This window comes from Hirundo rustica, chromosome 9 (genome assembly GCF_015227805.2).
Source record: "Hirundo rustica isolate bHirRus1 chromosome 9, bHirRus1.pri.v3, whole genome shotgun sequence".
NCBI lineage: Eukaryota > Metazoa > Chordata > Aves > Passeriformes > Hirundinidae > Hirundo > Hirundo rustica.
The window spans coordinates 11,151,067-11,648,823 of NC_053458.1; the positions used below are offsets into that span (position 1 = coordinate 11,151,067).

The 497,757-nt window shown below is 40.9% G+C and overlaps 10 protein-coding genes across 16 annotated transcripts in view; 5 read left to right on the forward strand and 5 right to left on the reverse strand.

Annotated features, from left to right (window-relative positions):
- Nucleotides 1–317: 317 nt before the first annotated feature.
- On the reverse strand, nucleotides 318–30,168 carry TIE1 (tyrosine kinase with immunoglobulin like and EGF like domains 1). Of its 3 annotated transcripts, XM_040072425.2 has the most exons (25): nucleotides 17,454–18,025; nucleotides 16,701–16,988; nucleotides 13,201–13,311; nucleotides 12,938–13,093; nucleotides 12,715–12,846; nucleotides 12,286–12,426; nucleotides 11,959–12,087; nucleotides 11,431–11,576; nucleotides 11,142–11,286; nucleotides 10,730–10,888; nucleotides 10,424–10,561; nucleotides 10,034–10,324; nucleotides 8,716–9,006; nucleotides 8,005–8,198; nucleotides 7,573–7,783; nucleotides 7,263–7,373; nucleotides 6,968–7,158; nucleotides 6,728–6,841; nucleotides 6,524–6,594; nucleotides 6,232–6,272; nucleotides 6,013–6,109; nucleotides 5,668–5,767; nucleotides 2,877–5,429; nucleotides 620–749; nucleotides 318–335 (listed from the first exon to the last, which is right to left on the reverse strand). In XM_040072425.2, the coding sequence occupies exons 1-23, from the start codon at nucleotides 17,497–17,499 to the stop codon at nucleotides 5,358–5,360; spliced, it is 3,375 nt and encodes a 1,124-aa protein (XP_039928359.1). In that variant the 5' UTR covers nucleotides 17,500–18,025; the 3' UTR covers nucleotides 318–335; nucleotides 620–749; nucleotides 2,877–5,357. The 3 variants fall into 3 exon arrangements, with proteins under 3 accessions (XP_039928359.1, XP_039928357.1, XP_039928356.1); XM_040072423.2 differs by lacking the exons at nucleotides 318–335; nucleotides 620–749 and adding an exon at nucleotides 30,031–30,168 and having other exon boundaries at nucleotides 3,789–5,429; nucleotides 7,885–8,198; nucleotides 17,454–17,708; XM_040072422.2 differs by lacking the exons at nucleotides 318–335; nucleotides 620–749 and having other exon boundaries at nucleotides 3,789–5,429; nucleotides 7,885–8,198; nucleotides 17,454–18,027.
- C9H1orf210 (chromosome 9 C1orf210 homolog) lies at nucleotides 20,997–25,601 on the forward strand. Its single transcript, XM_040072428.2, has 4 exons — nucleotides 20,997–21,180; nucleotides 23,086–23,593; nucleotides 24,220–24,366; nucleotides 24,814–25,601. The coding sequence occupies exons 1-4, from the start codon at nucleotides 21,091–21,093 to the stop codon at nucleotides 25,158–25,160; spliced, it is 1,092 nt and encodes a 363-aa protein (XP_039928362.1). The 5' UTR covers nucleotides 20,997–21,090; the 3' UTR covers nucleotides 25,161–25,601.
- On the reverse strand, nucleotides 27,723–31,122 carry TMEM125 (transmembrane protein 125). Its single transcript, XM_040072429.2, has one exon. The coding sequence runs from the start codon at nucleotides 30,943–30,945 to the stop codon at nucleotides 30,283–30,285; it is 663 nt and encodes a 220-aa protein (XP_039928363.1). The 5' UTR covers nucleotides 30,946–31,122; the 3' UTR covers nucleotides 27,723–30,282.
- Nucleotides 31,123–39,493: 8,371 nt separating this feature from the next.
- On the reverse strand, nucleotides 39,494–62,597 carry CFAP57 (cilia and flagella associated protein 57). The gene is given in 23 exon segments (XM_040073061.2): nucleotides 39,494–40,172; nucleotides 40,174–40,316; nucleotides 40,601–40,727; nucleotides 44,534–44,677; nucleotides 44,761–44,895; nucleotides 45,923–46,039; nucleotides 47,117–47,260; nucleotides 47,657–47,815; nucleotides 48,931–49,104; nucleotides 50,094–50,284; nucleotides 50,953–51,046; nucleotides 53,086–53,241; nucleotides 53,683–53,841; nucleotides 55,040–55,213; nucleotides 55,826–56,038; nucleotides 56,517–56,630; nucleotides 57,026–57,191; nucleotides 57,872–58,011; nucleotides 59,031–59,183; nucleotides 60,133–60,337; nucleotides 60,467–60,750; nucleotides 62,044–62,360; nucleotides 62,441–62,597. Coding segments are annotated over 23 exon segments (3,735 nt in total). The 3' UTR covers nucleotides 39,494–40,103.
- A 71-nt stretch (nucleotides 62,598–62,668) lies between these two features.
- Nucleotides 62,669–67,929, forward strand: EBNA1BP2 (EBNA1 binding protein 2). Its single transcript, XM_040073522.2, has 9 exons — nucleotides 62,669–62,775; nucleotides 62,859–62,942; nucleotides 63,189–63,346; nucleotides 64,295–64,418; nucleotides 65,726–65,815; nucleotides 66,049–66,124; nucleotides 66,387–66,477; nucleotides 66,791–66,971; nucleotides 67,331–67,929. Exons 1-9 carry the CDS (start codon nucleotides 62,695–62,697, stop codon nucleotides 67,379–67,381), a joined length of 936 nt encoding a protein of 311 aa, XP_039929456.1. The 5' UTR covers nucleotides 62,669–62,694; the 3' UTR covers nucleotides 67,382–67,929.
- CFAP144 (cilia and flagella associated protein 144) lies at nucleotides 67,838–71,046 on the reverse strand. The gene is made up of 4 exons (XM_040073523.1): nucleotides 70,917–71,046; nucleotides 70,169–70,228; nucleotides 69,133–69,236; nucleotides 67,838–68,118 (listed from the first exon to the last, which is right to left on the reverse strand). Exons 1-4 carry the CDS (start codon nucleotides 71,044–71,046, stop codon nucleotides 68,014–68,016), a joined length of 399 nt encoding a protein of 132 aa, XP_039929457.1. The 3' UTR covers nucleotides 67,838–68,013.
- A 179-nt stretch (nucleotides 71,047–71,225) lies between these two features.
- Nucleotides 71,226–79,260, forward strand: PIF1 (PIF1 5'-to-3' DNA helicase). Its single transcript, XM_040072945.1, has 11 exons — nucleotides 71,226–71,708; nucleotides 71,781–72,087; nucleotides 72,185–72,338; nucleotides 72,838–72,952; nucleotides 73,029–73,135; nucleotides 73,549–73,688; nucleotides 74,365–74,471; nucleotides 75,263–75,350; nucleotides 75,887–76,032; nucleotides 76,859–77,050; nucleotides 77,373–79,260. The coding sequence occupies exons 1-11, from the start codon at nucleotides 71,226–71,228 to the stop codon at nucleotides 77,427–77,429; spliced, it is 1,896 nt and encodes a 631-aa protein (XP_039928879.1). The 3' UTR covers nucleotides 77,430–79,260.
- Nucleotides 79,261–89,765: 10,505 nt separating this feature from the next.
- Nucleotides 89,766–323,659, forward strand: ST6GALNAC3 (ST6 N-acetylgalactosaminide alpha-2,6-sialyltransferase 3). Of its 5 annotated transcripts, XM_058421827.1 has the most exons (6): nucleotides 89,864–89,969; nucleotides 107,956–108,535; nucleotides 209,522–209,716; nucleotides 250,401–250,810; nucleotides 317,827–317,934; nucleotides 320,059–323,659. In XM_058421827.1, the coding sequence occupies exons 2-6, from the start codon at nucleotides 108,518–108,520 to the stop codon at nucleotides 320,243–320,245; spliced, it is 918 nt and encodes a 305-aa protein (XP_058277810.1). In that variant the 5' UTR covers nucleotides 89,864–89,969; nucleotides 107,956–108,517; the 3' UTR covers nucleotides 320,246–323,659. The 5 variants fall into 5 exon arrangements, with proteins under 5 accessions (XP_039929434.1, XP_039929438.1, XP_058277810.1 ...); XM_040073500.2 differs by lacking the exons at nucleotides 89,864–89,969; nucleotides 107,956–108,535 and adding an exon at nucleotides 89,766–89,836 and having other exon boundaries at nucleotides 320,059–323,653; XM_040073504.2 differs by lacking the exon at nucleotides 107,956–108,535 and having other exon boundaries at nucleotides 89,849–89,969; nucleotides 320,059–323,653.
- Nucleotides 323,660–385,413: 61,754 nt separating this feature from the next.
- ST6GALNAC5 (ST6 N-acetylgalactosaminide alpha-2,6-sialyltransferase 5) lies at nucleotides 385,414–454,871 on the forward strand. Its single transcript, XM_040073584.1, has 5 exons — nucleotides 385,414–385,567; nucleotides 386,193–386,414; nucleotides 442,370–442,779; nucleotides 447,833–447,940; nucleotides 454,497–454,871. Exons 1-5 carry the CDS (start codon nucleotides 385,502–385,504, stop codon nucleotides 454,726–454,728), a joined length of 1,038 nt encoding a protein of 345 aa, XP_039929518.1. The 5' UTR covers nucleotides 385,414–385,501; the 3' UTR covers nucleotides 454,729–454,871.
- A 10,630-nt stretch (nucleotides 454,872–465,501) lies between these two features.
- Nucleotides 465,502–497,757, reverse strand: part of PIGK (phosphatidylinositol glycan anchor biosynthesis class K) — a 66,743-nt gene continuing 34,487 nt past the window's right edge. The window contains exons 10-11 of the mRNA XM_040073181.1: nucleotides 489,068–489,143; nucleotides 465,502–466,696 (exon numbers count right to left, since the gene is read on the reverse strand). Coding sequence (XP_039929115.1) covers nucleotides 466,580–466,696; nucleotides 489,068–489,143 — 193 coding nt within the window. The 3' untranslated portion in view covers nucleotides 465,502–466,579. The remainder of the gene's footprint in view (nucleotides 466,697–489,067; nucleotides 489,144–497,757) is intronic.

A 497,757-nucleotide genomic window follows, 5' to 3' on the forward strand; every position in this document is an offset into this window, starting at 1 on the left:
GGGCTCAGCATGTTGCCAGCCCCCGTGGCGGGCAGAAGGTCAGGGGACCCAGATCTGGGGACTGTCCAGTTGTCACAGGGTATTGCCCAGTCAGAGGGACTCACCCACTGCATCCACGCTGAGCTCCCGCCCGTACTTCGTGTGGTTTGTGGTGGCATTCAGGACACGGAGGTGGAGCTCGGTGAAGAGCCGCACGTCCTGGCTGGGGAAGACGCAGACGTGTCGCCTTCTGCCAGCCCCACAGTGCCACGTGGAGACCGTGCACATTCTGGGCACATCCCTGAGGAATGGAGAGCGGGGTCTTGCAGCACCTCACGTCTCCTGCGTGGGCCAAGCTTGAGGAGAGGGAACATGGGGCACAGCACTGAGACCTCGGTGTCACCAGCCCCTTTCCTGTGTCACCATCTGCTGCAGGGCACCATCCCCGTGGGACTGAGGGACAGCCAAGGCCTTAGCCCTGCTGCAGGGTGTGCAGTGGCCGCTGTGTATCTTCTGTGGGTTCTCCATCTCTCCTTGCAGCTTGGAGCCACTGGGATGGCCTAGATTGCTGTTACATCCCGACCCTGCTGCTCTCTGTGCAGCAAGGAGGAGGCTGGGCTGTGTCCCCATCATCTCCTACCTGCTGTACCAGTAGTAGAAGTGGCACATCCCAGTTGTCGTCTCCTCCTCGTCCCAGAAGCAGGTAAGGTCCTCGAAGGAGCGGGAGAAGCAGAGGATGTCCTCGGACACGCCTGCTAGCAGTGCAGCATCTGGGAGGAGTGTGGGCATGAAAGAGCCCCTGGGCACAAGCCCATCCCCATCTCACCTGCTTCCACCTGCCCCATGCCCGCTGGCACTGGGGGGTGGCCTGAGCATAGCCGTGGCACAGGTGCTCTCCACCAGCTTGGCACACTGGGGAGGGACACAGCACCCGTGCTGGCTGCTGGCTTGCACTGGGGTCCTGGCTGGTGCGGGGCTCTCCCCGGCCCCACCACGCCCCTCTCCTGAGTATGCGAGGTCCTTGAGGACAAACAAACATCCCGAAATAGCCCTGCGGTCAGAGGGGAGCTCAGGGCCCAGCGATCAGGGGGAAGCACCCCTGCCCTGCTCGTGCCGGAAGGTGTGCGGAAGTGAGATAAGGAGGAGCAGCACCCCAGAGAAAGGGAAAGGGCCTGGGGGCTGGTGTGGGGGCATGTGGTCCTGGGCAGGGAGAGATCCCCAAACCCCTGCCCAGGAACTGCCCTGGGGGCACGTGGGTTTCCCTGTCCCCCTCAGTAAGCCGTGCTCCCTGTTGTTATGTGGACAAACTGGAGCATCACACCCTGCAGGATCTCCATCTGAGGCACTGGTAGCTCTGCTGACACACGGGTGCCTGCCCCTGTTGTCGTGGAAGAGGGGACAGCCCCCAGATGCAGATGTGTTATCCACAGGGGTAGTCTTGCTGCCCCCAGCATTGCTTCAGCAGTCCCTTCTCCCCCATTCCCGCTGCCCGGGGACCTGCTCCGGCCCTCTTCCTCCTCCCCTTCCTATTGGCATTTGCTGCCTTCCCCAGGGGTTGCCCCTAGCTTTGGGACGAGCCCGCTGCCAACATCTGCTGCATTTGCTGAGTGTATCCATTCTCTGCCACACCCCCACTGCACTGGCAACTGAGCCCACCCTGGGCAGAGAATACATCACAGTTCCCGAATGTTCTTGCCACCTTCTTGGTGTCCTACTGCTTGCCCTGTTCTTCTCTTGCCCTGATCCCCCCAGCCCTGTTCCTCATTTCCCAGCCCTGTGTTGCCTTCTTCCCCAGGCCCATTGTCCCATCTTCACCACAGCCCCCCCACCCGCTCTTCTCTTTTTGCCCCGCTTGCCCCACCCCAGGCCTGGTGCTGGCTCCATGGCCTCACCCAGCTCTGAGCACCAGGAGATGAAGTGGCCAGGCCCCAGCAGCTCGGTGGCACAGGGACCCATGGCATCAGTGAGAGGCCACCCTGGTCCTGTGGGCTATCAGAGCATCTTTGCCGAGCACAGCCCATTTCTTAGGACAGGCAGCTGCCCAGCTCTGCAGCCCGCACCAGCCATGCTCGGGCAATGCTGCCAAGCCAGCGGAGGGCTCAAGGCACAACGATTTTGCACAGGCTGTGGGCAGAGAGAGGATGAGTCCAACCCTGACCCTCGTCCCACTGCCCCTATGGGGATGACCCAAAATGTGCTCCCAAGTTTGTTCTGGCCAGAGACCTGGGGTGGGGCTGGAGAGACAAGCAGGAGATCAACAGGGTTTTATTCAGTTAATACTTTTTATGGTGTTACAGAAAGTTCTGACGGGGCTAAAGAAGCACTCAAAGAATGCACGGAGAAGCTTGAAATGAGACAAAGTTGGGGAGTAGCTCTGGCAGGTGCAGTGAGCCAGAATGGGGCCAACTATCAGCCAAGACAAGGGTGTCCAGAGGAACAGTGAGATCATGGCAAGGCTGGTGCAGGAGCACCGGGGTTAGCCTGGAAGTGCCACTGCATTGCCCATGGTGCAGAGCTGTGCCATCAGATGTTGACTTGAGTCTTGCTCAAACCCTCATCATGTCATAACTCTGAGAACTTCTGATGAGTGAGGAGCCCCTCTGCTACCTGAGCAGGACTGGGAGCACCAAACTGCCATATCCAGGGGCAACCCATGGGCAGCCAAGCTCAGCTTGCAGAGAGCATGGATGTTTCTTTACTCCAAGCATCTCAGGGTGTCCCACAGGTGAGAAGGGCACTCCATTGCTCACCCTGCACACCCCCTGCACACACTCCTGGAATGCCCCCTTCCCAATCCTATAAATTTTGGCTGCTGTGAAGTGCTTGCTGCCCACACCTGGCATTCTAGTTCCTCTCCAGCCCATCCTTTGGGGGAGAAAATAGCCCCAAGGACCTACCTTGGGATGTCACTGGCTCAGGTGCTGACGGTGGGTTGCAGAGGCTGAGCAGGATGGCAGGGAGCAGTGAAAGCTGCCAGCCCTGGCACAGGCAGGCTGCCATCCTGCAACCTGTGTGCCGGAGCCACGCGTGCCGCACTGGGCCCTTCCCAGTGTCCTGGGAGCTGCTGCGGCTCCTCTGGGCGATACCTTTATCTGGGAAGTGGTGGCTGTGCTGCTCAGGAAGCCTGGCTGGGGGCTCCCCCCGCCCCATCACCAGCACTTCCCTGTGCCTGAAACCACAATGCCACAGTCCCTCTGCCGCCGGCCGCAGTGCCAAGAGAGACTGCTCCTATCAGATAGGCGGCATGTCCTGCCCTTGTGGCTACTGGCATGCTGGGAGGATGGGGTAGGAAGAAAAACAACCCCCGAGAAAGGAGGCCCCTGTGTGGGGCAGGGCAGGCTGTTGGGGCTGCTGCCACGTGGGAGCATGGGATATGGCACAGCTGATCTGCCTCCCTTGTGTCCCGTGCCGGCCGGCACTGGTGCGCTCCAGGTCTGCTCTGCCATCTCCCTGGCTGTGCTGGGAGCAGAGCTGCAGGCACAGGAGGCAGAGCCCACAGAGGTGCCAGTGTTGCAGGAGCAGGGCCACCACGGTGAAGTCCCACAGTCATGCCCAACCTCATGCCAGTCCGCTAATTCCGGTGGCTGGAGGGTCTCCCGTCCTGCCAGGGCACAGCACGGCTGCATAGCCGGGGGGCACCAGCCAGGGCACAAGGAGCCACTTGCACATGTGCTCCCTGTGCACCAAGGCCAGGTTTGCTTCTTCAAGCCCAGCAGCTGAGGACAGCACCAGAGGCATGAGGGGAGACAAGAGCAGCCAGCTCCAACTACCGCAGACAAATTTTGTCAAAAAAAGCAGAAAGACCTAGGTACGAGCAGGACTGGTGACACTGCCCCAGCCACTGTTCCCAGCTGGGAGCAGAGGGGGACGGAGGCAGTGGCACATGTCAGGCTGTTTGTGAGGGCCAGTCCCCATCACTGATTCACTGGGGACCTCAGGGATGGGGCTCACTAACGGCTGCAGTTGACACCAAAGAGCACTGGGGGCTGGAATGGAAAATCAGAATGGTACTGACAGGGTTCAGAGACCTTCTGGGGATAAAAGACTCTTGCCCAAGAGGACAGTGCAAATGCACCTGTCTCCAGCAGGGATACCAGGTTCTGCAGGAGCCAGTTTTGCTTCTCGTGGGACTGCAGAAGATGGATAGACAGACAGTTGGATGGCATGTTCAGGGCTGACAAGCTGAAGCCAGCAGAGGTGAAGCCCAACCACTCTTGGGGTAACAAACAGAGCAGTGCAGGTGAGGGACCAAAGCCTGGGACAGGAGCTCCTCGAGGGATGGACACGTGAGGATCACCCTGGCAGCACAGGTTCAAGCAGGCTGGTCGAACAGCCGTCACTTTGCCAGATGTGGGAAGTTACCTGATGGCTTGGCACAGTGCTGGGAGGTGCCAGCTGGCCAGGATGGGAAGAGTGTGGAGTTGCACAGCTCCACAGGACCCAGCTGGAGGAGCAGGGCCATCCCTTTAAAGAGCAGCCAGCTGAGGGGAAGCTGCAGGAACGATTTTCAAGCATGCAAGAGGCAGCTGTGCAAAGGAAGGACATAGTCTGTTCTCCATATCCCTTTGGGGACAAGACCAAGTCTTAAACTGTGTGTGTGGGGAAAGATCCCAGTTGGATCCTAAGGAAATCCATCTCCCTGGCATGATGAGACCTGGGGCTAGTCTGGAAATGCTAGGACATTCCTGGGGATTATCAGAGGACCCCAGTGGGAACAGGAGCCTGAGGAGTGCCCAGCACAGCAGCAGATCACTGAGCCCCCACATCCTGTTCCCCAGTGCTGTCAGCTGGGCAGAGCTGGGTCCCCAGCAACACTCCTCTGGACCTGGCTGTTGCATGATCTTTATTGTCCATAAGGCAGAGCTGACATCTCTGAAGGGTCACTGCAGAGCTGGAGGCTGTGCACAGCCAACACTGTCCCTTTGCACCTGCTGGGGTGGCCCCATCCCATGCCAGCAGTGCTGCTCACAACCCCTGGCACCACTTGAGGCCCAGGGCATGCTGAGAGCTGCAGGGCAGGCAGCTGCTGTGCTGCTGCTTCCTCCTCTCGCCCCAAAGCTTGAGCATTTGTGTCCATGGGCTTAGGCAGTACCCCGGCTTCTGAGGAAGGCCTTCTCCTGCCTGCTCTGCTGCCAGCGCCCTGCTGCTGCTGCTGCTTGTCCTTGGGGCCATCACAGCGTGTCCCCAGCAGTGTAGGGCTGTTAGTGGCTGGCACCATGCCAGGGAGGGGATGGCACGGTCCTGCTGCAGGGAAGGCTCTTGGGAAGGGGCACTGCCATTTGGCTGCTTGGCCCTGGAGCGGGACAGGCAGCCCACTGTCCCCACAGCACCGTTCCAGCAGGTTGGGGCCAGTGTTGTCCCTCAGAGCGGTGCCAGGTTCATGCCTCCTCGGCGGTGGCATCAATCCCCGCGTAGGTGAAGTTCTCGAACAGAGCCATGTTCACGTAGGCCTGTGAGGGAAGCCCAGTTAGGAGCCGGTTGTGAGCATGTCCACATCTACCTCCCGTCCCCGCTAGCATGCTCGGGCACTCAGTATTCTCTCCCCGCACCCAAAAAGCGATAGTGGGGTTAACCCCCACACGTGGTTCTGCTGCTAGCTATCCGGTCCTCGAGCCCAAGGGATGCTCCAGCATGTGGAAAAGCCCCGTGCCCCGTAGGCATCCCTCCCACTGAGCCGCTACCGCTCACCTTCCTGGCCTCCAGCATGCGGATGAGCTGCATGGAGATCTGGGCGAAGGGAGGGCGCTCGTAGGGGCGGTCGCGCCAGCACTGCCGCATCAGCTCGTACCTGCGGGCGGAGAGTCGCGGGCGGCTCAGCGCGCACAGGAGGAGAGGGGACGGAAAAGTTGTGGGAGTTGAGGGAAGCAGGCAGGAAACTAAAGCCCAGGAAAGGTGTTCGGGCATGGAACCCCAGCCCATCGCTCAGCCACAATGCAGAGACAACCAGGCAGAAGCTAGTGAAAGCTGGTGTGAGCCCGGCGGGGCACTGGGGATACGTGGGTGCCACCATCAGCCGAGGCTCTGTCCACTTACACCTCGTCATCACAGTTGCGTGGCTTCTCCATGCGGTATCCCTGGGGCAGCTTCTCGTAGAGCTCGGCGCACGTCATCCCGCAGTACGGTGTCCCCCCTACAGCCAGAGACACACAGGGGCTGAGGAGGTGACAGTCCCTGGGGTGTTCCCCCCAGAGCTCCAGGATAACCAGACCTACAGGGACCTGAGTGAAGGCAGGGGACAGAGAAGAGCCTTACCCAAGCTGACAATCTCCCAGAGCAGGACACCGAATGACCACCTGAAAGGGGAGGAGCCGAGGCTGTGGCAGAGCGCCCGGCTGTGCCCTGCTGATGGGCACAGGGCAAAGCCCAGGGTGGAACAGGCAGCCAGGGCTTGGGCTGAGCCAGCAGCTCCTCAGGGAGATGCACCAGCATCACCTACTGTCCTTGCAGCACCCAGAGCAATAGCATTGCCTCTCTGACTGCTCCAGAGAGGGGCAGCCACACCACAGCCATGCCCCAGCCCAGTGCCCCTGCCTGCAGCACTTACACATCGCTCTTGGTGGTGTACACGCTGTAGTTGAGGGACTCGATGGCCATCCAGCGAACTGGCAAACGGCCCTGGGAAAAGAGAGCCACCATCAGGGCTGGGAGGTGCTCCCTGGGTGGAAGATAGCTGTGATCCAGCCAGTGGTGGGTATCCTGCCCACCACATTGGTGCAGGCCCCATGGAGATGTTTCACTTCTGGCTCACCATTGTCTTCTTCACATAGACCTCCTCCCCTCTGGACAGGCCAAAGTCAGCAATTTTGGAGGCCAGGTTTTCTCCCACCAAAATGTTTCTTGCTGCCAGGTCCCTGTGAATGAACTGAAAAGCACGAGCAATTAGCAGGAGCTACACGCTCCCCCCTGCTGGCCCCAGGGACTTCATGCCTCGATGGGGAACCCTCAGGCCTCAGGGAAAGGGTGATCTGAGGGGCTCACTGAAACGTACCTGCTTCTCACTCAGGTACTGCATCCCCTTGGCCACATCTGAAGCAAACTGGAGGAGCTGCTGGGATGTGAGGGTGGAGGCAGTGCCATGCTCCTTGGCAAAGGCTGGGTCTGTCTCCAAGACTCGGCTTTTGCGGAGGAAGTCAAGGAGGTTTCCATATGGAGCATACTCAATGGCGATGTACAGGTAGCCTGGGGGGCAGGAGGAGGTTGGGCTACTGGGGGTCTTCCCAGCAAAAAGGAGTAGACAGCTGGGCAGAGGGTGTGGGGCTGGGGTAGAATGGGACAGCCCTCACCCTTGTTCTCACAGGCACCCAGCAAGTTGATGATGTTGGGGTGATGGCCCAATTTGCACAGCACCTCCAGCTCCCCGGCAAAGTCCCGATGGTCATTCTCTGAAGCAAACTCTGGAAGCAAAAAGGGGATGAACACCTCAGGCCTACAACAGTGGCCTTTCCTCTGCTTCTCTGCAAAGGACTCCTGATGCTCCCCAGCACATGGCCAGGACGCATGCCCAGGACGCATGCTCCCCAGCACATGCCCAAGCATGGCCCAGGACGCAGCTGCAGCACTCAGCCCACCCTGCCTGCCTCCCCCAACACTCACCTTTCAGCATCTTGATGGCTGCATTCATTTTCAGGCCGTCCTTTTTGATCATGGCCCTGATTACCTGCCCGAAGTTGCCCTCCCCGATCATGTCCTCAAACTTGATGTCTTCCCACTCCAGGATGGGGTAGCTGAGGGGCTCAGGCTGCGGCTTGGGCCGGCGTGTCAGGGTCAGGGTCCCTGAGTTGAACTGTAGGATGGTCTCTTCCCCCTGGCACATGGAAGCGGGTGAGGTTAGGGGCACCAGGCACCTCTCTGCCCACGCGGCAGTCCCAGCAGGACAGGAGTCATGGGCAAGGGTGGGCTCCGCACCCTCTCCGCGTGGAAGTGAGGTCTGGCTGCATCCGGACTGGAGGCTATGGAACGTGACCTGGATCGGGCTGGGACGTGGGGAGCAGGGGACACGGTCCTGGCGGGGCAGGCGGCACTCACCGAGCCAGACTGGTACGTAAAGGTGCGGCGCCGGTGGAAAAAATTCTTCTTGATGAGGAAAAGTGCCAGGAGAGCAAAGAGGATGGTGAAGCAAGTGACGGACACAGAGCCAACAATGGCCAAGAGCAGCTGCTGGTCTGTTCCCGCCTGCTCAGTGCTCTGGCTGCCCAGGCTGGGCGGCACGCTCAGCGCTCCTGCCAAAAGGAGGGACGGAGGGTTGCGGTCCGTGGTCGAACCCTGCCTGGCCTGCAGAGGTGGCCAACCCCCATGACAGCAGCCCTCTCACAGCACCCAGGCCCCCAGTGAAGATACCATAACCCCATCCTGAGCTCACACAGAGGGGAAAGTGTCCCAGCCCAGCTCCTGACCCTGAACCACTGTTTTCTGGACCTCCAATCAGCTTTGGGCCAAGCCATGATCTCCTCCCATGGTGGCTCTGCTCTGCTCCCCTAGCTCCTTCATTCCCATCTCCCTCTGTTCTAGGCAGAGCCAGTCTATAGGCGCCATGCTGTCATCATGTCACCCCTGCCCCTGTAGGACTAGGAGGAACAGGTTTTCTTAAGACACCAAAAGTTTTGGGTTTGGGCTGCTGCTTCAGAGCAACATTCAGAGGTTACCGCAAGCACCCCAATCATTTTTTGCTGACCCAGAATCTGAGCCCAAGCTGCAGCAGAGCTGTGAGCCCCCTGCCTGCTGGGACACCCCTCTCACCATCCCCAAGGGTCTTGGCTTTCACGGGCTGGCTCCATTCCCCTGGAACATGGGAGTTGGCACGGACACGAAACTGGTAGCTGGTGCTGGCATTGAGGCCCCCCACAATCTTGGTGGTCTCGGCGCCGCTGTCGGTGTCAATCCACTGGGGTTCACTGGTGCCCCCCACCTGCTGCAGCTCCACAATGTACTTGGTGATGCCCCCGTTGGGGTACTCGGGCACCTGCCAGGAGAGCCTGACGGCGGTGTCAGACACGGGCTCTGCCAAGAGCAACTGTGGGGAGGAGGGCCCTGGAACCAAGAGAGGAGAGTGTCAGTCCCAGAATGGGGCTCCTCGTGCTACAGGGGCTCAATTTTGCTGTTAGGATTGGACCCTGTGGTTGGCAATGGCAACCAGAGCCAGGTCAGCTTTGAGGGACCTTCAGGGACCCCTGGCCTCTGCTTGGAGGAGGTGGAGGTGCTCTCCATGTACTGCAGTGAAGCAGGGCTGTACCCCCAAATGTTCCAGCCATACAGACCATCTGAGGTCTGGATGCCTGTGTATTGACTAGCTCTTGTCACATTTTATTTCTTCAGGCCTCTCTCACATGCTGTGCTCCCACCACCTCCTCTGAGCCCTCTCCTGCCTGCCCACATCCCTAACCCCAAATCCCCAAGTCATACAAAGCTCTTACAAGCAGAGCAGAGGAAACCTTTCATCCCGCAAGCCTGATGCCTGCCAGTCCTCTCAATGTGCACCATACAGTGCCAAGCCTCCCCAAAGGCCTCATGGCATGTCTTTCCCCTTGGCTGCCAGAAAGCTTGGTCAGCCTGGTGCACCGCCTCTCCATGGTCTTCCACCTGCTGCAGGGGCTGTGTGTGTGTGCGCCCACAGATAGGACTGCAGGGCTCCCCAGGCCCTAGTGACCACCCAGCAAAATTACCTGGCAGCAGGGTCAAAGCAAACCAAAGGGAAATATTTTTTTCACGCAGAGTATAATTATATTGAAGAACTTGTTGCTACAGGGTATTGTAAAGGCTGCAGGAATAGACAGGTCCATCAGGGTTTGGGCAAGGGTGCAGATAATAGATCTGTTTGTGAGCATCACTCATGATGGCCCAAATGTCACATTCAGCTTAGGATGTTTCTCAGCTCCTTAGTGCTGGAGGCTGCAGGGTCTAGTGAGGAAAGGAGGGCCCATTTTCCCCAAACATCTGTTTATATTCTAGCAGAGATAGGATAAGGAACAGCCAGACCTGGGGATAGTTGCTGTTACAATTATAACTGATTTATCATTGCAATTCCCTGTTATATTTCCCTGCATCCCGCTGGACCCACCTTTGCTGTTGATCATGACCTTATAGGGGTCAGAGGGCGGCCCCAGGCTGGTGCAGTGGTACACCAGCACCTCCAGCCTGTACTCCTTGTTAAACTCCAAGTCCCCGATGCGGGCAGAGAGCACAGAGATGGACGTGATGTTTCTCTCAGACACCAAGCGCCTTGCAGAGTCGAAGAGGTGGACAATGAACCCGTGTGCTGGCTCATGGTTGCTTGGCAACTTCCAGTTGACATGAAGCATGTTTTTTTCTTCTATGGACCAGCCTTCAATCACAGGCTTGACTGTGGGCTCTGCAAACAAAAAGGAAGCAAAACCTCACAGCACATCAGCTGTGAGACTTTGCAGGCTCTGTGCTGTGCAGGGTCAGGGTCAGGAAGACTGAAGCTCACCAAGGCAGTCAGTTACCATGATGGCTTCGGGACCCTTGCTGCCCTCCCCACCAGCCCCTGGCCGGCTCAGCTGCACCTTGACGATGTAGGCGGTCACTGGCCGGAGGTTCATGAGGGTGATGTTCTCGCTGTTGTCCACTGTTGGCCAAGAGGACATGTCAAAACCATGCCCAACATCCACAGTCTGCCCGGCCACCAGCATCCTCCTCAGCATCGCCATGGGGGGGCTGGTATGGAGACATCTGCCCACCCCAGACCTCACCCTCCCACGCAGCTTCTGTGTCCCCCAGCCCTGCAGATACATACCCACAATGGATGACCATGCTGAATTGTCATCCTTGGGCTTGTAGAAGAGCTTGATGGAGGTGATGGGTCCGTCACCAGAGAAGCTGTCCACAGGTGACACCACGAGCTGGCGACTCTGCTTGGCCAACAGCCGGGGGGCGCTCAAGGGCACCGGTGGCACTTGGGAAGAAGGGGATGACACTGGTGGGACTGGGAGCAACACGGAGGAGAGCAGGTGGATACATCTGCCACCTCTTGGCTCCTTCCAGCTTTGTCAGGAAAGTCTTTTATAATCACCCAAACTCCTCTGCTGGCACTGCAGCCCATTATGGGAGGCACCCAGTCCAGTGCAGGGATAGTATTGCCACACCATGCTGGCAGCCTCCCCCAGCAGCCCTGGCTTGTCCTGCTCATGCCACCACACTTTCCTCACCTCGGATATTGACCTTGACTTTCCGGCTGTCCTGGCCCCCGGTCGTGGAGACCCGGCACTCCCAGAGCCCCGTGTCCGCCTTCGAAAGGTGCCGCACCTCAAACTCACAGGTGATCTGCTTCGGCTCGATGATGGTTTTGATGACCTGTGGCACAGAGGGTGCTGTCAGCCCCTCCACTCAGCCCCTGGCTCAGCCCCCCATCAGTCTGAAGCTGACCAGCAGCCCCAGGTACTCTTGAGGGAGCTGTCAACATGGAGATGGTGGTGGGTCCAGGGCACGGGGCAGTACCTTGAGCACCGTGCCGTCAGCCTTGCGCAGCTCCACGCTGTCCCTGGTGGGCAGTGGGTTGCCAATGGCCACGCAGCTGATGATGGGCTCCGAGCCCAGGTTGAACTCCAGCTCCGAGGCCAGTTGGATGATCTGGGGGAACCGGTCTGGTATGCAGAAATCAACATTAGGGCTGGCCCTGCTCCTCCCCAGGCGCAAGCCTGGCACACTTTCTTGGACCCAGATGCAGCCAGACTGTGGCGCCAAGGGAAAGGTGATGGATGCTGTGGTCCAGCCCTGATCCCCACCCCACATGCTGAGCTCAGCAACACTCTCAGCACAGATAATGCTGGGCTGGCAGACCAGATGTTGCCTTTGCAGTGTCGTGGTTTCCACAGACCTGGAGGCTATTTCTACAGGCAAGGGGTCCTGCTGAACCAGCTGGCAAGACCAATAGCCAATGGTCCTCCCGGTCACTGGTGAGGAAGGAGCTGGTGCCCGCTTGAGGGTGGGGGATGGAAACCCACCACTGCCCTGTGCCAGTCTCACCTGACTTCTCACAGTGCTGCCCATGCCAGCCTGCAGGGCAGACACAGCCACTGAAGCGGTTACAGCTGCCTCCGTTCTGGCAGGTGCACTCCAGGGCACAGTCAGGGCCGTAGAATCCTGAGGGACAGGCTGTGGGAAGAGGAGAGCTCACTGCTACCCCTGGCCATGTGACAGGACTGCAGAGACAGCAAGCACCTGATGCAGGCAGCAGCCTGTGCTGACCCTCAGATGTGGAGAGGTTTGCAGAGGTGCTGCTGGAGAGCAGCCAGGCCCTGGAGGAAGCCCAGGCTGGGTAGGAGACCTGATGGGACACCCACGTTGCTGTACCTTGGTCGCAGCGGGAGCCACTCCAGCCCGAGGCGCAGGAGCAGCCATAGGGGTCGAGCAGGCAGAAGCTCAGCCCCCGGCAGCCCTGGGCTCTCTGGCACGTCTCCTGGCAGTTGCGGCCAAACTGGCCTTCCCGGCAGGCTGGAAAGAGAAGCATGGTCTGCCCTCACCCACCATTCATCCATGCAGTTACTGCTTGTGCATGGCACAGAGCTGTCTCGGGTGCCCAAGCCCTGTATCACCACCTCGAGGAGACACGGGACCCACATGGGTGGTCCAGCCCTGGCCCAGAAACAGAGGGCACTGAGGGTGGGGAGGCACCGGGGAGGAACACGGCATTTCTAGACACAGTGCTCAGGTCTAGGGGTGCAGAGGAGCCCCCACGTATGTCCTGGGCACAGCACCCAGTGCTGGGTGGGTGGAACTCACCTCTCTCACAGCGGGTGCCCATGAACCCTGGAGGGCAGATGCATTCGCCAACGTGGTCGTGGCAGATGCCGCCGTTCAGACAGTCGGGACAGTCCTTCTCACAGGATGGTCCCCATTTCTTAGCAGGGCAGGCTGCAGAGAGAGCGCAGGGGACCAGAGTGTCACCCGCCGCAGGGCGGGGTACGGCTGTCCCCAGTCCCCAGGCAACCAGGGCCCTGCTCACCTCTCACAATGAGGCGGTAGAAGGCGCTCCACAGAGGGCTGTCCCCCATGAACGTGGCACTGTAGACGCCGTTTTCGCTGACACTGACATTGGGGAGTGTCAGGACAACGTGGTCATCCTGCACCTCACCCCGATCTGTGGTCTGGTAGTAGGTGCCTGCAAGGGGACAAAGGATTATCTGCGACCTCCTGTGCTCCCAGGGCCAGCGCCAGGCACCAGCTGGGAGCAGCTCCAGCCCTGTGTCTGCTCTTGGAACCACTTGCCATTTCTTTTCCACATAACATCTGTCTCCTTCCTCTTGAGGATCCTGGCAGAGAAGGTGGCCGCTTCAGCAACATTCACAGACTGTGTGGCCTTCACCGGGAAGAGGTGGGCTGCAGAGCAGGAGGAAGCACAGGTTGCACAGCAGTCACCCCCGAGGGCACTCACACCTGAGGGCAGTGCTGATGCCCTCAGCCCAGTCACACCAGGACACACCCTGGCACAGCCCAGCACCCACCACGTGTTTCTGCTGGAATGTCATGACACATCTCCCTGTTCGCTCCCTGTTGGACCCAGGACCCCCCAAGCCTCTGCAGGGACAGGTCTCCCTTCCTGGCCCCTTCACCCCCTTCAGGCAGACACCAAGGAACGGGATTTTGTCATCCTGCCTTATGACCAGCCCACCATCTGCATAGAATGCTGGTGGCAACAGTCTGGGGAGGTGACATCTGGAACAAGAGTGCAGGGTGCACCCTCCCTGCTGGTGAGGTGTGGAGTGCTGCAGGCAGGGAAAGCAGGGCAGGTGAGAGGAATTAAGTGTGCAGGAGGCTGCCCTCCAGCTCCCAGGACTGGCAGCCCCGTCACAACTCTTTTCCTGATTCCCCAGGTGCTGGGGTGTGCAGCAGCAATGAACTCCCAGAGTATTAACATGAGTCAGCCAGACCCCAGCCTGAGCACAAACAGGGCTATAAATACCTTAAGGCCTGGGAAACCAAGCCCTGGGCGTGCCAGGACAGACACAAAGGAGGACACAGGCGGCTGCTGGCTTTTGGAGCCTGGCAGTACTCCAGCTTGCACACACTAAAGGGAGTCATGCCAGGTTGGAGCTAAAACACATCCAGCCCTGTGTCCTGCGCCTCTGAGGCCAAGGACCAGGAGGAAGCAGCACACGCCGCAGACGCCCAGGGAAGGGCACCGCAGGTCACACTTCACAGTAATTTCCCAGAACCGCCTCTCCACCCTCTAGCTGGGATCTTTCTTCCATGGACTTTGAAGCCCCCAGTGGTGGGCTCACAGGTATGGCCCTCACTCTGTTTCACTCCACCTCACTCCCTGGAATGAAAGGCGACCATCTCCTGGGGACCCCCAAACACAAGGCTTTGCATTTGCGCACACCGGTTTACCTGTCACTCCATCACTGCAGCCCTCCCAGACTGCATCTCTCCCGTCCCTCTGTCACCCCACAGTGCATTCATCATCTCCCCAGGCAGCTCGGGGACAGCAGCCAGCACGGTTGCTTGTTCAGCTCTTTGCGCTCACAGTTGGTGACACAGGTCCATGCAAAGACCTCAGTGCCACGCCAGTGGGAACTCCCTCGTGTGACAAGGACCGCTCCTATTCCTACTCTCCCTTCTTTTAGTCAGTTATTTACCCATGCAAACATCTCTCCTGCTACCCCTGGTGCAAAGTTTCTCTCAAAGAACCTTTAAAAGAGAGTTTTCCCAGTTTTCTCCAGGAATCTGAGCAGGCAGTATCAATTTGGTCTTCCTCAGCATCCTCACTGCTGCTGCCCCAGAGACCCTACCACTGCAAACTCAAGCTGCCTCTTCTTCAGGGACCACAAAAACACATATTCTGATCTTTTTTATAGTTTCTGCTATTTTGCCAGGTTCTGACTTGAGTTTTCAGGCCTGTAACTCCCTACCCAGAAGTTTTAGGAAAGTCTGGTTTCCCAGGGGCAGCAACACAGCCTTGCTCACTGCACGCCCAGCCAGGCGATGTTGTACTGCTCTGTTCTGCTATTTATCGCCTGTCTCCTGCTATCAACAGTGGCACTTTAGACAGATGCCCCAGCAAATTTTCCCAACTTTTCTGTTGTGCACACAGATAAAAAAAATAATTAAAAGTTGGTTTTCTGTGGTTGTCTTTCTGCTCTGGAAAGTGTAAAAGATAGTTTATTGACAGATGTAAACACTTCTGAAATTGCTTCTCAGGATCTCTTTGATTTCCTTTACTTTGTTTTTTTAGCAATGCTTCCAAAATTTATCAGACTTCCTAAGTTCTTCTCCATGCATGACCTTTTGGGAGCTGCCAGCTTTCCTCTAAAAGCATTCCCCACCCACTGCTTCATTGCCCTGGCCTGCTTTGGTGTGCTCTCAGGCTAAACAGGAGAGATGACACACACCAAGCCCCTTCAGTGGGTTCTATATCCAGCCCTCCTGCAAACATGTACATTTTTTGCTTACTAATTCCTTTATTTTTAAAATTTCTCCTCTAAAGAGAGCAACAGCAGCTTCTTTGAAACTTGTGAAAGAGACACCTTTTTGTAACTCCCACAGGGGCTTGAACCCAGGCACTGACCAGCTCCTCCAAAGCACTATTTTGGCCTGGCCAACTGGACCCAGGAGTGGGGGCTGACTGAGAACACCCCACCATGGGAAACACTGTGCCAGGGATGGAGCCCCAGAGCCATCACCTCCATCCATGATCTAAACAAGGACATCTGGGGGTGCAGAAATCCCTTTGTGCTCCTCACCCCACGCTGCTGGTCATGTCTCCCACACTGTCTCTACTTGCCTCTGCACCATTCCTCAGTGCCACCCTGCTTGCTCAGACCATCCAGCTCCATCCCCAATAGGACCACTACCATTTTTCAACTTGAGCCTCTTTACAAGGACAAAAGCTGAGCTCTGCTCCCTGGTGGATGCTTGGGCCCCACCAGCAGCCTCTGTGCCCCAGCTTGGAGACACTTCTGAAATTGCTTCTCAAAATCTCCTTGCTGAAGCTGTGTCTTAACAGAGGCAGGGAAACTTGTATCCCCTCTTCTCAGCAAAAGGTCAACTGCTTTAGCTAGAATTTCTAAAAAAGAGCGAGAAAGCATCCTGAGGCAAACATCACATAAAATTTCAGTCCTAATACAAGCACAGAGAGGTTGGAGAGGCAGTGTGGGAGAATGCTGCCCCAGGTGGTATTCCTGCTGCTGTCAGCCCAGGGAGGCCCTTTCAATTCTCATGGCCCAAAATAGGAGTGGGAGACAAGCCCAGCACTGCTCTTGGCTACAGTGCAGTCTGGCAGTGCCTCTCAGCACGCCCCACTGCTGGAGCGGCGACGTGCTGCCCTGGGAAGGTGTTTGTCCAGCACCTGGGGAGGTTGCCAAAGATCTGCCCCAGCACTACCAGCTCCCCCTGAGCCTGTGGTGGGGGCACTGGCTGGCACAACTCTGAAGGGCTGCCCCTTGCTCTGGTTAATGATTTCCAGACCCCACAACCTCCTCCAAGGACACTCAACTTCCTCTTGGACCTTGCCCTTCTCCCAGACACTATTACAAACCCAGACAGCTCCTCCATGGGGCTCATCCATGCTCCTCCAGCTGAACACTCCCTCCCATCTCCCTTCCATCTCCACCTCACCAGTGCTAGTGGACCCCAAACCTAGCTTATGGGTGACCACTGTCCCCCCACCACCCTGGCTGGTGCCGGGATTATGAAGCACAGGGTGGGCAGGTCCCCTGTGCACCTGACTGGCAGGCAGGGGCCTCCTGCTGTCCCCAGAAGCCACTCACCATTGTGGCTGTTGTGCACATAGACCACCTGGGCCTGCTCGCTCGGGGTGCGCCCCAGGCAGTAGAGGATCCCCACCAGGTCAGCCTTGGAGAAGCCCCTGGCCTGGACTTGGTTGCTGCGGTTGCGGTAGTTTTGGAAGCCCATTCTGGGATGTGTCATCACGATCTTGTTCTCCCGCTCGATCTGCAGGTATCTCACGTCGTGATCCCCCACGACACAGGAGAGGAAGAAGTCGGAGTGGGACAGGCTCTGCACGTTGGCGATCAGGGTGATGTCCAGGATGGCCCCTGGGGTGAGGGAGCACAAGGGTGCGTCACAGCTGGGCAAGAGCGTGGCCACACCAGCCCAGCCGCAGGGCCAGATCCTGTTACCCAGATGTCTCCCCCTTTCCAGGATATTTTTGCCACCCCCAGCCCAGGAGGCACAGCTAGGGCAAAGCAAGGTGCGTTGCAGACGCATCGGGATGACAGAGTGCGGATTTCTGCTCTCCTTTTGGAGCCCCCAGCTGGATCAACTCCCCAGCACGAGCCAAGCACACATCAGAACGGGGGTCTTGTGGTGCCTTTCCTCCCACTTCAGAGAGAGGCAGCCAGGGGCCTCTGAAAGCTCCAAATGGCTGAACACAAAGGGATATTTCCTCCCTCCCAACCCTGCTCCGATGGCGCCACTGAGCTTCCATAGCTGCTTCTTCCCACCAAGCCACCCTGAGGCAGGGGCTGCTCATTTGGGGCAGATGAAAAGGGGTAATTTACCTGCCAGATGTGGGAAGAGAAGCAGAAGATAAACCTGGAATCCCATGTCCTTGGAGCTTGTTCCAAATCTGGCAGAGGTCAGAAAATCCCCAGCATTTCCTGGCTACGGGGGTCAGAGCCGGAGGCTGTGGCTGCCTAGGAGCTCCACGTGAGCGGCAGCTCAGGACCGCTGCTCCCTGCCCGTGCCCCCGATCTCTTCTCCATGCTGTTGCTTGACTTCCAGGGCAGCTGGGACCACCTCCTGTGGTGCATAGCCTGGGCACGGACAGAGAGATGCCCCCGTTTCTGCTGGCTCCGTGGCCAGCCCGCTGCTCAGGAGCAGGGCTTGCTGGCCAAGGGGCCACTGGGGACCCCTGCCTGGTGGCAGCTCTTCCAGGAAAAGGCACCCGCCCACCCCTCCAGGGCTAGAGCTGCATGCTCAGGGTTCCCTGAGCCATGCTGAGCCCCTAGCCCAGGCAGGTGTGCCAACCCTGCTTTTTGCCCGATGTTCAGGGCGCCTCAAGCCCCAGCCCGCCCGGGCGGCGGCATCCCCATCCCCTCGGCGCAGCCCCGTGGCTAACGGCAGTGGGAAGGGCTCTCTGGAGCAGGGAAAGGAAAGGGGCCGAGGGGCCGTGGCTGGCGGCGGCGGCGGAGCCAAATCCTGTTTCCCATGCAGCGTTTCCTGCTCTCCACCCATTGTTTGGAGACGGCCCTGACTCCAGGAGCCGTCGGGAGCAGCCCAGCACAGGCTGTCCCCCGGGGAGCGGCGTGCGGCGAGGCTGAGGCCGCGCACACCTCGTCACGCCTCAGCCTCCCGCCGCCACGAGCCGCGGTGCGAGGCAAGGCCCACCTGAGCTCCGCGCTGCGCCACGGCCTCGCTCACCCTGCTCTGGCCCGCATCGTGCGGACGCTGGCCAGGTTGAAAGGGGCTGAGCGGGAGCACAGGGCTGGGCGCCAACAAGCTGCCCGGCTCACGTGGGAGGGTGGGCACTGCCCGAGGAGAAAACCCTCTGTGTCGTGGTAAACATGTCTGGGGGGAAGGGGAAGCAGGAGAAAGCCTGGCTTTCCCTGAGCACTTTCCCATGCGCAGTGCTGGCACGGGCACAAGCATGGCATGGCCTCGCTACGACCCAGCTCCAGAGGGTCTCAGACACAGCATCTCAGGGAGGCTGTGCCGGCCACCAGCAGGCTCCAGGCTCTTTGCCTGGCAAACAAAAAGAGTTTCCCAGGAAATCACCGTAAGGTTCCCACACCAAACCTCACACTGCTTCACAAATCAAACTGTTCCCATGTGAAAGCCAGGGCTGCCAGGGAATGAGTCTCATGTTTTGATGTGTCCTGAGCCCATGCTGTATCCGGCCAAAAATCTAAAGCACACATGGAGAGGAAAGGGAAATCCATTCATCGCTTCCGACTATTTACAGAGTGCTCTGGGGCCGCGCGGTGCCCATGGCATGCTGAGGGAGGGATGGCAGGGAGCAAGGGCTCCCACACTGCAGCTGCCTGGCAGGAGGGGTGGAGAGGATCTGAAAAAGGTGGACACCAGGTGCAGCTGCCCTCATTTGCCTGGAAAATGAAGCTGGCTGTAGAGGCCAGTCAGGCTCAGAAGTGTGTGCTGACACGTGCAACTCATTCTGTGCTTCCCTGGCAGCTGTGGGGGACTGCATCACACAGAGCGCTCTGTTACAGTGCACTCTGTGAAATGTCCTCTTTCAGGAGGATCTGTTTGAAGATGGGGTTATTTACAATGAATTTTGGTGGAATGGGAGCCATATGGGGTCATTCTCTGCACCAGGCCATACTCAGGAGATCTCAGGAATCCATTGAGGAATCTGACCCAATGTGATTTGTTCACCTGTGTTTTTTCTAGGAGCACCTGGATAAGAGCTATGCTGTCTATCGGTGCAGATTCCTTCAGCTGGAGGTAGAGTAGGAAACCTTTCTGGGGAATTTTGTGGGGATGCCCAGCCAGGAACTTAGAGCTCCAGTTTAAGTTTATCTGTCTCCAGGGGAGGCACCAGAGAGACAGGCACAGCTGAGCACAGCCGAAGCAGCTGTCCACACTTGCTCTCCTGCAACACGGAAAGCTCCAGCTGCCCAATCCACAGGACACTCCAAGTACCTGAATATCTGTTGATTTCATGGATCTCATTTTTTTGCTAAATCACAACACACTAAAAAAAAAAAAAAAAAAAGACTGACAAAAATAACACTTTTTGTTATCATTTGCACATTCTAATGCACGGCACCACATGCCAGAAACCATAATGCACAGAGACATTTCCTGATAGGAAATGCAACCGCCCTACAGATCTACCAATGGATGGGGCTGGCTCAGCAACACTTTCTAGCCCTGCTTCTCTGGATGCTTGTTTTGCTTTATGTGCTCAGCGTGCCCTGGGGAGACCCCCCCAAGGCTGGGCTAAGGACTGCTTCCACCAGGCATAGAACATCCTGGAAGCAGGGTAGCTGAGCATCCCCAGCCTGCCTGGGCAGCCGGGAAGCAGGAGCTGCCTGCTGCGCTGGCATCCAGCACATGCCCACAGGTTGAAGGACAGGCTGCTGGGAAGCCCTTTCCCTGAGGAAAGGGTGGGACGTGCAGCTGTGGAGGAGCCCTTTGGCAGCTGGGGGAAGAGGGGCCGTGCCTGTCCCAGTTGCCGACAGCTTAAAGCACTCTTGCTGGCAATCGGCTGCCTGATGTTTGAGCAGGCATGGGACCAGGGAATGGGGAGCAGGGAAAAGAGCTTGGGGCTCCTTCTTGCTGCAGAGGCCAAGCCAGGAGCAGGTGCCGCCAGCATTTTCTCTGCCTGGCCCGTGGCTCTGTCATCCTTGCCCACTTCATCCGCCCCATCACCCCTGGGCACAGGAGCGGGTCTGGTGTGCCAGCAAACACCCACAGATGGTGCTTTGACATGATTTCTCAGACTCTCACTGACCCCACAGCAGGACTGGCAGGGAAAACTGCTGATGGCAGGTCTGCATGGGGGGTGCTGAAGATGGTGGGGCACTCCCATCCTCTGGGACCCTAAAGGACAGGTGCTGCTCCCTGAGCTGCTGCTGCTGGGCCAAGAGACCTGCCAGTTTTACTGCATGCTTTAAACACCTTTCTGCTGAAATCCCAGCAAGACTTTTTTTTTCCTGTAGGACACTTTCCTGCTTCCTCAGCCCCAGCTCCCCCGGCTGGGGCTGGCTGCACACCCCTGTCCCCGGTGCGTGGACCAACACCCGGACCAGGCTCAGGCCGCTCTCCTCCAGCGCGGCGTCTCAGGGCAGACGCCACAGAGGTGCCCCTTCCTCCCTCTGCAGCCCCCAGCACCTCCCAGTGTCGTGCTGCCACTCCGGCAGGCCCGCGGCACCCACGGTGCAGCAGGCAGTCCTGGTCACCGATCACGGGCGGCCACACGGGTGGGAGGTGATGGGGCGCGGCTGTTAATGTGTAACTGGCACCGCCACCTTTCACCAGCTCGGGAGGAGCGGGGCCGGGGCGGCAGCCAGGCTGGGTCCCGGGCGCTGCTGTCTGAGGGGCCGGCGTGAGGGGACTCGGTGGCGGCCCTGAGCCGTGCGGCCGCGGCCACACCTCGCCCGGCGCGGCCGGCTCTGCCGGCTTCCCAGCTTTCCCCGAGACTCGTTTTTCGGGACGGAAGTTTCCTGGAGCCAAATGGCTCCTGTGTGCCTGCTCTGCTGTGTCTGTAGCCTCCTGTGCGTCTGGTCAGTGGCGACGGGACACCCCTGCAGCCTCGACCACCAGGTAGGGGGGCCGTGGGGGCTGCGGCGCGGGCGGCAGCTGGGGCTGGGCAGGGCCCCCCGCTCCTGGTCCTGCCACTACAGCGGGGCTGCCCACGGGGCCTGGCAAGCAGCTCCTGCTCTGCGCAGCTCAAGAAAAGAGGAGCGACGAAAACCCATGGGAGTCCGCGGAGTTAACTGGGAGGTGTGCTGTGCCTGTGGCCACCAGCCACAGGGGTGGTTTGCCCATGCCCAAAGCCTGGCTGTCCTGCTCCCAGGCTTGGGCTGAACATGTCCTGTTGTCTAACCTGTTCAGCAGAGCATGGCCTGGCAAAGCACTGTCGGATCCATGGCATTTCTGACTGTGGAGGTCTCTTGGCTGCAGGTGTAACACAGCTGACTGTGAGGGGTGGATGGCAAGCAGCCATGAGACACATCCCTGAGGAGGTCCCAACCACTCACTCCCTTTCCCAGTGCATGGTGATGCAGTGACTGGAGCCAGGGTGATGGCAAGTATGGGGCCAAGATCCCTGAGCACCCGGCAAGAAGCAGGAAACACGGCTAACCCACTGAGACAAGCACTGCAGCCAGCAGCTTGGCTGCATCAGGCAGGAGCTGAGAGAATGAAGGAAAGTGGCTGTCATGGGCCACTGACCTTTCCACTGAGCCCTCACTTATTCCACCCAAAGGTTTTCACTGTTTTCCAATGCCTCCCTGAACCCAGCTGTGTTTGAACTGGAAACAGGACCCATGTGGTGCCCCTGTGGCTTGGATCAATTATAACCCATTCCTCAGAACCCTGGTGTAAGAGCTGATCTGTTTCTCTACCAAGCAGGAATACCAGGGTCTGATAGGAGGTTTAGGTAGACAGGAGGATGAAAGGAGAGGTGAAAGAAATGGAAAGCATTCCATATCTGGCTACATTCCAGCTAGCTGGAATGTAGCCAGACACAGAAACCCAGGACTATGGACCACAGAAAACTTTAAGCACAGCACCTCTGCTTGCAAGGTCCAAACACAGCACTCAGCAGGAGCTTGTGCCTGCCCAACCAAACTTAAATTGCTGACCTGCCCTCTGCCAGCTTCAGTTTGGACATTTGACCCCCTCCCATTAAAAGTCCAGGTGAGAGTAACCCATGCTGGGGACTGCTTCCCAAAATGATCTGAGCTGGGGCATCCGGTTTTACCGGTAAAAAAAAAAAAAAAAATCCATCCATGCGGGTTGACTAATCCTTCCATCCTGCTCTTCTGGTCTTTTGGGGACAGTGAGTGGTCCTTGGTCTGTTTTGTTTCCTAATACTGACACAGCCAGCCAGCAGTAAACCACAGCTACTCACTATGTATCCTCAGGAATGTGGGATAGATGCAAGTGTTGGGGCACTGTCCTGCACATGCCCCAAGGAGCTGCTCCTGGTGTGGGTGACTGGTACAGGTGCCTATAGCTCTGCAGCCTGGTCAGCTTCCTGCCTGCCCTTGCAACAGGCAAGGCCTGCCTGCTTCCCTCTCCAGCTGGGAGGATGCCCCTGTGTCACACAAGAGCTCCCAGGGGGCTGGAGGTGGGGATCCAGGAGAGGAAAAGGAAGACCCTCTGCAAACTGACCCTGTATGACAACTACACTGTATGGAAGGACAGGGGAGTGACAACCTGCTTCCTTTGCATTCATCTGTTTGGGTTTTTCCCCCAGCCCTGCATGCTCCTCCTTTACTGTTTTGGTCAGCTGCTCTCAGTCGTGGGCTGTCCTGCTCATCTTTCTCCATTTATCCAGGCCCACTCCAATCAGGCAGCTCATGTATTTTTTAAATGTGTGTGTGTGTTTGCTTTTTTTAAACTCTGCAAGGGTAAATAAGACATTTGAATCCTTGGGGAGTCTCTCTGTAGAGACACTCCCCATCATGGATAGTCCATCTCAGACAGTAGCTCTTTTCCCAGGGACGGGCTGACTGCAGTGGGAAGAGCCTTCAGCATGCTCCAAGTTCCCTTCCAAGAAACATCACCAGTTTGGACCTCTCCTTCAACTCCTTGGTCATGCCCCATCACAGGACTCTCTTGAAGCATTTCCCTTCCCTGCATTCTCTCAACCTCTCCAGCAATGCCAAGCTCACGCTGAGCCCAGCAGTCTTCTCCAACCTCGGGGCGCTGCGTCTGCTGGACCTGAGCAGCTGCGGAATTGCCTACATCCACATGGACACTTTCAAGGGCCTGGAAAACTTGCACACACTGCTTCTAAGAAACAACAGCTTGCAAAAGCTTGATGTCCCTTTCCTTTTGCCACTGAAGGCTCTTTTCCACCTGGACCTGCAGCACAACGCGCTGGTCTCTGTGGACACTTGGAGCCTGCAGCTGATGGAGACAGTCCCGCGGGTCCATTTGGAAGGGAACCCCTGGGTCTGCGACTGCAGCGCGCACCCTCTGCAGCAGTGGCTTCAGCACAAGCGAGGTGAGTGGAGGGGATGTGTCGGGCAGGTGGAACCCCGAGTGTAGGAATCTTGCTTGATCCATTTTCTCTGACCCCTGGGCAAGGTGTGAGATGGCTCTCTGTCCTACCCTGTTGAGGGACAGCAAACCAAAAAGTCATGTGTCTGTTCCTTGCTTGCAGTTACGCAGGATACCAAGGATTTCTAAGAATGTCAGCAGGATGATTTGGCCGCTTTTCTGGGAAGTGGGTTGCGCATACACTTTGGCCTCTAAATCCATCTTTATGTGTCTTTGTGGAGTGACCACATTTTCGTTGTTGAGGGCTTGGCAGCTCCCTCTCTGGAGCCAGGTCAGGCTTCAACCATCTGAGCCAGGTCTGAATAAGAACAGTGGGTTTCTGTGGATATCCATGAATTTGTCTGTATCCAGTTTAAAGGAGCTGCTAATCAGAGTCACACAGCTCCTTTGTCAGGGGATTTTCCCTTTAGTTGTTCCCTACAAAATGCTGAGGGTCAGCGAGTCTGTAAGGCAGAGCCAGGAGCACTTTGCAACACATCTCGTCAACCCAGGAGCAAGCGGGGATCGTCTTTAAACAGGAGAGGGGATGGGTGCAGACCCCCGTCCCACCTTAGCCCATTTGTCTCCCAGCTGTGCAGGTGACCTGTGTGTCGCCCCCGGCGCTGAGGGGCCAGGAGATCGCAGCTCTGGATTCTCAGGACCTGGGCTGCCACATTAACCAGCGGTTTGCTCGTGAGCTCAACGCAACACAGCAGATCACAGCGACTGAGAACAACAGTAAGTTGTGCAGATCCAAAGGTGTCCATAAGGTCTAGCACCTTCCTGTCCTCTGTCATACTGGAGGAACTGCAGGTGGAGACGCCCTGCTCTGCCCCACAGTCCCAGAGGCTCAGGCTGCTAGGCCTCGCTGGTGCAGTGGCTCGGTGGGAGGATGGCCAGCACCTGGAGGTGTTTGCTGGCTTTGTGACAGGAAAGTTAACAGGTGCCAGGAAGCCACATGGAGCACAGACTCCACAGTGATGGGCAGCAGTACCAGCCAGTGTCAGGCAGTTCTGCCCCCAGTGTTCACAGTCCATTGGTACCTGGGTCTTGGTGAAGAGCATCTGTATTGCTCCTAATGAAAGTGATCTAGTGCTGACTGCACACTGCAGGCAGGCACAGGGCTGGAGAATGGGGAGCACTGGGTGTGCCACAGGCTGACCATATGCCTTTCCTGTGTCACAGCCACTGCACTGCCTGCCGGGAAGGGGGGAAGGAGCTGGCCATACCTGGTGGGATTCCTAGTGACAGCGATTGGCATCTCCATCGTGATTGCACTGGTTGCCAAGTGCAAGCTTGTCCACAAGAACTTTGCCAGCTACCACCACCGGCCGCTGCCTGAAATCAGTTCCATCGGAGGCAGTCCCATGGAGGATAGCAGCAGCTGGGACAGGGGCTCCTGTGGGAGCCATTCCATAACTGATGCTGCTGACCTGCAAGCTGAGGATGATGATGGCTTCATCGAGGATAACTACATCCAGCCCAGTGAGCAGCTGCCAACAAAGGAGCGGGAGTTGCATCGCTCCATCTGAGCTTATCGCTTACAACTCAGCCACCACTGCTGTGGCCTCTTAGCTGTCTCCCTAGCTCCACCCTTTTCCTACCTGTCCTTGGCTTTGGCCCCACATTTCAGGGGCAGGAGGAAAGGAGCAGAGAGGAGGGGAGAGAAGAATGGGCTAGGAATGGTGATGGAGGTGAAGGCAGCTGGTCCCAGAGTGTCCCAGCATGACGCCAGTAGGCCTCACTGTCACAGGGACATCAAAACAGCTGCTGCTTTCCCAGCCTTGCTCAGATGCTGAGGCTGAAGGAGGTGGTGTCCATCATGCCCAGGAAGCTGGGTGCAGTGGGAAGAGAAGCCTGCCCCGGTGCTGCCACAGGGTCTTGGGCGCTGGCCCCACTGTCCCATGGTGCCAGACCCAGCCCTGCTCTGGCCCTCAATGCATTGTCACTCTGAGGTGTGATTAAAGCATGATTTAGCCCTGCTTCTGCCTGCACTGGTTTGTTGGGATTCTCCCAGTGGCAGTGCCAGGAGGAGACTCCCCAGCCCCACAGCTGGGGTGCAGCTTTTTTTGCATGTGCTTTCAAGGACCATAAAAACATTCCTCGTGTGTGTGGCAATGAGAGACCACATCTGTGGCACTATGAGTGCTCTTGTCCAAACAAATATTTCACCTGCTGTGCTGCAGACAGCCTTAGTGCATCATCACAGGGTTTCTGTGCATGTCTCTCCAGCCATGGCCCTTCTTTCTTTTCTCTCTTTCCTCTCCAGGAAGACAAGCTAAAAGACACCCTTTTCCCATCAGCTCTCCAGGGCTGAGCAAATTCATCAGTGCTGCCAGTTGCAGTGCCAGGCACATGCACTGGGATGAGATGACCCTCTCCTCCAGCACCCATTATAGAGTTCCACGTGTCTCTTTAACTGTGGACTTGTACGAATGAGATAATTTTTACATTCCTGTCATCTTTGTGGTACAATGAACAGCACATGAGACACAGGTAACTGCAAGTTATTTCTGCTGGAGTCGGTCATGCCTTCATGGGTTAGGCTGGAGTTAAAAGCAGGGAGCAGCAGTAGCATTCATCTTTAGTAAGTGATTCATAGGGCTGGTATCAACCGGTTAGGAAGATTTCCCAGGGTACAGCCCAGTCATTACCATCCCTGATAGCTCAGGAGTCTCTTCGTCATGCTTCGGAGCATGAGCTATCAACACAGGACAGCATTTCTCAAAGCTCTGCCATGCAGCTAATTACCCCACCTTCTTCAAATCTCTGTTTCACTGCTAACTGCCTTTCTATTTCTCCACTCATTAAAACATTTACAGTGTATAAAAGAAATACACCTCAGAGAATGTAAAGGGGAAAAATGGGTCAGGCATTGGATGGATGATACAGGCTAGAGAGTAAATGTGCCACGTGAAGCCATGAGCAGGAGGAAAACCTGCTGGCTTTCAATGTTCAGCCATCTTTTGCTCTTAAATGCCATATTTCTGAAGTGAGCTTTACTTTTTCAGTTTCTGTCTCATCATTTGCCTTCTGGGCTCATCAGCTACCCATGAAAATACACTATATATTTTTGGAAATTTTGTAAATTTCTAATACCTTTTGGGTAAGAGATATAAGTCTGAGGGCTGGGAAAAGGCATTTCAATTGTCTTTTGAAGGGTATTTTCTGGACTTTTCAATGTGCTTTTCAATCACATGAATTCATGCTAGATGCAATCTTTTCTTTTTAGTCTCGGTGAGAGTCTCTTAAAAGAAGTTAAAAATACAAGCACCCAGGCTTATTTGTTCAGGATCTTACTCACCAGTCCCTCAGCACTTAGTGGTTGGATGACTTGTCTGCTTTGACCCTGCTGATAGGCCCACCCATTTATTTTTTAGCCAAGCAGACATGGCAGGTTTTTTTGTATGCATGTGTGTGTGTGTGTGTGTGTGTGTGTGTGTGTGTGTGTGTGTATGCATTTTCTGCCCCCTCTCACACATCTGCAGTGTGGGCAGGAACCTGACAGCTTATGTTTGGGGGGAAATACATCTGGCATGCAGAGCTGGGAGTGCAAGGGGTCAGAGCAAGAAAAGGAGGATCCTTCTCCAGGGGTCCACCCAGGAAGCTGCAGTGAGGGCCTGGCTGAGGCTGTCCTGGAGCAGGAGCAGGTATGCAGGCAGACTGGTTCCAGGCTCGTGTCAGGCAGCAGCTGCTGCCGTGAGGCTCAGCCCTGCCACAGGGTGAAACAGCTTTTCTGTAAACAAACTAGCCAGCACTGGCATATTCAGGAGGTTTCGTGTGCTCCATGTGAGCATCTTTCAGGGGCATGGTCAGGTCTCAGGTTCACAGAGCAGTGGTAAGGGGTTCTGGATACGTCTGGGTTGTAAAACAGAGAGAGATTAACACGCATCTGGAGGCAGGAATTGTATTTCAAGAAAGAAGTACATGCATTTTGGGGGTTGTGGTGGCATTGCCACACTAGCCGGTGATCCAAAACCACAGCCGCACAAGGGACTGTTGTGATTACTGCCCTGGGCTGAGGCCAGCTGTGAAAAGCCCTGACACCTCCCGCTCTGCAGAGGCCTGCACTTAAGTATCAGCCTTCAACACAATCGACTTCTCTAACACTTTATTATGTATGCCCACACACAACACAGGAACCAAGAAACAAACCAGCACCTGTGCTGCAGAGGGGAGTCAGTGATTGGGCAGCACAGGCTGTCCCTCTGGGCAGCTGGACACCCAACCACCATCTTCAGGTCTGTTCTCAGCCATTATCTCCTTGGGCTGCTGTCTGGTCCGGTCAATCACCCTTTTCTGGCACAATTCATAGGCACTTGGGGCACATTTTGAAGGGGCTGTGGAGGGGACAGGATTCACATTGACATGCAGGGAGCACAGAGCTGTGAGCTGGGCACAGTCACGCCTCTTCACAGAAATGCCCAGATGTGCAAAACAGCTGGTGTGCAGGCAGCTGTGGCCTGTCAGCATGTGTGGGCTGGTGCAGCTGGCAGTCACTGCTGGACCACTGGTGCTGGCAGATGGGGTGCAGCCTGGCATAACTGCACATGCACTGACACAGACGTGCAGAGCAGCAGCAATGGTGATAGTGCAAAACCATTCAGCTCTGTCCTGTCCTGTCCCCTCCTGTGTAGACACAGGGGTCTGTGGTGGACCTGGGGCCAAACAGCTCAGAGGGGAAGAACAGCTCTGCATTGAAGAGATTTAGCACAGGAGGTTCTGAGCTCACCACCACCTTCTGAGCTCTTGGGCAGATTAAGGGAGGAGATGCAAAGAGAAGAGGAAACAGCAGTTTAATCTATAGATAATGTGAAAGTGGCAAAGGAAAATGTAGAAATAACAGAGATAGAGAGAGAAAAGCCCAAATTATGTACCTGTACATTGGAGAAAACAATCCAAGGCTTCAGGCAAAGGAAAGTCAGCAGGAGCAGAGCAAGAGCACATGAATACAGATGTGGTCTCATGAGACCTCACTGCATTGGGGATGGTTGGTCTGGAGCTGTGAAGGGGTAAAGCCCTCACTGACCAGCTCATGGTGGACTCTGACACTGCCTCCAGGTGTAACACAGACAGTGATTTGTGCTGTTAGCAAGGGAATCAGTTACCATCCTATTCCAAATGAATTTGCTACCAGACATCAAGAAACAATATCTCAGTCTTGTTCCATTGCAGAGGAAACTTGGCAAATAATGAGCAAAATCAACATCTGGGGCAGAGCAACTCAGGTGAAGGAAAGGTGGGAGCAGGCAAGAGGATGAAGAATCACAGAACAGCCTGAGATGGAAGGGGCCCAGAAGGATCATAGAGTCCAACTCTTAAGGCAATGGCCCAGATGGGGTTCAAACCCGTGACCTTGGTGTTATTAACACCATGCTCTGACCAACTGACTAGGAGGAAGAGAAGGTCATGCAGAAGCATCTTCAGTAGGAGGATGGGATCTATATCTATAGAAACAGCAGTGAAAGGGTTAGTAGGTCTATGAGGGAAATGAGAATTTTGACAGGTAAATTAGAGTTAGGTCATAGGAAAAGTTCCTGGGGTGAACTGTTAGTCTGCCTCTGGGAGAGACACCTTGGTGATAAAACAAGGCACCTTGTAGAGATAAAACACCAAAAAAGCTCCGGCTGAGGCCCAAATGACAGTAGAGGAACTTTTCTGCCCTGCAGCAGCTGCAGCACTTGGGAGACAGAAGCAGCATGGAAACAAGCAGGGACTGGGATGAGCTGCAGGGCTCCTGGCAGCAGAGGTGCCTCTGCCTAGGAAACTCCTGTGGGAGGGCACAGCACTCTCCCCTCGCACAGCTTTTGCAAAGGGCAACCCCAGCCCCAGGATTCGGGCATCCCATCACCATCCCCCAGCAACTGCACCTTGCTGTTTGTGGCTCATGGAACTGGAGGACCCTGGCATGATAACAGAGCCCCAACACAGTCCAGCACAGATAATCCATCAGGGCTTGACACTGACACGCCTTGATCACCCCTTTGATAAACCACAGGTGATGGTGGGCTGCAGAAATGTAACACTGGAACAGATCTTGGCATTGCAAACACAAACAGCATTTCATGTGAGGTCCAGCCATGCTGTGGCTCTGGCACACACAATCCTATGCAAATCCAACCCTCACTCCCACAGACACCGATGATTTCTTGGGAGCAGCCCCTGCAGCCATACCTCCCACCAGGCTCCCTTGTGCCTGCTGACATGCAAAATATCTCCTGCCATTCACCAGCTGCTAGAGGCTCTACTTCACTCAGGAGCTGGGGGCTCTGCACAGAGCACAGGTTGGTTTTACACCACCTGCAATTACAGCCTCTCCTGCCAGGAGAGCGTTGATACAGTTCCAGGAACTGCAGGAACCAAGCAAGTACTGGGGTCCCCAGGGGTACAGGACAGGCTCACCTTCACTCTGTAACATGGGCCACAGCCAGGCAGGCAGCAGCTGCCACAGGAAGCTTTGTGGAGATAAAATGCCAGCCAGGTCAGAGCCCGTCCAGGCACCCAGAGTCTTTGCTGCGCCACCAGCCTGGGGCAAAGCAAATGCCAGTCATCTCCAACAGAAACACAAAGCACACTGCAGCTCTCGCCCTTCCTTGGGGAAAGGCCATCACTGATAGGCTGTATCCGCTAAAGCTCACGCAGAAGTGCCCTGGGTCAGATCAGGTTGGCCATGCTGGAGGTGGGAGGAAGCCGCCTGTTTCCAGCGAAGCGGCCAGAGATGGTGAAGACGCGGATCTCACCAGTCTCCAGGCTCCGAGGAGCCGCCCGGCGGCAGGAGGTGCACAGCAGGTATAGCAGCAGGCAGAGGAGGATGGCACTGCCAGCAGTCAGGAGGATGACCCCGCTGGTGAACATGCTGGCCAGCGGCCGTGCTGGGCTGAGCTGCATGGTGGTGGTGGAGAGGATGGTGAGCACCATCCCGCAGACCAGCAGCACCAGGGCGCTCAGCAGCAGCACCAGGCAGTCCGAGAAGCCCCCGCTCTTCAGGAGCTCGATCTGATCCCGGCTGCGGATGCAATTCATGTCCTGGATTGCAGAGCTCAGCAGCTGCTTCAGCAGCACGAGCAGGGCCAGGAGGCAGAGCGTGGTGCCCACAGCGAGCCGCCACTCTCCAGACCGGCTGCTAGTGCTGTACAGCAGGATTATGCCCCCAATCCCGCAGGCCAGGATCAGCACCACGGCCATCCCATAGCACAGGATGGCCTTTTTGGGGTCCTGGAACCACCAGAGCTCCACATGCTCTTCCAAGATATTCCTCTGGATGTGGTCCGCATCCGCAGGAGTGCGGGGGCTGCTCAGCTCTGCCAGCTCTGGCATGGTGAGCAGCTGGGTGAAGAGGGCACAGAGGTGGCACAGATGAATTTGCACCCTAACAGCAATTGGAGGGTCAATGCAGCAGCGGTGAAGGCGGCAGCATTTCCCCAGCAGTGATGTCTTGGTCTCATTCCTTGGATCCTGATGGAATTTCCTTTTGCAGTGGTCCCACCTGGAGAGCTATGGTCCATGTACTGGGGTTGAGCCCACCGCCGAGGCAGGGCTGTGAAACATGACAGAGCGTTCCCAGAGCAGCACCCTAGGGGAACAGCCAGGGCTGTCTCCTTCCTTTCCTTTGTCTTTCATCTGAAAAAGTCAAGAAGAGAAGATATCATTACACAGAGACCCCGCTCCCCTGTACCAAATAATCCTGTGCCAAACCCTGGGCCTTGGTGGCTCCAGGCTGGCCTGCAGACCTTACTGTGCTTCCCTCACAGAAGCCCCGTGTGCTGGAGAACAGATCAGCTGCATGTGTTCCTGAGAGACCTCCATGTGCTGTGGGGGAGCCCCAGCTTGCCCCAAGGGTGAATCTCCTGCCTCCCCAATGCCGTGTTCCCTGCTCAGAGGCTGCTGGCACATTGCTGCCCGAAGGACTCTGCCTGCAGCTGGTGCTGGCAGCAGGGCAGGGATGGAGCAGAGGCAGGTCCCTCCTGGGATAAAGCCCCATTCACAGCTCTGGCTTCACATGCTCCCTCATCAGCATCAGCCTCTTGTCACCAACTGGCTCTGCTGCCCAGAACGGGAGGTGGGGGACAGGGCCAGGGTTTAACCCTTCCACTCCAGTGGCTGCTAGAGTGAGAGCTGCCATAGTTGCATGTTCTCAGCCCTGTCCCGATCCCTGCACTGCCAGTGGTTTCCCCTCAGAAATTCCCTACAGAAATATGGTAGCTACACCTCCAGTGATCTTAGCACTTCCCTGGAAAGAGCCCTTAGCTGTGCCCTGGCACCCTGACATTTTGCTCTCCTTGCTGCTGGTCTGTGAAGCACTTTGCACTGGAGGGGAGCAGAGGAAGGGCAGTATTGGCTCTGAGGTGCTGTGCTTAGCTGGGCTCCCCTGGGCACAGCACCTTGTCTCAGCCCACCACTTGTGGTTCTCAGGCTTGTGTCCCTGCTCTCCTGGTCTCTGTCAATACTTCTTTGGGTACAGTTTTAGAACTAAGAGTGGAAACCACTTGCATTTCTCTCACATAATGTTCCTCCCTGGCATGTGAGTGCTCCAGCTGGTCCCACAGCACCACAGGGACTATCTAGAACAGCCAGTACCCAAACCATGGAGAGGTGCTGGAGAGGACAGCACGGGAGCTTGTCAGGAATGACTGAGCCTGAGAGACATGGGACAGACCCTGGAGACCCAAGAACAGCCTATCTGGTCACCTCCAAGACAGGACAACGCCCCCTTGACCACCACAGGTGCTCTGAGTCCTGCAGGAGCCCATGGCAGGGACAGGAACTGACTCAGGTCCCCTGTACCACAGCTGTGTCACTTCTCCTGGGCGCGGGGACAGCCACCCTGCCTGCTAGAAATGGCTCTCAGGAGCCCATCAGCCCATGTCAAACACACTCTGTACCCTGCTCGGCACTGGGGCTCAGGGCTCATTACACACAGGCAGGGACAATTTATGACCTCCACACACGGCAGCTCCGCACACACCAGGGATCTTTCCTCCCGTCGCTCTCCCTGTCTCTGTTCTCCACAGACTGCATCCCCTTAGAGCAATGCCCTTGCTGCCAGCAAACACCTCAACACCCGCTCCATCGGGGCCCGGCCAACACGGGGCGGGGGGAGAGGGAGGACAATTGCGTGGGGAGTGCCCGAACCAGACACCGCCTGACAGTGTCAGGCCAAGCTCCTCCTGAGTCACTCCCCGGCTGTGATGGAGCATGAGGTCACTTTGGACGTGGCCCGGGGCCCGCTGCCAGCGGCACACGTGTCCAGGAAGTCTGTGAGCACGGCTGTCCGCGGGCCGGGAGCCGCCCGCGCCGGGAGCCGCCCGGGGCCGTTCCTGCACGGCAGGGCGCGGGCAGCCATGGCCGCGGCACGGAGACCCGCGCTACAGAGCGGGCGGCCGTGCTGGGAGGCCCGTGGGGGACCTACAGCTCCTGGCTGGGGCCAGAGCAATCAGAGAGCATCGGTTACAGAGAGAAAAGAGCTGTGGTTGAGCCATGTTGGTTTGTGCCTACTGGGATGCACTTTGATTTTGCAGGAGACAGCAGATACCTTGTGCTGTCGGCGTGTGCCCAGGACACGAGTGCCCAGGAGGGAGAATGTCATGGGGCACTATTAGAGTACTGAGAGGCAAGGGGACATTGAGTCTGGAGTTGTTTCCTCAGCCTGTGCAAAGCATCTTGGTGATAAACATTGCTCCCTCCTGCCTTTTCTTCTCCAAGCACAGAGGTGCCTTATCTCCTCTTTACCGGTGAATGGGTGAGGCCAGTAGATAGCAAATTGGTAGATTAGATTGAGATTTCGGACTAAGGGAACATAAAGCTTGGAGAAGTGCAAAGTCTGTGTCCGTTTGACCCAAGGTACGTGAGTTAAACAGTAAACAAAAAACCCACAATATCGTAAACCACAAGAGAGAAAATGTGATCAAAAATCAAGCTACAGCACTGCATTATTATTTTACTTTAAAAAATGTAACCATTTTAGTTTTTTATTTGCTCAGAAGGACAAGGGAGCAAAATAAAACCTATATGAGCGTCTGGATGAGGGACAAAATGAGGCATCACCTCTACAAGCATGTATTTCCCAGTGTTATATTAACCTCTATTAAACAAATTATTTGGAGAGTTTCCCAGTGTTACATTAACCTCTTTTAAACAAATGATTTGGAGAGGCAAAGGCTTCCACTGAAGTGTGCTTTCCTGTTTCCTTATGTCTGTTTGAAAATGTTCTGGGAACATAATCTTTTGCTCTAAAATCATCCACACTCGCTTCTCTAGACCATGAGGGTTTGCGCTGCTAGTAACAGTATTTTTACTCCTAGAATCACAGAATAATTAAGGTGGGATGAGATCTTGTGAAGTCATCTGTTTAAAGCAGAGTTCACCTAAAAGTCTGACTGAGCAGGTCAAGGCCCCATTCATTTCGGTGCCAAGGGTGGAGGATCTATAGCCCCTCAGGGATCATTCCAGAGTTAAATCACCCTCACCATGAAAACATTCCGCCTTAAATCTAGCTACAATTTCTCATTCCTCAGGCTGGGTGCGTTGCCTCCCACCCTCTTCAGAAAACAATTTTTATATGTTACACGAAAGCAGCCCTATCCTGGGCTGTCACCCACCACTCCTTGAAGAAGGGATGAACTTAGATCTCACAGCCTCTTTGCTGATCTGCTTTCTTGGCACTCTGCAGTACATCACTTTCCCCAGATCAGACCGAGAGAAAGGAAGGAATATAGATGCCTGCTCTGCCATGAGGGAGGACAGCCATCCAAAACTGCTGGCCCTTCTTTTGGTGATCTTTGGGCTACCTGGTCTCTCTGGTCTGGGACAGATCATAACAAGCTAGTTGGCCCATCAGATTGGTGTATTTGATAGTGTGGATCACAGGTCATTAATCTCTACATTTACTCTCTACCAAAGCCAGCGCCTTCTGTGCTCCCATCTCTGTATGCAAGAGAAAAAGGAGGAGAGGACAAGCCACACGATGCTTTAAGTCCAAAGAGCACATTTCAGGAAAAAAGTGACATGCTGTCCTTCCCCACTGCTGGCTGGCAGCTGTGGAGGAAGAACAGGAAAGCACTGGGAATGCAGGAAAACAAAGATATTCATGTTTTTCCTTTTTCATTGTGTTGGTTGTTTTTTTCTTTCCCTCCTCTGACAACATTTAACTGGAAATTGAGGGTCATCATCAATGTGCTCCTGGCTGCAGGTGTGGGAGATATACACAGGCTGAATGCCTCAGAATGATACATGCATATATTTATTTACTTACAAATTTTTGTGCCTGACAGACTGATATCTGACAGATAGGCCACAGACTGTATATTAATTAACACTTCAATTTCAGAGCCACGTACAATTTGGCTCTTGAAATATTCCTAACTTCCCTCCTCTCCTTGAACCCAGGGTATCCCTTAAAACAATGCTTACCCACAGGGGTCAGGAGGGGAAGTCTGGGGATGGGACAGGCTCCTGCAGTACTTCCTTGTACTTCCAGCCTTGGAAGGGTTTTATGCAGCTTTTATGTGGACTTTGTGAGCATCATGGAGACTGGGAGAGTCCAACGGGATTTGCTATAAAATAACAATACATAAAATGATTTACATGAGCAGTGTGGATGAGAGCCAACAGAGCTTCACAATCTCAAACAAATCCAAGCCATCTCAGTCCTCTGCTTTCCCAGTCCATCGCAGCTTATTTGCTTCTTCGCCTGGTCTGTGCATAGCCTGTTTAGGATGGACTTGCCACCACTCTGTGCCTCACAAAAATCTTTAGTCCAGAATAGGCATGAACATTTTCCCATAATTTCATGTAACTTTTTCAATTTCCAATGCTTTAGGAAGCATTTCTTTACCAAGAGAGTCAGGCCTGAATTGTTGTATGTCCCTTCCAACTGAAACAGTACATTCTATTCTGTCGATTGTATTCTAGTTTGTCTATTCTAGCCTATTGTATTGTCTACTCTAGCCTATTGTATTGCCTATTCTATTGTATTTCAATGGAAAAGGACCTTAAATGATCATGTAGCCCAACTGCCTGACCAATTCAGTGCTGACCAAATTCAAGAATGTTTTTTAGGGCATTGCCCAGAAGCCTCTTCAATACTGACAGGCTTGGGGTATCAACCAATTCTCTAGGAAGGGTGTTCCAGTGTTTGACCATCTTTTCAGTAAAGAAATGCTTCCTAAGCATATTTGATTCTGTTGTAACTCCCTATAGACTCAAAGAGAATAAAGCTCATGTATCTTGTTTTATAACTGAATTACTGCCAATGCACAAAGCAGAAGCTCTGAGTGTCAAGGTGCTCAAGGCCTGTCTGTGCACTTGTGACTGTGTGGGAAGGTTCCCTCTCTGAGGACTCAGGACTGGGGATAGAAGAACCTGCAAGGAATGGGAGTAATGGGGCTTTTATGTGGCATCCATCTGTCTCGCCCAAAATCCTAGCAAGAGATCCACACTCCATTGCCTGCCACACCAACCACCAATTCCCAATGCTCCTCCTTTCCTGGGCTGCTAAAAATCCGTGCAAACCTGTACAGTCTGATCTGCACCTCTGGGGAGAGGCCACCCTCTCTCCCCTGACAGATGGATAATGCTTTCCCAGAAGTGAGCATCTGTCCCACCAGTGCTCCTGCCATGGGACTCCATTTGGGAAGCCCCAGGGAAGCCCTGGGAGATGGTGGACTGTCCTTTCCTTTCCCCAAGGCCAGGGGCTCTGGACTTAAGGATGGTGGAGGGCTTGTTGTAACAGCGTCAGTGCACAGCTGCCTTGTACACCGATCTAGACAGTTTTGTCACGCTCCATTGTGAAATATCATGTTCCCTTTCCTCTCTGCATGCTCAACAGGCATCCATTATCCTGGCCCCGCAGAGCCTCTCCTGATGCACCTCTGCCAAGCGTGGCCTGGGATTTCCAAGGGAACAAGAAACTCACAAGCATTATGTGCTGAGAGCAATGGCAAAGGGAAGAAATGAATTGGAGACAAGAAGTAGGGTCCCTTAAGAAGGAAGTCTGAAGCAGCCTCAAACCTGACAGCAGATACTGCTGAAGTTCCTTCCCGTACAGCTCCCAGGGAGGAAGGGATCACGCACCTGCGGCAGACGCTGCCCACATGCGACAACCCAGCACTCTTCCCTGCTCCAGCTGGCAGCGATGGTTTTTCCTGGTTTTCCTTCCACTGGATCCAGCTAGCGAGGGAGCCCACGGGGAAAATCTCTTCCTTTCCTCTTGCAAGTGCCTGCCAAGACCCAGGTGAGGCTCCCCTTCCTGGTGCTGCGGCAGCACCGAGGTCCGGCTGCAGCCCTCACCTCCTGCCCGGGCAGGTGCATTCCCCAGCTGGGTGGCGTCTCAGCAAACCTGCTGCTGCTCTTGGAGACGCTCCAGAGCTGTGCTGGTGTGCAGGTGCTACCCCTCCCTCCCTGCTCGGGCAGGATCTGGCCTCTGGCCACACACCGATCCTGGAAGGTGGCTCATTTCCTCCCAGCTGGAGGTGAAGGGGTGCCAGAGCCAGGGAGCAGCTCCCAGGCAGCAAGGTGAGAAGAAGTCTGCAGCCAGGCTGGCAGTGCTAGGAGACGTTTGACACATTCAGCAAGTATTTGGTATTAAATAAAGTAGCTCCTGCTCTAGTGTATAGGTTAGGGCCATCCAGTCATAACAGGGCTGTCTCTTTCTGTGGCAGAAGTTCGGGCAGGCACTCAAGTAAGATGCCACTGTCACATCTTACCGCCAAAAGGCAGCTGCAGAACCCCCTCCCTCAGAGAGAGCAGCACCAGCAGAGTTTACCATGCTGCAGAAGAGCTGATTTACTGGTAATCCAGTGGGAAAAAAAGGGGTAACCATTTTGAAAAGAATCAAGGAAACAGAAAAGGATTAATTTAAGAGTTGAAAAATAAAAAAAAAGGAGTAGCAGGAATGTTGAAGTCAGTAGGGGAATGGGATTCCCAGACTGATCAATGTCCCCTCCTTCCTGGCTAGGTTTCATGACAGCAGAAGGGATCATTACCGTTAGTCTGAGCAGCTGGAAAATCTCCAGGAAAATGCAGGAAGAAAATGGGACTGAACAACAGCTCTTGCTTTGCTAATGGAAAGGGAGGCACAGTTGTTAAGTCACATGCTACTTTTTTTATCAAGCTGTGAGAAGGGAAGCTTAGGATATGCTAATCAAATAGAAACCAAGTAGTGTGACAGGTTCAGGAATTTGTCTGAGAAAAATCCGATAGGTCTTTCAAGACTTGTGAAATATCATCAGTCCAGAGGATATTGTACTACACGTAAAAAAAAAAAAAAGTATGTGATAGGTTTTCCTATACAAACACCTTTAAACAATGAGCTTGACCCTGTCCAGAAGAACCTGTTTTTTCAGTTTGCCCAGTTAGCAAAGAAGTCTTCTAAGGGGAAACCTTATTCAGATAGCCATATAGCAATTTTAAAAAGTGGGCTGCAGCTTTATAACAGCATGAAATTCTTACCAGCTCCTTTAGGGAGGTACCAAAAGGAGAAACAGAACAATGCAGGTCAAGAGAGGATGAAAGCAGAAAATGTTTTTGCACCCTGAGAGAATTCAGAAGACCATTAACACAAAAAACCATAATCCAGTTACAACTTAATTCTAAAACATTTGTAGAGTGCATGTGTGGGAGTTTGACCTTGGTCTGCTTTTCCCAGTATAGAAGGGGGTTGGATATCTATTTTCCTTCCAGCAGGTCTGCTGAAGTCTAGTTATCACATTCTGCTGATGTTTAATGCTCCCCTATGCAAGCAATGTTTTAGCTGCCCCTTAGCCACTAAGATCAAGTTCAAAATCCTCTTCAGCCCAGTCTGGCAGCTGAAGCTTCCTAGGCTTCATCTGACAGGCTGTGTATTGCCTTTAAAATTTGCTAATGAAGGTGACAGAGGGGCATATTTTTGAGGATATCAGTCACCATTTAGAAATAATTTGCTATCTGTATAGGCATGTTAGGAAAAGATTTTTATTTTTCAGAAAAGTTGATTGCATTTCTCTAAACCACAACTATTAAAGCAGTGTGTTGCATGATTCTAGCACTCAATTTGTCGTGACAGAGGGAGGGGAAAATTATACCACATGAGAACCTAGCAAATTAAAATGGGTGTGTCCTGAAAATTTTAGAGGGAACTAGTTTCTAAAATATTTACTAATTACGTTAATTACATCCTCTTTCTGTACAGGAAGCATCAAGATGATTATATGGAGAGGGGAGGAGGAAGAAAGGGTGTTAAGCTAGCCCACAAACAGACCATTAACTTCTTCCTTTTGCTCCTGTGAAATCTATGCTCTATACAGATTAAAGATGCAAAATGGAAAAAAAAAAGACTAAAGAAATTGAATTCCACATTCATGGACAGAGCACTCAGCTGAAGTCTCCAAAATCAGTGGAGCTCGTGGAATCATCTATTTTGCCATGGTGTTGCCCTGGAAATGAATCTAGTATTCTTGATGATAATGCAGCTTATATGTTACCCAGCCCTGGCACCAACTTCTTCTGTATAATATTATTAGGGGTATATAAAAGCACTCGTCATTTTTCCACAACTCAGGACAGGAAATGAAACAGTAACAAACTGGCTGTTTTAATACCATATAGTTCCATGCTCAACCAGTAGCTTAATCTTCTGATAGATGTGAAATACTCCTCAGTGAGACAGCGTGTCATGCACTGACAATGAAAGTTAAAAAATTTAGGGTTTTTTCCCCCTCATTCTTAAAGAAATTACTCCCTGCCTTTTTCTGTATATGAGTGCTTTGCAGAGTGACTTATTAAGAGAATTTCACTGAAAAACTGAACTAAAGGGATTGTGGATGTTGAAAAAAAGACAAACAAAAATCAATTTATTGAAGTTACAGACGTTATTACATAAGGTTTGGACTTTATTCCAGATTTTGGGAGTTTGAAACTGGGCTGCCTTTTTTTGTACTGCTGAAATTATTGTAGGAGATGAAGCAACGCATCTCTAGACAGGAGGCAGAGGCTTTACCAAGGGCTGAGTCAAAGGTTGCCCTCACAAGGTAATTGATTGTTAATCTGTGACTGGATACCTACTTGGAATAACAATAACATTGGTCTAAAGAGCAGCAGTCCTTTGTATGGACATAGGCAATTTAATACTGGAAAATAAAAGGGTGATGTTGCTTTTGCAGCACAATGACACCAAATTAGAATTTTAGCAGAAAAGGCTTACAGTTTGACCAGCTCTTCTAAATTAGGACACATTAGTTTTCAAGAGAAAGATGAGTACCTAGTATGAAGGCACAAAGATTAGTCTTAAATTTTTTATTTTTTTTTCTTTTGGCTCATAAGTCTCATGAAAAGGGCAGATTTCAGGAAAGTAGAAGTGTTCAGAGCACTGATTATTTCATAAATGCTTCTAGTGGAAGAATAAGTCTACTCTATGCCATGTAAGTCTACTGTATGCCATTGCATTTCTGATCTTGCCAAGAGGATATAATAACGTAAGGCATCCTTGAACCACGTCAGTGTCACTGTGTCTTGTGGCTTCTTTCCAGATTCAGTTCAGGAAGATTTCGGACTGAAAGAGATTGAACCTGGATAGTTCAGGGCTTGCCCCATCTCCTGGATTTGATCTCGCAGAGACTGAATTTCTAGCTGCTGCATTTCTATAATGTTTTCACCTTCCATCTCTGGATTCAACCTCAGGACAGCTGGGCTGGACAGAGGTTCACTGGAGGGAGCTAGAAGATAAAATAGAGAGGGCATAGTACAGAAACAAATGTCCAGCTCATACAGTTCTTTGACATGAATGAGGGAAAGTATCTTTCAGGGCTAAAGGAGTAGATCTAAATAGTAAGAATCTGTAGGATTTAGCAGCTTCTACAAGTAACGTTAAAATAAAAGAGGTACCACCAGGTAGGCAAGCTAGAATGAAACACAGACAGTAACAAAACTGTTCACCATGGGCAAAAAGGGCTTCTGCCACAAATACTAATAATATGGAAAATATACAGGAACTATTCACCTGTGTCTTGAACTGCCTTTTTGTTCTTGTATAATTTCAGTGCTGACTGGAGATCGTGCACATGCGCGTTGGCCACGCTCAGCTCTTGCCGCAAGTCATTAATTTCCTTAATCAGACTCACATTTTCCTGCCAAGACAACATGCTGTCTAAGGAAAAGCACAGGTACTATCTGGCTGAGCAATATGTATCTTCAAATCTTTGAGAAAGACACTGGACAGTATAGAATCAGTATCACAAGCAGAAGCGATCAGGAGAGTACACAACATTTCAGGTAAGACCATAGTAGATGTGGAACAGAACATGACAGTATTCAAACCACATTAGCTCAAAAAACTAATATTTGTTTTGCTTTTCTGACTGCAGCTGCACTCCAAGGTATCATCTTCCTTGCCAATTCCAAAGGGAAGCTCAGGGGCTTCCTAAATTGATCAAATTAATTCAGAATTAATGCGAAGAATTCCCATCTCTCCCTCCAGCGTGTATTATTTTGCTTTTCATTTGTCACTATGTATTTGTTCACTTAAATTATCTTTATCTCCTTGAAATTATTCAAAGCCCTCTTCATTAGTTCTGAGACACATCACTTTTCCAAATTCCTTCCAAATTATTAGGAAATATATAAAATATGTGGAGACTTGAGATACCTACTGGTAATATGCTGTTATAAGGAAAAGTTAGCAATGTATTCATCTTTCATTTTTTTAGTCATTTTTCAGCTCATAAAAGTTGAATCCTGTAATTTTTTAGTAGCCTACAGTGAAGTGTCTTGCTGAAGGAGCTGTGAAAGTGCCAGTAAATGTAATTTACCCATTGTTGCAACAGGTTCAAAAACTTCAGCAAAACCAGTATGGGTTAATACTGGTGAAGGATGATAACACTGCTGCTCATGATTTAGAAACAGAAGCACCATTAACTAAACATTTCTTTTTTGTATTCAAGAGAGTGAAGTGCAATTGTTTATTTACCTCTCACAAGGACAGTGGAATACATTTATACATCAATAACTAGGCCAAATGTTAAACAGCTGCCATCATACTTGAACCAAAAATAGCAATTATTTCAGCTACCGGTGGTGGTTTTTTTAGAACTTTAAGAACACAGTGGCAATATTTAAAAAGATAGATGGCAAAGAGTCATGTTTAGAGTACCTCACAATACCAGTCTCAAGCAGTAGGGAACCCAGTAAAGCAACAGGAGGTAAGAACAAGGATGAATGAAATATTTCCATGAAACAAATGTCTTCAAATCTTTATTTTATTTTTGTTTTAATAATAACTTTCGTTGATAGAAATAATTATGTTGCCACAAAAGATTGTGCAAAGCATATGACTCAGTTCCTTCGAGTATATTTATAAAAGTGTTGGCACCACACCGCTGCAGGCTGGTCAGTAGCGAAGCAAAAAGCTCACTGCACCTCTCAGTATGTGACTGCACTCAAGGAGTTCGAGTTGGCAACAACAGCTCGGGGCACGTGTGTGGCAAGATTATCAAGACTTCACACTGAGGCAAGTACAGCAGCTGTGTTTTAGTTTCTCCTCAGCTGAAAATCACTGACTGGAGGAAGAGTGGGGGATTCATTAAGATCTGAACTTGTTGGGCAAGAAGAGTTGCTCTTGCAGTGGTTATGTTGGACTATAAATGAAGCAGGAGTTGGTGTGGTCAGGCAGCTCTGGAACTGTAATATTTTGTTGAGTCTGACTTGTCTAATTCAAGCCTTTAAATAAAGATGAAATTTTACTCTATGCATTTATTCCAGAGCTTGATCCTGAACGAACACATGAAGAGGGTAACTTCCAATAATCAGTCAAGGTAATTTTCTTTTGACCAGCTTCCAGGATTGGGTCATAGCATTTCCCTCTAGGTGTACTTTAGTCACGAGCACCTTCGTATGTTCAGTCCAAGTGATTACCTGCTGCTGGCAAATGAAGACCTTGCTTTTGGTCTATCAGAAAATATAATACAAAGTATCTTGTATGAAGCAATCTAGGCTATGTAGAAATGTCTTGTTTGGTTTGCTTGGTGCTAAAAGGCTGTTGGTTGACACTGATAATATTTTCCTGAGGAAAATATTCTCCAGAGAGATTAGCCTTTAATTCAATATTTGCATTCTGACAGAAAGCTTGAACTGCAATGTAACATCAAGAATGGATTAAAATAAATGTTCATGGGAAAATTCACTGTCATGGAATAGTGTGGCAAAGAACCAATTGTTTCAGAAAAGGGACTGATCCAGTGCGTGGATGGTGAGGCCGTCAGGTACAATGACATGTCATATGGATGCAAGCTACAGTCTAGGAAGTTCCTACAGTGCTGACTGTCAGAAACAGGTAGGACATATAGAAAATTTCATCCTATATGGGCTTCAGTTTAAGCAGCACTATTTCAAGGTTATTCAGTGTCTCTGTTTTTACGTATCCAAAGAAGCCATTACAAAGACAGAAGGCTGGAGGAAAAACTAATAGTTCAATAACAGGCAACTTGTCAACTGGTAAGAATAATTAAAATTATCTTGACAGTTCTAATCATCTGTTGCAGCAGTCACTAGTGGAGTGTACCTATGAATAATCTCTCAAAGAGGAGGGCATAGCTCTGAAAATGTAAGCGCAACTGAGGAATAATAGACATACAGAGCTAGAAGGCTGTCAAGATGTCATTTGCTTTTTCAAAGCAAATCCTCACAGGAGTTTGTCTAAACTAGTCTTAAAAGCCCCTGTGAAAGACTGGAAGGCCATGATAATTCCTGCTGGCTGTAAAATCTCATTAATCTACTGGACTTCAGAGAACTACTTTTTCTTTGAAGAAACCAGGCTGGTTAGAATCTTTGATATCTTCATCTTCCAGATGTTTTATTAATTTGGTTTTAATCGTCATTTCATGTTAGGCTTACTGATCCAAGACATCAAGTATTATCATTATGAACACCATCTGTCACCCTATTCCAGTAAGGAAATTCTTCTGGTTATTTTCTGAACCCATCTCCTTTTGTGCCAAAGGAAACATCTAACTCACAGAAAGAGTAAAAAAAAAAAAATTAAAATAGTGTCAGGAAAGAAGATTGCTGCTGCCTAACCCTGAAGAAGCAAATTATGAATAAATAGCAAACAACAGATGACTTAGGAGGGGACTGAGATTTAATGATCCTGAGGAAGCATAATAAAGGAACAATGCAGAAAGGGCTACTGAGGGGAAAAGGAAATGCTGACTGAGCAGAAGGAGATCATGTTAAGAGGAGACTAGAAAAGCTGTCCTCCTAGGATGTCTGGTGTGGGGCTCTAGGTCCTCCCACTCCAGATGAAAACAAATTGGATCTTTGACCCCAGCAGTCACGAGTTTACTTTGCTCTGTAAGAAACAAGTGCTCTGAGCAAGAGATCTTAGTACAAATAGACATATTCCCCACGTATTTCTGAACTTCCTTGAAAATTTCGGATGTGTAAAGCAGAAAGTTCTTCTGAATTCACATCAGTATGCATCGGACTATGTGGGCAAAGAAGGATTTTTTCCTTTTCTTCCTCCAAAATTACTTCCTAAACATTACTACATAGCAGATACAGCTTGACACCCAAACAAAGGCAAATTGACTATGATGGCAATTAAAAATACTGTTTGAAATAAAAAAAAGAGCGCATTATTTCCTTTAAAACATCCATGCAACAGAAATTCCCTATCTCCTTTTAGGGAGTGGGAGATAAACAAAAGTATCCACAAAACAGCAGCCATTTCTGACTTCAGAGATCTTGCTCTTTTTGTTCACAAAAGTTATTGGAAGCACATGGAAAATATAGTAATTTCTGGCAAGAAAGCCAACCAAAAGGACTATTCTTAGGACTATTTCAAAGTCCTAAGAAACCACAACAGTAAGGTTACTAAAGACTCACTTGTGCAACCACTTCCTTTGCTCCCCCTCCATACCACAAGGAAAAGGCTTATTACCTGGATGACACGCATGTAAGCAGTGTCGTGCATTTCCTTATCCTTCACCACCTTCTTCCTTAAAACTGCCAAATTCCTCTCGTTAGTCTCTTGCTGTTTCTTGTACTGCTGCTGCAAATCTGCATCTTCTGCTTGAGCCCCCACCTGAGAGGGCACAGCATGTTGCCTCAGTAATTACATTACCAGACAAAGTCATGGGCAAGGAGAAGGCAAAGGTCCTGACTCACCATGTCTGATTGATGCACATACTTGGTGTAGAGTTCACGGATACTATCTTTCAGTTTTCTAGAATCGTTAATGAAGCTCACACAATTATGAAGATCTGACTTAAATCGTTTGATGAGGGTTTCCATATCTTGCTTCTGCAAGAATGATGTAGTCACATTCTTATTTGGTTCATCAGAACACTCCATCGTGCAATTTTCTAGAAAGTCTAGTGGAACTGGTGAAAACTCTAATACACTTTCTTCCACTTTATTTAAAAAAATTAATTAAAATCACTGGGAATGTCGAACAGCAGTAATAGATTTTAGAAGTAATAATAAGCCAAGATACTTCCATTAGGTAATATCAGTGCCAGCCTCCAAAGATGACATCTGAAAAACAGTGGCTCATTGTGCTATTGCCCACTGTCCTTTCCCAAACACAGAATCACAGAATACACTGAGTTGGAAGAGACCCACCAGGATCATTGAGTCCAACTCAGCACTGCAGAGGACATCTCCAGAAGCTACATGATGTGCCTGAGAGCATTGTCCAAATGCTGTCCTACCTTCTTATTTAGAAACAACACAACAACAGTTAAGAAGAAAAGGCAAGGGACAAAACACATCAGACACATGCACAGCTTGCTGATTTCACATCAAGATTGCCTTCTTATTCTCTCTTGGTTTCTGCTAGGCCTCTCTACCTGCTTCCTCACTCATGCACTGCCTGCTAAGCTCCTCCACCTTCACCTGCAGTCCCTTTTCCTCCCTCATGTCTGATACGTTGTCAAACAAGGGGTCCTTGACTCCTCCATTAATGAGGTCTTCTTTCACGTCATCCTACTAAAGCCTAGGTGGTAGCCTACATGCTGCTCCTGTTTAGGCCAAGTGTTCCAGATTTCAGGCTTGGGCAGGACATGCAGTTCAGCATTTGCCTCACTATCCTGTTAAACTCAGGACAATATGTGTTGACACATAAATAACTGGATTTTTAAAAAATACGAACGCTCTAAGCTGGCTGCAGGCTTGGAAGTTTTGTGTCTTTGTCCCCACTGACCAGAGAGTCTCTTGATCCTTGGACACAGGACCCTTGAAGTAACTGTTTGCTCAGATTAATGCTTCACCAGTGTTCTGTCCCCACAATGCCATTCTGTGGGACCTGCATGGTGGGGGTACCCCATACCTTTTCCATCTCCCTGTGCACCTCGCGAGCAGTTGCCTTCTGTTTCTGTTGCAGTTGTGTGATGTTCAGCTTCAGCTCTATGCTCTCCTTGCGGAATTGTTCCAGCTCCTCCTCCATCTGAAAGAAAGCAGGAGGAGGAAATCAGGGTTAAAGGGAGACGTGAAAAAACAACACATAACAGGAAAACCACAGACTGGAAATACAGATTTGAGGGAATAGGTCCCCCTTCAGGTTGAATGACAACACGAGAAACGTCAATTTTTTTAACAACACTGCCCTCTGTCAGAATATACAGAAACGACACCAATGAATGTGCAACTCCCTGGTGAATCACATTAATTTAAATTATGTGATACCCCTTAAACTCCTCGAGCTGAACGGGAGATCTACCATTCCATTTGAATAAAAATGGATGAGGTGGAAATAGACAGTTAATACTGGAAAGTGTAAGAGCAACAATAACTAGAACTTGATACTGAAAAGAAACAAATGGATTGAAAACTGATTGAAAACATGCAGTACACACAGGAAAAAAACAATTATGGCACAAGATGATGACCTGAAAAGACAACAGGGATTTCATATTTATAGTCTGAAGTACATACAAATTGTTCATTAGTCTGCATTTTATTTAAATGTCTATGTCACCATAGTGCTAGTTTGGCTTAGCTAAGGATACATCTATGCAGAGATCACAGTAAGTTTCTATCATAAATACGTTCCCTCAATGAATTTGCTGCATACTAAGTATGACTACGTTCAAATTTCCCATATATCAACTGATGAATATAATTTGTCCATGTACCTAACCTCTAGCAGAGTTATGTTTGCATAAATCTGAAACATTTCTGAGAGAAGACATTTACTCTCTTCTACCAGCTGAATAAAAGCAGTGTTTTGCAAATGCTATAGGGCACATGGAGGGCAACCGCATAAGGATAAGATCTATTTTTAAGAAAAACCTAGAATTACATGCAGGAACTTCAATGTTGATCACTGGTAGCATGTGATAGAAAGTTAAATAGCTATTGTGTACAGATATTTTTATTAACTGGATGGATATTGAATCAATGCTGTATATCCTTGAAAGAAGTCAAGGAACAGCCAGGGTGGAATCTTTCACGGACTTGTTGGGTCTTCTTTGTATTTAGACAACAGTCTTAGTAACAGAGGCCAAGTGAGAGTGTTACTCACCTCACTGATCTGTTTCTTCATTGTCTCAATATCATTTTCACGTGACTCTATTTGCGACTTAAACTCCTCTATTCCGTAATTCAGTACAAACTTGAAATTTTGCAGTTCCTGATTTTTCATTTTTAGATCATATATATGCTTCTCCTGGAAGAAATGGGTATAGAGATCTGAATCAGACCCAGCACTCTCTAGATCCCTAGGACAAGGCACAAATATGGAAGAGGCAAAATCAACAGTCACAGATCTTGTGGAAGATTGAACTCCAGCTGCAAATCTACAGGTTAGGTGGAAGGGGGCAAATAATGCTGAGCCATCTGGAGATCCCAGGACAGGGCATGAGAAAGTCAACATCCTGAACTTGAGCTCCCCAAGAAAAGCTTAGAATACCAACTAAAAACCAAAATACCAAACTGGAGATCACAAATTCCTTAAGTTGAAACCGAGTTTCCAGTTATGTGATATTATCAAAACAAATACTATTAAAATAAATATCTAATTAAGGGAGGTGATTTTGACTCATCCAATTGTCCACTTCCTCACCTTCTCTAGGATAGTTTCAGTTCTCTCTTTAATATCTGTCTTTAGTGCCACGATGTCCTTTTCCAGTGATGTAATGACGTCTTGCAGTTTCTGCTGTTCCAGTCTCATTTCCTCAATATCCCTGTTTCGGTCCTTGAGCTCTTTCTGTAGGCTGTCCAACTAGAGAGACAAACTAGTAAGAACTTAACAGTCTCCAAAAGCTGTGCACAACTTGGCCATCCTATTCTGCAGGATACCTTACAGACAGTGTGGGATAAAGGATATCAAAGTAAGATATGATGAAGGAGCAGTGCATCACTTAAGTGCCTCCAACTCAAAAGAAGGTTGAGTATCCATTTTTCCTTTTTCTGTATATTCTGACAAGGATACCTACTGCACCAGAAGGAACAAAGGAAATTGCATCCAGCAGCAAGAAGGGTATGGATTTATGGATACCATAATATCCATACAAGCATCAGCTGCAGATAACACTCAATCCACAGATTATCCTTATAAGGTGAATGCAATACATCTCTAAAGATGGAGGACTGGAAGGGTGTCCAGTTCATAGCTCTTGGGCGCCCTCAAAATCCCTGCCTCAGTACTAAGATCTGCAAAGCCAAGAAAGTTGGAACCAGTGAATGGTGCTGGACAAACTATAAGGACACATGAAGAAATCCCTGAGGCCTAAAAGACAAAGAAACTAAAGACAGTACCATGATAGGAGAGGGTATGAGAAGAACCTCTCTGTCTCTGGAGAAAATGAAAAAGAAAAAATGTCCCTCTAACATCCTTAGGCAAATGTAATACCCAGACAATAAAAGAGGTAAAACATTTTATGCCTCCTCAAAAATCCCAGTAAAACCAAAAAAAAAAGATGATACAAACAAACCACAGGGATTATTGCATTGAATGAAGCAGTATAAGTATTTTACTAATAAAGCAAAGTATTCAATGTTAGAAAAATTAAAAGTTCATTTCTTCCCTGTCATAGGATGAACAATATTATTTATAGTTTAAAACTATGTAGATCAGAGAAAGTGTACTAATAAAAACATATCTCCTTTATCATCTATTTCTAATCATATCAGCAATACAATCAGCAGAGAGCTTCTTCTTTTGCCCAAATACTCTAAACATTCAAACTAACCTAAGAATGGGCTACCGTTCTCATATGAAATGCCACATATTTACAGACTAGATTAATGGACTAAATTGACATGCCATTAATCATATTCAGTCCTCAGTTATAGGTCTTCTTGTGCAGGTCTGATATAGCACAGAATAAAAGATACCCTTTTATTCATGACTCCTATTTCTCCTTTCAGTTGTATGTTGGACTCCTTTTCTTCCAAGAGCTCTCTCTCATACTTGTCTTTGAGTTCCAAGATTTCTTTGTCTCCCTCTTCATAAATTTGTATCTCCATTTCTTCATGTGCTTCAATCTGCTTCCTCATATTCTTCTTTGCCTGCAGTTAAGGAAAACAAACATCAGAGAAGGCAAGAGTAAGAGACCAGTAGAGAAGAGAAGTAAAAGGTTATTTGTAATTGTGTTTCTCCTAGGAGAATTTCTATTCAGTGGAATATTCAATAACAGCAATATCATCTAAGATAACTTTTCAGTGGATTAAAGTAATTTTAGAAACTGATTACATACACATTGAGGTTTGTTTTTACTTATTTTTAAAAATAATTCTTAAGACTTGAAAGCTTCAAGTTAGGAACCTGGCCCAAATACTAACATAAGCAAACTTGTTCTGGCTCCAGAAATCACAAACCAGTGTTACTTAGGATCTTTTAAAATTGCTGTTTCTGATGCATCATGACCAATAAGCACTCAAGTTTGCTTCAGTCTCTGTATGCCTCTCTTCCTACATGCTTTTCAAATTGGTACTGCAACACATGGCTGCAAACCATAACGGTGATTGGATTTTCTGACTCTAAATATTTAAGTATCAGTTATCTGCCTGCTTTTTGTCAAGCCAAGTCTTTGACCTCAGTGTGCAGGAGTTTTTTAAGTACTCAGGATATTTATCTTTGTTCCCCAAAGTATGCAGATAAGAACCTCAAGGACTCAGGAATGTAATTCACCATTTTCAAAATGTTATTTTTTCACTAGAACAACATGATTGAATCTTTCTCTCTTCAATTACTGTAAATGTATCATCTAAGTCACATTAATAAACAGGAATTCTAGGATGTAGGAGAAATGGAGATGAAGCTGAGAAAGCCCAAGGATATTAATCCTAGCAAGTTACTCATGGTATGAAACCCTGAAAAGTTGGTAACTCACCTGTGTCTTCCTTATTACTATTCCACCTGTCAAAATATTTTCCCATGGTTACAGGCAGATTAGGATTTGCAAGGAAGATGCCAACCTCTCCTGTCCTAGGGAACATTTTATCACAGTTGAAGATAAACTTGTTCAACAAATCAAACTGCAAATCAAGCTTCCTACCTCTTCCAGCAGAACAGATTTATGTTTAAGTTTTTTCTCATAATATTCTTTGAGCTCCGCCACAGCCCTGGTTTTGCTTTCCTCCAAACTGTGCAATTGTTTCTCGTATTCCTCCTCCATCTTCTGGGATTTCACCTGAAGCTCCTGGTATTTCTCATTTTCTACTGAGATTTTCTGATGACTGTCAGATTCTGTTAACAGGAAATATATGGATTGGATAAAACTAATAGAAAATAGGAGTGGATCCTACCCTTCTGCAGCTATCTGCCTTATTATTTACTGCCTTTTTGGCAGCTGGTTGCAATAAATTACAGGTAGAAGTATTTCATCACTTTCTTCTTCAGATGTATAGGGGCTTTAGCCTCTGTAGCCATGCAAAACTGACAACTAATCTAGGCATTTCCTTGGGATGACAACCATGGCAGAGCTGTATAAGCTCAACTGCTAAAGAGTGTGAGTAGGCAATGGACTCATTTATGGGGGGACTCCTTGGTACTAATTTGCAGTATTTTTATCTTGATTACAAATCTGGAGTCCAGGTATTTCCAGGTTGTGTGCAACTCCTTGCTGAATTGAATGACTGCACTGTTCTTGCACAGTAAACGGCGCATAAAATAAATGAAGAAATTACTAATCTCAAGAACCAAACCTCTAAGATACAGGGCCCATGTGCATGTTCTCACCATGGGCACGTCTATGGTGCAGTTTAGACAACCATTTGGTCTGCACCAAATACCTACATGACATACATCCATTTTTCTTTATACCTCTACTCTAGTAATCCCTCCCTGTCACATCATTTGCTATCAATAAAGCATTTCCCCCAGTTTCTAGTTACAAACAGTTGTTATAGTCTAACCTAGCCGTTGCACCTCCCTGGCCTGTTTATCCATCAGCTCAGACAGTTTAACCTGGTGTTGTAGCTCCTGTTTTTCTTTCTCTTCCTCTAAAATCTGGGATAAATTAAAAAAAAAAAAAAGAAAATACATTTTAACTTGAAATTAGACAAAGCAATGTCCAAATCGTTTCTGCTCTTGTGAGGAATACATACGCAACAGAAATGTGTTTGAAACCTCTCACCAAAATTAAGGTGCCATGTGTCACTAAAACAAGTTTTCCCACATATTAGTTTGTTTTGACAAGGAAAGCTAAGGAAAGCTAAGGAAAAGCAGCGAACAGGGTTCATATAATACAAGGTACTGATCCTAATCTAAAAATAAAAGTTTGTAAGCTGCCAAAGCCTCCCCTCCATGTATCTCCGCTTGAGGAGAATTTGCAGTTCCATAAATCATTGTCCAGATATTAAAGTTCAAGCTGCTTCCTGTCTCACTTGAAGCAACTTGGAGGTCCTAAAATGCTGGCATTTGCATAGTATGACATAAACCTAAGCAAGAGTGAATTTTAAATGTCATTTGCTTGGAATGTCAGCCTGCCACTACCAATTACCTAATCTTCTAAAAAAGCACAAAGAACTGGAGCAAAAAAACCAGCAGAGAAATTTCCCAGAGATGCTAGGAGTTGTACCATAGTTACAATATTTTCACTTTCTTCTTGTGACAACTGCATGGGTCCTGCATAAGCAGAAATATTCCATTTGCCTGATGGATACAACCAAAGTTGTAAAGTCTAAAGCTGCCATTCAGTTTAATCTTAACATGTACTGATACTTGGACAGGAAGTACAACTTGCCTGCCTACAGAACTTTTAGTCACCTTCAAAGGCATTTGTTTGCAAGCCTATAATCAAGAAGTCAAAAGAATTTTCAGTGTAGCTGAGATTATTATAACTTTATAGCCAAGCACTACTTATCAAAAGACCTGAAGAACCGCAGAAAAAAACCCAGCAGAGATTAAACAGAGGTAGAAGAATCCACAAGAATTTAAATGGCTTTCTTGTACAAGGTTAGGCTCTACAAAAGAGAGGAAAAATAGAAAGGTTAAAAAAAAATCACAATGAGACAAGCCAAAGAGTCTGAAAAAATACTTGAAGAAAACATTAAAATGAATAATTAAACCTCCTAAATATATATATATATCAAGAGCCTACTAGAACAATTGTAGGGCCAAAAGACAAGAGGGGTATAAAAAGAGCACTTGATAATTACAAACCTGTAAAATACAACTAAGAAGTAACTTGGCAAGTTTTCATACTGAACTTCTGTATGTGGAGTCAAACACAAATATTGCTTGAAGGGACAATGCACAACTCGACAAAATAAGTGGTAAAAAATCACCAGAACAGGACAATATTCACCCAAAAGCTCAAAAAGAACATGAGTTTAGCAGGATTGAATCATGTGATATATAATCCCTTACTTCAGGTTGTTTTACTGCTAGAGAAATTACTACTGGATCCTTGCCTTCTACATCTAAGAGAAGTCCAGAAGTATAACAAATTACAGGTCAGAAATCCAATGTGTGCACCAGACAGATGGACAGAATAGCATTATCAGAGACAGATAAATAAGACACTGGGAAGAATTATCATAGCCTTTGCTTTTCAGGGGTGTCCTGCTTCATGACCACAAAGAAATCAATAAGCACATGAGCAGAAGACATCTGGGAATATATTTTACTTTTATTTTCAAAAAACATACAAGAAACCTCAGCAGATGTTCTTAAAAATCTCAGCAGACAGGACATAAAGAAGGCAGCATTAATAAGAATAATTGTTATATCCTGCAGCAGCTGCAACCTTATATGGAAAGCAGCTTTTAAGGCACAGTGCCATTTCTACTACTGATCCTCCATCTCAGGCAGTATTTATTGTGTTGGTTTTATGTGAAGATACTTACAAGCTACCTAGGAGAACTCTTGCATCCCCTATAAGATACTTGACTCAAAGGTAGTTTCATGCTTTATAAATATCAAGAACATCTTAAACTGGAATGATTTCAGATGCTGTATGGCATTTCTACATATGTTATGCAAGCTTGAATTCAACTCTTCAGTGAAAGATTTCTTAGTATTTGGTTCTGCAATATGAATCATACCTGGTATTTAGTTTTAAGGGAGTCTATTTCCTGAGTGAATTTCTCTTCCAATACTTTTATTTTTCCTTCACAGTACATGTCCTTGAGACGTAGCTCATAATCACTTTCTGTCTGCAGATCTCTCACACAAATCTGCAGGTCTTGTATAGCTTGACTCTGTTAGGACATGGATGAGAAAACAGTTTTAAGAGAGAGAATATTTGCCATTAGCAACAGCTTGTTAAGGATGTTTTATTTACATGCATATATTTATGAACAGTCTTCACAGAGAATCTTCAGAGAGATGACCAAGAAGTTCTAGAAGTAAAGTTCCCTGCTGTCTTACAAGATGGTTTATAGAAATGCATCTTCTGACTTCTCCACTCCATTAAAAGAGTTTTCAAGAAATTGGGGAAACTACTAGAGAAAAATCTAAAACTTTCTCCATACTTTCTGCTTGTACAATGCTGTTTGCAGATTGACAAGCCAGTGCAGCAACTTGCTGTAACCTCTTTGACCAAAGCCATGCAAGCCATATAGGACTGGCAGGTAACAAGCATCATGCAAATGCAATTCACAGAAATCCTATGGTTTATGTTCACAAGTTGCTTCTCCTACCTTCTCGTCTATATCTGATCTCATGATCAACACTTCCTCAGCATACTCAAGCTCCGTTTCTTTCACTCTCCCACCTTCCTTATCATGCACTTTCCAGATAAATATACAGCCATCCTCTGAGGCAGTCAGTAGAAACTGGTCATCACTTGTTACTGTCATCTTACAAGGAAGAGACAACAAATAATAGATGAGACATGGAAGAATGGAGACACGGTTTTATTTTATCCCGCATTTTTCTCTCCTCCACATATTCTCTTCATTTCTACCCCAGAAAGTCAACAGTGGAAATAATAACACAGTCCCACTACCAACATTTTGATTATGTCTCTTGCTCCTGTTCGACCCCGGTTGAAGCAACAAAGGGAAGGGAAAGAATATGTGTAGACACTGGATCTGCTTCTGGTCTCAAAGCCATAGGAAGATTTTTAAAAACCTGAAACAGAGAAAACCTTCTAGACAATTATAGCACAGGGAGACAATTTATATGACAATTTTTATGACAATTTCAAAGGTCCCTAGTGTTTTTCTTTGAAAAGTTGTGTGAACAACAGATGGCTAAATGTCTTCTTTTGAATCTACAACTAAGCTCACCAAGAACTATGTAGTAGTAACTGCTGTCACCCCCTCCAGACCTCCTGTGGCTGCCTGATCCAGCACAGAGTACCCGGGAGCTAATAAGCTTGCAACTGAGGCAAAAGTAGAGTTACAGTAACTGAAATTCCTATTCTAATGTTGGACTGTGCAAGGATAAGTCAAGGTGCTGTAGTTGACAGTGATACTTAAGATACCAAAATTATGATCAGTTTTAACAACACAGAACATGTGGCTTCCTGGAGAATGGGGACCTACCTTTCAGTCATTTGGCAGCAGTACTGGCTCACTAGAGAAGTCTCAGCTGTCTGGAAATGGGCAAATGTGATGCCCCTCTACAAGCAAAAGTGGTGCAGTCACCATCCCTGGAGATATTTAAGAGATGTGTAGATGCGGTGCTTGAGGACATGGTTTACTGTGGACCTGGCAGTGCTGGGATAACAGTCCCACTTCATGACCTAAAAGCTCTTTTCCAACCTAAACAATTCTTTCACAAAATTACCTTCCTCTTTTCGGAAGGAGCTGTATCAAAGTTCTCCATCCAATATGCCATGTTTTGTAATCTGGTGCAAGCCACGTTTTAGCCAACAGCTTATTCTCTGACATATCTAGACACAGAACTCCTATGAAAGCTGCAATATTCATTCTCGGTGTGCAGACCCAGCCTTAATTTTAACATATTATGCTATGAATTGAGAAGGAGAATCATCCCTAAAGGAGCTGTGTGCAGCTAGGACCACAGGGAAAAGAAAGAACTCTGTGCTACCTTTGTAACAGCACCTGCATGGGCCTGGTACTCTTTGAAATCCTTCTTCAGAGTTAAGGGGTACTTCATAGCTCGAATTGTCCCCAGGGATGTACCAACAAATATCAGGCGCCCAGAACGAGAGACAGCGACAGTCGTATAAACAACGTCGTCAGCAGGCACTTCGTGCTGGATCTGAAACATAAACCAGCAGCACAAACCACCACACAAAACCCTCTTGTTACAGGAAGTGTTTGATTATGTATTGTTATACCTCTGCCTGCAGCACATAATGCAGTTAAAAGAATCTATATGCCTATAGAAGTATAGCCTGAACAGTAATTAGTATTAAGTTTTATACATTTAAAAAAATTATTTTAGATTTTAAAAGAAATTTAGATATAAAATCTCTATATTTGTTATAGTTACCAGTATTAAAATTTCAAGGCAAGCTGATGTGTGATCTAAAAGATATAATGGATATCACAAGCAATTTACTACTTTTCTGGAAAAAAATGCATGTAGATACAGTGGTCAATGTGATACACTTATATTTCAGCAGGATAGTTAGTTTGTAAGGTGGATTAGAAGATTTCCAGGTAAATCCAAATAAAATTACAAAAATATATAACTACAACAAAATCTCAGGTTTCGTTGTAAAGGACATAAGAACACAAAAGTGTCAGTAAATATCACAGCTTACAAAACCAGACCAATTCCTATTTACCAAATGGATGCTAAGGAAAACAAAGTACCAGTACCCTCCCCAGAGAATGTAGCAAAATCCTAGAGTGTTTGTTAGCTCACCGAAGACTCTGAAATTTCTTTGAGAGTTTGATCAGATCCAACAGCAAAGATAATTTTGGCATCATAAGTCAGGGAAATACTGCTGTAGATGCAGGTCTTGAGCACACACTCGGACTCCTTTTTACCTGTCAACAAATTCCACCCATATACAGCACCATGTGAATCACAGGAGACTAATTTAGTGTCATCTGCACTCCATTTAATTGCGTGTACCTGTTAAAAGCAAAACACACCAAGGAGCTTGATGTGTATATTACAGACATACAGCATGGAGTCATTGTGCTGGTAAAGCCACAACAACTTCAAAGTCTTACGGAAAAACCTCTAGATGTTTCTCGACCAATTCTATTTTAGCACTAGGAAAAAACCAAACCCAGTAAGAACTACCTTATGAACACACTATCAGGAAAAAGTTAATTTCAATACGGAGTAGTAGTTTTTTTTTTACTGGGATATTTTATTTTGTTCAGTCAGCTGCCAATCGTTCACCTCCAATCTAAGGACAGACTTTTCAGATGTATCTAGTGCATGAACATTTTGCCTTCTGACCAATGAAAACTGAGTTTTCTATTTTTGCTTTTACTTTTTGGGGCCATCCCAAGATCCAAAATTGTACTTTACCTCTTCAAAATGCATCTTATCAACAGTTAATACATTAATAAGTTGTACTGTATAAGATTTGTTTACTGACCTTCCCAGTATGTCCTTTCAGATTAGTAACGTTCTCAAAGGTGATGCTGGAATAAATTTGAATCACATTTCCATTAACTGCAGCAAAAAGATGGCCTCCGTTACTGAAGGAGCACTGCAAATAGAACATAACCACCCATTACTGTAGATGGAATGGATAAAAACATTCATGCATTGAATTTCAATTACATCTTTTAATATCAGATTGTTGCAGGAAAAGAAAACTCCATGACATAATTAGCCACTTACAGTTTTCTTAATCAATGCTTTCCCCTGTAAAATCCGCTTCTTGAGTATTTCTGAGCAAATTATCCCTTCTGCTGCTTCCCAAGTCCACACTTACACATCAGCCTCTGGGTCTGTTCTCCAACAGTCAGAATCAATTTCTCTAAGCTTTGATATAGGACATCATATATCCTACTAGGGTGTTTGGAGAAGTTTTTATTTTCTGTCATGTTCTTCACCACTCTGCTACCCACAACTCCCCAATTTCATTTTTGCACTTCTTACCTCTCTACACTTTTTCACAGGAAACTCCTTGAAAACATGCATGTCCTCATACAGCACACTTATAAATCGCAGTTTGTCAGAAAACCCAACCAAACAGAAAAGGCCAGTGGGATGAAGTGATACTGTGTATGCTTCCTCCTGATATTCCTTACACAGCTCCAAAGTGCTGAAAGATAAAACCATTGAGCAGTATGGAATAGGACAAACTCCCCACTGCACACTTGACAGGATATTATCTGGCCTAGCAAGGACACCTGGAGCTAAAATCTAACTCTGCCTTGTTCTTGAGGAAGTTTGTTGTTATTCAGATAAGTAATGATCGCAGAAATGTTACAGGAAACAAAAGCAAATTTGACTTTTTGGTTCACAGAGAAGGTGTAGAAGGTGCAAGAGCAAATCCTTGCGTACTGTAATATAATGAAGAAGGTAAATGAATTGCTGATTGCAATACTACACAAGCATCTCTTGAGATTTGTTCTTCACTCCAAGGAACCTCAAGAGCTGGGGTAATTTTGCTTAAGAACTATGCCTAAGAAGCAGGATATGGGACAACAGTATCTTAAGACAAAGCTGAATGAAACTTTCCTGAAAAGTATTTTTCAAAACCACAAGAAGTCTGACACAAAAACAGCTTAATAGAAAAGGCTTTGTGTTCTTTTGGCGCCAGTTTTAAAGGCACTGCATATTCACGCCCCTCAAATCATGTCAGTAATACCATTTACATCCCACATCACACAAGAATTTTACCAGGACAACACTCTCATTCATATGAGATTGCTGTTGCTGCCTCCTAAATACAATATACAAAAAAGCAAGAGGTAATAACAAATACAAACAACTCTTTACTTCCTCTTGTAATTCCAGATGCGGACAGATCTATCCAGGGAACACGTAGCAAGAATGGGCTTCCAAATACACATGTCCAGACCAGTGATTGAATTAGAATGCAATGGGAAATTCATATATGCAAAATAAGATGTCTTCTCCTGAGAAGGAATGAGAGCATTAAGAAATCACAAATATTTCATTGCAAGCAGTAAGTCAGATTAAAAAAAAAATCTAACATGGTTTTTGCATGCATTGTAGAATTCATGTGAGGGAACCACTTAATCTTTTCACTGCACTGGTCTGAACATAACAATGCTAAAAACCTAACAATGTTAGTTTTAAGTTTGTAATTAATAATCAACAAAAGTGATGCAGGGCAGAGTAGTGAGAGCAGGACACAACTGTAGGTATATTTTAAAAGGCAAGTTAGATAAATAAATAAAACTGGACCTGCAAGAATTCAGTTAATACCTTCTGGTCATGCAGGTATTTTTAAAAAAGTCAGGTGCTGAGTGATAGAAAACTTCACAATGAACTTTACCTACCACACGCTGGAAGTGAAGCACCAATAAAATTTTAGGCTGCATATAGAAATAGGATCCCTAACTACAACCCCTCTTTCTGTAAAAGTCTTTCTTTATGCCTGTACACAGGTTAGGTACTCAATTCTGTATATTTCATGATAATTCATTTTTCACTTGTCTTTGTATTATTTAATTCCTTCAGAGTAGGGAAGGTTTTTCATTATGTTTGTATTTCACAGAGAGTTTTCAATTCTAGCTAGGACTTCAATGGCTACCATTTTAGAATCAAATGAGATTCCTTCCCATGGCTGTTCCAGCTTTATCACTGCAATCAAGTTTCTGCGTATTACAGTGGAGCACAGACCACAAGTTACATTGAGGATATCTCAGTTAAAGCCTTAGTGAAGTGGTTCAGCAGTACCATAAATGATCTAAAGTGTCCTGTATCATTCTTCTGAATGGCATCAGGTACTCACAGGGAGGGCTACAGGAATACTGCCCTCAGGGAAGATCACTGAGAACTTCATATCTTGAGCTTTAAGGGTCCATTTGAAGGATTTAATGAGAATGCATCACAGAAAAAAACACTGACTAGCCTGTATCATTACAATACTGGACATGAAAGCTGTGGAATGTGACTGAACTGCACTTACCCTTGTAAGTTTGGTGGAGAACATAGCAAACATGTAGAGCTGATTTTTATTTGTGCTAACGACCATCGTTTCTTCAGAGGGGCTGAAGCATATACATGTAATATCCTGTCTGCCTGACTTCTTTGGCTCGGTGCTGAACCGGTCCTGAGGAAGCTGCACAAGAAAGGCATCCTATGGGCTGTGCCAAGTTTCTGTGTTTTGGTAGCAGGCATGCACACACACGAACTTTTGTTGTAATGCTCCTCTAATAAGCACATACATAATATCAGCAAGACAACTTGGATATTTAATAGCATATAACTACTGCAAGGCAGGGGAATAGAGGACAAGAGGACAAGCTAACAGTACCTATAACATTACAGCTGAAATAACGTATCAGGAGACATTTCAGCAGTAATCTGAAACACTGCACTAAGCAAGAATTAAAATGGTAGAAAAACATCAAGAAAAAACTAGCAAATGCCAGAATGAGATCTGCATAAAAATTATGATTTCAGAAAAACAGTTCTTTGTAGTGTATCATTAAGGTAGATAAGGCTTATTACAGGGTCTCATGTGTAGGGAAGATGTGACCTTTTAGAATGAGAGTATGAAGTCTTGACCAGCTCATTGGAATGAAATGTTTTTATCCAGAGATTTCAGTAGGTCAATGCATAGAGTTTGCTACAGAACAGTTAGAAGGATTATTTAAGAGTGCATGGGTCTCATTACAGCTCTAATAAATACCTGAGGGGAGAAAAGCTTCTTCTTGGAAAAAAACAAGCAGCCAAGTTCTTCAAAACTCACGTAAACTACCTCTTAGTCCCAAAAGTCTCCACAAATAAAAGTTTCTTAGTTTTTCCTGAAGTTTAGCAGCCTCAAAGCACATTTTATACGTGGGAAGGGAACATATAGAGCTACCTTGCAAAAGGTCATCCGGCACTGACTTTCAGTGTGACCTTGGACAACTCTTTTTGACATCTCCAGCACAGTTAGCTAATCCTTACAATGCAATTTAGCAGAGTGCTAAAAATTATTATTAATAACTGAATCAGAAACACTCACAGTTCTCTGAACAGGGCTCTGCTGCATAATTGCTTATAAAAGCTTTTTTCCTCCTTACCCAGACTTCTTGACTCTCCATGTAGACCTCCTTTTCCTCGGTCTTCTCAAACAGAAGAACAACTCCTGGGCTAGGTGAACATGCAAAGCCTTTGGAATATGCTGCAACTGCCAATATTTGAGGCAAAGAATGCTGTTGTAAACCATTATCTTCAAAGGCCAGTCCACTAGAAACACCAGAAATGCAATTAGGAAAGGCATAAAGACTTAAAAATAAAGAAGCACAAATCAAAAAATGCTAAGCATCAATTGACTTCACAAGCTGGACAAGAAGGAGGTAACTAATCTGCAGGCAAAAGCATAGAACTATTACTAATAATATTTAACAGATTTACCTCTCATATTCTTTTGTTGTTGTATCTTCTAGTTCCCTGGGTGGTTTTCTGTACTCCAAACTCGTCTTCCAGTGCAGCTCTCCAGTTTCAAACAAGCTAAGTTTGCCTGTGTCAGTGCCACATATAACTTCCTCCTCAGACAGCCAGGCATGGCACAAGTAGTTTTCTGGCTCTCCCCTTTGTAAATTCATCTGCTTTAAAAGTCCTTCACTGTACTTGAAAAGTTTAAAAAAGCCATTTCCAGTGATACAAACCTGGGTATTGTCTTGAGGATTAAAGCTCACCTATGGAACAAAAGAGAGAGGAAGTGTTTTTTCCAACTATGTTCACAAATAAAAAAATATTATACCTGTTCTGAAGACTTTCTATACCAGATACAGGAAAACTAGCAAGGGAGGATGGTTCATACAAACATACAAGAACACCAAGGACAGTAAGAATTAGCCACCATAACTACATACTGCAGTTCTCCCCCTTTCAAAAGTTTGTCTAGCCAAATTACAAAAGTAAGGCCAAAATACCTCTTTACTACTGATTAGCATTTTTTTTTTTTTCCAGTAGCAAGCTTCCTGAAAACTGGGACCATTTGTTTTCAGAAGACCAGGAATAAGTTCTGTATTCCTGTATTTCAGGCTAACAGTATGCACATGAATTCATGTAATTAGGTGTTTATTTGTGAAAATGATGGAACAGCCATCACAATACTCAACACGAAGGATAGGAGAGGTGGTTGAAGTAATTTTTTATGTTTAATGGGACTTTAGATAGCCAGAGTCTTGACACTCCCTTCACTTTAGGAACTGAGCTCATGAATTCAGTAGTTCAGCCAACCTCTGCTTGTACCTGTACCCCAGAAAAAATGGCAGCTGGAGTTCAACCAACACACGTACTGAAAGCATCCAACCTCCCTACATGAAGGAATCTAAAAAGGGGCACTCAAAGCTGGATGCAGAAATCATTTGTGTGCCATCAGCCTGCTCCTAGCCACTCCTGTCCTCCGATCTGAATACAGAAGACTGCAGGAGGGAGAAGGCGCACTGAGAGCTTTCAAGAAGTGTGTTACAACAACTGAGCACAGCCCATACATTTAGTGTGTGCTTTTGCAGGGACACGAGGGACACATTGCACGCTCACTGGCCTGTTGTACTGGCCCTGTAACATAGATCTCACATGATATAAGAGGATCTCATGTGATAAACAGATACAGACATGAGAATGTCCATTATGGGTCAATGCAAAACTTTAGCCTAGTGTCCCACTGCTGAGGGAGGCCAACAGCAGATGTCAGGAAGGGTCAGAGAAACTGTACGAAATCTAGTGTGGAGCCCTCTCTTCCTCTTGCCGTGGATAGAAGCCATGTGGCCACGGGAAAATGCACTGTGCACATGTCCTGAAGGATGAACGGGTGTCCAGCCTCACACCCGCTACTTGTTGAACTAAAGTTTGATCGTTTTATCCATCTTTTCGAAAAGTGAAGTATACTCCCGAAGAACGGGAGCGTTAATAAGGAGCCGCAGAGACGCTGGCACAGCTCGGGTTTGGAGGTTTTGGAAGCAGGCGGAGCCGGAGCCGTTTACCTGGCAGGGGCCGGAGCCCGCGGCCTGGACGCGGACGGCCGCCGCCAGCTGCTGCTTCTCCCAGAGCCAGCAGGCGAGGTGCCCCTCGGGGGGAGCCGTGGCGGCCGCCAGGAGCCGGCTGTCGGGGGAGAAGGCGAGGGACACGGTCTGCCGCTCCGGCAGCTCGTCGGCGGCCAGCACCTTCCGCCGCCGCGCCCGCTCCGCCGTCAGCTCATAGACCGCCAGCACCGGCTGCGCCCCCGCCGCCTCCGACACCGCCAGGAACCGCCGGTTGGGGCTGACGGCCAGCGCCTGCACGCCCCGGCTCCTCTCCGTGCCTGCGGGGAGCAGAGCGGTCAGGGCGGGCCGGAGTCGGGACCGGGACGGGGGTTAGGGTCGGGACCGGGGTCGGTGCCACCTGGGATGAAGTTGTGCCACTTGTGTTCGAGGTGAAGCCGCAGGCAGCCCGCCCCCGCGGCGTGCAGCACCACCTGCTCCTCCAGGAAGCACACACCGCCGGCCACCCGCGGCCGGCAGCCGAACACGGCCACGGGCAGCACGGCCGCCCCCGCCATGCTCTCGCTGCCGCCGCCGCTGTCGCCGTGGTGACCGCGGCCCCGGCGGCCCCGGAAGCGGCGGCGCACGCGGCCGGAAGCGGTGGTGGCGGCAGCGATGGCGGCAGCGGTGGCGCGGCGCGGATCCTTCTCGGACTCCGGCTCGGACTCGGAGGATTCCTCGCTCTCGGACTCCGAGGTGAGCCCGTGGCCGCGGTGGCGAGGCCGGTGGGGAAGGGACGCCCGGTGCCGGCGGCGCAGACTGACCGAACTCTCCCACAGCTCCAGGAGGCCTTCGCGAGGGGCGCGCTGAAGCCGGGGCTCAACGTGGTGCTGGAGGAGCGGCCGAAGCGGCGCAATGACACGGTGAGCGGGGAATGCGGGTGCCAGGAAAACTCCGGCCAGGCCCGGGCCCCCACAGCCGGGTGCGGGGCGCAGGAGGCGCGGCGGGACCGCGGGGTCGGGGCCGGGCGGGCTCCGGTGCTCTGCACTGCGGGGTGGTTTCGGGTGTGTCCCCGCGGGCCCGAGGAGCGGTGTGACTCGGACACTGAGCCGGGCCAGCCGTGCGGATCGGTCCGTGCTGAGCTGTGCTGAGCTGTGCTCCTTTCACAGGACGGCCTGAAGCAGTGCCTGGCCGAATTCAAGCAGCAGCTCACATGGGTGGAAAGGCTGGACGTGACTCTGGGCCCGGTCACGGACCCCGTTTCTCAGAGTGCTTCTACGTCTGATGCCATTGACCCTGAGAATGATTTCCAGAGAGAGATGAGTTTGTAAGTGTCCAAAAGAGATTTCAGGTAGTGTCCCAGTGTGTTGCTGCGTTTTTGGAGTTGTGTTTCACCAGTGTGCTACAGACTGCTACACTGGCTGTCGCTGTGGTACTCATTCGACGGCTCTGAATATTTTCTGAAATATCTACAAATTAGTGCTAGTATATTTAACTGCTGTGTGACTGAAAATAATTAATTTCCCTCTTCATAGCAGACTTCATTCTTTGCTGAAAAGTTTATTTTAAAAGCTCCTTGATAGCAGGACTAACGCTTTAACACAAGATACGGATTTTTCTTTGTGGGTTTATTTTGGTGCTCTTCCAGTTCTCTTGTTTTGCTTTGCCTTTTATATTCCAGCATAAAAAAACCTGGTACCTAAGCTGCTTTCTGTGCACTGGATGTGCACAGAATGTTGATATAATTCCAGACCAATGCTTGCTAGATCCCAATATCAGCCTGCTTGTGTGAGCAGTTTGTGTCAGCACTGTGAGCTGCCCAATATGCAGTGACAACTGGTGCAGTGACAGAACTGGTGCAGTGACAGAGCGGGTGCAGTGACAGAGCCGGTGCAGTGACAGAACTGGTGCAGTGACAGCTGGTGCTGTGACAGAGCCGGTGCAGTGACAGAGCCGGTGCAGTGACAGAGCCGGTGCAGTGACAGAGCGGGTGCAGTGACAGAGCGGGTGCAGTGACAGAACTGGTGCAGTGACAGCTGGTGCAGTGACAGAGCGGGTGCAGTGACAGAGCCGGTGCAGTGACAGAACTGGTGCAGTGACAGAGTGGGTGCAGTGACAGAACTGGTGCAGTGACAGAGTGGGTGCAGTGACAGAGTGGGTGCAGTGACAGAGTGGGTGCAGTGACAGAACTGGTGCAGTGACAGAGCCGGTGCAGTGACAGAGCGGGTGCAGTGACAGCTGGTGCAGTGACAGCTGGTGCTGTGCTCTCTCCCAGCTATCGGCAGGCGCAGGCAGCTGTCCTGGAGGCCCTCCCTAGGCTGCATAAGCTCCAAGTTCCTACAAGGAGGCCGGATGATTACTTTGCAGAGATGGCCAAATCAGACCAACAGATGCAGAAGGTATGTGCAATGAATGCCTTTCTTTCCTGTGTAAAAATGTCTTACTTTGTTGTGTAATGTGTGCGTTTTAGTCTGTGGTAGGGTTTAAATTTAAGGTGTGATGTGTGAGTACTGACCTTCATCTCTTTTCTGATTCCTGTGACAACAATTGGGTTTGAAACTTTGTGACAGGAGATTTCTTTTTGTTTAGGTATTTCAGTACAATGTGGGGAGTTTTTATAACAGGTTGGGTGATAAAGTAGAAAAACATGATTTATACTTCATCCTGAAAATGTTTAATAATAAAAAGGGAGAAATTTTCTTAGTATGTGTAACAGTGGATGTAAAGTTGCCTGTGTTTTTGCTCTTTGTCATAAAACTTGCAGATGACTGTGGCTTTAATGCAATCCTTTTTTTCCTGTTAAAGTATCACCTTTTGTTTATTGTCAGTGTGTTCTGGTTTTCTGTGATTTTAAACTGTATGCTGTTGAATGAATCTGTTTTGGATAGAAAATTAGATTGGTGTAGGAAATAAGACTTTCACGCATTTCCTTCTTGACCGTAGTCTTTGTTCAAAATGGAACTCTATTTTTTGTTCTAGATTTGGAAAAAAGACTAAATTGTATATATGAAACAAAAATGAGCTGGATTGTAGTTTGAAGGTTCATGTATCATTGGGTCACTGTTTTGCTTTCTGATGGAACCTTTCTAGATAAGATGAAGAATGATCATTAGCTTGTACTAAGGCTTAAGTCAATCCTGCACATTACTGTACTCTTCTTCTGCTGACTTCCATTTGAAGAACAGTTTTTATCTCCTACTGGAGTCACTAGACTGCATCATGAAGATCTGTGTTGAAATCTTTGTAATTCTTCGTAAGGCAGCGTCCTTATAAAATGTTTGTGAATAAGGACAGAACAGAAAAGATGTTTTCTACAGTATTGTTGACTTTTCTTCAGTGCTATACTTTTAAAAATGACAAGAGAGAAACTGTTAAGTCTTCTTTATACACCCAAATAGACTCAGTCTGACAAGATACTCTCAGTTCCATTAGAGCCCATTGTAAGGCTTTGTCTTCTCTCTTGTGCGAGTTTTGTCTTTTTAGCCAGATTTTCACTATAGATCGGTTCAGGAATTTTTCTAATGACTGTTCCTTGAGCTGAAAGGATGGTATGTCTTATAGGCATTATCTGATTGAGAGGTGTTTTCTTTTTTATACTCATAGATAGTTCACAAATACTGACTTCAGGACTGTGCAGAAAATATAAAATTCTCTTTTTTCTTTTGTGTTACTGATAAATTTTGGGGTTTTTTTGTTCCCTAATTAGATTCGACAAAAACTTAAGAGTAAACAGGAAGCAATGGAAAGGTCTGAAAAAGCAAAACAACTCCGTGCAATGAGAAAATATGGCAAGAAGGTGAGGAGCTACCAAAGGGACGTGTGCAAAAGGATCTGTGACAAGAATTTAGAGCCTGAGTGAGGAGCTGGAAAAGTGAGACCACAGGAGTGTGGCTAAAACACCCAGAATCTGTCTAGTCTTCTGTCTAGCTGCTCTGAAGGAAAACAGAAAAAAAGATAGGTTTCCTTAAAAAAAAAAAAAAGTATGGGACATTGCAAGGAGCAGCACTAACATTCTGCTTATAATCTCAGGTGCAAGTTGAGATTCTGCAGAAGAGACAAAAGGAGAAGAAAAATATGTTGAATGCAGTCAAGAAATACCAGAAAGGTAAAGTCAACTTGTCCAAGAGAGCAAATGTGTGAGGGCAGTAGTGGTGTGTGAGCAGCCTAGGGCAGTGTGATGCGGTCACTGTGTCTGTAGTTCTGGGCCTTGAGGTTGGAAAGCTGCTGCTGTGCAGAACTGTGTGCCGGTGGCAGTGAAAAGCTTTCCAAGCAGCTGTTCTTCAGTGAGGGTGACCTGTTGCTATTAATTGCTTAGACTGAAAATTTGTATTTTCTGAGGTGTAGCTGTGATGTCTTCACTCTTGCAGGTCTCTCTGACAAGCTGGACTTTCTAGATGAAGAGCAGACGTCATCTCAGGGGAATAAAAAAGGCAATGCAAATCAACGGACAAAGAAGGGGTGAGACCAGAAACGGAAGACAGTTAAACACAGAATGTTGTGATTTTTTCAGTCTTTTTAGGGGATAATTTTGTGGAACAAGATAACTGTTCTGTTTAGTGTTAAAAGATGTCCAAGGTGGCTTTCTGTCCCTAAAGGGAAGAAAACTATGGCCAAAATGGAACAGAGACTGAAATGTGCTAATTTCTGCATCTTTCTTAAGAGGGGGAAGGTTTATGATGGTTGATGGGAGACCATGAGTGTATACATGTGTGTCTTGAGAGCTCTCTGAAACAAGGAATGTAGGCAGTGATGCTGGTCGGTTGTTTTTCAGACCAAATGCCAAAAGACGATACAAAAATCAGAAGTTCGGTTTTGGTGGGAAGAAGAAGGGCTCAAAGTGGAACACAAAGGAGAGTTTTAATGACATATCCAGCTTCCAGTCAAAAGTGGCTCACAACAAAGGCCCAGGAAAAGGAGGAAGAGGAGGAAAAGGAGGGAAGAAAGCCCTTAATGTAAGTAAAATGTTGCATGAAAATGATCCTGGTTGGCTAGGAAGCCAGGCCTTGTCTGGTAGAGAGAGACCAAGTGCATGATGGGTGCCTCTAGCATCTGTAAGTGATGCCTGTCTTTGGGAGCTAAGCATAATTCAGTTACTAACAGAGGTGGGGACAGTGGTTTGATATCAGCAGGAAACTAAGAAGTGGAGTTAAAAAGTGCTGTTTGCCACCTGTGTGCCAAAACCTCCGTCTCCAGACGTTCTGACAAATAGCCTCTCTGTGGTATCCTTCCTGAGCTATAGAGTTAGAAGAAAGGAGGAGAACATGAAAATAAAGTTCTGAATCTGTCTTTTTTTTTTTTTTTTTTTTTTTAGAAGAGACCTGGAAAGAGAGCAAGACAGAAAATGAAGAACCGAGCCCGCTAAGAGAACTGTGCTCTCCAGTGGGGTTCCTGTGGTTTTTTGTGTTCAAGGGTGTGTTTCTGCTGTCATCAAGGAGCTAACTGTGGAGCAAGCTGGATGCTTTGCAGTGGCAAGGAAAAAAAGTCAGTGGAAACCAGTGCCTTATCACTAATTTCCTCTTACTGGCTGTTTTGTTGAAGGATTGTTTTCTACTTAAACCTTTGGGGTGTGAACGCATTAAATGGTTTGCACAGAACTACGTGTAATTCATGTTTAGCTGTTCAGTGAATGGTGGCTGAAGCTTGCCCTTTGTTCCCTTCATTCTGACAGCTTTTTCCACCACTGCTGTTAAGATGAAGTTGGTGAGTTCTGGGTCATGTTGCCAATATCAAAATAAGAAGTCTGAAGCTTTTTGAGATGTTACAATGTTTTTTTTAGACTATTTGTGTGGATGGGTATAGAAACAGCAGTGAGACAATACAGAGCCTTACAGATAGGTTTATTTGTGTCACCGTTGTCAGGTTGCAAGTCTGCACAGATTAAAGTTTTCTCTTTTCTATTGTCTCTCACTAGAAATCTGCCAGACTTGCTAGATAACGAGCAGAGCCTAACACATTCCATGTCATTAAGATTCTATCTGTGGCTTTCCCCCTGTCCTAGTCCTTAGACTTGTCTCCCCGTGGTGCAGGGTAGCCATGGATGGTAATCTCAGTTTTCTGGCGTGGGAAGTAGAATCTGATATCAGTGCGGTCAAAAGGAACCTAGGGAAAAAAAATGACAGTCATGTGCTTTTACTAAAATTAGTAGTAGTAGTTCCTCCTGGGGAGAGTGATGCATGGTGTTCCACTGCTGAGAAATGTCCAAATGACAGAAGAGCGGGGTACCACTGTACTGTTCACTGCTTTGTCATGGTCAAACCTGCTGAAAAAGGAAAACTTAACAAATTAAACAGCATCATGAGTTCTGACTCTAAAAATTGAACTTGCTCCCCTGCACACAAGTTTAGTTGCCTCTGCCCTGTCAGACTAATCCCAGCAGTTCCTTAATACCACAGAGCCCATCTGGGATGTCTGTCTCTACCCTTGTCATGAGTAACTACTTTACTTGATGTATAATATGAAAAGTCAATGAAGACTGTTTTATTTTCTTATTTATCTTAGTTTTCTTTATAACAGGCCAAAATTTGCCTTTCCCAAGACACTAATCCACAAAGTCAATCATCACAGCTGTTGGTCAGACCTGACTGATGTCTCAGCTTGTTAATCATATTTCTTTTCCTCCTTATTCACACTTCCCCAAATGAATCCTCACTGGTGTATTTGCTTTGGGTATACTTATATGATTATTAATTTTATGGTTCTGCTTGCAATTTGTTTGAAAGATGCTGTGCAGCAGCATGTTTCTTTTCACAGTACTTCTGTATGTCACTTCACATTGCTCACTACACCATTTCTCATGGCTGAATGCTTTAATAAACAGCCCTGAGTACACCTGTGGCATTTGGCAGTGTGCTGTCACTGTCACTAGATGCTTTGCAGTCAGGTTTCTCAGGGGATGTGTACTGCTCCTCTGTTCACAAGTCTGTGCCAGCATGAAGAGTTCTCTTAGGTGCAAATTTTAAAAATTTGTTTTCTCTGAACAGTTCTGCTTGTTCCCTGTAATTCTTGTTTTCCTTGTTTGCCACAAATTGTTTTCCTGCATGAATATTTTCCAGTGTGGCAGGGTTAATGTCTCTGAATCCTGTAAAGAGCTGAGTCTTTAAGCATCCTACTCACCAAAGGTGTTGTATGCCAGCCAATTTCTTGGCTTTCAGTTTGTGGCTCTGAGTATTTCTCTCTTGGCACCTCTGCTGCACGGTGAAGAAGATTCAGGAATTCATCTGTGTTTTAAGAGATACAAACACAAATGAAAGTGTGTTTAAAAATCAGTCACCTGTGGACATGTGTTAGAATGGGACATCTTAACACTGTCCAAGCAACAACTAGAACAGCAAGGGTAGAGGCAGCCTCTGTGCTTCTGTGAATGATATTGTCAGAATATGCACGGTGATGTTTCTACTGGAATATTTCCTGAGGAAGTTTCAAGATTTTCCTGACAATACTGTCCTGTTAATTCTGGTATCCCTGTCTACTGTACTGCAGCATTTTACTTTCCCTACACCACATCTAGTACAAACCAGTGCTCCATGAGAGCTCTCGACTTTCTCAGTTGCCTGAGACCTGCAGCCTTTCACTGGTTTGGTTTTCTACCCTCCCCAGACCTTGAATAGAGCAGGACAACTTTACCTGACCCATGAAGGTTTTTAGACAAAATTAGCATGTTAGAAATAAGGGAGCAGCTGCTATAAGGGCTCTTAAAACTGGTAACCAGTGCTCTAAAGTAAGACTTGGCAGTCATTTCAGCAGTTTGTGTGGTGGTTAGGTAGAATCTGCAATGGCAGGCAACATGTACATATAGAACATGCTTCTAGGTATTTTTGTTTTCCCCTGAGAGCTTTAGATTCTCAACCAAAAAGTTATAGTATGAATATAAGGAATTTGATATCTTTTAGAGTTTATATATATATTAATTAAAAACAAAAATAAGAGTGTAATTGTATGGATGCAAACTTGTGCTGAAAATGGAAAGTAATGGGAAAGGCCCTTAAAGTGGAAAAAAACCCTGCTTTACAAAAAAAAATCATAAATGAGTTTAACTTACTCACAGAGGTGTTTCCACATACGTGATATTTTAGACTGATTACAGTTATTAAATGTTATGTATTAATAATTTTCTTATGTAGTTATCACAAGCTTTTCAGGGATTTCTTACCATTTATCGGCTCTTGTATGTTCTCATGCCAAGACATTGGCTTCCTAGCGACCATGTGAACTGGAAAGAAACGAGACAGGTGCATGACTTTAATGTGAATTTGGAATCACAGCCAGGTACAGAATACGTGTTATTGAACTGCATGTGCATAGAAGAAAATGAGTTAGAAATACTGATTAATGGCAAATTCTAGGGAGGGAAGGGCATTAAGTGTACTAAAGGCCTTTCAACAGGATGCTGCCTGTGCTTACCATATCAGAGTCCCACCCCACTCAAGGGGTGCCCTGCAGAGTGCCAAGTCTTAGGAAATTCTTTTCCTTTGTTATTTTATTGCAAAACCTGGACTCGAAAGAATCTACTCACGTCACCTGTGCTAGCACTGACTGAATTGGTAGGTAGAAAGCAGATCAGGGTCTGAAGGAACATGGTATAGTGTTGGGGTCCTCTACCCCATCTTGGCTCTGTATTTACAGAATTTCTAAGTACCACGTCCCGAATAGTTGCCTCACTTCTGCGTGATTACTAAAGGCACCATCTGGGCAAGCGAGTGTGCAGACCGGTTCCTCAGGCAAAAGGGAAGCCCACCAGTCGCCCTTTCTAGTGACCACTGCTGCCAGCTTGTGTGCAGCTGCTCGTCCCAGACGTGCAGCTGAGCGCTGCGGGCCTCCTTCCGGCACCCCCCACTCCCCTCACGGCTTGTCTCGCCCCCGGGGCTTTACGCCAGTTCCCTGTGGCCGCGAGGCCTCACTGGGACGGACGGGGTTCACGGTGTACTGCGTGAAGAGCAGCTGCCAGCGGCGCTCCTTCTTGGCCCGCTCGGCGTGGAAGCGGTTCTGCAGCGCGTCCGGCGGCTCCCTCCCGCTGCGGCCGGCGGCCATGGCCCCGCGCGTCCCGCGGCCTTGGCGACGCCCGCCTACTGCCGGCGAGGCCGCTGATTGGCCAGCTCGGCGCTCCGCCTCGCGCCCCGCCCTTCCCGCCTCCTATTGGCCGTCGGGTTAAAGCTCCCGGCGCTGATTGGCGGCGGCGCACGCGGCGCGTTTGAACGGCCGGCGGGGCGATGGAGGCGGCGGAGCTGCGCTGCACGGCGGCCGTGGAGCAGCCGCTGCCGGGGGGGCTCGCCCCGCGCCGCCGCGTGATGCGGGACGCGACCGTGCTGCTGGGCCGCAACGAGCTGCGGCAGCCCGTGCTGCGGCTGGCCGGCGGCAGCGGCGCGGCGGCGGCCGTGCTGAGCTTCGTGCTGGCCGGCGACGCCGTGAGGCTCTTCACGCGGTTCGCGAAAGAAGGGCGGGCGGCGGTGCGGGTGGCGCCGGACGGCGCCCAGGTGCTGCTGTCCGACTGCCCCCCGGACGCGCTGCTCCGCTTCCTCCGCCTCCTGCGGCTCAAGGTGGCCGCCGGGTCGCGGGACGCACCGCGCCGCCCCCGCCTGCTGGACCGGCCGCCGCCGTCCTTCTCCGTCATCAGCCCGGTGCAGGAGCGGGACCTGCCGGGCGGCCCCGGCCGCCCCCGCGCCGGCCAAGAGCGGGGGGAGCGCCCCGCGGAGGTGAGTCCCGGGCCAGGGGACGGCCCCGGGTAGCGGCCCTGCCCTCACAGCGCGGCCCCGCCCGTCCCGCAGGTGACCCGCGCGGAGAGGCGCCCCCCGGCGAGGCTCTCGGCGGAGCAGGAGGCGGTGCTGGGCGCCGTGCGCAGCGGGAAGAGCATCTTCTTCACCGGCTCGGCAGGTGAGGGGCCCCGGCCACTCTCGTCGACTCCCCGGGGAGAGTCCTGGCCATTGACTCCTTGCTTCTCCCTCGAAGGGACGGGGAAGTCGTTCCTGCTGAAGAGGATCGTGGGCTCCCTCCCTCCGAACATCACCTACGCCACAGCCAGCACGGGAGTGGCGGCTTGTCACATCGGCGGCACTACCCTCCACGCCTTTGCAGGTGATGGCCCGCCCGACGGCGAGGGGCTGGGAGCTCCTACTCCCTTCCCAAAGAATCAGGAGCACACGAAAGCATTGCTTTTTTTGTCCTGTGACAGGGATCGGCTCTGGGAAGGCACCCCTGGAACAGTGCATTCAGCTGGCAGAGAGGCCAGGGGTGCGCCAGCATTGGCTGGCCTGCCAGCACTTAATTATCGATGAGATCTCAATGGTGGATGGCAAGTTCTTTGACAAGCTGGAGGCAGTGGCAAGGTGAGCTATTGTCAGGTCAAACTAGCAGAAATTAATGTCCCTAAACTTCCTTTCTCTAGTTTTGTGAATGGATACAAGGCAGCTGCTGGTACAGGACTGTAAGGAAACATGAAATCATAGCATCTGGGTCGATCCTTACCATGAGATAGGTTTTGGTCATGTCCACTCCTCACTCACAGCTATGGCTGTTTGGGTTATTCTCTCCATCTTCTGAGCTAAGTGCTGTCTATAGAACTGAGTCCAGAATGTAGCTGTAGTGTAACAGTCACTAAAGAACTGAGACTAACAATGACCTCAGGGGTAGGTAAGCAAATCAAATTTAATGTCTCGTACTAGCATTGCTTAATTATTCAAGCTCTTCTGAGGCAGCTGGGGATAAGCATCTTTCCCTGCAGGTTGTCTTGGTTTGAATATACTGACAGAGTAAGAAGTAACTTCTGGGACCTGACTGCATCCAGATTCCGGAGGACATTGAAAACTTCTCTTCCATCCCTTTCAGGGCAGTCAGAAAACGGGATGAGCCTTTTGGAGGAATTCAGCTTATTATCTGTGGGGATTTCTTACAGCTACCCCCAGTCTGCAAGGCTAATGAAGAAACCAAGTTCTGCTTCCAGGTACAAAACTGTTCCTAAACTCATTCTCATACTTTGAGTCTGACTCTTTCTTAACAAGAGAATGATTTTTTTCCAGGCAAAAAGCTGGAGGAAATGCATCCACATAAACATGGAGCTGACTGAAGTGCGGAGACAGACTGACAAGACCTTTGTCTCACTCCTCAGTGCGATTCGTGTAGGCAGGTGAGAAGAAACTCCTCTTTCTTTGTAATCCCTGCTCCCCACTGATGGAGCAGAGGAAAGAGCAGTTTGTCACTTTTCTGTGCTCTGTCAGGAATGTGTAGCTGTGGGCAAAAGCTATAAATGCCTTAGTTAACATAGACAGGTTTCATATATGCTGCTCTGGTAAGGAAGGACAATTCCTAGGGTCCCTCTGCAATTTCTGTGAATTAATTCAAAGGATCCCTAGCTGGCAGTGGCTAGGGCAGGGCTGGGGCACACACACTGGCTCTGCTCTCTGACTTTATGCAGGTATCTTTCTCTGTCCTCTCTGGAGGCTGGTAGCTTGCAAAGGCTGATCTAGCTGTGTGGAGCTTATTGCTGCTCAGCCTGTTCCTGGTCACTTTAAAGAAGAATCCCCTTTTCCTGGCTACCAGGTGCACAGAAGAGGTTACCAGGCAGCTGATGCAGACGGCTGCTCACAGGTCTGAGCGTGATGGGATCCTGGCTACGAGGCTCTGCACCCATAAAGATGATGTAGAAACAACCAATGAGAGACGCTTGCAACAGCTACCAGGTGAACTTGGTGGAGGAAACTGCTGGCTTTGGGCTGAGCTCTGCATGGATGCAATGGGGGTACGGGGGTGTCAGGTGGAGCTAGTGTTCTGCCATGCACAGCAGCGCCAGTCCAAGCTCTGTGTGTTGGAGTTGAGGTGTCTGGGGGAAAACCTCTCAATTTTTTTTAAAAAATCCGAGATGTCACTATCTGGTTTGTAAGAGACAGCAAGTTCATTGCTTGCTGTGAGGTAGGGTGGGTAAATTGTTGCCTCCACACCCTTGCTTTTTCTTTCTATAGCATCATAGAAAGGCCATGCTCTATCCAGCCATGACTTGAATTAAAGGCTATTTAATTTTTTGCATCCCTTGCTGGCACTTGGATTCTTCCTTAGTCTGCTTTGGAGATCTGGTGTTGGTAGTGAGTGAAACTGCTCAAAATGCTGTCTGCCCAGTTCTTATTTACTGCTGACTTTTCATTCCTGTGCTTTTCCATGCTCTGGAAGTTACTTAGGGAAGGAAGGCAATAGTGGGCTCTCTGCTGTTAGATGTGACAAGGTTTGTGTGAGGATGTCCTAGCAGCAGAGCAGAATGAATATTAAAAGAGGAATTGCTGTTAGAAATATATGCCGAACGTCTTGAAATGCTATGTAGAATATGTTCAACAGTTGTAAGTTCTGTCTTTCTTTCCTTAACAGGAGAAGTGCACATGTTTGAGGCTTTGGACAGTGACCCAATGCTAGTGAAATTAATTGATGCTCAGTGTCCTGTGGGGGGTAGAGTTGAGCTAAAGCTTGGAGCTCAGGTACGTGTGTGTACATACATGTGTGACAGACCATATCAAATGGTCTGGTTATGATCTTTTCATAAGAAAAATGGAGGAATATCAGAGAAATGTATAGAGTAGATTAACATATAGAACACAATTCAGTCTACAACGGCTATGCCAGGCGAAGAGAAGACTCTATCCTAATGTTTGTATCCTTTCTGGTTAGAATCTTATCCAGACAGAGGACGAGTTCAAGTCCATGTCTTGGGGACAGTGGTGATTGCTGTGACTTTGACAGACATGTCCAATCAAATTTAGAAGCTTTCCAGTAGCAGAGAGCACAAGCAGCCCTTGCCTGCAGTCTCAGCTCCAGGCACAGCAGCCCTCCCCACCTGTAAATGGCACTGCTTGCCATATTTGCTGGACTGGGCACAGGCTGTCAGAGTGGAAAGGATGTAGGATTGTACTTAGCAGTAGCACTGTTTGCTTTGGAAAATTGTCCCTTAGTTGTTCCCAAAATCTGGATATGCATAGGCTGGTGATGCCTGTCGAAGGGAAAACTGCTCCCTGGATCTGAGCTCACACCTGTGGACAGAAATAGCTCAAGTAAAGTGTTCAGTGCTGTAAAATGATGTAGTTAGGAATCTGAGGAAGGAAAAGCTGTGAAATAATTCCAATCAAATTGGAAATGGTGCTGCAATAGGCAGGTTAGGATGATTTGGCCATATCAGCCTGATGTGCTTATGCTTCCCAGCAGGAAGCTGAGCTGCAAGTAGCTGAATAGGCTGTAGAAGTAGTGCATTAAAGATTTTTCTTTTCCTCTGTAGGTGATGTTAGCAAAGAATCTGGATGTGTCTCAAGGGCTGGTGAATGGGGCACGAGGTGTTGTTGTGGGGTTTGAAAGTGAACAGAAGGGTAAGTAAGCCTTTCGATCTTTTGGTGCAAAAAGTGAAAAAATAACAAAACAGTTTGTCATTGGTGGCTGATGACTTCTTAATTTTGTTTACAGCTTAGTAACAATTTGAGGGAAAGCAGAGAGATCTCTGCAAGCTTGGGGCTCTCACGAGCTGTGATGTCATGTACTGCACCAGCTACAGCTATCTGTAGGCCTCTTGTGTTCTGTATTCTGTGTGTAAATGTTTATGCTCATTTGAATTTCCTGTTTGTTCTGCTGAAGCAAGTTTTGATGGATTTTTGTTTGTTTGTTTTTCCTAAAGAATAATGTTCTGCTACCTGCAAAATGTATTTTTCTCCACCTCTCAACTGGTAAAATACCTGCTTTTAATTCTTCTGCTTAAGTAGGTGTCAAATATCATTTCAGGACATGCTATTAACTGTCTGTGGATTTAGGTTTGGTTTAGCCAGAAAAAAGGTGTTCTTAAGCTGCTGACATCCTGGCTGCTGAGTGTCAGGAATAAATCCCTGTTTCTTTCCTGTTCCCATTCCTACAGGGCTGCCTAAGGTCAGGTTTCTCTGTGGGGTCACACAGATCATAAAAATGGAGAAATGGGTCATCAAAGGACCATCAGGAGTTCATCTGAGTCGTCAGCAATTACCTTTAAAATTGGCATGGGCCATTTCCATCCACAAGAGTCAGGTGGGTGTTCTCGTACAGCTGTCTATAGACTTTCACGCCATTACAAACCCTAAATCCTGGGTGAGCTTGCATTGCTGGTGAAACAGGAGGGAAAGCTGAAAGGCCCTTGTTGGGGGGGAACTCCAGAATATGTTCTAGCTGAGAGAGGACAGCATCTCTTTTGTTTGTGGGGCTGTCACTACTACTGGGGTTTCCTTAGGGGCACTGCCATCTGCAGAGTTGGTGTTGGACTATAAAGCAGCATTATTTACCACTGTGTGCTGATTAGTGTTCCCTGAGAGCATCAGGGACCCTGAGCTCTGCAGTGTAACTGAGGAAGCTGCTGGAGCCACAGCTGTGCTCTTTGGGCTGGACTTGCCCTTTGGCGATGTGCAGTAGGGATTTTTTGGAGCTCTGTGACCTGTGGGTTTGTTCCCATGCCACAGTTTAAACAAGGCCATGCTGTAAAGTCTGCTGCACCTGGGACAGCCCACGAGACAGGGTTGGCCAGGCCTTACCTAAACTCTCTCTGAGGACTGCTTGAGAACAGTGCCTGCTCCACTTAACTACTAAGAGTGAAACCAGCAGGATTTCTTTCCCTGCTCTGTTGATTAGATAAGATTTATGGAGTTTCATGCATCAAGAGCCTCACTGGAGTTAGTTAGTGGATCCTACTATCTACTAGAAATTTCCTGACAGTAGAAAAATGCCTTTGCTTTCTACTGATTCCCTTTTTTTTTAAATCAAAACCTTTTACCAAAGATGGTACCTCGGACAGGCTAGTGCTGATACATCACAGTGTTCTGGTTTGTTTGCTCTGTAACAAAGCTCTCTGTGCCGTTGATAGGGCATGTCTTTAGACTGTGTGGAAATCTCCCTGTCCCGTGTCTTTGAAAGTGGGCAGGCTTACGTAGCCCTCTCCCGAGCCCGAAGCCTTGCAGGTCTCCGTGTTCTGGATTTTGACCCCAAAGTAGTGAGAGCTGATCCTGCTGTGCTGCAGTTCTACAGACAGCTGAGGCGACACCAGCTTCGAACGCAGGTAAAGAAAGATCTCGTGCTAGCAAAGCCCGCTTTGTGCAACCAGCATCAGAGATGTGGGCACCAAGATGTTTCTTTTTCTTCCTAAGCAAAATCAACACTTGTAGTGGCAGGAGAGATGAAACTGCAGAGAGGGCAGGTAGCAGGGCAGCTCTTGGTGACAAAATATCCACTGCAGCGTTGGGGTTGTGTAACACTACTCGGTCCTCTGGGTGAAAGGGTGGGTCGGGATTCTTTGATCCTCCTCTCGCAGTAAGGAATGAAGGAGAAGTGGGCGCAAAAGAAATATCTGCTATTTTTTTCCTTTTTCTTTCTCCTCAAAGGATTCACCACACACCCATTCAGATGCTGATGAGAAGGAGAACTGGAAATGCAACTGAGAATGCTCTTCTGCTTTCTGTGAGGTGTCAGCACAGACTGCTGAGATGCAGTGATTTTGCTGTGCATATTTGATAACACAGACAAAGTCAAAGGAGGTTTTTTTATTTGCTTCGTTCAGCTGACTCTGGATATGTAGAACTACCCCCATCTCACATCTCTGGAATTGGGAAGGCTTCTGCAGGCCCCTCCTGAGCCCCCATCCTTGAGTAGTCCTGTGTCATAAACACAACTCTAGCAAACAAAATGACTGAACAAGGACCCCTGAGGGATGTTTGCACAGTTTTACCCTGTCTGAGGGACCTTCCTACCATTCTCTCCTGCCTGCTATCTGTATTTTATTCTCTGCACATACAGACTGAAACCTGTGTGCCTTTCTTCAAGTACACTACTGTTGAGAGATGGAAAGTGTGCGTCCTCTTTGCTTGGATGGATTGTTCACAGGAGCTGCTGACACAAGGGAAAGCAGTGCTAAATATCTGGAATACTTGATTTGCCTGCAAGAGAAGAGCTGTTCTTGCTGCTTGACACCAGGAGGCTTTGCATAACTTCTTCCACAAGCAGAACTGTCAGAACTGCACATTGCCTCTTATGCTGATACAGAGCATTTTTATTAGTCTGTTGTATACAATGTGGGTTTTTGTTTGTTTGTTTTTTAACCTTTTGAGATGAGCTGGCACTATTTAAATATAGGAAGAAATCCTGCATCTTACACCCATAATAATGGAACTATAAGAACTGTGAAAATTTATTACCCCATGAGCCAGAAGGGGGTGAGAGGAGATGGGTGCTGGAGGGAACCCTCTTGTTTAAGGCTCCCATTCAGATGGGAGTTTCTCCTGGAAAAAATATGTTTGACTAATAAGGTGGAACTTGAATGTTCAATAGAGTAGTGGCTAAGGACATGTGAAGTGAGCTGTAACTTCACTTGTTCCAGCAAAAGCAGAGAGGAGCAGAACTTATGTACTGTCTTCTTAATAAAGGAGAAGTTTGGTCTTTGTATTTTAGCACTTTGCTCAAAGCTAAAGTAACTTGTATATTTTAAAATGAATAACATGAAATAACATCCATCTGGAACTTGCTTCTTGCAGAGGAATTATCTAAAAAAACCTTTGCAGTGTAAGCAAGTTGAAGGCCATTTCTTGGCAGCTGCTCTCCTTAAAGCCGGGAAATGATGTTGACTAGCCAGTGGTTAACATAACAGAAAACAGACTGGGATAGGATTTCAAAATTTTTGAGTGTATTTCAGTGTTTTTGTTTCATTTTGGGCTTCTTTGTTTGTTTGTTTTTTTCTGGCCTTGAGAAGGTAGAGTCTTGGAGGAAGCAATAGTAAAAGACAGAAGTGTGACTATTATTCAGAGAGGTTCTTAATGTATCAGCACATTGTTTCTTCAAAGAAGTTTTGTGGGGAGTGGATGGAAGTACCTGGAGGTGGAGCTGGAGCCTATGAAAGGCAAGACCCAAACCCTGTTCTTGGCCAGGAGGCTGGTATCAGTTAACACCCTTGTGGGTTTTAAAGATGGGATGCTACAGTATGATGAGGGCATTGTGTTGCATTGGAATTTAAAGTGTGAGATCTGAAATGCTCAGAGTGTTCAGGTGAGTTTTACTGTTGGGGTAGAAAGCTACGAAGAATACGCCAGGCAAGTCCAGTCATTGACAATAAATTGATTTATTGACTGATTATGTAAGAGTGATGAGATAATGCATGTTCAAATCTCTTAATACCTCTTAAAAGTTCCTGTTCCTCTGTAATTGCGAGATAATTTAGAGTGTAAGAGTGCTGATTATGCACAATGCAAATAAACTTTTAATTGTCATCTTGTGGAGTAACTCAGCTGCAGCTTTCATGGACTTAGGGACTGAAATATTTCCAGTTGTATTGGGGGGGTGGGTTGGTGGCAGTTTGAGATAAAATGCTAAACAGAACTTTAAAATGAAAAGGTTAATCAATATTTCATTTAGTATTTAATCTACGTGAAATATTGTGGATGTGTTCTCAGTGATGGAACTGTGGAATCAGAATCACAGCAGAATTGCTGTGGCTTTTGAAGGGCTGGCAGCTGTTCTGAGGCCAAAAGGTGCCCGTCTGTGTAAATTTTGGATGTTCTTACTTCCAGCTGAAGCAGTCAGGACAAATCTGAGCAATCAGGCCCTGTCATGATGCCCTTTCAGTCAGGATTACGATGAGGCCTTTTTAAAATGGAATAAATGCTTCCCTATATGTGGGCTAAGAAATCTTGTAATACAATAAATATCCCTTCTTCCACATTCTCCATAACATGTTAATTTTTCTTACAGAGATACTAGCTAGAGCTAGAACTCAGTACATCACCATGGGATTAAAAAAAAAACCCACAACTTTTTATTGTGGTGATTGTACTGGAAGAACAGAGATACCCCTGCTCCTCTCTTCATTAGTCAGTCAAATGAAGAGGAATCTGAAGACTGAGCAGCTTTTTGCAGGAGGCTGCCCTGGGCCAGCCTCAGCACGTCTGGTGCTGCTGCTGCTTTCGAGGTGGCTCAGCAGGCTGGGTTTCTGCAGGGACAATTCACGTGGCTCGGGACAGAGCAAGCACTGGTGCCATCCTCAGCTTGCACAGCCCAGAGCTTGTGCTTCTGCCCTGTCCTGGGTGGGTCTTCTCCATGGGCTCTGCTCCTTCAGGGAAGAGTCTGCTCGGCCATGTTCTCTCCAGGGGCTGCAGAGGGACCTGGAGCATCTCCTCCCCCTGCCCCTGTGACCTGGGAGCTCCTGGGGCTCCTTTCTCCCACCTTTTCCTCCCACCCTGCCATTTCCCCCTCTGTCTGGAATTGGCCAGGTTGGGCAGGGGGCAGCCACGACCCCTCCTCACAGAGGTTCCCACCAGCACTGTGTCGCTAGAGGACACGAAAAGAATGATACTTACACAGTTAAATCCAGAGCAAAAAGAAGGGAAGTTTCTTTACTTGACCTCGCTTATATAGATTCTGGACAATGACTAGGGATTGGAGAATAAGGCTACCACCTCTCCACTCCACTGGGATTAGAAGTCCATCAATTGTCCCTCCACCGAGAGGAATGTGAAAACAATCACTTTGTCTATGTTACATGCATGAGAAACTCCACTACAAAAATGCAAACAAAGCAGAAGGCTGAAACAATATGGCACCAGCAGCGGGCTCGGACAGCCAAAACCCCGAGAAGCGGGGGAGCGCCGCGCTGCCCTGCCCGCAGCAGCGCCGGGCTCGTGTCCTGCGATGGGAGCAAAGGCTGGAGGCACTCAGCTATGGGTACAGGGGACAGGACAGGCTCCACCAGGGCATTCGGCCGTGCTGGGTCCTATCCCCGTGGAGAAAGAGACTCCCATGACTGTACTCCCATAAATATGGGGAATGGATATTGTCTCTCTCCACAAACTGAGGAGAAAGCATTTAAACATCTGCCTTAACTGCAGCTATCATTAGGTGAATTAAACTAAGAGTTTGATTCATAACTGGTATTTCTGTTACCACAAAGTACAGCCGTTCTCATTTCAAATACATTAAACCGTAAGAAACTGCCTTATACCAGCTAAAGCTCCATAATACATTTATGTGTTATTGGAAGCATAATTCACAAACAGAGCGTTATTAAAACCTTACCAGCTTCCAGTTTAAATCTTTGTATGGTGATTTAACACCCTTCCTGTTCTTTATGGGACATATTCATTATAATTAAACGTGAATGTGTCCTCACAGCCTGTGCCCACAAGTCCCGTGAGCACAGGAAAGGCAGCAATAGTCCTGCTGATCTCGCATGCTGTAATAAGATTGTGACCAGGAATTAGACCTTCATATCCAGAATTGCTCTGAATAGATAAAAAAATGCTGCTCTTAAGTAATGGAAATACAGTACATTATTGGTTGTGCTATGAATACTAACAATGTAATTTTTCTTGTAGATATTACAAGTTTCTCATTTTATATTAAGCCACTCCGTGACATGTAATTGTCTTCTGCTGTTAAATCTAAGCAGTTCTATTATTAGCATGAGAAAAGTCCTGAATTTCTCGAGATTGTATTTAGATGTGTAAAATTTCTGTTTTGCTGTTTCCTATGTGACTATTCTATGCTTGTTTCTATTACAAATCATAAGATGTTGTATGGAATATTTTAGCTAAGCTACTGACAAGTATATAATTTATGAAATCCGGTTATAGAGGCAAAATAAGTTGATAATAAGTCTAAGAGTAGTTTTTCATTTATAAGCATTGAATACTGCACTATTTGATTTTTTTTTTTTCCTTTTAAATTTGTTATGGTGCTGATACAGGGGGCTGTCAGATGTGACAAAGAATGTATGAGAGCCTTCCTGGGGGGGCAGCTGCCACGCAAGCTGGTACCAAACTGACACCACATGCAGGCAACTGGGTTCCAAGGAAACACGTTTTTACTAAATTGTTTATGACAACATTTCTGCAATGAGTGCTATGATAAAGACACCTCTGACAGAAATTTAAGATTTTTAATTAAGGGGTTTTTTTTAATTATATGGACTTCGTAGGGTTTTTTTCCCCCCTTATTTCTCAAAATGTATGGTTTTTCTCAACAGGTAGGTGAATGTGTACAGGAAGCACACCTTCCATCTACTGCTTCTTAAGCCACTGGGCTATATTTCAGCTTTCTGTAGCACACATAATTTTTTTTTTTAATTATTTTTTTCAAATTACTACAAACACCTTGAGAATTACAGGGGGATTTGCACAGACTTTCAGTTGGAGGATAGGAGTTGGTCCAGGTCTTTGGATTTCGGACTGTTTTGTTTTTTGAAAGATTCGCTCTAAAAAAAAATCAGGTTAGAGAGGGTATGACATATTTGAAGACAATGCTAGATATTAAATTAAAAACATAAGTAAAACTTCTTAAGATTATTCTAGTAGCTATTAATTCACAAAAACAAGTCATCACATATCTTTTAGTATTTTCAAGTGAAGGCTGGATGAACTCACTGAATGTAACAAATCAAATATGAAAAAACATTGATGTGAATTAATGAGAATAACTTGGATTAAAAAACAACTTTTAAAGGTTGTTATTTATCTGGGAAGCCTGTTTTTAAGTTGTTCCATAAAAAAATTCCAGAAAAGTTACCTTCATGTTTGTGTTGGATTAATAGGACATCTTGTAATAAAATATTTGACCATAATAACACCAGGTACTTTCAACTGACACTTGGAAATACAAAGTAAATTTTAAAACAGATCTTGGCTCTTGAGCTATAAGCTAGAAATTAATTGCCAGAATGTCAGTTCATAATACAAAGGGATGTTATCCAATCTAATTTATTAATAAAGAAGGAACCTTTGAAATTGTTTGGGTTTTACCTGCTTCTTCTCCAGATGAGAGAGGACTTGCAATAGCCTTATCCCTTTTACTTGTGATGGTAGCAAGCTGTGGCTATTTTAATATAAAATCTCCACTGAAAATAGAACACATCAGGTGATTCAGTCAGGTCAAAGTGACAAACTTTCATAAAATGTTGTCTCTTTGTCTTCATTAGCCATAATTATTGCTGTCAGTAAAACTTTGGAAATGTCTTCCTTTTGTTTTAAAAATAAAGGATAAAAAATGACTCTACAGAAACAATTTTAAGTTCATGTTCAAGATACAGTAATATTTTTGACAGATTGCTGTGAAATCTTGTGTGCTCTCGGATCTCAAAAAGTGCAAGGTCAAAAATATTGTTTGTGATGCCCTATATATTTTAACAGAAATATTGTCAAAAGAAATTAGTATCAGGCTTTGACACTTGTCCTGAAAGTGTCAAGGCCTCCATAAAATACAATACCTCAGAAACTTCAAGCAGAAAGTCCTAAGTGTAATATTAATTCAATAACTGCAAGGTATAGATCATCTTGCAGTGCTCAGCTTTGGGATCAGGACACTAATATGAGAAAGAGGTATCAACCCCTTGACAGCCTTTGCTGTGGATTTCATAAGATGTTCTTAGGAGAAGAAAAAAAAAAGAAAAAAAAGGGGAAACCCCCCCAACCAAACAGAAAAAGCCCAATCCCCCCACCCCCCAAAAAACATATTCAGCACTATACCCAGCTCTAGCAGCTCCAAGCAGGGCGCTGGGAGTGGGGCATCAAGCTGAGGTGAAAGCTATGTCAAAAACTGAAGAGGAAGAGGGCACATAGCATCTGAACAATTCTGTTTAGAGCCAGAGAAGTGGAATCATTAGGAATATGTCCAGTTCAAGGTGTGCAGGTGAAGTGAATTTAGAACAGTTGCCAAGTATTTTTCCAGATTCAATAATGCCTGTGGGTCTTTGGGATAGTTGAGGGATCCAATACAGACTGAAAATGTCTGAAAGAGCAGGGGAGGCACAAGATCAGCACCTTTGTACCTTAGTACCTCTGATGTCACTGTGGGATGGCCAGAAGTATAAAAATAGAGGTGCTGATGGCGAGGAAGGAGGGATAGGAGCAGCACGAGGCAAAGGCTGTTCAGTAGCGCTTGCAGTGCTGTGCACAGGAGGGACATCAGCTCAGGTTCAAAAGGAGCTGCTGCCTGCCTTCCCTGCTGCTGGAGGGTTTGTCAGTTCACCTTGGGCCACCAGATGGACAGTCTGCTCAGAAGCCTTTAGGAAGCATCATGGTGAAGTTGGTGCTGGGGGCACACAAACGTGACAGCCCTTGTGAGCTGCATCCCAGCCCCATGGGGCTCTGAGGAGCTGTGGCTAGGGGCAGAGGCACTGCACATGCAGACAAGTTTTGGGAACAGAAGAAACTTAGCAGCAAATGACTCACATGAAGGACATTTTGCTATGATGGACTCCTTGAAGAGGGGGAGGTGGGTGAAGGAGACATTTCTAGGACATTTTAGAGATGACAATATACATGTAAGTATATAAAACACATGATATGATGAAATGTCCACTGGCTGGTTATATACAAATAGATGTCATCCCAAACAAGTGGAAAAAGGTACAACCCTCCCTGTAAACTTACCAAAGGGAAGATACTTTATTTCAGAGCTCAGTTAGTGAAGCACATTTTGTCTTTACCTCTCAGTTCATAAAGACCTCATCTTGCTCTCACTGAAAATATTTGCTAGAAGTCACAGGTGAATTCTCTGCTTAGCATGCTGACAGGGGAGAAAACTGCTTTGTATCTCCTTTTATTTCCCTTCATCTAGAGTTTGGCTGGGGGTCCCTTATTTCAAAGGGAATTTATTTATGCTAAACCCCTAAATGTGCATGCTTTCTATAGTGAAATGAAAACCACAGTTTTTCTGGTATTTGTTTTGCATGCTTTCCAGTAACTGAGGGGAAAAGTGCTACCTGACACATATTTGAATAGGAAATGCTGCTCAGGAAATAGACTAAAACCCAGCTCTTTGTTTGAAGGGAAGTCGGTCTAATGTTACTAAACACTCCAAAGTAAACAGCTCCTGTTCAGCTCACATTTTTAGAAGCGTGAGATTGTTTTCTCCCTCTAAAACACGCAGTTTCATTAAAGAGAAGATAACTGACAATAAAAGCAGGGCAAAAGTCTGCATTCTGATCTTAAATGCTACGTAAATGATGTAACAGAAGAAAAAACCTGCATTGCCTACTTAGCAGGTTGGAAACTGCTCTTATTTTCTATCAAACAAGATTTTGAAAAATCACTTTACAGCTTATAAATGGTACGCAGGCTTAATTGTTTCTTTATGCTCCATTCTGCAAATATACTAAACAACAACAATCAATTAGCTATAGGTGTGCCAGACTGTTTCTTAATGTGGAATGCCTGCTGTGTCTTAATTTTTGCCTTGAACAGCTATTTTCACAGAGCTAATTCATTATATCTTATGGTCTCAGTATAATCCCAGCTAAATATTTTGATATTTAGTACCATGACTGCCCCTGGAGCTCTTGTGCCAAGGAGTTCCTCATAACCCATCAGGGGTCATGCACCTGGACATGTGGAGATGCCAGTGTGAGAGAAGTCATGTGGAATCCCTGAAGGATGGAATAATTATTGCATGCAATGCAAATTCTGTTGACAGAGATATCTCAGGGAGGGTGAAATTCTTATCTGGCTGTTTGGAAGACTTTGTATGGAAATGAACCACCGGTAGTGCTCTAGGAATTGCCATATTCCATCAGAACATGGAGTTTGATTTCTTGCCCTCAGCAATGCCTACTGTCTTATAATCTGGTTGTTCAGAGAATGAAGGACTACCCTTCACCAAATATGCCAATCTAAGTCACTCAGAAAGCAGATATATTTGTTCAGGGATGAAGGGTAGACTCCTTGTTGTTTTTTTTTTCCTTTTCAAGCCCTGACCTTCTTCCCTGTAAGATGAGAGTACAGTGTCCTCAAAACACGTACACATCGACATGGCTACAACAGGTCTGATTACTGCACTTAAAAATAAACAAAAAAAAAAAATCTGCAAATACTTTGTGTCCAGTTTCTTTCAACTGCAATTGGTTGAAATTTTTACCCGATCCATCTTACCTAGTATTTTCCCTGTATGCCAGCTGAGGAAAAGCACAAATTTCTCACATTTGTTTTTCAAGTGCATCAGTCAAAACCCTTTCCTTAAGTTGCTTGATGTGCCTGGTGTTTCCAGAGACACACATTTTCTTGGGTTTGGCTGGCCTTCAGTTTCAGCTGCAGTCGGAGCTCCTGGGCAAGGTGGGTCAGGCTCATAGGGACTGCAGCTGGGAGCCTGGATGCACAGAGTAAACTGTGTTATCTTCATTCTGGTCAGACATAACCAGTATTTAGACATTGACTTCAGCTATTTCAAGCTAAGCAAGGGTAGTCTCAGTGTACTTTATCAATTTGCTGATTAGGTCCTCTGCAAAGCGTGACTGTTATGACTAAATGACATTAACCATCCCCTGCAGGGCTCAGTGGGAGCTTTGCACAAGGGTTTGCACGCAGCTTTATGATCCACCGTAAACATGAACCACGTGCAAACTTCAATGGCACCATTATGTTCTCCTTTATCCTACAGGAACCTGTTAATTCTAAGCCTCTTATGTTTATTTTCTAATTATTCCTCTTCTTTCAATTTCTTACAAGAACATTGAGAACATGTAGGACCTATAGTCCATTTTATCCAAATTTGTGTCAAGGCATATGAGAAGCTATATACAGATTTGTGTATATATATTTAGGAGACTATCAGAATATAGGTTTTTTCTTGCAGTTTTCACTAACAGCTGCTGGAAAACAGTCATAGCCAGAGAAAATATGGAAAGATGTGAAACTTAGGGCACACTAAATGCAACGCTGATTAAATTCATAGCAAGATCATTTCCTGTTCAGCAAAGCTTGCTCAGCCAGCCAAGAAAAAGCAAGAAGACAGATACCCAACCTGCCTTTATTTTCAGTGCTCAAATCCTGTGCATTTCATCCTCAAGGTTCAACAGTGTGTTTACACTAAAGCCTTAGTTGGATCTGTATTATTGAAAGCCTGTGCTGGAGAGAGGCTCACAACACATTACCACAGAAATCACCCCTGGCAGTGGAAACCTAAATGCTGCTTAATTGCAAAAATATGGTTAAAACTCAAGGCATCTACAGGCTGCAGCAGTGGTGGCTTAAAATAGCATTCACAAATTGCTCAGCTCTGGTAACAACAGATAACAAGCATTAATGCACAACACAGCAAAGAAATTATAGACATTTATACCCATCTCCTCTCTACAAAGAGCCATAAATGTTCTTTCAAAGTGTGCTACTGCAATGTCTGAGACTTGACTTGGCATTGGTGTGACGAGATAAACTATTTAATTGGGGTTTTACTATACTAGCAATGTACTTATCGCAGCATTTGGCATTCAGTTACTAGGGAAAGATTATCTTTCCTGGAGAACTAGAAAGTGGCACCTCCTTTCCACTTGCTGTCCTCTAAGCCTCTTCTGAAAATCCTGTTTGCCTTTTGGAATCACCTTGTTTGTCTCTGTGTCCAGATTCCAAGGGGAAGCTTATCTTGGAGCTGTTCTCCCAGGTTGAATACATTGCCTCCATCTACTTCTCCAGCCAAGTGAAAGCCTCTACTTATCTCCAGGCATTTGAGGCTCTGTTAACTTGTGCTTTTTCTCCCTCTGCAGTACATTGCAGTTGCCTTCTGAATGCAGGCAATCAGGGTGGCTTTGGGAGTTTGCTGCTTGAAAGATTGATGGTGTGGATCACACTGAAAGGGAAGGGAAGGGAAGGGAAGGGAAGGGAAGGGAAGGGAAGGGAAGGGAAGGGAAGGGAAGGGAAGGGAAGGGAAGGGAAGGGAAGGGAAGGGAAGGGAAGGGAAGGGAAGGGAAGGGAAGGGAAGGGAAGGGAAGGGAAGGGAAGGGAAGAGAAGAGAAGAGAAGAGAAGAGAAGAGAAGAGAAGAGAAGAGAAGAGAAGAGAAGAGAAGAGAAGAGAAGAGAAGAGAAGAGAAGAGAAGAGAAGAGAAGAGAAGAGAAGAGAAGAGAAGAGAAGAGAAGAGAAGAGAAGAGAGCTTCATTTGGATGTCCAGGGATCCGCACAGGTTCTGGGAGCATCCTGCTTTCCACATGTGTACATTTCAACTTTTGTTATTAAGTGATAGGATAGGTGGAGACACTTTTATATTAAAAATATTGGATGAGATACAAAGTAGTTTTCTCTCACAGTTTTATGTTTTACATCCAACAGAATGAGAGGGCTTCTTTGTTTGTTTGTTGAGGTTTTGTTTTGTTTTTTACTGCTACTGACAACAACTTTGTCCCATGGCCAAGGCAGGTTAAATGAAGTTGCAAACACTGCTCAGGGAGAGAGATGGCACTGTAGTCCTCTCGCTGGGACTGCTAGTAAGGACAAACCCTGTGGAGAAGCTGGAGGAAGAAATATTTAATTGTCAACTCATCCTTTGTATTTAGCTATTTCACCTGGGAGCAGTGCCTTCTAATGGAACAAAGATATTGTCAGAGGAGAATAAAACCAGCATGGACATGAATAGGTAGAAGGTGGGTTGAGGTTCCAATACCATAGAAACACATGAGAGGGGGCAGAAACTGAGCATTTTTTTCTTAGTCCCCCCACACATCCTTTATTTGCACTAGAAGAGCTTTCCACTATAGTATTATGTGGTCTGTGATTATCTGTTGAAAGAAAAAGCTACAGAACACTAAAGTCACAACCTAAAATCAATCACCAAGTACAGTGGTCATGCTATTTCTTGTTCTCCATGACTGTTAGTGGTAGTAAATGAGAAAAAAAAAAACCCAACTTGATACTTCCAAAGAATTTTAGCATCATTAATGTGTTATAAAAACAATTAATTAAGCTTCCTCAGGAAAAACACCTGTGCCTTTTGCCTCCCACATCCTTCCCTTTTGCAGCCAAGTTTCCAACTCTGCAGATCTCAGAAACTGTATGAAAGAATTTGGGAGAGACTCTCTGACATGGCAGGTACAACTGGCAGGAAGGGCGAAAAAAGATATTGTTGATTTTTCCATTTACATTTTGGCTATTCAAATGATCAAGATTGAAGGGAAGTTAGGGATTACCTGGTTGTATGACTGACTACAGTGATTTACCATGGGTGGCTTTGTGGTCAAGGACAGCATCCATCGCTGCAAGTGCAGCTCCAGTCATGCCAGTCCTGGGCGGTACCTGACCCTTCCTCTCTGCAGGAGGAACTCAGGAGCCCTGCACAATCAGTCCTAAACAACTTCACAGAGGGCATCTTCCTCCTGTGTGGTTGAAGTATTTTTCCAGAGAAACATATGAGGGAGGGAGGTGGTGGCCTTGCCAGGCGCAGCAGAATCGTTTTTAACCAAACTTGGACAGTTTATGAACTGGAGGAGTTTCTCATGGTCCCTGTAAGTGGTCAGCTGATGGCAATACCAGCATAGTTTGATGACCGAAATTAGATCCCAATTGTCCACCTTGGTTTATAGCGTCTATTCTAAAAATAAATTAAATGTGAAATGAGACACCAAGCGGAGTTCCAGCAGCAAGCTACAAGTGGGGATCAATTTGAACTGTGTAATCTAACATGAAGGAAAGAAGAAGCCAATACATACTGAGAGGGCCAGGGAAAGGAAGCAAAAAGAACCTGACTGCAGAAAGTGACACAAATGGGTTGTTTGTGCCAAGTAATCAGATTAACTAGAGCTGGGAGATGATCGTTTGCACAGAATTAAGGCTTGGAGCTGCAGAGAGTTAGTTGTCTGAATTTGGCTGTAGTAAACCAGTTATATGCCTAAAAACCTTTGAAAACGTGGTCCTTAAAATGCTTAAACGTATACAGCTGTTAGAGTTTGTAAGCAGTTACTAAAGAAGTGAGCAGGTAGCACAAGACAAACACATTGGCTTTGCAAAACAGCTGCAGAGCAGAAGCTCTGATGGTGGCAGTCACAGCTGCCTGGAGATTACCCAGGAAAGGCTGCGGTGGTTTATTTGCTGCCAAATGCTTCCTGAGCAGGTCAAGCTCCATGGCTGATGTAGCAATATATATAATAAATATATAATATATAATAATATATAATCCAGGGGAGGGAGCTGCTTCCTATTCTGACAGCTTTTCACTCAGGAGACCACGTTGAGCATTATGCTGGGTAAGTGTGGAAGGAGTAGGATGTGCTGATAAAAGTTGGTTTGCAAATGAAGCTGGGTTGGTGAGGTGTTATTAGGCGTGTGTTTTTTCTTGAGACATCATGTATGCAGTGCTGGCTTTCTACTACTAACACATTTCAGAATATCTTCACTTGTGTGGGCTATGCTGTCCCTGTAGCAGGCCTGGAGTTTCATGTGCATGTTCAGGATAATGAATGTATGTCGTATTTATTTCCCTTTTTTGGAATTATTTTTTTCTTTGTATTAGAAATCCTTTTACATTGTTTTAAATCATTTAACTAATGTAGATATTGAAGTGTCACGAGGATTAGCTTAAATATTTTTACTGTGCTCGCTTTGGAGTTGTAGAACACTATTCAAACGCTAAGATTTAAATGTGGGCTGTGAAGAAAGTGCTGCTGATCGAATTTTTAGAGGCAGCATGTTAGATAATCTGGAGTTTGTTATTTAAAGGTAAAATGAAAGCCATGGAGAACTGCAAAGTAGGAACAGTAGAGAAAACTGCTTAATGACTTTGTAGGAAACAATATGTCTCTCTTTTATGGATGCTTAAAAGCTTTCAGGGTTTGATGTGGATTAGACTGCTTCAGGGATTTTGATGGGAATGGCAGTCAAAGCTCATCTTTTGGCCTGAGACTATCTTGTCATTATGGATGACAGATATAATTGATGCTTTATAGTTTTTTGTTGTTTAAAATTTTGATCCATATATGCAAAACCGATAGAATAAAGACAAAAGAGCTTTACTACGTGCACTACACTTCCAGAGGACAAGGAAATACAGATGAACAGGCCTTAGATGGAAGGGTTATGATTTTTCCTCTAAATCCAACACCATTCTGTAGAACAATATGGCACAGATATTAATGGGTTAAAGTATTCTGCTAAATATGTTGTAAAGGCTCCAGGAGGAAAAAAAAAAATAAAATCACAGTTTAATTCCAGTTTTCTTCAGGGGGTACAAGTATATGGATTGTATTCTATGCAGATATAAAACCATGTGGAAAATTTTCTTTCATTCATAAAAAAATTTGAATGGCAACTTAATAATATTTGTGTATGAGGATTGATGTGTTTGTCGTTTTTTCCTTTAAACAGAGAACAGTTAAAAGTCTGCCTGAAAAACAGTATCAATGACTCCTTTACAGAGTATGCAATAAACATTTAAAGTGTTTTCTCTGTTGGCATCTTCTGCAGCCACATTTCAGAAGGTTAAAAACTTCAAGTCTGAAATGCTGCCTTCTGTTTTGAGCAGGGTTTTTTTTGTTTGTTTTCCCTTTCAAGAACCAAGATTATTTTTGGCTAACTGGAAATGAGTTTTTGTGTTCCCCAAGCAACCTGCTATATCAATTATTTGCATAGCCTTAGTCTTACTGTGTATCATCTGCTATTGTGTGCTCTCAGGAAGACAGTACTTCTTGGATGTGCTGGAACATTTCCAAACAGCCTAAGTGGTAGCTTAGATCAGTTTGATTCTGTGATTCACAAAATCAGCATAAAGATGGAAGCAAATCTATTTTCTATTTGTTTCAGCAAGCAGCTTTGATTCACATAACAGTATTTTACCACACTTTGTCTGACATAGAATAATCGTTGTAACACATTCTGAGTAGGATGCTGGAAGGATGTTCTAAAATAAGGGGAAAAATATGTTCTCAAAGGGACCAGCACTTCTGAGGAGAATGAAAGGCCAATGAATAGTTGTTTAGTATTTCTGCTGCCTTTCCCTTCACCTTCCTCCAGAGATTTTGCAAATATATTTTGACAGAATACAGCTGTCAGCACTGTAAAACATAGAATGCTTATACCTTGCCAAAAATGCAATGTCATAGTGCAGACACTATCAATAATAAGATGGATTTTCTATTTTAGAGGGCTCCCTAAATCATGAAATGGAGTGAAAATCTAAATTCTTGATTCCCTGCAGGCCTAAGCAGAATTTAAGCACTATTTTTGCTGATTAGCTAAAGAAGCTGATGCACTATGTGGGAGTGCTGGATTTGGAGAATTGTAACTGAGTTAAGAGGGTTGCAGCATGTAAACATCCAGGGATGGCAGCAGTGGGTAGAGACCTTGTACTGGCCAGGAAAGCCAGGTGACAAAACCAGAACTACATCCAGCATGTGTTTATTGTGTACTTGGTAAGCTAGCCTTGGATCTTTATGCTGTGTTGGATGGTTTTCCTTCAGACAGACGGCTCAGACTCCCCTTTGGTTCACTGCAAGGTTTCAGTTTGAAGCTAGGAGTCAATACTGATGATCTGACTCGATGTGCTTGGCATCTGGCGGGTAGGTGCACCCTTTGTGAGACTTTGGCAAAGGAAGACTTCAGGAAGAGGTGGTCAGTGTCGGCAGTCCCTTTTGTGTACTGCCAAAAAGCTTGTTCAGATGCTGCAGCAGTGACAAGAGCGTGCCATCACGGCAGATGGGCAGCAGTGAAACCCTGTTGAGGTTTTTTTCCCCCCAGGGTCTTGCCTGGCATCAATTACCTGAGTATTTGGGTGTTTCCCAGTAATTAGGTGACTTGTATACAGCATCCAGGGCTTTGCCAACAATTAAAGCTCCTATTGGAAGCAGCTGGAGGAGGAGGTGCACACTGCTCAAGCTTCACTGGCGCATGTGGGTGACTGCTACACCCATCCTCGTTTAGCTTTCCAGGGTAAAGCAGGTAAGCTTCAAACTTGCCTGATGATTCCAAACCCTCAGCTGCAGATGGACACCTTCACTGGTGTCCACTGGTAACCCTGCCATGGCCAAGCTGAGCGTGTGAGGTGGAGATGCCCCCGCAGAAGAACACTCTAGGCTTGTTGTTATGCTCTCTTTGAAGGTTTGCAGAGGTCTCTTTTTCCCTAGCAGATGTTCTGCAGCTGGCTATTACACAGGAAGGAGGCAGCAATAACCCTTTCCCTTGTTTTTAATGAAACAGATTTTTACCGAAAGAGTTATCAATATCTACCCTTGGCAGAAAGTGCTTGTATGAGATCTTCAAAGGCATGGCTTATGAAGTTCTGTAGCAAGCTAAGGGTATCATTTTAGCTAAGGGTGGGGGGATTCTTTGAGTAAATACACTGGAAGGACATTAATTTGTGCAATAATCACTGTCCCCATGCACCTTCATTCTGGAGACTAATATCAGTCAATTCAAGGTAACAGTCACTGGATTACTGAGAAGAATAAGAGTTATAATAGGTGAAGGCTGTAATCTTTCTAAAGAAATAGATTCTGTCAAAAGCTTCCCTATGATATTCTGAGTGTTAAGCTTGGGGAAAGAAAATCTGGAATTAACTCAATTAGTTATATAAGCATATGTGTCTATTCTTTTCCTGCAGGGAGTATGCTATAAATGGAGTCACTCCAGAATGGCTCAAGGGCTTTTTGGCTTGTTTTGCATTTATCAGCTTGTAAGGGTCACTTGTGAACTCACAGCTTCAGAGAACAATCACATGCAGGGTCTCTGGTAAACATTGGGAAGACAAATCACAAATCTGAAAATGCTCATCAATGACAGCCTATTTCTGTTCTTTAGAAGAGGACAGGAATTTTTGACCAATTTGAAATTTCACTCATCAGGGTGTGTGAGGATCAGCTGTGGTGTGAACAAAGAGACAGTATTTATCTCAAAAAACCTTCCCGGGGAGGATCAGAAAAAGATAATTAATTCCAAAGGACAATAATTCCAGTGAGATAATTCACTTTTCTCATATGTATGTTATGAACTGCTGCCACAGCAGGACTGAGTGGTATAAAGTCCAAATGACACAATAGATTAACTTAGGGGAGTTTTGAAAGAAACATTTGAAAATTTAAAAAATTTGAAAAATTAAATGGAAAACATATGGAGGCAATATGAATGTCTCCTTAGTGAGAGGATCCAGACTAGATCATTACAAAGCTGTGCTACCTCCTTCCTGTGACCTTGCATCATGTTTGGCTCGTCACACACAGGAGTATTGCCATGATTTGTATCCTCCAGCTCTGCAGAAAAGGCAGTCACTCCTCAGAAACTGCAGGAACCGATTGGAACCACGACTCTGACTATTGAAAGCTTATTTATTTTAACCACATGCATTTTTCTGTGGTTTATCTCCTAATAACTGTGAATACTTTAGTGGAAAACATCAGTTGCTTCCAACAGTTAATTGAAGTGGGAAAATCAGATAGACAAGCCCATTCTATTATTTAATTCCAACAAGATATGGTAGATTGACTCTTGGTCCATATTCAGCTACTGGTATTTGCTCCAGGATGCCCAATGTCTATTATTCCTTTATTACTCTTCCTCTTACTGATTTCAAAGTAAGACAAGACAGGCCCAGGTGATCTTGGTCACCTCAGTGTGTCCCTGGCAGTTTTTGCTTTAAATATAACTGATGATGTGGTCCATACCATTGAATGCCAATATTTTTAAAAAATATTTTTATGTTTGGGGATTTTTTTTTTTAATAAAAATAATTTGGTTGGGCCACAAGTAACGTAGGAATACGAATACGATATCTGATTCCATTTGTTATCTAGACTTGTGGAGCTATTTGAAAATGTAAAAATACATAATGTCTGGCTAAACCAATAGCTGAGTTCAGCTATTGCATGCTATCAGAATGCTGCACTTGAGACTGCTGAAAAGGAGAGGAGAGCAGCAAGGTTAGAGAGGGCAAGTTAGAAAGCTCTGACTCAGAAAAAGAATTCAATCTTCTCACCTGCAGATTCACTGTTAAGTACCAGCCATGAATTGCACTGTTGTAGGTCTGAATGGCATTTAAGAACTGCGGTGAGCTGTTGTGCCCAACCAAACACCATGAAGGGGAATGGAGGTCAGTGTATGTGCTTGGGTGCCTTTTGAATTTGTCACTTTAAAGTGTACATTCTCTGAATGCTGCTGCATGCATGCTCCCAAGCAGAAGCATTCAGTGAGAATTGGAGGCCTCAATGTTAACACATTTATTCTCCTATGTTATTTTATGTTTCATTGCCCTCCGCTGAAATCTTGACCAAAATGTACTAACTTCTCTCCCATGGCTGTGGTTTGCCTTTGAACTCTCAGGAGGAAGGCCATGGCTATAGAAATTTGAGCACTCTGTCTGATAGCACAGCATAACCCCATCACAAATAATCTGTCTTGGAGGTTGCTAGTGCCAGGCTCTACCATTGTTCTTGTGTTCTATTATTGCCAGAGTGCTGTTTGACTACAAATGCTGTTTATTATCCTTTTGGGAAGGTTTCTTCTCTCCTATTTTCCAAAACAAACTGAAGCGTTCACTATTTAAATTCTTACTTCATTAGGTAACTAAGCCATTAAAGTCTGTGAGACAAATACAGTGAGACAATGTTGAGAGCTAGTGTGAAGAAACTAAAATGTGTTCACAGCCACAGAACAGAAGCAAATTATATGAGGACTTTATATACATACACCCACAGACATAGAGGTGTGCACAAAACCAGACATATGTATGTACCCACACTGGTGGTTAATTATGTTGTAGATCATTTAATAAACTCAATTCTTTTGGATCCTTCTCTTCTTCTGGCTTGCAGTGTCCATAGAGGAATATCTGATGTGAGACTTGCTAATCCAAGGCGAAGACAGAAACCCTTCTAGTTTGTCATGGCACGTACCTAGGAATATTTCTGTTATATGGCTCTTATCAGTGTTTCAAATACCAAGGTATTTTTAATGAAAAAGGAAAAAAAAAGGTTTATAGCATATTTTCTCCCATAGTTCTCTTACTGCCTGCAGAACAACACTGGTTGCAGTGGAAAATACCCTTGTTTGTCTTTAAAATTAACACTTCTATTTATATTTGATTATTGATAGTACTATGTGCAAGAAAAAGAAAGCAAGGATCCTGTTACATGTGGGTATCATAGATAATCCCAAAGAATAATACTGCACAAAAACTAGAGTACACTTGAGGCTAAAGCAGAATAATCTCTTAAACGGGTATTTGCTGCTCAAGACAAGTGGCTCTCCTGATGATACTGTAATTAAGAGCTTTTTTTAATAACAAACCCTGCCAACTATACACTTAGTGAAATTATTGGCCCTTACACAAAAGGTACTTTGATGTCTGTGCAAGCAGTTGCCACCATTCCTTGAGCTGCTTTATGGTGCTGTGCAGGTTTTGTAGCTCAGTCAGCGCTGCTTTTCAGCCATGTCTTGAACACTCAGCCACAAGTAACAGGCAACAGCACAGATTTGGCATAGAAGATGTTTAAATAACTTTTTCTTAGGAAAGACTTCTTTTCCAGCAGAGCAAGCTGTTAGATTTATTTGCATTTACCTCACTAAAAATACATGTACTTGCTGTGAAAGGGGTGGGTGATTACATGACCACCTAGGGGGGCTTGGTTTTTCAACGTGTAAATAATTTGCTTTTGGAAGGAGATGTTCCAGTACTGACACTGTGGCCTGAAGTGAGAACTGAAAGAGCAAATACAAACCCGGGCTCAAAGAGATGTGGGTTGTTTTGGGGTTTTTTTGTGACTTCATCATGTGCAGTATAATCAGCCACTCTAGTCAGTGTCCTAAGTGGTTTAGGAGCAGATCCTGACTTCTGTGAATTATGTTATAGCACATTTAGGAACTTCCTGAGCTGTTCTTGGAGTTTTCTTTCTCAGTGGGCTAAATCATAACACTATTTACTTGCATTTCAGCCTCAATACAGAAACTTTCTGACTAATCTTGGAATAGGTGAATTTAGACAGTTCCTGTAAATAGATCCATGTTTTGTTTGAGACTGTTTTCCACTGATTTTCACACGTCATCAAAAATTCTTGTGTAGTTTTAGAAAGAAACTGCAAATGAGTGCAAAACACATGAGCAAATGCCTCCTTTAAATAGTAAGTAAATTAATACAGGAAATAAATTTAAATTTCCATCTGTCTCACGGTGAGATCTGTGTGTTAACAGCTTTGTCTCGTGGCCTTCTCTCTCCCAGGTTCTTCCATGCAGACTTGCAGAGTCCTGACCTAGTTTCATTTTGCCTCATGGAAGTTTAGTCATTATTTTTGTCCACAGCAGCAAGCAGAGAGTTAAACAGAAATGCTGGCTTTCTGCAGGTAGTTGCTCGCTCCCCAGCTGATATTATTTCCTCTAACAACCCATCTCCCCTTGCTGTATCAAATAATTTTTTCCCCAGCATTTACCTGGGTGTGTGAATGTAGGGCTGTGTGGGTGATCTCCTTTGGCTGCGGTCAGCATCCTTGCTACTGCTTTGAGCTGGCTTGGGGACAGGGAGGGAAGGATGAAGGAGAGCAGGAGGGGGCAGGTGGAATGCTGGGGAGAATCCCACATATTTCTGCAGCTATTCTCAAGGAGAGACAGGATGCCATGATAAGACTCTGAAAGTGTTTAAAGGACAGCGGAGTTCCTGTTTGAAATATATTCGAAGCCGAATTCTTCTGCCCCTCCAGCGAACTCTGTGTAGCAGTGTGTGTTTTGACAGCGCAAAAGAAAAGCTTCCAGTGATGCAAATAATGGCCTTCTGAAACCTGGATAGAAATAAACTGGGCACGCTCTAGAAATGTAAATGTCAGTAAATTCTCAAGTGGGTTTAAGAAACTGCTTTGAAAATTCACATAGTTGCTCTCACTTAGCCAGGCCTTCTGTTGGGGAAGCTACGTTAAAGGAAGAGATTTAGCAAAAGTCTCCATTTCTGTTTGGGAAACCAGAATTAAACACAAATCTGTCAGCTCTTTACCCAGCCCTGATGCTGGTGAACTATGCCAGGCAGTGGCCTGGTGCCTTTACCCTTCTAGTACAGAGCTGCTGTCATCTTGGGGGAATTCCTGATGCTTCACTTTGTGGGAGTTAAAAATAGTAACCAGGGGAAGGAAGGAAACGCTCTTGAAGATGCAATAGGGTAATTTTCTGATTGTCATTTTTCTTTATCATCCCACCATCTGTTAATTATTCTGAGACCTTTAGTCCCAACTGAAGTCTTGCCAGTGTTACAGCCCTTAGCACATTATAGCAACAGCAGCAAACTTTGTGGCTCACAGAAGGAGAGTGTGAGAGCAAAGCCTGATTTCCTGGATGTTTCCAAAAGGGAAACTCTTTACTGGTCGTTATTGTATTAAACTAAGATTTTTACAGGACCACAGCAATGTGCAGTTCTCTTTATTCTTATCAGGAAAAGGTACAGAAATATTAAATTGCAAAGCAAATTGTCCAAGAATACTTAAAGCTGTGTCTGAGCTATGAGCTGAAAAAGCTGTCCCTCCTTCCTCCCACTTAGCTTCTGACCCAGTTGTCTCTCAGTTGTTCATGATTTCACTGAACTGTCAGTTCAAAACTAAGTCAGGTTTATTTCTTCCTCCTAATGAACACTCTCAAAAGATTTTGATTTATACCTGGAAAGATGTAAATATCATCCTGGCCAAAGTTCAGTGGATCTGGCCATTTCTCCCCTGTCACTTGCTTCTGGAATGATAGTCCATCAAGGGGATGAAAGGAGAGGATTAGTTCAATATAATAAAATCTCCCTCTATCCGAACTCCAAAGCTATGTAAATCTACCCCAGGGGCCTTTAACTGTGAAAGGTATCTTAATTTCAGATTAATAAAATGGAGGAATTTTGTGTCTGTAGATAAGTGCTGTATTTAGTGTCACACACACACAAAGATCTAGGCAGTCCCTATACTCTGACACTTTCTAGTGCTAGCAGCCATCCTGTTTACATTCGAACCCCTGAATTTAAATTAAACCAGTCCTTAAAATCCTTCATGGACCTTGTCCTGCCAGCTTCCACGACTGTTATACAAAATGCCAAAACTGGTGTCAAGTAAATCTTAGCTACTAATAATGTGTGGGTTTTTTCAGTCAATGAAATCTGGTACTGCAGTTTCTCCAAAAGCTGTTGTAAATTTTATTAAGATGAAAAGCCAGACACAGTAAGTTTATCTCCACCTATAAAGTATTTTCTTTATCATGTACTACAGCATTATAAAGAGACAACTGAGCCAAGGGAAGAATTATGCCACATTTTGGTAAGGAAAATCCTAGAAGGTCTTGAAAATGATAAAAAATGTTATCAAACTGTATTATGCTGTGCATAATACATTACAAGCTATTTTTAAATTTGATGGATTAACAGAAATACCACAGTTTTCTTGAGATTAACACTAATTCTAGTAATATGTCTCTGGGGGAAAATGAAATGAGGAGTGTTACCCACCTGAGGATGACCAAAATGATTTTCTTTCCAAAATGTTTTCTATTTAAAATACGTCTCGCTACGCTTATTTTCTCCTGTCTTGGATGTTGACATGCAACATTACTTGTACTTTTGGTGCAAAAGGAATAGGTCATGTGACCTGCTAATACTGATGGTGTGCTCTTAATAGTAAGAACAGACATAGAAAAATGAGAATCATCTTGAAAATATAGGGGCAGGAAAGGTCTTTGCTTGTCATGCACATAAGTTTTTAAAATCTGCATTATGAACACATTTCACTTAGATGTTCTCAATTTGGTTGGATCCAAGTTCTGATTCCCCTGCTCCTGAGATGTGGGGTGTAATTATAGAGCAATATTAATAAACTTCTCCTGGAGATATGGATATTGCTTCCAGTGAAAACTTTGCAAAACCTGGTATTTTACACCAAAGGCCACAGTGTCCATAAAGTCTCTTACTTGGTTTAGAGTGATATATGGCAGGATTGCACTGCTCATAAAAAGGATTTTTTAAAAACAGTCAGACAACCAAATCTTACTGTTTTGCCACTGTATTGGATGTGTGAATCTTCAACTTTCCCTTTGGGGAAGCTGTTGACAGAGGGCTTAAAGCCTTTTTGAAAATTCAAAAACAACTTTGAGCAAAAAATCAGGGTCACCAGAAGTCATAAGATACCAAAATTAACAAACATCACTTTGATAATTTCCCAAGGGCCACTGTATAGACTTTATTTGGACTGTTAACTTCCTCTTTCTGTTTCTTATGTTATTGGGACTCTTAACATAAAGTGGAGGCTTTAGGTTTGGGTTTTTCTCTTCTCAAAGGCAGCACAGCAATGGCATACATTCTTTCTCGAGTTTCTAACTGAGAATACAGCGATAGGGACGACTTGAGTGGTCTCCTGTTCAGCGGCTGGATTCAGCACTCAGTGTAAACCAGACTGGGGTGAGCCACAGGACAGCATCTTCCTTTCTTTGCTGCTACCACCTGGCAGGGAGAGGATGTGCCTTCTATTGTAGCTCTAGAAGTGGCTGCTTTTGTGTGAGTTGGTTTCTCAGGAGTGAGAGTCCTGGATGGTTCTGGAAGTTAGAAAATTTTACAGTGGTACGTGACAGGGTTACCAGTAATGGCAGGAGATGGAATTTGTGCCTCTGGCTCCTGGGATACAAAAATGGTACTAAATAAGAAACCTAAGCGTTCAAAATTTCAAATGCCAATGGGATTACCTCTGCAGTCCTAATTATTTAAAATTATTTATTATTTAATGTTATAAATAGGCAGGAGTCGATGTTATCTCCTTTTTAATGCCTTTATTAGTGATTTCAGCAGAGGGACGGCTCGGGGTAGGGATGCCCTTGCCCACGCTGCATCAGCCGGACACCGCCGAGGAGGAGGTCTCGTCGGATCTGCGTCGCTGTCGTCGCAGAGCCGGCAGCCACGCCTCACGGGAGTCCCTAGGCTCGCTGATGGCTCGAATGTCTAGGGGGGTGACTCTTAGCAGGGACTTCAGAGGTTATGGCGACCCCTCTTCAGTGTTTATAGATGATACTGGCAGCTACCTTGGCTCTTTCCCCACTCAGCGCTGCATTCCGTCTCTCCGGGTCTTGATCAGGCTCGCTGTTCTGAGCGGTTCTTGGTTCTGGACTCACTTCCGGCTATACTCGATTTGCATAGAGGCGGTGACAGGCCCAGAGCAGGCGAGGAGTGGGCGAGGCCCCCAAGTTGATGGGCAGGCTGGTATGTGGGCGGTGTCTCGGAGAGCAGCAGGGCTTACAGACTAAGGTAGGGGTGCAGGGAAAGTACGGGACGGGATGAATGTAACATTCGAACCACAGAATCAGTGCATTTACGATTGGGTTTTAGGGTACAACAGTACATTAAACAGATAACTAACAGATAACATTGATACATAGAACAGAGGATACCCACAACTAACTACTAACTGCTAATAACTAATGGCCTGGACCCTTTGTTAAAATCTTTATCTTTCTCATTTAATATCTTAATTATTGGTCTAATTATCTTCTAAACATAGTTTTAATTTATATGATTAATAACATGCTTTTGTTCTAGTGGTTCTGACTTGTTTATGTTCATAGGCTGGCCAGATGCAGGTGGAGAGCAGCTATTTAATATTCTGTTTGTTCCACCGTGCCCCAGTGTGGCTCTGTGCCACGTGTTACTTCATGAAAAGTATCTTCAGAAAGCAATTCCTGAAGATAGGTTGCCTAATTTCCTAATGGACACTCTTATGCCATTCACTGCAATATGACACCTTGACATTTAAAATTGTGACTGTTTTATAGGAAAGAAAGTGAGTCACAGGGAAAAGAATTAATGTCTTTTTATGCTGCTGTCCAATATCGGGTCCCTAAGATTTTTTTGTTTGCTGTTCATAGCACTCAGCATTATGTATCAATTAATATGATCAAAATTTAAGTCCTATTATCTTCAATTGCAGCTGCAAGTACCCAGTGCATTGGTAAATAAGGCCTTATGGTTCCAAATTCTGAGTCCAGAGGATGAGGGAAAATAATACCGGTGCCTAGCTATTAAATCAGAGACCACTGCAGGTTTCTGTTAAGAGACAAGTTCAAAATCCACCTCTTTACAGCTGCTTTCAATGATTTAAATCATCAGACTTCTGCAGCTTTTCTTTAAAACCATTTCTCATGCACTGTATCATTTTTTCCAGTAAATGAAGCAATGATTCTGTAGGAAACAGCATATTTGTGTCATGCTGATTCAAACCTTTCCTTTGCAAGTTTCTTCTTTTGAAACAGAAAAGCGTGGAAAAATGGATAAAACCCCCCAAATCTCACTCCAACTGAAAAAAACCCTTAACAAACCTAAAACCAACCCACAACCTCAAAACTTCCTTTGGGGAAAGACTGGTGTGATCTTGTAATTAAACAATTCTGCAATCTGTATACTCAGGCTGAATTCCTGTATTTCTTTAGTCTTGTGTTCAGTGCTGCAACTTTGATTTCAAGGCTGCTGCGTGGTCCAACAAGGCAACATTCACAGTTCTTTAATTTATTAAACACCTTAAGATCCCCTTATAAATGCATCTTTTTATCTTCTAGGTCACTATTACACAGCAGTGTAGACAACGGTTGAAGGCAAGACTGTTGTCAGCTGCAGACTTGTAAAAATGTTAATTAAAACAATTGCATGGGATAGATTTTGTTAAAAGATTGTATGAGAGCTGTCAGATGTTTCAAAAGATATAAAGGTATTTTCCTTGACTATATGTGTTAATAGTTGGAGATGGACTCTTCAAAGTATGGCAACGCTTTGCTACTGGCAACTTTTATGGGTGAAAATAACTTCAGTAAGAGGATATTTTTTTCACTTTATATGCAGTGGAGCAAAGTCTGTTGGCATTAGGGCACAGCATGATGGCTGGTTAGAGCCTCTGAAGGCTCCAAGGAGAGTGGGGATTTAACAGGGCAGTAGGGGAACAGTTTATTTGGATTCAGAGGAGTAAAGCTCATGATTCCAGATCTATAAATAGCTTTTGTTGTTGCTCATGCTGTGGCTAGGTAAGACATGAAATTTGTCAAGGACAGAATTTCATGGAGAGAATCTTAATGGAGGGAGTAGAGTTGGATTTCAGTATAGTTCAATTGGTTTCATAACTCAGGAATCAAGTACAGAATGAGGTTTAAAAACAGGAATATGTTTTTTTTTGTGACTTTCTGACCATCTTCTGTATAACTCCTCTTATGACACCTCTGCTACCAAGAAAATGTTGTTTACTTTTGTGGTTGCACAAATCAAATTCTTTTCTGCATGTCTAAACAATGTGGACATAACTGAACAAAATATATCCTAGAATGAAAAAAACCCACCAAACTCTGTGAAAACCTTTTTTTTTTTTTATTCCTAAAATGATGGTAATCATGTTAAAGATCATTTTATACTGTGCTAAAGTAATGCTAATTCATATAAATTCCTGAAACAAGACCACCAGTTACACTTGGGGCTAGTTTATAGCCTGTTTTGTGATGGTGTGAGCAGGATCTTGCTGAACAAGGTGGCTCAGATCTGACACTGCTGGGGTTGAGATCCTTTAGATGTTACTTGAGAGTGGTGTAAAAATCCACCCTCCCCTGCCCTGCCCCAAAACTAATTCACTCCTGAATTAAATATATTTGTCTTTTCTGCTGCACTTCTAAGATTTTCCTTTCAAGTGCATAGAATCATTAGATAAAGCCTCGGGAAGGGAGAGGTTGAGGTTTGGTTGTTGTTTTTGTTCTTTTTTTAAAAGACAAACTCTTTGGATTATGACAGCGCTTAGCCCACAAAAACAAGCTGGATCTTTGGATGAAGGAGGCAGGGTATGTTTCCGTTTTGTTTAGTTCAGGAGAAGGCATTTCCCTAAGCTGAAATAGTGCTTTTAAGTTTAGTTCCAATTTAAGGCCTTCCATGCCATGATTGAAGTTGTCTCTGGCTCCTTTTCCTGAGCTCCTTTTATATGCACCGCTGTATCCTCCAGGAGAAAATCTCATTAGAGGATAAACTGACATTGCCATATCTCAGTGTGAAACAGTATCAGTATTTTTGTGATGTTAGTTATATCTCATAAAAATAGTGGGAGTGTAAAACATTGATAATAGAGCAAAGAACGTAAAAACTTTATAGTGGAGAAACCAAACACATCCTTTACTGAAGAACGTCCAAGAAATGCCATCCATATTCTCTATTCAGCAGTTACCTACAAATGACAGCGTTTTCAAACGCATCGTTTAGCTTTTGAATGACCTTCAGAATATTACTGGTGGGTTTTCTTCTCCTGGACACTGCAGCAAGTTATACATTTGTTTATAGTACTATTTTCATACAGGCAGAACAGCTGGTGGCATGAGCAGTTCTCTTCCAAGTTGCTTAGTCTGGTTTAATTAGAGAAAAGTAGTCTGGGACAGACACTGTTCTTCTCTAAGCACATGGGGGTTTTGGGTTTTCTTTTTTTTTTCCCCCTGAATTTAAAAAAATCCATTGTTTCTGTAAAAGACATTTAATTAAGAAAATAAATTACAAATGACAGATGACAGAGACTTTTTCATTTATATAAAGAAAGCCCAACAATCTGTAGTTGAGTGTAAAACGATCACTGGTTAACAGCTGTCTTTGAAAACAGAAACCTCAAGCTCTCAGATGAGCATGAATTAAAAATAAAATGCCAACAGTCTGAAAAGATCACTGATTTGTAGGGTTTGCTTTTTTCTTAGTTCTGGAACTTCTACAGCCCTTTGTGTTTTAATCTCTGAATTAAATTCGTGCACTTTTAGGTGTGGCCCACACTTGATTTATTTTTTTTGTTTTTCTAAAGAATGTTTAGTTGAAAGAAAGTTGGGAGGCCTTGATTTCAGTGTTTGTGGGTGTGCATTAGAATGGGGCTGGGGGAACACCAGAACATTCAAGGGCTGTAAGTGCTGTGTGGCTGTGCTAAATTGTTACCATGACACTGAATAATGGTGAGGTGATGAGCTGAATTTCGAATAGCAGGAACAGTGCCGAGCAATCCTTGTCTCCTGCCAGTGAGACATGCAGAAGTATTCCATGACTAAACATTTATTTTTTTTTTTTCTTCTTTTTTAATGGATCTGGGTTGTCCTGCAGCTGAATAAGGTTCAGATGAATTATGCTGAGAAGGAAGCTGGGCAGGGCAATATATACTGGCTCTTTCAATAATGTGCACAAGGCAAGCTTGCTTGAAGATGAGAGGATATTCTGAAAACAGCAGAATTTAGGCTATAACAAGCCCCGCCCCATTCTCCTCAGCTTCTGCAATCCAGAATGTAGAATCCAGAAGGCTCACCTCTAAAGTGAAGTACTCACGCTTGATTAAGCCTCTTTTCCTGCCTGGAAAATCAGAACCATTAAGAGTTTTAAATTAAAATTCCAGGCAGCATTTGGATAACCTGGTAAGATTTCCTGTTCAAATCATAACCTGCTGGTTTTTAATCATGTCATCCTCTACCTCTGCCATGGCATTGGGCTGCTGGGTACCTTAAATTTCTTACTTAGTTACATGAGGTAAGGAGAACTTAATACAGAAGGTTGGGAAGATGAGATCTCTGGATAACAGCAGAGCAGATCTCTTACTCTGCCACTGACTCAGGTTGCACCTGAAGGGTGAAAAATGCCACCTTGAGTCATCCTTGCCCGATAAAACTTTGTAGCAGCAGCAAGTGTAAGAACAGGTTCTTTTTGGCACATTTTCACTACATGAACCAGTGTCTGATTTCAGTGACAGGTTTCAGAGTTTCTCTAAGCCTGCACTTTTAAAATACAGATGTGGGACTAAAAAATTAACTTATTGTTTAAATCTGTGAGGCTTTGGCTTTGAAGTTCTTACCATAGGTGAAGTTCAGCTTCATCAGTGCCACAGTGTCCAGCCACCAAACGAACCAACTGTTCTGCCCAGCAGAACTACCCACACCAGCACCACAAACTCCTGCTTGGATGCTGGGATTGCATAGCTGTATTAATCTCTGAAAGTTAAGGTTTAATCAGCCTTCTCCACAAAGGATTGAATTCTTTTGACAGAATTAGTTTTTAAGAATTAGAATTGAAAAGGGCTGCTGCCCACACAAGCGTATTTTCCCCAAGGTTACCTCGCCACAGGAATATATGGGAAGGGTTTGTACTGGATGGAAAACAGGCAAGGTCTTTGTCCTCAGAACTAAAGGTCTTTGTCCTCACAACAGAAGTAGTGACTTTGTCACAATGACTCACTCCTGAAAGGCAGATTCACACTGCCTTTGACAACCCTACCAGGCAACAACAACCGTGTTCATTTTGGATGGAAAGTTGCGAGCACGACTGAAATTTATGTGAGCTATGCTTGGCCTAAAGCTGATTTCAACAGTATCATAAATTCAGGTAAAACACTTTATGAGACTCATGGAATGCTGTTCTTACAATGGCTCTTTGCTTTCATAATTTGGTGGATGCCTTTCCTCGTGTAGTTTCTCTGAGGTGAAAAGCTCAGCCTAAAGCTGGACTTTCTGTTGCTCTTTGTGGTGATCTCAGCTCAAGTCACACCTTCAGTTTTATCCCAAGGAGAAAATAAAGTGAAATCTCGTATCTCTCCTGAAAGAAAGAGGGAAGGATAGCTGTTGCTGATATCTAGTAATGAAGTATTTTTAAGAAAAATATCCATTTACAAAAAGTCTAAAAGTTAAAGTTCATCACATGATGTGGGGTTTAGAATCAAAGCACGTCAGAGATGCTTAAAACAAGACAACTAGCCATGCCTCTGCCTTTCCTTAATGAATGTAATTCACTGGAAATCCCTCAATACTTTGGACATGTTGAAATGGTTGACCTTTCCAGTCACATTCCTTTTATTCTTTATAGAGCTGGTACAGTGGAGGGTGGGAAGGGAGTGGAATATTTTTCATTTGCCTCAGATGACAACTTCTTTCGTGCCCATCACACAGGTGAAAGGAATCTTCTCACTCCAAGGAAAACTAGATTCTTGACTGCTGGAGAGAAAAACAGACAATTATTTTTTGTAAAAGAAAGAATTAATTATTTGTTTATCTTATTTACTAAGAAACAGAGCTTTGTTACAGAACTCCTTATGAATAACTAGTACTTAAAGACACATAAATGGCTATCCAGAATGATCTAACACTGGTTGGTGGTAGACACTGATAAGAAAAAGTTTTAAGCCCCTCCTTTACCACCTTGTTCCACTGACTTGTCATTTGGATATTTCCTTATGTTGGTGAACACAGTTAGAAACTTCACTAAGTTCTTTTTCATTAGTCTTCCCGGCAATACTACAATTTTCAGCTCAAGAGCTTTGGCTTGTGGCTGTAATTGAAGAAGGAAGTGGATTTCCAGCGGTGAGAGAGGCTGAGGAGTTTGCAGGACCTGTGTAAGAGTACAGCACTTTGCACGCTGATGCAAAGGCCAAACACACATTGGCATCTTCTCTGGAAATGCACAGGAAGGCAGCCAAGGAGTGTGAGCAGGAGAAATCCCCCCAGGCCCTTTCTGTTCTGCTCTTGGGGAGGATTTGCCCCTGCATACAATGAGGACATCTAGTTCCTTAAGTTTCAACCTACATATGATCTCTAGTGATTGCACCTGGATAGGAGAGGCTTGCCAGGCAGGAACAGTATTGGTTGTTAAATGCACAGCATTAACTAACCCCTTCTGGCTCCCCCACGCTGAGGGGCTCCGTGGTAAATGGTTCCATAACATCAACTGGAGGGTATTGCCTGCATGTAAACAGGTACCCTGAGTTGCTGCAGAGAGGATGAAGACACCTACTACAAGGAATTTATTAAGGGAGATGGAGAGCTTTTGGTACTAAAGCAGCAGGAGTGAAGCAATGTGGCACAAAAGGAATACAGGGAAGGTGCCAAGTACAGAAAATGCAAAGGGTTCCAAGATGAAGTAATGAGAAGTACTGACAAAGTGTAAAAAGGGAAGAAAGAGACTGCAGAAATGACAAATATGAAGCAAAACCTTTAGGATATATAGAGTATGTTATGTAAGGGAAGAATTTGAATTTGATGACATTATGTAAAATGAAAGATTTCTTCAACAGCTGAATTTATTCATCTGCACTTCACCCCACTTCCTTATCTTAAGAAAGTCCAAAGAAAGCTGCACAAGCGAAAAAAAACCCACCAAACTTCACAAACCAACCCTAGCTTTCTGTTCCCTGTGATGGATGCCAGCTCTCTACTCAAAAAGGCACACACAGCACAACGCAAACACCTCTGCTGGGGTATTTGGGCTGGTCGCTGATAAGATTTTTTTTCTCATAGGGCAGCAATTTAGACAAAGGGAAGCCTGCTGTACAGCGAAAAGGGCTAAACATAAACCAATACTGCACTCTAACAAGCAGCGTAAGGATTTTTACAGCCCCAATAATAGAGAGACTTTTGGACTTTTCCGCCCCAGCGTCAGCAGCCGTCTCCCGAGAACAGCGAGGGCTGCCCGGGGATAATGCCGAAGGCGCAGCTCGGTGCGCAGGCATCGCCCAGCCGCTGCCAGGGCCGGACCGCCGAGGGCACGCACGGCACTGCCCGACAGCGTGCGGGAGCTCGGGAAACGCTCGCTGGAGCCATGAATCAAACTCCGTCATGTGACGGAGGGGAGGTGCTGGGCTGGATCCCAGCCAGTGGCAGGAGCCGATGGGTGGAACGAACGGGGCAGAAAAAGACTAATATGACTAACGGATCCTGGATGCGTGGTACCTTCATTTGGATCTACAGGAATGTAGGCTCTGGCAGTTCTGCGGCTCTGCCAGCCTCTTGCCTGACACTGGAACTGCTGCTCACAAAGTAGAATCCTGCTGCTCTTTGGTAGGAAGGATAGAGAAAGAACATGGCCTGCATTTTGAAGGTAAATCTCTATCTGTTGCTTGAATGCATTGTTAGAGAGCCCCTCGCTGCTCAGAGGCATGGATTTGGTATAGTCCTATTGCATCTTCGTTGTCTTTTTGAGTACTGGCTTTGTTTGGCAAATGAATACGGAGAGATTCTGCAACGCACGGCTGTGCTCTGCTTCCCTCTGCCATTCTTTCTCTTTTCCCTGCATTGTCAGAACTGTGAGCTAGCGGGAAGAGAAGTGTGTACCGAATAATGGGAGGAGGGGAGAGGGGCTCTGGTTTTTTTCAGCTGACTTTGTCGACGCTGAATTCCTTCAGGAGCATTAGCGTTTGGGCAGCAGACTTCCAGTACAAAGGACAAAACGGGCAACTTATTTTCTTTTTCTAAACCATGCGGCGTTTACTGCTCTTAAGGCAACGGCTGCAGATGTCCACAGCTGTCCCAGTTGCTCCTTAAGCACACACCCCCCTGCTGAATCCGCTCCACACGATTGTACTTAGCACTTAACCGCATTTTCTAATGAAGCAGCCTATTTGATAGCGGGCTTTCCCCCTTCACGCCAGCAAACCCACAAGCATAAACTTACCGCGTGATCACATGCTGTCTCCAGGCTGCTTCCCCCTGCGAGGTGAGAGTGTTTGGAAGCCGCATGCCGTGTGGCCGGGGGAGCATCGGCCGCGCCGGGATGAATGGGAGGGAGGGGAGGAGGCGGAAGTGCGGTCAGCCGAGAACAAGCCGCGTTTGTTCTTGCGGCGCTGTCACTTGCAGGGAGTCGCTCTGCTGTGCCTGGAGTGCTCACGTTCGCATCCCTGTGTTGTCTCCTCTGTTTCAGACCCGTTTCTTGTCTGCCTTGCTGCTTTCTCTGCGTACTTTGAGCGTACTCGCGCTTTGTTCCTTTTAGCAAGTAAAACTGATCTGTGAGTTCTTTGTTATTTGCAATGTGATCCTCTGGCGTGGAGTTGATTGTCTCGAATTTTGGGATGGCCTGTCATTGCAGTTGCTTTCGGCGTATTTACGAAGTGGGTAAATTGCAAAACTTTAAAACAGCTTCTGGATAAAGAACATTTAGGTGTCTCCATGAATCCAATCCTTAGCACTACTTTTGGCCGTCCAGCTTTGAAAAAAAACTTGTTATTTTGCTGCACTCTTCCTCATTCATTCATTCTCAACTAGTGGGTCTGTGCGGTACACGGATGTTTTTTGAGTTGTCTGTCTTGTAGATTGCGGTACTTCATGTTAATAAATAGGGCAAAGTCTGCTGCGAGTGCAGAAACTTGCCTGAAGTAGCTGGCTCTGCTTGGAGCTAGATGGTAACAAACTCCTTCAGTCAGACAGCAGTAACGCAACTAGAGTTGTGATTTGAAAAGATATGAGCTCTGCGAATGGAGCTTGGTTTCACAAAGATTAGCGTGTGTGCCTCTGTTTAAACACTCCCTCAGTGACTTATGTTGGATCTGCCAGATACCCAGATAACAGAATTTCTTTTTTTTTTTTAATTTTGTGGCAAGATCACATGCAAACCCTTCCTTTTGGCCATAAGAGTTAAGTAAGAGTCCTTTTACAAGAAAACTCCAGTGTCTCTTTCATCCTCCTGATTGTTTCCTATGCAGTCTGGTGACATAGCCTGCCACAAGCATGACTTAGAGTTTGAATTATAATGCAATAAAAACCTTCTGTTTGCCTGGGCCAGGAACTCCATTTGGTTGTTATTCTGATGGTTAAGTCAATAGATTAATTGCTATTCCTTGACAGACAGCCCTCTTCCAGCTTAATTCTTAATCTTGTTAATACAGGCAGGTGCAAGGATAAAAAGTGAAACAGATACGAGAAGATTAGCATTGCCATAAGGCAAGCTGGATTTTCTCAGAAAAAAAAAAAAAATCCCACAGGAGTAATTTAAATGTCTAGCTCAAGATACTTACTTGTGGATGTTTTTAATGTAATGTCTGCAGCTTTTTCTCTACCAAGGAATTTCAAAATAATTTGTGTACTTTGACATGACACTAAGCTCATTCCTTCCTGAAAACATAAACCTGTTAGTTACACCCTTCTCCTTTCCCTAGGGTTTGCCCTGAGCTTGTGTGGAAACAGGAAAAAAACCCCAGAAATCTGTAGGTATAGATTTGAAGTAAGTGGCAGCACAGTGGATAGGAATCCAGAACGACTGTGCATCCTTTCCATGTCAGCTCTGAGTGTCTCTCTGACTCTGCCTTGTGGCTTGCCCTCCTCTCTTCCTAGATTTTTAATTCCCTGACAAAGATGTTGTGAGACTTGTTGCATGTTGGAGTTCCATATAAGTGAGAGTTTAAGATAAATGTGATTGGATAGAGGTGTCTGTAAAGTGCAAAGATCGGGGTGGTGGTTAATAATTAACTGGAGTTACTTAGGGTGGTGAAGAGTGTGTTAGAAGGGGTGTATGACCTTTAGATGTGAACATCTCCTTTTACTAAAAGTACTGCATGAAATAATCTGTGTCTTGCCTGAGCTTTGGAAGGGGATTCTCCCTAAGGGTGCCTACTGTCTCTCTGGTGTTTGTTGTGCACTCTTCCTAGGTAAGATTGATGGGGCTGTTACTGATTGTGGCTCCAGAAACTTCGTCTTCTAGTCACTAGTGGGGCATTGTCTGTAAAACCAGCAAAATTATTGTTGTGAGGCATTGTCTTCTTTGTTAAAGAAAAGCGGGGAAAGATGTAAGTTCTAAAGTGCATGATGTGTCTTTATTTTCTCTGTCATGACTTTAAAAATCATGGCAAATAGCTGAGTGAAGTGTAAGCATTTTTTTGGAAGCAAGCAGTTGGTCTTATACTTGTTACTATGGTAGCTGCATGTAACCTTGCCAGCTACTGGATTAGCAGTGATTACTAGTTATGTAGTCACTCTTGTCCCTAATGATACTGAAGTCCCTAAGTTCCCCTGTATCAGCCACTGACTCTTGAAAATGAGGACAGAGTTCACTCAATAAATTACTTCCTATTCTACCTCCTGCATAATTGAAAAATAATACTTCAGAGTATGTGACTTCCCCCAGTGAAGACCGGCCATGATATTTTAAAGCAAATAGGACAGGTTGACTTAGTTAGCGCACATTGCAGTTTGCAGGAGGTTGTTGGTCCCAAGCTCTTCTTTTTGAATGGAAGTTTTGAAGAAGATGGTGGAGATGGGTTGTAATCCCAGTACGATTTTAACTGTGTAGGCTTAACGTGGTAGAACTGAATAAATAAAATCCATGTGTGATGGGCCTGTACAGTGAGGAGTAAGCATGAAATCTAGGAAGACACTTCCTTCTGGTTTGTGTGCTATGTATTTACTGTGCAGAGAACAGCAGAGGTTTCACGTGCCTCGGGGCTGGATGTGACCTTCTATCAACAGGGTTTACAAACCTTCAGTGAAACTCTATGGTCTAAGTATTATTTGCATAATGTGAGGCAACGTTCTTATATTACCACAGCTGATTGAGGGTACTCTCAAAGTAAGCAGGTGGCCAACCAAAATTCATAGCCTCTTTAATATTTTTTAAATCTATTTTAAGGATTGAAAGAACTGTTTTGCAAAGCATAACTTAGAGGTTTCAAACAAACAACACCCTTCAGCACAGGCTTGTAACTCTTCTGCAAGATGCTGTCAAAGTTGACAGTACTTGTATGTTCATCTACAATTCTTTTGCATGCTTCCTCTCCATGGTTATCTCCACTGGTTTAATTAAATTCACAGGTTGCATTTCTCCCTTAGTGCACATGGTGGACTGGTTTTGGTAGGAATTTTCTTTGAGAGTTTTTTCTGAGTGTTTAATGGCCTATGTCTGATTGGGGTCTTCAGACACTGCAGTAATACAGATAACATTACTACCTACAGGCCTATGCTCCATCTGCACTTTTGAGACTAAAATAGCAAAGCTGATCTCATTACATTGATATTTTCACCCTGGCAAGTAGCTGTTCATAGGGGAGAGGCAGAAGGTCTGAAAGGATCTGATCCCAGTATTTGGATGCTTGTAATCTTGGATATTTAGTTAGTAATTTGATTTTTTTTTTTTAACCTCTGTGTACATGACAATGAGTGTAGATGTTGCCTCCCAAGTTTCTATATCATCAAAAGCATCTTCTGTGTTTCAGTCTGCTCTGTTGTGCAGGGTAGGCTATGAGTCTCACCATACATTCTCTGCTAGAGATTTGCAGGATGCAAGCATTTCCATAGAGTTGACCTCTATATCTTGCTTGAATCAGGTCCAAGATAATTCACATTCTGCCTTGACTGTTAAATTGACTGCAGCAATGTTTATGCATGGCATCCATCCGTTTCCCTGTGCTGAGAGTTGTGCTTGGATCCCCTTTGATTTTCATGCTGTGCTCTTCTTCTGACCTGACAAGAGATGGAGAGATCCTTGGAAAAGGAACAAGGGCAACCTCCCCTCCATATGGGGGGGGTGCTGTGCTGATGGGTCATTTCCCAGCATTTGCTATAATGTGAGCTCTCTCCTCAGCCTCTCTTAACCTGATCTGCAGTTCTGTGGGCTGCAGCATTTCTCTTGTAACTGGAATAATTCCTAGGATTATATGGTTGTATCTCTAGGAAGGGAAGGTGTAAATATGCAAAGGTGCTCCTTATGGGGTGTGCATAAATGAACTGGAAAGTAGTAGGTGGATGCAACAGGGAGTTCAGAGAAGATCGGGATTTCTGAGGTAATAACCAGTTTATTTGTGGATCGCTCCCTCTTTATTTGTTATGGGTTGATGTTCCCATCCTTTTTCACCCTACCCAACAAAGCAGGTAAAACTTCATTTTTAATTCTTTCTAATACTCCTTCTTCATTGGATATTTCTATTTTAAATACATTCCTTACAATTACTTGGAAGTAAATGAAGCTGCATTAATGAACCTGCCCATGTGCAGGGCTAGGATTTGCCATATTGTGGTCCTGTGGTGTTTAATTACCATGTAAGATTTTATGGAGTGCAGTACGTGGAATTTCATAATGTGCTTTTTGTTATATTCACTTCTTGGAAATTTAGGGAAAATTAAATTCTGAGAAGTATAAAACCACTTTTCACTCTCGCTTTCAATGACCTTAAACTAACCATACCTTAAGGATAATGTATTAGCTCCTTCCCAGAAAGAGACAGCATCTAGTCAGTCTAGTTGTACAAGAGGACTTGCTTTGGTTGAATGAATTTGATTTTGATGCCCATGTAGCTAAACCAAGAAAACCTCCAGTTTTCAGCACGCTTCAGTTGGTTTAAACTGGAGGTTTGTATCTGACTTGGAGGTGTGAAAACTAAAACCACAAAACCAGCATTGAATTATGATGTGTCTGATACATTTAAGTAGTTATTTGATAAAGCATTAATGAGGAAAGGTTTTTGTCTTGCAGTTCATCTTTAAACAATGAAGCATGTGTCACCCAGATGGTTTAGGCTTCCCCCCTACCAGGGGCACGCTGTTTGAGCAGCCTGGTTTAAGGAACGGTGTCCCTGCCCAAATTGATTTGGCCAAATTGCCCAGTTGATTCGGTGATTCTATGATTATCATGGGTATGGAATCACATATTAAAGGGAATTGTCTCAAAATTCAGCCGTTTGTAGACTTGTGCATGAGCTTTGGTGATTTATATCCTGTTCATTTTTTCAATTTCCGTTTTGAAGTCCTGAATGCCAGATAACTTTGCATGTCAGAGTATGACATAAACCTTCATAGAAAGCAGAAAACTGCTATACTTTGACATAACATATTGAAATTCCTTGAGATGCAGGACAGATGTGCTGTTACCTATTTCTAGTGACATGGCAGCAAAAAAAAAAAAAAAAAGCAGGCCTTGTTTTCTTGCCAAACATTCATGATTATTTTAAGGGAGTGCTAAATGCAGCTCAAAGACCCCACATTTTAGGTTTTAATCACAACTATTACAACATCTGTGTGCTTAATTTAAAAAGGCAGAGCTGTTAGCGTTTTGTCTGTTCCTTTGCCATGTTTCATTCCAGCAGTATCTTATGTGCCTTCTAGAAGTCTAATACTGGACATGGTGATCTTTCCAGGATGTTCTCTCATCTTTTCCCAGGAAAGCAGTATCTGTGCAGCAGATTGACTTTTTTTTAAGAGGATTTTTTTTTCTGTGGCTTAAAGAGGAAAAAAAGTTTTATCTGTGTTTTCTAGGAAAGGAAAGGTCAAATGCTTACACATTAAATGGAAAATTAATTTCTTTATCTTCCTGGTGGCTAATGGATAAATACAATTTTTGGACTAATCTATTCCCCAGAGCAGCTTCTACCATAATATAAAGAGCTATCTTGTACAAGAAAAATTATGGATTCTAAAATTATTTGGGATTTTTATTTTTACTTTCAGATATTAAAAAGATAATTTGTTTTGTGGTTGTTATACATGACACTTTCCCAATACTTTCTTCTGCCTATCAGCTGCACTCCGTCCATATTCGGAGTCATAGCACAGAGGGTTGGAAGTGTGCACATAAGTAACAACGAGAGGTGGAGGTGTGTTTTATCTTACTAGTGATTGAGATTTCTCTGAGACCTCTGACCAGGAGCTAGGAGAAATTGATCTTTGTGGAGATCTGTAAACAAGGTGGGTAAAGGCAGCTCCATTTTCTGGATATATTCTCAATAAATAAGGCAACATTCTGCCTTGGGCATGTCATCTCTTAAAGCTGAGGGAGCAGTTGCCTCAAATACTCACGTGGCATGAACTTGCTGTGCTTTGGAGGAAAAGCTGCATCTGCTGCATTTCTTGTGGTGGCTCCTGTAAATAACCTGTGCACTGCTGAGAGAAGAACGGCCACTGCTCTTCCAGTAGCGTCTTTGGTTTCTGTGACTGGGAAGTATAAAAGCACAATGTGTGACTGTAACGTGTGTTGTGTTCCTGAATCTGTGGACAGGATAAATTATGGCTGGATGAGGTGAGAATTACTTGGTGTGATCTCAGAAAATGTTAAATATGGAGCTGACTGTTCTCTGTACTCCCCCCTGCCCCTTCAGGAGCATCCTGTGTTTATGCAAATATTGCCTTTACACGGTTAAATACCTGCTTTTGATAGCAGTGTCCCAAGTTATATCGAATAAGATACCCTTATGCTGGTGCATTCATATGCTTTCTGGGAGCTGTACAGGTGTACTAATTTTTTTTTAAATCAGTCAACTAGCTAAAATTATATTATGAATACAAAATTCATACAAATGGGATTTGTATTTAAAATAATGACAATTATTTTGGTTCTGTTTATTTTAACAAAAGCACCTGAAAAACATGACAGTTTTTGGTTTATGTGATTGAAAGGGGATAAAATACCATGCTGGATACTCTTTTTCATATTTCCTATTGAGAAGAACAAAGGTGAGGCAGGAGCTGAACTGGAAGGGTTTAGGAGATGCCGTCTTGTAAGTGATGCTGTTTAGGAGCCATGGGTGATGTGATGTAAAGGCAGTCCTGTTAAGCAGCTCTAGTTTACCTGCGTAGCATGTGTGACATTTAAAATTAACATGCAAGCAGTGCCCTTGCTAGTAATTAAGTGAAGCGGTATCTTCTTATGAGAGAGACGTTTTCAGAATTTGCATTAACAATAGGCAGAGGAATGCTGGCCTAGGCAGGTAGGATGGCAGGTGTGGAGTGGTTGGAAATAATCAGAAAAAGCATGTTTATTTCATGGGAACAGCAATTTGTGCAGAAGATATGTGAATAAATTATTTATAGTTCCTGTCTCTTCTAGCGATGTGTTCCTTGCAGTGCTAGTTTGGTGTAGGATTGGGTATCTTATGTCTCTTTCTTAAGTTCTTTACCTTAAAATTATATATAATCTTCATACTAGGAAAAGTTTGCCAGGGCTTTGGCAAAGAGAATGTCCCCAAGCATGTAGCAACATGTGACTTTGTTCCAGGAGGTTTGGTGATTTAATTCTAAGTAGGAAAAGCCAGAAACCAAATACCAGTTATTTATTTTTCTTCTAAGTTTCACACCCTTTTGTTAGCCATCGGCTTTTAGTTTCCTCCAAATCTATTGTTTAGCCAGATTTGAACATAATTATTTTCTTGAAATGAGGGGCTGCCATTACATATAAGAAATAAAAATGAGTATCTATTAACCCTTTAATAACCACAGTGGTATTATTACTAACTATTATTAATATTAACTGTTGAGGCCTGTAGAGTGCTTCTTGGTGTACTTTCAATAATTATTATTACTTTATTTTACATTAGATTATAAAATTATGTGCTTGTGGTTTGTGTTGTCCTCAAAATTACGATGATCTGGCCCTTCTCCATAAATGGAAATCACTATCTTTTAGATTAATTCAAAAAGACTAGAAGGCTTTTGTGTTTTGATGTGTTGTGTTCTGCTATGGGATGCAGTTACACCAGAATAAAGTTCCTATAACTTTTTTTTATGTTTGATTTGTCTGGGGACTAAATGTTTTAATTCCAGGTTATATGTGTCCACAGTGTAGCTTATGTGATTATTGAAATTCCTTACAGTTTTACAAGTTACTTATGTCAGCTGATCTTTATAGTTTTCCTGTGTTTATGTTCAACTCTGACAAGCTAGTCAGGTTAAAATCAGCTATTAACAGAAGAGAGCTTTCTATTATGTGGAAAAATAACCCCAACATTTTAAAAAATAGAATGGAGAATGAGACTGACTCATTCTGTGGGATCCTTGGGAGCTGTGGAATGTGTAATGTGGGGAAAAAACTAGTGGAAGACACATCTTTAGTAACTGGCGAACGGAAATATTGTCAAAAGAAAAGCTTTTGTAACTTTTTTCCATATGATTACAGAGAGAATTCCAGACAGCTGTCTCTGTGTGTGTCTCTATTCCTTTTCTGCCTTTTTAAAATTTTCTTCCATGGGGAATAAAAATATTTTTACGGAATAATCAGCTTTACTCTACGAAACGTTTTTCTTGAGAATGGCAGGGGGAAGAGAAAAGAATGCTCCAAACCAGAGAGGAGAAATGGCACCTTTTGGGGACACTTGTTGAACAGCATCCTTGCTTTGGTTGTGCATGTTCTCTCAGCCAGCGTTGAGTTCTCTGTACCTGTTACAGATCTGGAAGTCTGTCTCTGCAGTTCACAGCTCTTACTATGAAATGAAGTTTATACTGTGTTTTCACTTTGTGTTCGCTGCCACTTTCCCATTTATATTTCATTAAACCAATTAAGGTATCTTAGTGGTTTTACCAGGTCACTTAAGGTGAAAACAGAGAACTGAGGACCTGGAAATGCCATCAAAGCTTCCCCCATTCTAACCACGCTTCCTCTTGGGAATCCTGAACATGGAGGCTCAGTTGTCTTGTCTGTAGCTGCTGCCTTAACCGCCAGAGCAGCTGGGATCGCAGAGCCGAGTGTGTAATCCGGTCAGGGAGTCAGCACTGGGCTGTGCCCAGGGAGCAGCGCATCTCCCCCTCTCCTCAGCGTCGCTCCGGACCGCGACGGGCCCCTCCGCAAGCCGCCCCAGCCGCTCGCCTCCCCCTCTGCGGTGCAGCATAGCTGTTACAGAAACCGAAAATGCAGCTGGATCACAAGAACTCCTTTTGCTTTCTTGAGTGTGATTTTTAAGATGGATTAGTTTCCCGAGTATCGCAGGGTTGTGTTTGTCCCAGCTGAGAAGGTGGTGCAAGTTTGAGAGAGTAGCCTAGAAGGGGTCAGGAAATCTTTATGAGGTTCCTGCTGTCAAAATACTCCTTCAAGAGTAGGAGCTCATACTGTTAGTGGAGATTGCTTGCCAGTGTATTGGCAATAAACCCAGACTGGATCTAGCCACTGTTTAAATGGGAAATTCTGTAGCAGAAATTCAGCTTTATTCGGTGTAGGCCCTGCTGCCCTGAGTTACACAGGAGGCAAGGCCCCTTGCACAGTTTGATAAATTGGTGCCTGCTGAGTGCTGGAATATGGTTTTAGTGTGCCTAGAATGGAAAAAAGGGAGTATTCCCTGTTCCATGTGATCTTGATGGAGGTCACTGCTTGTCCCAGGCTTTTAGTACCTGTATAACCTTGCCCAGGTGAGCTGCTTCCACCCTGTCCAGCTTTGCTGTCTTTGGACAATGCCCCTGGGTCATCTCCCACGTCCGTAGGTGCCACCACTTCCTCACATGCAGCCCTGCGCTAACTCCAGGTACCACAAAGTATTTGCATTCTTAACTTCCACGCTTGACTGAATGTAAGCTGAATTTATTTAGGAAGCAGTACTATGTTCTAATAGCACTAATGCTGTAGTTTTAGAAAGTAATTGTAATCAAGCACCCTTATATACAGTTAGTTAGACTACGTCTGTTGAATCTCTGCTTTTAAGCCCTTTATTTCTTCATATACAGTCTCCTAGTCAGCAAATGAGTGTATATATATGTATCTATATCCTTAAAATGTTTGTTGTTCTTTTATGCTTCCTATTTCTGCAGATCATAGATTTAATTTCTATCACTGTGTCCCCTAGCCAAATTTTTTTAATTAAGAGAATGATCACCTATTATTGTGTCAGTTAGAAAGCTTGGAGAAGCTATTCAAAGTCCACTCTGCTTTACTTACATTTCATGATGTGGCCAAACAAGACTAGACAAAATTTTTCTTTGTTGGATCCTACAAGAACAAGTGACAACAGTGACTGTGCTGTAGGTGGTCTTTATTGAAAGAATGATGCTTGTCTGATAAATAAAAAATAGTAAAATTGCTTGTGATCCTGTATTGTGCTGGATTCTGAAGACATTTTGTTTCCCTTGTTGTTTTACTAAATGCCATCGGTATTCCAAGTTTGACCACTCTTCTAAGAGGTCATGTGTTAGAGCCTCTATTTCCCTTGGGTGCTTGTGCTATTGAGACACCTGAGATGAAACTCAGCTGGCATTTTGTTAAAGCTTTACTTGCATAGTATTCTTTGCCTCTTGGTGAGACTTGTACAATGAGTGTTACTGAAGACTGAGCTTTCGCTATTTTCTAAAATTAATGTTACACTTGGCGGCATTTACGAATTAACAAGAAGGTTGACTGTGCTTTTTTCCCCACTGAAATCTTGCATTAGACCTTGTTACCACTCCCCCTTCATTGATTCTAGGGGGAAAAGCTGACTTTGGTGTAGTTGTTCTGAATGCAAACTGTGAGAACTGTTAGATCTCCTCTATTTTGCCTTTTACTTCAGATCCTGTTTCAAATCTGCCTGAGGCCATTGCAATGAGGAACAATTGTACAGTGAAAAGCACATCCCCCAAATGGCAGATATCATGCAGTTTGCAGATACTGTGGAAATGGATTATAACTTGTTTCTACCTTTAAAATCTGCAGGAAAACATTCAGTGACACTGAAAAAAAAAAAAAGGGATTTGACAGTGTTGCTCCTTTTTAGTTTTTTTTCTTTCTGCCACATCTTTTTCTCAACGGGAAGCCCTAAGCCCCCCATGAGTAGGGTCAGAGAGTTGAATTTCCTTCTGGGTCTGAAGGCAAGGTACCGTGTCTTGTCAGGATTTTGTTAATGGCACCATGAAGCAACCCTTGTGCTTGCAAAGTGTCTTGTGAAGCATTGCATGAAAGTGCTCTAACGCAAGCTATGGAAAAATATCATCCATTTATGGAAATAAATATTCTTGAAAGAAGGAAAATGGAAAGCTGATCAGTATGTTAAATAAAACTGTGGGAAGTCTACTTGGGGGGGTGTCTGTGTGGACCTAAAATAAAGCAAAAACCTGAATATTCAATTGATTTAAAAATTATTTACTGGTAGGAAACATTCAGTTCCTCGTGCTAAATGAAAATGAGTTTTGAAATTGTTTGGTCTCAAAGGTGTATGACTCTAGCAGCCTGAGATGTGTGATTACTAGTCATATATTTCTTTTATCAGTGAAGTGTTCTGTACACAGCTGTGCTGTTTCTTAATTGTTAGTTTTATTGTTTATCAGTATTTTATTACTAACTACAAACAACATTGCTGTTTTCATAGGATCATAGAACAGTTTGGGTTGGAAGGGACCTTTAAAGGTTATCTCATTGCTTGGACCAGAAATATTATGCTAACGTTGATCCAGTGTTTCCCTTAAGTGGACATAGGATTGTTTTGGTTCAAAATAGTGATTAATCATTTTATGTAAAGGAGTTATGTTTTGTTTTTCAAGTCAACACTTTTGACCTTTCATCCAAACAAAATGGGAAAAACTGTTTTACTTACGTAGCACTAACGCTGCTTTAGTTCATCTTTCCTACCATCTGCAGTTGGGAAAAAAGTGAGATTATGGGATCCATATTGAATCATGGGTATGGTGTTCCAGGTGACTGGAAAGACTAAAGCTATTTTGCATACTTCTGTAACTACTAGAAAGGCAGAGTACAGAGGAATGTAATTGGTAACCAATTCACTGTCTAGATGATGTTCCTTAAAATGCCCTGGAGTAAACAGCATAAATTACTTTTGTGCTTTAATATGCATGTTTCCTTTCAGGAATTTAAAAGTACTTATAAATTCAGTAAGAAAGGTATTGAAAACTTTAGAGAATGAATCAGGTTTTGCTGATCTTCTGTGAAAAGTTTTTTCCTAATATTCTATTTATATGATTGCAGACTATGATAATAAGATAATTAGTGTGATACATGTACAGTATTGTTATATATTTGTAATATACTTGGTTAATATTTTTGTTGGTTTTGTACTTCTATTAGGCATCTATTTTCCATGCAGTCCATGAGGAGAGGTAATGAAATATAATAAGGGCTGTATCCAAAGCAGTAGAAGGAAGTAATTAAACCTAATTGAAGTAATTTCTTTGAACTATAATAGCAGATGCAAAGGATTAATTCAAAGCAGATTAAGGCCAATGCATGCTTTGAATTGCCAGCCTGCAAATAGATAAGTATTACTGTTATTTAAATGAAGTTAAATGAAAGTATCTTCTGAAACCTGAGTCTGGGAAACAGGTCTAAAAATAGATAGTCAGGTTAAGTTTTGATAAGGAATGTCACTTCTGTTTCCTAATTTATTGCACTCTGGCAGTCAGAAATGAAATCTTAGAAATGCTGTGTGCATGTTATCAAACAACTGCAATAGGACTGGGAATTAGCCTAGGCTATCCCTGAAGGTATTCTCTGAATGGCAGCTTAATCATCAGCTGTGACAAGCCCTTGGTTGGAAATTACAGGAAAAACTACTTTAATGATTTGGAAGTAAAATTACATTGTATTTAGAAATGTTACCTGAGAAGTTATAAATTTTCTTCTGTCTTTGTACTGTAATATTCTAATGGATTTCACAGTCAATTTTACATTAGAAGCTTAAATTAGGCTTATTTGCATGATAAACAGGAAAACATTGGCTAATATTGCATAGGGGACTGAATATGAAAATTTATATGAAAAATAAGTAAGATAAAGTTAGTTTTTACAGCACGTTTTATTTCTTTGCAGACCTGATGCAAACAAGAGAACCTTAAACATAAATATGAAGTTTTGCTTTCTTACTCTTTAAAGCTTTAGAATTGGTAATTTCTTTCCACCTGCACAATGATTCTAAGTAAAATAGGATATCAGATATCTTGGCGGACTAACTGATCTGTCAAACTCCTAAGTAGCTAGGTGTGAGTACATCCTTTTCTCCCCAGACTCACAATGTGGCAAAAATAGAGGAGTGAGAGCTGTGAAAGACAATCATCCTCCTCTGAATTTGGCTGATGGGCTGAGTGTGGTGGTAGAACTGAGGCAAAAGCAGGGGCAGTCCCTGGCTACATATGGATGGGGAGATAGGTTTTTCCAGCACTGAAGTGGGGAAATGAGATAAACCATACACAGGCTGGAAGATGGTAATCACTAGGAAGAAATAACAGAATTGTAGTCTGGGCTTTTTTTTTTCCTGTTTTAATCTTATTGCTATTGAAGCACTAAACAAGTGTGGGCAACTACAGTAAGATTTATTGCAGAACTGTGAGAGGGACTGCACTTTAAATGTTTTTTGGTGTTAATTTGTGGCTTAGACTGTTGGTAATTCATGGCACAGGTGGGATGACATGACACTGTATGCATAATGTCATAGACAGCATCACCAGGCTTCCAGACCTCTTATTGTTGTGAGAGGAAAGAAAAGCTGGCTTCTCCATTCTGTGTTACAACGCTGTTTGTTTTATGTGTGTTGGTTGACAGGGATCCAAATGTTTTGTTTTGCCTCTTGTTCTGCAGAGACAAACCGTGTTCCACGGACGCCAGGCGCGTGGTGTGCAGGGAGTGCCCCCCAGGCTGTGCTGTGCTGCGGGAGCGCCCCTGTGCCAGGGCTGTGCTGGGGTTGCTGCCTCTCTGAAAGCCAACAGTGGGTGGCACCTGGGAAGGCTCAATAAATGAGGTTGCCCAAAGGCATTTCTTGTAATGACAGCCTGTCATCTGGCTTAATTAAGGCCTCTCTTCAAAGAGATTGGATTTTTTTGAGCTTTCCTCTTCCCTGGTAAATGTAGACACCCAGTGGAGATCAGGGCTTGCCTCTGTTCCTTTCCTGCCGCTGGCCAAGAGTAATTCTGAAGTGTGGCAAAACAAATGGAACAGACTTGATGGATCCAGTTTGTGTCCAGTTCTGGGCCCTCAGTTTAGGAAGGACATTGAGATGCTTGAGTGCGTCCAGAGGAGGGCAGTGAGGCTGGTGAGGGTCTTGGAGCACAAGCCCTTTGAGGAACGGTGAGGGAGCTGGGGTTGTTTAGCCTGGAGAAGAGGAGACTCAGAGGTGACCTTATCACTCTCTACAGGTGCCTGAAAAGAGCTTGTCACCAGGTGGGGGTTGGTCTCTTTCTCCAGACAACAACTGACAGGATGAGAGGACACAGCCTTAAGATGCACGGGGGAAGTTTAGGTTAGATATCAGGAAAAAATTCTTCACTTGAAAGAGTGATTGAGCACTGGAATTGTCTGCACAGGGGTGTGGTGGAGTTACTGTTGCTGGATGTGTTTAAAAAAAGACTGGATGTTGCACTCGGTGCCATGGTTTAGTTGATGAGGAGGTGTTAGGTCATAGGTTGGACTTGATGATCTCAAAGGTCTTCTGCAGCCTAGTTCATTCTGTGATTCTGTGATCAGCTGCTGTGGAAGTCTGTCCGCTGCCCCCATTGCCTAGAACAAATAGCAGGGATGACTCTGTGTATGGGAAGCTGGGATGTATGTGCCTTCTTTTAATAGGAACTAAAATTAAAAGTGAAAAATCCCCGAGGTCTGAGGTTTCTCCTTTGCAAAGGATAGTGGGAGGCCGATAACCACCCACTGATATCCTAGTTGTTAGCAAAGAGAAATCTTGTGAGTCTGAGGCAGCTGGGTTTGCCTAGCCTGGAAAAGCGAAGACCTGGGGCGAAGACTCTGCTTTTGGCAGAGTGCTACCTCTGGAAGTTAGAGGAGATGGAAGCAGATTTTTCTCATAGAAGCATAGCAGGAAGTGTCACAAGCTGCAACAAGGAAAATTTCAACTGACTATAAGAAGAAATACACATAGCAAGACTGGAATATTACTGGCACAGGGGGCTGGCAAATACAGCCTTAGAAATACTCTAAACTCAACATGACAAGGTCCTGAGCAATCTGATGTGATGTTGAAACTAAGCTTGCTTTAGGCAGGAGGTTTGGCAAGATGATCTCCAGAGGTCTCCCGGTCTTAATTATTCCTCAATTTTATGATTTCTTCAATGCTGCTGCTGCCATTCATAATGTTAATTGTAGTAACCCACCATATGTAGTGGGTTTATTGAAACATGTCTAATAGCTGTGTTAACAGAATCACCCTCACCTGTGAGCAGGCCAAGAATTTTTGGTTCTTTCATTAATCTTGCTGAGGTATAGTGTTACCTCTAGAAAGTAAAAACACTGGAAGTTTAATGACATGTAGAAAGGTAGATTGAAGAAATGGAAGCAGTGACCCCTCAGTCATTAGTAGAGAAACCATTTACCAATTGGCTTAGGACATGAATAAATGCTGTCTGGCTATCATGAGTGTGGCATCCTTGATATTTTTTAAGTGTGGGTTTGTTGTGGGGTTGTTTGTTTGTTTGGGTTTTTTTTGTTTGTTTGTTTTGTTTTTTGTTTTTTTTTTTTTTTTAGGTCTCTACAATTAAGTGCAAGCTTCTCCTGAAAGGATTACAATTTGCATTACTCTTGAGAATGCTTCAAGGGTTGTATTTGGCGGAAAATTTTAATGTGCAGGCTTTCTTGTCCTAGAGCCTAAATTTAATTTGTTCATGCATAATGCACTCAGTTGAGAATTTTCTGAAGTGGTGAAGTGTAACTCTTCTTTTTCTGCTTAATGTTCAACGAGACAGGAAAATCTAGCTAAACTGATGAGCCTCTAGTATTTTGATGATTTGTGAAAGAGTGAGTGCAAACTCAGTCCTTTTCAGCTTTTCTTTCTGTAGTACACTGTCTCATCCTGCCCTGTTTTTCCCAAAGGATCCTATTTAAAACCTATATTCAGGGTTATTAACTTTTTTACTAAGAAGGTTAAGCTTGATGTAATGATACAAGAGAGGATACCTGCAGTGAGGTTTATAACTTATTACTGGTATGAAAATTCTGTAGAGATTTTTTTTAATTTTAGAGATAAGTAAGGGAGTGCTTGATATATGTATGCCTTTAATAGATGCAGTATGATAAACAGGAGGGATTTATTCCAGCTGCCTGTTTCTGCTGAAATCCACACCTTTCCTTGTTTCTCGAGAGTTGTAGTGCAGGAAACTGAGTTCCGCTTAAGCCAAGCTGTGCATGACAAGACTGTCATTTGAATTTCATAACAACATATTTACTGGAGTGATAGCACGTATGATGTTCATGGATTATGACTGCTAGATGTCCCAAACAAAGTCTTGCAGGTTTTAGAGGAGTTAGAGAAATGCTTTGCTTTGTTCTTATCTTATGTTTTCTTGAGGATTATAATGTAAATAGTGTCAACTTCTCTTCCCCCCCCCCCATTTGCAATTTGTTCACCATAGCTTAAAATCAACTGCCTGCTGAAGTACTACTGGTAAAGTTGTAGAATGTTTGTTGGAATGAAAGGTCAATTGCCTCGTGTCTGAAAAATGAATTCCTTCTAATGTGATGGTCACGATTCTTTGCTTCAGTGCGGTTTTGGCGCTTCTGTAAGCAGCTCTCATTTGTCATCTGGAAGGGTTCAAATGACCATCCTCTGGCTAATATGCTGCTATTTTTTGTCTTTTTGGATTGAAAACTAAACTTAGTCCAGGTTCTTAGACCAACTGTGGGAATGGTGGGAGTTGTATGCTTTGTATCCTCTGATTCTGGAAGTAAACAATTCCTTTTTGCTTTGGCACAAAGACAGAAATCAAACACACAACTTCTAGAATTTATTACGAGCATCCCACACCCACAGAATCAGTTTTATTACAATATTTTTGCAGACTCCCTATCAGTGGCAGATATGCACAATTTAAAGTAGATTTGTTTGTAAGACTGGCCTATAATGTGTGTTTGCATGCATGTCCACGTTCCGGTGCACGGATAAGAAGGGCCAATGTCATGACAGACTGTCTCTCACATATCCCCTGTTTTTCTGGATGTAGTTTCTGGCTTCTCAATGCTTTTTTTCAGTTCCTCAGCTTTTTTTTCTCAGTGATTCTCTAATACAGATACACCGTCCTTAATATTTTCTGAATTAGATGGGAGGCCATAAATGGATTACTACACTTCACCAGAATAAGACTTCATTTTTAGCAGTTCAGGCCTTCGTATTCAAGAGCAACAAAACACTCCAGATTTTTCAACTGAAAGGTTAGCATTGCACCTTAGAGGAACTGTAAATAAACACTACTTTCTCTCAGTTTGTTGGTTTAGTTGCTGTTCTGTGCTTAATGGATCAGAATTTTTTCATCTGTGGTTTAAGGCAAAGCTCCTTGTTAGGTTTGCTCCTCTGGAGCAATAGTTAGATTTTTCTAGTCTTTTTCCTCACTTCAAAACCTTTCAAAGTCTTCTTTTAGTAAAGGATGCAAACTAAAGGACAAGCGAAACTGTTGCATTTACTGACACCTAGATTGAACAATACTGTTGTCTCCTGCAGCTCTCTCTGGTATTTTACAGAATAATTACTAAAAAAAAAATCTGACACAATAATAAGCAGGGACTGGACATAAGTCAGAATAATGTTCTGTTTTAAATCCAGTTTATTGTGTCTCGTTTGGCTTTCATCTAAGCAAACAAGGGTTTGATTCAATTTGCCAAGTGGCTGTGTTATGTGCAAGTCTAACTTGGCTGTCAAGGACAGTATCTCAAAATGGTCTTTTTGAGAAATCTGCTGTTTTCTGAGCCATTTACTTAAAGTTAGAATCAAGGAAAATAGGGGACTGCAGATAGTTTATTGACGTTTTTATTTTCTAACGGGACAAGGATATTTTTTTCACTGCAAATGGTTTAACAAGAACAGAAATTTCTGATCAGCTACAAGAATTTTAAAGTTTTAGTCTCTTAGTTTGAATTCTTCTTGTCTAGGCTTTTGCATATTTCTAGGAAACTTGGGTAAGGTCAGCTCTGACTGTACTCAAATGGGATTAATTAGCCTGCTTTCTGGGAGGCTTGACCTATACTGCCCAGAAGAAAGGATCTCACTTCTTTCTTAAGCTCTGCTTTTTAAAGGAGCATCATAACAGAGCAGTATAGTAAGTTTAAAAAAAAAAAAAAAGATTAAAAATGTGTGCTCTGATGATTTATTCACAGTTCTTGCTTTATCAGGATTGCCTTGCCAGGGCAGATAAATGCAGGATTCTTCAGTTTCAGTTATGAGACTACTGGTTGTCCTAACATAGAGAATTTGGTTTGCCTTCAGTGTTTTAAGCATTTTTTTAGCCATTCAGGAATCTGAAGGAATTTTGTTATATTTTGTTGCTTTTGAAGCAAACTGTGCTCCAGAGTTTAGGATGGAAAAAAATTTGGAATAGGAAAAGAATAGGGAGGCAATAGTGCTGGGACAGAGAAATAAATACAGCAAGTCTTTTGAGCAGTACTGAGTCACCCTACAGCGGTGTTGACAACACGCTTGCATGCTTTTATAAATCAGAACACAGTTCCGTGATATAGAAGATGCAGCACAGAGCTCCTTAAAAATGAGTATTATGGCTTTGCATATTTTATTTGCTAACCAGATTTCTGGGTAAATAGGCACAGCTTCATTAACAACAGCAAGGGTTCACTGGAGTAAGAATGTACAGAACTGAATTCTGCAGAGCTTCTGCTATTACTGAAGCTTCAAGGTAACAGCCAATAGTTTGCACAGCATTTCCAAGAAAAAAAGCACAGCTTAATTGAAACCAGGTTCAGTGACAAAGCTGTGTCCCAAAGTCAAATTGGTGGTGGTCATTTTCCAGTAAATGTAGCAGTGGTTGCATCTGCATATTTTATTTGGGGACATGACTGATGTTTGAATAATGAAGAATTGAATTATTACATGCAAATCATAATTTAACAAAACACACAGAGGGAGGTTTTTAATACCACCTTACTTGATGGAATTTTGTTTTCTGATGAACTTTTTAAGCTGCTTGAGAGTGCTGGGATCTTGACAGTTTAACTGTGTCATGTCAAAGGTGCTGCACCAGCTGGCTTTCTCAAACTGAGTCCAAAGCACTGCTCACTTCTAAGGCGTAAATACACTGTAGAAACAGAAGGTAAGCTTTGAAAATCTGCAAGTGAAACTAGCAAGTCTTAAGGTAGTTACAAGAATTCAAAGACAAATAAGAACCACGCCCCTGTTTTAGAGGATGTTTCCAGAACCAGAGAAGTCAGGGATTTCCTCTGGAAGTCTCCCAGGGCTCATGTGGTGTTTCTTCACCCTGCCGTTCAGTTCTGCTGGGTATCCAAAGGAATGTCTTCTCTGCTATCATCTGTCTGAAGCCAGGATAGCCTATAAATTGTTAATACATTCATCATAAGCTATGAAGTAGTTAGTGCGGAGAAGACTGGTGCTATTTCAACTGCTGTGAAAATATGTTTGTTTTGAGGGCTACGTAACTTGGAATAAATGTTTCATTAAATGTGTTGTGAATGATGTATTTAACAACTAGAGCAGGTCAATAATATTCAGAATTAAATTTTGTGGGTTTTTATTAAAGGTTGCTTGTTTCAGTGGTGAATAGTTTGTAAGCACGTGGTGCTATAAACAAATGCTTCATATGGTCTGTTATGAGTGCTTTATTAAATAGTTAGTCAATAGCTGCATTTACCAAATGAACTTAATTTATTGTATTTATTTTTTCCTAAGGGTTTCACAGTTCATTATAAATCATTTATTGAACATATGTAAAGCAGTTTAGTAAGCTATGTTCTGCCTCTTAAAATGAGTGCATTGCTAGTAGGGTTTGGTATTGCTAACACTTTGTAATTGTTTGAACAGTGTTTAAAATGTACTAAAACATCTTCAGAAAATGCAGGTTCGTTTGTGTTGGGTTTTTTGTTTGGTTGTTGTTGTTGTTGTTTTTTTTTTCCCCAGTTCCTTCAAAGTCACTGTACATGATGTTTAAAACATTTAGTCAGTCTAATGTGGTGCTTTCTGTAGTTCACACTTACTGGTAAGAGCATTTGTGGGGACTCATCCATATACATTAGTATTGTTTTCTTAGCAACAATGAATTCAACATTGCATGTGGAAAAGATGACACTAAAACCTGCTTCATAGGAACCATCATCTAGGAAAACAATGCATATGGCACTCTGACATTTTGAAAGCTATCCTGCCTCATATTCCAGCCAAAGATTGATCTATTTGAAGACTGATATTTGGAGATGGATTGTTATCTTTTCTCCAAGAATTATTTCTTTTTTTTTTTTTTTTTTTTTTTGCATAGCATACTTGTCAGCAAAGAAAAGAGTTCTTCTGCTTTAGAGGCCAGAGCATTCTTCAGTTAGGGAAAGAATAAATAGGACATATTCTCATATTCAAGCTGATCTTCATGGTTGGGGCTAATATTACTCCTGGCTGGTCTGTGAATATCCAAAAGAGCTAGTTTGTCTGACAGAGTAAGGTTGGTGAAGGGAACAAGAACCTGGAGCAGAAACCCAAGGAGAAGGTGGGGCTGGGAGCTCCATGGTCTCTGCTTTGGGGCAAGGTCCTCATCCCATTCTAGCAGTTGTGTCTTTTTGTTTCCTTTTCCAGCAGTGCCATGAATTAATAGGGTTAATTATTGCATTTCTTGACTGACCCTCGAACTGTTCTGAGCCTCAGTCATTTGGTCTTGTCACCCTGCCAGTGTGCCCTTATCTCGTGGAAGCTAAAGGAGTCTGATGAGAGCTCCATGAATGGGATTTGTATGTGGGGGAGGCATCTGAGACAGCTTTTAAGCATACTGTGGATGCAAAGAATTTTTTTTGTTGATGTCATAAAACTCACTAAAGGCCTTGTCTGAGGCAAGGATATGGGACTACAGAGCTGAGTCTGGATATTTATAAGCAGCCTACAAAGTAGAAAAAAACCCACACTTCATTTTGATTGCTGTTCTGTGAAATGGTGTATATCACACATGAATAATTCATAATTTAAAAGCTTAGCTGAAAATACCTTCAGAATGTGCAGCTGTGTGTGGATTATGCCCCTGGTTGTTTAGTTGTTGGTTTGTTGGTTTTTTTTTCTCTTTTTTTTTTTTTTTTTACAATATATGATGAAAATTAATTAGGAGTTGTAGTGTGGAAGCAGAAATAAATGTCAAAATATTTTTTCAAGGACTGTATCTGGAGAGAGCATACAAAATTGTAAATGTAATGCCGCATGCGTGACAGAAGAAATAATAGCAACATGAAAAATGCTTTTCCTATAACTATGCCCTGGAAGCAGAAGCAGCAAATAGTGAGTGTGTTGGAAGCATCACTGTTACCATTACTGAGAAGTGCATGGAAACGCAGGAGGTTGTTCACTCCTTCAGAAAAAATTGCAGATGCTTGTACTGGCAGGAGATGTTCAAATGTAAAGCATAGGTGAGCAGGATTAATCCATTGCTGCACACCAGTCCATGTTCTAAAAGTGGCCTACAGCCATAAATTTAAGCTGCTTGATGAGGTATTAGGGATTTTTGCCTCTGTCTTGTGGTTTCTTGAAAAGCTCCAAAACCAAATTAACTGTGTTCTGTAACTTTTGCTCTCCTTTCAGTTTTCCTCCATTTTTGCATTTCCCACGAGTAGCTGCTGTACAGTGTTGCTAGTACAAATTTTCTGCACCCTTCTTTAAACTAATGACTCAAGTGTGTTGTGCTGAAATCTACATATAGAAAAGTGCTTTAAGTAAAGGAACATTGTAAAAGACTGGATTCCTTTCAGTTAATGAGTTCACAGAATAAACTGAGTTGAAGGGGCCCACAAGGATCATCAACTTCTGGCCCTGCACAGGACCATCCCCCAAATTCACACCATGTGCCTGAGAACATTGTCCAAACACTTTTTGAGCTCTGTCAGGTTGCTGCTGTGACCACTGCCCTGTTCCAGCGTCCAGCCACCCTTCGGGTGAGGAGCCTTTTTCCAATATCTGACCTAAACCTCCTCTGACAGGACTCAGGCCATTCCCTTGGGTCATATCACTGACCACCACAGAGAAAAATCAGGTAGCTCAAGCATGGAGGAGAAATATTCTCTCCTATTCAGACCTTTGAATTCTCATTTGACTGTACTGTGATGTTATCTTATGGGCACAGGAAATTATTAGACCTCTTGTTGTTTGTATTGGTCATAACTTGAATTCATCCAGGACATCCTGTTCAGTTCTTTGTACATTAAAACAAAATGTCCAGCCTGACACAGTTTGATACTGGGTCTGGTTGTACATGTGCAAGTTTGGCTTGTTCTGTCCTGACTCCCTTCCCCCTTCCCCTCCTCCTGCTGGAATGTAAAGACTTCTGGGTGATTTTGGTGAATTAAGTCTTTAGGATTCCTTATTGTATTTTAGTGTGTCAGTTAATGACTGAATAGCTCAGTAATTTGGCTTTTAAAGGTCCAGAATTAATTTTGTCTCCTCTCCTCCCAGCTATTTTCTGCTGCTGCTAGCAAAATCCGCGTTCTTTCTGATTCAGCTAACGGATATGCAAAACCCTGAAATAATTTTCTCTTTGAATGGTGACAAGACAAATGCTGCACAACATGTGTTGGCCATGACACATAAGGTCTTGAGCCCAGAGCTCATAAAAGTCAATGGGAAGAAGCTCATTGACTAAATTGGATCTTAACTCAATCCTCTTGCTAGCGGAAAAGGAAGCTTGATGGGATAAGAAGTCTTGCATGTCTGATACTGCATGAGAAAATATTTGTGCCTGATACGTTAGGAGATTTTCCATCTTCCCATCAGTGTCAACACAACCGTGTGTGCAATCTTCTCAAGGCACTGACATTATTTGGGTTAGATTTCACCTTGCACCTTTTATTCATTTCCTCTATGAATATTCTATTAACCCATCTCAGAAGCCTTGGATCCTTGTTTTATGCTCCTGCCGTGCTTTCTCCCCTTTTTAAGAAGGTGTGGTATAGACAAATGAGACTCCTGTTTGCTACAGGATTTATCTGTCCTGCAGATGTTCTCACTGTCTGTTTGATTTTTCAGCCACCCTGCTCTTTTCTGCTTGGATCTGGTTTGTCTATTGCTCTCCATGTTTCTACCACAAACAGAATCCTGCTTTATTACAATATGGGAGTTGATGTTGATGGTGAGCTGGAGAAAAGGTTCTTTGATTCCTGATGGCAGAGACCACGCAGAAGCATGGTGATATGTGGGAAAGATTCACACAGCACAGTGGTAAAACCTGCATTGTCTCAGTCTCTCCAGTCTCTGGTAGATGTGTGTCTGTGCCACAGGAGCTTCCCGTCTGCCACAGAATGTCCCAGAAGATGTCTGGGAGTGGTGTCAATCTTTTTGGATTGTGCAGAGGACATTTCATAGCAACTGCAGTCTCTGGGTTTTGTTGTTTGCCTGTTTTTTTTTTTCGTCCAGTTATCTGTTGGGCATTTTTGTCAGACAGTCTTGATACAAGAGCATGGGTGGAAGGAGTTGTGGGGAGAGTGGGGGGAACAGGTTTCATGTGTTTTTTTGTTTTTTTTGTTTTTTTCCTTCTTTGTGAACCTGCTTCTGCCAGTCATACATCTACTGTTGTTAGAAGAACTGAAATCCAGGCCCTGAATCTTAGAAATTAGGAATATTAACTAAAAATACTAATCAGTTGCAGACACTGATCTGTGAATATGAGGGGTTTTTGTGTGGTTTGTTAGTGTCCTTCCCCAGGGAGCCTGGTGAGAGGTGTCAGAGATAGTGGGTATCCAAGCCCAGTGTGTGCTGTTAATCAGGCAGCTGAAGAGGAGGCACATTCAGATTGCTGCCAGATGTTTTTCTCTGCCCAGATTTTCAAGCTGTGAAGCCAGGGCCTTGCCAGGACTGATAAGGCTAGGCATAAAGTACTGGAGATGGCATCATGTTGGCCCAAAGGGTAACGATACAAAAGCCTGTCACGCTTGGGGTTTAAAAAAAATTCGCAGGATTGCTGGGACTCAGTCTCATTTTTGAAAAGCAGTTTAAGCATTTAGGCAGACAATAAGAAATATTCTTGGTGCCTGATTTCTGTTTCTCTGCTATCAGTGAGAATTTAGGTCATAGGAGCCTGTGTGTTATTTGTAGGGCTCCCAAGGCCTCTGAGTTGCTTTTCAAGTATCTTACCTGAAGTGGTGTTTATTTTTGAAGGAGATAGTTTAAACAACTACTTGTAGATATGACTGAGCATTTTACAGCTGCTGTGTGGGGTGCTCTGAGCAGTGAGATGTGGAGATCTGAGCCCTCCTTTCCCATTTCGGTGTAGGTGGTTTAGGGCTACCAGCAAGGCATCGATGCCTTTCATGTCATAAGCAGCTCTAGCCCTGTGCTTATGGAGTTTGTTGCTCCAATAATCATGAAGACTTTAAAATATCATTGTAATAATAAGGAGGGAAATGACACTAATTCATATATAAGCCTGGCTTTGAAAGGTGAGACCAAAGACCAGCTTGGCAGAAATACAAGACCAAAGCAAGCATCAGACAGTTTTTCCCCGCTCTCTTCCAGCTCTCAACAATCTCAGGGCAGACCTCCTGAGTCAGCAGAGGTTTCTGTTTATTCTGTAACCCTTAATGAACTTTGTGAGCTTGCACAGTCTGCTCATAAGCCCACAAGAGTTTTATTATGTCCTGTGTCAAGGACTGCCACATGCACAGGAAACACCTCTAAATTCACTTGGTGCACCCTACTTCTGTTCTTGAAATGGGCACTGAAAAACTATCCCTTCTTAGCCTCTTCAGACCACTCCAAATACTTTTTCCCCAGCTTCTTGGGGAAGGAAGATACTTAGCAGAATTTCTCTGTGCGGTCTAGAGGAGTCTATCATTACATGAAGAGAAGCTTCTCTTTCAGTAAAAGACAGTAGTTTGCAAGCATTGAGTGTGGAAAATACTACTGTAGCATTCTATCTGATTAAATACGACACTCACCTGGATAACATCTCTAGATACTAGAGCTCCTGTTCTATTTAAAGGGGTTGATGTACTTAAAAGCCCCAATTATGGCCCTTGGAGACAGGAATTTTGTTGCTATGTAAGTTACCCATGTTCTCGTTGCCTGACCATTAAGCTGGGAGATGGGATGTCCTGCACTTTGATCCTTATTCAGGTTGCTTTCTTAAATGTAAGACAATCTGCTTGTATTCACTTTTCTCAATTAACACCCCCCTCCACCAAATTGTTTAGAGAATAGTATGTTCTTTCATCATGAGAATCAACCAGCCAGCATTTTGTAAACACAGAAGAGAATTCTTTAAGTAATTTTGATATTGCTGATTATTTTATTTTTAAATGTTAATATTTTTGATAAGACTGATGTTAAACTATCTTCATGTGTCTCTGCATTAAGAAAACCTTGTAGTAAACAGTAGAGCACTGCAAAGGCAGTACATTACATTTAAATGTTAGAGAATTTTTTAACAGTTATTATTCTGTTGAAAACTTGCAAATAGTGTCTGTAACCTTCAAGCTGTCTTTTCAAGTCACATTTTGGCTAGGAAGATGAAATTGTGGCATCTAATGGATACAAATGCTTCAATGCTGGGCATATTAAATAAAGAAATGAACATCAATATCTGTTGCTTGTGAGCCGTGGTTTATAGCCTCCCACTGTCTAGAAAATATATTTTCTTAACCCTTAAAATCTGACTTTCTGATCTTTTTCTAGGTATTCCAAAAGCTTAAACTTTCCAGGCAGCAACTTAGACATTATTTGGCTGTAAGGAAAATTATACTCTAATGTGAAACCACTTTTCATTACTATACTCACTGGTACTAGATCACGTCCCTGGTAGAAGAGTTTTGTTGATGAAAAATACAGTCCAGAAACAAGAATGCTAGGAGTGTCTTTGAGATAATGAAGGGTTGTAGTTAACAGATCCATCTATATATATTTTGAAGCTCCCTTGTCCACAAAAAATATTCTCCATTCCAGTTCAATAATGCTATATAGCTGTGCACTTATTTTAATGCCATGGCAAATCTAGATTTATTAAAATAAAACTCTGGGCCAAGGAGAGGCATCATCCATTCCAATCTCTGTGGATGAGGTCAAATGATTTGACCTTTCTTGTTCTTAAAATTTTATTTTCTGTCCTTGCTCAAGGACAATGCTGAGCTAAAAAAAAACTGCACAAAACCCAAAAAAACCCCTCTCCCAAGATACTAACCACCAACAAAAAACCCCTCATAACCCAACTGCCAAACAAGTGTCTGAGAAGTTTTGAGAGAATACTGCAAGATCCGTGTAAAATAATTGCTTGTTTTCATCCTGCTTGTGAGCAAGTCGAAGATCTTTTTCACAGGATTCCATACAGAATGGCATGGTTTAAAATAATATGGAACACATCAAAGTCTTTCTGTCCCTTAAATGTCTACGTTTTTCATTGCAAGGTATGACCTAGATTCCTCACTTCTTGCCTACAGCAAAGCTTTTCTCTGTGCCACATAAAATGAGGGTTTAAGAAAAGCTGCCCTGTACCCTGTCCTTGCAACGCAGATCCCTTTTGGAGGAATTCTGGAAGTGTCACAGGCTTTCTAATGAGGAATGGCCAAGAGAACTCTGGTTTGTGCTTTAAGGAGACACAGCAGCACCACAGGCTCTGCTGTTTTGCTTTCACAGTGGTAAGCAGAAGAAGGTCCATGCTGATGAGAGGAAAGCTAATGTCTTTACCAACGATTCCGTGGGTGAAGGTATGGTAAGGGTGTTAGTGTCTCTGAAATGGGTGCCAGTGTCCCTGCCGGCTGTGGGCAGCAGGTTTGCTGCAGGGCCCGGGCTGGCTGGCTCCTGAAACAGACACCTGGGTCCGCACAAGCCTGAACTTCTGACCTCTGGGGTAAGTGCCAGGTTCGGGGGGTGTGGTAGCGGTTGGGGACGGGGCTGGTCCCTTCCCAGCCCCTCAGCAGTGGGGAAAGGAGGAGAGCAGCATGCGGGCGGCAGCGCGGGGTGAAGGAGGCCGCGCTCTCCCGCACCTGCGGAGAGCAAACCCCGCGGGCGCCCCGCTGGGCTCTCTCCCTTTACTCGGACAGAATCGCAGGGCTCCCGTCTCCTTTTCGGACATGAACCTCTGGTGTTTGTGGATTTTCATAACACTGACAGCTCAGGAGCCTTTGTGCGTGTTGTTCTTGGAGCTCTCAGCTTTTCTTTGTCCCTTTTGCAGGGAGTGGGTTTCCAGGTATTGTTTTTCTATCAGAAAAACTTAGATAGCTGTAGGTGGATGTCCTCCGCCCACCCCCAGGCACACGTGAGTAATTGACTGTAACTTGTAGGTTTAATTGGGGCTTGAGGACATGGCATTGTTTCCATATTGTGCTTAAGAATTGTTAAAGGGCTGTAGGGACCAGTTAGGACGCTTCTCAATAATTGGGATTTTCAATTACCTGGTCCCGTTTGCCTTCCAAGACAGGTGCTCAGAGCACTAGCAAAATTCTAGCTGGTGTTCTGTCACCAGTCCTACACAGCAGCTCTGATTTCTGAAGGTGTGATCGGTGTGAGATATGCAATATCCATATGGATTTCTAGGTCAGCTGGAGCTTTGAGTTCAGAGAAATTGAACAGAGCCTGCTCAGGGCACTTTCGCAGAGTAGTCTTGATGTGGAACAGAATTAGGAGGTTTTACATTCCTGCTGCAGCAGGAAGGAAAATGAAATAATGCATATTACACTTATTTACTGTGTTATGTCTTCACTTCTAAGTCTCACATTGCTTTCAGCCATTTGTAAGGCCAAGGGAGACCTGTCTGTAACAGCAGCTATTTTCTGTCCTAGTAGAAAATTCCCAACTAAATAAAATACTGGATCTAATTCTATTAATCTTGAAATAATGTCAGAGATTGGAGAAGCCTGTGATCACTACAATAAATATTTGCTCACTGCCAAGATGGCAGTTCATATTTATTTATTTACCCTGCAAAGTCTCCTTTTCGTTGTTTCTTGACAAATTCTCAAAGGCGTTTGTTGTATGCAGGATTTGGAAGGAGGTTATTTTCCAGATAACTCTTGTATTTCCACTTGGCAGCTTTAATATGACCTTTGTCCTAACCAGGTCTTAAGCTTTTTCCATAAATCTTAACAACTGAATGTTTCATTCTTTGTAGCTCTCTGACTTCCATTCCATTTCACTGACCTATATTTTGGTGGTTGGGATTGATTGCTGGGATGATCTAAGCTGCTGTCTGCTAAAGCCTTAAATACTCTCCTTTGTACAAAGAGAAAATTATTTCTTAGCTTCTTGTCTAGAGTGTAGTCAGGAGAAAGAAATTCAGATGCTTTTTTACCTTTGGTTTTCATTTCTGGGGAAGTGATCCAGCTTGGATTTTGCTTAGAAAAGAAACAAATAAAAGTGTAAACTGGATTTGCCAAGGCAGCAGATCTATGAGAGATGTGACAGCTCCATGCCTTGCGCTGTGGGACACCCAAGGCCAGAGGAATTGTTGTTCAGGCAGCTGGTGACAGTGACACTGCTGATTTAAAAACCTTTGAGCAAAAAGTGGTGGGTGCTGCTCATAATGTGCTGTCTGTCAGTCTCTGAAGTCCTGGAGGAATGTTACTGTGGGTTTGGAGACAATCCAGGAGTGCTGTGTGTTGACATTTGTTTTGCCTTTTTCACTTATTTTCTTTACTTTTTTTATCCCACCTTGATTTTTTTTTTTCCTTCTTCTTGGTTTGTGGTGTGTTTTGGTTTGGTTTGGGTGTTTGGGTGTTGTGTTGTTGTTGTTGTGTGTTTTTTTTTTTTTTTTAAATTATTATTATTATTTTATTTTCTTTGTCTTTTCTCCCAAGCTGTAAGCAAAACCAGGAAGGCGTTATAGAGGTATATTAAAATATTGCTGTGGCCCTCAGGTGACTAAATAGTTCTGCAAATAAAATCTGAAAGTTCGGAGGACAGAATTTACAGTTTGGTAAACGGATTGGAAAAAAGCAAGATGATAAACTTGCTAATAAAAAATACAGCTTCACTGTTCTTGACAGAAATAATTTACATGTGCTATTATCTGCCTCTCAGTGTTCATGCAGGGAGCACTAATTGTAAATTTTACTGAGGTCTGGAAGAGAACATGTAATAATGAAGGATGGATGTGTGTATGAGAGAAAGGGAGGTAAATAGGTGGACTGATGCCAGCCCACTTCTACCTTTCTTACAACACCGAGGATATGGGCAGAGAGGAAAGGCCATTGATGGGTTAAGAGCTGTACACGTGTTCCATTAGGATTTCCTTTGTGGGATGAGAGGAGTGTCTTAGTGTCTTGGCTTATGGCCAGCAGTTATCTGAAGATTTAATGAAATTTCATGTTATTAAAGTAGGAATCTGGAAAGGCAGTGAATGGGTCTGACGTATGGAGGCATTAGTAAAATAGATAACACTTTTTCTTTTAAATAGCTCTTAACACACCTTGGTGTTTATGTGTAGTATTTTCTCTCTGGGAATCCTTCTGGTGACAGACACACCCATATCACACCATATTGTGGGGAAGTTGTGCATATTTCTCATTAGATCCAGCCTGTGTGCACTGGTGGCTGTAGCCCATCATTATTCCCCATATTCATTGTGATGTAGAAGAGCCCATATTGAGTTGCAGTTGTTTTCCTTCTAATTTTCATGGTTAGCCTCTTGCATCAAAGGGTGTCTGCAGTAATTTTGTTTCGAGGTCTGGTTTCATTGCCTTTTTACAAAAGTGAATGTCAAGGACGACAGAGCTTGTGTTTCTGTTAGCCTTTCTTAACTCTTTGCCAGTGCTCTGCAGCATGACATCCCATTTAATTCTGTTGAGAATAATTGATGCAGAGGTAGAAATAATGCTTCATATTTGTTTTTGTGAACAGTTTTGCCTTTTTAAAAGCTTTGTCCTGTAGAAGCCTTGAAATATAAGGCAAAAATAAATGTGGTTGTCTTTCAATAGGGCAGAGTAGCATTCTAGTTTGTGTGTCTTAAGATTTTTCTTTAAGATATGAAGAATGACTGTCACTTCACTTGTAATTGATGGTAAAATTTCTAATAACTGTAGATTCTCAGCCACATCAAGGGCTTTTTTAGTAGTTTTGTCAACATAAATGCAGATCTAATTACAGGAAGATTGACTTTTTGATACCTGTGAAGACCCAAACATGAGACAAAAAGTATTTTTTTTAAATGAATAATAATTTAATAAGGGTGCTGGAAGCAGACTAACTAGACTAAAGGTTATTAAGTGTCCGCAAAGGAAAAGAGGTTGTCAGCACTGTGGAGTCTCCTTAGATCAAACCTGAAATATTGTGGTGCAATTTAGAGCCTGCTGTTAGCGGTATTTAATGTAATGGTGTGGCGGTAAGTATACTTTTGTGTTACATCTGTTGCTGAAGATTCTGTAATTTTAGACTTAAATGTTTGCTGGGTCCTAATTCAGCTGCATTTTCATTTGCTTCTCCATTCATATGATAATCAGGCTGCTCAAGAGTTGCTAATTATTACCACTGTTGTTTAAAGAATACAGTGAGCAAAAGCATGTCTGTGACCAGATGCTTTTAGAGATGTAAGCATTAAGATGATAAAGCTCACGTAATTCACAGCCCATCATGTGCAGGGAAATGATTAGAAAGCAGCTAAGCCTGTCTTGTCAACCTTCTAGCGAAAAGGAGAAAAAGCCTGTATTTGTAAGCAACATGATAACATTTTAACTGAGAGATGAATGTCAGCATTTCCATAAATCTCCAATTTAGAAAATTAAAATACTTTGGGTGACCATAAAGGGCTGAAGCTGACGTCTAGTTTCAGTTCTGTGCTGCTACAGAAGACAGGCTGTCAAGGATGTTCAGTTTAATTGCTAGGAGAAGGCAAGCGCGGAATGAAAAGAATGAGTAACTCTAGTGATGAGGATTTCATGTTCTATATGGATTCAACTTGTAAACTCCTTTCCTTTCCCTGGCTTATTTATCTTTCTACCTTTTACTTCAGGTCCTTCCATCTGCCTCCTTCCCTATTTATTTTTACCACTCTTCCTCAGTAGCTCTGAGTCTGCTCTACTTTTGGTGCTGATAGCAGCTCTAGCAGGCAACATGTGCATTTTTGCTAGTAAATTTGGCTTTGCTCTGGCTGCTCACATTTGGGGCTTTTAATGAGCACCTGCCAGTTTGCAGTCTGTGGCATTGAGTCAGTACCTTACCTTCGGGCAAGTGTCCGAGATGCCCTTCAGTCTCCATCTTCCTCTGTCACAAAAGGTGCTTTGCTACCAGCATGCCAGTGTAAATAGACCATTACTTTCTGGAAATTTCCAGTTGCTGACTATCTGATTTGAAGATGGACAATGAAAAGCAAGCTGAATCCCCTGCTCGCTCACCTCTCGATTCAAATTCCCTTTTTTCAGTTTTCTCCTATCAGCTTCAAAGTGTTGGCTGATATTTTCTTATTATTTTTATTAGGGTCTGGTATGTGCCAATGCTGCAGCCTGGAGGAAGTATCACTCCTGCTGAGCTGAGTAGGGAAACACTGGAGGAAACTATTTAGGAGACAAGATAAGGAATAAATTATTTTGCACTGATTTGGCTTTGACTTTGCCTGCTCATGTGTCCGTGAGAATAGAAATCCAGTGAAACAGGTTGGGGGAAAAAAATTGCCTGTCAGAACCAGGCAAAGTTAGAGGGTGATAAGAGGGAATGTAATTACGTTGTTGCACTTTCGGAGCTCTGTCATGTTTCAGCATTGCGCGCAGTGTCTGACAGCTCTCACACAAGAGGGCGCTCCGGGAATTTTAAAAGAATTATTAGGCTCTGTTAGGACTCTTCTTACACGCGTGTGTGTTTTAATGTGGTGTTTTCGTAGCTCTCGAGCTTTAACTAAGGTTCAGTCTCTGAGCCTTGGAAAGCAGTGTCTCCCTTCTAGATTTACCCGCACACTAATTAATAGAAATAAGTGTTCTAATTATGACTTTTAACTAGATGCACTCGGTGAGAAGAAATGATTGGCAGTGATTCTGAACAGCATAACCATGCAGATTTTATTAACAGCTATGTAAATAGTGGGTGTTTACTCTTGTGTAAGATGTAGAGTCAGAAACACGACCTAGTTTTCATTTTCTGACAAAGCAAACCCTTGTATTGAGAAAGCACTGTTACATTTCTGGTACCTGGAGAAAACCACCTGCTTTTAGGCTAATGTAGAAAAAAACCATTGAGACACCAAAATCTCCACAGAAAATCCCAGCGGGAAGATGGTGCTGTAAGGATTTTTTTTTGTTATTGTGGGGGGTGGGTTTGTTGAATTTTTTGTTGTTATTTTTTGGTTGGCACATTAAAGAAGTGTGTTCAGCCAAGACCACTGTCTTGGGTACAGTCAGAACTGGGCAGGACATCTGGCCTGTAGCTGAACTTGGAAGGCAATAATAAAGTGTGGTGATACACTTGTGAAAGGTGGAAATTCCATTTCTTACTGAGCTTCTTTCATCTGCTGTCACTTAGGTCTGATGCCATTTGAATGCTCACTAGCCCGGTAAGAACAAGAACTTGAACTTGATGTGGTGCTGAAACAGTGTGGGTCAATTAGCATCATCCATTTCTTGCCAGTTTCCATCCTAAAAATGTTAAGGGTTGATGAGAGAACACTGACTTTCTGGGAAGACAAATGTGTTAAATCTGGTTCTGATTTTTTTGGAGCTCATGGGAGCGAGACTGTTCCACTTCTCCAGAAATGCACACCCTTTCCCATGAACTTGTTACCTCCTACCTACACTGTTTTTAAGGGGAGAACACTTGCTTAGCTAAGCACAGGTGTTAATGCATTTGTTTTGCAATGCAGTGTTATTCCAGGTCTTTTGTGAGTATCGAGACAGGCGATATTTTCTCCTTATGTCTGGGCATGCAGATTAGTGCTCTGTCTTTCAGGACAGGAAACTGTGGAGGAAATTGGTCTCACCCTCACCTTCCCAGTGAACTATTCTTTGTTTTGCAAAATTAACATGTAAATCACCATAAATAATCCCACTACTGGTGCTACAGCTGTACAGTCCTGGTAAGTTTGAGGATATTTTTCAGTATCAATGTGGGTGATTGCTTTTAGGAAGGTATTTAACATTCAGCCTCTATTTATCCCTGGTAATGAGTTCCGTGGCCTAGTAAGCTAATGTCTTAAAGGGTGTTTGCTGTTAATTCACTTGTTTTGCTTCTTATCTTCTGTCTTTCAGATTCAGTGACTGGCCCTGTTCTTCACCTGTTGATAGGTTTGCAGGCCTGGACAGGACCTTTGTCATCACCCCTGTGATCTTGCCCGAGGGCAGGATCAGCTGGTTTTGGTCCTTTGGGCTGGTGATTGTCTAACTAGTTCCTAACCCCTTCAATAAGCCAGACCTTGCAGGCTAAACTGCTGTATTTCATTACAGTCTGGAAATGTTGTCCTTATCAGTCTTGCTGAAACTTAATCCCTTTACTACTTGTACTTTTATGTATTTGAAGCATATCGCATTGTCATCTCTCCTTTGAATTAATGCAAGCATTTACCCTAGCTTTTCCCAATTTTTTTTTAGAATCTCTGGTCTGATCTTCTTCATTGCTTATCATTCTCTGGATTCCCCATTTCATTTCCCTTTTTTTGATGTGTCATGCTCAGAAGTGAGAATGATATTTTAACTGATATTTTGCAGTCTTGCAGTAGAACAAAAGTATTTGCAGATGCTTCTGTATAGAGATCCTATGTGACACTTACTCAGGTTTTTTTTCAAGGCAGGCAGAAGCATTTTAAGTTGTAAATTGCTCGTTGGGTCTTAAATAGAAGTATATTTCAGTTTTGTGATTTTCATGCTCTTAATCAAACTTCCAGTCTGAGTCCAGTTTTATGTTTCCTTTATAAAGCAGGCTAATTCCAGATTTTTCAATTGGTTACATGTGCTACTGTCTTAGAAATCCAATTCTTCTGTTTCCTCTAAAACGAGGATATCAGAACTGACTTTGTATCATTTGCTGTCAGTTTAATAATATCTTAATACTTTCAGTAGTTGCCTCTCCTTCACAATGTAAATCAATCACTTTATTTATCTTCAGTCTTTAAGCCACCATGAGCAGGAACTGTAAAATCCAGGATTTTGTTTTGTTTTTTCTCTCAGCCTGGAAACTAGCACTCCTAGTTTAAATTACTCTCTTCTACATATATTATATTCCTCAAAGTTTCCCCTTATCTTGATTGGGAAGAATTGAGTTAATGATTGAAATTTCTCTAGTACCTAGCCATCTTCTTCCCTTAACCAAAGTAATTAGATGTTGTGTTCATGTGTTGCTGTTCTACTCTTAGACTAGTATTTTTCCCTTTTCAATAGAGTTTTCAGCATAGCAGTAAGCACAAAGCATAGGTTTTTTTTTTTTTTCTTTTGAGGAGGAGGAATAGATTGAAGGTTTTCCAGCTTCTTGATCTGTCAGATCGAAGTGAGTCCTTTTAAAAAACAGTTTGCCTTTTCCTATTTGTTTTACATTATGTGCTTTTCACCATGAATTGTACCAGTTCTTTTTTGATTCGCATTTCTTAAATCTCTATATTATATTTTCTGATCTGAGGCCCAGGCAAGCACAACACATGAGAAACAATCAAAATGTTAATGTAATTTTCAATTACTTTAAGCCTAGCCCTAGTGCTCTCTTCCTAGAGAATGACCTTCATTTTTGTCCCTGCAGGGAAGAAATCTTCCTTAGGCAACTATAGGCCATAATATGCTACTGTTTTTTAAGCAGAATTCCCCATTGATTTCTTCAGGGAGTTCCACTTAAAATGCAACATCACGGCAGAGCTCAGTCTAGTTACATATATCAAATGGAAGGATGCAGTTCACATACATTTTTGAATCCTGTGTCTAAGCTGCTGTGGCCACTAGAGGGAATGAGAGATCTCAGACCTTTACATTTCAAAAGAATTTTTTTTCTCTGGTTGGTTTTAGATTAATCTCTAAGAAATAACTGCTAATCTATAGTAGCTCATTTTTTTTTAATTATAAGAAAATTAATCATGTGCATAAATGTTTTTTGATTCCTATCTCCACTGTGTTTTTTCTAGCTCTTCAACAAAAATCAGGCTGGTCCCAGAAAGAGACTTGCAAATCATCAGTACAGAAATTGAAATAATAGAGATTGTGGTTAAAAGAGATGTGTTTCTTTTGCCCCTCTCAGAGAGCTCTGAAGCTACTGGCAAAATACTGAATTAGTGTTGCAAACTGTTGGGGCCTTCACTTTCAATACTGTCAGACTGTTTATGCCAGCTACTAATGACCACAGAAGAGCAGGCATTTTATGTTACTGAAAAATCTAAATTGCATTCCAGATAAGTTGACACTGATGCTTCCAATTGTGGGTTTGCAAGATGATAATTCCTAATCTCAATAGAAAAGAGGTGTCAGATTCCGTTTTACTAAGGGACTGATTGTGCTTTGCATTTTAACTCTAGAATGCTAGAGAAACAATCCACGCTTTTTGGCTCTAAAAGTATTTTCCCTTCACTTTTATTTCTGTCTGTAAGTAAACACAGTGTACATAAGCAAACGTATTTCTTTAAGTTTCTTGTTACCCATTCTCTGTAAGCATGACATAATCTTACACAACATCAATGTTTTCTCTGTCTTAGCTGTCATTAATCCTGAATATGCATCAGGAATTGAGTATGAGGATGTTTGAAAGAGATTGGTGCTCCAAGAAATGGGGACTTCCTTTGTGGGGATAAAAAAGGCACTTTCTGGATTGCCATAAGATTCAAGTCTCTGTGGTTCTTTCTTTGAAGAAGCTGGGGGAAAAGGTAGGAGGGGTAGTTTCGTGTTTTCCATGTATTTCCACATAAGGTAACAGAAGCACATGTGTGAGTAAAAATGGGAAGATAGTGTGGTTTGTCCTTCACATATCCCGAATGCTATTAAGTGGTTTCGGATCATTAAAAAAAAAAAAAAAATCTGATGTTATATTCTACAACATTTGGTGAGGTTCATACAAATTCTAGTCCCATGTACTTCAAAGGATGGACATCCTGAGTGTGTAATGCAGCTAACACAACAAGCCAAATTGTTTAAATACCCCTTTTGACAGGGGAGGAGGAGTGCTATTGGTGAGAAAATCCTAATAATGAAAACTTTTGGGTGTTTTGATAGCAGCTAATGTAATCATGAAAAGTGGTGAGCATGCTGTTATAGCCTTTTCAAGATGAATAATGTTACACTTAAAAAGAGGCTTAGGATGAATTTACTGATAAAGCAAGCTTTTATAAGGTCTTCCATATATACAATGCTTACTGGCATTCTGCCAAATTATCAAAAAGAAATATGTGCATGACCTAAAATAAATAACTTTAGGCTGTCGTATGACTTTCAAAATACATACTAATTTAAGAAGAATAGATCTTGGTATCTTTTGTCCTGAAATAACTTGCCTAACCTCAGTATTTGTACAGTGTATATTTGGATCACTTGTGAATATTAACACGATCCAAATTGTTATCCTGTGCAAACATTTACTAAGGCAGTGTGAGGTATAGTCTGTAGTCTGATGGAACTTAAAATGCCAATTAAAAATGATGACTTATTTAATGCCAGCAGGCCATACCCTGCAGTGCTTACTCAAGTAAAATTCTAATTGACTCCAGTGGGAGGTTTGCTGAAGTGAGAATGGTGGAGAGAAGAAGAGGCATAAGCAAAGGCACGACCTCAAATATTACTCCAGGCATCACAAGGGGCAGCATTTTGTATTCCCTGGCACCAGCGAGGGGCCTGTCTTGCTTACAGGCAAAGGTTGAAAGAACAGGGATTTCTCTGCCTATCTGGAGCTCCCTGCATTTTTAGCTCCCTTCAGGGAATGTTTTTGGTGAAACCTGGCTGTTCATTGAAAATTGCAGTTTTAATGACAAGGAAATAACTCATGAGCTTGTTTGTGTTTTCACAGGTGGACATGGGATGATAAAATGGGGGGTAAAAGGGGAGATGACATTAAAAAGTACCCACAAAAGTAAAACTTTACGAGAATCTATTTTTTAAAATTATCTAGAAGCAAGATACCTCAAGAAAACAAAGTAACAAACAAACAGTGTGATTTACATCTCTCTTGGGCTTTATTTATGCTCTTCTGATTCTCCATGCCCTGCCCCCAGCAGCCAGAAAAGCATCTGCATTTCATTGTGAGTTAGTAAGGTATATGGAATGTCATCCAAGTGATGTTGTGTTTGCTGTCCTCTGTCCATTGTTTGACAAGTACTTCGGTGTGCTTTTTGAACTGCAGATAAACTATCTGTTGAAGATTTTGGTTGCTACTGCTTGAGATGTGTTCACTAGACAGACAAGTTGGAAGGTTTTTCTCTGGCTTTGTCATTGGAATTATTCCTAAATGCTTTTGACAGTACCAAAAACCCTAGAGAGCAGACCTGATTGATTACTATTGACTGACAGATTAGTTGGTTTGTTTGGGTTTTTGCAGGTAGAAGTTACTCTCTATTCAGTGCGCACCTGTAATTTACAGTGGTTTAGTTACCTTTATTTTTAATAATGTTTTAATTTAGTATGCTTCTTGCACAACTTTACTACTGCTGCATTTAAGTCAGCAGAACAACTTTATTGCAGACTGGTACACATTAAGAGGTGTGTGGTATGATGTTAAGAATAGTAAGACATACTTCTAGAAGTTCTGAAACCAAAGACAGGACAATTTAATAGACTTGACTTTCTGTATCTATGTACTTTTAAATGATAAAAGCTTAAATGTGGGCATTTGTAATGGATTATATACCTCTCTAGTAGTCTTTGTTTTACCTTTCTCTGCTTAGTTCTCAGAAAACAGAAATGGCTTAAGTATAAGGCAGGAATGAAATTTGAGTTTATATGGTCCTCCTGAAGACCTTTGCCATTTATTGCCTGAAATACTGGGGTTTTCTACTAGTTTACTATATCCTTATGAGCAAATGATGTCTTGCTCAGATTTACCATCTTTGTGACTTTATTTTAAAGTATGTTAAATTCTTGAATTTTGCTAGCTATCCTGTGAGATAAGCAGATGATCTATTTAGGGAATAAAATCCTGCTATTTAAGTGTTGTTCCAGCAGTGGAGGTATCAGCTGTTGCCTTGGTGGTAGAGGATTTACCCAGTGGGCATGGGCATGTCAAAGGGACAGGAAAGGCCCTTGTTCAGTGCTGATTTGTGGTTTTTTTTTTCTCCTTTTCTGATCTCCATACAAGAGGAAAAAATGGCAACTCTGCATTGGAATGCTGAGCATTACATTTAGAGAAGGAGCAAATGCAAATAACATCTCTGTTTTTATAGACGACATCTCCACCTCTGTGGTGTCTTTCCAGCACAGAGTATTGAAGCTATCTGAAACTCATTTACTTTTGATAAATCTTGGGGGTTTTCCTCCTCTTTGTGATCTTGTTTCTTAAATGACAGGTATTTAAGAGGAGTGTTCAGTTGATTTAAAGCTCTTTACTCAATGCCTTCTAAAACTATGCTTAAGTCAATGGGAACTTTTGTAATAGATTTTGACATAAGCAGTACTGTATTTTGCAAGAATTATACTCTAGCAAGACTTTGTGCCAGATCACTGCTAAAAATGAGAAATGTGCAGTTACTGTAAATTATTTTTTTGGTGGTAGTGTGACACTCCATTGTCATACTCCATTGTGACCACGACAGTCGTCACACTGCCATAGATCACGGTAACAGTAGTAAATAAACTGGACAATAACCCTGTACAGATTGTGCTTAAAATAGTTCTCATAGTGATGTACCCCTGCTCCCAGACAGCTGCTTTAAATGGTGTATTATTGCATGTATTATGCAAGTCTGTGACATTTACCTGGCTGCATTTAGATTTTAGTATTTAATGTGCTTAAAAGCTAGTAATTTTTACAAGTATGTCTAATCCTGTGATTATAGTTAGCTAATTGTTAATTAGTAATTTATTTTTTGGTCGAGAGGCTTTTTTAATACAGGTAGTAGTTTGGTCTTGTTTTTGTTTTTTACTTCTGATAGGGAATTTTTGTGGACTGTTGAGAATATTTTCCAAGTCATGAGATATACTTATGCTTATGTTCTTTCATAAGAGGAGGTTGGTTTCGAATTTCCCAGTGAAATGAAATTTGGCACCACCAATATAGTACTCAAGAATACAGTGCCTTACTGGTCACTGAAAACAAAAAAATCCCACCCCACATGGAAATTTAAGTTCACTTCGCCATGTGAACAGACTCCCACCCTCCCACCAACAGTTAGTAGCACTTATTCAGTGTTTCCTTATCAAATGCCTTCTACTAAATAACTGCATGTCTTCTGATAAAAAAGGTAATGGCAAGGCAGTAATTGCATATAGGCCTTGGATTTAATGTGATGGTGGTGCTTTTGTTCTGTCATAAGTGTGTGTCTTTTAGCATGAAGTTGTTAGGAGACCTGACAGCTCTTTAGGTGGCTCATAATAAGGGAATATTTCATGTAACAACTCTGGTTTTGTAGATCAATTTTTCTATTGAATTTTTGCATTCTGTATCTGAAAATATAATTTATTGTATCAAAAACTGATTTAAATAGACTTGCAATTTAGGGCTGACTTTGATCTGTCTCTGACTAAAAAACTGAACAGCTTTATCTTTCTATCATTTTATTTTGCAGAAGTGTAATAGCTTCAAGTGCTTAAAAACCACAGCGACTTAAATATTCTCTTTCTGCTTATCTTTTTTTTGTTGGTTCTTCTAATTTAACAGTGCAGGTGAAATGATGAAAACTGTGCAGACTTTTAAAAAATTTTAATGGTTGTAAACCATTGTAAAACTGTATGAGATTTTTTTTGCCGTTGGCTATAGCCTTTAGTTTCAGCTGATGTCCACTTGTGTTTTTTGTGGAGGTTGTGTTTTGAATGCATATTTAAATACATGACCATGTGCAAGGTGTCTGCAGGGCAGGTGACTGCTGCAGTCCTGCTGACATTAGAGGCCTCTGGTGATCCTAAAACCAAGGCCATTCAGAACTGTGTTCCAGCTCAGGAGCAGATGTTTCTGGGGGCTAAAATGTACCTGCTTAAAGTGTGATGACTTTAGAGCCAATATTTTATAATCTTTTTCTTTCCCCTCCCCTTAATGTTTGCTTGTTGGTAAATATCTTGTGTGTGACCCTTATAAAAGATGTACTTGTTAACAAATATTGCTTTAAATGAGTTTGTTCTCTTGAAAGGCAGTCGGTTTCCAAGACCTATGCCAACTGAAACGTGTCCTGCTAATTATGACTGTAGGGAGACCAAGCAAATAAAAGATTGAACTGTGCTTGTGGTAGTCATTCATCGCACAAGAGGACACACATGGAATTTATTCTCATTATTACTTTCACAGCCTGGATGCTGGAGACTGTTCTCTCTTGCTCTGGTTGTGCTGTCTTGCTGTTTGAGCTGTCCTATTGAGCATCTTTTATGTTTCTTAGAGATTGTAAATGTTTGTTTCCTAGATTTGTTCGGTTTAAAGAATAATAATTATATTTGCTTTGTAGTAACTGTGCCATCTAATCCATATTAAACAGTGCAGCTATACATGTAGACTAGTTTCCAAGGAAACATCATCCCCTCTGCTGAACCCCTGAACCCCTTCTGGAACTTCAGAAAGTGAAGTGTCTTACTTTCATCACACCCTGTTTTTGCCATCCTAATTGTGAACTCATATTTCCAAGAAAATTACAGCTTTTTAAATGTTTACAGTGCTATTGTGAAGTTTATAGTGCACCAAATGATTTAAGATACTTAAATGGTATTGGAACAAATTACTGCCTTCATTATGACAGACAACAGATGAGTACATTACACTACTTAGTCTCAGCTTCTTTAACTAAAATACTGCAATTGTTTTCCATCCAGTAGTTCTGTAATTACTCTTTATTTATGTTCACTCTGAGAAGTAAGACAGCATTTCTTAGTCTTTTTAAATGTCACAATCAATATAAATCTTGTGCATTTTTGGGAAGATGATCAATTATTTCATCTATGTACCCATCTGAGTAGAATGGTAGTTTAGTTGGGTAAAATTTGGCAAAGATACTTCCTTAATGTCTTGGTTCTATTGCAAGATTTCATGAGATGAGTTTCAAGTTGAGCGTATTTACTGGAGTGCTGATAGGATCTAAGCTTGTAATTTGAGGTGTGTCAAATTACATCCATACTTTGATCACTAGATCAATTGGCTTCCAGGTTAAGGAAAAGAAAAACTGATGACTCAGTTAAAGATAGGATTGACCAAGGTTTGTATTTCTTGGTGTGGAATTCTCCCTTCAAGGTTTACAAAGACCAGAACCTCGTGCTGCAGTTTCACACCTTCCAGCAGGGTGTCTGTCCATTGTTGTTCATCTTGCTTCCTGTTTTTCCAGGCTTTCCAGCTGTGTTGTTTTGCTGCATGTGGTGGGTGGATTTTCTGGTGATCAGATGAAGTGAGGAAGGTGGTCTGCTCTGTGTTCATTGCTATGTTGACAAAATTCAGATTAATTTCACATCACCTGCAAATTATCAGAAAATTTTGTCTACGGTACTGGCATCTGAGAGAGCCAGTAAAGACATGATGTCTAGACAGCTTCTATATTTAATTTTCTTTAAAAAGGCATAAGGTTAGTCTACTGGTAGAAGGTGATGCTTAAGAGAACTGTGTCCTGAATTGCAAACTGTGTAATAAAGAATTAGGAAAAGAAGGTTTTTTTCAGATCTTTTCATGTTTCTAGCAAGGTGTTTGGAGTTACCAGCATGTGCAGTGGCAAAATGTCAGAATTTTGTATATAAAGGATCAGAGACTTTGTGCAGACAAGTATTTAATGACATACTGCTGGTATTTTTTTATTTTATCAGTGCTTTGCTTTTGAAGGAGCCCTCAGTGAAGTTACACATCTTCACAGAGATGGAGGCACAGAGGCTGCTTGAAGCAGCTGAATCTGTGACCGACTGCTTGTGCTCCTTGGTGCATGGGCTGTGCTGGGCTGTGTTCCTGCTGGAGCCAGCTTCTGGGGATGTAAGTGTGGGAGGATCTGGGGAGGAAGGGGATGCTGCTCTCCTGGGATGCTGAAATGATCCCATGCCATCAAAAGAAAAGTGTTTTCATAGAAGTATTGCTGAGGAGTGAAACTGGTACTTAATGGAAGCATGGCCTTTACAGACCACAGAATATGTCTGAGAAATGCCGCATCTTTGCTCACAGAAGTTTTCAGAAGTCTAGTAAAGTCAAACACAGTTCTCCAAGGATTCTTTGCCATTGCTTTGAATTACTCCTAAGGAAATTACTTAAAGGGCTTGGAGAACTGAGATGGTAAGGAATGTAGTGCAGAAATAATTGATCCTTTTGGTTTATTAGGTTGTGTCCCTGTTGTGGAAGTTTTGTCAATAACAATAACACTGTAGAGATGTCTGTCTGCAGTTAGTCTCTCGCTAGATCAAACATTTCATGGGGTTCTAGCTACCTGATTTCTCCTTGAAGAAGGTGATGTATTATTTAATTTGTAACTATGTCCCGGGACATCTTGAAGAACAGCATTGTTATTTATCTTTGCTGTTCCAGGCAAAAGTGCACTGGTTATGGAGAGCACTAGCTTGAGTTTGTGAAAGTCTGGCTTGCATACATTTGATAATGATTTTGGAATATTTTCAGAGCAGAGTTAGACAATTAACTTTGACATTTGATTTGAAAGTGTAGTGTGTTTGAAGGAAACCTTGGAGGACGGTGTTTGCTGAGTTTGTGCTTGTAGTTCTAACAGAGTGATTTGATTTGTATTTTACATTTTTTTAAAAACGCGTTTGCTTTTACATACCGGCCTAGCATAGGAAAAATACTTCCTCAGTCAGTACCAACACTCCCACGTTTTTTCATCGGTTTGCCTAGTGCTGAGGTGAGTTACCTCACAATTAGCAAGCAGACTTACTCAGGGTTGCTCTTTGCAACTGTTTGGATGCTGAAGAATTAAACTGATTCTGTGTTGACATTTTAGATGTCAGCCCCCCTATGCAAAAATCTGTTGCTGCAATTGTTATGGTGGCTTTTCTGCGTTAGTCACGTTGTGCAAAGTAGTTTCTGATGGTTTCCTTTAGTAACCTTCATATGGTAAATGAAACCTTGAGTTCTAAGTACCTGATTGTACTGACCTTCACTTCAAGGAGGTTTTTTATTGAAACTTCCAGCCCTCCGTCAGACAGAAACACGATCACCAATAAAAATAAAATAAACACCTAGTCTTGCACCTTCAGCTTACTTGAACAGAAGTGTTCATAAACATATAGCTTTTAGTTGGGCAAATACAGGCAGCCTGCTGACTACATTTGCATTTTAAAATTTACTGCAGTGAGGGTCATTCCAATTCAAAAGAGAGTATTTGGTAAATGAGTTGGCAAGCATAATGACTTTGTAGTGTTTAAAGGAGCCCTGCCAAGAATTGGCTGAAAAATGCTTGTTGTCTGGTCACACCTATTGAAATGAGATGGGAGAGAAGACATTTGGATTTAGTAGAATAAAATATGAGACTCCCTTAGTCAGTGAAGGAACTGCCATATTCTAGCGTGTAATTCCTTGTGCTCTCTGCCTTGAAAATGCTAATGAAGGGAGAAAAAATTTGATGACCAACAGCAATCAATGAGAAAGTGTCTAATGAGTGATGTAGCCATAAATGACAGTTACTTTTATAATGACTCTATGGAAGTTCCAAACCCCTTGTTCTGAAATGCTAGTTTAGTGTAGGCCATATAGCATATTCAAAATATGCTGTGAATAGGTCAGGACAATATGAAAGAAAATCACCCTGGAAATCAGGAGATCCAAATCTAGTGAGAGGGCTGGGAGTTTATTTCTCTCGCTGTCAATCACAGGATGCCGGTATTTGTACCAAAGTGTTTGTCTCTTCATCTTGTCTTCTGGCAAGGGGGCTCCAGTGAGCAACATATTCTCAGTACAGCTGGTTCTTCATTAGAGCAGTTGAGGAATGGAGCCTCTGGCCCAATATTTGTATCACACTGGTAACAGTAGCACAAAGAAACCTTTTGAGCTGTGTGCAGTTCTGATCTTACAAGTAAGAAGTAGAGACTGGAGGTAATTATTTACATTAGTTTCAGATTAGCTGTTTTCTGCCCTTCCTAAAAGAGGTAATCTTTCCCTGTTTTTTCTTTTGTACAGCCATCTATTTTACTTATTCTTCTGCTTTCTAAAAGGAAAATAACAATAGGAAGGGAAGAAAAAGATTTGCTTTTTGAATGGAAACCTGCATAACACGGCAAAGGATTGCGCTCTCTTCTTTTAACTCATGGTCTACATCCAGATTAATCAAAGGGACCCTGGGGGTAAAAATTCAAGGCTCTTCCGGACTACAGAAGATGATGTGGTCCACAGGTGAAAAACCTCCCCAGCAATTTCCCTGCTACAGTCCTCTGCCACTTACAGTAAGGGAGATTTAGTTCTAATCTGGCACTGTGTGATTTGTTTCGTTTTTAATGAGAATTTAGCCTCACATTTTGCTCTAGTTCAGAGATATTTCTGTGGTCATACTGGCAAAATATGTAGCACAGTATTAAATTTTAAGTCAGGAGGATTGGTTTTTTTTATTTATCAAAACAAAGTAGGACATCTTTGTGAAAAGAGTTGATAAAAAACGTTTGCTTAGCTGTATTGTCCAATCATCAGGATTTTTATGCTTGGAACAGTTGCCAGTTAATACCTGGCAGTAAATACTAAATCTGTGTGTGGTGACTGGCAGATTAAATACTAGGGATTCCAGTGGAGATTAGACCACACGTTTTGAAAGTGCAGATGTCAGTACTATTTTACGTCAGAGTACTGAGTTTAGCTGCCTTATGTTTTGCATACAAACAGGGGCTATTATAGCATCCTTTTTAATATATTTTTTTATTATATTTTTTTCTGGTGTCCCATTTTCTCATTTTAGTTGCTTCACAGGGGTGCTTTTGGCACTGTTCATCCTCACAGAGATCAAGTGATAACTGGTGCAGCACAAACATGAAAGGCAGTATAAGGCTGTGAGCTCACTACATGAGTTAGACAGGTGGCCTTTGGGTTGAATCTGAGAGAGAAGGAGAAAGAGCCAGAGGATTTGAGAGGGACTTGCAGTCAGGCAGTTTAGTGGCAAAATAAAAGTAGGGAAGCAGAGATGGAAAAAGTAAATGAGATATGGCTTTGGGAAAGTTGTGTCATATGGATGTGATACTTTTCAGAGCTGCCACTTTTCACCTCGGTTGCTCACAGTTTTCTAGATAATATATTTATGTATTAATATCAGATGCACTTTATGAGTATGCTTATGAATCCATGTAAAGTAAATAAAAGAAGTATTTCTGGCCTTGAAGCCTTAAAATTAATGTGGAGAGAAGAGAGTTGTGTGCATAAACCCAGCAAAGTGAGAGAATGGATTCACTTTCACCAACTAAGTGTGCAGCCAACTCTGAGCAGAACTATCCACATGTAACTGATCACCACCACTCACTGGTGTTGCAGGATCTGCTGAAGAGGAACAAATGGTGCTAACAAGTCCAGTAATATTACCAACAGACCTACTGTGTCGCATACATGTCATTAGTGACTCTCGTTAGCTTTCACTGCGCTCAAGGCATGGAACAGTGCCCTAGGGAGACAGTGGCCTTGCATCGCTGTGTTTAAGGAGAAATTGTCTCCTCTCAAAATAACTATTTTACTCCATTTTTGTCAGATGTTCCTTAACCTATATGTACTGGAGGTGTGCAATTAAAGGTTCCTTGGCCTGTTTCTTTCCTCCAGTGAACCCTGAAAGAAATTAGCTTTTATTATGTAGCACTCTGCATTAATATGATGATTGTTATATTTCATACATCAGGGTTTCTGCTAATTGCCTGCCAGGAATGAATTCCTCTTCTGCACTCTGCCTGTTCTTCATATGTATTTTGACTTAGGTGAAATCAGGGTTCCCTTGGGAGCATCAAAACCAGGTCATAGCTGACATTTGGATATGAAGTAGGTCAGGTCAGTGAAATCTCCAGGAAGCTGATGCAGAGAATCCCCTTGTCTCTCTCGGCAGTGATTTGCTTTCAGACCTGTGATCATTCAGGTTTTTCTTCTGGCTTAGCTTGGCTGGAGCTCTGGGAGTGTTTTATCTTTGTGCTGCAGAGGTGCGGTTTGACTTTGGAACTGTTTGGACTTCCTTCTGCTCATTATCTCCTGGCCATTGCAAAGGCTTTTTGTAACACTGCTGCTTTGGCTTTTTCTGTTCTATAGTTACAGTAGGCTAAGTATTTCACTCCTAAACTGAAGTACCTAACTTTCCAGCTTAATGGAAGTTATTTGGGTGACACACAGTTGTGTATGATATAGAGGTCAGACTGGATCAGAAGTCAGAAAGAGCACATGCCTTGCTATGCAGAAGGAATTTAACGTTTTGCAAGTCTGACTCCCAGCCTTCAGGTAGCTGAAATTAGGATTGGTCTCCCTCAAGTGGTCCCTTATGCTCAAACCTTACCATGAGTTCAAGGACAAAGTTAATGTTTTGCTCGTGTTTTCTCCAGATTGAGATGTCTTCAAAGAATTATTCTTTTCTCTCTGACTGCAAAGGAGAATAACTCTTCCAGCAACTTAACCAAAAATATCTGCCAACCAAGGGAATAATTAGCAACCAAGGAGTTTGATAAAGCTATTTAACCTTTTCAAACAGAAGACCATGTCTTGCTTATTCCACATTGCATCTGAAGTTGGAATTTTTTTCCTTCTAGCACTGCGGAAACAATTTTGAATGGATAAGAATCAAATTGCTTCAAAGGGAGATGGATCCTCCTACACTGCAATTGTGTTAAAGGGATAGGAAACACAATAATTGCAAGTTCTGCTATGGTAAAGCTCTCAGACCTAGTCATCTCTTGCCGTTGTGCCACTTGCAGGAGCTGGAGGACTTCTTGGAATCTACTTTTTTAAGCTCATGCTTCTGTCTAAACAAGTTTGTTTGGGAAGTGTGGTAAGGGGATTCTTTTTCTTTACCTGGCCTTCCCAGACTCAAAGTTTCTTACATAAAAAAAGAGATATTTTAATATTATTAAAGTGCTTTGAAAAATTTCTTCATTTGTGAGATGCAGTATTTATTTAATCTACTACTTAAAATGTGGTATTTTACACTCTATAGCTCTAGTGCTATGAGCACATTCTTGGGACACAGCCAGACTTCCTGGTTTCCTCACAACATTTACAAATGCACAGAAGACATCTTTACATGATTAATACTGGTTTTATCCAAGGCAGTGAAGTCCATTTTCATGTAAATCTTCTGTGTTAGTGTTCTTTAATAATTAGTCAGAGATGAACAGAACTGTGCTGACTGATGAGTAATAAACTGTAGCTGCTGAAGGAAAAGACACGCGAGTCAGCAGGGACTGAAATTGGACCTCAGGCTTGTAAAACATCCTCTGTGTAGTTCAAGGGAGAGGGGGGTAGCAGCAGTGAGCTGTGACCACCACCTCCTGCCAGCAGCAGAGGGATGGGACCGTGCTTGTGGGGCCCTGCTGCAGAGCCAGGTGTGGTGGCACGGCAACAGTGGTGACATTGATTGACAAGACCCTTGTTCCTGTTGTACCCTGCCTGGAGAGATGGATCACTGCTGTGCTGTTCCATGGATGCAGTCATACTGTCCTCCTGGGACACCCTCTCTTGGGGAACCTGTCCTACACTTCTGATCCATCTGAAGAGGCAAAGCTAAATAAAAATATGCCATTCATTTTGTTTTAATTACATCTTTACAGTTTGTCTGTATATTTATCTAATAAATGCAAGTCAAGGAAAGGTGAAAGAAATGGTGCTTTAATGGTAGAAAGCCTATCCGATTTTGAAGGTGTTAATCTTTCACAGTTTAATTTATGTTGGGAACTGCTAGTGACCTCAATTTTTTTTTTTTTTTTCTTAAGCAAGTCTGAATCTTTAGACTAAAAACAAAAAATCTTGATGGGATATGATTTTAGAAAAATTTGCCATTTTCTTTTGTGGTCATCTGATCGAGTCACAAGAGCATATTGCATCCTCTTCAGCAGTCTCAGTTATGACTTGGTTTTTTATGAATAAATTCATGGCTTTTTTTTGTGAGATATATCACAGCTCTCTGCAATGTGTTTATGAATAAGTTAGCATCTGCTAAATGGATTTGTTTTGCAATTTGCCTTGAATGACTGACTGTCTTCAAATGTGGCTGAAGTTAGGCCTAATAATCAGCTGAAGTTAAGGCTGGTGTTCAACGTAACCATGGAATCTTAGAATCATTAACGTTGGAAAGACCTTCAAGGTCATTGAGTCCAGCCTTTAGCTGATCACCACTGTGTCAATGGGATCCTGGCACTCAGTGTCACATCCAGTTGTTTCTTGAACACCTCCATGCTTTTAAATGAAGGAATGTAATATATATGTATTTTTCTCCTAATTTTTGATTTCTGGTTTCGCTGCTTTTCAGTTTTGGGGTAATTTTACAATGTCTGACCATTTAGCCAGCAATCTGAAGTACTTTTTCTACATTGTGTTAATGTTTTTCCTTGTGCTTAGGCTGGACATCTTTATGTGAGTTATATTAGTTCACGGGGCTCAGGTATCTTTTGTTATGACTGAGGTCTCTGAGGCATCCATTGTTCCATTGCAAAAGACCTGTGAAATAATATTTAGAGAATTTCTTGTCTCAGTGATAATTTCTCACTGAGATTCAGCTCCCACCATATCTAACTGTGCCTTGTGACATTACCTCATAGCTCAGGTACGCAGGGAAAGAAGGTCTTGCTGTTCTTGGGAAATGGTATTATTGGGAAAGAGCCTCATCCTGGGAGGGTGCTGGATGGAAGACCCAGTTGTACTGGATGGCAAGTCAGTTATACATACCTCAGTCTTTTTTTCTTGACATTACTTTTTTTTTTTTTAAGCAGCTCTCTGGTGATTTATGATCTTTTTGCTACAGTGGTTTCCTGTCCTTGAACCAAACTTTGCACGTGCAAACACTGCTTTAAGACATTTCTTTTCAATCAGGTGTGTATTTTTCCTCTGGTGATAGTGACCTTCACACACAAGGCACTGACTGTCCCTTTTATAGAAATGATCCTTCAAGCACCATCTCACTGGCCTCATGTTATGTGATTTTCTTTTCATCCACGTACTACTTCAAGGTGGGATGATTGGTAATAAGCTTCATGCTACCTCTAATGGCTGCATCAAGTTAAAAGAGATGTATTCAGGCTGCAGCTTTATTTTGCATCAGCCTCATCTCTCATAAGAGCACTTCACTTGTTTTAGCGTTGCCAGGAGCAGCCGTCCACTTGTTTTAACTGAAGGCATTGATTGTGTTGTCTCTACTTTCTGAAACTTCACTCTGTGAGTTTATTCTTTGGTGCTTTTGTATATACTTATAATCTGTGTACTTCCTTCAGTTTTATGACCATTTAATTCAGTTTGTGTCACAGTAGCTTTACATTATTTTCTTGCATAACTCTGAGGAAATTTGCATGATTTAATTGTTTGAACTTTGTGCACGGGTGTCTCTTTCTCTATATCTGGTGCTGTCTTTGCTCTGCTAATGGGGCACTGCATGTATGTTACTCATGCAAAATGTTGTCTCCCAAGCCACTGATCCCTGTTGCTGCCTGCCTCAACACGGTGTGTTATTTGCTTGTCTGGAAGCTGTGATATAATCATTCTCTGTACCACAGTTAGTGCAAATGACACCTTATACTAACCATTACAATACTGTCTTGGGTGTTGCTCTTCCAGATTTCCACATTTCTTTCTATTAAGTTCCTCCATGTTTTGTCCTTGTTTTCTTACCTTTTGAGGTAGTGCATGAATGGACTCCAAGCTTGTACCACGTCATCTCTGCTTGGATGTGGTATTGCTCACTAGTTTTTCATGTATCTGTACATTTTTATAACAGAGTTCCTGAGTATTCTTACTTGTTTCCTGTTTTTGTATTTCCCCTTATTAGTCTATTGCATGTTAGTTTATCCTTATAAGATTTCATAACAGTATGACTTGGCCATCTCACACAGCTTGACAACCGACCAATCTGCTTTTTCTCCAAATGCTTTATTATGCTTTCTTGCTATATGACAGAAATTGTGGATTGAAAATGCTTCTAGAATTTTATATAAGTGCTCTTGGTTTGTGCTGAAAAATACAAATGCTGTTTGTTGCCTGTGGCAGCCATTGCCCATTACAGATGATAATGTGACTGCTTTTATTTGAGTTCTCTCTGTCAAACTTCACTGCAATTTTTCATTGTGATCAGAAGGGTTTCCAGTTTCTAACTAAATTCCTTTCATGTTGGTCTGCTCAGGGACAGGTCTCTGGTCCATTGTCATGATCACTGTTTGTTTTTTGTATGTGTGTGCAGGAGGGAGATGCAGTATTTTTAGCTTCTGGTATCAGGTATCTGAAGGAGCTAATTCCTTTCTGTCACCAAGTTCACTGCAGGAGAATAAATGGGAATGGAGCCAAGGAGCCTAACATGAACTTTTTGCCTATTTCTGTGTTTCCCCATCTCCTCAAGCACTTTAAAAGAGAGAGCTGTTTGGATGTTGCTTCATATATGAGTATGCCATAAAATCAAAGCACTATGATCATGGAACAACAACCTTGAGAAACTGTTATCTTCCCTGATAGGTTTGGGGTGGTGTTTGGTTTTTTTTTTTTTTTTTTTTTTTTTTTTTTTTTTTTTTTTTGTTTTTTTTTTTTTTTTTCCTTTTCTTTTTTTTTCTTTTTAGTTAATTCACCTGAAAATGAATTGGACAGAGACTGGTTACCTTGGAAACTTGTGAATGGAAAACTTGATTGAACTGCAGAATTGGTGGTAGTGGTGGCCATCTTTGTTCATGCTCATGTTCATTATTGCAGCTGCACGTGGTTTTCCCTCCACACCTGTAGTTCAGCACTTTCTTCTCTGCACCTAAGAGTCTCAACCGCTTAGATTTTAAAAAAGAATATAAATTCTTTGCTTGGTTAGACTAACTATCCATGTAGCTCTGTTCCAATAGCAACAGCAGTCCCCAGCATCCTCTCTCACTGACTTTGGGATCTTGGAGATACATTCCTGTCCCTTTAGAATATGTTAATGGACAGATTTTGCAATAATTCCTTCTCCTTTGCTGTATGATATAGTGGTTGAAGCTTATCACTATTGAACTGCTGTTAGCCCGAGCACCTTCTCTTAAATGATCTCCTTTCTTTTGTGTTTGATAAAATTTGCAGTGCTCACAAATTTATGACCACCAAGTATTTTAAAAGTCAAATCATCTTCTGCTCTTCCAGGCTATCTATAATGCTGATATCCCACTTGAAAATACTGATCCTAGTTCCACAGAAGTGCTGGAACATGGTGTGTATGTGCTAATCTCCAGAAAGGTCCAAGGTTTCCCAAGAAATTCATCAGAGTGAAAAGCTGCTGGGATGTCTCCTTACTGTCAACCTTACTCGGTTCTCTGATCCCTATTGTGTCCCACTGAAAGGGCTGAGTCTGTGTAGATCCTCCTCTGCTTGTGGTCCTGGATAAAAATGGGAACAGAAGAGATGTTCTTTTTACTAAAAGTTTGCTTTGCAACCTCTGGCTTGTTTTGAAATTTAAAAGTTAGTTATTTCTAAAAAGTATTTCCTGCCTTAATTAAGCTCTCACCTTAGAGCTCACCTCAGAGATGTTTCTTCTTTTTTCTGTTAAAAAAAGAATTGGTTGAGTTACACTGTGATTTTCATCTTGGCACTATCCTCAAAGAATCTTAATTGATCAGAGATGAGCTTTTTTCCTCCTTCTGGAAATAGATCAAATTTGTTTTAATCAAGTAAATTCAATTTTGTTGTTCTTCTTTTTGATCTTAAGAGAGTCGTTTCCATTAACTCAAGTTTGTCTAAACTCTGTGGTTCCCCACGGCACATACATGACCTTCTGTGTTAGAATTACACTTGTGACTGCCCCTAGGAGTCTTCCTTGTCCTGAACCTGTTTGTGAAAAAGTCCCTTCTGAATTCTGTGAGTGATCTAGGTATCATGACTTTCTGCCCTTCTGGATAGATGTCTCTCTCAATTTAAATAATATCTTCAATAGTGCGTTGGATATAAACTGAAATTGTCTTCTCTGTCACTGAAGACACTTGCTTTAACCTAAGCTTTTAAAGTAAATATCTATGTTATATAAAGATGTCTTAGTTAAAAAGCCTTATTTGTGTAGCTGCAAAATTTGCACATAGGTGAAGCATGTACATGTCATTCATAATTCTGCATTTGTCCTGCTACATGCACATGAAAAACTATATTTTAAATATATATCTTTTTAGTGCTCTGGATTGTGAAGTGGAGCTTTCTAGTAATCTCATTATGCTAAGGCTTTATCCATCGAAACTGAGGTGGTGGTAAAAACCTTACGACCTAAAGAAGCTAATTAAGGACAAGAACATCTTGAAATAAAGAGCAAGGAGCACAGTGCTTGTTCCAGGGAGCTTAACAGCAAACTTTATATACATAATTCCGTTAAAAAATGGATGTACGCTAAGTCACAATATGAATTTCTTAGAAAAATTCTCTTCAGAGGCATACAAATATTTAAAAGAGGAGGAACTCTGTAATACATTTACTCTGGGTTTGTTGGGTGTTGTTGGTTGTTGTTGTTGTTTTGTTTGTTTTGTTTTGTTTTTGTTGGTTTGTGGGGGTTTGTTTAGTTTTGTTTGGCTTGATAGAGGAAAAAGTATTTAATTTAAAAAGTTTGTTTGTTTGTTTTTTAAGACTATTCTCTGGACTTGATCACTTAGTCCTGTGCAAGCATTTAATATTGAAGACATTGTTTTCAGGTTTGGTCTGTACCTTGCTTATGCTGTCAGATGAGTTACAGCACTCTCACATCCCAAAGCATGCTGGCATAGGCAGGCTTTGGTTTGTACAAATGCCGTTGTGTGCAACCTTGAAAACTGCAAGTTTGGGTGGTTTTTTTGTTAAAATTTCTGTGAATAAAGATAATCTCTGAAATTCTGACAGAAAGCAGAAGAACCAAAGGGGAGGCAAGCATGGCCAAAATTACCTTACTATGATTGAAAGCTGCAAAGATCTGGCTCATCTTAATTATTGGGGGTGAGGCGTGAGTTGGGATTATTGAAGGGTGTGGTGGGTTTTGGTGTTTGACCTCAAAGCAATTAAAAGCTTCGGGGAAACCTAGAAAATCAATTCTGGCAACAGCTTTTTGGGAGCATTTGAAATCAACAAATTTTTGGCAGCTGTGTCCGGGAAAAATCATCAAAACTGAAATAGTAGGGACCCAAATTAATTTGCGGTGATGTGCAGACAGCACAGAAATGCACTTTGGAAACGTTACATAGGAAGTAGATAGCTTTGGGACACTTAAGCTTTCATTCTTGAGAGGAAAGAGTCAAAGGTGATCCCCCATCTGTTGGCCCAAGGATTACAACTGCAGTGATTATTTGCAGAAATATTCTGCAGTAGCAACCAAGATCTATTGATTATTTCTTACACATGTACTGTGGATTCAGAGAGCAAGATGAGCAAATCCTTGTTTTTCTTCTCAGCAGAAATGTCAGGGAACAAACATTGGCTACCTTTACCAGAATTTCTGCTAGCTAAAATAAAAAGCTTTAAGGGAATTGGAAAGCTCTATAAACTGACTAAAAGGAAATGCTAGTGGGTTTGTTTGTTTTAAATAAAGCTTGTTTTATGGTTTTATATAGGCCTGTGCACCAGTATAATTTTTTTTGAAAATTGCACATAACAAAGTTGGAAATTGTGTTTGAACAGCGTTATTCTGGTTGTACATTTTATTGCCCTTCCATTCTCCTCTACTGTTACTCACACTGCAAAGAAAGAGATTATATTAGTTAGTTGATGGTAGGTAACAGAGGTATTCATGGTGGAATACCATGATACTAGAACTGATCTTTAGATCGTCATATTTATTATTTCAAGCAGTTTGTCTACAATAATGGACAATAACACATTAGAAAATTATGCTTAATTTTTCTTCAAAGTTAAAAAAAGGTATGTAGTGCTTTTTCATCAATCAACAGCAAGAGAGCAAATTATAGTTATATTAAACTGTGCATGCTATATAAATCACAAATCTTGTTAGCAAAGAATTAACATCATAACTGGTAATTTAAAAATTGCCTTTAGCTCTGAATAAGGATTGGCTGCGTATGTATTTTAATGGTATTGAGGAAGTAAAAATAGATCTCTCTACAAGAGACCCTTTCTGGTGGTAATGAAATTAGCTATCTGCTCTTTTATGAAGTAGTTGTGTAATGGTAATCTGCTATAGAAAAGACTGGCTATCTTTTCTTTGATTCATGGCACTGATTCTAGATTAAAAAAAAAAAACCTGTTTTTTTAAAAATAGTGGCAAGACTGGATTGTATCACCAAAGGACATAGACATCTAGTTTTCTCACTTTGATTGGCTATTCAGGTAGAGATGCATGAAAACTGCATGACTTCTCGACTTCTCAGATGTAGATTAATAATAAGGAAGTCAAGGAGATTTTTTTTTTTCCCCCTCCAGCATATCAAATATGTTTGGTATGTTTCTGAGACAACAGACAAATTGCTGAGTCGCACGCTCCAAGACTTTCCTCCTGCTGGCTAATGAAGTAGAACAAGACATAGAAGAAAAATACACCTTTTTTATTGGTTTGCTGTATCTCGTTAATTATCTTGTAGATTCTTTCAGTGTACTGACAACCTCAAAATGGAGCCTATGCAAACAGTAAAATGTGGTTTGCAGTGTATGTTGGGTTCTGGGGGTTTTGTTTTTGTTTTATTTGTTTGATTTTTTTCCTGAGAGGGCAGTAGAGTAGCATTATGCATATCATTAATACAAATTACAAACATCCTACTTACAGTGATGGCATTCCCTTTGAATATTCCCTTTATGGTTATACTCAGTCAGTCTTATTTTCTTGCTGGTCTCATGTCCATCCTTGTCTGCTCCTCACAATAGTTGGAAAATACTATACGAAGAACACCTTTATCTTCAAAAATGGTTTATTTTAGTGTGAGTCTTAGCATGCTGTTTCCTATTTTATCTAGGTCAGTTCAAGCTCTTTTATTTGGTCAGTTCATGCTCTCATATACTTTGAGGTCTTCAAAAGCATTTTAAGACTGGCCTCCCTCACTACTACTGATGTGGTCTGAGAGAAATATGTTATGCAAGTATTTTGCTGCTCTTTGTAATAATGCTGATAATTACTTAAAGACTCTTCCCAATTTGTTGCAGTTAGGCTTGATCAAAGACTGATGTAAACAGACATTATGGCTGGGCACTTGTGTTTATTAATCTCTTATAGCTTAGAGGACTCAATTAGGAGGGAAGAACACATAATGATTGTGTGCAATGCAGAAGAATAAACCAAATAATTTCCACAACGTCTTTAATTTTTAAGATACTTTCCATTTGGTTAACAGATGTGTTCTGTGTTCTTCAAGCTATTTCACATTCTGTTTATACATTTTTAATGTTTCTGTAAGCCACAATGTGTAGGCATTAGATGCAAAATTCAAATTCATGTTTTGGATGGCTTTAAAGGAGGAACTGCTATTTTTCATGTCTCTCTTTATTTGTTGTTTTTGCTCTACCTGTTTGTTTTGTCATTTGGAAGGTGTTTAATGGGGCCTTTGGAGGGATGAGAGATAGCTGTGAAGAAAAATTAACCTTACAGTGACTTGGACCTGTTCTCTTTGTCTGCGATAAAGAGGTCCATAACACACACTATTCCTGCTAGAAGTTGTGAGATCTAGTGGGGAACAACGAGAGGAAAAAAAAATCTCCCTGATATTGTATCCATCCCAGACAGCCATGAAGTGTTGCATAGGGTGTGTGGTATTCCCGAGCAAAAACTATATTCTTAATAGATCCTTTGAGGGGAAAAAAAGGGATATTTAAAATACCTTGTTATGTTATGCCTTGCATTTTCCTGTATACGCAGCTGTGATGTATCAAGGCAGCTCTTGGTATGAGCTTGTGGGACCTAGTAGAGCTTTCCTGAAGCAGCATACAAGAAAAAACTGCTAGTGTTGGAAAAGACATTGATTCTTAAACTTCTAAAGTAATGGAATTTGAATACTAAATTAGGTTGGGACAGGATTAACCTAATATAACTTTGACATATTCCATAAAAAATGCTTAAAAATCTATTTTCAATTGGGGAAGTTGTATTTAAACTTACCTTTTTCTATTGTTACCTATTGTTGTGGTGGATCATGTTCTCTGATGCCGTTGGCCTGCAGTAGGAGTTCAGTGTTCTGTCCCTAGGTTCCCTGGGCATGCAGACTCCTGGGCTGAGCACCAGGGTGGGGTGTGTAGAAGACAGTTGCAACATCTGTAAAATAACATGGGGGGGTTATTGTTTGTTTTTTTGGGGGAGGCAGAGGAGGGGGATAATTAGTATAAAACTATTCTGGCCTGTGCTGTACCTGTTTTGTAGGAATTTGTTCTCTTTGCTATCTGTTGCATTAGACACAAAGGTATGTCTACTACAAAATTTGACATTCCCACCAACTAAAGAATTCCACAAGCACTACTGATCCTAGAGTATACTGAACTGTGATTATCGCACTGTTTAATAGTAAACACTTTGGACCAAAAACACAAGGTCATCTAACTCACAGAGACATAAATGGAACTTTACAAAATATTTTTCTGGGTCGGGGTACTTTTTTTTGCTAGACAGCAAGTGTATTACTTAGTGTATAACTTCTATTTTTGTTATTTTTTCACTTTTAAATGTCAGAGCAAATGTTGATAAAGGATCCTCATTCAAACCACAGATTATTTTTCCTCAGCTTTTCTTCCCCTTGAAGTTCTCAGCTCTAGGTCACTTCTAAAATACTTCAAGCATTGCATTCCCACTGAGTGCCTCATCATTTGGTCCGCTGCTTGTATTTTGTTTTCTTGTTGATAACAAGACCCAAAACTGAGCATAGGTCGTAGCCCCGTGTCCCTCCTCAGGTGGAGCTGTCTGGGGCTTGCAGGAGGTCTGTGGTGTCAACGTCCCAGCCCAGCAAGGGCAGCGCTCGTGTGTGCAGCCTGTGAAGGACAGGGCTGCCCGGGCTCTCTCCTCAACAGCATGAACTTGACACTGCTCTCAGGCACTTCTCAGTCACATTGCTCTCAGGAGTGGTCAGATTGCGTTGATTTTCTTTTCCAAGTTTCCCACCTTTCAGTGCGTGACTGTTCTGAGAACATCTAATGATGCAGAGCATGATTGATGAGCCCTCGCTGGAGCCATATTCCTGTGATACAGATGAGAGTAGATTTCTTTATTGCTTTCTAACTTCATCTCTGAACTCATCCCACAGAGCTACACTGTTTGGGGTGTGCTCTTTTTTACCTGATTTTTTCCTTTTTTATTTTTTTCTTGAGCAGAGGTGTCTTTGTGTGGTTGTGGCATATTTTTCAGGATCTTTTGATTGTTTATTTATTTTAATCTAGTCAGACTACCTAAAAGGGAAAATGAATTGGAGATGGTTGGATAAGTTGAATAAAGTGATTTGAGAAGTGCTAGAAAACATGGAAGCAAGTTTCTTTTTCTTCTTTGTGGGTCATCGCTCTCCCAAGACACTTGTGGCTGTATGTATTTCTTCACGCATGTGATTTCTTTTGAACTACTTTATAACTAAATTTACTGACAGCTTCAGCCACAAGCTGGCCTTGTGAATCATCGCTGTTAGGACACTGTTATTTTGTAATCCCACAATAAGAAACTGAGGCAAGGAAGTTTAAATTATACTGGTGAGGACAGACTGTCACTGGCAGTTTTTGGTTACTGATCTGCAGCTTGGGCTCATTGTCCATTCTGAAGAGCACTTGCATGGAAGTTGCCCAGTGATCTTCTGTTTTAAAAAACCTTGTTTAATTCTACTGAAGGTTAATAAAGCCTTTTCTATTTGCTGACTTGAAAAAAAAAAGAAGACATAACAGATGACTTTATTGGTACACATATATTATGGTTGCTTTGACATTTATGTTTTCCATACTGATAGATGAATGATTTCTGTGCAAGTAAATCAATTGCACCAGAAGTAGTAGCACCAGGGTCTCTGTGGTTTAAAAAGACAGAGGTTTTGAAATACAATTTAATGTGTTTCTCTTCTACAAGAGTTCAGTGGAGTTTTTTGCTCCTAAAAAGCATAACAGTTTTGCAACCTGGTGTTTACTGTAAATATTCATTCAAATTTCAAGGACCTGCTGACCTCACTTCTCTGAAGAGTAAAGTAAGAAATTGACTAGTTTTCTTGCCACATATTTAGTGTTCCCTTCTTTTCTACCCCCACTTTCTTCTGCCTAATTCTGAATGTTGTAATCCAGACTTCACTGCCACATTCAGTCAAATTATTGTAACTTGTAATGTTTTTCTGCCAGCAGATAGCAATCATTTATTCTTATGATGGTTGTTTTCTTAGTTAATGCATATTTTAAAATATTTTCTTGCAAACAATTATAAAGAGAAAAGGGAAATTGTGTAGAAAGAATCTAAGAATCAGAAAGATCTTAGGAATAATTAGGTAATTCAGTGTTTAATTTCATGATTGGCAGTCAGGAAAAAACATTAGTGTGTGTTATGACAGAGTTTGTAGGAAAGGTATTTAAAGAGATTTTGAAAAATCTATACCAGTACTTCTGATGAGAAGTTTTGCCTTCACACCACAATTTGAATAGCAAAACATTTACTTGGTTTCGCTGGCCTCCTGTGGGTTCACAAATGATTATTCCATCTTCCCTAACTGTGAAGCTGTATGAAATGCCATTATTATAACAATGTACTGTTACAAAATCGCAGTGACTAATATGTAAACTGAAGTGTACAGTGAATTTATAGAATATACCAGTCTTAAGTCTATAAGCTTGGTATGGTCTTTAGGGAATCTGTCCTTTGGGACAATAGTAGAATTAAACTGTATATAAAAATACCTAAAGCTCTGAGGTTCCTCTTCATCTGTCCTGACCTAGGTGCTGAATTTGGAATATCAGACTGATGTAATATTTCTGCTTTGGGAAGGTCTGTACTAAACAGTGGAGTTCAGTCACTTCAATTGCTTCAATACAGGTGTCTGATGCCATTTCACATGTTCTGGGACAGAAGAAACTTGTAGGCATGTCACAGCCTTCTTGGAAAGTCAGTCAGAGACCAAGGCTTGTAAAATGTGTTCAGGCAGCTGATATTCAGCTATTTTGTCCAGAGCATTAGTCAGAACAACGATTGTTAATGGGAAGCAGCTGACCAAAAAATCAAAGCTGATCAGTCAGCTTTGGTACAGTTGTAATTGCAAGCAGTGCTGATCTGAGAAGATGAAAAACAGATTTTGATGCCTTTTCTGGAGGGGGAAAGGAAAGGGTAAAAGGACAAAGAAAGGCCTTTAATAATTATTTTTTAAAAGAGGCATTTTCCTCATCAAAGTGGTTTTTTTTTCATCTGTACTTAAGGTTTTCTATATCAAAACATAGCTATGGGAAGGAAAATACATGGAAATCAGTAGGAGTTCTGCTGATTTCAAGGAAGAAGGCTTTCATCACTAGATATTAACTATCCACCTAGAAGTCTGTCCCTTGCTCTAAAGTGTACCCTTATGAGGTATCTTTCATGGCCTCTGTTCCCATAAAACTGGAGACTTTCAGATGAGACATTTATAAGTATATCTTTCCCTGTATAGAACTGACATCTCTATGACACCTTTCTTTCAGGTAACGTTTGTTCTGGCACCTTTTTACTCAGCTTTCTCCCACAGTGTGCTGGTTTGGGGCTCTGGGAGGTTAGTTTACCTGTTCCAGAGATGGCTGGATTTCAATATGCTGTGAGAATATAGACACTAAAGCAGCTGGGGTAAAGATAAATAAATCATAAATTAATGTATATTATTCATGTTGTTCTCTTGGAAGACTGCTCAATGATGCCAAGTTCTACTAGTGAGAATCCGCAGTGTTGAAGATTATGAGAATATCTGAATATCTGTCTTGCATATTTAAGTATGGGTTTTAAATAAATATTTTTCACACTAGCTAAATGTTACCAATCAGGGAAGTGACATATAAGAATGATTCTTAAGCTAATGCTCTTTACAGTTTCCCTGTACATTCTGTATCACAGAAATTTCTTCAAAATAAGTACTGCAGCTGTCAAAAGCTCTTGTTTACAGACACATTATATTCTGAATTGACCTTCTGCAAAATCTTTTGTCTCCTTAAAAGCAAAGGCAATGCAGCTTTTTGTGTGGCCTGTTGTTCCAAGTGTGGCTCCACTGGTGGACGTAAGGCAGTTTCTGAAGGGAGCTGACATCCAAAGCAATGAGCTGCCTTGTGTTGTTCCTGTTATTTACAACCTTTAATTCGAGGCTTTGCAGTAAGAAAGTGATACCATCAGCTCAAATAGAATTTTGCTTATTTCCTCCTTAGAAGTGTCATTGACCTGTGGGGAAACTGTGGGGTGCCCAGGCAGTTGCAATACAACACACTCAAAGGCCAGAGTAGTAAAACATATTACTAAATGTCAATGAATGCATTTAGGCATTGGGATGCAGAAAAGGCACCTTGTTTTCTAAACTCAGATTGGAGAGAACAGAAAGCAGCACAGATCTATGGCAGAGACATAGATCAATGAAGGACACTTTAAAAAAATGTATACATTTGGAAATCCTTTAAAATGTCTTTTGGAGGACTGGAAGAGATAGTAATTAATTTTGCATTGACTGCTTGTGAAATATACACAATTAAGCAAGTGTCTTCAGCCCCCAGGTGATTAAGATTGAGGAACTGGAACAGGTATGAATACAGGGTCATTATCCTGTCAGCAGTGCCGTGAGCAGAACCTGTGCAGGGTGTCCACATCACCACTGAGCTTGTGGGAGGAAATGGCCAGTTTCAGAACTGGAGCACACAGTTCCATTTTTGCTGAAATCTCCCAGAGGATTATCCCATTATTATTATCCCTGGGATGAGTCTGGGATTATGGATATGAGATAGTTTTATTAATTGAACAACAGCAAAAATAGTCTTCCAATCTTACTTTGGGTAAGGTTTCAATAAAAGGGCTTATTTTATATATTACTTGATGCCCAAAACATGCTAAGTGCAACGGTAAAAATAACTAGCAGTTAAAGATTTTATAACGATGATATATCTTGACACAGTAGGTAAAAATAGCTCCAGCAGAAGAAAAGGTGATGGAGAATAGGGTTTTCAGACTACACATGGGTGCACAAATTTTTTTTTTTTTTTTGGGATGGAAGGATGAATGGTTTATATGTTAGGTGGTGAACTAAGCTTTGGGATTTTAATGAGGTCCAGACAGAAGAAGAGCAAAAGTTCTGCTTCTGGTGTTATTTCCAGGTCACTATCAATAGTGCAATATCCTAGTTAAAGGCAAGACTAACTTCTAACAATGCTGCTGCTTTATTGGTAAAAAAGTTTTGTAGTTTCACAGTAGTGAATGACAACCAAATTTTGCTGGTCAAGGTTTTAAATGCTATTTTCTCTGTTCTAACTCAGCTTCTTCTTAGATTCATGAATGTCATGCCAACTTCTTTCTTCAACTCTAATTTCTTCTTGATTTTTTTCCAAGGTGCACACTTGAATAGGAACAGATGGCACCTGATACTGTCAAACGTGAGGGCTTTTCTATAAGTGATTTATAGCTGTGGCTCTTTCTGTATTTTGAGCATGTAGCTTTGCAATTTAGATATTATATAGATTAAGTGCTTTGCCTCAGGAGCTGCTGCATGACCGTGCTGCTCTAACCACTGTGCAAGTTTGTGCAAGGATACAGTTGCTCTTTTGAAGTTAGAAAGTTTTTTGCTATACAAGTCTTGTTTCAGCAGAATGGAACATCATATGTCATATAACACATAGGTGAATATTTGTCTTGGTTTATACTATTTTCACAGCTTTTATAATCTTCTCACTGTTTAATTTTACCTTCACTGTCTAAAGTCATGCAGCTCAGTAACAGTTGTGCCTGCACTAAATGGCTGAGTTAAAAGGCAGTATTAATGCTTGGGCAACTCACAGGGGTATATGCACATGTTCTTCTATTTGGATTGTATTAAATGAGTTTTCAGAACCATATGGCAACGTACCTTAACTATTCTTTCTGAAAGAGTCTAACTGTTGCAGCCTTCTGTTCTAATTAGTTACATCTTCTGAGCTTTACCAATTCACTGGAAAAACTCCACGCTTAATATTGCTTAAATTTTACCCAAATGCCTTTTGTTCTTGTGGGTGTATTTTGATACTGTGCGTGTGAAATGCAGATAGCTTCTTAGTTACTTTCTTTACTTTTAATATCTCCCCAGACAATACATCACTATTTGGAAACTGTTACCGTTGTTTATTACAGTGAGAAGTATTTCTCCTAAATAGCTGGGATTTCATGAGTTGTAGAAGTCATACAAATATTCCTTCTTTGAAACAAGAAGGAGACTGCAGAGCTGCATATTATCTATGTTCATTTCACCCTCTTGGGGACAGGGAAAAGTGTAACATGTGGGTTTCAAATGGGAGTGTGCTAGCCCATCATTTCCAGGCGTTGGAATATTCTTCTGGAATACGTTCTTTATAAAGAACTAAATGTTATATAAAGGATTTGTCATTTATTTAACTGCTTTTTAAAACAGTCAAAGAATTCTCACTACGTGAGTAAGTTATAATACAGTTTTGCAAACACAGCAGCATGTTCTCGACCACTGAGCTGAATTGCTGTATGCACTTTTCATTAGCAACTGGGATAATATTGGTGAGGTTTGTACTATTCAGTCTGTTAAAGGTGGAACTGTGTCTGCACTGCGTGTAAATTTGAACTTGCATCTTGAATGGGAGTATCAAATTTATTGGTTATGTTATCCAAAACAGTTCAGAAAATGGAAGAAGCACTAAAAGTTGGTTAGCATGAACATATAAGGACAGGAACTTTTTTTTTTTTTTTTTTTTTTTTTTTTTTTTTTTAATTTGTAGGTTCTTTGTATGTAGAAAAGGGAAAACACCTTTTCATCAGTAAAAAGCAAACTCCATTCTCTTGTTCCCAAAGGCATTCTGCAAGTAAGAATAATAAAAGATGTAATATCAAATCAATCACATTTACATTTCAAAAGCATCCTTTGTAAAAGTGCCCCAGAGGGCTGAATTCTGCTAATAAAACACAAATAAAATAAAATATTTAACAAGCTATATCAAGCACAGGTAGGTTGTGCATGTTTTGTAACTCTGACCTTTAAAATGAACAGGAAAATAGAATTTTTTAAAAAAAATTTAGAAAATCCAGTGTCTAAAGGTATGGACCAAAGAATACAAACAGAGCCTGGAATCCATAATATCTGCTCATGATCAGAGAGGAAAGCCACTGAGGCCTGAACAAGAGAAAAAAAAAAGGTCATATGGGTGTGCAACTCCACAACACTGCATTGAAGAGTTGATGTGTTGCCAGGAAAAAAAAAAAAAAAAAAAAAAAAATAGAGCCTTCTTAAATGATTGCTTGATATAAGACTAAAGTTGTAGGATCAGACACTCAGAATTCAAGTATTTTCTTGAATTTATTCCCACTTTGTCACAACTGGGTTGTGCTTTCATTCAGGCTTTGAAAGGGAATGGATAAAGAGTGGAGATTTATGTTTAAAATGGCTTGCAGGGGCAGGTGGCCTTGGATGGCCTTTGATCCAAGGACATTGTAAGCTGGCCTTTTATCATAATCATTTTCATGCTTTTCTTTAGCATCAAAATGGTTCATTTTAAAGGGTTTAAAACAGGACAGATCCACACACTGGTGTGTAATGTTACTGTCTCAACTTCTTCCGAGCCTTTTGGGGTGCCCTTCAGGTGACTTTATTTAAAGATACTTTTTGTTTCTTTTTATGTTGGAACGCAGGTTTGGAGTGGTTTTTTTGTTTTTTTTTTTTTTGCCTGTATTTTTGCTAATAGATATTGTTCTGAATTGAACTAAAACTGTTGCTGCCAATGGGGAAGCAGAAGTTGCCCTTCATCTGGGAATACCGTTATGAAACAGAGATGCTCTTTTACGGAACAGATGGTAGAGTGATAGCAGCTTCCACTTCAAACACGAGCAGGCACGGGGTGCGTGTGGGCAGAAGGTTTCATTGCAAATGATTTTATGAAGCTTTGGATGTACAGGTGAGAGAAAGTAGATAGGGTACTGGATAAGTAAGAGAGGGCTGTATTTAAAACATCAGTTATTGTCGCAAAATCCCTGCCATTCAAGTTCAGAGTAAAAGCCAAAAAGTCCTTCTGAACTAAGTGTCAGCTAGAAAGAAGTTTGGTATTCTGTGAATAAAGAAAATATCTCCTTTTACTTTAATTTCTGTTGCTTTCAAGGCAAATCTGTATGTTTGGGATTTTTTGGGGGGTGGGAGGGGTGTTTTGTTTTATTAATTGGGGGTGGTCTTGGGTTTTTTGCTTGGGTTTTTATTTTTTAAAATTTTTTTTTATTATCAGACAGAATTGCATGAGATACTTGGTTCTATCATAAATTTCTCATCCTAACCAGAATAAACTACAGCACTCCTGAGCTGGCTGATGAATTCTGTCCAAAAGGATTATCAGAAATACGAATTCTGTTAATTTGCTGTTGTCTCAGTTGTTGCTGTAAACAAAACCCTTGCACTTTCTTCATGGAAGCGTTTGGTCCCTGGTAACAGGAAATGTATTTATGTAAAAGTCTTTGTAGTGGCTTCTGACTTGTGCTGGTCCATGATAAGGCTTGGACTTGGTGGCTATATGGTGCCACTGCTAATAGAGTCTGAGCACTTTAATTGTGACCTTTGCAGACATTCAGACACCCTTCCATTGACTCATTTGTCCTGTGGACATGTCGGTACCTGACCCTCTTAATGAATCTCTCAGTTCTGGAAGCAATGCGAACAGACACCAACAGACTATCTAAAGTGAGTTTCTTAATTAGTAAAAAGTCATTCTATCAGTAATGGAACTAACACAACATGCTTGCCTCAGGATAGGACTGTTGTGTCACTGTGTGTTTCCCTCCCCCTTTCCACATCACAGTATCTCTTGCTTTTCTGGCTATGGTTTCCTCATAGCATTTACAAAGGAGCATCTCCTTGCCATGCTTCTGATATTTTCCTTGGTGTTGACTAGTTCTTTTCCGTTGCAGCAGGGCTTTCTCAAATCAGTGCTATGAGATATCCTGAGCTCTGGAAGGCGTGGGTACCTGCCTAGTCTGTGTGTTAGTGTGGAGCAGAAGTGCAGTGGGTGTAGATAACTTTTGAGTATACCCTGTCAAGAAGATTTTCATGAAACTTTGCAAGGATATCTGACTATTGAAAATGGTGAATAGGCAGACAGGTTAGAGGCATCTGTGACTTCTTTTCTTAGAACAGCAAGCTAAAAATAACAAATGAGAGGCACGATGCTGGAAGAATACTGCTCACTACTTCTAGCAGCCCTTCAGCTGAATCTCATGTTAGTGCAGACTTAATCAGTTCCTATTTATTTCATGCAAGTATTAAGTGCCTTCTTTACGAGTCGGGGATTTAGTGGCAACCTGTTTCTGCAACTGATTGTTTCATAGCAAGGGCAGACGTAGGCAGGACTCACACGTTTTCTTTGTGTTTGGGCTGACAGACTGGGGCACACAGTGTAATGGCACACAGGGTCACAACAACCCTGTGCAGTGCTACGGGCTCGGGGAGGGGTGGCTGGAAGTGAAAGGACCTGGGATGTTGATTTTCAGTCAGCTGAACGTGAGCCAGTGTGTCCAGGTGGCCAAAAAGGCATCCTGGCCTGTGTCAGCAGCAGTGTGACCAGCAGGACCAGGGTGGGGATTGTTCCCCTGTACTCAGCACTGGTGAGGCTGGACCTCAAATCCTGTGTCCAGTTTTAGGTCCCTCACTACAAGAAAGACCTTGAGGGGCTGGAGTGGCTGCAGAGAAGGGATGAAGCTGGTGAAGGGCCTAGAGAGTGAGTGCTGTGAGGAGTGGCTGGGGGGCTTGATGTTTTTAAAAGTCATGGTTGCTGCACTTAGGGATGTGATTTAATGGTGGACTTGATGGAGTCAGATAAGTGATTGGACCTGATTCTTAAAGGTCTCCTCCAATGGAGACATTGATGTGATTCTGTAAGCCAATTGGCAAACAACTGTCCTTCTCTCCAGGCATCCCTTTCCTTCTTCCTACTGCATGCATGTATTTCCTTCTCTGTTTTTTGATGATATCCTAAATTTACATGTCAGCTTCTTTATTCCTCACACTAATTTTCAGCCTGGTTTGCTTTTTACCCTTTCTTTTATTTGCGTGTACGTGCACAAATTCACAATAGATGTGACCAGCAAATCTGTGCCCCCTCCTTCTGAAGGAGGAGGATGTTTCCTTTGTATCATGACTTTGCCCCCAGGAGTTCTCACCCAGTGCATGTGTGTCACTGCTGTCAGCTCAAACACAGACCATTAGCAGCAGGGGGCTTTTTACCCTGGAGTGCTCTTTTGGTGTCCAACAGTATTCCAAACAACATCAACCTGTAGTTTGTCTGTCCATGTTTAGGTCTGTGGAATATGAAATGTTAAGGCCCATTAAGTTTTTGCAGCAATTGGATTTTTTGCTGGAAGTGGTCTTGGGTATTTTAAGCAATATAAGGATGAGTATAAATTGAGTGGCATTTCAAAGTTTTCTTTCACTTGAACTCTCATCTCAATTGAATTGCAGTGAAATTGTAGCAAAACATTTCATCTAATTGTTAAATAGTTCAGAGGCAGAGCTCGGTTTTAAATGAAATTTGCAGGATATGACAGCTCATAAAACAGTCTTGGTAGGGGTGAGGCATAGATTTCACTGGCGATATTCCTGGGATTTGTAAAAACATCAGTGATTGGTTTTGTAACAATTAGAACCAAATGATCAGAAGTTATTGTCCACAAAACACAGGGTTTTGTCTGAAATTAATAAATAAAAAGTGTCAGAGGATAGCGTTTCCTTCAATTTATCTTGCTTTATAGGAATATTATAGCCTTTCCCGCTTCCCCTGCAATTTCTGTCCTGTAGTATGTATTTTCAAACCAGTGAAGTTTTGGAACAGCTTTTAAAACTACAGTGGTGAAAAGTGGTTTTGTGAGGTTGGAAGGGATGCCCAGCTGAGTCAACTCATTTCAGGGCAACATCTTCAGAGTCAGCCTGCCGTGCTCACTTCATGTTTGTAGATTAAATACTTCTATACCAGAAAAATACTCACTATCTATTAGCAAAGCATTTTAGTCATGCGGGTTTCTACAAAGAAGGTGATTTGGTCATTGACATCTGAAATAAATGATTTCGTTTGCTTGCTGGATTTTTTTTTTTACTGACAAACTCAAGTCTTTTTGAGGGAGAGCTGTCTTGAAGTATGGTTTGAAATATGTACACATTTTAAATAGTGTGTTTTACCCATAGGTTGCTTTCTTTTTGCTTGAAGTATTTTGTCCATGTGCATCAACTTGACATTTGCATCTAAATTCTTTATAGCTTTGGAGAAGATAGGATAAAATGGACAGGGAAAAAACAAGATATGTACATTTGGCCCAAACCTTATCCTTGTTTTACATTTCTTTTCTGTATACCATAGGCTTTTCTTGAGGGCAGGATACAGGAGAAATAAACACTGGCACTATGTGCATATTTAACAAACATGGAAGAAATTGAATTGGAGAATGTGTATGATATAAGGGTATGGAAACATATCCTTACTTTTTCAATAAGGGATCCTTTTGAGGTCATATACTGTTATCTCAAGTAATGTGAAGTATGTGAAAGAGAAATGAAAGGATATTTATTTCAGAACTTATCTTTTACCTGCTAACGCTATCCAAGGATTTCTCTGAACAGTTGAAGTGTTATCAGGTCAGGAGCTTGCCTTGCTCTGTCTTTATGAGGTAATTATAATTTGAGTATTTATGAAAGGAATATTATAGTGCATGATGTATTTTTACCCTCATTTTTTCTATTTACCAGTCAATAATGTTATTATGAAGGCAGAAATTCTTGGCCTTGAAAAATATAAACTGTGTTTTAAATTTTTGTCATCTTGCTGATTTAAAAAACCAAAAAACCAAACCAAAACAAAAAAAAAACCCACAAAAAACCAAAAACAAAACAAACAAACAAACAAAACAAAAAAAACAACCACCAAAAAAAACCCCCACAACACAACTAGGGATTATTTCCCAGCAAATTTATAACAGGATGTTCTTTGAATTAAGTAATTTCAGACTCTGGGTCAAATTAGGTTTCAGTGAAGTGGGTACAGTTTTGGCAGAAGTGTAAAGGTCCATGATGATTATGGCACATGAAGTTATTCTGAATATGGTATAGATGGGCTCCAGGCAGAAACTTCGGAACAGTTCCTCACTCCAGATCAGCATTCAGATTCTAAGCAATCACTGCTTTGGCCTGAATTCAAGCCACAGAATTTGAGAAACTGAGGACCCTGGATCCCTTATCTATCTTTCATTTGGATTGTTTGAATTCTGCTGGTAGTGGTAGTGCAGGGGCAACTTGCCAGTCTCAGTTTGGAGAATGAGACTAACAGGTACAGCAGAGTTGGGGGCAGGTCCACAGCATTTGTCTTGCATTTGAACACAGATCAGTCTCCAAGTTCTATGGTGTGCAGGCGCACTTTAGGAAGTTTATTATTTGCCCTTTGAGTGCTCAAATTTTTGAGATGCTGGAAAAGAAGACAGCTCAGTCATAGAGATTTAGTTTAAAAGCAGCATGTGTCTACAAATTCTAGCCGCTCTAGGAAGGGTGCATGAGGTGCTTTTTGTGATTAAACCCAGCAGAAGCAGTGGAGGATGCTGAAACAGGGCTTATGGTAGCTATAACTGGACTGCAGGAGAGCGTGTGGGAATTGGAATACGTTGCTAATGTGGTAGCTTTTGCTATGAGGGCAGATCATTCCCAAAGGCAGATTACGATAGCACATCTTTAAGACATCTAAATGGTTTTGAAATTTCTAATCCCAGCCTGTTTGCCACAGTTTAGTGCTGTGTCAGGTTCAGCAGCACTCAAAGACAGCTAATAAGGGCTTTTATGCATAGTGGTGAACAGTTATTGAAATGTTAGTGGGACTTGTGTGTCAAGGGTGTGCAGTCTAGTCCCATTTCTATTTAAATCACAAGATGGGAAGCTAAGTGATGTGGAGAGGGGTCTGGTTTGCAGGAACAGAGATGGCCTTCCTTATCAGCAGAGCAGATGAATTATCTTTGCCGTGGGACTTACTGTGGTAATGTGATTAATACCATTTAGTCTGGAGAAATTCGTGCAGATGCATCTGTTTAAAGAAAAAAAGAAGCCTGCCCCACCATCAGTACGTTTCTGAGTAATTTCTTTATTTTCTTTTTCATTCATCATCAGTTTGATGAATCTGAGAATCTGATACTGGTCTAAGAACACAGAATTTGTGCATAGCAAGTTGGTATCTGGTTCACACAGCTGCAGTTTTTAGTATGTCCGCAGGATTTAAATACAGCAAATAATTCTGCATAGCTGCATCCCTTTACGTTTTATGTTGCGCTGCCCCACATCATTGTATGCATTAAAGCCCTTTGATTTCTTAGCTTTCAGTAGTGAATTGATCAGGGTGCCAGTATGCCCAGCCCACAGTGCATGGCACACCATTTGTTTTCTCTTTAGTTTTCAGAAGCTTAAGTAGAAATCATTGCCTTGATAGCCTGCACTGCTGTTTGTATAGAGTACTGCTTTTGATTTTAAGACTAAAGAACTAGAAGCTATGAGGGAATTTTGTGACAAAAAAACCAAACATGAAAATTTCTACAGTGGCAATAGAGAGGCTGTGTTCTGAAAGTAACTGATAGAAGGTTGCTTCTTGCACCTTGGCAATAGTGATCTTTAAAGGAATGCTGAAACACTTTACAGAGATCCTCACTACAGGTTATGAGAAGGACATGACACTTCATCCTCTTCGTGATTCACCAAATTTTAATTTACCAAAAGCAATTTACAACTTTGTTCACCTCCAGTGGAAACATCCACAGAAAACACTGCACAGGAACTAATTTCCCACTGAGGAACAGACAGCCCCAGCAAGCAATATTCATACCTGATATTCCACCTTCCTTCCAAATATAAGATGCTTCAACTGTGTTTTCTCTAACCAAAGTGCTGTGGCATTAAAGGAAACTCTAATGCTTATAGCTTGTCTTTCAGACAGCTGATGACAGCAAAAAAGGCCAAGTTTATTTAACGTGTCTCTTGACAAATAATAAATCAGTTTGAGCTCTCACCCAGAAATCTTGTAAAGCTCCTTTTGCCGGTGCCTTTGGAGGCAGAATTCTCCATCCATAAGCATGGTAGAGAAAAATTTATGTCTGCAAGACCTCCCTTTTAATTTGAAAAACTCCTGGACAACAATCTGAAGGGGCACGGAGACAATATTCTCCTCCTTTTTGTAGTCAGTGGCAGTGAGATCACCCAGTTGTGTTTTCTCTTCCTATAAAAATAAACATGCTCTTGAAGTATCAGTATAGGCCAAACATCTCCTTTCAGATCAAGCCTCCTGTCCCAACAGTTCTTTTTTTGGTCTTGCCTCAGGTTCTGGCCCCTGAAATAAATGAGTGATGCAAGTGGCGAATAACTGAGGTCCCCTGGCTTTCACTCAGGGCTGTTTCCAGTGGGGGCTTGCTAGTCCCGACGATACATGGCATCCTGGTAGTACAGGGAGCTCTGTAAAGGATTAGGAGACCAGCTGGGTGAAGCTCATCAATAGCACTATTTCCACCTTAGCCCCAGTGAAGCACACAAGAGCTCTCATTTTCCCTCTGAAATGTCTCACAGCAGCCCGCACGGTGTACACACACAGCTGATTCCCTGGGGGGGAGCTGAGGCACGGGGAGCTGCAGGTAACACTGATTGTGCCTGTTAACGTGCATCAGGAGAGGATTTACTGCAGTGAGCACGCTGGGACAACCTGCAAGGAGCAGAGGCAAGGCAGGGCTTGTGTGTCACCTTCTCTCTGTGCTAACTGGAGGGAGCCTAATGGCTTGTGGAGGATGCTGGGAGAAAGAAATGGTCTTTAAAAGCAGTGTCCTTGCTCTTAAACTAGAAGGTTTGGTTCTAGGGCATGTTGTAGTAGCTGAGAAGCAGAGCTTGTGGCTATATAAATACAGCTATATAAATACGTAGATTAGTGGCTGCTTCTAGACCGAAGGAACTGATTTAAACCTGGTTCCTTCTGCATGGCAATATCTAACAATAAACTAATTCCACAGCATGCTGAAATCTGGTAACCTTAAACAAAAGCTTAGCATGTACCTTTTGAGAGAATAGGCAGAAAGAAAAGGAGGCCTTGACAGGAGAAAAATAAATAAAAAAGCAAAATAAGACACAAGAGAATAAAAGCGGAAAGCATGAAACAAAGGCAAAACCAAATCCACTAATAAGAGAATTGTCAGACAGGAGAAAGAAATAGAGAACAAACAGAGAGCAAGACAGAAGTAATGAGACAGAGGGGAAATCGGATTCAAAATGAAATCTGGTAATAAAAGAACTGTCAGACATAAAACGAGCCAATATATGACAAAGGAAGAAAGAGCCAAGGAGACGGAGCAAGGCAATCTTTGAAGAATTAAGCTAACCAGATGTGGCCTCCAAAGGTAATTTGTAGAAAAGTTGATGTTACTCCTGATTTCTAATGAAAGCAGGCTCTAAGACACACATTTCTTTTGTGCTCTGAGGCAAAAGGTGTTTGGCTTTTTTTAAAAATAAGAAACTATGCAAGAGAAATCAGAGGATTTTGCACTACTTTTACAAAACTGTTTTGTAGATAAGGCTGTGCTGAAAAACAATATGAAACAAATAAACTGTAATGTGGTTTGTGTGTTGAATTTGGTGTGCTTAGTCATCCACCCTAATGCAGGTTCCTTGACCTAGCTGTGTTGCCTTAGTTTTACTCATTTCCAAATACAGAATGTAATATAAACACACACATCACTAGAACTGGAACGGAACAGAATTCAAAATGTTCATAAAGATTTTGGTTGTGGAAAGCATTTTCTACCTTGCCAGATAGAATCTAAGCTTTTCTTTGAAGACAAAGATGAAAATAAATCAGTGGAAGACGTGAACCTTTTTATTCAGGCAGAATAAGCTCATTGACTTCAAGGGACCTAGGATTGAAAGAAAGACCTCTGATTTAATAGGCTAGCTCAAGAAACCCAGAAGTCCACTTAAAATGCTTGTAATGTTGGATTTCTTAAAACTGCATGTGTCCAGAGGAGTATATACAGTAAAAAATTAAATACACATATTGGCAGTGCATGTCCCAGGTACGTGCTGCCTGCTTCATAACCACTCCCTGCTTACCAGCAGCAGTGGCTGCATGTACGAAAAACAATTTCATGTCCTCTGGAAGCTCATTGTGTCCTTTACTTACTGAATTTTGAGTCAGATCCTAAAATGGGTTCAGCTGAGATGTTATCATCATGTTCATTCTTGACTCTTGCAATGCTTTCTTTTTCTTTCCTCTTAAGACATCTGAGGATGGTTTCAGAAAGATACTCATATCTTGTGGTTGCTTTCTTTAATTTGTACAAAATACAAAGCTTTTTCTTCCCATTTTGGGTAGACAGTGAGTTGTGGTCTGTGCTGATTTATCAGGAGTTTATCCAAACAGTCCCTTGCTTGATGTGTAGTATTCCACTTGAAAACTGCTTATTTTATTTTGTTTCTTTTTCTCAGTTAAGTGGCTAAAACTTCTCAAGTAGAAAACTAGTAATTAATAAAGAATAAACATATTTCCCCATATACCAGAATACAGATATTTGCAGAAAGTGTTGCTATTTGTCAGATATATGGCTATAAATACCAGAAATAGCAACTGAATCACTAATGTAGGCAAACTAAGCAGAAACTCATGGACTGAATGTAAGGTCAGGACTGTTGCAGAAATAAGACAACCCCTGCCTTCCTGTGAAGTTCAGTGACCCTTGGAGGAAGCTCTTTAGAGTTCTAGTGATGTTAAAAATAATATTTCATTTACTTTTAGTTTTGAGGATAACACAGAAGAAGGTACCAGCTCTGTGGACACAACTTTTACATTTTTTGCTTGGTTTGATTTGGTGGGGGTTTTTTCCCTTCTTTTCCATATAATTTTTTTTTTAGAAGAAACTAATGCATTTTCTGTGTCTGTAGAAGCAGAACACTTACACTGGGATATACTTGAAGTAGTATTTCTAGCCACATGTATGTAGCTATGTGAAAGTTAGTGGGAAGGTGACATTTGGAGAACTCTCCTGAGGGCACTCAGGGTGACAGTAGGGAATGAATAATAGAAATGGTGCTTGCGGAGTTTTCTCTTGTGAGATTTTCCATGTCCTAGGTTATCATGTTTGATGCACTCAAAGTCGTAGATTACCTCAACCTACCTTACAATCAGCCAAATTGTAGGTTAATCTGCTTGGGGTTTGGGGGAAAGGGGTGGGAATAGTGGAGGGGGGTTATATTTAGTCAGTTGGAGAGAAAAATTTAGGAATGTAGGTTGGAATATGATTCTTATAGGTAAATGTTTGGATTTGGGTTTGGAGGTATTTCCTTGGTCCTGCTTGCAGTTTACAAGATGGTCTGTGTTTGCAGTATAGCCTTCAAGTGAAAGATTGTTTCACAGAACTCCTGTAAAAGCTTGAATGTAGGAAATTTGGCCTCCATGCAGAAGTTCTGGATCTCAGAAAATTTCTCAGATGAAATTCGTATTGTATTTGTAGATGAAGTTAATAATTTATGTAACTGTATTGGAATTAAGCTACTTAGGATTTCATGTGCTTATAAGGAAGCTGCATGCAGAGTGATGCCTTAAGGATTAAACTCTTGATGGTGGCGATAAATAATGCAGAAAATTCAAATATTGAATGCAGAAGAGACTTCAATCAGGCAGAGCCTTGCTGACATTTCTTTTCACACTGCTCCGTTCATATTTTTTCCACTGTTGTTTCTGAAACCAGTGGCCTCCTCCTGAGAATTTTATCATGAGCTGTATGTATGCTTTGGTATGGTTTAAAAATGAGTACTCAACTTGAAGGCAAATTGAAAATGCAGGAAGGTGGAACCCAACAGGGTCAGGTCCCAAGTGAATCTCTGTGCATTTCACTGAACAATTTCTACCCTGAGTTATTGTGTAAATGATAATAAAATAGTGAAAGTCCTGTGGGATTTGAAATCAATAGCCAAGAGTAGAGCTACATATCTGTTGCATTTATTTTAAATTATTTTAAAGAGGGAACTCTAAAGAGTAGATTTTTAGAATTTTTTTTTTATCCAGCAAATGACACAGCTGCTTTAATAAACAGTCCAGTAAGAAAGTCATATAAAAGCATTAGGAGTAACATGCAAAGACAAGAGTTCAAAAGCTGAAACATCAAGCAGTGACAGAGTTGGTGAGCTTTGAAACCTTTAACTCAGTATTCTTTTGGGTTTCCTTTATAATGGAACCACTCTAACCTCCCTCTACCTGTCAGCCATTATTGTTAGCAACAAGAACAGGGCTCAAAGTCTGGAGTGTCTGTGTAGAAACATGAAATAGGATTATTTTGTGTTCCTAATGAGTAAGAAGCTGGGGAAAGCTTGGGCTAGCATGATGGGTGATGTTCCCCCACTCACACGGGCTTTGGTAGCACAGTTTCTGTGCTTTTTAATAAATGGATGTGTTCAGAACCTCTTTACTCTGTGCCTTTAGGGGTAAAACTCTTGGCTAGGATTTAGAAAACACTATAAAAAAGTGGATCATGGCATCAGGAGATGGCAGCCGTGGGAATGTAGAAGCCAGACATCCCTTCCATGGTGTCCCAGCCTTGTCAGTGCCCTCCTCAGGGGACGGAAAGTCTTTTTTCTTCCACCATGTGGGCAGGCCTCAGGGGAAGCCTTGTGCTCCTGTGCAGGACTTTAAGAGGCAAGCTGCAACTGTACCAGAGCATTTTGTTTGCAATGAGAAATTCTTGAGCAGGTAGTCAATTAATAGGCTAGAGCTGTCTGCAACTGCCATGGAAGATTCCATCTGGCAAGTGCCATGGCTACAGAAGGACTAATGGCTTTAATTTGGTGAGGGAAAGATTTCTGTTCTCTCTGAAGAATGACAATGGCAAAAAAGCCAAGGGATAAATTCTAGGCACTTGACAGCAAAATACTATTTGACTCTATTTATTTTATAGAATTAAAAAGCAACATTTTTTTCAGTGGTAGAAGCTGAGGAGACTGGGTACTGTTAGAGTTTAAAAACATATATTTTGCATAAGAATGCTAAAGTAACAAATAAAAATCCAAGAAATTCAGAAGCAGTGTTATAAGAAAAGTGTCTGAAATAAAACTGCAGGGAAGCAGCAAAGAAATTAAATGCCAGGTTTCTGTGAAAGATGGACTATTCCTGCTCCTGGGAATAGAATTTTTAAGGATTCTAAAATTACAGACTGACAATTCCTTATACAAAGAAGACAAATTTTAAATTTTATTCATAAAATTGAAAGTGAGATTTGCATGGGAAATAGCTAGAAAGCTCTTCATCTTTATTTGAATCAGAGGATTTTTTTGCAGGAGTTAGTCATAACAGAAGCTCTTTTGAACAGGTCAACGTAGAAGCAAATTCCCAGGCTGTATTGCAGGGAAAGATATGTAGCTGGCATTTTATCAGCGACGATCAAAAGCAGCAAGGGGTAAAAAGGTGACTTGGCAGTTTAGTTGAAGTTCTGTATTTGAGTTGAAGCACTGTTTGTTTTTCAAGAACCAAAATATGATCTAGACTTGGAGCAAGGATGCTACTCCATCCAGTGCAGGTGGGCTTACTGAAAGACTGCACTCAAAGAGCAGAACAGCCTTTTAAACAAATAATTGTGATGATGATGAGACCACTTTGAGAGCCGTAGAGCTGCTGTAAACCAGTGGAAATTGTGCCACGGAGTTCAAGCAATACAGTCTGCTGTGAAATTGCTGTACACAGAGCATGAGCCGATCAATGGAGCTGCGGCATTTCTTCCCTAGGGAAAGAGCTCTCCAAAGGCAAGCCGCTGAGAGTGGAGAGAAATGCCTGTAACGTGAAAGGTGTGAGAGCTGGAATCAAAGCAGGCTTTTCAGACAGAGCCCCGACACAATGGCAGAGGAAGAAGGCTTGCAGCAGGTCTTGTGCACATTGCAGGAATGCAGACAGTGGAAATGCTTTTAGCGTTCTGTGCGCAGAGGGAACATGTGGGAAACCTGAAGAGGCAATGGAGGGTAAACCTTCAAGACAAACAGTGTGTGGCAGACTCAGGTGCCTCCAAGTTCTGTGCTATTCAGAACTGTAACATTCATGGGAGCAAGGTTACTGCAGCATTTGAGTTGTAAGGACCAAGTTATTTTTTTATTTACGTCCAAAGTAACAAACCCATACTAGCTATGTAACTATGTCTAGTGTTCCATAGCTGCAGTAAGTCCAGGGAGATGTGAGAATCCAGGTGTGCTGATTCTTGTGTCAGTGGCTAGATAGTGATTTCACCTGTTGATAGAACAGTCACTGGAAATAGAAATTTGTCTTGATATAACTTTGTCTTACATTGGATATTATGGATGGAAAAGGAAGAGCTGCTTATTAGAGAAATAGGAATAAACTATTTTTAAAGCAGAAGGTTTATTTATGTAATTTACAGAAGGCTGTCTGAGATCCGGTGTGGTGCATGTTTTGAAGGCCCATTATTATCAGTGTTTCGAGTCGGATGTTATGGAACACTCCTGTACATCCTTACAGTCCGTGGCGCACCTGCACATTGAGGGTCTACTCTGTGCTTGTCCATCCTGTGGTCAGTATATTTGATAAAAACTCTTTAAAACATTAAGGGAGAAGTGCTGTTGAGTAGCTTGGATCATAGAAATGCTGTATTTGATATTTTCCCCCTCAATCCATCAAATCCTTAAGCATGTTAAATGTGGTTGTCTTATGTGTAGATTACATGCCTCACTCCATGAATCAACTCTAAATTTAATTAAAGTCCAGCTATTCTAGATAGGCTCAGTCCAGCTATTCTAGATAGGCTCCAAGTAGCAGGACACAAGGACACTGCAAGATCCAACTAGTATACAAAAATGTGAAGATAGTACAAGATGATTACTTGACCACACCCTCAGTGCTACAGAATTCTAAGCCTCTCAGTTCAGTCAGTTGTAGTTCAGTATTATTTATGCCTGGTTTTCCCCCTTTTGCTTTCCCATATTTTCACTTGCTTATCACTGTCAAAGTCTGACACTAACCTACATGTGCACGCAGAATCACCGGGGCAGAAATATTCAACATGCTGATTGTAAAACACATTCCAACATCACAGCAGAGACATGGATGCCAGGATAATCGAAATTTGAGAGGTGCAAGTACAGAACTCTTTCTCTACTTAAATAAGAAAAAAAAAATCTCCTTTAGCGATTTTTGTTGGAAATTATTGACTGCTATGTAGGCTGAAAGCTTGATTCAGTGTTCTTTGCTGAGAAAATTACAGCAAGTTATCTCACCATCTGTGATACTCATGTGGATTCTTCAGAGGAATGGCATAGTTGTTATCAATCAAATTGCTTTATCAAACAGACCTCTGCACTCTGCACTATCAGAAGAGTGTGTTCACAGGACAAAATAGAGAAAAATTATATAATGTATTACTCTCCTCTATTTCTTTTTAAGATGCTTGGCTGCTTGATTTACTGCTGTCCAGGAAAGCAGGTTTGCTGAATTCATGTGTGCAAAACACTTGAGATGCACATTCTGCACAATACCCTCAGAAAATGCTTTCACTCTGCAATGCCCTCCAGCAGTTGTACAAATCAGAAATGTAAGTCTGTAGGTTGTAATCCTTTAAGACCAGCTTTCTCAATCTTCTGGGCTGAGGTGTAATCAGACAGCTTTTCTGGAACATGCCAAACCAATCTGGAGCAGACGTTTTTCCTACACATTAAATGGGCTTTTTCAAGATGCTATCATTAAAATCTTCTACCAAAATGTTAATTGAACAATATCAGATTCTTGCATGCCTGCCTCTTTTTCCCTTTCTTAAAATTGAATTTTGTAATAGAAATATTTCTTAAGCCAGCTAGCCACTGTCTGAGAATACAGAACAGTTGTCTCTAGTGAATTTTCTCTGTTTTTCTTTCATTAATTAAATATTCAACATTGTAGCATCCTCATTTCTCTCTTGTTTGAACTGGATCAGCTTCCATTCTCAGAACATTTTGTTGCACCAATTCATTCTAATCACACTGCTGCCTTGAGCATGTATTTAATCGCATCCCTGGGAATAGAAGCTGTGTAGTTCTATATACATGCCTTGTACATCCCCAAATTTCAGAACTTTGTTGTTGTGATTGTTTTGTGAGGTTTGGTTTGGTTTGGTTTGGTTTTTTCACCTCCACTGCATCCCTGGCTTTTCATATTAGCCTCCCATGCACCTGAACCTCATGGGATGTATTTTGCTCTTCATCTCTAGTAGGAGGCCAACATAGCAAGATTTTCGTCTACTTATCAGTTTGTAACTTTGACCATTGGTAGAAAAATAACACGGTCCAATTAAGATCTCTGACTTACTGTAGCAGTAGTATATGCATCTTTCAGCCTCTCATTTAGTTCATGGGATTTAAAAACCACAATTTTTTCTTAATCTTGAACTGAATTCTTTTAGGTGATGAAAAGCAGAAATAGTTCAATTGGCATAAATACATCACATTAGCTGGAGTGTGTGAGAGAAAATCAGGCTCTGTCAGTGCATTGTGGATGTGGAACTATTGTCATAAGTGATTTGACAAATATTTGCATTTTTCCAGCTTGGTTGCATTAAGCATCTTCTGAAGTGCATTTGAGGTAAATGTTTATGATGGCACTCGAGGTTCTTCTGACTTTAGCTGGTCATGTCTGATGAGCTGCTGAAAGAATTTTAGAATTTCTTTGCACTGCTCATATTTGAGTAAGCAGGTTTTCTCCATGTGTGGTGATCTCATGTGCCCTTTATACTCTTTATCCTCTCTATACTCTCCTTCTCCCCTACTCTCTCTTTCTGTCCTCTGGACATGCAAGATGGCAAACAGTCTGTCGAGTCTGGAGCTATGTGCATGTGCTGGCCAGCCAGCAAAACGTCAAGTAGAATGTTGAATAGCTGAGTTGTGCCTATCTGACCTCAAGTGTGGGTGCTGCTGGGTTTTTCTCTTGGGAATTTAATTAAGTCTGAGATAAGAGACCAGCCTAGCACTCTTTATCATTTTGTCAAAATTTGTAAGTAGATATTAACTATGGGCAGAAAGAAGGGAGAAACAGATAGATAAGCTGCATTCAGATTATAACAAGAAAATTATTCTGTCCGCAACCAATAACAAAAGCCCCCCCACTACCCCAAACCCCTAACATTAGTATGTTTTCAGTAATGAGTTCTTATATTAAAGATGTTTACTGCCAATAGTTCTTACTTTTCATCTAATAGTGAACTACTTATTGCTTATATGCTTCCAACAAATGGAATGAAAATTGTGTAACATGCACTCATTTTTTGGCAACAGTTCAAGAAAAATTCTTTTTGCCTTGGAAGGATTAAATTCTCTCTTAGTTGCTTTAGAATGTTCTGCTGGCCATGCTGCTCAATATAGTTACAACAGTGAATCCCTGCATGGTCCTGGATTTGTTGTAGAATTTACTAAAGCCAGCAGTATCCAGAATTAGAGTATTTCAGCCTATTTTATTAGATAAGTCCCTAAGTGTCTTTACAGTTACATTGTACTTAAGTGCTACAAAAAAAATTATTTTACACTCTGAGTTGGATCCTGAGTTACTGTTCCTGTGAAATGAAGACTGTCAAGAAACGCCTGGGAAGAACAGGTGGAGCTGTGGTAGAGGTAGGATGTTCTTTGTTATCCTCAAGTTTGAAGGTAAATAAGAAAAATCCTTACATTAAAAGCTGTTCAGTCTGTCCTTACTTATCATGTGTTTTAAAATGGTACTGTGCAAGCACACAAGGAAATAACTGGAAGAACAGTCACAATTGAAGTTTATGCAGCCGTACTTATGTGCCTCATCATCTCTCTGTTCAGTCCTCTGCTTCAAATAACTTATTCATTTCTTGATCATCTCAGAGCTACTCACGTTCCTCTGAGTTTTGTGAGAAAGAACCTTTTTCTCACAAAACTTCCAATGGAAGTTGAGAATCCAAAGCAAGCTCCCAGGCTGAGGAAAAGCAGGCGAAGCTGAGCTGTAATACACACTCTACATTCTCTGCCTGGCAGGAGCTGCCAGTTAATCAATGAATATATAATTTGTTAATAACTTCAGTGTATGTGGTCTCTGGCTTGGGGAGAGTGTCTTAGAGGACATATTTTCATTATTTCCATTATTCATGGAACGTCTTGTAGCGCTAAATGATATACAAGCAGCGGGAAGATGGAAAACTCATCTCTGTTTGATCATAAACTGCAGAAACCTCCAGGGACTAATGAGTGTATAGCTGCTTTGCGCTCTCACCGAGGCCCAATGACAAACAGAACATCCACAGCCAGATGCAGATGAGAAATCATCCATCTGTACTCTGACTATCTTTGATCTGACATTACAATTAGGTAATTGCAAAGGGTGAGCAGTGTACGTGGGCACTCATTTGCACATGCATACAAGGGTATCTCAGCTCTGTTACTTGTTTCTTTAAATTTGCAATTCGCCGGAAACTGTGAGGATGTCTTACTTCCATTAGTAACGTTATCATTGCCGTTATATTCTGGACAAATGCACTGTTTGTAGTGATAGGAAATCTTTCCCCTGAGACTCTCCTGTTTAAATATCCTCCTTTTGTTTGAAATGAAAGACACTTTAAGTTTCATTTTTCCTTTACTTCTGCCTCCTTCAGATGTTAAAGAATAAGATATCGTATTAGTCTGCTTGTAGGAATTGATTCCACTTTCATAGGACCATAAATGCATTGTAAAGTGCATGTGTTGGGGGGTGGGGGGGTACCCTCCTTTGTTCTCTTTGTCGCTATGTTCCGAACGGTTCTAGTCCCAGAGAATGGAACGTTATGCCTACAATATTTTTATTACACTATCTATAAAAGACAAGGCATGAAAACAGTGCACCAGGAAGATACAAGATCAGAACAAGGGCCAGTTGTTTTACAGCAGCAACGTGCTGCTATCCTACTCCTTTTAGGTCTGTTTTCCAGCTCTCCCACCACTTATGCTTCTGTTGAAAAATGACCTAGGGAACAAACCCGTGTGGTCAGCTCTGGATGATCAAAGCGGGAGAAGAATCAAAGAAAAAGCAATGAGGACATGAGTTTAAAAGAAAAGGATGGAAAGGGGAGGTATGGATAATGAATTTCTTAACCTCATCTGCAAGCCCCAGTTTCAAATTTCTTTATACTGAGCAAGAGAAGTGGGCTATATGTGACTTCTACTGTAACAGTCTTTAGTGAGCTCAGATGTCTCTCAGAAGTCAGGAGAAATTTTCTGGTTCTTTTGACAGATTTAGGATCAGATTTCTGTAGTGGCAGCTTGCTGCACCTGCAGATTCTTACATGCAAACAGGCTCCTGGAGTCACTGTGTGCTGCCAGTAGACCTGGACAGAGACATGCTCCTCTGCATGTAGTGCTCTTCAATAGGTTCACAAATGAATGATTTGGACACAGGACTGGAAGGGATGCTGTGCAAGTTTGTGTATGATACAAAACTGGTAGGAGCTGTTGACTCCCTTGAGGGTGGGGAGGACATGCAGAGAGACTGTAACAAATTAGAGGGCTGGGCAATCACTGACCATATGAGGTTAAACAAGGAAAGGTGACAGATTCTGCACCTGGGATGGGGCAGCTCTGGAAGTATGGAGACATGGGAAGGAGAGGCTGGAGAGCAGTGCCATGGAAAAGGACCTTGGAGTCCTGGTTGATGGCAAGTTGAACATGAGCCAGCAGTGCCCTGGCAGCCAGGAGAGTGTCTTGGGGGCATCGGGCCCAGCATCGCCGGCTGGGCGATGTCCCGTCTGCTCTGCTCTGGGGCAGCCTCACCTCCAGTGCTGGAGGCAGGTTTGGGTGCCACAGTGTAGAAAAGAGATTAAACTATTAGAGTATCCAAAGGAAGACGTGAGGAAGTTGAAGGGCCTTGAAGGGAAACCGTGTGAGGGGCAGCTGCAGTGGCTTTGTTCAGCCTGGAGGAGACCGAGGGCAGAGCTCACTGCAGTTACAGCTTCCTTGTGAGGGGAAGAGGCGCGGCAGGCGCTGATCTCTCCCTGTGGTCATCAGTGGCAGGAGCTGAGGGAATGGCCTGAAGTTGTGCCAGGGGAGGTTTAGGATGGATTTTAGAAAAAGGTTCTTCCCCCAGAGGGTGGTTGGGAAGTGGATCAGTTCTCCAGGGCTCTGGTCACAGCACCAAACCTGATAGAGCTCAAGAAGTGTTTGGACAACACGCTTAGGCACATGGTGTGACTCTTGGAGATGGTCTTGTGCAGGGCTGGGAGTTGGACTTAATGATCTTTCTGGGTCCCTTCTGAGACATACCCTCTGATTCTGTGGTTTCTTCTCAAAAAGAAACTGTGCAAATAAAAGGCATTTTCAGACACTTTTGTCTCTTTATGTTGCTTGTTCTCCATTCATCTCCTGGTACCTCATGCTTAATAGCCTCGCTAGTAAAAAAAGAAAATCAATTTCACTTCACTAGATTTCCCAGAGAGATAGCAGAAAGTGTTATTGGTGGAATTTATTCTTGAAACTTTGTTATAAAAGAACTCCAGGCCTTACTGCGTGCTGCACCAAATACTTCTTACAGGGGATCGAGGGCCATGCTGTGAGGTCCTTCTTCCTGTGATTGTCTGGTGCAGACATTTCATTTGAATTCAGCACATTTAGCATCTACTAAATAGTTCATCAGAAACACACAGTATTTCCCTGAGAAAAAGTGTTCTTGCTTGGTGCTGTAAAATGTCAAAATTATAGCTAAGGCAATGGTGTTTATCATGTTGTGTTACTCAGTGGGCTCTATGTAGGAGTTGAACTAGGGATTCAAGGGGTGGGAAGAAGGCTCTTTTCCTTTGTTCCAGCCTTTCCTTGTTTAGTCACAATATTATAAATGTACATCTAGTCAGTTTGATCTTTCCTGAAGCCTTGGGAAGCATGGTTTTAGGTTTCTCGGTTCAGTGATCTGCTTTTGTTCTGTGCAGTGTCAGTGTTAAAAGCTTAGATGTTATAAAACAACACGTACGGCAGAACAGCACTTCCCATCTGCCCCTGCTTACAGGGTGTTCTGGGAGTTTCTGTGCATGGGAAACTATTCTGTCCTCTCCTCAGTTTTAGAAACAGAACATTTTCATAGTCTCTCAGTGTATTCTAAAGAGGTTTTACAGCTAAGAGCTCCATCTGTCAATGTGGAAAACATTTTACAATTTATTAGACAGTTCAGTGTGACACAGTTTATCAGAAAACACAGGGACTAATTTCTGTTGAAAATTTACATGTGAATACAAGATTCTAATCTAGATTACTTCCCACTCATTGTTTGGTGGATGCTATTCTGCCATAAAGATCTTATAATTAAATTTTTAAACCCAGGACCTGGGAATCAGATATATGTTTGGAAAAGATCTAATCCAAAATGTGTAGAAATTGATTTGTCATGATGGAAGGGTGAGGAAAAATAGCAAAATCATGTGTGAGTTTTTTATTCATCTTTCTTACTGTATGTATCTACTGCTAGCTACCGCTTAGGGTTGAATATTTGCCCAAGGCTATACAGTTTTCCAGCAGAATAGGTGACAAATTAAATGGCTTGTAAGATATGCTCTTTAAACGAGGCTCCATTATTTGAGTGGCACAGTCCTTCTCACCTTGAACTTTCAAAATTCAGAATTTTTTACTTATATCCCCTTCTAGCTTGTGGTCATGTTAAGCAATCATACAGGCTATATATAACAACAGCAATTGACTTTGTTCTTTTTTTCTTCTCTCCCTTCTTGCAGCCCTCCAGGGTTCTGGAGTTTCCATAAAATGATGCATTCCTAGTTAGAATTTAAGTCTAGTGACTGGAAGTTCAAGGTTCGCATCTGCTCAGAATAATATTCCTGGACTACTGCCTATTAATTATTCTCTTACAAAAGCTTTGCAAGCAAGTATCATGGGTCAGGATGATTTAAACTTCCTTGAAATTAATCTAATTAATAGATAATTTTACCATTGTACTTTCAAAAAGATGATAAAGTTCAACAATAATGGACTCTACTATGGATTTTTTTATCTATTAATATCATTATAGATCAAATTTGGTGATCAAATTAAATCATAGATGAGTATTAAAAACCTTTGATGAAATAGTAATTTTTAAAAATCTCATTCCAGTACTGTTGTAATGTGCTGCTTAGGAGGAAGGAATTAAATGAATCAAACTGAACTTACTCATTATTAGACAACAGCATAATTAAAAAAAAAAAAAAAGAGAAAAATCAAATTTCACTTTCTTAGTGGTGTCACTGCCTTATTTGATTTGATTCTTAGATGGAGTAATTGACAAATTTTGAACTGCTTTGCATTTTGAGTTTGTGCCTTAGTGGACTATTATTGTATCATTTCTTTCCCTCTGATGCCATTTTTAATGGGCTTTTAGTTCAGCTTACTGAGCAAATCATTTACCCCTCTATAATAGAATAACAACATTTTCCCCTAGTCTGCAGTGTTTCCTGCTGTGGTCTCCTTTTGCTGCAGGTGGCGAAGGGCATCTTTTAAGGTCTTTATTTTTTTCATGGTGCAGACTTGATCCTCTAATTTAGCTTGTTAGAGCCATTGTTGGGTTTGAGGGGGGTTTTGCCTCCCAGTTGATTTGTCAAAACCTCTCTGATTCTCCTTCCTCCTTGGTGTCTGTGCATTAAAATAGTCCAGCAGTTTATCCATTATTTTTCTCTGTATTAATATCACATATCCATATCTATCCTGTGTTCAGGGAAGACAGAGAAAACTCAGAGAACTTCAACCAGGGCAGAGCTTTGCTAAAAGATTTTGTATTCCTTGGATCACCAAAGAAACACTTTGAGTGTACGCGAGAAACTACATTACCTCTCCATTTCTGTGAGCGTCCAATAACAGCAAGGAAAGACAGAAGTGAAAGATGAGCAGCAAATATCTTGCTGTACTTACTGTTATTTTATCACCCCTAGTTTTATGGTATCACAAAATCTTTTTCCTTTCACTTTAAAGGGTTGTGTCAGCTGCTGTCTCTTTGAGGTGACAGTACAGGGCTTTTAGGAGATGACAGCTTTAGTGTAGAAAGGCAGAAGGGTGAAATAAAATGCTTGTAACCCTAGTAGCTTACTTCATCCTCTAATGCTTTGTACACTTCTACTCTTCACTGGACAATGTATGACATGATTAGTACAATCTTGGTCAAAGTTTGAGAGGCTAAATCATTTAGTGTCAAAATTTCTCTTATCTCTGTTTAAAACCATAGTGAATGTAAAGTGACCTGGCTGTGGCAGGTTTTCTGTCATGGTGCAGTTTGGGCACAATGTGTTTGTTTCCTTGAGACGCTTCTAAAGTATTTGAGTTAAGGGTGACCATTGCAAACTGTTTTTAAAGTAGTGTCTAAAGGCTTAAAAATAGATTGAGATGCTGTTTTCAAGACCCATTTCTGTAATTCCCCTGTCAGAAAGTGGAGAGTGCTTTCCAAAAATCTGACCCTAAGCCCAACAGCTCCTATTATTCTAGCTGCTGCAGCCTTTTCTGTCCTGCCTGGCATGACAGAGACCGTTTCTGAAAGTTGTTTATTAAAAACTTTCTGGAGGTTATTTATTTCCTACAGCTGATACCAAAGTTAAAGCAACAAAAGGCTCTATGGATGTTCTGCAATATTAAAAAAAAAAATAAATAAAAAAGGTCAATTAGGGAAGCCCTAGAAAAACAGGATCAAGTAACCATGGTGCTTGACATACTGACAGCTCATTAGCTAGAAGCAAATGACTTAGGACTCATTATGGGCATGCTGATCACTCACCAAATTGCCAAGAGTCTAAATAAAATTGAACCATGAAATACCTTCAGGGAAGTTTTGTAGCTGAACACACAGCGTGAGGTCCCTTTTGAAAGTTTATTACCTGTGGTCAAGGACCTGAAAGCAGAAGAGCAGAGGCTGAGAAGCTGTGATGTGTCTGGAGAATGGGGGACCTACTTTTCTGGAAGATTGAAGAGTTTAGTTTAATTACCTTGCTAAATCCAGTTGAGAGAAGATATATCAAGGTCTGTTTCTGAGAATGGACGGGACCAATTAGATACATTAAATGCAGTCTGTGTTTTAGAAAACTGCTTCTAGTCTAGATATGGTTCATTTAAATTAGTACTTTCTAAGTAAATGCTTCCAAAAGGGTGGTGCCCCCAGTAACCCCCCCAAAGCACCTTCTTTCACTAGTGTTGCAAACTTCCAACTGTGCTTCTTGTCATTGAGGGCGCTTTGCAGGGCCTAAGTGGAAGAGTACTTTCTTTTTCTTAATACAACTCCAATCAGAGCATCTGGATCTCGGTACCAAAGAGTTAAGACTAATAACAGGGCTGAAATACAGCAGCACAAGACCATTGCAGCAACCACAGGAGCGGTGTCATGACGGGGAAACAAAAGCCAAACAGCTACAGGAAAAAGGAGCGCATACACTTGCTGCTCTACAGAGGACTCTCTTTCCAGGAAGAGAAAGGCTATTTTGTGGGATAAAAAGAAGAATTATTACAAGATGAAAGATCATGTTCTCAGAGGGAAAATAGCATGGAATTAGTCAGCTAGACAGAGGGCTGTGTAAAAATTAAGAACAGTTAAGTACAAGATTCTTAAAAACAGCTATGAAAGGAGAAACTGACAGGGAGGTTTGGCTTAAATGGGAAGTTGGGGCATAACTGGAAAAAGAAGGGATTAAAGAATTAAATACTGCCATTCCTTAAGGTAAGTAAAAGAGGAAAATTTGACTGCAATATTGTCAAGTATTATGTAGTAAGAAGCTGCTGAAGTAGAGGCACTACCTGGCAAAATAGGGAGTATTGTGTGACTTTTTGGTGGATTAGGGTATCAAAGCATAGTGAGAGGGTATAAAATTAGATGTTGTGGTACTCAGTGAGGTAGTAGTTCCCAGACAGAAGGAAATGGAGGAAGACAGGATGAAATTTGCCCAGTGAAATTTGTGGTGAATGCTGAATAACTAAGAATGAGAAATTGAAAATACTATGATTTAATGTCTTGGAACGTTAACATCTGAAGTTGGATCTTCTAGGCATTAAGTTGTGGGAGTCCCAACAGAACTAAGGTCAACCAACTGAATCTATTTTCCAGCACTGTGGGATTAGTTACATGTGCAGACGCAAGGAAATTGCAGATAAATATTCTGATTACTCACATATTCTGTTTTTGATTTAATGAAAAAAGTAAAAAAAAAAAAAAACTAACAAAAAGGAAGGGCATCATTAATTTTGGCATCTAAAATCAAATGATAAATGATCAGCTGATTAGTGATTTGCATTTTATTCTTTTAATTTCTTCAGTAATGTGTGAATGTCACATTATATAACACTTAAAATGAATAAACCTGGAAATGAAATACATTAGGATGCATCTTTGTGTTCCTCCCCTGACTGGTGGACAACTTGTCTCATTAATCTGTATAGTGGTGTTAATTTAAACAAACAACATTATTTGTTGAGATTTACGGCTAGAAGACTTAGGGTTTAAATGAGAAAATCTTACGCTGTTTTATTTTCAGAGCACTGGGATAGATTTTATGACTTTTCGTGACTGGAACATATCATAAACTCTCAAAACTTGTAATGACTGTGCAAACTACTACAGACTCAAGTATTCTGACAGGGAATTTGGGCACAATGAAGGATGGCCAGTAACATGTGGCCACAGGGCAGTGGTGTGTTACGTCCTGTGCAGATTCCTCCTTGTGCTGGTAACTGCCTAACCAGCACTGGGGTAAAGGTAGAGATAAAAACTGATAAAAGTGAAGAGCTTTGAGAGGAATAATGGCAAACACTGAAAACAGATGAAACAGTAAATATAAGAGTAATATTCCTGCATTCATTATACATGCTTTTTGAATATCATAGATGTTGAAGTGTCTAGGATCTTTTTTTAGAAGTAACTGAGTGTGGTTCTGGTTCTAAATGGACTTTAGGACAACACATCTTTGCCTAGTACTTCCAAAGGGTCGTGGGGTGCATTATCTAATCTCATCAGTGTCTCTGGCGGCTTCCCTGCTGGAAAGGAAAAAAACTCCTTCTGTAACCTCGGGGACACTGTAATGAGTTCATTAAGGTTTTGGTGCCCTTATTCTACTGCTTTAGACCAGATTACTGTTGAAGATAATTGAAAATATACGGCCTCAGGGCTGTTAGTGTGTGGGAGAGATTCATATCCTACAGAAGAGTTGTGGGCAGAACCTGCTTTCTGCACCAGCTGCAAAAATGAAGATTAGAATTTTTTGTTCATATCCAGGCCAAGGCTTGCGCAGCTGGCACCTTAGGAAGTTCTCCTGTGGCTGTAAGCTACAGAGGTGCAGTGTTGGGTCCCACAGATATCAGTGAGAACATTCACAAGCTGGGTTTGGTGACACCAGACTTGACTCAAGTGGGAGTTGAGGGATCCCGAGTTTGCAAATTGAGTAACTCATACACAAAGACCCTGGAAAAGAATTAAAAAGAAAAAAACTTTCTTACTGTTCCTGTTCAAATTTAATTGTGCTTCTGGCTTTCTCTTGCTCTCCTTTGAACCAGTTAGAGATATCTTTATATGAAGGAGGGACAGAATTCCACAGCTAGCTTTGTTTGGTGCAAGTAGCTGGATATGCTGTCATGGAACCAAGTACCTGGACAGTAGATTATGTCTTTATTGTGTCTTACACAAAAATTAAACTCAATTTGAATGTTTTGGGGGTTGTACTACTTTTGGTTTTTTTCTTGCATGGAAATGAGTAGAATGTGGATGCAGGGAGCCAGGGGTTTGAAATAATTTCTGACATGTGATAATCTCTATGTTTGATGGACTGAAGGATGGAAAACTGTGCTAGGTGCCCAATTGTGTTGCATTTCTTCCATCAAAGCGTTCTAGATCAGCTCTGGTAAAGTGGCTGGGAGTGGTTTCTTTAAGTTTAAGAATGCTACAAATGGGATATATTTGCATTTCCACATGTAGCACTTTCAGTTTTTAATATAGAATCATGTCCAAATGTGTTTTTATCTAAGCCTTATTAGAGATTGATAATCTTCTGCATGAATTTTTCATAGGCTTTTTCTTGTGCATATGCTGGTTCAATGAGGTATTTTCATATGAAACACATAAAGCTTTTTTAAGCAAAAATAAAAGTGCAGAAAATCCAAATCAGTTCAATTACACATGCAGATTAAAATAAAGTTGTAATATATATCTATTGTATTGAAATGCTAACTCTATGAATTTTTCATCTGCTTTAAAAATGTAAAACTTGGATTTGATTAGATTAGCTGCGGAGTAATCTAGACTGAATACATCTGTCTTCCTTTCATGTGATTTGTCCGTGTTTGTAGTGGGTTTGTACACACAGCTTTTGCCATTATTTTCCAGGCAATAAAAGCAGCCATGCAGAAAAGCCACCCATAAATGTCAGAAAACAGAGATATTTTGTTGCATTCCAAGGGCTTTGAAGGTCAAGTTCAATTCACTTAGCTCATCCGGCATGAGAGGAGTGTGATACGATGATGGAATGTGTGTTTGGGTAGGATATATATGTTACCGTCCCTGTACTATTCTATCACGAGAACAGATCAGTGAGAGATTAAACTTTACTGCTTAGAAGAATTTCTTTTGGAAAACTATCAATTTTTATGATTTTCTCCAGCCTCTATTGAGATGCTGTGCAGAAATAATGAACCCGAAAAATTTACAGCTTTTATCACAACAGAGATTGACTCCTGGTTTTGGCTTTTGGGTGCTCTTCCACTGCAGGTGCCCCATTCAACTGCATGTATTCACAAAATAAGTCTCAGATCATGGATTTTATTGTAAGCATGAAATTGTATTTGCCTCCTTCTGCTGAAAAGAGGTTTATATAAAAACAGTTTCCTAATTCCTATAAGCAAGAGGTTAGTACAAAAGGCAAAGTTTTCCCACTCTAAGGAATCTGTTCTGCCAAGTCCCACTGCAGCTCAGTGCTTGGTTGGTTACCTTCCCCTGCCATGCCCTGCTGGCTTTTTTTGTTTGTGTTGTTGGTTTTTTGGGGTTTTGTTTGATTTGTTTTGTTTGTTTGTTTTGTTGTTTTTGTGTTGTTGTTTTTTTTTTTTTTTTTCCTTTTTATGAAGAGGAGATATGATCAATAAAGCTCATAATTAAGTTGAAGGCACTACCTTGATCAGTGCTTTTATTGAGTTTCAGTTCCCTGATTAAGGGAGCTCCCCAGTCAGCGGAGGGATATGTCATCAACTGCTTGAGCAGTATGTGAGCAGTTGTGTTCTGTAACTGCAATGCTGCATAGTCTTTGCTATCTGGAGAGTCTCCTTTGTGGTGGCTTCTGATAACCTCTTGCTCGTGTTATCCAAGGGTGAATAATGAAAAGACATCTAGAAGGAATACAATTGTATTTAATAGGCAAGAAATTTTGTTTAAGTTCCTGCTGCTTTGCAACATTTTGCAGTGAAGAAGCGAGTAAAGCAGGGTCAGATCATGTCAGTGAAAGAAATCTCTCTGCCAAAAATGTATTGGTCATTGACCTTGGCAAATGCCAGGTGATTTGCCCCTCTGTGTTGGTACCAACACTGCATTGCTCAGTGCTCAGCCCCTCCTAAAAAATTATGTAAAATGTAGTCCTGCCTCCTATTTTTCATTGGGATCATAAAATACTTGGATGTGTGCTAGGAGCATGCAGTATTTAATGCAGTTGATCTGCATCCTAGATGAAAAGCTCTGTTCTGTAGTGCTGTGAAAATAATATGATCATTAATGTTTCCAATAAAAGTGCCTGGCTAAGTTATGCATGCCTTCATCCAAACACAACCCCTAAATCCGTTCCCTATTCCATGTGTGTCCCTTGGAATATTGCTCTTGTCCTGGAATGTGCACTGTTTAGAATGGACCCGAATGTGACCATCTCAGCAAATCCCACATCCTCCATGTGCCTCCATTTGCTCAAAGATTTGGTGTCCTGAAGGTTTGTAAGCTGCAGGAATAGTTTAAAGTCTTTCTTCAGATAGAAGAGACTCTGCCATTCTGGTGTCCTGATTTTGGGGTTTATTTTTGTTTCCCCAACCCATTTTTCTAAGCTTCCAATAAAGAAAATAGCCTACAGAAAAGAGCTAGAATTAAGCTGGGAAGTTGTTTTTTACCCCTCACTAAAAGTAGCATGCTGCCAGCTATATGGCAGAAAATTTCAAATTCCTGTTACAAATAACTGATCTCAGCCCAGACTTCTCTGTAATTAGGTCATGCTTTTTTCAGCTATAAATGGTTAAGCCAATTGGAACGTTACTCAACATGCCACAAGCAGACAATGCTTGGAGACATTGAATTTTGCTTTTCTGATGACGCATGTGACAGTTGTGTATGGATGAAGTAGGCTGGAACAGGTTTATCCAAAATAAACAGGGTGATTTCCATGTCTGATGGAAAACAGACAAGTTGCCAAAAGAATTTAGAGCCTAAGGTTTCCTTGCTTTGTGTAAAAGCCCATCCATAGAGGCTGCTCTTGCCTCCTGCCAATCCAGGACAACACTCCTACAGCTGTGCTGGAGAGTCTCTTGGTCAAATGTAAAAGAAAAAAAAAAAAAAAAGAAAATGGAAAAAAAGAGAAGAAACTACAAAAGATCTCCTGCAGCCTGGCTGAAGTGCATCATCTCTACTTTAAGAACGGCTTCTTTCTAATTCACAGTTAACCTCTTTTTGTATTATTATTATTATTATTTAAGAAAACCGATGTGTAAAAACTTCCTTTTCTCCTTTCTGAACTTGGACCTTTACGTGGTGAAGGAGCTGTCTATCACTTGAATATTTTTATATTTCAGAGCAAAGCCAGCCTTTCATTCAGCAAGACCTTAAAGACCCCATACGGCTCCTCACACTAAACCGGGTTTGCATCCCTGCCTCTGGAACAAGGCATTCACCTGCTCTGTGTTAGGGTGCCCTGGCTGGCTGAGGGTGCAAGACTAAAATCAATAATGATCCTGTGCTTCTGGTTTTCTTTTCATGCTTATGAACAGCAGGTGCATTGCATAGACTGGCAGAGAGAACATCCAGAGGAACTTTCCAAAAGTGCTGTCCTCCCAAAGAATAGTGTGGGATGAAGCTGGTGTGAAGAGCCAGAGCTAGAGTCCTGCCAAGTAACAGACTGGGCAAGATCTCCTTTGTCTTCCAGTGTTAACTAGCTTTTAGAAGGAAACAGAGGCATGGTGTTAATTTTTTGTTAATTTCAAGTCCAGCATGGGAGTCAGGGATCTTTACAGAAGAAAATTCAATGGAGAAAGTCTGGGCTTGTCCAGATGGTGGTAGGCAATTACAATTCATTTGTGTGAATTTCTGGTTATGCAATTTTTGCTTTGTAGCATAAACTTTCCCCCACGGGCAGAAGTGAGCTGCAGGCAAGCGAAGGTTTCCAGCAAAAGGCATTTTCTTCACAGATGTGCAGCTTGAGAATGTGGGGTTGTTACAACATTTTATTTACTTTCATTTCTTTTGCCTCTGGGCTGCTGTCAAGTGTTTAATTTTATTTGTCTGATTATTTTCTTTCTTATCTAGAAGTTAGTACTTCCAGAGGTTAAATCCCAGTGTAGTGTTTACTAAACATATAGGTATGTGATTAACATCCATTCCTCTTGCTGCATACCAATCACACTAATGATTTTACTGCTGCGAGCAAAATTGAATTTATCTCACTTTCACTTTAGAAACCATCACATTACCTTTCCTGTGAGTTTTTGAAACAAGAAATTGAGTATTTCTGGTATTTCATGTAAAATTGCAAAGAAATGCAAAAGACTTCTAAAAACTACATCTATTTTCAAATATAAAGATCTACTGACCTGAAGTCTGCTGGTATTTTATTGTCTTCTAAGAATCTTTCTTGATGGATTTGTGGGGCTTTTTTGTTGTTGTTATTTTTCTACTGGTTTATGCATTTTTTAGTCTTATTTCTGGTTGAAATCACAAACTTTTTAAAAGGGATTTCCGTGAAAATGTTGGCAGCTATGGAGTGCCTTTCAGAATGTTTGTGAAAATCCCTCAGTTACAGATTCAGTGTTAGGATGTTGCAGATCATGAATCTTTATATATTTCTACAGAGGAGAAAGAGAGGTCATCTAAGTGAGGTATATCTGGCTGGATAAGAGTTAATACTCACATATGGATGGTTTGTTTTTTTTTCTCTGAACTTTTCTCAGCAGGTGAAAAATAGCTACAATCAGGTACGACTTCAGTAAGTAGTAACAGCCAACTGCCAGGTTGAAAGATCACAAATTCTTGTACCAGCAGTTCTATTATAGGGAAGCGTATGTCGGCCCGTGTGTGTCGGAGAGCTTGCCAAGGTATTGATAAGAGGAGCTGGGCAATAATCCAGCACCAGAAAAAAAAAACAAACCTCACCATTTGAGAGCTGTACTGCAGAGTCTTTTCTTTTTTCCTCCTTTTAAATAGTACTTCATCATGCAGAGACTACATTAGTGTTTATATAATATGCATCTACAGCTACTGATGGAATTCACCCTAGCTGTGAAGGACATCGGTGAATCAGTAACTGGAGCTTTAGATTAAATATTCTTAACAGATCTTATAGAATGAAAAATCAACAACCTTATTTAAAGTGTGCTTTGCTGCCATGGGGATTTTATGGGGATAGATCTTTTAAATTACTGGACAGCTTTCAGCTGCAGTATAAAATCAAGTAGCAGACTAGCCAAAGGCATGCCTTGCTCAGAAGTTGAGGCTGCTTTGGTGGTACTGTGACCTTGTGGTGTGTGAGACTTGAGGCTATGCTAATGGTGTATTTGTGCTTGGTGGAGTGGGGCTGTTTGCATAGGGAACCCTGGGCCAGGAGGAGACTGCTGAAGGAAGTACAGATTCAGCTTTGAGTAAGCATGAAACTGTTAGCAGGAACTATAGGATATGGGGAGCTCAAAGTGCTGGAAAGCCTGAAGGGATAAGAATATCTCCAGATAAGTAAATGCTCCTTTGTATCAGCCTTCGAGTTTAGGGCAAGAGGGAATAGTGACACAAAATAATTACTGAAATCTGGCAATGCTCTGCAATTTGAAGGGCTCAGAATCACTAGGACTTTTCAAATCTGGTAGCTTCTTATGCATGATAGCATATGGAAGGCCTTCAAAATACTTCAACAGTTACTCCTTGAAACTTGGAAGTTCTTCACCTTACATAATTTCATATTATTACTTAAATAAATGCCCTCTTTCTCATGGGAATGCTGTATGCAATAAAGTTGTGCAGTTATCTGAGACTAATAAAAGGAGTTTACATATAGGAGGATTATCTCTTACATAAGGTTTTTAATACAGACTGCTGCTGTTACATCAGTTATCTGGACTGCGCTGATTACTGTTCTGTTCAGTGCTCAGGTCTTACCCCAGTAAGCCTGAACCCACTCTGCACAGCTTTGGCTTTAATGAAAGATAGGGTTGAATATGTTGAGCTGCTATGAACCTAGACACACCACCTGTGAATGGTGAATCATCGTGAAAACTGAATTACATAATAAGTTTTTAACAAATGACAACAATGACAAGAGGTACAATGAGGTGTGTTTTGGGAGCCCTTGAGCTGCCTTAGCCATAGAAAAGGCCAGAGCTCCCACAGAGAAAGCATGCAAGAAGTAATGTGTCTTCCATTCATGCCTGCTTAAACACCACAGTCCTCAACCACAGTCCTGATTCAGGGTACCTTCTTATGAGAAACGCTTTTCAGGATAAAACTCACATGTTTCTTTCATTGTAACTACCTATTTTTAGGTACCCTGCATTTCTTGCATTACTTCTTCATCACTGAACTTCATTTTTCTTCATTTTTGCTCTTATTTCTTCCTGGTTGCTTACATTCCAGTTTAGCAAAGATGTCCTTCTCCAGGAGAAAAAAAAAAAAAAAAAAAAGCTTTAATCTTAATTTTACTGGTTTTTGAACACAAACCAGATCTTACTGGTGATATAACCCCTACCTTCTTCTTCTTCTTCTCCCCTCCTAAGAGAGAAACACTGACAGTAATCTCCCGTGGAGTCTTTGAACATATTCAGGTTAACTTTCACTTCTGGAAGAGAAGAAAGTAAATCTTCAGCTACTGATGTTATGCAAATGATGTTTGACATATGACTATTTCTAGAAGGATTTTTGCTATATAGTCTTACTCTCTTTGAAAACTTCTAGGACCCCTGCTTGACTATCTCTTCAGCAGCCCTGTTAGAGGGAGTTTCACGACAAAAAAATAGCTGGAAGGCATGTTTTTTTTTTTCCCAATACCAGTGAAATCAGTAAGGTATACTGAACCAGAGTGCTGAAAGAATTTCATTTAATGCTCTGTTGTAATAGAAAGTAGCTTATAAATGGGATGCTCAATACTATAAAAGAGAAAATTAAATAAAGCTATTTTTTACATATAGTGGTTTACAAAATTAAGTAAGTTCAGTGAGTGTAGCCATTATTGTTTTCAATTGGTATTATACTTGCATAAAAACTGAAATCCTGTATCAGTCTTGTAATGAAAGTAGTATGATGTGCAGAGATATTAAAAAAGTGTCAGGTTACTCACTCTGCCCATAAAGGTAGGTATTGTGAAAATAATACAATATTACTGCATATTGTGTCATGTAGGAGACCCAAAGCCCTCACGTAAGTCTTTGCCTTTCATTTGTCCTTCCAAGCTCAGTGCTGCTGTGTATGTATAAAATAAAAGAAAGAATGAGTACTGAAGAAAATCAATTTATGAAAAAATGCTTATTTGCGATTGCTGTTTGGGGCATGGTTCCTAGGGTTCTTTACTGGAATCTTCCATAATGTCATGTTCAACTTTGTCTTTGAATAAATTCAGGCAGTTACGTGTGATAGAAACAATAAGCATGAAAAACAAAAGAGTTGTAGAATGAAAATTTAGGAGTTGAGTAAAAATCTTCTTCTCTTGACTTCTTTGTGATCTTAGGGAAGTTGATTTCAATCTCAATTTATGCACCTGTGAAATGGGTTTTTACTGTGTAACTCACTGGGATGGGATTTATTCCTGCTTGTGGAGTGGTTTGATAGTCTCTGCCATATAATACATGCCAAGTGGCAGGGTGTTGTGCTCTGGCTAGAAAGTAGAATAAAGATACTTGGTACAGACCTCAGTAAAATTTACAACTTAAGAAATTATCTTCCTATGGTGAAAATATTTCCTTCTTCCCTTCCTCCTAGACAACCGTATACAACACAAAAAATTGTTTGTGTCTTATTATTCTGTCAGGCATTATTGACCTATAAAAAAATGATCTTGTCATCTCACACTTCTTAACAGATTATGAAAGAAAAATGACTAAAACTTGTTCAGACTGTCAAGTTCCTGCCAAACTGAAACGAATGAATCACCCTGACACTGGTAATTAGCCAACAGTAGATGATATGAAGCGTATAAATTGTGCTAGGGACCACGTTGCCAAATACATATATTTATACCCCTGAAAGTAGTTATTGTTTTATTCCCATGAAGTTTTTAATTAAATTCTATCCAGCAGAGTAGCATGCCACTCCTGTTTTTATTTCAATTCTTACTTTAACAACCTAGATATAAATTGAATGTGATTCATGCCTGCTAGTTATTGATTTTGATATACATACTAGACAGAATGAGCTTGGTGTCTGAGAAATAACTGCCACCAGAAGTGGGATGATGCTGTTGTGAGGATTGAGTAAAAAGAATTAATTATAAGAAACTGTTTAGTCCTAGTGAGTGCTTTTGGCCCAATGGCATCTCAGGCATTGCAGTTCAAGTACTCTGATCTCAAGTTTTTCTGCTTCTAGCACTTTTTTTTCCTTCTTTTTTTTGACTGGGAATGAGCCCATAGGTAGACTTAGTCTTACTAACAAAAGGTAAACTCCTTCACTCTTCTGCTATAGGGGCCTGTATTCATGAGCAGGGTAATTTTGTTCTTGGCACTGCCAGCTAGGCTAGTCAGGTACTATAGTGACTGTAATAAAATGTAACAGAAGCTAATATACCATGCAAGTTGTCCAGCTAAGGAACTCTTTAACATGTCTTACTGTGTACTCCTCACTGAGTGTGTGAAAAATGAGAAACCTTTAAAAGATGTTTATAACTGAAGATACATTTCTTATGTAAATGTTGTCAATATCAAAATGTCTGCATTGGATTAGCTTAAAAAAAGGGATTGAGATTTATGCACGGGATATGTATTTATGCACAGGATATGTCCATGTTAGAGAAACATTTCTTTTGTTAAGAGACAATTTGCATTCATGAGAACTGAAAATTAAGAAGGAATAAGATTTGTTTCTCTGCAGACTTAACTAATTAGTGTTGGTTTAGCTCTCCCAAATGGTAGGATGTGTGAGTATTTAAAATGTTGATGCAGACAAATTTTGAGACAAATTACAATTTGGTATTCATCCCTCTATATAGCTTCAGACTTCTTTGTCATATCCTAATGACATGTAAAATTTCTGGATTCTCAAATACTACATTTTAAGTTTTATCAGAGGACCAGTAACAAAATCCATTTATCTGCAGTAAAGGAGATTTTACAAGAAGAAGTTAATGACAAATAGCACCTGGGTTTGGTTCTTTTTTGTTGTAGTTGTTTTATTTGTTTGTTTTTGGGTTTTTTTTAGTGAGCAGGTAAAGAGCATAAGATCTTCAGGGAATTCAATTACTTTACCTTTAGAAGCGCCCTGTAGAATACCTATGGCCACTGAGCAGACTTCTTTATTTGGTGCTTTAAGAAGGCTAAAATTATGAAAAGTATGTGCTTTGGTATTTTTCTGTATTTTTACAGTGAAATTTATAGAGCTACTGAAATGCCAGTTTGCAGTAGTCTTTCCCACGGAGAATGCCTATTGTTGGATCTCATGCCTTCAACAAAAATTGCAGGGGAATTGAGTACCTAATACAAACGTCCTTTGTACAAGTTGATAAGTAAACATTGTGTTTGCATATGGCAAGATTTTTTTTTTCCAAAACAATTTCAACAGATGCCTTAATTCTGTTCTGTTGTAAAAATTCCTTTCTTTCATTTGAATGTTCTTGTTAGCGCAGATTTTTTCTGGCTAAGCAGCACAGAGAAAAATCTTTGCTGTTTTTTGTTTTCAAACAATATTTTCTTACAAAAAAACCCCAAAGGCCACTTTTTTTTTTTTTTTTTTTTTTTTTTTTTTTTTTCATTTGGTAGTACAGTGCATTTAAAGAAAAGAAATATAAAAATCAGGTGGCTTCCTAGTGAAGTCCAAGAAATTTAGCTACACAATCTGAATTCTTCTCAGGGCAAGGGCTGTTTAGAGCAACTCCCTGTGAGAAGCACATAAAGCTGATTGCACTGTTTTCAAGTTCAGAACAGATCTGCACGAAATAAAGGAAGTAAAAAGTGATATTCAATAAACCAGGAAGATAGAATATGTGGAAATCGGGTACTAGCATCATACAAGCAATCTTGCTTCCTGCTGTGGGTGTTCTGATTGCAACATGCTCATGTCACAGAATGAGACTCTAGATTCCCCTTTAAATATTTGCAATATTTTAATTCTGATTTGCAATAAATAATATGACTAATCTATGCTCCCTCTCATTGCTTTATGATTATCACTTGCACTGCACATCTTGGCTGCTCTTAGCACTTAAAAGGCTCTGATATATAGCTAAATGTTTCTGACTCCATCTGCTACAAAGAGAAGTGACACAGAAGTGCTCCCCAGCCATTTTATTGCAATTTAATGTAAATCTGTTATAATGCAGATGATGAAAAGTGCAGTGGCTTCCATGAATTCTGAAAGCTGCGATTGGGTTGTGGTTGCTGTGCTGCCCTCTGAAGATTTGCTGGGTTTAATTTTACATTGCACAGCCATTAGCTGACTGAGGTTCCTCACTGAATCACAATGCCAAAATACTTCTTCATCCTCCTCTTCCTTTTCTCCTCACAGTGACCTCATTCACCCAAGTTTTCCAGCCCTGTCTCTCATTGCTTTTATCTTATAAATTTAACCTCCCAGTACATCAGAACACAGAGCCATGCAATTGACCCCTGCAATGGATTATTTTGTTAACTCTTGTTTGTGGGAATATCATAACATCCCTTCCAATTTGCTGTGAGCTCATTGTGATTCTCACTGTTGTGCAAAGAACAGATTCCTCTTATCTGATTACAATGAGAGCTTGCCTTTACCACGGCATCGCGTGTGATGTTATTGCCATCATGTAAAATAAGTGGTGTTAAATGTGTTCTCTGCTGGTTAGTTGGTGATACTTGTAGATGGGAATTGGGTTGATCAGATTCTGTCATCCAGCATTAAGTGTTATTATACACTTATGTATAGGCCCTTAGGCAAATGATTTTTTCCCCCTGTATTTTCTGTAAGTGTTACATTCTGTAGATGTTACTGTTTAGAATGACAGAACTACCTTCAGTAGAGTAATTAAACTGTGGCAAATTAGGTAAACCTAGAATGTAATTAAAGTACAGTAGAAACTCCTGTAAATGATAATTGTTTCATTCCCTCGGGGAAAATGTGAAAATAATCTTTTTGACAGAGTATCATATCTAGAATCTTTACACGTGCCAACTGATATGTTTGTCTTTAAGTAATTTATCTAGAAGTAGTTGACTGCAGTATTTAAAAAATAGCTAAAAATAAGGAAAACATACTTACAAGTTTTTCAGCTGCAGACTGGGGAGTTACCCAGGCAAAAAGTTGTGATCTTTCTGTGATTACGTTCTCCAGTCCAGCTGACTGGATGGGGTAGAGGCAAAAGGGAGGCACTAATTAGACACAGGCTTCAGATTGGTTGAATTATTAACGGTGGAGGTCATCTTGTGCAAAACCATAATGCCTTACTTTGTAAATTCGTGAACCTGGAACAAGGCAGAAAATGGGGCTGACTTCACCAACAATTTATTCTAAAGTATTTAAAGTTAGAGCATGAATTCCGTTGCATGGAATGATCTGTAGTGATGGTAATCTCCGCAGTAAGCTTTGTGTGGTGTCACTGCAGATGGCATTTTCCTTTTGTGTATTGTCGTCCCAAGGAAACTGATGATTTTGAGTGAAGACTTTGGTATGGATGTTTTATGAAATGTCATTTCATTTATTCCAAATGCAAATAAAATTGAAAATTGATAGATGGTTTTTGAACCTTAAAATAAGGCTTGGGTTTTGTTTTGCTTGATTTTTTTTTTCTTGTGAGCAAAACTAACTCATTTGCAACCAGTTCTAAAAGAAACTCTGCAAACCTCTGAAGTGCAAATTTATTGAAGTAAAACAATCCAGTCACCTGAGTCCTTGTGTTCCTGCAGCAAGGTGACTACCAGAGGAATCATTTCACATAAAGCTTTCTCAAGTGTTTTTCCTTCATCCCCCAATTGAAGATATGTTTTTTTTTATTAAAACTGACTCTCAATTTTAATAATTCATTTCTTGTCTTCTTTTCATTACAGAGAAAGTCCATTGTTGCTGTGAGTTTCATTGCAGCATTCCTCTGTCTGATCATTGTTCGTCTCACAAATGAAGTAACTTTCCCTTTGATCCTAAACTGCTTTGGACAAACCAGAGTCAAGTGGACCCAATTTCCTAATGGCCAAAGGCAGCCCCTGAAAACTCATTATGGATATATAAATGTGAAAACACAAGAGGTAAGACCTGGTTTTAACAGCCTGTCCTAATGGACCAGTAGATTTCTTTTTCTCCGATCCCATCTAATGCTTTTTTACGAACTGCCCAGTGTAAAAACTCAGCGAGGGTGTTTCTGAGCAAAGTGGCTATTTTAGAAGTCTGCTACCACTTAAATGACCTTTGAAATTTTAAAATTTCTGTCATCTCTGCATTGGATAAAGCAGTGAAGTGACCTCAAAATCACCCTTGATTGAGTAAAAACTTGTATATACAAACAAGAAAATCTTTCAGATTAATTTCAATCCTTCAATCCCACTAATGCAAAAGGAAATTTTCTTGTGTTTGTTGTAATAAGGTCCTAAAAATGTTTCATTTTGCTTGGGCTTCCCAAAGACGTAGTTTATTTTTGTTTGAATGGGCATGAAAGAGGAAAAGGGAGTGATTTGTGAAATGAGCATATGTGAGTCTAGTAAATGTAAAAAGCTAGAGGTTTACTGGATTTTTTTCTGGAAGTATTGCATTAATACTTGATAGCTGTTTCAAAGCTAGGTATGTGTTTGCATTCTGTACTTTAAAACTCACTGATGTGTATCTGCTTTGCAAAATACTTGCTGTGTGATAAAAATACTTGTCTGATGAAATTAGGTTTTACAGGGACTCCTGCTTTAAAGTGTCTTAGTTGTCAAAATTTCTAGAGCGACTGTTGAGTTTTGATGGGGGTGGTGCATTTTCTTCAGACTTTTTCCTCTCCTTGTAATATTAGTAAAATGGAAACTTTCAAAATAAGATAACATAAAGAATGAAGTCTTTCTATAGTTTGTGATCAGTTAGGGCACTGTCAATCATGAGAAATACTATCAGACTTCCAGTAACTGCTAGTTATTCTTTTCTATAAAATTACAGTTATTAATGAGTGAAAATCATTCACATAACAGCTTTTATAGAGAATGAAAATATTTTACCACTTCATTATATTTAGTCCTGTAAGGGTATTGACTAATTAGTTATTATCCTACCTTTAGTGGGTTAAATGTGAAAATCAGAATGAGAGAGAGGTAGTTTTTAGCTTCTTTTAAATATATGTAGGTTTTAATCATTGTTCCTGTAAGATGCAGCACTATTTTGGAGGCCAAAGTGTCTTATCTATAAAACAGAAAAAGGACAAGCACCTGAAAGGAGATGTGAATCGTAGTCCCAGTGAAAGGAATGGGAGGTGCGGTTGAGCTCAGAAGGGTTAAGGCTTCATCCAGCATCTTCATCCCTCTAGAAATGAGAGGGCAGCGTGTTCTGCATGTCCCTGGGTTGTTGCCACAGTGACAGGCGTGGAATCTGAATGAGGCAAAGCTGCCACGGTCACTTGATCACTATCAGTCTGAGCTGATAACTGGAGAGGAGAGGAGCATGCTAATCCATTTTTATTCACCATTGCCTTCATCAGAGGTTAGAAGTAGTTCGTGAGGGCCTTAATTTGTTCTTAAATTTGATAACACGCTTGGAAGTTCTAACAGTAAATGGAAATGAATGTCCTGAAAGCTGGTGACCGGTATCGATTCGTAAGACATTTGTCTCAATTTAGCTTAGGTCATGAACAACTCCTTAAACTTGATAATTTTAGTTGTTTTCTCTGCTATATTTGCACGTTACATTAATATTTGCCAATTAAAATGATAATGAAGAACCTGAACATGGCTTGATTATTGTAAATGCACTAACTTTTGACTTAATTATTCCCTGTGTGAGGGAACTTTTGTTGTGCTGCTCACGTGAAAAGCTTTTACGTAGCTCATGTTCCTAACTCACACCCATAGCTTTCTCAGACTGTGATTTTTAGAACACATATTGCTTTCTCAAATGAGCATTTGTATACTATTTGTATTAACATAACCAGAAAATCTCAGTTATTAATTTCTTAATTGCATCAAATACATTGAATTTCAGCTCATTTCATAAAATTAAGATTTTTTTTATTATTATTTTTGTGTGTGTGTGTGTGTGTGTGTGTGTGTGTGTGTGTGCGCTTCTGTGGTATGTAAGATAAGCAGGAAAGGTCTACTCTGTGAGACAAGCTAGTGCCCGGAACAGATGTGGCCAAGTTTTTTTGCAAAAGGGGCCACAGGATGTCTCGTCAAGAACCAAATGGTGTAAGGAAACAATACCACAATGAATTATCCAAAAATAAAGTGATGGAAGAGAAGATAGGAGAGAAGGCTTTTAATGATGTGAATTTTGGCCTCTCCTCTCCTCTCCTCTCCTCTCCTCTCCTCTCCTCTCCTCTCCTCTCCTCTCCTCTCCTCTCCTCTCCTCTCCTCTCCTCTCCTCTCCTCTCCTCTCCTCTCCTCTCCTCTCCTCTCCTCTCCTCTCCTCTCCTCTCCTCTCCTCGTCCTCTCCTCTCCTCTCCTCTCCTCTCCTCTCCTCTCCTCTCCATCCTCTCCTCTCCTCTCCTCGTCCTCTCCTCTCCTCTCTCTCCTCTCCTCTCGTCCTCTCCCTCTCCTCTCCTCTCCTCTCCTCTCCTCAGGTCTCCTCCTCCCTCTCCTCACTCCTCTCCTGCTCCTCTCCTCGTCCTCTCCTCATCCTCTCCTCTCTCTCACCTCCTCTCCTCCTCTCCTCTCCTCTCCTCTCCTCTCCTCTCCTCTCCTCTCCTCTCCTCTCCTCTCCATCTTTTTGCACCTGTTGAATGTGCTCATACTCTCCTAGAGTGTCATTTGAATCCTGTCACCCCACTGGTTTCTCCTGCTGTCTGATAGCACTCCCTCCTTTTCCTCAGCCACTTCTAACATCCTTCTTCTTTTCTTCACAATGGTTCTCTGTACTCCTTTACCTGCTCCTCTCAGGCTGCACTCCAAGGTCTGGCTGCATGCCAGCTCCTTAGTGTACTTAAATACTCAAATGTACAAGGTCAACAAACCAGAGGAATTAGGGTAATTTGCCACCAACCCAATCAGTCATCTGAAGTGACAGGGAAGCTAGAAAATCTAGCATGAACTACTTCTCTGCCTTTCCTGTCTCTCTATTGTATACTTACTTTCGGCAGAAAAATGAAAACCAAACCAAACCTAAAAAGGCCCCACCCCCCAAACTTCTCCATAGCAATATAAGTTTAAGTTAGGAGGAGCTGTTTTTTTAGGGGTAGGGCTGAGTGGGATGAGACTTGAAAATTCTTATGAGATGATGGAAAATCAATTACTTGGTTAAAGTGGTAGTGATCAATCATTTGTATTAAAAAAGATCAGGAAATACAATGATATGAACATTAGTGTTTATGTCAAGTAAAAAACCAATGATGTGGCTGTTATTAGGTATGATCAGAAAAATGCTGATCAGAAAAAGACATTTTTCAAGGGTGTTGTGTATTTGACTTGACACTGTAATATTGCAGAATTTTTATTATTAAAAAGTCTGAAAAAATTAAGATTACTAAAACTCGATTGTATTGGAATATTTAATATAAAATGCAAAGAGATACATAACTTAATCCGTAATTAAGGCTGTACATAATACAGGGTTGTTGCTATGGTTTCCTTGATTTGTAGCCATAGCAACAGCTTTGGAAAAACTGTCTTTATGTACAGTAAATATATTAGATTTGAAATACAAATAGATGTGAAGTGTTGTACATACTGGGCCATTATGTCTAGACACATTTTAGTTTCACTTTGGAGCTTTTTCTGGAATAGAGGATTCTTCACCTAGAAAATTTGCATCCAGAGCCCACCCTCACTCCCCCCAGTAGGAGAGGATCTTGTAGTAGCCTTCCATTCTGTGATCTCTTTTCTCTTTTCAATATCCACATCCGAGGTGACTTCTTGAGATTTGTGGGAAACTATGCCTGTCTGTTTTGCAATATTGCTGTCTCACTCAATACATGAATTTTGACCTTTCAGTGAGATGGAGGTGTATGAACAAGATGACCTTTCTTTCCCTTATTTCCTCCACTTTGTGCCTATGGATTTTTGGTGAGAGGTCCCATCAAATCTGTCTTTAGGAAATGTCATGCCTATCATGTGTTCTTATTTTTATCCTATTCCTGGTGATTTATTTCATAGAAAATATTAATTTGATACAACTCCACAGTGGTTACGCAACTGAAACCTATCGGAATAAACTTCACCCCCCACCCACATCAAGCTGATGTAATGACTCTTTTTGTATATCAAAAATGGGGAAGCAGATAAAAAGAAGCAGATAGAGAAAATATAACCTTCCTCCTTCTTTCATACCACTCCTACTCTACAAAGAGTTCTGGCAAAATTAATGAACATCGTGTATTTAAATTGCAGCATTATGACATCAATTTAAAATCCATTAGCAGTTTGAAACTTTATGCTCGGCAAGTCTAATAGTGTTCTTGGATATTTGATTGTGCTTCCTGAAAGGTGAATATTGAATAGATTTTTACTCTACTGTCAGTATTAAAATAATATAGCATTTTCCTACTTACGTAAAATCTGAAATATAGCTGCAATAACACTTGAAGCATAATTATAAAAGTATATTGAAGTACTGAACAAAGATTAAAACTGTTCTTGGAAAAGGGTAAGTTCTGAGATGACCTAAAATTCCTACATTAAACTGCAACTGTGAGATCTAATGGCTTCCTCTGAAATGAATTCCGAGGGAGCAAAGAGCCTTTGTGTTGTGAACACTGAAGAATCTTGCATTGCAGTGATGAGCACTAGATAAAAGGAATGTGCATTGTAGCACTTAAGACATTTTTAAAATTCTGTCATAACTGAAAAACTCATCAGTACTGTATTGATATTGAAGAAATCCATTTGGATCATATTATCCCATACCATTTTGTCCCTAACCTGAACAGACCTGGGTACGAGCATTAATTGCTCACCACTTGTGGCACACACAGCTACAAACATATGTGACTGGACTGCCTAAATCTGGTTCCTTTTTTTTTTTCCTTTTTGGCAGAAGTTCTGTAGTAGAATTTGGCTGAAATGAGTGGAGGTTTCCACAAATGAAATACCCCATATATGATAGCCGGGAGGCTACAGACCTTATATATATTTGTGTTATCTTTTTTTATTGTTCTTTTTTTTAAACACAATAAATTAGGTGCACTTAAAAATTACCTGAAATGTAGAGGAAAACTAACATAACATGCAGAAATATGGGCTGTGATGTGGTCTCTGGCCATAAGATAAGACACATACAATTTCAATAATAGCAAAAGCATAGTTAGTGTGTTATAAGTAATCATTAGATGGATCCACATCAACCATGAGATACCACCTTCTTACAAAACTTGAAAAACTAAATTAAAAGATACATAAAGAAAGCAAAGAATGGGATTGATGTTTTAAATTAGACCCTCTCACTTAACACTTTAAATGACAATCACATTGCCTGTTAAACTTCTGAGAGACATTCATATGGTGAATTGATGGTTCCTGTCCCCCAACCCGTGTTGTGTTTTCTATCTGTACCAGAACTCTCATTCCTGGCTCTGGGAGCCATAGACACACACTCAGAAATAAAATTCCTGCCAAGGACTTTAACCACTAAATGAGCAACTCCAAGAGCACATCTTCTATTATAGGAATAGAGCTCACTAAACAAATAGACCTCACAAGAATCCTCATTGTCCCCCTCCTCTTTCCAACCCTCTTTTGGCCTGGAAGAAGAGAGAATGATCCAAATAAGCTGCAAGGTCCACTTGAAATCACTCAGGCTGTTACGAACCTACAGGAGAGAAGGGAGCACAGATAATGTGTGTCCTCAGTGGAGCAAATCCTGCCAGCTCAGCCGTTTTCCTTCTGTATATATGGAATTAGCTTAGGTTTTTAAAGCTGCCACGATTCTGATGGTGTCTCATGAGGAAAAAGTCAAGTGCCAGGATAAATATATCAAGTATTCTATACAGAGGAATTAAATCTGCTCCACACAGAGCCTCAGTGTGATGAGTCAAGCAGTGCTGCCTGTGTGGCAGCTCTGCTTTAAAAAAAAACACTAAGGGACTTGAGAAGAGATTACTATCAGCCAGTGAACTGTGCCTTCAAAAGTCAATCCCTAAAGAACCTGGGCTGGTAGAAATAAATGTCTATGATGGAGTCGTGGGCTGGATTGATCTGTTGAATGGAGCTTATAAGTTATATCGCAGAAGGTTACTGGTATCAAAGATTTGCCATCCACCTTGGTTATATGTAATTTTCAGAGATTTCTTCTGCCTTCTTGAGGTTGTGTTTTTTGTTTGTTTGTTTGTTTGTTTGTTTGTTTGGTTTTTTTGTGTGTGTGTTGTTGTTTGGTTTTTTTTTTTGTGTTTGTGTGTGGTTTGTTTTTTGTTTTTTTTTGTTTTTTTTTTTTGGTTTTTTTTTTTTTTTTTTGGTTGTTTTTTTGCTGCTGAAGGGTAGGGTTATAGTAGCTAACATTAATCTCCCTATTGAGAAGATGCCAGTTGTGTTCTCCGTGTGAAAAGTGTGAACAATGTCTCCCCAAATGAGAGACGCTACACCTAGAAAATTGACTGGATATCATCTGGAAAACAGAAGAAAAGCTGACTTTTGCAGTTAGCTACCTTGATAGGCAAATTTGTGTCAGCAATGTTTTGTTTTAGTTTGAATGGCAGGTGGACTAGAAAAGTGAATGGAGTATTCTTTGGACTGGTAAAGGAGAGCAGAGAGGTTTGGTGTAATATATTCTTGAGTGAGACCAAACTTCTCAGGAAAATAGGAGAGATGTACCGAGCAGATGAGCGGTGAGGCATGTCAAGGGGAGGAAGGAGGAACTTAGTGATTTTCATCTGGATGAGAATTTACTTCTGTTACCGTGACATGATTTCAGCTTTTGTCAGTAACAGTTGCCAAATGAAGGATGGGCTGTTTTGCATTAGTGGGCAGGCGAGGTGTCTCCTTGGTTCCAGTTCATCAGCTGGGAGAGCAGTGCCCTATCATTTCCTCCCTGAATATCCTACCACTACTGCTGTTCAAAAATGAACAGCCTTCATCAAAAGAAGCCCTTTGTCACCCTTCTGAGTTTATACTTGGAGTCCATTTCTCACAGAGATCCAAGGTGTCCATTGCAGCAGAGTGTCACTAGTTCTGGATGTGGGGATGACAGCTGAGGTACACTTTGTACTGGGGTATAAAGTATACCAGAGAGTAAAAAGAGTCACTAAAAATGGAATTTTGCTCTTATAATCGTTCCTACACAAGGGCTTCCTGCTGGCTATGGCAATCAGTGAGTTCAGCTCTTTGAGCTCTTGCCCAGCACTGCTATTCTGGCAGAGATGCACAGCACAGAGCTGACCCAAAGCTATTAATACTTCCCTGCAGGGAGCCGTGTGCCAGCCACACACAGACGTGTGTGGGTGCACATGTAAACACAGCAGCTAGAACTCGCTCAAGAGACAGACTCCTAACACTGACAGTCATGCCAATTACTAGTTAGCTTTAAGGCCACAGCCATCTTCCTTGAAAGCCTTTGCTTTCCAAGTTTGCTCCCGTGGCCATCTGTCACAGCCTGTGTTTGGCAGCTTCAGGTTCTGCTCTGAGACTCTGTGGATCGAGCACAGAGTTTTGTCTTTTTTATTGTTCTCTGAGTGGGTGGAAAGTTTCTATCACATGAACCTTTTCTCTTAGGCTTTTTGTTAGATTAAAATTTGAACCTTAAATGCGTATTTGAGCTGTTAATCTGTGCTACCTGCTCTCAAACCAGGAGGGAACAGGTGGACTGCTGTAAGTGCTGCAGAGAGAGAAATGAGCTCAGAGACCCTCTTGGAGCAGATGCAAATTGTACCAGCAATAATTGCTTTTCTTGGGATAGTTTCTCTTGTCTGGCTGAATACCTCAGTCTGTACTACCAGATTTGTGTTATTTGGTCTGTAAGAGACCTCTATGAATGTTGTATCAGAAACCTCATGGACATTAATGGTATTACTATGTTGGCAGTGTGTGTATCTTAGAGTTCTGCTTAATAGACTTACAGTATCTGTTACAAGGAGCTACATTTGCTGTGGGTGTAGCTGTAAATTCTTTTGTACTCGTCACAAATAATTTTGTAACTGCCTCTAAACCAATAATTTGTATTCCCACCAATGTTGGAAAGTTCATTGCAAATGGTGTCCATGCAGCTGCACCCTAAAATGAAGATTATTTCAATCTGGGGAGGGATGGGAGGGAGAAAAATAAAGTTCTGTGTTACTTGCAATATTTCTTTCTTCCATCTTTATTTTTCTTTCTCTATTATTGATACATTTTGCATATTGAGGTAGTTGGAGATTACTGTAATCTCCTCTTTCCTGTCACTTAGGAAAGCAGTTGGCCCATTAGATGAATAAACACGGTGTTAAATGAAAATCCCCAAACAAGTGCAGAGAAATTATTAGAGTGACTTTGGGATTGTCCTCTTAATAACAACAATCCATCCTGCTTTTTAATCCCCAGCCCCAGGGATGCACATTACTGCCTTTACCTTTTCATACCAGTCAAGTCCTCTTTTCTGCAACTAATAGCATCATTTTTTGAAGTACCACTTCTTGAATTTGTCTTTGTTTCTTGTAGTTAGGACCCAGAGTTTTGGATTTGAAATTGGCAAAAATGCTGCCAGTCTTAGACCAATATTTCTCCAGGGGACGGAACTTGCTTTGTTCCCATTAGAGACTGAAAAGAGCACTCAAGGGTCTCATATTAGTATTAAACCAGCCAAAGTGCAAGTTGGTTTGGGTTGATTTCCCTGGTTCTAGTTCAGTGATGCTGCCTTCTTCCCTCCTTTCTGCCTGTTTCTGTTCTGGTACCTAGGATTCACGTTTGTAAAGAGAAAAATATAATTTCTGGCTTGCATCAAGTTGAAGAAGTGTATTTCTAAGCTTTTACAGAGATGCCTTCAGACTCCTATGAAATGCCTGACTGCATGCACAGGACACACTCCAAAGTATTCCAGGGCATTACACTGAAAGCTTAGATCAGCACTGGCAAATATCCTACAACAGAAATTAAATACCAAGGTGAAGGATAAAGTCTGGCCTTTAGGTAAAAACAATAACCCCGCATTTGATGAAATACAGTGTCTTATGGGATTGATCAATGAATGACAGTTTTGTGCTCAGGTGTTTTTTGTGTAATTAATTTTATTGATTTATCAGCATTTTCCAGCTTACAGTACAATTTCTTGTGTCATCTTGTTCCTAACATGTAAAAAATATGTAATGTCAATTCTATTTCCTATTAGCTCTTCCTTTTTAGAGTCAGTCCATACTGTCCAAAACTGCTGATTTTTTTTCAGCTTCCCCTCCAGTTTGGCTTGCCCTTTACTGCCAAAAATTTCTTTCACTAGATCAGCGGATTTCCTCTTCCCCCAAAATATATTGCTATTTATGCTTTGAAGGCATAGATTAGAGATTTAGGAGTAAGAGTCTGTTCTTAAGTCACCTACTGCTGCATTTTACACAAGGTTTGATTCCTGATGGAGTCAAGGTGTGGCCTCAAGATGAATATATTGATCCAGTCTTCTGGTAGCAGGCTTTGGAAGAGCATCTGGAAATAGGTTTCAAATCAGAAGAACCTGTGGCAAAATTGTGTCTCAGGTCAGAGTTCTTTTTAAGCTTTTTCTGATATCTTTATTAAAATGACTTCTTTTTCAAATGGAGTGAACCCAAGAAAAGTTTATTTGAAGCCATGTCAGTGTTTCCCAAAGGCTGAGTACAGGCTCTTTTCCACGGCTGAACCAACTCTCCAGTAAGAAGCCAGAAAAATGCCATTTTCTCAGACACACAGCAGATGGTGCTTCTTCATTAATCATCTCCATGGCAGACCTTCAAAGAGTCCCACAGGAGTGCCTTGGTGGTAGTGGGATCATCCTTTGGGATCCTCGTGCTGGTGAGGTCACTCTGGAGCTGTCCTGTTCATTTCTGTTCCAGTTGGCCCTTGGTGTTGAATGTGTCTTGTCACCATCAGTGTCAGCGACAATGAACAGAGCCGATGACGTTATTGTAAGGGAAATAATGATGATTTGTGTTGGTCTTTTAGTCAGAAAGGAGTAGGCAGAGGAACAGGCTGGGACTCTTACGAGCTTGGCTCAATTGCTGTCCCGCTGCTGATGTGGACCAAAGTATTCTTCACTGCTTCAGGATCATCATATTTGTAAAGGCTTCATGTTTATAAAGAGCAAGTAACATTTTTTGAGCAAGTTACTTGTGGTTGTGTTCAAAAATTAAAATGTTATAGCCATTTTGACTGTCAGAACATGATTGTGAATCTACTGTCCAGGATAGATTGTCCCTTATTGCCATTGTACTACAGCCAGAGCTTTATTGTCAGAACAACAACAAAAATAATCTTTGCATTGCACTCATGCTTCATTCTGATTGACAAAGGATGAAGCAATCCACGTACTGTGACAGCAGTGTTGGCATGTATTATATAATGATATATAGCAACTTTCATAGACTGCCATTAATTTCTGCATGAATCCTGTCTGTCTTTGATAAGCATGTGTAACTCCTAATAAATTATTTTGGAGCTGAGCATAAGCATCAAGGAGAAAGGACTTTTGTAGGTATGGGGGCTGGTGATAGCTGAAAATGAGAAGGCAAAGCTGACATTGTACATAATTGTAGACGGGACGTCATTTTCAAGCAATAGACGGGGTGATATTGTTTCCTGTTTAAAATTAGTTGCCACCTCTGCTGGCTGCAGTGCAAGGTAAGTTCCGCTGTAAAATCTAAATAATTTGATCATTTGTTATGTATAGGCTGTTGATAATAACATAGGAACCAGCTCCCTCCGCTTGCTCTTTAATGGCTTGCTCCCATTCTGGTGGGTGTTATCCACTCTTCATTTCCTGGGGAAGAAATGGCCCTCTGTGAGGCTGTTTACCTGAATAGCGCAGAAATAATTTTCTGCAAACATAACTATTACCATAACAGAACCCTTAAAAAAAATTACAGTGACACTCTGAGTTTTCTGAGATGAGTGTCTTCCTTTAAGGTCTCTATTTCCTCTGGTATTACTTCCAGTCCTGTTCACTGAAACTACAGTGCATGTCTGCCCCAAATCGCATGAATAATGCATGTATTTTTCTGCTAGTTTCAGTGTCTGCTAAACAGTTTCATATACAAAAAATAAAATCTAGAGCTGAAAGAAGCCAATTGGCCACTCATCACCCTGCTAGTACGTGATTGACCCATATTCCACGTTATATCAGATTTTAACCTGCCTGTTCCTATAATTGCAATTCATGGGCCTTTACCACATCCCTTAGAAGATCATGTGGTACCACTTGAGTATTTTCTGAGATTGAGATAACAGCAAATATTACAGCTGTTTATATCTCCTTTATTTCCTGCTTCTTTAAGGTCTTAGGTGTTTCTAGTTCTTATTCTCTTTTTTCTTCCAGTGTGTACAGACACTTGCAGTTTCACCTTTATCACCATGTTATCAAGCAAAGTGCTTCCTTTTTTTCCCTAAATCATCCATAGAAAGAGCCCCATTTATTCCTCACTTCCTGCTGTTCAGTTTCCTAGAACTCGGGATGGTATTGAGCTGTAATGGAAGAGAGATGACATAACAGGACCCCCCTGTTTCTAGATAGCAAAATACCTTAGATTTATTTTTCCTAACATGTCTTGAATCTTTTTCCGTGAGATGAATTGCTTCATTGTTTTCCAAGATGATGCCCACCATGCTACTTTCCTCATGCTTGTGCACTCTTTCTGCAAATACCATTTATTTTCTCCTGAAGATTGTAAAAATAAGGCAGATTTAGCAAGGAAAAGATCACAAATACGGTGCTGTATGAGGCCAGTTAAAAATGGTTTAGAACTAAAAGGCAAAGTGATTTTTTTTTTTTTTTTTTTTTTTTTTTCTGGTTGGTTTGTGGGTTTTTTTTGTTTGCCTCCTTAGTTTGTTTCAGTCCATATCAGAAATCTTATAGTGGTTTAAGTTATTCTTGAAAATAGAATTTTTGGTCATAATTTTTCCCATTCAGTCTGCAGTAGCGTTCTTGCAGTTTAAATGCCCTTGATCATTGGAGGAACAGTTTTCATAATGGAATAACAGAAAGGATCTGTTAAGAAATTAGAGTTTCATTTCATGTTCAGAACACTTGATTTATATATTCATTTGTATTTTTTGTACATTCAGATTAATTGTTCAATTATCTAGGGAGCTGTGTCTTGAATTCCTGAAAATCTTGTCTTTTTATCAGTCTTTAGTAAATGCAAGAATGCCTCTAGTAATTTCCCTTCACTCACTAAGCATGTCATTTTTCTTTGAAAAATCTAGTTTGTCTGGCAAGATCTTTATAAATATAAATATAATTTTAGCAACTATGTATCACTAAGAGGCATTCCTGTGTTAGATGTGAGTAGATATTATTGCATAATACATCTGAAAATCTGTTTGAATTTTTAAATTGCTAGAGGATTCATGAATGTAGATTTTTTGTTTCTTTCCAAAATATCTAACTCTCTATACAACCATTATTTATTTATAGATGTAATGAAGTTCTTATGTACTTGAGGATGTCCAAGAGATCCTCTGCTGTTTTGTATTTGAGATGGCATAATTTTTTAAAGCGCTCAACACAGAGCCAGTGTCTATTATTTAATGATTGTGGTGATTTGAGAGGGCGGAGGTGTTTCTAGATTGCATGGTTAGGTTTGCTCCCAGTACCACCTGAAGTGAAATCTCAGGTTCTCACGCTTTGTGGAACATCTCTGTGTGTCTGCAAGATTCCTTTCTTGTTAAATAGGTACCTGTTTTGTCAGGTTCACAGCCCAAATCCTGTCAGCCTTTGCAAAGCACAGGTCACAGCCCCAAGCAATAGTTGTAAGAGGAAAAGAGACTGAACAAGGTGAGGAAGCATCTGCATATGTTCAACATACCAGCTTCCCCAGCCCTGTGCTCAGTGGCATTTAAAGCCCCCATGTTTTGCCCCTCCATAACAGAACAGTACATGGTAATCAGTATTTTTGGCCGTACTATATATTCTATTGTGAAAGGATGCCCACTTTATATTTGCAGCAGAAAATGGACTTGTCATCAGCTTTCGTCCATAGGTAATAGGTTCTTGAAGGCTCAGAGTGTTTCTTTCAGCAAAATGCTAATCTGGTAAATTGGTACATTTAATAGTCATCTGGAAATGCACCCTTTTGTGTAATATGTAGTTGATTGTAACAATTATGGATGCTATTTAATGGTGCTATCCTTAAACTTTCCAGTGTGATACTACCTAGAGAATTTGTTACTGATGAAATCATTATAGTGTTATAGAAATGAAATAGGTTACTGCTGAAATTACTCTCAAAATCTAATTGTAACTTCACTGGAATTTTTCCCATGATGGATGTTAAGTATATGTGTATTTCTTATTTTTATAGAAGCAGCAATTTTATTTGTATGCTTAATTTTATTCCACTATCTACTATGTATATATTACATTTTGCTTCTCATTTCCAGTTGTGGTCAAATACAACTTTAGTCAAATTTAGCTTTTATCTGATATTCTTTTATTTTAATTTCTCCTGTCATATGAATGAATAAGGCAACATATTTCCGTTCTTGAAACTTCCCTAGGATTTCTCAAGTTAACACAATGAAGAGCTCTATTTTATCAATACCTGAAATGATGCAAATCCTCTCGGTTTCCTTGTGAGGGCTTTTCTTGGAAAGAAAACCATGCTTTATAATTTCTGGCCTTCAAAACAATTCAGATTCCTTTTTTTTGTTTTTCCCAATCAAATCTGTTGTTATACCCAAAGTTTGCTTTATAGGCTCATCCTTGTTTCAGACAGTGTCTGATTTAAAACAAAACAAGCTGAGAAGAGAAATCTTCTTGTTACTTGTTTGTAGTCCGTGAGGAACAGATAAAATCCTTGATCACAGAGGTAGATTTCAGTGACTGCCCGAGTTCCCAGCCACAGTAACCCTGCTTCCGTGACACTCTCTTACGTTATCTCTGTATTGTTCTAGCTCTTACTCAAAGATGTGGTATTTCATTGCCTTCAGAGCAACAGCCTTACGTTTATCGGGAGTTGAGCCATTCTTTCTTTCTGCTCTCGATCTTACAATCTAGATTGATCTTACAAGAGATTTAAAAAATGCCCATGTCTGTTCAGCAGATTCTGTCCTTGTAGTCACAAAGCCAGAGTGGGTAGATGACCACCAGCCACCACTTAAGTCACCAGCCGTAGAATCCACTTGACTGCTCAGAGAAAGCTTTTATTTCCCATACAAATGTTTCTTGCATTTCCCCCCTCTTCCTAAAGCAACAGACTGACTGAAATATACCTAATTTGGTAATTATTGTTGTAAATTTTCCATCAGAAAACTGGAAATCCATGGTTCAAAAAATGTACAAGATATGTTCCATCTGAACAAAATGTAATTACATGTATTTGAATGCTGTGCTCTCATTGTTCTTAGAAGTAGGCTGCCCTCTCTCCTAAACAAAGAAAGCTTTGCAGAGTAAGGAGGGAAATATTTTTGGCTAGGTTTGGATAGCCCCGTGGATTTCTATTATTTTGTTTAACAATTCCTTCCAAAGATTCTCAGATACCCCAAGCTATTTTTTAGAAGCAAGTATTTCCTAAAGCCATCGTGCTTATATCCTGCCATTGAGAAAATTGCCATGGGAGTGTCGCCTTTCACCCAGGTGGTCCCCACTGATGGGCAGCAGTGACCTTGCTCCGGTGTCTCATCGGAATGCAGGCAGCTGGAGCTGTGCAGAGACATCCCCCAGACCTCTGCTGCAGTGTCAGCATTGGACACAAGCCCGTGTCTCCGTCAGAGGTGTGAATTCCTGACCTTCCAGTGGAGAGGCAATAGTGCTGCCAGCTGTGTTATGCTGACAGGCAAAGGACTTGTTTTTGAGATCCAGAAGTGAAGAAATTGAGCTAAACACAGCGCAGATTTCTAACTGTTGAAAAAATATGGCAATAAACCCCAGACAATCTTACCTTCAGTTTCCAAATTATTTTGTTTTCTGGGTTGCTGGGAGTAATTTGCTTCATTAATGCAGTTTTGCAGCAGGAGCTATTTAAATTTTATCCCAGACCGAGTTCTTTTAGCTGAATAAAAACCTTTTGAAAAACCTGATTTATGTCACAGTCACAGCTTTAAAGAGAGCAATTCTGGTTCAGTGGAAAAGCGTTGGCGTCAAGGTCCTTGGTCCGTGTTTTCTGAGTGCTGTGCATGGATTTGCATGCACACAGCTTACATTAGCACTAACACAATTTGTGCATGTGGCCCCTGTGCAGTAGTTTAGTAATGTAGCCCTCAATAGAGAAGATATTTACAGCACTGAAGCTCATGTTGGGAAATATGAACAGCTGTGCTCCAAACAGAAAACACACATCTGAAGTAAGATAAGCATACTGAAAATTATGTCCTGGCAGTTAACGTTTTTATTTAAACACACTGCTAGGCAAAATTGAAAGGAAATATTGTTCTTTCAGGATTCATATGTTTTGCAGAGCTAATAGGAGGAAACACCTGTCATCAGAAAAGATTTTTGCTGATTATAGTTTTTTATTTTGCTGCATTTCCTGTAAGCATTGGTACAAAAGACATATAATTAATAAGTAAAAGCTGTGTCACTTGTTAATTATGTTTTATTAGCATTAAGATGGCCTCTCTATACTTTTCAAACTCAGTTGAAATCATTCCTCTAGAACATATATTTGCATAAGTTTTTAAATTTAAATATGTTGAATTTTCAATTCTAATATCTCAGCACCTGCTGTGCACCGAAAGTGAGCACCTGAGAAAGGCATTATCCATCATGCTGTTGTGGGAATGTTGTATTTAGTTGCATAATGTCTACAGCTGACTGGTAGCTAAATCCACAGCAAGTTAAGAGGACTTTGCAAAAAGAAGTTTTGGTTAATTTTAAATTTGAGTGATGGAGCACATGCCAATACCTCAGATTTCCCCTGCTGGGCTTCCCTGGAATTGATCTGCCTGCCTGTTCCCCAGTCCCTGCAGGGTCACACCTGGAGGGTTGGAGGCTCGTTCCAGTGATCCCCATGTTCAGGGTGCCAATAGGGCTCTAGCAGGAAGTGTGATAATTCCCTAAATGGACCATGCTGGATACTTTGCCTTCACCAACAGCATTACCTGTGGAGAGGTTTAAGGTGGAGAGCGTTTTTTCAATAACATTAACGTAGCAAAGCAGTTCTGTTTTGCGCGTTGGAAAAGTGACATCTTGAGGTTGTCATTTATCTGAGCAGGTCAGGAACAGGCTGGAGCACAACTCGGGTTTTCCTGGGTCCAAAACTCCAGACTTTTCTTTTGCCTTGCTTCTGAGGTGGTGGGTTTGTATGACCAGGGAATAACTGGTATTTGCCAAGTGGAGAACGGGTGGATGAAAGACACAAAAAAGCAGTTTAGAACACTGTCTTGATAAATGCCACTTAATTAGTTTACATAATGAATTTTGGAACGTGACTATATCTATTAGACAAAGAAATTTGGATGCTTCTTTAATATGAATATTGTATTTGTTAATGACATATTAGTTGGTCAGGGGGAAATATTTTCACTAGAGCTAGTTGGAAAAATATTTTCCCAGTAACAATTATGACATTATAATGACAAAGGAAAAATAGCATAGCTACTGAAGTAGGGAGTGGTGTTCTGCTGCTGCCATTACTGCTGTGTTAATTCAACTGACTGAAATCTGTGTGGAGGACAGGCAGGTTCTGGCCCTGCTGGACAGCACACGTATCACTCTCAAGTTGTGGACAGATTTCTTGGCTTTTTTTACATAGTTTTTTACCTCTGAGGCTGACGTAATACTAGTAGGGTTGCAAAGTCAAGGTTCAGGAGCTGGGGAATACCACAAATAAAATCACTTGTCTGCTTTTGATTCAGAATTTTTTGATGTATTCATGGCTCTGCAGGGTGGGACAACTTCAGTCTCATTCATTGTCCAGATTTTACCTTTTTTGGTGCTGGGTTGAAATGTATAAAGAAGTTGCTAGGACTATTGCCTCATTTGCTGAAGAAATGGTGTGAGGGAGTTGGGACACTACAGGAATGGAAGGCAAGGCTGTCACAGTAAAGTGTTAATGCTAGCTGTAATATTCTATTCTTGCCTCTGTTACAGAATTTCCATGTGATTCCAATCTAATCAAGCCATGTTTTTACTAATTGTGTGTGTTTACTTTCTGAATGCTTAGTTTGAGACCCTTGGGTCTGATTTATGAAGCGCAGAGATAGATCAAGTCAGTGAAAACTATTTGAACATACAAATTACCAAAGAATTCTAATTGCTCCAGGTTCTGTATGCCAGTGAGTGTATTCTCCTCAGTTTAAATTATAACTTTCACTTAAATTTCTCAGACTCCTTTAGTTGAAGAGGGCTAATACACTCTTTTCCCGTCTCTCTTTAGAATGGTATTTGAGAAGGGAGGAGCTACTGTGAGTACTGAAGGACAGCCCAGGCAGCAATTAATAAGTCTCAGAGCAGGATGTGAATAATACTCAATAAATGAGGCATGGGGACACATTGACTAATAACAAGAAAACAAAGGCATTGAGTAGCTGCTCATTATGTCAGTCAGTGCAGGCAGGGGTCCAGTGCAAAAAATAGTAGGTGGTTGGGTAATTAAAGATAGTATCATAATGCATGCACACAAGGTTGCCCAATTAGGGCTGCACAGCAACTCTAATTCTGACACTTCCCTAAATTTTCAGTGCTTGATTTTACACATTTAATGTTCCCTAGCATATTTTTGGTGTATTTACATATATATGCTCCCCCATTGCTTCCTTCATTGCCGAACTGTTAATTAGGTAGAACTACTGAGAAATGCAGTTGGATAAACAGGGCTTGGCAATGAACCTTGGATATCATGATGCAGAGCAGGAAATCTCGGGCTGCCAGAGCTTTGAAGGGTTTACATCAGTGATAATGAATTTGTTTTCTTTGCTTAAATATTTTTAGGAAGTTATGTTTTCAGTGCAGTCTGTTTCCTTACTCACTATGCTATGTTATTTCTAGGCCTTCATGGCTGATGATGGTCTGGATGAAGCAACTTTTAATGAGACTCATGTTCATAAGACTCTTCTCCTGGGGGTGTGGGTAGTCTTTAGCTATGGCCCTCATTTAAAACAATTATTTTATTTCACCCACTTTTGGAAAATTTTGATCTGCAGCTTTCTACTTTGGTTTTCAAATGCAGCTTTCTACTTGGCATTACCTGCCTGTGTGATTGGAACTTTTCAGAATATCACAGAAGAACAATAAACACAGAAGTGGAAAGAATGAGAGACTGGGAAGGGAGAATGAGGGACAGGAAAGTAAATGAGCTTTATTGAGACTTTTTGTCTTGTGCATGCAAATTATTTCAATGCTTCAATGATGCTGTTCTCCTGAGCTGTTCCACCACAGTTGCACTCTAAGTGCTCTACCTTATTCTCAGTATTCTCGTATGAAATATGACCTCACTTGAGTACAAATATGGCCAAGGGTTGAGCAAGGGCCGTGTTCCCTGTGCTTCCTGGCTGAGGAGACATGCCTGGATGTCTCAGTTGCTGTCGTCAGACACCAGGTCCCCTTCACCCCCCTGACGGAGCACAGGGGCAAAAGGAGGGTTACAGGGTGAGTGAGAGCGACCTTTGCCAGCCTCCGTTCCTGAAGGCACCTCCTTTGCAGCAGTGCCTGTCCACCTGCATGGGCTGTCCCTAAGAACTCGCAGAGTTAAAGCAGTCTTGTTTGCTGGTAAAGCTCCATTCTTACAGCTCTACTCGTTCTAGATCTGTCTTCATAGCAAAAGGGCCGCTGGTGTTGGTGGGTAATACTCAGCATTAGTAATAGCTTCAAAATACAAACCTAGGTGATTCAGGATTAGAAAGCCTGAAAAGCTGAGCCTTTTTTCACCTTGCCCTGTTAGATACCATGACTCAATTTGTTTCTTTCCCTTTTCTAAGATTTTACCTGAAATAAAAAGGTGTCGTTATGGTGACAAGAAGTCACAAATGAAGGTGTCTACATTATGTGTCAAGCCGTGCAGACATAGTTTTTAAAGCACTGTTTGTATGTTTTTGCAGAACCAGTTCTTGCACTTAGAGTCAAATGCACTATAATTAAACATTGATTCACGGGAATGAAAGGATTTTTTTTTTCTCCTTTAAGGAAATGGATTTTAGGTGAGTAGTGGAACAAAGGAAGCACAGTATAACTTTGGTTTTATGTCAGAAAATAAGCTGCAAGTGACCTTTTACTTGCACCTAGAACTTAATATTTATTTTAGTTTTCCATTTGTATTAGTCTTTAGTTATATCTTGTTCTTTTGATTGCTTAGCATTCAGGAATTCTAGCCTTTCACAAAATATCTAAAGTTGCCGTGAAAATAGATGACTGACTCTGAAATTATATTTACTCTTTTATTGCAGTTTTCATATCTATTTTACCAGACTTTTACCAAGCTTTCTATTCTTATAAACCTTTTTATTTTAGAAACTGTATGGAAATAATTTGGCAATTAATTATGTTATAGCATAGCCTAATATTGCAAATTATTGGAATATTTTTGGAATTTTGGAATATTTTGTTGAGACTTAGGTTGGTATGGGCACTGACAATCATGGCACTTATGTAAACTACAAAAATTTTTCAGGACCATTGTTAATTTGAGCTCCATGGCTAAATGTTGTGACCCATATTTTCTAGTTAAGGATTTGTAGAGTCACATTTTCCTGTCACTCCCTGTTCATGTGAATTAAAATCAGAAGCACAGAGAACACAGATAGTCAGATGATAACAGACAAGGATCATGGGTCAAGCCCACTACTTACCTAGAATTTACAATATAATCTACTGCTACACGTAGGATGCTTCAAGAAGCTGGTCTTCTTGTGTTCAAAAGCTTCCTCCTTACATTGTTTAAAACTCACTGTCTTAGGTGGACTAGTAGCATTTAAGTGCTTAGACAGACAGAAATTACCTCTGTGAAATCTTTATTTCTCTCTGATACTTGTTTAGCAAAACACCTCAGCTCATGCTTAGCCTCAGATATATTTAACACAGGCCTCATCCCAAACCAGATAAAAACATTGATTTTTCATGTGTTTTGGAATGGATCCCAAAGCATTTAAGCACATGCTAAATTCTGTATTGGTTGAATTACCTCCAATATGTAATAGATAAAAATTTTAAAAGCAGATGGTCAATGAATGTACACTGAAGGCAGTGAAGGTAGGAGACATTTACACTATGTGAGTATTCCCTGAATTCTCTCTCCTTTTTTTTTTTTTTTTTTAACTATTTCCTTCTATCACAGAAACCCATGATTTTGGTTGATTTCCTGCTCTAGTTTTCGTCCACAGTAAGCTTCCTTCTTGCAAATAGCAGCTCAGGATGCTCACTAAAGTATTTGTAAGATAGTCCTGCTCTGTGATGGTTTCAGAAAGTGACACCAGTTGAAAATATACTGTACAGTTGGCTTTAGTGTATAATTTATTGTAACCTTCAAGTCCTTTCTTTGTTCTGGATTTTGCGCTGTTCATTCCCTCCTTTTATGATTCAGTCTATGTGATTTTTACTACCATTCCATCTCAGAAGCTTGCACTTTCACCATACCATTCTTTCTGAACCCCTTTGGAAAACATGGGTTTAATATTTCAAAATGAACCTGGATATGTGTGGTATTTACAAATATTGATTCCTTGGTTAGTTTCCCAGAACATGGGCTGATACCTATACATAATTAAAAAACAAACAAACAAAAAAACAACCAACAAACCAAACCAGAGCAACCAAACAAAATAACAGAAGTCAGTTTCAATGAACTGCTATCCCTCATTCTTCCTGGCTTTAGTGCAATTTGGTGTAATTATCGACACTGTGGATACAGAGATGTTTAAGTTTTTGCAGTATAATACTTTACTACTCTTCTGTAGTGATTGCACAGAGCTTGCTGATATTTTGTCCCAAAGCCGTGATTTCAGCTCTCCGTAGTCTTGCATTTAAAATTTGCCAATTGAGATCAGCTCCTGTGGACCTGAATCTTTCTCTTCAACTATCTGTGCAGATACAGCTTATTACCAGTTTTATGCTAACAATAAAAAGCAATAAAATACATTTTAGCAGAGATGCAAATAGGTAGTGAAGGCTTTTTTTAAAAAATCTACATGCTATTTGCATATCTAATATATATATATTGTCTATCATTGACAGAAAATACATGTTATGCTGGAAATTACTCCATTAGGTGTAAGAAAGGCCCATTGGCTAGCATGCAAGGTTGCAAGTTCATTTCTTTCTCCTTAGCAGAAAATTTTTACTATCCATTTCTATTTTTATGTTTTACTTACGTTAGATGCCCTGATTTATTTCCTTTGTAATGGCAAAAAAAAAAAAAAAAAGTATAAAAAAAGCTCAAGTGGTTCTAGTAGGTGCACATATGGCACTACACATTCTCTACAGAAAAACCTTGGAATGTTCTGTTTATAGACATCCTTGTTTCCCTGTCTATGGAAAGATTTATAACCAGCTCTGTTTTCTGTCTTTTTCAATGCCACGCTTTCCTACTTTAGAAATCAATCTGCTAGATGAAGCAGTATCAAATCAGTTTTTGAGATCCAGAAAAAAAATACATCTGGCCTTACACCTTTTTCTTTGCTGAACAGCAAGGGAGTTTTTTTACACACGGTCTTCCTTACACCTTTTTCTTTGCTGAACAGCAAGAGGGGTTTTTTTTACGCATGGTATTCCTCTTTTTAAAAAAACCCACAAAAACTCTCATGAGTGATCTTTCCCCTGAGCACAGCTCGGTTGGGGTTCATTTTTGTTTGCTTCTGTGTTTGGAGGCTCTGGAGATCATCTGGTCCAACCTTCACCCCCAAAGCAGAGTCAGCCAGAGCACACTGCTCAAGGCTCTGTCCGGTTGTCCTTGAATGCCTCCATGGAAGGTGACTTCCCAGCATCTTTGGGCAACCTGTTCCAGTGCCCAGCCACCCTCACAACAGGAAAGTTTTTTGTATGTTTGACTGGAATTTCCTGTATTTTTGTTCATGCACATATCACTGGATGTTCATGCTGGATATCACTGAGAAGAGTTTGCTTTCACCTTATCTCTCACCCACTCCAGTGAGGTATTTATGCCAAATCTTTGAACAGGACAGTCTTTTTCTTGGATTTAAAGCTGTCAGTTCAGGATCCACAAAGTAAATATTGCTATATATTGGTAACTGTCTTTGAGACTTTGGCCCCTTATGTTCCCTGCCATCCCTGCCTACCTTCTGCCTTATTAACTTCTATTCCCATTCCTTCCTCCCTGCATCTGTCTCTGGATTCTCCCCATAGGAGAGAGCAAACGTTACACGGCACAAATAAAATTGCATAAAAATGAATGATGCCTCAAACTGCAGTATTTTGGGATCAAGTGAACATAAGCAATAGCTCACTCCAGGGATAATGCTGCTGATTGTGAGAGGCCTATTCAGAAGGAAGTGCTATTTAAGGTGACACTATTAGCCGGAGAGTCTAAGGGAGTGTGAATTACATGTCATTTGTTATCCCTTTGCTGTAAGTCTAGAAAAAATCATGTTTCTTTGAGAAATACCTTGGTATCAGAAGTAACCCTGATGGCCACTTCACCAGTTCAGAAATGAATATGGTTGCTGAAGTTCAGACTCCTAAATTTGAAAATACACCCACAGATCTTTTCTGCTCTGTGCTGTTCAGTGCTTCTTCACAGGGGTTGTTTCATTACCCTGCTAATTACATCTCATCTGTACTTTCATGTAGCCCTTTAACAATTTCACCTGTTTATTATAAAGGTGTTTTTAAAAAATCCATCTTGGTTTGAAGGATGTTTATATTCATAGTTATTTCTCATGTATCATGCTTTTGGGGAACAGAATTGATATTTTTGTGCTCAGCAAAAAGGACACAAGTAATAAGTACAGTTATATACCAGATGCAGTATATCCCTTCAGCACAACAGTTTTTTGTCAGAAACTTGTGCAGTCTCTTACCTTCCTTTGTTCAGATCTCTCTGTAGTGGTTTACAATTCACAGTGAAGGTTTCTTATTTTTGCCACTGGCATAAAGTATTTACCCCCAGGACTTAAATTACATTAGTGTTAAAAGAGAATGAAGTCCTCTGTTCCCTTTCTTTGTCTGCATTATCAGACTCATACAAACTTGGGTGTGGGTTTTGGATATTTTTTCTTTTTTTTATTTGTCAGTGTTATAGATTCCGGTCATACGAATGGTGCTGCTGAAGATATAAGTGATTAAATAAAATTGTGGTGCAAAGGTTGTGTCTTAAAGAAAATCTCAGCATGATTGTGCAGGATAGAGTGATCTTATGCTATTACATTTAATGTTTACAAGTGTAAAGTCAAAGATAGCACCCAAAAATAATACTGAATTATTGCCAATAATTGAAAAATCACATCCCAAAAATTGAAGCAGATCAGCATTTACAGTCTGTCTTTCTGAAGCCTGCAGTTGTTATTTTGCCTTATATGCTCTTCCCATTGTAGCTGAGCCCTCGCTGTGTAGCCATGAGCACGTGCTTCTGTTTCCAGAGCTCTGTTTGAGTGCAGTATTTGCTTCCCATACAGGAGCTGTTGTAAACACACATCTCTGTCAGAGGGAGTCATTCAGTACTGTAACTGATTTGCAAATATTGAGGCCAGCCTGGAGTTCTCTGAGCAAGTTCAGCTGCAGTGATGGATGTGGAAATCTGCTGTAGCATGATCTCTACACGTGCATTTCCACAAGTGGTGGGTTTTGTTTGATGGTACACTGAAAGTCATGAATCGCAAGACCTCTTTGATGCAGGGGGGCATCAGAGATTCCACACAATACAGTCATGTTTTATCAAGGGATAAAACTGTCTGTGGAACCCCATGTCTGTTTTTACAAGAGATACAGTTACTTGGTTAACATGTAAACTTGCAAAAGCTTGGAACCAAGGGAGATGTGAAATGCAAATTTAACCTGCGGGTTTTTCCTAGGCCAGGAGGGTCATTCACCTAGAAATGGCTTTAAAACATTCATATGTGCTTTTCTATTGTCTACTTTATCAAAGGTAGTAGCCACAAAATGGCATTACTTTACCATAGGACATGTAGGGTGCCTCTGCAGTAAATAAAAATATGTTTGCCTTCACATGAGAATTCCACCAAGGAATTTTAGAGCACAGCAGACTTACTGTAGTCAGAAACTTTCTGCAGAAGGTTCCTTTGGGGCTTCGTTGCCCTTGAGTAATTTGTGGCATCTGATTCATTTTCCCCTGGCAGCTATATATGAAGATGATGCTAACAATATGGCAAAGACTTTGGAAAAGTGTCAGGGAAGAGCTGATCAGAAACATGTGAAAATGCACACCCTCAGAATGACTTTAAAAACAACATTTTTTGCACATATAGAAATTCTTATTCTTTAAATACGCATTCAACACCACAGTTAGTGCAGACATATCACTACTCCAGACTGTGATATGTACATCAGGCAGCTTTTTTAAAAGTAACTCATACAAAATATTATTTATTTAAGCAACCTTGAAAGCAGGGTCTAATTGCTTATCATTTCACAGAGCTTACAATAGAAAAGAATTTGACGTCCTTACTCACAATGAGTGGTACTTTATTCCACAATTACTTGTATTCTTTGTACTAAAAAAAAAGGGTTGGCAGGTCTAGAGCTATCATAAACTATGAAGAAATACAGCTTTTACACAAAGACAGCTTCATATCTACTGTTGTCAAGAAACAGGGATTTGCTAGGAACGCGTCAGGTAACATTTGAATAGATTTACAGGAAAGCAGGGTTGATTTCAATCCTTCTATTGCATTTAAGCAGGATTCCAGCATAGATCATAAAAGACCATGGGCTATTTGAATAGCCCATTGTGAATATTTGTATTTCAGTTTCATTTTGCTGTAGTTTGAACTTGAAAATCAGAAGTGCATGACACTCTACAAAAGCAACTATTAATAATTAGGAGAATAATTCTTGACTTTCTGAAATGTTTGAAGCTGTTGCCTTTGCTGCTGCTGCATTATGGATAAACCTGGTGTGTTCTCATTTTACTGATTTCTCTGTCTGGGGGTTAAGGTTTGTCAAATTGTGGGTTGCTTTACTAGAACATGTGTGCACATCTGCCCTGGTACCTTTTTGCTAAAGGGTACCTGGATATTTTCCATGTAGTGCAGAGCAAAGTGCTGAGCTAGAGACTGCTGCACAGAGCATTATCTTCTTTCTTTAGTGTCGCCCAAGAAGGCTACATTGTGAAGTGCTGTGTGCATGTCAACTTACTAAAATTCACAGAATTACAGAAAATAGGATAAGAAAGGACTTCTGGAGATAGCAAGTTTATAATTGTGCCCCTGGTGAGATTGTTTATAACCATAAGTTCATGCAGAAAGCTGCTTAAAATCTAACCCAAATCTAGCTACCACCCTGCTAATGTAGAACAGACGTGAAGAATCCTTTGCAGCATATTTTTCATATTTGGAAACACTTAGCACAGCCCCACTCCCCTCTCCCCTCTCCTCTCTCCCCTTCCATTGCTGGTTAATTTTTCTGTGGCATGGATTATTCTTTTTGCTTTTTCTAGCCTTTCAGCAGCAGATCCAAATCTGTGCTGAAGTCAAATTCCCAGACTGAATTTACTATCAGTGCTGCTGAATAGAGTGAAAAGATAATTTCAAAAACCTTTATGTATGTCTCAGGATTATGTTTGCTTTTTTAGTTGCTAAAACCTGTATTGATGATTTTGCTGCCTCTGAGCACACATTTGTGACTTGTAGCTCTGAAGTTGACTGCCATTGTCACTGAAGGCTGCCCCACTTTTGGAAGTTAAAGCATCAATTAAATTAGTTAAATGTTTATATTGCTGACATCTGGCCAGCAGAACGGATGTGTCTTTGTTGGAATATAGATCCATAGAAATCAAAGGTTATGCTCAGAATAAGATTATAGCATGATAATCTCATTACTTGAGTTGGGAGGGGGATGTTGGGATTAAAAAGAGAGAGAAATGGAATACAGTATAGACCAAATTGGTATTTGTTACAGAGAAAGCACAAATGGAAGAAATTAGAGAAGACATGCCTGATTTGAACTTCAAAACAGTGAAAATAGCATTTCATTTCTATTTTTATTTCAAACCACTTCCAAGAAAAGGAATAATGTAGATGGAGACAAAAAGAGACTTCTAAGTGCTTTTCTTTTCAGAATTTTTCCAGGAGAGAGATGGATGGCAGGGGATTTTATGCCCCAAACAGCACTTAAAAGTGCTTTTGCTTTTTTAATGCTGTCCTTTGACTGAGAAAGGGAGGGAAAGAAGCAGACAAGGTGCCCTGACACATAACTTCTAAGTGATTTCTCTCCCAAAAGTATTCAAAAGACTGATAGAAGATTTTTTTTTTTTTTCTGTTGGATATTTATTTTTTCTGTGACTTGGCAGAAATGGAGTGGGAAGATAAGGGAGAGAGCTCTTGCTTGTGGAGCAGTATTAAATACCTGACTGTAGCTTTAGTTGTGAGAATGATTGGAAGGATAACATTCCCTATTTGGCATGGCATGCTGCAGAATTTTGTTGTTATGTCTTATTGTGGGTTTCTTGGTCCAAAGTCTGTAGCTAAGCCTCGTCAAGGAGCAAATCCCAAGTCAAATTGTCTCATGCATAAAGAAAGACAGTTTGGAAGGCAGGAGTCATTAGAGAGGAAGGATTTTTCATTTTAGTTATGAAACTCAATTTGTTTTCACTGTCTTTGCTCCTTTGCATCTCTAAAATATTGATAGAGGTTATAATTTCTGACAGTGATGTTGATTGTGGCATGTAAGTAGGATGCAACAGCTGAAACCGATATTGTAATATCGTGATGGGGCCTATCACATAGAGACAAGATTGGAAGGTGCAGCTGAAAGAGTGGATAATTGGTATAAATGAGAATCTTGAGTCTGAACAGGCCTGAAATTAGGGAAAGTTCACATCTGTGTGCAAGTTTCACAGCTCTCATCCAAGTTGTGAATTTTAGCAATGATATTTCAAGTGCGAGGACTGAGCAGCACTGTGTGATCATAGGGGTATGGATGAGAAGGAAACTATTCCTCAGCAATATAGCTGAGTACCAAGCAAGCACACAGATTTTAATCCTGCCAGAAAATGATTTTGTCTCCTGTTGCTTCATGGCAGATCCTGCCTTTCCTATTTTGGAGTGCTTTCCATCTCTGGCATTAGTGATGACTCCCATCAGACACCTGTGGTCTCTCTGCTGATGGCTGATTGATCATACATGCAAGGCAGAGAAACAGCTTTACAAACCTTTGATCAGTGTCCACAAGTAGAGTATGTTTTATGCATTACATTTGACTCGAGGATTTTAGAACCATGGACTGCTTTCTCTTTAACGAAGGTTTCAGAGGATTTGAAAACTGAGGAAGTTTTTTTGTGCATGTCTGTACTTTGTCAGTTTGGGGGTTTTTTTCATAAACCTTGTTTCAAAAACAGTTTTTCTCACTTTTTCTTGAAGTTTTTCCAGCTGCTGATAGTGTTCAAAATAGCTATGTGGGATCAAAACAGTTCTGGCATTTAAATAAAGCACAGCAGTAACTGTTTTGTTTCAACAATAAAATGGGAAAGAAATGAATAATTTTGGAAAAATAATTATATTATTGGTTAGTCAGTGCTTCAGAATTAATTTTTGAGGCGTATTGATTATGTCCACAGTTAATTACATTTTGATTTGAAATGCGTGGATGTGGAAGTAAACAGCAATGTGTTTATTAGTCACTGTATTTGGGTCACCCCAAATAGCATTTAATCCCCCCACATCAAATGGTTTGTGGGTAGAAGGATGTCCTGGGAATATCAAGGCATGATAACAGCCACGCTCTTCACATTTAACTTGTTAATCAACAGGTAAGAAGAAGAAATGTCTTGTGTCTGGTCAGGTACCCACGAGCAGCAGGCAGAAGCTTTGCCCTTTCCAAGTGTACTCTGAAGAAGAATGGAGCTGTGCTCCTTGTTTTGCTCATTAGATAGCATTATCTCTGTGGAATGCCAGTTCATATCTCCTTGTGCTGTGTGTGGTTCTCACATATGGGATTTTAATAACCTTCATGCTGTGCAATGAATTCATAAACAGGGCTTATAGAGGAAAAGCACCACAGGACTTTATTTTTTAATTATTGCTCTTTTGAAAAACGGGGTCTGCAGGATTTTTGCAAGGGTCTTGTGACATAGTCAGCAATTGTTTTGCTGCTGCAGTGAGGTTATTCCAAGAGGAGGGCATAAATACAGTATTTACCTATGATACTTTTTCAGAATTGATTTTCAGTATCCCGCGTTTCATTGCCACTATGATTTCTGCTGTTTTATAGATGGAATTTTGAAGGTCTGATGGTATGGGAGATTTCCCCATTTTTCTGGAATGTAATGTGCATTTGATTTCTTAGAACATACCTCTCCTCCTCATCCCTCCCCCCATCTTAGCCTGTGAAGCCACCGTTTACTGCTCAGGGGACACTACCACATGGAAGCAGTTTAGATTTCTGTTTTTAAAAAGACCTATTCATTCTGAATCAGTGTATTTCTTTTTTTTCTTTTAACCCCTCTTCCCCCTGGAGTCCATTTGAGCCACCACTTCTGGATCTCAGGCACATTCCAGTACTGGTAAAAAAGGCACCACAGTCTAGTTAGTAGAGCTAAAAGGAGTAACAAAAATTCCCAGCACTGATCTCCAGGTATGGCGATTATATAAGTTATATATATATATATATATATATATATATATATATATAATCGACAATCGACTAAGTTATAAACTTAGTTTTCTCTGCAAACACCTACGAAGTACTGAGTCTGAGCTGTTGGATACAGCCGTTTTAGCAGTCCAGGCGCTGGTTCACACGTGCCAGGAGGGAAATTGCGCTGTGTTGCCTGTCCATACCCTGTGCCACAACCAGCTGGAATTAACCTGTGGTCATTCTGGCTTCCAGTCTTCTAACTGTGCCTAATAATATTTTATCTGGAATAAGATTTATTAGGTGTAGGTTCTGTACGGGATTCTCATAGGACATGCAGATCAAATCTTTAGCCCATTTTCTTTTTAGGAATGTTTCTCTCTCCTGCTGTATTTTGTATGACTTTGTGTGTTACAGGCAGTAGGAAGAACCAAGAACAGACGAGAAAAAAAGAGAGTATTTTTTCACTAATGATTCAATTTTCAATATTTTGTTGTCATTTGGAGTTCTATTATTTCTAAAAAAGTTCCCCAGCACATTGAATAGTCCTCATTATTAAAGATGCATGCTTTTTCATTAAAATTCATTGAGCTTCCCCTTGGTTCTTAATAGAGATAGACCTATAGAATTACTGAAAAAAAACCTATGTTGGAAATAACCTCTGGAGACCATCTTGTCCAATATCAACTATAAATAAGACTAATGTCAAGGTTAGGTCAGGTCTGTGCCTCTTCAAGCTTTGAAAATCTCTCGGAACAGAGACTCTAGATTCCTTTGTTTCAAAGCTTAATTGCCCTCTGTCATAGAAGTGCATTCTTTGAAAAAAGAATTCTTTTTTAATGGGCTATATGTAGTCCATCAGTTTGGGTTTTTTCCCCTCAGCTTATCTGCCTTTGTCTTTTTCAGCCGTGAGAACACTGAGAATGTCTGACACCATGTATGATGGGGTAGCTGAACACAGACACGCACAAACGTCTTCGTGCTGCATCTATAATTCCACAGTTGTATGACTCAGAGAGAGGGGATGCCAAAACTTGCACATTTGCTTTGTAAATATTTTCTTAGAGTTAATTTAATACGTAATCTAGACCCTCCATCTCTCTTGCTTGCTCCTTTTGGTGTTGTTAATACATATGTACATGTATGTGCTTTTTTTTTAAGTCACTAAACAAATGACAATATAGAACTAATGTTGAGTATGGGAAAGTTTTTCATTGTATACTCTTCATAGAAGTGAAGAAATGTTATTTCTATGCTTTTCCTCAGGATAAGCTGTAACCTGGATACCTGTTCATTTTCTTTGGATGATTATTTTATAATTATTTGACTTCAGCTGACTTTTTTTTGTTTTGTTTTTGTTTTTGTTTTTGTTTTGTTACTCAGCTGCATCCCCAAGTCCCTCAGACCAGCTTTGTGGCAGTGAGGTGGAACTTACCCTCTCAGGTCCCAGTGTGCAGTTGTGACCTGCTGATACCTTGAGGTGTAATAGAGCCTGTAGCATGGAGCAGCATTGCTCCAGAGGGAGGATGAAATGAGAGGCACAACTTGTTTGCTTAGGAGGCAGTTATCAGTATTCCATGATCTCTTCTCTTTCTGGCCCTCAGCTGAGATGTATTTTCTGTATTCATAGTGCCAGCAAGCCGCAGCAGGCAGATGCTCTCAGAGGACGCTGATTTTGTTTCTCATGTGGCTCTCCCGAGAACCTGTTTTGTCAGAACCATGGTAGTCATTGCTGTATCAGAGTGAGTTACAGAGCCACTGATGAGCTTAGGTGTTGACCTTTAAGATTGCTTTTCAAGTTTCAAAGACCCTGCTGTCATTACAGTCCTTGGAAACATTGGGAATCATAAGCTACATTAAAGCCAACGGTGTAAAAGAACAAAACAAAAAAAAACCTACACAAACTGTGCACTCACGAGCAGAGTGGAAATGCAGAATCTGATGTCAGCATGGAAGCTTCATGGCCTCCAAGGCTTCCATCCCAGAGACAGACTTGGGGCAGGAAATAGTTTCAGTAGTGACCAGGGAAGTCCATCCAGCCCAGAACATCCGTACGTGTGCTCACACACGGAGAAGCAACACCATATTCTGGCTTAGTGAGTAGAGAACTTACATCAAGAAAACACTTTGCATCCTTTTCATGGGTTCAAGCAGAATCACAGCTGAAAGGTCTCTGCTGCTGCCCAGGCAGTGGAGCAGCACCATGATTTTGTAATCTTGTCCATCCATGAACTGCAAATTCAGACCTCTCTTCCCAAAATTCCTGTGTTAAGTGAAGTGTCCAAGAAGTCTTCGGTCATGTCAGTGAGAGTTTTACTTGTAACTGTAATGGAGGCAATGAATGTGCCATAGGTTTACCCAGAAAGTCAGTGTATAGGTACATTGCTGTGGTATTTTTCTTTTGAAGCTGTATGAAGGACTAAAAATGAATTTCTCTCTTAAAAATTTAAATTACAGGTGGAAAAGCTGTATGATTATATATACCCATTTTGGAAATAACGTTGTTTATATCTTGCAACTGTGTCACTGTCAGGCCAGACTAAATAGCGGAGAAAAGATTGATAGGGTTTATTATTTTCTTCTTTTAATAAGATTTTGTTTTGCAACTGCTTCTAGCATGTTTCACCTCTTAACTTACCAGCTCATTTGTGTGTGTGTGTTGTTGAGCGCCTCAGGGCTTGGTTTAATTCTGAGCTCTGTGCTGGGGATGCACACACCTGTGCAAGGCCCTTGACTTAGCAAGATTTGGCTGAGGCCACTGAGCTCAGGGGCTTTTCTTCAGTAAGGGCTTTTAGGTGAGGGGTAAACAGGGCTGCTTTGGGATGTGGTGGGAGCAGGAGCTGCGCTGTCAAGCTCCATGAGTAAGGAGAACAGACACAGAAGGATCTTTGAGTTATTTACAAGTCACTTAACCCCAGTGGTTTCCACGTGAGTTTATGCTCATTGAGTTACTGCAGGTGTTGTTAGTCCATGGTACAAACCGTTGTCTGCATGAAATCTGCACTGGTTCAAAGGTGGTTAATGGACCACCAAGGCAATGATGCAAAAGCAGTCAGAAGAGAGTATATGTACGGTGATTTTTTTATTTCAAAACAGACCTTTACCTTCATAGCTTTCATTAATAACTTAAAAAAACCCATAAAATGCATCTACCTAATTATTTAAGCAGAACTTCCCAAGCCAGTTTCATTTTTTGTCCTAGTCCTCATTGCCATAGCGTTTGAAATTTCAGGTGTCTGACAAAACGATGATTTAACCTTGTATCTTTCTGCAACTGAAATAATTTTATTATCTTAAAATAGATATTTTAAACAAACAAAATTTTGGACTAGCACTTTCTAAGTGAAATTTCAACCTGAAATTACATTCTTAGAGAAAATTTTAAACATTTTTACAGATGACATTCCTAGGGTAGTACTGCAAATATTGCCAGTGTACCAGTGAAAGTAAATGAATGTGGCCAGAAGCAACTGTGTATTCTCTTTTAGATAAGGCATCCTGCAATTAAAAACACTGGACTTAGAAAGCTTCTTAAGGCTTATTTTGTCAAATGAAAAATGCCACTGGTTTTAATGCTATTGTAATAAACCTTATTCTTATTCCTGGCATGAATATGATATATTTTTTTAATTTCAGAAAAATGGATAATTAACATTTTTGCTTATCATTTTCCTTCCATGCATACAAATAATTTGTCAGATAGACCACCAAGAGAGACAAAATTGAATAATAGGTCTAGGCAGCATGGAACCAAAATAAATTAGAGGTTAGGTTTCCAGCCTGTTAGTTGGGTTTTCAGGGGAAAGAAGAGGTGGTTGTTAATACAAGGAAGTTTTTCTGACAGTTTTTGCAGCCTACCTTTGTATTGTTTCCCCATATGAAATCCCAAATAAATTGATCTGAAATAAGATGTGAAATTAATATTAGAAGTCCCCTAGTTTATTTGTGAGTCTAATTTTTTCAAATGTATTTAGATTAGAGGCCTAACAGGCATTACTGCATCTGTGATTCAGCCAACTAAGTTCCTAGATAATGGTCCATGATTAATGGTGAGTGCTGATAATAGGAGGTTATTAGCGAAAGCAAACTTGGAACAAATCTGCTGTATACATTATATACTTTACCGCCATCTGTGGGTATTTATAATAAATACAAATTAAAGTCAGCGGTTAGAGAAACCTATGTTCTCCATATATGACAGAGGATTCCTCAGACATAGTCTTCCAGTAGGCATCTTCACTGTAGGAATTCCCATTAATTTTTTTTGCAGAAATACTTACTATTACTTGCAAAGAAAAAACAGTTTTTGTGGATAGAGTTCTTTTGGCCTTGGTTGCTGTCAAGGATGTCTTTCTAGAGTCCGCTCTGTGAGGAAGGATTATGTGTCACATGTTACCTCTGCTCTGCTGCCACACACGTTATTGGGTGTGAAAAATTGTTTTTGTCCTTTCGTACTGAGATTCATTCGATATTCAGCCCATGTGCTGGCAGGACGTTCCTCCCTTTTATGTCTCCTTGAGTAGTGACATTTTACCTCCTTGTGGTTCGTATTGTTTGTTGAGCAAATATGTCTGTATAGAGAAGAAACAATTGGTATGTTCCTTACTACTAAATGTAAAAAGCAGAAAAGAAATGTGGTACAGACAGAGAACTGCAGAAGATAAATTAGAGCTAAATATTATGATGCCAATAACCTGCTGAATCAAGTGACATGTTTTGCTGGTAGCAAATGTACTGCTGCAAATACGGTTCTGCAGCAGAGTGACAGAAGGGGTGCCATTGCTAGGATCAACCTGTGTTGTGCTCTGAGTTGTTTATGCTGTTTGATGGACAGTGTCTGGTTTACATGGTGTTTTTCCAGTAACTTTTGTGCACAAAATTCAAGAGTCATCATGTAGTACTGAGGGCAGGTGAGCAATGTGGTGGATGTTAAGATAAATGACTTACTGGATTCAGCATTCAGGAAGCAGTATTTGGTTGGAAGAATTCCCGGCTTTTGAACTATTACAAAGTCATGATATTTTAAACCCTGTGTGTTTGTAAATGGATGATAGATGAAGTGTCACAAACGTTCTGGTTATTTGTGGTCATCAGCTAAACCTCTGGGATGAAGTTAGGAATACTCTAGAACTAATGTAGTTTGTTTGGTTTTCCATTTTGTACAGCTGTGAAGCTAATTTTTTCATAGGCTGGTTTTCAGAGCGAATGCTATTTTAGTGGCTGCTTTGTGAACTTGCCTGTGTAGGGTGTGCGTGATGGAGTTTGCCTCCCCTCCATAATGATTCAGTTCTCAGCAGTGTTTCACAGATGCATTTCCACATATGTTCTTGGTTGTACTTGTATTTTTATGCTGATCTATCTATATATATATGCCAAAGAGTATTCTGCTTTTCTTGCAGTTCAGAGGTGTTCATTATGTGGATCTGAAGGTGCAGACATCTATGTGCCTAGGGATGTCAGGGTTTCTGGTTACCTGCAAACTATAGCTCTATGTGCTGGACTGAACTTACCCATTTTCATCTGTTTTCTATGTGGGCAGTTTCAGTGTAAAGGACAAAAGCTTTTCTCTCTGCCTATTCATTCCTAAATTATTTGATTGACACGTCTGATGAAATTTTCTTCACAACAGTTAGTTTATAACTTTGCAAACATCTTTAGGCGTTTTGGTCCTTCTTTGCTGGATTGCATTCTCAAACATCATGGTTTATCTTCTCAGCTATATATCAGTATTTTGCTTTTTCTCAAATCCTTCTTCCCCTTACATGTTTGCCTTTTAAGCACTAAACTACATTCTCCCCTTTCATAGGTGTCTGAAATTTTTTGTCTTTTCTCTTCTGTGTGTTCCTTCCATTTATTTCCTTCCCCTTCTGTGACATGATGCATTCATGTAAATAAGAGCACATCCCTTCTGCCATCCTGCCTAGGGACAGGACAGTTTGCCAGGCACCTGAGACACGAATGAAAGTGGGTCTTCTGCAGACTGAGCGAGAGTGCACATGCAGGACAGGTCTTCACACCCTTCAGGAAATGCCTTAGGGCAAAACTTTCTTCACCTGCCACTCTCTCAGTGCCAAAAGTCCCTCAGAACTGTTGACCATCAGTCCTCCAGAGCTCTGCCTCTCCCGGGTCTTTCTGTTGTATTTGAAGCCCTGAATCTGGCAACTTCTTCCTTCTTTAACTCTCCATGCAGAGGCAGAACAGTTTCTTCTGTTTTTATTTACTCCCTGCCAACTTCCTGTTTTTAAGTCTTTTTTACCAATAGAGCTATCAAGAGTGTTCCATTAGTTTATTATTCTAGAAGAAAATACTAATGTAGGCTTATTTGAAGGGTGTCAGTTTCCATAAAGTTTCAGCTGGAAATAAGGGAAAAAATTAAAAAAAAAAAAAAAAAAAAAAAAAAAAAAAAAAAAAGGGACTGTTTTGGTCATGTGAACTCCCATTCATTCACCTTCTCATAATAAAGCAAAATGTTCAATTGGAGGAGCATTTTAGCTTCATTTTAGAAAGTTACTTAAATAGAATTTTTGAAAAATAAGAAGTTAGAATATTTTGATCAAGCTGGATGTGGCTTTTAGTCACTTTTAGTACATTTTGTTTTATGAGATTATCATGAAGGGCATTATCTTTGACTTTTCAATTTTTGCCTTAAAATAAAGCAGTGGAAAATACCTAAAATACAGAACAAGACCTGATTTTATTCTTTATAGGTTATATACTTGATTCTTTCTACTCAGAGTTCTCTCACATATAATTGAGGCATTTGGTTTTTGTCTCTTGATATCATGAGACGTACTTAATTCTTGCTTTGTTTCAAAGCTGCCTATATTGTTCCCAGTAGGAGTAGCAAAATCAACAACATTTTGGTGAGCATTTGCTCTGCTATATCTTGAAAGAGGTAGGAGCTGGCGTGGAGTTGTCTGGAGCTGTCTCAAAAGTGAGAAAGATGACACTGCATCTCTTTGCACTGTGGTTCGTGTTTGGAAGGTTTGAGTTTCTGGTTTGGTTTTGTTTTTTTTTTTTTTCCTTTCTATGAGAAAGAAAACGAAAATGTTTCAAAAATGCACTTACTGGTTGAAAGTTTAGATGGGATGGGTGACTTTGGCATGCAAATTTCAACCTCTGCCCGAACTCTAAGCTTTCTTTGTTTTCCTGTCTCTTTGCCACTGACATGAGGAATCCACAAGATACTTGTTCAAGCAAAGGACTGGTACAGCCCCTTTAAGGAGCTGTAACAAGAGCTGCAAATCAAACAGTTCTGTAACAACTGGGTCAGTGTATATAGAAAGACTTTCAAACATGGTTATTTATTCAGTCTCCTGCTGTAAGATTAGTCCCATTTTGTGCCTCCTATGCATTCCCTTCCAGTTCATTCAATCTAAATAAAAACTTTCTGCTAGAATTCATGTACATATCAGTGACATTCATCTAAATAAAATATCCCAGGCACTTGAGTCTCAGGAACAGTCTTACGAAGAAGCAGATCATATTCTGTTTATTTGGAAATGGGATGCATGTTGACGTTGGGCTTGTTTCAAAATAATTTCAAAATGTTAAAATCTTTATGAAATCTTAACATTAAATTTTATGAAGACAGATGTTTGCTGAGATGTGATGCTGAGGGCTAGGACCAAAATCAACTGCTGAAGGTAAAAACCCCACAACACTGCCATAGGGAGGAAGAGGGAACAAACACAAACCTCAGGGTAATCAGACCTGTCTTTTTTTATACTTTTTATCATTTTTTGCTTGATGTTAGTAATATAATGTAAGTTATATACAGTGCTGTACTAATTTGGTAGTTCTTGCTGGGTGAACACACAAATACTATCTTTCTTCCCTTTTAATGTGCTGAATTTTTTCCTAGAGAAGCTTGGCAAGCCTTTTCTCCCAGTTAGAGGTTTGAAGAAATTGAGTAAGTGTAGATAAAACCAGCTTTTTTAATCACTGAAACACAGAAAAAAATTAAAATACATTTTTGCTTGTTATGTAGAGAAAGCAATAAAAACAGTGCCAGACAGTTAATGCCTCTCTTGTACCTTTCATTTCAAAGACCTCAAAAGAACATCAAGAAGAAAAAAGGCAAAATCTATTCCCTATTGGCATCATTATAAATGTTGTATCCTCTAAAACTCTAAAGACATCCAAGAAGAGTAGAAGAATAAATGGCATTGAAATAAAGAAAGTCTCTCTGGAGCTTTGTTCAATCGGCTTTGTTAGAATTCACTCAAATAGGATGATTATAAGAAAAGATCTCATTTGTTTCAACATTAAAGGAGCAAATTAATATGTGGCAAGCTGCTAATAATTGCCTCATTATGTAGTGAATGGGCATTGCGTCCAATTTACAAAATTACAATCATATTGTTAAAGTAACAATTGAGAAAGTTTAGTCTGAGTTTCCTAACTGTCTGCATGATTAGTTGTGGGATTCAGAGTGGAACAGAGTTGGTGGTTGGAAAGAGCACACCACCTCTCTGTAGTGCTGAGAAGCCACAAGAGAAATTCAGCTTTTCATTAGTGGGAGTTCCATCTGCGGAGGTCTTGAGCTGGATTTGGTCCAGCTGAGGAGTGAATCTGGCAGTCTCTGCTGAGACCAGAGTTTGGCATGTGTCTGGTCTGTCCAGACATTATTTTGTAGTTCAGAGACCTGGCCTGAAATCATTCCCTCCCAGACCTCAGCAGTTGTACAGGGCTGTGGCTGGGAAACTTGGTGATCCAAGATCCGTGCCATTGGGGAAACCCACCCATACAAATGGTTCTGTAGCTGGAATTTCAGTCACCTGGTGGAGACACTGGAAATGGTGGGGGAGTTGTCAAGTTTGGAAAGTAAGCGATTTTCCAAATAATGAAACCCTGTGTGGAAGGGAATCATGTTTTGTGACCTAGTTTAGTTGGATTTGCTTGTGACCTTTTCTAATTCTGGCTGATTTTGTTATTTAATGATTTGACCTTTGATTCTGTGAAGCCACTTCAGTGCTAAATGCAAAGATTTAATAACTAGAACTGTTTGATAAGTGACCTTTATTGCATAGCTATTTCTCATTGCTAGAGAAATTGCACTGTTTTGTGAGTTCTAATTCACAGTTTTAATTATCTTTTCTATTGTCTGTGAGCTTGCACAGGAAATGGAAAGGTCAGACATTTCATTTTCTTTACTGATTAAAATATAAGTGTTCCTCAACAGTTACAATGTATCATTCAGGAAAAAGATGGGTCTATTTGTCAGAACCATACCCAACTTCTTTGCTGAGGACTTCTACATCCTTCTGGTTGGCAACAAAATGAGCAATTTTCTAGCAGCAATAATAGCTCAGTCCCCTTGGTGTTTAGAGGTGAAATAAATGTCTGAGTTCATAAAAATAGAAGAAAAGGTGAATGGTTCTTAATGTTTTTGTCTTTAACTTGTGTATCTATGATACGAAGTGAAATGAATGAAGTGAATGAAGATCTTGTGAGAGGTGAACCTTGGCCTGATATTCTGGGTCCACAGAGGATAAGCAGTAACAGCACAAGTTTCTGTGTGGTCCTGCCAATCTTGTTTCAATCCCACTGCTGCTGGACCATGTCTGCAGATGAGAGGGCAGCCTGGACTGCCTGGCAGACCCATTTGTGTTGTGTGTGGATTCATGTGTGTTACTTAAACCACCCTTCTCTGTGCATCTGACACTTACAAACCAACACCACAAACTCGTGGCCTGTCTCCATAAGGGGTTCAATAAGTGAATATTGATGTGTGTTTTCTCATATGTTGGGGGAGATACAGTGCAAAAAGATGATGAAGACAGTGGAGGATTCTGGAGTCAGTGGAATATCAATCATGGATGTCAGTCAGTCTCCTAACTCTGGGATCTCTGTTGGGAAATATGCGTATTGGGACATGTAAAATCCCTCTACATTGTAAAAAATATTTCTTGTGAGATAGAGCTGGGAGGGAGTTAGCTTCTGACTCTGTTCAGATTATATGTTGACCTACTGTAGGCATTCAGTATTATGAAAGCACTTCATAAATTGGAACAAGATAAATGAATCACAACAAAAGAGCTAGAAAACCAGGGGACACAGTTGCAGGAGAGAGTGTTCTCAGCTTATTCAAGCAGAACAGTTGCACTCAGTGAATAGAAAATGTGCAATGAATTTCTAACTAAGGTGAGAAAATCAAACAATTCCAAATTTAAGGGAGCAGCTCCATTTTAATGGAGAAGGAAGAATTTAGTGAAAAAAGCAGCTCTGAGGATGAGACAAATTTAAATGGAACCAGATTCTTGACCAAATTGGCTTTTCCTATCTTGCAGTTTCGTATTCAGCATTTGTTAGTTTGAAAGTTCACCCTGAAAGCTATAAATTAATCTACTGGGACTGTAACAATTCACTTCATGCCAGGATATGAGTTATGCCTGTGGATTTGTTTAGGTCACCCAGCCATGTCCTCATAATGTATCTTAGAGAGAATTTCTGTAAGTAAGCAGTAAACAGAAAGACTGCTGCGTTCAGCTGCATCTCCTGGGATTTCATCCCTGCTGTCAGAGAGCCATGCAGGACAGCTCTCTAAAACTATAACAGCTATAAAAAATGCATGGTGTTCTGTTAAGGAAACATTGATGATGCTTTTGCATTCAATTATGAATCTTTAGCTACTGATGAAACGAGGAAAGAATGTTTTCCTGAACTAGCCACATAATGAAGTCAAATCAATCAAAATAGAGAAATCAAAGCTTTGAAATCGTGAGGTTTGCTGCATAAGTCTTGCAGGATGCACCTTAATTCACTACAATATTTGTCTCCCAAAGATGAGATATTTTAGCTCTCTTCAGATGTTTGTCTCTTGTCCTTGCATTATTCTCCCTTATCAAAGAATTCAGTATTTTGTCAGCGATGGCATCCAAGGGTTATAGTGGTCAAATGTAGGCAGGCTATTCATCCACATCAGCTAAATGAGGTGTGATTTTGAAGAGAAATAACCACAAGTTTGATCAGAAAAGCACCTAGCATCCTGTCAGAGTAAATGTCCAGAGAACGTGAAGGGAATTCTTCCTGAAAAATGCTGAACTGAGGTCACTGGCTCCCAGTTGTGAGCATGGCAGAGGATCAAGTCTCTGAGCATACAAAAAATTGCGGGTTATCTCTGACCTGGATGATCTTCTGTAGGGTTTTTTTTGATGGATCTAGTTTTCATTTGATTTATATTTCTAACTGAACTCTTTGCACAATCCAATTTAAATAGAGGGCATTTCCTTTTAGTCTTTAGGTACAAAAGAATGAAAAGACATTTACTCTTTATACTCTGACAAATGGAACATCAGATAGGTCCTTATATCTCTGTTAGATGATCTTTTCTATTTTCAATTCATATTGGAGTAATAGCACCCTAGAACTTGGTCAGGAAATACTGTCTTTGACTGTAGCTTTCTCAGGATTAATTCCTAGTTCAGGTGTCACCAGTCCGTCTGCCTCTCCTTTTCCATGGATCATAATCACTCGCTGGAGAGAACAGCTTATTCCTCTGTCCATATATGCTTTCCAGCTGTAGGATTTTCATACTATTAGATTGCTTTTTAGAGGAACGTTCGACTTCTGTCACAAATTTGTGAACTATTCATTCAGACACAAACACAGTTAATGTACAGTTAAACTTCCACCATTACTTCTTCAGTAGTTTTTTTCCTATTGCTGACACCACCTTGTTAAAAGAGAAGCCACTGACCTAAATATTGCTTTCTGCTGCTTCTTTATTTCCTTGTTTTTTAGTGAACAGAGTAACACTTAGAGGAGAAAAAGGAATGATTATTTGTATAGTTGACTTTGCAAGGCGGGAACAAAGGCAAAGATTGGAACTGCCTATTTCACTGAAAAGGTTTGCATTCAGAGCTTTGTAGTGGTAGAGTTTTTGAGCAGCTCTGCCACATGGGGATTGTAGTTTTGCTTTGTAAAGAGAAACATCACTATCAATTTGATGTACTTTACCTGTTTTTCTTCTAACTGAATTTTCAGTCTTCATGTTTTACAGATAAAAACTTACAATATGTATTATTGTTTCCTGTCTTCCAGCCTCTACAACTTGACTGTGACCTCTGTGCCGTTGTTTCAAACTCAGGACAGATGGCTGGCCAGAGGGTGGGCATCGAGATAGACAAGTCCTCCTGCATATGGAGGATGAACAATGCTCCCACAAAGGGCTATGAGGAAGATGTTGGGAAGAGGACAACTGTAAGAGTGGTCTCTCACACAAGCGTGCCTCTCCTGCTTAAGAATCCTGAGTACTTCTTCAAAGAAACCAACAACACCGTTTACGTGATCTGGGGTCCTTTCCGAAACATGCGGCGGGATGGAAATGGCATTGTGTACAACATGCTGAAGAAAACTGTTGACAGCTACCCAACTGCCAAAATCTACGTGACAACGGAGAAGCGCATGAGTTACTGCGATGCAATATTTAAGAAGGAGACAGGAAAAGACCGGTAAGTCTTAAACATGAAGAACAAATATAGTGTTTGACAAAAGATACGTGAGAAAAGTCCATGTGGGATGTCAGCTACTAAATGAGTCCCCAGATATGTTTTTAATGGATTGTTATATGGGTTTGACTGTTATAAGCACTTGATGAGGCAGCAGCTAGGCCCCATTTACCCCACCTACGCTACCTTCTGTTCATTCCATTTCTGTTGGCTTGAATCCCAAAAATATTGGATGTCTTCCTGAAATGTTTTCAAAGCTGTGTGTTGTTTTCAGCTCAATTTACTATTGATTAAATTGACATTTTATTTGAAGAGGATAATCCTACACAAACAACATTTCCAAATGTACAACCTCAGGATAATTCTGGATATTGGGTTTTCTTCTCTTTTGAGATTCACTGTAGCTTTCTTCAAACAGAGACCTCAGGATTATGCATTATTGCTGTTTCTTGGTGAAAACAGGTTATCAGAGATACTGGAATAGATGTAGGTATTATGCTTAAATTCTAGTGTCCATTCTTGACAATGTGTATTTATGCTACTCAAGGGAGGCTGTAAGAGGTGGAAGTGTGAGACCCACTGTTTGGGCTAGCATGTTAAAAGCAGAAACTGGATTTGTGGAATTAAGACCACAAATTTCAAGAATTTGTAACAAAGCTGCAGAAATTCAAGTCATCTGTGTTTTGGTATAGAAGAGCACCTGTAATGCATACTCACTTGAGCTAACTAGGGAGGAGTTTCCAGATCACTGCTGTGCCTAAATATGATTTTTTAAATTTGCCCATCATGCCCATTGCTATTCTGACCAAATAAAAGATACAGATATTCACAAACAGCTTGATGTAGTCTGAAATTTTGACTTAGCTTTTGAAGTAGAAAAGCTTGTTGTCTCAAATGTACTTGTTTCACTGTTATTAACTGTCAGAATTTATGACAGTTGATTTTTTCCTATTTTTCAAACTATTGGAACATAAGGAGGAGCCTGCCCCTGTTCACCAAGTGCACATGTTGCTGCTGTGGTTCTGGAGTTGGAGGGAGCTCATAAATCTCATAAAGGTGTCAAGGTTATCGCGGCTTCTTTAGTTCAACTGAACAAACTGATGAACAGAGGCTAATAAATACACAAGACCCATTCTTCAAAAATGACCTTTAATAATCCAAGTCATCCTGTTTACATATTAATCAAGCTAAATATGATCATGGGTACATTATTGCATTGCTGTACATAAATTTGTTTATATTTATGAGTCAGTCAGGTCACAGCAACTTTACAATACTTCATCAAAATCCTTATTGTGAGATTAGATCTTGAAAAAAATCTTCTCTTTTTCCTTTTAAAAAAACCCCTCATCATTCAATGTCAAAGTATCCCTCTCTCCAGCCTAATGCATTCCTCTTCAACAAATTAACACATCTCAAGTTTTTATAGTTACGCAATTAACACAATACTAATGCTTCTTTTCATGTCAAAAGCTTCTCTCAGTGCTTATAATAAAGTTCTTAAGCAGCCTAATGTTGAAGTGGCCCATGTTCTTTCTCTTTAAGTTTCACATTGCAATAGCTATAATTTTTATGAGCCTGTCTCACGACCCATCACGTTATTTGTGCATGTGTGTCCCTTTTTCCTAGGGGAAAACCCACCCCACTTCTCTCAGTGGCAACCAGGTAACATCCTTGTATCTACTGCAACTTTCATTTTTAGTCCTACTTTTTCACATCAAATACTTACAATACAAATAAAACTATGTTTTTAACATAATTTAGTGCTTTTGTCAGCCAGAAACAAGGGAAATGATTGATATATCACCACCCAACATCTTCTGTATCTCAAGAAAACATCTTGCAATTCCCTAGTAATCGGGGACTTCAGTTTGGAAACTGTTTCATTTTCTCTAACGTCTTCAATTTGCAGGACCTGTCTTCTGTTTCTAGGGAGGGTCATGAGACTGTTAGAGGTATGTGGCATTTGTGGAAGCAGTAAATGGAGAGCACAGGAGATTTGTGGGTGATGAAAATACTTTCACACATTGTGCCAGGCTATTACGATGCTGCGAGGGCTCAGGTTCCTCAGCCAAATATTCCTTCAGTTCCTCAGAGAAAAATCAACCCTTGCTTGGAATATTAGATTGAACAGAGGTCTGGTTCGACATGTTTCCAGCAAAATTCTGGAAGGAAACCAATTTCAACTCATATTTTAAAATGTACTGAGTGGATTGCAACTACATCTATTTTAGTTTAATCCTAAAATACTGTCTTTCTGTAGTCTATGCTACTAATGCATAGTACGATTGCAACAGATTTCTAGTCTGTCGAGCCTTTAATGAGTTTTCTGTTTCTACTCTTTGATGTACAATCTTTTTAGGTAATTAGTGGAACTTTTCAGCAGTTTTTTCCTCAAGTTTTTAAAGGATGTTGGGAGAAGCAACTAAGAGGTACGTGCTTCAGTCACTTCTCTGCTGCAGAAAAGCTCTGGTCCTGCAGTGCAGACATGAGAGCTTTATCCCTGACTTCACTGGATGCAGGTTCAAAACCCACAGCTTTGGTATTGACAAATGATTTATTACTGATGCATGGAAGAAACAAGAATTGCCTCTAGGTGACTTGCAAACAGTGGTTTTTATTTTGTAATGCATTTTTGAATTCTACAGCAGTACAGAATACCCTCTGATATGGGCTATCTGCTCTGGGTAATTAACCTTGCATGAGTGTTAAGAATCTGGGGAACATATGTTCTTTCTGAGAGTCTTTGTTAGTGAAGCAGTCGAGTTCAAGGTGGTGAATGCTCATCCACTTTGAATAATTGTTGTACATAAATAATATTCATTACCAGACATTCACAATTTTTCATTAATGAATTTTACTTGGTACTTTCCCAGAGGGAGCATAAAGCTGGCAGCTTCTTCCAGTACTTCACTAATGTGCTGGTGTATTATATATATTGACTCAAGTGAAAGGATTTAAAGAAATATTAGATAATTACTAAATGTGGCATCTTTGTATGTACCTCAGTCCAGATAAGTGGTTCTAAAACCATCTATATCTTTGCCATGCAATACAAATATAATGCAATATGATATAATAACATTTAATTGCTAATAACAGAGAAAACTGTAGTCTTCATTAAAGCAGCAAAGCTAATTCTGGTCTGATAAAGTGCACTGAGCATCCCTAAATAGGTTTTAATTAGCTGGCACCAAAGCTGCACCACCCTTAGGGAGGGTAAAATTAATGAAAACTAGTGGCGAATAGATCAATGCTACTGGATGTTCTTGCCTTAGGTGAAGGTGATGAGAAAGAAAGGAGTGTCTTTTCAGGATCATTTAGAAAACAGTCTGCATTAAAAGTCACTTTCAACAAGCAATGCTAAAACAAATCTGTGCTGATATCAGCGGAGCAGTGTAATGTTTTCTGGACTGCAAGCTCCATTTGTGTTTATTATACTCCAAGCATCTGGGGCTAACCCCTGAGCTCTGCACCTCCGGGCAGTGCCGGTGTGGTCCCAGCTCCCCGTCCCCCCGGGGCTGGCGGTGGGCTCAGACTACTCCTGTCCCTCTGCACACGTGAGGCATTCAGCCAGCACACTGCCAGCGCTGATGTGCTGGCACTGCTCACACAGCAGCGTCACTGCGTGTTTGTAGTCACTCTGTTTGTGACTAACTGCGGAGCCCTGCTGAAGAAATGTGTCCTGAGCTGCTAAATTCCCAGTAAGAGATGCGAGATGATGTTCTGAAACCCAGCCAGTTTGGTAGACAGAGGACTTTCCACATACACTGTGCTAACTCTGACAGTGCCCATCCCACACCCAATCAGTTCAATTCAACAACATTTTTTTAAGATTATTAGCTGTACACACACATCTTCAGGAGTCAGGTTCACTGAGCCACATTTGCAGTCAAATGACTGATTCTGAAAGACTCCTGTCAGTATCTTGGACAATTCTGAAGAAACAAAATTGCTTTTGTGCTTCTCTTCCAGAAGTTCTTAGTTTCGTCAGTTCATGCCAGATGGTGCTATGTGTTAGGTTGTGAGAAAGCTGTTTTATCATTCAAGGCAGAAAGATGTATCATTCTGATCACTGACTTCTGCATCAAGATTCAAAATTTGGGGTTGTGTTCAAGCTGCCATTTTACTCAGTTCTGCTCGCTAATTATTTATTACTTTGGTGATATATGAGATCTATATTACATCTCTGTCATTTAGAGCTAGCAAATTACATTCATCTAAAGTTTGGATTGACACTGTTAAGACAACTGCAGTCATCACAGCTTCACCTCAGCTAATACGTGGTTTTTCATGTGTCTGACTAATCTACATGAAGCTATAGTCTAGTAAAAATGTCATTGAAATGAATAAATGAAATTGCATTCTCTGAGGTTCAAGTAGCTGAAGGTTCTATTGTTTGGTGATATTCTCTGTGAATTGAGGTAGTAAAGCTGTCAGTGGCCAGAATATCAGAGTTTTATGCTGTGTTTCTGGTTGTTGGCTTGAATGAAATATTGTAGTAATGATATTTTCATTTTTGAACTTGCTTCCACATATGTATTGGTCTCTCTCTCAAAGTTATTCAGAGGAAATATAAAAGATTTGCTAGTGTTGCTTAAATTTGCAGGAAGGAGTTTTTCATTAGGAAGCTGTGAACATTGACATTGAGTATGGCTCAGAGAGTTAAATTTTGGCACTTGGGAAGTATGTCCCATCAGTGCTTTGTATTAATGTGATTTTAAAAAAATAAATTAAAAAATATATCTATATATATAAAAAATTTCTGGAAGATGAGTAAAAGTTCATTTCATTTTGAATAGAAAATGAGAAGAGTTAGGGAATATCATTGTGTTTAAATTACAGAATTTTAGGACAAAAAAGATGCAAAAATTGATTCCGACTGACAGAGGAGATGTATAATGCCTGTTAGAACATTTTTAAGAACAAAGATTAATTTTAGTTTACATTTTGCTACAGTCCTTATCATGATGATGCAATATCTGCTGCTGCACCAATAAAGTCAGCAAAAAGTTCTTAACTGCCCGTGAGCATCTCAGCAACCCCAAAAATACATGTTTGATATAGTGACCATATTTTAAGTACTTAGCAGTGGATGTTTCTTGAACTATTGCTTGGCACTTCCATTCCTTCTTTTTATAAGTTCCTTTAAAAAATTATAATGGATTTGTTCATCTTAATTCATAAAGGGTTTAAATAGTTTCATTGTCAGTCGAGACTGCTTTATTACCTGAAAAAACAAGGGTCTAAAGCATGAAACCTTAATGAAATAAATAGATTTTTCATTATAAAACACTTAAAACCTCAGCATCTATTACTATTTGTGGTCAATCACCAGATGGTTAACAACTGTTTGGGGGTTTATATCCACTCTTCCATTTCCTGGTAAAACACCAGTTGTTCCTGAGTGTTCTACATTTATTCCCTACAGCCCATTAGTAACTGCATTTATATTCTTTATGAAGATTTTCCTAATTAAGATGAACACTTTTCTCTATTGGGCAGATGGAACTCAATAGAAGAAGTCCTTTCTTTATTAACATGCCAGTAAATGCTGCTCAAAGCACCAGCACTTCTGTTAAGAAACACAGCTTCTACTACATTACACTAATTACACAGCAACGTGAAGCTTTATTAAAAAATATCAATATTAGCTATTATTTTGTGATAAAGCTGTGGCTGCATATAGATTGGTGTGAGCTTAGAGACCTATTGATTCTGCAGTGGTTGCTGACTATAGCCATGGAGTTGTTTCTTTTTAATTAATGATTAAAGACAAAGAATATATAATCAGAATCTACTCCATCATTGTGCATTTTTTTTTTGATGTTCTTTGAATTTATCCATCTGTTTCTTTTAGTTTGTCACATCTTCTTTAAGTGCCACTGGATCTGTTTTCTGCTGCTGCTGAATTGTATGTTAAATCTTAATACGTTTGGTATAGCCCTAAATACATGCACTCCTTTTTCATCTTTAAATACTCTGCAGCTTTTATTGTTATGAGAAAATTGCCGATACTTCTCAGAAGGAACTGTGCATATGGATGGGATTCTGGAATTGATCCTTCATGGTCTCTTCCAACTCAGCATATCCTGTGATTCTCACATGCCGTGAGCATCCACCTTTGGAAAGGATGATGTAACTCAGTGACTCATGCTGGTGATCATGGAAGCATTCTGGATTGCAGGGCTTTCAGTTTTGCTGCTGGTGGTGAGGATATTTTATGGTTACAAAGGAAAAAAGTTTTGAGAGAAAAATTAGCGGGAGCATAGATTTTGAATGAAGCCTTTGGTGTTCGTCTTCCACTGTTCAGTGTTTTCACTTTTCAGATCACAGTGTGTAAAATAGACCTTGATGTTCCTGAAGGAGCTTAAAATTTTGAAGGAATAGAAATCATTTTTCAAAAATCTAACAATCAAAAAGAAAGATAAATTAATCTGTTTTTAAAAATTCAGCCTTGCTGCAAGGTGAAGTAATTGTCTTGAAAAACACAGAGTGATTACCACTGAAGTCTGTGCTTATTACCAGTTGTCATACAGCAATTCTTTTCTAAGAGATATTAAATAGATTAGAAGGTAAATTTAATGTTGTTATTGCTTAAGTGTGATACCTGTTGGTTACTGGTAACTGTGGGGTTTCTAATGGAAGCTCCCTAAAGGTCTCTGAGCCAGATTTATAGTGCAAAGTAAAAAAAAATACTGCAATCAAACTGCATGAGATGCACTGGGAGGTTTGTGCTGCAGAGCTGCTGCTCGAGTGAGGATAGCAACTTCAGGAGACAAGGAATAAGACTCTAAATAATTTCTTGCTTTGGGTAGAGAAGAATTGCTGTACATCTGTCCACCTAATAGCTAGTCAAATTTATTAGAAACTACTTTTATAAGAAAAGGTGTATGAGAACTCTCATGCATATCTCACTGAGTGATATTTAGAAAAGATTGTCATCTCAAGGCTTTGTACAAGTAAACAACACAGCAAAAGAAAATCTGTTTGCAAGTAGAAAAAGTTTAGCCTGAACTTATGTTTGAGTATTTTATCTTTAAATGTAGAAAGATTAGTAAACACATTCTGCATGGAGAATTTAGTAAGAAATCAACCCTGTGTGAGACCTCATAGACATAGATAGAAGGAAAACTAAGGGGAAATGGGAATTTTTGTGACTTATTATGTTAATTTAGAACTAATTGTTAACTAGGTGCTTGCTTGTGCACATCTTCAATATATTATTTTTACCCAGATGAGAAGAAAGCGGATGTTCTACATTTTTTTATTTCTGTGTCTGTTATCCCACATAAAGACTTTAGGCTGCAAGTTCAGAACAGTGAAACTGTTCAAATATATGGATCTACAGCACCTGCCTTTGAAAGTGACTCAGGATTCATAGCAATGCTTCTCAGGGAACCTGATGTGCTACTGGGATGTGCTACAACCTGTGTTTAGAAAACAATCACTCCTACACAGTTGCTGTGATACTCAACTTCTCTGAGCTTTTAACCGTGAGGCAACTCTGTTTAAAGAGTAACATGCACAAGAGCAGCATGTACAATTTTTCTCAGAGATTCACATCTTCAGCAGGTTTTGGAACTTTCAACAGTCTGGAAAAACATAACTGTAACAGTGGGGATTTATTATGACTCCTCAATCTTATGTCTTCAAACAGTTTGTGTGAAGTCTCAGATACTGACCAGCATGGGGCTTAGTTTGTGTGTGAAGGGAAATAATTTTTATACAGATGTTCAAAGATTCAGCCATTCTGTTTTCAGGACTTTGTAAGCAATTCCTGATTGTGGGAGCATTCAGTAAAGTTGGGACCACTTACCAGAGACACCACTCATCTCAGAACCCTCTCTGGTGCATAAAATTGAGTAAACGTGCAATTGCAGTAGAAGAAAAGTGTTTTTAACTGCTCATATTAGTTCTTTACAATTATCTTGTTGGTATCCCATCCTTATGTTTGGAGACTTCTTTTTTTTATTTTTAAATAAAAACATGCATATCCTCTCTGCTCTACTCCTACCTGTTACAGAAAGGAGGCATAAACTCCCTGTCTAATAACATTCTCTACATGATTCATTAAAACTTTCAAAGCACAGGGTTTTCTGCAAAGCTTTAAAAATTGCTGCAGATGATGTCACTAGTGTAGAAAAAGTCAGAGAAAGGAAAGAAAGAGTTAGCAGATGAAATTCTAAAAAACAAACAGCATGCTTTTATCTGAACAATAAAAACAAAGATAAATGTCAGAAATATGTGCTCTGTGTTCAGTTTGCTCTCCATATGTTTCAGAATTTTTCTTGAATAAATTAATTAGATTTTTCCAGTACTCCTGTCTCCAAAAAGTGTCCTAAACATTTTCCATTAGAGCGTTTCTGAAAAACATTGCAGGTATCGCTTAAGTCTCAAAAATGCCTTTGTGAGGCGAAGGATATTTGTTCCCTTTTTACAACTTAACTTCTCTGAGAGAAATGGACACTAGGGGAAAGCAGAAATTATTGCTGTGCAGAAATTCATGCCCTTAGGGCTTTTTGAATATTATATGCTTACTGTGAAGGCATTTCAGGCTCATACAGTCCTAATTTGGGGTTGGAATGGTCTGAAAGTGCAGTATGGAACAAATTGCTGCTACTGTATAACCTGTTTTCAGCCAAACACGGTAATGTTACAGCATTTCCTTCTATATGAAATTAGCAGTAGTCTCCTGACATTTTACAGTCAATCAAAATATTAGAAAAAGAAAATAATCTGAAGAGTATGTGCAAAGGAGTGTTTCTCTAAAAGAAGATTTTTAGTTTAATTTTTTTTTCAAGTATTATTTCATTTATTATCAATATTCTCTGTCCATGCATTTCAGCATTATTTACACACCTTTCTAGACCTTTAGGAAAGGTGACTAGTGTTTGTCATGTGTAGCATTTTCTTTTATCAAGGGAGAATTGTGTCTTTGCCAGAGCTCAGTGGTTGTGGATTTTTGCTCGCTCTGTTGCTGCTGCTCTGATTTTATGTAAGTGATGACACTGTTGAAATATGTTTTGTGTTTGGAGTAGAAGCAAGCAGTGGTCCTTAACTCCTCGGGGCTAATTTCATGGTCTTAAATTGCCTTTACCTCCCCTTCCAAGAATGAACAGTGTTCGGGAGAGTTGGATTTCAGCTTCACTGTGCAGAATGTGCCAGGGACTCCCAGCTGCAGTGCCATCCCAGAGCCTTCACACTCCTAGAGAGATTTTGAGTCTTGCTCATGGAGTGCCTCTTGGATATGAAACTTCATTTAACTGTACAGAGGACATCCCCAGGGTATCCTCAAGCTTTATGTACTGTTTAGGTCTGTCTAATCACTTCCTGCCAAGCTACACTGCTTTGCTTGGTTAGAGGGAAGGCAGTGAATGGAGGAGCAGCTAAAGCCAGTTCAGTATTTAGCAGTGGGAAATGTAGGATTTCAGGCATTATTTCTGGATATGGTTTAGGGTGGTATTTAGAAATTATACATTGCAGGAAGACTTGTTCCAGTTTCCCTTCCAAGCTCCTAATTTTGGATCACTTGGTATTTTTCCTTTGTTTTTGAAATAATAACCCTTGGTGTCATATAAATTTGACCAGTTTCAGGGTAGCACAAGCAAGAGAAGCTTTACATGTTTTCCTTAAACTTCCTCAGTCTTAATTCCAGGCCTGAGACAGGTATGCAATATAAACATTTTCTTCATTATTCCTTTACATTTTACCTTGAGGCTATCCTAATGATTTCAAAACCATGGTCATCATTACGCTAAAACGGTGGCATTAGTACATTGGTCTTTGAGGGTAAATTATAATATGAAGTTTCCAAATAACTGCCCACTAATATGAGAGGTGGTTGTATAGTATTCCATTGCTTGTAATGCAACCATTAAAATAACAATTACGTGATAATGAAAGGACTCATTATGCTTTAGTTTATCTTTGCATAAAGTTAATAGCTAATGAAAACAAGAAAGATTATATCTAATTACATTTTACAATACTTTTGCTCTTGCCATAAAGAGAACATTTTGCACAGAATTGTAGATTGGCATGCCTCAGTAGTGTGCTTCAAATTACAACCATTTAAGACCAATGGTTGCATGGTCTTTTTATCAAATGGTACACAGTCTTCACGAAGAACGTTCTTGCAACTGAGTTACCAGAGGGAGTCAAATTTGCAACATGACTGTGCTGAACATAAATTTAAAAATAAATTTAGTTTCTTCAGGTTTGAAGTGTTAGAAAAATGAAGGCAGCTTGACACTGAGTCAGTCAGCAGAATACTGTCTCTCTTTGGATGAATGAGAAATGTCAAATGGGTATTTACCTACCATCTGTGACAATTTTGATTCAGTATTGGCAACAAGGCATTGTCAGGCAGGTGAGCAAGTTCCTTTTCTATTGTATCCAGGGCTGGAACATGCAAGAACAAATAGCAAAACAGGGCTTTGGCATGGATAGAGAAATCTCTCACTTTGTATGTTGGGATACTAAGCTCTAAGTGAATAGTTTTTATTTCAGGAATGCATTGATAGATCTCTCAATTGATCTTAATGGCAAGAAGTCTAATTAGAATTAAGACATTTTGGTGTTTTTATATACAGATCATAGTACACTGAATTTTAAAGATGCAGGAAGATTGTCCTCCACTTTTCAATATTTGCGTATTTTTTAAACATAATGATTTGTTAGAATGTTACCTTTAAATGCCAAAGTCATGGAAGTGGGAGTTACATAATCTAATCCATTTCACTCCAAAACAGAATTAAAAGATAGGAATTAAGCAGTTACGAGTGAACGAGGCATTAAAAGTATAACTGTATTGATTTTACTAGGTATTATATGAAATTACATCAGTTGAAAATGTCTTTGGTCTAATTGTGTGATATTTAATTAATTTCTGTTCCAGTGAGTTGAATAGTGGGTTGAGTTTATGAGCCACGGTGTGCATGGTTTCAGGGTGTTCAGAGCCTGTTACTGTCTGAGGCTCTGTTTGGATGCCAGGACAGCTCAGTACATACTAAAGCAAACATTGTAAGTCCTGAGGTCTGGTCCCAAGTAATTCCTGAAGCATTTCAACTCTCAAGCCTTCTCTTACACCTGTCCCATACTCTTCCATTTGGATTAATTAACTCAAATCACAAGCTGTAATGTCACTGTGTTTTGGTCACAAACTCTTTCTTTTCCATGCTTCCCTTACACTTTCACTTTCTGATCACAGAATCACAGGATTGTTAGTGTTGAAAGGGACCTCTGGAGATCATCCAGTCCAACCCTCTTGCCAGGGCAGGGTCACCAGAGCAGGTTATACAGCAACGCGCCCGGATGCGTTTGGAATATCTCCAGTAATGGAGATTTCACGACTTCCCTGGGCAGCTGTTCCAGTGCTCTGCCACTGTCGGTGCAAAGAAGTCCTTCCTCATGTTAACATGAAACTTTTGTCTTAGTTTATGACCACGGCTCCTTCCTCTGTCCTGTGGCTGGGCTCCACCGAAGAGAGTCTGGCGCCGTCCTCTTGGCACCCATCTTTGAGATATTTATATTATTAATGAGATCCCCTCTCAGTGTGCTCTTGTCCAGGCTAAACGGGCCCAGCTCCCACAGTCTCTCCTCGCAAGAAAGATGCTCCAGACTGCTCATCGTATTTGTGGCCTCTTTTCTTATCCTGAGGAGCCCAGAACTGGACACAGTATCCAGATGGGGCCGCACCAGCGCTAAGAAGAAGGGGAAGATCATTTCTTTCAATTTGCTGGCCACACACTTCCATATGGGATACTTGTTTCTATATTACATGTTCCTTGCTTTTCTTGAAATATGTTTTCCATCTCTGACATTTTTTTACAGATATTATGGACATTTTTTCCTCTTTTATTTCCTGCCTCATTGTAACTATGTCATCCATACGGCTTTCTTCTTTCAGCCTTTTGTCCTTTTATTGTGAAACATACTGCCTCGAATACACCTCCTGTTTTTGACCCAATCTCTTTTAAAACAGCTCACAGACCTGCAAGGTATCTGATGAAGAGCAGCTTTTCCCTCTGTGCCCTTGTCGTTGTCCTTGTGCTTCCTCATTCGCTTGAATCCTGGTGCAGAACACCTGAAATTCTGCAGGTCCAGAACTGCAGATCTCAACTCAGTACATCCAGTTCTTAAAAACAAAAACAAAATATCACAGCGGGGTGCAGAAGCTGTGCATGATTATTTATTGATGATTGTTGGTTACAGGAATTAAAACAGCAGGGAGCTCAGATTTTGATCAGAAACCAAGTGATTTTTCTGTACACTTTTATTGTAAAATATGAACATAATATAAACCCATTGTGCTCCTGCTGTTAAATGCTAAGCCCTGGTCTGATCTCCTGTATGAACAGTGTGTGTTCCCTGTCTCACAGGTATGTAGCTCTGTATATGTGAGCATTGATTAAGGCTTGAAGCTGTTATAAGGCAATTTTTATATATGTGAATATAGGAGCTTTCATAATTGCTTCACATCAGCTCTCAAGTGTGCCAAACACCCAGCACAATGTGATCTCCAAGTGAAAAGCGAAGGGATCTGGGGCTGGGCAGCCTTTCTATGGGCTCCCAGCACAGGAGTGTTCACACAGAGACTCAGTTCATGTGCTGGCAATGAGCAGAGTGCATGTGCTTTGCTTTTTGTAGGCACTTTTCTATTATTACAGTACAGGATAGCCAGCCTGGCAGTGACTTTTAGGTCTACAGTTATAATTTATTTGCTTTTAGTTTTTGTAACATCACCAACTGCTAAGGGAATTGATGCTTAATACATTTCTAAATAAGTAAAACTAAAGTATAAATAAATTATGCCTGGTTTATTAGTCCAGGTGTTTTCAGCATTGCTGAAAAGTGGTTTGATGACAGCCACCAGCACTAGCAGTGGAAAAAAACTTGATTTCACAGTGATTATTATCATTGTAATAAACCATAATTGAAAGATTACAAAATTGATTCTTTTAAAAATTAATGTTGCATGAGTGAGTAGGCTCCGTGGCATTCAGATTTTTTTCAGTGTTACTTGGAAGGAAAGTGGCTTATTTTATTTCCTGGCAGAAAACTGCTGATTTTCAAACAATCACATTAGAGAAAACAGTCCCAGAGGGTTACAGGAGGCAACAGACCTGTGTCATTATGCCTTACCCTTTCCTGATGGGTTCGGAGAAGAGCCAGAAACAAAAGAAAGTTACATTCATTATTGAGAGAGCCTTGGGAAAATCTGTTTGACCAAGCAATTTTGCATGAAACGAGTGAGGAAATATTTGACTGCAAAGAACATAAACTCCTTCCATCAATATGCAATTTTCTGGATCCATTTGTCCAAGTGATTATTAAGAACAGTTTCTAAATTTGCAGTGCTTTACTTCAAAGGGCTGTGAAAGCATCGCCTAGTTAAATGGATGGAAGTGTTTTTACTAAACAACAAAAAAAAAAGACCAAAGTCAGTTGTAAGACAGTTTAAAGTGCAAAGTATTGAAAACAGCAGGAAACTTGAGGACCTGCAATAGCAATCATCTGCTCCAATCAGGAACATGGAAACCACAAATTTATCTTTGATGATTTCCTGTAAATATGCCCTTTGAGGACAGATTGGCCTGCCCAGTCTTGTGGAAAATGCTCAGAGTTACAGCTCTTCTCGCTGAAACATATGGATCTCAGCAAGCTCTGCTTCTCCATTTCCGAAGTCATTCTTCAGATGGAAAAGTCTGAGCAAAAATGTAATCCTGCAAAAATGCTGGTTAGCATCCTTCAAGCCTGGTCAGCCTGACTGGAAAACATCTTTCTAAGTTGTTGTTTTTTTCCTTGACCATTTTCTTCAGCAAGGTCTGCCCAGTTTTCCAGACCTGTTATCCTGGCTGAAATGGTTTTATTGATGTTTTCATTCACTTTAGAGTGTCTCATATTTCCCTAGGACGCTGCAGTTTAAGTATTTTCTCCGGAGATATGTAGCAGTGTGTGCTGGGGACTGGGGAAGGTACATGTGGGTGTCTCTGAGTGCCCCCAGGGTCACTCTCTCCAAAGGACCCCACCTGCAGTGTGACGGTGCAGTCAGGGTGGCTGTTCAGCACGTGGGGGTAATTTTGCAGATGGGGGGGTCTGGACTCTATTTCTTGCCGCCTTTCTGTGGCACTTCACTCCTGATGGTGTCTTACTAGGTCTGAATGCCTGGAATCTGGGCTGCACTCATCAGTGTTACATCCTGGTAGCCTGGGTTTTCCAGTCAGTGCCACATCTCACATTTATGACACAGACATCAAAGAAGCCCAAGAAATTGAGGTTAGATGTGGCTTACTGTTTCCCCATTTATACCCTGAAGACAGAACATGCTATTCCATTTTAAAGTTGATGCACCATTTCACATTGTCCAGATAGTTTGCAGTCTCTGAAGAAGTTTTCTGTGCTTGAATTTACAGTAGACACATAATCTACCACATTTGGTATGTATACTCTTACTTGATGACAAGCTCCTACTGGCCTTATGTAATGTTTTATTGAATAGAGGGACAGTTCCCAAGCCCATCTTTCTTCCCAAGATTGAAGTCGGTGTTAAGTTTCATTAATATTATTTAGAATTTCATAGTGCATACCATCCACAGACCTTAAAGCACTGCAGGACATTAAATCAGCTTTAATTTTCCCATTTTCCTGATTGTAAAACTCATGCAGGGAGTCATTTGTCAAGTTGCACAGAGGTATCATCCTGCAACTGTGTGGCAGAGCTATGAAAGTACCCTTCATTCAGGGTTCCCCATTGTCTCTGATGCACTACCTTGACATTCAGAAGGCACGAGTTGTTTATTCTTAAACTGAATACCTGTGGAAGTTCATGCTTAACTGGGAGCGATCACCAAGTGATGACCAAGTGCATTTTTATAGGCAGAAAGAAAGAACTGGGATTTCTTAAAAGAATTCACTAGAAATTCTGTGTCCTAAAATTTTGTGTGACTAGACCCAGCTCTTGTGTCTTGGCCTCTGTGTAAAGATAGGGTTGTAGTGCTCAGCAGAGCCTTGTTTAAAGATAACGCTTTGCAGGAGGGAGGGGGTGATCATTAGATTTGGGAAGGAATATTACAAGACATGTTGGAGCACTCCATATTCAAGCAGTTGCTTTCCTGCCACTTCCCAGCAGTTAACATTGCCCATCAAAGAAAATTGCTAAATAGCTCTGCTACATCATTCTTCATTTGCATTAGAAATCGCTCTAAGCAATAACAGAATTACAGCCAAAAAGTGCCAGCACTTTATCATTCATTTATTTGGTTTAATATATGGAGGTACCTATTTGAAACAGCATTTACTTTTCTTGAGCTCATCTTAAAACCCACTCTGAATGGAAGTGTTTAAGGTAATGACGACTCCGATTAATTCTCTTAGAAGAGCATGACTAGAATCAGATGCACTACTTCTCTTTTCATTAGACATTTCTGAGCTGCTATGAGTGATCTCTTAGCATGAGAGGAAAGAAATCAGCTGTATAAATCCGCATGTAAATAATCCACAGCACGCTGCTATTCTTCTTACTCAACCTGGTGAACGGTGAACTCGGAAGTCTTTGTGGTGGTGTCCAGATGGCATTAATAGAAGCTGATGCAAACTTTTCATTTTAAAAAAGGCAGAAAAGCCATGCTTGCTGTGTGCTGCAGATTGCTCTTCACCTGCACTGTGAATTGAGCGCTGTTACAGCTTTCTCAGCCAGCCATTACCACCTTCTTCCCCTCTTCTCACTGCCACCAAATCCCTGTAAATCCAAGCCTGGCCTGAACAGATCTCTAATCTGTTTTTCAACACGCACATCCCCCACCAAAGTCAGGAGGTCAGACGTTGTGTTGCACTTTTGTTCACAGACAGGATTGATACGTGGGATGCTGCAACAGGAGCTCTCTTCGAAGCAAGAAAGATGTTTCAATTCATTCGAGGAAATTTGAGAGCTGGCAGCTAAATTTTGCCAGTGTTTTATTCCCGATTATATTTCTTGATCATCACTAACTGCTATTTATTATCAATGGACATGGCACAAATATAGGGAAAAACATTTTCTAAAGCACCTCCCTGACCAAATAGCCTGTATTACATCTGAAAATGAAACACTTCCCTGAGTAATTTAGCCATCTTCATTTTTTTTTTTTCAACCGAAGTATCTGAAATTCCCATTTTCTTCTGAAAACACAACTGGAAATACTACTGTAGGATGCTTACATTGGTTGAAGAAGCAGAGATTTTCTGGTAACATTTGTCTAAAGTTCTTGTGCTGTTTTTACTAAACGTGGTTATGAAGTTTTGCATGATTGCTGGTGTTGCAGGTGTCTTAACATTTTAACATGGTAGTAGTAGTAACTAAAGAAAAGGAGTGGGTAGGAAGGCAATGTGATAGAGAATCTCAGTGAAAAACTTTCTGAGAAAATAGTGTTTAAAGTCAGAGTTACAAAGTGCATACTTTTCTACTGAGAACTGAACCTATCGGTTTCAAATTAAAGGTTCACACAAGAGTTATATCTGCTGTGCCTAATCTGCAGTAATTGATTCTTCTAATTCCTAGAGGAGCCCTCTCCACTTAAAGTACAATTGAACTCCACATTACCTTAAAACGTTACAGTTTAAGAAGCTGTATCAGCCTAGCACTGTACCAAGTGGGCTGCATTTGCAAGCAGACACTTTAGACCCTTTTCACTTCTTTGTTTCATCCCTTTGAATGCTAAACAGTTGGATCAGCAGCCGTTCCCACCCTGTATTTCACACGTGCTTTCATTTCTTACATGTCTGTGCCTGGCAACAGAAGAGGAGAATTCAAAATGGTATGGTGTGTTTCCATTCAGACTGGCTTATGGGCTGGGTTTTCTTTTCTGCTTCCTCTCCTGAATCTAAAAAAATCACCTGTAATCACATGTAATATCAAGGCTAATAGAACAGCATGATCTCCATTATTGTTTGAATAAATTTTCAGGAGAAAGTTAGAATTCTGCTGAACCATTACCTTATCTATCAAAAGAAAATGTATTTATAAGCCTCTATGTGGAAGATTTTATGAAGATAAGTTGTATCTTATCGTGTGATCTGAACCATTGTGGATTATAGACGTACTGGCTTTACAGAATCGGTTTTTAACATTTTTAGTGGCGATAAATTTAGTCATCAGTTCTACAAAAGTCTGGCTGTAACTAACAAACTGTGTGTGTCTGTATTTGTAATGAGTGTCTTGATAGTTTCACATATCAGTTCAATAAAATATCTTCTGCTCAGGGGAGGCATTTGGGCAGGAATATCTCATGACATCCCTGCCATTCCCATTACCATCACTACACACTCAGAGTAATATATGTTTTAAAAATTGATTGAGTGTGTATTTACAACATAGATCATAGGACATGTTTTTTTAATGGTGAGAAACTCCCAATGAAGCATTCTGTGATCTGTAGCATTGATTTGGGTTCTTTGATTTTAATGCTACAGAATACAGTCATAAAATTTTTAGACCCTTGATGTCATAGGGTGCAGCTTCTTGACAAAGAGTGGTGATGTAAAAGGCAATAGCTACTGCAGGTAAGAGCCGATAAAAACCAAAGGCTTGCATGAAACATTGCTAACTAAGTGAATTTGAGTTCCTAATACATAAAATAAAATATCTGGAGAAGTTCATTGAAGTGACATAAATCTCAGGTGAAAAATCTCTAATGCAGACAGACTTTCAGTGGGCCATTTTGGAACTGTGGTGGATGCACGATTACTTTAGAGAGTTTACTCACCTCCCTTCAGGCAGTTTTCAGTAAGCATCTCTGAAAAGTATTTCTCTGAAAGAGTCATCTGAAGATGGGTGAAGCAAATTTTCCATCCCTTCTCAGTTGACTAAAGATGGTCTAGATGAGTCACCTAGACCTTTAGCTCTTGGTTAGCAAAGGGAGGTGAGGTAAATAGTGGTGAAATATCTTGTTATATGTTGCATTATTGAACAAGTATTTGCTGTTGTACTTAGTTCAGGGTTTTGGTAAAGGCAAACAGAGGTTTGTTCTTATCGTAGCAGAAAGTTCAAATGCTTTGTCATACTCTTTTCAGTCTGGTTGCCATTCTAGTTCTTAAGAATTTCTTGTTTCTCGCAACATAAAACTAGGTCCGAAATTTAATTCCACCCTGGGTCAGAGGTAAAAGGTGACAGAAAAAAATGAGTGAAAGAGGTACCAAAAAAAGTCTTGTCAGATAACAAGTGTTGGAATAGCTGTGAAGTATTTTTCTATAGATCCAGTTATAGTGAACAATACCGGGACGCTTTTAATTGTTATACAGAAGTCCTACAACCATCCAAGGTGTATTAGAGTTCACTTGGATATAGAAAAGTCTTGACATTTCTCACTGCAGTCAGATTACTGTCCAAAGTTATCTGGAATCCTTCCAGTGCAAAAATTGAGTTTAGAAAAGGCTGAAATTGCTTTGTTCTAGTTCTGTATGACTAAACTCAGATGGAACAGTCAAGACAACAGAACTGTGGACTTAAATGTGTGAGTGTGGTTGGCAGTTTTAGTTGAGTGCCTTTTCTTATGAATTTCATTCCTCCCATTGGCATATTAACACTTGGTCGAAGTTCTTAGAATATTGTTTGGACACAGACTATTTTTCACTAATTTTTTTTTTTTTTTTTTTTTTTTTTTTTTTTTTAAAGGAAGGGAGAAAAGCTGATTTGATTATGGGAATGCCTTCTCTTTGTTACAGGTGTCTATCTGCACTGAGAGCTGTTTGTTTAGGAACACACTTTGTAAGGCTTTAGCAGGCCAACAGGTTGATAATTTGGCAGTAGTGCTGAGAACAGAGCTTGCTTTCTCTGTGGCACTTTCTCCTGGCATTGTAATCTTACCCTCTGGGACATGCAGAGCTGCAGCTGGGTCAGACTTGCCCATGGGCTGTTGTGTGACTCTGCTGAAGTCACACAACAGAACAGAACACTTAATGTTGTTATGTGTTCCCCCATGAGATGAGGGATAAAGGACAGAGCAGTGAACCCACTGGAGGAAATGATAGGAGAAACTCTTTTTGCACAGGAATAAGACACCTTAAACTGATGCTGGATTGTATTTACAGTGCCTGTTCAGACCTGTGTCTCTGTGACTAGCCTTTTGTGGTGTTGGGGAATAAATTACCTTTCCCGTCGGCTCTGGGCAGATTTTAGTTCTGGGTGTTCCTATTCCTAATGTTTCCTGCTGCTGTTAACAAGAGGGTTCCCGCTGGCCAGGCTGGGGCCTCGGGAAAGGCAGTAAATCCTTGTGACGTGTCTGCCTTGTGCCCCACGTCCCCCATCCCCTCACCACCAGAGCCAGTGCTGGGATGTGGCAGCCAAGGGGAGGGCAAACTTGAATGTCCATCACCTTCCCATGCTTTGCAGAGTGTCAGGTGCTGCCACAGTGGTAGGATACTTGAATGGACAGGATCCAGCTCTGGCAGGCTGTTCTTCATTGTTCCAGCTGTTCACAGCTGCTCTCTGGCTGATTGAAAAGGCATTTACTCCCCTCGTGTGAATAACCTTGAGGGATCAGAAAGTCAGTTGTGCAAAGCACCTACAGTCAGTGCCAGATGTGCGTCTGTGAGCCACTGCAAAGGTGACTGGCGTTTAGAAGAGCTTTTTGGTGGTGGTTTAGGGACTGGCAGGTGGTTACAGCAGCTCAGGAGAATTTATTGCTGGTGAGAGTGGTGCAGAGGTTACTTAGCACGCAAATACTGGTATTTCAAAGCTCTCTTTGCACCTCCTTTTCAGAGCAATGCTCAGCATACATCCCCTGTAGTTTTCAGTCTGTTAGTTCATCTGTGAATGAAGCAAATGTTACATTAATTGTAGTTCATTAGTTCCATCTGGTGCCAGGGTGGGGAATGGAGACCCTTTCTTACCTTACAAAACATTATATACCTTTTCTGCCAAGCTGCTCTACTGAATAATAGAGCCTGAGGCTAACTAAATGTAAAGATTTGGAATTGCTTCTCCACTGGTCTTCCCACAGATAAACACGTGGCTCCCTAGATCTGGCTGCTGTCTAAAGAAATTAAGACAAACAGTATTTTAGTTAAAGCAGTAGTATGCCATATGCAAGGCCAGAGATGCTCTGCGTGATACCCACAAAATTTGGTACCTGTCTGCTTTTTTTTGTTCCCTTTAATCGATAAAAATGCGATTTCACTCGAGTTCAAAGGAAATTGAATTTTCACATAGCAGGGGAAAACAAATACCTTCCAGCATTGCTATCTGTGAATTGGGGCACCAGATGTCTTTTAAACGGGTCCAGCATATTGTCTCTCCATTTCCAAGTCACTCTTTTATGCTTCTATTTATTGTAGGTAATTATGCTTTGACCCAAAGACATAATCCTAGTGGAATTAAAAATCATGTGACCTCTTTTTATAAAAAAGCTGAGTCTGATTTTATGGAAAAGAAATGTAGAGAATGAATCTAGTGGGAAATTAGACAGTAGTATTTGATGACTGTAAATGTATTTATTTATAACAGCTAATCTTGGTGGAAATGAAGAAATAAGAAATAATTAACTTTACTATTTATAAAATAGTCTCTTTTATCCACTGTGTAATGCAGTCACTTCCAGGATGAAATGCAGTGTTTGCTGAAGAGCATGTAGACATTTAAGAGAGAAAGAAAAGAGCAAATGTATGTTTGACACAGTGGGGAAAATGTAGCATGGAAGGAAAACATTTGCGTGAAAATGTTGCCCCTTTTAGTTGAAGACATATTTTTAACTGGTTCTTGTAATTATTCAAACTGGAATTTGGTCATAAAAGTAAAATGTTTCAGCCTTGCAAAATGCACTCTGACATTTTTAATAGCTTCAATACAGAAAAAGCACTTACTTTACAGTAAAAAAGAACATTTACTCTTAGAAAGATAAAGGGCTTCATTTTCCTTTTCACAAAGACCAGTTTTACTGATGATGTCACTGGAGTTATTGCAGACTTAGAGCAGTGCAAATTTGGGAGAAATCAGGATGATCACTCCAGCAGCACTGGGACAGAGGAAAAAGTGCCGCTCATTGAATTAACAGCTCTTTTCATGCGCCCAGAGAATGAAGGAGTAACAAAGAGGCTCCCTGGCTGTTGATGAATTCCTGACCATGTGCAGTGTATTTTGGAGCTCCAGTTAAACCTTTATATACCTCAGGAGAGAAAGAGAGTGAATGATATGGTAAAGAGCACTTTGCCAAACAAAATAGGAAGTTCCATGGGATTGCTATACTATTACAAGTGTCCGCACACAATTAGGAGCCAGCTTATATATGCAAAATATTTTACTGAGCTTGAGTGAAATTTACAGTTTTTAACAAGAAACCTATTGAAATATACCACACCATCTGTGATACATGTACTCAAAAAGTCTACTTCTCATCTTAGATCACCAAACTTAAATGCAATATGTGTTATTTTACATAAAACTATTACCCTCAAATCAATCCTCATTCAACCAGTAATATCTTAACTTGCATGCTGACTGAAAGTCAAGGGGACACTCAGTCTTGATAAATCGAAAAAGGGCAGCAAAGTGATTTTACTATTTTAGTATTGTTGATTAAATGTATGAAGCTAACTAAGAAAATGATCTGCAAGGAGAGATGTTGCAATAGTGGTCACGTTGTGCCATTGATTTGTATTAAATGCTAGGGAGGAGAGAGAGACAACTTTGAAGATTTGCTTTTCATTATGGTATGAATTGATGTTCAGCTACTAAAATGAAATAGGTTTGCATAAGAGTTATGACTGTCAGAAACCATTTGGAATTTCATTCTGTGCAGAGAAATTAAAATTTTGAGTGATTATGTGAAAGACTTCTGAGGCAAGATTACAAAACCGCGTATTTCCCTTGTTACTGGACTTTTTAGATTAGTTGAAATTCTTACTGTTTGTTTTATCTCATCTCATCTCAAATGCTTTTTTAGTGACTTACTCAATTAATATCATATTAAATTCAAGAAGCTATGGTGATGGGGCAGCATGCTTCAGTATCTAACTGCATACAAAGATATTCAAAATTACAGGTCATAGAGCTAATGCCAGTTAACCATCTGGGTGTATATATACAACAAATATATATTCTAGTTTCTAAAAACAGTGTAATTGAGTAGATTGGGCAGATACACCATTAATTACATGCTTCAGTACAGTCTGATCTGATATCAGGAACGGAACACTCGAAATTCAGAATCTCTTGACATTTTTCATTCATTTCCATAACAATCAACCACTCAAACCACTCAGTTTCGAAGGAAATAATGATACTGGAAAAGCACTGAGTTTTACAGTATGCTTTCAACATCCTGGGTTCAATTAAAATGGAAAAATATATTCTGAAATTACAAGACTTGTCCTTTGAACAAGGATCTGCAGATGGATGTGTATGATTCCCATTGGCATAAATTTCCCAGATCAGATTACCTAAACCTTGAAAAGCAGAACAATTTTGAGTGGTCTCAAAGTTATGACTGTTAGATTTCACGGTGTTTTACAGCACTTGAATATTGCAAAGTGCTTGCTGGAGTTCTGGGCCTATTATTGTAACTGCACTCTAGAAATAGCAATTGTGGCCTGGCCACTTTATCCTCTTAGAAATGTTAGAACAATCAGATAATAGAATTCACTGCAAGATCCTAATGGACTTTGTAACCATGGATCTGAATGACTCACCAGTGGAGAGCTGTCAGATAGTGATGCACCATAGAAAAAACATATGTAAACTTTTGTGCTTTTAGGGCTTTTAGGCTGGTTTTGCTCTGTTTGCAGCTATCATCTGTTTTAAAGGAAACAATAAACCAACAAAATTGCTCAGTTGATGACAGAATCAAATTTTTTTTTTTGCATGTTTATAATCAGACGTTGAGTTAAAAGCACAAAATGAGTGCAGTCCTTTGAATGGATGCCCTCTGAAATAAATGCACTTGTGTTTTCTTTTCAGAAGGGGTTTCTAGACATGTAGTAACAAGCCTGGCATTTTTTCACTGGCACGTGAGGTCACAGCTTCAGTCAGCCGCCCTGCCTTCAAGTCCCAAAGTGTGTCCTGGTTTTTTGCCTTTTGAACTTTGTCTCTTTGGTGCAGTCAGTTCTGTTTTGAAAAAAAACACCAGGAAAAAAAAGAAAAAGAAATGTAAGAAAGTGTCAGCTTGCAGATGGTGCCTGTGCTCCTCATCACATCTGCATTGACACGTGCTGAGAGCTTCTCCTCTGAGTCCCTGTGTAGATTCTGGGCCAGGAACAGAAGCTTGTTAGAGGTGTCACCAAGGGTCTTAATGCCATCATTCACAGGTGTTCAAGGCTGCAGCTGAGGTGAAGAGATTTAAGAAAGATAAAACTGGAATTCTGTTAATTTTTGTTCCTTTTTTCTGGGCTTCTTGTGTTTGTTTTCCAACGGCTCTTTGAAATCATGATGGCTAGGAAATTTCTTTGGTTGCAGCAAAAGTGGCACATGCCGTTGAGTCAATGGATTCAAAAAAGTGGAGCTCAAAGAATGGTAGATAATGTAAAATTTACGATAAAATTGTAAAATATCACAGCCCCCGGCTCTTGCCATTAAAACAAAAGATGTATTTGGATGAAATTTTCCTGCATTTATATTAAGTGCTGTAGCAGATAAGACATCCTGGAAAATGGTTTTGCTATATTTTTAACACAGCAGGCCAGATTTGATTAACTTTCCTTTTTTTTCCCCTGTAGAGTCATTTGACTTAAGGTTACTGCTGGCTTTTCCCCTGGACTCTCAGCGGAGGCAATGAGTGAGGCAGACACAGTCCTGTTGAGAGGTCCTTGAACTGTGCCAAAGGTTCAGCTCCCCATGCTCTTCAGGCATGACTATGCAAATAAATGTACATTTCTTCCCCCAAGCTCATGTCCCTTTCGTCCCTTTCATTTGAGCTGCAGCCTCTTGCAGGATTTGCTTTATTGGCTTGCAGCCAGTGTCGTGTCCTGTGAGGCTGAGGAAGGTGTTACAAAGACAATTTGGCAAGGGGAGCGCTTCAATCCGAACAGCGCGAACTTCCTCAGAGAAAAATGGACTTTAAGTAGCTCCCCAACATGGTGCCCTCTCCACTCTGCCACACCAGTTACTAGTGATAATGCATTATAGAAGAGGCTGATAAATTTGATCCAGCACTCAGCCATCCACACATTTCACCATTTCCTTTTATCAGATCGGCTTGTTTAATAGCTGTGTACTCAGATGACAGTTTAAGTGATACTGGACCATTATTTTTGGATTATGGTCCAGGAACCTGATGAAAGAGAAGCTAAAGTGTTGAACATAAGGAAGGGCAAATGCATACATGTATGCTGTGAAAAACACGTTACTGCATCTCATCCTGAGGACAAAAATAACCATAAACAAACATGGAATAGACCATATTGTTTTTCACAGACTTTTCCAAGCAAAACATATAAAACTGTATAAGAGGCTTTTAAAAATCCTGCTATTTTCTGGAAATCTTCAAATGCTTACTCTGGTTCTGTACTGCTGAGATACTGCATTGGTGGCGTTACTCTGGCATTACTAGGAAACCTTGGGGTAATTTTCCTTTTATATCTGCCTTCCAGGATGGTTTGGTCCTTTCTGATAACACTGGAGACCAGCTAAAACTGAAAACCAAGCTCATATACTTTGAAAGACTACATCTCCACATGTCCCACTGTCATTGTGGCAGTTAACTTGAATTTCAGCTAAGGCAACCTATTGTAATTTTTATGTGTCTGTTTACAGCAAGATGCCTCAAAAAGACTGTCTGAAGTTAGCATCTTAAGTCTTCATATAGAAATGTAAAATTTACCCCATTTTTTTCAAAGCACACATGCAGCAGTTCCCGTATTTTAAAAACGTGGTGTTTTTTTTCCTTTTGGTGTCACTCAAAAATAAGATGAAAATTAGGATAATAATTATACAGCAGAGTGCATTGATTGCCAGTGCCTGATGCTGGGTACTAGCAGAAATACACTTTTAAATATCCAAGCAATTAATTTGGAGATAGCATTTATTGATTGGGTAAGAAGTTCCTACAAGTCAATCTAAAATGTGTCATCCAAAGATGTATTGTTATAAATACAATAGTGAGCTTTGCACTGGATGTGCAATGAATGTAATGGGTTTTGAGTGATCCCAATTACATTATTTATGCATCAAGTCACCTTAGATTTTGCAAAGGTATTTTCCCTGGTTGATTGAAACCATGACGAATAAAATCCTGGTAAACCTGGCCTTTGCTAAGGTGACACAATGGGGAGGTCACTGGAGGTTTTTTTTCTGTGTAGTTCTTTCATCTCCAGCTACAGGTTATCTGGGCCCCTCTCCCCACACAGACTGGCACAGCCCTGTGCCAGCTGTCTCCCCTCTGGGGTAATCTTCACTTTCAAGCCTGTCAGACCTGGTTTAGAAAAGGGTGACTGCAACTGTGGCACAAAGAGATGGTGTGCAAATACTAATTAAAGCCTCGAGGCTTTGATTGGCGCTGCTGGAGAGCTGCCACTCCGTGCATTTAGTGCGCCAAAAATTTGAGATTTCCTGTTACCCCTTCCAAGGTGAGGACTGTTCTGCAGGTGGTGTTAACACAGAGGAATTGTGATTCTTCAAGATTCCAGCCCTTTCCTCCTTTCCTCCCAAAAGTATTCCAGACTATGAATGAATTTGACTGTGAATGTTTATTTCCCTTACTGCTGTTACAGCTTACTGCATTCCTATACTGAAGAGTCTCCAGTTTGGGGAATGTCTGTGTTGAGTGCAGCCCTACTTGTTAGACCCTTGATGCACAGCTGAGAGCAAAGTATCAGCATTAATCTCCACAATGAAAATGTATTTTGGGACATTAGCACACATATGGTGAGGATTTTTTAACCTACATTACTGTATGTAACTTTGCAGCTTAATTAATCAATTAGGATTAGTGCATTTGTAATCAAGTCCAAGAGTGATTGATGCATGCCATATTAATTGCAACATTCACATGAAGCATGTCATATACACAGTCATTTTACAGCTGGATTTCACATTGGGTTGCTCATAAGCACTTAATGGCAGGAATATTTTAGACTCGCAATCAGGGAAATTGTATTGCACAATATGCTTTATATGTTGTACACCCTGCTTGGATAATAACTCCTCCATCACTGATGTATCCTCTTGCTCCTCCCTCCTGGTTCGATCGTTGGCAAAGTAGTCCGTTTTCAAAGGCTTTTCTTTGCTATGGAACAAGAGGTATAATTAAATTGTATCCCAGTAGTGAAGGTTTCTAATGATGATGAGCCAAAACTAATTGTATTGATTTGTTTATTACTGGCTTAGGAAGCTCATCAAACAAATGGACTGAAACTATTTCCATATTCTTATCTGTTTGGTAAATGAGAAACAAATAACACTTCCATATGTCTGTTGTGTGGTGTCACGGCATTAATACTAATTCTGAAGATTGACTCAAGCACAGGAAGGGAGGTTAGCCTGGTGCAGTTTTCTACAGCTAAGAAATGCCACATTTTTTTCTACATTTGTGTTCTGGGATGAGCAGAATGAGGATGTTTTCTTTCTTTTTCAATACAGATGTTCTAACTGCCAGAACTGGGGAGTAACAGGCTATGCCCAGAAAGTAGAAAGATTGGGGCAAAAGAAGGGAAACTGGTTTTATGTTCATGTCTCCCTTTGTCCTGCATGTTCGTTCCTTGGCTTCTGTGTTAAACAAAGCTGGATGAATAATGTGAACTAAAAAGTTCTATGAATATTCATTTTAATTTTTAAGTTAATTTACTTCACATTCTCACATTAACTCTGCAAACAGTCAAGCAATCACATCTGGTATAAACATTTGGAGAAAGTAAATTTCGCTATTTCATATAAGAGTTTTTGTAGAAGAGTTTTGATTTTGTATGTGCAAAAATGTGTTACTGCTCACCAGTTTCACCAGACAAAAGTTTCTCTGTCCTCTGTGAAAAATCACTTTTGATTTTTCATTGCATAATGATTTAAAAATGTTGGGCTTTTTATTACTAAATATTTGTGATCAATTCTTAGAGCAACAATTTGTCCAAGTTCATTTAAACAGTTGCTGATCTAAAACCATTGAAGCCACCAATAGTCATTCATTGGCTTGAGTGTGTTTTGGATAAGTCTCCTCATGGATGTAGTTGAGAACAACCAGAGCTAGGAATAAAAAGACTAAGTTAATTGTATAAATTGTTACTTTAATTGAGTTCGGGAGACTGATTGTATGAGGCTGTGAGAATGTGGATTCCTCCACAGTGAAATGTTGATTTGGGCTCTGTTTTGCTTTTAGAGTAATACAAGTGAACTGGCCACCCTAATCAATTTAGAGCCTGAATCTTCTTCCTGTGGAAGCAAAAGGAAGTGTTTTATTCTTAGGAGCTGCATAACACTAGCTAAAATTGCTATTTATACATGTGGAACCATCCCATTCCTTTTCTGAAATACAGCTTCCTCTTGCACTCAGCTGTGTGTTTTCAATTACAAATGTTTGCCACATCTCACATCTCTGATGTGCTGTAGCAGATGACACATTGTGGCAACTTTTGTTCAACTAGCAGGTTTTGGTCCAAAGAGGATTCAGTAAAGTTGGAGGGTGAATTACCCTTACATCCCTTGAGAAGCTGATCCTGTCAGCTTGGCAGAGCATTGCTCGAACTGCTGCACTGCATATTATATGTAGACTGAGGATAAGTTAATAACACGAGAAGCAGAGCTAAAGGTAGAGGGAATTATACACCACAGTTATTAAACTTTGACCTTTATGATGCTTTAAAATCATAAAACACTTTAAAATAGGTACAGGATAGCACTTTTGTTGGGCAAACTGCCTCTCAGTACAACACACAGCATTTATTTCAGCACCTCTCTCCGTATTCCAATTTCCATACATAGCAGTTTCAGACGGGTAGTGCCGCCTTTCTTCCAGTTATGTTTTCTGTGAAGATCTGTTGTTGGAGACAGAATCTGGTGTGCTGGGCTGTGAAACATCCCATCCTGCCTGTTCTGCCCCTCGTGCTCTCATTGCACAGCTGTGGTGCTGTACAGGCTTCCAGCATTAACCTCCAGCCCTGGAGCTGGTGAAAGGAGAGCCAGCTGAGGCACCTGCTTTGTTTGTCAGCCACAGTCTTGTGGAAATAAGCATAAACAGAACGGACGAGATTCAAAATGCTACTTAGGAGCTTTCATTTGGACACCTTGGCTTTCTTGCTTTCTCTGTATCATTGAAGAGAAAGCCTCTTTTCACCCCTGTTGGAGTTCTTTTCACTCATATCCGAGAGAGGTGATCGGACATGGAGGGTTACTTAGGGTTTCTGAGTTGCCTTGTGAAGCTGACTCTCTTCAGTGGCTGTAGAAAACCTGGTGAAAAGTGTCTCAATTAAGTTGTGTGAATATCCTCTCTCCCCATGCTGTGCCTTGTGCTATAATTATAAGGCAGCTTTTATTCCCTATTTGTTGCACTGACAGGTAAAGGAAGAAACACAGGTATCAGGAAGCAAACAAAATTCAAACCAGATCCATGACTTAAGCTTATCCCCTAACAAATAGCTCAAAGGTAAATATTTTTCAGTTAGGATTTAGATTTGGCTCATTTTAAAGATTCAAGACCCTTTGCAAAATGTGAATGTTTCCTGGTTCAGGTCTCATAAGTTGCTGTCTTTCCTCATCTGTGCAGGGCTTACTGGCCCTGAGTGGCAGAGTTCACCACCACCCTCGAAAGTTTACATTTACAGAGGTAAAAAAGGTGCTTTTTTTGTGGAAACAAACAGTACTTTTTTTCCCCCCAAGCTGTCTGAAAACCTGCCCATACATTTCTGTGCATACCATTATTTTGTTTATTATTTACAAAACTTGTGGAAGTTTTTGCATTTAAAATGGAAGGTGAATCAGAGGTCTTAAGAGCACTAATGAGCCAGTCCTGAATGAGCTATTTCCATATGTCATATCATTTGACTGAAGTTTGAGCTCAAGAAAAACAATCTCTCAGCCACTTAGTATTCAGACATTTGCATGTGCCCTCCAATTTCTAAGTTTTGCTCCAAAAGTCAGCTCTGTGGCTACTTTAACAATGCAAACTCTGACAATTCCATTTTTTCTTTCATCTCGCAGTAGTAAAAATATAAATGATGAGATTGGTCCCACAGGTATAAAGAACATGCATTGAGCACCAGAGTTCTAAAGCAAAAGGGGAAGCGCTCAGCACCAGGACAGGAGCAGCCAGCACTTGCAAGGTCAGATTTTCTGCACTCGTTTAAAAAGATCCTGTGGCATTTCATCGCAGAGCTATTAGAAGAGCATAAAGCAAAAACTTCAAACCCTTGAATAACACATTTTTATTTTCTGCTTTCACCGTTTTTATGTCTTTGCATTGCTTTCGTGTAGCACAGATGTGAGCATTGGAGTGCAAAGCATTCTCAGAAGTACGTGTGGCTATTCACTGTGCCCACTGTACCTCAGAACAGAAGAAAGGTGCTGGCAGTGTCTCCTCATAATACAGAGGAGCAAAAGAAAGAGAAGTTTGTCACCTGTCAAGGCTGTGTAGCAGTAATGACCCTCTCTGTGGTTCACTGGAGAGCAGCAGATATTCCAGGGAGAAGCTATCCTGTAGAGCAGACATCCCCGTGGCTAAGATACCAGCTTCTTATGGTGCTTATTCCACATTCTGGGAAGAAAAACCTCGGAGATGGGTTTTACTGTCAGCAAAGGCTGACAGGGCTCCCATTAGGTAAGGGACGCTTTTACCTCTTGTTGCACTAACAGCAAAGTAAACAATCTCCTGAATGCTTTTGAAAATCCTTTCTTTTGATGCGGGGATGTTTGTAAATATGCAAACAAAGACGGCTTAATGTGTCAAGATATTTTATTTATGAAGCTATTGACAAATACCTTTTGCTCTATTTACTCACCACTTCCCTTTAGGAGAAAGCAGATAATACCAAGGATTTTTTGAAACCAGCAGAAATTGTATTACAGCACCAAAGCCCAGAATTTTGGGGTTTTTTTTAGATTTCACGAAGACTGATATGCTGGGCATGTGATAGTGGAGGAGACAAGAAAAAACAAAGAGTGGGAAGAAAACTTTGAAGGGGTCATGAAGGCAAATTAGAGATGGCAGACAGTGTTTTCAGATTTTGATAGGTCTGAAAATTAAAGCACTTCAAGTTCATGGAAACCTGTGAAATGAAGGAATCTAAAGCCATTTCTTTTCCCATTCTTTCTGTCATAAAAATGAATCTTCGACTGGGCACATCATAGCTACTGTCAGTGGGCACAATTCAAATTCCTGTACCCTGCAGATAAAGAACCCCAAATTGCCTCTTCCTAAATATATCCTCATGGACAGCTCAAAAGCTGGATGGCCTTTGTGAGGCTCTCAGGTGCAGTTTGCACAGTCACAGCTGCTGTACCAAGACCAGTGATGTTTCAGCATGCTTGAGTGCACATTCCCAGGAGGAACACAGTGAGTCTTGGTGCAGACTGTAGTGAGGTGCTTGAGGACAAGTCTGGTTTGGAGGTGACCTGTCCTTTTGCAAACCCAGGAGAATTTGCTTGCTTTCAGAGCTGTCTGTGCGAAACTGAAGCCTCACTTGCCTAGTGAATCAGGCAGTGATAATTCTTTCCCCGTGCAGCTTTCACTGACTTTTTCTGAGAAAGAGAACACTCACGCTTTACCTTCCTGTTGCAGAGGAGAAATCTTGGCCTCGAATCTCAGCTGCCTGCCTCTTTTCCTCTTTGTTTTTCTTCTTGCCCAGCCTTCTCCTGACGACTATCCAGCTTTGCTGTTGCAGGTTGAATAATTCTGGTGGAATGAAGTGTGAGTTGAAACAAGTGGACAGTGTTCCTCCTCTTGTCCACTTCAGTTATTCACAGACTGTCCTGAAATAGGACCTTTGCTCTGTATCTTAAATGGTTGCGGTGTTCCAGGTCAAGTTATGACTGTGTATTATAGTAAGCAGCTGTGTTCAGTTTTAAATAATCAGGCATGAAATACATTAAGAAATTTTTCTTACTGTATAACTGAACACGCATTTTTTCATTTTAGGTTCTACTTTGGCCTGACACTAATGAGTCATGTCATTGCATTAGAATGCACAAGATTTTCTTAACTTTTTTTTTAATGTTTCTTTATTGCACTTCGTATGATTGGCTGCTCCTATTAATTCCACCTGCAGTTCCAGTTACCAAGTTCATGTTAAGCCAGGGTACAGGTTTGAGTGTCATAGACTCAATGTCTCATTTTCTAAAAATCTTAACTTCCCCCAAACTTCCATCAGTAGCAACTTTGAAATCCATTTGCAATGTAAATGACTCCAAGTATCCTGCTGTGTTACAGAACACTTCCTTCTTATTTAATTGCCATAGACACTTTAGTTACTAATTAAGCTTTATTGTTTATGATGTTGCATTTCATTAATAGTTGTGATAAAAATTGCATGTTCCAGCAGATATTTTGCATGTTAATGCCACTAGTGGGGTAGAATTCAGAATTGATGGGAGTTAATCTCAGGGGTTTCAGGGTTGTGGTCTAACAATCACATAGTGAAACTGCCCCACAAACATGGTCTTGAAAAAAGAGGGCTCATGTTTGAGTCTCATGTCTGAGGTCTTTCACTTCTCCTATAATGGAATGACTTAAAAGTTCTTTAATTGTGATGAAGAATACTGGAAATGTCATTGCAGTAACTTACAGAAGTGCTTCAGATTACATACACATATCTATGTTTATATGTATTTGAATGACAAAGTGAATGGTTAGGAAAATTTGGAACATACTTTGAACTAAGAATTTTTTAGGTTCAGGATCTACAAAACCCAAACCCTGTAATTAAAGATATTAAGGAAAGCCTAAGGCTGAAACTTTAGCTCTAGGTACAGGAAGGGACTAGGGAGTGTCTTAGATGGAGGGCAGCCAAGAAGTCACGGAACTTCACTGAACTGATGATATATAACTCAGTTTTCAGTGATGAGAAAGGTGCCTAATTTTTGAATAGATGAGTTTTGCACCTTCCAGTCTCATGGATTCAGGAAAAGGATCATTTACATCCAGAAGCTCTGAAGTCACTCGTGGGACCTCCCTGTCCCCTGCATTTCACTTCCCTCCAGAAAACCATTGTGGCCCATCAGCTTTAGTTCTATACCACTGGTACTCCTGAAATAGCATCTGCCATGTGGTGGATCACCCAGAGAAAATGGTGCATTGCAGTATCTGCTATCTGACAGTACAGAAAGCCACATTGATCCAAGTTACTTTTCACAGCACAGCATGATTATACCAGGATCTTATCCCAGTGAAGCTATGTTTGCTTCCCTGTGCTGAACAGAGGCCTTCTCCCTTCTCAGAGTCCTGCACAAAACCCCTCAGGGATCAGAGGAATGAGAATCTCACTGTTGCTTCCCTGGAAGAAGGAGCACCGGCAGAGGCTCCCCTGGACAACGCAGCCTCAGTGCTGAATGCAATTACAACAGTTCTCTCATTTCCAAATTTCAACTTCATCTGCATTTGGGTAAACAAGCTTGCCAATCTCAGACATTATTCCTTAATGGAAGCTGAGGGATTTTGTGCAAGTACAACAGGTAGAGTCCCCCAATTACCTGCCTGGCCCAAGTAAAAGTAAACAGTACATGTAAGTGAGATAACTAATTTTGTAACCTCTGTTGCTCCGCACCTCAAGTATTTGCTCACTAGTGGCGCATTCAGCACCACTAGCAGGGTGCTAGACAATTGGCAGAGTCTTGACAAAAAGTTTCTTTTCCTGGATCCAGAGTAATCCTTCCAGGCTGAAGCTGTATTGAGCTGATCCGATGAGCAGAGCTGCCTGTCTGCAGGGTGCAGAGTACAGGATCTGTCCTGCAGCTGAGCAATAGGTGTCTTTCACCTCCCCATCTCTCCTGATGCAGCCCTTTTAGCTCATGGGGAAACTTTGGTCTCCTAATGACTTGCCAGGCTGTGTGATTAAGAATGATTTCTTTTGTGCCGTAGCAGAAAAAGATTTCAGATAGATGTGATAATGGTATTGCATTCAGCATGTAAAGATCATTGAATATAAACGTGAAACAGAATGTACTTCTGTCTCAGAGAAAATTGCATTTAGGACTTGTTGCCTACTTTGCTGCTTCTGTAATAATGCTTCAACCTCAGACCCTGGATCTCAATATAAATATTGGCGTTGGCGTTTCACACAAAGGAATCAGAGAACAGCTATTATCTCCCAAAAGCAGAGAAATTCTGGAAGGTGCATTAAGACATGATGGGATCCTTCCACTTGTGCCACCCAGAAAGTCACAAAAGATACTGTTTTGGAAGAGCTAATTTTTAAATAACACTTTCCATAATAGGATTATGTCATGCTGGTTTTTGCGCATACTGGCAAGGCCACAGATCTGCTGCAAGAGGAAAAGATGGAGAACTGGAAGAGAATAAATTCTGAGTTAGAAGTTCTGACTTTAGCATAGCCCAGAAGAGTTAGTTAGTGTCACCACAAATTCATAATCACTTTTTATTTGTCAGCCATTTTATGCAAAACACAGTGAAAATTTGTGATTTTCAGTGAATTTAAGATTCACACACTTTGGTACCAAAAGTTAGATGTTCACGCCAGAGTTTGACAGTGATGAGATTTCCCAAGGTGTACCTGCCATTTCTGTTCCCATGACTGCATGTTTTCCTTGTGAAAATCTTCCACTTAATAAATAGCTTTAGTTTAAATTAATTCTGAGGTGCAGCAACTTCACTGGTAGCTGCTGGGTAGTTATTACTTTAGAAGGTCAGGCCATTTGGATAGACATTTCTTGAATTGTTTTATTACTGTGTAGACAGGAGACGTGGAACTTATTTGCACTTCACTCCTCTAGCTAAAGTTAAATACATTTTGTATTGGGCTGCTTTGTTCTACACAGGTGTATTCTTAACTCAGAAAAGCAGAACACTGAGTATTAATCAGCCTTGTCCGTTTTCTGAATATAGTATGATTCTTATAGGTCATATTTGCATTAAACTCAAAATAGCGCATAGCAGAGATAAATGCTGTTTTACTGAAAAAAATACTAAATCAAAATTCAAACCTCATTTTTCAACTGAAACTTAAGGATTAAAAATGGCCAATCACACAAGTTGTAAAGTTCTGGTTTGGAAATTATATTTACTAGTTTGCAGTGAGATTGAACTTTGGACCATTAATAATTGCCATAAAATGGAAACCACATTCTGGCCTTCTTTTTTTTGTTCCAGCACATCCTCATCACTATCAGAAAGTCAAGACTTTGTGGGATATGAGCTGGTCTGACTATAGCTCTTATCTTTCTGCTGGGAGCTAAATGTTCTACATCACTCTTTATATTCCACAAAGTTAGGTGCTGGGCAGTTTGCCTTGTCAAGACTGGAATGTCACTCTGAAGTATTTTGCTGTGCTTGGCTTTGTAGATTTCATCAGCTTCCTAATGAACATTTAAGTGCGGAAAAAAACTCCGAACCCTTTTTTCTGTCTTAATCCAGACACTCTTGTTGCTAGCATAAAATATGTTTTAAAGACACTGGGCCCATATATTATATGCAGATTTTATGAAGTTATTTTTGAATATAAAAAGATCCAACAACATAGAGAGCAGAAACAGAGGAAGTTTAAGCTGGGACAGCTGTATGTGGACGTCCTTGTCCATGTATGTACCTAATACTTGAAGATGTACTCTGCACCACCTTGAACTAAGGCAGCTTCCCAGTCTGAAATCCTGTTCTCATCAATTCAAATCCCTTTCCAATGCACAAGCTAGTTCCAGCTTCTCACACCAGCCATCCTCTGCCACATCCCCTTGCTTGTAGTCACACTTCCAACCTACTCCAAACATTTCCAGAAGATCCTGTGGGATATGGGTTGTCCTGAGTGTAGCTTCTCTCTTTAGGAAACAAAGGGCCTCATCTCTTTCATGCCACAAGCTACCGGCGCCCAGGGTGCCCTGGTGCCCCCAAAGGCAGTTCCATGGGGTCACAGCTGAGCCATTGGACTGACAGCAAAAAACAGACTTGGGTTTAGACAGCATGAGAAGTGTGCAGTGATGCACAGTAACCTCCCGAATGCAAATATGTGTGACATTTCCATTTTTGCAGTTTTCGGGGGAAGCAGCAAGCCGGGTCATTGTAATGAATTGGTAAACATCACACTGTATTACATATGAAATTCATTTCCCAGAGCTCAGGAGTGGGGTATTAATGCAATGCTCCCCACTATGGTGTTTGCTTTGTGATATTGTTCGATGCTGTGTTCTAAGATATTCGTATCCCAGTCATACCATACCACAGAGTTATTAGCCTAAATCTGTGAAGACAAAAAAGACGAGGAAAAAAGCTAATTTCACTTTTGGTTATGCACCATAACAGAATGTGAATAACCTCATTACTATACAAATTTTGTGTGTCACATAATGACCTCTATACTGAGGACCAAAGTTTGCATAATTGAGGAGAGATTCACCTACAACAGTGCTGGAATTCATTAGCATAGGGCTGAAATAATGCTAAGAAAATAGCATTTGATGTCACCTATTTAAACTGAAGCACTGTTTTCTTTCCTTTGGACTTCTTAAAGGTATATGCTTATGATGGGGAATAAAGCTTGTCCTGCTGAATCTGGCAAATAGCGAGAGATGGTTCTGTAACTCACTGGGTCTTTGCATAACAAACAGAAAAGGGCCGTTCTTACGTAGCTTGGCAGTTTCTTGCAAAGATCAGTGAAGTACATGTTACCTAATAGGTTTATTTTTATAGGCAATGTATTAATATATTTATCTTGACTTTTAAGTGTTCATCCTTCATGCTAGTTTCTCTGTGGTAATTAAAATATACCATAAATCATATTCTCTGTAATTAACAAAATACACTGTAATTATCTGTTGATCTTTTGCACCTATTGAATAACTACTGGGATGTTTCAAAGCTGAGTTATTTTTGTATTCCTTGAGATAAACCCACTGCAAAATGTTGGTAATTCACTTAATATTGCAGCATAGATCAACTTTGGAGTGTTTCATGTCTCCTCTCTCTTCTCACTGTAATGTTATGGCAATTCTATTGACTATCATACCATTCTGTTCAAAATCACATTCATGAATGGCACCTGAATCCTGCCAGCTGATGGGGTATCCAGTTATCGAGGATTACTCTGCAGGAAGCTATTCCTTCCATCCTGCTCTTTGTCTTTGCCATGACTGCAGACGGAGATTTTACATGAATTGAGGGAATTCAAAACCTGAGTTGGAAAAAAGGAACAACTCTTATCTGAAAGCTGCAGGTGGTTAAACCTACTTCAGTGCAGCTGCTCCGAATGAGAGAGGGTTGTGAGCCCAGTGGTAATAATCGCAAACATACAAAAACAATCCGAAAAATGGCAAAATAGTTCTGCTTACCTTCATTGAAGGTATAAGCATCCATGTATGAATGTTTGTTATGTAGCCTTGGAACAAATGCACCAGGCCTGGCTTACTGCAACATTTCCCAAATGTTTCCCTTTTCACAGGTATTAATTATAGCTAAAACACAGGCATCTTGCCAGATTTTTTAAAATTACCAACTCTGTGGTTGTATAAGTATGAGGATGCAATTTGTTGTTGTGTTTTATCAGAAGTTGACGTAAGCCCAAATGGAATTATGTAGGTGTCAGGGTTAATTTTCACTCCTCATGGAAAAAAAACATTACATCAGTTTCCTGCAAACTTGAATTTCCAGTGATGGTAATATCTTGCAGCCATGGTTGTGTATAATGTAGCAGTGTTAAATTCTTGTCTTCAGAGATTTATGCAAGTTGTTATTTAAAAATAGAGATCTGGGAGTCACAGCTAGCTAATTAATCTCTACCAAGGAAAGCTGAGTGCTTGGCCTTTCAGGCATCCTGTGATGGCTGAGTAAGCTTGCAGTCCCATAAAATTCTCACTTCTGTGTTGCTTGGCTTTTTCTTTTTTTCACTGAGTTTTTTGGGTTTGGGATTTTTTGGTTGGTTGTTATTGTTGTTTTGTTTGTTTGTTATAGAAAAAATAGATGCTGAACCAATCATCTTATTGCAGACACAGTTTTCAAATATTTGCATGGATCTAGTCCAGAATTTGACACGAATAGGAAATAATCAGTGTACTGCTCTCCACCATGGGCTGAAGGTTTGTCAAGCGTAAGCCTGTCAGGAATGTAAGCAGCCAAGTATTGCTTTCAGATTGTATATCATATTAATTTACCACTGCAATAATTCAGCCTTCTTACCTGATATTATGGTGTTTTTCTTTTGGTCTTGTCAGGATGTTTCTTGACATCTATTGTCATATTGCAGTTAATTTTAACAGCCCTATGGCCAAACCTGAAAGCTGACCGATTGTTAAAATAATACGAAAAAAAAAAAGGTCAACATTGTAGTAATTCATACTATCAGTAAATAGAAAAGGAAAAACCATGTAAACATAATAGCTTGATTGGAAAAAGTAATTTTCTCATAACGACTGATAGAGTAAATAGCAGTATTCCCCAATTCCCTGTAAACAGAAGTAGTAGGTAATAAAATGGCTCCAGTCCAACCAGCAGAATCTTTTGGTTCAAGATAATCCTTTATAGGTTAATCAGCAACTAATTATTTTTACAGTCATAACAGCGTGCGTGGGAATATTCCAATCTTCCTTTGGCTGTAGCCTGAATGACACGTAGTTTCTGGCACACCAGACTGGAGAAATGGAGTTCACAGGAGTGACTGGATGTGATGATCTCCCTCACTTCCTCTTTATTCTGACAAACACATTATTATCCATTATTTGTTTAGTTATTAGTAACTCTAGTGAAGAATTAAATTAATTATGTTCTTTAAGATGTATGTATCTATAAATAGATGTTATCCATCTCTGTGGAGGCAAGAATTACAGACTTTAACGAAAGATTGTGTATAAAATTTTGAGTATCTGTGCTAAGGTTTGAATTTATGCAACAGCTGGAGGAAGATTGAGATCCAATTGTAATCACATAAAGAAAGTAGGCATGACAAGGAGTTTCATGTCCAGCCACAATTCCCTTCAGCAAAAGCAGGTGCCAGTCCCACACAGGGCAGTGGAACTTGTGCTAAGGAGCTGAAGTGAAACTTAGGTAGCAAAGCACATGGTGTTCGTGTGCTGGGGTGAATCTGTGTCTAAATGTCACTGATATTGTTACTTTTTGAGCCTCTTTCTTCTATATCTTTGCACAAAGAAAGTCTCCTCTTTAACCTCTTCCTTTGCCTAGCAGAAACTGTGTAATCACTGGACTATCCTGACATATTTTACATGTTTGAGTATATTCACCTTCCAGATGAAGGCAAATACATTTGCCAGCCTCCATTCCCACAACTGTTTGGAAATACAATATTCCTGGATCAGTAGGCAAGAAACAACAAACATCTCACACCAGTTAGCCTCTATGATGCAGAAAAGATAGATGGTGAGGCCCTTAATCAGTTTTATGTCTCGCAAATCAAGTGGTAACCCATCAATAATTGCTAATATTTATTCCTTTATCTGAGCAGCGTGTCTTGTTTATCTCACACATCGCCACTCTTCCAGTGTAAGACTGAGATGCTGTTATCTTAGTCACTTCAAATAATTCAAATTATACAAGTGTCTTGTTCTTACACCTCTTCTACCCATGCTGTATCAGTGAGCAGTGCCAAGTGCAAATACACCCAACTTCCACAATCAAAGATAGTTTTTGTCGAATAATTAGATGCAATTCTTCATATGTTTTTTCCTTAGTTAATGCTCAGTCTTAATAATTTTTGTGAAGTGTAATTTTCATAAGGCTTCTTTACTGTATTTGAAATAAAACCTATTGAGGTCTTTTTTTGTTTCTGTCAGCAGGAGTTGTCATTTGATCCAGAGCAGAGTTTTCAATTTCCTATTCCTTTGTGTAAATGAAAGGAAGCAGATTGGTAAAGGTATTTATGGTCCTGTAGGGTGGAAGTGAGAATAATTCTTATTCTTGCAGACTCCTTTAATGAGTATTCGTAGACATTGGGCTAATTATAGTGTGGCCATAACTGTTTGTGGGGAGGAAGGAACTGATGCAGGTGTGGATAATGTCCTGTATCTGCTTATGGTGGTTTTAGTCCTATGTGTCAAAGGTGATGGAAGAAGACTCCCTAACTCATGTGGGAAGTGGATTTGACTGTCCCTGCAATCCAAGGAAAACAACTCAAATGGCGCTTGTAGTGTGCACTACATTAGTATTTAGGAATATTTCATCCCCTCACCTATCCACATACCTTAAATGACGTCTTTGCAATCTTCTTTTCAACTTGTCTCCTGTGGGAAATTCTCTGTGAGTATGGGCTAATGCTGATATCTAGGCTTATTTAATAAATTCAACTGTAATAACACATTTCCTAAAAAGACAATCTGAGGAGGCAGCTGGGATGCTTCTCTTTTCTAAAGTACTAGAGGAGTACTGATAGGCTGCTGGCTGCCCAACATAGGCAGGTATATTGCCTTCTTCAATACTAAATCATATTTCTACCTTTCTATGAAGTTTAGCCTTTATCTATTATAACTTCTCCTTCTGGTGAAAACCCAGTCCAGAGTGGCCTCACAAGGAAAAATACTTAGCTCAGTAATTACGCCTAAGGAGACTGACCTACACTCTGTACATTCCTTCCATTCACTCTTTGCTCCTGACCATTTATGACAAATCTTATGTAGCCTAATGTAAGCAACTCTGAGCCCAAAAGAGATAGAAATGACTAAATATGGTAACCAGAAAATCTTTTATCAGGAGTAAATATGTGCCTAAATAGTATTTAAATTCATAGAATAAATAATGATGTCTTGATTTGCTAGTTTTAAATTATTTTGTGAAGCTAAAACTTTATTAATTAAATCAATTAATCTTGAGGGAGAGAGATGCTGCAATTTCCAGAACTTTTTTCCTGCCAGTGAATACAGACAGTTTAGCCTGACCTCTGGTTACATTTGTTTACATTTTATTTGTGAAAAATGCAGGGAGGAGTGATACAAAACTCTTAGGAGTTCACCCCATGATTAACCGTGACGTAATTGACAGAGGACAACAGCAACAATTCGTGCAACCAGTAATTAATCTCTAGCTTTATGGCCTCATTTGCCAACTGTCTCCATATTTGACAGTAAAAGTGACTTGCAGAATGTTTAATTTCCACAGTGACAGCTAAGGTATGAAATCAGATTTGAAGAAAAGCATCTTCTGTGGCTTCTGCTTGCAAGAAGAGTCGCCAATTAAGTGTGCTTGCTTAGTCCTTGCAAATATTTGCCATAGGATTGACATAGGAAATAGAACATTTTCCCTGTCTGGGCAGGAGCCCCACCTCACTGCTCCCCTCTGATGTGTGTGCTCAGGAGCCTTCTCAGTTTCATGGACATGAACCGTGCTGATGTTTTAGTTTTCTCCTTTCTCTTCTTTTGTCTCTGTGTGTAAAAGGGCCAAATCACAGGAGATGCTGACTATCTCCCAGCAGGAATTGCATGCCCTAGCAGGACATGGACAGTTTGACATATCCCAGGAGACAATTTGCACCTCGTGAGATTGGTAAAACAAGTAACTCGGAGATCAGGCAGGGAGCAGCTGCAGTGAATTTTTCCGGAAATATCTTCTCCATATTGCGATGGGAAATACTTTTTTCAATGTGTTTTGTGAACAGGCAAACTTGCTGATCTGACCCACACCACCGTGTACTGCTGACCTATAGGAGAAAATTTCTCCCCTCTGCTCTGCCCTGACTATTTGAGATTCTGTCCACGTTCTGCATTCTCTGGACAAGTCAAACAATCTGCAAACAGACAGCTGCAGCCCAGAAAGGAGAGAGAAATTTTACCATAAAAGGAGAAATTAAATTAGTGTCCTGCTCACCTGCATTTGATTTTTAAAGTAAATACATTTGATATGTGTCCCATTTAGTACTATTGAAAGGGCAGTTCCTGACACCACTCATATAAAACAACCAGGAATGTGGATTCTGGCATCTCTGTATGTAACAGGATGGTGATTATCAGAATCTTCTGTTTTATTAAGTTGGAGTTGGTAAGGGAAAAAGATTTTTTTTTCTTTCTGTAATCTTTAATGTGCTTTTGTTTTGAACTTGTCCTTTTTATTTGCCTATGAGCTTTGTTTTGATTTTTCTTGAAGATTTCTAGTAACAATAATTGTTTGCAACGGGAAGATTCATGTGAGCTGCCTTCCATTTTAAACACCAGTTCCTATAAAATGAAAGGGTATTGCAGTGTGGATGTGGGTGAAGAGGACTGATGCGTCCATACAATGCACTTCTGCTCCAATGGTAAATATATTTTCATGATTAATAAAGAGAGAGTAGAAGCCATTGTACTCTGTTAGGGTTTTGTTGATGGCTACTCCCCAGAATACTGAAAAGATGCTATCAATACTCTTGACACTCTGCTTAATCAAGATGTGACCCTCCAATGCAACCAGACAACGTGCTTGTTCCACAGCTGTAACAGTGTAAGGGAGACGTGGTTGTTGTTATTTTTGGTTGCAGGATTTTTTATAATTTCATTAAAATTTAATCAGTGCCATTAAATAATATATAATGCTACTAAAGTGCTGTTGGTTACAAATAGGAAATCAATCAACTTGTGCTCCGAGTGGCTGTCAGCTGTGGAACCACATAGGTACCTCAGGGGGAAGGGCTGCACCTTGCACAGCAGACAAAATCAGATCAATAATAGTATGTTTAGTTCAGTTTTTAAAATTACTCTTGCTTGGAATATGCCAATGGGCACCTTCAGTATCAGATATGTGGGCTTGGAACAAGAAGTTTTCGAGTGCTCCCTTAATTTTTGCAACTTGCTGAGTATTTTTGTTCCTTAGGTGCTGCACATCAAAACCAAAATTACAAGAATGGAGGTTCCCCTGGGCAAGCTGGAAAGATATGTCAAATATACAGCATGATCTCAGCCTGGTGGTGAAATTAGTCAGGCCTGCTCCTTGATGTGCTTTGCAGCTTGAGCAGTAGGTCGTTGTTGCTGGCTCAGTGTGGTCAGCCCTGTCTGTGTGCACAGATACGCTGGTATGGGCGTCCTGAGAAGCTGAGTGGCAATTGAGGTAGGTTTGGAATTAAACCACACTCTGGCCTCTGTTACAGCCAGTCCCCAGTGGGTTAATGGAGTAGGATAGCTTCCTCTGAAGGATTTAGGATGATCCCATTAACTGCAGTGGATATTTGTTCAAATTCTCTACCTGTGGGGGAAGGAGGAAAGGGGATTACAATCAGTAGCCACTAGCAAAGGAGAGCTCTGCTGACTGTCAGTAATGTCTTTATAGGACTGGGGAAAACTGAGCAATTCTCTAAAATTTCACAGAGTCCTGACCAGAGACTTACATCTTCCTTCAGAAAGTCCATGTGAGGTGAGTTTTCACATCAACTCAAACTATTTCAAACAGTCGTGCTGGGTCTGGCCAGAATGCATTTGACGATTCCTTGCAGCTGTTTAATTCCAACATAATTGCCTTTGAGATTTCCTTCCTGATTTTTCTGTGTAAGCTACACTAAGCCATGTAGATAAGAAGCAATCTATACATTCTGTGTATAGGAGTAAATCCAAGACTATAACACAGATGGACAGAAGCAAGCAAAAGACTCAGTTCTTGTAATTTAAAATACATTGCAATGTGAGTCCCGCTGAGTTGAAATATCTAATTTCCAAGAATTTCCTGGGGCAGGAAGCATGAGGCTGCTTTATTCCACACCGGTCACATCAGTCTACAAATTAAAAACTAATGAAACATGTTTAAAACAATTACACACACCTTTTCTGAGTTCTTCACACAATAAATTTATGTAAGCCATCCAATGACTAGCAAGCAATTCTTGCTGACAAATATGATAATAGTTAAAATTGGTGCTACATAATTGTGCTGAAAATGTGCTTTTCCCCTCTGATCAGACAAAGATGGCTTGATCAACCTTCTGTCATTTTTTGGTGGCAGATGGAAGGAATTATTAAGTGTATCCCTTTTGGATGTCATTCCCCTTGATGTTGAAGCCTGCCTTACTCTATTTGTGCTTTAGCACCTTGCCATACCAACAGTACCAATTCTGATTGTGTTTTTATCAAATAGATCCTAAATTCCAAATGATATATCAAAATATTCTTGCCAGGGCCTTTGAGCACTCACCCTTTTGGAGCAGAGCCATGGACTGTACAAACCATTGCATTAAAATTTGGTCCCTGACAGGTGGGTGTGGGAGCTGTTGAATACAATTGGAAAAAACGAAGAGGGAATGTGGTGGTGCAGAACTGTTTTATTAGATTTTTGTAAGAAGTTTATGTTATGGTTCGTTTCACTGTATCCCCAATTCTGTATCCCTTTTGTGTTGTCTGTATATTAAGGTATTTTGTGTCAATCATCCCATACCTCACATGACATGTAACATCCCCTCTGCCCCAACCCCCCTCTCTGGGGCAGCTTGCCTATCACTCCCGGGGTCCCTCCCAGATTGTGAAATCTCCGTGAGAGAGCTTCAGGTGATAGGCAGCCTGGGGGGAATTCCTTTGGCTCTGGATTTTAGTGGTCTGAAGCTTGGGGGTGGGCACACCTTGTTACCCCCTGAAACCCCTGATTTGTGGTCTTTTTTGTATCCTCCCTGGGACCCTCCCCCGCTTATAGGGGGTGGGAGGGAGGAGCAAACTCTCTCAGCCGCTGGGTTCTCCACCTAGAAGCTCTCTCAGCCGCTGGGTTCTCAGCCTGGAAGCTCCGAGCCGCTCGCCTCGGAGCTTGGAGATCTCTGCTAATAAACATCTTTTAACCTGCTAAGCTGAGAGCCAGCCTTTTCTCTTCTGCTGCTGTTGACTGTCACCTTTGGGTCCAGCTGCCAAGCCGAGAAGCCAAAACGAACTGGAAACTTTGTGTCTGTGTTGACCCGAGCTAGCTGGGGGTCAGCTCCCACCCGGAGCGGGGACGCAACCGGACATGGGAAGGAAAGGGAAGGAAAGGGAAGGAAAGGGAAGGAGAGGGAAGGAAAGGGAAGGAAAGGGAAGGAAGGAAGGAAAAGATTTGTATTAGTGAGGGGGAAGCACTGAGTACCCCACATCCCCAGCTCAGCCATATCTAATCTGCAAAGTCCTCTAAGAAAAAACAAGATGCTCACTGTGTGCAGCTGAAAGAGCTATTTAAACCGTGGAGTATTAGCATGTTGCTCTGTTTTGTGACTTTAGCTCCTCACACCATCTCCATCCCAGCATGAGAGAAGTCTGTAAGCTCAGTGCAATCGTATCATAATTTGGATCTCTACAGGAGACTGAACTCGCATCACCAGAATGCATCAAGCCAATGCATGTGTCAATGCACAGTTGCATATACACACCATGGTTACAGGCCCATGGTGACATTTTTCAAACTGATATATTGACAGAGTGCCAGGATATTTTTTAAGCATATCCAGAAGGAAAAAAGAGTATTACAATGAGGAAGAAAACCCAGCAGAATGCTGACACCCGAGTACATTACTTAGTGTGCAGTTGCATTAATGAACCATTACTTCAAATCCCAGGTTTGCCGATAGTGTCACTGTTCGTTTATCAAGGCAGAATCATCCTGGATGTGAACAGAATGCTTGTATAATAGATAACTTCTCAATCCTCCTATATCATACATATCCTTGAGCCCATTACAAAAGATTTATTTTTAAATTGGATTTTTTTTTCAGCTGGGCAGAATGAGACTGTTTGTTGAACAAATGGTGTTAAAATCCCCAAGGCTCTGACTTACTTCAGTAACGACCAAGACTACTGCTTGAGCCAGCTGATGCTCTTTTAATGAGTGCTGCTTGTCAGAGGATCATATCTGCAAGTTTCTGTGTAAAATAACCATTTTTCCATGAGTTCATAAAGCAGTCCCTTGTTTGAAATGGATGAAGTGTTGTACCAATCTCTGCAGCACAAAACAGGCACTTTTTTGAACTGAAAAAAAACCCCAAAACCTAACCCAAGGTATTTGACAGTGTTTTTTTATTCTTTTTTAAAAATTTGTTTTCCCTGTCTATGACAGACAGCTTTGTGTTCGTACACAACAAGCTCCATTGGTTCAAGACAAAAAATGCTGAATTATGGGCTTCAAAATGAATTTTAACTTTGGCCTGATTGAATTAATACAAGCATGACAAGTTGCTTATTTAGCAAAGTGGGTGGACAGTAAAATTAAGCCTTTTACTGTGACAAGACAACCCAAAAAATTCTCTTGCTGTCCCTAGTAAGGTTTTCAAGGCAAATCAAGAACAGGCTCCTAGATAAATCAAAGTGACAAGTTCAAAACATGTGAGTCCTATTTTAAAGAAATATCACCTCCACAACAAGTCCAAGCTTATTAATGTTGCATTCTGACAAGCACAACCACTTTGTTGATTTTGTTCAGTCCGTGGACCTGATCCTACTATGTAACTACTGTACTAGTACTGCTACCTCTGGATTCAAAGCTAGGATCACAAAGTTAAAGAACAGCATTTAGTAGCCCTGCCATCAACTTCTTCTTTTTAATATATGTGTTATTTATGGCTGCAGGTTGGATTATACCCTTGAATACCACATTTCTCACCAGAAACAGCAATGAGTAATTGGGCACTGCAGGGTTTAATGTGCAATACTGAGTCATTTTGATTAGACCCATATTTTATCACTCGTGCTATTAACTTCAAAGATTTCTTTAAACTACAATACTCCATATACTTGGTATTAACGTGAATTAAGGAAATCAGGTTCTAACATGCTCAAGTACCTTGAGTTTTCTTTGTCTTGTGCATATCAAATCCACCTAGGTCACTGGTAAAATTCAGCTTGTACTTGTGTACAAACTAGCTCTGTCCTATGAAAGTGAACCACTAAAGTTAATTCAGATTTGTTCAGGGCCTTGAACGATGTAAGTAATGAATCTTTCAGACAGTTAATTCGAACTGAACAAAAATAGAATCCACTTAAATGCTATAACTGCTTGGATTGAATCTTACCAGCCTTGATAGGTCTGAAGATCCAAGCCTCAGTGGTTAAGATCTGCAAATCTCAGCCTTGATCTCAGCAGACAGAGAGGTGATGACCTGGTTTCTGTTTATTCAATGAAATTACTGCCCTAGCTTACTTTCTGATCAGAAACATAAATATGTAATTCTATTTTGGTCTAAAAGGAATTTTTACATTCGTAAACCTTTCTCCATTCTGCAGATCTTACATCCAGGCTGATAAAATCATGAAGCGGGAATAATAAAGATTTCCTGCACAGAAAATTGTGAATGTTAGAGATGTTGGTTGAATGTTTCACCTCTATTAACCTCTCTTCCAAACCAGCAGAGAAGTGGGAATATTTACTTATCATACAAATTCAAACTAAGATGCTTTTTCTGTGAGCAAAAGTGCTCACCAACTTTGTTTGCAAGGGTAAAGTCTTGTGGGGTTTGCTGCACGTTACCATCACTCTAATTTTTCAAATTCTGTGATTCTGTGAAATTATTTGCCATTCTTAATATTGGGAATAGTAAGAAAGAGTCTTACTGGTGTTTAATTTTTAACTTCAAACCTGGTTAAACTTCTATTCCTGTCCATGTGTCTCGAGGAGTCACAGATTGTCCGGTAGTGACAGAGCTGCTGTGTTATGATTCAGGCTCTATATGTGATATAAATGTGTGTCTCATGCTGTGTCTCTTTGCTCTTCCAGGCTCTAGCACAGAAAGCAGCCTCTAGCATATTAAGTGCCTGTGTCACCTGAAGTAAAAATGGGAGAGCATTTTAAAAGATGAGTTTTCCTTTGCCACATTTCTTGCTTGTGCTGTAGATTGTCAGAGTCTTCCCTGCTTCACATGTAAGCAAAGACAGATATAGAGAAAAATGAGTTCTTTAAACCACAGGAAGATTTTTTTCTTTGTGGTTCTATTAATATCTAACTGAAATAAAAAGGAAAAATTTGGAATAAATGACTGCAGGCATCTTAAAACCTGTAAAATTATTTTTTAAACAAGGCTTTTGCTTAAAAAATGGGATCTGAACATGTGTGTAATGGAGCCAGACTCAGAGGAAAATTATGATTTCTATGTCTAGCACCTGTCAGGTTTCTTCAAGAGTCTAAAATGCATGCATTATCGCTGATAATACTCCCAAATAGACCAATCAAAGCCTAATTTTCAGAGGTAAATCTTAGAATCCTTTTGAAGTCCAAATTTAAAGCGGGATGATGTGTTATCTATCAGAGGTCACTACCAGCTAGATATGTTTGCAACAAATGTAGCTTTGGAGCATGGTAGTGATAAGAAATATGAGAGAAACTATCTTCGACCATTGAACAAGGAGTGATAAGAGTATCAGAAGTAGTACTAGTCCTAAAACTTGCTTCTGTGCTCCAGTGGTTTCACACCAAGCATTTGGAGATGATACTCACGGCCTCACAGTAGGGATTCTGCTGAAACCTATGCTAAGACACTGGGAGCAGTACTTGGAGCAGGTAGAAACCATATTGCCCTATCTATCATGATTAATCCAGGACAAGGAACAGATGGCAGGAGAAGGAGATGGATTCCATGAATATGGAGTGGGTGGCAATTGTAGCTGGTCCAGGCTTTGAGACCTGAGAGAGTAGTATTGGTAAATAGTGATAAATGTGAAGGGATTGTTTCCTCCATGTTACAAGTTACAGGAAGACAGAATGGAGTTGTCAGCTACCTGACAACTAATTTTTATACATGAGGGGTTTTTTTACGGTTGCTTTTATTCTGTGATCTGTTGTTTCATTTATTTGTTTGCTGCCAGGCATTCACTGTGAGACTTCAGGATTCCCAGTTTATGAAGAGATGGCTTTGTGTAGGGAAAGCCTGGGAGACCACGAAAGCTGTGGTTTCACAGTTAGAGAAAATGAATTCTCAACCAGTAGTGAATGTTTAAGCCCTGATTTTCAGGAAAATGAGCACAAGGAAATACATTTACCTTTCCTTTGAGTTTTGTCCCACAAAGTTAATTGTTTGATGTTGAATTTGTATTGATGATTCCTTTTCCACACTGCAGTTACTATGTCAGGAGGAGGAATGCTTTGAAAGGTAACAGAAGAGGAAAATACTCCAAAGGAAGTTGAACTGTTGGTCTCCTGAGACACTCAGTAGATTTTGTTGGCTTGTGAAATGCACATCAGTCACACCTCCATTTAGATCAAGTCTGGCTTGTTTCTGAGACTTAGTGTCATGGGCAGTGAGTAATACCTCTGCAGTGGAGAGATGACATGTTTCAGTGGAGATGCCAAGGTGTAAGCATGGATTAGTTCAAGTGAACTGGTTTTGGCATATGCCTTAGAAGGTGCAAAATGGCTCAGCAAATCCCATGGGAATACATCTAGGTTTTTATTCCTTTGCTCTTACAAATTAATTAATTGCTGGGCTTCATCCTTTTAAATGCTGTAATACTAATTTTTGTTCCAGAAGAAACCAGAATGATAATGATGTACAGTTTCATGAATAGATCTTTTTTCTTACTGTTTCCTTAGGAGAGTTTATCTCTGTACCTAATACATATTTTAGAGCATAATAGTTATATACTTCCAGAATATTTTTACTTCTCTTTACAGTAAAAGAAAATAGGTTTCAGACTTTCTCAGAGGAAAGCTATAAAATCATTTCTGCTTTACAGTAAAGGAATATTTGCTATATTTACAACACTTGCACTGTTTTTTTTCTAAATAATTTCTGTCTCTTGCTAGAATTTAGAAAAAGACCATCAGTACTTTTTTTTTCTTCCAGCAAAATATTGTTATTTCAGGTGGGGCTCATTAGTGGGTGCCATATAGGTTAAGTTTAGGGTAGTGTTTCTGTATGATATATAAATTCTGTAATGAAAACTGATTTTCTTTAGCCTTCACAGCTGATCACTTTCTAGACTAGTTCATTTAAAATTTTGAAGATCTACTCAAACATTTTGAGAAGAACATTTGGTGAAATATGGAGAACAGGAACCGCGAAATCCTTGGGAACATTAGGTCAATTTATTGACAGGAATTTTGCACCATTTGGGGAGATGGGGTTGAACAATATCCCTCTTTTCTGCTTCTGGAGCTTGGATCCTGTGAAAAGGCAGTTACTTTTTTGGCTGTTTTGTAGTGCAGTTGCACTTGTTAGAGGGAGGAATATGCAGGGCTGGCTGCGAAAACAAACCTCTGTGAGAATTTGAGCCAATGAAGGACGGCACTCTGGGAAATCAGCTTCCCCATATTTCTAACCAGTGTTCAATGAAAGGACAGTCTGCACAGCAAAAGAGGATTTACTGGGGTTTAATCCTGTTGGAAATTCTGTACTTTGAAAAGTTCTCTGTGCATTCAGACTAGGATGAAGGTTTTTCTTTGCGTACAAAAACCAAGCGTACATCCCACTTAGTTATGAGATTTGTGGGCAGAAACAGACAGGGATTTTCACTTTTTAGATGGACCTCCTTTGCTTTGCCACCACAATTGCATATTGGTGGCACATTGCCCACGCATAAGGGCAATTCAAAGACTGCTAGGACAAATTCCATACCAACAGTCACGTTGCCAATGCCTGTGTATGCCCTGTGGGATATTCCATAACTTGTCTCTAACCTGTATTTGCCAAACATGTTGTCTTCCTGTTGTCCTGTAGTCTATGATGCATTTTCAGGGCGACTGACTGAGAATTAGATTTATCTTTTCTAGATTTGCAGCTTACTCTGGGCTTGATGCTATGATTCTGGAGAGAGTGAGAGTACAACTCTGTTATCCATGAGTAGGCCATTTGGATATCTGACACAGCTTCCATGCGCTTCAGTCAGTAAGTCAGAATCACAGAATATTCTGAGTTGGAAGGGACTCTTAACATGAGTGTCCCATACAGGATCAAACCCACAACCTTGGCATTGCCAGCACCATGCTCTAACCAACCAATGCCTGCTGCTTTCACAGGTGTGTGAGTAGTTGATAATACTGATTGCAGCAACTATTTGGAACAAATCCCAAAAGGTTGTTCATTTTGGAGCACTCCAAAATGTGAAGGAATGTAATAGTTCAGTATAACTTTGTGCAAATTCTAATTCTTTTTTCTTGGGCAGTTGAAGCCCTCTATACACAGTCATTTAGATATAAGCACAACACAGTTCAATGTCAGACCGAAAACCAAAAGAGATCACAAAGAACATAAATAATTTTACTTCATTTTTATGGAATTTTGATAAAAATTAGTTTGGCTTGGATTAGTTTGGACTTTTTTCTTCTCTTACAAAGAGGAGTAAAGAAAAAAAAATATTATTTTCTAGAACATGCTTCTTCAACCTGCTGCTACTGAATGAAGATCCATCTTAATGTCAGCCTCCACCTAACCACTTTGTCAAATATCTCTTCTGCTGCTTTTCATTATTATTTTTGAACAAAGCTAAGCACCTAAGGCAAAGTACTGAAAAGCTCACAGCATTATTTGCTTAGGGAGAAGTGCTTTACTAGTGGTCTTGTCTCAGGTTGGCAATAGTCTGTTGCATTGTATAATATTTGAATTGTGAGGATTTATAGCCACTGTTCAGGTAAATAACAATGTCATGCCACGTAGAAGTTACAAAGAGGTGAATTGAATTATTTAATCATAGCTGAGTTTGCTACTCAGGCTTCTGGAGTGGTGAAGAAATTACCATTACAACGATGATCTTTGTATGTGAATATCAGGCGTGCTTCAATCCAGGCCAGAAAAGATGCAGTTCCAATAATCGTCTTTATAGATACAGAGCCATTTTGAAGCTATTTGTTTGTCCATAATCACAAGATCAGATATTTTGTTCTCTCCTGGTGGATTTATTTTTTCCAATTTCCTATTAATAGAAATTCTAGGAAGCTGCTCACAAACGCACACTCGCGGAGGGCCAAGATTCACATTCCTGGCCGCACTGCTTCGAGACACAGCCACTTGCTAACTGTGCTGTCCTTGCTGTTGCTGCTGTGCTTCCAGTATCCAGGAGTTGGTCTACTTTGTTTGTTTTGCTCAGAGCAGGTTAGAGACCTGTGCTGTGTGCTCCAGAGCTGTGTGGGATCAAGCAGTTCCAGCTGTTTGGTGTTGACAAAGAGCTGGAGCAGTAACGTCCTGTACCCCACAGCTCGTCTCAGGCAGGGTCTGACGGGCTGCTGAGCATGATTCGGGGTGGAACGTGAGCTCAGCACAGACGGAGCTGAGCTGCACTGAGCTGGCTTTGTCCACCCCAGGTTTAGCTTTTCTGCTCGCTCATGATAATATTTGTCCTTACACACCTTGCATAAAACTGTGAGGGCTTGTTTACGTGCAGCGTCAAACTGCTTTAAAAGGAACTTGTTGCCGATGTAGATTTCACCTCTGGATTGCAGTGCGTTTTCCCATGGTTAATTTTCATGCATTCATGCAATTCAGAATCACATTTCATCTGATTTATGCGCTAGCGAAATAAGTTATCAAGAGGAGATAATCTTATATTTGTAATGCCTTCTTCCCAGACTCTGTTCTTAAAGGGAAACTCCAGAAATCTGTATGAAAAGACAATTTTAAAAAATGTTTCAGGGAAAAATGAAGTCTGACTTATGTGTTCATTTACTGTGGTATTTGAGGACTGAGGGAGATAATACCTAGCATCTTTTCAAACACTGCTCTGTACAAAATACTCCCACTCCAGTTGCTTGTTTTCTGTTGCTTGCCTCTGTAAACTGTTTAAATATTATGGGCCTTCCTAGTCTACATTGTATTTTACAAGTTAGAGGTGGACAGCTCATTCCACAGTGGGGAAAAAAACCCCATGATTTCAAACTAACCCTTTGCCTGCACTCAGAGAAATCAAATAAAAATACAAAGGTAAAAAAGAACAAAGCTTCACTCAAGTTCACAGAAGTGACAGCTCCCCAGTTGAAGAGCAGCTCTCTGGTTATACTTGTACAAGTAAATGGAAAACATGAATAATCTCAGTTGAAGACGTTCTGTCTTCTTCCTCCACCTGTGTTATTGTTCTCTAGCTTTTGAACAATTGCTGAAATCTATAAAATAGTTTAATTAATATTCCTTCCCCCACAAGTACATTTTTATTTCTTACATTCTCTTAGGAACAAAGTGAAGGAAAACAAAGTTGTAATGTCACCACTAAAATCATTCAACATTTCCAAAGAATGATCTTCTAGTGTATAAGCTAGTGTAATTCTGCTGCTCTGCCTCGTAAGGGTGAGGAATACTGTGATGGATGTGAGTGCAGTGTGTGTCTGTGGTATCTGTAAATCTGTTGGTGTAATCTCTGTGTGTTACATACGCATGCAGAGGCAGTGCATGAAAAGTGTGTAATAATGAATACTGCACAATGGAGGATACTACATAGCATAAAGATAAAGGATAATGACATTGCTCTCAAGTAACAAACCCCTGAGCAATGCTGGTGAACCTATGAGGGGACGTAAGACATCTTCATTGTTTCATATGGTAATAATCTGTGTACACACATGGTTTTCGTAATGATCCAAGGATATAGAATATTATATGAACAGTTCAAGAAGAAACTACCTGTTTATATTGAGTAATTTCCATATGAATGGTTTAGGGTTGTGGGTTTTCTTGCTTTGCTTTTCTGAGATCTTCAATTTCTAACACTGGCTTCTTATCACAAACTTGCAGCCATACAGCCTGATCTCATCAGATCAAACAAGTTAAATCTAGTCAGAGCCAGTCAATACTTAGGTGAACAATTTCCAAGGTATTTCAAGAATGCATTGGGAAACTGCTCCATAGCAGTATTCCTCTCTTGCCAGCATTGAAAAAGCATCTCCCACTTGATACATGGTTCTTCATCCTCATCCTAAATTGTCCTCTATCATTGCTGTGTGCAAGTGGCTGCATTCGTCAGTGTGTGTGTATTCTACCAAAAACCTTTTGTGATGAAAGGCACTACATAAGCAATGGTGCCAGCTCAGACTTTATTTTATATTTTATATATAGTATTTTTATATTTTATGTTAGTTTTGTGCAGCCCTGGTTTAGTAAACCGAACAAAATGTTATTTTTAAAGCACCGTTTAGATCAGCCTTTGACTGAAGAGTTCAGAGCACTGTTTCCTTGTCAAAAATACTTGTGCAGAATCAGAAGTGCTGACATATACGTGTCAAAAGGAAAAGATAAGGCAACATTTCTGCTATCATCTGTGAGATAAACATGTTTGGGGTCTTTTACTTTCTTCATAAAATGTGATTTAATTGGCTTACTGGACTTGAGGGGGAGCTGAACCTGGTCATTGCATCTTGATGTTTCAGTTTGATTTCACTCTAGGCCAGTTAACATAACATTTCTTGGTATTTGTGTAACACCTACAGTTCTACTCTCTTGGAGAAAATATATGGGATATCTATGCATGAGAACTGTGTATTATAATAGCTAAGAGCTATGATAAAGAATACAAACTCACTTGTTCTCATCAAGCTCTAAGATAGCATCAGCACAAAATGAAACAAGAGGCTATCGAACCTATTGCCAGGAGAAAATGCAGATTAAATACAAATAAACACAAAGTACAAACTAAAGATCTGAGTAGGCTTATATAGTGAAAAAGAAGGAGCCCAACAAGCTTATTTTCTGTCTAATGCAATACTCCAAAGACAAATATTACAGCTAAGTTTTCAAGGAACAAAAAGAGGTGCTTTTATTCTGTATTTTTTTCCGGGCCAAGCTATGGAACAATTTCCTTAACTGAATGCAAAGAATAAGACCTACAGCAAAAAAACCCAAAGCGCTATTAGCGTGATCATAGTTGTGATCATGTAAACACAACTGATTTTCTTGCTCTAAGACTGATATGATCCACCATTATGAAGGAAAACCACACCAGAAGTGAATTATACTCTCTGCTATTAGTTTGGGGATTCAGTCTATGTACTGTGTCGAAATGCTGATGCCTGTGCTCTGAGAACTTCCAGTGAATATATCTCTTTAGAGCAACCAGTAAAATGAAATTAGGAGTAAACCATTCCCAAATCTCTTGTATTTATATATAAAGCTGGGTGACTGCATTTCTAGAAAGAACAAAGGAATGAATTCTCTCTTTGTTGGTGGTGTTTCTTTCAGTTTGGAAAAAGAAATAATCTCCTCAATATTCTGGATACTTCATAATATGCACTTTTGCACAACTTCTTTCTTCTGGTCCTGTATGAGGATGTTCTTTTCCAAAAGCTTTAAAGCATAGACAGGTTTGACTATGACTTTTAAAATCAGATTTAGGTAAGGAAGTCCAATTTATACAAGCTTGGAGAGGTTTTGTTAATACCAAGCATATCTGAATTTGCCTGACTTTGTACCTTTGCAAGATTCCATATTGCCTAATATAATGTTCGTCATGGTTTTAATTTTTTCTCAAAATGGATCTCTTTTATGTCTGCTATTTACCATCCTTGGCAGAGTCATTGAGCACAAGAAACACAGTATCTACAAGATGCAGAAGCTGCTTTCTTCCTTGCACTCATGTAATATGTAATGGATGGTTTTAAGAAAGGATCTTTACTCTGTGCTTTACCTATTCATGTGTAGGATTTTGATTTCATTTGAAATGAAAGGCGTAAACCTTGGGTCTGAAAACTAATAGAATTTCTGCATTTACCTGCTGATCCATAGCCTTTAGGTTAGATTGTGTGTCAGCCAGCAGTCGGCTTGTTGAATGAAGCAATACTTTAAAACTAAAATGAAAAGATTTCTGTTATATGTAGCCTGACACCAGATATGAAGGCAGATTTCTGCTGGCTTATTATTGGAAATATTTTCCACTGTGTCTGATAAGCAAGACTGAACAAGCCGTAGGAAGTAGACCTAATCAGATAATGCTGACTTGCAGACCAGAAAAAGAGAGAAATGTATTTTCCTAAGTGCTGTGCCTTCACTTGACAAGACTGGGGACAAAATGGTTGGTGTAATGGCAAAAGGCACTCAGAGAGCAGAAAGTAAACCTGCTGCTTCCTGGGGGTGGCTGTTGTCTCTAACCTTTTTTCTTGTGTACATTCGTCGTCTGTGTTACGGAAGGTTTACATCTAAGTGCTTGAGTGCACTGGCACTCTGGAGATGGGGCATGTAAAAGGACTGGGAGAACATCAGACTGGATCAGCTCTTCATTTTTCAGTGAGTCTAGGTATTTTTTAGGAACTCCAGAGGAATTCGAAATAGGCTTATGAGAGGGTTCCCCTGAAGGATCGAATGCTGTGTTTTGCACAGACTCTCAGTTGCAAATCCTTCCTGGAAATACACTTGAACATTGAGGATATTCACAGGAGAAGCAAATTCTTAATATGACAGGACCTTCATGATGTTGTAGGATGGAGGACAAATGATGTTTTTGTAGTAATTCTTAGAAAGAGTTCCCAAAGAACTGAAGCAAAAAGATTCCTTTGTTATTTCCCTGCCTAGGTATGAAGTGGTCATTGCCACAGTTTGATAGTTAACACAGAAAGATATTTAAAACAACTTCAGATTCTTTTATGCTTTCAGATTGCATGTAGGTAATAATTATATCAAATGCAAACATAGTGCCATATTAATACTGTGTGACAAATGTGCATACTTCTATTTGCTGACCTGAAGACATTAAAAAAAAAAAAAAAAAGCTGGAAGATCCTCTTTATTATAAGGGTTTTTTTAAAACAGCTCAGCTCTTGGTTTTGTACCTTAAATGTCTCTGCTCAGGGAAAAATGAATTTAATTGCATAAAACCTACTCTGCACTGATTTTTTCCAGGGAAAAGATTAAAGTTTTAAATGGATTGAGTGTCCCTGTAAGTATATTCACATTCATACGTGTCTGGAATGAACATGCCATGGCTTCTGCTTTATTTTTCTTATGTATATTTGGAATTCAAAATAACATTTATTTTCTGAGGGGAAAAAAAATCAATAAATCATTTAAGTTGTCCAACACTTTGTACAACTAATTGTAATTAGTATAATGTCTTTGTTGGCAAGGGCTTATCAGGCACATAGCATGAAGAGGCAAAGAAAGAGCTTTATAAAGAATTATGTTGTTTTGTAAAGCTAATTGTGACACTATCTCTGCTTTTGTATGTGCTTGAACTCTTAATTTTTAATGTGGCATTCCTTCCAGTAGTGTAGCTCCTACTGTTACCTGATGTTCTCTGTAATGTAACCATAGAACAGATTTTAGTCAGTTCGAGATTTTACAGTTTGGTGCCAAAAGAATGTAGCCTAGACTTGAGTCAGCTCAATTGTGGCAAGCGGGTTGCAGTTTCTAGTTGTAATGAATTAGCATGTTTTAACGTTTGTGATGCAAATCTTGTAGACAAGAATTTAGTTAATTGTGATGTCCTGAACTTTGGTGCCAGGGGAGCAGCCACAGGCTCCTCTGCTGGGTCTGTTGCGTGTGTGGCCTTCGAGGAGCTGCTTGCCTGCAAAATTCCGTGGCAACATTGCCAAGCCTTAACTAGCTGATACTGGGAATCGCTGAAAAGTTGATGTTACTAAGAGCAGTACAATGTGGAAGAGAAATCAGAGCATTCATTTATAAAGCAAAGGACCGCTGTTCCACTTCATGAGCTCATTCTAATAACTTGGGTTCACTGGAAATATCATATTCCTGGTGCTAACTGAAGTCCTCACCATTCTTGATACCTGGGCATTAGTTTAGACTGACAGTGAGTGGGCTAGATGATTAGTATGATGATTCTTGTATTTATTATTCTCAAAAAGCTGGATTGTGAAAGACTTGGAAAATTAACTAATTTGCTACTTCAGTTGATAGCAGCGAAGCCATAAAAATTCTGGTTTCGAGCATTTAACTGCCATTCTAATAAGTATGGAGATTTTTCTCAAAGCTTCTACTTGTGTTATTAACCTCCTGCAGACTATTCAATGAATATTGGAATAATATATTCTGAAATTGTCCAGTGTTGAAGAAACTGTTCAGTGGGATAGTAGGAAATCAACTGTGACCCCTAGTTCCTCTTCCTATGAGTTTCTCTGTGGCAGTCTCCTGCTTTTCTGAACTGTTTGCTGCACCATGCTTTTTCTAAAGGCTGCCATCTGAGAGAAGAACTTGTGCCATTCTTTGTCCTGCCAAATATGTCTGCTTACAATCAAGGTGCTGCCTCCAGTGTAGATATTTGAACCAGTGGCTGCAGACATCTGGCCTTCAGAAGACCCTGCTGTATAGATGTAGTGGCTCTGGGGAAGCAAAAGGGGAATAACAAAAGCTAATCCTGTGTGTCCTCAGGATTTGGGACCCTATATTTTAAGTGGGGTTTTAAGTAGACTTCAGCCTCTTCTGCCTACAATGTGTGTGAGCGAAAGATGCCCTTCAGAAGGTCACCTACTATGTAAACCAAGCAGTGGAGGACTTAGAAGAAGTTTCAGTAGCTCAAATGTCAGGATTATTTGCTTATTTCTTGATATTTGGACAGAGGTGAGTTAATTAAGAAAGCAGTGAAAGATTTGATCCATTTTGATGGAATATAGATAGATATAGCAAGACCCTAATATTGATACTGAACCATAATAGGATACCTATATATGTGTGTGTACTTCATTAAAATGTATGTCAAAAAGAACAAAAGAAAGGGAAATATTTTGTTCCTTTTATACTTTAAGGAAAAGAATCTGGAGAAAGTTACAGTAGTAAAAGGGAAGGCAACATCTGTGTTAATTAGCAGTTCATCTTCAAAGCTTGACTGATGGGTTACATTATGGCCTTTTGCAATTGAATTAGAATTCAGACCCATTCAAGTTCTATTTTTACCTCCTTTTTCCGTATCAGAATAATTTGTCTGGATTTAAGACTTCATTTTTGCTAAAAATATTGATGCTCCATAATCTAAAATGAACTTTTGGTTAGTGCAAATAGGCTGTGTAGAGAAGAGCGCTGTGGCTCTGGATGCAATTCTGGATGCTTTATGACATGTTAGGGATAAGGACACGTACATTCTCCAAAAATTTGTTTCTCTTGGGTATTTGACAGCTAAGCTCTTTGGTTCAAGAGCTCACATGTGTGTATGGTGCCTTGCACAGTGAGGATTCACAGTGCTACTGTAATGTAAATAATCAGTAATTTAGCAACAAATTAGGAATTTATTTTAGAATTCCTGGAAACACTCTTCTGAATATCACAGCTGGTGGGAGATAGGTTGTTGATAGAGGAATGCACACTGATGAAGGTCTAATCTGTGGAGTTTGAGTTCTCTTTTTCCAGTGAATATTATCTGTTCAGAAATAAAACTTACAGTTGACATTCTGGCCCTCCAAAAGCTTTTTTTTTTGTATGGGCATCCATCCTGGTACAAAGCAAAGTTCTCAGATAAATGTGAAATGTGTGGAGAACAATGTAACATCACCTTCCCTTCCATGTCAATATATCAGAGAGATAGTGCTTGAACTACCACAATGACTGCAGGCTGTGGAAGATTTGAAAGGGTATCAGCTGATGTACGTCAGTGTGGGTTCTGTCAGCTGAGTATGTGGTCCAATGTTCTTCCCTCTTAAATGAACAGAGTTAGGGTACAAATCCTGAGCTAGCTATTCGTTCATTTTCACTGTAAAAATAAAACAAAACACCTTTATAAAAGCCTCTACTCACATCCCAGTGTCAAAGAAATACAATGTACACCTTTACAAAGTTGTGTCATCTTTTTGATTTAAACGTAGAAAGGACCCAACGTAAAAGAAAATGGGGTTTTTAATGAAGAATTTAAGCTGCTTTCAGGCAAGGTTAGATGAACTCCTTTCTGTATCTTGTATTGAGAAGGTAAGAGCTAATCTAGAAATTTCTTCTGTATTCACCTACAATACATTTCACTAAAATATGCAGCTAGGAGTAGTGAGCTTCCTTTAATACCAAAAGAAAAGGGTGGGAAAGCCTCTTTAATTAAATCTCTTCAGGGATCCTGGATTAACTGCGGCTCTGTTTAGTTTATATCCTCCCTGTAGAAAAATGTGCAGACCCAAGACGGCAAATATTGATCTAAGTGGAGATGCAGGGAAAAGGCCCTGTTGTCTTTTTATTTCCACTTGGCACAGTTTTTAGTTTTGATTCATTTTTGGTTACAAAGGATGAAAATCTAAATCCTTCTCTACTCCCTTTCACGCTGTGTGAAAATATTGAACCAGGACTCGGCAAACTGGATGCAGCTACTGGGGAAGAGAAGAGTACATAAAGCTGCCCTCCAGAGTGCTGAAACTTGTGCCCAGGTTTCAGCTGTCACTCCCTTTGCCACAGCCACCAGGGACTGCAGTAAATCTTCAGCCTGGCATAGTCCAATAAAAAGTGGGGAGCAGTGGGACAAGCTTACACCATGGTGCCACAACCAGGGAAATTTTGGCATTACCCCCCATTTGCTTCAACCACTGCAAGAATAAGTAATTGTCTTGTGGAGCAAGTGCTCTGCTGCCATTGACCAGAAGAGTTGCATTTCCTGATAAACAGTCTTCCTAAGCATGGAATGAGTTTTACTTTACAAAAATGAGGTGATTTTTGAAGAGAAAAATGGCTGTGTAAAGATGCCAGCAGCTTAGCCCTCAAACCTGCTTATATGAATTTAGTTTTCCTTCCTTCCAAATGTAATTGCACATTTGTAGTGGGCAGCATTTCTGTGCATCCTGTCCTGATTTAAACATACATTTTTTCATCAACAAAATCCCAGTGCAAATGGAGATGTGTGGAGCCCTGCGCTTCTCTTTCTGCACGGTGCAGCTCCAGCAGGTCGAGGTTATTTGTGATTGTGCATGAACTGCTCAACTTCAGACCCCAGGGGACAAGTGCAACCTGGGCACTCACAGAAGGCATCTTCTGCTGCTAACTTGAGTCTGACCAGGAGCATGGGCTGTGGCTCAGACCACAGTCTGTACTTCAGAAAGGGAAACAGAGAATCTTGACTCAAGAGAAATCAAGAGAATATGTGTTTCTGGAAACAGGAGGATTAGGGAGGAGAGCAGGGAAGGAAAAAAGTCTGGAATTGGATTTACTGTTTTGTAAAGAGTGCACCAAGACCACAGTTCTTACCTGAAGACTCAGTGCAACCTGTAGAAGGCCAGTAGCTGTAAGAAATTTATCTATCAATTCGAGTTCTCTACAGAGGTTGCCATTCATGTTGAAGAGATTGGCACAGATTTGAGAATACATGAGAATCACCTTGAACCAATTGTATGTCCAATATATAGGCTAGAGGGCAGAGTTTACAATTATAATTATTTAGAAATCCTTGTTTTTCTTGTGTGTGCTTTGCAGCAAGCTGGACCTCTATGATCTCCCTTGATAAAAAGGCATTCTGCTTTTCTCCTCTGAGCTCAGCAGCAGAGGCATCTGAAGGAGCCCTCTCTGCCTGGGTGAAATAACTCCCTTGTCTCATTGTCTAAGTTCACAACTGAACTGAGATGCATCAAAGTCAGGTCAAGGAATCAAATAAGGAAACTACAGAAGCTTGGGCAGCAGAAATCAATTTTCTTAGGCTCCTGCCTTTTTTTTTTTCCCTCTTTGTGTCAGGTTTCCATGAGTATATCGAATATACAAAGAAAGAAAGGAAATAAATTTTAAAAATGTACACAACACAAAGATTTGAAATATATCCATAGATTAAATACCCAATGCCTCAGGTATTTTCAGTACTTGTAGTAACAGACTAGTCCTTATTTCTAATGTTGGTTTTGCCTGGCTCGCCCAAAATAATAAGTAAACAGTAAGTCAAATAGTTTCAGTGGTTTTTTTTTAAATTAGATGCAGTTAAATACAAAGCCATCGTTTCTCTGTTCCTTTTTGTAATCATTCATAAGTGTCCTTCCTGTCTTTTTTTCAATGCCATTTTGACATGGGATTTATTAATTGTTACATCTCTTTTTAAATCAGATTGTGTGGGGAGATTCTCATGGGCCAGTTTGCGACTTAGAAGTAGTCTTTACTGCAGGTTTATAACAAACTCAACTGAAATGGACTCTTGTCCCTGTGTTCCATTGCTGCATTCATTATATGATATGAATAATGTTCCATTATTAATATAAACAGAAAGCAAATATTTCTGGAGATTAATTGAACAGTATGCCACCCAACTGCAGTTTATTTTCAGGATTCACAGTAAGGATGATCTACCAAGAGCTTGAGCTGGCTGGAGTGCATCACTTCTCCCTATCCAGGTACATCTTGCTGGGCACAGTCCCTGCCTGAATCTGGAATGCGGTCTGTGCTGTTCATAATGCATTCCACTTGTTTAAGCTTTGCATAAAGCTATACATGATGGATAATAAAACATCAGTCCATGTAGAAATGTCTCACTTTTCAGGATGACCTGAAGCACGATGTGTGAGACACTCTGCTCACTGCTGGAGGGGCACAGCTGTTTATTCTTAATGTCCTGCACCACTGTGGAATGCACAGCAAACACCTGTGTGTACACTCTCACACACACACATATGAAAGAATGAATGCTTATGATAAATGGCTGCCTAACAGGTATCTTTATAATGCAGAAATAGCAACCATTTTTATCAGGTGAAATCAATTCTCTGTGCTTGCATCTTCTTTGCTCCTCTTGTGCTCTTTTTCCTGCAGAAAGTATGTAATGAAATAATTAGCAAAAAAGCACCATGTCTTAGAGAAGACAGAAATAAATCCAGGCTAGGGCTAATATTCTTCAGGATTTAGAGTCTTCCCCTTCTCCTGTACCAAAGGTCCTTCCTTTGCTCCTCTCAAAAAAACCAGCTCACTGGCAAGAGAACTGTATGTGCTCCTCAGGGGAGAGGTGAGAGCCTTGCTGTTCTCTCAGGGGTGGGTGCATTTTTCTGTCAGCTCATTCCAATCTGTCATTTACACATCTACATCTGATGTGAAGAGGAGGGCATAGACCAAAACTGTGAGTTGGGGAATGTGGGTGTTTAATTTGGCAAAGCAAAAGTTTTTCAGAAGCTGTACTCAGAGATGCTTCCTCAGGGCAAAAAAAAAGAAGTCTCAGTCAGCCTGAGTACAATGGTAGCATTAAATTGGTTAGTATCAAATTAAGTAGAGGCTCACCAGCTTGTGCTGGCATTTAAAATTCCTGTATTTTTAGTTGTAAGGAAATATACTGTGATTCAGCAATGCAGAAAGCCAGGGAGAAGAAGAGCTGCTTGTCTTTAACACGGGAGTGCAGATGGGACATGAACTTTCTACCCTCATTCCCAAGAACGTGTCACAGATGAGGCTGACACAGGGCACGTGACAGTGCCAGGCAAAGCCAGAGTACCCCGAGCCCTCCCAGAGGATTAATGGTCTCTTGGTGCGCCACAGGTACAAATAAGTACCAGAGACAATTCTACCTGAACATAGTCGAAATTAATCCTGAAGTATTTTTGAAAATATTTCTGTTTATTTTCAATCATTTTAACAAACTTTTTTGTTGGAAGGGCATTTCACATTATGAAGCCTCCACTCTTAGTTTGTTTAGACCAATACTCTTATTTATACTTATTTATTAATCAAGAGGCCTGACAAGCTGCTGCAAATAAAGCTGCTGCTGATTCAGTAGTTTGGTAGGAGAGTCATCTGAGGATTAGATTCTATAAACAGCCTTTATGAAAAGATAGATATTTTTGTCAATTAATTGGCCTGGAGAATTTTGTCATTTCAATCTGTCATTGTTGAATTTTACTTTACTGCAATATTTTGAAATTAAGTCAAAAAGGAAAAGTGTCTATCTAATGCTTTTGGCAAGCGCTCTGTTAATTAATAGCTTTTTGAAGTACTAAATTTCCTTGGTTTTTATCTTAATTAGCACTCTTAATTGACCTTCTGTGATCTCTAGTTTCTCCCAAAAGAATTAAAAAATAGGCTTCTAAGTTCTTTTCTCCAATCAGATTGACATGCAGTTGCTTGTGTAGACTTCTTCTCTGCCTTCACAATTTTTTTTTTTCATTTTTATTTTTTACCACTGAAGTCCCCACTGGAAATTACAGTCCATTGAACCATAGAGCTAAAATTGATTGTGCACATAAAAAATCCTGGAACAATTGAATGAAGAAAAAGAACTTCCTGGAATTCTGTGCTAAAATCAGAACTCAAGAACTCACCTGCCCTCGATCACCAAGAAAATATTTTATGTTTCTCCATTTACCCCCAGTGACTGAAAGAATAAGTTTTTCCTTCATTTTAGCCTACACCAAAGCACAGTTAAAAATGTCAAAGAAGATAAATTTCAGTTGCCAGCATTTTTAGGGTGCATTCTCTATTCCATCTTCTTAATTTCAATTTCTTTTTTGGAAATAGTGGAAAGTTAAAGCTGAAGAAACCTGTCTAATTACTTTTATTTTAAATTGCTTTTAATTAAAGCTTTTTGTGTTGCATATTACAACTCTAGCAATCCTAAAAGTATGTTTTACTATTTTCTTCTGAAATACAGAATGCAAGTCTCTTTTGTAACACGTTGTGAGAAACTGTAGTCAGTTCTTTCTGCTTGAGTTTATGGAAGGCATTACTAAAAATGCAAATTCTATCTTTTGAGACTTCAAACTTTCAAGTAACTATCAATCTTGGAGTTTCCTTTTATATTCTGAGATTAAATTATGACATTTTAAACACTTAAACCTTCACTATGAGCAAGATAAGCAAGCATACACTTTGTTTCAAGTATTTTAACTAAGTTTATTCCACTGGTCTTTTCATCTCTTTAATGTTAAGCATATGCCTATGTACTTTTCTGAAATGGTGGATGGTATTTAGCAGAGTGAATTATAACCAATAACTATCATTCCTTTAATACTAATAAAGTAGGAAGTATGCAAAATAAGCTTTCATTTTCAAGGTAAATAAGATGACTTTTTGTGAGCATTGCCTTTTTATTGCTGCATTCAGCTGTAAATCATGTCTTGAAAGCAAAGCCATCTTTTTAAAAGTGTGTTTTGAAAAACAGTGCATTATTTTCTCCTGAGCTGTTGAGAAAATTTCCTGTCCAGATCTGATGCCCCATTAATTTTCTAATATTAAAAAAAGTCTCTCTGAGCCGGAAACAATTTGGGATTGTTGCACACACATATATCACAACAGATCTGCCTACAGTAGTTCTAGAGATGATGTTTAACAAACTCCTGTTTACCCTATTTTGGGATTAACATCCTCATTCCCCCAGATTTGTGTGGTTACATAGCCTTGTGCTACACATAAATGGAGGATTTTTTTATTTCCTATGTGTAAAATTTGAAATTTGAGTGCAATTACAGTAACAAGAGGAACTCTTTTTCTAATGAGTCTCAAAAACCCCTGACCAAGAAACATGTAGAATTCTCCTGTAGAGAGGGAAATTGAGTGCACAGTGTTAGCATAATAGCAAGGGCTGAGACATTGCTTTGCACTACAGTTTTATGGGATGATATTTTAAAAAGTATTTGGAGATTTATGGCTTTTTAGGGACGGCTAAAATTGTTTTCACATTTCTAATACTGCTTTCATTAGAATTTTGAAAGTATGTTTATGGTATCTGATTGAATTTTAAGGTGTTTAAGGTGTTACCAAATCATCCAGAATCTCCACTGCTTAAGTACATTCCCTCGTATCCCCGTGTATCTTCAGAGGAAAAAGTGGGATGAATATAAGTGCTTTGGTTTAAAGTATATAATCTGTATTCTGTCATGTACTTCATCTCCCAGGGAAGGTACCTGGGAACTCACTCCGCTGTTTTTATTTATCCTGCCAGTGCAGTATATAGATGAGAGGACTAAGGTCCAATAGTGTTAAAACAAGACATGAAATATTGATTAATTCTTTTTTAAAATTCCTTTTTCCTCCTGAGTATAGCAAATTTCAGATGCTACTGTCAATATAGTGCTCTCCAATAAACCTCCATTATTGGAAGGGTCCTGATCTTCATCGTGTTCTTATAAATGGTTATTATGATTCTAAAACACTTTGAAAGCTCAAAGCCAGTGTTTTCCTGGTGCAGGAGCAGAAAGCAAGTTAGAAGCAATGCAGCCTTTTATCATGGCAGAATGTTATTTTGAAATAACATGAATTGGATTGGGAATTCTCCCTGCTAGACAGTAGCAGGACATTCTGCTTGAAGAGATGAAGATCCTGATGGAGCAGATAAACAGCTGTACACTTTCATGGCTATAAAGGCGTCAAAAAAAGAAGCACAATTAGAGTTGGTATCAGCCTAGAGAAACATGGGTGTTTGACTCCCTGCCTTTAGCTTCCACTTGTAATTCTTCAGTTTAAGTTAACCCTTTGTTTATTGTTTCCAGTGCAGTCTTTACAAAAGCAGCTAAACAGATACGTAGCTGTTTGCCCAAGGGAAAGAAAATTTCAGGAAAGGCAGGGATAGAAGTTCACAGCAGCTCACCCATGAAGGATGACAGATATGGGCAAGGAAGTGGATATCTAACTACTTTCAGGGTTCTTGGACTCATCTCTTCGAATTAAGGTAATTGTTTTTCACAAAAAAACCCACAAAGGTTTATTTAAACTTGAGTGTACTGGAGTTTCTTTAGGAATGTAAAGCTCTTGGAGCTTTTCTACTATCCATAATAAAAGGTATTACACAGAGAAGGAATTTGAATCTCAGACCTGTATGTGCCAGGTATTTGTCATGATAAAGGTTGCACAACTACTTTTTCACCCATTGTCCTTAATAGTATTTAGTTCAGCTTGAGCAGGGAAGTAACACAGAATCTGTGCCAAAAGCCACTGATTGGTATATTTATGCTGGAGGAGGGAGGCAGGACACTGGAGTACATTCTTGTTCTGAACCAGGAAAAAAAACACCTGAGATTGGTTCTTCTCTCTCACAGGGATCCTGGGGCTTGTAGGCTGGATAAATTGCTCTAGGGTTTTTTTTTCCCCCACACGAAAATATTATTCCTACTGCGGGATGAAAATGTTTTCAGATTTTGTTGGTGGCAATAACTGATTTGTACATAGGCTTATTTGGGAGTTCTTTTACAGCAAAACTTAAGTGTGTGCAAATGTTAGGCTGCTTTCACTTAGGATGGAGAACAGACTGCTCCCTGCCATCCCCAAAAGCTAAGAGCTTACAGGTATGGCAGAAAGCTCATATATCCCTTCCTCTCATCACACCCAGCTCTATTAAGGTGCTCTATCAAGATGGTTTTGTGGGTTTTTTCTCACAAGTGGTTCTTTCTCTGGAAACGAGGCATTTAAAAATAATTAAAAGATAATTATTTTCACCAATTTCAGTCAAACTGAAAGCAGTACATGCACAAAGCTGGACTTCAACCCGTTCGTAAGCAGCAAGGGCTGAGTGTGCTCTCACTACTCATGAGGTTTGAAAGCAGTGAGTTGCATGCCCAGGTTCTCTGGATAACTCCACTCACTCCCAGTCCCCCATTGGTAGCATTTGTGTGAGCAGAGCAATCAGGATTTGGGTTGCGGTTAACAATGCATGTGTTTGCTCACACAACCAGTCTGTGAGCCAAATCCTTACGTATGTAATTTTTCTCACTCGTGCAGGTAATACTTCTGGGCTCATTGAATATATCTAGTCATTTGAGCAAAGACTGTCAATCTGGGCACTATCCTCTTGTGGTTTTCTCTCTGCTATGTTAGCTTGAAGAATGATAGCACAAAATTATGTAAAGGGATATGCACAGAATTTTGGTTTTCAGAAGCTTATGTTAGATGGTTTTGTACCAAAATATCCTTGGAAGTTTCACTACTGTGTGAATTTTCAGGACGAGAATAGCCCACTTCAGATTAAGATTTTGCTTGCAGAAGAAGATGGTGTTTACTCACATGCACACACCACAAATTCCAACAGTACTTTGTATTTTGGTAAACTTTATCTCATTTTACATACTCCACTAATTGCTGTGTTTCAGATGTGAAAATAAATTATCTTCTCTTTTACTGGAGTTGCATTGTTTGACTTCAGATATTTAACATGGTGTTTTTTTCTGTGGACAATAGCTGGAGGCCCCACGCTGGGAAGAATGAGAGCGTATCTATAAATAATTCAGAGTAATTGTATGGTTTTGACAGATTGTCAAACTGCTTAATGCCTTTTGTCCCAGGCAATAGATTGTATTTCTTTGATAAACTGTTGATAATTTCTCATTGCAATTTGTTTTGTGTGTGTTGTATTTTTACAGAGTCCAGTCAGGTTCATATCTCAGCACGGGTTGGTTTACCTTAATTTTGGCTATGGATGCCTGCTATGGAATTCACGTCTATGGGATGATAAATGACACCTACTGCAAGTAAGATCATAGAAAATTATTTTCATGCATCTACAATTCTGATGTCTTGTCAAAATTTCACAATTGATTTTAATGTCATAAATCCAAAAAATGCATCAGGCAGTCATTTCCCAGTGTTTTGCCTCGATGTGACACTATTGTCAGCATATTCACTCCTGATACGGCATGTTCTGTTGGTAAAATGAAAACATTTACAAAATCTAACATCAGATGAACTATTTTTAATCAAAGATCTTTTGCAGTTTCTGAATTAGCTGGAAACAAAGTATGATCATATTCTTTTGATAAAATATATTTGCTTCCACTGCTAAAACAAATCTATAGAGGAAAAAACTAATACATTATATTCTGAATACCAGATACACCTGGAAGTGAAATAAAATGATTAGCCCAGGATAGTTACCTAAAATTACATTTCACCACCACTGAGCAAGCTACTTGAACTTTCTAGGTTATATATGGCTTGTTTTGAGTAGCAGAGGTTTCTAATTAGATAATAAAACAAGTCCTGTGAACTTTATCACCATAAACTGACATAAATTCCAACTAACTACTGTTGGTGACCTTACAGTGACAGTGGATTAATCCTGTTGTCAGAAGTATAACTCTAAACACAATTTTTAAAAGTCCAAGTTAAATACTTTAATCTACTGCGTGTGGTAGAAAAATATAAAATGAAACTATTCCTCCTTCATTCAGAAAAGCAGGAAATGTCATGAACAATGTATGGTACTAGTGCATACACATCTATTCTTCTGTACCTAAGCTGGTCCAAGTCCTGACATTCTGTTTCACTCCAGTGTGAAACTCATTGCTGGCAGAACCTAAAAAATGTCACAAACAACGGAATTTGAGTCACAGCTGTTTAATTAGGATATCTTAACGTTAGAGGCTGACTTTTTAGAACTTGCAGATCTCGCTGATTGAGTCATCCAGATGGAAAGAACAGAATGAACATATGTTGTTCTTTGTTTATGAAAACACACAGTAGGCACCCTGAGATGAGGGGTGACAGGACTAAGGTTGTCCTCAGAGAGCTCAGCCAAGCTGGCATTGCATAGCCCTGATGTAAAATCAGTCAACAGCATGATAGCACTGTTGGCAGCAGAGAAGGCTGTCTCCTTAAAGCTGCAATTCTGACTGGATTACCTACTTATATTGGATGCTACTCTTATAACTGCCTTGCTTAAAAACCAGTTTCAACAGCTGGGACTATCCGGTGAGAAGACTTTGCTTAGGGAGGGAGCCTTGTGGGCTGAGTTATCTCAGGTTAAACAAAATGTGCAGTGCCTGTAAGAGCCAGCCCACCGGCTTCTTACTGACTGTCAAGATGGATGTATGCTGAGAGATACACTGAGCTTCTTCTGCCTAAGGAAAATTCCTAGAAATCATGATGGCATGAAAGCCCTTACAGTTTAGCAAAGGAGTTCAAGTGCTGATACAGGAAAAGGATTTCAGATCATTCATAGAACTGTTTAGGTTGAGAAAGACCTTTAAGATCATGAAGTTCAATTGTTAACCCAGCACTGCCAAGTCTGCAGTAAACTGTGTCCCAAGTGCCACATTTGGACATCTTTTAAATACATCCAAGGCTGGTGAACCAACCACTTCCGTGGGCAGCCTGTTCCAGTGCTTCACAACTCTTTTGGTGAAGAAATTTTTCCAAATATCCAATCTGAACCTCCTGTTCTGCAGCCTGAGGCAATTTCCTCATGTCCTGTCACTTGTTCCTTGGGAGAAGAGACCGACCCTCTTCTCATTACAACCCCCATTCAACCAGTTGTAAAGAGTGATAAGGGTCCTGCTGAGCCTCCTTTTCTCCAGGATGAACACCCCCAGCTCCCTCAGTCGTTCTTCATGGGAGTTGTGCTCCAGACCCTTCACCAGCTCCACTGTCCTTCTCTGGACTCACTCCAGCACCTCAGTGTCTGTCTTGTAGTGAGAGGCACAAAGCTGAACACAGGATTTGAGTTGTGGCCTCTCCAATGCTGAGGATCACTGCCCTGGTCCTGCTGACCACACTATTGCTGATCCAAGCCAAGATGCTTGTCTCTTGTATTCAGGTGGATTATATATTTATGTTTTCTTGAAAATAGTACTTAAGTTTATCTTTCTTCTCCCTAGGTCAGAAGGCTTTCGTAAAGTTCCCTACCACTATTATGAGCCAGGAAGAGATGAGTGTGAGGAATACTTTCTCCATGAAAATGCTCCATATGGAGGCCACAGGTTTATCACGGAAAAGAAAGTATTTGCTAAGTGGGCCAAGAAGCACACGATAATATTTACACATCCCAACTGGACAGTGTCTTGATACTGGTTTACTTAACTCTCCCTTAACAGCATATTACAAAAATGTCTCAGTTTACAATAGTTTTGCTTACATCTGGCTGGCCTTTCTCAGCCTAAGTAACACTAAACTAAAAACCAGAAGACAAAGAGGGTGGTGGTTCAGCTGTTAAGCAAAATTAATCATCTGTGGAAGGCAGACACATTGTTTGTTATTTCTTAGGGTTTTAATCCACACTATGCACTTTATACTTTAACTGGATTTTACTTCAAGGCAGGAGCAGTTAAAGACAGACGAGATTCCTGTATATACAGGTGCACACAGAGAACACGGTGGTCCTTTGAAAATTGTCCATCATCTCAAATATTTAAAATTATTATTTGTAGCTCATTTGCTGTACTGAAGCACTAGTTCCATTTGTGGTATCAGTAGAAATTTTCGACAAGAGAAATGTGAGGAAAAATACAGACCTACAAGGTCCATGAGAGTTAATTTTAAAAACCACCTGAATGTATTGATACATATATTGATATAATGTGAGCACTTGCATATATGGTAAAATTAGAGATGAGATAAGCATGGTTCTTGAACTGTACCCAAATCTTGAATGAGGAGGTATTACCTACTCAAGACTCCTGATTAATTCATAACTTCTGCAATGCAGCTTACTTCCACCCTGGTCAGTCTGCACCCTCTGGGACGATGTAGTTTGTACTTTTTGAAGCTGTTGTCCCACAGTTCAGCTCCAGCAGAATGGTACATGGCAAAGATTTTGTTTTCCAGCCCACAGTGAACCTTTGGCTGTTGTACCAAGCCTGTTGTCAGTGTCCAAGCAGGTGAGTGTAAAGTTGTCTCATTAATATCTCCATTTACTCCAGTTGTGCATTTGACCGGCTCCATCATCCAAATAACAGTATTTTGACAGTATTTCTCATGCAGCCATCATAATTTATTTTAGATCTCCAGTTTCTCCATCTTTAAAAACAAGGATAGTGTCTATCTACCTCACAAGAGAGTTGTGAGGACTAATTTAATTTAAAGCACTTTCCTGATGCAGAATGCTCCAGATCATTTATTCTTAACACAAAAACAATGGTACCTGTCATTTATTCTTGTCTGTTGGGTATTTGAAGAAACTGACAGTGTGTCTGGCTCTGATGGCAAATTGTTCTGTGCATCCACTTTCCTACTGAGGATAATTTGTAATACTGAGTTCTATCAGCTTGCATTGCTTCAGATGAAGTTGAAAGAACACCCCATGTCACAGTATTACCTGCACATTAAAAGACAGTTCAAGAATCTTAAAATATACTCATCTCTAGTTTAAGTATGTATTTCCAAGCTTACTGTCACGGAAAGTTTTCAACTGCAGCAGACTCATTTGTCATATGACCATAATTCAATTTTACGTGTGTTTTATTTAAACTGTATTTAAACTAATGCTTTAAGTTTAGAATGTGTCCTATGAATATTTTAACATCTGGAATGTCAGATTCAACACTGTAATAGCCAATACTGTGAACACTTGAAGGAATTACGTGTGGAACATATCACACAGGGTTTACTCACACTACTTAAACATTAACCAACAGGAAACTTTGTATGCTTTTGTAAATCAAGAAAAGGGGAAAGTAAAAAGCTATTTTTACATGTAAGTATTTGTATACTGACTATTTCCTATTGTATATTTGTATATATAAATCTATATTTTATATGTTCATTGCATATATATTCTCTCATCAACAGCCCCAACTCATAGGATAGGGAGGAAATCTCTTCACCAGTATTCCTCCTCCTGATCATTAGTTTCTTGTTCCTGTTGGTAGGTTATTCCAGGGTATCATCTCTCTTGCCCCTTCTATTTTCTACCATTAATGCAGCTCTCTTGATTTTATTTTTTAATATAGCTCAGCTTTCACTGCTTACTTTAGTACTCTACATATTCATTCTGGTTGTCAGACAAAGGCTGGGGCCATGCTTATGATCTTGGATAAACATCTATATTCAAACACAGGTTTTGTCCCAGGTTTTGGGCATGACTTTATGTCTCACCTTCCTGCTTAGAAAAGGAGAGCAATAGTATTTCCCTTTCTTGACTGACTTTCTTGAAATATTTGAGATGAATATTCCCATTTTCAACTTATTTGTACAGTGCTTTGAAGAAAAGGTGCCCAAAGTGTCTGAAAAATTACAGGCAATGCTGTGATATACAAGTAATTAAAAATTCCCATTCCTTCAATTGTAGGCTGATACAACATGATGAAAGGGATGAAATCAGAAGGGGGGAAAGGGTCATGGTTGGATGAAGAGCTGTAGTAACAAAACCAGATTTATCATCACATGCATCTTTTCGGTTCAGATGGGTGGCTGGATACATGGAAAGCTAATAAAAAATTGTAAGGCAGGATTTGAAAAATGTAGGACATGCAGAATTAGGGAGAGTGCTCCAGACATATGTTACAGGGCAGCCTGGGAAATCCTGTCATTCCCTTGAGGGAAGAGGAACTGAAAAGAAGGACATCAACCAATTGAACTTCTATTTAGAAGGTTTCAGGATTAATAGAAAACTGCTATGAAAGTGCTGCACATGGAAATTGTTTGGGCTGGACAGACTTACATGGAAGTGTTCTCATGAAGTAGAGTGTTTCTCCCCTCGAATGTTTCTCCCCAGTGGGCATAAGGGTTCTCCCTGAGTTGTGTTCACCTGCAAGGTGGTTTTTAAGCCTGAGAAAGTTTTTAAGATAATTAATACTTGCCAATTCACCATAAACGTGTTGTAAATTATGTGCATCATTCTGAAGCTATTTGAAGAGTGCTTTTGTGCTGCATGAAACACTGTCACAAAGGACAGCTGAGAAAAGTACAGCTCTAAGAACATCTAAATGTACACAAAATTGAGAACACAATTAGGGTTCAGGTGTCACAGAGCAAAGTAAAAGTGTTGCTCTCTTCCTGGATTTGCACTAAGAGCAGATCCACTTTAAAAACAGTGCAGCAGGCTTCATTCATACTACAGGAAATGAACATCAGTTCTGTTATTTAAATGAGCCTGTCTTTAGCATGACTTAAATGCATATTTACATGATTTTTATTATATGAGTAAGCAACTGTGACCACTGTGTTAAAGATGACTCTACAAGGAAATTGCTTGGTTGAGATCTGTTAAAAACCAGCTTTGGTACTAAAGAAAGAATGTCAGTACTTGGATGCTGTCCTGGTTTAGGGGTTCATGCATGTAAGGGGTCTTGGCAGTTCACCTTTACTTCTGAGAGCAGTGAAGAAATCAGCTGAGAATCGCTTATTAATTCTTTAAGATAAAACTTCTACAGTTTACCTAAATGTAATCATATCCTAATTGCTTATTCATTCAAGCAGTCCTATTTTAATCAACTACTCATGACTATAAAACAAGCAGGGAGTTTACCTGAGGTTTTCAAAATGCATTTTCACATTGCTTCTCATAGAGGAATGCTCAAAAATAGTTTGGGCTTTTTTTTTTTTTTTTTTTTTTTTGCCATCAGTGAGCTGAGTAATCATCAAAAGTTTCTTGTAAAATGTAGGGGGAATTTAAATTAACGTAAAAAAAAAAAAAAAAAAAAAAAAAAAGAGGGGAAAAAGGCATAAATGGCTTGGTTTTAATAAACATTTAAATTTTAAAATACTTTATGTTTTACATTGCATTACCTTCTTAATTTTATTTTCAAAGTAGAAAGTTTTAAATTTTCATTAAAAAATATATCTTTTTTGACTGGCTAATAACTATTCATAGATAATTGACTGAATAAAATAAAAAAGTGTTGTTTTTTCTTTCCAAGCTGACATAACAGATATCATCCCAACCTTTTCATCCCTATTACATGTCCAGATCACATCCTTCTGCTTATACCAGAGCCTCTTCTCAAGAAGAAAAAAATTAGTCTGTATATCCAGCCAAATTCCCTTTCCATCTGGGCTGGGAGGCTCCATCTGCAGACTGCTCCTATCAGTTACATCAGTAAATGGGGGAAGGACTGATGGAGAGCTCTACTTAGGAGCAGATGGTGTTCCAGCTTCTAAAAAATGCCCCTAAAGTGCTTTGGGCAAGGAGTACCCATTGATCTCTCTTGGAAATACTTTACTAAAGTGTTCAGTTTCTTCAAATGCCTTTAGCTCCTGTGTAGAATAATTTTCCTACTCTCTCTAGCAGGAATTATCAGCAATGGGAAAGCATGCCCTTTACAGGGAAAAATGGTGGCAAATTCTGTGTTGTTAAATATTTCCCCACAAATGCCACCAGGGATGAAGAAGTCAGCCTGACACAAATTATCTGAACACTCACTGATTTAGGAATCTCTGAGGACTCTCTTCAAAACTAGGGGAAGTGGCTTTGGCAAGTCCACGATACAGCACCTACCCCAGTAAATCTCTGCACTCCTGGGTGCTGAGGTAAGCAGTGTTTTGTCTGGGAAGTACCATGTGCACATAATGCTTTGCAGAATTAATAAAGAGAAGCCCATCCAACTCTTGGAGGGCTGATGCTGATGGTCTCCCATTATTCACCTGCTTGTGGCCTGGACTAAAGTAGGACCCCACACAAAGATAGCTGTCAGCAGAGCACAGATGTTCAACCAGAGGACATGTCCAGGTAAGTAAGAATTAAATAAGTGATGCCTTGTGAATTGTAATTGGATGATGGTCTTACTTAGTAAAAAATCAGAACCACATTACATATTGATGCTTAGAATTTGCTGTCTTTTTTTCCACATGTATGTCAGAAACACTGTGTCTTTAGTTGCGTTCAGGCCAGCCTGGGGTTTGTTCATGATGATCCTTAGGATACCCACAAGAGTGAACCTTGGTGTTAGTATCACACAGGAGCTGTCTGTAGCCATTGTGATGTACTGTGAGCAACAGTCTTGTATTTACTAAAAAAAGTCCTGTTTTTTCTGACTATTTAGTTCCTTTGGGGAGGAACTGTTTCATTTTCAATAGATGTGTCTCATTCTGTTCCTTCTTTCCTGAGAGGGTGCACAGGAATGAAGCTTAACCATAGAGGAGTGAAGCCAGCCACCAGATTCATGGATTTTTTTCTGGCTATTGCTATGATGTATATAGCTAAAGTCATACAGAAGGAGAAGCTATTTGTAAACCTTGTCTAGCATAATCTACAGAAGTCATTTGTCTGTTCTGGAGTGGAGTCTCCTAGGCAAACCCTCTAAAAGGAGCTGAAGGGGAAAGAAAAGTTCTCTGTCTGTTGGAAGACGGGACTTCTGTGGAAGCCATACTAACGTGTGGCACACCTGGGCCTGCTCCCTGGCTTTTGTAGGTCCCCACCCTACTGCAGCTTTGGGCCCTTTCCAGCCCCACTGGAGAAGAATTCTCCACCTGACTTACGCAGCCTGTGATCCTCAGGAAGCCTGCCCATCCTCCCCTTCTGTGCATCAGGAAAGTGCTGAATCTGCCCTGAGGGTGCAGTGTCAGAGCAGGGACACACTTTCCAGTCAGCAGCACGATTTGCTTGGGGCACAGTCTCACCTCAGGTGCTGAACTCAGTTTCTTGGAATATGATAGGAAAGATACCACTGGGTTTTGTTATTGTTTGTATGATTAACTCACGAAGAGTTACTATTTTGTGGGTGTCTTAAACAGCTGATTTCATGTCTCTCTTTTTTTTTTTTTTTTTTTTTTTTTTTTTTTTTTTTTTTTTTTTTTTTGCATTGCTTGCTGCTATTTCTGGGAATTCCTCAAAATATGCAGCTGTCAACATCTGCCACTGCTGTTCTTATTTACTGGAAAGAGACTATAAACTTGAACCAAGGCATGTTCTTACCATGTATTATGCATTATAGCACATTACACATTTTATTCTCCATTATAATAAATAATGTAAGTTTTGTGTAAACTTAGTTCAAGCAGCAGAAGTAGTACTTTTTCTTTCTCCCTATCATGTGTTGCCCAGAGCACTTTAGTAAGTGCCATTAGCAGCTGGCAGCAAATAAACTATTGAAACCAATCAGGAAATAATTACTAAATTTGACATTTTTCACTGAAATATCAGAAATATTCCAGCTTGCTTTCGTGAACCTACTCTGGCACTCAGAATCACAATTCTGTGTTCTGTTCTGTTCTAAGGAAATCTCACGTCCCGAGTGTAACTTGGGAATGACTTTTTTTGACACAGATGTTAAGATGTTAGAAGGGCAATAATCCCAAAGTTTTTACATTTATGGGAATATCTTTTTAATGGGAATTGAACGTGTAGAAGATTGGCTAAGATGCCTGCAGAGTTTTTTGTAATTTTGCTACTGAAAATAGTATTTCTGAAGATGGTAGAAGGAAAAAAAATTGTGTGCCCACTGCTCTTTTGGCTGATCATCTGCGTCCTCTTCATACAGACGCACTCACACATGTCTGCAAACACAGTGAGAGTCTGTAGGGAAGGTCCCTTTTTTATCAGGTAGGTGCAGGAAAGAACAACTAAGACTAATCTACATGGTAAATACAGCTTATAGTACTTGTTGATTAATGTTTATTCTGTGTATTTCCAAAGTCTTTGTCTATGTTAGCAAAGAATTAGCTTAGCTGAATAGGATCTGTAGCCTGGAACTGTTGGTGCTAAGGACCTGATCTCCACACTTATCCCTAGTTTGATCCCAGGGGCTGAATGCCACTAGTGATTGGAGCACATCCTTTGTTTCAATCCAAAGGGAATCTGGTGCACATCCTCAGGAACACTCCGTCATGCAAACTAAAGCTCGTTAAGTGAGGCCACTGAGTGGACTGTCCCACAGGAAAGTGGAATTTCTGCCAGACCATCTTATTACTCAGGCTTTGCATGGGTATTTTTTTCATGGGTATTTTTCTGTAAAATTTGAGATCTGATTCCTCCTGTCAGATCATGGGAATCAAGGGCTCCTGATTCTTCCTAAATTTACCATCCAAATGTGCTCCATAAGTCAGGAGTGTGATATAGGACAAAGTGATCCAGCATGGGTACAGCATGGTAAGTGCTTTGTTTGATGAAGAGTTAATGTGATTCTGCTCGTGGATGTAATTTTATCCTGAACACACTGGGTGCTTACTAGTGCATGCATTGTTTTTATATACTGCAAGACATATAAAAATTCCCTTTATCATTTTCCCAGGGTAATTTTGTTCCTGTGGCCTTCCAGTTGTATCTGTATATGTGTGCATATATGCATTTATATACAGTGTGCAAGCATTCTTCTGTTCTTAGACAGTTGCTACTATATGCTGCTAACATAAACTTTTTTAGGCGGTTCATGATACACAATTTATTACTTATATTCTTTGGTTGCCTTTTTGTAATGCTGACAAGTGTATTGATAGCAAGTACCACTGTAGACTAAGAAAACTTTCATACCATTTGTACTTTGTATGTAAAGCCATGTGTTTTCTTGCTATATGTTACTTAGTTTTTGCTCCCATTTGGAGAATGTGCTTCTATGTATTTGCAAAATTTGTGCCTGGATTATTTTAAAACATGAATAAATGTATACAATTTTCCAATTGTCTGACATAATTTATGCATGATTTTGTGCAAAACACTTTTATTCTTGTTTATGTATACACCACCATAATAATATCTGACAGTTCACTGGACTCAAGGAACCAAAGGTCTTTCTTCTCATAAGTGTTTTAAATCAGCTGTACACAGTTTAAAGACATTTTAAGGCATCTTAAAATTCAGTAATGTTGGGTAAACTCAGCCACAAAACCTACACTTACAATAACTCTTGATTGTATTTCTGTGTGTTAAAACACATTTGCAGGCACAGATGCACTTTGTGGAAAAGGTCCGTTGGATCCTGGTCATAAAGGGCACGTCCTTGCCAGAGCATAGTGGTCTCAGGTGTGAAGCCACTGAAAACCCAGGAGTGAACACTGTGCACGTGCTTGAGAGAGCCTTCTAAGTCTGAATTACTGGGGGAGAGATCACAGTTCAGGAAAAGGTGCAAACCCCTACTTGGAACTACAGTATTGGCAAGAGTGTGAGGAGGACCTACATAACTTTTTTTCCCTAGTGGGTTCCGTGGTGCTAAGGGAGGAAGGGAAATAGAACTCATTCAGCTTCTGGTCTCTAACTTTCCTATTTTCCTGTTCCCAGCTAAGAGCATGATTAACAAGCAACAGCTTTGATCTGTAAATCTTAACTTTTTCTGTATGTGCTGAAGTAAACATATGTAGAGTAGCTGGGTTTGTGAAAGGACTGGAGATTCTGGGTTTATCTGTCAGCACTGGCATATGTAATGCAGCAGCTGTTACCACCTAATTTTGGGGCAGATTCTCGTGTATACCACTTAGAACCGGGCTATTTTGTCAGCTACTAGAGTAAGGGAAATGAAAAAAGTATTTCTGTGATAAGACTGAGTAAAGGGAAGAAATACCTTTCATATGCTCAGCTTTGAGGGTCCTTCAAGTCTGATATGCTGCCAAGGGGCTTGTTAAGAATTTGTGTTTTACTTTTTCAGGCATACTCTCTGCATAAACTGTAATGTTCACTTCAGAACTATTACAGTGGGAGCTCTGAATGCATATTAGTAGCATAATGTAATATGGATTCATTTCATCCTTTTTCCATACAGGATGGTTGGTTATATTATCCTTGCCAGGCCAGGGATGTGAATGTGAGTTTGACTGTCACAGGACCAGATAATCAAGTAAAAAATAGTTTAATTGTTGAATTAGCCCTCTTGGAGCTTTCAAACCCCCATAGAATAGCCAGCCTAGACTCCTGAAGCTTTTGCTTCTCTGGCTTTACATTTGGATCTTATTTTATTAGTCTGCATCAGATCACCCAGTAATACGTGTCAACAGTCTCAGTGATATTTTCTTTATTACCAATTTCTTCTGTAATGACTGAGTCTTCTGTGAACCTTTGTGTTTTCTTCTGAATTACCGATAAAATTGTGAACTAGTGTATGCCCAGAAAGCTATCCCAGCAGAATACTTTTCTGTGATCATTCCCCATTTAAATTTCCATTTTGAAATGTCAGTTAACCAGTTTTCTATTCCTTTAATGTGAGACATGTCAATTTTGTATTATCATGTTTTCTTAACTCAAATGTCATGAATACCACATCAAATGTCATATAAAATCAAGTGTATCAACAGTGTTGTCTTTCACTTGTACTCAAAATTGGAAAAAAAGCCGGCAAATGTGTTTGACAGTATCTGTTTTCCATATTGCACTTAGATTGGCATTTAGCATATTTCTCCTCTTTAATTAGTTAGTAATTGAGTCCCCTGTCAGCCATTCCATTACTTTACTCCAGATCAATTTCCGACTGACAGGACTGTAATTATCTAGGTCATTAAGTTTATCCTTCTTAAATATTAACACAACATATGTTTTCTTCCAGCTTTCTGGAACCTTCCCAATTGTTCCAAGACTTAGCAAAAAGCAGTAGTAATAATAAAGATTCTGCAGTCAGCTCTTGAAAAAATCTTGAATACAAGTTATCTGAAATTTCCTACATGAGTGTTTCTTACTTTTCTTACTTCAGTAGCTTCCATGTAATTTTATCCTTCTTTTTTCTCTTCTTTGTTGTCTGGTAGTTTATTATCCGCACAGAGTATCATCAATTGTCTGTCTTTTCCTTAAATACTGAACACAAATACTTATTGAACACTTCTTTCTTGTCTTCATTACTCTTAACAAATCTTCCATTTCAATCTGATAAAGAACTGGTACCATTGTCAGAGTTCCTAATGATTTTGAAAAATATTGTCCTTAATTCTCTGACCATAAATTTCTCCTTACAACTTGGCTATACTTACTGGAGGAATTATATATGTAATCCCTTAGTTCTACTCTATATTCAGTGTTATTAACCTTCTTTTTTCATTTCATTGATTTACAATTATGTAGAGGTTTTCATTAACCCTTTAATCTAGATATTTTTTGAACGCATACAGCTTTCTTTCCTGATTTTTCAGCTAATAAATGTATTATTTTATTTTTCAATTATTGACCTGTTTTCTCTCCTAGCTGAGTCTCCTTTTCAATAATTTTCCGGTTGATGGAAAAAAAAAACAAACATGGGCTTCATTCTCTTTGTGCCCATTAAAGAGCAATCAAGTTATCATCATAGCCACTAATATTAATTTACTTCTCTTTCCAGATGCCTCTGATAATTTTTCATTATTTCTGAGATGCTGTCTCAGACAAAATTCTCATTCTTGGAGATTTCTCCATTTTGATTTAAGAAACGTTCATGTAGAATGTTCTATAATTCAGCAGAGGTACCAGCATCATGAAACTTCAGGCATATGTCGGGCAGGCTGCAGTCTCAGATGATTGTGCAGCCTTTTTGCTCCTACACATTACAGAAGGTGCAAAGGCATCCAGTCATCCTGCTGTCTTCTATGATTTGGTGATTTGCAGACAGCAGCCACTATCCCATCTAGTGTTTTATCTGTTAAGAGTATTGATCCATTGCATTCACATCATTTGCTTCTGAGCTGCCAGTGTCCTGAAAACAGATTGTGGCTCTTTTACTGTGGAGTGCCACTCTTCTCCCCCTCTCTACTTGATCTTTCCAAAAATAGGTTATAACCATTGATTTTAATGTTTCAGTTACTCAGTTCTTCCCATCTAATTTCAGTAATACCTGCCACACTGAATTTATAAATATGTAGTTTTAATTCCTTTTTTTTTTTTTTTTTTTTTAAACTTGGACTATCTGGTATTGTTTTTTTGAAAGTCTACTATTACATTCTTCATGATTTTTGGTTTTGCTGTCTTAATTTCATCCTGAAAGATTTGGGGGTTTTGATTGAATTTGAGGGATTTTTTTATCAGTTCCTCCTTTAGTACTTATTTTTAGCCTCTTTCCTAGCAGGCTGTTTGCCTTTCTACAGAGCAGGAGACCACCTAAATGGTGACATCCTTTCACCTGCATCAAAAGATAGATACTTCATGTTCAGAATCTTTTTTTTTTTTTTTTCCCTGCCTTCATTCATTCACCAGCCAAGGATAATATCCTGGAGGATCACACAGACATTCTTCTTTTTAAGCAATGTTCAGGGTTCCCTGACCTTGTCTGAGATCTGTGAGACAATCCCTATGCAGCAGAGCCACTGATGCATGGAGTCTTTCCAGTCGTCTTTAATCTCCGGCTTTTTCCCTGAATTGGTTGGGTTACACGTGATCCCTAGCTGTCCTTTTTGGAAAAATGCTTCTTCCTCTGTAGAGTTCTAGAATTTGGGTGAGGGTGAATTGGAGATGGAGGGAAGCTGTTCAAAGAAAGGGGTAGGCTGTGTTAACACTTCTGCTCGGGACTTTCTGGTTTTTGTTGCACTGAGTGACCAGACCTCTGTGGGTCTCAGTCCCTGGGTTAGCAGCTCCTATATCTCCAGAATTTGGGAACTAGGGAGTCTGGGTTCTCAGACTATCTGTAAAGCGAGCAAAGGAACTATCAAAAAATGAAACATTAAGATTTGGCTTGTTTTGTCATAAAATTGATCAAAATCTGCATCTTTGAATAGGAGATTTAAATTACAATCAGCTAGCAGTCTTTACTGGCAAAAGGAAAACATTCTACCAGAGAATTTCTGATTAACTCTTCTCCTGTCCAGAAGAGAGCTATCTAAATTAATTGTCTTTGACAGGTGAGGTCTGTCCTCATTTTGGTACAGGAGATAAGGTACTGGTTACAACACAACTGGGTAGACTTGCACAGCTTTTTAATTACAACAAAAGCACTTATCACAAATGCCTTGTAAACTGAGTGTCAACAGTGCTTGGATTGCAGCTGCCTGGCCTTGGGGTTTGATGGCTTACCTCTTTAATAGACATGATGAAACATTATCCTTTATTCTGTGACCAACTTTGCCTTCAACCTGTTTTTACAGTACCTTCTAGTTCATCAAGCCCTACTGCACAGGCCTTAAAATAAGGCAAATCAAGTCAAATTTTTCACATTGACTTTTTTGTCAGCACTCTAGAAAAGATGCTCAGTTCATTGATCTGACACTCTACAAGTTGCATTGCTTCATCATCTTAGTAACCTGATTGATGAAAGACACTTGATGTTTGGTGATGTCACCAAGTTAAAAGTCTGATTGCTGCCTTGTCCTGTGTATTAGTTCTGCAGAACTAGGAAGGGAGCGAAGCAAACGCTTCCCCTGAACATACTGTATAGAAACGAAAAATCTTCCAGCACCTGATTTTGCAGGATAAATCCACATGGTGCAGCACAAGCCCCATGCCATGCAGAGATATTCCTCCTGGCTCTGAATGACCGAAACATGCCTCCATACAAATGGCAAACCATTGGTTACATTTTCGCAAGGAGAAACATGAAAAAAAATCTGTCAGAGCGCAGCCTTGCAGCTCCTGGTTTCTCTGGCCTGTGCTGGGAACAACAGGTTGAGTTACCTTGGATTGTGAATCACTTGGTATTGTGTTAATTCACACACTCACATACACACACAAAATGGCATGGTAAAAATGTCATACACTGAAAGATCAAGTCACTTTTTTTCTGCACATGTTGTGGAAGGAAGGGGGGGCAGCAGAGTTTATACTTGCACAACTGGCTGAAAGCTGTATACGGTAAGCACCTTGAGAATGTCAAGTGATTGTGAAGGGAGTTATTATGAACACTATAATGATTTTATTTTTGGTTATTTCTGTCTTGAAAAAGATCAGTTCTTTTCATCAGCACCTCAAAGATTCTTCCACAAAAAAGTACAAAGCAGTCTGACAAAGAGTTTCTGAAAATGGTTTCTATTACATGAAAAGAAGCAGTGGGAATTTAAGAAGGGCAGAGAAAAGAGTGAATATTTAAACTAAGGACATTGGGACCTAAAATTCCAGCACGTTATGTACTGTACTTCTCACTGGTATCAATGGGAGCACTTACTTAGAGCTTATTACAGGATTCAGGGATTCCTTCATACCTGCAAATGACACAGAAAAAAAAAAAAAAAAAAGAAGACCAGTCTTTTTCTGGTGTGAAGCCTTTGTTTTATCTTTCATGATACTTGAAATGGCAACCAGCTTTAGTGATGGTTCAAGTGTCAGAATTCACTTTTTGTTTCCCCCTCCACTAGCAAAAAGAGGACCAGGGAGTCAAACTGCATCATTTTTCGAGAGCAGCCTTGCACCCTTTGGAGTTTTAAAATGTGGAGAGTACTGTATTGATTTAAGTCTATCAGTAGCGAATGGGATAATTTAACAGCACCTTCCCCTCTCAAGTATTTTTTTTTCTCGAATAGATTATTAGACAGGAAGGCTTGGGGATACAAACCTTGAATCATGGAAGCATGTGTACATGCTGAAGAGGTATTACAATGAATTATAAGCACTGGTAATAGTTTAGAATCCGAAGGGCTGGTGACCTTTGCTTTTAAAAGCACGCTTTAAATGTTATCATTCTACGGCACCGTCTTCTCTACTCTGTCTCCTAAATGCTTTTGGACACACAGACCATGGGATTAATTATATACTGCAAGCAACAATTCATGAATATTTAACACCCTCATTTATACTTAATGAATAAATTTGCATTTTGACAGTGTTATTTAATGTGGTTTAAGGAAAAACTGCTCATTACCTTTCAATTTTGTAGATTAGGAGAATGTAATTGGAATGATAAGGTAGGAGAGAGGCTGCATGATTGTTTCGCACGGTCTGTTCCCACAGGAACAGGTTTTTTGATCAAAAAGGCTCAGTTTGGTTTGTTCGGGGAAGTTTGTCTGTCTCGGTTACTTCATGCCGCTCTCTTCGGGGAGGCTGAAGCCGCACCCCGGCTGCCCCGGGCCGGTCAGCGGCCTTCGGGCAGGGCAATCCCCGGGCGCTGGAGAGCCGAGGGACCCCGCGCTGGCCGGGGCGCTGCTGGAGGGGCAGAGGGTCCCCGGCAGCAGGACAGAGCCTTGTGGCGGTGGCGGGCACGGCCCTGGGCCCGGCGGTGCCGGGGCTGCGGAGAGGGCGCTGCAGCCCCGGGGATGGCGGAGGCTGCCCCGGGGAGCCCTTCCAGCCACCTGCGCGCAGCTCGGTGTGAGCGGCTGCCGGCCCCGGGAGAGCTTTCCTGGGCCGGGCCGGGCCGGGCCGGGCCGGGCCGGGCAGGCGGTGCCGCTGGTGCCGGTGCTAGCAGCCCGTGCCCGTGTGCCCGTGTGCCCGTGTGCCCGTGTGCCCGTGTGCCCGTGTGCCCGTGTGCCCGTGTGCCCGTGCCCGTGCCCGGCCGGCCCTCACAGGCCCTGCCCGAGCGCCGCCGCCCCGCTCGGCCCCCGCTCAGGACTTGGTCCTTTTGAGAGCCGTCTGTAAAAAGAAAAGAAAAGAAAAAAGAAAAAGAAAAGAAAAGAAAAAAGAAAAAGAAAAAAAGAAAAAGGAAAAAAAAAAAAAAAAACCAACCAAAAAACCCACCCACAAACAAACTCCAACCCCCCCCAAAACCCACAGTTCATCTTGCAACAAAATCTCGGAACAGACCTGTGTACATTTCAGCAGTCCAAAAGGAAGAGGTAATTTTTAAATTTTATTATTATTATTATTTATTTATTAATTTTTAAGCCTATCTCATGATTTATAGAGAAGGGAAAGGGGAAGCAGTGAGGAGGAGGAACAACTTATTTTAGTTTTATTTTCTGTCAGCAGTCCTGATATGAATACTGTCCCATTTAAATTTCATGGATTATTTTCCCCCATTATTTTAATAGGGCTATCTACAAAACCTCTGTACTTGGGTATCTTTGCTTTGCCTTTTAAGCATGTATTTAATCAATTCAAATGTTTCCTTAGGCAAAGAGATATTATAAAGATTTTCTTAGCTAGTACAAATGAAATAATAGAAAATAATCAGAAGTTTAAAAGTAATTTCCTGGGACTTGGTCTTGTATATTTCTCTATCTGAACAGCAATAGAAGAGAATAAATATCCCCCGAAGTAAAGATTCATAGTCTTTAACATCAAGGGTTGTGTAAAATAGTTTTTTAAATGGGTTACAATTTGCTTCTTTAACAAAGTACATGCATTGTTTCTGTTTGTCATTTTAAAGTGCCATATGGTGGCAGATACTAATCCACAATGTGTTGCCATAGTTCTCTCTGATCTCTCTTGAAAAAAACATAATTACACAAATGGAGACTTGACCTTTCATTCAGCTTTAATAGACTGTTTTCTGAGCACATTTTTAATCAAAGAGAATTTAATGAAATGTTATTGTTGAAGTTACATAAATACTTCTTGTCTGGGAAGGGAAAAATCTTGAGGCCAGAATCGGGTTGTTCACCAACTCCCATTCAGCGCACAGAGTAATGACATCTTGATTCTCACAAGGGGGCTCTAGAAATATCTTTGATGTTAAGCAAAACAAAGATTTGAAATGTAAAAACTGTGTTGATATCCTTCTCCTCTGGGCAATGATGCATAAGCAAAGATAGCCCATCTTTGACGTGCTCCTCATCCTGTGGGAATAACTCCACACAATATTAATAGAGGGGAATGTACCAGATAAAGCTTGGATCTGCATTTTGATGTTCTTTTCACTTAAATTTTGTAAGGCTTGAAAATTTAGGTACTGTTTTGACCATGTCCAGCAAGCTAAGAGCCCATGACTTGCACTCACATTCCTTAACTAGCTGGGCCTCCATCACTGTGCATCTCCACGTCAAGAATTATGCTTCAGTCTCTCAGTGATTTAAAGTAATTCTGGGTTTAGTATATCAAAAGAATCTAAGGTCCTGGTGGGATATATGGGGAAAATCTAGGTGGACTTCCTGTACATGTCTCCTTTTTGTTTAATACAAAATGGAAAGGATTTGTGAGGGGCCGAAGCGGGTGTGTGCTGACAAGGTCAGTTGTTTCCCAGAGGAGATGTGCACACCATTGCTGTGCCTGCAGCTGCTGCTGATGGGCTGTCACAGGCTGGGCTATGCAGGTACCACAAAGGACAACTGCAATGGTGCCAATTCCTCCTGACTAGGAGCAGGTTCTTTTCCTACTTGGGAGGAGAGTTTGTAGCTTTGGTTAAAGGTTTTTGTTCCTGTTTTGATCACCAAAATTGTTGATAATGTTGACAATGCATGAACAATAGAACCTAAGGTTCATTATTTTGTGTAATTTTTTTCGACACATGCATTATTACACTTTTGGTCTGGAATTTGATAGCCCCCAGAACAGTTTTCTGTCTGGAACACAAGATTGCTATCTTAGGATATTTCTGGAGATATTTGTTGCTAAAAGTATGTGTTGCTTGCCACCATTTTGATAAGGCAGGAAAGCAATAGAAGTCCTATCTTTAAAACTTATCCCACTGGGAAATCCTGAGTTTGTGAATATGGTGACTGATTATATGCATCACAAAACAAAAATGCATAATTGAACAGCATCAACTGTCTAAAAATAATCTACTATTTCAAAGAGTTGAAGGCTCCAGAGTAGCAAGTCACCAAGTATTTAAACTCTCTTCCCGCGATCAGTCTACATGCTAGCTTGATAAAAGGTGTTAGCTATGAATACATGAATGAATCATTTTTATTCCTCCCATGCCCCACCTTTAAGTATGCCTAGAGTCATGTTTGATGGAGCACTAGATCAGATGTCATCAGGCCCCTGTATACTAGATGTTTGGTTTACTTTTTTTCCCCCTGAGTATTAAATGCTTGAAACTTCTGGGGGGTGGGGGGGGGGGGGGGGGGGGGGGGCGGGGGAATCAGGATAGATTAGGCTTGTCTTCTGACTTTGGTGATTCAAAATTCAAATATATTTGCACAATTTAAATCAATAACATTTTTCTTGATAATGCATATGAACTGGGAAATGAACAAGTAAGGAATCTATAATTTTTCCTGAATTTTATCCCAAATTTACTTATTTCTGTTGAACCAATTTTTCAGTTGTATTCAGATGTTGGGAAATCCATATGTTATGTCTGCTTTGGATTTTACAAAGCAGAGCTACTCACATCCAAGTTATGAAAAATTAGTACATTCATAATTATACATGTATAAGGAATTATAACATCCAACTTGTTGGCTATAGGAATCAAGCTTGGGGGCTTATTTAATTGAATCAGAGTCAGACATATTTCTCCTGTGGGCAGAGGAGTAACTTTTCTGAGACACAGAAGTCTCTATCATTTGTATCTTGTGCTAAAAATCTTTAAGCCTCATGAAAACCTTCCTCTCTGGACCATTCTTCCTTCCCCTACTGTATTTCCTCTTAACAAGGTATTGCTCTTCTGCTATTAATGTTAATGAGAGTACAAAAATCTCTTAATAAGAACATGTTTGAATTAATAAAGACAGTGCTTTTGCTATTCAGGATCAGCCTGATTCCTTGTGCAGAGATTTCTATGGATAATTTAACAAATGCCTGTGTTTGGCCTGGCCTGGGGCTGTCTGGAAACTCTACAATTTCAGGGAACAGTATAAATACTCTAGTCAGGCTATTTGGGAAGATAACACAGTAAAATTTTTTACCAGTATATTATCTCAACCTAATAATGTTGACACCTGAACAGAGCAAGTGCTGCTACATTCATTTATAATGAATTAACTAGGCTTGCCTGAGCTTTTGAAGGTTATGTGACTGCATTTATTGATCTCATTTCACTGGTATCAATAAGAGCTGAAGTTTCTTCTTAACCCACAAGGCCGTTCATGCCATTGTCTCCCCGATTCATTTGAGGCTTTTCCTTTGATCTAGAAAGCTAAAAAATCTGCATGAATCCTTAGAAGAAGCTCTGTCTGGATGTGGTTGCTCTATTTATTGTCAGTGAAGGGACATATGCCATAGCCCTGTTACTAGTTCTGAGACAAATGAAGTCTGGTTAGCAATGGATTTATCCTTAATAGTCTGCATTTCTCCATTGATTTTGCTCCACATTCCCCATGTCTCTTAAAAACCTTCATACAGTGATATCCCTATGCCTTGTCTTTTTCCACACTGCCCCTATGCCTCTCTTGCCTATCCCGTGTGTATTTCCAGAGAGATTTTCTACTCTGGTAACTGAAGTTAAGGTGGCTTCAGAGCTCCTTCACATATTTTTACCACCTTTTTTTCCTGTCTAGTGGTCCAAAGAAAACATACTTTGGCTGGTTTAAGATTATGTGTAGACTTCTGGTCCAGTTAATAAATGTGTACCTACTCATTGTTTGCTGCTTCCTCCCTCTGAGCAAACTGAACAAAAAAGAGACAATTTAAACTGCTCCTGCCTTTCCATCATTTAAGGTTCTAGTAGGGACTCTCTCCTATTATCTGGCTGTTGAGCTTCATGAAACTCATGCCTATATTTGAGACCTTTGTTTTTCTGTGAAATTAGTTTTAAATTACCCTGTGAAATCCAAAGTTACTTAATGGAGGTAGACAGGCATGCAAACAAGCAGTGTGTCTGTGATCACATGAGCTTTGCATTGGGACATTGGGCTTACACAAAAATACGTGGGAAGATGGCGGCAGTGATTTACTGTTCCTGTGGACACATTTGCTAACTTTCAGCACCAGTTATGAGGTAGATTGCTGGTTTCCCCTTTGGTCACAGACATAGATGGGCTGAAGGGAGGCAGCAGGCAAAACCATTGGATGGGTTTATCACATTTTGTTTTCATGCCTTTCTTGTTCCTGTTTGATCATATGACAGGTGTCAGTCATTTGGTTTTTAAGAGGTTGTCTTGGTACCTGGAGAACTGGAGGTGCCTCTATTTTATGTGTTAGTACTAGAACAGTAAATCAGAGGTAAGGACAGAAGCAAAGTATGCAGGGAGATATTGAGTAACAGAAAACGATTTGGAAGAGATTTGGAGAGGTCTGGATTGCCAGCTAATGGGGAGGAGAGGAAAGAAAAGAGCAGCCTGACCTTTCTGTGGTGCCCTTATAAGAGGTCAGAGGAATGAAACAATAATGGCAGCCTTCAGTCTCGAAAAGGGCAGCAGGAAGAGAAGGGCAGCAGTAGAACTCAGCTGCTGCTGTATAGTCGATTAACATTTGCTGCTCACAATCCCATAATTTTTCACTGAGTAGGAGCCAGGATAAAAGCCATCCTCCTTAGTGTCCATTTTGCAAAGTGAAATCTAATTAGTTAAATGTTTAAAAGTTAATGAAGAATATGCAATGTCAGAAAATACGTTCTAGTGTAAGTGCAGCCCTCTCATACAAGCACTCGTGCTGTTGTAAAATCTGATTATGTAAATAACACCTCGATGCCAATGCTATAAAAGGCCATTGGGCAAAGGGCCAGGAGGATGCCGTGCAAAAATGTCCAGTCATCGCTTTAGGGGTTCAACTCCGGTGTTAATGAAGGCTCCCCATAGACACATAGCTGAAAGGTTCTTAGTAATTTCTGGAGTTTGTGTGCCATTCACCTCTGTAACTGCAGAATGCTGGACAATAAACCTGAGTAGATGTTTTATCTGGGCATGTGGAATGCATGCACTGATTTGCTTTAGGACTGCTGCTCATACATAGGTGCAGTCTAGCTTGAAATACTTACCCGAGAAATCAAGGGGAAAAAAACCTGAGAACTGTCTGATGAGCTTCAGATATCACTGGAGTTCCTGAGCTGTCCAGCTGAAAGTGCATTTATTTGACAGGTAAATACTTGATGCTTGAATACAGAAGTTGGAATATTACATTTTGAAGGTTTTAATATCTCCAGATGAAAATTTCTGCTATAAGACTAAAATTCAATATTATGTAATATAATATTTTGCCCCTACACGGTGAAACTTCAGCACATTCATCTCTGTAAGAGTTTCCAGGAATTATTATGCTTCTACAGGAGATGCATCAGAAATGAAAAAAAAAAAAAAAAAAAAAAAAAAAAAAAAAAAAAAAAAAAAAAAAATCTGTGAATCAGACAAAGGCAAACCTTTGTTAAAAAGAAGTATTGGGTGCAATAGTACCACAGAGAACAAGGCCAGACTCTGTGTGGGAGTACATCAGCATTGCTCCATTGAAGACAAATGGATGATTTGGACTAAATGTTGAGTCCTACAGGGATCTTAGGTAATTTCTTTCTGAAAGAAAAGAGCCTCTGATCTTCTGTCTGAAAGCTGGTCGATTGCACCTTAGCAGAATCTAAATAGTATCATTTCAAATGTGTCCTCTTTTTACAATAAATATTCATGAAAACTAATTTCAAACTCTGATTTGTCAAGATCTAAATACAAGTAATATCCAGCTAGGATATAGACGAAGCACAAAGCCTTTTCTCATTATATAGTTATCAGAAACACTCTAAAAAACTACAGTAGGAAAGACATTCTTTGCTATTTTGATCTATAACTAATTATATAAACTAGAAGCGGTTTTTAGAGGGAGCTACAGAATGATAATTCTGTGACTTGAAGAGAAAGGAACAAAAGGTTGTCATTGGAAAAATGATACTTTTTCTTGAAGAAAAAAATGTGAAAGAAAAATAAACCTTCAGCAAAGGACCTAGATGTGATTAGAAGAAAGATATAAAAGTGATCCCTAAAGAGTGAAAAGTAGAAACTCTTCTAAGAGTTGGCTGAAAAGTAGTGAAAGAATCAACTACCAGGCCTCTCTGGAGGAGTTATTCATAGCGACATGCTGAAGAAAAATGAGTAAACTAGAGACTTGCTGTGTAGTATGTATTCAGGCTCAGATAAATATTCACATTTCACAGCCTTTGCAAGAGCAGCTCCCGTGAATATTTTAAAATTAACCTGAATATTTTAAAATTAACACCTGTAAAAGGTGTCACAGTTACCTTATTTCCTACTCTCTGTACTGACTTGTTTTGGTTTGGTTTTTTATTGGTAGCTGTGGTTAGTATGAAAATCCTGGTGGATCAGTTAGGAATAATTCCTACTTCAAATATGGTTCAGTGGATTTGCCATATGAGATGACGTGAGACAATCATGGGACTGATTTTGTTTCAAATCTCTTTTTACCTTTTTAGACTAAGTAGTGCATCGGAATCAGACCATCTGCTGTGAGGTGGAGCCCAGGAGGGGTCCAGGGAGATAATAAAATTTGGATATTTGTATTCCCACCAGTCCTTCAGCCCAGTGCAAATTCCTGTATCTTTGTAAGGCTTCCACAGCCGTGTTTTGCCAAAAGAACTGGCCCTTGTGCTGGGCCAGCAGTGAGCAGGGATTAGGGCATGTTGTGGAAACTTAAAGCAGCACAGAACTGCCCCTTGCTGCTCCCAGGTGAGTTAAATAGGAGCAGGATTAAACCATGTGTGTGGCATGGCTGCAGATGCTCCTTCATAGCTGAACACGTAGCAGTTTTTATGGGGTCCTTATGTACCTAAGGAGCAGTAATGTTAGGTCTGTGATATTGGATGGAAAACCAGTTTGAAAGCTTTCAGAAATCATTGAACAGTTAAAAGGTAGGAGACTCCCTTTTGTCCTTTTAGGGGGTTCTAGAGAAGCATGTAAGTTCTGCATCTGACTGTGCCTTCTGCCTTTTGTTATACTGCTTTTGCTAAGAAAACAGAATTTCTGACCCCATTTTTGGTTTAAAGGTTTTGTCAGGTTTGGGAGTTTTTTGTGCGTGTCTTAATGGCACAATTTGGTCTAATAATAATGTCTTATTTTTACAAAGCCTGGTAGAACATTAGTTACAAACACCTGAAGTTTACAGCATTTTTTCTGCTGTACCAAGAAACTCTGTGGTAGTTATTTGGGATTTCTTTATTTGGGGTTTTCCTCTTGTCTGGTCAAATATTTTGAACTGGTTTTTATCATTTGGGTGGGATATGAAATTAGGAAAGGACCAACTCATTGGTTGAATGTGGCCACTTTTAATTCTTCAAACCAGGTCCCTCCCACAAATCAGGTAAATATATTTTATTATTTCCTTTCTTGTTAAGATATTGATATGTGGTTTCCTCATGGATGTTTTAGTGAATAATTAATGTTAGAATGGTGTGAATGGATGCCTAATCACATGGTATTATTCCTGTTCTTTAAGTAGATGCCCCAATGCTTTTAATCAGAAAATGAGTTTTGGTAGGGCCTGTTAGGCAATTACTGCCTTAAAAAAAAAGGAGAGATGGCTCTATAAAGGGGAAGGGCACAATATTCTGTTTGTGTTCTTGAATATTGCATATGTAATAGTAAGGACTGCCTGCCTACCTCACTGTTAGCTTGTAGTAGTCGTATTTAAGTTATCTTTAGTTTTTCTCTCTTCAGTGCCCATCCATGCTCCTCTTAGCCTTGTTCCTTACAGAGAATTTGAGAAATGAAGTTATAAACTTTTCTGACATAAGGTCTGTTTGTGTGTGAATACACTTAGAGAGGGTCCATGAACACTGTGTGAGTGAGATAGGTCTGTACAGACACTGAAATTCTTCTCAGAAGATGAAAGGAAAAAGCCATTTTCCCTTATCCCCAGTCTCTGAGGCAGGATAAGCACACTCAGAATAGCCATGACAAGAGTATTTCTAAAATCTTTTAAGAACAGGTGATTAATTAATGAGGGCAGATTCTCAGTTGGTGTAAACTACATATTTCATTCATTAATCTTGCTATGCTGATTTTCACTGAGAACCATCTCTGTAATTTTCAGAATATCATCCTCCATGCTCCTTGCCCAGAGTGCTGTCTCACAGGACAGTCACATATGATGACAGTGGATATGGTATAAATAGGCAGATCTCTGAAGGGATCATTTTGAAAGAGCCAGATGGCAACAATAACATTTATTTTTTTTCCCAGTGTCATAAATATGCTTTGCGGTAGGGTTGTGCTTTTTCGTTCCAAATGAACCCAACCCAAACCTCATGTATCTTTTCCATATATTTTTCAGTTCCTCAGGGAGATATCTATGGGCACAATCATACAAAGTCCAAACCTCATTTTACTGATTTACCATCCAGGAAATGCAGTGACATAACCAGATTGCTTATAATTGTGTTTTTTTAAATTGGCTTCCTGAAACATTAAAAAAGAAACAGTGAAAAGCACAGTTGCTGATACGGGGTCCCATGCATACCACTGCTTTGCATGAATAAGCCTCTGATTAATTCTGAGATCCCTTCAAACACATCTTACTCATCCTAAAATCTAAACAACATTTCTGTGTTCAAATTAACATCCACATCACTCACTTAGTCCCTTGCGCTTTGCATTTCTTACACTTCTCTGCCATTTTTTTCCTGTTCTGTCTTCTGTCAGCTGGTAAAAGTTCATACCTTCTCCTTGATAATTTTATGCAGAGGAGACTTTCAGATAAATAAAATCAGTTTCTCTTCCCTTACTATGTCTATAGCCAGCTGAAAACTTTTCTGTCTGTAGTGGGGGTAAGAGTATGCTATCCAGAGCAGGTGTTCTTTTGGCACTAAGCAGCCCCCTTGAGTCAGAAGACTCATTAACTGAGATGCAAGCACGCCGTATAAAATTCTGGATTCTGGATTTTTGAACTTCCTACCAGACGTGGGACCATACGTGTGCCTTTTCTGGTTTTGCCAAGTTTTTACTAATGATCATTAAGAAGTACAGCTAGATCCAGCATTTTTCAGCCTAAGTCTTCACTGACTTCTTGAGCATTTTTTACATAACAAGAATTGCTATTTATAACGTTATAATGCAGAAGGGGAGAACTTCTGGAGGGCAGGTTCCTGAAGCACAGCTCCTGTTCAGAGGAGGGAGGAGATAAACCCAGATTCCTTTCACCTGCCTTGGTAGTTATTTACATTGACCCTAAGGTGAGGCTACCCACCTAACAGGCTGAAAGGCTTTGCTTCAGGGTTGCTCTCACCCAGTCTCTGCTGTGGGAGGGGCCTCTGCCCTATCTGTAAAGTATTTTGAGGCTAAAATCCTGTTTGGGGTCTTTGCTTCTCCCTTCTCCTTGCTGTGAGTTCACATTCCCTTTTCATGAGGAGCTGTGTGGGCAGCAAGATGGCAAAGGAGCCAGGGAGGCTCAGGGCTGGCAGGTGCCCATCCTGTTCTCAGGCTCACACTGAACAGTGCCCAGGGCAGATGACCCAAGCTGAGTAGGAAATGCAGGCTGCAGAGCTGTCTTGTGCCAGCTCTGCCAGGTGATCACACTATCAGCTACCTGATCTGCCAATCTGTGCTACTGGCCTGAATGTGGTAGGCAGTGCACTGGGAAAACGCAGGGAAATAAGTTTCTTTTTATTCTCAAACTGTTGTCTGAATGGGGAGGCAAGTGGTTTGGGGATTTTTTTGTGTATTTTTATTTCTGCTCAGGGGAAGTTTTGGGCCATTTTTGATTTGTCTTATGTTTGGGGACAGTAAAATAAAGGAAGCAATAAGCCTCTATAAATACAATTTTCTGGAGTACAGTGACAATGATACTGATTAGTGATAAGTGCACTGTTGTTCCTTGGAATCTCTGTGAAGTGGAGCACAAGTATTTTGCTCCCTGGCGATCACTCACTTGAGGATAACTTTTCATAGGAATTTATGCTCAGCTGCATTCTGCCCTATTTCCTGGTGTTTTTGGTAAATCAAACCTTCAGCACACTTGCCTTTGTACTTTGAACGTATTGTCATTTCAGAGATGACAAATCCTTTATACAAATTTGAAGGATAAAGACCCTGTATGGCTTTTATATTCAAATTTGTTTACAGAATGATATTTGCAGATAACTCTTTAAGTCATCCTCTTTTTTTTTTTTTTTTTTTAAGTGGTGGTGTAGTGAGGAGCTTGTTCTGTGCTTGGAGGTGTATTTCTTTTATTATGTTCATTATTCATGATGGTTCTGTACTCATGCTGTGGGAATCTGCTGCATTCATTAAATGCCATTTCATAAAATTGATGGACTGCAGTTGGCGCAAATTTATCTATAATATTTTCAAAGAGGATATATCATGTAACCAGCTTGTAAGTTTATAAGTTTTAAAACATATACAGATTTATTATGCATTTTCTGTTTGCATTGCTCCGTCACCTCCACAACCAAGTCCAGATGCCTCTTGGAGCTAGAATTTTATTCTATTTTGCTGCTGACATGCAGCAAGCATTCTTTAGGATTTCCCCTGCTGTGTGACCTTATACATTCCTCTGGAAAAATACAAAGCTCTCAATTCTTGTAATTATTGCATTCTAACTTGATCCCTTCTGCTAGTTTTAACAAGGAAAACTTCATTTTCTCTATCAAATACTTGTGATGCAATTTCAGTGCTGCACACTCATGTCTCTATGCAGGCATATTTTATAGTGTAAAGGTGAATAAACACTACAACATAGAGAAAAACTACAAAGAAATTTGAGAAAACCCCAGGGTTTCCATTTTGTGTGCACATAAAGCGGGAAATTACTATTGTTGTTATGATGGCCTAAGAATATGGATAAGGCAAGATTTTCATATAATAATATATATGACTTTCAGAAAGTCATATATATTATCATAATAGCTCTTAAAATTTTTGAGGGGAAAAAAAGCCTCACTTGCCCTTGCTTACCCAAAGCTGGGCTGTTTGTCCTTACTGTGTTCACTTGTATAATAAAGGATATCACCTCTCCCTAATGTGTCAAATTTACATTTTTCATAAAAGCTGACCTTGCTTTTGTATGCAGCAAGTAAAATCTGCTCATAGCCACCCGCTTTTTTTTTTTTTTTTTTTTTTTCTTTTGGAAAGCATGCATTATAATAATGAACTAAAAGCTATGTAACAAGGGGATTGTTATAATAGTGGACAACACAAACATGATGGCTTCTGTAGTCATCACTGTAAAAGTAAATTGCAGATGGTGGGAAGTGCTGTGGTCATCTGATTACTTTAATGTGGTAATACATTAGCTTAATGTATTGAAGGTCAGGAAGTGTACATCTCAGTGGCACTAAACTGGAAATCTGTAGAATATAACAGAAACCAGCAACAAGTATCATAATTGATAATCATTAAGGAATTAATTTAGCCAAAGTGAACTATTTTTAAGCAGTAGTGAAGAGCAGAGGGCTATAGACCTGTATGCAATTTCACAACCACCTGGTCTCAAGGAATGTTTTATTTGCCAGGTGCCACTCTTCCTGCAGGCACAGTTACATTAGTTTTTCCTTATGCACATTGGTCACAGAAGTCTATCCATTAAGAATCAGAAATACAGGAAATGCAGGATCAGAGCAGATTCTTGAACACTGATGGTTAGTAATTTGGTAGTTTGTAAGAATTCTCATTTAATCCAGATTATTTTGTTGGTCAGACTTTTAGATCTAGTAATATGCTCTGGATTCTCTAAGGACACAAATCTACTTGAAATTTCACAAATGCTGGAATCTGTTAGGCTGTTCTTTGTTGGATATGAATTGGTTTTGGTAAGGTGTTCATTAAGAGATGTAAGAACATATAAAGCAAAGTACAGGACAATTAATTTGCTTTGCCCTGATCTGCTGATGCACTGGATGACATGATAGAACCAGAAAGCCGAGCAACTTCAGTATGTATACTGAGGTAATAATCACAAGCCATGTTTGGCAAAGCATTTCTTAATCCTAGAGATATTTTTTTTCCTCAAAAACTTTAGAGCACTGAAAATCTGAAGACAAGAAATTATTTTCAATCTATCTTGCTTCACCTTTGATTCTCATTCTGCTTAGCAACAGTGGTCCAAATAGATCCCTTCTGCCTTTTCTTCTACCGCCAGTTCTGCTTCCTAGTTGCGATAAAATGGATCTCACTCTGCAGATATCGCCTCAAACTCAGTGTTCAGTTAGACAAACTGCAGCTTTCAGAGCAAACCATGGGAGAATTTCACTTCTTTCCTATGCAGGTGTACTTTCTGAAGTACATTCAAAGACTTTACTGCTTGGAAAATCTCTTTCGTTGAGGATGACACATACACAGCTGAGATCCCACAATGACTCTCAAGTTTGTAGTGGTTTACATGGTTTCTCTCTTCTGTCACTGTACGGATGGTTTAGTCGTAAATGGAGCTTGTAATGCAACAAGCCAGTGACGAAACCTTCGCCTTTAGCTTTCAGTGCAGAGCTATCATCTTTCAAAATGGACAAGTCAGAAATACTGATCTCAATGGCAGAGCACTCCTGAATGCTTTCCACAGTTAGCAATGCTTCTACTGGATTTCATTATTTTACTTTAGTGACCCAGCAATAAAGAGAGCTTTAATTATTTCCATTGTAATCTGAAATATGGTGTGGCTGTCAAGAAACCTACAGGATTGCTTAGTTTATGACACTCTTTAGGTGAAGAGTTTTGTACTGTAAATACTGTGCAGTGCTTTCCCAGGATTTGCAACTATGTCGTAGGTGTATCCATATCTACTTCTTATGGTGCTGTTGATTCCTGACTGATACTGAGTTGAACTGGAGAAGCTGAGCTTCATCTCATTAGGTGGAGTTTTTTTGTTTGGTTTTTTGTGGGGTTTTTTTCCTTTTTTTTTTTTTTTCTTTTTTCTTTTTTTCTTTTAGCAGTCAAAAGAGCATCAAATACAAAACACTGGTTAGAAACATTTCAGAAATACAATATAGTTATATAGTCAGTTTCCAAAAGAGTGTTTTTGAAGACGATATACCTGTATTTCTTTCCCTTTCTTATCATTAGTCAAAAGGATGATGTATTACTGCATACTTAGTGCATTACTTTTTGTGGTATAATGCTGCTTAGAAAGACATTTCATGCAAGCAGCTGAAATTTGATGGGAATATGCAAATGTCATGCAATACAACAGCCTGTGCTAGAGTGGAAGGACATAGTGGATCTCAGTTTTATAACAAGGTAGTTTGTTGTTTTTAATGAGGCCATTGGGCAGAATAAAAAGGGTGTGACCTTTTTTTCACTCATTGCAACTGTATCTCTCTGATCTTCCTTATTCTCTTATCTTTGGATGAGCTAGATAATAATAGGACTCCTCAGAATCCTTTGTAATTTTTGAGCCTTTCATATCTCTTATCTGAGAAGCCATCTTTCTTTTATAACAGACTTTTTAACATAGCTTTCTAGCTGGGCTGTTAAACTGCATTTTCAGGTCTGTTCTGTTTGTCCAGTAACTGAAAGAACCTGGTCTGTCACATTTCCCAGTAACTCTCCTACAGACTGAAAAGCATCCTGCCTCAGAACACTCCACTCATAACTCAGTATGCAGACATTACCACCTGCTTCTCTATTTTTCATCACTCACTGGCAATTACGTGACTCATGCATGCAAATTAGGGATAAACAATTCTCATGAATTCTGAGTTTATCCAAACTTTCCAAACATTTTCTGATGTTTGCAGATGTACTTCAAGTTTGTGAAACTTTGGGGGTCATGATTTGTTTTTCATTTAAACAACAGCATCTCGGTACTAGCTATAAGGATGCCAGTCCAATTCTAAAGCATAGAAGAAATCTAACCAAGTAATGCCTCTGTCTTATAAATAATATAGTCCAGTTGCACTCTCAAAAAAATACAGCTGTGCATAGAATTATGTTTTACTGTCTGAAAAAAAAAAAAATTACAGACAATCATTAAAAATATGTGAGCTAATTATTCACATTTATTTCCCCAAAGCAGGGGTTTTATTTCAGTTAGGAATTTGATGCTGTAGTCTGGTGACAGGAAATGCTTAACTACTGATAGACCAGACCTGAGAGAGTCTGTCGCATAGCCAGTGCCATTTGAGCTGATGTTTGCCACTCATCTTACTAAGCAGCTAATGGCAGGAATATTGTGGATATTCTGCTCAGCCCATTTAAAGCCTTTGTTCACTACCCACTGTGCTCTTCACAGACACTTTTGGATGTATTTTTAGCCATGTTAACAGATGTATCTTGCACTGCAGAGTTTCTAACTTTGTAACACCTACATAGGTGTACACAAAGCAGCTTGGATCCAAAACTTCCCCTGAGTGTCCCAGCAGGGATTCTTGGGGTGGGCACAACATTTTATCAACACTGTCCTTCCTGATGCGAGCTGCTGTGTCTGTGTGGTGCTGTACCAGCCTTGGATTGCACTGATTCACAGAACTGTCCTGTATTTCACTGCACAGTTGCCCCAATGCAGTAAGTGGAATTCCTTCCAGGTTTTTGGGGAAAAGAGAATGCTTCTTCGAGAGGAACCTCTGGGGAAAACAGGGCAAATCCTTGGTTAGCAAGCTCTCATACTCTGCTAACATTTAATTTAAAAGGTTTCTGTGGAAAGAAGATACTTGTAGACAGTCTAACATGTAATAAGACCATATTTGGAGCAGACAGATGGAGCTAAATGAACCAGGTCTGCTGTAGCATAAGAATAAAACAAAAACAAAAAGAAAAAAAGAAAAGGGAAGCTTTATAGGATAATCCTGAGTGTCTGTCCCTAGTGTATTGACTATCTGAATGGCAATTTTTAGAATTCAGAAATCCATTATATCAGCACATTCAAGAAGATTAAAAATTACCCAGTCTTGCTTTATCCTTTGCTATAGTCCTTATATTTTTTGACAGTGACTTTCTGTACTATTTGAAAGATAATCATGCTAGAAAAAGCACACATATTGTAAGAAATTTCAGAAGGTATAAGAGCAAGGGCTTTCTCTCTGAAGGATAATGAGCAGAGGAGCATCCAGATGAATATGTACAGCTTGTAAAGAAAAGAAGCACAAACTCCTCTCAGCAATTTCTGAGGAAAAAGGAAGTTAGCAAGAAAGAGAAAATTGATATAAACATACTGTCTGACTCCTACAAATGCTGAATACCAGCAATTAAAACATTTAAAAGATGGCACTGCATGTTAATGATTCTTCAAAGACAGTGTCTATTCTTCTCTGGTCTTGTGTAATATGCATCATCTCTGGGAAGCTGAAAATCTTGAAGGGAGGTCTTCAAAATACTGTTCCTCCTTCTGAATGAATCATTCCTCCAGAGATAGTTAACTATTGCCATCTCTTTGCCATAAACCAAACGATGGCCTAAACTCAATTGTAACAGCAATGTGGTTTTCTGTAGCATCATTTCAAAGCAAGGAACCTGAGGATATGTTTATTTATTGCTTGGTGAACAAATATATTCTGTGCAGATGACAACTGAGGATAACATCCTGCTTTAATGGCACTTTTTCATGGTATGTTTTTTTCCACTTTCCTTCATACTCACCTTCTTCTGTATTTTCTGTTTACTAGTTTCTGATGTGCACATCAACACTAATCAAAGAGGCTGTGCTTTTAAAGCTTCCTTCTTAGTCATGCTTGGGTTGAATGTGTGAAAACACCACCTTCCCAGCCAGAGACACCACTGATACATTGCAGCCTAAAGAGAAGTCTAATGTTTGAGGTACTGATGAAGAGCAGCTCGCACACTGCAAGATGTAACTATAATTGCATGCTGATGCAATACACTGCTAGTGTAAGTATGGTCTGAAATCTCTACAGCAGTGTCTTAGGGAAGATGAAGGAAACGAGGAGGAAGTATATGTGGGGAAATTTATAATTTCATGATGTTTTGTCTGGCAGGCATGCTTAAGAAGTGATGGTATGAGTGTCACTAACTTCAGGGTACACTTATAGGTAAATATAGTTTCTCTTTCAGGGGAATTATCATATTGTATTTTTTCACTTTATCATTCCCATGTCATCTATAAATACAGATATTTCTATATTTTAGGAATAAGTAAATAGCCTGCATTTCAGAAGTTCTGAACAAGAACATCTTGTTCAGATGGACAAGAAATACAGTGTTATGTTTACCTTAGAGCTCTTTAGTGGTCTTCTCTGCTGTCTCTAGAACGTGTTTCTCCCTAGCCCATATGGTCCCCACTCCTGAGCTTGAGAAGCCTTCTCCTCTCAGTAATCTGTGGACTCATTTTCAGCAACTAACTCTTCCTGAGGAAAGGATGCAGGGAATATGTGTGTATTGAAACAGTTCCATAGAGTAACCAAAGTATGTAACAAAAGTACCACAGTGCAAGGGGGACATTTGGTACACATTAAGAATAGCTTGATTTTCTTTCCATGTTGCTTTTAGACGGAAACTTTTTAAGTCAGTAGGTCAATCTTCAACTCACCCTTTCATTCTCAAAATTCATTCCCATGCTGGGAAACTGAGCCAGAGCTCAAAGCCCCTTTTCCATACCCATGTTCGCACACTGGCCTTGGGCCTAAATCATCTACTGAATAATTTAGAGCAGACCAGAACATTTTATGGTCCCTCATAGCAGTTTTTCAACTGCTTTGAGCAGCCATAGCTACATAAATCAGACAAAGTTCGTCCCAGAACCTGAACCAAATACACACAGATTGCTAATTGTCATGCTGTTTAAGCCAAGATTTAACCCATTTTTGTACATGTTCGTTTCTGTGATCTTAGCAAGCTTTGGGCAAAGTCCTTGACAAGAATTTTGTTAGTGAGTAAGGTTTTGATTACTTTGTTCCTGGCCTTAAAAAGGCATTCACAAGGCACAGTGATTTGTGTCTTTTAAGACTCTATTCCTCAATTAGATAATTGTATTTGCTTTGCCTTTTAAAGTCACATCTTGGTTTCTTTCTAACCCTCTGCACTAGATGATAAAATATAAGCCCTAAGGTCCTTTCATTGGTTACACCCTCTGCCATGCCAAGTTAAATCCATATTTAAGTTTTGAGCTCTTCTGTGGGAACAGCTGAGAGCTGAAGTGTGTTTAATAAATGTCATAATACACTAAATGAGGTAGAAAGCTATTCAACACAGACTGATTATTAGTTGAGCTTAGTATGTCTTAAAAACACTCCCATGACCTGGTGTGGAACATTTAACTCCCACAATGCTTAACACAGAGTTACCAGTTAAATCATTGGCCTGCGCAGGGTTGGCATGGCTGTCCTCTGAATTTCTCAGATCACTAAGTATGTGGACAAACATACTGTAGCTTGTACCAAAACTTTCACCAATTTCCCACCCTTAATTGTTGCCTCTGGCTATCTAAAGGAAGCTAGATGTAAAAATTATCTACTGCTTTAATCAGACATTACTCTTCCATATGAGACAATTTAGGCTTTCCTCTACAGCCTTCCTTGTTTCACCTGGACCACTCTATACTTCTTTCCATTCCCTTACACCCTCACTTGGATGTATACAGCTGAAAATTAGGCAAGTCATATAAATTATATCTGAAACCCAATGTGGGAATTTTGTAAGGTACCTAATGGGTCGGGCACCTAATCTGTCTTGGTAAGAGACAACTAATACTTAATATTTCCATTCATGAAGAGTAACTGCTTAGACTGCTTAGAGGGTACCTTAAATTTTTGCATGCTATTTATTTTTCATTTCTGCATGTTCTTAAACACCTTCCTCTGTCTGTTTGTTGACTGATAAATCTAGCTGTTATAGTCTTGGTGTAGACATCATTTATACCTAGAAAAGCATATCTGAAAATACATTACCTTTAAATAGCGGGATCCATCACATCTGAGCTCCCATGTCTGATAGCCAAAAAGCTCCATTTCATTTCAGAAGAAAAATTGCTTCTGTCAAGGTAAACAGAATGCATTATCCCCCTTTAATAGCCATTTTTAAGCATGCTTCTGTATTACTTTTTTCACAGCTGTATTGCAATAAGCCTTAGAGTAATTGCCAGTTCTTCTGTCTAATATGTTCATTATTCTTTTGCCATAATTGCAGCCATTAAACGTCCAATTGTTAAATTTCCACTCCTACATTTACTTAGTGTTACTTTTTATAATGGGCTATGTCATTACAGCACCCCAGTGGCTACAGCTGTTGTTCAAAGTGTTTCTAAAAGCCAATGAGACCTGAGATATATCTGTATTCTTGATTTTTCACAGATTCTCTCCACTGCACTTTGTCATCTTTTTTTCACCTTTTATAAAGATAGCTGCATTTAGATACCCTTTACTGAAAGTTTAAGAACCTGACCTATTCAAGAAGACATAAAACTATGACTTTAATATTTCTAAAGCGCCATTTTTTCACTTTTATGAAATGATTCATATATAACAAGGTGATGGAGCAAAGATTTAACTAAGGGAAATTAACACTTATGGCTTAATAGCTTTTCGAGAGCACTGATTTATCTTTTGTCACGTTAAATTTGTTGGGCTTTTTCTTTGTTGTAAAAGAAGCCTAGCTCCTAGTGTTAGCTATGTTTGTAGTTAACAACCTTTAAACTGCCCCTAAAAATTAAAAACAACCTTTCCAATGCCCCTTGCTTCATTACTTGGCATTTCTAGACACATTAATCAGTATGTTGGAGTTCACTTCTTATTTGTGTGAGAGGGACGTCTTCATTTGAAATGTTGCATTTATACCTGATAATGAAGTTTTCTTTAAAAAATAAGTGCAACCCATTAGGAATCCTTTTGTGTGGGTTTGGGGGTTTTTGCGTTTTTGTTTAGTTGGTTGGTTTGTTGTTTTTTGTTTTGCTTTGGGTTTGGTTTTGTTTGTTTTTTTGGGGTTTTTTTGTAAGATGCTGTCATCTATCTGGTTTGTGTGTGATATCTGGTCACAATTTGCTTTTTTATAATAACACTGAAGAATGGCTTTGAGACATCTATACTAACACTTGCATTAGTTTTTGTTGCTGACAAGCATGGAGAAGCTGTCCTGGAAAGTGCTGGTAAAAACCAATGTCAGCTCCAGTCAGTTTCCTGGGAAAAGCTAATACATGATACCCAATAAATATTTGTGAGGTTATCCAGCCCCTTTTTAGGATATAACTTCATGTGACTTTAAAACTTTCATAGGCAATATGTCATTTTTATTACTTAGGTTTCATCCTCCTCCATAAGGGGTTTGATTAAAACTGCATTTGAAATGTATGTCACATAAGGTTTTTTTATAGACCACATTTTCATTCTTAACCTCGTTACTGAGATGTAAATTTTTTTTCAGTGATTAACCTAAAATTGCAGCATTTCCTATCAGTAGATGCAGTATCTCCTATCTTCCTCACACATTATAATAAAAATAATATGATATGGAGTATGATTGATTTATAGAAAAAATAGATTTTTATTTAAATACTTTTAAAGAGAAAGGTTTCTACCATACAAATTCCTTCCCATATTGTAGAGCACACATCAAAGACAAAAACAGAAAGAAAAGATGACACAAAGAAAATCAGCTTGTTTTTTTCTGTGTGGAGGTAGACTTTCCACAGAGGAAGGCAAAGAAAAACCTTCTGATCCCTACTTCTAAATTGTAGCTCAAATCTACATCATTATCAAAGAAGAAGGTTGTTACCATATCATGTCTGTGTACATGACATTTATCTGCTTGCTATAATCATGTTTCCAGTGCTGAGGTAGTGGGTAATTAATTCTTTCAGTGCCTGGCACCAGATTGCAGTTATACTAGAAATGCCAAGGTGTTGAAGATGCCATTCAGATGCTCTGTTCTCTTGTGGAGGGGTTCTTTTTGAGCAAAGTAGATGTAGCAAATTTCTAATGTAATTGTCAGTTTTACAGCCACAGAACAGGCTTTGCTTTCCAGGATTCCTGGATTATAAAATTCAAGGAGATACAAAGGTTAAGAGAAAAAAAAATTCACCAGTTAGTAATTTGAAAGAAAAATTATGATGGGATTAATGTTAATATAAGCAAATAGGTAGTAGAAAATATTTAATTGATTTTACACTATTTTAGCTCTTTGGGGCTCTGAGTAGAAGAAAAACATATTCTTGATTTAAAATCCAAGAGTATCGCAGTCAGCAGATTATCACATTGTGAATTTCAGATGTTTTAACCAGATGTACAATTCACAACTAAATCACAAGCCATTCTGCAAGCCATAACACTTAGTTAATAAATAGAGTCTGTAATTCACAAGGCTAGAAATAATTCCCATTTACATTTTTCATTAGAGTTGTTTCAAGTATCTTCATCTTCTGTCTTTTACCCACCAACCATTATGGCTATAACAGCACAATTGTGCAGAAATCATCAATTCAACTCAGCAGTGCTATCAAGAGGAGGCTGCAAATGCTGAAACTCCTCCTGGCTGGCTGTGCAGCCTACAAACTTGCCAGTGCTCCTTACACAATTCCTGACACCCTACAGGAGCTGTGGGTGGGCCTGTGAGGCTGGGGGAATAGTCTGCAGCATAATCTGAAAAGTATGGCAAGGCTTTTGCACTGTTTTTTCACACTTAAGTTCAGAAGTTCAAGTTGTTTAAGGCTCAAGTTCATAGGTCAAATTTCACCAAAAGAGTTAGGACCATCCATAAGCTGAATGTGAAGGCAAGGTGCTTCCCAAGGGGAGGGACCGAGTGCTGTGTCGCAGGGGCTTGAGTGCTGGAAGGGGACTTGGAATTTATTGTGATCTCTAGAATGTGCTAGAAGTAATGTCAGGGGTAGGCTCTATTCTGGCCAAGCTCTGTGAAAATATGAGGCTGCTCCTCACCTCTCTGGAAGAGGTAAATGGTTTTTTCCTACCAAACAGTGCTGAAGTCAGTACTGAAAGGCAGAGTTGGGCCTACTTTTATGGGGGCAAGTAAAAGTACTCAGAGCAGTAATCTGAGAACATGCTTCTGTGGCATCAATGGATGCCCAACACCACTTTTAAGGCTTACAGAGCCAAAGAACTTTGAAAGTTCCCACTCCCCAGGATGCTTCGTGGGAGTGGGAGAGGGAGTGCAAGTGTACCAAGGTGTTGTTATTTGAGTGGTAAAGTTCTGTAACAACTCCTCATTGTTCATCCAGCTGAAGTATCTGTGTAGTAAACAGGACCTTTTTGCTGTCTGTTCTGCATGAACACCATCAACTACATTCCAGAAGTAAAAGTAGTAATGGAAACAGAAAATATGGAAGAAATGTAGTTTAAGTTTCAGTTCCCAAATTATGGCTCTTGTTCATGTTGTTGCCAAGTAATACAACAATCCACTCCTTGCATCTTCTAGACTATTAGTTGGGAAGAGAATTTCCTGTGGTTTGGGAGTAGAATGACTTTGATACGGTATTACTAATGTTGACTGTAACCCACAGTGAATCTGCCCTTTTTTGTATTGGAGTAGTCCCAAAGTCATTATTACAGTGAGTTTTTCTAACTGACTCTGCTTTTACTCCAGCTATTATATTCTTTTCTTTTCTCCCAACAGTGCACCAGCATATCAGCTTGAGCTTGAAATAATAATAACATTTTAGATAGTTTATGACACAGCCTTAACCTTCTTTAATAGCAGTTTTATGTATTCAATATTCTGCTGCTCTAGTCAGCTTGCAGTCTTTCAGAAGCGCTGGTCACTAAATAAAATAAAGTTCATATTTATTGCTATGTCTCTAGATGCTATTGTCATCTAAAAGCAATCACTCAAAACAAGAATTATAAGATCTTCTACAGATGAAAATGTTTTTGTGATGGAAGTTGGCAAGGCCAATCTGTTATCATGAGGCATGGAGAAGAAAGGCCAATGTTCTTGACTGTTTAGTGAATGCACTTATTTTCTTTTTTCAATTTTCATTATGGCAAATTGTTTGACCTAGCAGAGAGACACCTTCTCAAGGCTGGGATCATATTGTTTTGCTGGTATAATTCCATCACAGTCAACAATGGATATAAATGGAAAAATGAGGCAGAAAGGTACAACAGTATAGAATGATATGTTTTCAGATCAGTAATCAGTGTCTATTTAAAATAAAATAGAAATATATTAAATGATATGCTTTGACTCCATTTTATTAAAGTGAAGTTTTATTACTAGTCTTATGATCAAATGAAGGAAAATAGGGGTAGTGAGAGCTATGCACAGGAGAATAAAGGCAAGCAGCTAAAAAACTGCTATATTAACCTAACAGTTTTTGACATTTGGTAAAGTCATTGAGATGCGATTTTTCATCTAAAGCTAAAAAGTTTCTATGATATTATTAGTTAAATACAAAAAGGAAAATAGAAGTCCTGGATATTGTATACATCTCCATTGCAGGAGACACATATGTTTGGTTTTTTAGGACAGTGTAAAAGAATAAAAATGCTAATTTTTCTCATCTAAATTCTAAAGAATAAAGAGAAAAATAATACCTAGAATAGTGAAAATTACTTGCAGAATAGTAACTTCTACAGAAAAAAGCACTGCTTTTTCCATTACCTTGCCAAGTCAATACAGTGGCATTTAACTGTTCATATTCTTACTTTCTTTTTAAAGTGGATTTGTTTGTTTTGTTAGATTTTTCAGCGTAATCAAAATATCAAGCTGAAGGTCATCCTTTCTTCAGTTTTTATAAGTTAGCAAATATTATTTTACAGTATAAACCAGTATGTGAAGGATCATCAGGCCTGAATTTATGCTTTTGCAGCCTAGTACTCATGTGTAGTTACACTGGACCAAATTCAACAATACCGAAGGAGAAAAACAGACACAGGTTGATCTTATGAACTTTTAAAGACGTGAGGTGCTTGCTCATGTCTGTGGTTCCACAGAAGTTAAATTGAATTATGCAAATAAGACCACATGTGTACATGCTGTCAGGTTCCAGTTAATAAATGGTCTTACTCCTCTGTTATTTTCATGAACTGTACAAAAAAGATGCTTATGTACACGCTTCCTCAAAAAATGTGGATAAAATTTTCTATGAGATGAGCAAAATAACACCATTGAATCTGGCTGTGAATGAAACTGCAAATACAGTGTTTCACTTTTGGAATTTCTGAACTGTTTTAATTACATTATGAATTTATCTCCATATGGTTGCGGATATGCATTGAAACCGTAGTTATTAGCCATTTGAATTTATGTTGTGCTGGTTTTTGGTGGGGCCTGATTCTAATGATTACATGAAGTGTCTGACACCTGTTGAGCAATAGAGAGGAGTGTTTAAAAAGATCTGCTGAGATTTGCCCCCCGTTTACAGCCTCATAACATGGCCAAAAGCAGGTACAGTTCCCTTACGGCAAATTATAATCAGACCCAGTACTCTCACAAAGCTTTATTTTAGATCCTGGCATTGCAGGTGTAAATATGTACCCATGTCATGAGAGTGGACAACTACTAGAAACTTATGTTATATATGGCAGTGATCTCTGGAAGGAACCACTGCCCATGAACACACACACAAATACCCACAGGACTGTCTGCAAGCACCAGTGCCTTTCAGAGCAGAGATGCACAAGCATTATGATCATCTTCAGCAGCTTTTTCCAGCTCTCACAATGCTCCTCAAGCATTTGTCTCAAACACTCTCACAAACACCCAGGCATCATGCCCTGCCTCACATGGCCTTCTGATCACCAGTGGTTTGGCTTCCTGAGAGATGCTAAGGGAAGTGAATCTATTCTTTAGTCTTAGTTTCCTCTGGGTGTGCAAGATATGATAAAAAGAGGTCTGCCTTGCCATGTATTAGGTCACTTTCAGACTTAGCTGTAGTTCAGACTACTGCAACCCAGCTCAGAGAAGTGAGAGGAAATACTGCTGTGCCCTTTCTCTCACATCCTTGCTTTAATTTGTTTTTGATTAGTCCTGCGCTCAGAGGTGGTGGAACATAGAGTGGAAGTTGCTGCCTTGAAATAGTGAAGACTTAGTAAAATAAGGTTATTTTATTTAGTCACTGCTTGCCAAGATATTTCTTACAAAAAAAAAAATTCATTTTACTAATGCTGTTTAGGATGAGGTGAAGGTTTTTTAGTTTGAGACCATGACAAATTCAACTGTTTAACAATCTGTTTTTAAAAAAGTTTTTCTGAGTGACCTATGAGTTACAAATCAACTCAATCTTTATTATTCTCTGTTTCATTTTTGAGCTTTATTGATAGTGATGAGTCATATGAAAAAGACTTCACATATGTTAGTGGTTACTGGAATTGTTAATACCGTCAGCAATGACTTACCATAGCAGTGGATAAAAATGTTTTTATGGAAAAATCGCTGAGTTGGAGCTCATTGTTGACATACATTATGGAGTGGCTGGCCATGTTTGTCCCCTCTTTTCTTCCAAAATTTTGAGGAGTCTGCTATATCTAATTTACAAAACACTTTAAATGGTTGTAAAACCTACATTTTAAAAAGGGAGGTATTTTATCCATTTTCTGGATGCTCTGAATTTAACAGGCTGACATCTGAGATGTACTAAAAAAACCCATTTAAGCTACAAAAAGAAAATACTAGTTCATATTTTCACACCAGTTACTTCAACTCTATTAATTTCAATGGAGTTAACCAAGAGAAAGATGCTGGTCCTGAAAACATACATATCCTGGTCTCATGTCATTAGTTCACTACTGATCAGACTATCTAAAGTCCAGATGTTGTCTGTGTGATTCCTACTGCATCATCTTTAAGACTGGGTAAACAAGTAACAAAATGCAGGCACTCAAATGGAGCCCTTACATTAAAGATGTTGCTCACTTACCTGTTTAAACCATGTACTCTACAAGTGCACTGCTTAATTGAAGTAATAGTGAGAACAATCAAGCTGACTGGAGTGTTTTTTTCAGTGTTTATTAAGCTGTAAAGACTGTGAATATGCTTCTTTCCCAAATGTTGGTGAGGACTCCCCGTCATGTGCAACAGGCATAGTCCAAGTCAGTGTACTGGCTGCTAATTTGCCATTATAAATTCCACTCTGAAAGCAGTCAGGGAAGTGAACATTTGACTTCGTTTAAATCAGTGTAAACTCTTAAACTATCAGTTATAGACAATATTTATCTTGTATTTTAAGAGAAAATTTATTATCAAATAGGTTAATTAATTGTGGCTCCTCCATATCATACAATTTTTGCAGAAATGTATTTGTGTTAATAATACAAACTAAATTTTAATTGCTGCATATTTTTGACATGCCCAATCCTACAGTTTTCAAAATTGGATTCAATTTTATCTTCTTTATAGGCTTTGAGAATATTTTAGAAGCTGTTTTACCATACTGTTTTACCTTCATGAGTCTTTTTTGAACCAGGTCAAATTCTTCAAGACTGCATAGAAACTGTTTTTACAATAGTTTTGTTTTGGGTATATTGACAATTGTGACAGCAAGGATTTGTGACTGTATAGCAATGGATGATAAAAGAGTAGTCTGGGCTTTCTCTGGAAGTTACCATCGAGAGCAGATGAACTGTCAGAGCTTGAAGTGACAGAAGTCATGCCCATGCCACTGAAGTGCCAATTAGCCAACTTTGAACATCGTCCATTTGTCAGATTTTAGGGAGAGAGCATTGCTGGTAGCTAGAAGTAAGAGACAGAGAAAGCTATTACTGGTATAACACGTGGAAATATTCAATTGTTCTCTACAAGCAGTAACTTTTGTTTCATCAGCAAGTATGGAAGTAAACCTGGCCAGACTTCCTGACTAACAATTGTAGCACAGCTTTCCTTCATCAGATTTTGATAACTTCATCAGAGACAGGTAGCAGTCTCTGGGTTTTGACATTGTCAGTTTGATATATGTTGATAAAATCTGTGAAACAGATTAAAATACTCTGCTAAGTTTCACCTTTTAAATTTTTCTTGGTGCTTTGTGTGAATATCCTGGGGCACAATATGAATATTAATAATAATGTCTAAAGTAATGCTGATTTGTCTGCCAGAACAAAAATATTCCATCCTTTATCTGTTTTTTTTTCCCACTATTTTCTCTATCAATGGTGGTTGTTGAAGTACAGAAGCAGTCATGTACCTAATATTTCTCTGTTTAGGTTTTTTTGGAAAATGTCTGTCAATAAATTGTGTAAGCTTCTATAGAACTATGACTGAAGCCAGTTATTTAAAAATAAATCACAAGATAGGTTTGTTTTTTGTTTTTTTTAATCAATAAATATATGTGGACTGCAGTGTAACACGCCCTTTCATAGTCTGATTTAGGTATTAAAGCCAGATATGAACAGTGTTTTGGAAAAATACACATTGTGGTAGAAACAATGGAAATACTAAGAAGTGACTTTCATAGAAAAAGAAGATTTGTGTGTATTAGTCAAAGGACTAGTACTTTTCTCTTGTTTAACCAGTTCTAGACATTCTCTGAACCTCCTGTTTAAGTCCTATATTAATTACTTAAGTCATTGCTTCTTTTACCTAAGGCCAAACCTTGAAGGCAACAAATACTTGCAAATGTTTTACTCTCAGTGAGAGTGGCCCAGGAGGTTGCACCCTGTTATCCTGACTAAAATTACAATGATACCAAATCTCACAACCTATTTAGACTATCAATTCCTTGGTCCTTGTCCCCTTTTTGGTTTACCTGACACTCTTAATGTGTAATAAAGATATAATGGATATCAAAATACATGGCTTTCCCCATTTGACCACCTTCTCACCTATAAGGTAGGACCCCTTGCAGGAGGAGGAAAGGGATATAATGCATAGATTTACAAGTTCCATTTCTTATTTATTTGGTTGGATGTTTTTTATTTCAAGTTGCATCTTTCTATGATTTCTAGTAATCTAACAGAATCCAATCTAATTGTTTGTCCACATGACCAGGACACTCCTTTTTTCCTCTGGTAATTTCCTCCCTGCTCCCTCTCAGCTGCTCAGACAAGAACACAACTAAAATTCCATTAGCTTCTTAACAGTAGTGAGCAATGATTTTTCATTAAGTCTGAGAAATATCTGTAATAACAGTTTTGCCTGACTTGATCATCTTTCACTGCCTTCTGGAAATGTTTACTAAGAGATCCTATTTTTCAAACTCCATACCCCAAACTGAACTTGGAGTCTAGTTTCTGATAACATTGAGATAGAAAGCTGGTTGGAAGTGAGATGACACTCTATCGTGCTCAGAAACTTCAGGAAGATGACATCCATTTCCTGAGTTTCTCAAGCAAGTTCTGCTACTGATGACAAAAGGAGTTTCTTTCATTTGCTATAAACATATACATTGGCCAAAGACTTAGGAAGCTCCTTCTAATATTCTGGTTATGTTTGGTTTTTTGCCTGCATTTTGTAATTCACTATTGCAATCCATTTTATAACTGAAAAAATTCACTTCTTCCTTGTCAAATGTAGAAGTTTGTAGATGTTATAATATTCCCTATAGCCTTTGGCAAATCTTAATAGTTTTTTTAATCCTTTTTCAAAAGCGTCCTCTCTAATCTACACCCTCTCAGATTTTTTTCTGAATTATGTTTAGTTCACTCACACCTTTCTAGAATTAGAGTGCCAAAAGCTGTGTACAGAATTCCATGTACAGTATCACCAAAGCCACAGGGAGAAAGATTATCGCCTCTTTGGGCTGTGATACAATATTTCTACAAAACAGAGCAATTTACTGTTTTGGCTTCTTCAGATCTTCATTGTAAGGTTTAATGCACCATGCTTGGCTGTCTCTTTGGACTTTCCAGTGTGTCTTTTCTATGGAATTGCAGTGCATAACAAAGAATGACTTGGATTTTTGGAGGCAGGATTTAATTCTTAATATTTTTCTCATATTTCTAATATTTAAGAGGGTTTTTTGTATGATTACTCTTTGACTAAAATAAAAAAAAACTTGCAAATTTAGTATGATATTATATGCTGATATATGAAATATATGATATATTTATTTTCTGCTTCCTTTAAATTGTCACTGTTAAAGCATTCTGGTCCCCTGTTCATGGCAATTTTTTCTTTCTGTTGCTAAAGCAGTGATCACATCTGAGATAATTTCAATACATTTTTAATAAGATTTTGTGAGAGATTTTTTTTTTTAAGTCTGTTGATACTTCAAACTCTAAAGACAAAACAAGTGTAACCCCAGAACAATCTGTGTCTGGTTTTATAAGCATTTTGCTATTGATTGAGATTGTGAAACAGAGGATAAAACAAACAACAACAAAAAAATTCAATGTAGATCAGAACAAAAGGTTGCGAGGATCTGTAAGAAGGAGATTAAAACTGAAAATGGTGATGGAAAAACATTGCCAAATGTTGGCTAAACAGTCTGAATTCAGTAAGGAGGCATCCAATAGAGGCAGATCTCTAGATGGAAACACCAACACACTGTGAATTGATTAGCTGTGCAAAATCACTACAGATAATTATCTGGCCATAGACTGAACAGGAATCACTCCACAAATGTGATGGTGGATGAAAAAGAAGGCAAATGCTATGCTGAAGTGTGGAACAGGAATGTGATCTAATTCTGCCATGATTTTTAGTGCTTCTGGGGCTCTCCAGGACCACTGTACTCCACGTTTAATCTCACACTTAAAAGTGTGAACGGTTTGGAGAAAGCTGAGAGAATGCCAGCAAGAACACAAGGTTTAGAAATGAAAGGCTGATAGAATTTATTGCTAAAGAAGCAGCTGAATGTAATAATCATCTGCAAGAAATGTTGTCACAAAAAAGACAACGATATGGAGGTTTTACTTCCCTGTTTCCACTGTCAATAAAAAGAAATAAATCTGTTTGAAACACATGATGTTCTTCTGATGTTAGGAAATCCTTTTGATTTATAGTAAAAGAGTCAGGAGCAGACTACCTTTGGAAGTTTTGCAGGCTTTTCAGAGGATTTTGGGAAAAGGAAATAGGCCAACTCTTACCTATTCTGTCTCAGAGTAAGGAGAACTCCTCTTAAGGCCTTGTCTAGCTCCCTATACTCATATACCTCCATGCACAGTTCTGTCCCACCTCTTAGAATTAAAGCAATATACACTGAGTCAGAGAGGACTGTCTTGATACAAACTCCTTCTTTTACCCAGCCAGCCTCAGGATCCCTCTTGCAAATGTTAGCCTAGCTTGTTGTAGAAATGAATACTCTGAAGTCAAGTTTCATTGATAACAACTGTTCATTGAAACTTTTTGGGTTTTGCAGTGAAGGTAGAGATCTGGGGGAAACATGCCTGTCTCCAGGTAAGTCTGTGGTAGGGAAGGGTGGTAAAACTTTGGGCTCCTGAGCCAGGCATAGAGAAATAACAGAATTTTTTTTGCTTCTTACCTGTCCACACCACCTTTCCTTCCTTCTCTTTTTTAATAGACCAAACTTGGAAAGAAAGGAAAAGGAAAAAAGGGGAGGGGTGCAAAAAACCCCACCAACCACAGTGTGGGCAGCTCAGCCATGTTTTGAAACATTAGCAAGATAATCCTCTTGGTCACTTATTACCTGGTCCAATTTATTTTCCTTTTAATATCTTCAAATATTCTTTTATTCACTGTTTCTTCTTGAACCAAAATTACCTCAGTGCACATTCACTTGCTCTTATCTTTGTCCAGCTCTGCTCATTTATATATAATTCTTTCAATTTCCAGAACATTCTTGCTGTCCTCCATTCTTTCAGTAGACATTCGGGAAGCTATACTGGCTGCTTGGTATTTTCTTTCCTTTATCAGCAGGATTATATTGTATTCTGATACCTTTCAGTAGTCCTGGCATCCTTGAACTTCAATATCTACCACTCTAGGAATCCATTCTTTAGCATGCACCAAAGGACTAATGTGCACTACCACGGAGCATCCCTATTATTTAAAATCAGCTCATAGTATGAAAAATTACAGTAATGACAGTTAGATCCATGTTGAACAGTCTTTGTCTAGAATCTTTACTTTTATGACTCCTGAAATTGTCTCTTGTATACCTTAACTTTCAGATTTAAACTCCATTATTTTGCCAACTTGCAAATACAAAGGAGCTATATCCAGGCCTTATACAGCCTTCTATATATATATTCAGGAACTATGAGCAGCCCTAGAAATTATTACCTGTATATAGAGGTCAGGAGAGAGATACTCCAAAACCACACTGGAGCTCATTTTAGTCATCACTGTTTTGTTGACATGGGTAATAGGATGCAAGTAAAAGTAGTATGAGGAATTACTGCTTTGGCAGCTATCAAACAAGGAAACTGAACCTCTCTTTGCATTTTTCACACTGTTTCTAAAAGGAACAGCAGTCAGAAAACCAAATGGAGAACTAAGGCTGGTCATTAATTCACACTGGCCATCCAAAAATGTTTGGCCAGGTGGAAGTGTTTCTGTGTATGGTTACTATAACACTCACTGGATCACTCCATTAGTGTTACAGATTTCACCAGAATTCTTCTGTGGCCGCCTTTCAACAGTTCTGGAATATCTCACAGCCATTAAATTTGTCTATCCACACACCATTCCCACAAAGCCTCTGTTATTTCTGCTTTCTGTGTAGGAAAAGTGAGTGACAGGTAAGAGTCATGTTTAAAGTCATAAAGGCTTGCAGCAAATCCCAGATCTATAGGAACTCTAACATTACATGTTAGTTCAGGTTATTGAGAGCAGAAACACCTGAAGATTGAATGAAATTAAATAACCCATAAATAATTTTAAAAACCCCATCATTGTCTGTGGCCAATATGCATCCTACTTCTCTAGGAGCAGCAAGTGACTTCTGCTAAGTGTAATGAAACGGGAAAATAAAGTTTGATAAAATCAACGTATTCTGAATGTCCTCCTCAAATCTGAAACACCATCTTTTCAGTATCTGCAGTCCCGTTAATCGAACAATGGCCAGTCAGTTCTGCAGAAAACAGGACATAGCAGTCCCAGCTAATAAAACCTGGGATTTGTTGGTACTGTAGATGTAGCAGTTTATGACTGAGTGGTTTAAAGAGTAAAGTTTTTATTTGTACTAGGGATCCATGAAAGGCAGCAAAATAGGTGAAACTATAAGATGCAGAGGTATATGTCATCAGATACTGATGCAGTCATAGGTAGATGTAGGTAAATGGCAGTCCTCTGCTTTTAATTTAGAATGATTTGGTAATATTTCTTATTATATCTGTGTATACCATCATACCATTGTCTGCAAAATTAACACATGTAGTACTTCTGGAAATTGGGATTTAACAGCTGTTGCAGCCTTCACCTGTGAAACAGTAGCCACAGCTTGAACTTGAAATATGCCCCTTCAGCCTTTTAATTTATGGAATATATTAAGCTGTATGAATGTAAATAGGCGTACAAGGGGAAACCTATTAACTAAATTACATTCTTGATTTACAAACTCAGAGGAAGACTGACAAACAGCACAGTTACTGCCTGTGCATTGTCTTATGGAAAGATCCATGTGTGTTGGATAAGGGAAGTAAAACCCCATCATCCACTCTTTTAACCAGCCCTTGAGGAGGAGGTTCCAAATAACAGAGCCAGAAAAGCTCTGTAGATGAAAGCAGGAGATACTGGGCACAAAGTCAGTCCATGAGCCATGGCATGCACTGTTCAGAGAACAAAACAGAGATTTGAAAATGCAATACAGAAATAAAGAAAAAGCATATTAAATAGTTGTATGGAGTGGACTTGCAATAATAAAATTTTTTGTGACCTCCTATAGAGCTCCTCTTTATTCAGATTATCAATTTTTCTCTATTGATAGCAATGTAGAAAGATACTGTCTTTATTGTATACTCTTGTTATAACAGTAAGGAAATCTCAGGTGTAGAATTTAAATGAAATATCTAATTTAATTTTCTTTGTACTGCAGTGACGCTTGGGCCATTCAGTCAAGCCAGACATAGTAGGAATTTGTAGGGTAGTAGGAGTTGCAGATCTGCATTTGCTCTTACATGTTTTATTTGTTCAGTCATCTTTAGTTTTCTTCCTGGGGCCTGATCAGATCCCCAGATTTGGGCTCAAGCCACAAAATTACCAAGAAAATGGGCTAATAAAAAAGTGCTAGAATTGACTGATTAGTAACCAGGTGAAGTTGAGATTGATTTGTAGGAAATTTGAACTGTGTCCTACTACAGGAATAAGCAAAGCAAATGACTCATTCCTATATTAAAGCAAGGTAACAACTGTGAAGATTGATACCTTTATTTTCCAAATCTCTTGAGTGGACCCTAAGTCAATCCTACTAAACAGACAGCAAATATTTTAAGATCTGATTAGTGTGTAAGCTGGTGGCTTTATAACCCTAAAACCTTTATGACCCATCTCTGCAGGCACAGAGGCTATGTTTTGATTTTGTCCTGGATTACAGTCTACAGTTGTTAAGAGAATGACTGACAGCTTAGAAATTCAAACCAACTTTTTTTTTTGTTCATATGTATGTCTGTGTATGTATTTCTATCCATAAAGCCTTAGAAAATTCAAAAGCAATTTGAGCACCATGTTGATTGGGTCATATGCAGATTTTATTCCAGCAAAATTCTTGTTTAGTTCAGAAAAATTAGAAAAGTATGGCAAAGATCTGTCCTTAATCATCAGAATGGCATTTTTCTGTGGCAATTTATGTCCCTGTCTGGTCTACATACAAAATTCTTAGATATATATCTTATATCCTTCTGTGAGGATGTGAGTCCAGAAAAAAAAAAAAAATCATGGTTGGCAAATGAGTAGAACTCAAAGTAATTTTTAAATGCTTTATTTTAAACTGATTTATAAATATTTGGGAGCCAAAAGTAGCTCCAGCCTGTTACTGCAGATCAAGGTCTGCTGAAGGCTTTCATCCGGCTTGACTCTTAAGCACATCAGTCATCCTTTGGATATAAAAATGTCTGCTAAATTGCAGCAAGTAAAATACGTGTATTTGTCCTTGCAGGAAGAGGGCCTTGAACTACGGGTGAAACTTCACAAATTGTTTTGTCACCAAAGAGTTTCACAACTTTACCTGAAATAATCAATTCAAAATTTAATTAATTGACAGCGTATGTTAATTGTAGGAAACTTTGCTCTTTACATAGACTTCAAAAACATCTTAAGCCAATGGGGTAAAGAGTGCAGAAAGGATGCAAAAATGTTGCAGCTGCATGCCATTCTTCAGTGATTTTTAAGCTCATTATTATTGCTTTTTTATAAATATCTAGGAAAAGGTGTATCCAATAGATCTGCTATTAGATCCTGAACCAGAATCGCACAAATGGCAGGTTGTAATTAGACAGGGGGTGGGGGAATGAGTCTGATGTTCTGCCAGAGCTCATTAAAACAGGTTGTGCACTCCAGTGCACAGAACATCACTCATAACTGGTAACAGAAGAACATACTACTGGCTCCATAGGGAGGAGAACATGAAATTATTTTTCTAAAAAAATGAGAAAAAACTGGAGAAGAAAGGGGAAGTAAAAAGAAGAATGATTCTTCTTTTCAAGGACTGAGATAATGCTGTTCTGATCATATGTTGGTAAACAAAAAATGTAATTGTGTTTTACCATTTATTAGCAGGGCAAAGGTTTGTTGCTCAAAGGTGCCAAGGTCAGAGTCAGTGTCTGTACTGTTCAATCTGACTGGCATTTATTTGGCAAGGTGCACAAATTTTTTGGCAGATGTGGTGGTTGCACTTGCCAATCATGTCCTATACATTCCTGTGCATTTGCGTTTGACAGAATAAAAAGATTTGTGGGGTGCTGCGAGCTGCCATTTCTCATTAAAGCTGATGCAGTTCTAGAAAGTATTTGATTTGGGGACAACCTTTCTGCATTCTTACTCATCCTTGCTTTCTAATGGCCAGTTTTGGACCCTGAAGGATGCTTTTAATATGTAGATAACACAGATCACCACTTGTCCCATCAAGGTCAAACAAAATATGAATTGCTGTCTGGGTCTGGCAGACTTGGCTTTACTGCATTTACTTCAGCCAGACAGAATGGACACCCTGCATGGGGTAGCAGAAGAGAGAGGGGGAAAAATGTTGTTGAATGCAGTAATGGACTCATGAAGCTTATTTTGCAAACAAATATTATGTAGTTCACAGAAAGGTAAAAAGCAATGAAGCAGGAGTGTGGACAGCAAAATAGCCTTAGGTTTGATAGCATTGATACACACTTTAATTAAAAAAAAAAAGGAAAAGAAAAAAAATACTGTATAAAATACTAAGATATGGTGAAAAATGAGAGCAGATGTAGACTTTGAATGAAGGGTTAGGGTGAGCTCTTTAGTAACCAATTAACAAAATTAGCATAATGAAGCTTTCTGTTAAAAATGCAAGAATATTTCCTTTCAGTGGATTCCCACATAAGAGGAAGTTTTGGTGAGTCTGGAGGTTATTTCAGTCATAGAATGTCAGAGCAGGAGGCCAAATTTCAGCACTTCTTCTGCACGGATCTTGAGAGAGAACATAGGTCCTTAAAGGTCTAACAATATGTGTTAAATGCTTCTTTGTCTTTCATATACTTTGTCTTAGTATAAGATATTATTATTCTGTAAATCCTGTTCCAAGTAAAATATCATTCTCATTTATATAGGGCACATGAGAGGACTTATCCCCAGTTTGGTTAAACTGGAGAATTGAACAAAAATTCAGTTAGAAAATGCTACCTCCCAGTAAACTAGATTTGTGATGCCTTGTTTGAATGCTATTCCAATATCCTATGGATAGGTTGTGTCCATATCACATGAATAATATTACCCCTGTTCATTTCTCATTGATCAGAGATAGTAAAACTCCCTGGATCCAGGTCTGATTTCAGCTGTAATCCTATAAATCTAATGGAAAAGCAAACCAAATAACTTTGCCTCTGTAGAAATGGGTGAATCCAGACTGAATACCTGCCAGCCATTCCTAATCCAAATCATGAACAAATGACCACGTTAATATGACCACTGATAAATGACCACTGATATTAACATATCAGTGTAAGACTATGCATGGTGAGGCAAGGTACTGACAGAAAAGCTAATGAAAAATAACCCTTTTTTATTCTGGGGAAAGCAGATTCAGCTCTAAGACTTGCTTTGATAGCTGCTCTGGAGTTGGTAGATTGACATTTGCTGAGAATCTTGGAGAGAGATACCCTCCTGTACACATTTGGGAGTGGACCTTACAAACCAAGACAACCATGGAAATCATGGCTTTTTGGAAAGGGAAGTTTTCAGTGTTTCTGCTTCTACTGCTCTAGTGTGTTCTCAGCTACAGTCATAACTGTTTTCAATCTATGCCAATGGTTGGACAAGCTTTGAAAATGCATGGAAAAGTTTACATCACAAAATCCAGGGAACAGCAGAGAAAGGTCCTGGAAAAGGAAAATTTTCAGGCTCTGTAGCACATTATTACTGGTGAAATGGAGCAGTGAGCTGTGCTATCAACAGCTCTGGACTAAGAGATTTTAGGATGTAGATCAAGACCAAGCTGATAACTTGTTTAAGTCATGATAAAAATTCATAATGTAGAATAACCAAAACCTACAATTATTCCTAATACTAAACATTGAAATTAATGGTAAAGGCTGGGAATATGTCGAGGCCTCTATAATATTTCCTATACTTGCTGTCTTCCTTATGCAGAATTTCTCTTTGTAAGTGTATGAACAGGTGTTAAGATGAACCAGTAAAGAGGTTACAAGAATATTAATTGCTGCTTTGAAGTGTTATCTTTAGGGAAAGTAAATTAAAACATAAACAAAGCAAGTAATAAGTATGCTCCTGAGGCAACAGATAAGACTCGCTCAGAGAAGTTTCAACACCTAATGACCCAGCATTTTACTGCCACTGAGGGAGCAGAAATGCTGTCCTCCATCACAAGAAACCATTCCTGAAGTCAAGGAGGTATTTGAAGTGGTTACCAATTTCTTGTTGTTCGGAAGTGAAAAGTTCAGAGCTTTTACAGTAGTTCTTCACCAGAGGACTATCCTTTAATTAGCTAAATCTGCACGTCTGGTTGAATGGATGCTCTGGCTGGTTTGTACAGTGTATCTGGAGGCCTGGCACACTCTTTGTGTGGCAAACTTGTCCAGCTGGGTATTTGAGACTTTTTTACCTGACTTCTAGAATGCTTGGTTGCAACTCCGCCCCACCTGGGATAGCACTTGCAGCCTTGAAGTTTACATGACAGGTGAATGAAATCTGAATAAAGGCAAGGAAATTAATCTTTCTTTGGCAAGGATAATTTTGCCACCAAATTCAATGGTACAGAACAGGTTTTTATCCAGTATTTGTAAATCTGACTCTCTTCTTTTGATCACAGGGCTGTCTTGATCTTAGTTGTATGGCATGACCCATTCAGAATAAAAGTGCTTTTGGGTATCATTTATTGTGATGAATTCCCAAGATATATTCCAAGCTATGGATTGCTTGCTAGATTTTGGTCCTATTCAGTCATTTTTGTTTCAGTTCTGGGATTTGACATTTCATATTAATAAATGGTGTTTGTGAGACAGTTTGTGAGCATTAATATCTGAATGGGCAGGAGCTTTACTGACCCTGACATTTGATGAAGAGCTCATCTACCTACATAAATCAGCTTGGTTACTGGAAGACTGTGATGTGTTTATTTCTGAACAATAGCATAAGCCAAACAGATACATCAGTAAAGGGAAAGAAAAAACATATCAACAGGAGTCTGAATGGAGACCAAATACTGATGAGAATGAAACCTTATCTCAGGATGCAGGAGTTGGCATTCCCTCCTGCCAACAGCTTTCACAAGCCAAAGAAGAGAGAGAAATGTTTTATAAAAATTATAAAGAAGTTGGGAGACCCCCTTAGATACCTATCCACCTGCATGTAGCTGTCCCTGAAAAACTGAACAGCAGGAATGAAATCCAATAAATGCTTATTCTTCAGTACAGCCAAATATCAGCTGTGGGGCTTCAATGGAATGAACAAGCTCTGTCCTGAGTAAATATATATATTAATAGCTTGGAGCTGCACTATCAAAGAAGAACAGCTGAACAGTGGAACAACAAAACAAAGAAGCTCTGAGGCCTTCCAGTGCCTACAGAAATATGCAGTTCAAGATGAATACTCTGCTCATTTCCATTCTAAACTAAACTCTATCTTCAATGCCATCAATATCATCAGTGTCATTACTGCAACTGCAGCATGAGTTTAATGCAATAGCTATTAATTAGACCATTTTGCCCTCCTCCAACAACAACCCTAGTGCATCAGTTCCTAATGGAGTTTATGTTATTGTATTTTGATTTCGCTCAGAACAGCCTTTCTGAATTACAAGTTACTGTATGGTAATTCAAAGTATAGCAAAGGTTATAAAATACCCTTCATACTTTACCAGCTCATCTGCTTCACAACATTACACACCAGCAGCATAAACAGCCAACTCAATAATGAAGAATGCTGACATAAAAAAATAGCACCCTACAATCACACACTCGAACTCTTTTCACTCCTCTTTTGGTGGTCAGCAAGGTTAACAAAATTGGGAATGTCAAAGAGAGAGGCCAAACCAGTTAAAACTTCACTTTCAGAGGTAATAACTTTTCATCCTTAAAACATCAGCAGCTGTTCTATTTGTTTTGCACCACAGTGGTTATCCTGTATAGCTTCAGTACTTCTGGATTAATGTAAATCTCATTGTTTTTTTTGTCAGCCTATATTTAGCATGTTATCTAACTTGCTGGTTGGAGTCTTTCCATTGGTACATGAAACAGCAGAAAGTTAATTTGCATTGTGGGAGCACGGGTTGCTGCATCATCACTGCACAGGGAGTGATGCACATCTGCCTGTACTGACATCGCTGCGCTCCTGCCTCCTTTAATTATTGAATAGAGATAGGACATTTCTTATCTAGCTCTGTCTCCCCTGGTTCTCTGTGTTTTCACAGTCTCCATCACAAACAGAGCTCAGCTGCTCAGCTTCAGCAAAATGGAAAAAGAAAAACTCAGGGAATCTTCTGAAAACCCAGCTCCTTCAGTCTGTTGCAGAAATTAGCCACAAAATGTTGTAAAGATTCTCTAACATTCCAACCAACAGTCAGCTCCCTTTCCTAATCTGTGGAGATGACAATTGTTTCCCACCAGTTCATGAAAATGTAGACTGATATGTGCCTATAATTTTGGAAGGGGACAGCGGGTTTTATTGATCATTGCTATTGTAATCCTTGCTGCAGTTGTGGGTGAGTTTCTGCTTTCTTTCTCAAACAAAATATCTAAAGTGGAAGAGCTAACCTATCAATCGGGGAAGTTTTGGTGTCTATACTCACATATGTATACATAGATAGAGATACACACATACATTAGTGTGTATGTTAGAATCATCTGTTCCATGAAATTGCTATTTCCTGACTTTGGATTGGGATATATCTTGAAGGAAAGCACATTCTGGTCAAATTTCATTTCAGTAACTAGTGAGATGTATGGGCTTGGGTTTTTTTAATGGAAAAGAAACTAAAATGGACCCTAGTTTTTTAAGAACGCAAAATAGTTTGACTCATATTTGGTTCCAGTTTCTGCTTTTCAGGTTTATTGTAACCTGTAAGCCAACATGTAACTATATTGGCAGCCATCTGATCCAGCAGCTTCTAAGCAAGCAAACCCCCCACTGACTCCTGCTGACTTAAGGGAAGCATCTTATTGCTACTGATGATGAGTTTGAGTTCCTACAAGTGTGAAGCTTTAGGTCCAAATGTGCTGAGAGGCTTAAAAACATCCATGAACAGAACTATAGATAATCAGCGTTGCTGAAATGTCAGAGAAGCTACTCAAAAGTGTCCTGATGCAGTTTCCTTATCATTGAGACTATCCCTGAAAGGAAAGAGAACTACAGGGGCTTCCATAATCTTTTTATAAAATCATTATGGCTTCATCCCTTTAGAACACTTGATACTCTTGGCTTCTTGGAGTGGAACAGGAATGAAGTGAGCATGTGGGATATTTAGTCCTGAAATCTTTGATTTTGAGATTCAGGTTTGATTTTGAGTGCAGGTTCTGCCTGAGTGATTTATGAGGTAGATGTTAGGAAGGAGGCTTGAGGATTTAGCCCTATATGTCTCTTTTGGACTCAAAAGCATTTAAAACTCCATTATTGTTTTAGTAAAGCTGTTTAAGAATTTGCTGAAAACACTGTCTCCCTTGATTCTTAATGTCTACAGGATATTTCTTATGATAAATATTAATAATTTTCAAGGACATGGATGAGTGCATTTTTATAATTATCAAACCCCAGACATACTGGTTTAGTGTTTAAAATTAATTATACTATGGAAAGTAGCATTCCATAAGGGAATTATATTAACTCATCAGAATGAGTTCATTTTGCCTTTCAATTTACATTTGTTGAATTTTATTTACTGATTTTGTATTTAACTTCTAAGCACTTACTGAAATCTCAGTTTCTGTAACTAGAGGGCCTTATTCCTAAATGTTTGACGTGATGTACATTTAATTGAGATCACCATGTATTTGAACCTGTAACATAGTACATAAATACAAATAACTTCAGAGGAGAATAAGAGTAACTAATTTTCAAAAAGTGCCTTCAATTGCAACATTCTTTATGGCATGAGAATGGAAGATTAGTATTTAAGCATTTTAGATTGGTTTTCCTTCAGGATACCTTAGTTTACCATGTTACTGAAAGGGAAAAGTCAGTAAGAACAAATGGCAGCTACACAATGCTGGTCTCAGGACCCTCTAAATGTCCCGTCACCTTACCTGGTTCTCCTATGTACTACAATAAGGATTACATTCCACCCAAGAAATGTATTTCATTGGCCATGCAGTGTTACCAACAATCCTTTTCACAGTGGGAATGATGATCTGATTACACTTAATTGCAGAAGCCTCTGATAAATGGGAACCAGCTGCTTAGCGAGTTTCATCAGGTACCTCTCAGCATTTCACCTGGACTTTGCAGATTTCCCTGTTGCCATAGGGACTAATTCTAGTTTCCCAAATCTGTAGCACTGAGATGGGTGAGGGGGTACAGGTTATGGCTCTAAGTGAGCTGGCAGTGGAAGGATCTCTGCAAACACCTGTCTGCAAGTTCCAGGCTCATCTGGTGCATGAGAGAACAGCAACAGTAACTAGGGATGGGAAAGACCGAGGTAAGGGTTGATGTGCACTGGAGAGTACCTGTGGGGTAGGATGTTCTCTCAGCATTATTGATGCAAGAAAGCAGTACAGGAAAAGTCAAAAATATCACAGGAGAGGGTTCTTATATTTAATGTGGGGAAGCAGGAAGCTAAGGAATGGAGGAAGGACTTGGGCTACAGTTTCTCACATGATGCCTGGTTTGACTGAAGGTGTTCCTTCCTGTTTGTAGAGCCAGAAGCTTATTCATCCTAATACTGCTGGTGTACTTCTGGCTCTTTCAGAACACTGAAGAAATTTAATAAAGAAATTGTCTAGCCTTTTGAGAATTCATAAAGATTTGTCCTTTATCTTCATGGTGATATGTACTACTGCAAAGGGAGGAGACATTTTTCCTTACATCCCCCCCATGATCACAGCATGGGAGAGCAGTTCATAATGCTTCTAAAGAATACTTCCTTCATAAATTCATGTGAAAATCCAAGTCTGAAGTGAAGTATTTTTTGTTTGAAGCCCCACAGTACCCCATGCAGGCCATTGTGAAGGTTCTTAGACTTGAGTTTTCAGTTCTGCTGTTAGGGAGGGACTCAGAGCAGTTCCACAGTTATCATGACTTCAGTTCCAAACTTTTTAGCTAAATCCTCATCTACTGCATATTTTGAAAGTAGTTTAGAAACCGTAGTTCCCTGCAGACTCTGCTTTAGAGTCTCCAAAGGTTTACTGATGCATAACAAAATGGGACACCATTTTAAGAGCAGTTCTACAAATACAAGCTCTCAGCTCTAATGCAGTCTATTTTAGATTCTCCATGCAATCTCCCCAATATTTTGAAGACTGGTTTGCTTCTATTAACAAAAATAGCACTGAAAGTGGGCACCCTTGACCAGTCTCCCTCGAAAGTCAAAACTGAGATAGTATTGTGACATTAGTATGCATCCTTGTTCAGAACAGTGTAACTGATGCAATACATTTACAGTAAAATTTAAAATTTCCATCATAGTAAAGAGAAACTGTCATTCAATCCAGTGAAATGCTTTCTCAGCGTCAAAAGATGCTATTACCACAGGACTGGCATCATTTTTCATCTTAAAGAGGATATTAAACAAGCACAGCAAATTCATGCAGGTGAGCCTACTGTACTAAACATAAAATAAAACCACGCATTGTTCAGGATGAATTATTTTAATGCTTATACTTTGAGTCAATTGGCCAATAACTTTGCCAATTTGTTAATACCTGCATTTAGGAATAAAATGGATCTATGTAATCTATATTGCTATATGTTTCAGTCTGTTTCAATGTTGCCAGAATCAGCACCCTGCAGTTGGGGAAGTATCTGCTGGTCAGCACCTGGTTTGCATAATATAATGTTACAAAGATGAAAAAAACAGCCAACATCAGCTGGCAAAAAAAAAAAAAAAAAAAAAAAAAAAAAAAAAAAAAAAAGTTCCCCTTTTGAAATGTGAAGGCTAACCTTGTCTAATGATTACAAGATTTATGAACAATTCAATAGCAATAGACTATCAAAGTGATAGGTCAGGCCACGTGTACACGAAGTGTAAGCAGCTTTGGGTGAGATAAAAGATAAGGCAAAGATCCAGCTTAGGTCCAGAGCTGTATTTTCAAGACAGCCCAGCATGCTGAGCAGTAACATCTTTATACAGAAATACTTAGGTTTGAGTTTAGGAACATATTTTAATCACACAGATTTGAATAAATATCCTGCATTTTCATGGATTTTGAGCTTCAGGCTGAGGGAAACAAAGAAGTTATTTCCCTTTACACCACTTCTTCATTAAGATTCAGAAATGATATTTCACTTATATTAGGTATGATCAGGGAGCATCCATTGCATACCATACTTTCTGTGATTCATCTTCAACTTCTAAATCCTGATTAGCTGGCTTGAAATGTCAGCAGCCATGGGCAGCTTTAGACCACGCAGATTTCTTTTCTGTTTGTGTGAGTGAAACTGTGCAGATCAGACTTACTATTTTCATAATGCTTTGACTGACTTCTTGACTGTCTGTGATGCTGACATTGTTTATCCCTGGCACACCCTTCAAAGTGCTTTCCACCCTGCACAGTTTCTGTATTTGCTGCATATACTCTTTCTGTCCTCCTCTAATCCCTTCCCCTTCCTCTCTCACCCTTCAAATATATAAAGCTGTGAAGAGAGCAGTCTTTCTTCTGCATGTTAGTTAATAATACCCAGACTGTGAAACTAAAACTTACAGTGCTGCATTTCTAATTAATCAGAAAGATATGCTGTAATAATATAGCTACAGACAAGGAGCTCTGCTAGCAATCACTCGGTGCTCTGTTGAAAAGCAGCTTGCCAAGCAGACCAATCATTAGCCAATTACATCATGGAGCTCTGTATGGAATGGATTTGGTACATACGTGGTAGAGCAGATGGTGGGGAAGAGTAGCCAGGGAGGACCTAGTCCAGCTGCTCACTGGCTGGACAAAGAAAAGTTAAAAAAAAAAAAAAAAAAAAAAAGAAAAGAGCTCAAGTAGTTTTAGTTGAAGATGAGGATGGGGGGATTTGAGAAGGGTTTCTGTTGGGTGCTAGTTGTAGGTGTAATGTGTTGGAACAATTAGTACAGGTAATTTGAAAGCACTGCAGTGATCATGGCTCTTGGTTCATGGTTTCCAGTTCAGGTCTCCATGGTTTCTTGTAGGTCCTTGTGCCTTGCTGTTTAGAGAGGTGAAACAAAGCAAAAATGTCTGAGGACAGGAAAGCGTAAACCAGAGTTGGACCATATGCCTAAAACATTTGCTAATAGAGGCTGGCTCAGCTTCTCATGAAATGAGCCTGTGCATAGCCTGTTTTTGTTTTCTGGTGAGAGTGAAGAAAACAGATTTTTTTTCCAATGTGCATTAGTCTCCCATGTGTCTCATCAGTTTTTGATAACTACTAATGGTAATTCCGGAAGGACTATGAGGTTTCATAACTTATGGTAGCTACAAATGTACAGAATCAGAGTCAGGAAATGTTCTAAGCCAGTATTTGTGTGAGGTCACTTTCCACCCAATTCTGCTTGAATCTTCTCTCAAGCTGAGATGGGAGAGGTTGCTATTGCAGCAATCCTCGGGTGATGCTGAGAAATAAGAATTCTTGGGTTTGATAGTCAAGAAGGTTCAGATTTCCAAAGCAGCCTTCTAATTTTCAGTGCCCAACTTTAGGCTTTGTGGGTTTCAATACCCAAGGTACTGAATATTCACAGCTATAAGGTGACAGCTTGGAGTTGAGTGAGCAACATTCCTCACCTTTACTACAGAACAGTCTTCTGGAAATAGGGATGAAGCCACATGGATTTTTGTGGGAACTAGTTAGTGTGTAGACAATCCTTGGATACGAATAGTGCTTAGGAAAAAAAAAAATTGAGGATCCAAAGAAATTTACAAAGTCAGTTTGATTAAAATGATTGAGCCAGCTATAAAAACAACACTGGTACATAATTCCTTCTCTCCTCACTTAGGAAGAAACGCTGTCCATGTTTGCTAACTAGCAGAATATTAAAACACATATCAAAAATATCTCCAAAAGCAGTGACTGAACAAACACAGAGCAACTATTACATTATTTCATACTAATATATTATGCCCATTTATTCACTTCTCTCCTAAGCTTTGGTTCTTCTTTACTGTTTGCAAGTTCTTGAGCCACATCCCACAGTCCTTCAACTCAGCCGACTGCTCAGGAGTTGGAGCTGATGTGCAGATGGACCCCAGCTCCTCTGCACAGGCTCCAGGCTGGGTGGTGTGAGCCAGCTTTATCCTAGAAGGTTTAGTCGCAGTGATGTGGTTCTGTGCCTGAGTTAATGTGCCAGAAGAGATGTGCTTTCACATTCCAAGCTCTGCATTTTCCAGACAGATATTGCTTAGAAGCAGAGAAGCTCTCATTTATCAATGGACAGAAACTGAACCGGCCAAGGTGGAGGAACCATAGCTGGAGAGTGACTCGGGATTGTGACAGAGATGAAGTGGTAGGAGACTGAGCAGAGGAAGCTCATACAATGAGCAAGAACAGCTTGTGTCACGTTACCACCTGTTCCTTTGACATCTAAATTTATGGTCTAAACCATAAATGGCCTAAGGCCTCATTTATTTGAAGTCAGGATAGAAACAGCACATGCTCTACAGAGCTCAGCTTCACGTTTCAAGTACCAGACACACGCAAAACTGAACAAACCTTATGGAGTTGGAGGGCTTTTGGAAACTAATAAAATTAGATAATGTGCAAAACTATTGTAAAGGAAAAGACATCAAATTAATCCCATCTAAACTAAAATAAACCATAAACAAAAAGGAAAAATAAAGTTAATAGATAAATATGAGTGTTTGAGGCCAAATGCAATTCTCACCAAGGAAATAATCAGATGGCAGTAAAAGTACTGTGGCAAAACTCCAGTTAGTGTGTTCCTGGCCCTGTAGTTTATGGGAGAGGATAGACATATAATCATCACCTTGAATATCTCATCACTGGGAAAAGTACAGGATTTTTTGAAGTTCTGTCACTTGAATAAAAACCACAAGGCAGGTAGGGATGACAAAGGCTAGGGAATGTGATAACATGTATTATTAGCAATTCAAAGAAAGAAGGGTACATCTGCTGCAGGAAATGTTGGATCCAGCTCTGCAGCTGAGCTGAACTTGGTCCTCTGCCCTGAAGTGCTAGAAAGAAAAATGAGTGTATGTAGCCATGGATTTGCTGTAATCCATGATTTGAAGATGCCAGTAGACACCCAAGATATCTATCCTGTATGGAACAGAGAAGGCTTGTTTTCTGTATTTGTTTAAGAGTGACAAATATCAATAATATGGCAAAAATGTTTAAACAAGGACACAGCACATTGTAAAGGAAAACAATCCATCTGTTTCAGCAGCTGGTTTCAAGCCTCCAGTTAGGTATCTATTGCAGTGAAGATACTCTCCCACTGTTTCAGGCTAGTTCCTACAATACTCATTTATCCTGTCTAGAAGAGTTGTCTAGGGTGGTTTGCAGGACCTGAACACACCTGAACACCTTTGGACACAAATAATATTATAGCTGCTCTATACTCTCTTGTAGGTTTAGATTCCATGTCCAACGAATTGCAATTAACCAAGCAAGCTGCATAAACATGGTCACTGTCTCCATACCTTTCAACTGGCTGCACTCCAGCCTGAGATCTCTGGTGTCTGGTAGCAGAGATCTGTCCCCATCTGGCTCTGCAAACGGCCAGAACCAGCACTGTCTTAACAGGCAACTCATCTGAATGCAGAGATCCTCCTTCCATCTCTGTCAACTTCCTTCGGAAACAAGAGTAGTCAGGACCTCTCAGCAGCATGGTGAGCCCCCCAAGATTTTATTTATGTATCTGTCTCTGGAGTATGCTGGGGAAATGGAAGACTTTCATACATTACAATGTTGGCCACTACATAATTTCAGGAGCACACATGACTCAAACATGAAATTGCTGAGCTATGACAGAAGTCACTGACAGCTACTCTCACACTGTACATTAACAGACTTATTGCTCTGAATTAACACATATGCATATATAGTGATATACTATGCAAATAGTAAAAATGATTCCCCCAAACCTGTAGATAAGAACAGTAACTATTACCAACATAAGATCTGTATAGCTTGGTCAGTGAAGGACTTTACTTGATTCCATGACTGTGCCTTTTCAGTTGGATGCTAGTGGACGCTCTTGTTGCCACAGTTGTTGTTCAGCCTGTCATCATAAGCAATGTTTGTGTTTCTGTTAGAAATAGCAGGAGAGTTTTCTATCGACTTTCTAATAATACATAAAGAATTGCAAACCAATCCATAAGTAGCACTTATCCTTCTTTGCTTCCTTTTTTGCTCTAATGCTTCATGTCTGATATTTGCTTGGTAAGTTTTTTTTTTAAAGTTTAGAAATTTTGTTTCATTTAACACTTTGACTTCCTGTTGGTGTAGTTTTTCCTCTCTAAAGGAACAAACACATGTAGACTGAAAATTGAGCCATTCAGGATCCTCTTAAGGTCTTGTAAATTACAGCATAAATACCCCATATTTAAATTTATCCAATCTCTCACCAAATCATAGTAATGATGTCCTGAGTTGCTTTAGTCCATGTGTTAAATCTGTGCTCTGTTTATAAACAGAATATATGTCTTCCTTCTCTTGTTTTGGTAGGGAATGGTAAAACAAAAGGCCATGAAGAAGTTCCTGGTCATGCCTGTTTTGCTTCCACAAGTGGTACTAAGTAAACGCCATCTCAAGCCTCCTGTGCTAATTTCTTAATCTTCAAAGTTTCTGACTTTGGATGAGGAATTTTGAGTGCACTGTATATTCCAGGATATGTCTTGTTTAACTTCTAAAAACGTGATTAGAATGAAGCACAGTGTTTCATGTGTGGTTTTAAAGCAGATGAGTTGGTTCGGTTGAGCTAGACTTTGTTTCTGAAACATCCAATACCTTTATTTAGATTGGGGAGAAAACTAAGAAATAAGAAGGAGAAAACAGCAGATTCAGCAGATCTTATCTCACTATTTCGCCCTCCTGTTTCCATTTGCACTTCTATTTCCATGCAATATTTCATTTCTTTATGCATCTATCACTGTTTGCTTCTGTCAGAAGTTCAAAGGCAGCCTGCCTTCATAAAGGAGAGGCAGTATTGACTGATCTATAATATTGTTTCTACCTTTTTTGACTAACCCTCAATGCATATTTCCAGTTTTGAGAAGCATTTCATGAATCACTGGGCAGTTTGAAAAATCTATAGTGTAGGCTCATTACTTTGCTGGCTGCTGAATGTTTTCCATTGGTTCTGTTGCAAGGCAAAAATGCAGCCCTTTCTCTTAGGAAAAAGAGGTTAAAATTTCATATATACATAAATAATAAAACAACACATGCAGGTGATATCAGTGTGATATATTTCATTTCCTATATGCCTTTGACTGCCCTGCTGTCCATTAATCCACACAAGCTCCCATCATATTCCAACCTCCTTAGCACCTTTAGTCTTGCTTTTCTAGGTAGTCAGTCAAAAAAAGCTTGCTTCTTTCCTCTGAAATATGGCACTCCCAGCCATCCTCCCAAATGTCACTGGCTGCAGGCCCAGGACAAGCAATATTCTGTTCTATGCTAGTGATCATGGTTTAAGCTCAAACTTCATGAGGCTGCAGGAGTGGGAGCTTTATACTTCCAAGTAAGTGTCTTGACCCAGCAAGCAGAGACACATAAAATGGCTGTAGGATTTTACTTCAGCAGGGCCAGGAGGCCCAGCTCATGAGGACACAGAGCCAGGGCTTCACAGACCACAGAATATAACAGAAATATCAAAATGATGCAACTTACCAGGAGTCACTTTTAGATAATTTTAAATATTTAACATATATTTTCTCATGTTTCCCACCTATCGAATCCTAGTAACTCAGATTCTGCATTTCAAAGGCATAAGGATATAAATGTGGTCCCGATACAGTTAACCTCACCCATCCAATCTATATTAAGCACTTCTATCACCAATATTTTTTCTGAAAAACACTTTGTACACATAGTGTGATAGGAATGCATTTAAGTGCTTTCAGCACTCCTGCAGAGTGACATGCAGAACTCACCTAGAGTTTAACTACCTATATCACACCAGATTCCTTTTCTTCTCACTCTTTTCTGAAGAGTAGTAAATAAACAAAAACTTCCTTTTTCTTATTCCCTTTAAAATTAGCCACAGCTCTGAATCAGTTCTCTAAAATATTATCTTTTTTTTTTTCTTTTAAGCAAAGGAGCCCCACTGCCATCAATGAGTCACAAAATAATTAAACATTTAAGACTGTCTGCGCTTTTGTTCTGGGGAGGTGACAAGGCTGAAGGGTAGCTGCAGCTTCCAGTTTAGAGGCATTCCGTGTACTGACTGCTTATGCAAACACCCTGCCTCTGGTCCAAAATGGTAAAATGGTGGAAAGGAAACAGGGACAGCAAGATCATACAAGTAGGAGACAGTGCACTTAGGGAAAACAACATCTGGATCATCCAGAGAAACACCAACCATTGCCCTCATCCCAAATTCCACTGAATATTTTGGCTACCAGTTGCTGAGGTGCACTGGCATAGAGGCTCCCCTACTCGAGTACTCATTGCAGGTCAATCATCATGTGGAAAGTATGCTTATTTATGTGCATCATATTAAGGTGTAAATTATGCTATATAATCTCTATATGAACTTCATGAGAAATCAGCCATAGCTTGAAAGGGTTATTTTATATCTATCTGAGGATCTCTGAAAGACAAACTGGGCTAAAATGCATTATAAAAAGGTAGTTAGTTCATACATGCAGACATCTCAGGGGAAGTTGCCCTTTGAGCAGTTTTATTTAGGAATCAGTGAAAGAACTCTGTTGCTCCAAGTCCATTGTCAGTTTGAGAGGTTTGTCTCTCTGCACCACTACTTCTTACACAGATTTCTCACTCCACATGGATTTTTATGTTGTCACTAGCATCTTAGGTCCTCCCGAAGCTGCCACAAGCAGATTTTTATTCCATATGGCTATTTTGTCAGCCTGTAGCTACAAGACAGATGAAAATGGGAAGGGTAAGTTTGAAGGGGAGACAACCCAGACCATTCCATGCACGCAAAAAGTTCAGTCAGACTTGGTTGAAAAGCCCTACTACCACTCTGCCACTTTTTCTCCTGGGCTAGGGAAAGCAGCTCTTTATGTTTTAATTTGTCTTTACCCCCAGCTCTAAGGAGGAATAGAAATGCATGGATTGTTCATTATCCCTTGCATATAGAAAATAAATTGGTTTAAGCACAAAGTCAAATGGACTTTAAGAAGTTTTCTGTATTGACTCATTTCCAAGTTGATTAAATGCTCGTAAGTGCAGCCTATGCTCTTCTCCTTGCAAATCTAGCTATTGGATATACAGATTCATATTTACATGTATGCAGATTCCAATAGTGTTAAAAACCCCAAACCTCCAGATAGCTAGAAATATTGGTTCATAGGAATTTAAAATTAAATTAAATAGCTGGGCTGTTTTCCAGATGATTTTTAAAGTTCCTGTGCTTACAAAAAACCCTCTGTAGGATTTACATTACACTACTGTATTTGTTTCAGTGAGCATTTGACTGCCAAGAATACGGTCTATGACCAAAATGGCAATCTAATTAAATATTTGACAAGCAGAAAGCTGGACATTATTCAAGTCAAGCATTAAATTAGAAAATTTAGTTTGTCTCCTTTATCAGTAGATTTTTAAATCAGCCTATTCTACCAAACCCCGTAAGTTTAATGAATTTGGTCAGACATACTGTGTAACAGATGTCTTACATACAGCCATGAGCCTAAATCATAAAAACGATGCTTCACTTTGGCACGGCAAAATATATATGAAAGACTCAGAAAGGTCAGTCACCAGCAACCTGCTTGCTGGTAGTTGAGAAACAGCACTGTAAAATGCATGAGCTGCCTTTTGTAGTCTCTTATAGGAAGCCTTGGGGAGCCACAGATAATTTGCCTTCAATGATTCATCAAGTTGGCCCCTTGTTTCACTAATTTGAGTGTCAAGTGCAACCACATAATAAAGAATTTCCAAGACCTGATAAGTTTCTTCTTACATTGCTCTGTTTGTCTGAACAACTGGTTCTGTTGAAACCAACCCTACAAACTGCATAAGCAGCAAGTGTGCGTGCAACGGGCATCTTCTGTGAAATGACAAAGCGTGTTTACTGCGTTATCCACTGGTGAACCACACCTTCCTGTTTCTATTTCCTTTCTTAAATGGCACTAATTGCAGCATGCTGTGCCCATGCTAGAGATGGCATTTGTTTCACTGTCCTCCAATGAATTAACAAAGATAAAAAATGGATTTCGATGACTGTTTCAGCCTTGAGAAAGGTGCTATTGTGACCATGGTTGAGTTACCCTGCTGATAGTTTTTTCCTTAATGTAATTTTTAATACTACATAGCCGTAGGTTAGATGTGAAGCCATATATTAGAGCTACTATTTCGATGAGTAGTTTCAAATGAAATAACTTCATGATCAGGAGACAAATTTTTTAAAATGTTGTCAGTCTAATAATTTCAGAAATCAACTCCAAAAATGGCTTGTTTAGAAGGGGCACATTTATAAACGTGGAATTCCCACAGCAAGAGATCTATGTAATTTGAGGTCTGATAAAGTTTTCACAACTGAACCGTACACTATTAAGACAAGGAAAGAAAAAAAACTTTAGAAGGCTGCTTGTGAGAGTGGGAAAATGTCCGCCTTCAGAAACCAGAGAGATGGCATGGGGAGCGAGTTTGTGAGATTTGATTTATAAGACGAAGAAAGATTCTGTCAAAAGGCTTTGAAACCGGTTATTAGAGCTTAGGCAAGCCTGTGTCAGGGGGTATTGTCAGCGCCGCACAAGGAGCTGAGGGCGTCGATTTTTTGCTAACGTGAATTTAAAGTATTGCCTGATCGCTGCCAGCTCCAGGAAACCCAAGTAGCGGTGGCAGAAGGAGAAATTCTCCGCTAGGGAAAAATACAAATAATGTAACGTGAAGGTCGTGCCCCGGTACCTCAAGCAGGACAGAGGCCTGGGCAGAGAGAGGGAGGAAGGGAAGGAGCTCCTGCCCCCGCTCCTGCTCGCTCGGGGCCGGAGAAGCGCCGCCCGCCCGGTGCCCGCCCGGTGCCGCCGCCCCCCACCCGCGCCGCGGGCTCGCCAGCGGAGCAGCGCCCGAGCGGGAGGCAGAAGTTAACTTCCACCTGCCCTGAAGTCGCCGCTGCGCCGGCAGCAGGAGGCGGAGGCGGAGGCGGAGGCAGGCGGGGCAGCCGAGGACCCGGCTCTGGCAGGCTCCGAGGGTCCGGCCGAGTGTAATTCCCCCCTAATCCCCGCCACGGCGGCGCTTCCCTGGCCGAGCCATGTCTGCGGCTTCCCCGCCATGCCGAGCCTAGCGGGGAGCGGGAGGACTGGCGGCCGGGAGGCGCACAAAATGAAGACCCTGATGGTAAGTGCATTGTTGGCGCGGCTCATCCCGGCTCCGGCGGCGGGGAGGAGAGCAGGGGAGCGGCGCGGAGCGGAGCTGCCCCGGGCACCCTGCACACGCTCCAGCCTTCGCCGGGCTGCGTCCCCGCGGCTCTCCGGGATCGCGCGAAGGCGGCCAAACCTTGGTGGCAGCGGCCAAGAACTTTCCGCCTGCTTTCTTTTATTCGTGTCGCTCGCGGTTTGGGGTTTTTGCGTGTTGTGTGCGTTTTAAGGAGCGTACGGAAAACCGATCTGCTTAAAGGACGAGGCTGGAGGTAGCTGGGCGGGGGGAAGCGCTACACTCCCCAACACTCCTTAAAATGCACGAATGAGATGCCCGAAAGGGGACGGGGATGAGCGGCGCGGAGTAGCCGGGCGCACGGAGGGGAGAAGAGGCGAGGAAGCAGGGCTTGGGAAGGAGGAGGGAGGCACGGGAGCGGGCTGGCGAGGGGGCAGGAGGAGGACGGAGGGGCTTCCCCAGTTCTCGCACTTCTGCCGGGCGTCTGGTGGGTGAAACTTGCGGGTGCGCCGGCGGGGAAGCGGCGCGCCCCGCCGGGCCCCGGGGCGGGGGGAGCCCGCTGAGCCGGCTCTCTCTCTGCCCCTCGCAGCGCCACGGGCTGGCCGTCTGCCTGGCGCTCACCACCATGTGCACCAGCTTGTTGCTCATGTACGGCGGCATCGGCATCGGCGGGGGCCGCTCGGAGCCGCGGCGGCGGCAGCAGCAGGTGGCGGCGGTGCCCAGCCGCCCGCCGGAACGCGGCCAGCGCCACCCGGCTCTGCCCGTCGGGGCCGGCCTCCTGGAGGGATACATCAGCGTCCTGGAGCACAAGGTGAGCCGCCGGCCGCTGGGACCGCCCCTCTCCCGGCCCCCGGCACAGCCGGGACCCCGCGCTGCCCCGGCCTCCCTCGGGGAGCGCCGACTCCGGACCTGCCGAGCTCTCCCTCCTGTCCCCCGTGGGATGCCCGGTTCCCCTCGGCGGGGCGGCGTGCCCTCCCTGCCTCGCTGTCGGGGTTGGCATAAGCCCTCCGGGTGCGTCGCGCCCGGCCCGAGGGCAGGAATTAGCGGGGTCAGGAGCCGGGCTCTGGCCCGCGTTGGGTATTTGCGCTGTGCTGCTTCTCCCTCGCACGGTAGAAAAGGGGGGGAAGGTGAAGTGTTTTGTTTCTTGTTGTATGCTCTAGGTACAGTACAAATGTATGTTTATGATGATATTAGAAAGGGTTAAAGAATGATGTTTATTTACTGGAGGACAAAGTCAATAGGTAGGTGTTTATTCTTAGCTCATTTTGTCATAGGAAAAAAAAAAGTCTCCTGCACAAATGACCTTTTCAACCCTCTTCTGGAAAGCAGAAGTTGTCACCCGTGGTTTCCATTCTAGAAATTGGGGGCACTTCTTTAATGGTGAACAAAATTATGTCCCTCCCCTTGACAGAGGAATTACCAGGCTGTATTGTCAAACTATAGTACTTGTTTACCAGAGACAGGCAGACTAAGCTTTGATAGCTCATAGGATAGATGTAGTGACATAAAGTGAGCAAGGTGGCACATCCATGCCTAAGAGATACTTAAGTTTCAGTAATTTCCTCAGAAGGTAGATTCTTCTGCTTTTTTTTTTTTTTTTTTTTTTTGGTGTTTGGTTTTTTGCTTTCACCTGGAAATTCCAAGGTCTTCCTTCTCCGAAACCCCAGATACTGTTTAGTGCACACACATCTTGCAGTAAAAATTTACTTTAAAAAATAAGCAAGAGAAATAAGGATTCACAACTTTGTTATGTTTTCACATCCAGACTGACAACCTTCTGAAAGATATGTTGTCAAACAAGTTACTGGGCTCAGTTTAGAGATACTGTGTGAAGACTAGTGACTTTGATATACAGAGATTTTTATTGTTCCTTCTGGCATAACTTTCTATGCAAGAGTTATCTGTAGGGCTCTTAGCACAGAAAAATAGCACATGATGGTGCCTTGTAGGCTTTATTTGCTTTCTTACATGGTTCTTGTGGAAATTCGCAAATGTAATATCTATAGAAAAAGCAAGTTTGGCCATGGGCTTCCTACTGTTTGATGTGTACTCTTGTAATTCTTTTGTTCTTCTTGAGCATGACTGTAGTGATAGGTGTAAATATATGTGCACATGGCTTTTATCTGCAGCAGTAATTGAAAAGACATCTGTGGGTTTTTTGAGATGCATGTGTGAGTAGCCTTCTGATTCTGACAACACCTCACACTGGTTTCTCCAAACTCAAACAGCCCTCCTTAACAGTCCATACTTAAAATCACTGTTCTATTATTTTCCAGGGTAATTTTAATGTTTCCCTGTGTTTTGGAGAAAGATGATCCCTTGGCTTTTTAATATATTGTAATATGCCCCAAACCCCACAGATACTCCATTTCTGAATTTCATTTCACACAGCTCATGCCTACAGAAATAATCTGCTGAAGGTTTAATAACTTTTCCACCTAACTTCTGTGGGTCAAAAAGGATATTGTGCTATCCCTGCTGTGTTTCCAGCTTGCTTTGTCTTATTTTAATGCACATGAGATCATGCAGAGAGCTTTGCCACTGTGGTTTACAGAGCAGTGAGGACACTGCATTACCATAAGGAGACTGGGGAGAAAGGGGCTTTGTCTCTTAATAATGTATTTATTTTTGTAATTTAATTTGGTAGCCCATGTACTTGTCATGGATTTACAACCCCAGAATACATAGGTTTCACATGTAGTAAAAAATGGAAAATGCAAAAAGTCACAAAAATTCCCGGTTTAGAAAAAGAAGAAAGCAGGGTTGGTGATGGTGAGAAGAGGGAGGGAGATAGCAAGAGCTGAGGAATGGTGAGATATTTAGAACATGTGGTTTGGGTGGGACATTGGAAATGGCAGAGAAGACAACTTGACTAGCAAGTGGAATGAGGGAATTTGGGAAGTTTCAAGGAATGTGAAGAGAGCTGCAAGAAGAGAGCAAGGTAAAATTCTGTAGCTGTGAAAAGGATGTGATGTTTGAAGAGACAAGTAGGTCTGGAAGGAGATGAGAAGTATCTGTTATTTGAGGACAACAGGCTTGCAAAGGTAAGGCAGGAATGAGTTCAGCAATGGTACATGTTATTTTGATAGCACAGAGGTGATGGTCGGAAAAGACAATGAGTGGTAGATTTTTCACAATATAGCTTCCTTAATTTCCCATATAAAATCTTGGAATTATCTGCCAGGTTGAGTGACCTGAAGCTGAATGACCATTATACAAAATTCATCCTTGGTATGTGTTCATGCATAAATGACAGGTAGCAGTAGATTGAATGTCTGGATCATTGTGCTTTTTTCTGGATCCCATAATTAGCTTTAACAGGAAAATCTCCTTTCATGCTCATGGTGTTGTACCCATTCTGGTGCATTTAATGAGAGTAAGTATGCACATACATGTAGAAGCTGTTTGACAGGTACTGAAGTTATTAATCCGTTATCACAATGTGAGTATTGACACACAAGACGTGTAAGTATGTGGTAGTAAAGATGTTTCTCTTCAGGGATAAAATTTAACAGTTGTCCTCATTGTGAAACATCATGTGTTACAAATGTCTGTCACTACCAGCAATACAGCTCATTTAGTAGTGCTGGATGGTCATGTATGGGGACTATTTGCCTAGGCACTTAGTACTAAGTAACAAAGATTTTGAAATATAGCCTGTAATATTATAATTACCAATTATTTTTCTCCTTTTATATTTTATTCTGTAAGAATTGTAGTTCCTCATCCATACTACTGAGATAAGGAGGCAGTCTCTGAGACTACAGTAAAATATGTCTTTTTTAACTGGGTTGAAGAAGGTTTTTTGCAGGAGTTTCTTGTCTTTACCTTCATCGTTTTGCAAGCCCATTTTTCCTTGAGTCAAGCATCAGAGATCAGAACCCCTGTACTTAGCTTTGGTAGCTTTTCACAGTTTAGCACTGCGTACTTAGTATTTGTTGAGCTGAATTCTTGGAGGGGGAAAAAAAAAAAAAAATCAGAAATGTTGTGGATTCAGAGATGCAAGTGGATTCTTGTCCTTTCACCTCTGCATGTCCCAGAGTAACAGCAGTTAACAGGCATTGTTGATGGATGTTTGAAATTAATGAATAGTATATCTTTTTGTTCCAAATCGCCAGATGTTGTATCCTAAAAAAATCTCATTTTTTGAACAGAAAATATGCTTTGCTGATAGTTGTTATTGAGAGGTCAAGGACTGAAACAAAGTGAAGAAGTGTTGGCTTCTACTTTGAGGAGCTGTTGCTTCCTACAGAGGCACATTGAGTGTAGCACTGCTTAGCTACTGCATCTGCTCTGCAGTTAGAAGGGACAAGAGTCCTACACTGTCAAAGTGACATCTTTCATGAGCTCTTTGAGTGTTATCCTGAAATTAAAGAGGTTTTGTCACAGGCATTGAAAGAAGCAGAATTATGCTCTTCTCTGGGGAGGCATGGGGATGGGGATAAGCCTTTCTGTTGATTTATCATAGTGCTAGCAAGAAATTACAATGCTAATATTTTTAAAGCAATTACTGCATACAAATAAGAGAATGTTAATGAAAGCAGGAAACCTAGCACTATTCCAGAAGTTGCAAGAAATAAATATTTAACCATTATATTGTGATTCTGATATGGATGTGAGAACGTGTCTCTGGATAGTTAAAAAGCTTTTTACCCAGTATTGACTCAACAGTTGGTGCTGCAAATAAAATATGAGTTTGTCATGTATGTAATTGAATAATATTTCAAGCCATCAAGGATTTTGTTTCTTAGAAAATAATAATAAAAAAAAATTAAAATCAATCCTGCAGTCAAAATGTATGATTTATTAGAAACACTTTTAAATACCTTAATAGTGAATTGAGATCAACATGATAATTTAAATGATCACAATGATTTCTTAATTTATGATAATGTGAATTATCATATGCAAAGAAATCTTGGTGATCCCTCTAAATTAATGCAGATCAGAGAATAGTGTAGTTAATGAAGTGTTTGAGGAAGAGTCATTCTACAAATAGTGCTGCTATAGCTCCTTAATCTCTGAGTTGCAAAACGTTGTTCTTGGGTGAAACTATTCTTTTCGGGGTAGTAAACTTTGAGCACTTAAAACCAAGTGGGAATCTTGCCACGTTTTGTATTATTTTTAGTAATTATTAAGTCAAATGAGTTTGAATTTGAATTTTTACCTCATTAAACCATTGACAGTTTGGGGGGCTTCATTAAACCAGCCTTCATAGCTATACATAGAGATGAGAAGGAATCAAATTATTTTGAAGGTTTTAGTGTTTTTTAAATTAATTTATCACAGATCCATAATGTAGATTACAGCAAAACAGCTTGTCTTGCCTGAGGTGGCATCAAGCCCGCAGAGTTAAGTAAACCATGTGCCATAATTTCATTACGTGTTCCTATTTGCCCCTGAAATTCTTACCTGCAAAGGAAGGAACACAAACTTTATTATGCAATTAAGGATTTGATGGAGTTTTTATTATGTGAGAGATCCACAAGGGGGAGACTTTATTCTAGAATAACCTTGCTGGGGACACTTCCATCTGTCAGAGACCTAGGCAAGGTGGGAGCCCAAACTGCCCTTTGCTCAGTGCTCTCTTGGCTTCCTGGCTTTTTATGTTTTTAGATATAATAGTTACCTACCACTGATAAGCTGTAGGTTTATTTAAATCCTCATGAAGTTGGCATCTTAAAAAAAAAATACCATCAGGGAATACAATCAGGGAATATAATTGAATATCCACACACAGAGAGCAGAGACAATTGTTTTTCCAGGTTTACCCAGCTTTTGAATAATGACTGTCCTATGCTTTAGAATTTCTTACTTTTGAGCTACTACAGTAGTGTGCTTTTTCCAGCTAACATTCATTTTGATGATCCTTGTCTAAAATTTTTAGCAGTTTCTGTGTGCACTAGCTGCTCACACAGGGCAATACAGAGTCCACAGCAATGGCAGCAAATTATGGTACATTTTCCTGTTTTCCAGTTTGCTTGGCATCTCTGCAAGAAACCAGTAGTTCTAGTAGGGCACTGCTTCTGCTTAGAATATCGTGAAATATTTTTATATGTTTATATGTAAGCATCAGGTGCTGTGCAGTTTATACATTTGTTTTGTGAAAAAGTCTGTGTTCTGTAGTTGGGCACATCTTTTGTAGAATTCTGACTCCAGTGTGTGCTTGAGAGAAATGGTAGCTAGGATAATAAGAAAAAGTAGTATTTTACAGTTAGCACTGTATTGCCTAATTCTTTCTAAAACAAGTGCTGTTAAACATCAAATCTAACTAGCAGGGGTTGTGAGTCCAGGCAGAGGTCAGGATCTGTTGCTTAAAAAATTGTCTCAAAACAGCACAGGTACTATTAAATATTGAAATGTCCCTGGAAAGTGAAAGATGCTTGGTATGCATCTAGTGCATGATGTTGTAAATGTTCATTAATGCAGTATGATGGATAAAAACCTGCCCAACCACAAACTAGCCATGTTCTGATCATTTCCTGGTGACTGGGAAAATAAAGGAGATCATTGTTGTAGTACTGAAAACAAGAGAAGGTTTTGGAGAATATACCAGATGAAGATCTTGCTCTATGTAATTTGTGACATTGTGTGCTATAGCCTTATTCTATCATAGAAACTGAGGCAAAAAAAGGTTATTTCAGAGACTGTATCGCAAGATATTGATGATTTATTTCAGAACAGACACAAATAGTAGGTAGTCAGGTTGAGAGTTGATGCAGAGTTGTGTTTTAATTTCCTCACTTTTTAAAAAAGTCACATCTCACCGCAATATCTGATACCATATATTGGTCATGATATGTTAACTTATTTTTGCAACTTACCAAGACAAAGTGTTGTTTTTGGTTTTGGTTGGTTTTTTTTTTGAAGAAAAATTACAGAAGTATGAAGATGTTCATTTTTGCACCTTTTTATTTATTTTTTTTTTTGACTGATTCTGGATTATATGAATTTTTCACAAATTATCTTGATTTGTGAAAGGTGAAGAATGAGTAAATATGCTCTTTTCCATTTTATTAATATTATACACATAATATGTTAATATGTGGGTGTTGTCTGTTTCCCTCATCTGCTTACCTGTCTTCTTTTGTGAACATACAAAATTTTTAATTCCATGGATTTGCAAAATACTTTCAGGCAGGGAATTGATGAAATTTTGTCTGCTGGTGAAATTTATCTGCTGGTGAAATTTCTATCATGCAAAGCCCCTTAATTTTTTTTCTCTTCACTTTCAGCATTAATTTCAATGACCACATCTGTATTTTTAGTATGTGTTGAAATGTATTATATTTGATAACCATTTAAAGTTGCTATATTGTGCACTTCTTTTTCACATGATCTTTCACTGTGAGCATTTTAGGCTATTTTCATCTTCCTGTGAAGACAAAGTGTTCCTTTGAAGGTTTTTAATCCTTGGTGGAAGCAAGTCTGAACTAAATGAGATTTTCAATGACAGGAAATGTAATTTTTGCTCACAGCTGATGGATATCTCTCAATAGAGGTCCTTAAATTCTCCCTCTCTGCTTGTCCTGGGGCGTAAGTGGATATTGAGTGTCATCCTAACTATGTGATATCCTCAAAGCAGCAGATTGCAGGTAGTTTCCTTTTCCCAGTGACCTTCCTTGAGTTTAACCTGTATTGCTCAGTAACGCTCCATGTGCACATCCTTGATGCTGAGGTGGCGTTGATACAAAGAACTCAGTGCATTAATTGAGCTTCTCATTAGGGCAATTATGATCAAATCAGCAGTCATTTGGTGCTGATATAAGCAGATGTGACAGCACAAAAGCTATTTTGAAGGTGAGGAGGAGCATCATGGTCTTTAACCTCACTCCGTTTCACCTCATCCCTAAGCAATCTCCATTATTCATCGCTCTTTCTCTAATAGTTAAAACCTGAAGAGCTAAGACCAGGTTAACTCCTAAAGTTTGCTGTCAGCTGGAAAAACAAGTATTTTCAGTTCAAAAGCTGCTATTAATTGTTCTCTACTGTCATTCTGAAAATAGCCAAATGTAGTTAAAACTAGAAGTCACATAGGCAATGAGGCAACAAGTCAAGGCTGCAACTTTCTGCCTTCAGAGCATCTGTTTGCAACTGAAGTGCAAAATACAGATGGAGAAGGGAACTCTGGGTGTCCCTTGACAGTCTGTATGAAAGACAGAGCTGGGCACTGGGGAAGGTGTACACACAGCTATAGAGAACCCAGCGCATTTGAGCTGGGGTTAGGCAGATCTGGCAACACTTTGTGTCTGGGCTGTATTCAGAGTGACACAAGAAGGAAGAGAAGAACAGCATGTTTCTTACATGCAATAATTAATACTGAATCATTACTGAAAACTTGTGAGAAAACTTCAGAGTAAGATTGGGTTATTTTAAAACACAGAGAGGGAAAACTGATACATTTAATGGATTAGTAGAGTATTTTTTCACCATGATGGTGTAGTACAATGTTCATTGTTCAAGATAAGGGAACGGTAAGGGGTTTATATGGGTACACAGGCAAAATAGATCAGATTTTCTTAATTCTGATTTAATAATAAGGACTGTTGTAAGTAACGCAGAACAAGAATGTATAAATGTGTGTCTTGTTGTTGAATACAACATGTTAGGAATTCATTGCAGCTGTAGAAAAATTTCCATTACAGAATGTATGGCTTAGTTAAAAATAACCTGGAAGAGGAAAATGTTTCTCAATAAACATTCAGTATATTTGGAATATGCATTTTTGTTTAGCAAATAATATATTTTGAATTTAGTGTGTTATTAGCATCCTCAGGTATTGGCATGAAGTTAATATTGCAGAAACAAAATACTCAGTAAATTTTGTACTGTTAAAGTATATCTTGCCCACAGCTATAGCAGGTCATAAAAGTAGATGTAATAACACTCAGCAGAGCATCAGTCTAAGAGTTAGCTCTAAAGAGAAGAAAAATTCCACAGTGCAAATTTGTACGAATGTACGTCTGTACCAAGCCTTGTGCACAGGGAAGTTGAAGGAACTATTGTTATTTTTAAGAAATGGCTGGCTGAGAAACAGGGTTCTAGAGATCACATTCATCACTGAGTATGGGCTGCTTACAAGTTTGCCTGCATGAGGTTAAAACCTTTTCTCCCAGTTTGAGATCCCAGGCTGTGTTTTGCAGGCAGTGGCATGAGTTACAGCCAGGCTCATTCCCTTCTAAACTTTCTTGCCTGCATTACTGTTCTCTGTGGATAGACGCTTTTGCTCCATTTCAATGAACTTCACACTTATCACTTGCACAAAACAGCATCTGAGGAGGCACATAACTACAGAATCCTAGAACCCCACCGTGGTTTGGCTTGGAAGGGACCTTAATGATTCTTTTGTTTCACTCCTTGCCCCCACAGTGGGCAGGGGCACTTCCCACTAGACCAGGTTGTTCCAAACCTTGTAGCACCTGGCCTTGAACACTTCGGGATGGGGCAACCACAGCTTCTGGGGGCAGCGTCTGCCAGGGCCCCACCATGCTCATAGTGAAGAATATTCTCCTAATATCCAGTCAACACCTATTCTCTTTCTGTTCAAAGCCAAAGTCGTAAGGATAGGTTTTCTGCTTCAGCTCTACTCTATTTCATGTATAGTACACACCAAATTTAATAAAGTGAGGGATATGATAATCTAAGAGCATATTTTAAACAACCACAGCTGACACAGCAGACAGGAAGGTAGCACGTGGCTGTGGGCTGATGGAATGATGCAGAGATTCCAGGGCTGACAGAAGCTGGGTCAGTAAGTCTGCCTAGTGTAGTTTGAGACAGCCTTGTTAGCTTGAAACCAGAATAGTCATGCTGTATCTGAGAATTAAATCCTGGTCTTTGGCAGCCACATTTCTTCTGGAGCTGGGCTGGCTTTGCACTCTGCTTTCTGCAGCATTTGGAGGTCAAGATAGGTGGAATCTACCTGGAGTGCCTGGGGAATAGCGGTAAAGACACACTAACAACACATCTGGACAGTTCTCAAGTGCAGTGCTAAGGACTGGAATTGCATTTGGTATTCTAGCTGTTCTTTAACTTTAGCCATCCAAATTGCGTGCACCTTGTATTTGAAGAGACTGCGCCTTTGGCCACAGCGAAGACGTGCTTAGCAAACTCGGTTTCCAAGACTTGTCCATGGTCCTTATGAGAACGCTTTTGGCCAAATACATGGAAGCAGTGCTCTCCCAGCTTTATCCTCAGTCTTAGTGCAGGGCTCAGATGCTCACAGGGAATATGAGCTGTTGTACAACTTGTGCTGTCCCTTCCCTGCTCTCCTCTAGCTTTCAGTGTGGCATCTCTGGGTCAGTCCTTCTGACACTTGGCTTAATTTCATCCATGGAGATTAAAATGATGTCACAGGTGCTCCTAAATTTGGTTGCTGTCTGTTTTAGTCCTAATGTACTGTAAAATGGTTAGTTTTACACATCTCAGCATATTGGTTGACTCTAAAATAGAAACATAAAACCTCAAAATACAGCCAGTGGTCTGAATGCAGCTGCCAAAGCTATGCAGAGTTAGCGCTGCCTGTCCTTGCTTAGCTCATCTGCCTGTGCCTGGATAATTGCAGGAGAACTCCTGTTTTTAAAAAACAAAATATGACAAAACACTTCATGTTTTATTTAGGTAATTTCTTACAGTTTACATTCCATAAAATGGTCATTGTTAGTATTATTGATAACTGTCTAAAATACATTTTACGAATAAAATACCTATAACAAAGTCACTGTTCACCTACTTACGTATTCTCTTTGTAGCACCGCTCCAGATTTCTTTCTGTTTTTAATAGTGATTAGTGATCCTTACGAAGACTGAGACACTTTGTTATAATATTGCTCACATTATCCATGAGCACTACCTCGGCCATGAATGGGTCTGTACATAATACCCAGCCCTTCAGTGAGGGTTTTCCCAGTGCCAGCTGCCATGATGTCTAAGCATATGTCAGGATGGGATTTTGCCAGCAGACAGGAGCACACTCTGCCCTCCCTTTGAGCTGCCTGGAGATGCACAGGCTCTGCTCTGGCAGCAGAGCCTCTGCAGTTTGCCTGTTGCTAAGCCAGAACTAATAAGCTTGACTGAAAAGCAGGGTTTATTGTCCTGGGCTCAGCATACATGGTGTGGTTACGTAGCTTTCACGTGGAGCCCCTGTGAGTCCCACAGTCGACTCCTGGGCAGCGCTGGCTGTGGTTGGCTGTATGGAGCATGGGCAGTATTTGCTTGCATCTCCCAGCAAAAAACTGCTGGTCCGTGTCCTAATGGCTTCTTAACTCCACTCCAGAGGAGCATTTTCAGTCCTTTGCCACACTGCCAGGAATTTTTTGCCTTATGTGACTGGAGAATATAACTCAGAGTACTCCTGCCACTTAAATTTTGGTCATTAGTTTGCCCAATGTTTAGTACACTTAACAAAAAAGACTGGGTTTCATAATTTTTTTCTTGTACTGCAGCCTAATATGATAGATGATGTTGTGAGTCAGGTTTTCAAAGTTTGAAATGAGATGCTAAATCTGGTTCACAGAGTGTGATTTAGTCATCTGAGTCATCACTTACAACGAAATCTGCTGTTTTCACTGGGCAGATACTTGCTGAAGAAAGGATTTTAATTTCTTTGCTTTACAAATTCATGTTTGAGCATGAAGCTATGTGGGGTTTTGCATGTAATGTGGCTATTTCTGTGTGCACAGGTTATTTAATTTGTAATGTTTGTGTTTTCATCTGTCTTTTCTGGTATTTTTGCCATGTATATATTGCTTTGACATATTGACAACTGTATCTTAATTTTGATCAGTGAAGGATTGTTGCTGATAGGCTATTTAGTAATGTCTTCACTAACAAGAGACTGGTTTGTCTTTGAGTTTTAATGTTACTCTTTCCATATGTAATTATCATATTAATGGATTTAATTTTGATTTAATTTTTATGAATAGCCAAAAGCTCTGGTTTTTTACAAGTAGAATCAAAACTAGGGCTGCATTTTTCACTTTTGCTGTATCTACTTTATGTTTTAGTAGCAGTGCAAAAAAGCAATGAACCTACTTATAGATATGCTGAATATTCTTTCTCAGGGGTAGTGTTGATGTGTCCCTGATGGTTTAAGGGCGTAATTGAGGTACTTTGTGCAGCTGGTACATGTGGAGGAGGGATATCAGGGCCAGGAGGGTATCTCTGGTATTAATGTGTCTGATTTCTTCCAGCACAGTGAACCCTTTTGATCTGTAGCAGTTTATGTAATACAAAACAGCTTTCAGGGTATCTTTAATTATGCCTGTGGACATTTTGGGATGGAAAGTGAAATGAGGCTTTAGAATCACCTTTTATTCCCAGCTGTGCTGATTTGAAACTGGCACAGCTTGTTACCCACCTCTAAGTGTAGGGATCATGTTCCTGCTCTCATGGAAGACCCTGGATATGCAGCATCCTGGGCTTCAGCAGAAGGTGTGGGTGGCTCTCAGTCTTTCTGTCAGAGCTCTCCGTGCTGTCAGGATGGAAGAGCAATATATCCCATACACAGACATCCTATGAGCTGTAATAGCATGTCTCCTCAGATCAAACTGAGATTTGAGACACCTCACAGGACCTGCAGACCTGTCTTTGAGGTTTCATATTGCTAAGGAGCACAGTGAGGCAGCTGCACTGGAAGTAGAGTGTGTGATAAAAAAAGACCGAGCCACTGTGCTTCTATCAGGGCTCTCAGACATATAGAGAATGAATTGATTGATGATATGATGCATCAACTTTATTAAAAGTTTCTCAGAAATGATATTTTTTAATTATGCTGCTTTCTAGGTATATTTTTCAGCATGTTATGAAGATGACATATATTTGTAGTGCATAATGTGGAAAAATCATTTTAACATGAAAATTAATGTCCTAACATTTGAACTTTCAGGTATGTTGGTTAATTTTCACGGTCCATAGCAAATAAAAAAAGAAGATAAATTCTTTTTGAAGGTGTAAGAGGTGATCTCATCCATGTCATACTAAGTCCAAAGACCTAACAGTTATTTAAGTTCTCAAAACTTCTTAAAATTGAGTGCATTGTTCACAGCGAGTGGATGAAAACCTTGTGACTGAGGTCAGAGGTAAAAACAGCTGTAACAGCCAGTAAGCCAGTTTAGCTTAATTTAAGTCCCTCATGATTGTGAATGATGAGGTTGCATCTACTTGTCTTTTTTTTCTCCTTTTTTTGAACTGCTTTTTGTACACCAGTCCTTGCAAAGCACTGAGACTGAAATTCAAAACAGAGGTAATCTCTAAAAAATAGTTTGCCTTGGAAAACAAATAGATCTGTCAAATTATTTTTTGCCTCATATCCCATAGTTGACATCAGTAAAACTACTGAAAATTACATGACACTGTGTTTATTAAAGTTGTGCTCCTATGCAGTAATACACATAAGACATCTTATACTGCCTTAAGGATTAAGTTAAGCTCCTTTGTCAAGCCTGTTGGCATGGCAGGACTGTTAATCTTTAACTGTCAGACTCTGGTTAGATCCTTCTTTAGGCTGAGGCCATGGCTAAGTGCAAAGAAATTAAAATGACTCAACTCCTAGTATTTATGCTTTCATGGTTTTGCACAGAGCAATCAATAAATTGAGAAGCTGGTTTAGACATACATATTTCTATAAGAAGATTTTATTTCAAGCTCTTATTTAGCAGCATCATATTTGCTTTATGTTTATGATTGTGAAATATGAAGACAAAGTTGGCAGTGTTCAAAATATTAAATTAATGGAAGTAAGATATGGACACGGTGACAGCTCATTGAGAGGACAGAGGATAATTTTGTGAACCTAGATTTCCTAGTTAATATTTCAGAGTTATCTACACTATGTCCATGTTTTATTGCTACATCAGTAATTATTCTTACTTTCCTTTCAAATTACAACATTAAGTCACAAAAGAAGAAATGTGCTATAGTTGCAACATATTTAGACATTACAATACTTGAAACAAAACTGTATGAAAAATAAGGTGAAGATGGAAGGGAAAGCTAAATTCATTGTGAAAGATAAAAGTTGCCCTAAAATGGTACAAAACTGGTTGTAAGGAACCGTAGTATTGTGCTATAGGTATCAAAGGTTTGTGTTTCACTGTGAATGTCTGTACCATTTAATTAGTATTGTTCTTGCTAAAATTTTTAAGAGGATTTTTTAATAATTATCTTATAATAGCCAACCAGTGCAATTTGTGCAGATATTCTTCAGTGAAGTGATACAGGTTGTATGTTGAAGCAGTAGGTAAAATATATTGCAAAGAAGCTTTTGGTAGGTGCCTAAATTGTACTTTTCTAATCAGGCTGTATATTTTTTTTTAGTAATAGGAAAAGAAGCCTTCAACAAATACAAATTTTTTAATATACTCCTTCAAGTGTAGTTTCAAGTGGCTGTTTTTGCATTTTATGCACATATAACCTTCCCATTTTCCTGAAACAAGAGATTCTTTCCCTTAAATCTTTAAATAATAATGCTTTCTGCTTACCAGTCACCTTGCTTCTGAGGATCTCCAAGTGCCATTGAAGCATTACATGGAGACTCCTGCCATAAGGTACAGGAGTATTAATTCCTTATGACATGGGAGAATATTTGGAACGATAGAGTTCAAACCACAGTTTTGATCTTCAGTGTCTGAAGAGGAATTGAATGCAGGAGTTTGGAAAGCTCTGGTGTGTTGAAAACTGAGGGGACCCAGCCTTTGGACAGGCACACAAGCAATAACTTTGAGATAGCTGACTTTCATGCATGGCTTGGAAGTTAAATTTTGGACCTCATTCTGTGTAGCACTGAAGCTGTGCGCAGTGGATTGGGAGAGCGATGCAGCTGGAATGGATTTGAGATACCTGTGCAGAGCTGCCCAGCAGAAAAACACTGAAGTGTGCTTTCAGTCCAGCCCTTCTGCTTGTACAGGGCCATGGTGGGGGATGGTTTAGCTCAGGTAACAGGTAACAAAAGGGAACACAAATTGTGGGTTTCAGTTGCAGATCTTGGAAATGGTGTGTAGAGCATTTGAGTTCCTTCTCCGGGAGCTGTTAAAGCACATATTTTGAGTTGGAGCTTTCCAAAGAACTTTCTGAGCTGTGTAACTCCTCCAGCTTCATCATCGGTGGCTGTGTTGGGTGTCCTGCCAGGTTGCCAGATTTACCTGTCAGACACACAGTTCCTTAAATGCAGATTTGGGTGGTGGCTGAACGAGGCTTTCCTAGACCACACTTCAGGTTCTGGCTTTCAGGTTCTGTCAAAGTGTGATCAGCTATGTCTGAGACACTGAGATCTCATTCTAAATTTGTACACAGGCACTTAGGTTAATGCCTTGATTTTTAGAGCGTATTGAGCCACAAACACTTTGCAACAACTCTGGTGGCTTAGGGCAGGTTAACTCTTTAGGCATGAGAGCTGATGTGCACAGCAGGGCTGCACATCGCAGTGTTGTGGGCTCTAATAAACTTCAATGGGATGTGTGCACACAGGCACTGAACAGCATTAAATAGGCACCCTCAGGTCCTTAGGGAAACAGTCTATTCATCATACTGGCACCAGCTACTTACTTTACGTTAATTTATTATGCCTTGAAATGTTTGGTGTTTATTTTATATGGTACTGTATCATGCATTTGGTATTTTTTATATGACATTTTATTAAAAATATTTTATGTTTAAAAATAAAATATGTGAATTTCATTGATGGGGAAAAGAATCATGATAATACATTTCAGACTTCTTTTTGCATATTCAAATAGTACCATCTTATTTTAGTTTAAAACAAAAGTAAAATCCTTTCCTGCCTCCAGAAGATGGCCAACAAATAGGATGCTTTAAAAGATATTTGACTATAAATGTAGCCAGTAAGTGACTGATAGTTTTGGAATTTGAAGTCTATCACGCAGTTCTATGAAACAAGAGTAGTTTGGGAAGAGGAGAAAGAATCCTGCCATATACTTGTTAAGACCACCTTTAAGCACAAAGGTAGAAGTAGTGTTAAGGTTGCCAGCTGAGTCCTTAACCTCTCCAGGAATGCTGATCCAGAGTTTCCTTGGACACTGAGTTGTGGCAAAATCACTTGGGTTGTGACTATGTTTGATCTAGTAGATTAAAACTGTGGGTCTCTAAATTCTGTAGACTGTAAGGGCATCCACTGTATGCTTGGTCTTTAGATAGTCTTCAGTTTTCTTTGCCTAAAATTTGCAAAGCCTAAAGAACAAATACGGAAATTATAAATACAAGAGTGCAGATACAAAGGGTTTCAATTACTTTATGTATAGGAGTAGTGAAATACGAGCAACTGGGTACAGAAATACAGGATTTATGATGTATGACCTTTGAAAAAAATTGAGGTCTTCTTTCAGGCTTAACATTATGCAGCTAAAGATTAAATTACCTCAGTTTTCTTTGCTTTCTATGGATTAGGAATAAATATTTTTCTCTTCCCTTCCAAAGGGTAAAAATTAAGGTAAGACAGTTCTGTTCTTCTCATCTAAGCTAGGAAATTTTGGGAAGGGAACTTCAAGTAGTGAATTGTGTTATCATGGATAACAAAACTGCAATAAAAGCTGCTGTGCACCCTTTTCAGAGAGGGTGTTCAGTCCAGGCCATTCTGATTAGACACAGATACACGTATTCCACAGTGTTGGAGGTTAAGGTGGATACATGACTCAGAAATGGTGATCCCTGGCAAATCATCCATCAAGTGATGTTGAGACTCTGTCAGGCAAAACAGACTCAAATAACTTTTTTCTTATTATTATTAGAATCCATCATTTCTTGTATCTCCTGACACTCTTATATTGACAGACATTCTTGTAACTTTTTTCCCTTTGTATTTCTTTGGAGAACAAAAGCTGAACACTGGATAACTGGGGCCATTTCCACATGCTCTTTGCAGAGCTGGTGAGAGACGCACAAGGTCAGGAAATGCCATGAATGAAATATCATTATTCAAAGAACCCAGCCTTGCTTCTGCTAAAAACTCAGTGGAATTTTCCCCTGGAAATCAGTGGAAGCAGCATTAGTGCCCATGTCTGCAGCCCAATCAATTGTTATTAGCAGAGGCTGCCAGTTCTGCGGGTACAGACTGCAAGGTGTTAAGCATCAGCTGCTGATCACCTCTCCTATGCTGGTGCATAGATATTTTCTGATTCTGCTGTGAACTGCTGAAGTCTATAGATCAATAAAATTTGAAGACAGGAAGGGCAAGGGTCGGGCCAACTCTGTCAGGTTCATACAGGTTAGGAAAAAGAGTGTGAGGCTGCAGTCTAGGGCAGCTGAGGGAGCTGAGTTTTTTAGTCTGGAGAAAAGGAGGCTGTAGACAGGTGAGAGTTGGTCTCTTCTTCCAGATAATAAATTTCTTCACTGAAAGGGTGGTCAAGCATTGGAACAAGCTGCCTGAGAAAGTGGTGGAGTCATCATCCCTGGAAGTGTTCAAAACACGTGTGAATGTGGTGCTCAGGGATGTGGTTCAGTGTCGAGGGTGACAGTGCTGGGTTAATGGTTGGACTCTTACTGGTCTTTTCTAACCTTAATAATTCTGTGGTTCAGCGATGAGGGACACTCAACCTTTGTCTTCCCCTTTCTGAAACTAGCACTGAGCTCAGGTCCCAGCAGTTCCCTCAAAGGCCAGGACTTCTTGCATAAACCACTGACGTTGATTATCTTTGTGAACTGGTGCTGTCTTCCAGTTAATAGAACTTCGTAATTAGTGAACTAAGAGGGATAAAATAAAGTAATATGTTTTGCTGCTGGTTAGATGTTAATGTAAGTCCTGAATGCCATTTAAATATGTTACTCTGAAACTGAGGAAATGGAGAAAAGCTCTTGTATGTATTAAAAAGCCTAGGAAAACAAACAAAATAGCATTTGGCTGATGAGATTGAAGGATGTGTCACATGACTTGAAACTGGAGATGGATACAGAAACTGTTTATAAGTACAAAACTGCAGGGCTTTTGTATACTTTTGTATGCTTTTTTTTTGGGAGATTTACTATTTTAAATAAAAATCCTGTTTGTAAATATTAGTACACTGTAAATTATTTTGGGTTTGACCTGTAGCTGACAATGAAAGAGAAATTCAAATAGCAAAGTATTTCTGGAACTGGACTGTATTATTATTGTTCCTTATTGAGAGTTAGAGCAGCTCCCTGCCATCTCTAAATTTATTCTCTCCTTTTGGTAATATCATTTGCAATGGTAAACAAAGTAGTTCAATTCTGTACTGTTTCCTGCTGTGTATACTAATGGCTCAGGGAGAAGCTGGTGTGAAGCCATTTTTTGACACTTCACAATATCTGCCCACTTGAACACTCCTGTATAATATTTTACAAGTATGAAATGCACTTAGTGTAAAATAGAACCTGACTAATTAGTCCCATTTTGGAATCTTTAGATTAAAACCCCAGCCCTTCAAGCGAATCTCCCTGTGTCTGGATGTGCCTCAGTCTCAGCTACAGATTTCTGGATATGCCTCAGGATTCAGCCAAGAAAACTCAGGCTCCTCATCATGAGGTGTTACAGTCTTCCCATACTAGAGCATATGGTTGATAACTTTGTCGCAGGCATTAGCAGCGTGTTTCAAATGACGGTGAGAGCTCCATGTCTCTTTACCTTTGCTCAAACTCCCACTTCTAAAAACTCAACTCTCGTTCCTACAAAGGCTGTTGAGGAACAGTGAAGATATAAAACATGCTGTCAGCTCCATCATCTGACCACAAATTCAAGAGCCTCAGGAGGGCATTTTCCTGTGTTAAGCATTTTTCTAAACACTGTGGGCATATTCTTCTAGAACACCTCCCATGGTGCTTTGTTTTAAAAGCATTTAAGATAGCCAAATTATCATTTGGCTTTAGTGAGTGATATTTGTCAGTTTGTTTGCTTTCTTAATACTGAAATGAAAATAATAGGACAGTATGTGAGAAATTGTTTATTCCAGGCCATGTCAGAAGTGAACTGCTGTGAACAGACCTTGCTGTTGTTCCTGGCAATGGACTAGTTGGCTTTAGGAGCAAAGCCAATCGGACACAGAGAATAAGATGTGTATTTATGTTAACTTTAGTCCTTTAAGCCTTCTTGCAGAGCAGGCTCTGAGGTGCCAGGTGCTTTCAAACAGAGGCCAAGGAGACGCTCCCATTCTGTTGATTGTTCCCTCACCATGATGTACCTCGCACCTGCAGAGCTCTTGCTTGAGTGCTTTGAGGCCTTAGGGTAACAAATGGATCTCCTTTCAAAGATGAAATTCCAAGTGGTAATTTCACTATAAACCAGGCAGCCTCTGGGTTTAGAGTGATCCACAGGGATGCTTCTTAGACTGAAAGGCAGCTGTTTGCTGGAGGACTCTCTCTTTCCTAGCCAATGGCTGTCCAGGAGGATCCTGGCAACTGATCCAGAGGTACAGCCAGGCTAGTTAATGTAAGACTTACTCGGTTCACATCTGTACCCACACTTGCTGGACCTGCTGTATGTCTGCTGTAAGATAACAAACTCTTATTAGTTTTAAGGGGCTGACTTACAGCCATGAAATGGCACAGAGACTGAAATTAGATGTTCCATTGGGGTTGCATGACAAGGTTTTAGTAGCGGGGTACTACAGGGGTGAAGCTCCTAAACACTTTCCCCTGTGCAACAGAGTCAAGATGGACCTGCCGCTGCCACATCAGAGACAGTGGCAGTGCCTCTGGGGTGACAGATTTGAGAAGGGGGGAAAGCCTGTGGAACAGCCTGCACTGGAGAGAGGAATGAGAGTACGAGAGAGAAGCTGCTGTGCAGACACCAAGGCAGTGAAGAAGGAGGGGAGGAGGTGCTCCAGGTGCCAGGACAGAGACTCCCCTGCAGCCCGTGGTGCTGCCCATGGTGAGGCAGCTGTGCCCCTGCAGCCTTGGAGCAGAGATCCAGCGCCAGAGCAGGGGGATGTCTGAAGGAGGCTGTGACCCCGTGGGAATCCTGAGCTGGAGAAGGCTCCTGGCAGGACCTGTGGACCTGTGAAGATGGAGCCCACCCCAGAGCAGCTTTGTATGGTAACCCACACTCGAGCAGCCTGTTCCTGAAGGACTGAGCCCCATGGAAGGGACCCACACTGGAACAGTTTGTGAAGAACTACAGCCTGTGGGAAGCACTCCTGTTGGAGAAGTTCCTGGAGGACTCTTTTCCATGAGAAATACCACGTGCTGGAGCAGGGGAAGGACCCCTGCCCCTGAGGAGGAAGGAGCAGCAGAGCATGTGATGAACTGACTGCAGCCCCTATTCTCCATCTTCCTGTGTCACTGGGGAAGAGGAGGTAGAGAAAATCGTCCGTGAAGTTAACCTGGGAAGGAGGGATGAGTGAAGGTGCTTTAAGATTTAGCTTTATTTCCCATTATCCTGCTCTGATTTGATTGACAGCAAATTAAGCTCATTTCCCCAAGTCAAGTCTTTTTTGCCCGAGAAAGTAATTGGTGATCAATCTCTCACTGTCTTTACCTCAGCCCAAGAGCCCTTTGTTCTATTTTCCCTGTCCTGCTGAGGAGGATGGAGCAACTTTGGAGTGCACATGGTGTCTAGCCAGGGTCTAGCCACCACCGATATTTCCACTTTTGAGACAAACAATTTTCCTACAAAGTTACATATCTAAACTGTTTAGATATGGGTCCAGGTGAAGCATCATAATCCTTGGAAAACTATACACAGGGCATCACGAGTATTTCGCAAGCAGCTGATGTTTTTTGGGGAATGATTCAGTGATGTTAATTTTTATTTTACCTTGTGCAGCATATTTAACTGTGAAAGTAGCACGCATTCTTTGGTATTTAATCCAGTGATATATGTGAAATTACCACTTTTGAAGATGTGAGCAAGGAGACACCAGATTCAATATTCTGTCATGGGTAAAGCTTATGAAAAGATTCATCGGTTGTGTCAGTCCAGATTTGTCTTTCAGAATGGTCCATCTTCTTATTTGCAATAAGAGTGAACGTATGGATGGGGTGGGACACAGATGGGATTTGTAATTCACCTGTAGTGAAATCGTGATATATGGTGGATTTGGTTTAACAAAAGGAATCGTTTGTGCTTTGAAGCCTTATGATGACAATATAAATCAGCTTTTAGCTACATTGTAGCTGTGTTTACCGCAAATTGTTTTTGAGACATCAGTGCTTAAGTGGAACATAGTGTAACATTTGTTGTCAAGTCAGAGAAACTTGCTCCTTGGTCTTCTTTCGGTAAAGGTTAAATCCTGTGCAGACACCTGCATTGGGGAACAGTACATTCAAAAATCCCAATTGCACTTCATATATCATTGCAGTGTGACTTTTTTTTTTTTTTTTTTTTTTTTGGTTAAAATTCTTCTTCTTGTGCATTATTTTTTCACCTCAGTGCAGTCTGTTGCTGTGCATTCAAATGAAATACACTGTTAAGATGAATAATATTTGAAAGCCACTAGAGTCCAGTGAGACACATTTTCTCTTTTAGTAGTAGATAGTGATAGCATAAGTCTCTAACCTCATTAGTTTATAAAAAACACCCCATAACACTCGTCTGCTTTAAAAAAGCAGAAGGTAGAGATATGATTAAGTTGTTAAGAATTGTAAGGAAAATGTTTCTTGTGCAGAAAAAATACACTTACTTATACTAGTTCAGTTTTAATGTTTTGTGAGACAAGGGGGAGAGTCTTTGATTCTGAAGTTAATATGCTCATGTCCTGCATGAAAAACTTAGTATTTACATTAGTATGTTTGTGACAGAACTACAAAATGGCATGTTGATATCTTTTACTATTTATAATTTACCTTTCTGTCAATATTCTTTTTCTTGTTTATCTTATCACCCTGAATGAGATGAACTAGCAACTTTGGTTTTGTTTATGATTATTCTCACATGTGTTTTGTTATTCTTGGCAATTAGAGAATCTGTCAGCTCTTCATAGACATGTTTAGTAAGTAATGTTGTTATTCCATTCAAGGCTTTAAATTTGATCAAAATTCATTTATTTGACAAATTGTTATAATTGTCTGGGCTTGTGTTAGAAGATTAAGCATATGCTATAGAATCTAAATTCCAGGTTTTCAGTGTTTGATAAAAAGAAAAAAAATAAAGTTTGATCGGGGACAGGCAAGAAGCAAATGGTAAGAAAATAGTCATCAGATGAACTCTCCATGTATTTGTCTTTCACCTAAGCAATTCTCTCCTTGTTTGTAGGTCCATCCTATGCTTCTGGATGTCACAAGTCCCTTATTCCTTTGTGCTATTCTTAAACGTAAATGTCAACTTAAATTTGGTTCTCAGGCTGTTTTGTTGAAAACATGGAAAAAGGCTAAAAGGTCAATCATATTTATCTTAATTCAAATTATATTCAGTAATTGTATTTTCACTCCTCATTGATTCTAATGAGACATAAGTGCTCAAAAATCAATATAAAATATAAAATACTATTCATAGCATTATGAGTTAAAAAAGAGAAATGCCCATTAATATTAATGTGATTTTTGTATGTATTTTATTGGCTGTGCAGTATAATTTATCAGCCATGGTACACTGAATCCCATTGAAATCAACAAGTAGATACATGACTATTCACTGTGCTCCCTTACTATAACGTTTTGGTTATTTAGAGCTACTGAGTGTTTTTTGCCGATATTCTGGCCTTTTTCTCCACCTCCTGGGAGGGGGTTCTCTGAAATTCAGTGCTTTTCCAAACTATCCACTCAGCACATCCCTCAGTAGTGCATCCTTTGGCTGTGTCTTTTGGAATGTTAATCACTAGTACTTCCTTAGGGTTATCTTGGTTTTCATCCTGAATGTCAGGTAGCCTGATGTGGTGAACACACATTAGGCATTCCAAGTAAGTCGACAGAACTTTGATCTTGTACTTGATTAGAATTTATTAAATGAAAATGTCTTGCATTAGATTCTGATGTCCTGGAGTCAGTACTAAATTCATCACTAACTTCTATGGTGCATCTTAAGTAATAAATACTCACACATATTCTGTGATTCTGTTGTTATTGAGGGGGAAAAAATATTTGCTTTGGGACCTACAGCCTCTTGTCTCAAGCAAGCTAGGAGATAGCTTGCTTTTTTGCTTTGTTTCCCAAGAACCTCCAGTTCTGTAGAATTGAAAGCCATAGTCCTGCTAGCATATAGGCTGTTGAGCTGTTGTAGTAGTTGTAGTTATATCAGTGTTTTGTTGAGTAATGTATGTGACAGTCATGAGAGGTTGTACTGTAGATCTGCAGTCCTAAAACCAAAGGATTCTAAAGAACTGAGTTGCTCTAGGGAGCTTAAGGGACTGATACCTGTGGTAGAATGCATTTATACTGGAGAGATATATGCAGGCTGATGGAATTGTAGAATAATTTAGGCTGGAAAAGTCCTCTAAGATCATCAAGTCCCACTGTTAATCCAGCATTGCCAAGTCCATGGATGTGTATGTGTACATACGTATATATATATATATGTGTGTGTGTGTGTGTGTAGTGAGATCATAGATTATTGTAACATGCACATTGGAAACCTGGAATATGAGAAAAACTGAAATACAGAGGAACTTATTTCATGAATCTTAACACTTGAATTAGAAATTTGACTTGTTCGTACACCATCTACTTGCATCATTTAAGCTGAACTGATTAAACACCTGTCTGCCATCCTATAAATTCATTAGCTCAAGCTCTAGCTTTCGGAATCATAAAAAAGTGTTTTGAGCTTTGTAGCTTTCCTTCTTTTTGGAGTAAAATTCTATGGGTTTTTTAAAAATTGTTTTTAAGATTCCAGTTTAAGTTCAACTTAAATTCTGCTGGTTTTGTGCTGTAGAAGACTGTGACTGAAATATTCCTCCCTGAAGCAGTAGTTTGAAAGTCAGAGCAGCAGCAGTGGCAGCAGCCCTCTGTGCTTTTCATCCTGCCGGGTGCTGTGTCTGCAGTTCACCCTGCACTTGTCCTGTGTGGGGTTTGTCCTCAGTGGAGTTCATCCTGTGTGGGGTTTGTCCTCAGTGGAGTTCACGCTCCAGCCCCGTCCCTCGGGAGGTTTCTCTGCTGTGAGCACCTCGTGCTGTATTATCTGGTTTGGTTGTCTGGTAGATGGAATGAGCTTTTGATCGCCGTCCTGTTGTAACCAGGTTTTGATGTCAGGAAGAAAGCTGATGAATGTTTTTTTTCTGATCCTCTCTGAGGAGATATGTTTGAAGGACCATGAATTGTGTTCCCACTTACTGAAGAAATTCTCTTTAAAAATTATCTCATGTCAGCATCCATTATATTTTCTAGTACTCTCTTTGAGACTTCTGGATTTTGTCCATAAATACTATTCCTCACAAAATTTAACATTTTCTTGCCTTTAGCCCTGCCTCCTTTTTTTCTTTTTACTTTCTACCTCCTGCTTGCTTAGGTAATTGTGTTTCATGTTTTGTTTTACTTCTGCCTTTCAGTGTTCCCAGAGTTCAGTTGTATCTTTGTGCTAAGTACACCTTGGAGGCTTATGGCGCTAATCGGGGCTTATGATGCTTGTTTTGCCTATTACATAGAATAAGGATCAATACCTCAGCTTGATGCTGCCTAAGACTTCCATGTCTTTAAACAGGAATTAGGTTTGAGCTCCGTAACTCTGACTAATGCTAGACATCACATCTGTATTCCAGCTACTGAGGAGAGCTTTCCTGTTCAGGAGCAGATGGAGATTTGGAGGAGTGTAGCTCTTTCATGACCACGGTCAAATTACCCGAAACTCTGAGCTCAAAAGAAGCCAGACCTCCCTGGAGTAAATCCAGCCAGGCATCCAGCCTGGAGCTGGGTGGAATTTCTTGACCCTATTTAATTACACAGGTCTATCTTTAAATTGTATTTCTGTGGGTGCATTTATTTTGTCATAGAAAGTCTTAATCCTAAAATAGAGGGGGTTTAAATTTAAGCATTGAACAGATCTGTGGTTAATTACAAACTACACTTCAATACAAATAAAGTTAAATTTGATGCCATGTGCTCAAATCTTCATATTAGCTACTAATTTAAAGCTGTCCTATATGGTCAGTTATTTGCAGCTGTAAATATTCTTTGTTATTATGTATCAGGAGCTTTTATGGTTAGCTTGTTTGACTACAGTTGCAGATAATATTTTGAGAACTATAAACATTTGTTTTTCTTTTGTAGTTGATTTCCTTATTAGGAATAGTCCAGGTTATAACAAATGTTATTTTAGCTATTTAATGGATAAATTAATAGCCTGCACTTTAGCAATTTTTTAATTGACATTCATAAATAATCTATAGGAGAGAGGTAATCCCTTTGAGCATTGCTGTGTGTTGTCCTAAAATGAGGCTGAGGTTTGGTGACTCTAGTTTGAGGAGAAGTTAATGATATTGAGTATATAAAATTACTTTAATGCATAGATTTCCCTGTGTTTTGAAGATCAAAGAAAGCATAAACATGAAAACAAACAGGATACATTTACTTATTTTGCTCTAAGATAAAGTGGAATCCCAAGTGAAATTAAATTTATTTTAATTATTGATTTAATGTCAGCTTGCATGGCAGGAGTGTTTCTTCAGTGGTTCTTTAGTGAATAGAATTGATCTGAATGTATTTCATACAGTTCATACACTTTGTGTTTACCAGTGAACCATGTTATAATAATAGTGAGAGCATGAGTTTCTTTCATCATTCTCCCATACTATTCTGTATATAAAGGGATCAACCTTAAAAGGTACTTTGATATCACTATATCTGGCTTCTTGTTGGGACAATCTACCAGAGAGCAAAAACATTTTAAAAAATTCAATGTTGTTTTTTTGGGGTTTTTTGGTTTTTTTTAATTGTAGATATTTCAAAACCAGACTTTTTATGTTTCATATGACATATTTTTTTATATCTGTAATTTTTCTTTTTAAAAAGTGCATTTTAGGAAAACCAAGTAACCCTGATATTGAGATGAAAAGCAGTTTCTAGGAAGCTTAGGTTTTGCTTGTTTTTCTAATTTAACAATTTTCAAAACAGAAGCATTTTTGAAGTGTTTTCTTTGAAGAGAATCTGTGTTCAAATTGTGACCATCATCATCGGTATTTTGCTTTTCTTCAAGAGGAATTGGTTAATATGAGTGGCTATGGTGGGGTTTTAGTTTGAGAGGTAAAGATGCGCCATTAAGAACTTGTATTCATCGTGCAAATCATTCATTGCCTTTCACAGTCCTGTCACAATGTTTTAAGCTTCACCATTAAATACATATAACTGAATATTTAACTACACCTGTAAATATTTCGGACCAGGACTCACCCAGCTCCTTCCAGACAGTTCTCCTTGACTCCTACTGCCTTCACTGTATAATTTCAGGTTTTTAAATGAAAATAAACTCCTGAAAACCCAAAACTTATTTTGTAGTCTGAAATGTTCTGTTATGATGCAGTAATTCAAGTTCCAATGTTACAATATGTCAGGGGTTCAGTGAATAATCAGGGCAAGTCACATTTCTCTGTACTAACAAATTGGGTGTTTTCAAGTGTACCATATTTTCAACTTGATAAATGTTTAATGATGACAGCATTTAATTATGTGTTCAAATTCCAAAGATTGTGTTTATCATGAATTATTTACTAGGGTGAAGATTTTTTTTTTTCCCCCCAGTATGGATTACTTTAGGAAAAGGGATTTCAGAATTGATTTAATGCCTATTTAATACCTAACTGACTTTGTCTTTCTGATGCTTCATAAACCCTTTGATAGGGGGGTGGGGTGGAGGGGGCAGGAAGGGGAATGTTTAGTCAAATGTTTAATCTTTATTTCCAGATCACGGGATATTCTGAGTTGGAAGGGATCCCAAAGGATCATCAAGTCCAACTCTTAAGTGAATGGCCCATACAAAAGTTGAACCCCACCCCCATTTTCAGTTTCATATTGTACCTTAAGATATGAAAATGCATTAATTTTTGTGCATTTATGGGAAAAGTCTTTTTGAGAAGGATCAGAATGAAGGACAGTGTCTTTTGGAAAAGAGATCAGTTGATACCCTCTGTAAATTAGCATACGCTTCCCAAATCCTTCAAAGTAGAGATTATAGAGTGATATATATATATATATATATATATATATATAAATCTCCCGCGCGCCCCCCCCCCTCCCCCGCCAAGGACAGTTAAATTCTACTTATTACATTTGGTCACATGTGTCAAGCTGGGCTGAAGTACCATTTCTGTAGTTGTAGTAGATTGCTGTGAGTGGAACAAATTAGCATTACTTTGGCCAGAGAGCTGGAAAGAAATGAGCACTGGGATGTTGGTGGGGTAGGGTCCTCAGGGAATTGCAGTAGGGAGCCTTTTCTGTTACTGTGTATTTATTTTAAGGCACAAGTGGGGACCCAAGCCTCAATGTGCTGGGAATTCTGTAAAGATGTAATAAATAGATAATTGCCAGTCCTAAAGAATTTGAGAGCTAAGTCAGACGAAAGACAGTAGGTAAAGCAAGAAGTTGCAAGGTAAAGCATAAAGTAACAGGTGACTGTTACAGTGTACTTGTGTTTGAACTCTGAGAAGTTTTTGTAAGTGATACAAGTATGGTAGATACTGATTATTTCATGTTGATACAGTTACATGGTAATTTAAACAATGTAACTATATCAAACACGGGGGGGGGGGGGGGGGGGGGGGGGGGGGAGTTAAAAAGAAAGCTAAAGCATCAGAAGATAAAATAAGTAACTGAACTACCTACAGATGTCTGTGTTGATTATATGTGCTTCTGCAGTGAAAAGTTCCTTCGGTATTGCAAAGTGTCCCGAGGGTTCTAAACTCCTGTGACCTGAAGTGATTTGTTTTATTAGTAGAATGGATGTTCTCAGCAGAGTGTGAGGAGGCATGCTTGTGTGTGTCACTCCTGCTTAGGCTGTGGTAGATAGAAGAAAATGTTCTACAGTGTATAAAAATATACTAGATGAGATTATTAACTACTTACTGCAGAGGAAGGTTGAAATACTTCTTTAGAGCACTGATATCAAAGCAACATGTGTGATGCATGTGAAACATCTACTGTGGGGATTACCTCATGTATCAGGTACCTTTATCAGTTAATGTCTGTATGCCTGTTGCTTTCTCAGATCTGCCATCCTGTGTCCTTGTATTTGGTTGTGATCCATTAAGAATACAAGAGGCCATATTTTTTGATAGTACTTCAGCATCTGTAGAGGTATCACTTCAGGCACACAGTGAGAAAAGGAGATTTTGGAATATGCATGGTACATCTAATTCTTGAAGTGTGTTCTGAAGGAGCAAGCTTAATATTTAGAATAAGTTTTGAAAGAAAGATTCAGCCTCGTTTGGGTTGCTGTTATGACACTGCTCATCAGCTGTGTGCCACTGTGAGGTACTTCAGGGTCTGTCAGACTTGTAATCTGATGAGCTATACTTGGAATAAACCTGAGTTGATGAAACAATCAGTGAGCCTTTGGCTCTCTCAGAACTGATTAGTGAAAATCTAGCTGGTCTTTGCTCATGTGACACATAACACAGCGCTCTGTGTACTGAGGCTGAACCATGGAGATTTTGCACCGTGCCTGACCATTACTTAATGCTAATAGCTGCTAAGGGCATGGTTGGCTCATTAAAGAGAGCCTACGTCCTTGCAAACATTAGAATTGTGATTATGTAAATACCTCAGTATTTGCTGACAGGCTGGGGAGTTTCTTATTGATATTCCAGACAGCTCTGGTCATTTTTCCATAGATATCAGTAGTTCAGTGACTGCTAAATGCAGAAGAATGATTGATTCAAATTTATGCGTGTTAATTTTCAAACTTCTGTCTAGACTCCATAAAATTAACCAGTCATCCATGGAAATACAACTGAATTCCAAGGTATTGCTTGACACAGCCTGACACGTGCTCATGTGGCACCTGCACAAGAAGCAGTGACTGCTTGCTGCATAGCTGATGTGTGACACATACTATACCCTATGTGGAATATACTGTTCCATGCATTTGTTCTGTCATAAATGCACTCAGTGTGGTTCAGGGAAACCTTCTATTGGAGAAGGATTTGTACAAACCCATTGATGTGATTACTCGCATTTATCAGATTAAGGGATTGGTCCCAAAGTCTGTGGGTTGATTTGACAGTACAGTCAAGGTTTGTGGCTTTCATCTGCAAGCAAGCAAGAATACTACAAAATAAACTGATGTAGTGTTATACTGAGTGACTTGATCCAAAATCTGTCTAATAATAATTCTGTAAAATTCCAGAATGTCTTTGGCATTCTACATTAGTATCAAGTAATTATCTCCAGCTAAGATAAAATGAGGGTCAAGATTGGTTCTGGCTCTTGGAGCTGGAGTGTTGCTTGTATTATTGAACATGCAAATTTAAAGCTGCATTAGAAAGAGATGGGGGGAAAAAAAAATCCTCCAAAGTGAATTGCATAGTGACTTTTTTGAAAGAATGGTCTCAAGTTGTTTTTAGAAGTAAACGAGGGTTACTGGTAATTAAATCTATGTTGGTTGGACAGACACCAGCTGCTGTAAATTGCTATTAGTGGAATACTTCTTGTGTTGAGCTCGGTATCTCACGTTTGAGGCTCTGAACTGGAAAGATCTTATTTCTTATGAAATGATTACACTAGGTTTATAATTTGGCATTTTGTGAAACTCATCAAAATTATACATATGGGAGAAAGATCATAGCCTGCTGTCTTATCCTGACAAGATAGTATTCTGACTAGATTAGACTAGTAAAATAGCAAATGTGCCACTTGGTTAGTGTGGCTTGGCCTAGCCCTCCCGTCATGGAATCATTGTACTAAGGTGCAACAAGCAGTGCCATCTAAATGTTTGGCCAGTACCTCTAAATACCACAAATACTATTTGACCTATGTGTCCTTTATCTGATGCCTAATTTCATATCACTGGATATGAAACTGGTGTTGCTGTAGATGTCATGCTGCAGCACAAACAGTTTCAAGGGTTTTCCTGTCCAGCCTTTCCTACACGACAGGACCTTTCCCCACACATTGTCATCTTCCCGTGTGTTCTCCTCAAAACTACCGACACTTTTTGCAGGGGTCACATAACAGTTCTGCTTTTGCTTTGCAGAAGGTTGTGAACAGCTCTTCCCAGCAGGAAGAGGTGGCCCAGGAGCCTCATTTGAGCCCAGCCCAGCCCAGTGTCACTGATAGCAGCCCTGCAGGAGTGCCAGCCTCCAGCTGTGTCCCAGCCCTGCTCAGCCAGGATGACATCCTGGCCTGGGCTCAGCGCATCCGTGTCCCCAGGGAGCTGCACGTGCCCAGGGCTGGGGCTGCCCCCAGCTGTGCTGTTCCCTGCTGGAAAGCTGAGGCTGTGCCCTCCAGCTCCATGGGGAGCCCCCACTGCTTCTGCACGAGGGATGGACCTCACTGGCACACAGGTGCCACCATAGCGTGGTAGGATCAGCACCTGCTAGTGTTAATGAGTATTTCAGTATTTCATGGGTTTAGGTCCCTGATTTTACAGTGATACCAGCGTATTAGCCATCACCATGGGAAAGGATCAAGCTGCACAGAACAATATTAATCCTTGAAACAGTATGAAAACGTTGAAAATTCTAATATGAGATTATTTTCTTCACTGAGGAGGGTGCGGCAAATCTCAGCTGATAGATTGTGTGACTAAGCCAATTTCTTTCCTGTGTGAATACATTAACTGTGATGATAATACTCTGAGAAATCCAGAGGGTCAATTCTTCAAAAGTAGTTTGATGAAAATTTGCATGTATTTGAAACAGATTTCAGTGTATGTCTGTTTTAAAGATCTAGGTGAAAATATTTTAAAATCCACATCATGAAATAGGAATAATGGAATTTAACATTTTGTGACTGTGACTGTGTTAGGTGAATGCGTTGGTTAGCTGTCCATCACTATTGTGATTCTCACCTAACTCAATATTAGTGTGGAGGTTTGTTGGAGTTAATCACTTTTTTATAATGACCCCTGTAAATCCAAATATAAAAATATATTCTCAGTTGTTTATATTAATTTCTTATAGCACAAGAGGAATGCTTTAGAGTATGAATTTGCATCAGAATAATTCATAAAGCTGTTTGTTTCAGGGCTGTTTATTCCCTTCCAAGCTCTCTCACAAAGTAGCCACAGTAGAATTATGAATATTGAGGTATTTTTTTGAATTACTTGTACAGTTGTCCCACGGGAGCAACTTGATCCTGGACAGGGATTTAGTAGACTGTGGGTGCAAGTTAGGAATACAGGAGGCATTGCCAATGAATGCAGCTGGAGATAACAGTGCTCAATGCCAGGGAGAAGCAGCACAAACACTGACATGAGTTTCCGTGCCCTACAGAGTTGATGAGGAGATCCAGGCAAAGTAAGACATTATGTATGTTCATCCCAGCACATCACGGCGAAGAGGAGAAAAACCTCATGTCATGGACTTGTTGGTGCCGCAGCAAAATGTTTCAAGTATCTTGGTGCCTGGAATCTATCTGGACTCTATCTACATCTATCCCCAGTAGGGGAAGGTATACTGTTTTCACAATAAAAATAGCTTTGGTTGTGCCCATGAGTTGTGTTAGTATTTCAGAGGAACATGTGTGGTTAGCAGGTAGGATGGTTCTGTCAGTGGGAATCATTTCAGTTTTACCAACAGATACTCCTCTCTGAGCAGCTGTCCTGCAGAGGTGTGTTGCTTTGCTTCTCAGACAGCTTTGCCTTGTAAACATTTTGGTTCTTATCAGCCCTGTCAGGAAGCAGACAGTCTGCTGCTCTGTCTATACATTAAATTGTGTTCTGAAAATGGAAATATTTGGGACACAAATGCTTCGAATAAATATTTGAAGCAGCACAGTGATACAATGCAGCAAAAATAATGAAAATGCTAGGCTCAGTGTTGCAAAGTGATAACTCCATTGAAAGCACCTTGTGGTGGTGGGTGTATTTCTTTTTGCTATAATTACACAATGTGGAGAACTATTAATGGAAAGCCTGTTTGTGCAAACCCTGAGGAGGACATCACTGAGATGCAGAGTTCCCTTTGTGTTCATGATGGCATGCTTTTGACGTACAAACAAAAGACAATTGCATTTTTCAACTGCTTTTTTTTAATCAAGCGCTCCATTTTGTCCTTTTCTGTAAAAATGTGCCCCCTTTTGTCGGGACTGGTCTATGTGCAATTTTCATTCCATTATATTCACATCCCTAATGGAAATAGTTGTCTTCTGCCATGGGCATAGATGTACAGTGTCAAGATACCTTATCCCTGAGATTTCTTTTATTCTTGCTTTCTAAGTCTTGCTTATCGTGGAACAAACACCTTTGTGCCTCTGAGTCTCCATCCACATTAAGACAATTGTACCACTTTAATGACACTTTTATGATATGACTTCTGCATGTGCACTGTATTCTTTGAACATTATTGCTTTTGAAGTGGTTTTTTTTTTTTTTTTTAAGATATCCATCTCATTCCTAACATGTTTGTGTATAATCCTAGCTCTCAGTACCAGTACTCTATTATGTGTATCTAGGTCCCTGATGGTGTGTTGTGTCCTCAAGCCCTCTCTGTTCACAATGACACAACTGACCCCTTTGAGGCAATTCCTTGAAAGAAGATAACAGTTTTTCCCCTGACCTTGACCACCAGGCTGCCTGTTGTGTTCAGCTCTCCTGAGGACACTGCTCTGTTTCCCTCAGGAATGTGAAAAAGTAATTTCCCCAGATAACAGCCAAAACCCCAATTAAGCTTAGATTAAAGAAAAAGAGGATTTATTGGCATTTTATGGAATAGAGAGAAAAGGAAAATAAAAGAGGAGATATTAAATTGCCTGAAGTAGAGACACAGACTGTCCAGTTTCTAGCATTGCTCTTCAGTTTACTGAATAATTGGTGGAATTTTAGCTGGTTTTAACCATATAACAGTCAAACATTGTCTGTGTTACAGCCCAAAGCCATGTCTGTTTTTTTCTGTTGGAGCTGGAAAGCCTGTGACACACTGTCTTTGAAACACTGTGTGAGGCTGGAAAACCCCTTCAGTGACTTGGTCTCTGAATTCGGTGTGAAAGTGTCAGTAGTTACAAAACACGTTTATTTTCCCTGTGGGATGCTAAAGGACACGCAGATTGGACCAAGTGCGCAAGATTTTAATTTCAGTTTTCCTGTTACGTTGTATTTCAACACATGATTTTTTAACACCTTTTGTACAATGTATTTCACATCTCATTGTTGTACTCCAGATGATCCATTGTCTTCTCATTACCCATTTGAATGGAACACTAGGCACTTCCTAGTTTGAAGCACAAGAACATGAACTATTTGCATATTTTTAATTAACCCTCTCTTTGTATAGATTAAGATTGCCTTTAGTAACTGTCAGGTTTTTTGGCCAGTTGAATAAACAGCTTCTTGCATGCATTTCAATTACTACACTATTATATTGCTAATGAGTCTAAGCAACAGTTTCTTGGAGGCAATCTTAATTTAGCGATTTCATTCACATTTTTATACAGGTACAGTGTTCCAGCTATGTTATTAATGGTGCCATCTCAGCTTTAGAGGTGGATAGAGAATTAAAAATCAGCATGACGAACACATCAGGTATAATTCAAATTGTGAAGCCATGCTATAACTTATTTCCATACCACAGTCCCAAACTGTTTCACAGTGTACACACAGAATGTAAATTGCACAGATCACTCTGCCCTCAGAAGGCAGCAGCCAAATGTGCAGTATTTGACTTGGGAAGGGTCAGTCGTGGTCAAAACATGACTGTTGTGAACCACATGTACCATCTTCATCTCTGGAAGCAGACAGCCCTGTAGGGCTTTTATGGTCTTGTTGGGAGGGTTTCTTCATGACAAACAGAGCGAGCTTTGCAAGGTGAAAGGTCGAGCTTACCAGTATAGCCAAATTCTTACCAAAACCAATGTTTATGCATGGAGTTGCAAATTTTGAAGTTTCAGCAGCGTGCAGAATGTTCTGCGAAGCTCTGATGGACAGCTGCAAAAGCAGTGGGATAAACAGCAGTGGGATGATTTATAAAAGAACCTTAGGTCTTTTGTAGTTAGAGAGAGGAAATGTGATTTGAAATAATTCTCACTATACTATTAAAACTAGGGCTCAGCTTTTTTGGCCAGATAGTTCAAAGTCATCTTTGGAGCTATTGTTTTAGAAAAGCAACCAAAGAAATTCCAGGGTCAAATGTAAAACAGCATCAGGAAGGTCAGAGAGATGCATTTGCAAGTCAAGAAGACATTGAAGGGGATCTAATTATAGGCTTAATTGCTGTAGGTAATGACAATTCAAGCTACTATATTTAACATAGCCTGGATAGTATCACTGAGGTCATCCAATAGATAAATCAACAAATCCAAAGCAGATTTTCAAGAAACATTTGGAAAAAAAGGGAAAGTCCTAGACCCGCTGAAGCCAAGAGGACTTTAATCAGTGAGGCAGGTTTTCCAGCAGAGCCCAGGTTTCACCCTTGGCGCAGAAAGGCTGTGGCTTTGCTTCAGTGTGACTATTCATAAATTTCTAGTGTATCTGCTTATCATTTTGCTGGAGCAAAGTCCATGATGCTCTGTGGTTTCAGAGCTGGAAGCTGATGCAGGGAACTATGATCCCATTACTAGGCCCATTTCGGGCTTGCGTGGTGACTTTGGCTGAGGAACGTGGGAATATTTTATGATTATTTGCTCCTTAGTCTCTTCACATCTAAACTACCAATCTGTCCTCATAAAAGCTTAAACATCAATGATGAACAGTCCTCTGTGAGTGCAGTGACTTGATGCTCAAGGAGGAGACAAAACTTGCAGTGAAAGGTGAAGTTAGTTGCATTTACTGCATTTCTACTTGTTCATATTAGTAGTTCACAAAAGCACAAACAATGTGGTATTAGTTCATGGTCTATAAAAGGAAATCACATTTTTATTCTTGCATTTCAGTTGGTCTCATTTTTACGAACTTTGCAGTTGTGTTTCACTTGGGATGTATTTGGCTGCTTGACAAAGTGATTGGAGATTTATAATTCCTTATTAGTAACTCAAGGCTCTAAAGGGAATAACAGAGTACTTATTTACTTTTCTAGGTCAGACTCATGATGTAGGAGTTTAATGAACTTCTGCTAAACAGGAATTGAAGCAGAATTAAAATCTCAGAGTGCATCTGTCCAATAAGGTATTAATCTTATTTTCTATAGGTTAGATATTTTTTACTTGCACAGGGTGGTTTATGCTGCATTTTCTAAGTAATCAGCCAAGAATATGAGGCTGTCATACAGAACCTGGTATTAAGTCAATGCACTGATGTGATTTTGCTCTGAAATTGCATTATGTCAAATAACTGTATTTATGTATCGGTGTTTAGGGCAGTAAGATCCCAGTTCACATGTGCTGAAAAAGAGTTTGTGATTCATGTTAGCAGCCCAACTATTGCTGCAGCTTTGATGCCTCTCAGATGTTGTTTGTATCAATAAGGTGGGCACTTCTCTGCCAAGAATACATTGAAATCTATCTTTAGGAAGAAAGGTACAGTATTTATCTTTCCCTGTTAGTGTGAAGGGAATAGAGTACTTCATGTTCTTACAGGAGATGAGCATTGGGATTTACTTGATGGTACAAAATTAATGATGGAGATAAAGATGCATGAAAGGAAGACAAAAGCATGTTGCATAAGTAGAGTCATGCTTTACATTGGACTTGCATGGCAGGGAGTAACATCTCCTCTTATAACATTCGGAAAGGTCTGCAGGTAAAACTGTAATATACTTGAAGTATTTAAATTGATACTGTTTAAGCCTTAGAGGTATAACTGTGTATGGACATAAAATGCCAACTCTACTTAGTTTATGTAGTATTCAGTAAATATATATATATATATATATATTTATATATACACATGTATATAAATATATATAAATTAGCATAGGTATAAGACAGAATATAGTTATCTGGGGGAAAAAACCCCAAAACCTTAAATACAAACCAAGAGATAGTAGAAAACAATGAAGGAGGGGTTGTCTTAAATATCTATCTTTATGCTTATTCATAGCTCTGAGGAAACAACTTCCTTCACACTGTCCTAATGCTGGTCCTGAAGTTCCTCTGCCCTTTTTTCAAAAATTGGAGATCCAAGTAAACTGCAAAAATCCTCCAAGCCCTCAGTTAGACAAGGAGGTCCTCTGCTTTGCCATGGAGGGTAGCCTGGTTAGTGTGCTTATCTACAGTGCAGGAGTCAAACCCTTCATTCTTCCTTGGTCAGAAGTGATCTACATTTCTTTCTCAAGGATGCAACCCTAATATTTAAGCTACAAACTCATGCAGAGGTCAGACTGCTTTGTACTTCTCTTTGAAGCTGTGCCTGTAGGCACAGAGACCCGAGCAAGGGGAGTGTGAGCTGAATGCTGGGAAGAGCTGGGTTGAACCACTGCTCTGTCTGCATCTTATCCAATGACCATTTTACAGAGAGCTCCTGAAAGCCCTCGGGGCATTGATGAGCTCCTTGAGCCACCACAAAAGCACGTTGTGCAATCTCTGTTCACCATCTCTTCTCCTTATTCACTCTTTGGCTTATTTCTGCATTAAGTAATGGAAAGGAGTATTGAATTTAAAATTCATTTTCTGCCTTACTCCCATCAGCTAAGTGGCCAACTGGCAGAGAGTTTCAAATCCTAATTATGCTCAACAATATAAGAGAGAAAGCACCTAGCATCCAAATATTGAGCTAGGTTCTAAGAGATATGAGAAAAAAACTAGACTGTAAGAGATACAGCCATTTTATTAAACAAATCTGATGTGGAAAAGAGGGGGAGGACGGATATTTTTATTTGCTTTTCTGGTTTTGACCAGAGAATTACTTGGCTCAGAAGCAATTAACTACCATTACTCTCATAAAAAACACTTAAGCAGAACTTCAAATACTAAAATTAAGTTCATATTTAGTAGTAATCAAGCGAGGCTCTTCTCCTGTGACAGCTAAGCAGAGAAGGATATAGGAAGCTTTTGAAGCATTATTGGTTCTGATTTTGTAGGTGGTCAGTGGAAGGATTGGTTGTAGTTGTTTGTTTGCCACAAAGAAAGACTAAAGCAGTAGGAAATTCTAGAGCTTTTGAGGGGAATGCAGTGGAGGTTATTGCCTTCTGTAGGATGTGACTAATGGGAATAACTTCTTGTGTGCTGGGTGATGGGAGGACATCGGACCCCAGACCTATACTAAGGAGTCATGTAGATAGTGAGAGAGGAGAAAAGATGTGATCACAGCCAGGCACTGTAGTTTTAGAGGAGACACTAATGTAGAAAGATTTGTAATGTAAATCTGGCAGAATTTGGCATGATTGAGGGGGGGATGCAACTTGCCTAGTAAAAAGCACTTTATTTACTGCATAGGTGAATCTCTGCTAAGGTTGCTTTCCCCTACATAATATACTTGTTTTGCTATAACAATGACATGTCTCTAGAATAAAAATTGCCTAAGAATGGAAAAGGCTGACTACAGAGGAAGGGTCTTTCTCTTTGGGAGGGGTCAGTAGAGACAATAATGTGATAATAGCATTCCTATCCTTTTCATTGATGTGGGATTTTTTTTTTTTTCCACTAAGATATATGAACTGCCTTGAAAACTGGGTCAGCCTAAATGCTGTCACAAGTGCTCATCACCAAGCATATATTGCTGCATACCTGTCACACTTGGCAGCTGGAACGAATTTCATGAAGAAACCAGGGTAAAAGGTGAAGATCAGCAGGATTACTGGCTGTGAAGGAATCACCCTTTTGCAGTTTTTCTGGTACAAAACAAAGAAAATGGGTGAAATTGTGCTTAATAGTGATAAATACAAATAGTACTTGACTTTTTGGATATAAACTGGTATTTTTGTTAGTCAGATTTATTTGCATACATTTGGTAAATGCAGTGTGATTCCCATGGTGGATTATTCTTGCTGCTTAAGTGACTGAATTTATTGACACATCTAGACACGGAAATTTACTGGGAATTGCTTGAAACCCTTTAGGGGTTGAAAGTTCTTTAAATGGAGTCAGTTTCAGTGTAATAATGGGCTTGTTGGTGATAAATTAAAAATATATCTTTTCGGCTCATCAGGGAAGAACTTTTTAGAAGAAGCTCCTTTTTTTATGCCATAGTGAAGTTATGTGCATGAAATCCATCATATCTGCTCATGCCATATCTTTGCTCCAGCAGCTCTTGATCATGGTTCATCATAGTTTAGGATTTGAGCTGGAGAACAACAGGATCTCATCCTGGAGGGACTGTCCAGCAGTGCTTGGGGAACAACAGCCTGGAAGTGCCTGTGTGCTGCATGGAAGCAGGGAGCTTTGAGCCTGAGCTTAGGCTCAGCTCTGCACTCTCCTCACTGTGTTAACATAAGCTGAAAGCATGGGGACAGATCACAGGCTTTGTTGTGGGGGTAGGACAGGGGCAGGGAGAATAAATATCAGGCTACCTCTACAGCTGAAGCCTAGGAGTAAGTGACTCATCTGCATCCCTACCTGTTCAGTCCTTGGCTTTTTGCCTGACAATACCTTCAAGGTGCCAGAAGGCAGTGCAGGCTTTGTGATGCAAATCAGTCCCGCCAGCTCTAAGAAAGTAGCTCATTCATTCCTCATCAATTTTTAAGGCAGCTTGTAATGTCTCTCATTTAGCATAAACGATTTTGCCCAGTGTTTCAATCAGACAGTTGAAATCTCACTCAAAATTCGTTTAAAAAAAAATTTCTGTTCACATTGTCACTATGAGTTCTTCATGAGTGCCAGCAACTGGACTAAGAGACAGAAACAGACACATTTTCTCTCCCGAGGTGAGAAGAAATTTTGCCTGTGAGAATGAGTTGAAGAGTTGCTGGGTTTTCCTGAGGAGGAAGGCAGGAGCAGAGAGACAGAAATGGTCCAAATGACTATTTTTTTACCAGGACATGTGCCAGGTCACTCATTAGTGCCCAGTTCTCCAGAAGGGGAAGCAGCACAGTAGTCTTTTGCCTAAATGGGAAGAGTAAAGCAAATAGAGGCTCCAGTGCATCTGTTTGAGAGGGATGGAGCAGGAGTAGATTTGCCAAAACATACATGGAACGTCCTGGAGTTCAGAGATGGAGCCAGCAGCAGGGTGGGCAAGAGAGAGGAGTTGCTGTGATGTTGAAGTCATGTTACCCTGCAAAAGCTTTTTTGTACAGGATATTCTCAGGTTTTGCTGCAGATATGATTCTGGGGAGAAGGATGTATTAGACTGAGGCAGAAGAAATGCTGGGCTTAGTGGGTGGCAGAGCACTGTTCTCCAAAACCCTGGCAGGAATCCTCACACTAACAGGGCTAACAAGGAGAATATGGCACAATTCACAGTTAGGACTACTTAAAAACTCCTGGATAAAGAGTAGATACAGTTTAAACATCTCAGCTGGGATAACTAGAGAAGCCTAAAGTGGGCATATGTGATCATTCTTCACACATTCCATTGATGTCATATCTGTGTCTTTCTGAGAGACTTGTTCTTCTCTAATTCTGTCACCCCATGTGCTGGAGATTTAAGAAAAACACACAATATTATGAAATATATTTTAAAATTTTATAATTGGCAGTATGGTAAGAAGAGTAAACAGATTATCAATCATCAAAGATACTACAAAAATCATTGAAGACTACGATATGCAGCAATTAATTCTCCTGAGCTGGTGATGCCTGAGTCAAGAAAAGACTTATGTAGTTGCTAGAAGTTTGTCTACTAATGTCCAGAACTGCTGTAATTTCTAGGTTTAAGTCATATAGCAAATACAAAAGAAAGAGAAAAAAAAAATTAAGCTATTCCAAAAAGCCCAGATGATCTCTATTGCATCTTAAAGTTCACATTCTTGTTGTCAGTTTTTGATCTGCTTCCTTCATATTTCAAAATTAATTTCAGGGTGTTTCAAATGCGTTCTTAATTTACCATCTTAATTTACCTCAAATTTACTTCATTTATAGTTGTATCACTGCAGTGGCTTGTACATGGCGTAGAGATATCAGCCTAGGAAAAAAGATGTACTGGGGAATGAGCAACCACGAAAGGAAGGGAAAAACACAGAAAAAATAGTGAGTAGAGAAGCTTGGTGCAAAGGAAGTGGCCTGGATTGGAAAGAGAATTCATTGGTGCCAGCCTGCCTTTGAAAGCTAGCCAAAGTGAATTAGACAGTTGGAAACAGAGTTGTAAAGGGGAAATTTAATCTCCTTCCTAGAAGACAGCAAAATTTAACCGATGCTGGAAAAGGGGGAACCTCCTGTGATGCTGTGTGGCTAATTTTCACAGTCAATGTTTAATTCTTTCAGATATTGCAAGATGGCATTTACCACTTTACTGAATAGAAATTGCTGTTTGTGAAAATCTGCTTATTAAATGTTATTTTGTAGGGCGTGTTGGCATGTTAGGCAGTCCTGAGGCTCCTTTATCCACTTTGACCTGACCTGCTACAACTGCATATTTTCCTTCATTCAGTGAGCATTAGCTGAATAAAAAACCCTGCCAATACTCAATAAAACAATCAGATAAGGAAAGGCATGGTATTAAGATGAATGGTTAATATAGGAAATATTTTTCAAGATAGACATATTCTGCTTGCATTTCTGTTAATTTTATCCATGCATGTATAGTGCACAATTATGGCATAAAGGATTACCTACATGCATGTGCAGCAGACTGCATGGTAGCTACCATTCTTAGTGAATAATTTATGTTTATTGCCAAGTGGAATCAGAATTTTCTAGTCTTGGAGGAAAATAAAGTCTTGTCAGTCCGTCATATTGCCATTATCACTGATGCCTACTAACCAATTTCACAAATGTGAAAGTCTAGATATCCTACCTTTTCTTGGATAAGTTGTTTGATTCCTGGAGGTAATTTGCTCAAGTTACATCTGTCTTTCTCAAACTTCATGCAGAATTTGCTCTGGGTCAGAAGAACAAAGAGAATACTGGTATTAGTTTGTGCTTTGGGCTAATTTGGAAAGAGTAGAATATTTTGTTTTGTATCTGACCTGCTGCTGGTCTTGCTAGTGGTTTTTTTTGTGCTAAATTAATACTCACCAGAGCTAAGCACTGTAAAAAAAAAACCAGATAATTTTATTTTGGGGGGGTTGTTGGGGGTTTTTTTGGTGAGGTTTTTTTGTGGTGGATTTTGTTTTGGTTTTGCATGTTGCTTTTTTTTCATGAAAAGAAGAGAGGCTGGCCAACTGCTATATACAGGAAGGATGAAATTATTTCTGATGAAGACTGTCTGTTAACATTTTGTCTGCCTGTGGGCTTGGAGTTGGTCCTTCTTTTATCCAGGAGGGATGAACACATTGTAAAATATTGTGAGATAATGTTGGATAATGGGTCTTCAAATAGAATTAAAAGGCATCATTCAGAACATACAAGGGGGCTCTTTGAACATGTGAAATGCACAGAACTGGGATGCCTCAGACTATACTAATCAGCAAATCGTAATCTGTAATTCACGTTTCCACAGTAAGAGTTGCCTGCACAGCACTTGCATAGCCTGTGTTTCATAGGTGGACACTGTTGAAGCAATTCAGGGTGGTGATCAGCTGAACAAAGTGCCAGCACTAGGATGGCATTGTGATGAGAATTTCTGCCGGCTGAAAAACAAAGACCTAGGATGGGGGGCAGAGGAAGCCTTTTGTTGATACCAAGTTATGGCATTATGCTCTTCACCTGCTGTCAGCCCAGAAGGAAAGATGAATCTGCTTTCTTTGTGTTGAGATGCCGCTACCTGTCAAACCAGAAATGTCTTCTGTTCATGCACACTAAAGTGAGCACTAAGCAGCATGTCTTTATTAGCACTTTGCTATTCTTAAGTAGCAAAGGCTAGGATTTGTTACAACATAACATGGAATGAAATTTGTCATCCATGAGGTGGAGTAGGATCGGTCTTTTCCAACCTAATTGATTATGTGATTCTATGATTTTCCCTTTCACACGGTTTCTCCATTTCTGCCTTGTAGGCCACTAGCCCTTTCCTTCATTTTTCCTTCATTTTCCTTCATAGATGAAGCATTTTCAATTACAGTTTGTACATTTCCCTTTCTGGTTTTGCTCTTCATTGGTATATAGGAGGGGAACAGATAGGACAATTAGGGGGAAAAGTGGTGGGCACACTCAAAGACACAAAAGAATGGTTTGGGAAGAAGTGATGTCTTTAGATATGGCTATGACTTCTGGATGCTTGGGAATTACATCCATGTGTGTGAACTAAAATTAGAAATGCCAAAATACTTACAGAGGGTCCAACTTACAAGTCATGTATCATTTTTGCACTGAATAACTGATTTGTGTTTGCAGTTAACACCATTTATGTCTGAAATAGAACAGTAAGTGCAGTGCCCCTGTTTGCTAGCACTTCAGGCTTGGGACTGTAATGTAAAGTATAATGTCAGGCAGTGCCTTGCTGAGCCTAATTTATGGCTTTGGAACAGCTTGTTACACACCCGGTGTGGGACTGGGTGATGGGGGTAAAGAACCCCCCACCTTTCCATGTGCCCTAACAGCAGATTGCCAGGTCTGCAGAGCTCTGCTGCATGAAAAGTAGATTAAGTCTTTATTTAAGAAGCACAAGATGGTGATAGTGCTCTTAAACAGTAGCTGCTATTAAAATGTCAGCGTTGCTGTCAGTCACATCCAACACCTGAGTTAAGGCTGCTTCCCCTGGTAGTGAGAATGGAAAATAGGTTGCTGCTTACAGTAAACTATTGTAAATGAGGAGCACAGATCTAATCCTTTTTGATATGGCTTATTATTCATCTGTAAGATTAAAAATGTGTGTTGTATTACTTCGGGCATTGCACTGACCTCTAGATTTCATGCTCCTGGATTCCAGTACTTCTTATGTATTTATTCCATATTTTGGCAATATGGAAGCTTAGTCATACATGTGAAAGAAAATGTAAAGTTACAGACAATGTGGTGATTGTCCATTTTCTGAAAACTTTAGGGTTTTGTCTTGTGAGCATTGTGCAAAATGGCAGCTATTGATATCTTAGCTAATTATTCAATCAAAGAGTTGGCAGGTCAGTCAGTGGTAACGATGTACAGTGGACTAGAATTGATCACACTTCATTTCCCATCAACTGGCGGAGCAAATGGTAGCTTGGATGATAAGTTAGGATCATTGCCAGTCATTTCTTGGGCTCATGCCTTCCATTATTTATTTTTTTCCCTCCAGACGAGACCCCCCCAGACAATTTGATGAAAGTGAATGCCCTCTGATGCTGGTGAATAAAGCAATGCAGAGTTTTTGTAGCCTCTGAGGGACATGAGACTATTTCTGGCTCCATAATTGATGCTGCTGCATAGTTCTATAATCACCTAACCTTATTGAATTGTCCCCATGTGAAGATTTGATTTCAAATTTTGTAATCATTATATATCATTTATTTTCACATAGATTACAGGTTCATCTGTAAAGTGACACAATTTCACCCCAGAGCTGTTTGAATATTCAGCTTTTCACTTTAACTCTTTTTTGATGTGCTTCTGACACTTCCAGCTTTGGTGATTTACTAGTAATTAGTAGGGTTCTGTGACAGATTTATTGTAGCCTTCCAAGGAGTGATGAATCAGATATGTGGCTACAAAGAAGTGGTTCCCTAAGACCTTTATTTAATACAGAAACCCAGAGATAGATCCCATGAAGAGCTTTGGTGTGTAAAGCAGAACTTAACCCAGTTAAAGCTCTACTCCTAAACCTAAACGTAAAGTTTCAGTTTAAAAAAATCTTTGCTTAGCTGCTGACTAACCCCGAAAGCACATAAATGAGCTTTGCTCTTTCTTCATTTGAATTTCAAGTGAACTGGATGCCTACTTTTTTTTTTTATGCATCTGCCAAAATCTTTGCCTGATTCTTGTGTAAGGCTGCTCAGGAGCTGAGAATCAGGATTTCTTTCTCCCAAAAGCTCTGCCGGGTTTGGCAGACCCAGCCTGCATTCCCACACCATGGGTGCCCTTCCACGTGGGCACAGGGGACGATGCCATCTACCCACAGGAGCTGTTTCTTCAGATCACTCCTGGCTGCAGGGTAGCTCACACTTGCTGTGGGGATTCTGCATGTGTTCCAGTTTCTGGGGTTGTGTTATTTTGCTGTCAAAAAGGTATCATCCTGTCTAGCTTTTGGGATAGAGATTGATTCCTTTGGAAAAGGTGAATGTTCAAAAATAATCTAGTTGTGACAGGGCCAAATGTTTTTGCATTAACAAGCTTTTCTTTTGAAAATAGACTGTTTTTATTTGCTCTCCTAGGTGTCTGTTGCCCAATACTAATAGAAAAAATAAATCTTATTTCTGATTTGAAACCATCCACACGCTAAATAAATATACATTGAACCAAAATAAACTATTTTAATAACTTATTTTTTAATTAAATGCAAATGTAGCATCCCTTGCAGTCTGTAAAAGCAAACATAACCCCCAGCACATTTAGCATGATAAAAAGAAGATTTTTGCTGTGTTCACAATACTACACAGTAATTAAAAAGGAAACCAGCTAAGCCTTCTGAACATGTCCCCTTCTCTAAAATGTAATTAATTTCTGTTTAATTATAATAGGAGGCCTGTAGCGTGATTGTTATTTTTGAGGGGTAGAAATCCTGCACTGTTGCTTTTTTTTTTTTTTCCTGAGTGTGTGTTTCTGGAAGCAGAACACACGGCAGAAAGGGAAAGGTTTGAACCGCACTCCAGCTGTAATTAAGTGCTGACACATCAGCGGAGTTTGGCCGCGTTTCTTCTGACGTGGGTTTCCAGGACAGAGGCTCCTCCCGGCTGTGCTGTGCTGTGCTGCCAGGAGCTGCCCTTTCTCCTGGAAGGTGCCCGCTTTTCTGCTTTTCTCCTGGGATGTGCAAATCTGGGAAACAGGCGGGGCTGACGCGCTGCAGACACTGCGCTGCCCAGGGTGGAATTGCCGCTTTGCCCGCGCTGGTTTTGGGGGTGGCAGGCTGCCAGCGGTCCCTCGTGAGCGCTTTGCACTCTCCTGGGCTCCCGGTGCCTGTGACTGAGCCAGGATTGTGCTCTCGTGCCATCTCCTGGCAGATTGTCCCCGGTGTGCCCTGTCCTGCACAGGTGTGTTGGTCACAGCATGCCAGCCCCGTTTGTCTCTGTGTGCCAGCCCCGTTGGTCACAGCATGCCAGCCCCGTTTGTCACTGTGTGCCAGCCCCGTTTGTCTCTGTGTGCCAGCCCCGTTTGTCTCTGTGTGCCAGCCCCGTTTGTCTCTGTGTGCCAGCCCCGTTGGTCTCTGTGTGCCAGCCCCGTTTGTCTCTGTGTGCCAGCCCCGTTTGTCTCTGTGTGCCAGCCCCGTTGGTCTCTGTGTGCCAGCCCCGTTTGTCTCTGTGTGCCAGCCCCGTTGGTCTCTGTGTGCCAGCCCCGTTTGTCTCTGTGCACCAGCCCCGTTGGTCTCTGTGTGCCAGCCCCATTGGTCACTGTGTGCCAGCCCCGTTTGTCACAGCATGCCAGCCCCGTTTGTCACTGTGTGCCAGCCCCGTTGGTCTCTGCGTGCCAGCCCCGTTTGTCACTGTGTGCCAGCCCCGTTTGTCACAGTATGCCAGCCCCGTTGGTCTCTGTGTGCCAGCCCCGTTTGTCACTGTGTGCTAGCCCCGTTTGTCACAGCGTGCCAGCCCCGTTTGTCTCTGCGTGCCAGCCCCGTTTGTCTCTGTGTGCCAGCCCCATTTGTCTCTGTGTGCCAGCCCCATTGGTCACTGTGTGCCAGCCCCGTTTGTCACAGCATGCCAGCCCCGTTTGTCTCTGCGTGCCAGCCCCGTTTGTCTCTGTGTGCCAGCCCCGTTTGTCTCTGTGTGCCAGCCCTGTTGGTCACTGTGTGCCAGCCCCGTTTGTCTCTGTGTGCCAGCCCTGTTGGTCACTGTGTGCCAGCCCCGTTTGTCTCTGTGTGCCAGCCCCGTTTGTCACTGCGTGCCAGCCCCGTTTGTCTCTGTGTGCCAGCCCTGTTGGTCACTGTGTGCCAGCCCCGTTTGTCACTGCGTGCCAGCCCCGTTTGTCACTGCGTGCCAGCCCCGTTTGTCTCTGTGTGCCAGCCCCGTTTGTCTCTGTGTGCCAGCCCTGTTTGTCACAGCATGCCAGCCCCGTTTGTCACTGTGTGCCAGCCCTGTTTGTCACTGTGTGCCAGCCCCGTTTGTCACAGCGTGCCAGCCCCGTTTGTCTCTGTGTGCCAGCCCCGTTTGTCACAGCGTGCCAGCCCCGTTTGTCTCTGTGTGCCAGCCCCGTTTGTCTCTGTGTGCCAGCCCTGTTTGTCACAGCATGCCAGCCCCGTTGGTCACTGTGTGCCAGCCCCGTTTGTCACAGCGTGCCAGCCTTGTTTGTCACAGCGTGCCAGCCCCGTTGGTCACTTTGTGCCAGCCCGGTGAGATCAGTGTCAGAGCCGGGGGCTGCAGGTGGCCTCCAGGGGTGGGAGGTGCTGGCACAGGGACACTGCCCAGAGCCCTGCTGAGGGTGCCCCAGGCTGGGGGCTCGGGTGTTCCACCTGCACAGGGCAGGCACAGCAAGGTGGGCACAACTCTGGGCTCCGAGGGTGTGCCAGGAGTGGGAAGCACCAGGACTGTGGGCATGTGGGCAGCAAATTCCCATATGAAAAACAGCCAACACTCCAGTGTTTCTCCCTTACAAGAAGACAATATCCTGGCCTCTGTCCTGACAGTTGAAATTGTGGCTCTAGAGAAGGTCTGAGTTTGTAAAAATATGCTGTTCAGATAGGTGAGCGTTGTTTGGGGCAGTAGAGCTGGAAAGATGAACTTACATGTCCAGTGCAGAAAAACTGCTTTACAATATGCCTATGGCTCTGAAGAAACTGATGGAAAGAATCCTGGGCTGCAGCCAGGTGTGGCAGAGAGCCCTGAAAAGCAAACACTGGTCATAGAATTTAAAACTTCCAGCTGACAGGTTATCAGTTAGATGTCAAGGCATCAGTACTGGTGATTTTTAAACAATGAAAGACTGAGAGGTACTTGGAAAAAGTATCTGCAACGTAGAACTTCTTGGTCGGGCTGCCATGTTCTCCTTTTCATTCTTCCATCACCACCGCCACCACTGTCACCCATCTAATCATAGCAATTTGGGCTGAGTTTTATGTGCATTCAGTGTCACTAAAGACAGCAGTGCTGTGCATCCACCTGTCTTTTCTTTTTGTTCCTTCCTTCCTTTGACTTCTCTTTGCCTGCTGTTCTGATTGTGAGATGGATCCAGGGAGTGATCCAGTGAAATACACTCCGCCCCCAACCCAGGAAAAAGGAATTGTTCAGTGCCATTGCCAGGTAAAATGCACTTGAATGACACACACATCAAAGGAGTACAATTTAGGACTAATAATGTAAAATAAAAAGCAGATAAAGTGTATAAAGCACTCAGGAATCCCCTGTGACTCTGGGACTCCACATTTCACCTCTTTGCAAGAAGGTTTTGTTTCTGCTGTGCTCACTAAGAGGTGATTCCTTTTTTCTTCATTTCTGTAGTATCTGTTTTAAACCTACTTCTTGCATTCTCTCTGGCACACCTTCGTACACTTCAAATTCCTTGACCAAATGCATTAGGTAGCTGTGATTTAAAGTTATGTCATTTCACCAGTTTTAGATCAGTTACATCTTTAAGCAAGGAATATTACTGAAGAGTGTTAACCAACTGCTTGGGAATCACGCTTCACTCAAATGAATAGATGGTAAAGCATAAATAAAAGTATTTGTGTGACACAGCCACAAGCCACTGCCCCAAACATCTGTGAAATACACAGATCTGGAAACAGACTTTACTTCTAGCAAGGTCAGCCCTTGCTCTTGCCCTGTAATTAGCTGACTTGCCATCAGCTCTTCCCTGACTCTGTTTTTTGAGGGCTCCCTCTTCTCATTTGCGCTGCAGCTCAGGGTACCTTCCCTTGAGAGAGACCTTCCTTTCTCTCCAGCCAGCCTTTTCCAGTGGTTCCTCAGAGATTCCAGTTAGCATCATCCTTTTCACCCACACAGATCGTAGCTTTGACATTCTGCTGTAAACTGAAGAGCACCTCTTTGGAGAAGCAATGCCACATTGGCACACAGAGTGGCAGCTCTCGTACTTGACTGTCTAATTAACCCTCACTGGCAGATTCATTTCAGTGCTAAATGTTTCCATCTACAAAGTGTTTCATTTCATATTAACCTGCATGCGGACAAATAGACTCAATACAAACATCCTCATTGGATAAATGTGTTTGTTTTTGTCTCCTGATCAGGACTGTGGTAATAGTGAACAATTGGAGAAACATATTTTGAATGCTTGAGACCTTTTAGCAAAACACCCAAAACTGAAAGAGCTGACCCCTGAATTAAAATATTTATTTTTCAAATGTAGTTGTAGTCCAAAAATCAGTTAGAATTGTACTGATATGTAATTGCAGATATACAGATGTTTATATGTCTGTCTTCAAGATGTTTTCTTTGCATCTGATTTTTGTCCAAAACTAAATATACAAATACTTTAGCACAAAATGCTCTCTTTCTTTTCTACATATGTGCATGGGAGAAATTTGCAGTGTGTTTCTGCAACCTGTCACTCCTAAGTTAAATGGTTGTTTTGGCCACTTCAGCTGCCAGTACCTTTTTCCAGCATCCGTCTTTGGTGTCAATATTCCAGTGATTATGGAGGCTGCCTTGGGATCCTGCTGTGGAGGTGGTACAGCTTTGTGTATTATTGAATCTGGTACATCCTCAGAAAAACATTTTAAATTCAGATGCAGTATCCTCTGGGGGGAGAGAAAGGGTTTAAATCTGCTGTCTTTAATTTTGTTCTCTAGTTTCTGGTGTGCTGATAAATCAGAGGGACAGAAGTAAGAGGATATAGAACAGCCTGGTTTACATAAAACAAGCTGATGAAGATTACATGGAGCTACCACATGAGAATCAAAAGACCACGAGGCTGAACATTTTTTGACAGATTTTGAAGGAAAGACATTTGAACAAAACTTTTGAACAAAGACCTTTCACAGGAGTAAGCAGCGTTATTTTTGATTTCATTCTACTTCAACCAGGTAGAGAAATACAAGACAAAATATATTTTTGAAAAAATTTCTGTGGGGTCAGTAACTTTGTAATTAGAGGTTTGGCCTTACATTTCATCTGGCCTGTTCTAGGGGCTCTGCATGCTATGCTAAGTTCTTTTAAAACTGGATACCACTGGAAGGGCTTGCTTTGACCTTGCAATGCCCATCACATTATTGCCTTGTAGAGATAATAGTTGTAGCAAGAGTTTAGATGCGTTTGGATGAGCCAGGCAGTGCCACAGAAAGGAAAAAAGTGCTTGAATTTGAAAACTTAGGCACAAACTTTAAAGATCAGTGATGCTTGGCTTTAAAGTTGGGCTAGATAAAAAAGGGACCCTGTGAAGCTTGAAGCTCAAAAAATATCCTGCACAGCCATGACAGATGCAGAGAGAGTATATGAGGGCATACTTACATGAAGTATTTAAACTGGAAAGAACTGCCAAAACATACCAAAGCAAAGCAGAGAAGTTGATGAGAAAACATTCTGAAACAAAAATCCAAACTGCCCAGTACCTTTCCTGGAGATCGTTATAATTTCTGTTTTTCTGACACTTCAGTGATAACAATTTGCATAGTTAAGACACCATGCCTATGGCTTTATTTCATTTTAGTGCAAGCACTTTAGCTGCAGAACAAAAGTAAAGTAGTTAGATGTAATATGGATGTCTATTTGCACTCCTTTTAAGATAAACATTAGGCAATAACCATTTCTTTAGAGCCTGTATATTGTTCATATGACACTCTCTCTTGTATAACAGTTCATGTTCATCAACATGATACATTCTTGCCTGATTTTCCAGGTCTGCCTTTCATTGAGGGTATTCTTTTCTTTCTCTGATTGCCTTTTCTTCTGAGACCATTACTCTAGTTGATAGCTTCAGGTTATCATTGTATCCTATCTCCCTCTCCAATAAGCCTATGATTGATACTAATCTTCCTCGTGGGACACATTTATAGGTTTCAGGATGGAAACTACTCTCTAAATCTTAGCTTTATATGTGCTGACAATTTGCAAGGTTGCGCCTTATATTCACTTCAGGTGGCTTAGGGGAAAACATCAGCACCTGGTAATCACGCTTCTAAAATGAGAAGAGAAATGTGCCCCATATACCAAAAGTTACCCTGTTGTTCATCTCCTGTGCTGCTGCCTCTGCTCATGTATTTTCTGTAACTAGAAAGGGCTCCGTTTCTATAGGTGGTCAATGTCCTGTAACCAAACTCATGCCTTTTCTTTCCAGTGAGAGAAGCCATATTTTAATTAATCTAATGGAAGCTTTGACTAGCAGGCAGTCCCCTGAAAAGGAGTTAATGTGCCGGAAAACACTTCACACAAGCAGAAGACTCTTCATTGACTAATGTGCTTAACGGTACTTTTCCTAAGAAAATTGCTCCACTGAAAGCTTTGTAGAGTGCATTTGTTGGGTTTTTTCCCCTCTTCATAATATAGCCTCATGTTCTGAAATTTAATTGGATCTGTCGAAGGACCTTTTGAAAATAGGATTATTATATTTTTCTTTCAGGTTTTGCAGATGCCCCTCAGTAGGGTATCATGGCAAAAAAAAAAAATTGGATTCCTTGGCAGACTGAAACGTAAGGTGCTGTGATCAGTAGTGTGAGGAATGCTTGTGCTGGAGTTTGGCTGTTTCTCTGTCTTATCCAATATCTGAAGGCAGAGCCCAGTTATATAACTAACTCAGAGGAATCAAAGAGAAACCACAATGCTAATGTTTCCACAATATTTGCATATTCAAGCTCCACAGCCCAAGAAACAAAGAGAAGTAATAAGAAATTCATTTGTTTTATCTTTTATCTTTTTAAACAGACATGCATTTATCTTTATAATAGCAGACAGTATGAGCAGACTTGCCAGACCTTTTTTGAATTGCAAAGTTTCGCTGCAAATGCTTGTTATTTGGATTTGCATAAGGATTAACAATGTTGGGCAAGCGATATCTCCTAACCCTTTCTGTTTACTTGTGCAATATCAGTCACTGGGATACAGTTTTGAAGGCAATCAGTTCCGTGGATAATGCAGTTTGTTTTCCTGGTAAATTCTCTAGTGTTCCAAAAGTGTACTTCAACAATCATTATAAATGTATTTGCTAAGAGGATCTTTTTTTCCCCCTCTTTGACACTACTCTGTACCTGCATAAGGTGCTCTTATCTAGATAAGGGCTAAAGAATCAAAATTTATGAAACTTGAGGAGGAAGTCTGAGCTGGCATGCAGAGTGTGGAAATTAGGCTCTCTCTATGAATACACATGTGAAAATGTCATGGTCAAAGCAAAATAATCTTTTAGATCCAAAATTGGCACTGCAAAATCAAAACTCAGAGACTTTAAAAGGGCAATTACCTCAGCAAGTTGAAAACTCTTCTCAGGCTTTAGATGTTTCAGTCTGGGGTTTTTGGACTAGTGTTTTATATACTGAAGTGTTACCTACAATATTGCAATGTGCACCTGAATGACTTCTGCTGTTCAGAGAAGACTTGATACCATCATTTCATAGATGGGACTTGAAAAATAGCAAACTCTTTCAGCTTGTTGGTGTGCTGTTGGGGGGTGGGGTTTTTTTGTTTGGTTTGGTTTGGTTTTGGTTTTGGGTTTTTTGTTGTGTTTTTTTTTTTTTTTTTTTTTTTGAGGAGGTTGGGGTTTGGGGTGTTTTTGTTTGGTTTTTTTTGTTTGTTTTTGGGTTTTTTGTTTGTTTGTTTGTTTTTGTTTTGGTGTTTTGGTTTTTTATTCCTTTCATAGTATTATGAAAGCACTGTTCCATCAATATATTACAAACCAAAAATAATCAGGGAACCTGCATTATTTTCACAGGATCATGTCTCCCGGAGTCCTTGTGCTTCCTTCTGAAGTGCACAGCTGTGCTCCACTAATGAGACAGCTTGAGCCCCACAGCTTGCTGCATTGGCTTACAGAACACAAGTTACTTGGCAAATGTGAAGCCTCAGGGTTTCTGTTCTACTTTAAGATGGTTGTTGGGAATCTCTCAAAGAAAAGCAGATTTGGTCTTAGAGTTTTCAGTCTTTAGGGAAAATACTAAGGAAGGAGGCACACCAAGAGAAACAAAACATATAGCTTGTCATGAGGGATGGACATAAAGGCATGAGAAGCTTTACACTTGGGGCAGTGCTGAGTGACAGGAGCTCACCAGGGCAGGAGCATTCAGCTGTGTGTGATGTGTCAGCAATGGGCTGGCCATGGCTGGAGCTCCTGCAGAGCTTGGGATATAGTTGTGACAGGGGGATTGTCCTCCAAGCCTCTGAGAGAGGAGCACTGGGAAGGAGCAGCCAGCCTGGTGGAGCAGTGGTTCCAAGTCAGCAGCTTGTTAGAAACCCCAGAGGTGCTCAAAGCTACAAGAAAGTCAAAAAAAATTTGAAGCTGCCAGGACAAAATATTGTATCACTGGCAAAGCCTTAATTATTTAGTGTTTTTGCTGGTGGCTGATGACGCAGCAATCAAGAGCAAGCCATAAGTAAAAAATTGCATTGAACATGGTGTGAACTCAGGGTTCATTAGCATCACGTAGGAAATGTTAAGTTCTGTGCACAAGGCAAGTAACATAAAAAGCAAATACTGTGGTAAGATACAGGGAGTGTCACAAGCAGTGGTGCTTAGGCCAGGCACAATGGGCACCAGGTGGGGGAGACATGGAACCCCTTCCGAAGAAATCACCTGCTTTGTAACAAAAAGAGAGAGCAGGGCTGCTCTGGAATAAGGTCACTCTCTCCTGAACCAGTAAGACTGGCTCTTACATGGTCTGTGTGTGCTTTTTCAACCATTAAGATAAGGAATTCAACTGAATTAATTCAGTTTAACATGGGAACAGATTTGCTTTCCTGTACATCAGTCTTATTTGTACCACTGCTTTTACTTGTGCAGTTTGGGAGCTGTTGCAGAGGGGCTGTTGGTTCAGTAACACAGTTCAGGTGGTTACTAGAGAGAGGAGCAGCTCTGTAGCCTCTCGTTCCAGCTGCGACACCAGGCAAAGGCTGGCCAACCGCAGAGGTGTTGCAGTGCAAGAGAAACATCTTACGCTTTGTCTCAAGTGCTTAGTTAAAGGTCATCCACCATAACCAAATTTGGATATTCTTTAACCCTTCTTGTCTCCCAATACACTTTGAAGTCATCTGTGGTATTTCCAGTTGTATCCATGAGGAATACTGGTGTTCATGAACTGATAGGTGGTCTTTTTCTGCTGAACCCAGTAGTGAGCGGTTCTTACTCAGTCTTGTTGTTGTTGTTGTTGTTTTAGTTTGGGGTTTTGGGGGGTTTTTGTGGGTTTCCTAGTTTGATTTGGTGTTGTTGTTGTTGTGGCCAGGTCATCATTGCCAAGATAAAATATTCTGGCTTTTATTTATAGGACAGAAATTTTTACACGACTGATAACGGAGTGATCTGAACCCAGGGGTCTTGAAAGTAGGTCATTAAGTACTCACTGTAAGAAAAAGTGTGGTTTATAGTGTTTGTGATTTTACTGGAGAGAGCTGCCTTCTTTTCTAAATCTTGGCTTAAAAATCAAAAGACTTCTATAAGCAAAAAAAAATTATTTGATTTCATCACAAAGAAAGTAATTATATCTGAGAATAACATATTTTGTATCAGGAACAACATTTTTCAATTTATTCTTCTCGAGCACTTGAGCAGCAAAGTGTCTGAAAATAACATTTTTCGATCATTGGACAACATAGATTTTAAAGTCAATAACAGAGAAAATTGCCTCAAACTGAAAAATACAGAAACAACCGTGGCACTGTTTTTTGTTTCATTAACCAAATCAGGCATTTGTAATAGAGCAGCAGCACTTTGGGGCCAGCCTCTGGAGGTGGGAGTTGCCAGGAGTCAGTTTGGGCTCTGGGGGTGCCTGTAGCTGTGCAAAGCTGCACTTACTCCTTGTGGGCACAAAGGTGCTGTTCTGGGGTTTACCCCATGACGAAGTTCCCCTGCCACCGTCATTCCCTTGGGATAGCCCATCTATCCTAGAAAAGCACCAGCTGATTTGCCATCTCCTGGGGCTCTGCACTGTGAGCTTGTTGTACTGTAACCTCTGTTCTCCCTCTCTCCATGCATGTCTTGAGATGACTGGAACCGAGAGGCGCCTTGGGCAGGTTTTTTGGAGCCTACTTGGCTCTTGTGCTGTCCAAGTGCCCTGCCTGTGTTGTAGCAGTGCTCTGCCCTGTCACAAAGGTGCTGTCCATGGAGTTCAGGTGCACAGGAACTGTGGCTGCTTGTTAACAACGGGTACAATTCAACGTCAGCAGCTTTTACATGCATGACACTTCAAAGTAATTGACAAAGATGCTATAAAACTGGCCTACCTCTCACCCCATCCCTTTTGAAGTAGGATCCTGAAATATAACTCATATTTCGTGGCATTTGCTTTTTTTCCACTTTGCTTTTTTTTCCCCAAAATATCACTGTAATAATTACTGTAACAGCGTTTTCTGTGGAGTTAATGTTCTTCTGGCTTAATGGCCCCTGGTTATTCTCAGGCCATCAACTTCTTCCAGCTGGTCATCAATCCCAAAGAACTGCCTTGTGCCTCCATTATTATTGCTTAAGTAGATGACATTTCTGGTGCCACTGCTGCCTCCCAATGAGATGGTATTACAGCCTATGGCTTTTTTCCCCCCTTTGCTTTCACTGTTGTCAAAGCATTATAAACAGCTGGTGTGAGAATGTTTTGGCTGTTCACTGTGAATTCCTCTGACAGTTTTTAGGTGTGAGTTTTGTAGACTTCAGCTGAAAGAATCTGAGTGAGGCGACTGAAAATTACTTGCCTAGAGCAGCTACAAGGGCTCAGCCCCCATGCATCATTCAGGAACTGGCTAGGCAATACCTGACTGTTTCAGTCTAAAGACTTTTTCCCAGAAGGAGCATGTTTCAAACAAGATCTGGGACAGATGTTCCAGGGGGTGTTAATGTTCATTATGTAGCCACAGACCTCTCCCCCAAGTTTCCACAGCTCTGCTGATGGCCGCCCTTGTTTTCTAGCAATTGATGGATTCTGTGGCAGACTTTTTAAAATGAAACAAGGAAGTTGTAGCTCAGTAGGCCAGACAGCAGCAGAGATGGTTCAGGTGAAAATGCCTTGCTGTGTGGATATTCAAACCTGTGTGAGTTAACATTGGTGCTGACTACATTTCCTTTAACCTCATTAGCACCTTGTCTTGCTTTCCCAAGCATGGTGGTGGAGCAGCTAGTTCACCTTAGAGCCTTTCACTAGGTAATTCATCAAAGTGGCAGATGAAAGCTTAAAGGAAAATGCATGTAAATACTGCATTAGAAACCTTGGCTCACAAAGGCATGAACATTTTCACCCATACCATTAGCTCTGGATTATAGTTCACAGGCGTGACTATATTTGTTTATTGGGGGAGATGGAGATACAAGGCTTAGTGGTTGAATCACTGTGCAGATTGTATACTTTTTCTTATTTTTTCTTTAATTAAAAAGCATTAAGCATTCATGAGCTAGTCTCACAGAAGAAAGAAACTCAGACTGTTATTGTAACCTTAGTACCTTCAAAATTAAAACCAAGCTACTACAGTAAAACACTCCCATCAAGTACTCAGGGCCAAAGCATTTTCAAACAAGGGTCTGAGATTGTGTCAAATGTACATCATGTATCCTTTTCAGCTTCAGAGTTTTAAGCGGTGCCTCACTGCAGACTGATTTTGTCATTGGATTCCTGTATACGTGTAGATCAGAATGATCAAGCAACTGCAGTTCAGTCTCTGTGCCGGGGGGTTTTCTGTTGGGTTTTTTTGTTGGGCTAGTTTGGTGTCTTTTGGGGGGGGTTGGTGGGCATTGTTGTTTGCCTTGTTGTTGTTTGTTGTTTTTCAAAGACACTAAGATACACACTAAGTGCAAGATACTATTTCTTGAAGGGCTACCAACAGTCTTTATTTATCTCACTGTTTATTGTATTCTTGTTAAAAAGTAGAACTTTGGGAATACTGTTAACCCTTGCCCCTTTTAGTTCTCATGCTGAGCAGTGGATAGTGACATACTCCTCTATAACTGAAACCTGTGGTGGTGGCATATTTCAGTAACATGATTTATCACGCATTTTCATTTTCATGAAAGCTTGTTTTACTCTTCTGCTTCCATTAGGTCAGCACTCACTGAAGAGGCACCTCCCATTCCATTTTATTGCATAACTTTCAAACATGACCTGACAAGGGAGTGGAGGTTCAATGCACTAACTCACTGCCATGTAAAATACACAGAGATATTTCTGACCAGCTCTGACTGTTGAACCTACAGGAGAAACGAGAGCACTGCAGTGGTTACGGCACACCTTGCAAATAGCATGGAAGGATTGTGCCAGGGTATTGATCTCTTCCCTTAGCAAAGTGGCCTGATCCTAGGGTTGAAAATCTATTCACACATGAACTTATGAGGACCTAGGATTTATTATTTCCTGAAAAAAAAAAAAAAAAAAAAGGAAGCAGAAGAATAAAAAATACTCCAGTTGTAGCTGTTATAGCAAGTGGAAGAAGTACAATCAAAACAAGCAGTTGGGAAGAGTCGAGAAGCTGTTGTGATTTCTGTTTATGAAGCAGCAGTGGAAAGGAGGAATCTACACAATGGGCTTAAGCTCCACAGAGGAACTCTAAGGGCTGTACATCTACACCATATTCCCCCCTAAAATGTACATGTAATGGGTCCCCAGCTATTTGGGAAGATTTGCCGGGAGAGATTTATGTACGTTGCTCTGAGGTTTTGCTGTGAAATATGCCGTGAACGTGTAAAACGCAGCTGTGTAGCGAAGGGGAGATGTCTAGAGCTAATTGTGAAGTGCGTATGTCTTTGCAGCCCTTAAAGATGCACTGCAAGAGCTGTGCGCTGGTCACCAGCTCTGGGCACCTCCTGGGGAGCAGGCAAGGGGACAGAATCGACGAGAGCGAGTGCGTCATACGGATGAACGACGCGCCCACGCGCGGTTACGGAAAAGACGTCGGGAACAAAACGAGCCTCCGAGTCATCGCGCACTCCAGCATTCAGAGGATTTTACGAAATCGCAACGAACTCTTAAATATGAGCCATGGGGCTGTGTTCATCTTCTGGGGCCCCAGCAGCTACATGAGGAGAGATGGCAAAGGCTTGGTGTACAATAACCTGCAGCTGATGAACCAGATACTGCCTCAGTTAAAAGTGTACATGATTTCTCGCCACAAGATGCTTCAATTTGATGACCTTTTTAAACGGGAGACTGGAAAAGACAGGTGAGAACTTACGTGGATACACCTAGGGGATGTCACAGAGTAGTAAAATAATGCAGTTTATATATACCAGTTTCAGATCTGCTCAGAGGGACGGTCCTGGCCGTTAAACCCTCAGCCTCATGGGTTGTAATGTGGCATGACATGCCCAATAACATCACTGGTAACATAAGTAAAAAATAGGCATCAAAATGATTTGTGTGGAGTATTGCCTCATCAGCCTAGAATACCAGAGTCTGGATGTACAGTCAAGGAGGCAGGAGCTGTTTAAATCTCACTTTGGGTTAATATACCTTAAAGTTTTCGCACTGATTTTGAAAAATTAGAATGGATAGGTTATGTTTTCGTATAGAGGAAATGCCACCATCCAGTGAATTATAATAGCTGTTTATTGAATTTAAGCATTCTTGGAACATTGCAGCTGTAAAGCTTCTTGTAAAACAAATAAACATTAGTCATACATTAGGTGCTTCAGAACAGTTCATCTTACATTTGCAACTGTAAAATGGAAAGTTATTATGATAGTTACATCTTTATGAGACTGTTTATGAGACTTGTAGGCTGATCTTCAAATCAAATTTGTAGTAAGTGACCCACTGCAGTACTTGAGTATTTTCACATATAATGTTTGAAAATGGGCATTCAAACCAAAGACTTCCCAGCACGAAAGACATTTATTTTTAATGAAGTTCTATTTTTTTACTTATAAATATGCTGCTGTAAAAATGACAGAGTCCCCACTTAGATACAAATGAAGAGGTAGGTTTATTATGCAGTAACTCAGTCAGATGTGCTACCTTACAAATACAAAACATACACACCAAGGATTGATCAGGGATCGATCCTCTTGTGGACTCCAGCACAGATTGCATTTTCTGGGCTACATGAGAAAGGCAGAACTGATGTTAGAGGAAACTTGTATCCTCTTAGCTGAAGGCAATCTTTGCTTGGCATTTGCTGTCTTTGTCACACCCCACGTGGTTTCCCTGCAGAACTCTGTTCACTTATAGTGGATCCGTGTTCATGGCTGACTCAGGCTCAAACCAGAGCACAGAGTAAATTGGTCACTTTTGTAACATTAAAAGTTCTTCTCTTCATTTTCCAATTGGTGTATTTGGGTCTGTGCCAGAACAAGAAGGAAGGATGATAAGGGGAGATATCCTGCCATTTGAGATGTGTTTGTCTTTTCCAGAGTAACACAAAGTGAGAAGGTGAATTAAGCATTTGAACCCTTCAAGAAATATGCAGAGGGTATCTGTGTGCTCAGTATTTACAAAGCCATGAAAGTCAGCAAAGCTGTAATTGCACTGTAACCTGGCTGCCACGAGCCCCAGGGGGAGGGGAATGCACACTGCCACCTCCTTTCCTGGATTATGCCTTTGGGGATCCAGGGTGGGATCACGTGCTGTCCCCAGTTCTGAGGAAGAGTTTCCCTCCCTGTTTCATTCTCAGAACTTGAGTTCTGCCACGCGGAGCCAGGGTCCTGTTCCTTCCCTGACACCGCCAGGATCCTGTTCTTTTTCTGACGCATGCTGTGCAACTTCAGGCAAGCTGCTCTTTCTGATTCCCCATCACCCATCCAGAGCCAGAGGCCTGGAGCCAGTGTGCAATGAAAATTTCCTCTTCGGCACAGACACCGGGCTCAGCTCCTGAAATACTCTCCAGGTATTTGAGCCACTAATGACATTGTAACAAGTTTAGAGTGAACTCAGTCATGGGCACCCTGAACTCCCAGTGTGAATCAAGGGCACTCAGATGCCAGCAAGACCCAGCCGGAGGAACTGGCCCTGTGGATTTGAGAGGGCACAGACAGCATACTTGAAGGGCTAAGAAGATTAAAACGGGAGATGAAAATAAATGAATAAGCTGCACAAAAGAAGGGGAAGATGAAAAGAAACATGGGTAAGAAAGAATTTGTAAGGGAGAAAATTCAGGTTACTGTGAGGGCAGGAGCAGAACATTGTATAGCCCAGAATGCTGCTGTTCCCCAGGAGGTTTCTGCTGAGCTCTTGACATTAGTGCCTACAAAAAACAAAGGAGGGAGAGAGAAGCATGATTGCAAGCTTGCAAGAATCAGACTATTCATTTCCATCTTGAAAATGATGAGAAAAAAAGGTAATTGGATGTATTGTGCTTTTCAGAAAAAAAAATATTTTGAAATTAAGAAAAACCTTCAAAAAACATTGCCAGTTAAATAGCATGGTGAAAGACAAAGGCTGCAGAGCAATATACTTGGCATTACAAAGTAACTGTACTTGAAAATAACTTTATAATTGAATAAGGGTACATTAAGAAAATATGATTCAGACCCAATATTATAGTAATTAGATAAAAGCAGCATAAATGAAATAACTGCAGGAAGAGTATTTCCATAGAGATTATAAATGAGATTTTGGTGGAGCAGAAAGGCCTTTAATTGTAATTTAGTGTGCACTACAGAATTATCAGCACAGTATGTTAGTTCATCATATAAAAGAATATCTGATAATTTCCCCTAATAAGCACATGACAGTTCTTCATATTCTCTCATTACTGCTGATTAGGTATAAAAACTATTCTTTTGTTGGACTCTTTGTCAGATCTTTTATGAAATGTGAGACACTGTAACCCTGTTTGTGTGTTTCTGTCCTACAGACACTGTATTTAAAGAGGGCAGAGTGGTACTTTAACAAATTTTAAAATCTTTATTTGATTATTCAGCTTCTAAGCCAGTTTAGTTATATTCAATTGTTCTCCTGTTCATTGAAAACACTAAATGACAGCCTAACTGTGTGTAAGCAGAAAGAAAACTAACCCAGCAAAGAGTCTAGCTGGGTGTCCTGACCTGTGCAAAGCCTTGGTCATGGTCTGGCTGCAATTGCTCCCTTGGTTTTGGAATGTAAGTGTTGGGCACCTGAAACAGAGGACTTGTGCAAGCTCCAGAGCACTCTTAGCCTGAACATGTTCCTGAATTATCTAGTGACTCAGAGCTCAGAAACTCAGGTTGCAGAGAAGCAAATTTTTTAGGCTTTCCCCTACCATTCTCTTTCCTAATAATTTTGAGCCAAAAATTCTTCCTTTCTGTTTTATATTGTTGGTGTGCCTGAAGGCCTCCAATGAGCTTATGGCCCAGCTATGACATTGTGACAAACTGCACCACCACCCCCAAGCTTCAGTGCACAGTCAGAAAATAAAAAAGGCCCCATAACTGGAAATAATGAGATGCTTATAACATGTCATTCTCCAAATGCTCGCTTAGCTTGAATGTCTGTGTGTCAGGAGCAGTAAAAATGTGTGTTTTGGGAGTTTATACATTACCAGGTGGTCCACTAAGGACAGGACAAATTATCTTGGCTCTTCAGCATCCTCCAGGCATATTTAGTCAAAGAATTCCCTTATGTTTAGAAATGTCTTCTAAGCAGCTGGCACAGACTCCACCACTTTTTTTTTTTTTTTTTTTTTCCCTTGCACTAGTCTGATTCCCTGAGGAAATGGGAACCTTGGTACAAGGCATTCCTCAATCTGACAGTGCTCAAAACGTCTCCTCCTACTGCCCTGTGGGTGACCTGCCTGGAACCAGCTTGTTTAGCATTAGCTTGGGAAGCTGTGTGGTGGCTGAATTAGATGTTAGTGATTGCTGGCACTTGCTTGCAGTGGCTTTTGTGGCCTCAGGTCCTTGCTTCCAAGACTTCCACATCCTGCTATCACTGGGCAAACTGTAAAATATGGCCTTGGAACTTGGGCCAGGACCTGGGATAACCTGCTGACTTCTCTGTAGAGACCCTCATGTTTTCTGCTGTGCTTTTTTGGGGGGGCTGTGACAAAGTTTCACAGGTATCTGGCAGGTGAGGCAGGTGTGGGATGACAGGTGTGTGGGAATGGGATTAGTGCAGCTCCCATGCTAATCCATTCTGGTAGAATGCCCAGGCTTTCCCAGAACCTGCACTTGCTCCCTTGGTGCCTCAGCTTTATTAGGAGATGAAGGGAGAGCCTGTCACTGTGACAGGCTGTCAGCAGGAATCTCAGGACTCTGGGATGCAGATAACACAAGCTTGAACTTCTTCCTGTGGGACTTTCCTAGCTGGGTGAGGGATTAGGGAGAATGCCTGTCGTATTCTTTAATAGCATTTGAAAGGAGACCTTTGAGTGAACTCATTTTCTCTGGAGCAAACTCCTGACTTTCTGTGCCTCTGTGTCTAAAAGGGGTGCCAGTCCCTACACATGCCCTTGTGACACCTTTAAGATGTTTTCTTTGCTGGCATTTCCTTCATCCTCCCATTCCAAGAGTGCCAGCTCTCCCACAACATAGAGCCAGTGCAGGAATTTAAAAAAGGTCTGGGAATTCCAGTGCCTGTGCCAGGCATCCAATAACCATCATGGAACCCAGCTCTTAGAAACTAAACAGCACTGCCAAGCACACGAGAGGAACAGGAAACATGACTGTTACCACTTTGCAGATAAGAACCTGTGATACCGCAAAATTTAAACACAACTTGTAAATCCCTTACATCTGTTACAGGGTGGCATCTCCTGCTTTGCATAATTAATGCTGGGACCAGTTGAGTTTCTTTTAAAGCCATGTCCCAGGCTGCAGTGAAGGCAGGAGAAGGTGCTGCCTTGGAGGGCTCCCTGCCAGAGCTGTCATTCCCATTCTAAGGCTCCCCTTGGGCAGGGAATGCCCTGGGGTGGTTCCTAGGATGCAGATTTCCAGCCTGGCTATGGCACAGTCAGAGCTGCAACCGACTAAAGAGCTTCCTACCAGCAGTCACAGTGAGGGGCTGGGAGCTTCTAGAAACCAAGTCAAAAAGTCAGCTAAATATCAGTGTTGCTGTGCCTAAAATTAATTACAGCGAGGAAAGTTTCTGCCCAGATTACTCCACTGACAGGAGGCACCAGAAAAATCATTAAAGGATGGACGAGCAAAGCAGTATTGGTTGCCCGGTTTTCAAAGCCTTTTACGAGAATGAGGAAAATGCCAAGAAATTGCTTCAGAATGAATGAAGGAATGAATAAATAAATAAATAAATATCAAGAATTATTTGCCAGCTTAGAAACTTAATTATGTTTTTGCTTCCAGGAAGATATCCAACACTTGGCTTAGCACGGGCTGGTTCACAATGACGATCGCGTTAGAGCTCTGTGACAGGATAAACGTTTATGGCATGGTGCCACCGGATTTCTGCAGGTAGGATTGATTTTGGAATCATTATTAGCCAACAAAGTTAATGTTACAGATAAATATCTGACTCTTTTAATGTTTTTGCTCTGCAACAAGTCTTCGGTCCTCTTAAAACAATTAATTAAGATGTCCCATGATCTCATTCTGAAAACAACAAATGGCATTTAATTACTTTATAGAAAATATTTTAAATTTTTGTTTGTACTATGGGAGAATTAATCCATCTTGTTGCTTTCTTTTAGTCTCTGAATATTTATCAGCTAAAAGTAATGCAATAATTGGCATGAAATTAATCTGAAGAAAGAAGTACAGGAAAACATTACTTTTAATTTGTTCTTTGAGTTTCCCCCAAATTAATAGCCAGTGTTCTCACAGTGACTAGTTTCTAAATTGAACTTCCTGTGCAAGTCAAATTAACATTATTGTACCTCTGTCACACGAATATCAATCTTGCAGCTTCCGAAATGATCCCCACAACCCCCCACCCCGTGAGTTAGGACCCAGAGAATGTCCTGTGATCAATCACCCATTTTGGGCGTGGCGGGGGTGGGTCACACGGGGCAGAAGCAGCACAAGCTGTGTCAGTGGAAGCTGCTGTCTAAAGGAACAGCTTGTGCACGTTTTCCAGCTGGGTTGTGCCTCCAGCCACTTTCAGGATGCAGACCCCAGGTCCTGGTTAAGGTTTTCCCACTATGGATCAGTGACACAGGGAGAGTCTTCAGAACTTCAGTGCCAGACCAAAAATTACATTAGCCACAAGGTGCCAGTGTGAATACAGACAAATTTGTGTTACATCAGCCATCTTGATGCTGACATGGGTCTCACCTGCCCACCCAGCACTGAGTGCTTCCTGCCCACAGCCTGTGCTGATCCCATTTGTCCTGCTGGGTGACCTGGGAAGAGCTGGAGCCAGTCCAGATCGAGGCCTCAGTGCAATGTTTCATCACCTGCTCACAAACCCCTTTCACCAAGAAGTACTTACTTAAATTTCCTACTGCAAATGCAGCGATCTCTCTCAAGTCTGGTTCATTGGGTAATTCCAGATGACTTTCAGGGGCAGGGAGGGCAAGGCTGCAGTGCTGGGTTAGTCTCAAAGAATGGGAGTGCTCTGACTTTCCTCTGAGCACTTAAAAGAATCATTCAGGAATCTGCATTTGTCTTGGGCACATTGTAGAAATCCCTGAAGAAATCACAGCATAAAATGTCAACACTAAACTCCACTTCGTGAAAATTTCTACAAATTATAACAAAACACTGATGATAAATGCTGTGATGTACTGCCAGACTTCATCATGAATTCTCCAAGGAAAATAGCAAACTAGATCAGATATGCCAGACAACACAAATACCTTCCACAGCACAGCATCTCATTCCTCTGTCATCTCAGTTGGCCAACACATAGTGCTTCAGTTTCTGGAAGTGGCTGGTCTGTCTTACTCCAGAAGTGGCTGTATTCCAGTGGCACATGGAAGTAATTCTTAAAATTATGATCTAAAAATACAGAAGACAGCATTTCACTGCACATTAATGTGTAATCCTGACTTTTCAGACAAAGTCAGAATAGGTTAGATACATATTAAAAAACCCCAAAGAAACCATTTTCAGAGAGACTAAAAATGTCGCTGACAACATATGAAAGGCGATCATAGAACCAATACACTAAAATCAAATGGACTTAAATTATAACACAAGAAAGGCTGTAGATCAATCCTACCAGTGAAAGATGTAATTGTTCTTATGGCCTGCATTAAAAAAATCTTAACATAAAGGTACGCACACCTGGTTGTAAAAAGGTAAAAGATCATTTCTTAATCAAAGTAATATGAAATGCCTTTACTTCAGCTTGATTCCCCAGGTGATGAAGGGGAAAACTGTAGCTGCCATGCCTGGAATAAGCTGTCCCTGAAGATCTGTGAAAGGAGTTTTTTGCCATAAATAGAGTAAACCATCTTAGCTGCCTCTTCAGCCATCCATTAAGAAGTTAAAGCAGTGCTTCCTTTCAAAGAAATAAGACAACAAAACAGAATAGCAGAAAGAAATATTCTGTAATTGTGTCACGTTTCCTGGTTTTCAGTCAGATAGAATACGATCTACCATTAAAATAAAAAAAATCAAAACAAAAAAATCCCAACAAAATAACAAAAATTTGTGTGTGCTAGATGGTGTGGATATCCTACTTACAGTGCATCTGAAGAATCATTAAGATGAAAAAAAAAAAAACCCCAACCCAACCCCCCCCCCCCCCCCCCCCCCCCAATTTTATTTCTGTTCATAATAAATATCACCAAATTTATAACTTCAGCAGATACCCATTCATTTTTAAGTATTAATTTGTGGAATAAGTAATGAGTGTAGTGATCACTGTCATGGAACTAAATTAGTGTCACATCTGTAACGTGAAGGACACCTCAAAGGTACTATGAATTTCATGCTGTTGATTCTGCTACAAATTATTAGCTTAAGATCATTAACCAAATTACTTTGCACCCTTGCAGGGAAAATAGTCTAGTGAAGAAGTCTGGAGCACAGACTAAGATTTTTCACTATTACTTGCAACAAGGTGTTTTAGGTTCATTTACTTTCAGTGGACACTGAGTTTCATAGCTGAACTGGACCTCACTGGTGTCCTCATTATTATAAATTTCTAATACTTAAAGCTGTAAGTAATTTCAAACCCCTTTGCTTGCTACAGATTTATGCTGTAGTAAGGGTCAATGGCTTAATATTGCTCTCATGCTCCTAAATACTTGTCTTGTACATTCTGAAATAAGATGAAAGCTTCGTGCTTCCATGCACATTGCAGGCATTTTTGTAAAGTGTGCACACCTCTCACTCTTTTCTCCCAAGACAGACAAATCATCTTGCTGTATTTTTTCCAGTGCCCAGGGATCCAGTCCAAGCCTTTCCCAGATGGGAAGCACTTCCCTCTCAGAACTCCCTTTGGCAGCCCATTGCATGCACAGGACTCACTCCTGTCCTGGGATGTGCAGGGTTCTCCTCTTGTCTCCCTTCAGCAGCAGCCTGACAGTGGTGCCCAGATACCACAACAATTCCTGAGGGCACTGCAGTGCTGCTGCTCCCCTTTGTGGGTGCTCAGCAGCAGGGCTGGGAAGGACAAGACAAGCCCTAATGAGTTTGTAGGAATTCCAGCCCCTGTCCGTGGCATTATGGGCAGCAGGGACAGAAAGGCTGGTTCCCTGCAGGTCTCAGGGCACAAGGAAAACTCAAGGGGCTCTCTTTATGGGCCTCCTGGAACTCCCAGAAACTTAAAACTTAATTTCGACCCTGATTTTAACTAATATGAATCATTTTTCATATTTTCCAGTTGTTGAACCTGATAATTTTCCTGTAACAATCTTCATTTGACTGCCATGCCATTTTCCATGATAATTCACCTGAAAATTGGTATTTGAAATACTTTAGTGTTTTCTTACTTCTCTCCACTTTCAGTTCCTTTAAATCAAATGCAAAGCAGCAGTTGTTGCTGGTTACATGTCCTGGAGCTTATGAGAGACTGTAAGCTGGATATGAGCTAGTCCCGCTCTTTGGTCCATAAACCTTTGGTCATTAGCTTAATTTAAAAATGCATACATGGTTTGGAAAACAGGACTAATTATGGAGGTCAGGGAAAGGAGATCGTGGGAATAGAAGGCAAAAAAATTATCTAGAAACCTTCATGGTCCTGGCACAGCACCTTGCCCATCTCCCAACATATAAATGACACTTGACTCACACATGTATATATGAATTATTTTACAAAGTGTGTGAGTACCTATAGTTTTAGAGGGTTGAATTATTATGGCTCTTCATTTCTAAGGAAAGAGGCTGACCAGAATGTGGTATGGCGTGGCCTGGTTTCCCTGCCGTGTTTCTTTTGTGCTGTGCTTCCAGCTTTTGCTGTAGGTGGATACCATCTGTGGGAAAATGTGCACTCGAGTGGCAAACAGGAGCTGACTGGCAGGGGTACAGGCACTTCCACACGTGCTGTGCTGGCAGGTGATCAGGCAGGAAGTACAGGGTATTTCACAGAGGAACTGCCCGAGATCCCTCCCAGCTGTGGTATTAAAATGCATGCAGAGTCTGACGAAATACTGATTAATGTCCAGTATCAGTCAGTGATAAAGCAGCATCTGTTTTAATGTTAATAAATGAGGTGGCAAGCAATTTCCTATAGAAATTACTCATGCATTTCATTTGCTGGTGACACAAGCTAATTGCAGAGTTAGAAGATAACGCAGCACAGTTAATTTGGGTTACGGTGTACTCAAGCCAGAGTTCAAATCCAAAGCTTACCAGCATGCAATCTGGGGAAATCCAGAACTCCCCAAAAATGAGAAGGTCCTCCATATGTAAATACCTTTCAGAATTCCAAATCTGAATGACAGCTTTTGACATTCAGCTGCAGAGCAGCCCCCGTTCCTGCCTGCTCTCAGCCCCAGCTCAGCCAGCAGAGCTGCACAAGGCGTGAGCCCCACGGGCTGCCTGGACTGAGCTCCTGCCCCTCTCCCCTGCCAGGCCCTGTGCACAGGGTGCAGTGACCTGGTACAGCCTGGCAGGAGCTAAGGGCATCCACTGAGGAAACTCCAGTGTTAGTCCAGAGCCTCGGATGATGCCGTGTGGAATCCCTGGAACGCCCTGCCTGGGGGTGTTGGGACCAGCAGCCTCACGGGCTGCCCCGTTAACTGGGGCTGCATTTCCCCAAGTCTATTGGAAATAGGATTTCAGCTTTACTAATCCTAACTTAAAAGCAGTAAATTTCTACCAAGCAATACAGGTGTACCGTTGAGGACCCAGGAGTAAAATCCAGCTTCGGTGCAAGAAGGAAGAGCAGTCTGAATGAGAGGCAGAGGCCTATTTGTTTTTAGTTCTTAAAAGAAACACATCACATGAAAATGTATCTTATTTAGATTTACAGTAACCATACAAATGATTAATTTAAGCAACAATAAGAGGTCCAATGTATTAAAAAAAAAAAGTGAAAAATAATTGAAGATAGAGTTCTAATAGATGTAGTTTAAAAATAATAAATTTCTACATGAAGGGCAGCTTTAGATTACAAATACATTTTCTGTAGGTGAGGTGATGAAGGATTTTGTTTCACTCTTATGTATTCCAGTGAGAATATATTTAATAAGTTTAGAATCCATCTTATTCTAGAAATGTAATTTTATTGTTGTTCTGGTCTTGTAAGATTGATCACCATGCTGTGTTACAAGGAAGCCAGATTGATCAAATTAAAACATTAATCTAAGGCACAAATGGAAAGCAGCAGCAATACCATACATTACCTCTGCATATACAATATGGATAATGGCAAAATAAGTAAAATTAGAAAATTGCGTAGGTGACAGAATTACACAGTAAAAATAATGACTATCACAGACTACTGACAGACAGTGGATGCATTCAATTGAAAATGACCTTAAATATTAGCTCTTCAAAATGAAAATAATCAACTGCATATTAGAGCTGACAGCCCTGAATCTGTTATCAGTTTCTTGCTTTGTACTAGGGTCCTGTTCAGCTCAGGCTGTAACACAGAGCAGCCCCAAGGCTTCACTAAGGGCTGATATTGGGAATTTTCTGTCACAGCAAAATAGCTGGTAGCAACTGGGGAGAGAGGGATACAATTGGGTAATTCTGCCTGGGACATCTTGCTCTCTTAGTATTTATGGCACAGAGAATTGTGTGAGTTCCTGTCAGCCCAAAACGCCCGTGCCTAAAGTAAAAAACCATCGTGGGTACAGGTTAATGTAGAGATTAAAACAAAGGGAAGAATGATATTATAATACAGATGTGCCATTTACAGAATGTTACATGGAAACACTGAGGTCAGAACTGCTAAAATTAACTTTATCCTAAGTATCCAAATTGGTGTTTGGCATATCCAGCGTGTCACCAAGAGTCACTCTTCTCCCACTGGGAAACGTGAACGGGTTCACAAGGTCACACGGATACTATGGGTGAACCGGTTTAATTTTTAGCTTAGATCCATGAAAGCTGCTGTTGTAAAATAAGGAATCCATTTGTGCATCAGACATTTGATTAAAATGCCAGCAACAGCAGCCTGTACCACTGACCTGGTGCGCAGACACTCATTGAAGTCGTGCTCCCGGAACCTCGCGCAGAGTGCTGGGAACGTTCAGCTGAGCTGATGTGACACAGATAACCACCTCCATCTATCATCTGCTCCTTCTTCCCCCATTCAGTAAATACCTTTGGCAAGACGTTTTACAAATCACAATCTAGATTTAAATCTCTTTTAAGCAGTTTGCTTCAAATTTCATAGCAGTAACACTGCCCTGCAACACCCTCCCTTGTTTCTGAACTACTGCCGTCCTTCATTTAAGTGGGAGGAAGAGGATTAAAGGAGAGCAAAAGAAAAAGCAAAGAAAACACCTTTGCCCCATTCTGATGTATTAGATATGCAAGAAAAAGAACAGCTACGTAATTTAACTGGGAGAAAGAACTGATTTGAGCCCATCAGTTCGTTAAAGATAGCATCTTTTCAATCAAGGAAAAAGAACGCCTTGGGCTCCCACCTATTTTCTTTTTTCCGCAGGGATCCCAATCATCGTTCAGTACCTTATCACTACTACGAACCCCTGGGACCAGACGAGTGCACAATGTACATTTCCCACGAGCGGGGCCGCAAGGGCAGCCACCACCGCTTCATCACCGAGAAACGCGTCTTCGAGAACTGGGCGCGGACATTCGACATCCACTTCTTCCAGCCAGACTGGAAACCAGAGCCGCTCACCGGCACCCGCCCCGAGGCGAAAGCGCTGGCCTGAGGGACGGACGCGCGAGCCCAGCCACGGTCGCCTCCCGCGGCAGCCTCTGGACCTCGTGGCCAGCACGGCCGCCTGGAGGGGAAGGGTAACGGGGCCTGCAGCTGGCACGCGCAGCAGCAGGCAGGAAGCTGGCGTGGAGGAGCAGCACACACCGAAAGTACTTTCCGTTACACTGTATTAACCCAGTCCACCGCCTTTTGGGGCCATCTGACTGCCCGTGTGTGTTCGTGATTCGTGAAACACAACCTGAGTGTCATTAAGGGATGGTTAATTCATTACGGCTTTTTAAAGTACGATGCCACTGAATTTTCATAGTGAAAACTTTCCTTATTTATTTAATGGAGGTTTTTATGCAACCTAGGCCAGTATTTTTCTAATTCACAGTTACGTGGTTGTTTATCTTTCATAATCTTTTAAATCCAAAATTAATATTGCTGATGGTTTGAAAGGCCTAGCTTTTTATTTATAAGACTGGTTTGAAATATATAATTCTATATAGCATGTAATTAATATTTGATTGGGAAATGTTGGATTTCTTCTAAGAATTTTGGGCTCTGTTCCAGCCTAAAGCCTTTAACAGCAAGAGTGGTCCCATGTGCAGATCCAGCTCACTTTACATTCTGACATCTTATGTTAATATAAAAATGGTAGTGAAAATTCTGTTTGATATTAATGCGCATTTGCTGCTGTGCTATCAAGCTGCTGTTTTTTAAATAGGGGTGGGAGGAAGGAGGGCAAACAAAATTTATCCAAAAAAAAGCCAAACCTCCTGCTGGCCATGGCAGCAGCTTCTCAGCGAAGACAAGCTGAGGCTGGAGGGGCTGTGTTCTGTTTTGCCTCTTGTATTCCCGCAAGAGGCTGCCAGCAACCCTCCTGAGGCAACAGACTACGATCCAGGCCACAGCTGCTCAACACAGTGTGACCAGATTTCTGCAATGAAGAAGGTAAACTACCAGTACTGCAATGCCAGTCATAGTAACCAGAAAGATCACAGCACTGCACCTGCAAAAATCTCTGCCTTCCACTGTCCCAAGATCATCACTGATCTCAGAGATTCTGGATCACACTGAAGCTGGCATGTGAAAAGTGTTCTATGAGTACAAAATTGTCCTCCTGAAAGGAGCAAAGTTCAACTCTTTCTTTTTTTTCCTTCAAGTACCTGTATGTGCATGGTGAGTCCCTCCTGCAAGACAAAGGGGAAGGACAATGCTCATGCTGTGTATGGAACCTCACAGTGGGAATTACTGGGTTACGTGTGGCTTGTGAATAAACAAGATTTCAGTTACAGTATTACTTTTCCTTCACAAATACCGAATCTCAAATTTTTTCAAAGTAATCAGTAACTAATGCATGAAACATACCTCAGGTGATGAAAGGTGTCTCTCATAAGACAAGTGCAAAAGCTAGAACAAAGATACTACCTTTAAACACCTAAATCCAAGAAGCTGAACCTCAGAGGCGAAACACAGAACTGGGACCAAACACTCTCATTTAAACCCCCTTATAACCCACGGTCTTCCTCTTTCCAAAACTGGATAGCAATAGCTGCAGCTGCCCCACAGATACCCTGATTCTCTGGGGACAAAGTGAACTGTCCTGGCAGGGGCAAACTGTTGTCACCTCTGTAATGCTGCCTGGACCTGAAGTGCAAGTCTTCAAGAGCCACTGTTCTGCTGCAGCCCTGCCCACTATCAAAAAGTAAGAATCTATAATGTATTTTGCCTTAAAAGCTTCATTTTGGTGTTCTTCCTGGTACACACCACTCAGCCTACAAACTGAATGCCAAGTGCGTGTTACCTTTCTCTTGTCAGCTGGTGTTCAATCTCCCTCTTTCACTGATGGTGTTTTATTCCTTCCACTTGATTTCACTGCATCCTATAAAAAACAAAATGGGTTTTGAACTAATGGCAGTTTGAACATCCCTTTCAGTGTGTGCACTGGGTAGTGTATCCAGCATATATTGCTGCAATTGATGAAATCTATCAAACTGATTGACAGATCATTTCTGATGTGACTGCAAGACGTGGTACAGATCACAGTAGGTCCTCTGATGCTATTGTCCCGGTTTTATTACTGATACAATAATAAAATCTTGTCATTTTAAACTAGAGCTCTTAGTTTTTCCATCAGTCAAGGGCTGCACGATGTGTATGCTGTATGTTTGGCTATGTTATTGTTAAAATCAGATCATTTAAAGATACACTGGTCTACTTCTAGTATTCTGTAGAAACACAGAGACTTGCCAGACCCTGTTGTGTTCCACAGGCTTGTTCCCTGTCTGCAAGACTGCTCAGTGTCACGTAGCTATGGGGAAGCATTGAGAATATGAAGAAACATGAAATAAACTGTAAGCACACTAAATCTCCCAACAGAGCCAAGCTAAGCATTATAACTCATCATTCCTTGTTCAGTTTCTGTTAATAACTGTGTTCTTGCTACCCTCATGTGCATCTTTTAAACAAAACAAACCCAAACTCACTTCAGTCTCATCAACCTCCTGTGAAGTTTCAGCAAGGTCCCCCATCTAATTAGAAAAAGTACGAAGTATTTTCCAAGTCACACCTGTATATATAAAAAGGAATTTGAAGAAACCAAGGAGACAGCAAGCTTTAAATAGATCACACAGATTTACATGGAACATAAATTGAGTCCAAAAAGCACAAGTTGTAAGAGTGCAAAAGAAATGTAAATAACTGTTAAAGCACTGCAATTTTAATTAACAGATCACTGATGTATTTATCTATAAATGCATGATTTTTGAACTAGAGAATCCTGTTGCATTTCAGCCTGATGTAAGGTTTTATGGCCTAGTTATAAACCAAACAGATTTATGACAGAAAATTCTGTCAGCCTAGGGATAAGTAGTACAAACTAGGCATTGCTGCCATTCTCTGCTTTATGCTGTCATCTCACACTCTTCACTATCATTTGATCGATTCATGATCTGCAGCACATCGTTTCACATATTAAAAGCTGTTGCAAAGCAGTGTTTACAGACATCAGCGATTTCAAGATCTATGTTAGTTTAGTTCTGAACTCCTTACATACCTTTAGGCTTTTACACTTGCCTTTGTCAGAGGATATTTTTCATCCTGTAGAGCTGTAGCTCTTATGCCATATGTGCAACTGGAATTGCAAATGATAAAGAAAACATCTCTGCTACTAAGAACAAAAAAGTACCACAGCTGCTTTGTGTTCTGTTGCCCAATGGTGACAGCACCACGGTACAAAGCAAAACCATGATGAACGTGGAGAAACCTTCCACCCAAAGTGCTAAAGAGCTCAGAAAGTTAACACTTTATTCTTTGTAAGGAAACTGAGGAAAGGGGAGGTTGAGAAACTAGCACCAAGTGACAGCCTTGGAACAAGATTTGGGAGAGATTTGTGTCTGCTGACCGGCAGCCCTGGCTCGATCCAGCAGAACACACAGTGGTACTGCCACGTACATTCAGACAGAGCAGTAAACTGCTAAAATCCTTCTGGAGCTGCTTACCTGAGACTTGTCCTGCTCTATTTTCCAGGCAAACTTCAAAGGAAACTAAGTGATTTTTACCCAAAATACCCTTAAGGTTTCAAGGAAGCAGTAAGATAAAAATAGCTGAAAAAGCATTGGGGAAAGGGGTGAGAGGAATCTAAACAGCAAGAAATAAAATGTGCCTTGTGCTGTCTAGCTTTATTCCCCTGGAATATGAAGATCAACCTCAGGCTGAAGTTGACAGAGGGGAATGTCCTGGCTCAACAGCAGTGGCTGTCTTGCATAGTTTTCTTTGCAGAATTCTGTAAGCTGATCATAGGTGCCACAAAAACTCTTCTAAAAAATATGATAATAATTTCTGTAATGAAAGTTAATGATTTTATCTGATGCAAGGAGACACAATTTCAAATTCAATTTAAAATATAGCTTAGGGATTAAAAAAATAATAAGCAGTTAAACCATCAAAGAGTACTTGTAAGGCAGCAAAAGGTACTGCAAAACAAAAGGAAATATAGAAACCTTTCAGGTACCAATACTTCTGTCTTCCCTGGACCACCAGTTCATACTGATCACTCTGAACTTCCAGATGCCTGCTGCAAAGGCACACCTTTCATATAACAAGCTTTTTTTTCTGTAAGGAGAAAGAAAAAAAAATATTATAGACAATCTTGTTTAATAAAAACCTAGGAAATACTCTTTTAAAAAATCCTAGGAAATACGAAAGGGCAAATGTCTAAGGTGGTGTGACATATCTCTGTGCTGAAGCAGAAAAATATAAAATGCGAAGATTTTTTTACAAAACTACTGTGAAATGGCACTGCTTATGCTAAATACCCTTAAACCCACTAGACTGTTAAATGTTTTTCTCACTGAAAATTACACCAAAACATGAAATGTCAAACGATGCCCTTTGACCACCGTGTGGATAGAGGGTCAGGACCTCAGCAGAAGCAAAGCTGGTGATTTCCCCTCGGCCAGTGTGGAACAGAACAGGCTCCATGTGGAAGCTGGCCCTGAACCAGCATCCCCTCGGTGCTGAGCCCCTCCAGGGGTGCCAGCAGAGAGCAGCACGGCACTGCCAGGAGAAAGGGACACAGCCCTTGTCCTGCCTGGCACTGGAGGCCAGGCCACTCCAGAGGAGCTGCACAGAGATGACCAACATACAGTGTCCCTGGCTGCTAGGGAGTGCTTTCACCACGAGTTGTCAGGCAAACAGAACAGACAGGAAAACCACAGACAGCCCTGGCAATCCAGACAAAGAGATGGAAACCTGTAAGAACAAAATCAGGAGTCATCAAGAAGATAGATTGGATTAGATGTAATGCAGCTTTTGTAAGTAAAACCCTTCCTTGCAAACCTATTTAGAGCTCTTCAAGGTTCTCTGAAGCAAGGGGACGAAGAGATCCAAGTGATGGATCCACTTGGAATTCCACAATTAGGTTTGCAAAAGACTTCCAAGGAAGATACAGTTAACACAAGAAAAAGAAAGATCCTCACCCTATAGAATCTATCTGAACATAGGAAAATAAGGCTAAGATGATACAGCATCATCTTAAGAATACAAGCAAAATTCCACAGGAAAAATGTCAAAATATATTTTCCTCTATTTTTTCTGTGCTATTCGCTATTTCTGTGCTATTTCTGTGCTATTGGTATACACCATAGGCCATTCCTAGATGCAGGACACAGGAGCTAGACTGTATTTAAATAAAATTTAAATAAATTTAAATAGACTGCATTTAAATAAATAATATTCAAAATATGAAAAAATGTATCCAGTGAACATCACCTTCTACACTAAAGCCCAGTTCCAGCCTCTCAATGTGCCCACCATGACATCTAACACGTTCTCACTTTGCTGAAAGTAATGCCAAAGCATCCAGCACAGATGGACAACAAGCCTGGACCCTTTTTAGGAGACACAGAAAGTCATCTTAATAATTTCATTTTTGAGGACAGGTTTGTCTTCTGTAGGACATCTCTAGTGCTATTGGAATCTGCCAGTTTCTTTGCACAACCCAGAGAGCTGTTACGAGAACATGAGTAGCTTTTAGGACACTAGCTGCTTCCTGAAGTACAGGGAAGAAAAATGGAGTAACTTCTATTTAGCAAGGTACAAAGTTTTAGGGCTGCTGACTTAACTTTGGCTGTCAGGTCAGTCAGAGCCTATTATGATCCAAACACACAGCATGGTGAGAGTCTGTTAATAGCAAAACAAAGCAAATTCTGAAGGGAACCATTTGGTGTGGCTTCATTCAAGGCAAGATCTTAGGTTAGGTTTATATTTTAACGAAGGCAAAAGAAGTGAACAGATTTATAGCCTATGAGGATATGCTTCCCCATTGCTTCTTGCTGCACACAAGGCCAGAACTGAAAGTGGTTACTGATATTCAGTGGGACTGCCCATTTGTGTTAGAGAAAATTGGAACATTCCCATGACACCATTATTTTTTTTACTGTGGCTGTCCATGTGTAGATAAGCATTACATGAAACACTGAAAAGCTCTTCCTCAGCCCTCCACTGCAAGTGATGTTACAGAGAAGGAGCAGATTAAAACAACAACAGCAAGTGCAGAAAGCCTTCTAAATATATAAAAAAATATAAATACGGGGACCACTCCAGAGAAGGGTGTATAAAACAAGTGCACGAAATACAAGCATACATTGCAATGATACACTGATGACCCCATTGATCCTCTTTGCCATTCCATATGCATTATAAAGACCAACGGAGGTAGGGGGACCCTAAAATCACCACAATTTGAGCCATAATATTTTCAGCTATAGACTTAACCTGGAAAGGAAAACTAGTACAGAAAAAGTAACTTAATGAAAATCAAACATAATCTAAGGTTTACTGGGCTCTTTGTTGGTAAATATCAAAGCATTTGACAAAGGAAATGAGTACAATTATATTGGAGCTGGACATAAAGGACAAAGCCTAAGTTTAAAATACTCACTACATGCAGAGGCAGTGGAGCTAGTCAAACATTTAAGAGCGTTATTCCAGTAAGTCAGGCCAAGAAAGGAAATCTATTTGCCATTTCAGATTAGTCAGTTTTGTCACAGGGATTAGTATGACATGCCATGAATCTCCCAAATAAACCACAGCCTGGTGGCCCAGTCTCTGCTGAGCTGTCACTAAAGCCATGTCAACAGCAGTGTGAAAAAGGCCACTTTCATGGCAAGGACCCCCTAGGCTGAGCTTTACTGTTACACTGTCCAAACAGTTTGCTTCTCGTGGGGCTTGTTTTGTTCAAGGGATTATTATAAACAACGTCACCAAAATAATTTAGGCCAATACAATTTGCATCTCTATTAAGCCTGTTGGCCAAAGCAGCAAAACTGGCTCAGTATCAGCCAAGGCTTCGGTGTTATTCTCACACAGACCTGAAAAGAAAGAAAGGAAAAAAAGTTAAATCTATAATCTGCATGGGGAAGATGACATGGCAAAATCAAACATTAATAGATATACATCCTTGAATGGAAACCTTAAACATTATCAATTTAATCACTAAATCAGGCATAAATCCTCATTAGGGGAGAAAATGAACTCGGTCTTAAAGAACCTGCAAGTGAAATGCATTCTAAGAAATGCTGATTTCAGTGTATGTTATGCAGCCTATGCAAGTTTTTATTACAAAACACAGACACTTTCAAGATACATTTCCTGAAAGCTTTTTATTTTTAAAAGTTCACAGAAAGAGGGAAAGCAGCAATAAATTAGTGTCATATAATCTTCCATTAGAAACTTTCTCCATTTTTTAAATTTGCTTTTCACCACTTAAGAAACGCAAAAAACTATTACACTCATTATTGTACAGAAGTGATGATTAAAAGACTTTTTGTGGCATGTGTGATTCATTTGTGGAATACTGAGATTTCTGCAGGACAACTATTGGTACTGAGCCCCAACTGTCCTCTCTGTCAGCTCCAGCCTGAGTTTGATCTTCACGTGGTTGAGAAGACACTTTCATTATAGACACTGCTTTTTTCTGCAGTTCATAACTTTATGGATGGATTAGTCTCTTGGGTGAAATATTTTATGCTTGTCTCAATTCAAAGGTGAACTAGTCTGGAAGCATGATAAAATTCTACCAGGTCACATGGAGCTGAAGATCTGTACATGAGGACAACACTGAGCTTTCTTGTCCCCACACTGTACCACATACAAAGGTTGTCTTCTCTCCAAATACCACAGACTCTGAAATGCACCATTCTCACTTTGTGGATTGCCTTCCACTTCATCTGTTTTTATCAAGTCCAAATAATCCTGACCACATAAAAGCTTTTGACTTCACAATGCAAAGTACTGGATGAAATATTCACTATTTACCAGAAACTAGCAGCATCTCATTTCCTCAGCTATACCAAATGGATAATTAGTGAAGCCTTCAGATCAGAAACTTCCTTTTTATTCCTTCCTTCTAAGCATCCATCAGAGAAGAGAAAGGAGCAGTTCTCTAACATCAAAAAACCCCTTACTGACATGCTGTCAGTATCAGGGTTGCCAAGGCTGCAGACTTCTGCCCTGCCTCAGCTGCTCCTTCCAGTCCCTCCCACAGGAGTACAGTGCAATACCTCCCTGTCCTTATCACTGCACAAATCCTCTCCCCCCAGGATAAATCCACAGCTGAAGCCAGCCTTAGCCCCTTTGTAAATCACTGATTTAGTGCAACTCAGCCCTGCTCCAGCATGCAATGATGCCCCTCTGAAGGCAGACTGGACCACAAGTTCCATTTACTTCCAGTAAATTCTGTGGATGTGGTAGCTGAGAATAAAAATCCCTGACTCCTGAAGCAAGAGACGGAAATGGGCTCAATGTGCAGGCACTCAGCAAGAGAATTAGACCCAGATTACATCTGCTTTTCTGCAATCAATAACAGATACCAGCTTTCAGGAGGAAAAAACAACCGAAAGAAAAAAGCCCTCCACTCTAGAAGAGACACCCCATCACTAATGATGTTTGTGAAGATACCTGTGAACAGTCGCTGGTATTTGCTTAAGCCAAGAGAACAGCATTTCATCCTAACAGTCATTAAACAAGAAAATACTCAGCTGGCACAGACCAAGAAACACTGATTGTCTGCCCCCGTTTTTCTCCACTCATTTTTTGTAGGAACCTCACTTTTCATTCTGTAACAGAAGCACAGCTTAGTCACACTTTGTGTCAGCCTCTGCGCCTGGTCACAGGCACTCCAGGGGACAGGAGAGCACCTGGATGTGAGTACAACCCTACTGGGGAGCTACTTTTTCTTCATTCAATAAAAATGTATTTTAAGATGTGATCCTGCCTGAAAGAGAGCTGAAGAACTGAAATGACCAACATCTATTTTTATCATCCGTAAGCGTTCTAAACAATATCTTAAAACCCCATTGCAGAGCTGTCAGTGCAGTTCCACAGTACAGGCTGCAGACACGAGTACACTGGGTTTTGCAGGCATGGGCACGCTTGGTTCACAGCCCTGTCCATGCAGAGTCACAAAACACAGAAATTCAATTCTGCTCAAAAAGTTCCCATGCAAAGAAGCATCAAGAAACTGCCACCTGGCTTGTCTTCTGAATTCCGTTAAAAAGATCATCTGTGCACCTTGGAGGAAGCATCTGTACTGCAAAGCACACTTGGCCTGCAGAACACAAATGGTTTGTGACTCGGGGTGACAGGGCTGGCTCCCAGAGCCCACATTCCAAACTGAGCTTTGATGGCCTCCCTGGGAAAATGAAAAGATTACTAACTTTAAATAAAAAATAAATATAAAACACACATTTACGGACAATTCTGTGACATTCCTGTAGTTGCTTTCAGACTGTAACTGTTCAAGGAATAAAAGCTGTCACAGCATAGAAAATACTGTCTCACAGGTGTAGCACAGGTAACTTTATGGTGCCTCAGAATGATCCATTTCAACTCCTCACTTCTGTGCATACAAAAATGTTAAAAATGCCTGAAGCATAGTTTGCTGCGTTCCAGTCAAACTGTTGTTCTCACTTCAATTTAATCACCTTCACATGCATACTTACTGAGTGCCTCTATTCATAAATTGCATTTTAATAACCCACCTAATTGCCTCCTTCTCCCTAAGCAGATAAGCTTTTGAAAAGACAGAATCTTTGGTATCTTCTGCTAGTGGCAAAATTCAGCTGAGTTCTGTAGATGTTTTCTATCACTTCCTGCAAAAGGTGGCTGAAAGAGGGAAAGAGAAAAATTGAATAAGGCCTGAGGAGTCCAACTGAGTGTAACTGCAACTGAAGCAAGGCACAAAGCTTTATCAACTTCACTTTATACACTTTTTAAAGTGTGGCAAAAGTTGCCTGTAAAATAAATATTTGATTAAAATATTTACTACAATTGAAAAAGAGTTGGATTAGGAGAGGAAAGCAATGCAAATCCTCGAAGGAATTCTGTAGGATTTATTTCTATACTGGGTTTACACATTTCTACGTGGTCTGTGCACTGCAGATTTTATTTGATTGTTGTATTAGAAATTGCTCAGGGGAAAAAAAACTGGTTTCCTGATTTTATGAAAAGTCACCATTATATCAGATTTTGGATATGAAGTCATTGCTTTTGAAGGACATTATCCAAAAAAACAAGCCCCAAACCCAACACACTGTGAATATATACCCCGACATCCAGCACCAGGAACGCAACTCAGACCCATCCCACAAAGTGTTCCTCTTTCCCATTAAGCTTCATTGTTGTTAGCAGGGAGAATCTTGCACCAGTTACATAAAAGCTTCTGATCAGCTCACTGGGAAGACATGTCCAGTGTTATCTACCCCAAAATATCAGTTTACAGAATTACAGGAACAGTAGGAAGGCTTTAGCTGTAATCCCTACGCCTGGGCCTTAAGCTGCTGCTACTGAAAACAATTCCAGCTCTTCACCAAGAAGTGCCATGAAGAGGTGGAGTTGGCAAATGTTCACCTTCCCATAATGGATCATTTTGTACCTTCAACATCTCCAAGCCTAGAAAACCTTTGGAGCTAAAAACCCAAGGCTTTAGTTCTCGAGTTGCACCACACTGCTGTTTTCTGTTCTCTGGAAGCCTCAGTGGCTTCTCCACAGCCCACCCAGGCTCACACTGCTCTGACAATTCACCTCCTCTCACCTGAGGCTGGGATGCCACAACCACGCTGGGAGAGAAGAAAAAAGGACAAAAAACATTTAGGCACTCACATTTGTATGTGCTGTGCAATAGAAAACGCACAGAACCATATTCTAAGAGAAACATACTCTGATATCATGTGTGATTATCAATAATTCCTATTAACTTCTAGAGATATGTGTCTAGTACTTACACCACGGCTGCATCAGGTAAGCTTTATTTTGATTAAGGTAGAGAACAAGTTCCAAAAGCACAGGGCAGAAGCTTCTCCTCACTGACAGATGTGTTTCTACACACGCACAGATTTGCTCTTTACAAATACCACTACATTATACAGACAAAACCCTCTTAGCATACATTCATCAGTACATGTCCAAGAAGAACAAATCGATATGCCAAACCAGAATTTATAAAACACAGGCAACAAAGCACATTTTCTAAGGGCTCAGAAACTACAGAATACAATGGTACAATTTATAATGTTCTTCATCCTGATGCCAGAGTCGATTTTCTTTGGTGCAAAAATCTAGTGCACTGAAAATTCTGAAAGCATCCAATATTGTATGTGATGAAAATACACTACTTATGAAGGGTTTCTAAAGGACATGGTGAAGTCCTTGCACGTTTTTTGGCCTTCTTTTTAAGTAGATTCAGTAAGGTCATAATTTTCTTTTCACTTTCACCAACTCATAGAATTCTAGACTCAAAACTGCCTAAGGTGAAAGGACTGATCTAAGGGTTGCATTTAACAGGGAAGAAAAAAGAAGAAGAAAAAAGAAATCAATGTATTCCAGAGTATTTTTATTTTTCTGAAGAAAGCTTTCAATATGCCATGCCAAAGTCTGCAAAGTGGGTTAAGTTTTTATAGACAAGATGACATCTTAAATAACGTTTTCCACAATGTCCAGTTCTTTAGTAATAGGTGACTTCTAGGATTTACTTCAAAGTACAGTGGAAAGAATTTGCCCGTTTACAATCTAGAAGCAACCACAGAAATCATGTTACTGCCCTTTTTAAATAACCAGAAAGAAAAGATGCTCAGAAAAGCATTAAAATATGTTTAAATCAAGATAACGTAAAATGACAGTAACATTAAAACCGTTTGTTAGAATCTTTCCAGAAAAAGGGGGAGATTACTTCAAAAGATCCTTTAGAAGCAAGATGTCAACACAGTGTTTCAACACAACCATAACCCACATGCAGAGAACAGAGGTGATACCCATGAACCCAAAGTAGCAGCCAGTGCAAGTATCTTGTTTGCTCCAGTTCAGAAGACGTGTTTCATGTGCTTTATTCCATATGTTTTGAAGAAAACCATGATGATCAATGCCCAGAGTCCTAAAATAAATCCTCCAGGAGGATGCCAATCCTTTTGTTTTGGTTTCTGGAAAAAAAAAGAAAAAAACAAAAAGAAGAAAAAATTTGTACTTAGTATAATTAGTAATTTTAGTATTCACAATTAACAGTGCACTGTGTTTATCAAGTGCAAAAAGTGATCCTTAGAGTAGATCAAAATATCAATAAGCTGTATTTCTTCATGAAATAGAAGCATCTTTGTGAAGTGATGGGAAGCTAATGGGAGGCAAGTTGCCACTCAAGCAGGGAGGGTAAGTACCACAAAAAGGCCACTGGAACTGTGCCTGAGACACCACCTTGCCTGTGTGTATTGGTGTCATGGGACGTGTTCCAACTCATTTGTTTGGAAAGATTTTCTTTTATTTAGTCTTGTGTTAATACAAGAGAAGAATTCTGTAAGTATGAAAAACAGCATCTACAAGTGAAAGTGTGAAAGAGAAAAGGGTGTTGTTTCTCCCCTACCTGTTTTCTACAGCTGCTTTTGTACTCAGAATTATGTGAATAAACACGTATCTGACCACGTAACAGGTGAAGACTCATCATTACAGCAGTATCATAAAACAAAATAGGATTCTTTTCAATGTCAGTCACATTTCCCAGGGGCCTCATTGAGTCTAACTGCCTTTCCCTAATGTAGAAATATATTCTGCAATTCAAACTTCTGTGCCTCTAAAACAAATTTTTCATCTTCAGTAAAAAGTCATACACTGCAATGGAAGGCCTTTTCTGTCCCACACATAGCAGCTAGACAAGATAAAACTTGCCTATCTTCTTCCTCCCCTTATTAAACCAAAAATTCAGATACTCCGCAGTTAGAGAATAGAAAAATGGATTGTAGAAGATAAGAGCTGCCATGCGCCCCAAGATCTGTCTCTGGGGCTAAAAATAAGGTGACTATATGAATGCAAAATTTTAGTTAAGACTATCATGACAAAAATACCAAAATTATCGTATTTAGAAGTATAACTCAGTCCCTCAGGCCTGTGCCTGCTCTTGCCCTCAGCAGGTCTTTTTACAGATCTTGTAGGCAGACAGGGATGATTTACTATTATGATAATAAATACTGAAGCACTTGCTGAGATTTTTATTCCTGCCTCGCTGAAAGATTTGCACCATTTTGTCCTTGCGCAGAATGAGACACAAGGGGCACAGACCATTTGGGTTTTGCTGCATTTAAGTCAAATTTAAAATTCTCTTTCTGCCAAGTGAATAACTGAACCCAAAGATGTTGCTGTTTTAATTCCAGCATCAATCCACACAGAGAAGCTTGTTGTTTTCTGCTAAGTGTACCAGGGAGGCTGGTGAACTTTAATTTGAGAAGGAACATTTTGCAGTGTCTGTTCTTTCAAAACAGCTTTCCTATCAACACAAAAACAATGTTTGTTGATTGCTCAGCTCCCACTTTATAAACCACACATTCTTAGCTTCAGGATTTTTCTCTAAGTACTGTGCCTGCAATTAAAAAGTAGAACAAATAGTCACATCACCCGAGACACCCAAAGAACTTGGCGGTCTGAAATATTAATGATTTTACTCTGATACAGGAATCACAAAAGCAGCATTATAACTTACATCAACCACAACAAAACCAAAGACGTGAGCAGCGCAGGTTTCTCTGTATGCAAACCACCGAATTCCCTGAGCAGCGCTCGTCAGCTGCAGCGTGTGCTGCTGGTGATCTGCCACCTCGCTGATATTCACAACTGCACAGCTCCTCATAAACATTCCTGAAAATCAACTCTGCCTGTTCAAAAGGCTGCCAGCACACCTCGCTTCTGAGAGTAACAGCACATGACACTTCTCCACACAAAGGGACTTTCTTGTTTAAATCTTCCTAATTAACCCGTAACTTCGTATGCATATTGCAGCGCCTGTTCCATCAATCTCTTTGTACTATCAATCTTCCCCTTCTTGGATCTCAGCCAAGTATCTTACCACAAAGTGACACCTGACCCTTCAAGACAAATGACTTCAATTTGCAGCCAGTGACACTAAAAGCCTCTCTTTCCTATTTTGTATAGAACACGTAATTTAATTTCTTTAAAGAATTTATATGAATAAATATTTATAAGGTGATCTATGAGTATGGTTTTACGTTTTGTCATGTCTTGTACTGAAGTCTCCACGGAATTGTGCAAGGGAAGAGAGGCCAGTGCAGCAGTGGCTCCGCACAGGGAAATCAAGGATATAGATATAGTCAGTTTAAAGCCATGGGATGCAACGTTAAAATGTAAAGGATTAAAACCATGAAGGCATGACAAAAATTATATGAGGCTGTACAACAGCTACATACTCAGTAATCTTATAAATAAATTATCCTAAGAAGGATTTACAGACCCAGAAACGGAAATCTACACATAAAAGTTAAACCACAATAAAAGGGTAAAAATACGCAACTGTCGAATGTCTGTAAGTCAACATCTCTAACTGGTTAATTGAGCACAAAATCATACTGAAATAGGCCACTATTTTCCATGAGGACATCAAAACCTTATGAATATCTAAAATGGGATAACACAGATTCACATTTAAACCTATGAAGTACACCTGCAAGAGCTGAAATACCTAATTTCATTTAAATTAACTTGCTCATAGATTCCCGAGAGTGTTCACCACTAAATTAAAAATATAATTAGTTGTCAAACTAACAAGTTCATCTTTCTAGAATCCTAACAAATGCGACACAGAAAGCATCAATAACAAAACTCTGCCTAGGCGGGCTCGCCAGCTCAGCAGCAAGGAGTGCTGGAGTTCCTTTACAAAAAGCTGCTTTTGGCACCTGTGCACGGCCCCATCTGCACGGAGCCACTGCTCCCACGGCCTGTGCCAGTCACAGGGGCTGGCACGGCGCTTCCAGCTGCACCCGGCCAGCACAGAGCCACCAGCCCCTTCCCCCGGCAGCGCTGGGGCACCCACAGAGGGGCTCCAGCCAAGGGGATGGGATGGGATGGGGTGGGACGGGATGGGATGGGATGGGATGGGATGGGATGGGATGGGACGGGGTGGGATGGGATGGGGTGGGATGGGATGGGATGGGATGGGATGGGATGGGATGGGATGGGATGGGGTGGGGTGGGATGGGATGGGATGGCATGGCATGGCGTGGCGTGGCGTGGCGTGGGGTGGGGTGGGATGGGGTGGGATGGGATGGGATGGGATGGGATGGGATGGGATGGGATGGGATGGGATGGGATGGGATGGGATGGGATGGGGTGGGATGGGGTGGGGTGGGATGGGATGGGATGGGATGGGATGGGATGGGATGGGATGGGATGGGATGGGATGGGATGGGATGGGATGGGATGGGATGGGATGGGATGGGATGGGATGGGGTGGGGTGGGATGGGATGGGATGGGGTGGGATGGGATGGGATGGGGGTGGGATGGGATGGGAGGGGGTGGGGTGGGATGGGATGGGATGGGATGGGATGGGATGGGATGGGGTGGGGTGGGATGGGATGGGATGGGGTGGGATGGGATGGGGTGGGGTGGGATGGGATGGGATGGGATGGGATGGGATGGGATGGGATGGGATGGGATGGGATGGGATGGGATGGGATGGGATGGGATGGGATGGGATGGGATGGGATGGGATGGGGTGGGGTGGGATGGGATGGGATGGGATGGGATGGGATGGGATGGGATGGGATGGGATGGGATGGGATGGGATGGGATGGGATGGGATGGGATGGGATGGGATGGGAGGGATGGGATGGGATGGGATGGGATGGATGGGATGGGATGGGATGGGATGGGGTGGGGTGGGATGGGATGGGATGGGATGGGATGGGACGGGACGGGATGGGGTGGGATGGGATGGGATGGGATGGGACGGGACAGGACGGGGTGGGGTGGGATGGGATGGGATGGGATGGGATGGGATGGGATGGGATGGGATGGGGTGGGACGGGACGGGACGGGACGGGACGGGACGGGACGGGATGGGATGGGATGGGGTGGGATGGGATGGGGTGGGATGGCATGGCATGGCATGGCATGGGGTGGGGTGGGATGGGGTGGGGTGGGATGGGATGGGATGGGATGGGACGGGATGGGACGGGATGGGATACCCTCCCAGAAGCACACCAGTGCCTCACCCACGCTGCTGCAGAAGCTGCTGTGGCTGTTTTGTGTAGGCAAAAGGGGAAGAGTCACAGGGATTTCTCCTAATGAGGAAGACTATTATAGTAAGAAAGAATTCACTTCAATAGCAAATGAAAATCTTTTTTAGATCCACATACTGGAAAAAGGTTTAGAAAAGCCAGAATTTCTTTCTATGCTTGTACCAGTTCTGCGGCCACAAGCCTAGATAAACTATCTCTTTATATCAATTTTAGGATTTATCAGAAAGTATTAATGTAAGTCAAGTTTTTCACAGATTAAAAAAAAAAATTCAGTAGTTCTCGTATGACTATTGCCGAATTCAGAGTCTTATTTCAGCAAATTTCTGTGAGATTCAGGCAATTTTTACATGTCAGGCATTTTCTCACTTGCAAGAAAATGCTAAATGGACCAAAACCATGCCAAAAGTGGCACCGTATTTTGATCCACAATTTATTATCTATCACTATTAAGTTCCAAATCGATGTGAGAATGCATACTACAAACTGGTTGCACTACCTACAAATTACAGAAAACTTGTTCATATCTGGAACTGTTCTGGAGGAGCAGAGGCAACACTCTTTTCACTCAAGTTATTCTGAATTTCATTGTAGTACCCACCTAAGAACTGCTTCTGTAAGCGACATATTTAGGCATTGTGATTCACACCACAACACAATGCCATCACAAACAACCCTCTTTATTCCTACAGTAAGTGCAGCAACACACAGGTGAAATGCACATTCAGAATCCGTCATTAACAAACACATTTAGCAGTTTAAGGACGAGGCATTATGGAATTGCTGGAGATTCCAAATTAAAAAGACAGGTAGCTAAGCAACGGCAAGCTTCCTCCTGTGAACAGTTTTTTGCTGTACGCTCTCTAGTTCTGGTAGAATCATTATTCTGTGGAACTTAAAAACAGTTAACAGAGAGTTGCTCCAAGTACTGTAATTAAGAAGAGGATAAAGCAGTGTATTTTCAAACTGGATGGGTCTATAGGGACCAGAGTGGAAAGTATCCAAGACTTTCAATGAAGGTGTTTCATAAAACATGCAATACATGCTACTCCAATTAAAATGAGCTTCATGAAAAAAATAATTTTGAAAAGCTGAAGTGCTAATTAGAGGAAGAACGGTTTAATTTTAAAATGTTACATCACAACAGATATAAGATTTAATACATCACATATTAATATTTCACACGGACAACACTGTCTAAAACTTATCTGTAAGGATAAATGTGTTTTCCACGCTGGAGGACTGTCGGATTATAATATCCAACAGTCTTCCAACAGAGCTCTGTCTTAGTATTCTCAATAAGCACAAAAATATTGGTACAGTAAGGCTTTGGGTTAAAGTCACCATCCACATCTGAATAGTGGCAACACAGAAAGCTAAGAAGACAGGAATTAAGTAATTCCCCAATGTAACAGGAACACACAAGTTCTTCAATCTCCTCCAGTACCTTTTACCAAAGAGGGCTTTAAGAAAAGGTGCAAAAGCTCAGAAATGAATGCGCACATCATCCTTGTTGCAGGGGATGTTCTCCCCAACCTGAGGCAGATGGTGTGTGTTTGTACCAGGAGTGCAAAATACCCCTGTGCAACTGCACAAAAATAACACATCAGAAGCGCTGTGTGCCAGCGAGTCCATTAAAGTGGCAGCTATTGGATTTCAAATTAATCCCTGCTTAATTCTCATCGTAGTTTCAGCGCTGAGTGTCCTAGACCCAGTTCTGGCCTATTTATTGCAGCACACGTGGTATAAAACATCCGAGGGCTCTGGCAGACAGCAGCAGCTCCAGCCAGGAGAGAGGTTGTGCACATCCTCTGGGGGCTTCTCCACCTCCCCTAGTCCTGGGGGCCAGCAAGCACTCGCAGGAAGTGAAACACACTTGGCTGAGCAGTGCTTGCACTCACTGGGGTGAATTTCATGTATTTTGGGGGGTGAATTATCCAAATTTTCTTCTTCGTCGTTCTCCATTTAAATGAATGTTTCTTTTTCTTCCACTGCATACCAAAGGTTTTCTTTTTTGTTCCTCAAGGTACCAAATTTTATGTGAGGCTCTGTTGTAAAGACCAATATAGAAATCTGAAAAAAAATCCGTGTCTCAAAACCTTGAAATACAAGGTGAACCTCAAATCCAAAACTGGAACAATCCACCTGCTTCTCATCTCAGAAAACTCACCTCAAACTATAAGAAATTCCTTGGAAAAGCTAAATTCTACTACAGAAAGCACTGTGCCAAGAGCACACTATATTATCTCCTAGAGGCACTCCAACAAATCAGGTTTACTTGCAATTTAGAATTTCAAACTGGGTAATCCTTTCAATACTTACAACAAAGTTTTTTTTCAGAATGAATTTATATGTTTCACAAACAAATCACAGCATAAAGTATGTCCTCAAAGCTTTCAGTGGAACTCTGCACTTCTAATTTGTTGGGTAAGGTTTGGATTTTGGGGTCCTCACAGGGGGGTGGGGGAAATCAAATAACTCCAGACATCAAGTAATAGTTTAATCCTTTCTGTGCCCACAGCAAGATTAAAGTCATGAGAGAACTCCAGCATAACCGGTATCTGTTATTCTGCAAAACCATTTAAAGGACTTTTGTCTAATCTCCTGGTTTGTATTTATTAACCATAGTGCCATGATTACACATATCTCCAATATTAATAAAATAATGAAGAAAGTTCATTCATCAAGAAAAACTCACAAAGGGTACAGGAAAAAACAGCAGCTAGACTAAATTAACATCAATACCAGCAACTGCATTTTAATACTTACTTTGTATAATCATTGTAATAGGAACAATACTGTTATGATAGGTTTACTTTTTCATTTCCTTCTCAAATTCATAATCTATAAGGGCTTTTTTAAAATGAGTTTCTACTTATTGCTGCCTTCTTTCAGAGTTATCTCTTAGCATTTCACAGCACTGTAAAGTGCTTTTAGTGGTTTAACAATTATTTGCTAATCTCCCAACCTGTGATACAATACATAATACAGAACTTCTAATCCAAGGGAGCCATTCTAGCACCCGGGACCCAGGGCAGGTGAATTCCCAGACAAGCCAGTGCTCAGGTGAGTGATGCTCATCCAGCAAACACAACAGGGATTGCACCAGGGGGACTCCAAACGCAGGTGTGTGATTTGCTACAGCCAGAAGGAACACAGAGACCATTCCTACCTGTCCTCAACAGCCTGGCACGGGGCCGAGCTCTCACCTGCTCTGCTGACACTGACCTACATACTGGAATTCACAAATGCTTTAGAGATATGAGAGAAGTCAGGTTAGGTTGTATTTAGGAAAGAAAAGTGCAACTGCCTCTGTTTAAGGTATGCCAAGCAAATTGTTCTTTATATTTTAATCAAATTCATACCCATATAGGAACCATGATCATGATTTTCCACAAAAGGACACCTAAGTCGACAGCAAATATATGAATTACATTTGCAAACACAAAGGTTCATGCCAACTGAAGTACGCAAAAATACCAGATGAGCAGCTTAATTAAGTAGACTTGGTATTCAAAACTCAGTCACCGCTACTTAGAGAAGCATGCTCCTTTTAATATGTTTATATTTAATTAATTTCAACAAGAGGAGAATTATTAGCAAAAACAAGACTAAAGGCAAGAATTCAGTGCTCAGTGTCATGCCACTAATGGAAAGATAAACTCCTTGAGGTCCTTCCAATGAAAGGAGTCAGAAAATTACAAAAACACACGGTGGTGAGGCAGACCTCAGCAGAGAGAAACCTCTAAAAATCATCAGATATAAAAGCAACTCACTGCAACAGAAACTTTGGGTTAAGCAGACTGAGACAGCAGAGAACAAAGGAGGTGAAGGCTGCTAGAGGGACAAAGTATTTTGTATTCACAAAAATACGGTGCTGTAAATAGGGCCAAACTATTCTCAGAGCACGCACTGCTCACCTTACCCTGGGAAAAGATTATCTCAATCTTCTACCATGCAGGTCTTGCTCACACAAATGCAACATTGCACTGCCAGTGGGACCAGACAGAGCCAACCTCAGCTCTGCAGAGCCAAGCCCCCACACAGGGGCACATGCACATCCACCTGGTCCATCTGGGATCACGATCCCAATAGCAGCCTCACCCAGCCCAGCCTTTCTGAGGAGCACAGCACTCCTACTTCCTCCTAGGAAATCTGACTTGGATTTCCCTTAGCCTCTCTGAATCACAAGGTGAGTACATTCAAATGTTTTTAAATCATTTTTTCTAAGGAAGGTTTTATTCCTAATCTTATAAAATTAATTGTATGCTTAGAACTTTCATTATGAAGTGTAATTTTGATCATTCAAATTCAAGCAAAGGTTTTTTCTGTTTATATAGAGAAACCATGATGTTAATAAATTATTATGCTGTTTCTTTCAAAGTAGCAGTGATGGTTCCAATCACACTTTTTTTTCTGTACATCCTGTAAGTATCTATTCATTTACTGCCAGGTGACAGGCTGTATTAACAACAGATGTTAGACTGCATTAGTTCTTATACCCAGTATGCCACATTGAGTACAAAATCTAATCAAATACTTCAACAGCTGCATTTGAAATTCAAATAAGTATTCCTTATACACATAGTTTTTAATGTCCATTTCTCAAATCTCTACAGCTATAATTTAAAATGATCTCCGCTACCCTAAGCTCTGTGCTGAATTATATGCATGTGCAGTAAAGCTCCACATTTTCTAGCTCCAACTTGCACAACTTGAAGCAGCATTACACTGAAGAGGCAGGCATGCCAAAATGAATGGAGGGAGAAGCAGGGCTGAGGCAAAAGATGCCTTCACACTTATAAGAGCAAGATCAAGTATGGCTTTACTTTTACTGCAATACATTTTCATTTTCAGTGAGAAACCAGTGAGTAACAGCTGGTGACAGGCTGATTTGTTCCCCACCACCACCCAGCTTTTAAAGGTGATTCTGTATTCAGTAGTTTTGTACTCATAAGCCAAACAAGTGTTCTTACCTAAGTTTATGTTGTATGTACTCTCTTATGGGATCAAGAAAAGAGGAAAAGGAGAAAGACCTGCAGTGAAATATCAACCCAATACTTTTGGGTACCCTAGCTGCTATAGAAAACAAACCATAAAACATGAACACAGCAATCATACAGGCACTCATTTAGTGGCTGCATGTAATTACACCGACACAAAAAAGTCATTTCTGTTACACTCGCCATGTCAAAGGAGTCCCAGAGAGCAGATCCATTCCTGCACAGAGCTTTTGTAGGCATTAAGAAAGAATAGCAGATTTATGGTATCATAAATAATCACTGTTCCCATGTGACATTTGCATGACACAGGTCATCAGTCAAATACTATGTAGAATGAATGAATGTAGCTGAGGACACACCCTCCAAACACCCTCCCAGACCACCACATGGAACGTGCACAGAATCAACAGCTTCAAAGGGTCTTTAAAAGGATGAAAGAACATATGGTTTTATCTAGGGGCAAACCAGTTGCGCCTCTTTACACTAACCATAGGTTACTGCTCTATTGTCCTGCTGTCATTCAGTCTCCTCAGAGCACCACTCATCACCCATTTGTCAGCCATGTACTTGTAGAGGGGCTTCCATGTTCAGCACTCCCCAAAGGAACAAAATCACTGGCTAATTCTCAGGAACGCCCATCATTACAGAAGGAATCACTTGCACAAGGCTGAATCCCAACCTCATGCAAAAAATTTGCACAGGAAGGACGATGCAGGATGCTGTCTTGGCTGTCCAACAGTATGAACACAACGACTCCATTACCAGAGTCTTCATTCATTTACCCCTTCCATTCATTCTTCAAATGGAAATGATTTCATCAAATTTCAACCCTCTGAATTATTTAGGAAAACAATTCTAGACAGAGCACTAGAGAGCAGCCTGCCAATATCTCTGTCTGTGGCCATTCATCAGTGCTGTCAAGACCTCCTGAGTTACATTTCTGTGCTCCTCACAGCATGCTACTGAAGAGTAAACAAAACATAATTAACTTAACACAAAAAAATCACCAGTAACACCTAGGATTACATAGTTAAGTGGGATAAATGTGCAAATATATTTGGAGCTAACAGTGCCTTCCCCTCAGGAAAAGTGTTCAGAAAGGTATTCGCTGTCACAGCACTGCAAAATACATCAAGATTGATAACATTTTTATTTTTTCCTTATCAATGTGGGCTTATTGGTAACAGCTACTTTTTATGCTGCATAAGCTCAGAAGAAATACAGTGGACAGAAGGAAAAAAATCTAACAAAACTCCTAATGCTAATTTTACTACTCACTGGAGTAGTATTTAAATATACACTGTCCATCAGGGTAGCTTTCATGGGTAAACAATAAAAAAGTAATGATTAATAAGCACTGTACAAGGTTACGTGAGAAATGAAAATGTTACACAACACTGAACAGACACCAGAAAACGGAATTAAATCTTGCATCTTGGACAATGTACTATAAAATACTTCAGTAATCTGCTTTATACAGGAAGGTCCTGATCCTGCACATATTTAGCGACAGGTAACACAAACCGGGTCAAAAATTTAGTCTTACACTCAAATGACCCACAGGCTTATACACACACCAATATTGTGCAACATTAAGCAATAAAATAAGAATAAAGACTAAGAAACAAATTTCCTTTTGCCTAAAGATCTTACAGCATCCTCTCCTTTCCTCTACCAAACACACATCCAGGCTCACACTTGGCTCTCTTATTCCCGCCATTATTATTCCAGGGACACGGATACAACCCAGCAGAAAGCAGAGATCTCATTTAACAGCCACAGTGGCTGCTGACCCTCCTCTCCAGGCCTCATCTCACCAAAGCTGCACGACCAACACTGCACTGTCAGTCAGGTAATTCCCAAACACAGCTTCGGGGAGAGAAGGGCTGCGGAACAATCCGACCCCTCGAAGGTTCGTGTCAAGAGACACTGGAAGTGGGTTTTGGCAGAAGCCATTCAGCAGCACAGCAAAGTGCTGAAGCAGAATGTTCCCCACTCCTGCAATACAGCAGAGCTCTGTCCTTTCACCAGTTTCTACTGCGGACAAAGCAAGAAAAAAATCTCAACAAACTGGGTGTAATTTGGGGATGCCAAAGGCAGCATTTTCATAGCCCAAAACAGGCTTCTGCAAGAAAAATCAGCTGCAAGCCAGGAAAGGGATACGTAATGCCTTTCTCTGCATATAAAAACCAGTGTCTTACTAATGACCACTAAGGAGCATTGCTTACTTTACATTTGCCAGTAAATCTCATTCCAAATGCAAAGCCTGGTCCACCAAAGACTCCTCCTATGGAACAGCAAAACCGATCACCAAAATTAAAGTAACTCTGGAACAGTATTCCTGCTGTTAATACCATATTTAACAAAATAAAAAGACATTTAATTTACCATTAAAAGGATTTGATTAATCAGTCTTCTGTTACCTAGGGAGGTCCTAAAATTTATTCTAGGTCAATGATAACTTTTGAATTACTACACCATAGCAGTTTATTGGTTGTTCTGATATAGACAAGATTGATATATTTTTTTAATTTAAGAAAGATTTTTTAAAAAATGTAGCATTAACTCATCATTCCATATCTTCAGCTTTTACTATACATTAAAAGACAATGAATAAAGTAATTTCTTTTAAATGTAGACTTATAATGCTACTGTTCTTCTTCTTCTTCATCATCATCATAATAATAATAATAATAATAATAATGATAATAAACATGATAGTCTCTACAACCCCATAAAACCACTGCTAGGAATTATGGCTTCTCACTAAGGTTTTTTGTGGCTTAATTGTCCTCATGCAATATTGATATCTGGTACTTGGATGTAATTAAGAATAGGGGAACCATTCTTAGAGTACTATTCCAATCCATTAGGTAAATTTTCTCACTATGATATGAAAATTTTCATCTACTTAATTAGCACACCTACTTCTTCCATGCCTAAGTGCACCTAAGATGTGTTTTATGATGGCCCAAGGAAAGGAAAAAGAAACCACAACACATCAATTATGCCTCCACTCAGTTGTACAACTATTTTAAAATGTGTGAACAGTTAAGACAAAATTGAAAAATTACCATAATAGGCTTTTGACACTTCCCCGCTTAAGCAAAAATTAATTCTAACTCCCTGTTTTTATGCAAAGCCTTTATAATTTCTCTAATCTCGAGTTCCCACGAGAGAGAGCACAATTCTTTCAAGTACAAGTATGTGAGGCTTGGCATCTTCCCTTTTTAGTTATGCAGTTTATTTGATGGAAGTCTAAACCGCTAAGCCTCCCTTTGTGCTTAATATAAGCCATCCTCAGTGGAAATACAAGTTAATTTAAGTAAAATGAAGTTTTAGGAAGGATGCATTCTCTTGCACAAAAAGCCTCACTAAATCAAAGCTTTTTAAAATGCAGCATCTGTTTCCTGAATTGCTCTAGAACCTGTAATAAAAATAAAGAGAAGAAAAATTTTTAAAAGGTACTTTTACATATAAAACATCATATACATAAAACCAGACAAATGGAGCAGCTTACTTCTCATTTCACTGTGTTTTGCAGCCTCACCTTGTATTGTGCACGAAGACACTCTTGCACCACAATGAATTAGCACGTTTTAAGCATCATCTGTTTATTATTGGTGCCTATTATTAAAACCTGCTGCTTGTGCTTGTGCATCAGCTCGATTGTATTGCTGGGACACACTGTCACACACACTAAGCCGTGTGGACCACGTCCTAAACTCACAGACATTCCACAGCACTGCTTAGCCCTGGAACACACCTGAAGTATCTGCACAACACTTTGCTTCAGCAGCACAGGGTCTGTTCTGATGCCCACAAACCTATTAAGGTCACAGACAGCTTGTGCAGATTTTAGGCTATTCCCATGAGAGGCAGAGTATATTATTTGCATACCATTATGTACTGAAAAACCTATTCAGTTATCCCCACTGGAGAAAACTCACCTCACTGCCCTAAATAGCATTCACTTTTCCAATATTTGAAGGAACAGCAAGTAAATGGGATCCAGTGCAGACAATTCCAAAAAGATGCAGAATATCTAAGAATTTTGACTTATAATTAACAAATGTGAATGAATGCAGACCAGTCTATCACATAAAAATATCATGGAAGCAAGGAATGATGAAAAAAGTAAATTGTATGCTTATGAGAGGAGTAAAATGTTGAGAGTGAAAATGGCTGAAGAGATAATTTTTAGGAAAAAAGCTGACATTAGCCAAGCTTATTATGACCGCAAAGGAGAGCAAAGAGTCTCAAAGCACAGAACTCACTTAAAAATGGCCTCCCTACATCTGCAGTGACAGCCGCAGTTCTAATATCATCTGCCCCAAACAAAGTGAGAGAGCTATTGATACTTTACCTATAACAGAGGGCAACAGTTCACATGATGACAGTAACTGAGACCCACAGGACTCGCACATGTCAGTTCTTCAGTACCAGCTGCAATACTGTGAATCTTTGCTGTAATTACAAATATGTTCTAACATGCCCAAATTGTCCATATTCCCCCCATATTTACGATGTTTTGAATAAACATCTTCTAGATTCTGCTCAAACCCTTTTTCTACTTATCCTTCCTGCTGTCAATATAGCCACAAAGAAGGGAGAATATAAATAAATATCTGTGTGCTTTGTGCAGAAAATCAGAAGAGATTAACATAATGGTCCTTTACAGCCTTAGTCTGCAAATCAGAACCTCTCGCTGTTAACCTTGCTTTGCTTTTTACCAACCTGCTATGTGAAGTTTACTTCAAGCTATAAGCATTTTTGAACCTGTCTGTTTCTGTAAAGCTCTGAGCACAGATAAAGCACAATAGAAACAGTAACCATTGCCTTGAAATCATGTTTGTGAGCAGGTCATGAAGAAAAACAAAAGGGGATCATGGGACAATCAGTCTCATGCCAAAACAAAGACACAGAAACATCAATAGTGCACATAGAAAGGCTTGTGCACACAGGATCTTCAAACACATGGCTGCTTCAGCTCAAAAGAAGCAAATCAATTTTCTGAATATAAGGAATATAATAATTTTTTGAGTCCATGGCAATACCGTTACTACCGGCCCTTGAAATGCAGTTATTTGAAGTTCAGATGAGTAAACCCCAGAGATCTACAGCACTTTAAAAAGTCTGTCATGTTACAGTCATTTCATGAACATCTTCCTTCATTTTACATCTTAAATAGTGCTTATTAAAAAGAAACGGTTACAGGAAGTACCTCTTAAAGAAGCTGCAAATCCATTGCAGCACCTCTAACAATTATAGCTACTATAGAGCCAGGGTATCTTTTCATATATTTTTTAATAGAACATCTGACAATTCTAAATGCTGGTGGGTATGAAACTGATGTCTCATAATCCACAAAATGGATGAGGCTACAGTCACATATAAAGCCTCATATTAGCAGTATTCTCAAGGGCGAACTGAGCACTCCCATGATATGCACACAAGCCTCAAATTTATTTCCATTTAAACTTTCCACAGTAACAGCTATTTTTACTCTCATCTCCTCATGAGAAATATAAACAAAAACTTTCATGAATACAAGTACCCTTTACCAGTTTTAGCTGATACTACCTATCCTAGCTGGCTTTAGAAATTCTGTAGTCAAATACCCAGCCAGGATGAAAAATGCCCCCCCCCATTTTTTTTTTCCAAGCAGTACTTTTTACCACTGCTGTGCTTAATGAGCACAGGACTCTATCAGCACCGGTGAGAGTGGAGTGTGACCACTTGAGGGGCAGCCCCTTAAATTGCTCCAAGCTGTCTGTCAAAATCATCTCCCATCCTGTGCCAAGGAAGAATGGAGATAAAATGCCAGTCTGTACATGTCAGGATTTCACAGGCTGGGAAAGAGAAAAGAGACATGAATCTCAGAAAACTGACAGATCAGAGTTAAAACTTCTTTGTCCAAACTGCAGGAGCTGGACAGCCTAAACCAGACATTTTGAAAACACTGCATCAGTTGCATCCACACCTTCTACTTGCAATTCCCTGAAGAGGAGACTGGTTTTGAGGGAGAGCACAGCCTGGGGGTGATTGTCACCTTGCTGGGAGCCATTTCTGTGAAGAGGGAATAAAGTCACATTTCAAGATGTGCCAGCGGAGACTGAACTCTACTGATCCCAGAGCTCATAAAGTACACACACGTCAAACAGAACATTTTGATAACTGCTCAATTAACTGTTCTTAATAGTGTGTAAGAGGAAGAATAGGTCATTCTTTTACTAGTTTTAAAATATACTTTGGTATATCTCAAACATCTCTGGGATGCTGGAAGAGGTAAAATTTCCCCTTCTCGGCTTACAGAAAATGCCCAATGTGGTATTTCTAGTATGAAACGGTTAAAAACAAGAACTGCACAACTGACTGTTCAGGTTCCTCATGCAGGATACCTTTCAATGCATTTAGTTATTCAATCCATTGTATTCTGCTATAATTGGAAAAATCTAATACTACATTCAGTTCCCCTGTAATGCTTGGTCAGCACCAAAAAGCACTCATGGCTCTTTTCTGGCTCTGCTGAGCAGTGTTGTGTGCGACAAAGGAAGTGCTCCCCGTGCATTAACACTTTGGCACTCCAGTCCCACAGAAATGAAGTTCCCCATAATTGCTGCTAAATTTTTAAGATTTGGGGGGCAGCATTTGAAAGAAAAATAATTCTAAGATACTTATTTTTATTCTGTCTTAAAGAATAAGAAGAGACTCCATGTAATATTTCAACAACATAGAGATGAACCAGCAGAACTTCCCCTGTGGTCGAGAAACAGTAAAATAATGGTCCTGGATAGGCAGAGAGTGATCACCCACAAGAGTCCTTTAATGGGAAGATGGAAGAGAACAGACTGCTTTACTACATCTCTGCTTCTGAGAGGGAAGATCATGATCAGATGAAAAACATAACAAAACAGAAGCAGCTGTGTCTTGTCAGTAAAAACAAATGATCAGTAATTTATGCTAACTCCACATCATGGTATTCTGTGACTAGAAAACACTGATGAAAAAAACAACAGGAAAAAATTAAAATTACATTTTCTCTATTTTAAAAAAATACTTTATGCTGCACTCAGATATGCTGTATTTCAGGAATGTTACAAAATTTCATGTGGCTAATGAGCTATGTAATTTCTGAAGAAAAAAAGAAGAGACAACCTTACTGTTTGTGTCGACCTGGATTATATTTGAAGGTCATGAGTACCATTCCTGACTCTGCAGTAGTTCACTAGATAAAAAAAAAAAAAGCCTGAAAAATCTCTGGTTTAATGGTTTGCCAGTAAAAGATCCGTATCATCTATAACCAAGTCAAGATTGGGTTTGATGATTTCTTGCAATGAGTCAGAGAAACAGGGGACTGTGCCATTCTTAGCACATTACATGACTCATACAAACAGCAAGATTCTGCTACTCAACTTTTTAAATCAAACTTAGTATTAGAAGAAATCTTAGGGAGTGAATTTCAAAGCAATTCTATGCACCAAGTAGCACAAGGTGCTGGCAGGAATACCTCTGCTGCTCTATGGCATACTTGGTTTGGTTGGCAGAAGTGTGCAGTAATAACTCTTTCTCTTTTGGTCCTTTTGAGAATTGAGTTTTCTACTAGGTAGCATTCAATTTAAAGAAAGCTCAAAATATTTAAATAATGTCTAACTTATGCAGCAGTAAGAGAAATTAAGCACATATACTGTTTACAATTTAGGGAAAAAGCAAATTCTTATGTGGTAGATGACATCCAGTCATGATTCCTCTTGAGACCACTTCCATTACAGTTATAAAATGTAGCCAAATCACCTCCAGGTTTAACAATTCACAAACTTATGTTTAATGCAGAAAAGAAATGGAAAAACACATTAATTTCTAACTTCCATACATCCCAAGTGCCCTAGATGAAGAAAGGCTGGTTCAGCAGAAGGAGTATAGCACACCTGGGTTTAGCTCTGCACAGAATGCCTGAGCCCCCAAAACCACTTCAGGTGAGCTGGTGAGGAAGAGGATGTCTACATATTTCCATGACGTGCATCAGAAACAGCTTTTCTCACCTGTAGTCTGGAGCAGACAGATGTGAGCACTGGCAGGACAGGCAGCTGCTCTCCTGACCGACTCCCCAAAGTGGCCACAAGGTGAGGCCATGGTAAGGGGACGACACCGTCCTCAGCATAGGACCGCAGTGTAAAGGACTGCAGCGCAAAGCCTGACTAAGCAGGGGTCCCAGGGCGGGCGGACATGCCACAAGGCTTTTTGGTGATGCATTTTATTAAAATAAAACTGGACTCTGAAGTAAGTGTATTTTTAGTATTTGGTATGAAAAACTCAATTTTCAATCATCCTGAAACAAATCCATTTTTGACGAAGAAAAGAATCCCTGCCTGAGCAGACCCGTGTCTGTGCTAGCAGGTGCAGCAGAACGTGGACCTTTTGGTGAAAGGTTGCATTTTATCTCTGACATCATCCAGCTGAATACCATGAGTAGAGTTCTAAAAAGCAAGCTATGCTTCAAAGTTATTTTCAAACACAGATACATGAATGGATTTTCAAAGAATGTATAAATAGCTGCGTCTAAAACTTTACACATCAAACCTGAGACATCTAAGTATTACAAGTTGCTTTTGAACCTCTTAGCCTGTAAAGACACAGTAAAACGCAAGTATCACTTATCAAAGTACTTTAAAATTTTTAATAAATTAATATTCATACACAAAACCTACTATCTGCATCAAAAGTAAAACTAAAAACCTGGATTACTGTCATGCTATTAAACATCTTGCATTCTTAACCAAAGCTCTGAACACTAATGGCTTTATAACACATTTATAGGAACCAAGACCCCACCATCAGGACAGAAGCAGACTGGGAGTGAGGGGAACTCCTGAAATGTAGGAACCGCCAAAGGGCAGCTACAAGGCAATGGGCAAGGCACCGGTGTGATTCCTGAATTTTAAAGTTGTATTTTCCAGACTGTATCAGCATGTGATGGGTTACTTTTCCTATCGAACGTTTCACAAAGATTGTAAGCCACATAAAACCACTTTAATTTAATGTTTGTGAAAACATTTTAAGTCTGAGAGCTAAAATTGTTGTGTTATAGATAATAAAAAGATGCTTCAAAAAAAAAATCTATACAACACAGTGTGTTCTATTTTCTTAACACTGTTTCAACAATTTCTGGCAAATGCTACTAAAGAAAACCTCTGTCAATTAAATCAGCATGAAACCAGAATAACATCAACAAATGCAATAAACTAACAGCCCTCCATAACGTGAGAATGAGGCCCTGAGAATGAACAAAAAATTGATCTTCAAAGCTAAAGGATTTTATCTGGGGGAAGGGTGGGGTGGGTCATGGCTGCAAACCTGTTACAGAAGCACAGAAATGGTGGAAACAAAGGCCTTCCTGCAAGACTTGCTGCACAACTGCAACCCTGCAGTATCCTTCCATGGCCATCAGTCTGCACATCTGTAACTCTGGAGAGCCCCCTCCCATCATCTTTCATGAATTTCTGTTTCATTTCCCTGTGCAGGAAATTAGAGCAGACCGGGTGCAGCAGCTCCCTAACGCTCCCGAGGCTGAAGTGAGCCAAGCTCGCGGTGCTGCCACGACCCAACCCTGGAACAGAGACATTTCCTCTCTGGGCTGGCACAGCACCCCAGCGATCTCCTGAAATTACCCAAGGCACTTTACGCTGAGACTTCTCATGGAGAGGCAACAGAAAAACACAGGTTAAAACTTCTACAAACCAAACAAACTTGTATCTCCAAAAGGAAACTCAATCGAATTTAATTGGATATTACATGTAACATTCCCCCCCCATGAAAAAATACCTAAGGAACTCCTTATTTTTAAGTAAATCTGCAACTGTAAACCATGTCAGATTTCAAATAAATCGTGCAATTTCCACTACAGGCTGCAAGTCACTTTCCTGAAATACCATCCTGGTTTAACAGCATGTTCATTTATCTGCTTAATGGCTTAAAATGGACTAAAATAAGTATGCAAGTTGATTGTGGTCTGAATTTGCCGTTTCATTTTGTTTTCAATTATAACAACATCAGGAGATCTGCTGTTTATCTGCTGAAATGTGCCTTCCGTCAATAAAACATTCTTCCATCAGTAAGACACCTGTAACATTTTAAGTCTCTCCAATATCCTAAATCCTGGTTAGGCCAAATATATTAAGACACGGTGACATTCCAAGCACAAGCACTGGCACTGAAGTTAAGTACTTTTATTAAAATGACTTGCTGAACTGCAATGCCAGCAATGAATATAATTTATGATAAATGGAAACAATCTTCTCAAATGCAGTTTGCCCTGTTCTTCCACCAGACCTGTTTTGACGAAAGACAAGTGCAGAATTAAAGTAATCTCTCATGTTTCTCCTTTTCTGGTTTGAGGGGTTTTTTGCCTTATTTTAAGTAGCATAAACTTACTGTAAGTAGCAGCATTGTATGCATGGCTGGACAGAAAGAATCTCACTAAAAATGTTGTCTCATGTGGGCATTACTGTGAAAGCTCAACTTTTGCAAGTTTATATTAATGACTGCATTCCTTTACCAAGCACTAGAGGCTTTTTATTTCAGTTAAAAGCACAAGGAGCATTTTAGTAGTGTTCAGGAGAATAAATTTACAGTGAAAGTTGGATAGTACCAGTGACTATGTTGACTAACAAGTATAATTAAAATGTACTTTTACATAATTTATACATTATACTGATTTAGGATACCAGTCCACCACTGTGAAATTCTAATGTCTATTTATGCTATAAATACACAGCACTGATGCGATTATGTATGTCTAGAGTATGTATGTATCCATTTGGATACAGCACCACAACACCACAAATACAATTTACTGGTTTTACTCCTGACACTTTTTAGTTTCCCCTATTTTCCTTCTTTTTTTTCTTAGAGCCAAGAAAAAAACCAAAACTTTTTCATATAAACAAGGCCCCCACACAACTTGTCCCAGTTGTGGCAGGTGCCTCAGAAAAGCTACAAGGGGGTCTCTGCAGAGCTAATTCAGCACGATGCTGGTGCAGTGATGCTCAGCTGCTTACAGGCTCAGACAGGGCATCAGCCTCACACACAGCCAGGGCATGGTGCCAAACTCCCTGTCACCACAGCTAAATAATGGTCCTTTCATTTGGCTTCACTGCATCCAAGACTTTTGCAGTTGTGTTGGGTCTGTTCTGCTGCCTCGTGCAGACCCCAGCTCCGTACTGCTGGCGCGTTTAGCAACAGACAAGAGCACATAAACCCAGCGTTTTGCCTTTCCACAGCGCAATATTCTATTGCACTGTAACACACAGTAGCCAAATGAACACTCTGTGGTTATTACCCACCTAATGCTGTAAAAATATTGCTATGACATTTCGTCTGCTCGACCATTTTAAAGGTTAATTCTGTTTCCTATTTGAGATTTTCCTCTAGGTGAGCCATTCCATGCACTTTCTATTTACTGATTCCAAACAACCCCCAAACTCTTTCATTGCTCACTCTCACTGCTAAGAACATATTGACTGGCTGCCTGCTCTGCTGTTTAATTCATTTATGCAGAGAGTCAGGCATGAAGACAGAATTTTAAATGTGACATTTGCAGGCTGTTGGGTCATTTGAAGCTCTGACAACACCAGGGAGTTCCTGACATACAAAACTGGTCCTGATTTCCAATCTTCCATGTTCTGAACACATCAGAAATTCCTCCCAAAGGTGCAGATTTCAGCCAAAAGTTTTAAAATCCCTTGTGTTTACAAGTTGCAGGAAAGGCTTGTACACTTTAAGGTTTTAAAATAAAGCTTATGCTTCCTTTAAGGTAAAATCAGCACTGCCTGCAGCATGAGACTCAATGCTTTAAAACACTTATTGACAAAGGTATTTGGGGAGATCTACGGTAATAATTAATACACATAAAGTTGTTTACAAAATTCTATTAAGGGACTTAGTAGACTTTTATTTGTTCTTGTTGATCTTCAAGCATTTAAAAACAGCTGAGCCTGAAACCACAGCTTTAGCTAACACTGCATATCTGGATCAGCACTACTCTGACCAGTACCAAGCCCCAGTTTTCAGTCCAGAAGTTTTCCTTATCTCAAGGCAGTGAATGCACTGCACCATTCTATCTCCCTGCATGAACTGTCATTATCTTCCCCAAATTTCAGGTCAATTTTTCAGAGCATACCTGATTACCTGAAAGATTCCATACAGCCAAGATACCGCTACAGCAATGTCACCTGTTTGTCCTGACTTAAGAAAACTATAGTTACTTGTCCCTAAAACAGGACTCATACCTACAAAGTTTAACAATTATTTATTTTATTTTGAGAAAATTCCAAATTACTGCAACAGAATGGGTAATTTTGCATCCTTTAAGGCATCCCCAGGAAGGAGGATGCTAATTACATCTCCCCAGTCATGTCTGACACAAGTTTTATCTATGTTATTTGCCCATAAGCTTTTCCACACAACAGGCAGAGCCCTCTGTGGCCGACAGCAAAGAATGAGGAGACACCTGAATGCAGACTGGGTACCTGATCTACCAGCAGGGTTGAAAACCAGGCCTTGAACTCTGAGAAAAGAGCAAGAAAGGAATACAGAATCTCCTGCACAGAAAAGATCTCTTCCTCCCCCTTGCCATGAATTGGGGGAGATGTGTTACAATAAGAACTTCAATACCAGCTTGTATGTCCACATCATCCCTCAGCTGTTTACTTAATCAATGGCACAGTATTGCATTTAAATAAAGAAAGCACAATCAAGGAAAAACAGAAACATTGTTTTAATTGTGCAAAACAAAAAGCAGACAAACAAACCAACCCTGTTCAAAGCAGAAAGTATGATGACACTGCTATAGTTAGAAATAAATTGGTGCTAATTGAGAATTGTATTAGGAGGAGAGATTGTTTTCCCTGCTCAACTCATCACGACAATTATTCCACAATAACGACTGCATACTTTGGCTGCTTTTTCAGGAAGGGGAATATGATTTAGGTCAAGATGCAAATTTGGAGAAATTAATGGATTTTTTTTCTTTTCTACCAGCAGACACACTACAATTTTAACAAGTAGCTCTGAAGTGTTAACCATGTCATACAGCAAGCATCTTTTCATTGCCATGTTCAGAATGAAACATTATTTAATAGTTGTCATCTGAACAGAGTATCTTGTTTATACATACTTCCAGCATGAGGACATTAATTCTGTGTGACCTAGAAAAGCAGTTTAAGTATTACAGATGTTCTTTATTTTCAAAGGAATTTTTAAAATAGAAAGACTTACCTGGTGTATTATCTGAGCTACAGGAAGTTGTTCAGCATATTTTAGTGGCTCTGTTGCCAACTCTTCCTCTGGAAACCTGGGAAGAAAATCAGTTCATGTTTGTCAAAGTTAGTACAATGTTTACCAAATTAAATTAATGAAATTAAGTGTTCAGAGATATTGTTTTGCTTAAGATGAAAAAAAAAAAAAGTGTATTTTATTACAGTAATGGAATATATTTCTTATAAAGTTGAGTGAAAGAACAAACCTATAGTAAACAGAAATGTGCGTAGCATTGTGGATTTTTTTCCCTGACATAAAGCACAAATTCAGCAGCAGAAACCTAAGAAAACCTTTAAATTTCCTTTTAGGTGAACAAGGACTGGTGAAAGCTAGATTGAAATCCCCATGTCAAAAAAGTCTAATGCATTTACAGAGCAGATTCAGCACTGTTAACAACACAAGCTTCTTCATTCAGTCCTGCCAACATAATTCAGATATGACCATCTCAAAAGGCAGGAGGGATTATTCACCATTTTTGCTGCAAGTGCACACCAGAGTTTAGATGTGGCAGAAGTTCACCACCACAAATATTCATGCATTTACCAGCACAGCAGTGTGTACTCCTGGTTACCAAAAAGCCAAAAAGCTAGTGCGGGGGGGGAAAAAAAAAGTGAATACTTCACAAAGAATATACATCATAACCCTTTAAATTTTGAATAAACTGTGGTTGCAGCTGAAAAATAGGAATCCATAAGCAGTCTCTTAAAAGAATATTTAAATGATAGTAAATTAATATGAAAGCATGTTTTAAACCCTTCAACCATGGTGCTTTCATCTACTGGAACCGCACAGCATGTGCTACATTTTCAAAGTATCACTCAAGTTTTTCATCAGCCATTCCTCTTTTTTTCTGAAGAGTTCTGAATATAAGAATTTGAGCACTATGACAAGAAATGAAGGGGGGAAAAAAAAAAGATCCTGACAGAAACAAGGCCATTCTCTAAAACTGATGCAGAATTTTTTTCAGACAAAACCTGTGGCCAAGACATTATTTTTCAGGCCCAAACCTTATACTTATTCTAGTCAGAAAGGATCCACACCTGCTGGGTTAATTGACCTGCAGAGCAGCTGCCAGGTAAGAGTCAGAAACTACAGGCTTAGTGTTTGCACTGGGAATCACCAGGCTGTGGAAAAAGAGAGGACAAAGTGCACATCTCTTCCCTTTTCCCCTACTCAGTTTCTGCTGTCGTTTGAAAGGCTTCAAGCTCAAATGAGAGTCTGAATATCCAGAAATTTGTAATGAACAGAGTATGAAAGTATGACAGTCCTAGTGTATAAGAAATTTAAAAGCAGAGAACAAAAGAAACACAGCAATATGTCAAAGATCATAGTGACAGCCTGCCTAGAACCGTTTAATGTGCTTAAGAAAAATTAAATAAGCAGGCTCTGAACTACTGAAGCTGGTCTACAGATAGGGCTCATTTAGTGATATGGTTTTTAGAGTTTCTGGATTATTATGACAATGATGAATTCATACTTTTAACATGAAATACACTGCTGTTGTAGTCCAGCACAACCATCAGAGCTTAGAGGGGGCTCAGCAACTCCACCACAGTGTGCAGAAGGAATCTTGCCACTCGATTCCTCCCTACTTTCTACCATTGGTCCTGACTGGCACACCACAGTCAGTGTGAATTGGAGATTATTTCTGTTCTGCCGCGAGCCCGTCAGCTGACACAACACCTTGATTTATGGATACCAGCTACATAAACCCATTTTTTAGTCATGGTTCTAGATATGAAAGAACTGTACACACATCACAGTAATCATCAATATCTTGAATGCTTATCTCTAGAGTTTTTACAGGTACACTGCAAATCTGAAGGAATAAAAAAAAAATTAGTATCTCAAGTCCCAAAATTAAACACTTGAAGCCGAAAGTAACAGCTAAAATTACTATAAACTGAATGTTAGCAGGAAAAAAAAATAGCTTGTCTGTCTGTTCTGTCAAGGACCTTGTACATTTGGCAATTTTTCTGTCTAGATGGAATCAGCATTCCCTTGCATTGTCAAATACACTCCTTGTCAACTGCAGGAAAAAAAAGACCTTTCTTCAAATGACAAAGGATTAAAAAAGATAAAGAAAAAATTACCAAGATAATTTTAAGCCTTAGGAAGCTTAACTAAAAAAAAAAAAGAGGAAGGGGAGAGTAATAAAAACGTGCATTTTAAATTAATTAGATTTAAATTGAAATTATGCCGATAGGAACCTTTCAACATCAAGAAAGACATTTTATTTTTTCCTAATTTACTTTCTGAAAAAAAGTCAAGTCACTTGAACTACACTACATTTTATATTTAAATAAATTGTAAGATATAGATCAGGTAAGTGGACAATCAATGTCTTTAAATAAACATCTACATTTATACACGACACTATAAAATGTTTTCACACACACGCGGGTATTTTGGGAGAGAAGTTCAGACCTGTTTTCTCAAAATCTTTGTATTCAGCGATGTACTAACAGTCAAATCTCCAAAAGAGTTTTGATTCCTCCCTCCTGCAGATAAACCTAAAACCCCTTGCAAGTGGGCACGAAGGATGTATTTTAACCAGTCCTTTATGTAAGAACAGAGACAGCTCACGGCCAGTAAGATCAAAGCCCATGATCCAGCTCACAAATGGCTGAACTCTCTCCCCCAAAGCAGGGCTGCAGCCCGAGCTGGCTGCTCCAGGCAGGTGCTAAGCCTTGAACCATGCACAGACATTCCCCAGCTGGCAGGGGCCACACTCCCGTGCCACCCGAAGTGACTGCAGGAGGACATCAGGACATCACCCAGCACAGCTGCAGCCCCATCCCGTCCTGGAGGAAGTTATCTTGGTTACCTCGCTCAGTCGGCCACGGATCAAAGGAAGCCCATCAGGGCGGTTGGTACCCAGGGAAAAAACCCGCCGCAAAAGCGCTCCTTCATTTCAGCCCTAGGAACAGCAGCCCAGGAGCACTCCTAGACTGGCAGACTGAGCAGTAAAAGGCAGTCCTCTTCAAAAGAGCATAAGGGATAGAAGGGCCTAGGGAGGAGAAGGAGGTCAACACACAAGAGGATGTTTGGCTTCCTCCTCTCCGGCAGGGTGGAGGAAGAGAACACTTCAGGATAAAGATCATCCTCAATACAATTCTTCTGACCTTGTCTCTCCCTTTCACAGAGGGACACAAGCGAATTGGTTGCTCCTTCCAGAGATAATTTCCAGATGCCTGGGGAGGCATTCCCTTTTGCTCAAAACTAGTTATGTCAGGAAAAAAATCCAAGTGCAAAAACCATCTCATCCGATGGAATTTGTGTTCAAATCACATATGGCAATTTGAAGCTGTAATTTCACTAAATTAGTTGGCCTCACTGTGTTTAGTTCATTCAAATTTGACACTTAAATCTTTATAAAAGTAAAGGCCAATTTGTTGTAATACAGTTTTCTTTGTACGTTTAATTTCTTTCAAAACAATTCTATTGCCGAAACAAAGGTAGTTTTTCATGAATTAATTTTCCAGTAAGAAACAGTCCTTTCTGTCTCAATTGAGCATGACAGCAGAGTGCTGCCAACGGTGGCAAAGCAAGCTAACACAGTGGCATATCAACATATACGGCATCATGCCTGACAGCTGGTAATGCAAAGCATAAGGAGATCTTGATTTTCAGGGAGAAGACTAGAAAGAAATGTAAAATCAGAAGAGAAATGGGAAGCAGTAAGAGATAGCAGAAGAGGAGGATCTCGAAAAATTCAATTTAAAAGTTATTTTTATACTGCCACTGTGACTGCTCTTAGATGAAGGAAAGTGAGCATGAGACAGAAACTGTAGAAAGTGAATCTAAATCCAGTAAAAGGTGTCAAGATACTTGGTGAAATATCTTATTTGTTATTTATATTTGCATGCTCACTCTTAAAGGAGAAAGTCAACGTGTGCTAAAGAAAAATAAATCCTGAGCATGAGGAGGTGGCACATTCTCCCACAAGTGGTAACCCAGCCCACGATCTTCTCCACAGATTAGCAGCAGTGGCTTTAGGGCAGAAATGTATTTTATCTTGTGCAAGTATTACAAAAATACAGGGGGCAAAAATGTACAACATGTGATCACGAACTGATTTGCTCACGGCAGAAATGGGCTGTTAAGATATTTAAGAGACAGAAAAGTTGAGGTAACATAAAACCTGGCTCTCTGGGTTAATACAAACATTCACTAATTATAACAGGCAGCTGGACTAAGGCTAGTATTTCTTCCTTCTTATATGTTCTCTAGACTTGATGGCTCGGACAGGTCACAGAATTTCACACCTATGACTCATGTACAGGTAATACTGCATCTCTTTGGAAACTCTTGTTCCTTGATGGTAAGTCCTAATAAGGAATCAACTCTCTTAGAAGCTATACAAACTGGAAGTCAGAGTGTGAACAGGGTACAAAAGGCTATCAGAAACAAAAATGCATGAGAAGAAGGGAGTTGGGAATCACCATCTTTCTTTTCTGTAGACACAAACAATTTGTGCTGCTCAAGTTCTGCCCAGCTTGTTTGATACATGACTTCTGAAAAATGTGAATGAAAATGCTGGAACGGGCTGTCCCACTTGTAGGAGTAGCTCTGAGCAGAAACACTGCAGCTGCTCGGACAGTCAGCACGAGCCCAAGGGATGCAAACAATGCAGCAGTGCCTAAATCTGATACCCAAGACTGAAAGGCTGAAAATATTAATCTAAACCCATGCATAGTACTGATAGCTTTATTGACTGTAAATACATGAACACACTTGCATCTGGCAATAAAAAGAGAACAAAATACCAGAGCTTTATGCACCACATCAGAAAAAGTTATTAGCTTTCCTATTAAAGAGAGGCTGAAATGGGCTATGTCAGGTTTGAGTGAATAGTTTTTAAAATTGGCCATTGAGAAATTTATCTACCATATCCATAGTACGGAAGATTAAGAATTAGACCTTGGATTGATGCCAGGTACTTGATCTATCTGTTAAATCCTGACTTCATACATATTTCAGAATTGGGTGTGTATAAACAACAGAAGCACTAAGGTACATGGAAGACACCGGTGCTTGAAAAGGTGAGATCATGCTTAACCCTGTTCTTCTCTTAAAAGATTTGTCTACATGAATGTTTACCACATGCACAGTCACAAAGAAGAGAAGTAAATACTTGAGAGCATCATCCTTCCAGGGAACTTGCTTACAACGTCTCCTTTTGGGCATAGTTTCTTCAGTTAAAGGGTCAAAACTCAGTGTATATTTTGTTGCTGCAACATTTGCTCAGGTGAGTGTGGATGTCTCCCTCTGAAGACCTAAAATGCAAACAACTTCCTTCCCTACCCTAGTCCTGGGCTTTGGTAGGCTGGGCAGCTGGGGGCTGACCTTGTGGGACCTCACAGGGCTGTCTCACAATGTTCACACTCATCTTTGCCCTTCATTGCTTTGCAGTTTGAGCGCCTTTGGATGGGAAAACCATCAGTGCACATCCAAAGATGAGGAGAGGAGGAGCTGTGGTGGAAATGTACAGGCATTTCAGAGGTACAGCCAAGATTCTCATCCACAAATGCTGTGACTTCCACTCAATAATGCTTGCAGCACCTACTGCAGCAGGTGGCAGGCTATCAAAGACAGCTTCAAAGGAAGATTGCACAAAAATGAACAATAGAATATGGAGATAAAGGAAAAAAAAAATTGACAGCAAGAATACCTTTGATGCGATGAAAAAATAAATCAGTGTTAGACACAATCAGTTTTATAATTTTTTGAAGAAGGAAGCTACTGACTTGCATTGTGAAGAAAAATTAACTACTTCAGTGTGCTGGCCTTTACAGAGAGATATTCCTGTGGAATAAGGCAGCAAAACATCTCACTGTTCAGAAACACAAAATACTTTGTGTAATCTGCTCACTTATTTTCAAATAAATGTGAAAGATTTTGACCCAAACTAGTCACACAGACTTATTCCTGGAGTTTAAAAAATACCTGAAGTCTGTGAATGCACAGCACTTTCTCTTGGATCAGATCACAAAAAGGTCTGCTGGTGTTCCCAGAGTCTGCCAGACACATTGAGTTCATTAACTGGATAAAAACTGAGTGAAACAAATGTTTCCTCTGTCTTTCTGCGATCCACACAATTTCTTATGTGAAGAACTGCAGCTGATTAACCTTTGTCAAGCCACATATTCTTAGCCATCCTAAGATCCTAAAAAGAGGTAACAGAAATCTATAGTGTGTTTTAACACAGGTTGACCAGTATTGTCTCTCTCCCCCTTTCTAGCCAATGACTTTTGTCAAAATATGTTGCTGAAGGGATTCTCTGTTCTGCCTGCTCCTATTTTTATTCTGAGGCAAGACACAGGGAAGGAATTAAAAAGAATATTAGCTTAAGTAAGCAGAACTGACTTTCCTGCTGCTGGAAATCACATGACCTATAGGGCTTCATTTTGTTATCTCAACTATTCCACATTTTAGGTAAATTAGAAAATCTCTTTTGAATTAATTTAAAACTTCCACATGATGATGCTGCTGAAGCACAAAATGCTAATCAAAAGTTGGAGATAAAAAGACGCACTAAGTCTCTCCTCTATCACTGAAAATCACCATTTGAGTTCACAGCTAAAAGTAGGTGCTCATTGCTTAATGCTAATTCAATCTCACACCAGACACGTTTTGTGGGGGGAAATAAAAAAAAGTACAAGTGACAAATTTCCCAAACTTGGGGCATGTTTATAAAGACAAGTCCAGCAATATCAGAGGAGCTTCTACTGATGCTGCAAACCAGATGAAAGAGTCCACTGCCCACCTGAGTGTTTACCCACAAATTGACATTTGATCCATTTTGAAGTGCATATGTGCTGTCCTTAAGAACCAAGGCTGCAGACTTGCCACTTGAATCCATTCCCTCCTAATTGCATGGAAAATGTTTCCAAGAGTGGTTAAAAACCACACAGGTTATTATTGCTCTGTATTTGGAAACCCATGACAGAATTTCACAGGAATATTAAAGAATCTCCAAATCCTCCCATGCTACTACAACACACACGCAGTTTAAATACTGTTACCAGTACATGTTGGAATTATACTTTCAGCTGGATAAAGCACGCCTGCTCATTTTTCACAACTGAAAGTTTATCCACAGCGCCTGATCTTTATGTAGAACAATTCAATGCCACCTGCCCGTGCACTGCAAGTCCGGAAAATCAGTAGGAAGATGTTTTTAAATCAAAGAATTAACCTGGGAATGTGCCAGCATAGCAGTTCCATTATTTAGTGGCCACAATTAGTCTTTGCAGCAAAGTTCATTTTGTGTTTAATATTACTGTTCCTTCCTGCACATATTCAAACTAAACAGTATGTATTGGTTTGCATTGTTACACTTCAACAAGCACCTTCTAAAAAACCCATAATACACATATTTTAAGTCCCAATATTTCTAGACCTACAGTATATATTTCTATTTTTTCAGTTCATGAGTTATGTAATGTACTATCCAGCTATAATATCTCATGAGACTGCTTAGTTCAGTACACGAATCTGTCAAAGTAGCAGGGTTCTCTGCCTGTTCTCTGTCCAAAACCATCCTCAGATGTTTTACCCCCTTCATTTCAATCTTCCTGTTTTGCTTTCTTGACCCTTTACTCCAGTCCATCAAGGAGGTAACCACACAGAATTACAGAAATCTTGTTTCTAAGGTACTTTCAGAGACCATCCAGTCAGCCTCTCAACACGAGGTCAGGTCAGCCACGGCTGAATCTTCACAACCTCCAAAACCTCTCTCTGCTAACTCACCCTTTTTGCAAACACTTCTCCTCATGCACAGCCTGAATCTCCCAAGCCACAACCTACAGCCAATGCCTCTTGCTACCACAAGAAGAGTTTGCCTTAACCACCTCTGTGACTGCATTCCAAGCAGCTGCAGCCTGGTATTACATTTCTGCCTTTTAAGGGTAAGCAAGCACAAATCTGCAACCCCCCTCAAAATCCTTACAGAAGGGGAAGGCCAAATGCCAGGTGTTTCAGGTAGGGCTTCAGCAGCATCAAAGAGAACTGGTACCAGTATTGCCCAGTCTGCTGATCAGACTCCTCCTCACGCAGCTCAGTAGGCAGCTTGTCCTATTGATGGTGATGGCACTGGAGCCCATCACCACCTCCAGGTCCTTTGCTGCGGGGCTGCTGATGCACCTGCCAGATCCCAGCCCCCACGGACAGGACCTTATGAGGGAAGGCACCAACTGTACTTCTATCTACAAATGTATAAAAGGGCATATACTGGTACCAGTAACAGACGCAGATTTTCTTGCAACATGCTATACCCTAGGTGCTTAGAAAATTAATCATAAAAATTACAGTTCTGGGCTTTTGAGAAATGGTTAACTGTGCAATCATGCCTCTCCTGAATACTAGATGTTGTTTTTGATCTCTTTTGCTACAACATGATCAGTAACGCATTTCCATAATGCAGACAACCAAGATACATGAAGAATTGCAGAACACTATACTACAAAATCTAATCAACTGGTTTCCCCCTTTTCACCAGTGCTGTTCTTCTCTGTAGCCAACTCAAAGGGTCCTAAGAGTGGCCACAGCAGACAGAATTGAGTAGTATTCCAATCACCAGCAATAAACGCTTTAGTCGCCTGTTAATGCATGTACCTATGTAACAATATATTACTAACCCCTTT

Excerpts from the sequence above, each read along its gene's own strand:
- TIE1 (XM_040072423.2), bottom strand. The coding sequence starts at position 17,499 with ATGGGATTCCAGGTTTATCTTCTGCTTCTCTTCCCACATCTGGCAG. Across the intron at positions 12,427-12,714 it reads GGGCACCCGCTGTGAGAGAG|CCTGCCGGGAAGGCCAGTTT; the intron begins GTGAGTTCCACC and ends TTCTCTTTCCAG. Across the intron at positions 7,159-7,262 it reads GGGTGCCTGTGAGAACAAGG|GCTACCTGTACATCGCCATT; the intron begins GTGAGGGCTGTC and ends CCTGCCCCCCAG.
- C9H1orf210 (XM_040072428.2), top strand. The coding sequence starts at position 21,091 with ATGGCTCCTGTGTGCCTGCTCTGCTGTGTCTGTAGCCTCCTGTGCGTC. Across the intron at positions 23,594-24,219 it reads GTGGCTTCAGCACAAGCGAG|CTGTGCAGGTGACCTGTGTG; the intron begins GTGAGTGGAGGG and ends TTTGTCTCCCAG. Across the intron at positions 24,367-24,813 it reads CACAGCGACTGAGAACAACA|CCACTGCACTGCCTGCCGGG; the intron begins GTAAGTTGTGCA and ends CCTGTGTCACAG.
- TMEM125 (XM_040072429.2), bottom strand. The coding sequence starts at position 30,945 with ATGCCAGAGCTGGCAGAGCTGAGCAGCCCCCGCACTCCTGCGGATGCG.
- EBNA1BP2 (XM_040073522.2), top strand. The coding sequence starts at position 62,695 with ATGGCGGCAGCGGTGGCGCGGCGCGGATCCTTCTCGGACTCCGGCTCG. Across the intron at positions 66,125-66,386 it reads AGTCAAGAAATACCAGAAAG|GTCTCTCTGACAAGCTGGAC; the intron begins GTAAAGTCAACT and ends TCACTCTTGCAG. Across the intron at positions 66,478-66,790 it reads AATCAACGGACAAAGAAGGG|ACCAAATGCCAAAAGACGAT; the intron begins GTGAGACCAGAA and ends GTTGTTTTTCAG.
- CFAP144 (XM_040073523.1), bottom strand. The coding sequence starts at position 71,046 with ATGGCCGCCGGCCGCAGCGGGAGGGAGCCGCCGGACGCGCTGCAGAAC. Across the intron at positions 70,229-70,916 it reads CGTGAACCCCGTCCGTCCCA|TTCACATGGTCGCTAGGAAG; the intron begins GTGAGGCCTCGC and ends GTTTCTTTCCAG. Across the intron at positions 69,237-70,168 it reads CATACAAGAGCCGATAAATG|ATGAATTCCTGAATCTTCTT; the intron begins GTAAGAAATCCC and ends CTTAAAACACAG.
- PIF1 (XM_040072945.1), top strand. The coding sequence starts at position 71,226 with ATGGAGGCGGCGGAGCTGCGCTGCACGGCGGCCGTGGAGCAGCCGCTG. Across the intron at positions 72,339-72,837 it reads AAGCTGGAGGCAGTGGCAAG|GGCAGTCAGAAAACGGGATG; the intron begins GTGAGCTATTGT and ends CATCCCTTTCAG. Across the intron at positions 72,953-73,028 it reads AAACCAAGTTCTGCTTCCAG|GCAAAAAGCTGGAGGAAATG; the intron begins GTACAAAACTGT and ends ATTTTTTTCCAG.
- ST6GALNAC3 (XM_040073499.2), top strand. The coding sequence starts at position 135,650 with ATGCTGATGAGAGGAAAGCTAATGTCTTTACCAACGATTCCGTGGGTG. Across the intron at positions 135,701-209,521 it reads CAACGATTCCGTGGGTGAAG|AGAAAGTCCATTGTTGCTGT; the intron begins GTATGGTAAGGG and ends TTTTCATTACAG. Across the intron at positions 250,811-317,826 it reads AAGGAGACAGGAAAAGACCG|AGTCCAGTCAGGTTCATATC; the intron begins GTAAGTCTTAAA and ends GTATTTTTACAG.
- ST6GALNAC5 (XM_040073584.1), top strand. The coding sequence starts at position 385,502 with ATGCCGAGCCTAGCGGGGAGCGGGAGGACTGGCGGCCGGGAGGCGCAC. Across the intron at positions 386,415-442,369 it reads TCAGCGTCCTGGAGCACAAG|CCCTTAAAGATGCACTGCAA; the intron begins GTGAGCCGCCGG and ends ATGTCTTTGCAG. Across the intron at positions 447,941-454,496 it reads GTGCCACCGGATTTCTGCAG|GGATCCCAATCATCGTTCAG; the intron begins GTAGGATTGATT and ends TTTTTTCCGCAG.